Source organism: Molothrus ater, chromosome 8 (assembly GCF_012460135.2).
Source record: "Molothrus ater isolate BHLD 08-10-18 breed brown headed cowbird chromosome 8, BPBGC_Mater_1.1, whole genome shotgun sequence".
Taxonomy (NCBI): domain Eukaryota; kingdom Metazoa; phylum Chordata; class Aves; order Passeriformes; family Icteridae; genus Molothrus; species Molothrus ater.
In genome coordinates this window covers 33,303,484-33,825,429 of record NC_050485.2, presented here as the reverse complement: position 1 = coordinate 33,825,429, position 521,946 = coordinate 33,303,484, and the positions used below count along the sequence as shown (strand labels likewise).

General features: G+C 43.9%; 5 protein-coding genes across 6 annotated transcripts; 3 read left to right on the top strand and 2 right to left on the bottom strand.

Annotated features, from left to right (window-relative positions):
- The first annotated feature begins 5,071 nt into the window (after window positions 1-5,071).
- Window positions 5,072-15,659, top strand: CLRN3 (clarin 3). The gene is made up of 3 exons (XM_036386159.1): window positions 5,072-5,300; window positions 12,655-12,840; window positions 15,385-15,659. Exons 1-3 carry the CDS (start codon window positions 5,072-5,074, stop codon window positions 15,657-15,659), a joined length of 690 nt encoding a protein of 229 aa, XP_036242052.1.
- A 47,566-nt stretch (window positions 15,660-63,225) lies between these two features.
- On the bottom strand, window positions 63,226-67,774 carry NPS (neuropeptide S). The gene is made up of 3 exons (XM_036386264.2): window positions 67,731-67,774; window positions 65,118-65,199; window positions 63,226-63,435 (listed from the first exon to the last, which is right to left on the bottom strand). Exons 1-3 carry the CDS (start codon window positions 67,772-67,774, stop codon window positions 63,226-63,228), a joined length of 336 nt encoding a protein of 111 aa, XP_036242157.2.
- A 26,473-nt stretch (window positions 67,775-94,247) lies between these two features.
- On the bottom strand, window positions 94,248-372,795 carry DOCK1 (dedicator of cytokinesis 1). 2 transcript variants are annotated; one of them, XM_036385303.2, is made up of 52 exons: window positions 372,681-372,795; window positions 349,466-349,549; window positions 344,042-344,082; window positions 342,016-342,071; window positions 339,945-340,041; window positions 336,825-336,973; window positions 333,623-333,758; window positions 332,688-332,845; window positions 331,931-332,012; window positions 331,141-331,276; window positions 330,756-330,828; window positions 328,873-329,015; window positions 326,568-326,693; window positions 325,308-325,432; window positions 324,921-325,019; window positions 323,847-323,919; window positions 322,006-322,109; window positions 321,407-321,590; window positions 314,229-314,326; window positions 310,331-310,420; window positions 309,890-309,990; window positions 307,829-307,963; window positions 303,568-303,676; window positions 290,775-290,845; window positions 289,066-289,172; window positions 282,436-282,563; window positions 280,850-280,945; window positions 216,364-216,465; window positions 211,180-211,274; window positions 172,922-173,000; window positions 172,359-172,459; window positions 169,469-169,527; window positions 163,144-163,292; window positions 156,473-156,558; window positions 156,129-156,285; window positions 152,609-152,649; window positions 151,193-151,283; window positions 147,397-147,516; window positions 137,284-137,373; window positions 134,703-134,807; window positions 132,291-132,432; window positions 131,999-132,077; window positions 131,595-131,679; window positions 130,727-130,813; window positions 127,209-127,385; window positions 126,345-126,428; window positions 122,062-122,199; window positions 119,503-119,648; window positions 115,541-115,739; window positions 110,934-111,087; window positions 106,498-106,643; window positions 94,248-97,197 (listed from the first exon to the last, which is right to left on the bottom strand). In XM_036385303.2, exons 1-52 carry the CDS (start codon window positions 372,724-372,726, stop codon window positions 97,102-97,104), a joined length of 5,655 nt encoding a protein of 1,884 aa, XP_036241196.1. In that variant the 5' UTR covers window positions 372,727-372,795; the 3' UTR covers window positions 94,248-97,101. The 2 variants fall into 2 exon arrangements, with proteins under 2 accessions (XP_036241196.1, XP_036241198.1); XM_036385305.2 differs by having other exon boundaries at window positions 328,873-328,952.
- INSYN2A (inhibitory synaptic factor 2A) lies at window positions 235,509-276,384 on the top strand. Its single transcript, XM_036385306.1, is given in 5 exon segments — window positions 235,509-235,908; window positions 247,939-248,333; window positions 248,335-249,098; window positions 264,431-264,502; window positions 273,589-276,384. Coding segments are annotated over 4 exon segments (1,410 nt in total). The 5' UTR covers window positions 235,509-235,908; window positions 247,939-247,943; the 3' UTR covers window positions 273,773-276,384.
- Window positions 372,796-452,206: 79,411 nt separating the features above from the next.
- On the top strand, window positions 452,207-515,224 carry C8H10orf90 (chromosome 8 C10orf90 homolog). The gene is given in 10 exon segments (XM_036385195.1): window positions 452,207-452,290; window positions 482,817-482,911; window positions 485,651-486,701; window positions 500,214-500,348; window positions 500,351-500,485; window positions 502,372-502,601; window positions 503,583-503,778; window positions 512,418-512,481; window positions 514,004-514,103; window positions 514,257-515,224. Coding segments are annotated over 10 exon segments (2,112 nt in total). The 5' UTR covers window positions 452,207-452,223; the 3' UTR covers window positions 514,296-515,224.
- The last annotated feature ends 6,722 nt before the right edge of the window (window positions 515,225-521,946 follow it).

Here is a 521,946-nt window from a genome sequence, read left to right as displayed (position 1 = left end):
GCACTCTTGACCACCCACGGGGCGGTCATGTCTTTTTATACTAAAATCTACGTACATAATATTTACCTTTATTTCCCAATGCTTTTCACCCATGTTGGCAAGTGCACCTTCACCATAAACCAATCCCCAAGTGCCAACATCACCACAGGAGATGGAGGACAACAAGAAGAAAGAAGAAGGAAGAGACACGCCCTGATCCCTCCATCCTGTCTCCATAACCCCCCTGTACCAAAAACCTTAAAGTTTATATTTCACCCTCTAAATGTGTCTATTTTACACCTTTTACTCTAAAGTGATTCTCATGTCCTCAAACTCTTGTTATTTCTGTGGATGGATCAAAATCAAGCCACCAAACACTCTTGGCAACATTCCAGGATTTTCGAGACCCCCAAGGGTTCTCCTGGCATCTCTGGACATCGGGAACGATGTGCTGAGATCCCACACAGGCCTTTCTCCAAAAATCCAGAGTGGGCACAACTCACATCCAAGGGATGCCCTGGCAGCAATAATCACTTTAAATACCCAGGATTTTGCACATTTGTGCTGATTCCAGTGCGGTGGCTTTGGGATCTTCCATTTCTTTTAGTTCCCAGTTGGAAATAATCCTATTTTTTTCACCTATTTTTTCCCAGTTCCTGCTGGAGTGAGAGGATGGAGCTCTGAGGGGTTGGTGACAACATTCCACCTGTCTGAGGGACAATATTCCAGCTGTGATCCCACTCCAACATCACAGCTCAGACATCCACAAACATCCCAGGATGGAGCTCTCAGCTGAGAAATTCTGGGCATTTTCTGGCAAGAAATCCAAGCCACATTTCAAACCTGTTTGCTTTGTCTTTCAAAAGTACTGTGGGGGAAAAAAAAATAGTCAGAAAATACTATTAATAAAGTAATAAAAAAATAGTTACTCAGAAAAGCCTATTAATAAAAGAATAAATTAATAAAGAACAGGAGAGAAGAAATCAGGAGATGGAATTATCCAGCAAATCCAGGCCATGGGCAGGGATCCATAAAAATGCTGCTCACACCCCTCTCTTCCAAGAAGTTCCAAAGTTTTCCAAGGAGTGGTTGCAATCATTTTGCAGATCAGTGCAGCTTCACATTTCTCAACCCCAGCTCCAACGAACTCATGATGCTTGATCCCATTTCCCTGTGCCAGACCAGAGGCACAAACAAATCCCTGTTTCCATCTGAATGGTGCAAAGTGCCAGAGAAAAACCCCCGGATTTTATTCTTAATATTCTATAATTTGCTTTAATTCCAATTTATCCATCCCAGAAGAGGGAAAGACAACATTAGCAACACATGGCTGGATCCTGAGTGGAGTCCATGGACTGGTCCTGCACATCCTGGAAGCTTCTGGAATCTTTTTGGAGCCAAAAGCAGCTGAGCTCCTCTGCAACCAGGGATGGGAAATGGAAACGCAGGAGGATCTCAGGGCTTGTGGGACACACGAGGAGGCACCAGGAAGGTCAGGCCCATGGAAAATCCCAAATTTCAGCAGCACCTCCTGCCAACCCTGCTGCCAAGTCGCCCTGCCAGCAGCCAGTTTTAAATGAAATATTTCAACAGAACGTTTTAAAAAGGTTTTAAATGAAATATGGTTTTGAATGAGATATTTCAACGGAACATTTTCAAACCACCAGCAGTGAAGCACTGCAGCTGCAGCAGCACTGGGAATCATTTGCAGTGGCTTCACCTTGAATTTCCCTGCTGCTGCCGAGCACAGCTCAGAGCTTTGACCTGGGAGCCAAACCTTGGATCTTGCCCTGCTGGCACTTGAAAGTTTCTTCATCCTACCCTACATCCTGATTCCAATAACATATTTTAAAAATTTATCAGTAATTACACCCAATTTGTTAAAAAAAACCCAATAAATAAGGCTTTTCAACCTTTCCTTTCCTTCTTCTCCTTTAAATCTATTAAATCACTTTTAAAAAATATTTCATTTTCCCTAAATATTAAAATAATATTTTTAATGAATCGTAACATGCAATCTAATAAATAAATAAAAATAAATAGAAATAAATAATAATAAAAACAATAAGTAATATAATTAATATAATTATAAAGTATATATTTTAATATATATAAAGTATATAGAATTAATATAATAATATATAAATAATATGTAATTAATGTGGGTAATAATTAATATAATTATAAACAATATAATTATAAATAAAGTGTGAAACAGTAAATAATACCTAAATTAAAAATAAATAAATCTAAATAATTCCTAATATTTAATTAATCCTAATATTTAACCTAATAAACTTTCTTTGTATAATCTGCAATTTATTTAAAATAAAAATTAAACTATCCGAAGGATGTTCTTGGGAGAGCATCCCAGAATCCCGGGATGGTTTGGGTTGGGAAGGACCTTAAATCCCATCCAGTGCCACCCCTGCCAGGGACAGGGACAGGGACACTTCCCCTGTCCCAGGCTGCTCCAGCCTGGCCTTGGGCACTGCCAGGGGCAGCCCCAGCTGCTCTGGGCACCCTCCCAGGGAACAATTCCTCCCTAATCTCTGCTCCTTCTGCAGCTGTGGGCAAAGCACCATAAGATTATTTTTTTTTTCCCACGTAAGAACGTGTTTGCAACATTAAAGAATGGATGTGCGTGAGAAGTTTGCATTTAAAAACTTTCCTTTTGTATTTTTGATTGAAAGTAAACGGATTTAGACAGAAGGGAAACACTGACATCAGCAAGGTTTCAAAACAAGGGGTGATTTTATGTAGAAGGGATTGCAGATCTCTGCTGCCCCCCTGGTTCATAACAAATAATGGGATTTTGCTCTTTGGCTGCTGTCAGGGCTGAGTCAGGGTCCGTGGGGACAGAGTTGGGGAGGTGCTGATCAGGAAATGTTTTCTGTGACTCAGAGGAAACCAATCTCCTTTCTCCTGTCTCTCTCAAGATGAGGTGTGTCCTGTCAAACTGCAGCTTTAATTCCAGGGTTTGTGATGTTTTTACAGGTAGCCGTGAGAAAAAAAAGACAAGGAATCACAGCCTAGGCAGAGAATGAACCTCAAGGTGACAAGCAAGAAAAAAGCAAATTATGGTCTCATTTACAGAGCAATTCCCTGAGCCACAGGAGAGCTTCAATGATTTGAGCCATAACAATTTGAGCTGAGTCACCAAAAACTCAATATAATTGAGTCAGGTTGCAAGGAAGGAACTCCAGGCCATTCACATGCTCTGAGGCTCTGCTATTCTGTATTTTTAAAGGGCTGCATGCTCAATTCATCAACACTGAAGGAGCTGAGAAATCATTCCCTGGAAGTTTTTACCAAGACAAATACTAGCTCTTAAACACTGAATTTTTAAAGCCATAGTTTATAGGGACAGGTGGCACTGCTGATGGCAGGAGGGCAGGTTCCAGCTCAGTTTATTAGGAAACATCCTTAGATTATAAAGTCTTGGACTATGTCCTGTGGAGAATAGAACTGTTGGATTAATGAACCTGGAGAGGTGGATCAGCCATTGAGCCTCCCCATATTTCTGTGGTTAAAATTTAACTGGGTACTGGGCAGAAAGTGAGGCAGGTTTCTTATTATTTTATACAGGGTAAGAAATTTCCCTTTATTCCTCAGAGCTTCAATCAAATCCTGACTGATTTCCACTATGTAAATGAAACATTTTGATTATTTAGGAATAAAACCTAATTAAAAAAAAAACTATATTTATAGATTCCTATAAATAATGACCTCAGAGATATCATCAAAGTCTCAAGTAGTTTGAAAAATAAAATAAAAATCACAAGACTACAGAAATAAAATCCATGGATTTCAAATCTAATTACTGCTTAAAAAGTTTGGGATCAAAAAAATCATAAAACCAGAAAAATCTCAGTTCAATAACACTGCATTGCAGAATTAATATTTTCCCAGGTATTTACTCCTCCTGAGAAATTCTTGGTTATTTCAAATCCATAAAAAATTCAGGAATCTCTCCCTGTCATCACAGGACACAGCAGAGAAGCTTCAGGACAAGAACTCCACAGATTGTGCCCTAAAGGTTAATTCAAAAGCTCTGGATGATCCAGGAGCAGGGCTTCAGTATAAAGTGGGATAATGACATTATAATTAATAGAAATAAAAGCTAATGGAATCTCTGTTACTCTACACTGACAATAAATTATTAATTCATGTTCCAGGTTTCAGGCCAAAATGATGGGGACTGAGTTTATCTGAAATTCTTGAAATTTGGCTCCAGTCTTTTCATTCAGCAATGAAGGTTCTGTTTGAAATTGTGTTCTCTGGTTACTGTTTAGGTCAGCTGGGGATCAAAAAAAAAAAAAAAAGAAGAATATATTCCCTTGGTTTCTAGCACAGAATAGATTTTTTCCAGGATTTCTCCCTGTACCTATTCACTGCTTCCCTGAAATGAAGCCTTGCTCCAGGTATTTGTTTCCTCCCTGACAAAAAGCAAAAGGGAAGGAGCTATTCTCTAAAAATATGTGGAATTTAATTAGGAATTAGAGGAATTTCTTAGAAAATAACCTATTGACAGTAGACAGAACCTCCTCACCCCACCAAAAGCCAAGACCAACACCATGTTTTCTGAAATGTAAAGAATTTAAGAGGTTTCCCAAAGGCACAGTTGAGTAGCTGCTTGGGCAATTTGAATGGAGAAGGAACATTTTACAACTTTATCATAATATATTAGAGAGAGATTGGCTAGAGATGGGCAGATTGCAGGCTGGCTGTCAGGATTTGAGGAGGAAGAAGCAGGGAGGTCAGAGCTGTCCAGGAGGAGCTGGGAACGTGCCAGAGCCAGGCTCTGCATGAGCCCAGACCTGGGATCTGGGAAGCGACGCCTTGGCCAGGACCATAAATCACCCATGGACAATTCCAGCGGCCTTTGCCAGGCTGCTTTGGTTGTCACCATGGCAACACCTTTTCCCCAGGGCAAAGTTCGATTATTTTACATTTTTATTGCCACTTCTGTTTGCTTAAAGTTTACCAGAACGACTTTGTGCTCGGACAGCGCCGAGGAGGAATCACCCTCATGGTACGCGGGACTAAAGGGAACCAAATCCTCTGAACTGGGGGGAAAATCCGGGGAAAGATGCCATCCAGGAAGAAAACCTCCATGTTTGCCTCTGCCTTTTGCACCTGTGTGGGCTCCTTCGTGGTGATCTGTGTGGTGCTGGCCACCCCGCAGTGGGTGAGCAGCGAGGTTCGCTTCTCGCGCACCGGCACCACCGTCACCGTCAGCCTCACCTACGGCCTCTTCAGTGGCACCTGTGAGCAGTTCGTGGATGCAGGGCTCCAGGTGTCCAAAACCACCTTCCAAGGTAAGTGCTGGCACAGCTGGAAGGGGACCAGAGCATCCCAGACTGGTTTGGGTTTGGAGGGACCTTAAATTCCATCTGTTCCCACCCCGTCCCACACCTTCCACTGTCCCAGGCTGCTCCAAGCTCCATCCAGCCTGACCTTGGGTACTTCCAAGGATCCAGGGGCAGCCACAGCTTCTCTGTGCCAGTCTTTACATTGAATTTAAATCCGTATCTCACATTTCAAAATTATTTAAACTGTTTTAAGATGCGTATGTCCATCAGCGGCACGAGTAAGATCTCAGCTTGGGTTGGATACAGGGAAAGAATTGGACTAGCCTTGGACACTTCCAATGATCCAGGGGCAGCCACAGCTGCTCTGGGCAGCCTGTTCCAGTCCTTACATTTAATTTAAATCCATATCTCATATTTCAAAATTACTTAAACTACTGAAAGGTGGATGTGTCCATCAGCGGCACAAGTAAGAAGATCTCAGGTTTGGGTTGGATACTGGGAAGGAACTGGACTGGCCTTGGACACTTCCAGGGATCCAGAAGCAGCCACAGCCTCCCTTGGAAACCCATTCCAGGGCATCACCATCCTCACAGGCAGGAATTCCTTCCCCATATCCAAACCCAAGCCCAAGGTCTTCTTACTCATACCACTGACAGATGTATCCATCTCACAATATCTGAAGTGAGAACAAGAATTGAAGTGGAGGATTTAACTGGTATAAAATAAGACCCCCCAAAAAGCACAGAAATTCAACAATAACAGCTTACCACATGTGATCTTGGCCTGCACCTTGGAACAAGGGAAAAAACCACAAAATGAGGCTTTCTGTCAAATTGACTTTGATTTTCGGAAGTTCAGTGAGGAACAGGAAAAGCAACACTCATCACTTAATTAAGGGATTTACAGACCTTATTCACCTTCCAATTTCATGATGTTAATTTATTGTTTTGACTTTAAACATTTTGCTGCCTGCTACTGAATTAGCACCGTTTTGATAAAGAAAGGTTTGAAGGCTGCTGCAGGAAAAAGAACAAAACACACAAAACAACACCCAAGGGGAGATAAACCTGAAAGCTGCTGCAAGGATCAAGGGTTTGCACTTATTTTATCTGCCTTGCTGCCTCATCAAGTTCAGAGCAATAATGCTGGTGACACACTGGAAAGGGAGAAAAGCCACTCAAAAGAAAGCTACCAAAAATATGAGCAGGTCAAGTAATTTAAAATATGAGCAGGTCAAATAATTTAAAATATGAGATATGGATTTAAATTAGATATAAGAACTGGCACAGGTGCCCAGAGCAGCTGTGGCTGCCCCTGGATCCCTGGCAGTGCCCAAGGCCAGGCTGGACATTGGGGCTGGGAGCACCTGGGACAGTGGGAGGTGTCCCTGCCATGGCAGGGGTGGCACTGGATGGGATTTAAGGTCCCTTCCAACCCAGACCAAACTGGGATTTGAAGATTCTTTAAGAAATAATTTCGTTTTTTGGTAGGCTGTTGTGAGATGTCCCAGCACAGCAGATCTAAACCTCCAGCCTAATAAATTAGGCTCTTCCCCAGCCTAATTTATTCCTGAAATTGCAGCAGCAGAAACACCTGAATTCCCACGGTGGCAGAGCTGTGTTGCACAAACCAGTCCCCATGTTTGACTGGATTCCATTTCATTCCTGTTCTCATGAAACCCTGAGCACAGCAGCACTCCCAGCAAGAGGTGGAGCATGGATTGGTATTGTTACATAACAAGTACAAAATCCCAACTCATTCCATCCTATTTTATTACAGCCACAGCCGAATAACAAAAGTGATTTTTAGAAGAGTAAACAATAATAAAGATATAAAATCATTTATATGTGGTTGTAGTTGGCTGAAGCCCCAAACCTTGAGCCATGTGGGCAGCTGATTTTAATGTGGCTCTGTGGGAAAGGTGGAATCCTGCCCTGGGGAGCTGATGGCAGAGGAGGTTCCAGGCTGGCTGCAGTCCAGGGACTGTGCCCTGCCTTTGTCTGAGGCAGCTCCCACAGCCCAGTGCCAGGGCCTGGGTGTTGCCACCAGATCGATTTTAATCAGAATTAATGAAATGAACTCACAACACTCTGGTATCAGTGGAGGGTTTCAGTTCTCTGCCTGGCCTGCATTGGTGGTATTGGGTTTTCCCTCACCAGATTTGGGGTTTTGTGCTTATCATTTATCAAATGCTGAGAGAACATTTACAAAAAGTGATCTCAACTCTCCCCATCAATTATTTAGGGATGAACAAAATGAGTGAGCTGCTGGATTTGTGAATTTCCTTCCACAGCTGCTGAAAGAAAGTGATGCTTTAGCAATAATCTAAATTTGGGTTTTCCCACATCCCCCACTGGTTCTGTCAGGCAGGTATCCAGAATGAGAAGAACTGACTTGAAATTAATTCTTAGGGTCTAGAATAAGCATGATTGTCATATTTTATATTATTTGCAGAAGAAATCCTTCCCTGGGAGGGGCTGGGCTGGCACAGGTGCCCAGAGCAGCTGGGGCTGCCCCTGGATCCCTGGAAGTGCCCAAGGCCAGGCTGGACACTGGGGCTGGGAGCACCTGGGACAGTGGGAGGTGTCCCTGCCATGGCTGGGGTGGCACTGGGGGGGATTTAAAGTCCCTTCCCACCCAAACCAGTCTGTTCATTCATTGTCTTCCATTTATAGTTGAAATAGGAAAAATGCTTCCTAGAATTCCATATATTCTCTCTTCATATTCAAATTCATTTATATTCCTGTCCTCCTAAGGCAGGAGATGTATTTCCTTTGCTGAGATCCTTAAATAAATGGATTTCCAGTGCTATGGAGGAACAAAGTGCTGAGCTCTCTCCATTCCAACATTTCAGACATCAACAAGAGGAGTTCTAAACATCCCTTAAAATCACAGCATGATTTAAAAGCAGCTGTGCCCTGCCTGGGGGCTCTGCTGTGCACCCCACATGCATTTCTCAAATGGCATTGTCATATTTGGGTGTGGGAAAAGAAGGACAATCCCTGAAGGGTAAATCAAAGTCAAGAACTTGGGGGTGATTTTCAGGAATAGTCCAGGTTGACTTTTATCAGTGGTCATTCAAAAACAGATCATCAACAGCCTTTACAAAAAAAAACCAAACCCAAAACCAAACAAACCCAAACAAAAAACCCCGACAACAACAAAACAACAAAACCCAAAAACCCACAACAAAAACAAACAAACAAACAATCAACAAAAACCTTATTTCTCTAGAAACCACAACATTCCAAGAAATTTGCAAGCATAAAGATGAAAGACAAAGGGATCATAAAGATGAAAGACAAAGGAATGCCATTTCTGGCAGTGCCCTGTGCGTGGAGTGCCCAGCCAGGGTGGCTCTTTCCCAGCCTTAATAGAGCAATAAATCACTGCAGCCACTCCTCAGGCTCTGGGGATGGCAGAATGCAGAAGTTATTTAATAACCAGACTCCTCAGAGCCCTCCTGAGCTTTTTGAATGATTTGTCTTACAGAGGAACCAGCTGGGAGTAAAATGTCTCTCAGAGGAGGTTTGGGCACGAGTTTGGGCACAGCTTTGGCTGGTCCAAGCCAAACAGGGAGAGGTTGAGCCCGGCTCAGGAAGAACCACGCCCAGGGAGGCTGGAATGTCAGGATTTATCCAGCTGCTGGCAGCCAGCAAGGCCAGCAACACCCAAGGAAGGCTTTCCAAACTGACCTCAGCGCAGAGGAATCATTTCACTTTCTAACTTAAATATCCTCTAAAATACATGACAGAACTTAAATATATTCTAAAATACACGACCAAAGCTTGGAAATGGCTGGAATTCATTGGTGTTCTCATCAGTTTCCAGGGATCTCCTGCAAAGGGGGAAGCTCTGTTGAACTCTCTCCTCAGGAGTTTTTGTTTGTTTGGGCTTTTTTCCGTGATTAATCCCTGATATGTCATGGGTGATTGCAGAGCTGTAAAAGCTGCTGGGAAGGCTGACTAAGCTCAGTGAAAGTCTGGAAAAATCCTACCCAAACATGTAAGAATAAAGGATGAAAACTAGAAGAAGATGCAGGAAATTAAGGAGAAATCTGACCAAACCCTGTTTTCATTCCAGAATTGTTGTTTCTCACAGTTCCAGAGGTTATCCAGCTGCAGGTTACCACTCAAAAAATATTTGAGTTTGATCCCACCCAAGTTGATCAGCTACAGGAGATTCCTTCTGTTTGCACAGACTGCTGTATTTAGGCATTTATAAAAGAATCAGCTGCCATGAAAAGAGCATTTTCTTTCAAGCCCTCAGCCTTGTGCTGTTTCAGACATGGCTACAACAGCTGGAGGCTGCCAAAATGCCACCCCCTAAACTGCAGCTCAGTGTCAGACATAAACAAGATCAATTAGAGGTGCAGGAGGTGTAGCCAGGCAGTTCTGGAGAAGTTCTGAGAGATAAAATTAAGTGAGGCTGCCAGAGGGAAATTGCACAAGCTTGGCCGGTTTGGCTCCAGACTTATTTGTTCTTCAAGAAACAGATCTCAGGTGATGGCCAGGCTGCTTCAGCCTGAGTGCAGGGTACAACCTGCTCACTTCCATTCCACTGAGTGATATCCCCTGGATGCCCTGCTTTCCTTTTCTCCCAGGAAAATTGTTTAAATTTACAGCTGATTTCCATAACACAGCCTTACCTGCCACTGCCTCCAGCAGAAATTAACTTGTACTGCAGTATTAGATAAAATGTGAGAGGAATCTCCTTTTCATTCTTTGCCAACAGCTCTTTTTATTATGTTTATTCCTCTTTATGGGATTTTTACTATTTTTTTCCTGCTGTGATTCCTCCCAGTCATGCAGTACCTGAATATTTTGCAATCATGACTCTGTTCAAGAGCAGCACAGAAAGGGAATTTTCCTACTGAAGTCTGTGTCTCACATCATCTATTTGAACAAAGCTCCAAAACGTTGTCACTGCATTTGTTGCACCATAAAGCACACTATAGCTGCCTTTTCAATCTTTAAATTTGGAGGAGGGAAATAATTCACCTCAAAAAATAATACTTTGAGGGTATAACATTTGGGTTGAGTGTCTTGTTACCAGCAACTTATTGAGGAACTGGAGGGATTTAGGCAAAATTTGGTGACAGTTCTGAAGGGTTTGACCACAAGAGCCATGGAGCTACAGCAGGGAATGATCTGGGAACAGGCTGGGGAAAAGGAGAGGGAGCAGGATCTGGGATCAGCCCTGGGAACCAAACCCTCCCCAAACCCTGTCCTGTCCTGGTGGAAAACAGCAGGAGCTGCTCCTTTATTTGAAAAGAGAGGAGCCAGTCCTGCCTGCAGGGCACAGAGACAGATCCAGGGAGGAGATGAGCTCAACCATCCTCATCTGCCCATGGATGGCCACACTCAGATTTATTTGTCCTGCAAATGCACCTGATCTGTCCAGGCAGCAGCTTCAGTGGGCTTTGGGAAGGTTTTCCTGTCACATTTATTGCAATTATAGCAGCATGACTGCTGCTAATTTAAAAGGAAATACAACTGGAGCAGTGTTTTAAACTGGAGCAGGGTTTTAAATAGGCATTTGTGGAGGTGACCGGACACTGGCAGAGGAACACCCAGATTTCTGATCCAGTTTAGGCAGAAAATTCCTGTCTGGCCTCATGCAGAGGAAATTTTTACAGAAGTATTAAGGAACAGAAGTTTACTGCCCAGCTAACTGCAGGATTAGCAGGCAAGAATTTATTTCAGCCCAGGTACCTTCACCCCATGTGGAATTTGGGTTCATTGCTGTGTCCAAACCTCCTGCACTTTCTCCATCCCAATCCCTTTCCATCAGCCAAATCTCTGCTCATTAGCTTTTAATTACAGCCCTGGCAGAAGTCACAAGGTTTTCCAGACCCACCAGACTGGGCAGGGCAGGTTATCAGAGAACCATGGAATATTAATGTTGGAAAAGCTCTCCAGGATAACTGAATCCAAGCCTCAACCATGTCCCCAAGTGCCACAGCCAGGCACCTTCAGCACATTTCCAGGGATGGTGACTCCCTGTTCCAGTGCTTCCCCACCCTTTTTCTGGGGGCAAACTTTCCCAAATCTCCAATCAAACCCACTCTGGCACAAGCTGGGGCTGTCTCCTTGATGCCTTTTTTTGGCTCACTTAAAAACAGAGGCCAGACAGGATTAAGGGAATAAAAGTGGGTATATTTAATATTTGATGAAGGGCTTTCAGGTACATTTCAGCACAAAGCCTCCCCAAGGGGCTACACCCAAAATGGACCAATGTCATGAATTTTTGATACTTTTATAAGTTTCATCCATTTACATATCAGGGGTTAATCCTCCATTTACAGCTTCAGGTAATGTAGTCATTTACTCCAGTTTACTCCTCTCCAAATCACTTTTATTTGTACTTTTCGGGCCCTGAGGCTGTAGGTGATGCCTGGAGAGGCTCCCTGGAGCAGAGGCTGGACAGAGTTAAGGAATAAAGCAGGGATTTACTCAAAGGCCTCACAGGACACACCTTGGGCAGTGGCAGAGCCTGGCCATGGCTCCACCCAAGATGGACATTGAGTCACAAGATTTCACATTTGATCAGTTCTGCTCCATTTCCAGGCTGGGTTCAGGGTCCAATCCCAGCTCCAGGGATGCAGTCCCACCCTCCCAGGCTGCTCTCCTCCATCCCCTGCTCTGGGCACTTTTTGGGGCTGAAGCTGCAGAGGTGTCCTTGGTTCTGGGGCTGGAAAAGGATTGTTGTGTGTGCCTGAGCTGTGAGGAGAGCTGCTGGCACTTTCTATGGAATGTAAAAACTTCATATATACAAAACTATATAGTGTATATATATACTATATATAGTATACATATAATAAATATATAGTGTATAGTATCTATATATACATTATACATAGATATACACACACTATACCATATATTTTTATATACTATATATATTTGTATATATTTATGCATAAAATATAATATATATACACTATAGTATATATATACTATACACATTATATATAGCATATACAGTCTTATGACTGTAGTATATAGTAAATAGTACATATAGTCTTACTACTATATATAGACTATATATAGGATATAACTAAAACAATATTATATATAGACTATATAGAGTATATAACTATAACAAGTTCAGAGTTATATACTAATGCAGTACAGAATCTGGAAAATATCAAAGCTAAAACTCAAGGCATCATTTGGTACCCTTGAGTTTCAGGCTTAGAGGAATTGTTTTTCCTGACCAAGACATGAAGACAGTTAAGGACATTTTACATGGAGTTTAGTTATACCCTAAAGCACTAGAGGATTTGAAGAACAGAAAAGCTGAAGCCCAAGGCATCACCCTCTCCTCTCTCCTCTGTCCCTGCCCCTCTGTGTTGCAGTCTCAGAGGCCCTGAGCAGCAGCAGCAGCAGCAGCAGGAGCCTGGTCGTGGCCACCATCGTGGTGCTGGTGCTGGCCCTGCTCAGCTCCCTGCTCAGCGCTGGCTTCACCTGCACCAACGCTGTCAGCAACCCCTACCAGACATTCCTGGGACCCATTGGAGTCTACACCTGGAATTCCCTGTGTGGTGAGTGCCATTCTAGTCCTCACATCCATTATTTATATCTATATCTATGTGTATATATATATATATATGTATATATATATATATATACACAAAATTAATTATTATATTATGATCTATTATATTAGATTATCATTATTATACTATATTATATATATCACATTTAAATGGAAAAAAATTTAAAATAAAATAGATAAAAATAAAAATAAAAATAGATAAAAATAAAATAGATAAAAATAAAAATAAAATAGATAAAAATCTATAAAATATATTATATATATTTTTATAATATAATATATATTACATATTATATATATTATATATTATATTTTATATTTTAATATAATTTTAATATAATACATTATATATTATATATTATATATTTATATAATATATATTATATAATATATTTTATAGATATAATAATATATTTTATTATATAAAATATATGATATAATATATTTTATAGATTTTTATATATTTTATAATACATTATATATATAATACATTATAATATATATAATACATTATATGTAACATAAATATTATATATTTATATATATGTGTGTGTGTTTGTGTGTTTTTTCTACATATATATATATATATATATATAAAATATATATTCCGACATTAAAGAATATAGATCTGCAAGAAGAAACGTCTGGAAATGCATTCTGCTCTCTGGGTTTGGTTTTTAACTGTGCCTGCTGGCACACCTGAAAACCACCTTTTAAACATGATTAAAATAAATGATATGGCAATAAAATAATATTTATACGATAGTATTTATAGGGAGACACCAGTTTGGAGGAATGAGCCATGGCAAAAATTATTCCCCTCTTTAAAACATAAAATTCCCAGGTGGAAATAAGTTTAAACTTGTTTAATCATTAAAAAAAAAGGGTGGAGATGCTGAGTCATTAGAGCTGAGGAGCTGTTCAAGAGGCTGGAGCTGGGAGCCCCATTCCTGCTGGGATTGAGCCCGGCTGCTCCCAGCCCCCCTGTGCTGCTCTGGCCACCCCTCAGCTCTCACACTCCAGCAGTCTCAGGAGGATTAGGTGTTCCTCTAATAATGGGTTTGCACTTGAATAATTTCCATTTAATACATCTGATTACAGAGTACTTCAGTACAGGAATTTTGGCCTTCAAAAGCTCTTCAGGTTCAGGGAAAATGTTCCCAGCAGCATGCCCCTGTCCTGGGGACAAAACCAGACCTGGATGGGAAGGGAACAGTGCAGATAATCTTAATTTTTACAAGTACAAGTGGAGGTGTGAAAATCACTCATTTTTTAACACAGATGCTGAAACAGCTGTGAAACACAGTCAGAAAAGTGAACAAAGCTTAATTAGACAATTATTCACTCCTGAGACTTCTGAGTCAAGCTTCTGAGACAAGCTTTTCCTGACCAGCCCCTGAACCTGCAAGCTCTGTCTGAAATGAAAGGACCATGGGCTGGCCAAAATGAAATTGTGGGGAGAAAATAAATTCTGGTGTTGGCTCATGGCTGTGGTTACTTTTAACAGCCCTGCAAGTGCAGTGACCTGGACGGTTATTTTGCTGTGGGTGCATTTTTATAGGAAATCACACATCATTTAACGTGGGAGGTCATCTTGGAGGTGCCTAATTCTCCTACCAGGGCTCTCCTGAATAGAAAATGAAGCTGTTTCAGCATGAGCTGGGCTGGGATGAGGTGCCTGGAGAGGAGGAATGGAACTGTTCCACCAAAGTTCAGAGATTAGGGCTCTGTTGGCACGAGGAAGGCAGAGATGTAACAGCAATATTCAGATAAATGTCAAAGCAGCTGAACTTTTACATTTGGGAGGCTGCAAGAAATAGACCCAGATCTAATAAGACATCACATTTTGGCTTCTCCCAGACTCATCCAATAATTCAAGTTGGAAAAAACAGGAGGGCTCCAAGTCTAACCCCTGGGCACAGCCCAGGCTGCTCAGGGCTTTATCCAGCTGTGACATTTATCCAGCTGTGACATTTATCCAGCTGTGACATTTTACCCAGCTGTGATATCTTATCCAACTGTGATATTTATCCAGCTGTGATATCTATCCAGCTGTTTTGACTTTATCCAGCTGTGAGACTGCCCATCCATGAATTTGGGCTCATATCAGACATTTACAGATCACCAAAGAGGTGAATACACAATACTCATCAGCACTAAATTAAACGCAAAAAAGTTAAATTAAATGCTTTATCTAAGAATAATCAGTGAGAATCTAATAATTTTAGATATATCACTGCCTATATCAAAACACCTGTCAGATACTATTGGGTGGGGCAAAAATTCTTTAAATGCCCCTGTAGAATTGGTAATATTAGATAAACTGATTTAAATCCCTGGACCAGGGCAAGAATTAAAGCAGATTATATATGATATGCTATGATATGATATATTATTATGTATATTATTAATATAATATAATATAATATAATATAATATAATATAATATAATATAATATAATATAAATTATTATATCTACACAAATAGCACTACAGTTCCTCCTCTAAAATTTGCATTTCTGTTTTGCAGGAGTCCTCACCCTCATAGCCATGATCCTTTTCCCTGTGAATGTGGAAGGGAACAGCCTGTCCCAAGAGCTGGCCCACAGCTGTTCTAGCTCCCTGCAGACACACCTTGGATCCAAACACAACTATGGATACTCCTACTGGATCATGCTGCTCATCCTTTTCCTGAACATTGCTTCTCTCATCATCATCTATTTCTACGACCACGCCAGATATTCCAAGAAGAAAGAGCAGGAAAGACCCATAGAGAATGCACCAAAGGATGTTATTCTGTTTTGAGGACACCTTGGAAAAGGGGGTGTGAAGGAAGGTGACTTTAATGTGGACAGCAAATTTCCATTTGCTCTGAGTTGTGTGCACACTTCAATTCCCAGATTGTTTTGAGGACACCAAAGCCTGGTTTGGTTTTGTGCCTGCTGGCCCGAGCAGGAAGATCAAAGCCATTGTTTTGTAGAGCCTGCAAACACCAGGATCCCTTGGGATGAGGAGAAATGGTCACTGAGGTGCTGCTGCTCCATTTTCTCCTTGCTATTCTCAGGGATCTCCTGCAGGTCTGGAGGCTCCTGGGCCTGGGAGCACCTGTGGCCAAAATCCACAGGGCACAGAGTGGATTTAAATCCCTGGGGGCATTTAAAGCCCTGTGGAGGTGGCACTTGGGGACACTGGGGTGCCCTTGGCAGAGCTGGGGAATGGCTGGACTCCATGGATTTTCCAGCCTAAATGATTCAACAGTTCCATGAGAGCAGAGAAGCCCAGTATCTGCAGGTTTTTAACAGAGGAACACCAGGAAAATCCTGCTTGAGCCCTGCCCAGAGCCAAGGGCAAAGCCACACCTCGGGCAGGTGAGCCCAGCCCTCTCCACACGCCCCTGCTGGCACAAAGTCCCTTCCCCAGGTGATGGTTCCAGTGGTGATTTCTGGCCAGGGCCATCCCCTTGCCCAGTTTGAGGAGTGTTTCATGTGCTCACAAAGACTCAGGGCTGCAGGACTGCCCAGGAGGGGGGGAATCACAGTTCCATTCCCTTCTCACTCCTCCCAGGGAACGAGCACTGGGACCTTGGGACAGATCCAAAGTGCAAAATCCTGCTCAGAGCACGTGTTCAGCACTTCTTCTCCTTTGTCCTTCACCTCTGCAGCCAGGAGAGACTCTTTTTATTCCTTTAAAAAGAAAAAAAGGCCTCCTTTTCCTTTCCAGTGTGATTTTCAGTCACGCTCCACATCTGTCCTGTGATACAAGAGGTGCTCGTGGAGATAAAACAGCACTTTGGAGAGGGGATGAGGAGATACAAGAGGTGAATCCTCACTATTTATGTCACAAAAAGAAACTTTGGAGATGAAAGCAGCCAGCACTTTGTGCAGCTGAGCTCTTTCAAAGGAACCAAAGCAGAGGGATTTCCCATCCTCCCTCTGAGGGCAGAGTGGGGAATAAAATAAAAATAAAAGAGGATTTCTAAGACTTGAGGGGTGGCACAGGTCAATAAAACCAGGGCTGATCTTTGCCTGGAAGTGCTGGGGAGGGCTGGAAATGTTATGGTGCAGCCAAACATTTGCCAGTTTTGCTTTGGCTGCAAAAATTTTCACAATTTCAGTGTTCATCTGTCAGTGTTGGGCCCAGGCAGCATCTGTCATACACCACAGCTCTGCTCAGAGGGGTCTGGTGGAGGGATGGAGTCAGAATAATGCAGCAGGAGCCAGAATTCCAGCTCTGGGGAGCAGGAGCTTCCCCTTGCCTGGGAGCTTCTGCTGCATCTAAACACTGGTTTGGTGTGGTATTTTCTGGGGTCCTCATGGCAGGAAGGAAATGATGAATCAGACTCCATGTTCTTAGCAGGCTAATTTGTTATTTTATGTACTTATATTATATTAAAGAATGCCATACTAAACTATAATAAAGAATAGAGAAAGGATACAGAGAGAAGGCTTAACAAGATACTAATTAAAAACCTGTGATTCTCTCCTCAGGGTCCTGACACAGCTGGCTGTGATTGGTCATTAAGTAAAAACAATTCACATAAAACCAATCAAACTTGGCTGTGATTGGTCATTAAGTAAAAACAATTCACATAAAACCAATCAAACATTCACCTGTTGGATAAACATTCTCCAAACCACATTCCAAAGCAGCAAAACACCGGAGAAGCAAATCAGATAATTATTGTTTTCATTTTTCTCTGAGGCTTCTCAGCTTCCCAGGAGAAGAAATCCTGGCGAAGGGATTTTTTTCAGAAAATATGACAGTGACAGTTTGGGAAATCACAGAAATCCTGCTTTTGGGTGCCTGTTGGGAGCACGTGGCTCTGTTGAAATCAGACTGGAGGTCTCTTGTTTGCCTGCAGACACCAGAAAGTGGCAGTGTAACAAATCTCACCCGCTTTGATGTGAGTGCCAGATCAAAGCCACCACAACACAACACAAACCCGATTTAAACAGGAGTTCAGGTTGCAGCTGACTAACAAAGCTACCTCGGGATTCTTCCTCTGCATGATTTAGTTCAGTTTGAGGGCAGAAATTCCCTTCCCAGCACAAAGAGCTGCTCATGGATGGCGGAGGGGAATGGGGTTGAGGAGCACCCACACATCCCTGCCCCAACCCCATTGATTTGGGGCAATAAACTGCAGGGTACAATATTTACAGGCAGAATTTTAAATATAGAAAGCTTGCATTTTCACTTTGCTCCAAAAGCAGGCACCCAAGACAAGCTCAAATTCAGAAGTTCTCTGTGAGCTGCTGGTAATTCCTCCTGAATTGGGGACCAACCAACCAACCACAGCAGGAGGGAACACACAGAGCTGGCACCAACTTTTCATCCTAAAATTCCCTCAAATGCTTCCCTAAAACTCCTTGCCAGTGCTGGGAAGTGGCAGCAGAGCCACTGTGTGCAGGGGGGAGTTCGAAATTATAGAGTTTATTTTATACATATATATATCTATATATATATCTATATATATATCTATATCTATATATATATATATAAAATAAATATAATAAATTATAAAATATAAAATTATAAAATATAATTTATTATATACAATATATATAATAAATATATATAATTATATATATAAAATATTATATAATTTTTATATATATACATATATATGTGTCTATATAAAAATATATATAATGTATGTTATATGTTATTATATATATTGTTATTATATATATTATAATATATAATAATATATTATATATATTATAATATACAATATATAATATATATTATATTTTATTATAATATATACATTATAATTATTATAAATATATTATATCTTATATTATATATATATATATATATATATATATATATATATATATATATATATATATAAATATATAAAAAAATAAATTATAGCTGCCCAGAGCAACTGTGGCTGCCCCTGGATCCCTGATGTTTCCATACAACTATATATCATATAAACCTTCTAATAAACTTTAAAAAAATCTCTACAAATCCACTTCACACACCTACCTGGCAGTGTCCAGGCCAGCTTGGAGCACCCTGGGACAATGGGAGGTGTCCCTGCCCCTGGAATTGGGTGAGTTCAGGGCTCCATCAACCCCAGCCCATTCTGTGATTTATCTGATCCTGGTTCCAGGCTCTCCTGCCTTTCACCCCCAGGGCAGCCAGAGGAATTTTTCCCTGAGCTCTCGGATAGCTCTGTCACAGAGATCATGAGCTGGGGCTGTGCTTGATTGAGAGCATCGATTGTCAATCCCCCAGCAGGGAGTTGTGCTGCCTCTGCAGTGGAGCAGCTCCTGGGGACAGAGATTGCTTGTATTGACTCAGCCTCTTTGCCTCTGGCTAACAGCAAAGCTGCACTGCCTCTTTTTCCCCCATAATTGTGAATTAACCAGCTCTGCATGCTGTCCAGGAGCTGTGCCCACATCAGAAATGTTTGGATTTGCCTGCCTGCAGCTTTGCAATGTTTCTTATTGAATGTTTTCAGCTGCTGCTAAACTTTAGGTGACTGCTAATTTACCAGGTGTTGAGGATCCTCTGGGGTTTCAAAAGCTGCCTTCATTCAGCATTTCTGCTGTGTGGTGTAACTTTTTTATCCAGTGTGAAACTTTGAGAGTGAACTACAAAGCTCAAGTATTTCTGGTATAAATAAAATCACAGAATTAGAGGATGGTTGGTTGGAAGCAAACTTAAAATTCATCTCATTCCTTGGGCTGAGACATTTTCCACTATCCCAGGGTACTGCAAGCCCTTGGGCACTGCCAGGGATCCAGAGACAGCCACAGCTTCTCTGGGCACCTGTGCCAGGGCCTCAGCTCCCTCAGAGAAAAAAAAAAAATTTCCTAATATAAAAAGAAAAATTTCTTCCTAATATATAACTGAAATCTCCGCTCTTCAATCTAAAGCCATCCCTCCTTGCAGAAAGCAGAGTGAGAATGTATGGCCCAGTTAATGTTATATATGATTGGTTTAAACCCTGCAATCCAATCAGGATCACTTCAGCAGAAGCATCCAAGAGATTTATTTAGCCAGAGAAGAAGAAGAAGAAGAAGTCACTTATTGACTCAGAGCAAGCATTGTGGACAGGTCAGCAGGGACTGGCAGTGAGTGATCCAAACCCAGCTGACATGGAGCCAGCCCGGCCTGCCCTGGTTCTGCTCCTGTGCCTGGAAAGGGAATTTTGCTGGACAAGGAGGATCCTCCCAGCTTTTTATTGCCATTTTCCTCCCGGCTGTTTGCTCCGGGAGCCATGAGAGGGCAGCAGGCTCCTTCCTAGGATTCCTTGGCTTTGCATTCCTGGTTTATTTTTGATGGAAAGTGGACGGAGAGAAAGGCAGGGAGGGACAGGGAGAGCTTCCCTAGCTCCACATGCCAAGAAATATTTGATTTCACCTCCTTAGGACTACAAAAAGAAAAGGTATTTCCCAAATTAAATTAATTTTTAAGGCTCTAATTGACATCCCAACTCTGTGGGAATGGGCACAGGGGGATGGAATAGAGTGGTGGGTTCCTGGGAAAAGTTTTTGGCTCATGCCCAATATTATGTTATATATATATTAATAAGAGGAAATTTGCCCCCAAAAAAATCCCAGAGGAAAGTGAAAATACAATATTTTTTTAAAAAATTAATCAGAACTGACAAAGTTATTGATTAATAATGGTCAGAAATGCAGATTCAAAAAGAAAATGGGATTTTATACAGCACAGATCTGACAAACAAGGATAAAAATACTGAGTTTTGCAAAGGTAACCAAGGCAACATTCACTTATATTTCTTGATCAATACAAGTGTGAGCAAAACCATCATCTCAAATAAGAATAGAGCTGCATCACTCAAAAAAAAACATTTTATAAACATGATTATTTCTTCCATGGATGTAAGGAAGAGAGAATCTCTCAGTGGTAGACGCCATCAGTTCTGTGCTGCCTTTGTTAAATCTCCAAGAAAAGAAACCAGAACCCACCCAAGTGCCCACAAGAAGGAACCTGCTGCTGCCTGGGGCTGCCTCAAAGTCCAAAATTTCATTTATAAAGGAGGTTTGTCAGCACATAAATTGCTCTTTTCCAGGCCTGGCACTTGGGCTGCAGTAGAGGGAAGAAAGCTGAGGATCCATCAGCATCCATCTCCATCTGTCATTCCTGGCTGGGAGCACAGCAGGGCCCCAGATTTTGCTCTGATTCCACCTCAGGAGTCACTCATCCCCTCCTCTCCTGCCCTCACAAGCTGGGACTTGCTCAAGAGCCCACATTTCTTGCATTTTGAAATAAACTGGATTGATTTTCCCAGCACTTTGCTGGAAATGAAACTTTGCACTGGTGAGAAAACACAAAAATATAATTTAAAGCCCCATTAAAATGGCCACACCAATGAAGTTTTAAATGTTATTTTCAGCTTCTTCTCTTACAACTATCACAGAGCACCCTGCAGATCTGAAATTATATTGGATTTTAATAACACCTCTGGGTTTAATATGAGATAATGAATGAAATCTGCCCACAGATGGGAAAGGATCCTGCCAGCAAGGGGGAATTCAAATTATTTCTCTGCAGCCAGAGGGTGACTCCTTCTCATCTGGAAACAACTTCCATTACTGGAAACAAAGGAGAAGGAGCTGCAGCTTCTGGTTAATTCTGGGGGACTATTCAGCTATTTTTTAATGAAATGCAGGTTGGGAACAGATTTTTGGCAATTTATTGCACAAGTAAGGGGAATATACAAGATGCAGGAGAGAATCCAAGTCCTTCATCAGAGAGGGTGAAGCAGGTAAATAGAGCCAGGTGTAAGAAAGGACTCGAAAAGGGCAGCACATTTTGGTTTTCCTCAAAAAGATTTGTAAAGGAGAGCCAGGGAACAGAGCATTGACCTTTTCTGCAGATAATTCACTTCATCCCTCTTTTCTCTAAGGAAGATGTCATCACTTATTCCATGAAATGCTCCCTGGCATGGGCCTGCAAGAACAAAGCCCAGAGGTTGATTCCATCATTTATATTGATTTATCCCACCTGTCCAAAACAATTTCAAGAGGGATTTTTTTTTTTTTTTCCCTCTGGGAAGCTCTGAAGTCCCAACCCTGGTGAGGCTGCAGGAACCCTCTGGATCACAGAGAAAATATTGAACAGAAAATATTCCCTGGCAATTCTGAAACCCCAAAAAAAAAAGGAGAGACCAACACACTTTTTGTACACAAACCTGTGCCTGAGATGAATTTTGATGCAAATATGAAAACATATGAAATATGACTTTCATCTGAAAGCCACAAAGCAGCTTGAAGAAGGGTTTAGTTTGGATTTCCCTCTCCTGGAAGCCACAAGCAGCTGGAGCTGCTTGTTAATGTTCATTCAGGCTGAGGACACTCTCAGTCTCATCTGGGGGCTGGGAGGAAAGATCCCTCAGCTGTGATAACAGAGGGGAGAATGTTTGTCTGAAATGAGAAGCTGCAGCCCCGATAGAAAATAATGATCCTGAAATGCAGGAGGCTCAAAAGATCTCTGGAAATGAGGTGAAAACAGGAATTGGAATTGTCCTTTGGCATCCCCAGCCAGGTGCCAGGGAAATCTGGGATTTCACAGAGCCCATCATGAAGGAACAGGAAACCACAAACCCAAGAGGTGCCCCCAGCATCTCCTTTCAGCCTCAGCAACAAATATAATTCAGCTGGGGAGATGAACCCTGTCCAAAGTGTGGGCAGAGAAGGATTTCTCCTTAATATCCATGTCAAATATGGAAAAATGTGCGGTGTACTTAACAAAAACAAACAAAAAACCTAAACAAAAAACAAACAAAAACCCCAAAACAAACAAACAAAAAACCCCCCCAAAAAACCAAAAAAGCCCCCCAAAAAACCACAAAACAAACAAACGAACAAACAAACAAAACCCCCCTAAACAAACAAACAAAGACAAAAAAAAAACCAAAAAACCAAAAAACAAACGAACAAAAAACCAAAACAAAAAAGTGTTTCCAGCAGAAAAGGAATTGTGAAATGATGATTTCCCATTGCTCAGCCTTGGGCACTCCCCTCACCAAGTATTCCCAAAATTTGTTCCTCAAACAAGCCTTTAGCACCACTTACAGAAATCCCAATACAGCCAAGGACAATAAAAATATAAAATTCAGAGGGGTGTACATCTTCTGTGTTAGCAGGTTTTTGTTTTGAGTGACTCCAGAGCAGCACAAATTCCTTTTTATTCCCAGAAATTCCCTTATAACCAACTCGGGCTGCAGAGAAATCCCAGGATCCTCCCTCACCTCCCACTCGTGACTTTAAACCCAGGACAGAGAATTAAACCCCATTTTCTGGGGAGGTCTAAAAGCAACTGGACGCTGAGATCCTCTGGGGAAGGGAAAGTTAATTAACAGTGAATTATCTTGAGAGAGTGCTCTGAGGGCCCCCAGGCAGCAGCAGAGCCATTACTGCCTCATTTCAGCTGCACCTCCTCATTTCCAGGGCAGCACTCAGCTCCTCAGCATTCATTTTTATTTCTTCACTGTTTTTTTTCACATTGTTGTTCTCCCCTTCCATTAGGACTTAATGAAATTCTTCTTTCATTGAGAATTCCATCTTTGTGCTGGATGATTTTTCTTCCATAGGTCCAAACATCACCACCCCCCCTAATGGGATCCCCTCACCTACAAATCAGGCTTTGGCTCTTGATTTTTATTTTTTTTTTTAATTTCTTAATTATTATTTCTTGATTGTTATTTCCCAGCCAGATGTTTCAGGGGGATTTTCCCTTCCTTATCTCTGTGCTCTGCTCTGGGTGACGAGGTGGGGATGGATTTGGTGATCCTGGAGGTGTTTTCCAACCTCACAGACTCTGGGATTGTGAGAAGAACCCCTTTGCCTTAAGGGATGGGGCACAAAAGCCCTAAATCCCCTTGGCTTGGCTGTGCTGTGAGGGAAACTCAGCTGAGCAGCTGAAACTGGGGCAGTAAAATAAAAACTCACCAAATCCATCTTGGGTTTCAAGAGTCATTCCAGTGTCCTCTGTTGAAGCAGGAGGCAGAAGGGGTGGATTTGATTTTGATGATTTTATTTTATGATTTTTCCTGTATTTCTTGACGAGGTGAATGAACCTTAATGAGAAATGTGGAGAGTGAGGGTTATTGTCAGGATCTCAGCAATGGGAGAAAATTTCAGGAGGATGAAATATAAATATCTCCCCCCTTTTGTTGGGCTGTTTTCCAGGCAGCAGGAGAAAACTGTTGGAAGTTGCTGTGAGAATTGATGAGCACTGGTGGAAGATATCCCCAAAAAGGGATTTGGGTCACAAAAGGCATCGTGGTGCCCTTGGCTCTCAGCAGCTGTCAGAGCTGGGTGCTGAGGGATGCCCTGAGCACCCTGTGACCCCAAAAACATCTCCCTGTAAGGCTGCACCCCTGCTGACAGGGGCAGGGCCCAGAGGGGTGTCCGGGGCACATCTGGGACAGAAGGAGGTGGCACTGCTGCCACCCTAAAAGGGACAAGATCCAGGCTGTGCAATCCCTCATTTCCATCATTTCAACCTTTCCAAAATCTGCAGGTAGGAAACTCTGGAAAGGCAGATTTTTCATATTCCGAATGAATATTAATTTTTCATCTTCTTGAGATGAAAGAAAAAAAGAAAATGGATCAGCAAATAACAGAATTTGTATCGAGCTCAAAGGAGTGAAAAAGTCCATCCTCATGGAAATCTCTCCTCCTGCACACCCAGAGAGGCTGGGAGTGCCCAAGGCCAGCCTGGATGGGGCTTGGAGCCCCCTGGGATGGTGGAAGGGGTCCCTGGAATGAGATATTTTTTAAGATCCCTTCCCCCCAAACCAGTCTGGGATTCCATGATTCATTCCAGTATAGACCAGTATGGTTCTGGTGTCTCTGGCTATATTTAATTTTATAGACACATTCCATGGGTGCTGCAGGCTTTATATGCTTTAATCCCCACATTTTCTGGATAGTTCCAGCATTATTTGAAAGGCAGAAGAGTTATTACATGAAAAATTATAAATCAGAGTAAACAAATGAGGATAAATGGAAAACTGGGAGGTGACACCAGGCTAATTTGTCTTTATTTGAGAATTTATTCCTTCAAGAAAAACACAAGGGATCCACCTGACCTTCATCTGAGAGCATCAGGGTGAAAAATGATTGCAGGAAAAAATGCAAAAAAATGCAAAAGAACGAGTGCAAGGGTGGGAAGGAGTTTCCAAAGAGGCTGAAAGGAGCACAAATGGTCCCTGGCTCCGAGGGGAGGAGGGGGCAGCCAGGACCCCAGCCCTGCCCTGGGGAGGGGCATCACTGGCTCCTCACACACCCTCCAGAGGGGTAAAGGGACTGCAGATCAACCCAAAGAGGGATGGAATTACGTTAAAATTATTTCATTTTCAGTACAGCCCCATTGTTTCAGTACCCAAAGCCCGAGGGAGGCAGGTGGGAACTCACACAGAAAATGTAACTTGGGAAACAGCAAGTGTGGGGCAGGAGGAAAAAATGGAATTTTGGTGAGAACTGAAATGCAGCAGGAGGAGAAAGGAGGAAGTGACAGGGAAACCATCAGATGCTCCAGGCTGATATCAGGGCCCAGAGTATGAAATCCTTCACCAAGCACCCCAGAATAAAAAAATTCTTCCCTTTTTCTCTGTGGTTATCCAGGTGATGAAGAAATGTTTTCCTTAAAAGAAAGGCAAACCCAGCTAAGCCATGTGCTGTCATATTGACTGAAAATTCAGGGAAAAGAACAGATTAATCCTGGTTTATAGACATGAGCTGGGCTTTCAAATGCCACTGCTCAGGCAGGAGCAGAGTTTGAGTCCCTGTTCCAGGCAGATGATCCCAGAGTCAACACCAGAAATGTTCTTCTGACAACTCAATTTTCCCCTATCTGAAGATGTCATTTCCCCTTCTGCAATTCCTTATTCAGCTGAATGGAATTGTTCCCCTCCAGGAGGGTCTCAGGACATTCCCAGAAAAACCCAGCATTTCCAACGGCTCCCAAAGGGTGGGAGCTGGGCTTGGCAAATCCGGGTGTCCAGATTCCAGGATGGGTTAAAATCCATCCCATCCCACCCCAGCCATGGCAGGGACACCTTCCATGTCCCAGGTGCTCCAAACCCCAATGTCCATCCTGGCCTTGGGATCCAGGGGCAGCCACAGCTGCTCTGGGCATCAAGGAATCCCAGAGCTGAGCATTGGGAGTGGGACAAAAATCCCAAATTCTCACAGAGTTTTGGTGGCTGGCCCCATTTCAGCAGGAAAAACCAGTTCCATCCCAAAAGCAACAAATCCAGCTCCTCACCAGGAGCTGCCCAGGGCCTGGATGCAGAGGGAGAGGAGCTAGAGTCCTGCAGGAGCAGGATTTGGGTCTCCCAGGGAATGCCACAATCCCAAAAAGCCCAGACACCACACTGAGCTGGGTTCTGCACGTTCCAAGGTGAATTATTCACATCCAACCTGCTCCCACCATGTATTTTACCAAGGATTTTCATCCAGTTTCCATTTCCTGCAGCACAGAATTCTAGATAATCCATAGAAAAGGATATTTTATTTCCTGATATTTTCCCTCCTGATATCTTTATGTAATAACAACTACTTACAACTTCCTTTTCCTTCAGCCCTGATGACTCCCAAGAGCCTGGAAACTCAGTTTTGTCTTGATTTTTCCTCCCACAACATAGAATTTAATATTCCCTGCTCTGTTTTTCAGAAAAAAAAATATCCTGGGAAGCTGTGCTATCTCACAGTAAAGCCCAGGGAAATCCTAGTTCTTAACAAGGATTTATCACAGGCAAGTGTTGGAGCAGAGGGAAAATTGAAAAGGAAAAAAGAAGAAGTAAATCTGATTTATCACATCCTGTTTGCATTTGTGATGGGCTCCTCCTGAGTGATAATCACGCTGAAAATAGAGATTTATTGCTTTTGCAACTGGATTAAAATAGAACTGAGACGACAATAACAGCAATTAAAGCCAGGAAAATAATTCATGCTCGTTGCTGAAGAAGTGGAACCTCCAGCTCTGCTCCCCAGCCCCTGCCTGCCTTCCCCTGCCCAGCCAGGGGCATTCCCTGGGGTTTTTTGGGAATTTTCCATTTCTCCAGGTGAATCCAGAGGACTCCCCACAGGCACTGCCTGCACACCACCAAAATCCCTGTGAGCAGAGATCACCCTGCACTGCCAGGCTCTGTCCTGCCCTTTTTGTGAGGAAAGGCTGCCAGGGATAAGGAGGGACAGGGATGTTTTTGGGAACCTCCAGCCCTGAGCTGGGCTCAAAGCACAGCCCCAAACCAAATGTTCCAAAGTGCAAACTCTCCTTTCATGCCCTGCACTGCTGCCTGTTCCCAAAATCCTGATTTATGGGGCTTTCACAGCCCCTTCTCTTCCTTATTTAGGCCATCCCATTGTTCCAGAGCTCAGAAATCCTGGATATTTATCCTGATGATAAGGAACTGCCCAGATCCCCATTTCCATGGGTTATCCTGGAATAATGAACCCAGGTTGTTGTTCCCTGGCCAGTGAAAAGCACAGCTCAGAGTGGAGCTCCCAGCTTCCTGCAGGGGCATTTTGTCCCAGGGGAGAACAATCCCAAGGGGAAAATCAAGAATTCAGCCCTTACAGTCTGACCTGGAGCTTTGTATCCCGGCCGCCTCCGCTCGCCGCTTCCTCCTCCTCCTCCTCCTCCTGAAATTCCCCTTGTCGAACATCTCCAACATCTTCTCGCAGTTGGGATCCAGCGTCCAGGAGCTGCCTTTGCCTGGGGACAGTCCCAGCGCAGAGGTGGCGGCTCCGCATCGCTCCACATCGCCCCGCGTGGTGGCGTTCACAGCGTCCCAGCAAGAGGGAAGAGATGAGGATCTGTCCTGTTCAGGGCACATTTTGGAGAGAACCCCCAAAGGGGCTCCTCTAGGAAAGCAGATTCAATCGGCCCCTCACCCAAATGGTTTGGGAGAAGATACCTCCTTGGGGACAAGTGGAAAAAAAACCTGTTTATTAAACAATAAAACCTAAACAATATTAAACAATAGAACCCCTTGCTGCTCCAAAAGAGATGACAAACTGAGAAAGTCCCTCCCCGGGTTGCAGCTCAGCTCACTCAGGCTCTGATCAGTCCCTCAGTGCTGGAAATGTCACAGGCCAGGCCCGGCCTGGTGGGCCCCAGGTGGAGCTGCCGGTGCTCTGCTGGTGTCCAGTCCAGAGCAGGTTTAAACAGCTCCAAAGAAAAGGGAAAGAAACCCCACAGTCCAGGGAACTTGTTTGCCTCAGCAAGCTAAAACTAACTAAAACAATGGAGAGCTCTGTCCCGCTGTCTGTCCATCCACAGACAGCACAGGCCAGGAGCAGGAATGTGGAGGAGTGAGTGCAGTGTCTGAAAACAAACTGAGCTTCTTCTCTGCCCCCTTCACTCTCTGGAACAAGTCCTAAAGTGCAAAACTTATTATTGAGCATAAACAGAACACAACAGCTGGGGATAAAAGCATCATATAGGCAACCTAGGGCAAGATCTGACTCCATGTTTCAGAAGGCTGATTTATTATTTTATGATAGATATATAATATATTAAAACTACACTAAAAGAATAGAAGAAAGGATTTCATCAGAAGGTTTGAACAGAATAGCAAAGAACGATAATAAAATTTTGTGACTGACCAGAGTTCTGAGCCAGCTGGACTGTGATTGGCCATCAATTAGAAACAACCACATGAGACCAATCCCAGATGAACCTGTTGCATCCCACAGCAGCAGATAATCATTGATTACATTTTGTTCCTGAGGCCTCTCAGCTTCTCAGGGGGAAAAATCCTAAGGAAAGGATTTTTCACAGAACATGTCTGCGACATCCCCAAGGATTTTTCATAGAACACGTCTGTGACAGCCCCGCATCAGTCCACGCATCGCCCTGAACCGCTCACATCTTTCCGCACCTTACCTGTCTCACCCCGGTCGGAATCATGTCCTTCCTAACCAGCTGATGACGTGGATGAGCAGAAGCCAATACTGCTGCCCTTCAAGCCGTACTTTACAACCAAACTGGGGACATTGGACTTATCCTCTGCATAGCATGACTGGATTCCACCACAAACACCTGAGAAATCCAACAACTTCCCACTCCTTCCCAAACTCCTACACTACCCTACTATGCCTCATTCTGGCCACAACCTGGAAATCCACCCAATTCGGCCTCCACCCGTGACTCCCAGCTGCTATGGAAGGACCAGCCCCCGTATCCTCCCTACTCCACTCCAGCACAATGGTAGTAGCCAGAATCTTCCTACTCATCCGAACCCATCCCCTGTTCAGCAACAACCAAACCGCCCTAACCCTATTGCTATGCCTGGGAGCCCTATCCACGCTACTTGCAGCCACATGTGCTCTTACCCAAAACGACATCAAAAAAATCATTGCCTTCTCTACTTCAAGCCAACTAGGACTAGGACAGGTTGAGGGACAGGCTGTGGCGGTGCAGTTCTGCCCGTCCACCCCGCCGGTAGAACGGGAAGGTCTCGGCCACGAACCGTCCGGGAGCGCTGGGCAGGGCCGGGCTGGCGACAGCCCCCGCAAATGTGGGACAAACGTGAGGCTCAGATTTCTCTCCAGGAAATTCCAGTGACTTTTGCAAATGTTGGTTCAGATAGTCCAAAGTTTTCTTGGCAAATGTAACAACAGAAGCAGCTCTGAGGGTGTGATCCTGGACCAGGAATGGTGTGGCCAGAGGAGCAGGGAGGTCACTCTTCCTTTGTCCTTGGAACTGCTGAGGTCACACCTGGAGTGCTGTGCCCAGCTCTGGCCCCTCAGCTTGGGAAGGACCCTGGGACACTGAGCACATCCAGAGGGGCTGGGAACACAAACCCTGTGAGGAGCCCCTGAGGGAGCTGGGGGTGCTCAGCCTGCAGGAAAGGAGACTCAGGGCTGCCCTCATCGCTCTCACAGCTCCTGAAAGGTGCCTGTGCTCAGCTGGGGCTGGGCTCTTTCTCCAGCAGCACTGACACAACCAGAGCACTCAGCCTCAAGGGAAATACAGGTTGGATAGCAGGAAAAAGTTTTTCACAGAAAGGGTGATAAAGTTCTGGAATGGCTGCCCAGGGAGGTGCTGGAGTCCCCATCCCTGGGTGTGTTTAACAAAGCCTGGATGTGGCACTGGGTGCCAGGGTTGAGTTGAGCTGTTGGGGATGGGTTGGACTCGATGATTTTGAAGGTCTCTTCCAACCCGGCGATTCTGTGATCCCGCAGTCCCGGGGGATGCTCCTGCTCAGAACGCGACTCACCTGAAAAGCGGGGTCTGAGCGATCCCGGCCTCATTCCCAGGGCAAAGCAAAGCAGGGATGGGTGAATCGTGGGCTGGCGATGCCATCTAGTGGCACCGATCCCTGCCACAAATCCCCCAAAAACGGGGCTGGGATCGAACCAGCAGGAAATTCCCTGGCGAATTTGCAACCAGGAATGGCCCGGGAGGGACCTGGAAGCTCATCCCACTTCCACTATCCCACCTTGTTTCAAGCCCTGTCCAGCCTTGAAACTTTCTCCAGCTTTACTATTGTGACCTCCAAAAAGAAAACAATCCCCAGTTATAATTATTGCCTTTCAGAAATACATAAACTCACCTAAAAAAACTTTTTCAGGCATAACAGAATTCCATTTTCCACCTCCCCATTTCCTGATCTGCCAGGCTTAGAGAACATGTGGTATAAAAACACATGTTCTATAAAAGAGGACATACAAACATTCTAAAGTTCTGTACATTGTATTTCTATTTCCTATTTTACTTCAGTGAATTTGGGTATGAGATATTTAAGTTTTCTAGTGTTCAAAACTCTTGGTATGAAGCGTCTTCAGTTTGCGGAATTTTGGGGGTGCAACATCTGCTTTTAACTGAGGAAAAAATGCAATTAATATTTGATTAATTCTATGAAACAGTTTTAATAAATTATATGCAAATGAATTGTTTGTTTAGGATAATGTGGCCCAAAAAATAGCAGGAATCTCCCACAAGTCAATTTATGTAAAGAACCTCAGTGGTGGGATTTGTGTGGCTGCAGAGCAGGAAACTCTTTGTGTTTGTGAGGACAGAAAGGAGAAAATGAAGGATTTCTTCTCCATAATTATTAAAAACACCACATTTATCCCAAAATTCCCAAGAATTTCTCATGGTGTCCCTGGGAGTCCTGCAGCGGTTTCCCTGCAGAGAGGGAAGTGCTCGAGGAGCATCCCCTGATCCTAAAAAAAACCCATCACTGATTTGGGAGTGCTGGAATTTCCCATCCATTATTAATAATCCACTAATCCATAACTCATCCATTATTATAATCCATTAATTCCCAAAAAATGCACTTTTAATGGGAAGGCAGTGCAGGGATTGTCTCCTCAAGGTCCTGCTGGGGTCTGAAGTCCTTGTGAGTGTTTTCCTCAGGCTCTGGGATTTATTCCCAGATTTTCTGTGCTGGCACAGGACAAACCCCATTTGTGTCCCCACGGATCACAGCAGATGCAGGCTGGGATCCTGGCAGCTGGGTATCTGCTCAGCCAGGGATGCCAGCTTGATTTCCACCCAAACTTCATCAAAATATTGAAAAACCTCCTGCTGGTGGTGTTGGAGACACAGCACCAACCTCCTCCCTGCAGCTGGTGCTCGAGGGCTGTGAGGATTCCCAAATCCCACTGCATTCTCCTGGGCTTTCCATCCTTTTCCTGAAGGACATCAGGGATCATCTGCACCTCTGCTGCCATCATTTGGGATCCCCCTCTGCTCACCTGGAGGAAAAGGTGACAGCAGGTGAGCACTGGAGGCTCTCTGATCTCTTTTTGGGAGCTGGGAAATGGGAGAGTTTCATTTCCTGCTGATTTGTGGCTCTTTGGGGTCCCCTTCTGTGGAATTGTATTTGAATTTGCAACCTCTGGCAGTTGTTTCAAGGCCAAACCAAGTGGTCTGACCCAGCCTGGGTCAGATTTTATGAGGATTTTACTGATCAGCTGAGATCTTCCCTAAAAACCTCCTTGCCAGTGTTTGTACTTGCAGCCACTCACCTTTAACACTTCATTTGACTCTGCCTTGGAAGGTCTGAACTCTTCATGAACTCCATCCTTTCTAAGCCAAACCATTCTTAGATTCCATGATTTTTTAAATGGTCTAAAAATAAATCAACAGCTAAAATCAAATCTGATTTCACTGAGACCAAGTATTGCAAATATTGGTCAGCCTCTGGCCTTTGACTCGTGGCTGCTTTGTATTTAACCCAGGAGAAATGGGATTTGTTTCATTGCAGAGCTGCAAAGGTAAATGACCCTGAACAATACCCAAATAAAATTTTGCCACAAGATTTTGCACCTTTTAAACAGCTATTTCTGCCTGTTCAGAGAATCTGAAAGCAAAACAACCATAACAAATAAGATGTAACAAATAATACAGAATCACGTGTGGCACAGAGATGTATCCACAGAAAAAGCTCTAGAAAAGAGAGGTTTGCAGCCAAATTTTCCATTTCCTATTCTGTTGATTTTTTCCTCATATATTGGCAGTAAAAATCACACTTAAGGTTCAGTTTTTTAACTGTACATGACAGAATATCCTAGCCCTGATTTCCTAATAACTCCAAAGAAGCATTTTCCTTCCAGTTTTTTTTTAACACACCTTTTCCTCTGCAATTAAAAAAAAACTAATAAAAATCCCAAAGTAAATAACAAATCATCCCAGATCAATGTTGATTGGATGCATTTGTTGTGATACCAATACAGTCATTCCTGTAAATATTCCAATGATAAAAAATGAAGTTGAAATCACATTCATGGTTCAGCAGATTTCACTTTGAGGAAGATCTCTGCTTTATGGAATATCAGATTTATTTATTTTCAGTCACATTTTGCTGTATCCTGAGTAACTGGTAGGAAGCTACAAGATTTTTTTTTTTTGTGCAAGATTTTTTACAGAAAAGGATTTTACCTCAGAGGAAAATGTTTGTGTGTCAGGAGCAGGACGTCCCTGGTATCACACAAAGCCCAAAATCTCCCTTCTGAGCTCCCAAATATAAATGCTTTTATTATTTTTTAAGTTTTCCATCCAGATCACCCCAGTGACAAATCCCTGCTGTTCCCTCCCACCTCTGTCCACACAATTCCTGGTGCTGCCCCAGAGCCTGGCACAGGGGTGGGATGGGGTTGGACACCCCAAGGCTGGGCGACCGCGTCCTCCTGGCAGCAGCCCTAAAGCCCAGCTCAAAGTCACACAGCCCACATCCCTTTGCTTTTAATGGACCTGCTTCAGCCAATTAAACCCCTTTTCCTTCAGAGCTCATCTGTGGAGAGCGTGGCATTAACTCACCTCGTGGGATTAATTGCCTGGAAAGTCACTGCCAGACCTTGGACACGGTGATATTAATTACTGTAATAGATATCAGAATGTTAAACATCATTTCTGACATTTATTTGGGAAAAAAAAAACCAAACAAAAACCCTCTCAGAATTAAAGGAATTAAACCACCCCCAGGCTATTTAATTATTTTATTGCCCTGCCATGGTTAGGTGAGGCCTCAGCTTGGTTTTTCTCCTCTCTAAGCCATGTCAGGAGTGGGTTTAAGTGATTCACACAAATCAAAGAGATAAAGGAATTTTACAGGACAATTTCTATTTCCAAATTATCTACAACCCACATTTTTTTCTTTATTGGGCTGTTTTAAATTTGTCCTTGTGAGATCTGATAATTATTTTGCAGCAAAGATTCAGAAAGCTGGAATTTAACAGAGGAAATTGCACTGTGCAAAGATGCTTGTTATAAATATGGGATATTTGGTGAGCAGTTCCTTTCCTCTAATGAGAAGAATTCCAACCAATGACAAAAAAAAAAAATCAGAGAGCAAAATTATCCTTTGCCTGGTTTTACTGATTCAAGTGACATTGCACCAGGAAGGCACCAAAATGCAGGGAAATGAGATAAATGAAGGTTGGTTCTGAGGGAGGGTTACAGGTCATGTTTATATTTGTTGTGAGTGAGGAAGAACATGCAGAAAACAGCAGAAATAGACTCGTGGCCCTGAAAATCAAATTATTTTGGGGTACCAATGACAGCACCTGGAGGAACTGAGGTCCAAATTTTTCCACCAAATGACCAAATTAAAACCAGGCCCCTGCAGCTGAGGAGGAGGGAGCCATCCCTGACTAACCAAACTCCTCTTCCCACCCTGAATTTCCAGCCCAGGCTGGGAAGCAGCTCCCAGTTCCACACTGGGAACACTTTGCTGCCAGTCAAAGCCAGCCAAGGAGGCTGCTGATGCCTCAGGTTCAGCTTTTCTCTTTTTCCCATTCTGGGCTGCTTTAGTGGGTGGGTCTGGGCTCACATCAGGGGATGCTGAGCTCTGTGCACAGAGCAGGGAGACAAAACAATTCCTGCTCCAGCTGGGCACCAAGGACAAATGATCCAAATCTCAGCCCCAGAGCACAAACCCCGTGGGCTGGAGAGAGAAAAACAAGCAGGGTGGGACTGCAGGGGCTAAAGCTGGAATGGGACAATGAACTGCAAGGTGCAAATGGAGCAGAACTGATCCCAGGGACAGAGCCCGTGCCCGGCCGTGCATTTTGGGGCCATTTTGGTTCATCTTGGGTGCAGCCCTGGCTGGGCTCTGGTGCTGCCCAAGGTGGATCCATGGAGGAGATGCTTTGAATAAATCCCTGCTTTATTCTGGAGCTCTGTCCAGCCTCTGCTCTAGGGCAGCATCACTGGAATGACCCCAAGCATCCTCCTGGATCCTCCTCCCCCACATGGAGCCAGCCCCTAAGCCAGGGATCCTGGGCCTGCCTGGCTCAGGTTATTGCTCCAATCCATGAATTCTGGGGTGCTGCCAGGCTGGGATGGAGTGTCCTGCAGAGGATCTGTGCCCCACAGACAGAGGGACAACCCTGGGATGATGCTGGGAAGGTTTAGGGGTTGTTTTGCACCCCCAAGGAGGGAGGGATGGGGATCCTTGGCCAGCAGTGTCTGACTGACCCAGGACTGACAGAGGAAATTTGGGCTGGAGCTGGGGGCCACAAAAAACTAAATTAAAGAAGAAAATTCTTGGCTTGGTTACCTCCTATGCCTAAAGGCTGGAGAGGGACTTTTCACCAGGTCATGGAGGTATAGGACAAGGGAAGTGGCTTTAAACTGATTTATATTTATGGCTTTAAACTGATTAATGTTTTGGATATTAACAAGGAATTGTTCCCTGGCAGGGTGGGCAGGCCCTGGCACAGGGTGCCCAGAGCAGCTGTGGCTGCCCCTGGATCCCTGGAAGTGCCCAAGGCCAGGCTGGACACTGGGGCTGGGAGCACCTGGGACAGTGGATGTTTGCAAAACAAAACTTAAATTCTAAAAAAACCCACCCTGGGTTCTCTAAAGCTTTCCTTCTCTCACACACAACACTAAACCATCAGCACACAGAACAAAATCATTATCCAGGCTTCTGGCAGAGCTTAAACCCAGAGTAGGTCAAGCCCAAAAAGGAAAATATTTGCACAATATGACTCAGTGCAAAGAATTTACCTTCAGTTTTAATTGCTCTGCTTGTCAGCAATCAAACAATGAAATCCTGCAAGGACACACAGAGGATGTGGTTGTCTTCTCTCACAATACAGCTCTGTTACTCCAAAAATGTGAAACATTTTAAATCATCAACAACCCCTTCAGAAGAAAAAAAAAATCATCAACAATCCCTTCTTTTTTGTTTTTAAACATTTCAAATCATCACCCATCCCTTCAAAAGTTTTTCTTTTTTTTTTCTTTAAACATTTTAAATCATCACCCATCCCTTCAAAAGTTTTTCTTTTTTTTTCTTTAAACATTTTAAATCATCACCCATCACTTCAAAAGTTATTCCTTTTTTTTTTTTTTTTGAACAAGGAAATAAAACCTGTAATAAAGCAATCAGTGCTCTCTGTAATTGTATTTTTCAGACCCTCACCTGACCTTTACCTGGTCTTTCTGCTGGCCCCTGGCAGGAGGATGCTGTGTTCCAGCCATGAAATGCATGGAAATGAAATGATGGAGTGGGTGGGAAGTGAATTAGCTTTAGTGAGCCACACAATGCATGGAAATTGAACTCCACACGTCCTGCAGAGCCTCTCCTGCCTGATCTGCTCCTCACTGCCTGCCAGGGCAGCAGAGCATCTGCCAGCCCTTTTCCTTTCATGAACTGACTAATTTGATATTTGGGAGTCACTGCTGACCCTCCTTCGTTATCCCTCAGTCCAGGCTGATTTTCCAGCCCACACAAATCACCCCCTCTGTACCCAGCACCTTCCAGAGCCTTGTCCCAAACTCTGCCAGCAAGGGATCACTTCTCCTGCCAAGGCTTTGCCCTGTGAAGATCAAACCTTGTTGTTTGCCCTTCCCTTTGTCCCCCGGGCTCTGGCTGAGAGTGGCACCTCCAGCCCTGCCTCCCTGCACTGCAGCCAATCCCTTTGGCATTGGGATCCTGCTGGGAGGGGCTCCAAGGACCCCAAACCCACCCCACAGCTGGTGCTGAGCACCTTGCCTCTCCTCACTGCTCATCCCTTTCACCTGCTCTGCCTGGGGCAAAAAAACCCAAATTCTTTGGGATAAGAGGGCAAAGAGGGAAGGAGCTGCTTCCCAGGGGCAGAAGATCTGTCCCAGTGTGACCCTGGCTCCAGAGACACCTGGAACATCCAAGCAGCACCTGGAGTGTGGGAGGAAATGTTTGGTGCATCCAACACCTGAGCTTTGGCTTGGAGAGAGAGATAAAGAAATAAACATGCTGATGTTTATTAATGTTATTTACTAATTAACATTATATAATGTTAATGTGTAATAGGAGAAAAAAGTGCCAGATAGTCCTGGATTGAGGGATAACCGCTGTTCCTCAAGGTGACAACCATGGTTTAATCAACTGTATGAAACATGAAGGAACAAAGGGAAAAAGAGCAGCTCCATGAGGGATCACCTGGCTCACAGCTTGGGACTGGGTGGGGACTGGAGCAGCCTGGTCCTTGGAAGGTGTCCCTGGTCCATGGAGGGGTGCAGCTGGGTCATCTGCTGCTCCCCTCCAGCCCAAACCAGTCTGGGACTCTGGGACATCTGAACTTTGCTGTTTGGAGCCTTCCACCTCCTTGCCAGCTCTTCCAAGACTGAGTGACCTCTACTGCACAAGTCCAACCTGAAGGTGAAACCAGGTTGTCTCAAGGCTGCTTTTGGTCTGATTTGGTCCCTTTTAGCTGCTCATGAGAATGTTCCCAGAGTGATGAGGTGTTTGCTGCTGCAGGATAATCACATTGCATAAAGCTTCTGCCCATTGTGGAGCTAATAAAACCAGCAGCAACATCTATCTTGGCCCAAAGAGGCTGGGAGTTTATTAAAGTTCTAAATTATGAATGCTGCTAATGCAGGGTAATAAGTGCAAGCAGCACAGTGTGAGCACTGATCATTCTCCTATTTTTGTCTACTATTGTGTAGTTATTAGACACCTTGTCCTTTATTAATCTCCTTTGACCTTCTTCCACAAATTCTCCTTCTCATAAAATTGAGTAACTGCTGAGGATCAGAATGTGCCCAGGAGGGCCTGGGGGGATGAGGCACAGTGTGGACAAAATGCAGCTGATGAAGAAAAATGCTCCTGGTGAGGCCACCCTGACTCCTCCGAGCTGGGACGGGACCTGTGGGGCTCAGAGCTGAGGAGGAGGCCTGGGGTGGGGGAGAATTGAATTTCATTGTTTTAATGGAGACTTTGGGGGCTGAGAAAGGGGCTCAGTCTGGAGCAAAGGAGGCTCAGGGGGCCCTTGTGGCTCTGCACAGCTCCTGCCAGGAGGGCACAGGGACAGGAGCAGAGGGAACGGCCTCAGGGTGGGCACAGCAGGAATTTCCCCATGGAAAGGGGGCTCAGGAACTGCCCAGGGAGGTTGGAGTGCCCATCCCTGGAGGTGTCCAGGGAACCCTTGGAAGTGGCACTCAGAGCTCTGGGCTGGGGACAAGGTGGGAATGGGGCACAGCTGGGATTTGATGGTCTCAGAGTTCTTTTCCACTCAAAATGATGATGTGATTTTGGGATCTGATGCATAAATCAATATCTACTGCCAGCAGCAGGAATTCCTCCAAGGAAAAAGTTGTTAAACATTGGAATGGGCTGCATTGGAGTGCCCATCCCTGGAGGTGTCCCAGGAATTCCTGGAGGTGGCACTCAGGGCTCTGGGCTGGGCATTGGGCACAGCTTGGACTTGATGATCCCAGAGGGCTTTTCCACCCTAAATGATTCTGTGAGCTGAGATTTACTTCAGCAGAATACCCAAATGTCATTTCTGAGCTTTGAATGACAATGATTTGAATATTAACAACTCCCCATTTCCTGAACACTGTGGGAGAGGAATAAAGAACCCTTCAGGCAGGGGACAAAAGAAACCCAGAATCTTCTTTCCAAAGTCCTTGTTGAGAATTCAGTGCAGGATCTCCCACACTGGAAGGCAGCCAGTGAGTGCTCCCACAGCTTTTCCCTTTGTTTTATGGCAGACTGAAGGATCAAGGATGTGCCCACCTGCAGCAAGGACGGAGATGGAAAAGAGCTCAGCACTTTGCTCACTCCCTGTCAGCACAGAGCACAGTCCCAGACCCTGTTTCTCCTGGAATCCACGTGGCAGCAGCTGACAGCTATAGAGTTCAATCATTGCTTTTGCCTGAAAAATGCCTGTACTGTGTACAAATTTAAATATTCATGGCATTTGCAACTTACTCATATCAATCACAACACTGCCACTGGAGTGAGACAGGTGTGAAGCCTCTGCTGAGAAGTTATTTCCTAAAAAAAGTTTAATTTTTTTCTCTTCATTATGTTTTTTTCCCTTCTGTACAGCATAGTGAAGAAAACCCCCTAAGTTTAGAGTTGATCGTTCTATTCTGGTTGTCTGAAGAAACATTAAATAAAATGTTTGACAGCTTTAAATAAATTACACATTTGAATGAATAAATAAATAGCTGAGGTATTAGAATTGAAGAACCAGCAGCTGATTAGTAAAGCCTCCAGAGAAGTGAGGGTTATGTTCTTGCAGAAAAGGCTGGATTTGAAACATGCTTGTTACAGCAGGTGGCTAAAGAGTGTTCTCCCAGCATGGAGAATAACTGCTTTTAGGGACTATTACCATTATTTCATGTGTAAGCAATAAGAAAATTAAAAAGACACCAAATTCTCAACCCAAGCCAGCAGAATCCCCTGTTCCCATCATTTCTGGGCTCTGTGGGAGGGAAGAGCTCCTGGAATGGGGGCACTGTGGGCAGCAGTGACCCATCCATGGTGTTCCTGCAGCTCCCCAGGAGCACAGGCACCATCCCAGCCTGGAATCCTGGGGACTTTCAGAAGCCCAGGAGTTGTCATGTTTCACATTCAGCACATCTCAGGTGGTCCCAGGGGGCTGGGAGCAGCAGGAATGTCCCTGTGCCTACCTGGGACATCACTGCTCATTCCCAGGGGCTCCAGTCCCAGCAGGAGCTCCCCTGCCCCATCCCTGGCTAAAGGCTGACAGTTTTTGGGTTTGCTTTTCATTGAACACCCCCTGAGAGGTTTTGTTTAGTTGTTCCCTTCACCATCTCAGGAGGAAGAGGCTGGAGCAGAGAAAGCATCAAATATTTTAGTGACAGGACAAGGGGAAATGGTTTTAAATCAAAAGAGGATAGATTTGGGTTGGATTTAAGGAAGAAATTGAGCCCTGTGAGGGTGGTAAGGCTCTAGCACAGGGTCCTCAGAGAAGCTGTGGATCCCTGGATCCCTGGAAGTGTCCAAGGCCAGGCTGGACAGGGCTTGGAGCACCCTGGGACACTGGGAACTGTTGGAACAAGATCATGTTTAAGGTTCCTTCCATGCCAACCCATTCCATGATTCCATGATGAGCTCTTTGGAACATCCCCACTTTCCAATTCACCACTCAAGAGACAAAGGTTGGCTTTTCTTGTGAGCAAACAGAGCCTCCCCAGTGCTGCAGAAGCTGTTTTTAATTAAGTAGAGGAATGGAAAACTTTCCAAAAGCACTTCTGGCACTCAGGGTCTGATAGAGGCAGCTTGGCACCACAGGGAAGAGAGAAGGAGCAAGGTGAGTGATGGAAGGAAGGAGCTGTCCTGGGCTTCAGCTCAGTGTCCTGCTCCTCAGGTGACCTCTGCATGAGGGTGGAGGGGACAAATTTATTGCCAGCACGGGTGCCGCCTCCCTGGCCCATCTGTCAGTCATGGGATGTGCTGCAATGCAGAGTTGGAGTTCAGAGATGCCAAAATCAAGCAATTTATTCTCATTTTTAATGCACCGGGACAAATTTACTGCCTTAACCCATCCACAGCCTCCTCCCCTCCCATCTCCTCAGCCAAACAAGGAGGTTCATGGCCAAGGAGTGAAATCTCATGGCCAAGGAGTGAATTCTCATGGCCAAGGAGTGAATTCTCATGGCCAAGGAGTGAATTCTCAGGACAAGGGGCACCAGGGTTCCATCAGTTGAATTTATGTGCCCCTGGCACAGCACAAACCAGAGGGGCATCGACACCTCTCCCTGCCTCGTGGATCTGGGAAAAGCCTGGCAGGAGTTCTGTCCATCCAAAACCCAAAATACCCCCCAGACCCATGGAGAAGAAGGTGAAGAAGAACAACCAGCCACCATCCTGAACCCTCCATCTTGCTTTATATATATTACTGTATTCTAAACCCTTAAACTCTGAGTTTTCCACCCTGTGATATCACACACTTCTATCCAAACTCCTCGCCCACAATCCCAGTTCCATCATTCCATTGTGGAAGCTTCTCCACAGCCTCAGCTCAAATGCAGTGTTCTCTTGGGGGATCTGTGCCTTTCAGCACAGAAAGTTTAAAATTCTCAGCATCCAGAGTTCCAACAGAGTTCCAGCCAGGACACAGAGGAATGGAGAGGAATGGCTGGAGCAAACATGGAATGCTCTGTGCTGGAGCTGCCATCCCCACTGCGAGGGGCGAGGACACTGGTGTGGACCAGGAGCTGTTTGGACCCAGCCATCTCTCTCCTGCTTTCATTAAACCCCACACAGAAACCATTAAAACCCTGCCTGGGATTATCCTGTAAGGTCTGTTCATCCCTGTATAGCCAAACACTTATTTATTTTGTTTATTAGCTGTGTTTACTCATCAGCTCTACCTTCTGAGCAGCCTCAAACCTCAGTTTGTTTTAGTCTTTACCCAAGCAACATCTGTCACAAGCTGCTTCCTCAGCCTGCCCCTTTTCTACCCCTCAACTTGCTTTTTCTGCTTTCCCAAGGTAATTTTTAGGCGTGTGAAAGGAGAATAAAATTAGTTTCCTTTGCAGAATCCCCCCTTCCCACAGCTGGACAAAGCAGGGAGCAAAGCAGAAAACAGATCTTGGAAAAATATTTCAGCCACAGCCTTCACTCCATGAGGGGTGAACGGGAATGGTCCATGGAAACAAGTGGAAATTTCTGTTGGAATCTTCATTTTATTTTATTATCTTTATATTATATTATCTTTGTATTATTTATTTTATTATCTTTATATTTTATTTATTTTATGTATTTTAATTATTTTGTATTATTTATTATCTTTATATTGTATTATGTTTAATTTTATTTTTATTTTATAAAATAAAATAAAAAATAAATTTAAAACAAAGGTGGTGGGAATTGGTGGTTCTGAACTGGCTGAAAGAGGGGAAATTTACATTTCAGGGACACCTTGAACATTGAACCCTGAAATTCACATTTCAGGGACTCCTTCCACTACCCCAGGTTGCTCCAAGCCCTTTCCAGCCTGGCCTTGGACACTCACATGGAAGAATTCCTTCCCAATATCCCACCTAAATCTCTGCTCTCTCACTTTGAAGCTTTTACCCATCCGTCCTTTCTCATGTCATCAGTACTCACTATAGATTTTAAAAACTCAAAGCAAAATTTAAACAACTTCTGATTTTCTCTCTCCAGAAAGAAAATAAAAAGGACAGATATAAATATTTTCCCCACCTCCTAAATATTTTTCTAAACAATTCTCAGTTTGTCACCAAAGCCACCTGCCAGATTCCTGATTGCAGAGGGGAAACCTCAGCTTCCAGTGTGTTTATAAAAGGTAATTCCCAGGGAACACTGACTTTTTAAGGATATTTAAGATATTGAAAGTTTCCCTGTTGCTCAAAGTCAACAGAAAGTTAATTTTGGGGTAAGACCAAGAATAGAAAGATTCAACAGTGGAAGAGATGGGTGTGGATAATTGTCTGAGTACATCAGAGGAGTTCTGTGATAGGAATTATCCTGATCATTACCAGTTGTGCCAATCATAAATTCCACACTGGGGATAGGAACTCAGGATAGAAATTGATGGAGATTTTGTTGAAGTGTCAGTGCACTTCATTTTTATTTATTGATTCCATGTTTGTGAGCTCACTTTCTAGTTTATTTTTCTTTTCTTTTCCCACATTACTCAGATGGTGGATGCTGATGTATGTGCAGAGTTACAGCACTGAATGGGCCCAAAAATCTTTAGGCAAAACTCCATTTATTTCAGATTCAAGAAATAGGATGAGCTGACTTTATTAAAAAAAGGAAGATTGAAAACTCCGTGAGGTGAGACACTTTTTAATGAAAACCCGTTAAATTATTTGCTGAGGTAAAATAAGTGTTTAATGGAGAAACATTTAAAATTTAATTGAGTGCTGAGATTATTGGGTGAATTATGTGAGGCACCCACATGAGGTGCAGCTTTCTCTTGCCAGTGAAAACACTCAGAAAAACATGTTTATAAAATTATTTTGAAACAACAACAATAAAATAATGGAATCTTTGTTGTAAAATGTTCTGCTGTTTTACTACTCACATCAGCAGAGAAAATTAAACAGAATAATTTGGGGGAAGGAGGAATGAGGGGAGCTGTGCTTAAATTTGAGGACTATAACTGAAAATTCTGTTTGGAATTATAGCTGGATAATTAAATAAGGGATTTCATCTGCTATGTAATATGAGTTTAAGTGACTAACTGATAACTCTAAATAAAATTTGCCATGGAATCCCAGACTGGTTTGGAAGGACCTTAAAGCCCAAATAGTTGCACCCATGGCAGGGACACCTCCCACTGTCCCAGGTGCTCCCAGCCCCAGTGTCCAGCCTGGCCTTGGGCACTGCCAGGGATCCAGGGGCAGCCACAGCTGCTCTGGGCACCTGTGCCAGGGCTGCCCACCCTGCCAGGGAACAATTCCCAATTCCCAATCTCCCATCCAGCCCTGCCCTCTGGCACTGGGAGCCATTCCCTGGCTCCTGTCCCTCCATGCCTTGTCCCCAGTCCCTCTCCAGCTCTCCTGGAGCCCCTTTAGGCCCTGAGCTCTCCCTGGAGCCTTCTCCTCTCCAGGTGAGCACCCCCAGCTCTCCCAACCTTTTGGTGAGACATTTTTCTCTGCTGTTCTCCAGTCCTGGATAATTTTCCAGAGCAATCTCCTCCAGTGGCTGCAGCCCCTGTTGTCCTTCTGCCCCATGTGAAATTACTCCCTCCAGGTCAACACAGAGGGACTTTAAAACTGGAAATCTTCCACTGCCCATGGATTAATTCCTTTGCAAAACAAGGAGAAATTACAGTAACTTAAAAAAATATAGTCATGGACTGATGAAAAATTTTCTGGGAAGCACCAGCTGAGTCAGACATACAGAATCCTTCCAGCTATTTCCAGTTTATTTATAGTGCTTGAGAAAATATTCCTAATATTAGACCTTGCCAGACTATGTGTCAGATTGCCACTCTAATTCCTCCACCAGCAACACACATGCTTTTCCAACTGATCACATTTGTGTTGGTTTAAAACCCATTATTTTTTTGGTGTTATTTTTAAATTGCAAATTTATTTTAGATTTGCTGTAGAGCTAGCATAGGACAGTCTTAATTTTTTCTTCACAGCACATTATTTTATTAACATTTCCATCTAGCTAGAGATTTTTCAAAATTGTGGTTAAAAAAAAACCTAAAAAACAAAACAGAATTATTAATAAAAACATTTTTTTTAAAAGAAAAAGTAGTTGGGTCTCATGGTTAATATTAAGAAGTCCAGAGAGATGATGCACCTTGTCCACAGAAAAACAGGAATATAATCTTGATGATTATGTCCTTGCTTATTGCAGGGGATGGAGTAGACAATTTTTAAGCTCCCTTCCAATCCAGCCCAACCCAACCCAACCCAACTCAACCCAACCCAACCCAACCCAACCCAACCCATTCCATGATTCCACCTCAGGCTATGTGATCTTTCCTTTTAAATTCTTACCCTCTATCAAAACCAGAATATTTTAGAAAATGTTGCTGTTTTAATGCTAAAAGAGCCACCCTCGAGCTAATCCAGCCAGGCTGAACTTTGCTGTTAAACTCAGTAATTAATCTCAGTCTCATCTGAGAACCAGATTTCAGCCCGGAGTGAAAACACACGGCTGAATTAGAAAAACCCCAAAAATAGAAATTCTGCACGTAATCACCGCCACAAACCTTCACTGGGGCCCCTGTAGGATCATAAAAGACATTTAGTAAACAACAAGGTGCCTAATGATGCAGGGAGCTTTTCATCCAGCACTTAGAGACAACTCACTACACATAATTAGAGCATTACCAGAGTCATCCGACGGCGATGACAGCCATCCACAAATGTCACCTGCCTCCAAATCCAGCAGCAATTCTGGTTGCTTTATGTGCAGAGCTTTAAAATTCAGACAGAGAAGATGACAAAACAAAGCTAATGACAGAGTTCATGTCTTGTTTTGGAGCAGCAGTGAAATTTGGAAGTGGATTTTTTTTTTCTCCTGCGTAATTTGCTGGATTTTGTAATAAAATCTTGTGGTAGAACCAGATTATTTGGGTGTTTGTTGGGAAAAAGTTGTGTTTTCTACCCCTCAGGAAGCAATTCATTGGTGCACTTGGGGATAACTCAATGTGCATTCACAGGAATCTCTTCTTGGCCTGGTTCTCTTAAGTATTTCCATTTATGTAAAAATTACAGTGTCACACAATAGAAAAGAACCCAAACAACCAGAACTGAAGATTGCCCCAGGAAAATGATTAATTGGGACACACTCAGAAAGGCAAAATTCAGGTAGGAGTGGCTTTCTATGCAGTGATTCTTCAGGAATTGCTGGAAGAGGGAGGATATTGAATACGAGCTGTTATTGTGCAAAAGAGAGGTTTAATTTAAGAGATAATTTCAGAACGGTCACAGCCGAACTGTAGAAGTTCAAAAAAAACCCCCACGACTCTTTAACAAGAAGTTTAAAGTTCTGATTTAGTTTAATATAAGGAAAGAATGACTAAGGGAGGCTGTTTGAGGGGCATAAACCAGCAGCCAGCTGTTCTTGTCCACTGGAAATGAGGAAAATGAGCCCAACTCAATGGCAGCAGGAGACATCTGAAGAATTCCTAATTGCTCTTGCAGAAGCTGTCTAGACTTCCTCATTCCCAGTGTCTGGAGCATTGCTGCTGGCTGTTGTCACAGCAGGATTGTTGTTCAGAAGAATGGTTTTGCTTGGAGGCAACACAAGATCTGGGCCTGAACCATCTCTGGAGTCTCTTTCAGCTTTTGTTCAGGAGTTGATTTTTCTGACTCACAGCATCAAACCCCCCACATCTGTTGGTTTAGTGCTGTTTGTGCCAGGCAGGAGCCACCTGGGAGAAGAAGGAGGAGAAGAGGAAACATCTTTTGAAGCCAAACATGGTGGTGACACATGGGAGGCCTCGGCCTTGCTGACTGAGGCCTGGATTGGAAATACAAAATGGAAATCCACACTCTCTGTTTAGTCACTGGGAGACAAATGGTTTCACAAGCCTGGACTTTCCATTCTCCTTGTTATTTTCCCCCCTCAGGGCAGTCCTTTCCAGCTTCTAAAGTCTCATGTTTCCATGGGAAACATGATGGAAAAGAGGGGGCATTGTTATCTTGGGAGATATGGAGCAATTCCTGAAGGGAAAACACTTTCATTCCTGAGGTGTAATTTGAAGGTGCTGCTCACAGCCCACTGTAAAAGGCTTTTTAGATGTGTAAGAATTAACTGATTACTGCTGTATTAATGAATTCCTGCAAGGAGAACACAAAGGATACACCAAGGAACACAGAAATCACAGAAATCTCTCTTCTGAAGGCTGCAAGAGCTGAGTTCATCAACAATGTAGAAAACCTTTGACTGAGTCAACACACAGCATTTTTTGAAGTGTTTGTCTCACGCAGTTCAGGAGTCGATTTGCTGTCAGAATATTTGTTCTGGACCTGTCAGGAATCTCCTGTAGGAGTAACAGCTCTGTTTGCAGAAATCTCTGCTGAAAATCACCACCATTTCTGCTAGCTGGTCATGTTTCCTAAATCCAGAGATATTTTCTCAATCTGCCTTCAAAATTGACCAGGTATCCCTAAGGAGGACTTGGGAAAAGAAGTCAATTAATATATTGCTGGTATTAGCTGGTAATCTGCTAAATTACTGCAGAAATCATCAGTGAACATTACTTTTATTTTCATTTTTGGATGAGTAACCCTCAGAAAGCTTCACAACTCCGTAATGTGTGCAAACATCTTGTAAGAGGGACTGTTTTGTCTTTTATTCTATTAATTCTTTTATCAAAGGGGAATAGGAACCCCTGGGTACATTTTATCAGCAAGCAAAACATTGCAATCTGAAATAATCCCATGCAGAAATCTGCCAAGAACATTGGGAAAACAGCTTTTCCTGCAGGTGTTCATGTGCTGAATCAGAAGTCAAGCCTCAGAAACATACAGGGAGAAAATAAAGATGTTTGTCATGCCTGACATGCCACCACTTTCATTTTTCCAAAAGGAGCTTTCGAAATCTTCCCCTGAAGTGTCTGTTTGAGTTTGACTGAAGGTCAACATGTCCTCCTTGTGAAATGAGAAGTGCCCAATTACCCTGTAGTTAATGAGGGGACAGTTAATGAGATCTGTAGAGAAACATGACTCTGTAAATAGTCAATATTGCAGAACTTGTGTTGCTATCCCAGGATCTGACCCAATCCCCCCTGGGATCCAGCACCATTCCCTGCCCATGGGAGCCTGCTCCAGCCAGCACATCCTCCTGGGACACATCAGCTTTGCTGTGACACAAAATCTGTCCCTTCTTGTCGCTTTTCTGTGTTCAGTGAACAATTGGGATCCACCCCTTAAATGCTCTATTTCTTCTGCCAGACTTGCTGGCAATTAGAAGAGCAATTAGGATTTCTGTGTAGCTCATAATAAACTCTGGTGGAACACAGAGTTCTCCACTGTGCTGGGAATCTGTGGTTTGGAAGATGGATATTCCCAGCCTGTCAGAGACCCAAACTGCAATTTTAAAGTGCAGTTGTCCTGAGACACTTCACGAGTTACCAGGGAATCCAAACCAGCACGATGCACTTACCTGTCCCAAATACATGTGCACCTTTTCAGTTTAAATTTGACTATTTCATATCCTGACTTCATTGGTTAACTGACTTCAAATATTCAATTAATTTTTGTTGATAAGAGACCCTCTAATTGAGTAGTACTGTCAAAATCTATAATGATCTTTATGGATGCTGAAAACAGGCAGGTGTCCCAAATATCTTCCTGGAATGAGTTTTTGTTTAGTTATGGAATAACTTAAATTTCAGAATCTGGTCTGGATCTTTATCTGCTGCTGGCAGTATGCAGTGATTTATGTATCATATCCCAAAATCACAGAATCATTTTGGGTGGAAAAAACCTCTGAGACCATCGAGTCCAAGCTGTGCCCCTTCCCCACCTTGTCCCCAGCCCAGAGCCCTGAGTGCCACCTCCAGGAATTCCTGGGACACCCCCAGGGATGGGCACTCCAACCCTCCCTGGGCAATTCCAAGGCCTGAGCCCCCTTTCCATGGGGAAATTCCTGCTGTGCCCACCCTGAGCCTCCCCTGGTGCAACATTTCCTCTGCTCCTGTCCCTGTTCCCTGGAGCAGAGCCTGAGCCCCCAGCTGTGCCCTCCTGGCAGGAGCTGTGCAGCAGCAAAGTCCCTCCTGAACCTGCTTAAAATAGACCCAACAATAGGAAAAAAAAAAAACAAAAAACAAAAAAACAAACCCAAACCCAAGAAACTGAGGCGAAATCCATAAAACAAAGAAATTTTCAGTGCTACTCCCATTTGGTACCTGCAGCTCCATCGTGGCTCTGGCTGCCCACAGAGCAGGGACCCAGCTGTCCCCTGCAGCCCCAGAGGTGTCATCTGTGCTGGGGCCATCCCAAGTGTCCTCAGAGATCAGGGAGTTCCAGCATCTCCCCCAAAGCCAAGTTTCTGGAGCTCCCAGCTCGTGCCCATGCCTCAGGCAGGGTAAAGCAGCAGCCACATGATGGCAAGGGGTCCAAATTCCCCTAAATCCCTGGAGAAGTCTGCCCTGGGGAAAAGAGTGCCCCTGGCTCACTGCAGCTTCATCCTCCCCTCATCCTCCTCTCCAAGCAGGATTATTATACAGCAAAGAGAGCAGTTTCTCCTCCTGGCTGAGTTTCCACGGGTGTTTTACCCATGTTTTTTTGTTTTGTTTAGGGTGCTTTACCTCTCTGGTGGTGTCAGCAGCATCCCTGGCCAGGTGTGGGGCTGGATTCCCTCTTTTCTCCACTGGCTCTCCCCTGTTTTGCAGGGAATCCATTGAAATGAATGGCACTGCTGGGAGAGAGCATGACATAATCTGCACCAGTGTTGTAAAATGTTTTATGTCCTGAATTCCCTCCCAGAGGAAAATTTTTGCAGCCAATTAAAGCAATGGATTTAAATGTGCTTGTTGTTGTTGCTGAGCAGTGAATATTCCACTCAGGAATTCCAATGGATATGGAGAATAGGACATTCTCAGGGTGTGGAAGGGGCACAGACAACACAGTTCCAATTCTGGCATGATTTAAGCTCCAATACCTGCTGTCAGCTCATGACAAACCAGATCCTCCCTGCACAAAACCAATATTTCAGTGCTGCCTAATGAGATCTTGGATCATTGGAGAAATGTTTGTTTCCAAGGAGAAAACAGAAGCAATTAATTTGGTCTCACATCCTAGAAGGTTGTTTTGGGAAAAAATACCCCACACCACAAAGAGCTTCAAGCAGGAGTTGTGGGCTGGTGTGTTGAAACCAGCTCACAGAAAACTTGGAGTCACTTAAAATTTTATCATTACTTTTTAAAAATAATGTATTTAATTGTTTTAAATCTATTAATGCGGGAAAAAATGGGTTAGGTTTGCCCTGAGCTGAGTCTGGTGGCAAAAGCCAGGGAGAATTCCTGGTTCAAGGTGCAGGACAGAGCCACAGAGCTCTGGAGTGTCCAGAGAAGGACAACAGGAAAGTTCCCACCCCTGCAGGTGCCCAGGGAACACTGGAGTGGCACTCAGGGCTCTGGGTTGGTGACAAGGTGGGGACTGGGCACTCAGTGACCCTGGAGCTCTTTTCCAGCCTCCAGGACCTGTGGATTCTGTGCTATCACAGGCAAATCTCCTCAGGCCAAAGCTTGGAGAAGGGGTCCTGAAATTCCTCATGGCTTCAGCTTGCTGAGAGATAAAAAAACCCCAATAAAAAAAAACAATAAATAAAAGAAGTGAATCACAAGCACAAAAAGTCAGTGCCTGAGTCTGGGGCCAAAGGAGATCAGCACCTGTAAGGGAAATTATTACCTCTGACATGAAACACATCTCCTGCTGCTCTCCAGTGCCAGGCTGCAATAAATCCTCTGTCTCTCCAGCACAGGATCAATTGGGAATCCCCCCTGAGCCCAGAGTTGTGCCTCTGAGCCTCACCCTCCTTTTACAACAGTTCTCTTCCCAGTGATGGCTCCATCAGCTTTAAAAAGCTGAGCTGCATTTTTCTGGCTGCTGCAGGAAACCTGAAATGAGCATTCTGAGCACAGGAATTGTCTCAAAACCCACCATGGCCATTGAAATGTCAATGCTGCCGCTGCTGAAGTTTTAACAAAATCAGGATTAAGGATTTGATGGAAACATCCCAAAATTTTGGCACCAGGACCCAGAACTGCAGCCTGTGCTGCCCTCAGAACCCAGAGCTGTCAGGGTTTGCTCCAGGGACTCAGCAAAATGTTGGACACCAGTAAAAACCCATGGATCTAAAAAGGCAAATTCATTTTAATTTGTATCTCAAACCTTCAATTAATTTCACTGTTAATTGAAAAATAATCAGCTCCAAACCTTGTGGTGTCTGAGCTGCAGAGGAACCTGAGATGGTCACACAGTCCATGAAGGTGGAAGGTGCTAAAAGTGCCTCATGATCTGGCCACCCTTGTTTAACAAGATATTTCAGACAAAAAGCATTCATTGTTTTATTATCATGTACCTCTGTTTGGAAAAGAAATATCACTACAGATTATCAATTACTTTCTGTTCTGAAAAGATGTTGACCTCAAATATCACCCACAGCTTAGCTGTGGGATAAAACCCCCCACTGTAATTTTTTCTGTGCAAAGCCTCAGTCCCAGTTATTAACCAGCTGGTGGCAGTGTCCTCATTAGGAAAAGGTAAAAGGCATCCCACTCATTTCCCAAGGAATCCACTCTTTCTGCTATTAAAGTGGGAGAATCTTCCTTGTTCCTTGGTTTCCTTTGTTAAAATTCAAAGGAAATCCATACAGGATAAAAGCTCCTCGGTCACTGCTGCAGAATGCTCTGTTTTTTACAGGTTATGGACTATTTTACTGCCCTTTGGAGCCTGCCTGTTGTTCCTGCTGCTGGAATTCTGGTCTAAGAGAGCTCCTTGCTTTCCTCTGCAAGTTAGTTCAGATTTCAAACAGAGGTGCTGGAATGAAATAAAACCATGACAGATTTAATCCTGGCTTCTGCCCACTGGATTTGTGGGATTTGTGTTTGGGGAGAGAGGCTGGAAATGGCTTCTGGAAAGGGAGGGCATGGCCAAATTCCCTTACTCTCCCCACACACCCAGCAATGGCTCCTTCCCATCCCTCCCCTGAATCTCAATTTAAGCCAGACCTGTGTGCAGGAGAGCCCCATCTCTGCCCGTGGAATTCATTAAACAGAGATAACAAACATTCGTCAGCATTTAGCAGGAGCAGCTTGCAGCATCCAGCCTGGAAATTCCTTCCCAAGCCCTCCCTCCTGAGCTGCCAGCAATGCACCTTGCCGTGTATTCCACGTAATATTTAAAGTTTTCCAGCCTGGAATCACAGGAACAAGGATCCTGAGGGATCACTAGAACTCATTCCACGTGATATTTAAAGTTTTCCAGTATGGAATCACAGGCACAAGGATCCTGAGGGATCACTGGAACTCATTCCACGTGATATTTAAAGTTTTCCAGCCGGGAATCACAGGATTCTGAGGGATCACTGGAAGCCATTCCAGGTGATATTTAAAGTTTTCCAGCCTGGAATCACAGGATTCTGAGGGATCACTGGAAGCCATTCCAGGTGATATTTAAAGTTTTCCAGCCTGGAATCACAAGTACAAGGACACTGAGTGAAGTGGAAGACATTCCATATGATATTTAAATTTTCCAGGCTGGCATTACAGCCACAAGGATCCTAAGGGATCAGTGGAAGATATTCCATGTGATATTTCAAGTTTTCCAGGCTGGAATCACAAGCACAAGGATCCTGAAGGATCAGTGGAACCCATCCCACATGATGTTTAAATTTTCCAGGCTGGAATCACAGGCTCCTGAGTGATCAGCAGAAGCCATTCCAGGTGAAATTTCCAGTTTTCCAGGCTGGATTCCCAGGCACCAGGACCCTGAGGGATCAGTGGGAGCCATCTGGCCCCTGTGCCTGGCAGCACCATCCCCCTGGCAGCACAGGGGGCCCGAGCCCTCCTCCCCGTGGGTGCCACCCGTGCCATCTGCACCAGCTGCCTCTGCCCACAGGTGTGCCCAAAACTGCTGCCAGGGCAGGTGGGAACACCTCCTGGAGGGCTGGGAAACACACCAGCTGGAAAAAAAGAACAAAACTCTCTTTTTTTTGTGTGGCAGGAAAAGCTCCAGCAGCTCCAGCAGGGAGTGGATCCCGACTGCTGCTGCTCCCCTCCACATCCCCCCATGCCACCCAAAGCAGTGCAGGTGCAGGAGCTGCGGGGATAATCCTCCATGAGGGATGTCCTGGGCTTTGGGAAAGGCTGCTGAGCCCCTGGGAGCACCTGCAGTGCAGTTTGGGCATGGCCAGTCGAGGTGGCAGCTCTCCAAGGCTGGCACTTCCCTCTCCTCTGAGCACCAGGAGGGCTCAGCCTGCTTTGGATTCTCTGGAAAACAAGGAATAAACACTTGCTAACGTCAGTAAACCTGCTGGGCTTTTGGAGCCAGTGCTCTGGGAGACTGGCAGAGCTTTTTTTCATAGTTTTCAGCTTGGATTTGCTTCTCCTTTCTTGTCCAGGAGACCAGAAATCAGTGCAGGTAATTCTGAGGTTAAAAATACACAAGAAATGGAAAAAAAAACCCAACACACCTGCATGTGTCTCTTCAGGAAATCTGTCATGCAGCTCAGCAGAAAGGTCACACTGAATTTCAGTGTCACTGGTGGCTTCCAGGCCTGGGAAGGACATGGGACATGGGATGTGTGTGCAGGTGGGTGAACATCCTGGCTCTGCTCTGCAAGGAGATGGAGCAGGAGCTGGACAGCTGGCAGGGAATGCTCCTCGCTGTGACTCTGTCAGGAGTGATTGATTTCCACAGGTCACTTCATTCATTATGATCTGGCATTTTCCAGTGGAAAACTGTTTGGAGAAAAGTCCTGGCCAGCCTGATTTCAACCCTTCTGGGGCTTATTTAATTCCTGGCCTTTTTCAATTCTTGGTGAGCGCACAATTTCTGCATTTATTGCAAATGTTTGGAATAAAATTTGCCCCTAAACCCCCCTAGGGGACACATTTCATTATCCCTTTGTCAAGTTTAAAAAACCCCACTGTAAATATTTCTCTGTGAATAAGTGATTGATGTTTCAATCAGGTTTGGATTTGCATCCACCTTGGTGTCCTTCCCCTGTGAATATTGCTGGGAGCTGCCTGAGTGATCAAAAAATTAAACATTGCAGTCTGGAGTGTTTTGGGAACACCTTTCATGTTTATTCCCCAAGCCCTTCTCCCTGGAAAAGCAGCATTGGTGCCAGGGTGTGGATTGGTGGTGACACCAAAAATGTGAAATCCTCAGAAATCTGCTGGGGGGCAGCAAGGGAAAACAAATGCCCCAAATCTGCTGAGGTGAACTCACAGAGCAGGACCTCACACTGGGACCACTCCCTGTGTTCACTACCCTTTGATATTCATGCAAATATTGAATTTTCCTCTTTTTTGGGCATCTTTGATATTTTTAAATCACGTTTGTTGCAATAGGAAGCGGTAACAGATCCAGGACGTGTTTATTTTACTTCATCTGAGTGTTTTAACAACTGTCATGAAATATTCTGTAGTTAGAGTTCACCTTTCCATGGAAAACAGAATCATGGAATGGCTGAGGTCAGAAGTGGTCACAAGGCATCATCTGATTCCATCCCAGTAAATGTTCATCCCACTAAAAAGCAAGAAGGAAACAGATGGAGCCTCACCTGGGGGAGGATTTGAGAAACAAATGGAATTTGAGGCTCGGATTTGGCTTTTCCAGGAAGTTCAGCTGCATTTGCTGCTTTTGAAAGCCCCAAATTTCAAATGCTCCTCTGCTTTTCTACTCCAAATTCTGTTCATCCAGTCCTTGTCCCTCCATCTCCCTGGGCTGCTTTCTAATCCCTTTGCTTGGATTTGCTGACGTTAGAGGGCACTCTCCCATTTTCCTGCTTTTTTCCCAAGGTTTTTTAACCAGCTCCGGTTGCAAAGTGCTTCGGCAGGCTGGGGCTGAGGGCACAACCATGCTCCAAACAAAAGCTGCTATTCTCATTTAAAAACTACTACAGGGCTGGGAAATCTTCTCTCAAAACCGACTTTTTAATGATATCTGCATGGCTGGGAGGGTGGGCAGTTGATAAAACCTCACACAAATGAAATATTTCCTGTTGCAACAGCTCTCTGTGAGGGATCCCTGATTTCCCAGCTGGAATTTGTGGGAATTAATGCAGTGGAGCCCTTCCTTGACATTGCAGGGTATTAAACTAGAGGTGGCTAAAAGGTGACCACGAATTTTGTGTGATGAATATCTCCTAAATCCTCCAACCTCTTCAATTCACTTCCAGAAGTGTTTTGAAATTACAGACGAGCCAGAAAAAAAATAGGGAAAAAAAAAAAAAAGCCAAAGACCAAAAGTTGCTTTAAAATGTGTAGGAAAAGTGTTTCTGAATCAGCCCAAGGAATGTCTCATAGCCATAAACCCACAAAGCATCCAGAATGCCATTCCAACATCCACTGTGGCAATATTCATAAATCAAAGCCGAGGTGCTGTGAGCTTCCAACTTTTTTTTAGGATGGCATTCATCTTCCTGACAAAAATAATCATGGAATGCTAACCTGCAGCGGCTTCAGGCTTGCTAGGAAAGTATTACCACTTCTCCCATCCCCAGTCACACCTAATTTTTAAGCTAAGCTTGTCATCATTAAAAAAAATAAATAGCAAAATGTACAGAAGTCACCACAGATTTTTATCTCCCCTGGAACCTTTTCTTGTGGAAGTTGCAGGACAAAACACCCCCCCCAAAATATGGGAATTAGAGATCCAGTTTTAACCCATCCTTGCTGCTCTGGGAATCTCCCCCGTGCCAATCCCTGGTTATCCATTGTTCCCATAATCAGTTATGATTTTCCCTGCAGTTGTGTTGACACAAATTAATTTGCAGTGTCTGGATGCCACACAAATTCCAAGTGGGAGCAGAGAATCCCATCAATAGAAGAGTGGAAGGAAAAAGGACAAGTTCAAAATTTTGGATGTAAGAGCCAAGTGCAGAGGCAGAATCAGGCAGAATCCTGCCCAAGGTGGCACAGGGAATGTGGAGGAGTTTCCTGTAGGAAAAGGAGAAATGGTCCCATTGTTTGACGGAATTTTTGCCAGGCTACATGTCAGGTGTGCAGCATTCCTGCCTGGAAAACTCGGTTCCTGATTCCTTCCTGGATTTGCCTCTGCAACCCATAGCACCAAATTATTACCAGAGCAGGAAGAATCCCTCCCCTCTCCCCCTCTGGCAGGTGAAATCCACTTTTTATTTCCAGAGAAAGGGAAGCATTTCCTCAAGGTCAGGCCTTCAGAAGTGACTCAGAAATCAGAGCTGTCAGTGACCCCGAGCAGAATCCCCTGGGTTTGCTCCATCAGCCAGGAACGAGCCCCAACCCCTCTGCTCCTGCTGACCAGGGCCTTTTCTATTTATTCAGCATGGAATTGAGGAAATCACACAACTGTGCTGCAATCACCACCAAAATATGACATGAAGCTATTGAGACATTGCTTGCAGTGACCGCTGGTGAGTGCCAGGGATGAGTCATGTGGGAGCCCTTCCATCCCATAATTCCAGGATAACGAGGGAGATTCATTTCTTTGCACGGTTTGCACACACGATAAAATTTCTGCATTTGCTGGAAATGCAGTAAATAAATATTGCTGTGGAGTGGAAGCTCCTGGCAGCTGGAAAGGAGCTGTAAGGAACAGCAAATGGTGTGAGGGGATCATGGAATCCCAGGCTGGGTTGGGCTGGAAGGACCTTAAATCCCATCCCATTCCAACCTTCCAATTCCCAATCCAATTCCAATTCCAGCCTGGCCTTGGGCACTGCCAGGGCTCCAGGGGCAGCCACAGCTGCTCTGGGCACCTGTGCCAGGGCCTCATCCTCATTTATTAATAAGCATTAATGAACAATCACATCTGTGAAACACTCTGCAATAATTTGTCAAATTAAACCGTCTTCAGCCATCAGACTCTTAAAAAATTATATATATTTTTAATGCAATATGACTAAATTAATTTAAAATACAAGGCATTTTACCTAAATAAAAATCTAAATTATAGAATATGCCTTTGAAAAACATTCAGCTTAGGCCAGTAACCACACAATCCAGTTTATAAGGCTACAGCATCTCTAATATCATTAATTAAGCAGTTACAGGCTCAGAGGTACAGCCTTTGACAGGTGAACAGCATGAGGCAGGCGAGGCGAGTGCTCTGTGCCAAAACACCTGAATCCATCTTGAGAACACAGGCAAGATAAATGTAACTCATTTCCTGAGCACAAGCACGTAAATGACACCTTATTTGTTGATCATAAGGAGTGATTTGTAAAGTTCAAGTATCAAAATATGCAAATTGGCACCACGCTCCATATGCAAAAGAGCAGAGGGATCCTGGAGACCTCATCCTCACATGGCTTCTGCCTCACTCTGGAAAAAGCCACTCTGAGGAGTTCAGAAAGTGCAGCACAAACACCTGGGCACTGACAGCAGAAAAATCAGGAAATTTAGCTGGTAGGAATTTAGGAAAATGCCAGCTCGATGCAGAAATAGAGAAAAAAATTTGGACTTTTCAAAGGGCCTTGAGCTGCATGGATTTGATGTGGAGTTTGTGTCTGGCTGGGCCTGCCCAGCTCCTGGCAGGCAGGGGCATCCATGAGGGTGATTCTTGTAGGAGCTGAGCTTTGATGATCCTCGTGGATCCCTCTCTGCTCAGGGTGTTCCATGAGAAATCCAGTGACACCATCATTAATATCTGCAGAAAGGCAAAGAAAATATAAAAACACCCCACCTTTGCAACAGGGAAAACATTGATTTTTTTTTTTTGTTCATAATTATCTTTTCATAGCCCAATTCCACCCACATGGGGCAATTATCCTATTTCCTTTTAGGTTCTGTAAATTAAATAACATTAACATTTTACATAATTCATTATATAATTTTTCCCCCATTTTTACTCACATATACCCTTCTTTCCCCAAGTTTTGAACTATTTGTTCTTTTTAATTAATTGATGATTTTTAGTTGAAAATTTAGTGAAAATATTCATCTGCAACATGATAACCATCATCTAATGACAGTGTGATTTTTAGTTATAAAATAAAGTAAAGCAGAGCTGGGGGGACCAAAATGACTCTGGAATTATGCTGATTTTAACAATAAATTATCTTCTTTCCTTTAAGGTTGTGTAAATTAATCAACATTAACATTTTACATAATTTGTTATATAATTTTCCCCCCCATTTTTACTCACACATAGTCTTCTTTCCTCAAGTTGAGAGCCATTTGTTCTTTTCAATTAATTGATGATCTTTACTTGAAAATGAAATAAAAAATATCCCTCTGTAACATGATAACCATCATCTATTGAGAGTGTGATTTTTAGTTATAAAATAAAGGAAAGCAGAGCTGGGGGGACAAAAATGACTCTGGAATGATGCTGACATCACTGAGTTTAACAATACATTTTTTCCTTTAAGGTTGTGTAAATTAATCAACATGAACATTTACATAATTCATTATATAATTTTTTCACCCATTTTTACTCACATATACATTTATTTCCTCAAGTTGAGAGCCATTTGTTCTTTTCAACTAATTGATGATTTTTACCTGAAAATGAAGCAAAAAATACCACTCTGCAACATGGTAACCATCATCTACTGAGAGTTTTATACTTACAAAATAGTATTTTTAGTAAAATGGCAATTTTTAGTCATAAAATAAAGCGAAGCAGAGCTTGGGGGACTGAAATGACTCTGGAACGATGCTGACATCACTGAGTTTAACAATAAATTTCCACAGCATCCTCCCAGAGCGTGCCTTCAGCCAAGTGTCATGCTGCTAATTCAGATGTTAATGAAGACACCGAGCCAAGCAGAGCAGGCTGGGCTCCGTGTGGAGCTCCAGGCTCTGGGATTTGGCTGCAGTTTGGAAAGCCCAGTTTAGGTCTAGGGGGTCAGGAGAGCCCCCAGGCTCAAAGCACAGGAATCTGTGAGGAAGCTCTGCGGGCAGGGGAATCTCTGAGCGCTCAGAGCTCTGTGAGGTGCTCCAGGGTTGCCATAGAGACTCACCAGGTTTGACCAGGAGTGAACACAGAATATTCCGACCCTGAACGTGTCAAATGTTCTGAAGTAAAACCTGTGGAAGATGCTCTGTCACTCCCTGTTCTTCCAGTGAGTGGGGATGAAATGTGGGCAGGATGTCTGGAGAGCTGCTCTCCATTTCTTGTCACTCTTGGGGGAATCAGAAAAATCAGAAAAACAGAAACTCCCACAGACACTGAAGGGTTTGATCTGCAGCCTTGGGAGAAGCTTGGATTGATGTAAAAATACAATACACAGATATTAAGCAGAAAAATCATAAACTCATATTTCTATAGTTGTAAGTAAGAATATGCCTGAAGTAAGGGAGAAACTGCACTGATAAGGTGGTGAAGGGTTTATAATGTAGGGGTGGGGTTGTGTGGAATAAACTGAGAGTTCAGAAGTCAGAACAGAAGCAGATGTGTGCCTGTGAGACAGGAGCCCATTGGACAAAAGTATCCTCAGTGCAGCAGAAGTGAGTAAAGGTGATGGGTCAGAAAAGCAAAATAAACCCTGTGGCACCTGTCCATTGGGTTAGAAAGTTCTAGAGTGCCTTGTAACAAAGAACTTGTGACTGCTCTTGAGCTATGGCTGAATGCTTGCTCCTCTGAAATCTCAGGGACTCTGAGACTGATGTTTGTCTGAGCAATAAATCCTTCTTAGCCTGAAAATAGTCCCATCCCTTTATTTCTAAGGTGACAAGATTATTAACAATGGGCCCTTACATGTCTTCTGGAAGGTTCACACCAAAGAAGTTGACAAGATGGGTCTCAGCTGACCAAGCTTTTAAGATTGCCTTCTTTTCCAGCATCATCAAGCCAGTGACTTCAAATCTGGGAAGGAATTAGAAGAAAAAGTCTGCCTCTCTCCACAAAGACAGAAAAATTGCCCTAACCCCAAAGATTGCTCTGTAGCCCAGCCCCAGACATTATGATGTTTGATACTCAGCTGTGTCACTTTCCCAGTCACCAAGGTTCATCCTGACCTCAGTTGTTCTCACCAGCCATGGCCCATTGGGGTAGGAGAGTGAATTCCAGTTTGTTTCCTTAAAGAAAAAAGTCCTGCCCTGCTGCTTCACCCCCAAAAATAAATTTAAATATGGTGAGACTGATACAAGGCATATCTTTGACATTTTTTCAATCTTTCCCCAAACTCTTTCAACATTTAAGCAGACAGCTCATCAGTCGTTCTGCATAAATGCTCCATGCTTCAAAGTAATTTTTCATGATGAATCTTTAAAGCGCCAGACTCTCTGATAAGTTAAATTTTGATTTTCTTTATATGACAAATGGTTAATAGTTGTCTTAGAGCCTTTCTGCATGATGATTTTTATCTCTCTTTTATTATGGTAATAATAACATCTAATATACTCTCTTATATCTGTCTTGTTCTTTCTTAAGGTCAAAATTATATCCAGAGTTAAAAGCAGCAAGAGACTTCTCCCTTTCTTCCACTTGGTATTTTCAGGGAATAAATTACCACATACAGGCAAATAATAGCAAATTAGGAAACCTAAATGTGATATCCATACTTTAATATGTGCTGGGCAATCAGAAACCTGAGTATTGGGATGTCATTACAACGAGGGAAGTTTCAGGCTTGCAAGTTAATTGGGTGCTATTACATCAGGCTATTTAATTGCCTTCCTTGCCAATAATCTGTGAAGAAGAAGAAAAAGAAAAGTGTTAATTCCTCTTCCTGTCTTTGGGCAGATTTTGTTGGTGGTGTTTTATGGGATTTGTTCTCTTCAGGTTCACCAGTGGGAACCTCAAACCTCCTTCAAAGGCAGAGATGGTTTTTGGGGAGCAGAGGAGAAGCAGGTGACACATCCTGCTCCTTGGGAGGTGCCATTCCAGATGTGGGGATGGGATGGGATGGGATGGGATGGGATGGGATGGGATGGGAATACAGCTCCCACAACCTCAGGGTAGCATCAGCCCAACCCCAGGGCCCAGCACAGGCTAGTTTATAAATTCATTAACATATTTATTATCAATTTATTTAGACACAGCTCGATCTGAGTAGCCACATTTCCTAATGGATGAGTTCTCTTTATGGCAATGATATCACAGTTAAAAGGAGTTGAATTCTTCAATAAATGTGAAAATAAAAGTAATTTATTCTGTAAATCTAGGGAAATCTGGTTTCTACTTTGAACTAGAATCAAAACTGGCTGAATTGAGTTTGGCTGCTCCAAACAGTGATTGCTGAGCTCAGGAATGGTTCTCACAGACCAAAAACAAGGAATCATCACTGGAAATTTATGTCTAAAGCTTCCAGAGGTAGATAAAAGTTAGAGAGCAAAGCAAGGAAAAAAATCCTTATGGATTCAGGAATTCTTCATGTCCTCTCCCTCAGCCTTTCTTGCTATTGAAACCACCCTTTTCTGTCCCAAAACTCTTCCCAAATCCATCAGCCATGACACTGCTCAGTTAAGAAGCCTCAATGAAGGCAGTTCCTTATTTTTCAGATGGGAAAATTGAGTAGAAATTATTTTTCCAAAGTCACTGAATTACTCAGCCAAGACTGGCCAGAGCATTCCCAACTTCCCAACTTGCTCCTCAATCCCCACACAAAGCATCCCTCTTCCCACTCTTTGAACTCTTTGATCTTTTCCCTTTCTGTTATGTTAGCCAAGAAAAAAAGTAAAGGAATTCACAAATTATCTTCTCACAGCATCACAAATCCCTGCTCTCCACAAAGAAATAAAATTAATGACAACACATTAATTATGGTGCAGGTTGGCACCCTTATAGTTGTTCCCATTGTTCACTTATTACTGAAAAAAAGACATTTTCTGCCACATTTCCAGTTCCTGTCAGCATAAAAATTAATGTGCCTGGCAATGGCCCCCTCAGATCCTTATTTCCTGACAGAGATCACTGAGGTCACTCTCTGTTCTCTCCAAAACAAAGCCACCTTTAAAGTTCAGAGATGCGTTCAGCATTGCGGAGTCTTCTGTGGGTGGTGATGGCCAGATCAGCCCTCCAGTGACAGAACTCCTGAAAGGCAGCTGGACAATCCACATTTTCCAGGCTTGCCCTGGTTTAGGTGATTTAGGTGACTTATGGCTCTTGGTGGCCTCCTGGTCCCATTGTTTTGTACATGCAGATCCCTCCAGCTGGAGTGTGGCCTGTCAGGGACCGGCTAAAACCATAAAGAATGGGATTTTCCCAGCAGCCAATTTTTCTTGCATCCCTTATTTTTTGATAAAAGGGGATGAAGGTCTGTGGGAGCAGGACAGCAGCTCTGCAGCCCTCTGGAACATGCCCTGCCCAAAGACAAATGCCAAAACACTAAATGAGTTACTCTCATTCCTGCTCAATAAATGAAAGGGAAGAGCCTGATTTCCCAAGCTCCATGCAGAGTTCTCTTGGCTTAAAGACAACCTTGCTCATCCCAGGTTACCAAGGCAGGAACATATTCATTATGTAGGAAAATGTTAGCAAAAACAGATCTCAAAATCCAAACAAAGGTGAATCTGAATTAATTTGGTTTTTTTTTTTTTTTTTGCTTTCCTGAAAGATGGTTTGGGTGGAGATATGAGCAGGACAGAGCTCTGCCCTGGGACAAAACACCTCCATCCCCACAGCTGTGTGCAGATGCAGAATGGATTCATGGAATTATGGAATCATGGGATCACAGACTGGTTTGGATTGAAGGGACCTTAAAGCTCATCCCATTCCACCCCTGCCATGGCAGGGATACCTTCCACCATCCCAGGATGCTCCCAGCTCCAATGTCCAGCCTGGCCTTGGACACCTCCAGGGATCCAGGGGCAGCCACAGCTTCCACTGACAACCTGTGCACTCAGGAACTGTTTTTGCTTCTGTCACCAGCCGGGAATCATTCCCAGCCCTTCATTTTTTCCATGGCCAAAGGCAGTAAAGTTCTGTTCCTTGGGGAGTCCTGGAGAGACCCGGAGAGTGTTTGGGATGGAAAATTTGCAGGACATCTGGCATGGCTGAAATGCCAGCAGCCAGGAGTGACCCAGGGCCATGACCAGCTGCAGTGTCACCACGGTGCCACCCTGGGCTTGCTCCCATCTGATAGTACCCAAGGATAATAAATATCCAGCACACTCCTTGGGCATTTTCCATGGTTCCTAGGATTTCATGGTTCCATGCTTCCATGCTTCCTAGCATTTCATGGTTCCATGCTTCCATGCTTCCTAGCATTTCATGGTTCCTAAGATTTTATTGTTCCTGGGTTCCATAGTTCCCAGGATTTCATGGTTCCTTGGTTCCATGGTTCCTGGGTTCCATGGTCCCTAGGATTTCATGGTTCCTGGGTTCCATGATTTCCATTCAACTCAGCAAACTCAAGATGACCCCAAAAGAACCCAAGTATTTAAGCGACTTTAAAACCCAGGATGTGTTAAACTTTTCAGCCTGGACAAAGACAGGCAGGAATGTGTTTGATCTCCTTGGATCAGCCAGAAATCATCCAGAAAAACCTGCTGTCCCACCAGCACAGCTCCATGCTGGGCTCACTTTACCCCATGAGCTCAGGGAGGGCATCACAGAGGTGATGACAACAAACCACCTCACTGTAGGGTTAAAAACGATCTCCTGAGCCATGATATTTAACAGGGAAATATTAGAAAACATCCACAGAGTGATTTATTATAATTAGTATCACAGCTTTGACTGCAAAGGGCATTGCAGAGACACTCTGCCACATTGTCAAGCCAAGGGCACAGCTTGTTACACTCAGGGGACACAGCCACAAGTAAAACTCACACGTGTGTGACCTTTCCTCCACACCACATTTACATATTTCACATCAAGTGACTTTTTCCATGTTTTATTTTTTTTACCAACAGGAAATTAAAAAAAAATCCTAGATTTGGCACATTTCATCAATTGAGTGTTGCCTACCTAAGTCAATTAATTGAGGCACAGGGAATGGTGCTGATACCCTGCCTTAAAGTGATTTCCCAAGATTCTTCTGGATATGAGATGAGACATCTCCAGAGACTGTTCCCTGCCAAAGTCATTTTAAATAACTATATTAAAACGCCAGTGGAAGTTACAAGTAGGGCCTGATTGTTTCACCAGTGGCCCTTCATATCATTGGAAACCTGAAATGAAGTGTACTTTAAATCTCTATTTAAATTACCAGTTGCCTTCAAGTAAATGTGATTTGGGATGGGAAAGCACAGGGATGCCTCATGCCTGGCAGAGAGGAGGGATTTTGGGAATACTCCGTCCTCCCCACAGGCTGCGCGCACACATCTCCTCAAAGCACGGGATTATCTTTGTATGAATCAAAGAGCAGCTTGATTAAAACCTGTAGCCTGACAAAGGAGGGAAATTAAGCAAATGAAAACATTCATTTCGAGACAAAACTTTATGCCAGTGTGACTTGGGGAGCAAAGCCCTTCCCGAGCGCTCCCGTCTGCTCCGCTCGGCTCGCAGCGCTTGGGGAGCGACATGTGGGGACTCTGTCAGAGGTGGCCTCGTCAGAGAAAAACACCAAAAGGAACTCAAAGCAAGGACTGGAACATCCGATGTCAAAACCCGGGCCGGGCTTTGGGACACTTGCTCAGGACTTTGCCCTTCGGAAGGAAGTTTTTTTAATTCCCGCTCCGACGCCGTTGCGGAAGGACCTTTTGTGGAGAGGGGACTCCGGGAGAGGCTTCCCAAGGGGCAGCTCCTCACCCCTGCCCACCTTGGACAGGCAGCTGCTCAGCAGCACCAGGCACGAATCCCATCTCCCATACAGCTGGCAGGTCAAATAAAAGGGGTTGGTGCTCTGGAGATTAAAGGCAAACAAACAAACAAGCAAACAAGGAGGGGGAAAACAAAAAAAGAGATAAGAGAAGGTAAAATTATGGATTTGTGTATTTGCCAGGACTTGTGCAGGATACGGAGCAAAGTAGAAACACAAAAGCAATTTATGCTTTGAATGGCAGGGATGAGCTGTTACTTTCTAAGGATTTATCGTGTTCAAAATCAGATTTTTTTCATTGTTTTTAATACATTTCTGGACTAAAATACTGATACAATTACGTTTAGGGTATGATATGAATTGTTTTCTGTGATGCTGACCAGCTGTGACATAGTTTCCTTGGAACAACACAGGTGTTTATTGCTGGAAAATGAGATTTTTTCAGGGAAAAATGAAACACCAGCTTTGTATAACCTGGGTGAACATCTGAGCCTGAAATTACAGGTAAGAGAAAACAAAAATACCTGTAAAGCTAAAATTTGGAGGATGCTTTCCAGTAGTTATGACCAATTCTGGAAGTAGTTCTGAATAAGTTTAGTAATGACAAAATAGTAATGGGAATTTTAAAAAGTCTGCATAAAAATCCAGGCTTGGACAAAAATCCAGGGTTTTGCACACATTCCTTTTACTTGCACTCTATAGGACAAAAAAATGCCAACTACATAAAAACTTTCACATATTTCAACAGCCCTTAAAATAAACTGCATTTAATTACTGTTGAATTATAAAATAAAACCATTTCCTGGCACGTCTGTGGTTGCTCTGTGTGTATTTCACCATATCCTGATTTCTCAGCTGATTTTCCATCTTAAAGTCATATTCTGTAATCTCTAAAAATTCCATGCAAAGCCATAGGATTAACACCTGGAATTGCTGGTAAAACTTAATTAGGATTTGTTTTAATTCAGTGTTTTATTGCTCATTTTTAATACTGGTTATTGAGTTAATTTTTTGTTTGTTTAATGACTTTTTCTGCAACCAACACTTTCTGCCACTGACAAGGCGCTTCCCAGACTGAATTTTCTCCCTAACATGAAAAAACACTTTTTGCCAGGAAAAAAAAAAACCTATAAAAACCAAAAAAACAGGCACAGAGAAATTCTCCTTTTGAATTTTTAGCTGCTATTGCACTAGATTTCCTGAACAAATAACTTTTATTATGACATTTATTGAAGCAATTAAAGTCCTTTTAACCATGATATCATCACCATAAAGAGAACCCATCCATTAGGAAATGTGGCTACTCACATCCAGCTGTGTCTAAATAAATCAGTTGATTATAAATAAGTTAATTAATTGATAAACTCACTAGCAATAAGTGAAATTAATACATATACATCTAATTGCAGGTCTTTGAGATTTGCAAGGAATTCAGATTAAATGGAGAGGAGATTTGTGATTTTCTCTCTTCCATCCAGGATTTCAACTCCCCACACACCACATTAAATATGCACTGAGTTGCTCACATGATTATTTCAGAGGCTTGCATATTTTATTAATAACACCAGGAAAAATTAGGCTATGCTCCAGGAAAATTAGGTAATAATATTTAACCAATAGCTTTAATACAAGAAAGCCCTTTTGTTTTATAAAAAATAAAAAACACAGCAGCAAAGAAGCAACCAAGCAAACAAAATTAATTTAAATAAAGAAGTAATTTAAGAGGAATGAAACAGATCTGGGAGTAATTGGAGAATGGGACTTACCATGGAAGGGCCAACTGGGAAACCCGAGCACACCAATGTCATGGAGATCCACAGGATGAAAACCAAGTTTAACCTGCATGGTCTTCAAAGAAAAGCTGAGATTAATGAAAATTTGGACCAAAACCAAGCAAAATATGAACAGAGAGCATCCCATGCACCAAGAACCCCGCAGTGGCTTTACCTGCTCATTTTTTACCCAGCACTGTGTGTGTGAACATGCAGCTCCACATCCAAATTCCTCACATATCCTTTCAGTTCTTCCTCAGGTGACCATTTTATACCAGAGTTCAGGAGGGAAAATGTCATCAAAGCTGATTTTATTCTGACTAATTGCTCCTTGTTTGGCCTTTTCTTCTTGTTAAATGGGAAAATGGCAAGAACACGCTCAGCTGCCATCACCAACCCCGGGGATTTCATTTAAAGTGTCCCATTAAATGTCACTCAAGTGGTTTTATTGTTACCTCTGTGTCATCACTGCAAGCCTGGTCAGAGGTCTAAAGATTTCAAAAATCCATCTCAAGAGTTTGTTGCCACTTCCAATATATCAGGTGGAGACCTTGCAAAGCCTGGCAGCGAGGGAGAAACATTAAAAGTGCATTTTAAGTAAAACAAAATCCTCAAAGAGTCTTATTATACTCAAAGCAGCCCAATACAAAGAATATTTTTGTTTTTCTATCTTTCTACCCCAGCATTATTTTTTTATGTGCTTAGTTCTAAATACACCAAATGAATTTTTTTCCTGACAATTAAAATTCTTTGGACATTAATTTCTACTATGCAGCCATATCTCAGTCCACACTGAGTTTAGCCAATCCAAACTTCTACAGGACCAATAAACTCTGTTAATCTCATTAATAAACTCTGGTAATCTCCAGCAACACAGCAAATGTTTCATGTCTAAAAGCATCATTTGTTGCTGCAACAAATTTAATGGTGCAGTATTTTAGGGGATTCTTTGGTTTATTTATCCAGATTGGTGTGAAAGTGCTGAATCCCACAAGGTCTGGGAATGTTGGGCTGCACAGGGAATGCTGAAAAACATTAAATTCCATTTATTTTTTCTCAGAATGAGCACCACTTCTACAAAAACATGCTGGGTTAATGCTTGGACTCGCTGATCTGAGAGCTTTTCCAACTTCAACCATTCCAGGGTTTGAAAGAAAACACTGAGGATTATTTTTTGACAACCACAGAGTGTCAGACATGCACACAGTGAGGCACAAACCCCAAGTGTTGCATTTCCTTTAGTGTTTACACTGAAAAATCAGCAGAGAAGGGCTCCAGAAGGGACCTTGGTGTGGGTCTTTGGGGAGACTGAGCTGCTATAAATGATGCCAAATTTCACTGCAATATTTCAGCTCATTTTGACGATCTGGAAAGGTCTTTTCCAACCATAATGATCCCGTGATGCTGTGATTCAGTCTCCTGATAAAGTGCATTTCCTTCCAGGAGCCAAAGAACTGTGAGGAGAAACCCAGTGGCATGGGAGAACCTTTAGGAGTTTTAAACAAAAATTCCTGATGTGATCTCTGCCTGTGGTTGGCCATTTCTCCCTCATCATGGTGGTGCTGATCCTGTCGAGGTTGAGAAAATCCAAGACTCTGAAATGACTTTCTAAAAAGAAAAAGTGGTTTTAAAAGAATTGTGGTTGCTGGTGAAGCTCTCTGGGATTCTCCAGGCCCATGAGGGCTGAAATGAGCATAAAATTTGCCTCATTTAAAGCCTGCAGCTTTAAACTCTTTATAAAGCCATCAGCAGAACAGGTGACTATTGCATTTCCAGCCTTCTTGAGAGAGCAAATCCTGTCTTTGAATGGAACCTCCCATTCCCCTCATCCAGGACCTCCAAGTCCAAGGATAAGAGGATTGGGTCATGTTCCTGCTGCACAGAAAAGCACTTTGGGCTGGATTCTGCCTGGGCACTGCTCAGCTCAGCTCTCATTGTGGCTGCATTTAGTCCAACTCTGTTTTAATCTGAAATTAACCTTCACACAACACTTTTTGTGGAAGGTGAGGGCCAGAACAGGTTGGTGATTAAAGCTCAGGGTTTCCAGGTTCAGCCTGAGACTCTCTGCATGAACTTTGGTGCATTATTGACTTAATTTTTAAAGTTGTGAGTTGTTTGCTCTCCCATTGGGCCTGGTCAGTCCCTCCTATCCTCACCTTTCTCACATCCCTCTAAAAGAAAGGGGTTTTGACCAGGTGAGAAACCACAAATTGCTTTGGAACTGAAGAACCATAGGATCACGGAATAGTTTGGGTTGGAAAAGCCCCCTGAGACTGAGTCCAACCATGCCCCAGCACTGCCCCACGTCCCCAAGTGCCACATCCACAGGGCTTTAAATCCCTCAGGATTGGAACTCCACCCCTGCCAGGGCTGGAGAGCCCTTTTTGGGAAGAGATGTCCCCAATATCCAACCAGAACCTCCCCTGGAGATGCAGGTGGCACCAAGGCAGGAGTCACTGAGACATCACCACAGGGCCCAAGGGCTTTGCCCCCCCCCCTCAGACAAGCACAAAAATATTTCCTGAACATTCCAACCTCTCATTTGCTCCTCCCTCCTTGGAGGTTCTTTTTTCCCAGATTTTCAGGATGCAGTTTAACACAACACACCTGTGATTTGCATGCTTGAAGCACAGATGGAGATTTAGCTCCATTCCAGATATTCCCACTTCAGGTTTGGAGGAATCAGGTTGAACAGAACAAGTGGCAATTGACATTTCTGTCTCCTGCTCTGTCTGCAGAGGCTCTGCTCCCAGGCTGGGTTCACTGGCAGCCATCAGAGGTCAAATGAATCATTAAGAACCACAATAAAACCTCCAGGCATCCATAAAATTTGTATTTTCTCAGAATAAACCAGCAGCAGTATCAGCAACAATATCCCTCCTGCTTGCCTTGTTGGAGGGATGCTGTATTGAACCTCAATGCTGCTTTCCTTTGGTTTTCCCCCAAAAATCATATGGAAGAACACAAAACTCACAGCTGAACCTATCAAACCTTGCAGGTTTTTGAGGTTAATAAGCCCATAAGCTTTCAAACATGATAATTCCTTCTTCCAGCCCAATAGTCAATCCAAAGTGTTTTAAATTGGCATTGTGAGACTTTGCTAAGGGATCAAACAGAAAATGAATGAACACACCTCAACCTGTCCATTGGCATGACCCCAAAAGTTGTAAAACCACAGCTCCTGATAAAGGGAAGGCTCAAAATCTCGTTTCCTCCTGGGATGCTCCCAGTGAAACCTCAGCATGGCTTTGCTGGAGAAAGCTGGTGGGATATTTTGTTCCAAACTCAATATTTTTGGGTTTTTTTTCTTGCTTTCAAGAATATCAAGAAAGCCAAGAGCCAGCGTGGTTTGCTTTCAGACCACTGCAAGGTGCGAGCTGGAAATCAATCACAATCCCAGCACACAAACCTGCTGCTGACTCGGTGATAATAGAAAATCCCAGCAGGACCCCAAGAGAGAAGAAACACAGAAAGCAGGAAGTTCATTCCTTGGGTCATTCCCTGTGTGCTCTCACTGCTGCAAGGGGACACAACCAAACCCTCACCTGCACCACGAGATCTCACCTGCAGAGGCACAGGGGAGCTGCTGTGGATGCACCTGACTGATTCTGGGCATTTCCCTGCCATGGAGATCTCTAATCCCCCTAAAATGGGGTGTCAGGTGATTGCCCCATCCCTGGAAGTGTCCAAGGCCAGGCTGGGCAGGGCTTGGAGCCACCTGGGATAGCATCAGCTGTCCCTGCCCATGGCAGGGGGTCGCCCTGAGGCATCTGAGGGGAAATGATGCCTCAGGTTTGGCTTTTCTGTGTTTCAGATTCTGTACTGCTTTAGTGTGTGGGTCTGGGCTTCACATCAGAGGATGGTGAGCTCTGTGCACAGAGCAGGGAGACAAAACAATTCCTTCTCACGATTCCAACTCCTTCTGGGGACCAAGGACAAATTGTGGAGGGATAGAATGGAAGAGAATAGTGCAGAAGGCAGTCTCACACCTGAGGCGTTGCAGCTGTACCAATCACCAAAGATTAGGAACAGGCCTGCCCTTAACAGGCCACAGCTGTGTCCAATAAGAAGACGAGGGCAACAAAAGAGTGGCTTAGCTGGGTGAGGGGAGAGTTGGAGGTTGTTGGCTGTGCTGAAGAAGGAGGCAGTGCTGTGAGGAGGTGCCCATGAGAAATCACCAAAAAATGTATGGAACTTGTGAAATAAGATGACAACAATAAATGATCCAAATCTCAGCCCCAGAGCACAAACCCCGTGGGCTGGAGAGAGAAAAACAAGCAGGGTGGGACTGCAGGGGCTAAAGCTGGAATGGGACAATGAACTGCAAGGTGCAAATGGAGCAGAACTGATCCCAGGGACAGAGCCCGTGCCCGGCCGTGCATTTTGGGGCCATTTTGGTTCATCTTGGGTGCAGCCCTGGCTGGGCTCTGGTGCTGCCCAAGGTGGATCCATGGAGGAGATGCTTTGAATGAATCCCTGCTTTATTCTGGAGCTCTGTCCAGCCTCTGTTCTAACTCAGCCTTCTCAAGGCATCAACACTGGATGGGATTTAAGGTTTATCCCAGCCCATTCCAGGATTCTCTGCTCCCAGAGGAGAAGGGCTCTGACTGACAGGGATTGGGGCTCTAGGGCCAAATGATGCAGCCTGGGGGAGGCTCAGCTCTTGCCCCCCTGCTGCCCTCAGACATTTGGGCAGTGCCCCCCAGGCAGGTGGCACTCGTGCCCAGGGCTGTGTGCCCCTGTGCCATTTCCCTGGCCCCTGAGCCACCACTGAGCTCTCTGGGGAGGATGCAGTGACCTCACCAGAGGTCAGGCACATGTTTTATACAGCCTGTGCTGGCTGCTGTGGGCGCCCAGCTCTGTGCTCCTGCTCCAGCCTCAGAGCTCTCCAGAAGGACAGAGCTGTTTATTGAATTCCTTCCTGGCTGCCAGTGCTGCTGCCCACTGTGCCAAGCCCCGTGAGTGAGACACTGCTCCAGCTCCTTGCAGGCAGGGACAGCTCCTCTGCTGAGCCCTGGCACCGTGCCCTGGCTGGGAGGATGCATGGCTCCTTTTTAAAAGCCAGATTTTAATGCAATTCCACTCAGACACTGCTGCCCTGGCAGCCTGAGCCAGCAGCAGCTCAGGCTCCAGCCAGGCCCCCTCTGAGGCTCAGGTTTGATCTGTGAGAGGAGGAAAATCAAAAGGCATTCAAGGCAGAGCAGCAGTGCCAGTCCTGCCCCCCTGCACAGCTTTGTTCTCCTGGATGGATGCTGAGCAGGCAGGAGGGGAGCAGCAAGGGCTGCCAGGAGATGGAAAGATCAGGGCTCAGGGTTTGTGGATGCTGTGAACCTCAGGATCTTCACTGGCGCCTGATTTTGGAGCACTCCTGCATCCCTGGGGCTGTGCACGTCACCAACACGGCAAAGGGGACGAAGCTGCAGTTGAATCCTCCCGTGCCAGGGGAAAAATTAGCTCCAAAATCCCATTTTTGATCCTACATCACACAGGAATCGTGGGCTGTGTCACAGTCACCATCCCCAGGATTTTAAAGTGTACGTCATCATCATCATCTCTAAATATATCAATTCCTTTTCCTGCTTCCAGCCAGGGCTGGTGTGGGCAGAGGCAGCACGAGTTCCTCACCCCAGTCCCCAGCACGTGTCCCAACAGGAATCCAAAGTGGCGATGGAAAATGTCACCACTCCCCACGTCCCACAGCACGTGGCACCTCCTGGGCCTTGTGCCAGGCCACACATGGGCACCCAGCCCTGCTGGTGTCACCCAGCCCTGCTGGTGTCACCCAGCCCCTGCTGGTGTCACCCAGCCCTGCTGGTGTCACCAAACCCCTGCTGGTGTCACCCAGCCCTGCTGGTGTCACCCAACCCTGCTTGGGCTGGAGCCCACTGGAAGTGGCAGGAATGAAGCTTTTGGCCAAAAAATTTTGGAACAAGTCAGGAAATGTTTCTAATTTATGGATCTCTCTCTTTTTTTGTCAGCACACCTTCAGGAAAACAACCTGCACAAAGCTCGGCATGGTTTGAAACAAGCCCTCCCTGCACCAAGTGTTAAAGCCCTCTGAGAATTTATCTGGAAAGAAGGAGCAGAGCAGACAAAAGTTGCTCAAACCGTCAAGGGGAGGCTCAGCAGAGGAAAAGTGGAGGTAATTAACGTTTTTGCTACGCTGATTTGCGCGTGCCAACGTAATTTATGCGCTCAGAAATCTCTCAAATAGATCCTGCAGGAAGTGGCTGCTGAAGAAAAGGTGTCAGTGCTGAGCTAAAAAGACACCTGTCAAAGCCAAACCCAAATTCCTGCTCAGATGCAACAAAGATCTCAGTGATCTGAAAAAGGCTGAATAGTTGTTGAAGGAGAAGCCAGGAAGAGAAAAGATAGACAAGAAAAGGAGAAAGGTTTTGAGGAGAGAGAGGAGGAAAGGATGTAGCAAAGTCTGATGTGACTTTAGAGGAAGAGATCAAACTTTAAAGGGATCAAACTTTAAAGGAGTCAAGGAAAGCTAACATAAATATTATAAATAGCAAGGAATAGGGAGAAGGAGCTGGGTGGCTTTGAAGGGCACGATTTTTTATGGATTTTATGGCACTGCACCTCAAGGTTCTCCCATGGATAAGGCTAAGGAAAGACAAGGAAAACATATCCAATATTTTCTATTGGGATAATCTGGCTCAAGCAAGTTTGCATGTTTTCCCCTACAGAATCCCAGCACAAACCCAGTTGTTTGTGCTCCCCAAGTCCTTGGGACGTCACCCCAAGATCCCTGTGTCAGCTGGGAATGGGAAAAAGGGAGAAGTGTAGGGAAAACTCAGTTCTGGCAGCACAAGGAATTGTGCTGGGAGGTTTTGGGGCACAAACCTGTGGATCCATAACTGTCCATAGGGTCACTGAGGGGCACAGGGGATGCTGAAGGCTGCTCAGGACACCCAGAGCTCACAGGCTGGAGGCAAAGGGGGACTTGCTCCCCCCTGAGCAGCTTTTTGTGCAATCCAGAGCGGCCTTGCCCTGGAGAGCAGCTCAGGGGGATGCAGAGCAGCTGCCAGGAGGTTCTGTGTCCCTACAAACACTCCTGGGCTGAGGCACCCCTGGTTTGGCAGCAAATCTCCAGCTCAGGGCGAGTCCCTTTCCTCCGGGGCAGGCGGCGCTGGGAGGGAGCTCTCAGCTGCTCCTCAGAGGAGCTCCTGGCGTTCCTGGAGAAGGGTGAGATGCCAGCTTGCATTTGTGACACCAGACCTAAAGAACCTTTAGGAAACGAGTGGCTGCACCTGGAACAACGCTCATCGTGTGGAGGAGGTGAGAGGACACGCCTTTTTTCCTCCGGAATGCTGAGTGTTTTCCATCTGTTCTCCCTGCTCCTTCAGCTCGCTGCTGCTTTCTCTCTACCTGGCCGTGGCGCTTAAATAAACAAGGATATTGCAGCCTCTTGAAAGGAAACTCCTCTCCTGCAAAAAAAGCCTTTTTGAAAAGAAGGATCCTCTCCACAATGACCCGCTAAAGACCAAACAAAGAGGAGCTGAGCCCCAGCTGCAGGTTCTGTTTTAAAATTGGCTGGAAGGAAGAGAAAATCAAACTGTGAGTCTGCCTCGCTCTGCAGGCTCTGGAAATGCCAGGTCTGGATCAATTCTTGGCGACTTTGGTTGCTCGTAAAGGTCCTCGAGCAGGAGAAAGGGAATGTGGCTATCAAACAATTCAGTGCCTTTTGTCTGAACATGATCCTGATTTCCCCTTGTGTTCTCTCCCTCTTATAAAAGGCTTCATCCAAAAATATCCCACACCACAAGACAGGAGAAGTTTCTGTTTCCTCACTGAAAGCCTGTTGCAGCTGGCTGGATTTTTCTTGCTCTCTGCAAGGATTTCTTTGTGCCCAATTATGTTTCAATGCTTGATGTAACTCCTCTGGAAGTCAGAGCTGCAAAGGGACTTTTAATGAGGTCAGGGAGTGACAGGAAAAGGGGGAAAGTAGGTTTAGCTTGGGTTTTGGGAAGGAGTTGTTCCCTGGCAGGGTGCGGATGCCCCTGGATCCCTGGCAGTGCCCAAGGCCAGGCTGGATGGGGCTTGGAGCAGCCTGGGACAGTGAAAGGGGTTTGAGGTCCCTTCCAACCCAAACCATTCCATGATTCAATAGTTTTATGGTTCTGTGATACCTGGCTCCCTTATTCTTCTATTATTTGCATCAGTGCCTGATTTGCAAAGCTCCTCCCTCCCCTCTCCACCCTCTGAGCTCCCCTTTTAGCATCAGGGTCTTCAGGGTTTTTACCCCTCCCCACAGCTGCCACATTTGGAGGTAATCAACAGCCACTTCTTAATCAGGAGAACAGAAATTAACCATAATAAACACAAAATCCAATATTAGAAAAGCTCATCCAGCCCCGTTCCCTGGGGAGCAGAGAAGGCCGGGGTGCTGAGGCTCAGGGGCAGGACAGGGACATTCTCCAGCTTTCCCTGCTCCAGTCCCCTAGGGCAGGACAGGGACATTCTCCAGCTTTCCCTGCTCCAGTCCCTTGTGGCAGGACAGGGACATTCTCCAGCTCTCCCTGCTCCAGTCCCCTGGGACAGGACAGGGACATTCTCCAGCTCTCCCTGCTCCAGTCCCCTAGGGCAGGACAGGGACACTCTCCAGCTTTCCCTGCTCCAGTCCCCTGGGACAGGACAGGGACACTCTCCAGCTTTCCCTGCTCCAGTCCCCTGGGACAGGACAGGGACATTCTCCAGCTTTCCCTGCTCCAGTCCCTTGTGGCAGGACAGGGACATTCTCCAGCTTTCCCTGCTCCAGTCCCCTAGGGCAGGACAGGGACATTCTCCAGCTTTCCCTGCTCCAGTCCCTTGTGGCAGGACAGGGACATTCTCCAGCTTTCCCTGCTCCAGTCCCCTAGGGCAGGACAGGGACATTCTCCAGCTTTCCCTGCTCCAGTCCCCTAGGGCAGGACAGGGACATTCTCCAGCTTTCCCTGCTCCAGTCCCCTAGGGCAGGACAGGGACATTCTCCAGCTTTCCCTGCTCCAGTCCCTTGTGGCAGGACAGGGACATTCTCCAGCTCTCCCTGCTCCAGTCCCCTAGGGCAGGACAGGGACATTCTCCAGCTTTCTCTGCTCCAGTCCCTTGTGGCAGGACAGGGACATTCTCCAGCTCTCCCTGCTCCAGTCCCCTGGAACAGGACAGGGACATTCTCCAGCTTTCCCTGCTCCAATCCCTTGTGACAGGACAGGGACACTCTCCAGCTCTCCCTGCTCCAGTCCCCTAGGGCAGGACAGGGACATTCTCCAGCTTTCCCTGCTCCAGTCCCCTAGGGCAGGACAGGGACACTCTCCAGCTTTCCCTGCTCCAGTCCCTTGTGGCAGGACAGGGACATTCTCCAGCTCTCCCTGCTCCAGTCCCCTGGAACAGGACAGGGACATTCTCCAGCTTTCCCTGCTCCAGTCCCCTAGGGCAGGACAGGGACATTCTCCAGCTCTCCCTGCTCCAGTCCCCTGGGGCAGGACAGGGACATTCTCCAGCTTTCCCTGCTCCAGTCCCCTAGGGCAGGACAGGGACATTCTCCAGCTTTCCCTGCTCCAGTCCCCTAGGGCAGGACAGGGACATTCTCCAGCTTTCCCTGCTCCAGTCCCCTAGGGCAGGACAGGGACATTCTCCAGCTCTCCCTGCTCCAGTCCCCTGGGGCAGGACAGGGACATTCTCCAGCTTTCCCTGCTCCAGTCCCCTAGGGCAGGACAGGGACACTCTCCAGCTTTCCCTGCTCCAGTCCCTCAGGAAGAGCTCTGGAGGCACAGGACATGAGGAGGAGCAGCTCTCGGTGCACCTGACGCTGCTCTGGCTGCCAGGAGCCAACGTGCAGTGCTCAAAGACCCAGGGACTCTTTCTTCCTTTCCTTTCCTTTCTTTCCTCCTGCCCTCCTCAGGCCCTGCTGCTGCCAGCCCAGCCTTTCATGGGAGCAGGGAAGGTTCAGCCTTTAAACCCAGTCCCAGCTCGGGGGAAATGACAGCATGGACTCAATCCTGCCCTGCTTGAAAAGGGCTGGGCTGGGAGGGCTGAGGGCAGGCAGGGCAGCACCTCCTGAGGGGCTTACTGGAAAAAAATAAAATAAAAAATACTAATAAAATAAAGACATGTCACTGTAATATTTTCTGAAAAATTTCTTCGCCAGGATTTTTTTTTTCCCTAGGAAGCTGAGAAGCTTCAGCTTCTCCCTGTTTTGCTACTTTGGAATGTGATTTGGAGATGGTTTACCTAATATGTGAATTGTTTTAATTTAATGACCAATCGTGGTACAGCTGTGTCAAAGCTCTGAGGAGTCACAAGTGTTTATTGTTCATTCTTGTTAAGCCTTCTGTCTGTATCCTTCTTTTTCTTTAGTTTAGTTCTAGTATAACATTCTTTAATACAATATTATATCATAATATAATAAATCATCCTTCTAAAAACATAGAATCAAATTCCTCATCTCTCACCTCGTCCTGAAGACCCTCACAAACACCACAAAGACAAGGGAAACAAACCCCAATAAAAGACAAGCATATAAAAGAACATCATAAAAACATCAAAATCAATTTAAAAAATCAAATCCCAGATAAAAAAACAAAAAAATAATCTTAAAACTAAAAACCTCTTGTAAATGATTACAAAAACCTCTTTTTCCCTATAAGATGTAAAACTATAAAGAAATAAAAAGTTCAATTAATATCAAGCAAAACCTCCATGTTAAAATAAGCAAATATTAAATTAACTATAAAATATTAAATTAAAAAAAATTAAGAAAAAGAGAAGAGTAATCCAGCTGGGTTTGTTTTCAGGGATGCTTCTCAGGTGCTTCCTGAGCATCCTCTGGCTCAGGGATCCCTTGATGCCTCAAGGAGCTGCAGCAGAGGCCAGAGGGAGTTCAGAGGAATAAAGTGGAGATTTATTGAGGTGCCTCCAAAGGCCACACCCTGGCAGTGCCCAGATGGCTCCAAGATGGAAGCAAAAGAGCTTGGGCATGAGATCTCACATTTTTATAAGTTTTAGTCCATTTGCATACAGGAGTTAACTGTCCAATTAACAGCTTCAAATAATGAAGTTTCATCCTCCTTGCTTGCTTGCCCACCCTCCTCTTTCCATGTTGTTTGTGCTTTGGGCCTGAAGTTTGAGGAGATTGTCCTGGAGTCTCCAGCTAGAACAGGATTGTTTTGTCTCCATCACCTGTGCAAAGATCCCAGTAACACTGCATATAAAGCTAAAGCTGCACACCAAAACAGAACAGAAAAACTCCAACCCAAGGTGTCACCCTGACAGGGCTCCTGCCCTTCGGCGTCGCCTCAGGAGCTGGGAGAAGCTCCAAGGATGACCACAAATTAGGAATGAGCAGCCAGGGAAGAGCAGCTCCCAGAGCTTCCACAGCTCTCAGAGCTTCCAGAGCTTCCAGATCTCCCACAGCTTCCACATCTTCCATAGCTCCCACATTGCCACAGCTCCCACATTGCCACAGCTCCCACAGCTCTCAGAGCTCTCACATTTCCCACATCTCCTACACCTCCCACACCTTCCAGAGCTCTCACAACTCCCACATCTCCACATCTTCCATAGCTCCCACATCTCCTACACCTCCCGCATCTCCCACATCTCCACATCTCCCGCATCTCCCACATCTCCACATCTTCCATAGCTCCCACATCTCCACATCTTCCATAGCTCCCACATCTCCTACACCTCCCGCATCTCCCACATCTCCCACATCTCCACATCTCCCGCATCTCCCACATCTCCTACACCTCCCGCATCTCCCACATCTCCCACAGCTCCCACATCTCCCACAGCTCCACAGCTCCCACAGTTCCCACATCTCCCCCATCTTCCAGAGCTCCCACAGCTCCCACATCTCCACAGCTCCTACATCTCCACATCTCCCACATCTCCCACAGCTCCCACATCTCCCAAAGCTCCCAGCCTCTCCACACGGCAGGAACAGCACAGCCATGTTACAGACGAGAGCTCCCTTGAAACTCAAATAACCCCACAGTTCTCTGCCTTGCCACACTCCATAACATCAGCAGTGCCTAAGCCAGCAGGACAGCAGCTAAAAATACTGAGCTGCAGCTCATGGCAGCTCCTGATGGAAGGGCAGAGCCCCTGCCATGTGCTCCCTGCAAGTGCTGCAGCCAGCGGCCTCGGGGCACGGCCCCACAGCCACAGCAGGGCCTCAGCACAAAGTTCTCCATCGCCCTGGAATCATTCCCAGCTCAGCCCTGCTGTGCTCTCCTGCTCAAGCTCAGTGTCTGTGCTTTCAGTGCCAAACTGTTCTGCAGCCACATCAGTCCCTTTGCAGTCCCTGCAGTTCACAGGCTGGAAATTGGCAATTTCTGATCCAAATGTCAGCCATGGGAAATGCAGACCTGGGTAACTTTGTGTTTTCCAGGGCTGTTTCCCAAGCTAGAACCTCTCCCCAAAGCTCACTGGCACATTTGGGGTAGAGCAGCATAAAGAGGGGCTTGTGAAGAGGAGCAACTGTGTTCATGTAGAGTTCATGTTTCCTGCTGTCCTTCTGTGCTCAGTCCCATTTTCTGCAAGAATGAACAGAGAACCCAAACAAAATGTATTTACTGTGCTTTTTTCCTGCTGCATAAGGTGATGTTTTTATAGAATCCCAGACTGGTTTGGGTTGGAGCAGACCTTGAACCTCATCCCTTCCACCCCCTGCCATGGGCAGGGACACCTTCCACCATCCCACGTTGCTCCAGCCTGGCCTTGGACACTTCCAGGGATGGGGCAGCCACAGCTTCTCTCTGCCGGGACCTCACCACCCTCACAGGGAAGGATTTCTTCCCAATATCCCATCTAATCCTGCTGGTTTTCAGTTCAAAGCCATTCCCCATTTTCCTGTCCTATTAAAAAATCCTATTAAAAACCTGTCCTATTAAAAAATCCCTCTCCAGCTCTCTTGTAGCCCTTCTAGGTACTGAAAAGCCCCAAGAAGATCATCCCACAGACTCCTCTTCCTCCCTTATTTTCAGCCATGTGGGATTTTCTCTCTTTCCTCTCTGCTGTTTCTCTGTAGGGAGGGGTGGCCCTGGTCCAGCTGCCCCTGAGCTGGGACTCTCTGCATTCACAGCACCCACTCAGGATGTGCCCAGAAAATGTGTCCTGAGCAGTGAAATCCTCTTTATTCAGGACAATCCCAGCCCAGGAATGACCTTAGCTCGGTGAGGAGCCATCCCAAACTGATCCAAGGCTGAACTCGGCAGGGCTGGCCAGGCAGGCCCTGCTCCCTGCTCTGGGTGGAGCTGGGGATGTTCCAGTTCCCTGGGAAACCAAATCCTTGGGATCACTGGAGTGCATCCCACACCTCTGCCTCTGGATCCACCATCAGCACCTTGGCTGGGAGAGAATCCTGCTGGGAGGAGCCTGCAGCAATCAAACCCTGCTCCTTCCACGGGGATAAATCCCATGTGAAGTCACTCGTGGGTTGTCACTGTCATATTTTCTGGAAAATCCCTTTGCCAGGATTGCTTCTCCTGGGAAGATGAGAAACCTCAGAGAAAAATGAAAACAATAATAATCTGATCTGCTTCTCCTGTGTTTTGCTGCTTTGGAATGTGGTTTGGAGATTGTTTATCCAACCGGTGATTGTCTGATTGGTTTCATGTGAATTGTTTTAACTTAATGACCAATCACAGCCAGCTGTGCCAAGGCTCTGGAGAGTGTCACCAGTTTTTCATTAGTGTCTTGTTAAACCTTCTGTAAGTATCCTTTCTTTATTCTTTAGTATAGTTTTAGTATAATATAATATAATATAATATAATATAATATAATATAATATAATATAATATAATATAATATAATATAAATTAGCCTTCTAAAAACATGGAGTCAGATTCCTTCCTCCTTCATCCAAAGGACCCTGAAAATACCACAGTGGGCCAAGCACAACCAGATCTGCCCCAAAGAGTAAATATGGGTCACAGCCAGGTGTTTGAGCATCTCCTTCCTCAGCTGAGCACGAAGCTTAAACCCATTAGGATATTACCAGCAGGTGGAAGAATTGGCTGAGTAGAAATAAAGGAGCTACAATCAAAGGAGATGGGGTCACTCAAGGACTCAGAGCATTTATGTAGATTAAATATTTGCAAATTGGGGTTGGTTTTGGCCTATTTTAAGAAAGAATGGATTCAATACTTACAGCACCAGGTAGGACCTTAAAAAACCATCTTGTTCCACCCCCCTCCCATGGAAATGTGGTTGGAGTATCAGCCTGATTTTAGAGGACAAAAAGCCATAAAGAAAAGCAGGATATTGCTCCAAGTGTCCTATTGCTGGCAGCATTTAGACAAGGAAAGCAGCATCATCTCCCTGCTTGCTTACCTTCAATCAAAAAACAACACTGGGCTTTAATTTCTCCTGTGGGTGTAGTCAGTTCTTAAGTTAAAATCCAGGCTTTAATATCGTCTCCTCATAATTTAGGTCATGGGCAGGGAAGCAACACGGGGAAAAACAGAGAGAAAATTCAGGCTTTGCAAGAGATGCTAAAAAACTGCATCAAGGCTCCCAGGGCACTGACTGCAGCCAGTCCAGCTCAGAAAGCCTTGGAGCCAAAAAAGAGAGGCTGGAATCCCTGCAGGATTTAAATCCTGAGTCCCAAGGGCTTTGTAGGGTCTGTCTGCAATCCCTGAGGTCAGCAGGGAATGTTCTGCTCTTCCCTCAGGCAGAGCTGGGAGGAAGGGCTGGGGCTGCTCCACTCCTGGGGAAGGGTCACAAAGGGACACACAGGGATGGGGAAGGAATCCTTGGGATCATCCAGCTCAGGAGCATGGAAAAGTGGAAGCAAAAGGGGTTAAATGGCAGAGAAAAGTGTCTCAACAAAAGGCTGGGACACCTGGGGGTGCTCACCTGGACAGGAGCAGCTCCAGGGAGAGCTCAGAGCCCCTGGCAGGGCCTGAAGGGGCTCCAGGAGAGCTGCAGAGGGACTGGGGACAAGCATGGAGGGACAGGAGCCAGGGAATGGCTTTAAACTGACAAGGGGTAGATTTAGAAGGATATTGGGAATTGGGAATTGTTCCCTGTGAGGGTGGGCAGGGGCTGGGATGGAATTGCCAGAGCAGCTGGGGCTGCCCCTGGATCCCTGGCAGTGCCCAAGGCCAGGCTGGACACTTGGATTTGGAGTGGAAGGTGGATCTGGATGAGCTTTAAGGTCCCAACAACCCCACCCAGTCTGGGATTCTGAGATTAAACAGCAAATTGCAGCTGAACTGCTCCAGGAGAATCCTGTGTTGGTTTTTTTGGTTTTGTTTCTTTTTTTCCCCAGTCCTTCATTTCAAAAATCCAAACAAAGCAAAGGCCTTCCCCTGTTGTCTGTGACACCATTCTGCAGTTCAGTGTCTCAGTGGGGTCCTGTTCACCCCCAGAATTCCGAATTCCATCCCCCCTGCTCAGTTTATGGTGCTCATTCTCATCAGAACATAATTACACTGCACAGGGCCATAAACTGCCCATTCTGGGGGCTGGAAGCAGCTTTCTTCTCACATTTATTAAATTGTGTTTATACACATCCTTACTAATTTATATGGCATCTTCCTTCTTAAATAGAACAGCAAATATAATTGAGTCTTCCATCCTAATGGGGTTTTTTTTTGTTGTGTTTTCTTTATTGCCAACATATATGTGCATAAATTTTTGAGCATCCAGAAGTCATCTGGAGTCTTAGATGATGAGGGCAAGGCAGCCTTGGGGTTTCTGCTGGGTCACCATCAAGGGTTGTTGCATCCAGCTGACACCAAGAGCTGCTAAAAACACACCCAGCTCCTTCAAGACTGCTCAAACAAAATTAAAATTCCAGGAAACTGCAGCCAATTGATTCCTAACATGCATTTCAAGTGTAACTGCTTGGAATTTTTTCTTTATTATTATTAATTTTTTAAATATTTCAGCTCTGGTGGGATGTGATTTGAGATTTTCAGAAAGGCAGTTTCTGAAGAAAATGTTAATAATGAATGGAGTGAAATGAATCCCATCCCAGGTGAATGTGCCATGGATTTCAGTTTAGGAGAACACAGGAGCTTATTTGTCCTGTTACCAAGCAGCCCTTTGGACTGGGAAGGAAAAAAGAAGGGAAAGGGAAAGGGAAAGGGAAAGGAAAGGAAAGGAAAGGAAAGGAAAGGAAAGGAAAGGAAAGGAAAGGAAAGGAAAGGAAAGGAAAGGAAAGGAAAGGAAAGGAAAGGAAAGGAAAGGAAAGGAAAGGAAAGGAAAGGAAAGGAAAGGAAAGGAAAGGAAAGGGAGAAATTCTCATCTTAAACCCAAACACAGCTCCAAGATATTATCATGGTGCAGCAATTTCAGGATGCCACCAAACTGAATTATATCCATTTTTCCATCTGTTTAGGCACTCCAAGCAAACCATCCAGAACTGCCAAAGCAGCTGCACTAAATCTGTCCCACAGCAGAAATCACTGCACCTGAACAGTCCTAGCAGAGTCCCCAAATTCACTTTTCCCTTCTCTTTTCCCCTCCTGAAAGCAAAAGCTCAAACGCTCTGCGAGAGCTCCACGCCACCAGCAGAGAGGATCTCAGCACAGAGCTCCAGGAGAGGAGGTTTTCAGTGCAGAGGAGAAAATTACTGCTTCCCCAGGAGGCACAGATCCCATGTCAAGGGAAAAAAAAAATTAAAACAAAATAGAACTGGACAGCAATTCTGTAGTTTCACCAGGAAATGTTTTGTGATGAAGCTGAGCAAGTAAACAGAATGTCAAGTACCCAGATAAAAGACTTGCATTATTGTTGGGCAATCCAAAGGTGTTTTGTTATTGTTGTTGTTTTATAGCTGCATTTTTTTCTGCAAATAAATGTCCCTACACATTTTTTAAGGAGAGCAATGCACTGGAACATCATGGAATAATGGAGAGGCAGCCTGTGTCCATTTCCAGGGTTAGCAGGTCAAAGACACCAGGACTTTCCAAGAAGAATTCTGCATTAAAACCCCCCAAAAAACCCCACAGGTTTCCTTTACATCACATCAACTGCTCCCCTCTCCTGTTCTGCTGCACAGAAAGCCAAAAAATGCCTGGACTGAAACATCCTTGGAAATAAAAGGGCGATTCTGCTGCCTTGGGGGATGCTGCTGGAAAACTCTGCCTGTTCTTTTGTCTGTCTCTGCCCCTGGAGAAATCCAGCAGCACTTCAGGCTTTAGGGGCTTTCTGGGATTATTTTATTCTGTGTTAAGTGGAAAACACAAATCAATATTTTTTGTGCATGTGCACCTCCCAGTCCTGTGTCTTACCCCCAAAAAAAGGATTTAAATTTGCCAACCAGAGAGACCAAACGTGTACAAACATCTGGGCTATGCATGTTACAGATCATGGAGCAGTTTTCCCTTCATGGAACCACTGAGAGCTTCAGGAATCTTTGGAAAAGCCTGGGACAATATCCAGGTGTGAATGAAGTGCCTCGATTACCTGAGATTAGAATTTCAAACAGGGTCTCTGTGTTATGGAGCCCTTTGTTATTTGCCTGTGTGATTTCTCCTGCACTCCAGGATTTATTTTGCAGTGGTTCCCATCTCTTAGCAGGGCCCACATTTCTTTTCCTAATTAGGATCATTGCAATGTTTTGATTTGGTTTGTGACATTTGCATCTCATTACATGGGACTTCTCTGAGCAGCACAACTGTGTTTGATCCAGCCCTGTCCTGGAGGAGCACAGAGCTGGAAAAAACCACTCCCACAAAGGCTTCAGCTCCTCAGTTTTAATAATTCTGTGCTCAGACAAGCAATTCCCACTCATTCCTGCACCAGGGCTCCATTTGTCTGTCCTGAGCATTCCCACCCATCCCTAATGCCCACAGAAATGGGGTGGACGTGTCTGGAGTCTGAGATTGCAGCTGGAGAAGTGTGAATTAAAGGAATTACCTCGGAAATGAGAGGTTTTCAGCCTCCTGTTCTTGTGGAACAGAGAACACTTTTCTGTCCTTTTTTTGCTGTGACAGGAGCTGGGAGCTCAGGACCCTTCAGGTGAGGTTTGGGTGGATGCAGGGTCAGTTATGATGGAAAATTCCAGGATTTCAGCAATGGACTCCCACTGCCTGTCAGATAATTGAAGGGAAATCATTACAAGGAGAAAGTTAGTCAGAAAAAAGCACTGACATAGAAAAATGAGACCTTTGCCCCCAGCTGGGGTAAAGCACGTGGCATCCTTTAAAATATGGTTCTGGGATTTGCAGCAACTTGATTTCCATTTCTTCAGGCACTTTATCATTATCAACAGCCTGAGCATGAGACTAAATGCACTAATTCCAACAAACCAGAGTGCAAAAAATGGTGCAAATCAATACCCATAAAGATACATTTCAGAATAAAGTAACATTATCCCAGGAAGTACTGGAAAATGAAGGCTTTTTTTTTTTTTAATTTACAACCCTCCACTAATATTTTTCCCAATGGAAAATGCTTTCCCAAAGCTCCCTATTTTTTTTCTAAATTAAAAAGTCACTAGGAATGGGTCTGGGATGGAAAATCACAGAATCAAAGGCTCACAAGGGATTTTAAATTCACCCCCTTCTCCCCCTGCCATGGCAGGGACACCTTCCACTGTCCCAGGTTGCTCCAAGCCCCATCCATCCTGGCCTTGGACACTTAAAATTCCATTTTTTTTTTAAATTTTCATTCTGCTTTCCCTCTGCAATGAGCTGCAGGCCTCTGGAGCAGCTCTATTCAAAAGCCCTGTGGAGGTGGCACTTGGGGACATGGGGCAGTGCTGGCCTTGGCAGTGCTGGCAATGGTTGAATTTCATAATTTCAGAAGCCTTTTCCAACCTTAATTATTCTGTGATATTTTTGATGCATTTGCTGCAACCCTGGGCTACTCTGGGCCCACTGAAACTCCCTTAATCCCTCCCATTATTTTCAGGGTGTGAAGAGTGAGGATTTTAGGTGACATCAGTGAGGTAATGAAATGTAATCATTAAAATGCCCTTCCCCTGCCTCTGCCAGAGCTCTTCCAGCCACTGCTTTTCAGGAAAAAAAATATAAAATTGGAGGTTTTTGCAGTTCCAGAGCAGGTCCTGTCAGGAGCAGCATCTCCCAGGGCTGGGGCAGTGAAAACAACAGCAAAAGTAAAATTAAAATATTTCATAAGTACTTCAGGGTATGATTTAAGGTGTTAAGTGTTGGGCTCAAATTTTGAGGGCTTTTCCAGCCTTAAAATTCAGAGATTCTGCATGGGAGAGCAAAGCTGGTATGAAAAACTTGAGATTTCCTTGGGTTTAATACACTGGCATCAACATCATGGATCCAAATGTTTAATTTGATTTACGGTAAGAAATCTTGTCCCTCCTGAATAAGGAATTCACTTTGGGGGTGCAGCTTCAAATGGAACAAAGGCAGAGCTGCCAGAAAAAATATTTGAAGTTCTGAGGGCAATTTTGTTCTCAATTTTTTGTTCAAATTTGAAGTTCTTTAGGCAATTTTGAATCAGTCAGGGGCCCAACAGGTCCCTGATTCCTGGAGCAAGGAGCCCATGGGACACAGACAAATGTGAAGCTCAGATTTCTCTCCAGGAAATTCCAGTGACTTTTGCAAATGTTGGTTCAGATAGTCCAAAGTTTTCTTGGCAAATGTAACAACAGAAGCAGCTCTGAGGGTGTGATCCTGGACCAGGAATGGTGTGGCCAGAGGAGCAGGGAGGTCACTCTTCCTTTGTCCTTGGAACTGCTGGGGTCACACCTCGAGTGCTGTGCCCAGCTCTGGCCCCTCAGCTTGGGAAGGACCCTGGGACACTGAGCACATCCAGAGGGGCTGGGAACACAAACCCTGTGAGGAGCCCCTGAGGGAGCTGGGGGTGCTCAGCCTGCAGGAAAGGAGACTCAGGGCTGCCCTCATCGCTCTCACAGCTCCTGAAAGGTGCCTGTGCTCAGCTGGGGCTGGGCTCTTTCTCCAGCAGCACTGACACAACCAGAGCACTCAGCCTCAAGGGAAATACAGGTTGGATAGCAGGAAAAAGTTTTTCACAGAAAGGGTGATAAAGTTCTGGAATGGCTGCCCAGGGAGGTGCTGGAGTCCCCATCCCTGGGTGTGTTTAACAAAGCCTGGATGTGGCACTGGGTGCCAGGGTTGAGTTGAGCTGTTGGGGCTGGGCTGCACTCGATGATCGTGAAGGTCTCTCCCAACCTGGTCATTCTGTGAATTCTGTGAATCCAGGGCTAAGGCTTATAAAGACAAAACCCATCATCATCATCAATGAAGAATTTGGGTGGTGAGGGCGTGCAAAGAATCATTTTCACAGAATTCACAGAATGACCAGGTTGGGAGAGACCTTCAAGATCATCGAGTCCAACCCAGCCCCAACAGCTCAACTCAACCCTGGCACCCAGTGCCACATCCAGGCTTTGTTAAACACACCCAGGGATGGGGACTCCAGCACCTCCCTGGGCAGCCATTCCAGAACTTTATCACCCTTTCTGTGAAAAACTTCTCCCTAATATCCCACCTGTTAGGAGAACCCGTTTTTCAAAGCATATTTACATTTGGAATTAAAAATTCCAGCCATTCCATGCTTGAGCTGGGTTTTTTGATTCCTCTGCTCATCTGAAGGATTCAGAAGTGCCCTTCCAAGCAGTGGGGATGGGAGCACATTTAGTGCAGCTGCTGAGAGGCAGAGTCTCAGTGAACTGAGCAGTGATTATGTTGTACCCCTGGGCAATGAGGCTGTCATGGAATTTCCAAACAAGATGTGAGAATCTAGGACAGTTCTGTTGTTGGGTCACAACGTTTGCTTGGCACTTCCCCTCCCTGTTTTTCGCTTAGGAATGAAATCTCAATATTTCCAGGATCAAATCCTCCCCTGGCAGGGAAAGGATGCACAAAGAGCAGATTTGGGGAGGGCAGGCTGTGACAGCAGCATGGGTCAGACACAGGACAAACTCAGCCAGAAATGAGAAATGAAATGGGGAAAATGAGGATTTGTGGCTTTTGCTGCAAACCTGACCTCAGCTAATTACTTGTTACACACCAGCTGCAGTTCTGAATTGTTATAAAACAGCTGAAATTATTACTTGCTATAAAACATCTGAAGTTTTGGCTCTGTTGCCCACTCAGACCCCATGGAAACCTCCCGGTACTGACCCATAAAGTCATTTTGGATGCACAGGGAGGGTTCTCCAGAAGGAAATTTTAAGCACCTGTTGCTGAACCATCCCCTGGAGAAGCCCATCCTGCCCTTCCCTCTTTTTAATTTATAATTATTTGTTCCAAGTAAATTAATAAATAATTGTTTTAAAAACCCAAACAAGAAAGGAAACAAAGAAAATTAAAATATCTGCAAAGGTTTGATCATATTTTAGTGGCAAAGATGAAATTCTGAGGTCACCTCTGCAACTGGGACTCGTTTTTCTGGCCAGCACAGAGCAAAGCTGCCTGTAGTTATCCAGCAGGGACAGAATTCCATATTTCCAGGCTTCACAGGTTCCAAGAGGAGTGAAATGGCCCCAGTAAACCCACAAAACCCAGCTCTATTAATAATTAAATTGGCTCCCTAGCGTGGTCAAGAAGGATGGCTGCCACCAAGTGCCACAGCCAGTGCCAAGTGCAATAAAATGGGTTTATGCAACATTTTGAGGCAGCCTCCCCCTCCTGAACCTGTCCTGTGCACAAAGTCAGCAGGAATGGAGCTGAGCCTGCAGGAGAGGGTCATTTCCAAAGGTAATTGGTGCTTTTTTAACCCAGAACTGACTAAGTGTGGTAAGAATAATGGAGCCTGACAAGGCTGAGGTTGAAGGAGAAATGGGAAGATTGATCTGCTGCATTGGGGTTGCACTTTTGGCAGCCTTGTAGCAAACAAATATTTCCCTAAATAAAGGAAAATGGTCAAATGCTTAGAACAAACCCCAAAATATTCACAGCCCAGAGTTTTCCCCTGAATGGTTCAATCCCATTTCTCTCACCAGCACCTATGAAGAGGGGAGTGTTGGTGATGCCTCAGGTTTGGCTTTTCTATTTTCCCATTCTGTGCTGCTTTAGTGTGTGGGGCTGGGCTCACATCAGGGGATGCTGAGCTCTGTGCACAGAGCAGGGAGACAAAACAATTCCTGCTCCAGCTGGGCACCAAGGACAAATGATCCAAATCTCAGCCCCAGAGCACAAACCCCGTGGGCTGGAGAGAGAAAAACAAGCAGGGTGGGACTGCAGGGGCTAAAGCTGGAATGGGACAATGAACTGCAAGGTGCAAATGGAGCAGAACTGATCCCAGGGACAGAGCCCGTGCCCGGCCGTGCATTTTGGGGCCATTTTGGTTCATCTTGGGTGCAGCCCTGGCTGGGCTCTTGTGCTGCCCAAGGTGGATCCATGGAGGAGATGCTTGGAATGAATCCCTGCTTTATTCTGGAGCTCTGTCCAGCCTCTGCTCTAGGGCAGCCTGAACAAGGCTTCATTGGGAAGTTTTGGATGATAAAATCAAACCCATTTAGGTGAAAATCCATTCCAGTGTTCCTTCCCTGGGTGTTCTGCTCTGCCAACCCCTCAGGGACATTCAGGGGCTGGTGGGACTCCAAGCCTTGATCCGGGTGAAAAGAGACAGGAAAAGTCCTGGAAAGCCATGGAAGAAGGAGATCCCATGGGAAGCTGTAGAGAATGGAGGTGTCACCTTTGATCACCCACCCAGTGATTCAGTCCTCAGGTCAGGGATGGGATTTTCTCCTTCTCAGTCCTGCCCAAATCCAGGGATTTTGGGGGAGCATGCAGGGATGAATTAGGGAAGGACTAAAAGGCTTTTCAAAGGACTGAAATTCCCACAGCTTTACCTGTGGCCCTTCCTCTAAATCCTTCTCAATTGGGAATGAGACAACAAAAATGTTTGAAACCCCCTTATAAGGCTTTAAACAACTCCCTTAGAGAATTTCAAACAATGCCCTTATAGGGTTCTAACCCCTCTTATAGGACTTCAAACAACCCCCCTATAGGATTTTAAACAATCCCCTTATAGGGTTTTAAGCCCCCTTTTAGGATTGGAACCAACCCCTTTACAGGGTTTTAAACAACCCCCTTTATAGGGTTTTTAAACAAACCCAAAGCAAACCTGCATTAAAACACAGCTGCAGGAATTATAAAATAATTAATTCTTGAATTATAAAATAAAAATTCGATTCAGGAGGCCAGGCTCTTGCCAGGCCATCATCCAGGGGTATTTTGCTGCCTGCAGCTCATTTCAGTGGGGTTTGGGGGGCAGGCACAGACAGGACGAGGTAAAAGGGACAAGGATGAAGCTGGAAGGTCACTGAGGTGTTTTCCAGGGGACTGAAATGGCACCGTTCATATACATTTAGATTTTTTGGCAATACAGATGTGCACAGCTATGCCATGATCTAAATCCAGATTCCTCAGACTGTTTCTTTTTTGGGCTGGTTTAGATAAAGCAAAACCCACCAAGGCCAGCAAGTACCACGTAACCTTGAGTACATAATGCAAGGCCCAGCTGCCAATACCAATTTCAGGGCACCTTTAAAGGTTCAGCTCCCATTTCCCTTTTAGATGCAAGACTGAGCAGAAAGAAGAAATCAAACCACTGGTTTTTAGGGGAATATTATGTAGAAAATGTTGCCCTCAAACACATGAACACTTTGCTTCCCCATCCAGAATCCAGAGGCTGGGGAACAGGGGTGCATTTTTCAGCTCTTTTTGCTACTTTTATTTCCTTTCCTTCCCAGTTCCCCTTTTTTCACCCTTCCCAGGTGCAGGACTCAGGGAATGCCAGCACCCAGCCCATCCCTCAGCAAACACAGCAAGAGCACGTGCTCCATGCTGGTTTCCACCAGCTCTGCTCTTGCCTGAAGGTGCCTTCCCCTGCTCCATCCCTTTGTTTTAAGGGAGCAGAGAAATGCAAGCACCACTCATTTCACAGCTCAGCTACAGGTAAATTACCTGAGAGAACAGGGGAGCACTTGGCTCTTCTCCCTTTCATTTTTCTTGGAGTGAAAATCAAATGTAATGGGCTCACTGATTTATGACTGCCAGCAGGATGGAGCACAGGGATCATTTGATACCTGCCCAAATTGCTGGCTGGATCACAAAACCCCTTCCATGTGGTTTGAGGTTCCCTCCAAACCTCTGCTCCCCAACTGTGCCAGTTTTTAAGAGGATAAAAATTCCCCACATTTCCATTGGGACAATCCCTGTGGCTCCTGGGCCGTGTCCAAGCTGGGAAGGGCCATTCCCAAGCTGGATGAAGGCTCCAGGCTGTGAGCTCAGGGGCCCGTGGGGATGATGGGTGGCACAGGCAGCTCATCCCTTGGAATCCCAAACAGAGCATCATGGAATGGTTTGGGTGGGAAGGGACTTAAATCCCACCCAGTGCCACCCCAGCCATGGCAGGGACACCTCCCACTGTCCCAGGGTGCCCCAGTGTCCAGCCTGGCCTTGGGCACTGCCAGGGATCCAGGGGCAGCCCCAGCTGCTCTGGGCACCTGTGCCAGGGCTGCCCACCCTGCCAGGGAACAATTCCCAATTCCCAATATCCCATTTAAATCTGCTCCTTGTCAGCTTAAAGCCATTCCCTGTGTCCTGTCCCTCCATCCTTGTCCCCAGTCCCTCTGCAGCTCTCCTGGAGCCCCTTCAGGCCCTGCCAGGGCCTCTGAGCTCTGCCTGGAGCCTTTTCCAGGTGAGCACCCCCAGCTCTCCCACCGAACAGGAGCTCCAGCCCCGTTCTTGCCATCAAACCAACCACAATTTCCCATTTTCCAGGTCTTTTAGAGACCAGGCCTAACCTTAGACACGATTTCTGCTCCTGATCTTACACAAACACCACGGCCCAGAAAACCTCGCACCAGAGAAAGGGAATTTCTTTTTCCAAAGTCACTTTTCTGCCGCCATGTCCAGAGCCCACAGGGCAGCTGAGATCAGACCAACACTGATTTCTCTCCAGGAGCTTCTGATGGGACGTTCAGAGGAGCTCTGTCTCTTCCCAAAGGTCTTTGTGTTTGAACTTGCACTTCTATTCCCGGCTCAAATACTCCCACAGATCTCTGCCCACCTCCACAGAGACCAGAAAGTGAAGAAAGACACACACTTCTTTAAAAATCTCATTATTTCTAATTTTTTTTTCCTATTATTTCCCTCTGTGGAGCAACTCAACAATAATGGGCTGCTTGGAAAAAAAGGAACAACAAATCTATTTGCCAACTGTACAGAGTAATAAACTCATGGAAGGAAGTTTATAGCCAGTAAATGGAATATTATTGACAACCAGATCACAATAAAATGTAAAAAATATCTCATGACAGGCCTCCTGCAACACATCTAGGTAATAAGTGGCTCATCTTTTGAAAGAAGGTGTTTTACTTTTAAAATTTTTTCTAATTTATGGTTGATTTCTTTTGGATTTTTTCTTGGTGAGCTTTGGAGCTCATGCAATTAAACACAGGCAAACACATCTAATTTCCAGAGAAACAATAATTACAGCTTAACCCAACTTCCTGCCCTCTGCAGCGCCTTCCCCTCTTGCTGCAAGAACACACTCCCCAAACCAGTGTTCATCCTGTTAAATTGGATGTTAATAAGTGGTTTTAGCTGCATAATTGATGCTGAGCTAAGGAATGTTTTGCTCAGGCTGGAGCTGCTGGGATTGTTTTACCTCTCCAAGAGTTGATCCCACGTGGAATTTGTGTCACACTGCTCTGGAACGCTGCCTGGCTCCCTCTTCACTCCCACTGCTTCCTCCAGATCCTGCTAAGGAATTCTCTTTGGAGTCCAGGAAGGTTTTTAGTTCCTTTTCTGTGTTTTCTCCTGTCAGAGCAGTGATCTGGCACCGCTCGTGGGGTGGATGGAGAGAGGAAACTCCCTTGAAATTGGGATTGCAGCACTGGGGAAATGCAAGCACAGCCATGGGAGAATGGGAGAAATTTGGGAAGAGCAGCCAACAACAGGAGAATGCACCAAAAATGCTTTAATAGGAACCAGGGTCACATTTGGGTTTGGTTTTGCTTTCTCCTTGTAAAGACTCCCTAAAATGTTGATGACAAATATCTTCTGCTTCATCTTTCTCATCTCTTTTCTATTTCTTTCTTCTACCTCCCATTTACTGTTAAATAAAATCAGAACTATTGACTCCACATGGTCTCCTGAGCAGATTAATTTGGGCAGAGGAATCTCTCAATATTTGGATCTTAACATCGTCCCAAGGGGGTCAGGACATGTTCCCAGCACTGCAGTCCACAGGCACCTTCCTTTGCAGGGAAATGAGTTATTTAATTCAGCCACTTCCCTTTGAAGTGCTTGAATCCAATGCCACACACGTTGGAAATGAAAAATAAAAGCGTCACTCAACAGAGAAACACAATTTACAGTAATTATTCATGTCTGCAGAATATGTATGAAAAAAAACCCAGGGGAAATTAAAAATCCCATAAATAGCCTCACAGGAGAACAGCTGGAGAGACCCCATACAATAACCAAGTATTTATTCTGATCCCCACCTTTCTGCATCCCCAAGAAGATGGCAACTGCAAGCTGAAAATCAGTTTAGAGCCATGGAAAGTCCAAAAGGAGAATGAAAGGAAATGGAAATGTCAGCACAGCCAAACCTCACGTTTCCCATTACTGCTAAAAACTGAGCACAGGGGAAAACCCCGAATTTCAGTGCTCACATCACTCGAGTGCTTGCTCTGGTTTCCATGGGGGAATCTCTACACATGCTCCCATTTATTGATTTACCACAGAGCAAGGTGAGGATGGAAACTGGAAAATCCTTACCTGGTTTGTGCAGGGGATGCAGCCCCAGCCCGGCTCACACCGTGGCACACTTCTGGCACGGGATGGTCCCCAAAGAGGCCACAAGAATTGACAGAGAAGATGTTTAACATCAAGCAAGAAGGTGGAGACCTCAACCAGTCAGTGAAATGAGATGTATCACATTAAAAATGTGTTTGGTGGGTGTGCATGAATACACAGCTGCACCTGCACTCACATGAATCTCTATTCATATATCACAAACAAATACAATTTCACTGCAAATTTTTCATCCTTTGCCTTTGTTAAGTCACACAGAACTACAGGCAAGGTAAAGAAAAATGCCAATGTTAAGACAAAACTGAATTTTGAAGCATTTTTACCCTCAGAATTTGTGATATCCTGGGAGACACTCAGTAATCATAAATGTCAATTACAGGAACGAGCTTGAGGAGTGACCTTTGTGTTGAGCTTCCCAGTGAAAATAAATGTGATTAAAAAGCAAACAGCCACTGTCCAAATCTTGAGTGGTTTTGTGTGGGACTGATCTATGCACCTGTAAAATCCACCCTCACTCCCAGGCTGAGACTCAGGGAAATGGAACTGAGGAATCTCCTTTTATCCCGGCACTGTGAGTTAACTTTCACAAAGTGAAATTCAGTGGCCACTGAAATTCTGGTTTTTTTCCACTATTCAGAGGTGAACTTGGCACCTCTGAATTCCTCTTTCAGGGAAATTTGTGTCACAAAGCCCCAAGGAGCTGCTCTGAGTGTGAGCAGAGGGAAGTGAATCCCTGACTTGTCCCAAGTGGTGAAAACCTGGCCCCTGTGGATCCTGCCAATTCCCTGGCCAAGGTCTGCTATGGAAAAGATGGATGGGTCACTTTGTAACAGAAATATTGATTTGAATCAAGTCTGAGTGGGACCTTTGGCTGTGGAGGCCCTGGGAGGATAAAGAGGTGATAAATAAACCAGGTTATCCCAACCTCACCTTCTCCACATGCAGCTCAGGGCACGGGCTGGGGAGAGCAAAAGGCTCCTTGAAGCCATTTAGGGATGAATTCCCACAGGAATGGGGCAGATGGAAGGGACAGGAGATCCTACCACTGGTACAAGTCAAATAAGTTTCTTTTCTGAATTGTTTCACAAGGAGCTCTTCTGCATTAGCCCAGCTGTGTCCCAACAATGTGACAAGGAATTCCCAAGGCACTGGGATGCTCTGACTCCCAACTGGACTGACAAGGAGAGAGCAAACCATGAGAAATAACATCATAACATCATTCCTGGGACTGTCCACTGCCTGTGAGGAATCAGCTGCTGGCTTTGCTCAAGTGTGTTTTTACCCCGCTTTGAGGAGGGCCCCGATTCATTCTGGCTTCTGCACAAGGCACAGCCCAGGAGCTGTCAGATTGTAAAAGGGTGACAATTCGGGTCTGGGAGCAGCTCTGACAGCCTGATTTTCAATTCCCAGGCTCAGCTTGCATATTGGTAAAACACACACACACAGATCTGGAGTTTGTGCTGTGAGACTGATTTGGAGTCTCATGTTTGAGGAGTCCCACAGGGCTGAATTGTAACACTTGCACGAGCACAGGGATTTGCCAGGGACGTGGGAAAACAAACACATTATCAGAAATACAATTTACAGGCATCCACCAAAAGGTCAGTGGGAAAGCTCCTCCCATCCTTTACGAAGCAAATGCAACAGAAAAGAGGAAAACTCACCCAGCATCCCAGCACGAGCAGCAGCAAGAGCAGCCTCCAAAGCAATTCTCAATTAAATACAAGATTTATGGAATTGGAGTTGTAATACATTATTGATTGACCACAGATATCTGATTGACTGCAGCCAAGAATCCCTCCCTGCCTGCTCCTCTTGAGCAGAGATTATAGGAACAAAACAAAGAGGGAATTGCAGGATGAGATCCAACAGTAAATCCTGAGACACTCCAGGAGCTGATTTTACAGCAAGGAAAAGTGTGTTTGTTTGATCCAAAGTGACACCTTGGTTTGAGGCAAAAAAATGAGAATATGTAATTGACCACAGGAGCCACTTTTTATGAGAAGGGCAATTTTTCTGCCTCTGTTAACAACAGTGTTGTTTTACTGCTGTGTAAAGTCACTTCTGCTTGGAACTTGCACCGTGTAGCAGGTACCTGAGGTGGAAAATATTACATAAAAGTCATCTGTTTTCTGAAGCATTCACTTAGAGATACCCAAGCCATCATTTTGGGCATGGACAGCACACAGGGATGGATGTTCTCAGTGCTGATGTGTGTTTTAGCTCCAACCTGCAGGGACAACCACAACAGCACAGTAAAAGATTTCAGTTTTCTCATGAGTTCCCCTCCTAAACTGTCCTGAAAAAAAGAAAGTGTATACACAGCCTTCTACATAATGCACTAGTTCCCAAAATTCTGCAGTGAGGACCAAAAATACCCAGGGAATGTATTCATTTTCTTAGACAAGCTTTTAAAATAACAGTTTATTTTTTGAGTCAGTGGTATATTTAAAAACAATCTACTGTAAGAGTAAAAAGATTGTAGATAATAAAAAAAACCAAAGTGTGATGACAATAAAAAACCACTAGAATATAAAGTTAGTTTCCTTCCTCCCTCCCAAAACCCCATCCCATCAGTCTGATATTTCTCAGAGCTTAATATCTGGAAAAAAACCGCTTTTTGTCTTTTCTTTACACTTTCAGCAATTAGGAAATTAAGAATACGTAAAGCATTCTTTGCAGGCACATTAATCATTATGACGTGAAAAGCAGGCACCATAAAAACTAAAACATTCTAAAAACCATCATATATACAAACACTGTACAGAATGATGGCACAAGGACAAAGTGATTCCGTTCAGTTCATCCTAATCCAACATGAAATATTACACAACAGAGAAAGGAAAAAGCTCTTCCCGTTTCTGTACTCAACATTTAGGTTCAGAATGACCAGGAGTCTCCTCTCTGCTCACTGTTTTCTCTGCCATACCCTCGTGCTTGTGACAGCTCCAAGGCTTCCTTGTTTTCCCCCTCATGGACACCGCAGCTCAATGGCAGTGGGTGATCACCAGGGACTGATTTTACAAAGCCCATCAGTCACAGGTTATCCTCAGCTGGGAGGGACCCTCAAGGATCATCCAGCCCAGCTCTTATCCCTGCACTGACATCCCAAAAATCCCACCCTGGAGCAGTGTCCAAAGGCTCCTGGAGCTCTGGCAGCCTTGGGGCTGTGCCCATTCCCCGGGGAGCCTGGGCAGTGCCAGCACCTCTGGGGATGAACCTTTCCCTAAATCCAGCCTAAACCCCCCAGGCCCAGCTCCAGCCATTCCCTGGCTCCTGTCCCTGATTGTGACAATGAATTGTGGCATTCCCCTCAGGAGGATGCTGCTGACCCACCAAGGTCTCCCCTCAGTCTCCTCTCCTCCAGCTGAACGTCCCAAGCGCCCTCAGCTGCTCCTCACACGGCTTCTCCTCAAGGCCCTTCCCCTTGGACACCCTCTAACAGTTTAATGTCTTATTTACATTGTGACTGGTGCCATTCTGGTGTCACCCTTTGTGCCCCACCCCTGAGCCAGCTGCTCACCCATCCCATGATGTGTTCCTCCAGCTGTAGGATGGACATTTTGTCCAAAAGGATCCCGTGGGAGACAGTAACAAGAGCTTTGCAGAAGTCCAAAAAGGTTCCATCTCCTGGCTTTCCTGGATCAGCCAGCTGGGTTACCCTGCTGTAAAAGGAAATTGGGTTCCACAAGCAGGACTTTCCCTCATGGAGCTGTGCTGGCTGTGACCCATGACTGCATTGTCCTCCAGGTGCTTTCCAGGACCTCCCAGAATAATCTTCTCCATGATTTTACTGGGCCTGTAGCTTCCAGAGTCCTCCTTCTTGCCCTTCTTGAAAATCAGGACAACATTCCCCAGCTTCCAGTCAGCTGGGACCTCTCTGGATTCCCCAGACTGCTCAAAAATCATCAAGAGGGGTTTTATGATGGCATCAGCAGCTCTTTGAGGATTCTGGATAAATCCCATCAGGGCCCATAGATTTGCAGGGGTTCAGCTGGGGCTGCAGATCCTGCAGTTTCAGGCTGACTGGGAGTTGATCATTGTCACAGTCATGATCCTCCAGCTCAGGGCACTGGGACCCTCTTGGTCTGTGACCCACGTTGAAGACAGACAAAGGATGTGTTAAGCACCTCTGCCTTGTCCCTGTCCCTGTTTGTGAGGTGCCCATCCCCACCCTAGAGTGGGCTGATGATATTTTTACACTGCCTTTTGCTATTGATATATTTGAAAAAACTTCTTTTTTTTTTGTCCCCAATGGTTCTGGCAGCTCCAACTCCAGCTGAGCTTTGACCACAGGAATTTTCTCCCTGTAGTGGGGAGCTGCAGCTCTGTGTTGTTCCCATGCCCCCTGACCTTGCTTCCACTGGCACACACCTTCCTTTTCCACCTGATTTCCAAGAGGAGATCCCTGTTCAGCCAAGCCAGCTCTGCTTGACTTCCAACATTTGGGAATTGCTGCTCCTGTGCCCTTGGGAGGTGATGTTTAAAAAGGGACCAGCACTGATGGACCCCAGCACCTGCAAGAACATTTTCCCAGGGGACCTTACAAATTCCCTGAGCAGCCTCCTGGTCAGAGGGGAGGTTCTGCTGGAACTTTTCCTCCTCTCACCAGAGGTTTTAAACTCGATGGCATCGTGGTCACTGTGGCCAAGGCAGCCCCAAATCCCCACTTTGCTCATTGCAATCAGGTTATTTGTAACACAGACCAATTTCACAAATCAGCGGTGTCTGATTTTTAACCCTGGGCTAAAATCCCTGTTATTCAGGGAAATCCTACAGCAGCTTCACCTCACTGGGAAACCTCCTCTTGCCCTGAATTCCAAGTGAATATTGTCATTGATTCCTATATACACTGAGATTAGGTACAAAAACTCTGCTCATTTGAAACTCCAGAGGTACCCAAAATCTTTAGGTACAACATTTCCAGCTCTCGTTTTAATCTCCACGTTTAGCTCTGTGCCTGGCGTTATCCAGAAGCAGGGAGAAGGTTTAGGAAGAGGGTTCTGTCAGTTGATGGGAGTTCCCAGTCTCAAGTAGAAATCCAGATTTCTTTCAAGTTATGGGAGGGAATGATCCCAAAAACAAGGGGATGTAGTGTTGGGTCCGACGCACGGCGAGAAACGGATTTCTTACGGAGTTACCATTGCACTAAATGTTAGATACTGCACACCTGAATGAGGTAAACATTATAGACCATAAAATACTTAGGGAAATGAATTGTTACAGCTTGATCTTTGGAAAATAACCCGCTTCCTTCTTCACTGGACAATCCCAGAGTCAACAGACGTTTGCTTCCGCGTCGTCTTGGGAGGCGGCGGCGGCGGAGTCTTGCTGGGCAGAGGAGGAGGCAGGTGCTGGAAAAAACCAATTTGGGCAGGTCATGTTAGGAAAGAATGGAATTCTGCAACGTTTTTGAGTCATCTCTAAGTGCAAGAGGCAGCAGGTAAGTCTGGAGCCCTTTGGCTCACAAAAACCTCTCCCTGCAGAATCTGCTGTGAACACAGAACGCTCTCAGCCATTACTTTTAAATATAACTTTGACTTTTGACAGTGAAAAAAAATCTCTCAAGAGTTCAGGATTAATTAGCTCAATATTTAAGGGAAAAATCTTTTGAAAGCACTGGAGAAGTTTATAATTCCCCACTTTATATCATGATAGGATATTGATTTCTTGGTCTGTATCGATTGCCCTCAGCCTCTAGGCACTCAGAGCTTAAAAACCAAGCTGAAGCAATGGCTTCATTGCTTTTCCATTATGTTTTGTTTTTTGCACAGTTAGAACAGAAATATTTAAAAAAAAACCAAAAAAATTTAAAATCATTTAGAGAGATAAGTAACTCACAATTTACTATTACACACGGAGTTATAATTAAAATATTCCAAACAGAAATGCACAACATTCAAATATATGTATTTTAAATCACTTTACATATCTCACAACAGAAAAACATCCCCAGTCAGAATCACCAGCTAATTGGACAAATTAAAAAAGCCATTATGGAAATTAGGACCTTTTTTCCCTTATGTTGTAACCTACAAGTGATAAAATCTGTGGCAGAAAGAGCTGGAGAACACTGCAGTTTGCAGGCAGGTTTTCCCAGATTTTGGCTGTGCAGGCAGCACAGGTTTCCCAGAGCCTGTGCTGCAGTGTCACAGCTCATCAACTCTGCTCTGGCTTTGTTTTTCCCTACGATTCTCCCCCACTCCCCAGTCAGGGCCTTTTTTTTTCTCCAAGCCCAGTGATGCTTTCCCAGCTGTTTGTTCTGCCCTGCCTCCCCCAGCCCAGCACCAGCTGCTGGCTCCACAGAGGCACAGCCTGAGGAGCTCCAGCTCTGCCCAAATTCCTTGACCACCTCTGCAAGAAGAGCCCAAGAAGCTGCAATACCTCAGTGCTGGACAGGATTCCTGATGGTTTGTCAGGATCAGGAAGATCCTTGTACCTAAACAACTGAGAAACCCCATGGAAGTGCACAGAACCAAAGCTGGTCCTTTTCAAAGCTGTCCAAGGATGCTGCCCCAGAAAGGAGAGAGGCTCAGGGTGATGCCAGGACATCCCAGTCCCTCCTCTGCTCAGAGCAGCTCCTGATGCTCCTGCAATCTCATGACTGGGAGTTGGCAGAGATGAGTAAGAGCAGATGAAAAACAACCTTTAAGGTGACCAAACACGCTCTCCCAAGCAGGTTTGAAGCCAGCATTGAAATCTGAGATTTCACCAGACAGTTTTACTGATCACAGACTAAGGAGAAAGCTAGGAATGCAAACTGGCAGAGCCAGGCTGGCTGGATCTTTGCTGGAATCTCTTTCCTCTATCCTGCCTGGACAGCAGCACTTTCCACTCCATTTTACACCTTTCCTCATTCCTCCCAGGCAAAGGAAGAGGGATCCCAAACCACCCCCAAGGTGAGCCATGCCCTGAGCTTGTCTCTCCATTCTGCTCCATCCACTCTCCATTTCCCAGCCCCTCCAGCACCACCACTGCTCTTTCTGCCTGCTCCCAGCCTCTTCCTTGGCTTCAAAATGCTCTCTGGCACTCTGGAAATCCATTGGGATTGATCTGCTGCTGAGGGAACACTGGACTGGATGATTTTAGTGGCCTTCCCCACCCTAAATGATGCCATGATGTCCCACAGCAGGCTCCAGCTTGTTCCCAGCTTCCAGTGGGACACGACGATCTCTGAGTCAGAAAAGCCAGCAGATTAATATGAAAGGCAGATAAAATAAGAAATTAATTTTTTTACTACATGCAAAACTGAAGATTTTGTTTGGTTTTTAATTAAAATGCCACTGCTGATCTGCCTCTGAAGTACTGCAGCCAGAACTATTAAATATTTCTTCTACCTGAGCAAATCCACTCTTAACTTGGCATGTTAACTCCTGAATTCCTGCTAAGGCACCTGAATAAATGTCAGTTGGGATCAGAAGATTCCAAAACCTTTGAAAACTTGCTTAATTACACTCCTGTATCCAGGCAAGGGCTCTGGGAAAGCTCTGGGAAATGCTGGTGGTCTGCAGAACATGAACATCTCATGGAGCTGACACTGCCTTCAAACTCCATAAACCACGTGCCCCTCAAAAACACAGCACAAAATATAAAATAAAATAAAACTTTCCTCCCTGCTTTGCTCTCTTTAACTTCATATTCATCACCAGGAAAAAAACCCACCAACTCTGCTGATAGCATCATTTGTGCAAATCCATTTTGAATTTAAATAACACTCTATTGGCAATAATTCTCAATTCAATTAGATCAAAGGCATTTCTCAACCAAATGAGCCCCTTCATATTGATCAGAGAACAATCAAATCAGCCCTGAAAACCTGGTTCTGAAAAGCAGAGACAATGCAAATACAATGAGAAGAAGCTAAATATATATGCTATAAATAACAAGCTCAAAACCTACCCAAGCTCAGATTCTGCAAGCAAATTAGGCAGAAAAAAATAGCAGAGATAGGTAGATAATTATTATAATTGAATTTACAATTTCCATTAGAAAGTCGGATAAATTTAGCACATGTTCATTTATATAATAAGCTCCCAATGAATATATTAAGTAGGATGTGTAATGCTGGTTGGGGTGACACTGTTGGGGATTTTGCAAGACAAAACATTCCATTGTGGAGCTGGGGCAACTCCAAAGCATCACTCCCAGGGCTTCCTTTTATCCCAGGACAGAAGAAGTTCAACCACATTTCCTCCCTCCCTTTGACACCACACTCACAAAAACCATTTTCAGGCTTATAAAGTTCATCTGTGCTGTGCTTCCCCTCAGAAACTTTGCAATAAAAATAGAGTCTGCCTTGATTTTGTGTTTAATTAAGAGTCTCTGTGCCGAGTTGGTGTTTATATCTCAGTGGTTAATTGTGAACCTGACTCTTCCCTTTCCTTCCTGACAAACTGACAGAGGCTGCTGCTTCACATCCCAACCTATTTTGGGCAGAATCCTTGACTCAGGGGTACCTCAGGGGAAGCAGAAACCTTATGTAAAAGGCACATCTGCAACACAGAAACAATCTGTTCCTGCTGCTTCAGACATGAAATTGCTCCCATTTGTTTGCTGGTTTTTTTTTCTTTCCCTGATACAGAAAAGAATCAAGTTTAAAAACATTTGTCTGTCTTCTCTTCCAGAGAGATATAAACTGCACTACACCAGGCGTGTTCAAGATGTAGTAAAAATCAATTACAGAAGATGAGAAAATGCTTTTTTAAATTTTTTTTTTTCTGTTACTCTCAAGCAGCAAAATGAGAGATGAGTTGTTCTTCGTCTATGGAATACTGTTAAAAGAAACAACTACAAAAAAAATCAAACAGGATTTGACTCTCCAAAAGGGTCTTTGAGGCACTGCATGAGATTTCTTCCTGGGCAAGGAACTCTTTGAAATTCAGTGGTCATCGATAGGACACGCTCTGGAGATCCAGGGACAAGCACTTTGGTTGGAAGAATTAAGGGATCTAATTAGGTCAGAAGCAGCAGAAATGGGATGTAAATAGACCATCAGCCACCCAGGACTGTGAAAATGTTTCAGACACTGAGTTGTTCCTTCAGCACGGAGCTGAGGTGCCTGACAACAACGTGATTATTTCATATCTGCAATGAAAAATAACATTTGAGTGTGAGGCTCTGGCAAGAATAACTCTCCAGCAGGGAGAACAGCCCAACTCCACTAATGGCAGCCAAATTACAGACAGTTTAAGCTAATTGGCTGTTTGACCCAGGGAGCAAAGTTCTGTGCAGAATCCAGCAGGTAACTGATGGGAAATGACTGTTTAGCCCCTGGTTCATCCATCATCTATTAGAGTCTCATTTGACTCTGTGGCACAGCCATTACCTGCCCTTGCTGGAGTGCCCTGGGATCAGGGAGAGGAGCTGGAAGGGCTCTCCTGCAGAGATGTGTGTCCCACCCCCAGCCCCTCACAGGGAACAGCAGAAATGCCTCAAAATGGCAAACAGGGAATTGCTCCAGGTCAGAACCCCAGAGCAGATCAAAGGGGCTCCTCTGCTCTGGAGCCAGGCTGGAGAGCTGGAGAGGAGAAGGTTCCAGGGAGAGCTCAGAGCCCCTTGCAGGCCTGAAGGGGCTCCAGGAGAGCTGGAGAGGGACTGGGGACAAGGCCTGGAGGGACAGGACCCAGGGAATGGATTTAAGCTGACAAGGGGCAGATTTAGATGGGATATTGGAAAGGAATTCTGGGCTGGAAGGATGCTCAGGCCCTGGCACAGGTGCCCAGAGCAGCTGGGGCTGCCCCTGGATCCCTGGCAGTGCCCAAGGCCAGGCTGGACCCTGGGGCTGGGAGCACCTGGGACAGTGGGAGGTGTCCCTGCCATGGCTGAGGTGGCACTGGGTGGGATTTAAGGTCCCTTCCAACCCAAACTGATGACCCTGTGACTTTCCCCATGATTTCTGGCAGGCTCTGCCTGGAGGGATGCTCCTGTGGGGGACAATGGCAGTGGATGAGGGCAGAGCTGGACCTGTCAGGGCTCTGCACCCCTCATGCAGGGAGGACCTGGCTCCTGGAGTGTGCCAGCTCTGCTGGAGCACAGCTAAGGCCACCTTCCCTCTGTGCAACCCCATTTCTCCACGTGGACACCATCAGGATTTCTCACTGGATGATGCTCGAATTCCCCAGCACTGCCTCCCTGTTCCAGTCCATATACAAACAGACTCAGGAGTGATGAGCAAACCCTCAGAATCAGCTTTAGACTCCAGACTGACCCTGCATGCCTCACTGAAGGCCCAGCTCCTGCAAGACAGAAAAAGCAGCACACCAGCATGGCCCAAACCATGCCCTGATCCCATATGGAGAGTGGGACACGGCCACTCCCTGGACTGGACCAAGGCACACATCACAGGGCTGGGCAGACAGCAGAAGGAGAACACAGGTTTCACTCCAAATCCTGTAAAAAGCAGTGGCAGTCCACTGACCTGGATACTTACTATTTTTCAGAAACTCCTTGCTTAGCAACATCTTAACCCACTGAGGAGTGAGGGACTGGCACAGGAGGAAAGGCTTGCAAGGTTTCCCATCCCCAGCAGGCAAAAATAATGATCAGATGGCAAATAAACCCTGTATTTTGTTTTTTTCTTCTGGGCACATTTTCCAAAGGCTCCTGGAGCTCTGGCAGCCTCGGGGCTGTGCCCATTCCCTGGGGAGCCTGGGCAGTGCCAGCACCTCTGGGGGAAGAACCTTTCCTGAAATCCAGCCTGAACCTGCCCTGACACAGCTCCAGCCACCCCCTGGCTCCTGTGCCTGCTCCCAGCCAGCAGAGATCAGAGAGGAGCTGCAGGCTGTTACTGCAACCCCTCAAGTTGTGTTTCCTAATTCCCTGCTCCTCCACGGTTCCAGCTGCATTTCCAGCCTCTCTCTCCCTGTCCACATGAGGACAACACATTTGCTGAAGCCTTTCAGGTCAGTTTTTGCTCACTGCAGCTGCTACAAGAGAGAATTTCCAGCACTGCAGCACCTGCATTGCAACACATGAAAAATCCCCCTGGGTTGTGCCTTCTGTGTGTTAGATGTGAATATATCATCCAGTTTTATCCCAATGAGCAAGCAGAATAATCCCCACACAGCAGAGTCAAGCCAAGGCTGTTGTGTTCCTTGCAGGCTTCAGCCATCCCCACGTTCCACCTGTGCTGGATTGATGGAGATGTTCCCATCCCAACCATTACCCCATGCTTAGCAAGTGTTATAGCCAATATTAGCAACCCAAGTGCTCCTTTATCTATTTTCTTTGAGCTCCCTCCCTGCTCTGAATACTAAGCAGGAGGTTGATTTGTATGCAAGGGTGAGGATGAGCCCATAAAGAATGATAAGTGCCTAAAGGAATCCCTTGATGTAATAATAATCCTTGCAGGAGTCGTAGATTTCTCTTTTTTTTTTTATGTTCCCATATATTATTAAGGACATTTTTAGCAGAACAAATCACAGGGAGCAAGAAAATATCTACAAAGGTCTCAGAGTTAACAAGGAGTAAGGGACAACCAGGAAATGATAATGAGGTGATCACCTGGATTAAAGACTTCAGGTAGACCAAGGTAACACTGGACTCTGAATATCTGAGATTGCTGTCTCAAAAATGACATTATTGCCTGCAGTTTGACTTGGAGCATCTGATTCCTTTCTGGCTGCCTGCTTTTAGTTCACTACAGCACTTTTCCTGCCTTTCATAACCCACTGCAAGACAACCAGAGTGAAAAACACAATCATTCCTCACACAAGGAGATATTTCCAGTTTAAAAGCTACTCAGATAATCTTATCTCTAATAGGTTTTACTGATTTTTCTTCACCGATACAACGGCAGTGTAATTTAAAAGATGATCAGTTTACCAGGCAGAGAATTATCCAGTTATGAATTATGGAGCTATTTGACCCATGAAACATAAGTCATTAAAACTGTGGAGTGGGATTTAATCACAGCAGCAATGAGAATTTGCCCATCTGATCTCTCATGTCCAGCACTACTCATTTTCTTGATGTTCTTTAAAAGCTTCCTTCCTAGCAGCCTGATGAAATAAAGGCACAGAGTGATTGTTATAAGATTAGAAACCTTCTCCAAAATCAATTCTAAAGCGAATACAGAATCACAGAATCTGCTGCGGTGGAGGGGACGCACGAGGATCAGCGAGTGCCGCTCCTGGCCCTGCACAGGACAGGTGGCTCTGGACAGAGCTCCTTTAGACCCTTCTGCCAGGCCTTGAAACCCCACTCCATGGTCCTGGAAAGCTTAGAAAAACACAGATGCTGGAGAAAATTGTGGGCAGTTAGATAAGAAGATGTAGCTTGTATCTGATTGCATTGCTGAGCTATTAAATCCTGATGCCCTTCCCCACCAGATGTTAAAAAATGGGCTCTGTTCCTACAGAGACAAAATGTAATAAAAAAAATGAGGGGAGCCTGAGCAATCAAGACTGGAAAGAGCAAAAATATTAACAGCTGATTAAAACTTTGCAAAAAACCACGGGAGCATATTGGTACCATATTTCTGAACTCCCATTTAATGATGTGGAAATGCTGCTTGTGGCAGGTACAGGAGCTGCACAGGGTCACAGAGCAAATCAGGCTCAGTTATCTCAGGTGTGGGCTCCCAAAACCACACCTCCATGGCATTTGGGAGTCATACAGTAACTAAAAACATCTATCCCCAGAGTGGAATCCCCTTCCAAAAGCCTCACCAGTCAGGAAAAAAAACAAACCCTGGCTGCCAGGATTTTATTTCTTACCACTGTTTAATGTTTTTAGCTAAAAACTGAACTCATCTTAGCAATCCTGAGCTACTACCACAGCCTAAACCTTACAGTACATCACACAAAATGAATGTAGTACTCTGGAGTTTATGCAGGAAGGAGTTGAGGAAAAGTGAATCCTAATGTGAATTTCTCAGCTTTCTTCTTGGGGATGGATTCCTTAGACAAAGCTCCTGGCAGCCCTGCTGTACATTCTGTAATTTTCCACTTAGAGGGCTGTGTTCAGGACAAATGAGAGCTGGCCCCTGAGACAGATGCTGGGGAAATGGGTTATAAGGTTAGAAGTGCAGTAAAGTTTGATGGAAATGCAAGGGAAAATGAAAATATTGACTAAAATGATCCAGCCATGGGGAAAAACTATGGAAGAGAGGATTGGAAAACAGGATTTTCCAGTATATGCAAATAAAGAGTAAAACATGTTTTGAATATCTCTATTCTCACTCCTGAAGTTCCTTCTATACCTGTATTTTCATTTTACCATTCAGCCTGAATTGAATTGGTAAATTGGTAAAACATTTCAAAAAAGTCAATTTCTGCAACAACAAAGGCACAATTTCAGCCATGGAAAAGCTGGACTCTTGCACTGGGACAATCTGTGTTGAACACAACTCTTCCAAAGGGTCAAACCAAACTCCTGCCTGACGCCTCCTCTGCTGAGATTTCTGCATTTCTGCCACCATGAAATTGGCTGGAAAGCAAATGATTCCACAGAATTTCACTGGAATGGTGAACTTCAGAGGGATCCCGGATGACACCTCTGCCAACGAAAAGGGAGCAAAACTTCTTTTGCCAGGAATTTTCCCACAAAACAGCTCAGTCAAAATTTGACATTTCAGAGTCAAAGAAAACTTGTGACTTCATGGGCTCTCACTGCCCTGCTCTGATTTGATTGGTAATAAATTCAATTAATTTCCCAAAGTTGTGCCTGTTTTGAGGGCAAGGGGTGAGTGATCTCTCCCTCTCCTTATCTCAACCCTTTCATTGAGACTTTCATTGTATTTTCTCTGCCTGCCCAGCAGAGGAGGGGAGTGATGGAGCATCTTTGGTGGGCACCAGCCAGGATCAACACTCCATACCCCATGAAATGTATTTTTTTTGCCCATAGAGAAAATAAAAGGCATTTCTCAAAAGCGCTGCTTTAAAGAAAAGGACCACATTATTTTTAAAAGCTTCCAGCTACAGGAAACAAAGCTGAAAAAGAGAATTTTCCTCAGAAAGCTGCAAACCCTGTTGGTGATGAAGAGTTTCTGAGCTCCTTGCCTCAAAGGGGACACGAGTTTGCCTCAAGGAAATAAATGAGTGGTGACTGAACGTTGGCAGAGCAGAGCTCCAGGAAGGCAAGGTGGCAGGTTCATGTTTTATTTCCTTTCCTGACACAGGACTGAAAGGCTTTAAATCCAATTTGCTGCTCCTGCTGGTTAAAGCTCCCTGCCCAACAAACCTGACAACATCTGCCTTGGAATTGCCCAGAGTGAAGCCAACTTTCCTTCAGGTTCTGCTGCTCCCCCACCCTCCTGGCACTGCAGAGCCCTCTGGATCAGCTGATGGATGCAGGAGCAGGATCCCAACTCCCCTGGGAGGGCTCAGGGACCAAGAACTGCAGGAGGGATCATTCTCAGGGACAAGAACTGCAGAAGGGCTCATTCTGTGGGAGAAGGAACTGCAGAAGGGATCATTCTCAGGGAATAAGGAACTGCAGAAGGGATCATTCTGTGGGACAAGAACTGCAGAAGGGCTCATTCTCTGGGAATAAGGAACTGCAGAAGGGATCATTCTGAGGGACAAGAACTGCAGGAGGGATCATTCTCAGGGAATAAGAACTGCAGGAGGGATCATTCTCTGGGAATAAGGAACTGCAGAAGGGCTCATTCTCAGGGACAAGAACTGCAGAAGGGCTCATTCTGTGGGACTCACCCGTTGGTGGGCAGGGGGGGAGGTGGTGGGGCTGATCAAGTCCTGGCTCTCCATGAGGTTCCCGTAGTCGGCCGTGCTTCCTTTGAGGGGCAGAGGAGGGGGAACGTCGGGGATGTCGGAGCTGGACATCCCATTCAGCTCCAGATCTGCAAGAAACAACACTGGGTTAACCCTGCCAGCAGCTGAATCCTGCAATTCCAGAATGGTTTGGGTTGGGAGGGACCTCATGGATCACCCAGTGATCCATGAGGTGATGGACTTCCACCATCACCTTCCACTATCACCCTCCACTTGCTCCAAGCCCTGCCCAACTTGTCCTTGGACTCACTTTAAAATGCCCTCAAAATACTTGAACAACCCCCTGTTTTTAATTAAACATATTTTTTGTTTCATGTTTCCCACCAAAATATTAATGGCTTAGAAAATATAATCTCCCCACCTTCAAGCTCGCCTTGCACATTAAAACACATTGTACATCAAAAAGTTTTGCAAAGTGCACAAGGAAAATACAATCTGGCTAAGTTTTATTGACTTTCTCCCAGTAAAATCAAAGTTCCCTGTTAATAAAATGCACAAATGAAAGCCTGGAATTAAGTACATCTCTCTCCAAAACTTTCAGGCTCCAGGTAACTATAACAAATGAGCAGCCATTAGTTGTTGAGTAAATAAAATCATGCACGAGAAAGTACCAAACATTTATTATTCCTGTGTGCTAGGTAGAAAATTCCCTTTTCTTAGCAGATAAATCCTCCCAGGTATGTGCTGGAGAGGCAAATAGCCTGAGGGACAATAAAGTGTATTGAGGCCTGAGTGATACATAGGTTTTTGGGGAGAAATCCCCCCACGGTGTATTTCAGGGTAATTCAGTCATTTTAATACAGTCATTTTAATTCAGTCATTTTAATAAAACCCACCGCGATCTCTACGAGACAAGAAACTGAAATGATTTGTTTATAAATTAGGGAACTTTATTTAGGAAAAAAAAAAGGTGATTTCTATTTTATTTTACTGGGGTGATTTGTGAAACAAGAGAGGACTTATTTATGCAGACGTTTTTATTGCAAAGCTCATATCAATATTTTATTAAAAGTGTGATTTTATTGTTCTCTAAAATGGCCTCTCACAACACAATTTAACTCTAAGGTGGCTCTATTGATTTGTCACTGAAAACTGTAATTTTACTCCTCATCCTTCCACCTGAACTCTTGACTACATGAAGAAAAAGGTTATTTTCCATCCTGGGACTCTACATTTTCACTGGCTTCCTCTCCAATAGGCTGAAAATGTTGTTTGTCCACCAGGACCTGAATTTCTCATTGCTTTTTCCATTGCTCCTGTTTTTCATCCTTCCCTTTCTACAGAGAGGATTTCTCCATTGCCCAGACATTCCCAAGAGTTTCCTTTCTGCATCTCCATGAGAATCTCCTCCTTCATGGAACTGAACTGCAGCTGGAAAACCACACTGTGCATTTGAAACTAAAGATTGATTCTGGGAATGAACTTCCCTCTCCATTCTGGATGAACTCCCCATCCATTCTGAAGAACTCAGGAATCTGAGATATTTAACGTCACAAAGCAACTCCCTGGCACAGGTCCTGCACAGCTCCCCCACTACTGAACATCTGTATCTTAGCTACATATGTTGATATCTGAATTTTTGGTTGGTTTCTCCATGCAGTTTAGGATAATATAGGGAAAAATTTGGGAAATGGCATTTTCTTTTGTGTGTTTAGTTAGAGCTTTAGCAAAACCTTGAATGCTGCTTTAGAAAGAGAAACCTTTCCATATTTTGTTTTTAGGCCTCTTTGTAAACATTCTGTGGGAAACTGAGGGGAATAACACACAATTTCCCAAAAATAAAGTAAATTTAACCCCCCTGAACACTTCAGCTTTGCATTCTAGATGATATTTTTTCAACTAACAAGGTTTCACTTCTTCCATGATAAAACTTCTGACTTCACCTAAGCCAAGGTGCTCCCAAGAGGATGGTGAGACCCATTTTGTTAGGAATAACCCAAATCCTTTGTTTCTTTGAACAGATCCTTGGAAGACCCATGGAAAGGCAGGTTTTCAGGAAACATCTGAGGAATGTTTTCAGCAGAGCTGGAGAGGAAACAAGGTGTGGAGGCAACTCTGCTTGAAGAACCTGGATGGAACCCGACTGTCCCTGCAGTCGTGTCCTGCTCTGCTTCTCCCCCTTTCCCTACATCCCCCAGCTCCTGCTGCAGCTGGAATTTCCTGCAGCCTGTCCGTGGCACCTTCCCAACCTCACCCTGATGAAGGATCCACATAAATAAACCCCTGCAAGTGTGGGCAGAGCATTTCCACCCACAGGAAGAGCTCATGAAATACACGAGCAAAGTGTTTGCATTCATCTGGCAGCTGTTTAGTGGAACAAGAAGATTCTATCCTGAGAAACAATGATTTGATCTTCCCCAGAATTCAGTGAAATCCAGGGAACATCTTCCCTGCAGCAGGTATTGAACAAATCCAGCAATTCCAAGTGTTGTCCCAAGAAAATCTATTTGCTGCAGATCTGTTGATTTCCTCAGCTGAACTGAACCACCCTAAGAAGGTCACTAAAATAATTACCCCAAATTTCTGGTGTGCTCCCATTATTCAGTGAAATTCATTATTCAAGGTGGTTCATCAGATGAGTGTGCTCTGAATATTTGTTCCTTGCTGGACATGTGCCACTGGGAAGATCTTGGAGCTGGCAAAGGATCAGTTAAGGGACCCTTTTTTTTTCATCTTACCCTAATGATCACATTTTCCACTCCCTTCTCCTCAAGTGCCAGCTAACAGGCAGCCAGAATTGCTTAGCAACCCAATAACTGCTTTTAGCCAATTTGGGCTCTGAAGGAACTTCTTTATCCTTGGAATTCCTAAAAAAATTATCACTGTAATTCCTGAAATGATTCTAGACTGGTGCAATAAGCTGATCCTATTTTATGTAACATCCACCAATCTCTAGCACAAAAATATTCTCAGAGATACCTGGTAACTTCAGATACTTTTAAAAGAGAGAAATCAAATTAAGTGTTAATAAAACTTACATATGATCAAAAAATCCAATTAAAATATCTTTTGCAGAAGTATATATCCCCTAGTTCTCTGTATTCCCTGTTTTTAGCATTTTTAGTTTTTAGTTTCTGGATATAAAATTGTAAAGGAAGGTGAGAGTTATAAGTTCATTGTAATCAAAATATTTGCTTTGTGTGTCTGACTGTTTAAGAGAAAAAATTTTGAAGTACCACAGCAAGTAAATAAAGCAGTGACCTTGATGGAAAAGATTTTTTTTCTGAAGACTGATCATCTCTTCTCCTCCTTACTAACACTGAACTCTTGCCACTGGAGTTGGATTTGGGGACATGTATAAAAAAGGTAATTTTTTTGCTTTTTTGTCACACGCTGGCAGCTGCAAACTCTGAATAACAGGTTTTGGGAAAGAGCACTGGGAAAGAAACAGGTGTTGGATTACACCCAGCTCTGCAATAGGGTTTGCTACAGACTGAAGCAAACAGATGATACTTTACAGAAAAGCTGAGTGATAGATGTCAATGTCAAGCAAAAACTACTTCAAAAAGCCTGACCTTTATTTTCCCTTCTGGTTTGTACTCACAACATATCAAAGAGAAGTTTTTTTTAATATATGTTTACAAAAAATATTACTTTTTAAGCCTTTGTGCTCCAAAACACTCAATATGGGATCAAGTACAACATGAATTTTTGACTGCTACTCTACACCTAATTAATTGTTAATGATGACTTGAAAAGAACTGTTTCACTGCAATGATTCTGCTTGCTTTTGTAAAATACTGAATTAATTTTTGCTGGCAAAGGTAAGAGGTTAAGTAATACTGATGCTTTGTGCAGGCTGCCCTAGAACAGAGGCTGGACAGAGCTCTAAAGAATAAAGCAGGGATTTATTCAAAGCATCTCCTCCATGGATCCACCTTGGGCAGCACCAGAGCCCAGCCAGGGCTGCACCCAAGATGAACCAAAATGGCCCCAAAATGCACGGCCGGGCACGGGCTCTGTCCCTGGGATCAGTTCTGCTCCATTTGCACCTTGCAGTTCATTGTCCCATCCAGCTTTAGCCCCTGCAGTCCCACCCTGCTTGTTTTTCTCTCTCCAGCCCACGGGGTTTGTGCTCTGGGGCTGAGATTTGGATCATTTGTCCTTGGTGCCCAGCTGGAGCAGGAATTGTTTTGTCTCCCTGCTCTGTGCACAGAGCTCAGCATGCCCTGATGTGAGCCCAGACCCACACACTAAAGCAGCACAGAATGGGAAAAAGAGAAAAGCTGAAACCTGAGGCATCAACACCTGGTGCAAGAAATACCCTGGTGATGGTGCAACTCAAGCCAGGGTGTGAAGAACTGCTCAGGACATGCATTTCCACACTAAAAGGAGTTTATTTCAGAGAGAAGACTTACTGGGCTGGATGCTGAAGGCGAGTTTGGTCCGAGGGGTGATGGGGGGTGGGCTCAGCTGGGAGCTGGGTGACGCTGGGGACACGGAGAATCGCCGCTCGCTGGACATCACGTTCAGCACCTGGCTCTTGGGTCTCTGCGGCCTCAGGGGGCTGATCTGGGGGACACAACCAGGGAGGGGGGCAAGGAAAGCAGAGAAATGAGTGTCAGAGATGGAACTGCCATGGTTTGATGCCATAAAGGGTGACAGCAGCACTAACAGCCAATATTGCTGAGTCCCAGCTCCAGGGTCCTCCCTTCTCCCAGCCTGGCCTGGTTTGCTGAGCTAATTCCCCAAACACTTGTTTAGTAACACCTGAGGAACTTTAGAGTCTCACAGCACATTACACAGCACTCAAAAGCTTTATTTTTTCTCACACATATCTACTTTCCTGCTAAAATTTACCTCTTTAACCATTTAACCAGGTTCCTGCTTCCCACATCCTTTCAAGAGTATTTTTAGCAGAATGGATAAGCAAAGCAAATGCTTTTTCAGGGGCAGATGATTATAAAAAAGCAACCCAGGAAATCAGGTTAATTGGTGAAGGAAACAAACCAGAATCAAGAGAAAAACCAACTGGAGGCAGGTCCCCAAGTTAACCCACTCTTCATCAAACTCTCTTTTGATGAAGACATCATCTGTCTAGAAACACTTTCTTGGTGGCTCCTGATTGTGCTAATATTGAATTAATTGAAATATCTATTTTCTTTTTTTCCCCTCTGGCTGCTTCATAATCCATTCAAATTTTCTATCAGGAACCCTCAAAAGATATTTGTAATCTGATGGGCAACTCATGCTTTAGTTAAGGCAATTCTTTTTACTGAGTTTAATTCTGAGCTCTACTGATTTCCCCATTCACCACCTCCATATTAACAGGGATCATAGTGGAAAAAATGAAGCTTTTATTTCAAACAGATCCCAGAAAATGGAGCAGCAGCCTGAAGTTAAAAGGGGAATTACTCCAAGGTGCTGCAGTGGGACAAAACAGAAAGTGCCAGGAGCAATCCAGGCTTTTTCAAAGGATTTCGTCATTTCCCAATGTTTCGATTTCTATGAAGTATGTTGGGAAGGAGAAATCTGAAATTTTCTTTTTAGAAAACAAACCCTAAAAGGCTTTGCATCAAAGATTGTGCCTGTGAGACCCTTCTACAACAAATGAATGACCAAAAAGTATGAACCTTTTTGTGGAAAGCTCATCAAGACCTCAGGGTGACCTCTAAGAAATTGTTTTGATGCTAAAATAAAATTCTAGAGATTCCAAAGGTTTCTGCTCTCCACATCCTTTCAAGTGTATTTTTAGGAGAATGGATAAGCTAAGCAACCACTTTTTCAGGGGCAGATAAAAAAGCAACTAAGGAAAACACGTTAATTGGTGAAGGAAACATGCCAGAATCAAGAGAAAAACCAACTGGAGGCAGGTCCCCAAGTTAACCCACTCTGTAATTACTGAAATAAATAAATGTGAAATCAATGTCAACTTCTCCTGTGACTGACAGCTTGGGGCTCCTCTGAAAGCTCCACACAAATCACAGATCTGCAGAGGAATATGAGCTCTTGGGAGGCCACCAATCCATAATGAAGCCATTGCTAATTTTTCCTGGTCTAGCCAAGGGCAGATCAATGGTGAGTGATGTTAGACACCACCAAATCAATAAAACACAGCCTGTTCTTCTGATTTCTAACTGCAGCCTCCCAGTGCTCTCCTAACTACCTGGCCTCAGAGCTGGCTTTGCTCTCAGCTCCTGGGATCAAAGTAAACAACGACAATTTATGTTGAAGAAGTTGATGTGATACTTAAAAGAAGATAATAAATCTGTTGGAAATGATGAAGATATTACTGGTATCTTCACATACTCAAGTGCTTGATTTATCTTTGTTGTTTTATGTAATTAAGGCCTGGGGTTTGATCAGTCAATAAATTCATGGTGAGTGCAGTGAAATTTGAGGAAGAGTACTTAAACCATTCAATTAAACAGACTCTGAATGCTGCTTTTCCATGCAAACCTAAACACTCCATGAAATAATTCTGCAGTTTTAGAATTTCCCCATGTTCTTCCATGGTGATTCATTTGATTGGAAAAAAGAAGAGCCCACAGTAGACTGGAAACACTCATTTCTTTACACAGCATCATTATTGGGAAGAGCAGCAGGAGCTCTGCAGAGATAGGGATGGCCACTGGCGTTTCTCTCACATGATTTTCTCTGGAAATTTGTCTTCTGCTGTAAAATCCCCAAATATTTCAGAAGTCAGAACTAAGAATCTGTTAAAAAAATTCACCAAATAACTGAAATGTTTTAACCGAATGAGTGACAGCACAACGAGCTGTAAAATTCTCAGCACAATGAATCCAGTATCTGTAATAAAACACTTAGTAACTTAAAGTACTAATTACTAAAATGTCACTTTAAAAACTTTTTAAAGTTTAATTTCCATTTCTAGACAAACCTGTACTCCCAAGTTTTCTTTTTTAAAAAAATCCAATCCTTATTTTTTTTTCTTAACCACTTTTAATCCAGCAAATTTTCTTCTTCCATGTTCTTAATGCAGGAAAAAGCAAAATGCCTTTTTCTTCAGACAGCACGGTGGTAGGAGTGCTTTGGGAGTAATTTCAGCTTAAAAAGGGAACTTGCACATGAATGTTGAACACAGGGAAAGCTGAATTCCTACCAAATTTCCCTTCACATCATTAACAGGGGATGCCTCCAGCACGCAAAAATTTTTAGACAAATTTTATCTTTAAACTCATCCTTGATTTTATCTGTTCAAAATTCCAGACGACAGCAGTGGGAATCGGGCAAGTGCTTGTGTAAACTGATCTCAAAAGAGTTTCTTCTGCTTCACCTAAAAATGAACCCCACTCCCACCAAACGTTCCAAATTGACTCAGTCGTCTTGGAGCTCATCAAAGCTTCTGCAGAGGCTGAAAAGGGAGAGTTTTTCTCTCAACAGCAAACTCCTTTTCATATTATTGATCTGTGGACTTGAAGAAGCTCAAAATAACTGTAAGTAACCAGTTCTGACATTTCATCTCCCTCCCTCTCCATAACCAAGGGAATATTGCTCACACCACTCAGCCACTGAAAGCTCCTGACTGGGAAGATTGGAAGAACTTGAGTCAAACCATGTTGGGCTTTGCTCCTCAGATGCCAAATGGGAATATACCCCGAGGGGTTATTTTGCCTCCTTTCCAGGCAGAATTTGCATTTTTTCTGTCATAAACTTTTCCAATGTCCAAGAGCTCTGAGAGGTCCCAGTTTCCTCCCAGCATCCTTGGATGCCTCCCAACTGCTCCAGCTGACTCAGCTACCCTGAAATGCAATTTCCTTCTTCTGTGACACCCCACCAGCTCTGCTGGTCTGTTTGGGATCTGGGAGATGCCATTGGAAGTCCTGCCATGGTGATCCCAGTCCTCAATCGGTCAAAACACAACTGCTGCAAGGTGCAGAGAGAAATGCATGGCAGCAAAATCATGAGACGTGGAAATCTGTGCAGGAGGAATCTCCATTTAACCAAACCAAGGCTCATGCAATACTGAAGTCAATGGAAAAACTCATTGGTTTCAAAGTTGAAGAGCCTGAAACCCTCAGATGGGATTTTATTGGAGTTTCTGACTGGGCACATTAAACACAAGAACTGATTTTTCAGGCTGTCCCAAGACATCTGTGAGAGATTAACTCATCTCTGAGTGGAAAAGGAGGGCAAAATCCAGAAAACAGAGGAAGTGTGGCTGAACATGTAAATATCTTCCTATAAATACCAAACAGAAAGAATTAAAGGATCCAGTTATCACAGGTGAGAAAGTTTGAAAATCCAATAACAATGACACAGCACCAACAAGACTCTGCTGAGTGCAAAGCTGGCTCTACAAGTACTTGTGCAGCTCTTGAAAAGAATATTCCATTTACTTCTGGGAGGCAATTTTAAACTCTTGGCCTCCAAACAGGTGTCCAGGCAGAGATTTGGAGGTCACAGTCAGTTCACACTCCCCCTGCTCCAGCTTTAGACATCCCTGCTTTCAATTTCCCAGCTCCAACTTCTCAGGTTACCTAAGCCTTGAGGACAGTTCCAGTGAATTAAATCTAAGCCAAGAAGAGAGGGTTTAAGGGAGATATGCCCTGGTTTTAATATCCTTACACACAGGAACTGCTCAGGATTTTCTGCTCCAAACAGCCCTTCAAGGACACACAACTGCTGACAGAATGGCCTTGGAATGTCCCACCACACACTCTCCTGCAGTGAAATGTGGGCAAATCCATCCCAACCTACTGGGAAGCAGCAGTTCCAAAGGCTGCTGGGATGGCAGCAGTAATTTCAGCTATGCTGTGCCATCTGCTCCTTTGTCAAACAGTCACCCAGAGCTTTGGGTGAAGATTTTCAGAGGATCTTTTCCCCACTGTAAATCAAATCTGTATTTTTGATTCATTAGCATGTATATTAACACTCTGGTGTATCCCCTCAGAGTTATTTCTGGCCTACAAAGGAACTAAACGGTAAAAATCAACATTTTGATTTCAAAAGACAGAGAACATGGCTCAGAATTAGATAAAGCTTTCCTTGCTAATAAAGTTACCGTTTCTGAAAGGATCACTGCTTCAGACTGCTGCAGAGAAATATCAGTAGATTTAAATTCTTTATCAAATATCTCTTGATGCTTGCTGTTCCTCTTCTCCTTCTTCTTTTCCTTTTTATCTTTATCTAGGTCATCCTTGTCCAATTTATCTTGCGACCTAGAATGCATCTTTTTTGGCAGGAGGGGCTCCAGCACGAACCTAAGGAAAAATGTTGTTGCTCAGATCAATAAAATGCTGTTTTCAAAACAAGTAACTTTTATTTACATATTTCCCAAAGTCTCGCTCGAGTTAATGAGGCTTTGCTAATCCAGGAAAACTCATTAGAGGGAGAAGGAGGGGGCAGAAGGTCACACAATCATAATTGTCTTATAATAAAAATTACTGCAGGACTGCTGGAGAAGTGGAGCTGCAGATTTCCCTGCTCTGCAGTAAATTTATTGGTTTCTGGCTGCACAAACTCCTGAATTTCACATAAAAAAATGGGTTTTTCATTCAGCACTGCTATTCTCCATGCTGTGGCACCTGGAAACTCCAGTCCCACCCCACAGCTTCCACTATCCCAGGGTGCTGCAAACTTGGACACTCCCAGGGATGCAGCACTATTGGCTAGACAAAGTATTTTAGGATTTATTTTTTATTATAAAGAAAAACACCACTAAGATCACACCTAGACAAAATCAAACTGGCAGATTTTAAGACTCTCTCAAACCACCACATTAGAAAACCAAAACCAAACCAAAATTTCCCAAAGAAGGACATTTTTAGCCCTGGAAAAGCATTTCCCATGCCATGGCGTGCATGCAGGTACAGGCCACAGTCTTTGATGTGAAATTCCAGAACTCATATTTCAGACAATTTGCACTGACATTATCCTAATCCCCACCATTAGCAGCAATATCACAAATTATTGTTATTTTTTGTTGTTGTTTCCACTCTTTATCAGCTCCTTTGATGGGAAGATGCTCAAAGCAGCACCTGCATCAGCAGCCCCTGAGCCATTTCCCAAATCCTGAATGCCATGGGTTGGGAACAAACCCACAAGTTTATCCATCCCATTTTACAGACAGGGAAAAGGAAAGGCAACAATTTGTCCAGGGCCACAAAGAGCTTCAGTGACAGGGCCCAGAGCAGAGCCCAGCTCTCCCAACACCAGGACTTTTTAGAAACCTGAGCTGTGTGTTTTGGACTGGGTGGTGCCAGCACCTCTGAGGCCAACTGAAAATTCACAAGAGGAATTTCCATCCTTCAGACAATGATTAATTGCTTTCCTTCCAAGCACTGTATTAGGACTATTAATTATTTGGATTATTAATGTATCTGTGCTAAAATGGGTCAGCACACTGCGCTCCAACTGGAAGCACTTTGGGACTGCCGAGAGCTGAGAAATCCCACTGGACCCCAGGATTCTCCTGCTTCCAACCACTGAGTGCAAGTGCTCACGTTTGTATTTCTAAGTCCCATCCTAAGCAGGGAATAAATCCAAGTCTCTTTTTTGAAGTCAGTTTTATTTATACATAAAGCTGGGAGTTGTAAAACACGTCCCGTGTCAAAATCTGCTTTGAGTTTTTGCTTCTTTAAAAGAAACGACATGAAATGGAACATGGGTGATTTGATAAGACCACTCCTTTAGCTTCGTGTTTAATTGTTTTTTTGTTTCATCTGTATTCTCAAATTTAATTTATGAAGAGATATGGAAAGACAAGAGGAGAACTGACCATAAACCTCATCAACTACAGTAGGAAACTTCTGCCAGGCCAGCAGTGCCAAACCACCCACATGATTTTACAGCCACCTGAATTTTTGAGGTCTTTCATGATATTTTTTATATCTGATGGTTTTTCTTCTCCTCCTCCTGATTAAACAAATGAGGGGTATTTTCAGGGCTCCTCAGTGACAGGAGTTGTTCACTCCATTGTCCTGCACTGCCCTGGGCTCAGAGCAAGAGCTGAGCTGCACTGTGGGATCTTTGTGGGATCTTTGTGAAAATACACCCTGAGGAGACTCAGATCCTCAAGAACTGCCATGTGACACCTACCACAACTCAGCTGAGAGGTGAGCCTGAAGGAAATAAGACCCAATGACAAAGTAAAATGCATTTAAAGATTTTGAAGGGAAAACAAGAAAGAGGCAAGGGAAGAATCAATATTTTTCTTCTGAGATAAAACAAAGTTGGTCACTTACTTGGGATGGTTTTTCTGCCCAAGTTCCAGCAAGACAACTTTGTTCAGAATTAGTCAAAACTCAGGGTCTCTGCTGTCCCACATTTACAGCAATGTGTGAGAGCATCCCAGAGGGCAGTGGAATGAGAGCTGAGCTGTCCACAGCTCCTCCCAATGACTAAATAAACTCTCTGTAATCAAGGCAAGCATCCTGCTGGCCCTTAGGTGCTGGGTTTAATTTTGCTTGATCCCTTTAGTCTCTAGCCAGGTAATAACTCCCCTCTGAAGGTGCACAGGAGTTTCCAGCACATCCCTGTAAATCAGCAGCCCTTCAGAAGGCTTTAAAAAAAACTGCTGCCTTGGTCAAATATTGCATTTCTGGATTACAGGGGTGCCTGAGGGGAGGAAGAGAGAGAAGAGACTTCTGAGGCTGCATGGAAAGCCCAGACAGCAAACAGATTATTTTGTTCTTTGAGGGATGTGACTGTGAGACAGGGCTTATCAACAGAATTCCCAGTTCTCATGTGAAATATCTTGATAAGTCTTGAAGTACAATCTTGCCATAAGCAGCTTTTCCTCTGGCAGCTGGAGTGAGCAGCAGTGATTGAGCAGTCAGGTAATCCTGCCCTGAGCTCCTGGGACAGGGCTGGCTGCACACATGGCCTGCAGAGCATCCCTCCTGCACTCACACACCTGAGATACTCCAAAAAGGGGGAACTGATCTCCTCTTTGGGGATTTTTGGTGCTGTTTGAATGCTTAGAGGGCAAAAAAGAACATTGTATTTATCTAGGTTAGAGAACAAGAGACCTTGAGAGAAATGTCTCTGTAGGTTGGGGTTTTTTACCCAATTTTAGGCTGTCACTTAAAAAAATAATGGAATAGTTTGGGATAGAAGGGACCTTAAAACTCTACCAGTTCCAGGGGCAGGGACAGCTTCCATCATCCCAGGCTGCTCCAAGTGTCCAGTGTCCAACCTGGCCTTGGGCACTGCCAGGGATCCAGGGGCAGCCCCAGCCAATCTGGCAATTCCATCCCAGCCCCTCCTCACCCTCACAGCCAGGAATTCCTTCCCAATCTCCCATCATCCCTGCCCTCTGGCACTGGGAGCCATTTCCTATGTCCTGTCCCTCCATGCCTTGTCCCCAGTCCCTCTCCTGTGGAAGAGGTTTTACAGCAACTTCTGAGAGCCAGGAGAAGTTTGATCCATGTTTACCCTCTGAAAGAATTTTTTACCAAGGTTGTTGACATGGAAACCAAGAAAAAGGATAAATAAGAGAAACCTGCAACTCCATTCCAATGAGCACTTTCTTTGTCTTTCCTGACCAATGAGTAAAGTGTAAATGTATGAGTTTTGTAAGAATGTATAAAAAGCATGCATGGTACAATAAAAACAGTTTGAAGCCTTCTGAAAATGGAATGTGTTGCCTTGTATTGTCTCCATCTCAACTATGACATTCTCCAGCTCTCCTGGAGCCCCTTAAGGTGCTGGAAGAACTCTGGGTCTTCCCTTCTCCAATTAAACACCCCCAGCCCTCCCAGCTGTTTCCAGCTCCGAAATCTGGGAATGCCAACCACCCTCAAACCCCAGGGAGCTTTGGGGACAATCCCTGGCTGAGGATCCCCCACGCCAGGGAGCTTTGGGGACAATCCCTGGCTGAGGATCCCCCACGCCAGGGAGCTTTGGGGACAATCCCTGGCTGAGGATCCCCCCACCCCAGGGAGCTTTGGGGACAATCCCTGGCTGAGGATTCCCCACCCCAGGGATTTTTAGGGACAATCCCTGGCAGGGAGCCCCACTCACCCGTCGGAGCCGGGCCGCGAGGGAGTGCTGTCCGAGGAGAGGGAGGACACGGAGGCCACGGAGAGGGGCCGGGATGAGGAGGGCATGGTGAAGGAGCGCACCATGGAGCGCGGCCGGCTGCCCCGCCGCTCCTCCAGCCCCGACAGCTGCGGCCAGAAACGACACAGGTTACTGCTTCATCCAAAAAAAACCGTAGCTATTGTAAAAGGCAAGCAGGCAAGCCGGACAAAGGGGAAAAATGCTACACCTGGCTCCATTGATATCAGAAGGCTAAATAATTACTTTATTGTACTATATTATTCTATATTATATTACACTATATTACATTTCATCTAAACTGAACCTGTCAGTTCATCTCAAAAACTCAACTCTACTCAACTGCCCGGAATCTTGTGACTGTCAGCCCACAGTCCTGACACACACACCTGGATTCAACTGGTCAGTGAATCAAAACACTCACACCAGAATCCAATTACCAATTCCCTGGAGGTAAACAATCTTCCACAATGCATTCCACTTGTGGACAACAAGAGGAGCAGTAAATGAGATAAGAATTGTTTTTTCTTTCTCTGAGGTTCAGAAATAGCCTTGGGAAGTTGTACCTTTCTTTTCTCTTGGCTACAAATATCCACACGCCAAAGGGAACGGGGGAAGGTTCCATGGATTTTCTTCCAGGTAGAGTTTGGTAGCATTAATGAATTAATAACAACCAACACCTCATGTTACCAACAAAGAAATAGGTTCTAAAGGAAATCCACCCAAAGGACAAAAAAAAAAATACTTAGGTCCTCACAGGCAGATGTATAATTTTAAGTATATTCCAAGAATTCCTTTGTTCCAATGGTATTTCCATGCTTTTTTTACATTATGCCTTTAAAAAAAACTGTCTTTTTACATATAATTTTTAATCCATCTCTGCCATCGTTGTGACTGCCCTGTCAATATATTTCAAAGAAATGGACTTCATTAAAAAAAACCCAAAAACCCAAAGCAAAAATCCACAAAGAGAAACTTTACGTCAAAAATATCAAGAGAGCCAATTTACAGAGTGACACCAGGTTAAGAAGAAAATACATTAAAGTTTTGGTTTTGTTTCAGACAATTTCAGAGTTCTGAATATTTCTCCAAGCTTTGTTAGTCATTAATAACTGATATATGCATAAAATAATTGAACTCTTGCAGTCAACAAATAAGAATCTCATGCTGTTTAATTACAGGTATATTTTCCACCCTGTCAACTACTGGTAAATTGGCCTTGTACAAGGAAGACAGAAGAGATAAAACTCCATCAATCCTGAAAATTCTTACTGGTGGGTAGAGTGAAATTAGAGAGATAACACCACTTTCCAGTCATCTCCTTGATGATGTAAATGGATATTACTGAAGTGACTGACATGCAGGTATCATTAATGTTAATTACTTCTGTTCTCCCTGGGAATAAATTACTGTTTGAACTTTTCCCTGAATATATAAATTCATAAGATGGGATTTGAAGGACCACAAACAGAACATCAGTTAAAGGATACCACAAAGGCCGGAATGTTCCCTGTAAGATCTGCGTCCCCATTAAAAAAAGATGTCATTGCTACAGAATTAATTAGGGTGGAAAAGTCTTCTGAGATGGAGTCCAAGCTGTGCCCAGTGCCCACCTTGTCCTCAGCCCAGAGCACAAGTCCAAATCCACTGATTCCTTGGACACCTGCAGGGATGGGCACTGCAACCCTCCCTGGGCAGTTCCTGAGCCCCCTTTCCATGGGGAAATTCCTGCTGTGCCCATCCTGAGCTGCCCTGGCCCAGCCTGAGGCCGTTCCCTCTGCTCCTGTCCCTGTGCCCTCCTGGCAGGAGCTGTGCAGAGCCACAAGGGCCCCCTAGTCCCTCTTTTCTCCAAGCAAAATAGGATCTCATAATAGCACCCAATCCATGTATTTTTGACTGAATTATCAATTTTATCCTGAATTAAAAAGCTATTTGCTTTGTTTGTTCTGACCTTCACACTCAACACTAAAAAGCAGAACAAACCTCCACTGGAAACATCATGAAATTCTTGGCTTTCCCTTAAGGATGAAGCAGCAACTGGAAATAAGTTGCTGGAATGAGAAAAGCATGAATTTCAGTCCTTCTAAATCCATGAAGTAGGAGCTGTCATTTTCTTGCCTGCCTACCTTTGGTATAGGTACAAGCACACACTACCATAGAGCCCTTCCCTAAAGGAATTCCACCTAGGGAAAGGTGACATTCAGCTCTGGAAGAATCCTGCTAAGTGCCCATTTTTAAACTCATTTTTGTAACCCAAATCCTTCAGAATTGGATTATCTTTCAAGGAACAGACTCGGGCAGTTTAGGAATTGCTCCCGTGCTGGGAAATGAAAGCGCTGAGGCTTCCTCAGCATCTCTCATCTGCTCAGTATTCCATAATTTGATGATGATTGGGAACAAGCAGGAACTCTTCATCTACACTGCTCTGCTAAATCAATGGAATCATCACACAGGAATAGAGAGTTGCTGTAATTCAAGGGAATTCCTGATATTGGGGAAAGGAGAAGCTGAGAGGGAACTCACGATGGCGCGGACGCCGTACTGCTTTTCCACCTTGTCCTTCAGCTGCCTGAAACACGCCTCCATCCTCTCATGGAACGGCCTCAGGGCCTCTGTCACCTTCTCCCCGTGGATCCGGATGCCTTCGGCCAGGAATGGGATCTGGAAAGCAGAATTTGGCTGCTCCACCCTGCCCAGCCCCTCCTGAGCCAAGGGACAGGGCAACGCTCCCACAGCAGGGAAAGAGCTCGTGCAGTAATAACAATAACAATAATAATAATAACAATAATAATAATAATAATAGCAATAAGAGCAAAAGTAACAGTAATTATAACACTAATAATAATCATTACAATAATAACAATAATAATAAATAGCAACAACAATAATATTAATAACAAGAATTATTATTATGATCACAGTGACCATCATCATCATCATCATTCCTTGCATATGATGCACGACAGGATCTAAACCCCTGTTCTCCAGGATTCCTCTTTTTTTTTCTGTTAAACAAAGTCCCTTACATTTAATTCAGCCCTAATTCTGCCCAGAAATCCCGTGCTGGATTTATCCCACAGCACAAACCCTCCTGTGATATTCCATTCTCAAGCCCCCACAGATTCTGTACTTTAAAACACCAAACTGATGAATGATGAGTCTCACACCAGGTTATTAATACCAAATCCTTTCCCAGTTCCATGAGGATAAAACCCTGAAGACAAAAATAGTTTATGTTTTCTTTAATAAATGCTCTTTCTAAAGCTGCAAATGAGCTCCATCCTTGGACAGATATATATTGCAGAGCAATATTTATTAATAAAACATACAGTTTTAGATGCTATATAGTTCTCCTTAGAAAAAAATTATTTTATTTTCTCTGGGAAGAAAACAGAAGAGGGAAAAAATTAAATTAATTCTCTTTTGTAACTGAAAATAATCATTTATCTTCAAGGCTTCTGTCACAAAATATCCACGGCAGCACAGGATTATATAATTAGTTCCTAGTGTGGAGGTGTAGCTGACCTTTGGAAATGTTTTAAGAGAGACATTTTCATTCCCACAGCTACCCAGACACACCATTAGAGTTTTCTACCTCCAGCTCAGGAAAAATATTTCCTCTTCCAGGTCCGTTTCAGCCCACACAGTGCTCTGATTCTAACTCAGATATTCTCTGCAGCAATCAAGCTAAGAGGCTTCTTCTTAATAATTCATAATTAAATCATAATACTGATTAAAAACAGATTTTTCTAATAAGACTGAGCAGCAATCAGAAGGAGCAGCTTTATCAGTAAGAGAATAATAAATACACAGATGAATTACAGGTGAACAAACTCGAGAATCTTATCAAGATGATTTGGCACTATGTAAATGGACAGAGGTGCTTCTCCTAAAAGACTACAAAGAGAAGAATAATGACTTTTTTTCTTTTTTTTTTTTAATGTAGTGGCTTTATGTATAAGCATATGGATTCGCACTTGACAAAAATTAAACTTGAAACCAGAAAGTTTTCCCTGCTCTCAATAAGTCAATGAATTTCTAAATTTACATAATTACCAGGCCACACTGTGACCCTCCTGTTTTGGAGGGATAAATGCTCACTTGGCTCATTTATTTTAAAGAACTGTTGACGTTGGAAATGGATTTTTTTAAAAAAAAACTAGAATTACCAAGGTGAAGCATATGAGCCCATTTTATGGGTAGAAAATGCACTGAAGAACCTGTCCTGGGGATCAGCCACCTCCAGGCTGGAAAGTCAAGAACAGGAAGTTAAATGACATTATTTGTAGGGAAAAAATGTGGGGGGAGGGAGAAGGAGAAGAACAAGAAGAACAAGAAGAAGAACAAGAAGAAGAAGAACAAGAAGAAAAAGAACAAGAAGAAGAAGAACAAGAAGAAGAACAAGAAGAAGAAGAACAAGAAGAAGAACAAGAAGAACAAGAAGGCCATGGAGGAGGAGAAGAAAGAGGAAGAGAAGAAGGGAGGAGAAGAAAAAGAAGGAGAAGAAGGAGAAGTTTGTTAATCTTTTACAGAAGTTGAAATCCAGGAATGTCCCATGGCTTTGCCACAGAAGAACACAAGGCTGCTGAGTCAGGATATTTGGCCTCCCTGTCCAAGACCACTTAATCCCTAAATGTTTATCAAGTGCAGGAAGAACCTTCCAGCTGTGTTACCACTTCTGCTTCACCTTCTCCTACCAACTGCCAAACTCCTCCTGTGTCTCCTTTCCAGACACAGGGAAATGTTCTGATGCCTGACATGGAATTTGACACCCGTCAGAGGCAGAATTTTGCCACATTCAGGATATTCCCAATTAATGTGGCCTTGAAGAAAGGGCATTTTCTTATTTCATAACTCTGTTCTTGGCTGATTTTAAAATTTTGTAAAGTTCCAGTGCAACTTGAAATTATTCCCTGATTTGTTTCCCCTTTTTGGTTTTTTTTTTTTTTTAAATCTTGATCTGCTTGGCTGAAAAGACTGAAAAAAATGACATTGATTTGAATTATTAAACTAATCTTTGAAAACAATCTTTCAGAGCAAGGGGATCATAAAATATGAGAATAAAACCTGAGTTTGGTATGCAGCAGTTCTTTCATCTCTGTAGAAGGAGCACAAGGTTTTGATTTGCTGTGGTATTTTTCTGTTTTGCTGCGCTGTAAATACTTTAACTAAATTCAGAGTGACTAATGTCATCAATCATTCATTTCTCTGCCTTAATTTCAATCAATCATTTCATTATCTTCATGTTAAAATGAAAGATCAGCTTGAAATGGTGCAGTTGCATGGGAACATTTTTTGCCTAAGTTGGAAAAGCACCAAGAAGGACAAAAATGGACATTGCTTTGCTAATGGAATTTATCTGAATTAATAAGAGACAGAAACAAAATGTACACTTGAAGTTCACAGGAATGATATGAATTATGAATTATTAATTCCACAGCACAGTGGAGAAAGAGGTAAGGAGATGAAAAAAATTGAATTTAACTGGTCAGCTGGTAATACAATTGTCAGGTTCCTATTTCATATACCCAATTGATTTATGCAGCAGGGAGAAAATTCCATGTGATTACAGAACTCCAAGCCCCACATTATTGAAAAATGGAATCTCCTTTTTGCTTGCCATCCCTGTCAGCCCAGGATGAATTCAGCCCCCTCAAAGGCTTCCATACACATCCCTCTCCCAATATTTGGGAGCTGACTCCCACCTGGCTGGAAACTGAAGTAATTTGAGAGGAATTTTAAATTTTAGGATCCCTTAAATGTGTATGAAACATCCAAGGCAATTTAAAAGCACTGAAAGGGCTTTTAGTGACTCTTAATTTTCAGATATAAAAATAAATGTTGATCCCTTTTCTCTATTCTCTAGGTTCCTGTTGTTCTTGAAGTACAAAACTGATGGGAAATCATGTATTTAAAAGCCCCGAATAATTACAATACAATGAGATCAGCTGCCATAGCTATTTTCAAATTGTAATACCATTTTAATACACAAGTGTCACCAAAGTGAGCCTTTGCTGATGGAAAGTGTGTTTGGAATTCATTTGAAGTATCACTCTCAGAGGCAAAGACACAGAGCTGACACCAAGTCAGTCTGCTGGGACCAAATTATTTTCCTCTATAAAACTTAAAGCTTATAAAATCTAATCTTTTCTAAAAGCTCACGAGAAAATAAATTTAAAAATGCCTTTTTTATTTTTGTCAGACCAAAAGAGTTTTTTACTCACTGATAGTTTTAGGGCCTTCAGAGAATATTCTATTTTTGAATTCTGTAGCTTTGGCTCTACTACCTCTAAGACTGAAATCTACGGAAATGTAAATTATTCCCTTTATTATAAAGACAGAACTGAATATGAAAAGACAATGATTCACTTTCTTTTTCTGTGGGAAAAAAAAAAGATTTCCAATCAACCTGGTATTTTTTAAGTTACCATAAAATTATACTGAGACCACAGAAAAATGTCCAGTATGCAACTATGGAACAAAACTGGAATTGTCTCTTGTTTGCCCTGAAAAATATTTTCTCATCTGATACAGATGGGAGATTGTCACTTACTGTGTTTACAAAAAAAAAAAAAAGAAACAAGAAAAAAGAGAATACCTTGATCATATTTGTTCACAGCAAGTTTATCAAAACGAGCAACTATGTCAGATTTGAAAAGATGAACTTTAACTCAAGCTCCAAGACAGATTTAAATGGCAAAGAAATGTATCCAAGGTGAGGATAATGTCTGAATTTTCTCCAAAGTGACACCAAGCTGTCTTTCCACAGCAGCTGCCTCTGCCAAACCTGACTTCAAGTTTTTTACCTGCCAAGCAATCAGATCCTTCAGCTTCTCAATCTTGTCATGATCCTCTGGATGCTCGTGCATGTATTTTTCAGTAAAAAAAGCCTAATTGAGAGAGAGAGAGAAATGAGCCATTATTCAGAAAATGAAACATCCACTACCAGAGGAATGAGCTACAACAAAGATAAATTGATCAACTTAAAACTTCTGCTAAGTAACAGCTACAAGCACAAAGTGAAAATCGTGGAATCCCAGTGATTTGGGTTGGAAAGGACCTTAAATCCCATCCAGTGCCATTCCTTGGGACACCTCCCACTGTCCCAGGCTGCTCCCAGCCCCAATGTCCAGCCTGGCCTGGGGCACTGTCAGGGATCCAGGGGCAGCCCCAGCTGATCTGGGAATTCCATCCCAGCCAGGAATTCCCAATTCCCAATCTCCCATCCATCCCTGCCCTCTGGCAGTGGCAGCCATTCCCTGTGTCCTGTCCTTCCATGCCTTGTACCCAGTCCCTCTCCAGCTCTCCTGGAGCCCCTTCAGGCCCAGCAAGGCCACACTGAGGTCACCCCAGAGCTTCTCCTCTCCAGGTGAACAATCCCAGCTCTCCCAGCCTTTCCTCCTAGCAGAGCTGCTCCATCCCAGCAGGGCAGGGGATCCTGGCGGAATTCAGGGAATCCTGGTGGAATCCAGGGGATTCCTGGCGGAATTCAGGGATTCCTGGTGGAATTCAGGGGATCCTGGTGGAATCCAGGGGATTCCTGGTGGAATCCAGGGCATCCTGGCAGGATTCAGGGGATCCTGGTGGAATCCAGGGAATCCTGGTCGATTTCAGGGAATTTTGGTGGAATTCAGGGATTCCTGGTGGCATCCAGGGAACACTGGCATTACCTTCTCATAGTTGGCGAAGCCCCCCATGACAGCAGGGTCCACGATGCCGTTGAGCAGCATGGACAGGGGGTTGATGGGCAGGTTGGGGTCGTTCAGGTGCTGCTGCACCATGTTATTGATCTTGTCATTGGTCAGCTGCATGGTTTCTATGGCGTTTTCCAGCGGGCTGATCTCCACCTGAAACCCAAACAAAAGGAGATTTCAAACCAGGGGCGGAGTTTTTAACCTGCTCAGCAAAACCCCATGGGCAGAAATGCTCCAGGCCTTTCAGAACTGAGGTTTTTGGGAGATTTTAGACCAATAATGACCAGAAAGGGTGACTGAGGCATGTGGTATCTCTGTGCTGCAGTAACTGATATGATGATGGCTATCAGTGCAGGAAGTTAACTGCATTTTGCTGCTGCAAGAGGGATTACATCCCAGCACAGCATCCAGAAAGGCTCTGGCAGCAATCACGTGAGGTTTTTTGGAGGATTAGGGAGAACATCAGAGATTAAGGGTTGGTGAGTTTTAGCAGCACAAAGAAGATCCAGCTTAACGTAACAGTAAGAAAGAAATGATAACTTTAACGTGGATTTTCTGATGGAAAATGTAATCCTAAGCCGCTCAAAAATCACAAAGATATTTTTGCAGTGATTATTTTGGTGTGTTTCCAAGGACAGTGAGTTGAATATGTTGATGAGATGATATCTAAACTATTTGCTGTGCTTTTTCCCAAGAGATCACATTTTCTTCATCTGACCATCGAGAACTGAAGGGAGAAATTTTCCTTCTACCTGGACTTCAATGAAGAGTCACCTCAGATGCCTTCACGAGGTGAATTAGCTCCTATGCTGTACAAAACTTGCTTTATTTTAACTGACTGACCTCCAGCTACTTTTTCTGCCCAGCTACCATGTCTTTCAAAAAGTTCATGTCGAAAAAAACAGTATTAAAACATTTTAAATATTAGTGAATGGGCTGAAAATCAGTAACTTGCAGTGACCCAGAGTTTAGAGAGGCCTCACTGGAAGCCACAGCCTGCTTGTATTAAAAAAATGATGTGGAAGGGAGAGGAAAGGAAGGTTAATTGAGGCCTGTGAGGAAAATGCAAGTGTATATTTGATTACAGTCTCATTTACATAAATGCTACATAAACAAAGCAGCACTTCTACCTGGCTATCAGTTACTTACCCTGTTTCTGAGATCCACTTATAATCAAATCTCTTTAGTTGTTACTCTTACACCTGCCAGCTGATTACATCAAGGATGTTTTAATTAGCATTTTGAGCAGCCTGCCTGCTGAATGATTCTGGAAGGCAGGGAAGGAGCCTGGTGGTTCTGCTGGGAATGGGGAGCAGGCCAGGCTCGGACAGAGCCCAGCCTGCCAGGGGGAATCTGGACTGGGGAATGAAGCCACATCCAGCATCTGATTGGGCAAAACTGCTGGGAACATCACAGGCTAAATTTAGCATTCTGTCACTTGTATTAATGGCCTTATAACTATGCAATAATGTGTTGATGAACCATTGCTTTTAAAGCTCTTGAGCATCTCCAGAAATTAGCACTCATTGAGCTGACAGCTTTTTGACTTTTCTGTAGCAGTAATCATGGCTTTCTTTCTCATTCTCCTTTCTTTTACTACTCTTGTAACACTCCCTCTAATTTTTTAAAAGCAGATGGAGAATTGCAGTTGCCATCTCACTACTACAAACTGGGCTTTGGAACCTGGTGAAAGCTATTTATGGTAAGTGTAAATTCAGAGCCTTGCTCCCAGGGCCACTCTGGGCACTCCTCACTCTATCCAGGGAAAACAGGAATTACATTCTCCTGAGACATTTGCACCAGTACAGAATTCCAAGATAAAAACAAAACAGAGATTAGCATTTGTGATTTTTAAACTCAAGTGTGATTCACAATCTGATTTCTAATTCCCTGGCTGGTCTCTCTTCCCTACAACTTCCTGTGCCCAGCTAAAGCAAATCAGTTACAGAATAAGAAATGCTGGCCCCAAATTCCTTGCAGATGATGAACAGATTGCAAAGGTTTAGGTAAAAGTACTCAGAAAGAATTGGAAAAGCCAGCAGATTTAAAGCAACTCTGCATGTTCCTATGGGTTATGTAACATAATACACTGCATTTATGAAATTACTCCATTCTCTCAGCACTGATTTGATGTAATCTCACCTCTCCCTTTAACGATATTCCAGTTCCATCAATAAAATATGAAACATGCAGAGCTGCTGGAGTATCTTGGTGCTTAGCAAGGGATCAATAATATCTGTATCCATAATCACAATTTAGCATTACAGGGATGTAAACCCTGTGATCCTCCTTGCAGCATTTTAGCTGACAGAGATCTTGAGGAAAGTCAATACCCATTTTGTGGGAACTGTGCCAGAGGAGGTCAGAAGTTATCTGTAGCAGTCTTCCCACACGTTATTAAGTTCCATTCTGCTATCATTTCTCAGCTCTGCAACTCATACAATCCTTGCTCCCAAAAGGCTGAGGGGATTTGTGCCCATTTGGATGCCAGGCAGAGCAGGAGGGGTGCACAGCAAGTGCCTGTCAGGCTGTGCTCTCTGCTCATCAGGACTGGCATCAGATCTGCCAGCCTTTACAAACAGCACTTCTTGCCATCATGAAGATAAATACAATCTTCTCCATCAGGGTTATATTGAAACTACGAAATTCATTAAAAATTCAATGTGTTTTATTCAGCTGCCTGTTACTGTCACACATCACATTCATATTCTGTTACTATAGATACCATAGTAATTTTCTGCATTACTTCTGTTCATCCAAATACAACTGTCCAACATAACCTCAATGGAGCAATGAAAAAGGTTTTAATTAATCATATGCAAATTGTTCTTTTCCTTTAAAAATAAGCCTCACAAGAGAGATTTCAAAAACGCAGTAACAATGTTTTTATTGCTACTTAAAAATTACAGCTGCATAAGAATAATTTAATCTTAAAGGCGTTTAATGGATATGTCTTATCTAAACAGTCTAAATGGTTGAACAGAGAAATGAGTAATTTGGAGTTACTCTGTGAGGTTGCTGAGGGTATATTTAGCTAAATATGGAGAAGAAACAAAAACAACCTTTAACCACGAGTGGTAAGAAAGGCAGACATACAATGCCTTTGATTATTGGGGTATTTTGAATTAATGACAATCAAAACATCCAGATCCTCTTTGATAAAGTTCAGGCTAGATTCTCAGGGATGGAACAGGGTCCCTGCACCATCTCAGATCTCTCTTCATTCTAGGCACCTGCTGAGAGACACAAATGGTTTCTAAAAGGGCTGAAGGGCTGGCTGCATTCCCTTCCCTCAGGAATGGAAAAGCATTGCCTGAGTCACCCTCAGTGGGCAACCAGCACCCTCAGCAGGTTCCCTCAGGATGTGCCAGGTCCAATCCCATGGATTCCTTGTTCACAGATCTAAGCACAGCCACTGAGACACACAAATGCTCCCTGGCTGTATAAAAACCCCACTGTTTTACACAATCTCAACACAGCCAAGCTGATCTTACCATGAAAACTGATTTGACCTCAAACCACCTGAGGATCCCTGGTAATTTATAGGCTGTCACATAGATGGTTCTCTCAATCCACATGTTCTGCAAAGGGAACACAAGTGTCACGTTATCCATGGACAGCTGGGACCCCGAGCAAAGCCCTAAAACATCAGCAGCAGGACAAGGACAAAGGTATGGCAGATGTCACAGAGCCAGGGGAGAATTCCAAATGGAAGATGGAGCAGCATTAATTTAAATCTGGTATGTCACTTAACAGGGAACAACTGCTCCCTTTTTGAAGCAGAATACCATGGAAAGATCCCCTGGTTTTACTGGATGTTCACAGAATGGTTTGGGCTGGAAAGGACCTCAAAATCCATCAGGTTCCAGGAGCAGGGACACCTTCCACTATCCCAGGCTGCTCCAAGTCCCATCCAACCTGGCCTTGGGCACTGCCAGGGATCTGCACAGCTCCTCTGGGCACCCTGTGCCAGGGCCTCCTTACAGCACTCATTTATTGACCATTAGATTAAACAAATGGTTTAAAAAAAAAGCAAGAAAAAGCAAAAGGTATTAGTGACAAAATATTTTCAGATGCCTGACTGGAATCTTCACGGCAAGACAAGTTTCAGGTGTAACAATTTAAAATCCTTTCTCAGAAGAGCTGTTTTTACAAAATAAATACAGCTTTGCCCATTTTTTTCCTATTGGTATAAACGAGAACATGATAAATTGGCTTAATTAACTTTCTATGAAAAATAATCCCTTTAAACCTAGAATTTATTTCTCAACAAGCAAAAGATAATGAATGGCTCAGATGCTCAAAATAGAGGGGGATAAACAAGCAAACCAAAAGTGGTTTATTTTCTTCATAATTTCTTACTGCAAATTCGTTGTCTGGGTTTTTCTCTCCTTTTCGAACGGGGCGTGAATACTCAAAGCGTTGGACTTCATTCACCCTGTAGAAACTGAGAAGAGGGAAAAGAATCATGGAATCACTGAATGGATTGGGTTGGAAATGACCTCAGAGATCATGCAGTTCCAAGCCCCAAATGCACAATGAAAATCAAATGCTGCTTGTTTAGGAATGGATACTAAATTCTAATATTAGAGGAAGTCCATCAACAAATATGGGATCACTATTTTCCAGTGGGTTGGACTGTGTGCCAATAATAAAAATCACAGTTAAATGCCCTCACAATGCCCATGCCCCTTGACTGTGCACAGATTCCTAATACAACAATGTGCTATAAAGGGGACAGAGAAAACAACAAAACCCAAACTCACCTCACAATTTGCTCTGACACCGGCCTATGAAATTTCGAGGGTAAATCCAGTTTGGGCTTTACAGTGAAGCACTGAATATCTGAATTTCAGGGGTTAAGAAGTGAAAAGGGAATTTCAGTCACACAGAGCAAACAGCTCAACAGAAACACACACACAAAAAAGGACAAAACAACAAAATCGGTGCGTTACACCCGTCAGGGCAGAAGTGCAACAGGTTGGCTGTAAATCCTTGACCTGAGTTGCTGGATGCACTGGTTGTACTGGGTGTAGTGGGTGTACAGCCCAAGGATACACTGGCCAGAGGAGGTTTTGATGTCATCACCAGGGGGTGACGTTGTCTTCATCTTCTCGGCGTTGGGAAACTGCGTCAGCAGCCGCGCCTCGAAGTCCTCGCGGCGCTCGTACTCCTTGCCCCGGTAAATGAACACTTTGTTCTGCAAACACATGACGCCTCGGGTTTAACTTTTCTATTTTGCACATTCTGTGCAGCTTTAGTGTGCACTTCTGAGCTTTATATTAAGGGTTGGTGAGCTCTGTGCACAGAGCAGGGAGACAAAACAATTCCTGCTCCAGCTGGGCACCAAGGACAAATGATCCAAATCTCAGCCCCAGAGCACAAACCCCGTGGGCTGGAGAGAGAAAAACAAGCAGGGTGGGACTGCAGGGGCTAAAGCTGGAATGGGACAATGAACTGCAAGGTGCAAATGGAGCAGAACTGATCCCAGGGACAGAGCCCGTGCCCGGCCGTGCATTTTGGGGCCATTTTGGTTCATCTTGGGTGCAGCCCTGGCTGGGCTCTGGTGCTGCCCAAGGTGGATCCATGGAGGAGATGCTTTGAATAAATCCCTGCTTTATTCTGGAGCTCTGTCCAGCCTCTGTTCTAGGGCAGCCTGCACAGGGCATCACAGGGGCACCCACAGCTGGCACCAGCACCCCAGAGCTAAAACCAGTGCTCCCAATACAGAACTGGGGCCTCAGATGGGCTGACACCAACGCTGTTAGCACTTCTCAGTACAAGAGGAATGTCACACTCCTAACCCTGTGTCATAATCAATACTTTATCAGTATTTTTTTCTCACCTCCAATTCCACCCTGAGATCATTAAGGCCATGGTTAACTTCAGGTATTAATTAAAGCCACACTAAAATCACCTCAAAATGTGATTTCAAGGATCTGTAACATGGGTGGCCATTGAAAATATATTAAGAGAAATTATTACCAAATCCAAGATGTCTCCTCCACCTTCCACAGTTAATGATGGAGTGGATGTCAATAAATAAACTGGATTGGGCTTTTTATACATAAACATTTATTCAAAGGCACTCAGGGGAGCAAAAGAGTAGCAGAGAAAAACAGAAACATAATGCAGATTTAAGGAGGAATATCCAAAAATAGTGACTCGTATAAAAAGACTCACATTAGTGGATTAGATTTTTGCCATTATAAACTTTAAACTTTTTATAACTTTAAAATTAAGTTTATTGTATTTGTAAGCATTGGTTTTTTCTTTGCCAATAAAGAAAATGAAGAGATATTTTACAGAGTCCATTTACATGCTGAGTTCATTAAATTCTAAAGGAAAATGTAAAAGACGAACTTGCATATTTTTAACTGATCAAACATATTAAAGCAAGTTTGAAAAAATTTGCATCTGAATATGCTTAACCTCATTACTCATCTCAAAATGAATACTTGGTGAAAAAATTATAGAGGACTTAATAAAAAAGGGTGTTTTGACTGGGGGTAGGAGCCTGGAGTTGTTCACATTTGCCCAGTTGGGTTTAGTTCTGCAGTGATGCCTTTTGAAAAGCTCAGTAGGGGAAAGAAAGGTAGTAATAGATGGCTCTGTATAACTGTAATTCATGTATATACATTTGTAATTGACAGGGAATGCTGGAATAGAGGGAAAAGTGAGGATTTTCTCCAGCAGCAGGGTACTCAACAGCCTGGTTTTCAGAGGGCGAACTGGGAAGGAATTAATTCCTGTGAGGGTGGTGAGCCCTGGCACAGGATGCCCAGGGAAGTTAACAAAATAATAATGGGTTATTTGTGTGTCACCAACTGCCAAGTGCCAGAGAATCATAATAGAGATGCAATTCAGACATGTTATAGCCCCACTTTTCTTTAACCACTAATTCAACCCATAAAAATCCTAATATTAGTGAAAAAAACCCTTAAAATGTCTAATGTCTACTAAAGCTATGATCCTGGCATCAACCAAGTGATATATGTCTTAAATTGGCACCTGACACACACAAATCAATGATAAAAATTGCTATTAAAGGTGTCACACACACCTTTGATAGTCAACTTCATTTTTGTGACAATGCTGGAAAGAACACTCGCCTGAAAACATGGTCATACAAAAGGTTTCTCTACCGTGCTCATATATATATTATATATATAAATATATATTAACCTGCCAGGCAAAAATGTCACCATTTCAGATGGTTATGACCCTGAGTGATGGATTGGGTCATTTATCTTCATTTCTAGTGATACCCTGAAGAAATAGAAAGTACTGAATACGTTTGAAGAGAAAGTTTTTCTACTAAAATTCAACTATTCCATCATAGAAACCAGAAAGGAAAAACCAGTGATTGTTTTGTACACCTAAAAAGCACCTGTCCCTGTTAGGCAGGTTTCTCCAAGCCAAGGGAAATTTCCAGAGCAAGAAAAGTCTCTGGAAACAGGTGACACTTACCCTTATGAAAGTTGGGAATCCCTGGCCATAGTATCCAACAGCAAAATAATCTGGTTTTGGTCGTATCACCTTCACAATGTTTTCATAGAACTGGGCTTGTTTTCTCTGCAAAATAAACAGGAGGGATTTGAATGACCTGAGTTTTTAGGAGATTCCTTATACTTAAGATCTTGTATGCATCTCTAAATTGAAGATGTTTCATTCCCCTGTTTTTCCTCACCTTTATATCAGATTCATGGCAATATTTGGAAATACCAGACTCTGTAGCAATGATTTTTCTACTTACCAGAGTGAATCTGACTGTTCCCTAAGGAATATCTCAATTTTGATTAATTTCACCTCATCATGGTGAACCTCACTGCTCCATATCCAATATCTCAATTTTGACGGACCTCATCTTGGTGAACTTTATTGTTCCATATCCAATATGTCAATTTTGATGAACTTCATCATTGTGAACTTCATTGTCCCATATCCAATATCTCAATTTTGAGTGCCCTCATCTTGATGAAGGTCCCTGCTCTATATCCAATATCTCAATTTTGATTAACTCCAATATCTCAACTGATGAACTTCATCACTGTGAACCTTACTGTTCCATATCCAATATCTCAATTTTGATGGACCTCATCTTGGTGAACCTCACTGATTCACATCCAGTATTCCACTGGCAGTGAAGGTCAGGAATCTGAAATTCCAGTTGTGACACTTCTGATGCCGAAACACCGGAAGGATGAAGCTGCACACAGCTCATCCCAATGGTGCTGACTTGTCGGTTTTGGGCTCTTACATCTCATTACATTTTTCTACTACTTCTCTTCCATATTTACAACCATGAATTTGCATATGGAAAGCAGGCAGTTGAGAATTGCAGGAAAATGTAAATGTTGGAATGAACACACGCATGTCAGACGCCATCTGCTTTCGACGCTGACTTCTTTATCTCTAATGATGAAATAATAGCAAATGAGCAGCTTCAGAAGATCTGTTCATTAACTTATTTTTAGTCAATTATTTCTGCAAAGAGAATGACTTTTGATCTGGGGGGAGGTTTAGTGCTGCTCCCACACGACAGATAACTGTAAATGGCACCAAGACTACAAAGACCCAGATCTGCCGAGTATTTCTCAGCTCGTCTGGAGCAAAACTATTCTGTCATTTGTGAATTGTCTTAGAGACTAATATTTAATATTGCTTGAAGAAAAGAGACAAGAGGGAGAATAGAAAGAACTAAAAACTTCTAAATTTTAGTGTGGGAGAAAAAAAGGAGCTGTTCAGCAGCAGCAATAGGAAAAGCTGATGGGGTACATGAGACCTGACTCATATGGGAGAGTGAATCTTGATCTCTGTCTTGTGAGGGAAATACAGGCCAGGACTAATTCTGTGACATCTCACCCCTTGGCTCATGAGCAGATGAACTCAATTGTGTGATGTGAGGATCAGAATTTCTTGGTCTCCCTTCTTAGAAGAGGGAGAAACTCCATGGAAATATCCAAGGCCAGGTTGGACAGCGCTCGGAGCAACCTGGGACAGGGGAAGGTGTCCCTGCCCATGGCAAAGTGGGTGGAGCTGGATGAGCTTTAAGGTCCTCCCAACCCAAATCATTCAATCCCTCTGTGATTATTGGCTACAATGAATAAAGTGCAAATTCCAACTTCCCCTACAGGATGGATCCAGTAGGATAATTAAAGAGTGGCTGCCTCTGTGACAAACCCATTCACATGCCCATGTGCAAGCAAAAAGGAGATGGAAAATTAAAACTGAGGGACTTGGAGAGTAGCCATCCCCTGGTGAATAATCACCTCTGACAACCATTTCTAGCTGAGGAACAATCCTACCCAATTCCTTTTATACTGAAATGAAGAATATTCTATGCCCACCCCACCAGGAACAGCGAGCTGGGGCTGTGTGGAGCTGAGTTCAACACCACAGGAATGCCCAGCTCAGAACTACTGGGATAAAGAAAACAGATAAATAATTCAAAGAAATTGAGGAAAATGTACTCTGAGTGCAAAAGCAAAAGGCATCAAAAACTTTAGAGTTGAAAATTTTCAGAAACAAACTGGAATTACATCCCAACTCCTGTGGAAATGGTTGGGACCTGAGGAGGGACAGTGACAGCTGCCATTTATCTCTTTGGAAGAGAACAGGAGGAAAAAAATGGTGCAGGAATAATGAATGGGTAACGTCAGGGCAAAAATAACTGACTGGAGACATGAATGCTTGGGGATTATTCATACCTAAAAAAAGAAATGTGAATATAGAAAGACACTTGAGAGAGAATGGGGATTTTTTTTTCATGTCCCCATTTATATTTAAATTCAAAATTTCCTTTTATACCCCAAATAAATCAGCTTAACATTACTGAAATGCTTTTCTTTCTGCTAAAAAAAATAAATTCAATGTTTTTCAGACAATCCACTGGTAGCCAGTTAATTGACATCGGTCCAACAAAACCATGATGGGTATTTGTTTCTGAATTTTACTGTCATTGATATAGTATTTTTTATATAATTTTAAAAGCTTCAAAATTCAACTCTGAAATAAATTATTGCAGTGTCTATGTCATTAAAAAACCTACCAGCAGTTCACTGAGTTGTTCATAATCAAACATTTCATTTTCATACTGTTCTGCAAGTTCTTTACCCAAGGCAATGGCCTCTTCCCACATCTGTCGGAAAAAAAAATCACAAAACAACAAAGAGAAGCTGAATTACATACCTTGGTTAAACATCAACATTAGAATCAAATAAATCTGGATAAAGCAACCAAATGAATTGTGTCACATGCCTGAAACACTGAGCATCTGACGTGCCAAAGAGCTGTGCTAGGGTTATAAATGTCTCTATTCATGGAATCATGGAATTGTTGAGGCTGGAAAAGCCCTCCAAGTTCACTGAGTCCAACCATTCCCAGCACTGCCAAGGCCAGCACTGCCCCGTGTCCCCAGGTGCCACCTCCACATGGATTTTAAATCCCTCCAGAGATGGGGACTCCAGCACTGCCCTGGGCAGCTGTGCCAGGCTTGGACAAACCTTTCCATGAGGAAATTGTTCCCAAATATCCACCCTGAGCCTGCCCTGGCCCAGCCTGAGGCCGTTCCCTCTGCTCCTGTCCCTGTGCCCTGGAGCAGAGCCCGACCCCCCCGGCTGTGCCCTCCTGGCAGGAGCTGTGCAGAGCCACAAGGGCCCCTGAGCCTCCTTTGCTCCAGGCTGAGCCCCTGCCCAGCTCCCTCAGGGATTCTGCAGCCCCTGCCCGGCTCCCTCAGGGATTCTGCAGCCCCTGCCCGGCTCCCTCAGGGATTCTGCAGCCCCTGCCCAGCTCCTCAGGGATTCTGCAGCCCCTGCCCGGCTCCCTCAGGGATTCTCCAGGCCCTGCCCAGCTCCCTCAGGGATTCTGCAGCCCCTGCCCGGCTCCCTCAGGGATTCTGCAGCCCCTGCCCAGCTCCTCAGGGATTCTGCAGCCCCTTCCCGGCTCCCTCAGCCCCTCCTGGGGCTCTGATCCCTTCCCTGGACACACTCCAGCCCCCCAATGACTTTTTTACCATTCAGGGACCCAAAAGTTGACACAGGATTGGAGATGCCTGAGCAGTGCCAGTACAGAGGGACAATCCCTGCCCTGGTCCTGCTCCACACCATTTCTGACACAACCCAGGTGCCATCATTGGCCTTCTTGGCTTGGTGGCACTCCAGGTGATCTGCTCCATGACCTTCCCTGGCACAGGATGCAAATTTACTGCATCCCAATCAAATGAAATGATCAAAGAGCTTCAGAAATGAAATGATTCCTGCCAGCCCATCCAGTAATGTGTAAACACAGCCTGTCCACCAAGAAACCCAGGACCTAAGGCTTTGGAGCAAGGCTGGTGATTGATTATATTTCATAATCACCTCTCTCTCCCTCTAATATCTGTAATCTGTATTAGACAGGACAGGCAATTTGCAGATATTGCTTTGAACAAATACTCATTATATTTCCATTGGTTCTTCTCCTTCTTGTTCCTCAACCATGAAATTCAGCAGCCGTCTCAAGTGACCCAAAGAAATTTAACAATATCCTTCAGCTCCTCAGAAGGCAACAATCTTAATGAGGAGCAGCAAGAATGGTTTTAAATGTGCATTTTTCATTTGTTTTTTCCACTCCAAAGATAAAGAACCACTCCAACCCAAAAATATGCTTAAATTAGCACACCAGGCTATCTAAGATCAAACTTGATGATCTACCTCTGCTGCTGAAATTTGGCTGGCATTGCTGACCTCACTTTATTATAAAAATGAGTTTCAGAATAAGTTAGAAATGCAGATTTTATCAGCCTTCATCTTTAAATTTAAATCCTCTGGCCACACCACCTCATTCTCCTCTCAGCATGAGGCCACACATTGCGCTGGTGGAATCCTGAGGGGATGCAGCAGCCAAGAGCAGATGGATGGAGGAGGGCTGAGGGGAAGGGCTGAACACACAATTCCCCATTTTTCCAAAAGATATCCACCTTTGGGGACAGGGAGTTTGGGATGAAGCACCACAACTTCCAAAGATGGTGGGAGGTGGATGCTGGGGAGAGAAGAGGAAATGTGACCTGGGGAAACCTTCACAATAACTCATCCCTGCATCCATCCCATAAAATCCCTCAATCCCATCCTCTTCAAAGCACTGTGCAAACAAGAGGTATTTTACACTCCAAACCCCAAAAGCTCCCCAAACCGCACAAATGAAATTCCACACTCAAAGCCCTAAAATCAATGCCAGGTGAATTCTCTTTGTCTACTGATCTGCAAGGTGAAATTGCAATTCTTAGTATATCTGGAAAACTTGGAAAAATAAGACTTTTAGAAAAATTCCTGGTTCTAGATGCTGATTTGAAAAATAAGAATAAAACATTAAGGATTAAACCTCAGCAAGTCTTCATATGGAACACGCCAATGTCACAAAAAGCAAGATGGGTCCCGTTGGTTCACTGGCCATCCCTGCCCTTCTCTGGAAAAAAGGAGCCAATTTTCAAGGGGAGGGATGGACTGAAAGGTTATCCTGGCAAACTGAGTGGGAATGGCTGGAAAGCAGCAGGAGCAGGGAGGGAGCTGCTGATGGTGCAGGAGATGAGGAAATGCAGAGGGAAAAACAGGGGAGATCACATGGAGAAATGAGAGAGATTTCTGTCCTCCAAGGAGAGACAAAATAAGGGCTGAAAACTGCACTGTGGGGCTGAGCAAGGGGAAAGGAGCTTCTGAGTCCTGCAAAAACCAGCTGGGATGATGTCTGGACAAAGTGGTGACCTAATTTAAGATTAAAAAAGCCATGAATGCTCACAAGGAGCAGAATCTGGTTCTTCATTAACCTTGCCTTGCAGCTCCTCGTGATATTCGACCCCTCCTCTTGATTTTACTTATTTCTCCAACAAGGTTCAGAATGTTATTTATCTAGGGAAGAGGACTGGAATGAGCATGAGTTGCCTGATGTTTGTAAAGTGCCTTGAAGGTGAAAAACGCATCAGAAGGACTAATTACAATCACGGTAATGAGGGATCACGTCTGCAGGAAATTACAAGGCAGCCTGAACGCTCCGCAACGCAATTTTTGCAAATGGAAGGATCTGAATGTTTTTATCCATATTATGGATCTAATCTAGCATGATGATACAGAGCATGTTTTTATTTTTAAACAAAAATTAACATGAATTTAAGAGTAAAGGCACAGTTGCACAAGAAGGGGGACGTTTTCACATACCAAGATGAGTTAATTTTGATTCAGAAGGGCAATACAGCACCAATTTATAGGAGCTGAACTAATATTCAGGTGTTTGTTAAGTCAGCAAGTGAAGGCTTTCAAAATCACTTAACCTTCCCTCATTTTGAGTGCCATTTTCTTCTGAACTTCAGTCATCCATAACTTGTGCATATTTTCATTTCAAAGACAATGGCGTGACCATCACTTCCCTTGTCCTCTTTGTGTGCTCCAGATTTAACCAGCCCCTCTCCAAAATGAGACTGGAAATAAACTGAAGCCTAAATCATTTTTGATTTGCATCAACACTGTAAACAAACTCCTTTGGTTCTTCCCACTGACTCCTGGATGAGCACAGATGTGTTCCCAAACCAGTCTGGGAATGCAAAAGGTTTAGATGAGATACTGGGAAGAAATCCTTCCCTGTGAGGGTGGGCAGGCCCTGGCACAGCTGTGGCTGCCCCTGGATCCCTGGAAGTGTCCCAGGCCAGGCTGCAGGAACCTGGGAGAGCTGACAGATGTCCCTGTGATGGGGTGGGACCAGGTGACCTTTAAAGGTCCTTCCCAACCCAAACCATTCAGTGATTCTGAAAGCAGACACACTCTGCCTACACATCACTGCCTATAGGTACCACAGCACTGCCACTGATTAAATAACAACTTCAGCAGAATTAAATCTCCTTTGATTTTTTTTTTCACCTTCCCACCTTGTCTGTCAGCACCATAAACACGCTGGAGCAGAGGTTGCACCTCCTCTAGCCTGAACAAAGCCTTTAGATGTTACTGAATATTAATATTAATAATGGATTCTGTAAATGTTCCAGAGCCTGAAAAATGAATCCTCAAATTAAATGTGATCCAGATTTAGTTCATGTACAACAGACAATAATCACATAATCCTTGTGCTCTTCCTAGCAAGGAAGTGGAGATGAACAGGAGAAAACCAGACTATGGAATCACACCAGAATGATTTGGCTTAAAGATCATCCCCTTCCACCCCTGCCATGGCAGGGACACCTCCCACTGTCCCAGGTGCTCCCAGCCCCAGTGTCCAGCCTGGCCTTGGGCACTGCCAGGGATCCAGGGGCAGCCCCAGCTGCTCTGGGAATTCCATCCAGCCCCTCCCCACCCTCCCAGGGAACAATTCCCAATTCCCAGTATCCCGTCCAAATCTACCCCTTGTCAGCTTAAAGCCATTCCCTGTGTCCTGTCCCTCCATCCTTGTCCCCAGTCCCTCTGCAGCTCTCCCTGGAGCCTTCTCCTCCCAGCCCTCTCAGCAGAGCAGCTTCAATTAGAACACTTGTTTCTGGCTTAAATTACTGGAATTCCTTTAAAGTTTCTGTAAAAGTCAGTTTACAAGTTCTCCTGCTGACATGGTGTCACATTATCTTTAATGGAACACTTTCAGGAGTGTACTGAAAATCTATTGTACTGTAAATACACAGTAAAAAGGGAGAAAGGGGAAAAGATTCTTTCCATTTTTGCCAGTCTAACTTTGTCCCTCTCCAGCCAAGACCTCTGTCTAAGAGAAAAAGCACCCATGTTTTGTTTCTACTGCCTCTTAAAAACCCCACTGTGCTCCAACATCTCTGTTAGGAATTCCTGGATGTCCAGTTGTTCCTTCAGAGGAACAATGAGAACTTGGAATATGGAACTCAATTTCTGGAGTGGAGAGAGCCCTGAACTCCAGAGGCCCAGGAGTCCACAGAACCACTAAGCTTGGAAAAGACTTCTGAGATCATCAACCATCACCTTGTTAAACAATAAACCCTGTTCTCAGGTGTCAAACACATGCAGTTTTTTAACAATTCCAGGGATGGGGACTGCACCACTGCCCTGGGCTGTCACCATCATATTTTCTGAAAAATCATTTCTGCTCCTGGGAAGCTGAGAAGCCTCAGAGAAAAGGGAGGGGAATATTATCTCATTTGCTTCTCCCTGTTTTGCTGCTTTGGAATGTGGTTTGGAGATTGTTTATCCAACATGTGAATTGTTTTTACTATATTTTACTTTTAAGGACCAATCATGGTCAGGCTGTGTCGAGACTCTGGAGAGCCACGAGTTTTTAATTAGTATCTTGTTAAGCCTTCTGTCTGTATCCTTACTCTATTTTTAGTATAGTTTTGGCATAGCATTCTTTAAAATAATGCAATATTATAAAATAATAATAATAATAATAAATAATAAATAATAAATATAATATAGATAATATATATTATATATAACAATACATATTATACATATAATATATAATATATAATATATAATATATAATATATAATATATAATATATAATATATAATAATAACTTATAAAAAAATAAATTAGCCTTCTAAGAACATGGAGTCAGATCCATCATTTCCTTCCTGCCATGGGGGACCCCAGAAATTACCACACTGAGCAGACTGCTCCTCTGCTTGCCAACCCTTTCCATGAAGAAACTTTTCCTAATATCCAACCTGAACTTCCCCTGACGCAACTTGAGGCTGTTTCCTGAACTACCTGGCTTTTCCTTTGTGCAGCTGCAGCACAACACCTCCAACATCACAGAAAGCCAACCTAAAACTGGAGATTTTCCCACCATTTTCAAAGAAACAGGGACTGTGTGTCTCACAACCCCCTGAAAAATTCAGCTGTTTGCTCCAGAGCCAATTTATTCAGGTGAGGACAGCGCGGCTGGGGCCCAGGATCCTGATAAATGAAATCTATATTCTTGAAGGTCAATAACTCCCAATCTGCTGCCTCACAGATTTCCTGCCTTGGAAGCTTTCCCAGCTTTGCCCAGGACATGGCAAGTCTTCTGGAGAAATGAGTTGTACAGGGAGCTCCTACACGGGATTTGTACGAGGAACAACTCATTAATGGGAGAAACAATTTATCTGGAGAGGGGACCAGGGAGAGAGGCTGCTGGTACTGGAAGGAAAATGCTTCTTTTGTACTCAGGGGGTAAGAAAAATGTGCAGAGCCTAAATTTAGTTGTGTAGACATAAGCTGCAAATTGTTATGGGCAAGACTTTGCAGATGAGATCTGTTTTAGGGAAAACCCAGAGATTTAATTTCTTTTTCAAGCTGGAAAGAACTACAGCATCCAATTTAGTTTTTGAGGTTAATAGCAGCAAAGGAGGATCTCAGGGTATTTCTGAGCTCCTGCAGAGTTAATGGTCAGGAGCAGTGAGATTGTCTGGGATAAGAATATTATGGTGCCATGTTCAGACGTGTCAGGCACTTTCTAAGCTGGTTAAATTACAGGTAGTCTTAATTAACCAGCATGAAGGTTTAATATTTGAAATAAAATGCTAAAACTCAGCATTTCTCTATTGTTAGCACTGCATTCAAGATACAGCCAGGTTGGAAACTCTTTAAATAAATAAATATATTCATTTGGAACATGGTCAGACTCTGTATCCTCCCTCTCCCAAGACTCTCTGTCCTTCCCAGCTCTCAGGACAGCTCTGGGGCTGAGCTGGCCACGAGCCTCACACAGATTTTTGGCAGACAGGTGAATTTCACCACTCACTTGTTAAGATGGAAGAAAAAGCCATTTGATGTCATCCCACGAGCCAGAAAAAAAGGCCTTTTAAGCCAAAGCATGGCATTTGCTGTATAATTTCAGATATTTTCTGTTCTGTGGCTGCTGTAGAGCAGTAAAAGCTTTTTCTTGGAGGAGGAAGGGAGAAAGGAGGAGCAGAAATAAATGAGCAGTGTGCATTTATTTAGCTTTTTCTCCTCAGGACCAACAGTTTCAATTGATGGAGGAGCAGAGGAGAAGCTGTCCTGATTTATGGGCAGCAGCATCACCAGCAAACCTGAGCCTGTGGCTGGTCCCACATTTCAGCAGGCAGGAACAGGAATGCTGCTGCTTCCCTTGTGGTTCCACAAACAAACCTGGTTTAAAACAACACCTTATTTTTGCCAAGAAGCATTCCCTGGATTCAGGAGCTCATCAGCATTGATTTCCATCAGCTCCTTCCCACAGGTAAAGCGTCACACCTTCCCCATCCCTTTAGTCCCAACACTATTTCCCTTCTCACCTTGGGACATTCCAACCCAAGAATTTCCAGCAAAGTCCCTGCATTAAGGGCTTTGTTGGAAATCACAAAGCTTCAGGAAAACACAGAGAGAGCAAACACTTGAGAGCAGCTCAAAGGAGGGGTCAGACTGCTGGGATAAACCTGAGGATCAGGATTTGAAGGGCAAAGGCCAAAAGAGATGGAGAGGAGACTGGGAAGTGCAGTGCAGTGAAGAATGATCCAGGAGAGAAAAGGATCCCTGTATCAGGGAAACAACTTTCCTTTTGGAAAGAAGGAGCTTAGAAAAGGAACGAAGAGCATAACTAATTCGGAATCTAATCCATAAAGTAGAACAGCTGCAAAATGCAAAAGTGGTTTCTCAAAAATGCTCCTTCCCTAAAGGTGAAAGTTGCACTCCAGCTTTATAAAAGGTTGGTTCAAGGACCAAAAGTCAAATACAGGTGAAAAACCAAACATCCTAAGGATAACAGATTAAAAATAGAAATCAATATGAAGAACCCTAAATGGATCTTGAACTCCCAGTACCAGGATACTCTGGTGAGGGCCAGCATTTTGTTCTCAGCCCACATGAGGTGCCACATTCCTGCCTTCAGGCAAGTCCACACTCCTTTCCCTCACTTACAAATTTCTCAGGCACTTCTGGGCCAGCAGTGAAGTGTTCACTCCATTTCAGCCTGTGTGTGGAGGATTAAACCTAAATTCACCTGCCCATGAATGCCAATATTTAAGGGATAAGCCTCATGGTTGGCTTTTAATAGACAAGGAAACTGAATTCCCCTGGGAAATTACTCTGCCAAGAGAAAGGGATCCTGATTTTTGAGAGGCTGAACTACACCAGCTTTTAAAAAACAAAAAGCCAATGTTTTAAACCCAATTTTAGGAAATCCCTCTGCTCCATTTCCTCTACCCAGTGTTTCTAACTCCCACATCTCCCTCCCTTCCCAAATCCACAGCTTCCCATCCGGCAAACAAGGGGAGCTGAAGGATTCTCTCAGCTCTTGTAACTGCCAGAAAAAGTCCTCCAAATTACATGCATCACTTTTTTATTTACTCCATGGCATCATGTGCCCATATATTTACCCTTAAGAGATGAGTTAAAAATGTACCATTGATTCTTTTCACTTTTTTTAGTAATATCATTATCTGTAAGTGATTCCTGAAGGCTGGGAGAGGCAGGCTGGGAGAGGCACAGGCTCACAACTGGAAAACAAAACTCCTGAGCTTCTGGAAAAGCCTGGAAGTGTCTGCACAGCTGCCCAGTGCTGGTGACCTTCTGCTGACATCTCTTGTTAACTTAATGGGAAGGGAAATCAAACAAGTGGGATCTGGAGTGAGCTGCCAGGCAAGGACCCAGCTGGGTGATAATGGCACAAAAAAAGCAAAAATTGGTTTGGGCATGGGTTCAGTGTCCCAGAAATGCACAGCAAAGGCTGTTTCAGGTGTTTTACTGATCATGGAGAGCTAAAGCAGCTGCTGGGCTACATTGGCAAAGTGCTCAAGGAATGCAAGAAGTTGATTTAACTTAATGTCAGAACGTCCCAAATGAGAGGATTACCTTCCATCCACACTGGAAACCTCCACTTGGAGCTTCCTGACATTTGCAAAATCACACAAGATGAATATTCTCAGTGTATATTGATTTTTTTATTTCCCTTTTCATGGAGTAATGTGAAAAATTATCACCAGCTTGAGTGACCAGAAAATGAGAGGAGGAATATCTGTAAGTAGGAAAGAGCAGTTTGGAAATAAATCATCTCCTCACAGACACAGAAATCACACAGGAGTCCTGGCACTTGGGTTCTGCACAGAACTGGTGCTCAGCAGAACAATTCCCAGTGCCTGGACACCAGAAAGGACCAACAGAAAGCCATAAAGACAAACAAAATAAAACCAACAAAATAAAATAAAACAAAATAAAGCCAACAAAAAACCCCTAGGCAACTCCTGGTTTTCCTTCCAGACAGGAATGTAAGATTAAAACTTACGGTGACCCTCATTCAAATGAGATTCTTCTCACTCACCCAGGAAAAGCTCTTTGGGCAGCAGGAACTGTCCCCAGGTCACCTCCAGCAGCCCCAGCCCCAAACAGCCATTTCTGCACCACTCCAGAATTATATTTTTCCAACTTTTGTCCCAGTCCAGAATTACAATTTTTACCCCAATCCAGAATTACAACTTTCAGCATCACTCATTAACAATTCTTAAATATTGCATTAAGATAAGCTATAAAATTTGACTTTCTAAGCAACATTTCTAACAAAATGAGAGAAATGAGAGTTCCTATCAGATTTATTCTAGGATTTTGATTCTGCTAAAAACGGGAAAGGATGGGCTGGCTGGATAATATTCCAATTCTACCAGAAAACACCACTTCTGTTTACTTTTAAACCCCAAGTTTACACTTCTGAAATGTTCTGACAAAGACAGAGTCCTACTTCTATACTGGAATATTTTGTGCCTGAAATACCCAAACTCTGATCCATCCCTGCCTCCCACATTAACCCCCTTCCTCTCCAACACCAAGCAATGCCAAATGCAATTTCCTTCTGCATTAAAAGATGCAATTGCAATGAAATATCCTCATCCCAGGATATTTATGATATCAACCACAGACATCCAGGCCCTGAGGGAATTATTTTTGTGTACATGAGGAAAAACAAGGGGAGCTGAAGGATTCTCTCAGCTCTTGTAACTGCCAGAAAAAGTCCTCCAAATTACATGCATCACTTTTTTATTTACTCCATGGCACCATATGCCCATATATTTACCCTTAAGAGATGAGTTATAAATGTACCATTGATTTCTTTTGACTTTATTTTTTTGTGATATCATTATCTGTAAGTGCTTCCTGAAGGTCACTGGATGCAAACTATGTTTACTATTAAATTTATAAGTTTGAGAGAAAAGCAATGAAATACATTTGCACTTTTTTTCTTCCCTTTTTACCTTGCCCTTGTCAAAGTAATGGATAATTTCTTGATAGAGCTGATCTTTCAGCTGTCCTTGAGTAGCAGCTTGGTATCCATCCCGCTGGGTAAGATGTGCTGCACATGCTTCTTCTGACCACTAAATCACACACAAAAAAAAGGGAAAAGTGAAAGCAAATCCAAAGCTATGAGTTCTGAAGTGAAATAAAGAGAGAGGTTTTATTTAAAGGAGTGGTACTGCAGTTAATGCACCAACAAAGGGTTTTTTCACAGCTGTGCCCTTTGCTTCCTTGGGCACAAGGAGCATTTATTTGGATGCTGTAATTGGAGGCTAATTACATCCATCAGCTGGAGGGAGCTCCTGGAGGTGGCCTCCTCTCCTCGGTGAGTTTGATGAGAGCGACCTTGGCCTGCTGATGGGTACAACCTGCTGGGGACACAGTGAACACTTCACTTTGTGTGGGAGAAACCCTGGAGCCCAGATCCATCAACACAAAGGTGATGCCTCGGGTTTGGCTCTTCTATTTTTCCCATTCTGTGCTGCTTTAGTGTGTGGGTCTGGGCTCACATCAGGGGATGCTGAGCTCTGTGCACAGAGCAGGGAGACAAAACAATTCCTGCTCCAGCTGGGCACCAAGGACAAATGATCCAAATCTCAGCCCCAGAGCACAAACCCCGTGGGCTGGAGAGAGAAAAACAAGCAGGGTGGGACTGCAGGGGCTAAAGCTGGAATGGGACAATGAACTGCAAGGTGCAAATGGAGCAGAACTGATCCCAGGGACAGAGCCCGTGCCCGGCCGTGCATTTTGGGGCCATTTTGGTTCATCTTGGGTGCAGCCCTGGCTGGGCTCTGGTGCTGCCCAAGGTGGATCCATGGAGGAGATGCTTTGAATAAATCCCTGCTTTATTCTGGAACTCTGTCCAGCCTCTGTTCTAGGGCAGCCTGCACAAGGCTTCATTGGGAAGGGCCGCAGGCAGGGAAAAGGGATGGTGCCAACTCACTGAGGATTGTGGAGGCAGGGAAAGCATAATTAACCTTATCCAGCCTGTCTGCAATTAGCAGCTCTGGCTCTTCCAGCAAGTGCCTGATGGATCAAGGGTAAGATGTCAATCACAGGAATCATGGAATGATTTGGGTTGGAGAGGAGCTAAAAGCTCATCCCATCCCATCCCTTCCTATCCCAGCCCTGCCATGGCAGGGACACCTCCCACTGTCCCAGGTGCTCCCAGCCCCAGTGTCCAGCCTGGCCTTGGGCACTGCCAGGGATCCAGGGGCAGCCACAGCTGCTCTGAGCAACTCCCAGATTCATTTCCAGAATTACTGCTACTTTACCTCCTATATATTATTAATTTTCACCCAATCACTTCTTGATTTGGCAAAGATATTTGTGTTTGGGTCATGTAGACACCTCTGACAGCTCTGTTCTGAACTCTGTTTCTGAGCAACACAAACCTGCTGGAGCTTGCAATGTGATGGAATTTTTTTTCAGCATGCTAAGAGCTGCTATCTTCTGTTAGTTTTGAACACCTCAATTTTGAGAAAAAGGGTTGAAAACACAACAAAAGTCTCTTTTCTTGAGTGTGCTTCGTCAGCTTGCAGTAATTTGGCCTCTCTCCCTCCACAGACAGAGCCTTCTTGCAGATTTAAAGGTGAAATTCTCACCCACTCTCAGTCTTGCCCTCAATGTGATCCCATTAAAATCACTGGGATGAAATATCTGCCCGTGATGAGTGTCATTGAAAATCCTGTCCTGAGGCTTGACAGAAAAACTCAATTGCTTACTTACCCCCAGTGCTGCTGCTCCTCAGGCAACACTGAACTCCTCCCTCCACTCAGGGCTGAGCTAGAGATTGATACACTTTGATAATAAAGGAATTCCAGCCTCTAATGAAATGATACTTACAAACAAACATCCACTCAGGGATGAAAACCTGTGACAAATTCATCCCTGGCATTTGCTATTGATTTGCATTAGAAGGAAAGAAAAATGGCTATTTCTTCCCATGGAGTTCTTTACTGAATTCAAAGGAGCACATTTAGTGAGACACTCACCTGCTCCCTGAACACATCCCCTAAGAAAAGCCACAACTGGCTAAACTCTAATTTGAGGTCACACAAAGTAAATTGTCTAACAAGTCCAGGCCATGCCAGGTGAAGTCTGAGTGAGGTTTTATGGCCTGGTTTATTCCATCATTTATTCAGGAAAACAGCCCCCATGGAAGGGAGTGAATCCTTCATCCTGTCTAAAAGGTTCATCCACGTGAAGTGGGCACAGTGCTTTTGCACTCCAGATGAATCTTTGAGAGGTTTCCTTGTGCAATAACCCTCTGATGATTTTAAAACACAGTAAATACATTTCAGAGTGCCTTAATTTAAATTGCACATGTACACTCTGCATCATATTTAGTCTTTTTATGGCTTGGATGCAGTTTACTCAGCTCTGAAGTACGAATAATTCTCAGTGCATCCATCAGAAGATCTCATTTAACACCTTCCCCTTTTCAACTTTTCAAAATAGATATTTGACACTCACACTTTGCTGGGGATTGCTGAAATTAAAGCCAGGATTGCCAAGAACAGTTGGCTGCTGAGGATGAGCTCCTTTTCCATGGATGGAGAGGGGCACCATGAGCACAGCAGGGTGCAATCACACAATCCCAGCCTGGGAAGGGACCTTAAAGCCCATCTGGTTCCATCCCTTGCCAAGGGAAGGGAAACTTTCCCTGGACCAGGAGGCTGCAATACACCGGAATGAGCAGGACATCAAGGGGAAAATGAAATTCTCATTTATTCTGTCCCTGATTCTCTGCCCCTGGGGGGTCATGTCCTTGGAGGGGGTGGAAAGAGATCCAGCACTCCCTGAGGAGGAAAGATTTCACTGCAGGTTGTGAAATGTGAGGAAGACAAACAGGACTAAATCAAACTCTTCCAAAATCTCTAATTCTTATCACATTGAGATTTTTACTTCTCCCATTAACTGCTTTGCAAAATTAAACACAAACCTAAGAATTCAGTGATGATTTAGCTGTATTAAATGTGATTTCATGACACAAGTGTCTGCTGGCAAGAGCAGCACCTTCCTAAGTGACAACCAGGAGAGCAAAGTGGGTACCTGCTCCCGCATTTGTGACATTAGCACAAAAAAAAAGCTGCATGTCAGAGACAAAATATTCTTTCCAGAATGTTTTCAGGAGATTAATGCTTCTGAAGTACTCCTCACTCCATTTCTGGCTGGCAGTGGGTAGTGTTAAACACTCAAATGCTCTGTCTCAGGCACTTTCTGCAGGTAACATTATTTGTGCATATTGCAGGCTACACCAAACATTCCTCGAAGAGGAGCAGTATTGTTGTGCCTCGTCAAATGTGCTATAAAGTGGGTAACACAGCATTAAAGTCATATGCACCTTTGAAAGGCATGACCTTGGAGAGAAGGCCATTTGAATCTCTCTGCAATTTTCTGAAATCAGTTACAGGCACCCAAGAGCACGAGCAGGGCTCCAGCACTCCTTGCACAAAAGATCTGTGGAGAGCTCATTTACTAAAATATCTGCTTAGAGGCTTTCACACATTGTACAGTCTGGATATTTGCAATTTGGATCTTGTGGTGCTGACTTGACCACATTCCCTTCACTCCAGCCCCAGGTCCACCTCTGCCATGCAGTGAAGTGCTGCTTTCCCCTGGGGATGAATTCCATGTGCAAAAGAGAACCCAGAGCACTGCACTGGCTTCAAGTGCAGCTGTTCTGAGTGCCAAACACCCCCCTGGCTGCTGCTGCTGGCATTTCCCAGACTTAGGATGAGTTTTGGGGTTTACCTTGAGGAGCTTTGCGTGCAGGAGTAAGGTGTAGGCAGCCTCTGTGTAGTTGTCACACTCCTTGTGCAGGTCACACAGCTTGTACAGGTACCTGCCAGCAACAGAAACAATGCCTCTTAAAAACAGTGGGTTCAAGATGTCACTCAATCATTTATTTTGAAGATTATAAGGGTTCAAGTCTATCTCCAACTGGTTAAAGTTCCCATTTCTGTGTGCAAACAACATTTAGGATCATCTGCATTTCCACTGTGCTGTTTTTAAGGGATATTCAGGGAATCAAGAGATCATTAAGGTTGGAAAAGTCCTCAAAGATCATTGAGTCCAATCTTTGGCTGAACACCACGAGAATGACTTGTGGTGAGTAATAAATCCAATCCAGATGTTGTGTAAGACTGAGCACTTTACAGTTCAGCTATGGGGACAGGAATAAGTTTCATTCTTTACCTTCAATATCATCACACCTCTGGCAGGGGATTCCCTTCATTTGTTTAATGATTTTTAAACTGACAATTGAAAAAAAAACCCACAAAGCTATTAAAATTGTATTTTGAAAAAGCCAGTGAAAATCCTTTCAAGTTTGATATTTATTATAGGTTTGTTAAAAGAAATTGGAGAGAATTTGGCTGAGGGTTTGACAGTGAAAGGCAATTTGTCTTTATAGAGATGCTGAACAGGACAGACCTAAATAATAACAAATCATTTCATGTGTTTGTCCACAATTATCAATTCTGCCATTTCCTATTCTTTTTGCAAACTTCTAAAAGACCAATTGAAACCATTTAAACAACAGGAAGAGAGCTGACAAGTGAAAACTCTTCCAAAAAGATAACAAGCACCTGAGAATGAATAATGAGTCACATTTAGATACCTAAAATAGCATTACAAACACAAACTTCATCATCTGAGCACAACAGTGTAAGCAACAGTCAGCCAAAGCACAAATGGGAGGCTGTGAACCCTGAGGTTTACACAAAGCACAATATTTCCATGTTTACTTGGTCTGAAAAGAGATTTTGAAAGCTTTAAGGTTAAAATAAGTATCAGTCAGGGATTATTTAACAGTTGTTTTTTATTCCAAGTCACATATTTTGTACCTCACCAGGAGGCAACATCATTTCTTTGCTCAGCTTATTTGTTTTCTTCACCAGCAGAAGAATTCTGGCTCCTGAGTATTTCAGTGCTCATCATAATGGAACTGAAGGACTTGGAGGAAGGGGACAGAGATAATCTCCTGACTTTCACTTCCAGCACTCTGTTCTCAGTGCACATAAGCTTTTGAATCACTTCAGGTTCAGCCAAGGTGTGATTCTTCATTACTCCTCTCTTCCAGCCCCCAAGTGACTGCTTAATATGAACCTAATTTCCCCAATTACAGAGCCTGTGTCAGGCAGTTTGTCACCAGTCATGTTTACAAACCTTATGTACATCTCTTCCCTCTCGATCTCCTTGTAGAAATTCTGAAAAACAACATAATTTGGTTACAAAGTCTTTGATTTCACACTTTGGAATGTACACAGAATGCGCTCCCAATTAAAAATTCATAATTGCGTAATGTCAGCCTCCAAACTGCAAAATGAAATTTGCCTCCAGTGATGGAACACAAGTTATTTAACTCAGAAAATCAAATGCTAGGATGTTTCATGTTGCAATGTTTTAGGGCTTCTGTCTCATTGCAAAGGTTAAGAATTTGCAAGAACGATACTGCTAGAAATTTGCTGCTGGCATTTGCAAGTCACACATCATTAACCATTTTCAGCTGAACATTTTCTAACGTACAACAAACCCAAAATTTTTAAGCAACAGTTGTTCTAGGGATTGAAAACTCTGAACCTTAATCCAGCAATACATCATCTGCTCTTGGATTCTACCAGTTTCCTTGGAAATACAAAGTCAGATTAGTGTTATTTGTCTGGTTTCATATGTCACACATTAGCTTCACTCTCCTCTGAGTGCCTCCAGCCTTGAGATAAACTGGTTAACAGTGCAAATATTGTAAATGCAAAATATGATAACTGGGGAGACATTCAATGCGTTTCTGAATCTAATTTCAAGTTTGCCTCCAAAATTTAAAATGTACCTAAGAAAACAAAATACCAAGAAAGTCCTTCTTCACTGAAATAAATATATTTCAATGCTAAATTAAAGAAGTTTGAGGAGGCAATAAAAGAGCACAGACCCAGTACTAAAAGAGGGATAAATCCAAAACAAAAGTGATCCCTTAAAAGAGAACTGGAATGGATGACAGAATCCGCATTTCAGAGAAGAATGATGGGTTATTCCAGGGGTGTCTCAGTTGATGTAACTGCTTATTAGTTTTGGGTTCCATTCAGAAAACAAACTGCCAAGGCCACCACTGCCCCATGTCCCCAAGTGCCACCTCCACATGGATTTTAAATCCCTCCAGGGATGGGGACTCCAAACTGCCCTGGGCAGCTGTTCCAGGTCTGGACAAACCTTTCCATGAGGAAATTGTTCCCAAATATCCACCCTGAGCTGCCCTGGCCCAGCCTGAGGCCGTTCCCTCTGCTCCTGTCCCTGTGCCCTGGAGCAGAGCCCGACCCCCCAGCTGTGCCCTCCTGGCAGGAGCTGTGCAGAGCCACAAGGGCCCCTGAGCCTCCTTTGCTCCAGGCCCAGCCCCTGCCCAGCTCCCTCAGCCTCTCCTGGGGCTCCAGCCCCTTCACCAGCAGCACTGGCTTAAGTGCAGATCAAACCCTCCCAGTTAAACCTGGGTCAGTGCAGACAAATTTAATGCCAGGAAAAGCTCGGGATCAATCAAGTTCCAATTAGGAACTCTGAAACCTCACGTGGGAATTGTGCAGAGTTTCAGCTCTGGGTTGGATTTTTGCAAAGGCATGAATTTCATTTCAGGTGCCTGGAGAATGATGAAAAGGCTGAGTGGGCCCTGGAGGGAAAACAGGAGTGTAAAATCAAGCTCAGGTTTGAAATCACGGCAACCGAAAGCGACGGAAAATTCCGCCCTGCGCCGCTTCCCGGGATTCCAGCAGCTCCACAGGGCTGGGCTTGGAGTCTCACAGTGACTGCACCTGACAGCAGCAAATCACCCACAAAATCTATCATCTGCAAATGCCTCCAAATTCAGCTGCCCAAAACCAGCAGCAGGAGATGCTGTTGGGAGACACCTGGAGAGAACAAACCCCCAAGGGCTCCTCAGCTTCCCCACGGGGATGGAGAGAATTCCTGGGAGGAGACTCTGAGTGCTCCAGAAGGGAAGGAGAAACAACTTCACCTTCCCAAGGGCATCTTCCCAGCTTGACACAGTGTGTGGTGACTGTGATGTGCTGTTTCCCATCCTGCTTGGAGTCCTGGCAGGATTTTCCAGCAGGGCTCTGCTCAGGAGGACGCCGTGACCTTTCTGCAGGCAGCCCAACAGCACTTGCTGCATCACCAGCCTGAGACAACTCTCCAAGTCCCTCCTCTTCACCCATTTCCCAAACATTTTGATGCTTTCTGATGTGCAGAGAGGAAAAATAAACTAAAAATAAATGCCCAATTTCGGATTTGATGCCTCCATCTCCTCTCCTGCTCCAGTGGGCACTGTTTTGTTTGTGGCTGATGAGATGGGGCGGGGTAAATGCTGCACTGCATGAGGCCAGGACTGCATTAGATGCAAAATAAAAAAGCTAAAAACTACATTATATGCAAAAAAAAAAAAAAAAAAAAAAAAAAAGCTGCAAACTACTTACTCTGCTCTTTCCTGAACAAAATCCATCAGCCAGATCACATAAATGATAAACACTGGCTGTGCCTCATGTATTTAAGCCAAATCAAAGCTTTGATGATGATATGGGGAGGAAAGCTTGGAATTCTCGGTGGCAAACAGTGGAAAAATCAAATTTAGTTCATGTTATTTTAAGGTCTCTGAAAGTTATTTTTCATGGGTACTGACTTTCGGGTTGTAAAATCTCATTTTCTAAATCTGCACCAAAGACCATGATGTGTGTGAGTACAACTGGAACAATTATTGCTTCCAATTCCAGTCCCCAAAGGACCAAGATTTGTGTATGGAGTGGACACTCCAAAATTTCAGGACCTAAGAGGTGGAAATTTCCCATCGGTGAGGAAAACAAGCCAAGCTTTTCCTGCTGTGAATCAAATAGTACCTCCAATTCCTATTTACTCAAAATAATTTAAATTAAGGGGCTGAGAAGAGAGCAGAATATAAATGGGATTGCAAATCCATGGGAATTTTGGGAGTAAATGGCAGAGAACTCCGACATTCTGTATGTCAAGTGGTTTTCAGCACAGAGTTGTTTATACACCAATTGTAAATGTCAATGAACAGGCCCTGTAACATTTCTCCTTAAATCTTTCTGTGGAAACAATTAAAGAAGGGATAATCCATGTTTCCACAGATTTGCTTTCACCAAAATAGGAAAAAAAATAGGAAACAACCTAAAGCATTCCAAACTTCCCCAAGAATCCCAACAGACACTCTGCTTCACATAAGCCCTTTGTTAAAGATGCAGGATTCTGAGGGTAATGGGGGTTTGGGTGATTTTGCGGTGATTTTGTAGTGGTTTTATGGTGGTTTTGTGGTGATTTTTGGGTGATTTTATGATCATTTTGTGGGGATTTTTGGTGGCTTTGTGGTAGTTTTAAGGTTATTTTGTGGTGGTTATGTGGTGATTTTTGGTGATTTTTTGTGATTTTGTGGTGATTTGGGGTGATTTTGTAGTGATCTTGTGGTGATTTTGCAGTGGTTTTGTGGTGAATTTGTGGTGGTTTCATAGCAAATTTGTGGCGATTTTGTGGTGATTTTGCAGTGATTCGTGGTGATTTTGTGGTGATTTTTGGTGGTTTTATGGTGATTTGTGGTGGTTTTGTGGTGATTTGTGGTAATTTTGTGGTGATTTTTGGTGGTTTTGTGGTGATTTGTGGTGGTTTTGTGGTGATTTGTGGTGGTTTTGCTGCTCACCAGCACGTTGACGGTGCAGCTCATGCGGTTCTCCTTGTTCTCGTCGTGCATGATGGTCCTGTAGTCCAGCAGCCTCTCCATCAGCCTCACCACCAGCTTCACAAAGGTCTCCCCACTCTTGGCCAGGTATTTGTGCTTCCTGCAGTGTTCCAAGAGACTGAAAAACCAATTAAGTTCGCCTTGTTAATCACACGCTGAGAAAAACCTTGACTCAGGTGCAGTTTTAAATATTGCGCATCGTTAACAGATTTTAATTATTTCTGGGCTACAAAGTTCATTGTAGTCTAATTGCTCTCTCTCCTGACTTCCCCGTGACATAAATTTTGCTGCTGATCAACACTTACATTTTGTCAAATAACACTTTGTACTGCTCATCTCCACGGCCTCCTTCCACTTCGTGGTCCAGTTTGGTGATGATCTCGTTTTCGAACTGTAATTAAACAAAGCAAGCGTAAATAATCAGCTGGCAAATATTTCACTTTATTACTGTAGCCTCAATGCCTCACAGATTGGTTGGGTGCCTCGGTGAGACGTTTAGCCGCTGGTTTAAAGCCTGATTGACTTTTAGAGTTTGCAGTCTCTGGTTTTTTAGACTCTCCACGACGATCTCCTGCCCTACAAGGACTTCTCTGGTTAAAGGAATCATTGGTCGTGCTGTTAAATGAAGTGTAAACATTTGCATTATGGAAAACTAAAGAAGGAGATTAATGACAGGAATTGAGGGCAGGGAGAAAGGAGACACAGAATGTCCCCAGCAGCAGAACTAAACACAAAAAATGCTGGAAGCTTTCAGAGAAGAAAGGCAACACCTGAGGCTGGGTGACCCTGCTGGGTGCACCCCCAGCATCCCTGACACCCCTTTTTAGCACACAGACACTGACTGCAGGACACAACCTGATCAAGCTGTTAATAAACCCTGCAGAAGGAAAGGGAGTAGTTTCAAACAACTCGAGAATCATTTTATTTGGGCAACATTAAAAGGATGCAAACTTAAGTGGCCCACAGAATATGTTTTAAATGCAAACTGAGTAATTCCCTGGATTTTTTATGATTACAGAGGGTTTTAGCTCTTGCTGCTGGGAATGGATGTGAACTGTTAGTGGAGGAAGGCTCACTGCAGGCCTGCTGCTCTGCCATGAATCAGTGAAGTCACCTAATTCCTAATTCTTCATTAAGCAAACACAGACAGGCACAGGATTAAAGACAGAGATCTCAGCAGGAGAGGCTGGGCAAGCTGGGAGACCCTGGCAGGGGAATGGGAGCCCAGTGCTCCCAGTGGGAGTTGGGTGACAGAACACTTGTCACCAGGCTCTTTCACTGTCACTTCCTTAAGCCACCCCCAAGGATGCTGAGGAGAAGCAAAGGGCCCCAAGAACAAGACAAAGAGTACCAACATTTTGTAAATGTCAAGAGATGTATTTTGCATCTGCAGGTGATATTAACAGCACATAATGTGCCCGTGGAGAAGGAATGGATTGTCTGGATGATTAAAATATTCTGGGTTGGAAGGGACCCACAGGGATCATCAGTGCCAGCTCCTGGCCCTGCACTGGCACCCCAAAAACCCCACTGAGAGCATTGTCCAAAGGCTCCTGGAGCTCTGGCAGCCTTGGGGCCGTGCTCATTCCCTGGGGAGCCTGGGCAGTGCCAGCACCCTCTGGGGATGAGCCTTTCCCTGAGATCCAACCAAAACCTCCTCCTGACACAGCTCCAGCTGCTCCCTCAGGTCCTGCCCCTGGTCACAGAGAATATAATGAATCCATTATTAAAATAAGGACAGGAAGATGAGAAAAGGCAGGATAATGCAATCCACCCCCTCCCAGAACCTAACACGCTCCCACAGTACCAGAGAGTTGAGTAAAACACTGAAACAACACAATGATGAAACAGAGAAGTCACAAAAATCCTGTTCCCTAATGAGCCCAGAATAAAATTGACTTTCTAACCCAATGTGAAAAATGACACTTGCTGCCAGCCCCAGCCCTGCAGGTGATGTATTTTTTAGGAAGAGATTACTCAGATAGAGAAGGGCAATTACATTTGTCATGCAGGATCTCCAGGATCTTCCCACTATCAGTTTTACTTAAACCTCTGTAAATCCATGCTTTGTTGGGCTATTTCCCCTAACAGCCTCTTGGGCTGAACAGAGCCAGCCTTGTGGCATTTTGGGGGTCTTTAGGATTATTGACAATATCTTTGCTCTTCAGTCACTCCTAATATTTCTCATGGAGTCGCTGTGATGCCGATCATCTGAGCCAAATGAATAAATGTTATTTAACATCAGTTACAATTCCTTCTGTGGTCTTTCCATGGAGGAATGTTTTAGCAATGCCAGCTGAGGTTTATGGAGCTTTGGAGGTTTATCACTCCCCACGATGGGAGCAGGAATGTGACCCTGGAGCTGCACAAGCCAATGGCTCTGGGACACTGCACCTGGCATCTGGTGATAAACTCCATTTTTCCTTTTCTCTCTCTTTTTTTTTGCCCCTAATGCATTGAGTTTTTATAAATGCATTACATTTAATTTAATGCATAAATAAGCCTGCAATTATTGTGATGGGATTTAGTCTCAAATGAAGAAGTGCCAAATCTCCAATGTTTCCATTAGAGCCAGTGCCACTTGCTGAGGCTCCTTCTGGAGCTTAGGGGGGATATCTGCACCATCAGTGAGCCACACTCACATCCTCCTGTTGACACTGAAAGCTTCAGGGGTGATACCAGGAAGATTACAGGACATTTCTATCCACTTTTCCTCGCAGCTGATCAAGATCTCAGCCTCTCTTTAGGATGTTTGAACTTGAGCAAAGAGCACTTCCAGTGCTTCCTCTGCCTGTGACAATCTCCCACTTGGAGCAAATAAATCAGGGTGAGCCATCTCATGTCAACTCAACTGATCACTTCTTGGCTTGGGTTTACCTCAAGGAAGGCTGAATTTGTAGCACTGGCTGACAAGTTAATTTTGCTGTAGATGAGGAGGACTTCCAGCCCTCCAAGCTGCTATAAATTCATTTTGATGTGGGCTAATAATAATTTGCCATATAAAATTCAAATGACAGATCACACCACCAGAAATTAGTCCTATCACAGAAATGACACCCAAGTACAGCAAAACTTTGCTCAGAGGTTTCTATGGAAGTTGGTGGTTATTCCCAAAGGTTTCATCTGTTCTCTTTCCTATTTTTCCACAGCATTACAGCTGGGAAACAGATCTGGAGCCATTCAAAACGATGGGATCACCTTGGAGGCCACTGCATTACCCTTCTCCCTTGCTCCCCAGGTGGAGTCACAGAGGATTATTGATATTTTCCAAAAGGCCAGAAACCAAGAAAAACTTACACATTCACACTTCAACTGTAGATAATTAAAAAATAATCCTTATTGAAACCAATCCTTTGTGAGGGATTAGTTATTTGGATTTGAATGTTCAGTGGGATCACAGGAACTGGGAGAGTCATTTACTTGTGTCCTGTCTGCAAATCCACAGCACAGGGAAAGGGAGGTTAACCCAGTAAGGAATTATGGGTTCTGAAAGCCAAGAGATATTTAGGTAAAGTAGGGGTAACCTCTGACTAGGGGGAATGAAATGAAATCCATCTGAAATTCACCAATAATCAGCATGTGAACACTAAAATGCTGGTGTGACTGTTTGGTGATACTGAGATTTATTGTTAAATGTAAGAAATGGGCCCAACTCCAAACAAGCAGAAGGTGGTATCAGCAGTGACACAGGTCCAGAAAAGGTGAGTTAAATTTTATGCCAAGAGTGCTGGTAGGAAGTGAGGGATGAAGCCACAGCTGGGAGCACCAGGCACTGACACCAGGAGCTTTCCATGCTCCAAATTTCACATTCCAGCCGAGGGGCTGTTTCTCCTGAAGCTTTCCCTGCTGTTGGCACCACAGGATCCATCCCACTCACCTGAGCAGGCCCTGAACAATCAAACCAATTCTCTTTCATCACTCCTGTGGCTCTGACAAATTCCCTTTGATCCAGAGGCTCTGCTCCTGAAACCAGCCAAGGGAGAAGCCAAGGGGAGGAGGAGGAGGTGTTTCCTTCCACAGGGAAGCTTCAGTCCCACACTGTTTTTAGGATGGGGTTCCTGCTTTGAGGTACAGGCTACTTTGAAGTCTTATAAAGGCTTCAAAGCACCTTCAGAGGGAAAGGACAAAATGGGCAACTCCAGCTTTTAATTCAGTCGGCCTTAATAGAGTTCTGTAAAAACAAGGGGTGTATTTATCTTGTTCTGTCTCTAAATACACTGGGAGAAGAAAAAAAAACAACTCTTGGTCTGTTCCTGGTTTTACCAGGCAAACCCAAATCCTCCTGAAATGAAAACCACCACAGGGAAAGCTGCCTGTTTATCACACAAACCATCACAGCATCAGAGGCCTGCAAAAAACTGCAGTTCCTCCCCCACAAATCATGAGGTTGATACATCTGCTGGAGAAGTGGAGCCAACCTAAACCCTTGTTGATGTGACTAATAAGGTTAGATAATTGGATTTCTGGCAGATTAGTTTAACAGCAGCCAACCATGCCATTTGGAAGTTCTCTCTGGAAGCAGTGCTGGACAAGGATAATTGGTACTTGCATATAAAGGATATAAAGCAGCACATTACATCGACCCATTAAGCATCAAAGCTTGCCTAGGTACTGGTAATATTAAAAAAAAATAGATTTTATCTATTTCTATCACTTTAACACAAAAGAGACAAAAAATGACTGAGGAATCTACAGACCAGACATCCCCACTTCAGTTCCTGAGGAAACCACAGAGCAAGATCTCATGGAAGGCTTTTTCCAGGTACACAAAGGGCAAGAAGGTGATTGGCAAAACCAATTTACCAAGCTGAACATCAAAAAAGTGTCCCCCTTGAATGGAGCCTAAATGTGTCCTGGATTGCAGCAGCAGGAGCATGGCCAGAGCGGCAACAGGAACTGTTGCACTTGTTGGACCATGGCTGGAATTCCATGTCTGGCTCTGATCCACCAGCTGAGAGAGACCCTGGCAAGCTGGAGATGGTCTAAAGGAGGGCCACCAACGTGGGCAGAGTGCTGCAGAACCTGCAATCATTGAAGGGATTGTGTTTGTTCAACTCAGAGAAAATCTAACTCAAACATTCCAACACCTAGAGGGTGCTCAGAGAGGAGATGGAAACAGAAACAGGCACAAGCTGACCTAAGGAAATTCCATCGGGAAATAAAAAGCAGAAAGTCTGAATCATAGAATTCTGGGATGGTTGGGGTGGGAAGGGACCTTGTATCATTCCAAACCCCCTGCCACAGGCAAGGACACCTTCCAAAGGCCAGGATTAAACATTGGAATAGCTCACCCAGAGAAATGCTCAGACAACCCTTACTGGAGATATCTAAACTGAGCTTCAGTCCCAGATAACCCAACCTAATGCCCAGACTAATTCCAGAGGTCCCATCCAGCCCAGACCTTCCTTCAACCCTCTGCTTTTCCCAAGCCTGTGATCTTCATTTCCCAAAGGTCAACCTGAGATACTCAGCACACTCAGAAGTGCATGATCAATGGACAGATTGATTATTCCTTGTAGGATGTGGCTGGTTCCTCCAAACCCATGGAAAAGGGTTTTTTTTTCCTCTGCACCTGTCCTGTCAATGCTACATCCATAAAGAAGCTACACTGCTAGGAAATATTATGTCAAGTACAACCCCAGACATCTCTGACTTAAAGGATGAGGCATTTTTCTTAAAAGGCAAAAAACCTCCCTAAGTGAAATATTTAAGACATTCATTTATTAAAATCAGCCAACTATTCCACACAAAGCTGGTTTCCTTCTGTCAGGAAAATTGAGGGCCATAAATTTAGCTATAAAGTCACCCTCGGATTTTTCATGATCTATATAATTGTACAAATAAAAAATGACAAGCAACAAAAGAGAGCATCTGACAAGAAACTGTTTAAATGGCATCCCAGTGAGCATTTCAATCTTTACAGTAGCACTGGAGTCAAACATGAGAAAAAATGATTATGCAGTAATTGGATGAAGCCAAAACACAGTTCACAACCTCTCCACACACCATCCAGCACAAAAGAAATCAAAGCAATAAAGCTGATGCCATTTCCCTTGCTTAAGTCTCTCCACGCAGATTTTCATTTACTCTGCCTACAGATTTATTAAGAGCTGCTTCTCAATAGCAGTTCACAAGGAAAGTATGGAAAAGGATAAGGTTTTTCATCCAAGAAAGAAAACTGCCAATAGAAAGGGGAAAATAGAAAGCAAACAACACATGTCAAGCTTTATTGCAAAATTCACAAGGTCACATCCTGAACTGACGGGAATCTCACAGTGGGAAGGAGCTCCACTGGCTTAGTCCAAACCCTACCTGGCCTAACTAGTCTTAAACTCAATCCATAAGCAAAGTTTCAAGGGAAGCAATGTCAGATGAATGATATCAGGAAACTTTCTCTCACTCCACTTGTCTTTCAAAAGTTGAAGCTATCAGGAAAAGATGGTGTGTGTGTGTGTGTATCAAGGGCTCCCCTCAGCAGGTTCAAATCAAATAGAATAAAAATGCTCCATTACTATTTGAGATTTTGCAGTGCCTGTAGAGCAAGAAGAAGCACTGACAGTGCTGGATTGCTTTCTTCCTCTTCAAAATCCATAAAATGGTAAGGAAAATCAGAATTATAAGAGAGAAGAGATGATAAATCCTTACAGGTTATACTTTTGCCATATTATCAGGCTTTCTTTATGTCCAATTTATCTCGGGAACAAATTCCTTGTGTGAGTCACAGTGACAATTTAAGATATCTGTCTTTGCTCCTGTGCCATAACCAAAGGTTTCATTTACTACATGCAAATTCCTCCTTCAATAACCACTTCAAACCAACAGATGAAAACTGCACAGCCCCTGAGGAGTTGTACGAAATAAGCAAATCCGTAATTATATTATTCCTTAGAAAAATGAGAAATAACAGAACTCCTTATGTTTTGTCAAGGAACAGCCAAATCTTCCTCACTTAAAATGTCTGCAGCTCTGTGCTTACCCTCTGGAAGCTCCTGGTGGAGTGGAATTCACACTGCATCATGTCAAAGAAGATGGGGATGGTGGCTTTCCGCAGCTCCGTTTCTGGGATCAGGGTCATTTCCAGGATAGGCCCCACCATTTCTGGGATGAACTTGATTTTATGCTGACCTTTAGGAGAAAAGATGCATTTCAGAGTGAACAACCCCTGGATTTGTAAAAGCTGTATTAATATGCTTATTGAGCATAACAAACCATGTTTTAATACCTGGCTCTACTGAAACACTTTTTTATTATTCTTATTTATTTGATGATGATGACCACCACCATTATAATAATAATTATTAATAATACTATTAAATTATTATTATTTATTTAATTATTAATAATTATTACCACAGGAGAGGAGATATTGTCTAAATCCTAATCAAGAGTAGTTGAATCAGTCGTCAAGCTGGGACTCGCCACATTTCCCACTACATATTTTCACACCCAAATTTCCAGGTTTTATTTTAAAACACAATGTGTGGCTGGCAGGGAGGGAGGCTAAAAGGCACATCACTTGTATTAACTTATTTAGACTCCTGTGTGAACAAAATGTTCTCGGTGTCAGTCTATCAAAGTGTCACCACGAGTGCAGCCTAACAGAGCCTCGAGACATGAAAGCACAGCTCAGCCAGCCCACAATATGTCTCCTTTCCTCGGAGCTGAGCTGCCTGCAAAACCTGATTGCAGATTCAGCTTCCCAAGAGGAAGCTGCTCCTCCCCCCATCCCTGCTCTGCTCCACACAGGGAGGGGAAATTAAAGCCTAGCAGGAGCATGGCACCTAATAAACACTGGAAAAAAGAGCAGGTTACTGGTGATATTATTGGCTAAATGGATGCAAAGTGTGTGTGCTGCAAATTATCTGGTGAATAAGTCCATGGAAAAATCATCAGGATGGCTGGAGTTGGGAGTGACATTCAAGTTCATCCAGTTCTACCCTGCCATGCAGGGACACCTTCCACTATCCCAGGTGGCTCCAGCCTGGCCTTGGGCACTGCCAGAGATCCAGGGGCAGCCAGAGCTGCTCTGGGCACCCTGTGCTGGTGTCCCATCACCTCACTGTACCATGGTGCTGGAGCAGCACAGCCCTGAGAGCTCCAGGCAGAAGTTTAGGAAACACAAACAATTTGTCCATCAGCAACAGGCTGGGATCCACTGGGAGCTCAGGACACAACTGGAGATGCTCCTCACAAATGCCTTCTTAGGGATGTTTACAACCAGGTTCAAACACTGTTTCAATGCCACTATCATGCTTCAGACCAGGTTCTTTGGAGTCCAGTCCTCAGTTCCCTCCAGCTCTCAAACTCTTGCTTCCCACTGCAGTTACCAGTGGTACAGGACACAAACAGATTTCAACTCATTTTTATTCCACTGCACTACACCACAGTGACAGCAACCAGTGAAGTCTTTAATTGGTAGTTTCACTTTGACCAGAACTAACATAAATCTCAACAAATGTAATCAAGAAAAATCCTTTACCACCAAAACACGCTCCTTTTTTTAGCAGATATAATTGAAGTCCCTTGATTTGGCAAACTCCTGAATCCTATTAGCATTAGCAATCGGATCAGGGCAAATTAATACTCAAGGAAAATGGTGACTTTGGGTGCTGCTGAAGTGCTGGGGGCTGCTCAGGAATATCAAGTGAGAGGCCTAAAGCTTCCCTGAGTCTCCTACAAGGATGATTACATTGGATCTCTCAGGTGACAGATTTCTTGTGTTATGCCTGAGGAGTGTCAGAACCAAGACTGCAGAAAACAAATAACGGTGACAAAAGTTGTTCATCACTGCGAGCTCTCCCTGTGCCACAGAGGGCTTTTCCATTGCCTCAAGCACAGGAATTCCCTTTGAACTTGAGATGTGAACAATCCACACAAGATTAGAATCTTGGATGAGATGATGATCTGTTTGCAGCTCTGGGAGAAGCCCCTGGAGCGGGATGTCTGTCCCACGTGCATCAGTGGTGACACACATGGGTTTGCTGTGACAGTGTGATCCTGGGAGATGCTGGGCCACTAAAGGAGCAAAGCAGGAAGGGAAACAATCCTCCCCTGGCCCCCCAGGGCATCCATGCCCTTGTCTGGTAAACAACCCAGCAAGGAATTCACCTTTTTCCTCCCCAAGGGAATGTGGGAACTCCCACACAGAGACTCCAAATGTGACAAGTCTGGAAGAAAACTGAGGAGTCTTTTCTGAAAACCAACTTGTGCAGCTGCTCTAGGAACCACATGCAAAAAAAAAGCCCCCTTTGAACCTGCAAAACCCTCCCCTTGCAGCACCTTGTGCCTGGCCATGGGATGTGCTCACACAGCAGAAGTGACCTCACCACAAACCAAATCCAAAGTGCTCTCCTTGCTGGATAACGTGTGATTCTCATTTCCCAGATTCCTCCCCTTTCAGTTGGGGCCACAAAAGCCTGTGAGTAATTTGCCAGCAGCCTCCCCTGTGCCCTGGGCAGGCTGGGAACACGCCTGACTAATCCAGAGAGGGTTATGTGCAATGACTTCTATTTATGTAACACCCAAAGTTCAGGGCTATTTTTAACCCTGGCCTTCCCTCCAACGACAGCGAGGGCCCTGTCAAGACACCTTTGGTGACGTCAAGCCCTGGCAGGGATGGTGGCATTCACAGGAGGACACCAGCAACCATTCCCCTTCACCTTGAGGAGCTCCTCTCCTCCATCTCCCCCCAGCTGGCTCAGACGTCACCAACACCTCCAAGCTGCCTCTCCCTGGCCACCTTTGCCACCAGGATGTCACCTGAAATGTCACTGCAATTCCTCTGCCACGCAACTGTGGGTGCCACCAGCCACTGCACCCCGTGCACGGGCTCTGTTTGCTAAACTGCATCACAAAAAAACCCTTCCAGTGTGTGGTTTTTGAGTTCCTGCATCTCCAGGACAGGTCACGGCCTGTCTGATGCTTTTTTGATGCTTTAATGTCTCATCAAGGTTTAAGAAGCCCCAGTTTCAACAAAACACTGACTCAAAGTAACACATTTTAAAGTTCAGGTTGTGCTATGGAAGGAAAAAGCCTCTAAAGTGCTGTTCTGCACTGTAAATGTTCTTTTATTTTTTTTTCTGCTCATAAAAATAGGAAGGTGTGATTATTGAGGCCTCCCCTGCATCAGAAACAGGCAGCCAAGTGAAAACCTTAAGAATTCTTATTTTACTATTGAATTTCAGAAAAAAAATTATACTTTTAAATGTGCATTATAGCTGGAGGACTGCCTTGCTCCCAGCTGGAGAATTTTAACTCAGCAGGCATCATGTGTTAATCATGGTATTTAGAAACAAAACCTGATGAGACAAAACATTCATTTTTGAGGCTTTTCTATACCCTTTAATCCATAAATCAAAAGTCAGGGAGTGGTTGGGTCCATCACATCTCATGCACAATGGCACAGGCATAAAAACCCTGTGCTCAAGAATTCCAGAATTCCAGCTCTTCACTTCTGATTTGGTTTCTGAACATACACATGAATAATTTGATTAATGCAGTGCAGCTTCCAAGATAAAAGTGTCAGGCACCCCCCAATCGATTCCCATGCAGTGAGAAGTTGGAATTCCTTCTTAATTGATGCTGTGACACAGATGAGATTGGTGAGGGGCCAGAAGTGAAACATAATCCATGAGTTTAACATGGACTCTCTGTGTGACAAAGAAGATGAGGAAAATCAAGGTGCTGCTCAGGAGAAGCACAAAGGCTGTCTTAGACTGGGCTCCTGCCTCACATTTACCTTTCTCTCACAGCTTTTTTTGGGAAGAGCACCCATTTCCTGACTCCCTCCCCATGTGGGATTTTGGCATTAATGATCCCACTAATGGATCTTGGAGAATCACAAATATTAGAGCTTGAGGAGGTCACAGAGGGATCTTACCTGGATAATCTCCATTTATAAAAAAATCCATTAAAAATAAAAGGCTTTCATGACAGCACAGAAAGAAATATTGAATAAAACACTACCCCTTGAGCCAATCGATTCCCAAAACTGCAGGGGAAATTATTATCCTTGTTAATGGTGAGAAACTGAACCCTGGAGCAACTAAATAACATGCAAAGAGCAGCCAGTGACAGCAGCAGTAGTGAAAGACACAAGGTACTCCACAAAGCCCAGCCTGGATGAAACAACCTCAGTTAACACCAGCTGGATGGAAAAGTCTGCGTCAAACTTTCTAAATTCAGTCCAGTAAATTCTGGGAAAAGTTTAAGAATCCAAAGAGACCAGAAATATTAGTGAGGAGAAAAGGTGATTAAGGGAGCTGGGCAGGGGCTCAGCCTGGAGCAAAGGAGGCTCAGGGGCCCTTGTGGCTCTGCACAGCTCCTGCCAGGAGGGCACAGCCGGGGGGGTCGGGCTCTGCTCCAGGGCACAGGGACAGGAGCAGAGGGAACGGCCTCAGGCTGGGCCAGGGCAGCTCAGGGTGGGATATTGGGGAAAATTCCTTCATGGAGAGATGGAGAGGATTGTCCAGGCCTGGCACAGCTGCCCAGGGCAGTTTGGAGTCCCCATCCTGGAGGGATTTAAAATCCATGTGGAGGTGGCACTTGGGGACATGGGGCAGTGCTGGCCTTGGCAGTGCTGGCTGGACTCAACCTTTTCACAGAATTCCCAGAATGACCAGGTTGAAAGAGACCTTCAAAATCATCGAGTCCAGCCCCAACAGCTCAACTCAACCCTGGCACCCAGTGCCACATCCAGGCTTTGTTAAACACACCCAGGGATGGGGACTCCAGCACCTCCCTGGGCAGCCATTCCAGAACTTTATCACCCTTTCTGTGAAAAACTTTTTCCTGCTATCCAACCTGTATTTCCCTTGAGGCTGAGTGCTCTGGTTGTGTCAGTGCTGCTGGAGAAAGAGCCCAGCCCCAGCTGAGCACAGGCACCTTTCAGGAGCTGTGAGAGCGATGAGGGCAGCCCTGAGTCTCCTTTCCTCCAGGCTGAGCACCCCCAGCTCCCTCAGGGGCTCCTCACAGGGTTTGTGTTCCCAGCCCCTCTGGATGTGCTCAGTGTCCCAGGGTCCTTCCCAAGCTGAGGGGCCAGAGCTGGGCACAGCACTCGAGGTGTGACCTCAGACCTTACCAATTACCAACCTTTCCAGCCTCACCAATTCCATGGCTCCAGGACTGTGGGGCTGGAGGAGGGATGGATTTGGCTAATTGCTCACCAGAGGCTGCCAGCAGCCCACACTGGCTGATGCAGCAGCAGGCACGACACTGATTTTATTACCTGCCTGTCAAGTCACATCTCAGCCGTGCACTAAGCTCTAATCTGTTCTCCAGACACTTAATTCACCGAAGATGCTTCTAATAAAAGTGAACTCAGCTGCTCTCTGAAGCCTTTTCTCATCATTCCAGCAGATAGGATGCAAATTCTGCGATATCAAATACTTATGAACCCTTGGCACTCTCTTCTCTTAGAAATGCTGGGGTTTTTCAACTCCCAGCAACAACAGCTCAGCCAGAGATAGAAGTGAAGTGGCAAACGCTTTATTTCTGATCATTTAAGGAAGTTTTGATAAAACTCAGAAGAGCTGAAGTGTCTGTGCTGTTAAGCTCAGGAAAATGAAATCTGGCAGATGAGCACACTCAGGTCACAGTAAATACTGAGTTTCTCATGAAATTCAATCCCTGTACAGGCAAATTATACCCAGGGAGCAGCCCAGGCTGGAGAGAGGCAGAGCTGCCTCACTCACCCATGGGCTCCAGGGAGCTCCAACTTTCCAGACCTTCCTGAGTCACTGAGGCTGCCAGACAAGGCTGAAAAGCAGAATTTATGCAGAATTCCAGGCTGAGGTACTGAGAACCCTTGGACACATCCATTTTGCTACAGTTGCAGGTACTGCATCCTCAAGTGAGTAAATATAAATACATGTGTATATAGTTATTTTTAAGGGGGAAAAAAACCCCATTGAATAGGTATCACCACAACAATGGCTTTGTGTTCAGAAGAGGCTGAAACTCACAAAAAACACAGACAAATAAATATTAACAAGAGTGATGTGCCTACCCAGATGGTGAATTAAACATGTAGAGGTGGCTTGATTTCTTAAATCACCTGATTTCTAAAAGCTTTCTGCAGGCATACTTTTGTTTCAAGAGAAAGCAAATTCATTTTAGAGAGTCATGGGATGGTTTGGGTTGGAAGGGACACCAAAGACATCTCATTCCATGGGCAGGAATGACACCTTCCATAGAGCAGGTTGCTCCAAGTCCCATCCAACCTGGCACTGAATTTTTCCAGGAATATCCCTCTAAATGTTTTTTTGGGAACACTGAAGGGAACACATGCTTAGGATACTTACCCAGGTTGTACCACATGTCCCTGATCTCAAACCCAATCTGCCTCCTCATGTCCCCATACCTTGAAAAAGAAAACCAAAACCAGCATTAAAACAAAAGAAATCTAAGACGTACAAGCAGATAAATCTCATTTCCAAATCAGATTCACAGTCTTCAAAAAGGGAAGAAACTCCAGAACAGGTTCTCAAGTGGGACCCACACTACTGAGATTACCTGGCTACCTCCCACCAGCTCAGCAATGCTTCTGCCAACATCAAAATCTGGGGAAAAAGGGTTTCCAGCCTCAGCAATTCCAGCATCCCATGGTCCCTGGCAGAGGTGGGAGCCCACCCACCCTAAAGCTGGTGGCACCAACACCTCCCATGTCCCCTCAGGGCCATTCTCTACTCCCCTCCCTCTGCTCAGGAAAGCTTTGATGAGTGGAAATGATCCCAATGCCTTCATTAATGATGGGATCAGAACCCTAACGAGCTCCAAGGATGCATTTGCTACACGGAATATTTGCAAGTTAAAGATCCTTACTTAAATCACAAGATGAGCCAAACTGTAATATCTGGCAACTTGTAGGATTTCTGGGGGATAATAGTGAGACACCCAGTCATTAATAAGGATTAAAGGGAATCTTCTGCATCATTAAGAATCTGCTATTATCTAATGCTTAAATGCAATGTTTAGCAAAACCTACAAATTACAATAATTAAATTTTAATTATTAAATATTTGACGTTTTAATTGAAATATGTACTTAAAAAGATGGGTGAGTGTGATATTGAATTAACTGATTAATTACATCCCCTTTGACACAGAAGTGCCTTCACACAGCAATGAAAGTGCCTCCAGACCATGCATTTATTGAATCTCAAATTTATTGTCTTGATTCCTGTCTCCAAAACCTGATTAAACTGAAAATAGCAATTTGCAAATTCATTATGAACAAAGATTTACAATTTTGCAAACTTTATTAAGCAACCACTTCAAATTACTTAATTTATTTACTTATATTAGCAGTGAGAAATGTCTGTTGATTCCTTGAATTCCTTCAGTGAGATAAACTGCTCTGCTTATTATAAAAATCACTCCAAGGAAATTTGTGCCTCTGGTTCTCATCCTGATAAAGAGGAATTATCAGTCCACAGATGTATTTGACAGCAATTTCCAGCTCAGCTTTTGGCTCTTTGTTCAGGTCAAGAGTCTGAGCTGGACTAAAATGCTCTCATAGGTGCTGGGCAGAGAGAGCAAAGGGATTCTAAATTTAATTAAATAAAATTTACCTGCAAAACCATCTCAATTTCCTAAGTAAAATATACCTGCCTTTACAATACCAGTTCAATTTCCTTAAATAAAATACACCTGGCTCTGCAACACCAGCTCAATTTCTGTAGAAAACCCTTTATCTATAATGTTTTTTATGGTATTTATAGCACAAGCCCCAAACCCTGAGCTCTGCTTGACACCACTTTTCCACTGAACTTGTAAATATTCCTGTTTCATCATCAAGGAAGCCCCATGAGTCCCAGGTAGAGCAGATCCTAAAGTGCTTTAAAATTCTCTTTCAAGGCTCAGGTAGAGCAGAGCTTCCAAAGGAAACACCTCAAAACTCAGGAGGAGTGGTGGAGTTTGCAAGGAAAACTTGGCTCCCATAAAAAGGGATGGGATGGGATGTGGAGCCCGTCCTGAATTTTCTGGTCAAAACCCAAAAGCCACACGAGCAAAAAGCCTTTAAAACCAAGTCACTGCAGCAGTGATGAACTGTCCCCAGTCCCCCTGGGATTTCTCTTATCATAATGACAGACAGAAAGGCCTGGATTGGGAAGGTGAAGGGATACAAAATGCATTTTCTTTCTCTATATAGACACATTTTATTTAATGTACACACCAGAAGCCTGAGCTGTGCTTGTTCAGGGAATCACAGCTTGGAAATTCCCCATTTTGGTGACCTCACTGGCTGTGGGAACACCTGGCTTTTCCAGCTGCTCTTCCCAAATAGAAAAAGAATCCACACACTCTGCCTGAAATCACAACACTGGCTCTTTGCAGAGCTTGGTGTTTAGTTAAGCAATAATAAGGTCACTACTGTGGAACACCAATAAAAGGCAGGAGAAATATCAACAGGACAAGGGGAAAACAGCCTCAAGTTGTGCCAGGGGAGGTTAAATGGAGAGTTGGGAAAAATTCCTCCCTCAGAGGCTGGTCAGGCATTGGAATTGGCAGTTCAGGTGGAGTTTCCCACCCCTGCAGGGATCTAAAAACTGCAAGGATGTGGCACTGAGGGACTTGGGGCAGTGGTGGCCTTGGACTCCATGATCTTAGAGGTTTCTCCACCCTTATTCACTCTGTTTTAACAGAATCTTCATGTTCCACTCTCATTCCCAGGCTTTTTTCCCCCTTTTGACAGCTTTCCTTTGCTGTGGGACTCTGGCTGGCAGTGGGGTGGTTGGAGGCAGGGAATGATCCCCCAGAAGGAGGAAATGGCTGCACCCACCCCACCTCACCCCATCCTTCAGGGACAGCCCAGTGGAACAGGCTGGAGCACCAAAATGCCCTCAACAAGTCAGGGATGAACAATAAAGAGCAGACATAAAATGAGATTGGAAGAAGCACAAAGCTGAAGTGCTTTCAAAATGCAGTTCTGTAACATGTGAACATGAGAATCTTGACTTTCTGAGCATCCTGCAGCAGCAAACACTGAATTCATCCCTAATGAATGGTGAAATTCAGATCTCCACGCCAGGGCAGAAACACACACAACACTTGATTCATGTTTTTCAACCCAACCTTTCATTATCCCCTGATTGCATCTCAATTTGAATAGATTTAGCAAAGAAATTAAACTGAAATTATGGCAATAGACCTCGAGATCTTGGCCATGATTTAGATGATGAGCAGGACTTACTTGTTAAGGATTTTTGCTCTTTTAGCACTTGAAAAATTCTCCAGTTGTAAAGATTCTTGTGTGAGAAAAGCAACAGCCAGGTGGAAATAGTTGTTCCAGAGCTGAAAGCCCCCAAAATGACAAAAAGAAATTCCATTAATTCTCTGAAATGTTTCTCTACAGACCTACAAAACAACTGAAAAGTCTTTAAATTATGCACATAAATATTTAAAGGAGAAAAGAACAGACACCACAGAGATGGTGTTTCTTGATAAATTCTTAATACAGCTCCTCGTTGCCTTTATGTTTCCAACAAATATTTCCCAGCTACAAATCCCAATTCTTTGTGTTTTGATGATTCAGGCAGAATCCCAAGCCAAACCCTGCTGTGATTCTGTGATTCTGTGACAAGACCCACAAGTCAGGAATGGATCACAACACCTGCTGAGCCTGGAATGATTTAACTGGGATAACTGGGGTTCACAGCCATAAATAAATGATTAATAAACCCCCAAAACTACCCAGGGCAGAAATTTATTACATTAATATAATTTATTCCAGTCAAACTGGGAGTTTTTTCTTACCTGTAACTCAAAGTTGGTTTGATCAAGGAATTTTTTGTTTAGCATATCTGCATACTGATTAATTGCTCGCAGGAAGACTCTGAAAGATCAAGAGAAAATTACATAATTACACACTTCTGGGGTACCTTTGTATATTTGGCATCCCAATTAGACACAAAATCCGAGTCTGTCTGGAAAGTGAAATTTGAGGCTGATACTTGAAAAGCAGTGTGATCTCACCACTGGTAAGTGTACAGAATTCTATGCAGATGTTCTCCAAATTAATCAAGTAAATTAGCATATGCAGAAACAGAGGGAGTGTTTGGGATAAAATCACTTGTCTTTAAAATATCTTTTCATAATCAAGAGATCATTAAAAATTCAGTTTATTAGCACTATATAGACATAAATTTTTAAAGTTACAGTGTTGTGTCTAAGCCAGGCGCGCAACTAGTTGTACTTTAACTTAAAGGTCAAGAAAAACACGTTTTTAAACACATGAGGCAAAAAAAAACCCCCTCCACTTATGGCACAACAGAAATGCTGGGGAAGGACAGACTTTAGAACGTTGTTCACTGCTCTATTTCCAAAATGGTAATTCAGTACCCACTGTAGCTTATAGAGTTTCTAAAACACCTCTTAAATTGCAAAAGGAGTTGGCCTGACAGGCTTGAAAGAGAAAACCAAATGGCACAGGAGAAGTAGGGCACTACATATTCATGGTGCTGAAAAATAAACTGATTATTCCTTGGTAGCCTGATCTCCATTTTCAAAACAAACATGAGATTCCCCCTGCAAACTCCAAATTTATGCTGTGCAGCTGCCAGCTAATGCCCAGACAAATGAGCTGCTCCTTGGAGCAGGCTGGGAGAGAGATCTGTGTCTCCTCAGAGTCCCCAAAAATGATGAAAACCCCTCCTGACATGTTCTGGGTTTGCTTTTTCCCCACCCCCAAAGCCAATATTGAAAAAGAAAGTTCACTACTGCAAATAAAAATATTATTTTCCTTCAGACTGGCCAATTAAAAACAAAAAAAAAAAAAAGGCAGAATTATTTAAAACAAAGCAGCTAGAAAGGGTTTGTACTGAATTTCAGATAATTAGCAATTTCTCCTGAAAAAAAAAAAAATTAGCTGAAAGATCGGTATCCAAGAGAAAAGAAGCCTCCAGATAATCCAACATGATGGAAACAGACATTATTTATAAATATTTATATATTTATATATGGGCAATATGTTGCCAAGAGATTATTTATGAACATATTGATGTATTTATATAAATATATCAATATGTACATACATTCATAAATATTTCAATATGTACATAAATTTATCAGGAAGCTAAGAGAGTTTATTTATTTATATATTGAAATAAATTAATAAAGGGGAAAATTTGATGCCACTGGGATGTATCTGTAGTGTAAGGTCAGATCATCCCCATGGCAGAATTATGGAGGAGAAAGAAAGGATCTAAATGGGAAAACTAAAATTAAATTTAGAAAGGAAAACAGAAAAATAATTAAAATATGAAAGTATTTTTAAGATATACGCAAATATACATAAAAAAATATATATACAGGTGTGTTTCATAATATTATTATTTATAACTAAGATGACAGAGACATCTCTGCACTTGCACCCAGCACAGCCAAGGAGGAATTTCAGCCCTTCAGTGTCTTTGTCAGTGTTTTGGGCAAGCACTTCATTAAGAGATTTTATAAACGAGCTGAATCCAGCACACAAATGAACACCCTGCACTGCTCCAAAATAAATGGATTGGAGATCTGTGATTCAATTACTGAGCTGTAGCACAAACTAAGATTGAAATCGAGCTTATCTGTGTGATCACACAATCACCAGTTTTATTCCCTCCTTAGCCCTGCTTTGCCTTGTGCTTTTGTTAGCTGATAATACCAGGAGATCTGTAAATATTCCCCCAAAATTAACAATTTAACGTGGTGCAGGGGCCATCCCAGGCTGCTTCCTCATGGACATAAAACTGGTTCCAACTCAGGCAGGATTGTGCCTCCAGCTTAATGATGCTGCCTTAAGACATCACTGGAATGTATTCAATCTGCTCCATCTAATTAAGCTTTGGCACAATCTCATTACTTCATATACCATTATTTTTCTTTAAATTGTAACTCTCATTTTTCCTTTATATTAATTCTAGGGAATACCAACAAAGAATAAATAATACAAATTCTGCTGTGTTTGCCACTGGAAAAGGAGCAGAGCACAGAGCATGTGTTCAAGTGGAGCTGGAGTTAAACAACCCCTGGGCATCAGGGGGATTCAGGAAGCCAGGAATTCCTCCAATTTTTCGTAAAGGAACATCCCAAAGAAGAGATTGAGAGACCTAATGTTGCCTTCTGAATTACAGGAATCCCAATTTATTTTTGATTTGATCAATCATTCTGTGACTGGATAAAAACTTCCTACTTAGGTCAGTGGAGAAACCCCAGTGACAGTCAACAGAACATCATCATCATTACCAATATCATCATCATCATCATTATTATTTCTTCTACTACTACTACTCCTACTCCTACTACTACAATTATTATTACAGTCTATCTTCATTTGCAAATCAAATGTCATGCAAACCTCACAGCACTTTGCAGGATATTTCAGCACCTCCAGTGCCAAGAGCAAAGAGCAAAATTAAGATTTTTTTTATCTAATGAAGTTAACTTAAAAAATATATTTATTAAAATATTGACAAGTAGAAGTAGCAAGATCACTACTCTGCAGAGAGAATTTCCACAGTAAAAAATCATGCTGGATGAATTCTTGGCTGGAACCTGGGCAATGCTTTGTTATCATCTGGGAAGTTGCTGCAACTCATGAATATAAAAACAGTTCAGGTTTATGCCCAAATAAAAAATGAAAGAGGAAGCTGAAATACTTTATCATTCCAGGTGTTAAATCCTCCTCCTCCTCCTCCTCCAAAGCAGGTCCTGACAATTGTCAGTAACTTCACTGTCAGAAGTTGGAGAAAACGGAAAATGAAGCAAGAAGTGGCTCTTCTGAATAAGTGGAATTAACCCAAAAGCAACAGTTCTGTACTGAAGAAGAAAGGAACTGGCTGCTGGAACACTCTCAAGGATAAAAGGTGGACTTGGACATCACTGGGCCAAGGGATAAATAATCCAAACTCTCAGCTGGAGAGCATCCCTTGCAGTGCCAGCCCTTATCTCGCTGTAATTAATAACCAAGATTGGCTCCCAGTTGTGTGTGCATAAAAAGAAGTGCTCTTCTTGAAATTCAGTTTCAATGAACAAAAGAATTTATTATCCATGTCAGGAAGAGCCACAGAAGTTAAACTTTGAGAAAGGGAGAAGTTCAGAGCCTGGAACCCAACACAATGGACTGTGCTGGCATGTAAGACAACAAAACCTAATCCGAATGTACTGGGAAAGATTTGTGAGACAAAAGACTTTATCAACCCAATTAAAAGCAGGAAATTAACATTTTCTATGATGTGATTGGAATAGAAGGAATATGATTACAGAAGGAAGTCACTTCAGGATATGTGGAAGAAAGAAGGGCATAAAAATCCACCAAAGAACAAAATCAACAGCCTGGACAGAGGAGGCTATTGTGTGAGCTCTGGGGAAGGGGGGATGGGGATGGCTCCAAGGGCATCCAGAGATTCCTGTTGTAGTTTGATCTCTGAGGCAGGGACTGTCCTCTTATTTTGTGTTTAGAGACCTTCCACAGAGCAGAATCAGAATCAGTTTGGTTGGAAGGGACCTTAAATGCCATCCATTCCACCCTATCCATGGCAGGGACACCTCCCACTGTCCCAGGTGCTCCCAGCCCCAGTGTCCAGCCTGGCCTTGGGCACTGCCAGGGATGCAGGGGCAGCCCCAGCTGCTCTGGGCACCCTGTGCCAGGGCTGCCCACCCTCACAGGGTACATTTCCTTCCCAGTATCCCATCTAAATCCACCCACTTTCAGCTTAAAGCCAGTTCCCCTTTTTCCTCCCTTGTCCCCAGTCCTTCTGCAGCTCTCCTGGAGCCCCTGAGAGAGGCTTTAAGGTGTCCCCACAACCTTTTTTCTGTCACCAGGATTTTTTGGCAGTTGATCCCTGTTTATGCATTTCCTGACCAGATCTGTATCAGCTCTCCATGATCCAGCAGGAACAGTGAATTGCCCACCACCTTCTGAATGTGACATAAAAGTATGGCTGGGAGCTCAGGTGAGGGAAGGCAGGGAAAAGGAGATGGAGAAACCATGGTAAAGGTCAGTTAGGAAATACAGGTCATAAAAAGCAGAAATTCTCAAAAAAAACCAAACCAAAAATCCAGGTGACCAAATCTCAGTGACCAGCTTGGGCCCATTCACCTTGCCCTGCCTCAGGCAGTTCTGATTTCTCCAATTCTCCAGTAATTTCTCCCCTTTATGGCTCTCACTCCAGAGTTCATCCATCCAGGAGTGTGCTGCTGGTTCATGAACTGACTCCAATTTCAACCCCTGACTCCTGGGAATGTTTCTGTTATTGATTATTATTCACTCCCACTGGGCCCAGAGGTGCTTAATTGGTTTGTGGATGCAGAGATTGCTTCACCAAACAGAGCAAAAATTAATGGTTGGATTCTGTAGTTTTCCAAAAGGTCCTTTCTTCCCTCCAAACAACCTCACTGCCTCCAGGAGGTGGGAACATACATCAAACCCTGACTTCCAGTGGCAATTGTAAATGAAGGAGGGACAGAGGGATGTGATTTATAAATGGAACAGGAGTCCCTGTGCCAAACAATTCTTTTTTTAGCCCTTTCTCAGGTTCAGTCACTTTTTATTCTGCCCTTCTCCCTCCTAATTAGTCAAGTGCCCTGATTTGTTCATGTTTAAAAACATTTTGTGCCCTGTTTTCTCTCACTCAGTTCTGACACTGTTGGAAAGTATTTGCAGGAGCTGCAGGAACTGAGGAAAGTTGGGTGCAGGATGTAACACCCATCCAACTGCCTCTGCAGAAACACTGCTCTGGAGGAATAATCCAAAGAGAAATATTTAAAAAGTAGAAATATTTTTACAGCCTATGCCATTTGGCAAGTTATTTAGTTAGCTCCAGTACCCAAGGATTTGGATTTACACTGTGAGTGTTTATGCAAAGTATTTCTGACAGGGAAATTTCTGACAGAAAAAGGAACAATACAAACTAGGAATGTCCTCCCCACTGTTTTCCCTTAAGCAAACATCAAAAAGAAAGAAAGAAAAAGAATGAGAAAATGACTTCCTTAATGATTATCTAAACAAGAATACACAGATACAGCTTAAAATAATTTTGGTTTAGGTGATAATTTAATAAAAGAGAGGGAATTTGCAGTGAGGTTCTAAAAGGCACTATTATGATGTCATTTCAGTTAATTTAGATGGAAGGATAATGAATGCTTTATTGCAGCTGATCAGCCTTCCTGCACATCATCATGCTCCCCATGCCTGGGCTCTGCTTCTCTGGGAGACAAATTCCATGTGCTTATGGCAGCCAGAGTCCTCTTCTCTTGTCAGGCTGGGTGGGAAACAACAGCCCCAGTCCTGGAAACCCCAGAGAGAACCCAAACCTCAGCAAAGGTTTAGGAAGGCACCAACAGCCCAGCAAAGCCTTCTCTGAACACCCCTCACCTCAAACCCCTCCATCCCTCTTGCAAAGCAGAGTTTTTAAACAGCTTTTTTCTTACTTATGAATTTAAAAAATAAATTTTCCCCAGCATTCAACCTAAATCTCTGCTGGCCCAGCCTGAGGCCGTTCCCTCTGCTCCTGTCCCTGTGCCCTGGAGCAGAGCCCGACCCCCCCCGGCTGTGCCCTCCTGGCAGGAGCTGTGCAGAGCCACAAGGGCCCCTGAGCCTCCTTTGCTCCAGGCTGAGCCCCTGCCCAGCTCCCTCAGGGATTCTGCAGCCCCTGCCCGGCTCCCTCAGGGATTCTGCAGCCCCTGCCCAGCGCCCTCAGGGATTCTGCAGCCCCTGCCCGGCTCCCTCAGGGATTCTGCAGCCCCTGCCCAGCTCCCTCAGGGATTCTGCAGCCCCTGCCCGGCTCCTCAGGGATTCTGCAGCCCCTGCCCAGCTCCTCAGGGATTCTCCAGGCCCTGCCCAGCTCCCTCAGGGATTCTGCAGCCCCTGCCCAGCTCCTCAGGGATTCTCCAGCCCCTGCCCAGCTCCTCAGGGATTCTGCAGCCCCTGCCCAGCTCCTCAGGGATTCTCCAGCCCCTGCCCAGCTCCTCAGGGATTCTCCAGCCCCTGCCCAGCTCCTCAGGGATTCTGCAGCCCCTTCCCAGCACCATTCCCTTCCCTGGACACCCTCCAGCCCCTCCATGTTTGTCTTGTTGAGAAGGGTCCAAAATTGCCCCCAGAATTTGAGGTGTCTCACCATAGGAGACTCAAAGTCATTTCAATGGCTCAGCCTGGAGGATACCCTTGCATCTCCCTCAGTTTTCTCCCTTCCCAAATTTTGTCTCTTTTCTTTCCCTCTTCACCTGCCTTTGGGCCTCCAGGCCTACCAGCTGCTCACCACTAACAAATTAATTTAATTCAACACTTCTTTATATTTACACATCCCTGCCCAGTCCACTTCTTTCTCTTAAAGAACATTTAAAAAGTGTTTAAAAGATTTCTTGCAACATCCTCTAATTCAGCAGGCTAAAGAGCAGTCAAAACTTAAAAAAAACCAAAAAAAAACTAAATCCTTGATCATTTGCTGCCTTTTGAATTACAATTCCTGAGCTGAGGATGATAATAGCAGAGAGTAATCCCAAAGAAGACTTGCTACTAAATACCTACATTAGCATAATCTCCTCATAATGCCCGCTCCACAGCAGCACAGGTGCTCCATGTCACTTTATTAACCTATTTTCTAACAAATATTTCAGCCCCAGCTTTAGCACATTATCTCTAATCACTGATAGCTCTCCCCTCATTTGTATTCTGGGCTGGTGCCCTCTGAAACAAAGATGAATGAAAAATAAGTGAGTTACAAAATGCTGAAGGACAAACTTGTGGGCTGACTACCAAAAACCAGGAGGCACAAGGGGTTCTGTGTCCAAGGTGCCTCTGTGGCAAGCTCAGGGCTGTGTCCAGGCGGGGTCTGAGTCTCTCCAAGGGTTGGGATCTGCTTGGATGACCACGGATCTGACTGCCCTCACTCTGCTCCTGCCTTGTCTATGTGTCTGAGGTCTCAGCTGTGGGTTTTGGATGACTTTGAGTGCAGGAAAGAAGAGGTTTTAGCCTTCTGTCCTCTTTCCCAAAGCAACTTTGCCTCCTGGAATTTTATCTCCATGGATAGAACAGTCCATACTCAATTTTAGCACCTGGAGAATTTTATGGCAGAGCAATAAAAACTTGGAAATTACGTTTTCTAATGGAAATGCTAGCAGACAATTTAATTTAGGAGGTTTTTAAGGCTACAATGCTGGCAAAGTAGCATCTCTTGCAAGTGGACGGTGATACTATTCCTCTACTCCAAAGTTATTATTCTAAAGGAGGCAGACTTGCTGAATTCCAAGAGACTTTCTATTGTGGCAGCTGGCAAAAACTCCCAGCAGAGCTTGTAATATCAAACAAATGTAATTTGTTGGAGTGCTGCTGGAAGGGATCTGTGCCATCAGGTGAGTTATTAAACAAGCATTTCATTGTAGTGCAATGCTCAGTAAAATGCAGAAAGCCTTTGCTAGGAACAGAAACCATCACCTTCCCCTGGTAAAGATCAGAGAACTCCAGAAGGGTTTGGGTGGGAAGGCACTTTAAAGATCACCCAGTGCCACCCTGCCATGGCAGGGACACCTCCCACTGTCCCAGGCTGCTCCAGCCTGGCCTTGGAGCTTCTCTGGGCCAGGGCCTCACCACCCAGCTTTTCACCTCAGTTCTTGTTTTGACTTGATTTCACAAAGGAATCCAACCACATTTTGCAGAGGTAAAAATCAATATAGAAGAAGTTGATTTTTTTCCCCCTATTGAGCGGCTTTTCACACAAACATTCAGTCCAGAAAGAGAAATAATTAAAGTAATTCACAGAAAGGCTGGGAAAGGACATGACAGGCAAATCTTCCTGCAAAACATGGAAGTTCTGGCTGAATTTGGCAAAATGGTTGCAAATACTTGACAGTACCTCAGGGTTTGCAGCAGAGGAACCTCCCTTGCTCTGTGGTGACAGCACTGGCCTCTGCTCCTTCCCCATTTCCATGGATACTGCAGGTGATTAAGGCCACTTTAGCTACTTATGGATAAATCAATAGAATTGATCTGCTACATTTCAAATTATTTGGCCTTCTCATCCATCTTGCCATCAATTGGGAAGACAATTGCACCTGGCTAAACAAATGTCCTGATGTTGCTTGGAAAAGAATCTCCCTTTTTTCCTGCAGGTACTTAATTTATCAAATTCCACCAGAGACTAGCAATGAGGAAAAAGAAAGCAATCTGCAAAGGTTGGGTTATCACCTCTTCAGTGCTGGGGTCACCAATCAGGGTTGTTCAGAAATTGCATTTGCTGAAGTTTCCCCCAAAATGTGAGGTTCATTCTGATGGCAGAAAGTTTCCATGGGAGCTGAATTATCCCAATGCCTTACCATGACTTTTATTTTCTAACCCAAGCAATCACAAGCACAGAGGCAGTGCCCAGAAGAGCTGAACCTTCACAAAACTGGAGTCCATCTCCCCAGCAAGCAGAGACTCCCTGGGAAGAGGTTAAAATGTGATTTCTTGTAAGAGATGAGCAGAATAAACCTCAGCAGCCGCTCTGCCAGGCTGTGCCATGGCTGCTGACAACTTTGTGAAGGGAACACTAATGCTGGCAAAGTAAAACACCATCCTGCTGGAGCTTTAGGTAAGCCTGTGCTTGATCCAAAGGGTGGCTCTCAGATATTAAAGTGACCCAGAAGGTTTCAGGGAGGCACTGGGGTGTGTGAAGGAGGGAGCCAAGCGAGATGGGAGCTGTGCTCGCCTCCTGTGCCCATCCTGCCCACCTCACCCAGCTGCCAACCTCTGCACAGGATCCTGCTCTGCTGCTCTCCCATGGCTCCCTCAGCCTGATCAACCCTGCACAAGATCCTGCTCTGCTGCTCTCCCATGGCTCCCTCAGCCTGATCAACCCTGCACAAGATCCCTGCTCTGCTGCTCTCCCAGAGCTCCCTCAGCCTCATCAACCCTGCACAAGATCCCTGCTCTTCTGCTCTTCCATGGCTCCCTCAGCCTCATCAACCCTGCACAGGATCCTGCTCTGCTGCTCTTCCATGGCTCCCTCAGCCTGATCAACCCTGCACAGGATCCCTGCTCTGCTGCTCTCCCAGAGCTCCCTCAGCGTGATCAACCCCTGCACAGGATCCCTGCTCTGCTGCTCTCCCATGGCTCCCTCAGCCTGATCAACCCTGCACAAGATCCCTGCTCTGCTGCTCTCCCATGGCTCCCTCAGCCTGATCAACCCTGCACAAGATCCCTGCTCTGCTGCTCTCCCATGGCTCCCTCAGCCTGATCAACCCTGCACAAGATCCCTGCTCTGCTGCTCTCCCATGGCTCCCTCAGCCTGATCAACCCTGCACAAGATCCCTGCTCTGCTGCTCTCCCATGGCTCCCTCAGCCTCATCAACCCTGCACAGGATCCCTGCTCTGCTGCTCTCCCATGGCTCCCTCAGCCTGATCAACCCTGCACAAGATCCCTGCTCTGCTGCTCTTCCATGGCTCCCTCAGCCTGATCAACCCTGCACAGGATCCCCACTTTGCACAGTTCTGGAGATTCTCTTATTGCCGTGTCCATATTGAAGCAAACTTTCCCATAGCTCTCCCTTGGGAAGGGGAGGATCCACCCAAGGGCAGCTGTGCCTGGAGGTTATTGCACTGTCTCAAACTCACCTGTCAGAAATCAGATGTTAGTGGTGCTCCAAAGCACTGTTTGTGTTTCAATAGCCACAGAATTTCCTCTAGTTCAACAATCGTTTGGCCACACAGCATAATTTAAAGAAGTAGCTTAAAGAACTTTCTTGGGATTAACAGAGGGAGTGTATTAAAATTAAAAATTAAAGTATTGTATAAAAGGAATCTTCCCAGAGCTCCCTCAGCACCCTGCCTGACACCTCTGGAGTGGAATAAATGTTTCACTGGGATGCTTCAACACCTGCCAGACACAGGAGCCCCCAGCACAGGAGCCCAGCCCCTCGGTGGCTCTGAGCAGGATTTCTGGCTCTGTGGGATGGGCTAAATCACCCTGCACAGCCCACAAATAGTCCCAGCACAAAAATCAGCCTGGCAGGGCACACAATGCCATTTATAATGTGGGTTTTTCTGTTCTGCAGGGCAGCAGAAGGACATGCCAACCCCACAAACAGATCCCCTGCAGCCTTTCTGCAGGGATCAATCACACCAAGGTCTGGGAGCTCTGTTAGGCTGCAGGCAGGATTCAGTGCTGCCTTGGACATGCCAATCCTGCCCAGAATTTTCCAGCTGGGGATTAGTTTCTGCCTGGTGAAATCAAAGCCCAAGAGGCAAACACAGTCAGGGTCACAAAAACACAGCCAAGTGTGTCAATGGGACAAAGGCTGGGATAAAAAGTGGTTTGTATCAAACAAGCAATGAAATAGAATTGTGGATGTAAATCCTTCCCTGCTCCAGGATTCCTGGAAGTGTCCAAGGCTGGGTTGGACAGGGGTTGGAGCACCCTGGGACAGTGGAAGATGTCCCTGCCATGGCAGGGCTGGATCTGGATGGGCTTTAAAGTCCCTCCCAGCCAAACCATTCAGGGATTCTCTGAAATCAGGTTCTCTGTGATTCCTTTTATGCAATACTTTAATTTCACTCCCTCTGTTAATCCCAAGAAAGCTCTTTAAGCTACTAAATTATGCTGAGTGGCCAAACAATTGTTGAACTAGAGGAAATTCTGTGGCTATTGAAAAACAAACAGTGCTTTAGAGCACCACAGGGCTAACATTTAATTTCTGACAGGTGAGTTTGAGACAGTGCAATAACCTGCCCTTGGATGAATCCTCCCCTTCCCAAGGCAGAGCCATGGAAAAGTTTGATTCAGTGTGAACACAGCAATAAGAGAATTTCCAAAACTGTGCAAGGCTTATTTCCTTGGAATTTGGGAGCTGGACACCAGCACATTGGAGCACCATCAATCCCACAGGGGGGATGCAGTGCCAGGGAAGTTAATTCCCATGTGGAAAATATTCCTGAGCCTCAAAAGGACCAGACAACCAGGCAGTCCCTTCACAACCATCAATGCCCCTGGCCTGGCTCTCCTGCACTGGGGCAAGGCAGAGTTGGGTACAAAGCCCAAATAGCATTTCTGCACCATTTCTGCTCCTTTTATCTTCTTCCCTGGCCTGAATCACACAGTTTGGCTCTCTCTAGATAGATGATTTATAATGCCAATGCACTGAAAGCCAGCAGCTTCTCTGGGAGTAGACTGCAATTATCTGATGGGCTCATAGAAGCAAAAAAAACCTAACTGGGAAAAATTTAGATTAGTCCTGATAGGAGATTTTCTCACCCACAAAACACAACCAAAGCAAATGCTCAGGTCGATTTTTTTCAGCCAATGCTTGTGTATGGAGTAACACCTAAAGCCATCCTCATTTTATAGGATTGTATCAGAGAATCCCAGAATGGTCCGGGTTGGGACCATAAAGATCATCCCATTCCATGGGCAGGGACATGTTCCACAGCCCAGGTTGCTCCAAAGTCACCATTCCAGGACTAAAGAATTCACAATTCCTTCATCCCTGCCTTGAGTGATGTTTGAGCATCCATGTGGGATGGGCAGCACTGTCTGGTCACTAAAAACTCAGGATATCAGCAAAGCTGGGCCTAACAAAGCTGGGAATGAGCTGAGAGGGATGCAGGGACTAACACCAGGATGCAGAGGGATTCTGGCATCCAGTGACCCATGAAGGGCAAGGAAAAAAATCTGCTTTTCCAATGGACATTGATGCTTGTGCAGAGCAGATCTGCCAGAGTTTTCAGCTCCATCTGCAGCAGAAATTATGAAAAGCCTGGCAGCAGCCAGGAGTGATCTAGGCCAGCAATGATCAATAGGATCAAAGGTTTATACAAGGTAAAAAGCTCCATTTCCTGGATTATTTCCAGAGAAATTAAAAGCAGAATGGCACACACAGGTTGTCCAGATTTTAAGTAATTTCATCTTTAACATCAGCAATATCCAGACATTGATCCCTGAAAACGGATCCCAAAGGATACTGAAAGTGGCAGCACAAAACCTGGGATATGATTTACAGTGTTACAATCCAAAGCTTTAGTGTTACAGGAGCCACACAAAAAGCTTTTGCTTTGGATCACACCCAGAGGCCCAAGAGGTTTGAGAGTCACTGCTGAAGAACTAGGGATTGAGAAATTCAGGAATTATTTTCAGTTAAAAACAGTACTTTCAAAGAAAACAAGCAATAAGAGTTTCATAAATTATTGCAAAAGATTTCAAATTTTTACTTTTTTTCCTAGAAGTGTCATCTGAGATAAAGATTTTTTTTCCTGAATATTTTAAGACCTTCTTCCTTTTTCTCTCACTTTTTAAGAAATAATTGCCTCTCCCCCTTGATTTAGGTTTAGGTTGAGTAATTTAACTTTTACTGGGGAAAACAGTAAAGGGTTTGTGGGTTTTTTTTAATATATATCTACCTTATTATTAATCTTGCTGTATTAAAATTGGGAAATTCTAACTTTATTAATATTTAAGTTAGATGCTTCTTCTACCCCACACACAGCATTTAATGGTGCAAATGGGCCTCAAAAATTGTAATTTAGTCCAAGACATAAGAGAGAATTAAATGATGACACCACTTCAATGCTGTTCCTGTAATAGGAGTATGTTCATTTAGGTCACATTCACTAGTAATTTGTAATTCATCACAAAATATATAATATTTTTATATATCAGATTTTTATTCTCAGTGCATCACCAAATGTTTAAGAGTCAAATGTCACTAAAAAGGGAGAAACAGAAATTGTGCAGAGCCCTCCTGTGATTGAACTCTTCATGTGTTGACATTTTTACCAGAAATTCCCAAATTTCCTTCAGGAAAGTTCCCAACTGGGGCCACAAACCCTGCTCAGAGCCTCTCACCTCTCATGGAATGAGCAAACAGAACTAATCTGCTTTTCATCAACAATTCAGCCTACAAGCCCTCATTAAAAATACTCCCATTAAAACCACAACATTACAGCCCAGCTACAAATAACTGTGATTTTCTCTGTGCCACCCTAGGATAATTCACTTGTAGAGAAACACAAAGGCAGAATTAAAACCAGCTCGTGGTCCAAATTAACCCTCCATGTATTATTTCTGCAAGACACCACCTTAATTGCAATTATGCATTCAGGGACCAACGTGACACTTTGTTCTTAATTTGTACACAGTAAAACAAATGGGGTTTTAAATGAATGAAAAAAGTAAATATTAGTCTGCGACAAATCATAATTACAGGGTGGTCACAGCTGTTTAAATTGACTCCTGCTAGGGAATTTCAGGTTGTGACAAACAGAGATTTTTTTTGAAGCTGCTTTGGACACCACAGGAAGTTGGGGAGGGTCGCTTGGTTTCTTTCAGAATTCCTTTAAAAAACATTCACAGAGGTTTGGAAATCACACCAGTATTTTTAGCTTAAATTAATGACAACAGCACTCAGCCAATGGGATGTGGTAGCTGAGGACATGGGGCAGTGGTGGCCATGGCAGTGCAGGGAATGGTTGGACTCAGTGGTCTTGGAGGGCTTTTCTGACCTGAAAATTCCTGATTCTATTGATAATCTCTGACTTACTCCACCTGCTCCAGCCCTGCATGGAGCCAGGGAAATGCAGCAAAGATAACAGAAAACCATGGAATGATTTGGGTTGGGAAAACCCCCAAGATCATCGAGTCCAACCATCCCCCAGCACTGCCAAGGCCAGCAGTGCCCCATGTCCCCGAGTGCCACATCCACACATTTATTGAGCACTTCCAGGGATGGGGACTCCAGCACTGCCCTGGGCAGCTGTGCCAGGCTTGGACAAACCTTTCCATGAGGAAATTGTTCCCAAATATCCACCCTGAGGCTGCCCTGGCCCAGCCTGAGGCCGTTCCCTCTGCTCCTGTCCCTGTGCCCTGGAGCAGAGCCCGACCCCCCCGGCTGTGCCCTCCTGGCAGGAGCTGTGCAGAGCCACAAGGGCCCCTGAGCCTCCTTTGCTGCAGGCTGAGCCCCTGCCCAGCTCCTCAGGGATTCTGCAGCCCCTGCCCAGCTCCCTCAGGGATTCTGCAGCCCCTGCCCAGCTCCTCAGGGATTCTGCAGCCCCTGCCCAGCTCCTCAGGGATTCTGCAGCCCCTGCCCAGCTCCATTCCCTTCCCTGGACACCCTCCAGCCCCTGTTGCAGTGGGTGGGGGATGCCCCAGCAGGGAGGGCAGAGGTCTGGCAGAGCTGGAACTCACAGGGTGTTGAACGTCTTTGAGACAGAAACGTTTTGTGCTGACCCCACTTTGTACATCAGAAGGTGCCACTGAGCAGCCAGTGACCTCCCATGTTAAAAGCTCTGCCTTTATGTCATGCAAGGGCAATTTTTGATTTTCCTACTCAATAAAGGCAAGGTGCCCCAAGGTGAAATCTGTAAATAACAAATCCGAGCACAATTGGTGTTAATCCTCGAGCAGGAAAATGCTGCTATGATGATGTAGAAACAAAATACAGGGTGTGAGTGTTTTATCTTCTGCTTGGTTTTAGAGAATAAATAAAACTTGGTTCATTCAGCTGGAACTGCAAAGGTAATTTCACTGCTGCCTCTGACAACAACTGAAACTTCATTTTCTCCTTTAAGAAGTCTCAGCACCCACAAGAGTGGGATCGATCAGGGTGAGAAGCAAAGCTGTGCTTCCCTTCCTCCTCTCCAGCTGAATCCAATATTTTCTGCTTTTATGTACAGGGCAGTCAATGGACACATCCCTGCCCAGAGGGAATTATCTGACTCAGGAGTAGGAGGGCAGGACAAACACGTGGGAAGCTCCTCATCCCAGGGGAACATCATCCAAAACCTGCTGGGCCTGGCCTGACAAGTCCCACATGCAAGGACTCTGCTGACCATAAACCATGGAATTCCAGACTGGTTTGGGTTGGAAGGCACTTTAAAGATCTTCTCATTCCACCCCTGCCATGGCAGGGACACCTTCCACTGTCCCAATGTCCAGCCTGGCCTTGGGCACTGCCAGGGATCCAGGGGCAGCCCCAGCTGCTCTGGGCACCTGTGCCAGGGCCTGCCCACCCTGCCAGGGAACAATTCCCAATTCCCAATCTCCCATCCATCCCTGCCCTCTGGCACTGGGAGCCATTCCCTGTGTCCTGTCCCTCCATGCCTTGTCCCCAGTCCCTCTCCAGCTCTCCTGGAGCCCCTTTAGGGTCCAGAATTGTCTCTAAGGTCTCCCCAGAGCCTTCTCCTCTCTGGGCTGAACACTGATCCTTCCTGATCCCCATCTTTCTGCTGGAGGTTCTCACTTCCCAAACATTGCTGCAAAAAAGCACTTTGTGCAAACATCCCCCCTGGATGAAAAGGAGCTCATTTGGGCTTGTGTGACAAACCAGCTGAGGTAACCCATTTATTTTAACCAGTTGATGTGGTGAACCCCTTTGCTATGAGCTGCAGCAGCTCTGAACCTTCCTAAAGCCTTGCTCAGATTTAAACTTGGGAAAAAAAGAGCCCTTGGAACAATAAATCCTTTGGAGTGTGGGTTAGAGACCCAAGGATAATAAACCCCAGGCTCATCTAAACCTTCTGTAGAGCTGGTGCTGCTCCTAATTGGGATGGATGTGCTTTGCCATGGAAGAGCTGGGTAAGGATTGGGTTGTTAAAACACAGGTTTATAGGACCCATCCTATGAAATGATGGATCAGGAACGTGTCTTGCATTATCAAATTACCCCAAGAATTGGAGTGTTTTGCATGTAAAGCTTCAGTGCTAATAACGCTGTGCCAAAGTAGTGGGAATGAATAGATGCTGAGTAAATAATCCCATTTTGTTGTTAGTTCCTAATGGAACTGTTGATAGGAAACAACCTCTCTATCTGTTTCCATCAGGATAATTTGATAACCCATCTGTATTAGTTAAACTGCAGATTTTGTAAACACTGAGGCCAAGTGATTTGTAACAGGAACAGGATGTAGGAACCACTCTCCTAAAGTGTTTTTTAAATGGCTTTGCTCGCAGAGTTTGCCATAAAGAATGATCCCTCATTGTGAAATTTCCCAGCCTCAGGAGTGGTCCTGGAGCTGAGGAAGGGACAGGCTGATGATTTAAGACTATTTAATACCCTGCTTGTTGTGGAACAGAGAGCTGGAGACCTTCCTGCTCTAGCAGAACACAGCACTGCAGTTCCTTAATGCCTGAAACTGGGAAACTGATTTATCACCTATTAGGTCTTATTAGATCCCATTCAGTAGGAAAAATGAACTGCTGGAGCTGGATGGCAGAAAATTAATTTGAAATAAATGTTATAGAGTCAAGCTTCTTCTGCTCTTCTCTTCAAGCCTCTGTGGCTGGGGTTTTCCAGTTGGATGTGGGCTCTTGCAGGGAGGCACACTGTGATCATTTTACACATTTATAGTTTAGATTTAAAAAAAAAACCAAACTTTTTCAGTGCACATCTCCTTCATGGAGGGGCAGGGGAAGGGCAGCTCTCCAGCTGTGCCAGGGTATGGAATTCACTGGGGTTTATTTATTCCAGAAGCACTTCTTCCCTGGGAAAAGGAGCCTCTGCAGAGCTTTTCCCATAGATTTTTATGACTTTTAATCTATTGTTTAAAACTGGAAGAATGGTTTCCCACTGCCAGAGGGCAGGGATGGATGGGATATTGGGAAGGAATTGAGAGCCCAGAGCAGCTGTGGCTGCCCCTGGATCCCTGGCAGTGCCCAAGGCCAGGCTGGACAGGGGCTGGGAGCACCTGGGACAGGGGAAGGTGTCCCTGCCATGGCAGGGGTGGAATGGGATCATCCATTCCAGCCCAAATAATTCCATAATTCTCTGACAATTCCATGACCACCAAGGTTAAACTCCCCAAAAATTCACAAGCCTATGGGTTCTCTGGGGTGAGTATTTGCCCACACCTTTGCTGACCTTAAAAAAAAAAGTATTACATTAACCTTCCTTAATTTTGCATAGAATTTTAAATAATTTTTTCAGCTTTTACACCTCAGATGTGAACTGGGCTATTTCAGCAGAGATATGGGTTAATATTCCTAGGAAAAATGGACAAATTATCAAAATGGAGCTGAACATTCCATGTGAGAATAATCTATGAGCTGACTCCTATTCTTCACTGCTGGTTGTTCACTGCATGGGTACAGGCAAATTACTTCATTACTCCATGAATCAACTTGAACATCTGTAAGGTCAACATAATGCAGATGATCTTCCCCAGCTGCTCCGAGATTCTTCCAAAAATAATTCAAATTAATATTATTGTTGTTATATAAAACTGTCACTACAAATCTTTCTTTATGGCAAACAAAGCATCTTTGACAATGGCCCTTTAGCAAAGAAGAGCTGAAAAAGTTGGCAAAGTTTAATTTTCCCACAATGCCCAGTTGCTTGAGTAAAAAGATCCAAAGGATGATTTTTTCAGTATAAAACGCAGGAATAAAATTCTATAAATATATTCTTGCCCACAAGATCATATTTGGCCCATTTGCCATTGATATTTGTGTGATAATTACCTCAAAAAATATTTTAAGTTACCTGAATTCAAGCCAAAAGTACCTTTAAATCATTTTCAAGCCAGAAGTACCTTTAAATCAAACACCCAGTTAAGTAAGTGGACTGTGAATGGAAGATCAAATTTATGTATGACTTTTAACATCACATAAAAAATAAAAATATCTTTTAGCAAGATAAATGAGGCACCATAATAAAATGTTCTTGAAAAAAGGTCATTAGAACATTATAGATTAAAATTCATAGAAAATGGAAAACCACATACTGAATTCCTGATAAAGAAATCACTGATTTCTTGAACCTTAGGTTGGGGTTTACACCAAGCTCACTCCCAGCTCTCTGCCACAGCCTCGGAATCAGTGCAAAGACTGAAGTAAAATTGAAATGCAAATTAAAAGAATCAAAACTGCAGCCTGACTAATCCCTGAATCATGGAATCATCATTGATATGGATGCAAAAAGCCTCTGAGATCATCAAGCCCAACCATCACCACCATGGTCACCACTGTCCCCAGGTGCCACATCCACAGGGCTCTGAAATCCCTCCAGGGATGGGGACTCCAGCACTGCCCTCCACACCTTGTTCCAACATTTGACAACCCCTTCTGTGCAGAAATCTTCCCAAATATCCAACCTGACCCTCCTCTGGAACAGTCTGAGGCCATTTCCTCTTGTCCTGTCCCTGTTCCCTGTGAGCAGAGCCCAACCCCATCCTGGCTGCTCCCTGTCAGGGAGATTTAAGGACCAACAAACTCCTCCCTAAGCCTCAATACTATCAATCTCATTTTCACACCACTTGCATGCAGAAGGATCTCCCACCCTCCTCTGCTGCGCTCCAGGATGGGCACTGACCCCACTCCTGCTAAGAAAACCCCCCTGATCTCCTGGAGAGCCCTCAAATTCAGCTACAAGCCCTTTTTCCAACATTTATCACGGCACATTCCCTTGCAGCAGCCTCTGGGCCCAAAGGCAACATCTGTGTGGACAATTTATGCCCATTTTCTGGAAGCCTGTGTCTGTCAGAGCCTGCAGCACACCCCAAAATGAGCTGCATCACATTTCAAACCTTGGCTGCTTGCTTGACATCACCGTGGCTTTACTGCTGGCATCCCTCCTGACACCTGCACTATCAATTCTCCACGTTTGTGCCTTGAAACACCTGAATTCTGACATTAAATCTGTCCCTTTCTCAGCCTTCCTATAATTCAGCCTCCAAAAGGGACCGAGGAACTAAAAAAAAAGAAAAAAAGAAAAAAAAAAGAAAAGGGTTAAAATTTAAAACCTTCACAAATCACATCCTTCTTAACCTGGTGAATTTGCATGGCAGAATCTGATTCCTTGAGAAGTTTTCCTGCATTTCTATTGGATTTCCTGCCAAGCTTCAAGCAAAGCTCCTGAATACTGGCTCAGGTACGTGCAGACATAAATTCTTGCAGGGATGAGCAAGTTTTACAAGTTGTGCTTCTTTTTTCTTTTTAAACTTTTTCAGCAGAATTTTGTGCTGCTTTTTAGATTTCTTTCACATCAGTATAACTCACCAAAATCTCATTACAAAAAAAAAAAAGTAAGTATTTACACTGAATTACTGATAAAAGAGAAAAAAGCATGAAATTATTCACTTGTGCCATGTTACCTCTGTATCTGGGAAATAAATTTAAAATAGGATAAAAACAACTTGTGCAAAAACGTTTACAGCTTTTCACAGAGCAAGAAAAAACCACTTTTTTTCCCCCTCCAATGATCTGTAGAGTAGGACATTGAGCATGAATTCCATTCACTCTTTTCAAAACCTGGGCTTTCATTTTCTCTTTCCTTTTACCCTCTGAGCTGCCCTGACTCGGGTGTGAATAACCCAAGTGCAGACTCGAGGTGCTGCTGCCTGGACTGAGGAGATGAGCTGCACTTTGTGTCCCTCCCCTGTCCCCGTGCTCTGCTCCAGGGCAGCTCAGCAGCCTCAGCACTTCCCCCATCCCAACAGCACTCACAGAGCCAGGGGATTTATGATTCGGGGAATAAAGGGAATGTTTCATGTTTTGTGGGCTGGCAATGGACAAAGCAAATGCTTAGTGCAGTCAAGGAGAGCTCAAGGACACAACGTTCACCTGGAAACCCAGAGCCAGTGCTGGTAAGTGAACTGCAGAATATCCCAGCCAGGAAAAAATGTCATTTTCATAAACATGACATTTTAATTATCCTATTAACTGCAGATTAAAAGATTTACATGATAGGGTAACAACATCTCATAAATTTAAGTTTGAAATTTAAGTTTGTGTAACCAACACATAGAAATTAATCTAAGAAAAACTGGGCATGGATGGGAAAAATGGGTGACCAAGATTCAATTCTAAATTTTTTTCTTCTTTTGTGTGTTACAAAAGTTAATAAAAAATTAGTATCATTGTTGGATCACAGCTTGGATGGGCTGTTGAACAACCTGGGATAGTGGAAGTGTCCCTGCTCATGGCAGGGGGTGGGATGAGATGGGATTTAAGGTCCTTCCAACCCAAACCATCCTGGGATTCTGTGGCTGTACCATGAGCAGTTTGCTCATGCACTCAACAGCTGAAATACAAGACTCAGAGAGTAAATAAATACATAAATTAATCAAACCACAAGCAATAATCAATATCCAGAAGTGGGAAAAACAACAAAGAAAAAATAAACCAGAAAAAAAAGACCTAAAAATTGCCAAACAAGAAAAAAACAAAAGTCAAATTATCCGAGTGACATGAAGAATTTCTATAGGGAAATTTCGATCCATACAATGGTCAGATCAGTAACACATTGAAATGGCTATCACTGTGTTCCAGTGGACAAACAGAGAGCAGCACTAGAAAACCTCTTTTTCTGCTGTTGGTACATCCTAAGTGAATCCTTCACCCTGAATTTCCTAATTGATGCACCAAACTTAGTGATACAAAACCAGAAGTAACACAAGATTAAACATTTACACGGTAATTTTGTCTCAAAGCATAAAGAAACCAAACCACGTAAATCTCCTTTTTTTTTTTTTATTTTAAAAAAGGCTTTTTCAGGATTGTTCCTCTGCAGCCTAAAGCTCCTGACAGAACCTGCAGCATTCCCAAATCCAGCCCTGGCTCTGTAAGATGTATTGCAGTACTTACATCCCAAACAGGCTTATTCACTGCATGGAGAGAATTCATTTATTATTAAAGAGCACTGGAGAGGAGGCAAAAAACCCCTCAAACCCTAAAGCAAACTGGTTCCTTATCACTGCAATTTCATTTATTAACACAGCTGGAAATAAGTTGGTGGTAACTCTTTGAGCACATGGACAGGACAAGATAGGACAATAGGAAATGGCCTCAGGGTGCGCCAGAGGAGCGGCAGGTTGGATATCTGGGAAAATTTCCTCCCTGAAAGGGTTGTCCAGGCCTGGCACAGCTGCTCAGGGAAGAGGTGGAGTCCCCATCCCTGGAGGGATTTAAGAGCTGTGTGGATGTGGCACCTGGTGACCTTGATGGTCCTGAAGGGCTTTTCCAACCTAAACTGAAGTTCTAGGACTATGTGGATTCATCCTTCCTGACCATGCACAACTGCCACGTTTACAGCCCCGTGAACATCTCCCACGAATCAGATGGAGGAAACAGAACCTTCAGCTTTTCCAAAGAATCACAGAACCACAGAATCCCACAATGGTTTGGGTGGGAAGGGACTTCAGAGATCATCCCATTCCACCCCTGCCAGGGCAGGGACACCTCCCACTGTCCCAGGTGCTCCCAGCCCCAGTGTCCAACCTGGCCTTGGGCACTGCCAGGGATCCAGGGGCAGCTTCTCTGGGAATTCCATCCCAGCCCCTCCCCACCCTCCCAGGGAACAATTCCTGCCCAATATCCCACCTTATCCTGCCTTTCTACAGCTTAAGTCCATTTCCCCCTCCTGTCCTATTCCTTAATGAGAAAATCTCTTCCACTGCACAAGAACCTGCCCTTGGCACCCACCAAGCCTTAACAGCATTTATTTGCTATTTATCATATCTATCCCCAAAATACAATCCAGCCCTTCTGGATTTTCAACGGAATGAGCTGAAAAACTTGGAAAAACCTCAGGTGCCAGTCAGCTTTGTCTCATCTGAAGCTGCCCATCTCAGGTTAATTGTGGTGCACCGTTATCGCACTCCACGTGCTTGCCACGAGACATCTCTGACAGACTGAGCTGAGCTGCCCCAGATCTGGAGATTAATTTCCATGATCAGCGAGTCTTGGAGCTGTTCTGCTCATCCCACACCCACATCTCTGCCCAAAACCCACTCCTGGGTGTCTTAAATGAACCCCTTTCTATTTATCAGCTCTAACAAATCTCTCCCCATGTTAAATCAAGGCGAGCGCTGCGTTCCATCCATCACACTTGCACAGGGAGGATTTCCATGTCAGAACAAGGGAACAGCTTTAACAGAAACATGTAAGTAGAAGGGATTAGATATTTTACAGCAGAGAGAACAGCGAGCTCTGATACAAAACTCCATGTACGGGCAAAGTTTACAAATTTCAATCAAATCCAGGTTAAGCACAAAATGGAGGAGTTGGTCACGTCAGGAGAAGCACGGCAAAAAATGCTGAATGCAACAGTGGTTTTGCACTCTGGCTTCACTGCAGTCCTTACTTCCTACCAACTTTCAGACCAAACAAATTAGCAATTCATGCTACAGATGTCAGAAGTTATAAAGGAAATTAATGCAACAGTCGAGCTGAAATGAGACTGAGGAAAATGCTGTTATTTTCCCTGTGGACTCATACGTCCACACACCGAGTTCTGCTTTGTGAAGATAATATCCAGAAAGTGCTCAGCAAAGCTTAAAAAGTAAATATCTAAACCAATTTTTATTTTTTCAGAAATGCACGTGAGTGTTGGGTTGAGGTTTTGGGGTTTTTTTAAAGATCTAATATTGAAGGATTTGATGTAAATTTGTCATTGGCAATATTCCAGTTTTCTTATAAGGAGTTTTATTCCATGAGTTTTGACTAATGCAAATAATAAGTTTGACATCCTGACTAATAGAGAAACAAACTCAGTTCTAAGCTAGAAATCCAAGAACTACTGCATTGAAGGGACAAGGAAAAACGGCATTAAGCAGAAGGAAAGTAGATTTCTATGGGATTTTGGGGAGAAATTATTCCCTGTGAGGGTGCTGGGGCCCTGGCACAGGGTGCCCAGAGAAGCTGTGGCTCTCCCTGGATGCCTGGAAGTGTCCAAGGCCAGGATGGACAGGGTTTGGAGCAGCCTGGGACAGTGGAAGGTGTCCCTGCCCATGACAGGGGGTGGAACAAGATTATCTTTATGGTCCCTCCAGTAGCCAGCACAGGATGGAAATCCAGTGTGGAATCTGCATATTCACACAAAACAATCAACAGTTTTAGTCTATTTCCAAACTTCCTATTAGCAGCTCTGATGTCAGGATTTAAAGCACACTTTCTATGCGGGATGAATAAATCTCATATGCCAGCATAAATTTTTCATGATTCCTTCATAAATTCCTCATTCCTTGTTGTCAGTTGTCTTGGCAGAAACTAAAATATAGGAAGCTGTAAAAACGTCGATCTGCTTTAATTAAGCCAACTGCCTCCTTCCAGTGGTGTCTGACAAGCCCTGGGTGAGGCCACAGATCACCCAGAACACACAGCAAAGAGTGCAAGGGCCTTTTAAAGATAAATACAGAGAATTTCAAACCCTGCCTCACCCCTGAGTGGTTGGTGACCATCTCACAGCTCCCTCAGGTTTTCTAATCCTTGTTTTGGTTCCTGTTTGTTAAACCTGAGTTACGAGCAGCAAAGCAGAGAGGGAGATTTTCATCCTCTGCAATCAAGAGGCAAGAGTTTACTACAATGATGGATTTTTTTCATTAGGCTAGGTCAGAAAATAGTAAATTAAAACAGGAAAAATGAAGCAATGGATTCCCACCTGAAGTACTGCAGACAGGTCTCTTGTCCTCAACATAAGGAGGGCATGGAACTGTTGGAGCAAGTCCCCAGGAGGGCACAAAGGTGATACAGGGTATGGAGCACCTCCACCATGGAGACAGGCTGGGAGAGTTGGGATTGGTCAGCCTGGAGAAGAAAAGGTGGTGTGGAGACCTCCCAGCACCTTCCAGGAACTAAAGGGGCTCCAGGGAAACTGGAGAGGGACAATTCACCAGGAACTGCAGGAACTGGAGTGACAGGACAAGGAGGAATGGGTACAAACTGCCAGAGGGCAGGGCTAGATGGGAGATTGGGAATTAGGAATTGTTCCCTGGCAGGGTGGGCAGCCCTGGCACAGGTGCCCAGAGCAGCTGGGGCTGCCCCTGCATCCCTGGCAGTGCCCAAGGCCAGGCTGGACACTGGGGCTGGGAGCACCTGGGACAGTGGGAGGTGTCCCTGCCATGGCAAGGGGTGGAATGGGATGAGCTTTAATGTCCCTTCCAGCCCAAACCATCCTGTGGTTCCACGATTCCATGCAGAATGAGAATCCTCTCATCAAGAGACAATCACAGCAGAGCTGAGCAGAGGCTCTCCAAGGAGAACCAACCTCCCTTCCTGAGCTTTTCTCTATGCTCTTCCCAAGGAACACAGCACTAGATGATCCTTCCAGCATGGGATCCTATAATTCCATGCTATATTCCATATCCATTGTTCAAGAGATATTCCAGAAGAACCAAGAGTGGGTCCCTCAAGGAGCACCAAGGCCCCACTGCTCCCTCAGTTGTGTCAGAATACGGTGAGGGAAAAAGAGGCTTTGGAGCTTTGAACAAACTGGAAAAGATGAAGAATAATCCTTAAAGAACCTAAAATCCTTAAATTCTGTTAAAAACACTGAAAATTACAGTTTTATGAAGAACAGAAAACTCTGGAACTCTGGCTAAGAAACATTATTTTCAGGGATACAAGCACTGGCAAGTGCTGAATGCACATTTCTAAGTCTAAAAAGTGCTGCACCAAAACAGGAAAGTACAGCTCAACATGACACCAAATATTAGGTAATAACTGTGATTCATATCTCAGAGATGGAAATATTTTTCCTCAAGAAAACTTTGTCCTCGTTTTCCTTGAGGAAACACAACTGAAGTGGTTGTGGAAGGAGCACATTGTCAAAAATAGTCTGACAAATAAAAAGTTAGTCTGTGTTCAAGAGGAACTTACAGAAAACATGTTTGGTTTTGACAGTTGGCAATTTCACTTTGATTTTTAAAAATGAAATGTGGTTTCTGCATGAGAAGATGCAAAACAGTCCAGAAGGAAGAACATGAGACAACAAGTGTGGGAAGGAGAGTGAATCCTCACAAAGCCATCCTAGTATCACACCTCCCTTAAAAACCTCATTGACGCAAACACACAACTGAAATTCATCCCAGAAATGTTTCTGTTTGTACATCTTTATGAGGGAACTGTCAGAAAATCATCATTATATTCTCCTGCATCCTTTTTTGAGTACTTCTGTTACACCTCACAAAGTGCAGACGTGACCAGGCCAGCTAGAGGCAAATCATACAAAGTAATTACATTTTTTTTAACAGTCGGACACAGAGAAGAACAAACCCATGGAGTGCCTGAGCCCTCAGAAGAATTAAGAAACATTAAGAAGCATTAAGAAACACAGAATGTCATAAAGGTGATTTTTTTGTTAACACAGAATCATTGTTCCTCCGACTGTGACAGGAACCAAAATACATTTTCACATGGAAGATGGGAATAGAAGAAATTAAATTAAAAACTGAAGGGTGGTCAGGGATACAGCTGTTGAAGCCTTCCCAGCTTCCTGTGCATTTTGTCTGTCTGTCCATCTATCCATCCATCCATCTATCATCCATCCATCCATCATCCATCCATCATCCATCCATCCATCCATCCATCCATCCATCCATCCATCCATCCATCCATCCATCATCCATCCATCCATCCATCCATCATCCATCCATCCATCCATCATCCATCCATCCATCCATCCATCCATCCATCCATCCATCCATCATCCATCCATCCATCCATCATCCATCCATCATCCATCCATCCATCCATCCATCATCCATCCATCCATCCATCCATCCATCCATCCATCCATCCATCCATCCATCATCCATCCATCCATCCATCCATCTATCCATCCATCCATCCATCCATCCATCCATCCATCATCCATCCATCCATCCATCCATCCATCCATCCATCCATCCATCCATCCATCCATCCATCCATCCATCCATCCATCCATCCCTGTGAAGGAGGACTCTGCAGGAGCCCATCTGGACTCAATTCCCAGAGTTTTTTAGCTGACTCACCCCATGCTGTGGTGCATTTCAGTGTTCATGTTCCAGAAGACTCCTCCTGCCCAGGGCACACCTGAGCCAGCAGAGAGCTGCCCAAGCCAATCAAACCACCCCAAACTTCTCCAACTGAGCTAGGGCATGATGCTGCACCACCGGAGTGCTGTGGGTTATGGAGAGGTGGCTCTGTCACCATGGAGCTCCAACGGGAATTGGAGCAGAGATGGGATCAGGGATCAGGTGCTCCACTTCAGCTCCTTCTCTCTGAAGCCACTTGCAGAGAGAGAGAAACTTCTCATGCCACTGATAACCACAGCAACCTGAGAACTGACAGTTTTCACACCTTCTGCAGCAGCCATACATTATTATTTTTTCCTTTTCCTGGAGTTGCTGGCAAGCAGCAAACAACTCCCACAAAGGGCAGGTGGGTGCTCTCCCAGTCTCCAGGTGAGGGCTTAGGGAAGATGAAGCTGGGCAGGGGTGGGGAAGGTCAGAGCAGGAACAGCAGAGGCATTTCCAGAGTGCCTGGATGCTCTGGATGCAGGCTGGGAACATGGGCAGGCTCAGGGGAAGATGGAAGGTGCAGGGGGAAGCCCTTCCCACACATCCAGGACAAAAAAAACTCTGAAAAAGCTGGGAGAGTAAAGCTCCTGTCCCAGGAAGAGCAAACCCAAACAGATCCCTGAACACACTGACAGTAAATTGCCTTTGCAGCTCAACAAGCCTTTGGTGAATGTTTATGCACAAGAAATTTAAAGAAGGAAAAGGTTTGCTTTTAATATCTTTCATGTTATTGCTTTGAACATCCCAAATGAAAAATATGCTGGAAGTTTAAAGTTCAGCCACTCAAGGCACAGTGTGTGCCTCAGGATGGATATTTCCTAACACCATTGATAATCAATATCCATCACCCATATCCTAAAGATGCTCTCATTTTGGTTAATGTTAAAAAATCTTGAATTTACCTCCTCAGTTCAGCCTGTTCATCCCAAGATCTAGAAATATCTCTGTTTTACTACCTGCAAGTGCCAGCTTTCCTGTAACACTTCTGATGGAAAAGGAGAAACATCTATCAAGAAAGGCTGAGCTCAAGCTCTGCCTGCAATGCACTGAGACAGAGAGAAGATGACTTTTCAGTGCTTATATTCAGTGATATAAACCTTCAAACTAGTGATAGCCAATGATCTGACACCTCTTTTCTCCCTAAATATGCTTTAAACTCTTCCTGCCCTACAATCACCCATCTGTTATGTCAGAGCATGAATAATTTCCTTCTTTAAAAAAAACAACTCCAGTTCTTCCTATAGTGGCTGTACTTTCTCATACTCCCACTGTAAAAGCTTGTTTTCTAGAATGTGCTCATGAAATATTTCTGATCCTAAAATTTAATAACCCCAGAAAAGGCCTCACTGGCTTTTTAAGCATCGAGGCTGCTGCTCTCAGAAGCCAAAATGCTGCACCATTGTCAGTCATTGAAAAAGATGAAAATTCAGAAAAGGAACGTGTTGGCAAGGTAAGAGCAAGCAGGGTTTTAGGCATATTTCACCCAAATTGTATTAAATTAATAACTGGGTTGGACACTACCCTTGTGAATCATTAAAAAAATAATACATTAAGAGCAAAGTACTGTTTTATAGTATGTACAATATCTCTGTTTAGTCAAGCTGCTCTAAGTGCTGAAAATCCTGAAGTCACTCATTGATGGTCAAGCCCACAGAATGTCAGTGCAAAGCTCACTTCAGAATTCTGAATTGCAGACTAACAGCCAAAAATGCATTTAAGCCTTAAAATAATATCCAAACAACCGTTTTTTGTTACTTTTCAAGACTAAAATATTGGGGTTTTTTACAATACTGGAAAAGATGAATAAAATCCAAGTGTGAAAAAGCAGCCCATCCCTGGGTATTTTTAAATGGGCAATGGTAGTAACTGGAATGATGCTGATGTGGAAAAAGAATGATTCAAAGTGAAAGTTGCTACACCTTCCCTGTTAAAAATAAACATCACGTGGTGTTAGCTTTGACTTGATAAAAATGGAGCCCTGCTTTGGGATTTAACACCTTCAGCTTTATTTAATTAGCTCCTTCACTCTGCTGCTTTTATAAGCACCAAGTGTTCCCACATCGTGCTCATGCCTTACATCCTGTGCTAAAAACATCCCAGAACGTTCATATTTGGGGCTATGACGTGTTCACCCTTCCTGGGGGGTTCAATGTGCACAAAATGAGCACTCAGGGCACCAGAATTCCAATTAATAACTGCAATAGCACATCCAGGTGGGTTTGGGTGCTAAGATAGAAATCATTTAGGTTGGAAAAGCCCTCTAAGATCATCAAGTCCAACCTGGCATTCCAAAGCCACCACTGACCCGTGTCCCCAGGTGCCACCAGGATGCTCCATAGTCTTTGGATTCCCATCACCAAAGGGCACCATCATCATTCCTCACTCTTGGTTTTGGTCACATGTCCCAGGGATCGTTTTTCCTGTGGGAACCTACAGAGCAAATCTCCTCTGGGTGCTCCCAAGGAATGTGGTGCTGCAGGCACCAAAACTGGCTGTGAGGAGCCAGCAAAAGCAGAATAAAGCTGGAAAAGTCCCCAAAGCTCCATGAAATGAGAAAGCAAATACTTGGATGCAGCTTCATCCCAAACACCCACACTGGTACAATAATGTGAATTCAAATGTTCATGAGCTCATCTTAGAGAGAGCTAAACTTTGAGTATCTACTCACCAGGGCCTCTGGAGTGGGTTCAGGCAGCAGTGGGGAAAAGAACATTAGAATCACAAGATAAAATGTCAAATTTAAAATGACAGTTAAGGGTTTTTTCAGTTGTAATTAGGAAATTGTAAGAAAACTTTAAATTAAAGGAAGGTTTACACTAAGGATCTGTCTGAGGAAACGTAATCTGCCAAGGGTTTCTGCTACTCCTGAAGTAATTAAAGCACAAAACAAAAACCAAAAACATGTAACAACATTATTATCCATCATTTACGGAACAATATATTGAATTCTTCTTGCTTAATTTGATAAAAAAAACATCATGAAACCCAAATTGATAAAGATATTGGCTGCTAAAAGGCTTCTGAGTACAATCATCCCAAAGTACCTTAATGTCAACTCATGTTTAGATTCCAGAAGGGAAAATAATATTGGAATCATTGTGTTCCATTTGAAATTACTTTGGCAAGGCTTCTTCAGGTCTCAATCAGCTCTCAGCAGAGAATTACCACGACACACAGGCTAATAACCTCTTACAGCTCTCTTTCAAAACAATGTGTTAAACCCAGCAGTTCTCAACACTGTCAAGATGCAAGTTGGGGAAAAAACCAGAGGGCAACTAGCCAAACAAATGAGTTGGCTTTCCAAGGATCTTGTTAAAAACAAAGGAAACCAGACATCCACAGCACCCTGTGGGTGATGGCTCCAAAAAGAGAGGAATAAAAAGCCATTTTCAACATTCCCTTGCTTTTTCTTAGCGTAGCAGTTGAGCCATGCTGCCTCTTTCACCGTGTGAAGATCCCGTGCCCTATTTCTCCTTAAAATATCCCATTTCTGAGCCAGTTTGGAAATGACAGACTGGGAGGTGCCTCTCAACTGCTCGTGACTCTAGAGCAGGTAAAATACACCAGGGGACAACCAGCAGGTGTTTGGGAGGAGTAGCCACTCCTGCCTGTGATTCCCTGTGGAATATCCTCCATGGCAAACCCCCAGCAGTAACATGGGATGTCCCCTGGATTAAAGATTATTCTAAATAATAGTGACAGGATGAGAGGAAACGGCCTCAAGTTGTGCCAGGGGGGTTTAGGTTGGATATTAGAGAAAATTTCTTCATGGAAAGGGCTGTCCAGCAGGGCAGTGGTGGACACACCGTTCCTGGAAATGTTCAAAAACTGTGTGGATGTATCATTTGAGGATGAGGTGGTGCTGCTGGGTTGACGCTGGACTCTGATCTCAGAGCTCTTCCCCAGCCTCAACAATTCTGTGATAAACCCACAAATTCATTGATGCTCCTCAGCTTTATGAGACATGCAGAGCATTCAAAAGGTTTTGAAGAGATTGAATTTGTCCCCACTCCAAGGAGGACAACCACCTCATGCTCAGGAATTATCCAGGTCTAAACCTCAGCATTGCCTCGCTACCTAAAACTTCGCAAGGTGCCAAAAACAGCAAAAATTTCATATTTTTACAGCAGAAAAGATGAAAAAAAATCTCTAAAAAACTCTTCATTCACCTTTTTCCCCTTGAACTCAAGAACAGCAGCAGCTGGGATCATTTTATCCCTCTGTGTTTCTTCCTAGTGCAGGGAGAGCTGTTCCCTAACACCCAGTTCTTTGCTTCCAAGTCACTGGAATTTTCTTGCAGCAAAACAAAGCTGAAGTGTCACGGGGTTGCTGCTGAGCACTGAAGGTGGAGCTAATGCTGCAGTGATGTTTTGGAAGCAAAGTTAAAAGCAAGATGTGCTTTAGGATGAAGAGGACCTGCAATAGCCTTCTCCTGGTTTTATAAAGGTGCCATGGCTCTGAGATCTCCATTCCTGGCAGGACACCAAATCCCATCCACCTTTAGGGACAGGAAAATGTCTTTGTCAAGGGAAGAACAATAATAAAATCCAGAAAACAGCAGCATCACAGTGGATGCCGGACATGGTCACCAGCCCAAGCCCATCTTGCTGCAGGAAATCTTCCCAAAAACCCAAGATGGCTCCAAAGACACAAAAACCATAATTAAGATGATACAATTATGATCAACAAGGTAATTACTTTACTGCTGGAAATCACTGTTCCACCTCTAGACCACAGGAGGGATTACTCATGACCCAAATAGATGGAAGGAGTGCTCAAAAAAGGAGCACATGGATTTGGGAGGGCTGGGACACCTCACCCCCACATCCCAACATCGGCAGCTTCATCAGGTGCTTCTCAGAATCCCAGACTGGCTTGGGTTGGAATGGACCTTAAATCCCATCCCATTCCCACCCCTGCCAGGGACACTTTACCCTGTCCCAGGCTGCTCCAAGCCCTGTCCTTGGACACTTCCAGGGATCCAGAGGCAGCCACAGCTGCTCTGGGAATTCCATGCCAGCCCCTCCTCACCCTCACAGGGAACAATTCCTTCCCCAAACCCCATCCAACCCTGCTCTCCTTCCATGACCTTTCCATCACAAATGATCACAGATTGCAGAAATTAAGGAGAAAACCAGATCAAGGAATCCAGTGGGCTGCCCCAACTGCTCATCAGCTCTCATAACCACACCACTGTCAATATTCCACCAATGCCATAACTCCAAAGGCTGGCAGAAAACCACCTGCCATGGGGTGGAAACCAGCAAGGGAAAAGAGCAGCTGCTGAAGAATATTCCTTCAAGGAATCTCAGCTCTTTGAATAAGAAAATACCCTGTTATTTCAAACACAGTCAAGTACATTCATTTTCCTCCCAGGTGCAGTTAATTTGACAGGTACAATGCTAAAGCAAAAATCCTGCAAGGTCTTTCCTGAAAAGGTCAGTACATTATGCAACGGGGTTTTATGACAGCAAAAAAAAAAATCCCTCCATCTACAGAAATATTAGATGATTTACAGAAATTGTAGACGATTTATCAATGTGCATTTGTGTCTTTTATTCCCAGATGAAGAGCAAACTTTGGGGCACACAAGTTAATTTTGAGAGCTGGTTCCTAAGGAAGTTCCAAGCTTTGGAAATTGTTATCCTCAGTCTATACATGGGAAATAGCAGAAGGTTCTTCTATACAGAGAAATATTCAGCACTAAAGAAAAACAAAATTGCTCCCATTTGAAGTCTTATTGCATTCCAGCCCTGAATTAAATGATTTGATTGTTCAAGCTGCATGTCTGGACTCTTAAACTTTCTAAGTAAGCACAGAGTCTTGTAGGAAATGCATTAATAGTCAGGAAAAGTAGCAGCAATTCCTTCTAATCCAAGCTTTTTGTACTGTTCAAACTTCTTGAAACAATGCATCCCTTGGCCTCCTAAAACATAATTGCATTTCAAACACTTCCTTCATCCCAACTGAAATTTGGAAATGTAAACCAGTTACCATGTTCCACTAAAACATACATTGAGGAAATATTTAAGTGATCAGGGCCCCAGTGATAAACCTGGAATTTCAACTAACATCCAATAAAATTGAGTGGGTTAAGGTTGGTAAAAAACCTTTAAGGTCATTGAGTCCAACTCTCAACCCAGCTTGTTCCAGATGTTTTTGGAACACTTCCAGGAATGGGGACTCCACCACTGCCCTGGGGAGTGCTTGACAACCCTTTCCATGAGAGTTTTCCCTAATCTCCAAACTAAACCATCCCTGGAGCAATTTAAGGCCATGAATAATGTCTTTGAACATGGAATTAACACAAGCTTGAACCCACAAAGGGATTTGGGAAATGAAACTATGATTTTAAAGCTTTTTTTCCTGCTCCATCCACCCCAATCCCAAAGATTCAATAACACCTGATAGGCTGTGAAACTGGGGTACCCTGCTTTTCCTGTAGTTTGCAATCCAGAATCTTTGCCATCCTTCTGGCCTCTTTTCCCCTGTTATGAAAACTACCCCTCATCCAGCAGGAGCTCAGGATGGATTTTAAATCAGAGCTTTTGCACTTGCACTCATCTGATGGATGCGACTTGACTGCTCAATTATGTAAGTGCAAAGAGCCTATTTTCATACATTTATTAAAACCATCCTGCTTTTGTTTCCATAAGCCTGCCTCCAACCCAGCACAATATCACCATGAAGCCAAATTTCCATAAGCTAAACCCAGATTTTAGTGTGGCTTTGGGGGCCTTGTCAGGAAGGATAAAGTCACAGTTGTGAAGGTCCCGAGCTGCGCAGAAGTTGCTGCGGTTCCTGACGCACGTCTGCGTTTGCCCACTGCTGATGGATGGTCACAAACATCACTGGAGGTAATTCTGAGAGCACAGCACGGATCTGACAGGTACTGCTATGACAACCAGGCAGCAGAACTGCCTACATTTCCCTGGAAGCTCCAAAAATAAACATTCCAGGACATGTTTATCCGGAGCGGCTCCCCAGTCCTTTGTCCTCCTCTTTGCAAGGCTTTTTTTTGGCTTTTCACACAGAACATTCACTGAGACTCTGGGCTGGTGGGCTGGGTTTGGGTGTGGTTGAGGGCATTTTCTTCATGGAAGGTGTGGGGTGGTGGTTTGGATTTGTGCTGGTAACAGGGGGCACAATACAGGAATATTTCTGTGGCTGCTGAGCAGAGTCTGGGGCTGTGACAATTCCCTGAGGAGCTTTTCCAGTGCTCAACCATCCTTTGGGAAGAATCTTCTCCTGATATCCAACCTAACCCTCCCTGACACAACAGGTAACACCCTCCAGATTCCCTCCCCAGGCCAGCTCTATTTCCTCTGGAATAAAAAACCAACAGAGACAAGAAACCTCATTTTCACTGAGAGCATCTCATCCCTTTCTCTCTGACTTCAAAAGGCAAAACAAACAGGTATTTTATGTAAATGTGGACATTAGAAACAAAAAATAGAACAGCAAACATCAAATTCCTTTTTCGTAGGCAACTCAGCTTCCACTGGCACAGCTGCAGATGAAAGTAGCAGCTACAAATTAATATATCATAAGGTCTTACCAAAGGAACTGAATTGTCTCAAATGCCAAAAGTAAGACCAAAGACTAAATTATTTTCATTTACGGAACCGTAGGGAGGAATTGCTTTCATGTTCTGAGTTATGTGTTTAGGAGGAACCTAAGTTTAGCTTGTCAGCTTCTGACAAAAGTTAACAACAATTTCTAAAACATTTCGGAATCATTTCCAAACGTGCTTTCAATGGGGAAAATGGAAACAAGACAAAATCACAAAATCCCTGCCTTTTCTTGTAACTGCTTTCACAGTTCCAACTCCTCGTGTGTGCTTTCCTGGAGATGCCTGGAATGAAGAAACTGCCTCCAAAGCACTTCCTAACCATAGCCAGAAACACAGGAAAACTCCCTGATTGCTTAAACCTGTTAAATACAGATAATGTGGCTTGAATTTCCTGAAAATGTGGGCACAGACAAAACCTACAACAGCTGGATTTAAAGGTGGAAAAGTATCCTAAGAGGAATTCTAAGACATTTCCAGCTCCCCCTTACAAGGAGCTGTTTCAAAAGTGCATTTAATGGTCCCTTATCCATCTTTCTCATCCCTCAGTGTTTTTTTCCATCTCCTTTCCTTAAATATTGTTGTTTACAGCAAACCAGGGGAAGATCTGGACCAAAATTTGGAAGTGAAAGGAAAAAGCCACTGCATCAGTTCGAATATTCTCTTGTTTTACCTCCAAAATGCTGATCAGCCACCTGCAAACCAATGTCACCTTGAACACACTGGTGGCAATTCCATCAAATTGGTAACACCAACACCTTGGGCTCTGAATCAAAAAATTGCTTTGCTAAAATGAGAATTTTAATACATTAGAAAAGTCAGCAAATAAAGTATTTTACCAAAAAGGAAGAATTCTCTTGTTAGATATGAAGATTTCTTGTGTTCATTTTGGCATGAAAGGTGGGAACACAGTTTGGCTCCTTGAGGTGTTGGAACTGAGGCATGGGATGTGAGCCTGAGCTTGGGATGTCATCCTGAATTTGGGATGTGATCCTGAATTGGGATGTCATCCTGAACTTGGGATGTGATCCTGAACTTGGGATGGGATCCTGAGCTTGGGATGGCATCCTGAACTTGGGATGTGATCCTGAGCCTGGCACAGTGAAACTGGGAGGCAGAAAAGAGAGAGGACCCTGATGTTTTCATGCACTGGACCAAAACCAGGCAGGCAAAGTTTTCAGAATAATTTCTGTCACTATTAATGAGTGTGCAGAATTTATATATATTATATATATATAAATATATATATATTCTATATATTTATCCCAGTGGTGAAGGTCAAAAAATAGAATACTAAATTTGAACTAAACTTACATTTCCAAATATTCCCTGCAATCCAGTCATTCACATGCATTTCTCCATTCCCCTCTTCCCCCATGGCTGTAACTTCATCTCATCCAGAATATTTGAAGCCACTCCTTAATCCAGAGTATTTAAATCTGGAAGCAAAGCACTGCATGGAGAGGAGCTTTAGGAGAAACCTCCTAAAGGACAGATCTAAAAGAGGAATTAGAGCTTGATTTTCCAGCTATTTTTATTCTTTTTCCCATTGTTTCACACTACCAGATACACTCCATGCAGGAAACAAATGAAATGATGGATACATTTAAAATTTAGTTCCCTTGATTTGGTTATGGCACAGAAACTGCCCAAGGAGGTGCTTTCAGAAGCGACACAAAATTGCACATTTGGAGTTATTTCTATAGACGGGATGCCACAGCCTTAAAAGACAGAATTTGTTCCTAAATTTCATCTGGTTTTCTTCAATAAAACTTTATAAGGGTGGAAATAAACGGAGCAGATGGACAAAACAAGGTATTTTACAATGCAGTTTTCTGGGCCAGGAGACCACGTTAATTCCAGCAGGAAAAATGAAAAGCAGGGAAATCAACTGAGAAGAATTTCCAAAGGAGCTGGCGCAATGGGAATGAAAGAATGAGGGAATTAGGGATGAACAACCCCCCTCAGGACATCTGAAGATCCTCTTCAACACCAAAAAGACTGGGAAATGTTTTTGTTTTAACTTTAAATACTACTCAGATATTCTGCAGACACTGAGGGGAGTCAGGAAGAATCAAAGATCATCAACACATCCCATTTCTGCTTCCTCAGGACTGCAGGTTCAGCATGGGAAAAAAGACTATTTTTAAGGATAAAAATTCCAAGTCTCTGTCCTCACTGTGAACCACCATGCTTTGATTTGCTCCAAATTTTCCATGAGGAACTGCCTGGGGGAAGGATCCCTTTGTGCTTTAAGGAAAAAACCAGGAGCAGGGAAAGGTTCTTTTTCTACCTTTGCTCTTTCATTTGTTTGGCCAGAATTTCACAGTGCCAAATAAAACCCAAGGTGAAATCCCTACCCAAGTGAAGACTGAGAGGTCACCTGGCAATAATTGAAGAGAATACAATTCCAGACTGGTTTGGGTGGGAATGGACCTTAAAGCCCACCCAGTGACATGGCAGGGACACCTCCACTGTCCCAGGTGCTCCCAGCCCCAGTGTCCAGCCTGGCCTTGGGCGCTGCCAGGGATCCAGGGGCAGCCCCAGCTGCTCTGGGAATTCCATCCCAGCCCCATCCCGCTCTCATAACCAGGAATTCCTTCCCAATCTCCCATCCATCCCTGCCCTCTGGCACTGGGAGCCATTCCCTGTGTCCTGTCCCTCCATCCTTGTCCTCAGTCCCTCTGCAGCTCTCCTGGAGCCCCTTCAGGCCCTGCCAGGGGCTCTGAGCTCTGCCTGGAGCTGCTCCTGTCCAGGTGAGCACCCCCAGGTGTCCCAGCTGTCCCTGAGGGGCACCAGCCCTGGAGCAGCCCCGTGGCATTCTCTGGATCCTGTCCATGGGCTCAGTGTCCCTCCTGTGCTGGGCTGATACAAGGAACACTCCCTGCAATGCTGACCACACTGTAACTGCCCTGTCTTAGCAAAGCCAGTTAAGGCATTGCAATGTCCAAACACAAACCTTCCCAATCCTGTTTCAATCTCTCCCAAACTTCAGGAACCCCAGAGTTCTCCTGTTCACAGGTAACACAGGCTGGGAGGGTTTCCCTACACCTCCAACACAGCTCCCAAGGTACTCGGAGCTGCTGAAGCAAAAACACTTTCAAAATTAATAAAGAAAGAAATCCAAAGGGTTTCAGATGTTCCTCATCAGCTCTCAATGTGCTCCTTATATCAAACACCAGGTGCTTCCCAAGCATTCCAAAGCAGCAGGAAGAACCCAAAGATGGCTCAATCTCCTGACTCCTATTTATCCAGAACAGATTTTATTAGGGAGTTAAGGGAACTACAGAAGCCAAGATTAAAGTTATGGTGCATTTTTATAAGGAGAGCAGGAGCTGTGGTTCAGGATTTTATATAGGGAAACACTGACAACTTTACAGCCATGGTAGCTTCCAGTAAATGCAGAAGAGATTTCTCCAGGCAACTGGTAAATATAATGTTTTTCCCTTATACTTTCATCTCAGTACACATAAAAGCATTTGACTCACTTAATAAAATGTCACCAGCATAAAACACTGCACAAAGGAATGCTAAATAATGACAGAACTGCAATTATTGGGGAAAAAATGAGCATTAGGAACATTTTCAGCCTCTTTCCACATTACTGGGGTGATGGAATTTGGATTTAAAAGCTTCCTTAATTCTTCTTGTAACACCAATGAAGACATTCCTGGACATACAACTCCATACAGTACCATCTAATGTGAGGTCATATGCAAAACATGCAACTCATCCTCCAAAGAATAAAATGAATTGCTTTAAGATATGGATAGAAAAACATGTAATTCACCTTCCAAAGAATAAACTGAATTACTTTAAGACTTGGATAGAATTTTACTGCACCTGGAGTCAGCTCCAAAATCCAGGTTCTAAAACTGACACCACCCTAAATTCTAGGTGGCCTCCAAGAGCCCTAAACCAGGTCACTAGAACACTCCTCCAGAGCCAATGGTTCAATAATTCTTTGCATCAGAGGAGGAGGAGAAGGCAGGGCAGGCTGGCTGCAGATGCTGTTTCCAGGCAACCCAGGAGTTGTGGAGAGCTCTGGAGCTTCTCCCTCTGCACTCAGGAGAGCTCTGGAGCTTCTCCCTCTGCACTCAGGAGAGCTCTGGAGCTTCTCCCTCTGCACTCAGGAGAGCTCTGGAGCTTCTCCCTCTGCACTCAGCTCTGGAGCCTCTCCCTCTGCACTCAGCTCTGGAGCTTCTCCCTCTGCACTCAGGAGAGCTCTGGAGCCTCTCCCTCTGCACTCAGCTCTGGAGCTTCTCCCTCTGCACTCAGGAGAGCTCTGGAGCTTCTCCCTCTGCACTCAGCTCTGGAGCCTCTCCCTCTGTACTCAAGAGAGCTCAGGAGCTTCTCCCTCTGCACTCAGGAGAGCTCTGGAGCTTCTCCCTCTGCACTCAGCTCTGGAGCCTCTCCCTCTGCACTCAGGAGAGCTCTGGAGCTTCTCCCTCTGCCCTCAGCTCTGGAGCCTCTCCCTCTGCACTCAGGAGAGCTCTGGAGCTTCTCCCTCTGCAATCAGGAGAGCTCAGGAGCCTCTCCCTCTGCACTCAGCTCTGGAGCTTCTCCCTCTGCACTCAGCTCTGGAGCCTCTCCCTCTGTACTCAAGAGAGCTCAGGAGCTTCTCCCTCTGCACTCAGGAGAGCTCTGGAGCCTCTCCCTCTGCACTCAGCTCTGGAGCTTCTTTCTCTGCACTCAGCTCTGGAGCCTCTCCCTCTGTACTCACTTGTTCTGCATCATGTTCATGATCACCCAGTCGAAGGGGTAGACGTTCTTCCCAATCAGGTTCTTGAACATGATGAATGTCTCCATCAGGAAATCCTAAAAGAAGAGAGAATATTTGGAGAAAATGGGACCAAGGAACTCCAAGGGGTGGTGGCAGTTATTGATGACTGCACCCCAAAGGGGTCTTTGTGCTCTGCTTCCTCAAAAAGCTGTTTTTCATAAAAAGCACACCTGAATCCTACTCCAGTACATTTATACATGATGCCCATAAATCCTACAATAATTCTATTTCGGAAATTATAAAAACAGTAATCCCACATTTAAGCAATGGGATTCATCAAGGGGATCAATCATGGGATTCATCAAGGTCAGGCACTGGCTCACCAATTATCCAAAAGGAGTTTTTACTGGAAAAAACATTTTTTCCCCATGCTATGGACAAAACCTCCTAGTTCCTTTGTGTATGGCAACCCACCTGTCATGACACGCTCTTGGGAAGTTGATAAAAGCACATTGGTTCATGGAAAGAGGAAAAAAAATCAAAACTAAATATTTATTTAACTCTTAGGATTGCACTAAAATACTCCCTGAAGTCAGACTAGGAATAATCCCTCCCTTCATGGATATTCTCCAGAAATTGAGATTATTTAGGTGTTAAAATAAAAACATCTTCCAGCTCAAATCATCACCTCCACCTGGGGCAGAAGACAAAAATGGTTTGGACATCCCAAAACTGGGAGGGATCCTCCCTAAAGGGAGCAGCAGGAATTGCTTCTGTAAGTGAAAAGCTGCCCAAGAACAAGTTAATTTAACAGCATAAACCAATTTATTTCCACACACCTATAAACACACAGTTCTTTGGACCAGAAACTTTGTGTACTTTACAATGTAAATCATCTCCTACTATTTGGGAATCTGTAATTGCTATCTAACAATTTCAGTAATATCAAATGCTGTGAGAAAGATAAAGGGGAAAAGAGAACTTCATGCAGAAAGTCCTTGATCCACTTCACACAGAGATAAAAATGAACTTTCATTCCAAGGTTAGAATATCTTCCCTTTGATACAGTTTCTCAGCAATGGTATTTATCTGGTCTATCTTTAAAATGTCAAATGCCTACAAAAAAAATCCCCAATATGTTCCATCAACTGGACTTTTAACTAAGACTGGTTTCTGTGTAACCTTTTCAGTGAGAAACCAATCTGAAGTCCTTGCTCTCATCAGTCTTTCTTCAGCTCTGAGAGCCAGGATCTTCAGCAGATTTATCTTTTAATCCACTGCTCTGTTCAAATGTTTTCCTGGCTCAGAAATTCCCCATCAGTGGATGCAGGGAGCTGCAGGGACCCTGAGGACGCAGCTTGGAGATCAAGAACCCCAGAATCCCAGACTGGTTTGGGTGGGGATGGACCTTAAAGCCCATCTCATTCCACACCTCCCACTGTCCCAGGTGCTCCCAGCCCCAGTGTCCAGCCTGGCCTTGGGCACTGCCAGGGATCCAGGGGCAGCCCCAGCTGCTCTGGCAATTCCATCCCAGCCCCTGCCCACCCTGCCAGGGAACAATTCCCAATTCCCAGTGTCCCATCCAGCCCTGCCCTCTGGCACTGGGAGCCATTCCCTGGCTCCTGTCCCTCCATCCTTGTCCCCAGTCCCTCTCCAGCTCTCCTGGAGCCCCTTCAGGCCCTGGAAGGGGCTCTGAGCTCTCCCTGGAGCTGCTCCTCTCCAGGCTGGTCCTTCTTGATCCCCATTTTTCTGCTGGAGGTTCTCACTTCCCAAATATTGCTGCAAAAGCACTTTGTGCAAACATCCCTCCTGGATTCAGGGAAAATGAGCTCACATGGGTTTGTATGATTTAAATCAACTCAGCTGATTTTGACCAGCTGACAGCTGCTCTGGGCACCCTGTGCCAGGGCCTGCCCACCCTCACAGCCAGCAATTCCTTCCCAATCTCCCATCCATCCCTGCCCCCTGGCAGTGGGAAGCCATCCCCTGTGTCCTGTCCCTCCAGGCCCTGGTGAATATTGTCTCTCCATGTTTGTTCTTTCACAAAGCAATGTGAAATTTCCCCTCTCTGGAGTCATCCCAGACCCACTTGGGCCCTGCCCTGGCAGGGGTTGGACTGGGTGGTTTCCAGAGGTCCCTTCCAACCCCAGCTATTCTGGGATTCTGGGAACTTCCAGGGTACTGGGTTCCACCATGTGCAGAATGCTCCTGGTGAACGAGCTCCTCTGTCATTTTATCACACAACATCAGCAAGGATCACAGAATCCCAGAATTCTGAAGTGGGAAAAGAAAAGAGCCCCAGGACCACCAAATCCAACCTCTGACCATGCCCAGTGAACCAGATCCTGCTGCTCTGACATGGATGGACAACAAGTCTGGAGCTGTTCCTGGTTCAGATGTGACCACTGCCACCACTCACCCACCCCACAGCCTCTCCTCCAGCTCAGGAGAATCTGCCTTCATTTAAGAGCTCAACCTGCAGATTGCCTGCTTGTTTTTTCTGTGTTTTGGTGACAGAATTCCATTGATGATGATTTGGTTCCTTCCTGAGCCTGGGGGTTCTGACCTACTTTGCTGATTCAGCTCTGCATTTCCATCCCCTGATATTTACATTTTAATAACCCCACGCTCACCCAGGTACTTTAAATAATGCTCTGTAACAACTGAGCTAATTATTGATCAAATAAAAGGCTCCTGATGCTCACCTGGGGTTTATGTATTCATAATATTGCTCTTTTTCCCATTTTATGATTCTCATAGAAAAGAAAATGGTTTGGATGAATTAACCTCATTTTATGAGGAAAACTCAGGGTTTTTGAGGGGCTGGGAAGAGAGGGGAGCCACCAGGACAAGAAAAATCTACTTATTTTCAGAGTAACTGGAAGCAGGACAAATATTTCTGAACATAAAAACCCGTACTAAAGGAGGAAGGGTTACAACTCCTGCTCTCTCTCCAACTACAAATACAAATCCTGTTTAATAGGAAATAGAATTCACAGCAGGTAAGACCCCTAAAAAATCCCCATCCACTGATGGAAAGGAAGCAGCCTGGGCTCAGCCTGAGATTCTCCACATGGCAGAACATTAACAGGCATCTTTTGTCAACTAAACCACATGTGTCTCAAATAAAAATATTTTTTACCAAGTAAAAAGAGGAAAAAAAAATCAGTTAGTCCCAGAAATAACCTCCCTGATCTCAGATAATATTTCATCTCAGGATGACAGCAGAATCACAGATTTTGATTTTACAGAATCACAGCAGAGTCTGGACTGGAAGGGATCTTAAAGCAAGAAATTCCTCTTTGAACAGACATTCCTTAATAAATCTAAACTCTCTATTCTGCAGAGAGGTAAAGGACTGGTTTTATTGCACTCCACCTCATCTTTTTGAAGACTTTTGAGGCCAAATATGACCATTATAATAATCTAAACCTGCCACCTACATAACACAGACCATAAAGTTTCCTCCAGCACTTCCAGCCCTGAGCTTCCAACTCCTGCTTGAGCAAGAGCAGAGGCTGAAGGAAGATTTAAGGGTCTCCAGTGGTGAAAAAGAAACCACAGCTTAAGTTTTCCCTTTTTCTTGCCTTTTTTTTTTAAGAAAAAGCTTTTCATTGCTGCCTGGCTGAATTTAGTCCCAGTTCTAAATCACTGCTTTGTGATTAAACTGAATCCTCTGCAACAGGAGGTGCAGTTGTCACCTCCAGCTCTGGGTTTAAAAGCCAAGACTCCTGGATTTCAGTTCTACTGGCTGAGTCAAATGAGAGTGGCACAAAAAATTCCTGGGTTAAAGAAGTGGAAAAATCACAGAAAAACAAAGAGAAAGAAAATTTAGTTTACTCCTTGTAGTTTCCTTTACTCACAGGGTTAACAATGCTCTGCCAATAAACCTCCACACCTTAATGAATATTATTTAAAATCAGCTCTGAGCTTTAGAGATGCAGGTGCAAAAAGAGGCTGAGAAATGGAACAGGGCAAAGAGCTCAAACCTTGCCCAACGCAGGCAGAAAGAAGAATTACACAAATTCAAGACAAACTGGGAAGTCCAAACATTAAAATTATACAAAAGAAAGATCCTGACTTGCTTTTTCTCTCTTCCCTCTGTTATATCCACTCTTTTCAGCCCTTTATCTGCATTTAGTTTGGGAATGCTCTGCTGTCAGTGCCCGTCCATGTAAACGCTCCAAGATCCCAAAGGAGCCCTTCCCATGCAGTGATCCTATTTCCAGCAATTGCAGTTGGACTTTGCCTTCCCCCTCTAAAAACAGCAGCTCTGAGCTTTAGAGATGCTAGAGCAGGTGCAAAAAGAGGCTGAAAACTGGAACAGGGCAAAGAGCTCAAACCTTGCCCAACGCAGGCAGAAAGAAGAAGAGAAACTCAGGACAAACTGGGAAGTCCAAAGACTAAAATTACACAAAGGAAAGGTCCTGGCATTGTTCTGGTGGGGCTGGAGGAAGAAGAGAAGCTGAGGAAGGATCCAAGCCCAGCTGGGAGCTGCCTGGGCACCCCAGGGTGGCAGAGGGGATGGGTGGTCACTGCCTGCTGGAGCTCAGCCAGGGAGGTGGGTGTCCCCTGCCAGCCCTGCCTGGCCATATGGCAGTGGCACTTTCAGGTTATTACAGAGTTATCTCCTCAGCTATAAACTCCCTTCTATTGTGCTTTAATTAACTTGGGTTGTTGCCTTAGCCAGGCTACCCAATGACTCTGAGAAGACAAATTGCAATTATTATTGCTTATTTAACAACTAAGGGCATCTTTAAGGTTAAAGTGTTTTGCATAAAAGGGAAAAGGGAAAGTGAGCAGATCTCTAAGTAAAAGCTCCTTCAAGAAACAAAATCAGGACATCTGGAAGATTTAACACTGAAAGTTCCTTTCCTAAGAAAGCCTTTTCTATATTCTTTTTCTTCTTTCCTTACCAGATTTTAGTAATGTCTCATCACTACTATTTTTACTGCTTTCTTTTAATTGCCTCCAATCCACTGTCTCATGTTTTAAAATACTGAACAGCTCCAGCTGTACTCCTGTGCATGTCACAATGCCTAAATAATTATTTTCTATTAAATCTGTAATGCCAAACACATTTTGTTCACATCTCACAAGTGCATTTAATGACCAGTAACAGGAAAAAAAAACCCCAAAACAAGCTGAGCCATCTTATGAAGAGATAAAACAAATGAAACTCACCACAACATCCGACCTCATCTTGCCAAAAGTCTTGATTAAATGAGCATAGTGGTAATCCTCCATTTGCCTCAGGATGGCTGTCATGCAGGCCACAAAACTCCCCTGGCAAAAAGCAAAGGAAAGGAATCCATTATTTAGGATAATGCAACATAATACTGGCTAGCAAAACATAAAATTGCTAGAGAGAACCACAGAATGCAGTGGAGATAATTCTATCATTAAAATTCATTAATGCATATGCAAAATTCTGTCAAGGAAACAAAAAAAAAACCCATCTCAAAAAGTTTCCAGTTTCCAATTTCATGGGTTTATCACCGAAGCTTTTGCGACATATTCTTCATCTAAAAATTGCTCAGACATTAAAGTGTCTGCAAGGTAATAAACAGCACTCCTAAAAATATCACACAATATCAGCATTTGCATTTGGAAAGTCAATATTCTGCTCAAGGAAGAAATCTTTTCAAAATTATCATATTGAGCGTTGAGCTAAAGCAACCCCAAGTTTTCATTTCACTGTGTGGTATTTCCAGATACAGCGATGCTTAAAAAAAACACCACCAAAATCCAGTGAATTCCATCAAACCAGAAGAGCAGCACCATCCAGATCTCTCTAAAAACACAGAAAGAGTAAAAAATGACTAAAAGAAAGTTTAGTTTTTCCTTGTGGTGGGTGAAAGTGCTGTAGTAACAATCCAATCCTTTCCCAAGGCTCCTAGATGTAGTAAAATCCATAAATGGGAGCTTCTTGTGCAATCCCCCTCTCTGCCTATCTGCTGAAAGCCTGCTAATGATGTCCACATCTTTTCTGGTCTTAATGCCGGAGGAAAAACATTAAAAATTGGTAAAAACCCCATCAGAATGACTTAGAAAATAAGTGATTCTTTCTGTGGTTTGATAGAATTGCAAATCCCCCTTTCTGTGCTGTTTTCCAGGTTATTCCATGCCACAGCCCAGAAGAACACTCAGGAATTTTCTCTTCATAAAGGCACAGAGCCCTTATTGTTACCTTTAAGTTCAGCATTAATTTCAATTTAAATTCTTTATTTCCACATCAATCCAAGTAATTGAGACTAAACCTGAAATGACACCAGGTCACCTGCATGTGCTCTGAGCCCTCTTATTTACAGAATTTACAGGTTAACCTTGAATTCCACCTATCAGCACTCCTGGAATTTGCTTTTCTCCTGCAATGGAACTGAGATCTAAACCCCTACAGGACTGATTTTTTCCATGTGGGAATATTGGATTTTCCAGAGGATGCCAAGCTACTTGATGGGAGCTCTGTGGCACCTGCAAACTCCATGAATATGGAAGGGAAGTCCACCTGAGCTGCTGTTCTGGGACATCAAAAGAACTTTCTAACAAGAACAGAATCTGGGGCTCTACAAAGACAATGCTTCCTACTATGAAATGGAAATAAGACAGGACCATCTCAGAAACCCAAACATTAATTGTCAAATCAGTGCCTAACGAGCTCCTGGCACAGCAAACACTTGGTTTGATAGGAGCCAATAGGAGAGTTGGTTAAAAACCTGGAATGGCTGCTGGAGTTAAAAATAAATACAAGAAGCAAATAGAAATGGAACACAAACAGGAGGGGATTCTGTAGTGCTGTAAGTTTTAGTTAGAATGACAGAAACTTGTTCAAGTTTGTAGTTTCAGCTCAGGCTGAGCCCCCAAAGTGTTACTGAGCAGGTTGGGTGATGGTCTTTCAGCAGTTATCAACACTTCTTCCCGTTTCCCTGCATAAAAATAATGATTCATGCTCATCTTGGTGTTTATCTTGGTGAGAAAAACCCTTCCTTTGATACAGAATTGTTCCTTGAAGCCAGCATTGCATCACACACACACATCCCTGCTCCAACACTGATCCGCTGATCCCCACCTGCAAACCACTGTTCAAGGCCCTGCTGAAAGGAAAATCTATTTAATATTAGGAGGAAAGTACAACTACCAGTCATCATTTCCTTTGTGAGGTATCACTTGCAGCCAGCACACTCTTAATTACAATGCTAATAAAGGTTTGTAATTATTTAGAGGTAATATTTGTACTCTAGGTGTTTTTAATATGCTCTAACTAGTTAGCAATAGCTAACAACATGATTAATTTTAATCTTAAGTTGATTTTTAATCTTTAGTTGTATTTGGAGATCATGGTCATCATCTACAGACCAGCACTGGAAGCAATATATAGAAAAAAGGTACCTAATTCTCTAAAAAATCAATTTCAATTTGAGCCATAGGAATAATTGCAAAGCTGTGTTTACCCAGGCAGTCCTGCAAGGGGTTTCCATTGTGCTAGGCATTTCTCAGCTATTTATTCACTGAAATAGTGGCAGGCTTTACCCTGGAACTCTCTCCCTGTTGCAAAGCTCAGAAATGAGCTGGTCACACAGAGAGGAAGATCATTAAAGAATATCCACTAGAGAAGCATTTTGCAAGCAGATTGCTGCAATTCCTGCCTCTCCTGGATTGTTTCTTCCCAAACCAGGGCCACTGAGGGTCCCCCTGGGCCAGCAGGGTTGGGAAGTGCCTGGTGGGAAAGGACCTGGGGGTGCTGAGGGGTTGGAATGAGTCCAGATGTGCCCAGGTGTGCCCGAGGCCACTGGCACCTGAATTGGAGCAGGATTTGTGTGAGCACAGGCAGCAGGAACTGCCCCCTGTCCCTGATTCCTGAAGCTTTTCCCAGGAGCATCACACCAGGAAGGGCAGGAGAAAGACTCAAAACAAAGCAGACTCCTCCCCTAAGGCACAGAAATTTCTCTCTGTGTATAACAGTGTCCCCTGTGCTAGCACTGCTGAGGGACCTCCAACCCTGGGGACAGTTTGGATTCTGCAGGACAAGAGGGACATGGAGGGGCTGGAGGGTGTCCAGGGAAGGGAACAGAGCTGAGAAGGGACAGGAGAATCCCTGAGGAGCTGGGAAGGGGCTGCAGAATCCCTGAGGGAGCCGGGCAGGGGCTGCAGAATCCCTGAGGGAGCCGGGCAGGGGCTGGAGAATCCCTGAGGGAGCTGGGAAAGGCCTGGAGAATCCCTGAGGGAGCTGGGCAGGGCCTGCAGAATCCCTGAGGGAGCTGGGCAGGGGCTGCAGAATCCCTGAGGGAGCCGGGAAGGGGCTGCAGAATCCCTGAGGAGCTGGGCAGGGGCTGCAGAATCCCTGAGGGAGCTGGGCAGGGGCTGCAGAATCCCTGAGGAGCCGGGCAGGGGCTGCAGAATCCCTGAGGGAACTGGGCAGGGGCTGCAGAATCCCTGAGGAGCCGGGCAGGGGCTCAGCCTGGAGCAAAGGAGGCTCAGGGGCCCTTGTGGCTCTGCACAGCTCCTGCCAGGAGGGCACAGCCGGGGGGGTCGGGCTCTGCTCCAGGGCACAGGGACAGGAGCAGAGGGAACGGCCTCAGGCTGGGCCAGGGCAGCTCAGGGTGGGTATTTGGGAACAATTTCCTCATGGAAAGGTTTGTCCAGGCCTGGCACAGCTGCCCAGGGCAGTGCTGGAGTCCCCATCCCTGGAGAGATTTAAAATCCATGTGCAGGTGGCACCTGGGGCCATGGGGCAGTGCTGGCCTTGGCAGTGCTGGGTGAGGTTAGGTTAGGGTTCGGTGCAAGGTTGGACTCAATGATCTCAGAGAGGTTTTCCAGCCTTGATGATTCCATGATTTTCTTCTATGCTTGAAGTATTCTCAAAGCAAAGTCACAGGATCCAGGATATCTGCCCAAAGGGAAGCCACATCCAGCTCCCAAGCAGGATGAGTGAAAATTCTGCTCCATTAAAAGAAAACAAACCTAAACCCAACACCAAAGCATCTCTTTCTTTTTTTTTTTTTTAATTCATGATTATTTAGAAACACATTTTATATCTAAAAAAAATGAATATGCTATTCCAAACTGTGAAATTACTTCTGATTTCTCAAAAATTCAGTTCTGAGGGAAAACTTGAAGAGGCACAGGAATGCTCAAAAATTACTTCTTTTCCTAAATCGCCTTTAAAATAAAACATTCAGTGTTCAAATGGCTCTTGAACAGGAACAAGAAGGGAAATTTTAGTTTTAAATAATCCCCACAAGTAATATATTAACACTGAGAAATTCCAGGATGAGAAGAGAATTCCCTGCAGGAGAAACCACATATGCCAACACCTGTCTCCCTCAGGGATAAAAGATCCTGTTTTAAACAGGCTTGTCCATTTTCTCCCAGTGAAATATTTAAATTGAATATTAAGCTCTTTATGTATAGTGAGAAAATATAGAGAAATCAAACCTACACTCAGCTAAGTGATATCTTACTGAAATGTCCCTGTTACCATGGTCAGAAATAGATGAAAAAGTCTAAGTTTCATTTATTTTTTCCATTAAATTTTCCTTATGTGGCCTTAAAAGACTACACAGCTAAATAAATAAATGGATGAATGTATAATAAAAAAAAAAACTCAAACAAAATCCCTTGAATTAATTCACTACATTTTGGCTTTCAGAACATTTCCACAGAATTTGTTGGAAAGGATTTAAGTCCCTCACAAAGAGAAAACGAATGAAGTTTTCTCTCTGCTTATAACTTGTATTCTCTCTACATTAGCAACAAATAAAGAACTAAAAATCAATTTTTATCAATTCTAGAAGCCACTCATTAAATTGTCACCACTTACGGACTCACAAGATAAAAACCCAACTTGAAAATGTCCCAAATTTCATTTTTTTGCCCCAATGTGAAAATGTAAAATCCAATTTGTCTGCAGACAAGTTTGCTCACTTCAATAATAGTTTGTTATGTAATTTATAGTATAATGGTATTACAAAACCCAGCATGAATAAGGCAGAGGACCTTCCATCATTTCTTCTCTTCAAGAATATTTTATATGATAAAATAGATAAAGATATGGATGAAAGTTTCAGCTTCCAGGGCATCCTGAAAGGAGTTTGATTCCTGAAGCTTTTCCCAGGAGCATCACACCAGGAAGGGCAGGAGGAAGACCCAAAACAAAGCAGAATCCCCCCTAAGGCAAAGGAATTTCTCTCTATGTATAACAATTCATACATGTATTTCTCACACTATTAAAACCAACATTTCTTTTCTCATAATAGAAAACCCGCAGTAAATTCAGCAGCACCTTCAGAGACAAAATTATTTCCTGGCTACAGCAGCAGGATAAAAACAAGTGCAAAACATTCCCATTTATCACATTTTTTACTGAACACACAGAATATTCCATTTCCTCAGGCCAAACCCTGCCTCTTGAACAAGAGAATAGAACATGTGAGCCTTTTTCCTTGCAGGAACAGAAGTTCACACCTGCAACAGTGGCAGTGATAAATATCTGGGCAGTCTCCTGCTGCCACAAACATTCATTTGAAGCATCTTTTTGCCAATCAAGATGCAGTAAGGTATTTTCAGTGACAAACTTTGCTTCCAGAGCTCCTGGAAAAGATGTGAAACCTCCTTTACCTGATGTGACTTAAGGAGTTCAGAGCCTCCCCAAGCAGCAAAACCGATTTTAGGTCAAGCCAGGGAAGTCCATGCAGAATGCAGAGCTCTGACATGGGAGTTTAGAGGTGAAAATGAGTTTGTTTAGTCTTCAAACCTTGTTTTACCTCAAGAAGTGCTTTACAGATCCTGATTTGATCTTTGACAATTCCATCTCAATCAACAGAAAACTTGTTTTAAAAGGAAAACTTTTCCAGCACTGAGTCCCTGCAGGAGTGGATGCAGGGAAAGCCCTTTGGGAAGGAAAGCAAAGCAAAGGGGTTTTCACAGAGATCACAACCAGAACCCAGCCCTGACTGTGGCCCTGGCATCTGAAGGAGCTGACAAGAAAGATGGAGAGGGAATATTGACACAGGGAATGGCTCCCGCTGCCAGAGGGCAGGGATGGATGGGAGATTGGGAATTGGGAATTGTTCCCTGGCAGGGTGGGCAGAGGCTGGGATGGAATTCCCAGAGAAGCCTCTGGATCCCTGGAACTGTCCAAGGCCAGGCTGGACACTGGGGCTGGGAGCAGCTGGGACAGTGGGAAGTGGGATGGGATGGGATGGGATGCCATGGGATGCCATGGGATGCCATGGGATGCCATGGGATGGGATGCCATGGGATGCCATGGGATGGGATGCCATGGGATGCCATGCAATGGGCTTTGAGGTTTTTCCAAACCATTCCATGATTCTGTGATTCTAAGATCGCAGCAGCTCCACTGAAATTCACTTTGCACAAGGTTTATTTGTTAGGAAGTTGATGGCAACACAGTGGGAATAGACAAAAAAAAGTTCCCTGATTCAAAAGTGCTTTGCACCAACTTCTGTAAAAAGCAGGCAAAAAAAATTAATGAGATGTTTTAGCAACACCATTTATCATGTTTCTAAGGCTCTTTTGCAAAAAAAAAAAAGTCCATTTTAACAAAAAAATGTTTCTCTTTTAAAAGCTCCATGCAGTGTCAGTATTGAACAGTGCCCTTCAATGGAACCCACAGTGCTCAGGAGTTCTCAAGGTCAGTACATTTATTTCTGGTTTTCTAAATGCATTTGCCTTTCCTCATGTTTTTTTTTCCTCCCTCTGCTACACTAAACATTATTTCACTGAAAATCTACAGAACTGCCCTCAATAAATCTGTTTCAGGTATCTTGGTTTACACATCTATTAATGCCCATAATAAAATTATAAATGCAGTCATAAAATACAGAAAACAACTGAATTTATGGGAATGGCCAGTACTCAAACACTAAAAAATAAAAAGGAAAACCCATAAAAAATGTTTTAAAGTAATTTTGCAAAAATGCAGGACTGAATATGGGAATATAACCCTGGTGCCAGTGCCTCACCACCCTCACAGGGAAGAATTTCTCCCTAATATCCAATCTAAATCTCCCCTCCTTCATCTTAAAGCCATTCCCTGCTTTCCTGTCACTCCATGCCCCTGTAGATATTTCCTTCAAAAAATCATTGAGTAGGAACAATAAAACCAAACCTATTACAAAGAGAAACCCTATTTTATTTATCAAACACAATTAATGTTGGAAGCCATGTAAAAAACTTTGATACAGACCAGGAAAAAGAATTAAAGAAAAAGATAAACCTAAAAAGGATATTATAATTGGAGACAAGTGGCAGTAATTGGGTTAGCCCACAGATATTTGGGATGGTGTCTCTGCAGCACTGAGGTACCACTATGACAAACGATGGGAACAAGAGGAAGAGAAATGATCTTTTAAATGATAATCTTCACACCAGACAGGTGATGCTGCCAGATGAATACACTCCTAAAAGCAACAGCCATTTTGAAGACAAATGATCCCACTTTTGGTGCTTCTCATCCTCCTGTTTTAATGTAAATTATTTAGCAACTGCTTTATTGAGGGGCTCAGCGAGCATGAGAGATAAGAAATGTGTGCAATCCAAATTTAATTGATGAAACCACGCAGTTCACAGATCCCTGGATTAAAAAGCTCCTTGCAGGAGGAGGTCTCTTTGGGGAAGCTTTTGCATTTTGTAATTAATTCCTACCTTTGGTTCACTCAGCACATCAACCATCACACCATACCCCGGGGGCTGTTCCCTTCCCAGGTTTTGGGACAGAACACAGAGGATATGGGAAGGTTTATGGGATGCAGGCTCTGATGTGGTGCTGTTCTCAGCTCTCTGAAGGTGACCCAGTCCTTGCAGACAGGAATTACTGCCAGGCTCTCATCAGTGGGGAAAATAAAGGCAGGGCTCTCTCCACATTTACATGATATCAAAATGAAATCCCCAGCACAGGCAATGTTCTCATTTCCTCCTCCCCAAAGAGCAGGAAAAGTGATGAAATCCACAAAGACTGAGAAGAGGCTGGTCCTTTGTTCTGACTTCTCTCACTTCAGCTCAATTTTCTGTGATATTTTATATTACAGCAGCAAATTAATGCTATTTACACAAATGCATGTATCAATAATGGTAAATAAGAGAAATACAATTGCCAGACAGGTCACATTTCAAGTGAGAATTTCTGTTCCAATATTGACAGATAAGAGGAGCTGAACAGATTAATACCCAATAGCAGCCAACAGGGGATTTCACAGGAGTGAAATTGCTCTTCTCTGCCTACAGGAATGTCCTCACCTTACCTGGCTCTTCCCTTGGAATTTGCCTCCCAAATCACTCCTTCCACCCCAGCCATGGGCAGGGACACCTTCACTATCCCAGGGGGCTCCCAGCCCTGTCCAGCCTGGCCTTGGGCACTGCCAGGGATCCAGGGGCAGCCACAGCTGCTCTGGCAATTCCATCCCAGCCCCTCCCCACCCTCACAGCCAGGAATTCCCAATTCCCAATCTCCCATCCAGCCCTGCCCTCTGGCACTGGGAGCCATTCCCTGGGTCCTGTCCCTCCATCCTTGTCCCCAGTCCCTCTGCAGCTCTCCTGGAGCCCCTTCAGGCCCTGCCAGGGGCTCTGAGCTCTGCCTGGAGCCTCTCCAGGTTGAACAGTCCCAATTCTCCCAGCCTGGCTCCAGAGCAGAGCACAGGAGTTTTATCCTTGTCCCACATGCAGAAGTTGTCTCTGCACAATTTTACTTTACCTGTAACTTCTGCAGGTTGTTCAATTTTATAAAATGTGTACAAGGTTTGCAAGGAGCAGAGGAAAATTTCCACAGCATTCCCCTTTTCCAACAGAGATTCATAAGCTCAGGTTTCTATCTTTTCCAGGAGCTGTTTGCAGGTGTTTGGAGAAGCAGCCATATCTGCATTTTACACCCTCTCAAGGAACACAGACCTGTTTAATACTTTGTGTTTAATTAAAGGGGGCAGTAAAGGCCGCATCTGCAGAACCTGAACACAAGAATATGTGGGCTGAGTCTCCAAGAATGACCCAATTCTTCCCTAACATTATTAAATTTGAATTTTGTTTCTTATTAAACTCCCAGCAACTCAGAAGACTTTGGGGGATTCTCTCAGACAACTCAGTGCTAAACAATGTGCAGTCTCCAGAAGAGCTTCAAAGGTGCCTCATGAAAAGAACATGAAATCAATCTCTAAGCTGCAATCTAAGCAAAAGGAGATGAACTTTTCTATTGTGGAAAAGTGAATTAATTAAACCCCTCTTTTATTATGATTTGGGACGATGACCAAAACGTTCAGCAGAATAAGCTCCAACAGGATGCTGCTGATAAAAGGCTCTTTATCCTGATCCTGCCTGAACTCAGCAGAAATCCAACCCCTACAGGACAAAAGGAGACCATCAACAAGGTAAAGGACAAACTGCCTGAAGTAAATGAACAGAGTGGACCCAGGAATTTCCTGTCACACACTAGATTTTTGCTTTTATATTGATTTTAAATCAATATCATGTTTGGAAGATAAGAAAAAAGCTGAATATGTTAAACACATCTCATTCCCTTCTCCATTCCATGGAAAAGCCAAGATCACAGAATCCCAGACTGGTTTGGGTTGGCAGTGATGCCTTAGGTTCAGCTTTTCTATTTTCCCATTCTGTGCTGCTTTAGTGTGTGGGTCTGGGCTCACATCAGGGCATGCTGAGCTCTGTGCACAGAGCAGGGAGACAAAACAATTCCTGCTCCAGCTGGGCACCAAGGACAAATGATCCAAATCTCAGCCCAGGAGCACAAACCCCGTGGGCTGGAGAGAGAAAAACAAGCAGGGTGGGACTGCAGGGGCTAAAGCTGGAATGGGACAATGAACTGCAAGGTGCAAATGGAGCAGAACTGATCCCAGGGACAGAGCCCGTGCCCGGCCGTGCATTTTGGGGCCATTTTGGTTCATCTTGGGTGCAGCCCTGGCTGGGCTCTGGTGCTGCCCAAGGTGGATCCATGGAGGAGATGCTTTGAATAAATCCCTGCTTTATTCTGGAGCTCTGTCCAGCCTCTGCTCTGGGTCAGACTGAACAAGGCATCAAAGGGGACCTAAATGCTCACCCCATCCCAGCTCTTCCATGGGCAGGGACACTTTCCACTGTCCCAGCTCCCTCCAAACCCTGTCCCACCTGGCCTTGGACACTTCCAGGGATCTCCTCCTGAAGGAAAGAATGGAATATTTGCTCAGGAAGCTCTGCTGCTTCCAGATGAAGCTAATTCAGGTTTCGCTGTTCTTGCAAGTCAACCAAAACCCACCTAGAATATTTTAGGAGAATAACTTATTTATTTTCTCACTAAACCAAAGGTGCAAAACATGTTTTGACAATTTTCCTCATGACAGCCAGCACACTCCATGTATTCCAGCAACAACAAAACATTTTGAAGTGCTGGTTTTCCACCACCAAAATAAATTCTGACCTATAATTGAATTTTATTTTCCTCCCCAACTTTGTTCTGGCAGAAATCAGAAGGGAAAGAAGTAAATTCCTCCCAAATAAGGAGTCGTTTATCACATTCTAACAACAACACTCCCACATTAACAACAGGATTAGAGATGGATCTTCAGCTCTGGAATTGCTTTCTCCTACCTACAGCCCCAGCATGTGGGCAACAAAAGCAACTTAAGTTGAGAGATGTTTTTTAATTACACATCCACACTTAAATGAGAACTAATCTCTCCTTGGAAAAAGCAATTAAATCCAAACCAAGATTAAAATCTTTGGTTTAAAACATGCCAAAGTGAAAATCAGCTCCTGGGCTGCAGGGGCAGGACAGGGAATGTTCCTGGGAAGGGGCTGGTTTGCTCCAAGAGCTCAGCTCACCCTTCCTACACCATTCCAAGAAAATGCAGGGATATCCCATGATCACATCACATCCTTTTTTTCCATATTTTTCCTCCCATCTGGGCAGAACCAACAGGACCAAGCAGAATCTCTTTTCCAGGCTCTGATATTCAGCTTCATGCCCAGACTCACCCAGGATTTCCCATCCCAGTCCTGGAGATCCAGGAATCTGTCCCAAGGGGAAGTAAAATCAAACCAGCAAAGGCAAATCTGCTTTAAGATGGATTCAAAATGTAACATAAATATTAAGAAAAAATTTAAAAATCTAAAATCAGTGCACAGGCTACTGCAAAACCTCAATGGAATTATAGGGATTGGAACTAAATTTTCTTTAAGGCCCCGCCCAGTTAATATCATAGAATTCAAATATTTCTGTATTTCTGAATGTTACAGTACTACTTTGATATACTAAAAATACAAACAAATGGAAAAAGAAAAATACCAAAACCCCCAATTATTCTCAGGGCCCATCTTTCAATCTCAAAACATGAGATTTTTTTTCTTTCTTTTGTAATTTCCATGCACTTAAAACCATCCTAACTAAATTTTTTGGGAGCATAACATTTGAAACCCCAGCAGAAAATCAACCAACCCTGAGTTATGGTAGAGCCTACAACACTCATCCCACTCTTGACATTTGGCAAAAATGGGATTTTTAACTTCTCTTGATATGGCTGAAAAATACTCATCATCTGTTGAGGAGGTAAATTTAAGCATTATTTTTAAAATGCTTTTAAAAATACCTCAGAAAAGCTACTTAATGCAAGACAAAATGTTTTTCAGAGCCAAGGAAACAGCTCTGATTAGGTTGTCCCTATAAGTGACTGTGAGGTATATGGACAATTACTGCATAAAGAGAGCACAAACATTACCCAAAGTCATTAACTGCTAGCAGGAATTAATATGTTTACAATTCAAGCCAAGTGATAAATATGAATATATAAAAGGCTAATATTCATTGCATCCCTGTGAATTATTAAAACTCTTTTTTTCCTTAGTAAATGCAAAAATTAACATGTACAAGCATTCTGCTTTTTCCAGTTACTGGGTTTTTTTCTAGGCAGGAATCTTATCCTTGTAACTTTTGCTAACACCTGAAATTTAAGAAAAATACATTAAAAAATAAAAGGCCAAACAACAAAAAAGATACTTTAAAGTTCAAATCTGTTTAACTAAAATTTTATGAAAAAATTTTATGAAAACCCCACAACATGAACTGCCTGTTAAATGAGCTCCTATGGAATATCAAGGCCAGGTTAGATGAGCTTTGGAGCTACCTGGGATCATGGAAGGTGGCCCTGCCCATGGAAGGGATGGGACTTGATGCTCCTTAAGGTTCCTCCAACCCAAACCATGATGGGATTTCACAGTGAGAAGAGCAAGGGGTTTGTCCTTTCTTCCCCCCAAGATTTGGTGTCCCTTGTCCCAGCCACCACAGACACCTGTGACATGATGTGTCAGCTTCCATGATGCCCCCACCCGTCCTTCTGTCAGCACCTTCAGTCCCCAGGAGCTCTCCCACAAGACATCAAGTCCCTCATTGGCTAATGAATTGCTGCAGATCTTATCTGTCACCTGGTAATCGATGTGAAATAACAAAATTATGCTTCCAAACAAAGCCTGATAGCTCATCCTTCCAGCCCATCATACTGAGGACAAGCTGAGCTCAGGTAAAGCCCTGGTGATGTTTCCTACCAGGCTTCAATGAAAGCTTTGATTTCCATCAGCTCCCAGAGAACTAAAACAATTCCATAAATAAATGGAGTCTCCACAGCTTGAGAGGGACATTATCAATGACAGGAGAAACGAGGAGAGCCACCAAAGTGACAGCCTGGAGAAGAGAAGGCTCCAAGGAGAACTCTTTGTGGCCTTTAATATTTAAACAGGGCTTGGAAGAAAGATGGAGAAAGACTTTTATCTTCCCACTGGCAGAGGGCAGAGTTAAATGGGATTTTGGGATGGAATTGTTCCCTGTGAGGGTGGCAGGCCCTGGCACAGGGTGCCCAGAGCAGCTGTGGCTGCCCCTGGATCCCTGGCAGTGCCCAAGGCCAGGCTGGAGCACCCTGGGATAATGGAAGGGTCCCTGCCCATGGCAGAGGGTGGAAGGGGATGAGCCTTGATGTCCCTTCAACCTAAACCACTCTGTCCCCAAAAGGCACAGCCTGGATGGATTCACATTTTCCTGAGGTTTCCAAACCCACAGCAGGGGGGATGAAAGGAGTGCACAGCTGCTGCTCACAAGTTTCACTCAGGTAGAGCCAGGAGGCAGCAGCTGAAGCCAACAGGAGATGAATTTCAAACAAATAAGAGATGGGACTTTTAATCCTGGCATTTCTTTTTCCCTCCCAGGGAGCGATGGGAGTTGAGCCATGGGGACAGGCAGCAAAGGCAGTTCCACAAGGGAATGCACAAAGCCAGGAGAAGGAAAGCTTGGAGACAAGGAGCAGCCTCCACCTCCCATCCAACCAACATTCCCATCCAGGCTGGGGCACAAGGCTGCTGGCAAGGGAAGGATGTGGGTACACTCCATTTATTAGGGCACTACTTTGAATTCCTAAAAGTAAATTGAGGGAGTGCCACATTATTATCAAATTATAACTTTGTTTCTGGGTTTTCAGAGATTTCATCCTTTTCCTCCCCAGCAGCCCTTCCAGTTGTTGGGCCTTTCTGTAATACTGATGGACACCCCTTGGATATAAAGCAGCTGCTAATTATGCTACTCAACCACTGCTAAGTATTAATATTTAAAGTCCTGAACTTGTTTAAAAATTGAAGAAAATCAAAATGTGGTGCTGCTTTGAATGGTTTTTAATTCAGTGTCCCCAAGCCATAAAGGACAGAGCCATTTTTCCTGCACTGTGTTTTGAAGAGCCACAGACCAAGGATTAGAAGGACTTCATGTGGCCTCTGCTGTCAACTGTAAACTCATTTAATGTCATTATCAGGTTTCCCATATTTTTCAGAACACAACTTATTGAAATATCTTGGGCTTTTAGGATTTCCAGACTTTTCAAAATAACTTCTGTTCCTTTCTAAAGGTAAAACTCAATCACAGACATTTTAATATATAAAAGAATTAGGTCTTTGCACAGTCAATGAGGAATTTAGCATATTCTTGTTTGCACAAGGCAAGTTTCTAGGTCATTTTATTTAGGAAAAAAAAATAAGTAAGGGAGGAGAAGCTCTTAATTGTGAGCATATGGCTAAATTTTAGGTGCCCATGATGCTGCAAACTGCCTCTTTATATCCCTTTTTTATTCACTGCCATCATATTTCCCTGCCATGTATCAAAGTTATTAAGAGCAATTTTATTTTGGCACCTGCTTGGGGATTTTAGAAACTACACTAAAGAGTTCATTTCTGAACATTATGGCCAAAATACTTAATTTTGGTTTAGAGCACCAATAGAAATGGTGAGTTTAATTCTATTTGCACTGTTCATTATTCCCTCTTCCATAATTTTGTAGGATTTTCATTTTTCATTTGTTTAACACATTTAATTTCATTTAATTTGGTTTTTTTCGGTTAAGCATTTTTCTGTCATGCATTAGGAGCAGGCTGCTCCCTGGGCTTCTAACTTGAAGGCAACATGCAAAAGCACATAAAAGTCTGTATTTTTATGCTATGTTCAAACTTTAAATGGTTCAATATTTCAAATGAGAAAACCTTCCTGAGGCTTTGGGAGTTTACATTACTTTATAACATCGAATGTTCTCCACTTTGACAGAAAAGTTGCATTAAATCCTCCATCTAATGAAATCAATGTTGTATAAATAATATATTATCCACCAAAGAGCAAATAGGAATCAGATGCAAGTATCCCATTATTTGTTGGATTTGCCTTTTTTCTGCCCATAACTTGAGTTTGAAGATGGAATTTATGCTCATCCCACATTTCATTAGGTGCTTAAATCTGAAACCATTTGTCCAAAGGCAATCAAAAGTACGACCAGATTTGTTGCTTTTTATTTTTAAGCAGGGCAGGATTTTTTTCCCTTTGCCATAAAGCAGTCAGAGAGAAAACTCTGGAATTTTGGAAGGTCATAAAATAAATGAGATAAAGCAAAATATTAACGAAGTTGGCAGAACGTTCCTTTAAAAACATTCCCCTACATTTCCAGTTCCTCAAGACGTCTTAACAAGGATGTAATTTCCCATTTGCTCTCAGTGAGCAAATCAAACAGGGTGATTTATTATTCAGATGGGCACAAAGGAATTCTGAAATGCAAAAAGAAGGGCTCTAAAAGCACAAGTCATCAGTAATGACGACAGCCTGAACTGCCTTTCAAATATGAACAAAATGCAGCCATTTAGGGGCTCATACATCACGCTCTCCCAGACCCTCATTTATTTCCCAACTGTACAGGCTGCATGAAAATGGAACCAGAATTTGGCATCTACTGAGAACATCTTTATCAGGGAAGTGATTCCACACCATGGGAGAGCATCTCAGAATCCCCACCCTTGGAAGAACAACCAAGGCTTCCCAATCACCACTTCAGTTCTCCTCCCAAAAACATCCACGTGCTGAAAAGAAACTTTTCTGAACTATAAACACAGTGAAAATACGAGAAAACTCCCACTCCTATCCCCAGAAAATTCAGATTTTCTTAATAAACATCTCCAGCAATTTGGGCTCCTGATGAGACAGCATTCCACTGGAACCCAGAATCTCAGCTTTAGCTGGTGAGACCTGCTGTTATATTTTTCTTCCAATGATCTGTACAATGGGAAATTGAGAGAGAGAGAATTAAATCCTGCTCATGCTTATCCCAACGAAGCGCAGAAATAACCATCAGAGCTAATGAGGTTACTCAGCATTTTTCTTCTTCGAGCAGAAAACCCACAAAGAGCAGTTCCCTCAATCAGCTGTTTAATATTTCAGCTGTGCACAGGTATTATGGGTATTAGACACATATTCTTAAATCCACTTTATCTTCAAAACGTTCCTTTAAGTAAAGAGATGTGGAATTAGCACTTTATGTATAAAGAACTGACATCAGCATAGGCTCAAATGAATTTTCCAAGCTCATGGAAAAGACTTGTTATGGAGCAAGACACCTCAGCAAATCTCCCAAATTTCTGCCAACTATGACTCCAAGAGACCTTTTCCCTCTGCATCACAGCCAGGCAGAAAATATCCTCCCCCAAAGCAAGGAGCACCTCCCAGGATTGGACTGCAGGGAGACCTGTTTGAAATTCCAGCCAAGTTTGCCTTCACCTCAGCTGGAGCAGAGGAGCATATTTAACATCCCTCCATTTCTGTTCCAATGGCAGGCTGGAGGAAATAAATAAATTAATTACCAATTTAGCCCAGAAAGCCAGGCAGTTATCATCTAAAGGCATGGAAATAATCCCCTAATTAATGGGAATGAAGGTTCAGCAATGTGAAAATACTTGGTTCTAGCAAAGACTGAGTGACAGCATTGGTCCCAAGTGACCACAGAAAGAAAAGGCACAACTTTGTCCACAGCTCTGCTTCAAATCACGTGAACTTCACCCTTTTTTCATCTCCAACACAGGTGGGAAGTTCTGCCATAAATTAGCCTGGTCCTATGGAATTCATATCCCTGGGAACCCAGCTCAGGCATGTAGTGTTGAGATTTAAATTATGCTTCCTACTATAATTTACTTAACATAGATCTGAAAATCCCACTGGTGCTGGTTTATCATCCTCCTTCCCCACACTGGTGGCCACCAAACACCTGGCAGGTAACTTGAGCTTTGGCTGCCACATGCTTTCCCCTGAGCTGCATCCAAGCCTTCCTCCACAAGAACTTCACAGACTGTTCCAGAAAATTACATTTTAGTGTTCCACTGTCGGACCTGTGTGTTCTGGAGGAGCATAATCCTCCAAAGCAGCTGCTCAGCAAAAAAATCTCCCCAGGCACAGCAATTCCTGGGGCAGTCCTTGAGCCAAAACCTGAGTGTGGGGAGGACAGGCCAGGCTGACCCTCCCACAGTCACCCAGATGTGTCCTCAGAAACTGAATACAAGAAAAAAAGTCATGCAAAACCTGAAGTCTGTAACACCAGGCTGTGTGTGCTGAATAATTCTGAATACACACACAGGTGCCTCCCTGAATTTATGATGCAATTAGCAGTGAGGGAGAAGGGCCCCTCACTGCACTCCTCCATAGAGAATGCCACTAAAAATCCATCCCACTGCTCTCCAACCCCTGCTTTTCCCACTGCCCAAGGCAGGACTTCCACCTGCACGTGTCACTGCAGCCCCAAGCAGGGCTCACTCCTCCCTGAGTGGAGAAAAAGCCAATCTGGGAAGGTAGGACACTCCATGAGAGGAAAATACATTTATAACTGAAAACAACTACAATTAGTTGTCTTTTTTCTCTTTGCACCCTCTCAGGTTGAAGCCCAACCCGTCTCCCCTCTCAAGCATCTCTTCAACACTACATTTCATTATGCAACAGTCATGCTCAGCATTTTTAAAGGCTAAAATATTGACAAATGGGCTGATGAAGCATTTCCAATTTCCCAGTGTATTTACTTCTATGTGCTGTTACAGTAACATGAAGCATGATAATCACAAAACACTTCGTTTTTCACAAACCCTGATTTAAAAAATCTCTGTATACACCAACGGTGTCAGCAGTTACACATGAATCTGGTCCACATCAGAAAGTACTTTTTAATTCCCTAAAAACCTCCACAAGATGCTGTACAGTTCATAAGTGGGGCATATGCATAATGCTGTGCAAGACTAATCAGCCTTGAGACAACAGCTTCTAAATATCATTATGGAGAAGACAAGAATGATGTTTAACTGCTGCTTCTGTCAGACAGATTCTCCTTTCAAGTCACTCAGGATATCAAGTTATAGTATTTCCTTCCAGTAATCATGGGCTGGATAAACTCACATTTTCAGCTTGTGAAAAAGCAGCAGCATCTCTACCACTGATCTGTTGGCTCTGAGGAAGTAGCCTGTGTTATTTCAGACGTGCTCACCCTACCATGTAATTTTACCCACGTCTGTATCCAGGCTGCAGCCAAAAACTACATTTATTTTTATAGAGAGAAATCCACAGAGGACCTGGAATACAGCAAGTCAGCACTGCTGGAAAGAAAAACAGAAAGAAAAAAAAAATAACAGCGGGGTGGCTGCTGTTGCATCAATAAGCAGCTCGATATTGAAGTTCTTTGGAAAAAAAAATTAAAATCTGATAAAATACCATGAGAGATGCTGAGTGTGACCCAAGCCGTGTCACAGTTCCTAGCCCGGGGCAGAGCAGCGGGTGATGTGGAGGGCACACCCTGGCACCCTCGTTCAGGGATCAGGAGCAGGGATAAGGAGCAGAGGGAAGAGGGCAGCGGCAGCACCTGCACAGGTACAGACAGGCAGAGCAGCGGAGCTGCCCTCTGCTGACTGCCTGCTCTGCTCTGCTCTGCTCTGCTGAACGCGGCTCCGATCCGCTCCTGCACAGCCTCACCGCGACTGCACCGCCCGGGCTCTCGGTGACTGCCTGCCCACGGATGGAGTCACACCGGGTGCCAGCCGGACCCAGGCGGGTCCCCTGTCCCGGCCCAGCCCCAGCCCGGGCTCTTGGCACCGCGGAGCCCCGGCCGCTGCGGCAGCACCGAGCGGCAGCGCCGCGCTGCAAGGGCTGCCCCAGCTGAACAACTCCAAACACACCCGGGACTGGAGCCAGGGCTGCTGCTGCACCGTGCCCGTGCACGGCCGGACTCACCCAGCGCCCAGCTCGGCTCGCCCTGCCTGCTGTGCTGTGGGGTCGTGCTGCAACACTTTGGGCTGCTCCAGCCCCTCTCATCTGCCGGTTCAAATCAGGGGTCGCTTCAGTAACCCCCAAAATCAATAATCCTCAAGGTGAAGGCAGTGCTGTGACAGAGAACTCCGTGGCCCACACCTGCTGGCACCTGGGCTAGGGGACTTTCCTGCTGGAAAGTATTTATTGAACAGCAAAACTCCTGGGAACCTCCGAATGAAGCACAGACCCAACGCTTCCCAACTCGGACCAATTCTCGTGCCTCTCATGCATTTTCTGTCTAGCACTCAGGTAAAATACACACGACCTATTTAACTTCTAAGGTTTTGCTTTTTTAAAGTGAAAAACATCATTGCTAAACCCTCTGTAAAGTGAGAGAAAAGGAGGAAAGATGTGATTCAAGTTTTACGCAGATGATCACGTTTATAAATCTCCTCTGCCAAACTGCTTCACTCCGAACTCGCGTCCATTTTATACAAGGCTTAAAAGCAAATGGGAGCAGCTACTCCTTTAGCACCTTAAACACTTTCCCTCCCAATAAAAGGCAGCCGTGTAGCTTTAACCCAGCGCTTCGCTGAAATTCCCAATGGATCAGCATCACCCACTCTGCGGCTGCTCCATCGCTCCCGTAGCGCGACTGGAAACCTGGGCTGCTCGGGGACGGTGTGCACGGCTCTGTTATTACTGAACCCCCGCGCAGGGGAACCAGAGCAATAAAGAAAGAATAAAGCAAGCTTCTCAGCCAGCCTGCGAGCGGCAGCTCCGCGCCTCTCCCCTCCTTGTGCGCGGCGGCCGAGCATCGCCGCTCCATCGCTCCATCCCACCTCCCCCGCCCGCCCCCGCCGCCAGCCCGGCCCCCGGCTCCTCCTCCCCGCTCCCGCCCGGCTGGGGGACGCCCGCCGGTCCCGCTCAACAAGTTCCCCTCGGCGGGGACCCGGCCGAGGGGACCCCCCGACAGCGAGCCCCCGCCGCAGCCCATGAGGGCAGCGGGGGAGCGCGGCGGCGGCGGCTGCGGCTCCTCCGGCGGCTCGGCGGCTCCGCGGCAGATGCGCCCCGGCGCCCAGGCTCTGACGCCCAGCTCGCCCCGGCGGCTGGAGGGAGATGCTCGCCCAGACCGCCGCTTCTGCGTGAGGAAGCACAAGGTAAGGCGCTCGCCCCGAGCCCCCGAAATCGCCCGTCCGCCGGTTCTGCCGGCGGAAAACTTCGTAGGGATGAGGAGAAAAGCTGGCGCTGAGCGCCAGCGTTATGCAATAGCGTATCTGCCTGCCTGCGAACAGCTCCTGCATCCAATAACTTTCGTGACAGATAAGGAGAGAATATCCCGATACGCGACTTTCTTCTAGAAAAATACCAGCGTTTCTTTGCCTGCTCCCCTTGCAGCGGTGCCTGGGAGGGGAGAGGGGTAGCTGGAGGATTTTTGGAGGATGCACGAAGTGCTTTGGCTCTTCACATGGCTGATGGCGAGGAACTACCGCTGCTTATTAACTTCAGCCGTCCTAATGAAGTGTCCGTACAGCGGCGATGGAGGAACACGGGCTGTGTTCATCGCTGAACTTGCGCTACGGCACTTCATTAAAAGCCAAACCAACCCAAAAATCCTCCTCGGGGACTGAAGCTGCTGCTATTCAGTGAAGTGTGCAGGGCTCTCCCGATTTAACACACCCGAGTCCCCATCACCATCACCGACCACACAGAAATCGGGGATGCCGTGGTAACGCTGCAGGAAAACGGGACAAAAGGTAGCAGGGAAGCATCCCCAAAGTCACAGTCCTTGCATCGTGCAAGGCATCCCGAGCTCTGCAATCGCATCGTGCCTCCCTCGCCGGTAAAAGCCCTGTGGCCGTGACCTGGGCGCCTGCTAATGCCATGTTTACGGGGAGTTACGGCAGCGAGGGATGCAGGACTGCAGTTCCATGGGATCTGCCCGGGGAGGCGGGGGGGCCGCCGGCCCCGGCAAAACAGGGACAGCTTGCACTGCTGGGAGCGGGGAATTTATTCCCTGCTTATGTCACCGTCTCCCGAGGGCTCCGTCCCAAGGGAGCTGTGCCCCCCTCGCAGCCGCGAGTCGGAATAGGGAATGGAGCGCTTGGCTTTGACCTTGTGTGTCTAAGCCGCTTAAAATCCTGCACGGAGGAGAATTTAACTCATTAGGCTCTAAGACCGGGAAGTCTGGGAAGACCTGTTTTTCCCAGCCTTGGAGAATCATTTCTTTTTTTTCCCCCAGCTGAATGCTGGCAAGTGCTAAGGAAAGGCAAACCAGTAACAGGTCATGTCTGATATAAACTGGGCATTTATTCCCTCCTCTTAAGTGCTGGATCGTGCTCGGATTTACCGGGCTGCCAGGAATGCTGCAAGTATCAAGGTGAAAATCTGGCTTCTGGATGGAAAAACTCCTAGCTAAAAATAATTAAATAAATAAATAAAAATAATCACATGATATGCAACTATGTCCTAGCCATGGACTGCGATTAAATTAATGTCAAATTCCAAGGCAACAGACCAATAGTAAAAATGGGAAATCAGGGAGAGGAATGGATCTCCTCACTCTTGGTGTGATGCCTCTTGGTGTTCCACCAGCCTGCTCATGCCTGCCTGTCTGGACTACAACGATCTGTTCCCTCTGAGTACAAATAACAGTTCTAAGTTAAAAGCTGGGTCCTTTTCCTGGCATTAAAAATTCATATTTAGATGAGAGTATCTCAGGGCTCAGGTATTACTAATTTATCACCTGGAGGGTGATATTCTGCTATACGGTGGTGGCATAGGTCCCTGATTCCAGGAGAAATCCATACTGTAGATTGCTAATCCAGAGACTAAATCCAGAGACTGTTCTAATTCCAACAGTTCAAAAATTAAATTCCTGCCCCAGAGTTTAAGGTGCTGTTGCATTGAAAGCATCCTCCCTTCACATGATGGGGAAAGCTGATACTAAATCAGCTTTTTTTAGGGCTTTTTTGTAAGGATGTCACAATGCCCTTGATGAAAAATGTTTGTTCTTTAAGACTCCGTCATTATTAACGATGTGTGTTTTAACAAGATGCTCGAGATAATTCTAATCCTGGATGGAATCAGAGCTTTTCCCTGGGACTGACACATAAAAAACCAGCTGGGCAGGAGCACCACCAGAGAAAGTGTTCAGTTCCTTATCAAGAGGGCCAGCACTTAGCATTTAATGCACCCTTGTATTAACTGAGCTCACAAACGAGGAGCTCGTAAGATACTCACGGCCTGTTCCCCCAGTTAACCACTGCACTGACAGAGCATTTCTGCATGAGGGGCACACACTGCATGTTCCATATTCTAACCTAGCTATAATTAACTCAGCAAGAAGAGTGGTAAGTTCAGTGCAGAGGAGCGCAGGGAAGGAGAACGTGGTGAAGCAGCCCAGGGCTGCCCAAGTGCCGAGTCACGGAGCGTGCGTCACCTCCCAGAGCAGCACCAGACACCACTGGACACTGCCTGGGAGCCCAAAATCCCAAACCCAGCCAGGGATTGTGCAGAAGGCAAGGAAATACCAACACTAATGTTTGCTTCTGCAGGATTTAAAAGCCAACTTAGCCATGCCATTCCTTTGCTGTGACTAATGGGGAAACCAGTCAGGGAAACCTATGAGCTTGCCAAAATCCCTGCTAAAATCTAAGGATACCTCCACAGAGCTCTTGAGCTGTGATGTCTCAAGGCCATTCCTTATCCAAGCACAGGACAGGGAGAACTGGGGATGTATAGTCCCATAATTCATGCCCACTTGAAGAAATGACAGCAAATCTAGGAATATCTGAGCCCATAAAAAATTCACGTGATTATCTGAACTAGCTATTAATAAAAAGCTCTTATATTCTACTTTATGACAAGCACAGTTTAAAGAACTGCTGAAAATTTGTCTGAGATATTAAAAAACATGTAAGCAACAAATCTATTTTATAGCCAAGTACTCCCTTGTATTTTTACTTATCAATTTGCAAATTAAATAGGCTTTCTGAAAATGAAATCATGAGCATATTTTAAGAAAAAAAAAGAATGTCAGAGTGGTAAATGCAGTGGGAGCTCCACATTCAGTCTTCTGAAAACTGGTGCTTGCTTAGAAAATCCTGAATAACCTCTGAACACACACAGGTATGACTCCCTGGGTATTGACACTTGATTTTAAATTGTTATTGACCACACAGAAATGTGCTCAGAGCCTTCTCTTATTGCAGTGGCACATGCCCATCTGAAGGCTGTTTACTCTAATTTTACTAGGTTCAGGCAGAAAAGTGATCCCTTAATACTCCTGAAACAGTTCACCCTGTTCATGCTTTTGCTCCGTGTCAGGGTGATCAGTGCCTGAAAACTGCTTCCCATTAAGACATCCCAGCACAAGTCTCCCAGACAAAGAGAACTGCATGTAAAAATTACAATTCAGGGATCAAACAGCAACATTTGGTGTCCTCTTTGCATTTTTCTCCCCCTTTAGTGGCACAAGACACCAAGCCTGATGTTACTCCAGTTTTTTCCAGCTGAATCCACTGGATTTGATACATAGCAGCATAGAGGAGTCAGGGCAATTTTCAAAGTCTGAATTAAACAGAGATGGATTAAAAAGAGTGAAGACCCTCAAGTCTATGTTTACGTGCAGATCCAAACTTCTAAATCATAACAACAGATTTCTGTCCTGACAGGGAAATGCTGAGCTCTACCGTGTCCCTCTCCCCAGAGCTGCTGATTTCTGGTCTCAGACTCAGCCCATATCAAAAACAGTTGTTAAACATCTCAGAAACCCCAGCTTTAACTCATGTTTGTGACATCCATGGGAAGGAGAAGCAGGTTGCTGCTGTTATTTTTGCCTGCCCATGATTGCTGGAGCAAGCCTATAAATAAAGCCCACGTAGTTACTGAATTAAACCAGTTTAAAAACAAAAGCAGAGGAAGCTCCTTCCATCTGGTCTGAGCGAGCAGGAATTGTCACAAGCTCACCAAAAAAAAAAAAAAAGTTACTTGTTTTGTGCTCTTGCCTACCTTTCCTGCTTGTTTTACAGCTGCCCTTCTCTCCTCTTCCATTTTTTTTCGCCCAATTCTCGTGTCAAGGCTGTGATTGCATTGCTTGGAACAATTTTGGTGAGGCCAAAGCTTATAAAGCCCAACCATGGTGTAAATGACTTTTTAAAAGCTGGAACAGGAGCTCTCTGATGCCCAAGAGAAACCCATTTAAGCAGGTGTGTGACTTCAGGACTGTATTTTAAAAGTTCATAACACAAGTAGTTTTGGTTTGGTTGGTTACTTCCTGGGAGAAGGAAGAAGAGGGAATTCAGTAAAATCCTTAATCTATAAATAAGCACAAAATCTACAACAAGCCCAAAGTCTCCTTCCAACCATTAGTAATTGGTTGTTCATATCCATTTTGTTATTATAGTCATTATTCTCTCCTGCAAATAGAGAGGAGAAATGAATGAGGAGATATCCAGTACACAAATTTAACTTGTGGATCAGTTGCATACATTGCTGTGTATCAAGGCCATCGGCAAATAAAACACAGCCATATCTCTACAGAGCTGACAAAGAGACAGATAAAACATCCCACTGCTGGAGAGAGAGTAATTCAGCAGAAATTATGCTTGAACTGCCTGCTCACAGTGATAACACTGATCCCTTCTGGAGACTGAGCCTAAACTGCTGAATTCCAGAGGAATCTGCGTGGTTTTGTGGAGCAGGTTGGTGAGAAGAACGAGGTACATTCCTGCATTCACAATTTGTAACTCCAAGCCACAAGAAAAGTGATTCGAATTATCTGTCTGGTGGCCAGTTGTGGTGCCTTCCCCAGCCAAAAAATATCCTTGAGAGGGTCTTAAATTATTACTTTAATAAACTTCCTAATCATCCCTATCACGAACAGCCCATCCTAAAATCCAGAATCACAGAGTGGTTTGGGTTGGAAGGGCATTAAGGATCATCTCATTCCAACCCCCTGCCATGGGCAAGGACACCAGGTTTATTTAAAAATCCTCTTCCACATTATCCCAGTTCCACAACACCTGGGAGCAGCGTACTCAGCAACTCCACACTGTATTTGCTTCCCTCTTCATTTCCCACGTAGTTCTTCCCACCAAAACTGTGTGGCACCAAAACTGTGCTCCCTGGAATGAGCAATTTCCATCAGCCCTCTCCCAGAGTCCTCCTGTTCGATGAGAACCTGGGACTGGGGGAGTTTAAGACAACTTCCCCTCACACAAGACGTTGGCTCTTCCTTCCCAGGATTTCAAAAGCATCTTAGATCCAGCTCTGAGGAAGCTTTGCAGCTTTAGGGACTGTAATTCTCCTCAGCAACTGAAGCTTTTTGTTCTACTAGAACTCTTTTTGGGTAACTAATGGGAATTTTTGTGCAGTGCTCTAGCAGGAGTCAGACTGATCTGTGCAATTTCCCCAACACCAGCACACTCAGATCCACCTGTACATGGATATTTCAGAATTCCAGCAGAACCAGAACCTGCCTGAAACCAGAAACTTCAGGAATGTGCTCCTCAAGGTGACAAATGACACAGCTCTTACTTGGTGGTGACTGCTGCCAGCAGTGGAGTGCAGAAACCTATCTAGACAGATTCTATTCCCCAATTAACATCCTGCTAATGATGTCAGGTTTTAGACCTAAATTACCCAGCTGAGCTGTTCAACAACACTTCACACCCTCCCAAGCTTGTCTGCCTGGAACCCTGATCCAAGCAGAAGAGCTGACAAGGCTCTGATGCCTTAAAAACTGACCCCAGGACTGTCACTGTCACCTCCATCTGTAGGAGCACCTGCATTCCCAAGGGAATGCTCTGACCTCAGAGCAAAATGAAGGATGCAGGATGGAAGCCTGGAGCTGGGACCTGCTTAGCTGCTTTATCCTCTTCGCCCAACGCTTGAAAATCTCTGATGAACAAAACCAGCTGCAGTTCCTGGAGGTGCTCACAGTCTGATCATCCCTGGCAGTGCCCAAGGCCAGGCTGGACAGGGCTTGGAGCAGCCTGGGACAGTGGAAGGTGTCCCTGCCATGGCAGGGGTGGAATGGGATGGTCTTTAAGGTCTTTTCCAACCCAAACCATTCCATGATTCTGTGTTCTCAGCATGCAGCTCCCTCTGTGCAGAGGTCTGACAGTTTTACAACCCTGTTGGTCAAAGCTAAAGAGCAGCACTGCTTTTTCCCTGTCATTTGCCTGCTTTTTTTTTTCCCCTTAAACACCCACAAAACCTATTGATGTCAACTAAGAACAATTAAACTTAGTATTCAACAGTAATGCCAATAAGGAACTGCCTTAAACCCTTGTTTTTAACAACCTGTCCTTTCAATTATTTACCAGAAAGTCCCATAAAAATGAAAAACCTTCCAGTGCAAGTCCTGTGGCTTCTGCACTCCTGCAAGCCAGAAGATTGTGAGCAGAACTATTAGGGATTCTCCTAGCAACCCCTCCTCAGCAGCATCCTGCTCTTCTTCCTCCCCCTGGAGCAGGGACAAAGCCTTGCCCAGATTTTCATGAAAAAACAAAATAATGCTAAAGAAACCTTCCCTGCTCTCGTCCTGAGAGCCAGAGCTGCAGAGCACAGGGAGAGAAATCAGCATCACTCTCTTCACAGTGGCATTATTTTTTTCCAATCCACTAAATCCCAGCAAATGTTTGAGATCAGAACACTCTGAATTCACATGGACTATCTTGTTACACCGTGTTTGTTCCACTGGGAAGTTAATAGTTATTAACTCACCCCATAAGTCCACACTGCTTTTAGTGCAAGTGCAAATCTCCTGTTAATGGTGCTATTCCTTGCAAAATTCTGTTATGGGGAAAAGAACCCTTATTTTCCAGAATTTTATCACACTGAATGGATTCCTTTTAATTTTATGCACGGAACAATATAGGAAGCAACAAAATCTAAGTATTATTAAAATTTGTGTTCCAAAAGCATAGTAGAGATGTCAGAATTAAAGAAAATTGCCTCTACCAGCTTCATTCAGGCAAACTGGCTTGGTTTGTAAGGAAAATTTTAAGTAGTTTATCCTCCAATAGATTCCTGTTTTATCTAAAAGTCTCCAGGCTTATTAAATCGTACATTTTATTTGTTGCCACTTAGTTCTGAAGCAGAAGCTCACAAGAGCATTTAAAGCATTTATTGGGTATCTCAGCCATAAGAGATGACTTTATACATCATTCTCACAGAGCCTGCCAATGGATGGGAGGGGGAAAAGACAAATCCAATGCCACAGGATCCGGATACTTCCAAAGGAAGACTTCCAAGGCACTTGGAAATGCAGCAGTAAGGATGACTTGGGTATTGAGCAATAAATAAGGAAGTTCAAGAGAGACAAAAATCAAATTCAGCGCCGCAGGGTTTCAAAACAGAGTTAAAAAAAAATCCTGGTTTGACATTTAGCAGCACTGCTAAGTCTGTTATTCTACATGAACGATTCTGTGATGGAATAAAGACAGGCTGGGCTACCCCAGCAGTTTTGCTAACAATCCTCTCATCAGTATTTTTTATCCCCTAAAAACTGGGAATGCCTACAATCCTCAGATTTATCTGCAAGTCAGAATTTCTCCTCAGTCCTTTTGTATTAAAACCCTCCAAAATTTCCCAACACAGGCAAAGTTTCTGCAAATAACTTCTGTAATTAAAAACTGCCTAAGATAATTCATATTTCCTAATGTTTTTATCATGACAGTCTTCATTACTGGACATTACTTTTAGAATGATACTAAATAATTTTCAAGTTTCTAACATAACACTGTCAGATAATTAACAATTAGATTCCTTTGAAAAGAATAAAAATACTCATTTAATGAAGTCAAAAATCTATGAGATATTTAGAATTAACATTAGGTTTCTATATTGGGTTTGTTTCTACAGAGTAAATCTGAGTTTCTTTTTGCTCTTTATTTTTAACAGTATAATTGGATAAACATTCCATGGATACACTTATGACTTATAGACATCAAACAGTTTTTGAAAAGTAAGTGGTTTAAGGTGGTATTTAGGCATATATAATTTTATCTGAGGCAGTGGGGATTTCTCAGGAGAATGTCCAGCCTGGAAGTATCCAGAAGCCTAAAGATGCTGCAGATCCCTTCCCACTTTCCGTGCAAAAAGCCAATTATTTGCAATTCCCTGCATTATTTTAAGCCAATCCATCCATCCACAAAATCCTGTGTGCTCTTAATAAGTGCCCAGATGTTTCCAGCTGCATCTCCAAAGCCTTCCCTTGCTCTGGAAACCCAAGGACTGAAATCTGTGCCTTTCATCTGCATTTGGAACCTGCAAAGTTTAAGCCCACTCTGCGTATTAACACATCCTGAATCTGCTTCTGTGTCATAAAACTGACAGAGATAAAATGGAAATTGCAAGGTGAGTTCCAAATCTCCTCTCCCCTCATTAACCAATCAGTCTGGTAAATTCCACACTGTAATTCTCCTCCCAGAGCAGTGACTCTGCAGAGTTTGGGATGCAGAGTGAAGGTCCTGCAAAGATTTGTGCCACCTAACTGGTGGTTTCCATAATTACCCGAAGATTTTATACCCACTCAAAGCTTCTCTGTGCATCACTTTTTAGTTGTTATTATTATTATTATTATTATTATTATTATTATTATTATTATTATTATTATTATTATTATTATTATTATTATTATTATTATTATGTTATTATTATTTAGTTATTATAATTATTATTATTTAATAGTTTATTTCCATATTCAGACACAGAGGGATGCTGCATAAGGGAAATCAGCCACAAGTTTATAAAAAAATCAAGGCTAAAAACTGAAAAACTAAGCATGTGATTACTTAAATATTTAGATTAGCAAACCAGCTCTTTGTTTAAAGTAAGTACAGATAAAAAGTTGAACTCTATTATCTGCATGTAATTGGCATCTGCAACTAAAATTCAAATTCAAAGGCTTTATTACCCCCCTGACAGCACGAGCCATAAACTGAGGAACTCCAGCTCAGTAGTTTCTTCAAGTACCCAAAAACCCTGCAGAGACAACACTGTGGCAGTGCCTGAATAAGGCAACACAGGAGGCAACACTTTGTCCAAACCAAAAACGAAACCAAACAGGAAATATTTAATCACCTCTTCCCTGTGAAGTGTTTAACTCACAACTGACTCTTTCCTCAACTGTTCTTTTATCAGCTGAGCACAGAGAGTTCCCCTCAGAGACACCAGGATCCGAGCAAGGCTTAAAAAAAATCTGCTTCTTTTGGTTGTTGTCATTCCTAATCACAGATATCTCTAAAATTATTACTCCCAGCTACTAGTGGGAATAAAAAAACTCTGGATCAGCTAAATCAATCAGGCCTGTGCAGTTGGGAAAGGGAGAGAAGCAATTTGGTGAAGAATCAATTTATTGGCTATTAAAGACATTTTCAAAATTAACTGCAGAATGAAGCTCCCCATTTATCTGCTCTGGAGGATATCTCCAGACTCTTGGTTTCAGCTGGGCTGTGGACTCCATGAATTCCATGGGAAATCATCCCAAACAAACCCAGCCCCCACAAATGATGGGATTCAAGTGGGAGGTAAAATAATCTGAAAATTGAGACAGATCACAGACACTAAAGAAATATCAAGCCAATACTTGAAAATAAATTGCATGTTAATGGATCCTGCTGTCAAATAACCAAGTGCCCAAAAACTCACTTTGACATCTCCAAGGAATGCTAAGAGATGGTGACTTTCAGAGCTAACAGCCAATTTTTGTAGCCTTTTTGGGTAAAAACATGGCTTTTTCAGACACAATTACTGAATATTTCAGATCTTTGTGAATGCAGGATTTCATTTTTGCCACTATTTCTTGGGAGCTCAGAAACTCCCACTGGCAGATTTGGAACTAATGGCTGTAATGGCTGTTATGCTCTTGTATTTAGATTTTTTTTTTTGTCAACTCATTCATTTACCAGACTGTTGTGGAAAATTTGCTCCCAGTAGTTCTGAAGTGCAGAGGTTTGGCGTTTGACAGCAGTTTTACAATAGATTTTTATGTGGTCCAGCTGCAAGCTAAAGGACTGGGTTTGTATCTTAGCCAGCACTTTTTCCATTAAAACTTCCCAAATTCCAGCCCTAGGTAGACAAAAAGATGGATGGCCCTACCTGCTCTGTTTGCAAATGGCCCTCAGATAAAGGCACTCACAAACACAATTACAATTAAAACACAGCCCAGAAGCAGCCAGGACAGGACACTGATGCTCCCCTACGACCAACTCAACTGGAACAGAAAATTCCTGACATTCAAATGTAGCTGATTTATTCCCCTCAAAATCTGCCCCTCATGTGTTAAGGGCACGGGGATAACTGATCTCACCCCCTACTCTGCTTTTATCTTTAGACTCCCCCTTAGAATTTCCATTTTATTCTCTCTTTTCCTCCAAAACGGGGACTTGGTCACCTTGGTATCAGATCACTGGCTTCTATGTATAAAATGACCAGTTGAAAACTGGGATCTGGCAATCTCAGATTCCATTATTTGAGTGGTTTTGTCCTGAATTTTCTCTTCTTTTTGCTTCTTCTACAGACTTTGCACTACATCAGAGTCACAGAAAAACTTCTTCCCCTTCTCCAACGACTGCTGCTCCCTCACCACTCCCTGAGCATCACAAGTCAGACAGAAAAAGGCAAACTAGGGGGATTCTGGAATATTTCAGTTCCCTCTTCACAAATTACCAGGGCCAGGGAATTTAAACATGAAAAAAACGTTAAGTAATGACGTGTTTTCATGGGATTTTTGACCCAGAAGTCCAACCTTGGACTCTGTGCCATGCACATCTGTGTGTGTCTTTAGGGAAGTGTTACTTTTACTTTTAAGCCTCATAAACATTCAGTTTTCCACTGAAAATTATTTCCCCATTAAGCTTTCTTACTTTAAATATAGACTAGTCAAGGATTCATTCCCTTGTGCCCCTGAGTTGGCTTTCTAAAACAGATGCTATTATGGCACTTAACTCTTCAAGAGTTTCACGTATTTTATTAAATAGACAAAGGAATTTTAATTAAAAACATATTTCAAGTACACCTGAAAGTCCCTTTACTTGTTTTACATTATACTCCCAAGTCCCTCTGAGGGTTTCAGCAGGAGATATATGCAGAATGTTTGGATTAAGTGGGAATTTGGTAATTCAGCAAGTCTCAGGGAGAAATTTGCACAACAGGAAAGTAAAAATTACAACTTCAAATGAGGTGTAAAAATGAAATCTTAATTATGCAGCTACTCCAGATCTCCTATGATCTGTACAACCACTGGGGTTTGGGGTTTTTTTGGGTAAATGCTGTATTAAGCAGTTGGCATCTTCTACTCCTTGAGGAGGAGCTTATATTTCAATGGCAGATTAAGTAATTTCTGTGATTCATCACAGGTTTGGAGGTTTTTAGTGCTTTAGGATTTTTTGGGACAAGCAGCTGTATCATAAAGGCACATTACTGCTTCTAGGAACGGATGAGTTGTTTTGCATTTGAAGCAAAACCTTAATTGATGCACTGCTGACTTCCTCCAAAACTTCACTAATTCATAAATTTTACACACCCAGCACTACCAACAAGTTGCTAATAATAATTAATCTGTATTTAGTTTTATAAAAATCCAGATAATGACACCTCTAACGACCAACTAACTCCTTGCAAAGAACGCTGAATACATTACACAGCAGAAATGTGTTTGGTAAGCAAGCACACGAAAAATATTGCCAGTTGGACATTTATTGCTTCTAAATATTTGCATTAAAATAGAATTAAGGGTGGGCAGAGGTCTCAACTTTTCTTCACTTGGACAAAGACACTTGGTTTTCAATTTCCCTGTAGTTTTTACTAACTATCAGAGAAATTCAGAGGACTGGCTCCCTGGGAGCACATATTCCTGAAGGAAATTGCTTCCTGGGAAGCCCTGTCATGACAGCCACTGTCCTATCCTGGGAAAATAGTTGTGAAAAAACTTCTGGCACCAGGAAACCTCCTTTCTGAGGAGCAGGTATTCACAGCAGATCGAGAGAAAACATTATTAAGATACAAATCTCTAGAAAATCACCAAGGGCTGTGACTCGACGGAATCGAGCGCATCGGTCGCGAGTCACATCCATTTCAGTGGGATCACAGGAACGTGGCTTAAATATTGCAGAAACCTCAGGGGAAAAAGTAACATTTTTGTTGTAACATGAAGCTTTTTGCACTGTTTTTGGCTGCAGGCATCATGGTGAGTAAGGAGCCCAGCAAATGCTTACTCACTGCCTCGGACAGCGACGTCGAGCCCGCGGCTTCCCTGGCGCTGGAGATGAAATACGCGCTGGATCCCAACCGGCAGATCAAGAAACGGAACAAAGCCCTCCAGGTGAGGTTTAAGGATATCTGCGAGGCCCAGAACGAGCAGAGGGACAAGCAGCTCTCCACCTCCTCCACGCAGGACCCCGACAAGAGGGAGGCCAAGGCCATCTCCTACAAGACGGCCTATCGCAAGTACATGACGGTGCCCGCCCGCAGGTCCATCCCCAACGTCACCAAGAGCACAGGAGTCCAGACTTCCCCTGATCTCAAAAAGTGCTACCAGACCTTCCCTCTGGACCGGAAAAAAGGGAATATTCTGAAAAGCGCCGCGACCTGTGGACACGTTACCGAGTGAGAACAACGGGTTCCTGATCGAGGTGAAGGACAGGGAGGGCCGGGGCCCGGGCGAGGCCGCGGCCTGGGGCAGGAAGGCCGGCAGCCTGCAGACGGCCGAATTCATCTCCCACATCTCCGAGCGCGCCGCGCACGACAACGGCGCCGAAGCCTGGAAAAGCAGCAGTTTGCACAGCTCTCCCAAAGAGCCTCGTCCTCCTCCACCCAACTTGGCCGAGCCCAGCGAGGAGGAGCCGGCGCGGCCGCCCGGCCGGGGCAGAGCGGCGGCGGCGCAGCTGGGGAGCGACGAGGCCGCCCAGCCCCTCCACGGGAGGGTCTTCAAGACTGAAGTGGCCACAGTTTACCTGCCGGCCTCGCAGCCCGACCTGCCCGGCCTGGGCGACTGGGGGCCGTGCCCTGAGGAGGAGGACAGGAGGATGGTGCAGCTGAACGGGGTGCAGCCCCCGGCCGGAGATGCCCGAGCGTGCGCGGCGCGGGCGCAGTGCCCGGCCCCTGAATGTAGTGACCAGAGCCTGCAGGTCAACGTGGCGCCCATGGAGGAGAGCCAGCCCTGCCGGACGGCCGTGGCCGTGAGCCAGGAATGCCAACAAATCGTGCCTCACACCGAAGTTGTGGACTTGAAAGCGCAGCTTCAGATGATGGAGAACCTGATCAGCTCTAGTCAGGAGACCATCAAAGTGCTGTTGGGTGTTATACAGGAGCTAGAGAAGGGAGAAGCTCACAGGGAAGGGTGAGTAGAAGCCTTTTTAATGAGTATGAGCTGATTGAAATGTCTTTTCGACCTTGAGTTTGCTGATGCCAACGCGTCCCTGCTGCTATGCACGTGGCGCTCCTCACACGGACTTTTGCTGCTTTAGGAGAAACCTGCCAGCAGCATTCAGATTGCTATCTGCCAGTCCCAGGGTGTAATTAAGTAATTATTTAACGAAGGGCCCATAATACATCTTCCTGTGCCTTTTCTAAGGAGCACAGAACGAGCCGCTCTCCAAACAGGATTAGTGAGGATGTTTTCACATCAGCAACTTGCATTAGCCGTAATTCCTCACACGGCATGAAAAGCAGCAGCAAAACCTTAATTCTGTAAGAGACTTACCTTTTTAAGATTAAGGGATATTATTACAACTCCCAGTGTAATTCCCTTAATGGCATATGAATCTCGTCTGGTTTCCTTTCACCTGAATTTTTCATGGTATTTTTATCAGAAGGAAATGAAATGAAAACTTTGAATATCAAAGTCTTCTTTATAACTTTCACACAGCCCTAAACATGACAAACCCAAGCAGAAAGAAACAAAATTGTGTTTAACCCTAGCTTTCATTATTTAAATTAACCCATAAGGCATTTTAAGTACTGAACTGTAACTCGGTACAACCTTTAGTCTTTACCTGGACAGTTCAACCCATCTTTTATCACCTTAACCAATATTTTGCAGACTGACTCCCCTTAGTTCCCTCATCATTATTCAGTGAACATACCTCAAAATATATGTGTGCTGTTTGCGTGTTTTGAAATACTTCTGTAGTTAAATAATAATTTGCCAGAAGTGATCAGGACTTTAAAATTAAAAAAACAGCAGCTCATTCTACAAAAGCAGCACCTGCTTTTGTTTGAGTCAGAAAGGTACATCTTTAATTTAAATTTCCTTAGGAATGTAGGAATCGTGTGAATCCTTAAACTCAATACGTCTGGCATTAAAAAGTCATCTTAGTTGGACCATGCTATCAACACAGCTGTTGGGTTGTTAGTTTATTTTACAGCTGGTTATATTATTATTTATATCCTTATCAATTATCAATATCAAGTCCTGGATAATCAGACTGGGACATTTCTTTGCCCACCTGAAAGCCACACAGGTTTCAATGATCTTAAAGATCTTCTCCAACCAAAACAATTCTATAATTAAATTTTTTTTAAATTATTATTTTTAAAAAAACTCCCCTGATTTTCTTAACTTCAAGAAACTGCAGGAGCTTTGGCAAGAAGTGCCAAGCTGCTTTTCCAATCACAAAATACAGAAAACTATTTCATCATCATAACTCATCACCCGCTCGTCGAGAACCCTGAGTGCACAAACACCCACATCAGAGCCACCTGCTATAAATACTCTGCTTCCCCCACACAATTACATATCCAGATTTTATCCCTTCCCAAAGACAGCACAGCCACAGGTGCAACAAACACAGACTTTTTATTGCCCTGACAGAGCAGAGCTGTTACTGCAGCCAATGTTAGGAGTACTTGGCACAAAACAGATCTTGGCCAAACTATCCAGGATTGTCTTCAGATAATTCCTCTGCAGCTGTCACCCCAACTAAGCTGTATTAGCTCTAAAATGGTGAAATTATCCATAAATCCCAGTTTAGAATATCTTTACAGCCTCTTAGACTCATGTGCTGGAGTTTCCAAGACTCCATCTGACCAGGAAGAGCCTATTCAATAGGTTCACACTCGGAGCCACCTCCAGCTGCTCCTGCACGTGCCCCAGACACATCCCAGACCTGCTCCCTCCCTGCTGGGCATGCAGGGTGTCAGGATGGGCAGGGAAGGAGAAGGAGGGAGATGCACACTTGCACAGTTTCAGGTCCCTGCATTCCAGACCCTTCTGATTTTGTGGCTGTGGATGATTTGGAAGGAGACTGCACAGCTTTGTGCTCGGGACCTTCCGCAGCGATGCCTCTCTCCAGAGCTGGGAGAACACTCTGTTCCCCTGCAAACACCAACACATCATTAACACAAAGCCTGTCTTTATCCCCAGCTCCCTCAAATTACACAACTCCTGCAATAATAGGCTGCCCCATCCTTTTATTAGAGTAATTCTTGCCAATTGCTGCATTCATCCGACACCATCTTTGCTACAGACCCTGTGTAAACTGTTACATATCTCCTCAGTGCCAGCATGTTGAGCTTTTTTCCTGTTGTAACCAGGTTTTAGGTCAGTTTAGATAAAGAAATTAAAGCAGTTCTGCTGTTTACTGTAGCATCTTCCATCTGCTAGAGCAGCAAGAGATGTTTTGTACTTATGGAACTCACCTGCTTTTCTGATGTACATTAAATTCCTTAGAATAACACACTACAAGAAACAAATACAAATAACACACTGCTGGGAAAGGAAAAAAATATGAAGGAAAAAAAGCCACCAAAAGCAAAAAACAAAGCCCCAAGTAAATTTCTTAATCAGATTTTTCTGCCTTTAAGGAAATCAGTGTTCTTTAAGTGCTGTTGCAGTGCCATGGGACTGGTGCTCAGTGGATTCATTTTCACTAATATGCTGTAGGTCCTGAACTGCTATTACTGCAATTCATCACTAAGTGAGTCGATGCCAGCAGAACTGTAGCAGCATCTCTGAAGGCAGCAGTCTCATCCTTTGGGTGCCTATCATCTATGTGTGCTTTTGAAAATGTCAGTGCTCCATCATCTGCAATTAGCAACAACAGCCAGCACTCAACTCTGCTCCAAGGGAAGGGGAAAGCTATTGGAGCAGGAGGAGAAACACAGAAACTGTGATCTCCCTCCCAGTTTCAAAGGACATTATTAAAATTCTGTGTTATGTGCATCGTTATTTACTAAATCCTTGGCAAAATGGCTGTTCTACCTCTCTGTGTGGAAGCTTCTACAAAAAAAAGCAAATTACATCCCAGCAAACATTGCTGGATGCCTTAAGTCATGCATGAAGGAAGTGCAGAGCTGCAGCTTCAATTAAGAGTCCCAGCTCAGAGTTAAAAAAAACCATTGAATATTACATGATGCAGGGTGCAGCTTTAAAACACAAACCCAGCTTTATGCTCCAGTTTTATTCTGATAAATCATCAGTGATCTCACTTTACAGACATATTTGCCTGCATTCAGAGGGAGAATTTAGGAAGCCAAATGTGTGGAGCATCACTAAGGCTGACGGGACTGCAAGCACAATGCAAGTTAATCATTCTAAAACCTGGCTAACAAAGATCTGTGAAATACAGAACAGAAGATGAGCACATAATCAGAATTACTTTGCTGCTGGAGAACAGCAGTGACCTGCCCTTTAAATCCTTCCCATGGAAGGAACAGTAATCTGGGCCCTCCTCATTATACAATAAATCAGCAATTTTAATAAACAAACTGCTCAATTTGCCACACAAAAACAAGTCACAGTATTTTGACTCTGCCAGGCCAAATGCTACACACCAGACAAGAGTTAAATGAACCTGTTTCAGAGCTAATTTGCATTCCTCTATTAGTCAGCAGTGGTTCAGGAATTTAAAGAGCTCTCAACAAACTCCTTCGAAGACGTTGTCATGGATGGAATTTAAATGTCATCACACATGTTTGTCAATGACTAAGGGAATTTTGTGCCTCACATTCTCATTTCTGAGCAGAAAATAAGCCCATATTGTGTGTCTGGATGGAGGTTTGCACCCAAGAGAAGAGGAGAGCAGGGAGCATCCTCACCCAGTGCTGCCTGAGCAGCACTGCCAGCAATGGCCCTCAAGGTCACCCAAACTGATCCTCCTGCTCAGCAGAGGTGGCAAATCCAAGTCAGGGAGCCAAAGCAATTATTGCCTGGGTTGTTTGCTCTGCTCCCAGCCCTGCTCTTCAGAGCAGACCAAGGAGACAGAGCAAATCAAGGCAGGAACAACCTCCAACCCCTCACCTTCCAGACTGGAGGTCCTTATTTCACACTGGAGAAAAGGAAGCTTAAAAGAGTTCACAAGAGCAGAGCCTCTGAAAGCACAGCCCTTGGGAGTGATGTGTGAGCTGCAGGAATGACAGCACAGGGCTTGGGTTGGGATTTCCCCCCTCAATGGCTTTGTTTTGCTTTTTTTTTCAATTACAGCCCTGGCAAAGGGAAGGTTTAACGGGATCATTTCTAAGAGAAAACCTGGAAATGGAGGGACACAACAGATAAGCTTAACTACAAAAGACAGCTCACTAGAAATAAATACATGAAAAGCAGAAAGAATAGAGCAAATTGCATCTGGGATGCACAAATTGTGTCATATTCTGAGTGACTGCAGGTTTTGGGACACTGTAAGAACAGCTTGGGATGAGGACTGTGATGAGTGCCTTTATTTCCTGCTGTGACCTTTTTACATCCATCCATTCTGCCTGGAATCATCTCTGAAATGGTCACACTCATTTCATTATCCCCAAAACCACTTCCTCAACTCTTTCCTCCTTTCTTTCTCTGAAGCTGCTGTATTTTTTTTTTTTGTATTTTTTACTTTTTATTTTTTTTATTTTTGCATCATTTACAGGTCATTCCCAAACACCTCGGAAAATGTAATATTTCACCTTCCTGAGGCAGAGCCAGGGGATCTCTTTGGATGCACCTTCCTTAGCCAAGGAAAAGGAGTAATTTTGCACAAATCAGAGTTTTGCGGACCTTGTGATCCTTGGGCCAGTGATGGTTGAGTGCTGCTCACTCAACCCAAAGCAGGAGCAGTACAAAGACACCAAAGGTTCATTTACCTGCCCTCAACATAAGAAATTTGGTTTTCCAAGCTCTGAACCAGCCCTTTCATGCTCCCCCAAGCACAGCTGGAGCAGAGCAGGCCCACACTGACACCTCAGCACTGGAACTATTCCGTTATATCCCAAAATCCCATGGAGGTTATTCCAGTATCTGCTGCCAGTCCATGGGATCCCCTTGACCCCTCTTATCTAAAATTCTCTTACATAAAAAAATCCCAAACCAACCAACCAATGAAAGCTGATGATATAAGAGTGCCACTGAAATATCCACTATCACTGAAGGTAAAAAATCCATCATCACCTAAGGTTTAACCTCAAATTCCTTTTTTCTTTAACCTCAAACTCTATTTTTTTAACCTCAAATTCTGTTTTTTTTAACATCAACTTCCATTTATTTTTAACCTCAAACTCCATTTCTTTTTAACATCAAATTCCATTTTTAAACTTCAATTTTAATTTAACCTCAAATTCCAATTGTTTTTAACTTCAAATTCCTTTTTTTTTTTCTGAATTAGCTCCCTAACACCTGTCTGGAGTTGGATGTCCAAAGGCAGGTACCAGGAGTATCTCAGAGCACACCATTTCACAGGGATGAGATTTATATTTTTGATAGGATTTTTCATTCGAGCTGGACACATTTATTCTGGGGCTGATAATCCAAGTTTCAGATCAGATTGGCAGAGTGGATAAAAAGGGGCAAAGTCTCCCAGTTCCCAGACATCCTGGAACATTAATGTGTAATAATTCAGAGTTTCTGGGTACTACTACATTGCAGATAGAGAGCTCTTCAATAACCCTGCTGTCAGAGCCACTTTCTATCAATCCTTTGTGAGGAATACGGTGGTGGGAGGCTTTCAGCAAGGAAATAAGGGGGGAAAAAAAGGGAAAAGTGAACACTTAACAGCAACCAGAAGGTGGAATAAACATTAGAAAAAAGAAATAATCTTTTTAGCAAAGTTACTTGGTATTAATGCTCTGTTTTCTCCCCCCAAAATGCCACTAGGAATGTTCTGAATCTCAGAAAATAGAACTTATTTTGCTAATATAGTCCAGCTTTTTATCTGCATATACTGTATGGGCAGAATTTAATGGAAATGTATTTGAACTACTGAGAAAAATAATTTGATTTCTATCTGGTTGCTATTCACTGGACTTTAAAACCAAGAAGAAATGTCATTCCCCACCACACCTCCCTGTTCCAGCCCAGGATCAGCAGCTTCAAAGTGAAATTAAGGTTCAGGACTTCTCCAGCAGATTGGCTGCAGGGACACAAAGGCCAATAAAAGCAAATCCCCACAATTCAAATCTGGAAAAAACTGATGGAGTCTATTAATGAAAGACTAAAAAAAAACCTGTAAGCAAACAATATTATTGCTAAACATATCCATAGGAATTAGCATGGATCAGAAGCTTCCCAATGGGAAGTCACCAAGCTGCCCAAATCACACACCTGCAAGGAGAGTTTCCCTGCTAAATCAGTCTGTTTTTTTTTTAAAAAGAGAATGATTGAAGGTAAGGAATTATGAAGTTTGCACAATTAGAATAATCCTTTAATAACTGCAGTTTGGCTGTTGGCAGTATCAGAATGCAGAGCCACGAGCCTGTAAAAATGGGACCAAAATGAGCTTTAGAGTGTTAAATTTTTCACTGCTGTTCCTTCACCAGGAGATGAAACAACTGATTTCTAATTGACACCTCCTTCTGAGCCCGTGCTTGCACAAAGGTACAATTATCTCTTATCCTGACTGAGGAAAAATGGCAAAAAGAAGAGCAAAAAGACTTGTCTGAAGATGGGGGTGGCTTTGTTTTTAAACTGCAGAGGCTCCAGGTACCCCAGGTTCCAGATTTGGGACAGGCTTAAAAAAGCTCCTGAGTAGCACATTTAGGAAAGTGAAGGTGAAGAACTGGGAGATGATGGAGACCTTGATTCAGATACCTGGGGCTTGGAATGGGATAATCTTTAAGGTCCCTCCCAGCTCACACATCCTGGGATCTGTGGCCTGAGGAAACCTGAAGTGAGGAGTGTCCATCCTCCCTGACCCCACCTCTGGGTCACTGCTGGGTCTCTGGTGGAACTGCTCTCACTCACACCTGAAAACACCTAAAACTGAGCTGTCCACACTGTCCCACAGCTCTTACAGCTTTTGCTTTGAGCTTTGCCAAACAGAGGGACTTTGAAGATGGATGAGCAATTCCCTGCCATGGAACCATTTTTTCCACGATAAACAGTAGTTAGTAAAACACTCCAGTGAAACTGGGCCAATTCTGAGCTTTTTGTGATGGCCTTTGCATGTCATGAGGGATCCGTGCTCCAGGTCAACCAGGAAGGAAACCTGTCATTCCAAGGAAAGCTGAAATTCTGTTTCTGTGTTTGGACTTCTTTTCCTAATAGGATGATGATGGGGATGATCTCTATCCCATTACTCGCTGCATGAGCCAACCAGAAGAGGACAGACACAACTCTATGGGGGAACACTGGGATTTTTTTCCCCTCAATTCCAGTGTCAGAGAATCCCAGAATGCTTTGGGTAGGAAAGGACCTTCAAGACCATCCCATTCCACCCCTGCCATGGGCAGGGACACCTTCCATTATCCCCTCCAAGCCCTGTCCAGCCTGGCCTTGGGCACTTCTAGGGATCCAGAGGCAGCCAAAGCTTCTCTGGGCAGGGCCTCACAGGGAACAATTCCTTCCCATCCCAGGGAACAACTTCCTATCCCATGTCCATCAACCTTTTTTCATTTTAAAACCACAGCTCTGTGTGGTCCAGTAACTCCTCAGGAGGCCAGCAGAGGTATTTTGGTATTAGAAAGGAAGTTTACCCTCTGGAATGTTTGAACCTGAAGTCAGTTAGTTCATTTCTTTGATAAATCAGAGATTTGTTAACTTTATTGTCATCCACACAAGCTCCAAAGAAATCCCAGAGATGGCACCTGGAACTGTGGACAAAACTCAAGCAACTGCCACACTCCTGGTCTGTGAATTCTCCTCGAATTCCCATTATCCAAGGAAATGAGAAAACACAAAGTACTGGGACCTGCTCAGGCTGCAACAGGCAGAGTTCAGCACTTCCATGATCCTTCCTGCTGGTTTTCGGTTTTATCTCCATACATTTTCCCATGCTTCTTGCAAGTACAGAATCCCAGAACCATTTAGGTGGGAAAAGACCTCCAAAACCATCAAGTCCAACCTGTGCCTGATCCCCACCTTGTCACCAGCCCAGAGCCCTGAGTGCCACGTCCAGGCCTTCCTGGAACACCAAGCACTGGCTCCTCACAAACACCAGGAGCAGTGGCCAGCAATTCTCCTCCCTCTTTTAATTCTATGCTGCTGCACAACGTTTGGAATTTTAAACAAGCCTGGCTGATGCAGTTATTATTTGAAGCCAATGTAGGCTTAGAGATATAATGCACAAAGGGTATTTGAGCTTGCACTGAAATCTCAATCACAGCAAAATGATGAAATAATAGCACAGATTTTGACTTCTCCCATCTTCCCTCCTTTATAGAAACGATTCCTGGGAGCAGCCTCAGTTCCGAAGTCCAAGCCAAGCAGAATCCCAGGGGTTGTGTTTCAGCAGTAGGAGCTCCTCAGCTCAGGGTGGGAGCAGCAGGAGCTGTGAGGGCACAAGGATTTCCACCATCTAACACATCACCTCAGCTGCTCCCAAAAGTCACACACACAAAATTAAATATAAAATCCCATGGATTTTGGTGTGTAAGAGTAGTGGGAAGTGGGAAGAGGAACACTTGAGGCTGCAGGAAAGGATGGGTGGGTGCAGCAGATCTGATGATGAGCTGCTGGCTCAGGAGGCTCCAGGCAACGACCCCAAATCCAGGTAAAAAGCCCAGATTCAGTCCTGAATCCTCCCTCGGGGGGAAACCACAACAGGGAGAGATTTGGGATGAAGGGACAGAGCTCATCTCAGCCTCACTACTGGAATGTGCTCCAGATAACCTGGGAAGTGCCCGGCCCAAAAATTACCCACCAGCAGTGCAGCTGCTGCTCCACCAGAGCAAATTCCCTGAATGGCTATTAACACCAGGAGCTGACATTTTAATTATCCTCCTGGTTTTTCCGATGAGACAACAAAGGCACAAATATTCAGGAGAGATGTTTGACCTTGCACACACCTAATTCCTGTAAGATTTTGTGATTTCACTTGAAATACATTTTAATTCTCTTTGTCCTCACTGTATTTTTTATTAAAAAAAAAAACCAACAGTCCTATTAAAATATATAGTTATTAAAAAAAAAAACAAACAAACCCAACACTCCCTGACTAACCAGAGTATAATAGAAAATGTATTTACAGGGTGAAAGCTCTTGAATTGCTGTCGTGGGAGTCGTGCCGTACGCCCACAGTGCAAATACCTCAAAAGGCAAATTAGTCATCTGCTTCCAACTGTCAGGATGCAGCAAAAGACAAACCACTGTCTTGGAGAGAGCCTGAAAAATCTCACCACTGACTTTCTCTACGTGGCAAAGGATTTTTTTTCAGAAGCCAGATCAGAAATATCAACCTCGAAATAAGAAGAGAGAGAAGAGTGTTCAGTGTGGGAATGTCAGGGTGGATGGGGTTTGGAGCAGCCTGGGATTGTGGAAATTGTCCCTGTCCAGGGCTGGGGGTGGAATGGGATGAGCTTTGGAGAGAGGAAAACTGTTTTCAGTAAGGTTTAGTTAATCCTTAGTTAGGAAACCAGCCAGCAGCACAAAGCTGGGATCACTTAGACCTGTGTGATCTCTGAGTGGGAAAACAAAACAGAGGGAAAGAGGAAAAACAGACTCAACAAAACCATGGAAAATAAAAAAAATAGTTAGGAGGGAAACCAAAAATAACCCAAGCACACCAGACCCTGAAACACATGGAGCAAATCCATGTTTGCATCCAGAAGAGCCTCAAGGTAATTCCTCAAAGCACAACATCCATGCTGATTTTTACCCTCTCTAAATGCAAACTGCTAATTGGTAATTATCAACTTCAGGAAAACACAGCAGCAAAAAGGTTAAAACAATTTTTCTGCTTTGAAAGTGATTTTTCAAAACACCCTTACAGGAGGCCAAAGGCTGGCCCAAGGTGGTTTAGACCTGCCCAGACCTGGTTTGGGAGCAGAATCTGAAGTTCTTAAAGGAACTAGAGATTTTCATCCACTAAAAACCTGATTTTGCTGATATACAAATACATTTGTATGAGTTTCCCATTGAACTAAAGTGGTAAAGCTTTCCTAGGGCAGAATAAACCTCTAGGGCTAAGCAGGATTTATTTTAACCTAAAATAAGATGCAGAAGATATACAAGAGATTTTTCTGCATTTTACATGGCTGAAAAATGACTTGCTCAAGTCATAAGGACAACTAAAGCTCTCGTGACAAAGTGGAGTCATTTTATTTTGCCAAAAGGCAGATCATGTTTGTAGCAATAATTCCAATTTTCTCTTGAAGCACAGTGACTGAAATTATCAGTTCTGTAATACTTTAAAGTAGGAAACAAAGATTTTGAGAAGTTCTCCGTCCAACTGTTGATTTTTAAAGCATTTTCCTGTAAAGGTGGGCAATGTTAGGCCAGGTGGGATGGGGCTTAAATCAACCTGGTCTATGGAAGGTGTTCCCATGGCAGGGGGTGGAAGGGTTCCCATGGGTGGGTTTTAAGCTCCTTTCTAAGCCAAACCGCTCTGGGATTCTGGGATCAGAAGGTTTAACCAGCTGTGTAATGAGTTCTCTCAGCAGCTCTAGGAAATAATAAAACAACTCCAATTAACACAAGGACTTGAGGAGAAGCAGGGCCTGCACTTCCTCTGAGCAAGGCCAGAACTGTCACATCAAACACACTTCAAAGGCCCACTGCCTGCCTAAGATCATTTGTTTCACTATATTTAAATAACAAACATCAACCAAAAAAAAAATTCTCGAAGTCTGTTCATCTTCCTTGCTGGTAATAATCCATCAAAAGTGTGAGGAACATCAAGATCATGCTGCTCTGTACCCATCACAGCCACTTCTGGAAAATCCTGCCATTAGGGGACTCCAGATCTAATAGATCAATCCTTCTAAATCATCTCTAGGACTTTTTTGTTTTTAATAGATGCCCATTTAAAAAAAAAATCAGCATACATAGATCTAAGCTTCCCTCTCCCAGCTCAAGAGGGTCTCTCTAATTTATACAAGCAAAAAAAATATACAAATGCAAAGATTTTGATGTTGAAGTTGGTATTTTTTAAAAAAAGCCTCCAGCAGGTGCACAAATTGTGTGTTTCACAGGGATTTAGAGAGTGTAATCCCCTTAGGCTGCTCTGAAAATTGCAGCCTATTCTTAGTTCCTGCCAGCCCATGTCAGCAAAATGGTTGCTCTTCATTATGATATTTTAATACTTGGGAGTGTTAATTGAGGTTAAGCTCAGGTTGTACCCAGAATGCTAAAAAAAAATATTAACCTGACAGGAAATGAAAGTCTCCTGAAAATAATATGGAAAAATGCGTGAAAAACTGGAGAGGAGATCTCCTTTCCAAGGAGAGATGCAGACAGAGAAACTGAGCTCACCTACATCCCATCCTTGCTCCAGGACCTTTGAGGCCAGGTTGGACAGGGCTTGGAGGACCCTGGGGTAGTGGGAGGTGTCCCTGCCCATGGAATTTTGTGGGACTGAAGGTCCCTTCCAACCCAAACCAGTCTGGGGTTCTGGCATTCCATGGCCTGCCCAAGCTCTGCACATCCAGATGCAAACAGAAAATAGAGGATTTAAGGTTAAAAGGGTGAAGCTCTGGAGCAGTGTCTCCTCCTCAGTGGACATCAGAACAATCACATCCAAAATAGGCTGAAAATCCAGGAATAACCCCTGGGAGCCCCCACCAGGCCAAAGCCAACTTCCATTTCTACAAAAAGGCGACAGATTTTCTGTAGGAAACTTTGCCTTGTGAAAGACTTGACATTTAAAGAATTGATTTTTACCAAAAATAACAACTGGTTTACTAACGAAGGACAAAGTTTTGGTCTCTCTCCTACATGGGAATACTTTCCACATTGTTTTTAGGAGGAAGGAAAAAAAGCAGCTTACTCAAACACTGCATGGCACAAGGAAAGCATCATCACCCAGAACTCTGCTCTCCTTCTCCTGGTACCCAGACTCTGCTCTCACATCATTCCCAGGAGCCAAAACTGATGGAAACTCTGTTTTTCAGGAAGCCTGCACTGAAAATCAACCTCACTGCCTAAAACCTGCATGGCAATGCTGTGCCAGTAGTGAAATCCTTGCTGGAGTGAAGGAGACGAATTCCATGCAAGTGTTTGTGTAGATAATTATGTGAAAACAAGAAAGTGCAAGTCCAAAGCCCTGAGGTATCAGCAACAAAATTCTTTCACGAGGAGTTTAATTTTTATAGAAATAATTGAATTTACACTGTTCTAACACTCATATAATTCAGTCCTGGCTAAAGAGCTCTGAAAATGACAGATGGAAAGCAAACACTGGGACACCATGGAGTGTTCTTGGGGCTTTCAGGGAATTCTAACAGGATCACTCAAAGAAGGAAATAATAGAAAATATGCAAAAATCATCCCTGAAAACTAAAAATACTCATTAAGGAAAAACTGCTTTAAGAAAATTTAATCAAGAATTAAATCCAACTAGAAAACGAATATATCACTAAAACCAGTGAAGACTGAGAATGGCAAAGATGCTAAAACCAAGCACAGCTGAATGTGGCAGTTGAGAGATCAGGATTTCAAACTCATCATCCAAAAATCATCTCATTTTTAAATAATTACATCCAAGGATGTAAGTATTCATTTTCATCAGCTTAACAAGTCAGCCTTACACCAGCAAATATGCTTTTAAACATGTGGAAATCTAGAATTATTACGCATTTAAAGACCATCAAATCATAGAATGGTTTGGGTTGGGAAAACCTTAAAGATCATCCAGTTCCAGCTGATTGCAGGGCTACAAAGATGAATGAAAATGTTCCAACTGGAAAGCAACTTAAAAAAACCAAACCAAGCTGGCACCAGCACAGGGTGTTTATGGCTTTACCTATAAAGAGCAAAGCCACATCCCTCTGAAGGCAGCTATTGACTCTTCTTTATGTCCTCAGTAAATAAAGGCCTTCCCCAACTCATCTCTAGATTTTAAACGTTGTATCTTTAGTTAAAGCTTTTAGGAACTGATCAATAGCTTGGAAAAAAAACGTTTTACAAGTCTCAGGTTCATATTAGGGACAATTTGAATGTCAGCTTCTGAAAGATCTGAAGAGGGGAAATGAAAATCAGGAATTGCTTCTCATAGAGAGGACAAGAATAAATAAAAACCAGGAATGGAGTTTTTCCCATAAGGAGGAGCACAGCAAATGGACATTTTGCTTTGTGTGAATTCCTCTGCACACCTGAAGGAGAGTGAATTTGATGTCCTTCTGGTTTTTGCCTTTTTTCCTTTTATATGTCCTCTGTATTCTCTGCATATATACTTGGAGTTCTGTAACATATTAATAGCTAATTTTCCCAATAACTTTCCGTGACTTTTCCCTAGACAAAAACCAGCACAAATTCCAGAACTCCAAACCCTGAGAAATACAAGACTCCTACCCTAGGTTGGTTCTCCCTGATTACCAAGGCTGAGAACAACTCTTCAAGATAAATTTCATGGACAAAGTACAGCTTAGTGCCTAACTCCAGAAAAGGGACCTAACCCAGAGAAAATTGCACCACCTCCTGTCCTCCTAATTAGCACATTCATCAATTATGTTAATTTCTTAAAACTTATAAAAAATGTACTCACCACTGGGAGGGTACACTTTTGTAGGCATCTTTCCATATCTGTCCCTGAAAGCCTTCAATAAAAATCCACTTTTATATTACCTCCTACCCTAAATTTATCTCAAATTTCATTTTCCAGGTTGGGAAAATGATAACAGGGTTGGATGGGATATTGGGAAGGAATTCCTCCCTGGGAGGGTGGGGATGAGCTGGGATGGAATTGCCAGAGCAGCTGGGGCTGCCCCTGGATCCCTGGCAGTGCCCAAGGCCAGGCTGGACACTGGGGCTGGGAACACCTGGGACAGTGGGAGGTGTCCCTGCCATGGATTGAATTTAAAATCCCACCCAAACCATTCCATGGTTCCATGATGTGGCTTTTGTGTGATGTTAAAAATCAGCAATGTTGGTAACCTGAGCATATTCCTCTGATTAAAAAGCAATTTTGAGGCCAAGTAACAACCACCATCGAGAACAGCAAGAACTACACATTGCATTTGGCTTTTAGAAGGAAAAAAAAAAGTCTTAAAAAAAGCAAATTCACCCTCTCATGAACTTCTGTTGGTGCCACCACAGTGCCAGGAGCTGCACCCACAGACCCAGAGCCTGTGGCTGGTGCCACCAGCCCAGCCACTGCTAATCCTTAAAATCATAAAGAAAAGTGACACAGGCCCAGCTGATCGTTTTCTGAGCTACACAAACAGCCTGCAGCACCTCTGAAATGCTGATTTTCCATCCTGGGCACAGGCACATCAAACAGTTGGTGCAGAATTTCCCATTAACACTTGATATTACATAGGCTGGATATGTGCTCAGTAAAAATTAAGCCTTTTTTTTTTTTTTCCTTCAAATGCTGGATTTTTCATTTTTGCTCACTGTCAGGGCAGCAGAGGAGCTCTGTCCCTGCAAGGGCAGGGAAGGGGCAGAGATGCCCCTGGTTAAAGCAAAGCAGCCCTGAATAATTGGAGGTCAATCAGCTGAACTGCCTGGGCTTGAGGCAGAGCCTCATTCCCTGAAGGAATCCTGACTTGGCTCTATTTTCCACATCTCCAAAGTTCCCTGGACAAATTATTTCCCCACTTCTTCTAAAAACAACTTTGAAGAAATGCTGCCAGCACTTGTTTGTATGTAACAAACTGAAATTAACTTCAAAAGAGTCTAAATTTGTGATTTTACAAAGAAAAATCCAAGTACCAATGCACAAATATTGAACTAACAATTTTCATTTTAAACTCATCTGCATGCCAGAACATTCATGTTCATAGGCAACTGTTCTATTTTAACGAAATATATTTATTTTCATGAAATTTCTATGTATTAAATAGTACCTGCATACCTTAAAAACCCCTTTTTAATTAGAAGTGACCAAGGCAGAGACAAGCACAGGTAAATGAGAAGTCACTGCTTCAAGAGACTTCAAACCAGAGTATGACAAAGCACAGCTGCAGGCTAAGGGAGCACAGGAAATGTCATTTCAAAGGCATTTTCTTCCTTTTAACACATAAACATCCCTACAACAAATCTTGAGACCTCCCTGAGAGGCACAAAATTCCTAAACAAATCTTATTTTGCATTATTTTAGTCTGTACACTCCCCTCCCGACAGAATGGATTTTGTGTTTTGGTTTATTGCTTAATGCTCAGAGTTTGGGCAGAGTGAAAGTGAAGAAAATATTAATCCACCCCAAAGAAGTAATTTCTTAATTTAAACTGAATTTTTGGTGCTGTTTTCCTAATGTCTGGATTTTTATATTCAATATTCAAGGTAAAAAAGAATCCTGAAAATCTGATTATTGTGAAAATGGTCATGGAAGGCCAAAACTTGTTAAAATAAGTAACTTTTTTACTGATGCCATGTTCTTGTCTTTGCAGGCTTTCCTATCGGACCGGCCAGGACACGGCCAATTGTGACACGTGCAGGAACAGTGCATGTATTATCTACAGGTGGGTTAAAATACCAATATTCCCGTTTTTCCCTGGGAAAAAGCAAAGATTCAGTCACTAATGCAGGCTCAGCAACGGGCCTTGATGTTCCAATCAACAAAACTACTTTAAACTCCACTAAAGTCATAAAATTCAGCACCTGTGGAAGGGTAAATCACAAAGAGATGATTGTGGGCACAGAGCTGTGGGATGGGAGGTGCTACAAGGTGTGAGCTTGGTTTCTAAATTGCTGGAGGAATTTCTCATTTTCTGACCTACAAGTCAACTTCAATTTTACTTTTATAGACTTTGTACCTACATCTGATTTATTTTTATGGCAATAACAACTGGACCTGGGAAGTCACTTGGAGAGAGGGTTTGTAAAGCAAAGAGAACCAGATACAGATCCCATCTACAGCTTTAGAGTAAAATCAGGGAGAGATGGGATTTTGGGAAGGAATTGTTCCCTGGGAGGGTGGGAAGAGCTGGGATGGAATTGCCAGAGCAGCTGGGGCTGCCCCTGGATCCCTGGCAGTGCCCAAGTGCTGGAGCAGCCTGGGATAGTGAAAGTGTCCCTGCCCAGGGGTTGGAATGAGGTGAGCTTTAAAATCCATCCCAACACAAACCATTTAAATTTCTGATTTTATAAAGTGACATTCCCACCCAGTTTGGGGTTTTTTGGCACATCCAGGGAAGGAATAACAGGCACTGGGCATGAGGCGAAGCCATCATGAGGCTGACAATGTTTCACCCTGACAGCTTCATCGTCCTCCTTCTCTGGAGTCCCAAAAATCCACCTGGCTGTTAGCAGGGGAGGTGAAAGCAAACATGGCTCAGGGTTTCAGCAGATCAGGCAGTGCAGCACAAATGAAAATGCACAAGATGCCAATTCCAGTGGAGACAGAAACTCAAATGAAGGCACCAGTGTAGGATTTCCCCCCCTCACTCCTTAATTCTCTGCTCAGCCAGCTTTAGGCAGAACAGCTGGAGCTATTTATTTATGAATTTTCTCTTCACTGCACAGAAAAAAAGGAGAAAAGGATGGAAACCCTCAGCTCCACTTTACAACCGACCACAACAGGGCTCTCTCTGTGCAGGGGCAGGAACCAATTAATGTCTTGTTCCTCCTCTACAGCCAAGTTCAGAAGCACAGGAACACCCAAAGCCTCCTGTGCCTCCCTTTTCCTGTGCAATTCCTGCCCCAGAGCAGCCTGGAGGCACAGCACAGCACAACTCCAGCAGGGAATTCTCCTTGTTTCACTAGCTAGGAAAAAACCCAATTAAGACATTTTTGTAAATCTTCATTTCTACTCAGTGGATTTCAAGTTAAGGAAACTTCCAGCTTCCATTCTTACATTCAATGGGAATAAAATCTGGAAAAGCAAGTTAGGAGAGTTTTCCTACTGAGAGAAGGCAGGTCCTGCTGCCAACTCTCACCTGGAATCCCTTTGGGCAGGTCCTGCTGCCCATTCCCACCTGGAATCCCTCTGGGCAGGTCCTGCTGCCCATTCCCAGCTAGAATCCCTTTGGGCAGGTCCTGCTGCCAACTCTCACCTGGAATCCCTTTGGGCAGGTCCTGCTGCCCATTCCCACCTGGAATCCCTTTGAATATTTCCCTCAAGCCCTGCTTGCAGGGGATTTTTGAGCAAAAACCAGCTCAGCTTTGTGCCAGTTCAGGAGAATTCCTGCTGCAGGCAAGAAATCAGAGAGCAGAGGCACAGCAAAGCAGGGGAGGCAGGAGCAAAGGGGATTATGGAGACAGGATAAGCCAGAAGGGATAAACCAGGAATTCACTGATAAATGCAGCCCTGGGATGTCCTACAGGAACTTCTGAACACCTCTGGGAAAAGGGCAGCAGCTCCTGAGTCAGGCTGGGATTAATTAAATCCAGATGCTCCTTTGCCAAAGGTTTGCATGGAAAATGCTGCAGGGAGTGACCTGAGTTCTCTTTAGGGCAAAACAGCTTTTAGGAACAGAAATTAACACTGCTCAAGGTGCCAGAAATCCCTGGGCTCTTGGAAGGCACTGGACCTGTCACAGCAGGAGGCTCTTAGTCTTGAGCTCTTTTTCCCAATTAACACAGGAGAGACTTAAATATATAAATGAATAAATAAATAAATATATGATTAATTTATCCCATATAAATATATAATATATATACTTCCATATATATATGTATAATATATATTCTATATATAATTAATATATAAAATTAATTATATTCTATACAATTATAATAATAATAAATATTATGTTGCTATAATAAATATGATATTATAATAATTATATTTTATTTATTTATTTATTTATTTTATTCCATAAGGGTATTAATATATAAATAATGCCATTATGGGATAAATCAATATTTAAAGAGAAATCCTTCACTTTGCTTGACTGTGTGGGTTTTTGGGTTTTGATTCAATTTTGAACATTGTAGCACTAAAAAAAAACATTTACAGCTGTTTCAAATCTTTATTTTCAAAGAGCACCTTAAAGGAATTATTAAGTTACCCAAGTGCATCCTGTGGTGTCAGGCAGAGCACAGGTGAGGAGGCAGAAATTCATGGAATTAAATTCTTCCCCTCAAGATGAATTTCAGAGTATTGCTATAATGAAGCACAAAAACCAGAGACAGTGGAGAAGGCAACAAAAAAACCCTGCTGTGCTTTAAAGAGTTTTTACATCCAAAATATCAATACTGGCAGGAATAAATTCTAAGAAGAGCCTTTCGGGAATTCAGTTATTTTGCATATTAAATTTAATTTTTTTTTGTTAGTATTAAAAATCTATTTTATATTATTTTGTCCTTATATTGAGAAGAATAAATATTTCTTAGTCCTAAAAAAAGGAAAATCAGATTATTTTCTCATTTTTTAAATAAATAGGGAACTGACCAAATATTAAACAGTATCAAAAAGACAAATTAGCTTGGAAAATCAGGAGGAAAAGAAACACATTCCCATTTGGATATTCCATTTTCCTCAAAATTCTACTTATTTCTGCAATATGTTCAGGAACTTGGAACTCCAGAGCCAGGAATCACTCAACTTCTCTCACTGCACTAGAGCAGCCACAGCCTTAAAACTGTCAGTAAAAAATATTCTTTGTAGCCATGTTCAGGCAGAATTTAAAACAGAAGCCAAAAATGTGATCAAATTGTAAAAAACCCCAATCACTTTATCATTTTATCCAGCAGTTTCAATAATCATGAGGTCAAAGAACACTTCCAAAATCATCTGCTACCAACACAACACAAATTTCTGTCTGATGTTGATGCCCCACGGACACTTTTGAAGACAGAAAAGAAATTTAACTGGGGGTATTGCCAGGACAAAGCCAATTTAAACAATGAAGTATTGAAATAAAAATTCTGTATGTGGCAGTAAATATGCAATTTTTACAGTGCAGTAAAATCTTGCTGTTAAGAAGGAATCGCATCGAAATGCACAAACTGTAGCAATTCTGAAAAACCCCAAAGCCAGGTGGAGTGAAAACTTCCCAGCCTCTCTTATTGTGTAATTATCTTTTCCTGGACCTGCCCTTCCTGCTCCTGTTTCATTTCCCATCCCACATGAATGTTAATCCTTGAGCAGGAATCTGCAGGAGAAAATGGGGTTCCTCTGGAATATCTGGTGCATTATTCTCAGGGTTTTAGCAGCAATTGTTTCTGGGAAGGAGGATCTTGTGGGATTCCTGCTGGACTTCCCTTTGGGCAGGAAGGTCAGGAACTTCCAACAGCTTTGACAAGGAAATTTCAGCTGCTGGAAGGAAACTTCTGGGAGCTGAAATCCCAATTTCTGACTTGGAAGGAAAACAAATCCACACTCCACTTCTGTAGTGCTGTAGGGAAAAAAATCACTCAAAGCTGTCTCAGCCATTAATTTGGCTACTTTTTACTCCTTTATTGATTTATGCTGCTGTGTTTTTACTTTGTATTAATTTAAGGTGGACTCTCACTATCCAGCAGAAAATATATTATTTAGAATCTATAAAATGGAATTCAGTACAAGAGGTCAAACAGGTTAAAATACGGAGATAAAAGTTAATCAGGCAGCACAGAGCCCACACGGAAGAAATTCACTTTTAAAGGTTAGATACTTAAATATTAATTATTCAAATTAACAAATGTGACAATAAAAAAGTGAGCATAAGGCATCAATCCCTAGGATAGCAGCAGTGTAAGAAAATCAGGTGGCTCAATGCTGAGAATAGCAATTTTCATCACCTTTTTATTTCCTACCCACATTAATTAATTTACATTTTCTCATCTTATCTCTGGACTGTAAGATGAAAAATGGATCTCAAAGGCTCCTGAATGCTGGCAGTGCTTTGGATCCCAGGGGCTGATTTGGGCTGAAATAGGAGATTTAGCAGAGATTGCTGGGAAGTGCATTAAGCTCATTTTGACGTGATTAGTGCTTCTCTAGGTCCTGTTTTTGCAGGATGTGAAGCAATAATGCTGTGTCATGCAATTGATTGGACCCACAGGGTGGAATTCTGTAATTCCTGCTTCACCTCCCCATGGTCCAGCTGCTCTGAGAGCCTGGAGGATGAGAAGGGAACTCCAGGTGTCACCTGAGGGGCTCAGCTGGAGGGGAAGGGAAAAGGATTTCCCTGGAGGCAGAAAGAGGAAAAAGCCACCCAGAGCCTGTGCAGGCTCCAGCTCATGCACTGGATGAGCCCAGAGCAGCTCCAGGATGACCAGAGGGATGGAGCAGCTCTGCTGTGAGGAAAGGTTGGGAGAATTGGGATTGCTCAGCCTGGATCAGAAGCTTTGGGGTGAGCTCAGTGTCCCTTCCAGTGTCTCAAGGAGCTACAATACAGATGGAGACAGCCTACAAGAGTCTGAAGGACAGGACCCAGGGAATGGCTCCCACTGCCAGAGGGCAGGGATGGATGGGAGATTGGGATTGGAATTGTTCCCTGGCAGGGTGGGCAGCCCTGGCACAGGTGCCCAGAGCAGCTGGGGCTGCCCCTGGATCCCTGGCAGTGCCCAAGGCCAGGCTGGACACTGGGAGCACCTGGACAGTGGGAGGTGTCCCTGCCCAAGGGCTTGGAATGGGACGAGCTTTAAGGTCCCTTCAACCCATTCTGTGATCCCATGATTCTCTGAAATCCCTCAGCAGCTCCATCCTGAACCCAGATTCCTCTGATTCAGCAATTCTCCAGCAATCAACAGATCATGAGCAGCTAAAACCTGAAAATGATCCATGACAACAACGTGTGACTGTGCTAGAAAATGAGAAAACCCATCCATATCTCAGAGCTTGTTGCTCCAAACCCTCCCACAGTCCATATGTTTAATCCCAATGGTTCTCACTCCTCAAATTCTGCTCTCAATCCCTCATACAGCTCAACTAAATTAGAAAAGGTTCTCTGCTGCTGGCATGCAAAAGTAAACTCATTAATATATACTGTCAAATACAGAAAGCCAAAACCAGAAAATTCACCTCCCTAAAGGGGCTCCAGGAGAAAGACTTGGGGCAAGGGATGGAGGGACAGGACACAGGGAATGGCTCCCACTGCCAGAGGGCAGGATGGATGGGAGATTGGGAAAAAATCCTTCCCTGTGAGGGTGGTGCCAAAATAAAATCATCCAAGGGCTGCTAGCTGATTTTATTTGGCCCAGTTTTCCTCAGAAAGACAGCACTGATGCACAGGCAACTGCCCCAAAATGGGAAGTTTTGGTTGCAGACCTTGTAAGTCTATAGTGATTCTGGGGAGAAAACACAGAAATATTTATCACAAACAGAATTTTACTGCTTGTAGTTGTTGATAAAAACAGCCCCTCTGTTTGGAGGAAGAATTTGGGATAGGCATTAAAGATGGAAAAACTGTGAGTCAGTGCTCCAAATTTAACAATATTTAACAACATGGAGGGAAGTGAAGCTTTAGGATGTCCTGACCAGGTGTGCCAGGCCAAGGTTTGTGCTATTAAATAATATTTAAAATTCATCTCTTGTTTCTGTAGGGCTTGTTCAGAATTCTCACTCCATTGAAAACTATGATTCTATTATTAAAGAAAAAATGCTTCTGAAGCAAATAATTCCCATCTCCGTGTGTCATGCCAGGAGAACAGGAGAGTCCTGGATAATTAAATTAATGGAGTTATTATGGGCTGGCTTAAGGGACAAAATGCAAGTCTGAAAGTGAAAAGAGGCACATGGCAGGAGGATATTTCAGGAAAAGGTCATTTGGAGAGAGGACACCTGGAGATGCTGAGGGGACAGAAATAGCACTGAGCAAAACAGGATTGGCAGAGCTGTGACAGGTGACACAATCAAGCTAAGGAACACAGCTCAATAACAAAAATATCAAGAAGTCCTACAAATACAGAATATTTGCTGAATTTAATCCCTGGAAGTGGCCAAGGCAAGGTTGGACAGGGTTTGGAGCAACCTGGGATAGTGGAAGGTTGGAACTGGATGATCCTGAAGGTCCTTTCCAACCCAAACCTTTCTGGCAATGTGTCATTGATCATGATTAGTAGTATTTCATATGATTGATACAGAATTAAAGAGTAAAAATAAAGTCAGCTGTAGATAACATAGATATGTGAATTTGTTTTTAATAAAAACAGGTCTTTGTCTTATTTCTGCAGCACAAAAATTAAAGCCTAAGTTTGCAATCAAATAATTTGCCTGATGGAGCAATTCCATTAAAACACCTCCAATGCTGGATAAATTGATGCTGAAAGACCCCAATCAATTATTCGGCAAAATGTACAGTTCTAAATGCTGAAATAACACAAATGTTTTTCCTTCAGCCTCTTTATACCCTTCAGAAGCAAAATATTTCCCTTGGATGTGAGGAGCTGAAAGCTGATCTGTTCTGCAGCAGCAATAACATGGGGGCTTGTCAGATGGGCCAGAACCAAGATGCTTTTTTTTTTCCTCTTGAGGTCTATCTTTAAAAGAAATTGATTATATAAAAAATTACTCTCTTCAGCAAGGGGGTTTTATAACAATTTCTTTTTTTTACGGCAATTTTCAGCAGCTCTTAAGAGCCTCCCTGCAAGAGTAATGTCTGAAAGGAGTAAAAATGTACTCTGGCAATGCCAGAGCTGAAAGGCCCTTTTTATTTTTTCCCTAAAAATACTTGATACTGAGAAAAAAACCCAAAAAACAACAAAAACAGATACAACACATGCTAAATAGTGCACTTTGAATGAGATTTTGGGGAGCTCTTAGAGAAGCATCTCCCTCATTCCAAGATTTTCTCTGTCTCACTGACAGGATTCCTGTGCTGGGACATTCCCAATGAGCTGATATCCACATCTCACTACTAAATTTATGCTGAACTTCTCTAACCAAGTATTTTCTGCCAGCCACACAGCACACAGAACATGTTAGCAGTGAAGATAACATTGTTTTTACAATTATCTTTGATTTTGAATAGCTTTTTATTCATTAAAAACACAGCAATAGGTAAAATACTCTATTTGAATTCTTACCTAATTATTTCTCTTCTCTTCTATTGAAAAGTTTATCCAAATCACCAAAATGCCAAAACTTTTCCTAAAAATGGATTTACACTCAAACCAAACACCAAATTAGAAACAGCCAAATGTAAAAATGACCTCACACCTTTCCAGCACCCCTTTCTGGGGCTCCACCAGAGTCCTTGTAGTCCAAATTATCAGCTCTTAAAAAAAAAATAAAGCACAAAATTCTCCTTATCCATCTCTCACCATCTTTGATTCCTAAGAGGAAAATAAACCCCACCTAAATCAGCAGATGGTATTTGATGACATTCTGTGCTCAGTTTACAAAGCCTGTGGAAGGTGAAGTCCACCCAAATTTCTCCCTGGAAATCTTGGAGGTCTTTTCCAACCCTAATGATTCTGTTGGAGAATTCCCTGGAAATGGCTGCAGGTGTTCTGTGCCATGTGCCTGCTCTCCTTAAATCAGACAGGGCTTAAACTGAAGTTTAAAGTAATCTCTTTATGGATGAGATCTGGGGAAGCAGTTCTCACTTCTCCAAACAAGCAATGGCAGAAATACCTCAGAAAACATATTTAATCCTAATTAAAAGTGAACTCAAGCTCAGGAGTGATAACTTCATATTTAGGTAACAATAAAAGCAGCCAGTGCAAAGCCCAAGACAGCTCAGCAGTGGAGGGGGACAGGGAAGAAATAAATTAATCCAAGTGTCTAAATTCCCAAAATTTCACTCTTTTAAATTCATCCTCTGATATCTAGAGGCCCCAGTGCAACAGGCATCCTTCAAAGGTCCCTTCCAGCCCCAAATATTCCACACAAGACAGGAACAGCCTCAGTGCAGAACGTGGCCAGAGGCTGCTGCACAAACCCAACCAAAACCACCAAGTTCTGGGTAGTTCTGAGGGGCCAAAATTCAGTTTGCACCATCAGACAGGATTTCTGCTCCATTTTATGCTGTTGTTCCTTTGGTTTATAAGGTAGTCTCAAAATGCTCTGCAGAACAAAGCTCAAGCAAGGGCTGGAATTTCATCGCAATTGTGGTTCTTAATTGCTGGAAGGATTTTGTAGCCGACACTGTCTGGAATTCAGGACAGGGATTTTACAGCTTCAGTCTGTTTTCTGAAGGCAAGGATGCACTATAAAGGAGAACTGCTTTTTAATTGATCTATTTATTCCACACATGTATATGAGTCTATAAATACAACAGGAACTTGACGGAATTAATCTTTCTCATGGTAAAAGTGGCAAGGAACAGCTGAGGTAAAGAATTTCTGGGACAGCCTCCTTGCTCTTGGCCATCCTCTCAGCTTTCCCCAAAGAACAAGGATGCAGGTGCCAGGCTGCCACCCTGAGCTCCCAGAAGGGAGAATTGAGCCTGGAAGCCCTCAAAAATCATTTCTCCACCAAAAAAAAAGTTCTATTTCTAGTGTTCAGTCACTTCTCAGCACCTCCACCATAATCCTCAAGACTCTCCTTAACAGCAGGGAAAAGTTGAACAATCCCATTCCTGTTTTGCTTCTGTAACATGTCCCTTTTTGAACTTCCCCTTTCCATTTTCATGCAAGAAGTATTTATTGACTTCCATAAATTAAGCACTTAGACACTGGGTTAATTAATTTTTTTTATCATCATAATTAATGAGTGCTTTTCTCTTCCAATTTCTAGCGTGGAATTGGATTTTAAACAGCAAGAAGATAAACTACAGCCAGTTTTGAGAAAACTTCATCCTATTGAGGAAACTCAGGTTGCACCTTTGCCTTATTCTCAGGAGAGCTACTCCTCTACTCCCAAGCAAAAATCCAAAACTGAATCAAAAAAGCATGGAAGATGGAAACTCTGGTTCCTTTAACCCAAGTCCATGACGTGTGGAGTTCAAGGCCTTCTTTGACAAATACTTGGAGTTGTATCCACCATCTCTGACGGGATCTTGGTGGAAGGAGCAGCGTCCTGGCCAGGGCAGCATCCAGTTCTCACCGCGCGTACCAAAAAGGCCTTTGTAGCGACGGACTCTGCCCAGCAGCACGGGCTTGGGAACCCCCTGCCCACTTCTACTTGCAGTTTGCCAATGTGGGATGTAAAACCCGAGTGGAAACTTGGACAAAGATGGAAGTAAAACTGTTTCCCTCCCCTCCTCAGATCCGAGAGCGTGGCGCTCCGCCCCGCTAAAGCGTAGGCCGGCATCCTGCTCCCCCAGGAATGGTGGAGGCCTTTTGGGGGTCTGGGTTGTTGTCTTTGGACAGCAACGAGGGGGAAAATCAAGAGCAAGCCTTATGTTTGCAGTGGTGTTGAGTTTTACAGCTCCATGTTGATCGGGGAGTGCAGTTTTCAGCACAGAATTCCTGGACAAAGCACAATTTTTCCCGCGGCCCACGGCCGCGCTGATCTCCGAGATGTGACTGTGGTGTATTCTCTGCCTTCATGCGATGTAGACTCCAACCAAGCTCTCACATTTCAACCTCATCTCTGGTTTAGCTGTGTCCTCACCACCAGAAGAACCACTCTGCTGCTCAGCCCCAGCAGGGGAGCAGCCAGAAACCTCCCAAAAATCAGGCCCAGCCTTTAAGCACCTCCAGCTCACAGGGTCCAGGCCATGGACAAGCCCTCAGTGTCACCTTGGAAAGGTCTCAACCACACAGGAACAAAACACAACCCCAAAACAGACCCATCCCAATCCGGATTGTTGGCCTTTGCCATGGGTTAGTAATTTTTTCTAATAGTCTTTGGAAAAACCTCTCCACTGCTGCAGAAGGCACCAGGAGATGTCCAGGCTGCAGCACTGCTTGGAAGGAGCTGAAATTGGAAATGCTATTTATTTATTTATTATTAAGCTGCTCAGATGGGTTTCCCAGCTTATTATAATTTATATCTCAATCTATTAATTGTACTCAGTGATTGAAACACTTAGGAGAGAGATGTGAATCAGATTTTTCCTAATTTGGTTTGGTTTTTTTGAAATGGCACTTAAAATTTTGCTCTGACTTATAAACTGCAACTTTTCCTTTAAGTATTTGCTGCTGCCATTAAACTTGCATCTAAAATGACCATTGGTGGAAAAATTCCTCATGCTAGAAGTGGCCAGGGAGTGGGAATCTTGTATTTTGTTTTGGTTTGGGAATTTTCCCTAAGGATTTCCAATAATTTGAGTGTCATGTGACAAACTGGGTTTGAAATCGCATCCCCTGTAGCAGCAGGAAGGTACAAATTCTTCAGCCTTTAGGTGCAAGGACTGTGATCATTAATTTGCACAGACTAAAAATCTGAGGAAGTGTTTTTCTTTTACACTGTTTCTCCTCTTAGCTCAGCATCCAATTTACTCCTAAGAGGAAACTGGAGGAAAATAACCTAATTTTTTTCCCTTCAAAGAGCAAGAAAAGCGAATTAAAATGGGAAAGGTAATGCAGAAGTTGCCTATGGCCAGTTCAATATTTGCAGTAAACCTTCAAGAGGGCTACAAGTTCTTGTACAGAAGCAAATCCTAAAATCCTCTGGTGGGAGTTGAAGGATTAGGAAGGTGATCCTGTACACGAGGAAGTGCCATTGTTTCATGTGGAAAAAAACCCATATTTCATGTATTTTATATTGTTTTTAACGAAAATATAGAACTGTTTACAAGACAGCCCACACAACATGGCTTAGAAACCCATATATTTCCAAACAAAAAAAGACTTTTTTTTAAAGCAGAAAGGAATCTCAAAAATGGGCAGAAAAAGGAAAATACAGCAGTATTCATTATAAAAAAAAAAACCATTAATACCTAATGCACTCCTCCATGCTAACACAGCCTAGTGTTTGGGGCTTTTTAAGGAAATTAAACCAAGCATCTCTCCATGGCAATGAATTCCCAAATCCTCAGTGCTACCCCCTCAGTAGCTTTGTGTGTGCAAGGACCCTGAGTGATCCAGAGCTCCTGGAATCAGGGGAGAAGAGGGAGGAAACTCCAACTGGAGAAACAAAGAGCTCAAAGGGAAAGTTCTCACGGCGTGTTCTGTACATGTCCAGGCTATTTTCTTAAGAAGTTGCAAATTTTTAATTTTTTACATTTTTTTAAACCTGGGGAAAGCTGACATTATCATAGAGTCTTGCTTCCAACTGACATCTCGTGTTCTCTGGTACCCTCCGATGTACTTTGTAATAAAATGTTTTTGCAAGTGTGTAAAATGTATCATAATTGTATTGCCTTTAGAATCACTCAGGCTCAGGTTAGATAGACACCAAGAGAAAAAAAAACAAACCTAATTCTTTAGAGCTTTTAAGTTCAATGTGACAGAGCTATTTTCACCCTCATGTAGAAGATCTTGGAGGTTCTAATGAGGAAAATGCGATTTTATTTTCAGTGTGGCTTTGCTGGATTCACTGGCAGACCCCTGCACTTCATACACTGATTTTCTAGCTGCACTTCTCCCATGTCCTGCTTCAAAATACTTTTTAGCCAATAAATACTGCAGTGATTTTATATCCCTTGCTCTTTGCTGAGTCCTTATAATTTCCACACAGCAACAGTTGCATTCTTTGGTTTAGAACTAGGAGGAAAACACTATTCCTGTGAGTAGCACTTGGTTTCTTAAAGATGAAAAACAAAAATAAAATGTAAAAATACTTTTAAAAAACCAGGATAAAGTGAAAAAAAAATGATTAAAACTGGAAAATCCTACCACGGGTACAAAGTGTTTGCTTTTTCTTGCCTAAAATGCAAAACCACTGTCCATACCTTTGATTCCACTCGATGTTTTAAAGGTTGAATCACTTTTTCCAATCAAATGGAGTAAATTTTCATGAACTTCCCAACCAAGTCAGCTGTTAGATTACACCAAGACCTGTGTATTACCACATATATATTGCTGCTGGAATTGAGCTGGAATTGAACCAGATTGCCACTAAAAATCCAACTGCACCAACACCAATCTAGTCTGGGAGAATGAAAGGGACCTGCACGAAGATTTTTAATATTCCGTAAAAGCCATCTGTGGTTCATTAAAATAACTGGAGTGCTACAAATGTGTCCATTTGTTTAGGTGAGTGCAGCTCCTTGCCATAAATGTTGGTAGGGAATGCAACAGGGATGGTTTGACAACACAAAAAAAGCTCAGTATTAGTGATGGAATAAAATCATGGCCACCATCCAAACACCACTTCAGTTTCAGTGAAATTGGCTTGCAATATGCAATTTCAAATGATTTTGAAAGAGAAGAAAACATGTGACTCAATAAAGCAAAGTATTTTTACATGGAAGAAGTCTGGTGAAGAAAATGAGGTTTTCTCCCCGATTCTGGAATCCATGAAGCCTGACCTGGGCAGATTTTAAGGCACAGGAAGATAATTCACACCCAGAGATTCAACTCCTGAATAACAACCTGCAGCCCCAGAAGCCTCCTGTGACCATCAATAACTCTGATTTCAGGCTTGCACCTGTACTTTACATCGTTCTGGAGAGGCCTGCAGCCTGGAAGTGCTGAGAGATGGACAATCCCCCATGGTGATTGACTGACTGACTGACTGATTGATTGACTGATTGATTGACTGATTGATTATCCAGAGCTCCCCCACCAGTGCCACTCTGCTCTACACAACCCTCGCCACTCTCCTTGTGTCAGGTGTCACCGTCACCCCACAGAGATTCCCCTTCTCAACCTCCTTCCAGAAACCTCAGACAGATCCCACAAATTCCCTTTTTCTCCTTCTGATGGCTCCTGCATCATTTCTGTTCTGGTTTCACCTCATCCTCATCCCAGAGCACAGAGGGGAAAGCAGCCAAGTGGAGAGAAGATTCCACTCATCAGCAACACCACAAAGTCCTGTCCAGTGCTTCCCACTCACACACCCCAATACCCAAAATAACCCATTTTCCCTGCTCACAGGAGTCAGGAGTCACTGACTTTGTTCCCCATACACCTTTAGGTGTTTTCCAGAGCCACTCTCCTTATGGATACACTCTTGGAAGTTACCACCACAGGAACATGGAATGGTTTGGGATGGAAAGGACCTTAGAGACCATCTCATTCCAACCCAATCTTACTCTAAGCCAGGAGATTTCCCTTCAGAAACTACAGAGCTTGGTTTCCTTTGGGAATGAGGCACATCCCAAGCTGCTGACAGGAGGAGAAGGAGCAGCCATGGATCATTCTGGAGCTGCCACCGAGGCTGCTCTGCCCTGATTTACTGGAGGAGGCTGAGATGCTGCCTCATGTGGAACCCAACGCTGTCCAAAAGCCACCAGGAAAGGAAAGAGAAGCTTTAATACCACCCTTCCAAAGGCTCAAGGAAGTTTGCTCAATTTACTTTTTCTTCAAGCAACATGTTCTTCAGTAAGAAAGCTTTTGTGGTTTTTTCCAGGTGATTTCTCCCTGGGCCAGGAGCAGCAGCAGCTCAAGACAGGAGCAAAATTAACCTAAACCAGGCAGTCTGGAGCAGCAGCACAGCTCAGCAACCTCAAGCTGCATCCTGTACTAATAATAGAATCATTATATAAAATAAATATTAATAATATTAGAATCTTCTGCTCAGAAAATGGATCAAGTAAAAACCACTAGTGAGACTTACAGAGGGAAAAATAGTCCAGACCAACGAGGATTAAAAATTCTTTGCTAACACAATTATTGTCAAATCAGATTTTAAACTTATCATTTATACTTCATTTTACTTAATATCTGGCTCTTCTGCTTGCAACTGGTCTCTTATTTCAAGGTAATTCTCTTTTGAAGGTATAGGACAAAACTTGCTTTTGATTTTATCAAGGAACTCACATTTAAGGAGGAAAAAAGCCAAAGGGGACTATTGGAGAACCCTCCCGTTCAATGCTGCAGAAAAGGCTCATCCTGTAATTAAAACTTCTCACTTGAGCACTTAAATCCTTGACATTGCTCCACTGCTCATAAACTGCATTATGCAACATCAGGTTTTGGATGGAGATGGTGTCACTAAGTATTTTTCCAGGGAGAAAACATGCCAGCTTTAGGACACCAACAAAGTTATATTTATAGAATAAAAAAATTGGTTATGTCCTGTATTTTACTTCTTTTAAAGAAATTATCATTACTTTAACTCTGTCAGATATTTCAAATTCCTTCCTTCCAGTCATCCTGTATGGTTAATTCTCTACTACAGGTAAAATTAAAAAAAGAAAAGTCACTGCATCATTTCAACCCAAATCCGATGTAAGAGAGGTCAGGCTGTGATTCCTAATTATTATTATTATTATTACTAATTTTACTGCTCCTACTTTGCTGACACCACAACAATGAGTTGTGGCTGGTTATTTAACAGGGGAATCTCCTCAGCAAAGGCTGCATTGTAAGGTAGGAGTAAGTACTCATTAAAAATACCCTGAAATCTCAGTGTTCATTAACTGATTATGGAGGCTGTGCTCAGGAGCACAATGCAGATCTTTAATATCACTGCTCTGAGTTCAAACACACACACAGGTTTTCAAATCTACTCTGCTAACTGCAAAAGGCATAATTAACGTTTTTAAATATCACCTGCACCACCTTCATCAAAACAATAATTAACTCTCAATTCAGCCTGAAACTGAGGAAGTTAAAATAACACACAAGTCTTTCAACTTCCTTGCACTGCTGTGTCCCAGCACTGGAATGTTCTGCAGGAATGCTCAGCTTGGAACCAGTTCCCTACAGAGGTTGTGGATTCCCATCCCTGAAGTGTCCAAAGCCAGGCTGGACAGGACTTGGAGCAGCCTGGGATAGGGGAACTGTCCCTGCTCATGGCAGGGGTGGAATAAAATGAGCTTTAAGGGCCTTCCAACCCAAACCATCCTGGGATTCTGTGACTTCTTGCTCCAGCAATGGATCTGGAGATCCACTATCCCTTCCTTACAGCAAAACCCCCGTGATACAAGAAGGAGACCAAAACTAAGCTAGTGGATGATGCACCAAAGACAAAATGAAATTGCAGAAGATTTACCAACACGAGCACCCCCAAATGCCAAGGAAATGGGCAGCAGCAGGTCAGGAAGAAGTGCTGAGGACACAGAGCCCTGTGTCAAAAATCACTGAGTGTAGAAGTCAAACATCACTGTGTGCCCTTACAGGGAGAATTTAAACTGGGAAGGAAAGAGGAGACCAAAAAACCAAGTTGCTGATAAACTCATCTATCTGACTAACAATTAACCCCATGGTAAGAAATCAGTGCATTGAGCCAGACTGACCCAAATTGATGCAGAACTGAGGGACAAGTGCTCAGACACAGCACAAACCTGGCTCACTTCAACCACTGCCCTGGAGAGATCAGCTGCCAGCTGCAGGCAGCTAAAAGAATACAAGAGAAAGGCAAACACACAGAGAGGCTCCCAAAAACACACAGAGAGACCCCCAAAAACACACAGAGAGACCCCAAAAACACACAGAGAGACCCCCAAAAACACACTCCGATCTATCCCCATCTCAGATATCAACAAGCCCCATATATTTTTCATTATTTAGTCCAATATTCATTAATTAACAGTGGAAAAATTCAGGTGTAAGGCTTTTAAATCACAGTGTTAAGTCAACAGGGTCACTTGCATCAGTCCTTCCTCTAAACATAATGTTGGGCTCTGTTCTTCAGTCATTTGAACACTCACCTTGGTTATCTCAATTTAAGTCAAAAAGACAAGTAAATGCTTGTAAAGCAGTAACAACAGCCAAGTCTCATTTCCACACTTCTCAGCTGGCTAATTACCAATACTACATCATTTTGGTGCACACAGATATCAATCCTGGCTAATCACCTGCTCACAGAGATTTTTCAAGCTTTTTTTTTTCTTTTTTTTGCTCTTCCCCTGTGTCAACCATAGCAAAATTACCAGGCAGTGCTTTCCAGCTTCCTGAGCACACAGAGAGAGGAGGTTTTGATTGCTTTGGGTCACCTGGGATTGCAATCCTATTACAGGCAGGTTCAGGGAGATGTGACAGAGGTGTTTGAGTTTACTTACAATGAGCTCTGAGTCCCGTCCCATGGAAATCACAGTTCTGTTCACTGTCCTCAGCAGGTTCTCCATGATGATCTGCACATGGCGTTGTGTGGGGCCCTGAGGACAAGGAATAAATCACTGATAGCTGCAAACAACAGACAGCAGCACAACTGAACCATTTGTGCTGCCTTTCAACCCACCTGTCTGCTGGAAATTAAGTAAAACATCACTGGCTGGTGATCACAAGGAGGGAAGGGGTTCAACAAAGTGTTATTTTGGTAATACATGTTTCTGATAAATTAAAATGTGCTGTTACAATGTCAATGGAAATGAAGCTTATGACACTCAGTTTCCCATTAATTTTCTTCCCCCAAGTCATTTTTCCAACATCAAACCCCCACAGGCATTACCAGACCTGGGGAGGGAGGGCTGTTCTGCAACGGCTCAATTAAAATGAAGAAAAAAGCAAAGCAAAACTTTCATTAAGGAATTGCCAATTTCAGTCAATATTAGAAGCAATCTACCACTACTTTTGAAAGAGTTAAAATGAAATATTTATTCCAAGCAGCTTTTAAGGACAAATCCAGAAATCTCACAAGGAATGATGGGCACAAAACAAAGCCAAAAACACCACAAGGAGAAAGAAACAGATGAGCTTTGCTCCCATCTTTTACTTTATGGATGAAAAATAGATTTGCATATTTGAAGGACAATCCACCACCAGCACAAACTCACCCAGGAGCTGGTCCTGCTGCCAGGATCAGCCTGGGAGAGGGTGGAGCTGCAGGTGAGCCCCTACCACAGAGAGAAAAGCAGCTGACAAAGAGAGACAGGAGCAGCCAGGCTGCCAGAACCAAATCCCTCCTGTAAAACAACCCCCTCTCTGAAGCAGCCACACAGAGCTACTTCCAAACACAAACAAAATCAGAGCAAAACCTAAAAAAAACCCCAATTAAATAAGATGCCAGAGAGGATGTGAGTAGCTGACCCCTGAGGTCCTTTCCAGCTGAATTAGTGTATGATTCTACACAGCACTGAAGGTTCAGGCAGCAGCAGCAGCAGCACAAATTTCAGGAGAGCATCAAATCACTGCAGCTCTCTGGCAAAGCACCAATATTTGTATGTTTGCTGAGGTCAAGAGAAAGCAAAAAAGAGACTATTATGCAAAAAAAAAAGGGATATTACACAGGCTGCATGTCTGGGAACCGTGTCAGCAACAATACAACTAAAATGCACATTTCCCAAAATGCCCATGGGGAGAAAAGAAAAAGCACCAAAACACAACATTTTCCACCTGGAAAAGGCCAGGCACAGTAAATGAGAAAGGTTTAACTCCTAAGGACATTTATTTCTTCACTATCTAGCCAGAAAAGCTGCACTGGATGTGCCTCAGAAACAACAAGTGCTGTGCTGGATGTGACGTGTGAGATGCCACACAACAAACACATCCTCATCACTGGAGAACTGAGAGTTAGAAAAGGCTGGTTAGGAGGAGGTTATAAAAAAGAAAAATAAAAATCCAAAGCTTCAGGAGTTACCTGCTTAATTCACTTGACTAAAACAATTTCTGTGAAGTGTTACTCATCACAGAGGCAGCCCACACTCACCACGTCTTTCTTGTAGAGCACTTCCAGGATGTTACTCAGCAACTGGCAGCAAGCCTCCAAATCTTCTTGTCTCTCCAAGTGATACTTGAGCTGGTCTGTCATTGTTGGCAGCAAGATTTCCCTGCAGTCTGCACACAAAACATGAGGTTACAAACACAGCTTTCAGGGCCTCCAGGCTGATGTGCTTCAGTGCTTACATAAGACACAAAAAAATTGGGAAAAATAAATTAACTTCCAGCTACTCAACCAAAACCTCACCTCACCTTATAAACTTCTACCTCTGAACTGCTCCAACCTTTGACCACCTGCTGCTATTAAAAAAATTAAAAATCCCCTTCCTTGCTCAAGTACTCACTGTTCCTACATGGAGGGAATCACCAAGTCAAAATTAATTACTAATTATCCATATAAATGTCAGCCCAGTGAACAGCTTGGTTCTGCAGATCTGCCCCAGAGATGCTCTGGGATCACAGCCTTGTGCCTCTGCATTTGGGAAACTTCAGGATATGCTGCTCCCTGAATTTTGGACTAGGAAAGGAAACAGCAGATGAAGGCAAACCCCATGGGGCAGAGGGGTAATGTGAACTGTCCCCTAATGCAGGGGAGGAACCCCAAAGCCATGCTGAGCACTCCAGGAAAGCACAGAACATGTCTTTGCAGAGCCTGCGAGGTGAATCAGTCTTTAATAACTTTAAAGGCCCCTAATTAGAGGGCTGAGAATGTTCCAGAGCCCTGCTGAGCCCCACTGGCAGGGAGAGGGCAAAGATCAATTTAATATCTGAGTCACTCTGAGTTCCACTGCAGGGCTGGAGCTGCTCTGATCAATGGGGGAGGCAGTCAAGCTGCATTTCTGAGAAAGGAAAAGCTGATTATTTGTCCCAGTGCTTGGTCTGCAATGATACAACCAGCACAGAACACTCAGTTCCCCTGGGTGGGGCTGTCAGGCCTCCTCAGCTCCCACCTGGGGCTGCTGAGAACATGGGGGGAAGCAAAAAGGGCTGGGAACTCCACAAAATCATCCCAAGGGTGAGGAGGAGCAGCTGAGGGAGCTCAATCAGGAGAAAAGGAGGCTCAGGAGGGACCTTGTGGCTCTGCACAGCTCCTGCCAGGAGGGATATTGAGTGCAGGACCCAGGGAATGGCTCCCAGTGCCAGAGGGCAGGGCTGGATGGGAGATTGGGAATTGGGAATTGTTCCCTGGCAGGGTGGGCAGCCCTGGCACAGGTGCCCAGAGCAGCTGGGGCTGCCCCTGCATCCCTGGCAGTGCCCAAGGCCAGGCTGGAGACACTGGGACAGTGGAAAGTGTCCCTGCCAGTGGGATGGGATGACTTTAAGATCCCTTCCAAAGCACTCCATGACTCTGGGATGTTCCAACCAAGCCAGTGCTGTGCTGACATCCCCCACATGAATATGAGATTTTCAGTGCATCCTTGGTAGGAACTGTTTTGCAGAGCACTGAGCTGCTGCACTGTGCACTGGTTCCCTGGAAGCTCAGAGGAGGAAAGGTGAACCCTCATCACCCTGCCTGCCACAAACACCCCCAGCCCTGATTCATGGCAACGTTCAGGGTCCAGAACATCAGATCCTGCTCCCAGGGCAGCTCAGGATCTGCTGCACAGTGAGCACAGACAATGGGAATTCCACATCTGTTCTAGAGCACAGTCCAGCCCGTGGTGATTTAATAAGAGAATCAAATACTCATCTGCAGCAAAGGATGCCCAGCAGGAATTACCAATTAGCAGCACCCAAGGAAAGCCTTTAATGAACACAGGTGAACACACACCATAAATACGTGTCAATAGAAACATTTCATCTCCTGGGACACTGATAAATCCATTTATTTTGTGGTTCATTTAGTTCCTGTGGCCAAAACAAACTAAACCTGCGCTCAGTAACTTTGTTTCCACTCCACAGCCTGTGAGTTGAGTCATAACTGAACAATAAGAACTCTTATAAATGCTGGGTGTTGTCTACTAAAATTCAACAGGCTCCAATTCCTCATGGAAAAATTCCTTTTTGGAACTCCAGCAGCTCCACAGCTCACTTGGCAATCAGCTGGAAGTCACTTGGAAAACAAAGCAACAGCAAATCCAAACAGCTCCACAGGACAAAACAAAGCAGACAAATCAGTTTACATAAATTAAACTTTGATGCTTGCAAGGACAGGACACTTTATTTAACTCCCAACCATGAGCACTGAAAATATCCATTAAATTATTATTAAACTGCTCCACACTCAGGGAAAAGTTATATTTGTGTCTTTTTGTTTAACTTTTAAGAAGTGGAGTAAAAATTATATATATAATTATATATATAATATTATTATATGGTGGTAGGGATAAATGTTATATATTCATTTACTTCTGGAAAAGTATATATATTCATTTACAATTCAATACATTCAAAGTATTTATATATTCATTTAACCTCTACTTTACTATATAGAAACATTACTTATTTATATAATTACCACTTGTTCCTATTCCTGTTCATAAAATGAATATGAATGATATGAAAAAAAATTTAAAATTATATTTTAAACTACTATATTACTATTAAACTATTACTGTTTTAACTATTACATTACATCTTTTTTTTTTTTAAAGAGACACAAACCCCACCACCAGTCTCCATTCTGATCCAAGGTCCCAAACTCTCCAGATCTCCCAGTGAATCATCCAACACTCGACAACATCACTAAATCAAAATGCTTCAGCAAACTGCTTCACACACACTCCCCTCTCACCCCCAAATCCTTCAAGCTTCACAAATTCATGTATTTTGAATTTTAAATTCCTCTGGAGACACAAATAAATCTTCCTTGACCTGTCCAAGCACAGAATTTGAGCCTTTTTTCTCCACCAGCACCAGGCTGATGAAATTTTCTGTGCATTTGCAGCCTTCCCTAAGTCCACAATCATGAGAAAAGAAAATCACAAAATGAGAAAAGAAAATCTCATTTTTGCAACAGGATCCAGGATTAGTTGAGAGCTTATACAGAATTATTCCCTATCAGTTTAAAATTCCTCAATCAGTGAGAAGCAGGAGGGGCAGCCAAAAACATTTTAGTAATGAACTCCAACCCACAGAGTGAGGGACAGGAAAATCTAAATTTTAAAAAGGCTGTGGAGAGAGGTTTGATTTATTTTCAAGTGAATTTGAATGTTTATGAAACTTCAGAGAATGATCAGGATGAAGAATTACAGTGAGAAGATCAGAGGGATGGAGCCCCTCTCCTCTTTGATAAAAGCCTGGATGTGGCACTGGGTGCCTGGGTTGAGTGGAGATGTTGGGGCTGGGCTGGACTCGATGATCTTGAAGGTCTCTTCCAACCCAGTGATTCTGGGAATTCTGTGAATTCCTGTAAGGAAAGGCCGGGACACCTGGGGGGGCTCACCTGGACAGGAGCAGCTCCAGGGAGAGCTCAGAGCCCCTGGCAGGGCCTGAAGGGGCTCCAGGAGAGCTGCAGAGGGACTGGGGACAAGGATGGAGGGACAGGACCCAGGGAATGGCTTTAAACTGACAGTGGGCAGGGCTGGATGGGAGATTGGGAATTGGGAATTGTTCCCTGGCAGGGTGGGCAGCCCTGGCACAGGTGCCCAGAGCAGCTGTGGCTGCCCCTGGATCCCTGGCAGTGCCCAAGGCCAGCTTGGAGCACCTGGGACATTGGAAGGTGTCCCTGCCATGGCACTGGATGGGATTTAAGGTCCCTCCCAACCCAACTCAACCCAACCCAGTCTGGGATCCTGTGATACCAATGCCAAGAGAAGCCTTTACAGCCACACTTTGTTTATTGAATAAAAACCCCCAGACACCCTTGGGAACCCCAGAGTGCTCTGGGTCAGTGCAGGTGCCTGGAATCCCATCCCAGCCCCACCAAATGCTGCTGGATTTAGGACATTCCTAACAGGCAGTGACAGGAAAACCCAGCTGAGGAGCCTCCTGATAAGATCTCAGAGCCATTAAGCAGCAGAGATCTGTCAGCAAACCTGCCCTGGGCCCTGATTAATCATCCTCCCATTAACACAGATCCATTGAAATGTCTCAGCAGCTCAATAATGTTGGACTGCACCATTCCCTGCATCCTGAAGGGCTGAGTCTGGGAGTCAGGTTTAAAAAACAAACCAGCCCCACACAATTCCTACCTCTCCCTCTGAAAATGGAACTGCTTCAATAAGGGAGGGCAAAGATTAATATGGGAAATGCACCACAGCCTTTCTCAGGAGTGTGTTTTACACTCAGGTTCTTGTTTTAGCTGAGTTATCTCCATTTCTTCCTCCCAAGGAGAGCAAAGGATGATCCCTGATACTACTGACTTCTGCCCCAAAGTCCTGGCAACCTGAGAGCAGCCAGGAGAAGGGAAAATTATTATAAAGTGAGCTGAGAATGAATGAAGCAAATGAGTAACACAAACATTAAATTTCATTGAAACATTAAATTACCCAGGAAACATTAAATTATTCTTGAGGACACCATTTTACCCAGGCCCCAACACCAGCAACTCCACTTGCATTCCTCCTTTCACTTCTTGAAAATCCAGCACTGCAGGGCTGAATACTTTCAAATCATTTCAGAAGTGAAGATAAAGTCTGGACTTGCTGCTTCTACCAAATCTCTACACATGGTGACACACATGGCTAACTGTTTTTCAGAGATTGTAAGAGTGGTATAAAACCACTACAATGCCAATCCACCAAGATTATTTAAACTGGAACCAGCAAAATTTGTTTTATCAGCACTCAGCAGTCTCAGCTTTTGTGATCTGAGAGCAGAATCCTCCCAAATCTCCTTTCCCACTGAAGCAGTGCCTATTTGCTCCCTCATTACCTTCCCTGACAGCACACAAACACTTTGTTTGGGTCAGTTTAACCTGCAGCCAGCCTGAAAAAGAATCAAGTGCTTCACCTCAAAGGAGGAAATCTGTAGGACAAGTGCCTGAGCTTATCTTTCACTGGCCCATTAATGGGAAAGCAGAAAATAACAAGGCATGGATGAACAGCACCCTCTGAAAGGTTTCTGCTTTCCTTCAGCCAGGGAACGGCTCCAAGGCACAGAGGACATCCCAAAGCTCCATTTTCCCCACACAACTTCACTGAGCACAAAAGCTGAATTGATGATTTTTGATAAACCCCAGCACAAAGTTACAACAGAGCCCAATAACCTGGCTGCTTTGTGCCCTTTTAAAATTACCAATCCCAAGCTTTTTGTAATTTTGCACTTTTACTTCTTCACCATTTGTAACCTGCAGCATCAATTAGGATCTTCCTCATGCCCAAGGGCAGGCTGGATGGGATTGCAGCAGCCTGGGATAATGGAAGGTGCCTGTGGGAGTTGGAAAAACAGAAACTCCCACAGACACTGAAGGGTTTGATCTGCAGCCTTGGATTGATGTAAAAATACAATACACAGATATTAAGCAGAAAAATCATAAACTCATATTTCTATAGTTGTAAGTAAGAATATGCCTGAAGTAAGGGAGAAACTGCACTGATAAGGTGGTGAAGGGTTTATAATGTAGGGGTGGGGTTGTGTGGAATAAACTGAGAGTTCAGAAGTCAGAACAGAAGCAGATGTGTGCCTGTGAGACAGGAGCCCATTGGACAAAAGTATCCTCAGTGCAGCAGAAGTGAGTAAAGGTGATGGGTCAGAAAAGCAAAATAAACCCTGTGGCACCTGTCCATTGGGTTAGAAAGTTCTAGAGTGCCTTGTAACAAAGAACTTGTGACTGCTCTTGAGCTATGGCTGAATGCTTGCTCCTCTGAAATCTCGGGGACTCTGAGACTGATGTTTGTCTGAGCAATAAATCCTTCTTAGCCTGAAAATAGTCCCATCCCTTGTTGGAGTTCTGGATGCTGAGAATTTTAAGTTTTCTGTGCTGACAAACTCTGACCCCCAGGAGAACACTGCATTTGACCTGAGGCCATAGAGAAGGCCTCCAAAATTGATTGATAGCACTGGGATTGTGGGTGTGGAGCTTGAATAGGAGTGTGTAATGTCACAGGGTGGAAAACTTAACAGTTTAAGGGTTTAGAATATAGCAATATATATGGGGCAAGATGGAGGTTTTGGGGCAGAGGCTGGTCCTTCTTCTTCACCTTCTTCTCCATGGGTTTGGGAGGTTTTGTGTAATTGGACAGAAACGTCCACAGTGTGGACTTCAGGGGATTAGTTATTGGGTTAAAAGTGAAAATAATTTAGGTGTCATTTCTTAATTGGACAGTTTAGCCTTAAAGGGCCTTGTAACAGGAGATAGTTGGCCATTCTGTGCCTTATTAACCAAGCACTGCAGAACTCAGTGCAGTGAGACTGTAACATTGATAAGAAACAATAAACACCTGAGGCTGAACAGCCTCTCAAGTGCCTTCAATCCCAACCTCTACAGAGGAGGAAAAAGGAAGCCCAAACCCAGCAATCCCTCCATTATCAATGGTGACAGTGACAGGTGCCCACCAAGCCAAGGGCAGCACTGGATTTGAGGTCCCTTCCCACCCTAACCAGTCTTGGGTTTGGATTTTCCGTCTTGTCTTTCCAAGGGAACACCCTTAAGACGTGCCAGGCTCCACAGGGACGGCAGGAGGGAGCGGGCAGGGCACAGGGACAGGGAGCAGAGCCTGGGATGGTGCCTGCTCACCGTGCTGGGTGAAGAGGTCGCTGTGCACGATCTCGATGAGGCAGTAGAGCTTCTGGATGGTCAGGCGGCTCACGGGCACGTTGAGGATGAACTCGGTGAAGAGCTTGCTGCACACACAGGGAAAGCAAAACTCCACTCAATAATCCATCAAAAAACCCATTAAAAATCCGTGGGAAAAAAAACAACTGGACGCAATCATCATAAAGAACCTGACACACAACTTCCTGCTCCGGGATGAGCAAGCTCAATTTTTTTGAGATATTAAAAAAAATATAATCAGAGAATCATGGATAGTTTTCAACAAATTTCTTTCGTTTTTAATGTAATTTCTTTTTCCCCTCCCTTTTATCTCAGTTTTAGACTCTTTGTCCATGTTTCATTTAAGGTTTTGGGTTTCAAGTTTTCCTTGTCTGCGCTTCACATTAATCAGCACATTCGTGATTATGGAGGCCAAAAATAAGGTGATAATTAACATTGTAAGCTACCAACAAAAAAAAAAAAATAATAATTAAAAACCCCCAGAAATTGACCTTTTAAGAAAAGGTACCATCACACTCATCAGCTGAGCTCCCACCTAATATTGACAAGACTTTTCAGTACTTTTCCATCCCCTCCTAGAATCTTGGGTTCTTTGCTTTTCCTATTGAGATTTAAGTCAACCTCAATTTAAATACTCCCAGTACTTAATTGTAATTTTGATTGGTGATACCATAGAAAAAATGTAATATTTGGGCAAAAACAGGCCAAGTCCTGCATTTTCCTTTCTCTTTTCCCAGGAATTTTGCTGTCACATATCAAAATTATTATTTAGTCCAGAAACTCTACAAATCTGGATTTGCTAAGCCCAGGGAAGTGTAGATGTAAAACACTTCATAGTCCCCAGGCAAGGAGAAGGTAAATGCCAGGTTCCTCAGGCCACTGGAATGTTAGACTAAGACTGTATTTATTTATTTTACCCCTGCTTTATCTCTTTTCCTCCTTCTGACATACCAAGACCATAAAATTTAGCTAGACAAAATTTAGAAGGGTTTGTGCAGTAAAGTCAGATTTAAAATGTTTTTTTCAGTTTGTAAACTGCACCATAAAAAATAAAATAATATTTTTCTCTTTAAGCTAAAAGTTCTGCTGAAATACCAGATTTTATTTGGTTCTTCTACTTTTTTTTCTTAAATATCCTGTCATTGTCCTTTTTATTTACTAACAACACTGCCATGTTTATGAGCTACTGAGACATCAATCCAGCAACTGAATCACTGAATTATTTATTTTATTATTTACATGAAATTTATACATCAAATAGTGAAGCATCATGGTCCAGCTTAAGACTTTTGATGGCAGCTGCCTGATTAATAACTCTTGCTAATGGTTTGTACTGTAAAGTTTGTCAGGTATTTGTTAGACATTATTTTTTAAAAACAGGCTCTTTGTGTAACCCTTGAAAATACCTGCAAGGGACAAAAAAAAAATGCAATAAACCAAAGTGATAAAACTTCTCAGGTGATCCATATTTCACTGTCTCAGTATCTATTTCTATATTTTTATATATTTTCGTATCTTTATATATAGTAGTAACATGTAAAAATGAAATCTATAGTGTATGTTTTTATGCATATATATATACTATATGTATGTTATATATTTGTGTGTATATTTTATATATATCTTTAGAAAATAAAATTAGCACTCCACACTTAATTAACTCTACTCACCTGAGTTCCTTTGGATCAAACACTAATTTCACATCATTGACAATTGCTGGCAAGTATTTAAGTGCTGCACCCTAAAAAAAAAAACACCAAAAAACCCAAATTTACAAAATTAAAGAGTTTAAAGGTGATGCAAAGACTGCAAGAAGAGAATCCCTCACGAGGAGGTTGCTTTGGTTTCACCATTTTCTGTGACACCTGAGCTGAAACTCAGCAAAAATTAAACTTTCAAACTGATTTAAAATAAGACAGAGGCATGAAATGTTCATAACCTGGGGAAACCTAGAACAAAATTAGAGATTTATAAGCTCCTTCCAACATTTTATAGAAACCTTTTGGTTCTTCTAATCCCTTTATCCCCATCTTGTGTTGAGCACTTTCTCATCCTCCTCCTCAGCCATGCTAGAGTTGTTTGGGTTTAATTTTCACTCCACTGCTTAAAAATTAAACAAAAAAGATTAGCATTTTTTCCCTGCAGTAAATTCTTGGTAGCCACTCATGAAACCCTGGCTCTTCCCAATTCCCCTTGAACTCGGAGCTGCCACTGCACAGCACATGAAAGAGCTGGGAAGATACAAACAGATGGTTAATATTTTAACTGTTTGTAGGGATTTTTACTCATTTTATCTTTTTCTTAGGAACAATTCATAGGTATTGCAGTGAGCACCAGACTAGGGAAAAAACTCAGAGTAATTGAAATGTAAACCAGAGCAGCCAGATTTGTCAGCCTTACCTGCATTTAATCAAGTAAATCAAATTGTTTGATAACAGGTGCATTTTTGCCTGAGAAGAGGCAGGGCTGGATTGGATTTTGGGCAGGAATTGTTCCCTGGGAGGGTGGGGAGGGGCTGGGATGGAATTCCCAGAGCAGCTGGGGCTGCCCCTGGATCCCTGGCAGTGCCCAAGGCCAGGCTGGACACTGGGGCTGGAGCACCTGGGACAGTGGGAGGTGTCCCTGGCAGGGCAGGGGTGGCACTGGGTGAATTTTCGGATCTTTCCAACCCCCTCTGTCACTCTGTGATGTGAGCAATGATTGCAATTTCCACCCCCCAGCCTGGACACACATTTCCCATCCCAGGTGTTTCTGCAGGTAGAGGAGCCACAGGGGAACAGTCCTGAGGAACCAACACAAGCCCAACCCCTTTCTTTCCCAAGAGCTCCCCTTTCCTGCCACAATCCCTGTCATTCCACACCCAGCCCCACAGCTCTCAAAAGCAGCAAGCCAATGCTTTGGTGACACCCAAGGAGAACCTCAAGAGGCCACCAAGGCCAAGACCCCTCCCCAGAGGGAACCCCCAGCCTGTCCCTGGGCTGGACGCAGATTTCAGAGCAGCCAATTCTCAGTCACAACCCACTGAGGCTGGACCACCAACCATCCCTCACCTGCTGGAAGGACTCCTGAGCTGGGAACCCCGGAATTCTGCAAAGGGAGCACTGAGGGATGAGGGCTCTAATGACCAGTCAGGAAGCACAGGCAGCAATGGGGGTTTATTTGCTGATCATTCACATGCACAGAGCCATAAATGTTTAGTAACACATCTTAAAAGAGAGCTTGCATTTTATATCTTGAATTAAAATTTCACACCGAGGGTAAAAATTAACACTTGAACGGCTCTCGTGAACTACTGTGAGGTAAAGCTATTTACAACAGCCATTTACAGCTTGGAGCTGCAACAATTAGCAGCAACTGAGGGTCTACTTTATGGACAAACCAATTAAAGTTTAATTCTGGAGATTTAAAGAAGATTGTGGAAGTATATTTCCCAACTTCCCACCTCAGCTGGCTCAATTATGTGACAGGATGATCAGACTATGAGGCTGTGCAGCCCCGTGATTAAATCTGTATTTGTCCAAGCCAAAGGGCTACTAAAACAATTTTTTATTGGTATTAAATCACGTAGAAGGGCAGCTCTTGCTGTAGATCTTACTCTGCTCAAGCTGCAGCTGAAGTAGATTTTCTGTGAGCAGTAGCTCCATTGCAATGCTGGTTATTCCCAGCATTGCAAGGAATTTATTCCCAGCATAAATGAGGAATATGAAATGCAGCAGATAAAAAAACCCCGCTCTTGTCTTTCCACGTAACATCAGGAAAAAAATAAGCATTTTCTTTGGGGGGGGTTTTCTCCAATTGAAAGAAATTAAATTAATTACTTTTCATTCTTGATCAGCACTGGACAAAGGTTCCAATTCCTCATTTCCACAAGAAGCACACAGCAAATGAAACCCAAAATCTTAATTCCATGGTTACACAGGGATGCCTTAACCAGCTGTAAACTCCAGCCAGCACTAACAAACCAGAGTAGTGAGGAACCTCAGTGTTCACTCCAGCAGTTTTCTGCAGCAATTTCCCTGCGATCACATGAGAAGCACACCCAAAGCTGGCAAGATCAGTCTCACACACGCACTCAATAATTACACACGGTTTCAAGCTGGGCTGCAATAAAAATCTGACTGCCCCAAGGGGCTCCTCTCTTTGTGCAAAACCAGTGACAGATTATTCCCACCCTTATCAAGTCACAAAATCAGTCATTTCCAGTACTACAAAGCACACAAATAAAGCAGCAAAGGGGAAGGATGAAAAGGAGTGAAAGCAGCAATGAGCCAGTGTGTGGCATAAATAATGGATATATTCCCCCTGAGTTGAATTTCCTCGTTCACTCACTGCTCTGTTGGCTGTGGGGTGTTATTGGGATTTTATTTTTTTACCCAGGCTGTGATTCACATGGCTCAGCATGACATCAGCGAGGCCATGGCAGCCTGCAGCCAAGGCAGAGATGCTGTGGCTCATCCTCTACATCCCAACCACACAAACACACGCTAATTTCCCCTCCATGAACACCACAGCTGTGTGTAAAAGGAATTATTCCACAGAAAGTTTGGGAAGAACCATGAGCTGACACTCCCTCTGAGCAGGAGCTGCCAAGAGAAGCCATGGAGCTGCTCAGTGCCTCAAGGATTCCTTTAAAAACTGGGAAAAAGGCAATTAACTGGGCCAAGAAACACAACTCACTAAGTGGAAATACTCAGGGCCAGAAAAGTCAAAGCTTTGCCTTAAATGGAATAAATTAAGCAATAATTGATGGGCACAGTTCTCTGCACAGCCAACGCAGGGGATGGCAATTCCCAGGATTTATCCTTCCATGGACTAATTGCAACTCATTTCCTAAATCATCCCAACCTGCTCTCTGTCCAGAGCAGGAGCCTTTGAGAAATGTCAGATAAATTCATTGGTGGGCTCCAAATGACCTCACAGCTGACTGTGCTCTCCTAAACCCTCCACAACTGGCAGCCAATTCGTGTGGGTGTGGAAGGAACAAATGCAGTGTTGGTATCAAAAGATCATTTGAGCGCAAAAACCCTTCAGAGATGTGGTAAAAAAAGCCAGAATAAGTAAGATCAGGAGCAATGGAATTGTTCTTTCCAACAGTGATCTCTCTGAACATCAATTAATTGAACAGCTAATTGTGCTCTCCTGAACTTGTCCAGAGCTGGCAGGGAAGTCAGGTTTGTGTGGAAGGAACCAACTCAGTGTTGGTATCAAAAGATCATTTGAGGGGGAAAATAAAAAAGCCCTTCAAAAAGGCCAGAATAAATAAGATGAGGAGCAATGGAATTGTCACTGCCAACGGGTCTGCACATCAATGAAGAGTCCCCTGCACTGCCCACACTGCTCTTTTCTCACTGATAGTTCATTTCCAGACAGGAAACGAACCAAAAACGGGAAAAGAATGGGATCTACCATGAGGAAAATTAGCACATTGCCCAGATCTAGAAGTTCAAAGAGTTTCTATGACTAAAAGTTTATCTGAATTATTTATCCTGATTCTCCAAAAGGAATTTTTCCTGCAGTTTTTTGCTGGGTGGGTAAAACCTCAAAAAACTTCACTTTGACACTTGCATATATAAATAAGAGTAAGCCTCATTTATTTATTGGGACAGAAAGTGGCCCAACTGCTAAAACAACCAGGAGGAGCTGCTTTCCAAGGAAATTTCTGGAGTTTTTAATTTCTTCACAAAAGGAAGAGAGGACAAGTAAAAGCCTTTTTTGTGTGTCATCAGGCAAATAAAAAAACATTAAAATAAGACAGGAAATCTTGCTAAGTACCTTAAAGTACTTCTGATATAACTGCTAATAGAAAAATGAGTTTTATTCATTTCCTTTTGTTTGTTACACAGTTGAGAATATGGTGAGATTTGTTAATAAAAAAGTGAAATCACCTGTGTGATAAATACAGTAGGTCACTGGTGAGTGAAAAGCAAGCAGGACAGAAAAAGAATCTTGTAACAATGGAAAATTATCCCATTCTTGGGTTTATAAATGGAATGACAAAAATAAGTGTCACAAAAGCTTCTCTGCAGTAGCTGTTTAAATAAAAACTAACTTAAGGTTGTCATTAGATTGACCAAATGACATTTGCAAAGTATTCAACAAAATGTATTCTGAGCAGAACACCACAGTTTGTTTTTTGTTTTTTTTTTTTTTCTGGGGTTTAAGTTCAGCTCTTTGTAATCCATAAAAAAAAAAAAAAAAAAAAAAAAAACCAAAAAGAACCTTAATTTAAAACTGTCATTTTCCCAAGCCATTCGTTTCCATCAGCACACCTGACCTCCAAATTAAGCACAAAAACCCTGTGCCAAATACATGATATTCTTCTGAACTCTTTTCTTTGACAAAGCAATAAATTTGTTTCACCTGACTCCATTTGAGAACATTATTTTAATGTTAATTTTCATCTTTTGTGCCATTCAACAAAGCACCCCCCTTCCAACCCAGCATTATCTTGGGTGCCATTCCATTAAACTCAGCCAAACCAAACGAGGCCCAGCCAGCAGCTGCATCAAACAATATCCAGGAACATCTAAACTCAGTATTTGAGATTAAGCCCAGCTTAGAGCAGTTATTCAGCACACAAACTGAAGCAGTTTTTATTCCAGTTGCAAAGCAGAACCTCTGGCTCTAAATTCAGTGTAAAAGAGTCCAAATTCAGGCTAAAAACCAGCCCCAATTCAGGCTAAAAACCAGCCCAAATTCAGGCTAAAAACCAGCCCAAATTCAGGCTAAAACCAGCCCCAATTCAGGCTAAAAACCAGCCCAAATTCAGCCTAAAACCAGCCCAAATTCAGCCTAAAACCAGACCCAATTCAGGCTAAAACCAGACCCAATTCAGGCTAAAACCAGCCCAAATTCAGCCTAAAACCAGCCCAAATTCAGGCTAAAAACCAGCCCAAATTCAGCCTAAAACCAGCCCAAATTCAGCCTAAAAACCAGCCCAAATTCAGGCTAAAAACCAGCCCAAATTCAGGCTAAAAACCAGCCCAAATTCAGGCTAAAAACCAGCCCAAATTCAGGCTAAAACCAGACCCAATTCAGGCTAAAACCAGACCCAATTCAGGCTAAAACCAGCTCTAATTCAGGCCAAAAACCAGCCCAATTTCAAGCTAAAACCAGCCCTAATTTCAAGCTAAAACCAGCCCAAATTCAGGCCAAAAACCAGCTCTAATTCAGGCCAAAAACCAGCCCAAATTCAGGCTAAAAACCAGCCCAAATTCAGGCTAAAACCAGACCCAATTCAGGCTAAAACCAGCTCTAATTCAGGCTAAAACCAGCCCCAATTCAGGCTAAAACCAGCCCCAATTCAGGCTAAAACCAGCCCCAATTCAGGCTAAAACCAGACCAAATTCAGGCTAAAACCCAGACCAAATTCAGGCTAAAAACCAGCCCAAATTCAGGCTAAAACTCAGACCAAATTCAGGCTAAAACCCAGACCAAATTCAGGCTAAAACCCAGACCAAATTCAGGCTAAAACCCAGACCAAATTCAGGCTAAAACCCAGACCAAATTCAGGCTAAAGCCAGCCCAAATTCAGGCTAAAAACCAGCCCAAATTCAGGCTAAAAACCAGCCCAAATTCAGGGTAAAAACCAGCCCAAATTCAGGCTAAAAACCAGCCCAAATTCAGCCTAAAACCAGCCCAAATTCAGCCTAAAACCAGCCCAAATTCAGCCTAAAACCAGCCCAAATTCAGCCTAAAAACCAGCTCTAATTCAGGCCAAAAACCAGCCCAAATTCAGCCTAAAACCAGCCCAAATTCAGCCTAAAAACCAGCCCAAATTCAGGCTAAAAACCAGCCCAAATTCAGCCTAAAACCAGCCCAAATTCAGCCTAAAACCCAGACCAAATTCAGCCTAACAACCAGCTCTAATTCAGGCTAAAAACCAGCCCTAATTCAGGCTAAAAACCAGCCCTAATTCAGGCTAAAAACCAGCCCAAATTCAGGCTAAAACCAGACCCAATTCAGGCTAAAATCAGCCCAAATTCAGGGTAAAAACCAGCCCTAATTCAGGATATTACTAGCCGAAGTTCAAGGTAAAACCAGCCCAATATCTGACTAAAAAAAGCCCAATATCAGGGTAAAAGCAGCCTAAATTCAGTGCAAAACCAGCCCAAAGCACAATCACAAATAAATATCTTTTGGAGATACTTCCCACACGGGTTCTAAGAGACACAGAACCCTCAGCCCACAGCTGCATTTTGTTACTCAGCTCATCTGAAGTGATGTTTATTAAGAATTCCACCTGTTGGAAAAGCCCTGCAGATGAACACAGTTTTCTTCTCAGGCACTTTATATTTATTTCCCTGCCTTCATTTAAAATACTTGTCTGTGGCTTTAGCAATAAATGTTGAATATTAAATACAGAATGGACACTGAGAAATGTGTTAGAAGTGAGCAGAATTCTTAAGAACCCACAGGCACGGGAGAATTCACATTAAAAAAGGATCTCACCTTCCACCCCAGCTCTGTGGCCTCACACAGGATAAATTTACACACACAAAGTGCTCACCCCTCCTTAATTCAGATTATTCAGAACTCCCAGCCTTTTCCCAGCCATCCTGAACAAAATCAAAACAGCAAATATCAGAGGGGCCCTAATGGTTTTTTCTTTTGTTTTTGTTAAGGTTGGGATTGAAAGTGTTTGAGAGGATATTTTGTGTTTAGACTTAGGTGTTTATTGTTTTTATTTATATTATAGTTTTACAAGTCCCAAGTTCTACAGCATTCTATTAAAAAATGCTTTACTATCTTTCTCTATAAGGTCTTTTAAGGTTAAACTACCTAATTAAGAAATTACACCTGAATTATTTTCACTTTTAACCCAATAACTAATCCCTTGTGCCCTGCAATGCAGACTTTTCTGCTTAATTACAAAATACCACCCAAACCCATGGAGAAGAAGGTGGAGAAGAAGGACCAACCTCCACCCTAAAACCCCCATCTTGCTTTATATATACTATTATATTCTAAAACCTTAAACTCTAAATTTTCCACCATGTGATATTACACATTTCTATTCAAACTCCACACCCATAATCCCAATTATCAATCAGTTTTGGAAGCTTCTCCACAGCCTCAGGCCAATGCAATGTTCTCTTCAGGTCAGTGCCTGGCAGCACAGAAAATCTGAAATTCTCAGCACCCAGAGCTCCAGCATCTCCTCCTCTTATTTGAATTATGAATATTGGTTTGACAGTTTTGTTAAATTTTTGTTGGATATACTGAAGTAGATAAGGTATTATGTTTTGTTATTTAAATATTAGTTTTGGTTGCTTTATGGGTAGGATTGTGTTATTTGAGGTAAATAATGAAGTAATACTATAATAATAATAACTAATAATAATAATAACTAATAATAATAGTATGAATATGATATTTCATTTGGGGTTTTTTTGTTTCTTTAATTAAGGTGGGTTTTTTTTCTTTTTTCTTAATTTTGTTTTGGGAATAAGTTAAATGTAATTTATAAGTTAAATGTTAAAATTTTCATGAAATTTGAAAAGTATATTTTCAAATTTGAAATATTGATATCCATAAATTCAAATATGAATTTTTGAATTGTAATATGATTTATGCTTTTCTTAGTAATGTTTTGTTATATTAATTTTGATAAATATTATTTGATTTTATTTTTATTATTATGACGATTTTTATTTTTTTGCATTGGTAGAAAGGCTTAAAGTTTATAATTTTGATAAATATTATTTTGATAAATTTTGATAAATATTATCAAATTTTGATAAATATTATTTATTTTGATAAATTTTGATAAATATTATTTGATTTTATTTTTATTACGATGACGATTTTTATTTTTTTGCATTGGTATAAAACCTTAAAGTTTATAATTTTTTTTTTTTTGTGGGTGAAATATTTTAAGTGTAGGTCAGAATTTTTGTGTAATTTATGTTTGCTGAGAAGGTTCCAGCTCCCTCCACTGCAGGAGGAGCTTCTGGGCCTCCCAAGAGATGCAGGAATCCCTGACTAAGGAATATTTGCAATTTTGAACCATCACTCCCAGGCTCCAGCTGAGCTCACGCTTCAGCAGGAGAAGGTGAAGGAAATAATTATCATGCACCAATTAGCAGAAAGGAGGAATAAACCCAGGAAGGCTCAGCACACTTGTAACCATTAAAAATGCATGCACCCACCAAAGGCTGCTCACCTTACTGCAGCAGGTTTAACCCCCAAAGTGCTGCTTGGAAATCAAAGTGGAACCTCCCCTTCTCAAGCCCCTCTCAGCAGGAGAGGGGAATTGTGTGTCTCCACTAAAAAAAAAAAAAATCAAAAAAAAAATCCCTAAAATTTTATTTAATTAACTAAAAAAACTCCAACTTCTGCGTTGTTTTGAACGTTGTACTTTTTAGCAGTTCACCTTCCCAAATCCAAACCCACAGGACTGATTATAACCTGGGGTTAAAGTGGGTTTTAGTTGTTCTTGCACCTCAACATTTTAATTCCAACATGTTTGAGTATATAAAAAGCAAAAGAAATGAGGTGTAAGCAGCAGTAGAGTGCTAGCAAAGCTCTGCTCAAACCACATCCCAAGATCAAATGCAATTTTACCTATTTATTGCAAAAATCCATAGCTGAAGTAGTATCAGACAATTTTAAAATAACCTTTTAATCTTTTATATATATTTATAAACCCTATATTCTCTCCCCTACCTAAGACTTTTTGAATATCCATAATCCTAAAAGAGGTACAAATTCCAAGCTTCTTTTTGTGTTCTACAGCCTTAAATCCTTGTACAATGCTGAGAGTTTTCTTTTGAGGAAACTTTTTTTCCCCCTCATGCATGTACCCAAAGCCTTGAAAAATTCAAATTTAAAAAAAAAAAATTAAAAGCAAAATATTAAACAACTACAGTCAACAGCTTCCACAAGGACATAAATATTTGAATAGATAAAGAGGAATTCTTGCTAAGAACACAAGACTGCAGTCTTTCATTCTGTGTCAGTTTGAAGGCTACTCCCCCAGCAGATAGGAAAAAAAATCCAGAATATCCAGCCCAAAAAGTTGGAAACATCTCTGAGAAAGTTTCCAGTGGCAGTTTTGCTCCATGGTGATAAACTGTAAAGGAAAATCCCAGTTTGTGCAAGGACAAATGGGAGCAGTGGGATGGGTGAAAGAAGCATCTGCCTTATATCATGTAAAGCATCTTAATTTTTTTGTGTAGGTCTTTGCAACTTCTTATCTCTCTCCAAACACACCACTTATTTTATCTACACTTATTAAAGCCTAAAACTGTTATACAGCAAGATCTGCTGATCTTTGTGCACAACACAGGGACTTGGGGACTTACCTGCTTAAAATCATTGATTTTCCACAAAAACTTCAGCAAAGTATCCAAGAGCACCAGAATTCCAGAATGGTTTGGGTTGGGAGGGACTCAAAGATCATTTTCCACCCCAGCCATGGCAGGGACACCTCCCACTGTCCCAGGGGCTCCCAGCCCCAGTGTCCAGCCTGGCCTTGGGCACTGCCAGGGATGGAGATGCCAGAGCTTCCCTGGGAATTCCATCCCAGCTCATTCCCACCCTGCCAGGGAACAATTCCCAATTCCCAATCTCCCATCCATCCCTGCCCTCTGGCCCTGGGAGCCATTCCCTGTGTCCTGTCCCTCCATCCTTGTCCCCAGTCCCTCTGCAGCTCTCCTGGAGCCCCTTTAGGCCCTGCCAGGGGCTCTGAGCTCTCCCTGGAGCTGCTCCTGTCCAGGTGAGCACCCCAGCTCTCCCAGCCTGGCTCCATGGGAGGGATGCCCCAGCCTCTGGAGCATCTCCTTGCCCCCAGAACCCCTCCCTGTGCCCAGCCCTGGTCCCCAGGAGATGCCAGCTGTGGTTTCTGCCCTCCCCAGAGGCTGCACCCAGCACATCCCTGCACCTGAGCTCTGGGCCTGGCTGCCCCCACAACCCCCTGGAACAACAAACTTCAGAAAGGATAAAAAATCCCTTTATTTCCTTTGGAGTGCCCTCCTAAGGCTGTCAGCAATACCTGCCCTTGTGCAAACCCCAGAGCACAGGAGATCAGGGTTTCACCTGCTGGGGAGGTGCAGCATTCCCAATCCTCTGCACCCCTTTAATCCCATCCTGGGCCTTGGAACCAGCACAGCACCCAGTGCCTGCTCCAGGGCTCTGTGACAGCAGGGTGACAGCAGGGTGACAGCCCTGCCACCCCACACCCTGCCCCTGATGGCTCCAAGGTGTCCTGCCCAAAGTGCCAGCCCCATGCAGGGGCTCCTTCACTCCTCCTGAGAGCAGTGTCCCCACCCCTCAGCTCAGGGTCAGCCTCCAGCTCTGGGAGCTCCAGCTGATGCTCCTCTCCACCAGCAGAGATGGAGATGCTCAATGAGGCCTCTAATGTCACCCCACAGTGTCCCTGGCACCTCCTGCAGCTCTGCCAGGCAGGGTGCACAGAACCCACACTCACTCTCCAATAACCCCGACATTTACCCATCCATTCCATAGTTTTGTTCTCAGACAGGAGCACACATTTCTGCCAGGCAGGATGCACAGAACCCACACTCACTCTCCAATAACCCCCACATTTATCCATCCATTCCATAGTTTTGTTCTCAGACAGGAGCACACATTTCTGCCTGGCAGGGTGCACAGAACCCACACTCACTCTCCAATAACCCCCACATTTATCCATCCATTCCATAGTTTTGTTCTCAAACAGAGGTACACATTTCTGCCTGGCAGGGTGCACAGAACCCACACTCACTCTCCAATAACCCCCACATTTACCCATCCACCCATCCAGTTTTGTTCTCAGACAGGAGCACACATTTCTGCCTGGTGCTCACACTGCACAGCTCCAGTGGATACCTGAGTATCACAAGCTGCAAAAAGCCAATAGTAGCAATGATGTGTTCTCAGAGCTCAGGAATTAGAGTCCACAGGAGATGAAAGCAATAAATAATGAATGAAAGCTTGTCAAGGCTTCTGCAAGGCATCCTCAAACACACTGAACCCACCCTGCTCATCCTTCAGAGCCTCATCTGCCACCCTACACACACAGGAGCTGAGCCCTCCCCAAGCCTGCAGAGCTCTGAATCTGCTGGTGGGATCTCTCCAGTCCTTGCCAGGCAGTTTGCCTTCCTGCATCTCAGGTGAACACAACCAAATCAATTTTTAGCTTGTTTCCTTTTTTTTTCCCCCCACCAAGGTCTAAATTGTTAAAGAAAAAAATCTCGTGTTCATCTGCCTTCCTGCAAGGGAGTCTCAGAAAAAGAAATCTCACATTCCACTCCTGTAATCTGCAAACTCCCTGTTTGTGAAACCCTAGAGAGCACACTGAGCTACCTACCCATTTCCATTCAGGACAGATGCTTTGGCAAAGAAATGAAAATACAGCTCTCCTGAAACGTGTAATATTCCTACTTTGTTATCAGATGATCCAGTCTTGGCCTCTCTGCCTAAAATATTCCTCCTCAGCTGCTTTATCCCCACTATCTGCTTTTGCTGTGTGCTCAGCATGGCATCAGGAGCCCCAGAGCTCAGCTACAAAGGACTGGGGGTCTTGAATCAGGACTTTTCCTGCTCTAGAACTTCTTCCACTGGCACAGGGATTTCCCACTGTCTGTCTTTGCAACCACCTGAGCAGGAAGAGCCCAACTGTCCCCAAATCCTACCCCAAATCTCAGCCCCTTGATCATCTCTCAACGGATTCAGCAGGGCTGGGTCAGGGCTTTCACCTTTTTTATAAGCTCTGGTTGGAAGCACAAGGAGAAGTTCCAGGTGCAGCTTATCAAACACACATTTAGGGCAGTCTCTGTAGTTTCCCATGATGGAAAAGATCCACTAACTTCTGTATCCAGTCTCCTCTGGATACTAAAATCTACCAGTCCTACAATTCAGAACTTTGGCTCTTTGATATCAGCACCATTTGAGGGCACAGACCCCTTTCCCAATTGCATGAGCCAATGTTCCCAAAAGCAGATTTAAAGAAAATCTCTAAGGGATGAAAGGTGGAACTTCCAGTCTCTCACATTACTAATTTTCTTTTTTAAAATATGTACTAGGGCTTAAGATCCTGTATTGAAGTTCCTGAACAGCCTAAGATACAAATAAATACATTAAAATTTGAGAATCTACAGTGTCAGCAGCATCTTAAGTATCATGTCTTAAAAACACCTTCACTTTAAGGTTATACAAGTTAAAAAAACCAAATACCACTGAACCAAAATTATGCTCTCTTTTTAAATCAAAGTGAGGGTTTTGAAGCAATTAAAGGTTGGACTCAATGATCTTAGATGTCTCTTCCAATTTAAATAATTCTAGAATTCTATAGATTTACTTGTTCAAAGAAAGCTCTTTACACAGTCACAAACCCTTCAGCAGAAGCACCAAGAATTAACCTTGATTGAAGCAAAACCAGCTTTTAAGCACAAATAAGCAAATACTTCACTGCCTTATTGTGGCTGAGGATGCAAAACTGGAGATCTGGAAAGCACAAACCTTCACTATGACAGTCTGGTCAGAGTTGCTGCTCATCATCTCATTGATGGACTTAAAGAGCTGCAGCAGAGACTCCCTGAAGTCTGCTTCTCCTTTGTTTTCATACAGCCTGAAAAACAATTAGGTTTCATCAGCACAAACCACAATGGAAATACTGCTTTAAAAAATCTGGTGGCTTTTTTAACAATTAAATGACAAATGGCCACTTTCTGGCTTACATATTCCCAAGAATTTTTACAACTTTTTTCACTGAATCAAGAGCTTTCTTCCAGGGGGAAAAAAAAACTCAAGACAAGACAGACTGGGCAGGCTGGGCCAGCAGGAAGAAGAGATTTTTATTGTGAAATGCCACATGCAGCAGTGCTGCTCCAGTCTCTGGTGAATCCCTGAGCTGTGCCCCAGTTCCCTGTGCCAGGGACAGCCTCTCCACCCTGAAGATCCCTGCCAGGACCCTTGTGCTGATGAAGCCACAAAGCAGCCAGCAAACTTGCCAGCAATCATTAAAATCATGAAAAAGGAAAGGGGGGGAAAGGAAAGAAGGGGGGGAAAAGGAAAGAAGGGGGGGAAAAGGAAAGAAGGGGGGGAAAAGGAAAGAGGGGAGGGAAAAGGAAAGAGGGGAGGGAAAAGGAAAGAGGGGAGGGAAAAGGAAAGAGGGGAGGGAAAAGGAAAGAGGGGAGGGAAAAGAGGAAAGAAGGGGGGGAAAGAGGAAAGAAGGGGGGAAAGAGGAAAGAAGGGAGGGAAAGAGGAAAGAAGGGGGGGAAAGAGGAAAGAGGGGAGGGAAAAGGAAAGAGGGGAGGGAAAAGGAAAGGGGGGAAAAGAAGAAACTCATGGACCCTCTTTTTGCTAAGAAGATACATTTTTTCCTGTGGGGAGGAAGCACTGAGGTTAAATGGTGTTTCAGCACTGATTTCAGGCTCAGTTTGCCATGGAGTCAGCACAGCTGACACAGAGCAATGACTCAGCCCCAGCTCAGCTGCAGAGCAGGGTCCCTGTGCCCCCAGGCAGATCCCTCACAGCTGAGCTGCCCACTGGGATCCCCCTCTCCCTCTCCCAGATGCTTCAGGGGGGTGAAAACTGCACAGAGGCACCTGAGCAACACCAGAGGCCAAACAAACACAGCCAAGGTGAAGAACTTGGGCCACTGGTACAATGAGAGCTCCTGGAATTCTCTGCAGTGGTTTAAATGCAGAACATGTCCTACTCCAGGTGTAGGATGGCACAATCCTCCCTGGAAAACCAGGGGGACACCACCACTGGCTCCACATCACCCCTGAAAACCTCCCCTCCTTGGGCAGCACGTGGGACTCACCCACACCAGGCTCAGTCAGACTTAAAACATGGCCAAAAAAAGAGATCTGGAACCCAGATTAAATCTGAACAGGGGGAGTTGTAAACATCACATGCACTTCCAGGGCTTGGGGCAGCCTGGGACAGTGGGAGGTGTCCCTGCCCATGGCAGGGGTGGAATGGGATGAGTACAAGGTCCCTTCCTGTCACCTGGATATTTTCTGAAAAATCCTCTTGGCCCAGGATTTTCTCCTGGGAAGCTGAGCAGCCTCAGAGGGGAATGAAAACAATAATTATCTGATTGCTGCTCCTGTGTTTGCTGCTTTGGAATGGGCCTTGGACATTGTTTACCAACAGGTGAAGGTTTGATTGGTTCCATGTGAATTGTGTTGAATTAATGACCAATCCCAGTCCAGCTGTGTTGGACTCTCAGAGTCAGTCACCAGTTCTTATTATTCATTCTTGTTAAGCCTTCTGATGTACCTTTTCTCTTTCTTTAGTATAGTTTTAGTATAATATAATGATATAATATAATGATATAATATAATGATATAATATAATGATATAATATAATGATATAATATAATGATATAATATAATGATATAATATAATGATATAATATAATGATATAATATAATGATATAATATAATGATATAATATAATGATATAATATAATGATATAATATATCATATATAAGATATAATATAATAGATCATAAAATAATAAATCAGCCTTCTGAGAACTTGGGTTCAAATCCTCATCTCTCACCTTGTCCTGGGGACCTCACAAACACCACGCCTTCCCACCCAAACCATCCCATGACTCCTTCCCCCAGTTGAACCCCACCTTTACCCAGTCAGCTCTGGTGGATCAAGAGCCCCACCCAGCAACAACAACTGGGCTCCCAAAGCCCTCCCTGGTCCCCCTGGCTCTGCTGCCCGCCAACACCTGGCACCAAGACCCACTGCAGCAGCTCCCAGCACAGGTCCCTTTTACTTCCCACAGTTTTCTCCTGGAATTAAACCCAGTAGGAAGGTCTCAAATGCAGTCTGCAGCTCAGAAAGGGAATTTCACCCTGGAATTTGCCAGGTACAATCCTTGTACAATTTCTTCATGTTCCAAGATCAAAATTATGGAATGGTTCAGGTGGGAAGGGATTTTAAATCCCATCGAGTCCCATTCCAAGGACACCTTGCACTGTCCCAGGCTGCTCCAACCTGGCCTTGGCACTGCCAGGGATCCACAGCTGCTCTGGGCACCCTGTGCCAGGGCCTGCCCACCCTCCCAGCCAGGAATTCCTTCCCAATATCCCACCTAAAGCTACATCATGATGGATCACACATTGCAGCTGGAAATGGGCTTTTCTTGGGATAAACATGGAGCTCAGGATGTTCCTGCTGCTTTACACTGAAGTTAATGTGTATCATTTTTAATGCTGTGCTCATAAACCTTGGGAAGTCCCAAATATGAAAAAATTGATTTTAACCTGGACACAGAGGAAATAAATACTGCAGAAAAAAAAAAGCCCCAAACCACTAAATTGTGTTATTTTGATGTGCACACTTCTATTCCCCTTTTAGGCTTAAACTGGGGATTATGCAGGATAAAAAACTTGTTAAGTCCCCATTTCCATAATGGATTTTAGTGTCCCCCTGAAGAGATTAAGAGAGGTGAAACTTATACCAACAGAAAGAGTAACTGAACCTGACAGCCCAATAAATCAAAGTGCTCCAGACAAAAAACACTGCCTTTCAAAAGGGAAGTTATAATAAAAATAAACAAGTCAGTCACAAATGTGTTCCTACTGTCAGTTAATAACATCTATTTATTTAATATACCTGATAAAGCACAAAATCCCTGCAGCTGTGAGAAATCAAGGTTTACAGCAGGTTGGTGCTTCCAGCACTGCCTGGAGGATTTTAAGGCTGTAGTAAATGCACCACAAGCACTGGGATCACTACTGAGGAAATCAGAGATCTTTCTAAAGGTCACTTGCAATATTTTGCCTTTATCAACCTTTGCTGTAGCGAACAAACAGATGTGTCACCATGCTTTAAGTGGATGAACTTCCATGGATTTATCCAGAACTCAACTGCTAAAATGCCCCATCCATCCATGGAGCCCACCAGGCTCTCCCTGAAGTTAAAAGCATGCCATATTTTGGAATAAAAGCTTCAGCTTGCTGCTTGTGATTCCTCAGTGGAGCAGCAGCAATTCTGCATTTTAATCACTCCAAATCACACCCCCCAGGCAGGGCTTCAGTCCTGCAGCAGAACAAATCACAGGCTCTTTCTGCATTCAGTAATTTTGCTGATTAATCCCTTGGCATGGAGGGTTGTGTCTCTCACTCAAGGGCTGTGAATTTGTGCGTCCCACAAGGAAATCCCACAGCCCGTCCTGGAGGGTCAGATTGTCTGTAAATCCAATCTGCAGCCAGAGGGAATTTTATTTTTTTTCTGTTTTCAAGTGATTTGTAGGCCCTGCTACAGCCTCAGTGGCATCCAGTATTTTATGAATCTCACAGCAAGGCTCCTACAGAAATAAATTCCAAGCCCTAAATTAGAGGAAAGGGTGGTGGAGATGGTAACTGAAGAGCTCTACATAAATCCCTTGCAATAAGGTTGCAACAAGCAGTAAAAGGACTCAATCTAAGTGAAGATCCCATCAGCTTGGTTTATAACTTCTGTAAAATCTTGTGTATAAAACACAATACAGTAACAGGAGTTTCCCCAAACAGTGCCAAGCTCTAATTGTCCAGAGACCTAAACTATGATGATTTTAGCAATTCCCTGCTACTGAAAATACAGATCTCTGCTAAAGAGGGAAAACCCTTCTCCTGAAATAACTTCTCACAGCTTCAAGCATTTCTAAAATAGTGCAATGCTAAGCAGTTTTAACTGCTGGACTGTAAAATGTTGGCAGTTTGGGGGCATTGTTGGCAGTGGGAGGCTGAAGCAGTGCCTGTACTCACTGGTTGAACAATATCCTGGAGCGGACGATGAACTTGAAGATGTATTCCAGGGCTTTCATGGCTTTGAAGAGTTGATCAGTGATCCCACACTTCTCAGCATTGTCCACATAGGTTTTTAAAACCTTGGTCAGTTTTCTGTTTAAATACAAAAAAAACCCCAGATAAAAGTTACAAGTATTGTCACAGAATTTCCATTTTGAAAGGTTTAATGAAAAATGATGTGCCCACGGAGCTGCAAAGTTAATTCTTCAACTAATAAACTCATTGTGGTTTTGTTTTGCTGATAAGTAGCTGGAATTTATTCTTGAGCAAAAAAAGAAAAACCACAGACCATAACCTCATTTAACACACAAGCAATACAGCAAATCTCAGTAAGGCTGATTTTCTGCTGGATGTTCAGATTTAGGCTCGAGAAAGATGCACCCACTAATAATAATAATCAATAATTATAAATAAGAATAAAAAATTATAAATAAGTAAAAATAATGAAAAATAATTAAATATAAGCATGCTGTTAGAATTAGCACAAAGTATGAGTTCCTTCATTCAGCAAGGCTTCCCCTTTAGAAAGCTTTCCCATGGATTTTGGGCTGAAATTTGTAAAATTTATTTCTCAAAGTACACACCACCAGCTGGAAATTCTCTTCTTCCCCATTTTAAAGCCCATCAAACTCGAAAGTGAAACAATTTTCAAAATAATCCCATTTCAGCTCCCTCCCTTGCAATGAATATAAATCAGGGCTTTAATGCAACCACGAGCAATTCCATTTTAAATCATCCCAGCTCCAGTGCATGATCCAACATCCCCTCTCCAAGTAAACAAGCTCCACACATTATTCCCCACTCACAGAAAACAACACAGAGATCCTGCTGCCTGGGGATTTGTTGGAGCAGGAGCAAACTGCCTGAGAATTTCAAGTAAGCACTTAAATACTGCCAAGGCCACCTCTCTTTACTCCAGGGCTGAGGGTTGGGCTGGGTGATCTTGGAGCTCTTTTCCACGCTGGATGTTCCATGAATAAAAGGCAGGGAGAGGGCGGGGATCTGTCACATCCATGGGGACACCTCGAGCCAGAATTCCTCCCTGCACATCAGGAAGGGAAGGGTGCTCCCATGCCCTAAGAGGACCACCCCCAGCTCTTCCTGAGGAGTGCAGGTGATGCAGGATGCTCCACACGAGTGACCAAAATATCAGCCTTGAGACTGAAGGTTCAAATCTTCTTTGGGATTAAAGAAGGCTCAGGGCAAGGTTCTTCCCCCAGAGGTGCTGGCACTGCCCAGGCTCCCCAGGGAATGGGCACAGCCCTGAGGCTGCCAGAGCTCCAGGAGGGTCTGGACAACATTCCCAGGGATGCTCAGGGTGGGATATTGGGGTCTCTGTGCCAGGAGCTGGACTGATGATCCCTGTGGGACCTTCCAGCTCAGGATATTCGAGGATTTTATGATTCTTCACAATTTTAAATCAACATTTTCAGGTCCCTTAACAGAGACTCTGCACCAGCAAAGGGGCAGCCCAGGTGTCCTGGTTTGGGTTTGTCTTCCCCCTAGCACTTGTCTTCCCCCCTGATGCAAAAATATCCATCAGATATTTTTTCCTCCAGCCTAATGCAGCAGCAAAGATTCCAACTGTCAAAATCTACTTAAGACAACAAAAATAATGGGCCTTTTTTTGTGCCATTCACTGCCTCTTCCCCACACTGACAGTAATGTGGATAACTGGGGTACAGTGTCATTTAATGCACAAAAAAGTATTTGAAGCATCTTAAATGGACATGATTTCCTTCCAATATGAGTGAGAATTGCTCCTGTTTTCCTTACAAAACAACTCCTGAAATTGTCAAATCATCCCCTTCTTCATTTCAGCACTATCAGTCCTTGCACAGGACTGAAAGTTGTACCAATTTATTTCAAGAAAGAAACAAAGACTACCGCCAGTCTTCTTCCAGACCCTCCCAAGCTCATGGGCACATTCCTAATTAAGCTACATAAACAAGCAATTAAATAACATGACCTGGAAAAATTCTCCAAGTCACATTAGGAAAAATACATTTTCCAACTCACGTGTAGGCCAAGGTAGCACTGAAATGCTTCTTGATGTAGGTCTCCAAGACAGGGTTGAAATGTTGAAATTTTCTGTCAGCAATCAATCCAATGATAAATACCTGAAAAAAACAGCATAATTAGTGTGTTAGTCTCCAAAAGGCTTTAATTTTTGTCCATTCCCCTTTCTTCTCAGAGAAAAGACATTATTGACATTAAAAGTTCTGTTCTTGTCCTAAATTGTGCTGGTAATTCATTAAAATGACCTGATGTGAGTGCTTCCTTATTTCCTGGGAGGATGACATGATAGAATCCAACTCCCTCTGGATCTGAACCTTGAAATATAATTTTTAAATTAAATCATAACTCTCAGCTCAGATCTTTTTCATTAATAAACTAAAATAAATTTCATTAATTCCCCATTATTGGGTACATTTCAGACCCTCCCCAGTGCAGACTCACCAAAGCATCAAACACCAAAGTGTCAAAGGTCTCACTCTCTGAGTTCTCCATCATGATGTTAAAAAGGGCATCCAGTGTGTCTTGAAGAAACTGCCAAGAAACAACACAGCTCTCATCATGATTTCAAAGGAAAATCAAGTTCAGATTCCACACAGGTTTCTACAGATATTTTTGCTAAAGTAAAGGCATTTTAAAAGTTAGCAAAAAAAAAAAAAAAACAAAAAGGAAAAACCAACACTTTTCTTTTCAGGAGATGATTTTTAGTGAAGTTGATTATCTGTACACAGGTTATCAGTCCAACAGAAAAAATGAAGTCAGAAGTCACACTTGGCACACCTGGACAAGGACTTGACTCTGTGACAATGCTCCAACAACATCAATTTCCAAACTGCAGATCCACCACACGGTCACCAGGCCCATGCATTGCTGAGAATTTGGGAGTTTCAGAGCACAAACCACACAAGCAACTGAGTCTCATGCCAGGGAATGGGAGCTGAGCCATGGGAGGACTCAGAGCATCCCTGCCCGGGGCTGCACCACAGCCCCAAATCCCAGTGGGATCCCACATGCAGGCATGGGAACAGAGCCCCCCACTGCTGCCCCAGCCCCACACCTGCCTAGCAAGGTCCTCACTCCCCCTGCCTGGGCAGCCCAGCTCTGCAGCACCAGAGGAAAAGCAGATTAGTGCCAGGGGCTTCCAGTAAAAGCTCAAGGACAAAAGGTCCCTAATTCCACGAGTCCTTCCCAGATCCATGCAGTGCCAGAGATACTCATCAGTTCTGCTGGGATGGGCTTGTGCCTGAGCAGCTCCTTCCTCCAGCTGGCACAGACACACAGGGGCTCCTCCAGGCCAGGCTGCAGCACAGCTCAGGTGGGGTTGAGAAAGAAGGGGTTAAATGTGGGTGGTTCCAGCACATCTGTCTCAAACCCTCCCAGGACGGTTTGGGTTGGAAGGGATCTTAAATCCCATCCAGAGCCACCCCCTGGGACACCTTCCACTGTCCCAGGTGCTCCCAGCCCTGTCCAGCCTGGCCAGAGATCCAGGGGCAGCCACAGCTGCTCTGGGCACCCTGTGCCAGGGCCTGCCCACCCTCACAGGGAAATAAAATTTAAAAAAAAAGGTTTTGCCTTGTAGATGTGTGGTATTTGCAGGGGTTCCCAGGATGAGGTCAGAGTGAATCTGACTCCATGTTCTTAGAAGGTTAATTTATTATTATATGTACTTAAAATATATTAAAGAATGCTATACTAAAACTATACTAAAGAATAGAGAAAGGATACAGACAGAAGGTTGAACAAGAATGAATAATAAAAACCTGTGACTGCTCAGTCTGACACAGTCTGGCTGTGATTGGTCATTAAGTAAAAACAATTGACATGGAACCAATCAAACATGCACCTGTTGGTAAACAATGTCCAGCCACATTCCAAAGCAGAAAAACAGGGAGAAGCAATGAGATAATATTGTTTTTTCTGTGAGGCTTCTCATCTTCCCAGGAGAAGAATCCTGGCAAAGGGATTTTTCAGAGAATCTGACAGTGACATAGATGAGGCAGAGGGAAGAACATCTCAAAAAGCAGAAGGGAATCAATCCTGGGGTTCCAGCTACAAGAGGCATTCCACATCCTGTGACAGGGATGGAAAATGAGCCTGACTCCCACCTCCTCCTTTAAAAATGTTTCCTTTAAAAATGTTCAATGAGTCTCCTGGATCAAGCCTGATTCACCTGATCTCCTAAACCTCCAGCCAAATGTCAGGAGTTAACCCCATGCACAGCTGAATGTCAAACTCCTTAAACCAACTGAGCACAGAGTCACAGTTCGTGCTGCTGAGGATGAAAAAACAGAAAAGCCCAAATTCTTGCAGCTGATCTTAGCCCAGTCCTGGGAAAAAGCCAGCTCATAATTTCACCACAGGGGCAAAAGGAAAACATCACCTTCTCACAGCCTTACTCATCCCATTAAAGAAGATGTGCAAATAAAGCACATTAAAGGCTGGACTTGATGTTCTAAAGGTTGAACTCTGTGATCTCAGAGGTCTTTTCCAACCTAAATGGTTCTGTAATTCTAAATGATTCTGTGGCTGCTGCCAGCTGGCAGGGAGGGAAGTGCAAAGCACAGTTTGGAGCCTTGACAGGAGAAGTTTCTCTCCTGTTCTGAAGAGAAGTTGCACTCCTGGGTCCCACACACTGAGTCCCCTGGAAGCCAAAGGATGGTTGGGAGGCTGATCAAGCCTTGATTTCACATTCAGGCACCTCAGCCTGACTTTCATGAGCAGAGTTGAAGCCTGAAATCTGTTCACCAGCACTTGGTGTAGCAGCAGGAGGAGCACAGCAGAGACGCTGCTGCTGAGTGAAGGGGCAGGACATTTCTCAGGTGGCATGAATAATTCCTACACTATTAGTTTACATTCTCATACTGCACAGACTCTGCACAAATGGAGCCAGAGCCTCTGGGGAAGGGAGATAACATTTACAGCTTCCACACACTCTGGAACAGGCACAGAATGGGGAGCTGGGCTCATCTCCACTCAAATAAATGAACACCAGTAGGCCCAGGCCTTTTACTGGGAGTTTTAAAAACAGGCAATTCTTAACAGAAAATAGGAATGTTTTTTATCACATCAATACTTTTTCTAAATATTGGGTATTCTACCCAGGCTGCACTGGGTATTGTAGTTAAAAACGTGAAGGGCAAAGAGAGCTGGAGGAACAGAAAGGAACAGTGACAAACCAGGTCCAGCAATGGAGCAGCCCCACAAAGATGGAACACTGTGCAACAGTTGGAGAATGTTGGCACTGGCCCTCTAAAAAAAGGATAAAAATGGTGGTGGAAGCAATATTAAACACTCCCTCTTCTGCCCCCTGCATGACTCCAGTCGTGCTCAGACCCTTGGGAGCAGGAGAAGGGAATCTCACAGGGTGCTGAGAGTGTGCCAGCTGCAGGATTCACTTCAGAACTGCTTTTACTCCAGCCCCACTTGTGGTGCACCCCGAGGAGACCCCTGATCCCCACCCAGCAGGGACGTGCCACTGGGATGTCACACTGGGAGAGGAGGGGGAACCCAAGTGGCAGAGCCGTGGCAGCGCTCAGCAGGAGCCACGGGCATCATTCTGCCCTCAAATCACCCAGGACAAAACCACAGCAAGCAGAACCTTCCTAAAACACAAACCTGTGGGACCCCACCTTCCCCACCCTCCAAGGAGGACAAAATCAGCATTCCCAGGTGTTTGAAGTTACTTCAAGCTGAGGCTTCATTATGCTTCTGTTAAACAACTAAAAATCCCCTGAAGTAAGGAAACAACTCTCCAGGGTCACCTGTCCCCAAGAACATCTTTTGACACTCTTTTAGATTTGATTTATTACAACACCTTCAATAAAGTCCCAGCCTCCTCTTTTGCACAGCTAAACCTGTCTTTATGTAGCTCTCTGCAATCACTCAGTGGCCTTGGCAAATGTAAATAACTTGGCTCAGTTAAATGTTTCCTGAAGTATTTTTTAAAAGAAAACAACAGCAGCACACACTGGGATTGCATTCCACATTCATAGATCAAAAATACATTTAACATCACCATGTAAGACTTCCAAGATGGTCTAATTCTTGCAAAGAAAAACACCTTTTCTTCATGGATTGTATATAAAAATTCACCAAAGTGCTAGGAAAAAAAACAACCTCATTTTCAGAAACGTGCATTTGATGTGTGTTTTATCAGTTCTCAAACATCTGAAATGTTCCTGGAGGGCAGGGAGAGGAGCATCAGCACCCTGAAGTTTGAGGTTCCTGGTTGCAATTTAATGTGCAAATGAGTGCAGTGAGGTTGAGGGGGAAAGTGTGGGGAGCCAAAAAAAAAAAAAAGACAAATCAAAATCTGGGATTTTTACAGATATTAACTCATTACCTTGACCACTTCACCACCATCAACTTTCATCAGCTGCTTCAAGTTCTGGTGCAACAGGCTCGTGTTGGATCTCCACTTCAGCAGTCCTAAGAGATCAACTAGGAATAAAAAAACCCAACAATTATCTCCTGCAGGCTCTTTCCTCACTCTCCATCACCATATGCAGGACAAGGTTTCATTTCCTCACTTCAGCCTTTTTTCCCTGGACAACAAGGTATTTCTAGCCTCTGACGCTGCAGAAAGCTGGGACAATCCCTCTGCCCTGACAGAACTCTGAAAGGCTTTCAGAAAAGCTGCCAGCTTTTGAAATACCAGCAGGAAAATCTAGGCCAAGGAAGCCTGGTCCCTGGGTTTTTCGTTTGCTGCACACAACAGTTGTGTCTTTAGAAAAAAATGCCAAAATGAAATTAGTCAGCCACCAACACAGTGTATCCACAGGGCAGTGACTCTCCCAGCTTCTCTGCTCTCCCTGCATCAACTGCAAAGAAAATAAAGCACAATGAAGCACAAAGAGCTGCAAACTAACTGAGAGTGGGGGAAAGCTGGGCAATGAATATCTGCCAGTGCCCACGCTGCTGGGCTGCCCTCTGAGGGCACAGCCCAGATGATGCCAGTGGTCCATCCCCAGATCCTGCAGCCTGAAGCTGGTGGCACTTCAGCAATCCCTGATCAAGAAGGAAATACGGGAGGCCAACTCTGTCCGTGTGTCATTGCAAAGCTTCCTTTAGGGAAAACTCCTGGGGAGGAGCTCCCAGTGCGGTTCCCCTGCAGAGCAGCAGCTCCCGGGCAAACACCAAACCCCAGCCCTGGAACCCACAGAGCCCAAACCCAACACTGGAACCCACAGAGCCCAAACCCAACACTGGAACCCACAGAGCCCAAACCCCAGCCCTGGAACCCACAGAGCCCAAACCCAGCCCTGGAACCCACAGAGCCCAAACCCCAGCTCTGGAACCCACAGAGCCCAAACCCCAGCCCTGGAACCCACAGAGCCCAAACCCAACACAGGAACCCACAGAGCCCAAACCCAACACTGGAACCCACAGAGCCCAAACCCAACACTGGAACCCACAGAGCCCAAACCCAACACTGGAACCCACAGAGCCCAAACCCCAGCCCTGGAACCCACAGAGCCCAAACCCCAGCCCTGGAACCCACAGAGCCCAAACCACAGCCCTGGAACCCACAGAGCCCAAACCACAGCCCTGGAACCCACAGAGCCCAAACCCAACACTGGAACCCACGGAGCCCAAACCCAGCCCTGGAACCCACAGAGCCCAAACCCAGCCCTGGAACCCACAGAGCCCAAACCCAACACTGCCCACAGAGCCCAAACCCCAACACTGGAACCCACAGAGCCCAAACCACAGCCCTGGAACCCACAGAGCCCAAACCCAACACTGGAACCCACAGAGCCCAAACCACAGCCCTGGAACCCACAGAGCCCAAACCCAACACTGGAACCCACAGAGCACAAACCACAGCCCTGGAACCCACAGAGCCCAAACCCAACACTGGAACCCACAGAGCCCAAACCACAGCCCTGGAACCCACAGAGCCCAAACCACAGCCCTGGAACCCACAGAGCCCAAACCCCAGCCCTGGAACCCACAGAGCCCAAACCCAACACTGGAACCCACAGAGCCCAAACCCCAGCCCTGGAACCCACAGAGCCCAAACCCCAGCCCTGGAACCCACAGAGCCCAAACCCAGCCCTGGAACCCACAGAGCCCAAACCACAGCCCTGGAACCCACAGAGCCCAAACCACAGCCCTGGAACCCACAGAGCCCAAACCCAACACTGGAACCCACGGAGCCCAAACCCAACACTGGAACCCACAGAGCCCAAACCCAGCCCTGGAACCCACAGAGCCCAAACCCAACACTGCCCACAGAGCCCAAACCCCAACACTGGAACCCACAGAGCCCAAACCACAGCCCTGGAACCCACAGAGCCCAAACCCAACACTGGAACCCACAGAGCCCAAACCACAGCCCTGGAACCCACAGAGCCCAAACCCAACACTGGAACCCACAGAGCACAAACCCCAGCCCTGGAACCCACAGAGCCCAAACCCAACACTGGAACCCACAGAGCCCAAACCACAGCCCTGGAACCCACAGAGCCCAAACCCCAGCCCTGGAACCCACAGAGCCCAAACCCAACACTGGAACCCACAGAGCCCAAACCCCAGCCCTGGAACCCACAGAGCCCAAACCCAACACTGGAACCCACAGAGCCCAAACCCCAGCCCTGGAACCCACAGAGCCCAAACCCAACACTTGAACCCACAGAGCCCAAATCCCAGCCCTGGAACCCACAGAGCCCAAACCCAACACTTGAACCCACAGAGCCCAAACCCCAGCCCTGGAACCCACAGAGCCCAAATCCCAGCCCTGGAACCCACAGAGCCCAAACCACAGCCCTGGAACCCACAGAGCCCAAACCACAGCCCTGGAACCCACAGAGCCCAAACCCAACACTGGAACCCACAGAGCCCAAACCCAACACTGGAACCCACAGAGCCCAAACCCAACACTGCCCACAGAGCCCAAACCCCAGCCCTGGAACCCACAGAGCCCAAACCCCAGCTCTGGAACCCACAGAGCCCAAACCCCAGCTCTGGAACCCACAGAGCCCAAACCCAACACTGGAACCCACAGAGCCCAAACCCCAGCTCTGGAACCCACAGAGCCCAAACCCCAGCTCTGGAACCCACAGAGCCCAAACCCCAGCTCTGGAACCCACAGAGCCCAAACCCAACACTGGAACCCACAGAGCCCAAACCACAGCCCTGGAACCCACAGAGCCCAAACCCAACACTGGAACCCACAGAGCCCAAACCCAACACTGGAACCCACAGAGCCCAAACCACAGCCCTGGAACCCACAGAGCCCAAACCCAACACTGGAACCCACAGAGCCCAAACCACAGCCCTGGAACCCACAGAGCCCAAACCCCACACTCCTTCCTCCTTTACCAAAGCAGCCTCAGGGGAAGGTTCTTCCCCATGAGAAGTCAGTTTTCAGCACAAAACAGAACTCCCAGCAACTCCTGCTCAGGAGAAGCCTTCAACAACAAACTGAATGAAATTATCTCAAAGGTCTTCTCCAACTTTAATGATTTTATGGATAATTTAAAGACTCACTACCTTCCGTTTAGCCCCTGGCCCCCCTCCCCATATAATTCATACTGTGTGAATTCTGCCCAAAATCACTCAAAACAGGCACTTCCTCCCTACAAATATCCCCTCACCTCTTTGCTATTCAGGCTTTCAAAGCAACCAACACAACATTTAGCAAGGCATGAATCTGCAGAGTTTATTGTGGAAATTATCTGCAGAGACTGAAAGCAGCTGCTATGCTTTTCTCAAAAACCTTTCATTTTAAGTAATAAATGAAATTACTTCTAGTGGAAAGCACTACAGTACTCCTTGGAAAGAGTCCCCTCTGAGCAGCACTCAAACCAAGCCTTCTCATCATCTCTTTGTGAGGAGAAATCAAGAGAGTTTTACTACATTAAAGCTTTAAAAGACTCGAATCCAAGTCCTCCATTCCTTTTAATGCATCCTACAAGAAGTGTATAGCCTGAACCCAAAGTCTTAGAAACTCAGTATTAACCAAAAAAAAAAAAAAAAAAAAAAAAATTGCTTCTGGAAGCAAGGCGGAGATGCCTCCATGAGTTACCCAAAGTGTTTCATGGATATATTTATATCAGCTTTCCATCCCTGAATTTGGCTGCAGTCTGACTTCTAACAAGGCATCAGCCTGACAGAAGAAATGATGTGAACAAAAGCCAGCCCACAGACAGGCTCTGAACAGCATCATGGATTGCCCCAAGAAAACAAACCCACGTGGACTGCAGCGTGATGGCAGAGCAAATGCTAAATGAATATACATTTGTGAGCACAAAATGTCAGTGCAGGCCAGCTGAAAGGGAAAAATAACTCACAGGCTATGGAAAAATGGGCACTGGCTGGTAATGCAAGCATTAATTAACCCCAGCAGTCAGGCACTAATCCCACTCTTTGCACAGGGCTGTGTGGAAAATAATGCAGTAAAAAGATGTAAAACAGTATTTTAGCCTACAGGAAACAGGAATGATGGAGTAAGCCTAGGTCAAGTGAAATCTGAGGTTAGAAAACATCAGAAGGGAGAGAGAATGAGGGTGCCCAGAGAAATTGTGGCTGCCCCTGGATCCCTGGGGTGCCCAAGGCCAGGCTGGAGCCAAGCGCATCAGTGGGAGCTGTCCCTGCCATGGCAGGGGTGGCACTGGGTGATCATTAAGGTCACTTCCAACCCAAACCAGTCTGGCATTTCCCACTGCAAAAGGTTTAAACAAACACCCAGACTGCAAAGTCCCCAGCAGCAACTTGGCTTTATTAATGTGATTTATTATTCTGTGGACTGCAGATGAAGATTGTTCTTTTCCAGGGTATGTGACAAGTGGAAGGAACCACCCCAAGCTCCTGCTTTCCTTAACCTGGATCTGTGCAAAAGCTTCCCCTACAGAAACACCCAAACTTTTCTCAAAGCCCAGCCACTGAATTCAGTTAAAGAATATTTCCCCTCTAACTAAATTCCCATCTGTTCTTTGAAATTCTCTGCCTTCTTGACTTTAACATTTCATTTTCCAGTCTATGTGATTTTTTATTTTAATTCTGTGCTTACATCTTCACTTTTTATGCCACTATAGCACTTCAATTTGTCCTATATGTGTGTTGGGGTTTTTTTTAATTATCAACTGTGCTAAGTCAAATTCCTCCCAAGTGCTCTGCAGAATCCTGGTCTCCCTGGTTCCTCCAAGCTCTGACTCCAGTGAAGGAACAGCCACTCTTATCCAAAGATTTGAGTCCTTCAGGCAGAAGAGAGAACAGAAATTCTTGGAATAAGCTTTTGAGGTGCCCTGGATGCTTCCAAGAGCAAATCCACAGGGACAGCACAGCCAGCTCTGCCTATTGATAACTGATACTATTTTCCCAGCAAGCCATTAATACAATTCCAGTTCTGTTCCCATCACCCTGATGGGAATAATAAAAAGGACACCCTGGAAGTCTGGGAAGAGTCTCCAGGAGCATTTACTTCCACAGGCACTGAGGGTTTCTGCCTCTCCTCTTTGTCTTATGTCATCACTCTTCCTCAAAATTAAGTGCAAAATCCAGGAAAAGGCCAGGGAATGTCCTGCTTTAATAAATTCTGCTCAAACCACTAAAAACTGGTCAAGTGTTAAACTAAATAGACACCTCACACCATCACTCTCTCTCAAAGTCTCAGCAGTGACCAAGTTTGTTGTTTTGAAGACTTTTCCATGCTAAGGACATCGATTACTGATGGAAAAGCAACATTAAAAACTCACAGTTCATAGAGAACTGAAGGCAAGGGAGTGTTCAAAGAGCTCAGGCACAAAAAAGCCTCTGCACCATCAAACACAACAGAAAAAGCCAGATGACTTATATCCATACTTTTAGAATTACTAAAAATAAGTTTTAAAGCCAATTCTAAGATAGTTATGGAGGGTAAAGAAAGAACTATTACAGGTAACCTACAGGTAAACTATTAAAAGGAGAAAAATCTCCTTTGGCCCAACATTTTTGTAAGTGAGGAGAATACGGAATTTTTATTTACTTGTTTTTAAGAAAGTTAAAGGAAGAATATTAACCAACCATTTTACAAAGCTTAAAATCAGCTTCAGAAATCACCATCTGAAAATCACTGCCAACTTTTAGATGAAAACTGATACTTGAGGGAGGAATTTAATGATGATTTTCTTTTTTGTTTTGTTTCTTTCCTGCTCAATGAGACATGGCGATCTTGCTTAATAATGTCACAGTACTTTGAAGAGAGAGAAAAGACTTTGGCAACTCCGAGGCAAACTTTCCCAGACAACATAATTAACAGCAGCATTAAATAAAGATCAGGCCTTCAAAGCAAACAATATGTAAATCAAGCACCGAACAATGCTCAGGCTTAATTTTAATAGCAGTTCTGTGAAAGCCACATCAATGTATTGATCACTGGGAAATACTTTTAACTACTAAACTTTTAACTTTTCTAAAGGCTGAAGGGAAAAACAGCAGCGATTTTCCAACAAAAATCAGTTTAATTCCAGATGTTGGATCCTGCTCTGCAAGCCCCAGCCCCACCGTGCTGCTGCTGAGCTGGGAGCCCATCTTTGCTGGGAAATCCTCCCAGCACATCCCAGTTTTTCAGCTGAACACCCTGCCAGGCTCCAAGGCTGCCAGACTGCAGTGGATCCGATGTGCTCTGCATGTGAAACACCCGGGATGAGCTGGGAGAGCCGCTGGGAAGCAGCACAGCCAAGGCAGGGCTGGAGTCACGGAGCAGGGACATCCCCCCGGGCAGAGGGAACTCTGCATGGGGCAGTGTCCCCACGCAGCTCCCACAGCCCTTCCTGAGTCACAGCAGCTCCCTGCCGTGACTCAGTCCCCATGGAATGACCCTCCCACACTCCCCACTCGCTGCTGGAGCAGCCAGGAGAACAAGGGATGGCTCCATGGCAACCAGCACGGAGTCACACGCAGGGCACAGGCTGCAAATGGCAAAGGTTTCCTTTGGTGGCTGCCACCAGCAGCCTCCCCACAGCCTTGGGGTGCACTCAGCCAGCTGACAAACAGGACAAACGAGGGAATGCAAGGTTGGAAAGGAGCACACGGAGCCAAGGCCACTCCTGGGAAGGTGTGGGGACATGAGGGTGACCTCCATCCTACCCTAACATCCCCTCTGCACACAGGAGAGAACATCAGAGCTGTCCCCAGCCCTGAGATATGGATATTGCCCCTTGGAATAACAAACCAGCATGTCTGGGAGCAGAGCCCTGATATTACCTACTCTTGAGAGCAAACTCATCCCCTCCCTCAAGTGCTATTTTTCAGAGAAAAGTGAAATGCCACAGAGCCTGTTTCAGTGCATTTCAGGGCAAGAGCCTCAACTATATGGGAAACAATATCCCTGGTTCCACTTCACTTGGATTCTTCTGTTTTTTTCAGAGACATCAACGGCTCTGGAGCAAAACAGAGAAAAGCTTGGATGGCTCACACACTCACCCACACAATGCAACCCAGCAAACAGCCACGTGGAATGGGGATGGAGAAGGCAGCAGAGTCAGCACACGGACCCCAAGCCTGCTGTGAGGAGCAGCAGCAGCTCTGGGCACTCACCATTCTGGGTAAGCTTTGTTGAACAGACCAGGGTGGAAATCTGGAAGGAGTCTTTGCTGATGGTGCAGCTCCCAAGGTTCTGCATGCTCTTGCCTGTGGCTGAGTGTCCCTTCTCCTCCAGCTCAATTTTTGTGGATGGCAGACTGAGATAGGTCGAGGCATCCTCCAGCTTCTTGGCCTCTGCCTACAGGGATGTTTGAAACACAGCAGGAGAAAATATCCTGTCAAAATCTCGGTAGCAAGAAAATTTTAATATTTATACTGGATTTTCTTAGGTTTGGAGCTATCAAATGCATCTTTAACAATACTAATTTAGCACTAATCTGGCTACATTAAAGCCAAAATGGCTTAATGGCTTAATTAAAAGGCTACAGAATTCACTTTTCCCAACCCACAAAAAACTCAACAACAAATCCTGCTGAAATTACAACATACTAAAGGTTTAACACTCAATCTCCCATATAAACCAACTGCTCAGGACTTGCTGCTTAGTTTGATTTAACAGCAGAGCTCAAAACACATTTTCCAGTGTAATTCTGGAACAGAATTCCCCAGAAGTCAGTCAATGGAGCTTCCCTGCTGGGAAGTCAAAATTCTACCTTGTAAACTATAAGGTCGTGCTCTCCATCCCTCAGAGTTGTCCCATCATATCTCATGAGCTTCACAAATGCCAGAGCAAATATTTTCTCAGATTTGTCTTTGGCTGTTACCAAAAAAAAAAAAAAAAAGAAAAAAGAAAAAAAATCACTACATAATTATTTCAGCAGTCAGGACACCTAAATCTCACAAACATGGACAACCTGTCAGTGAGGGACCACAGCAAAGATTCTCATGTAAATTAAGTGTATAAAAAATTGGGGAAGTCTTCTAAAAGCAAGACAGAACCAAAAAAAAAAAAAAAAAGCCAAATGAATACATCAACAATAACCAGATGCTTCTTATTTCCATATTCTGTCTGTTCTTTTTGGAAAGCTTTATAAAGGCAAATTTTAAAAACAAAACAGAAATGTGATGCATTGAGAAAGCCCAGGGTTTTAGAAGAATGGCAGTGTTTGGGAGCTGGAATAAAGATTAAACACCAGCACTGAGGATCTCATCAGAGCACAGAGCCCTGAGGACAGACATTTGCAGGGGGAACATTAGAAGCAAAACAAAAACTGGATCCATAAATGCAGATGAAGTGCCTCAGTTTTTTGAAAGCTGACCCATTCTGCAGCCAACAGGAACTAAAAAAATGCATTCAGCTTCTTCTTGGTCAAATCTGTTGGGAAAAGTTTAAAACAACAAAGCAACAGATGAAGGAGAGATCACAAAGGAAGTTGAGAAGTAAAGCCAGAAGCAAAGTTTCATCACCTTGAGACAGCCCAAGGAGCCTGGGAGAAAGCCCTGAAAGGGGCTCTTGTTAATATTTAGGAGTGACCTCTTTTAAATATTTAAGCTGTGGCCAACCTAAATACTTAAGTCATCCTAATAACATTTCTGACTCTAATAATTTGTAGCACACAATCATAATTCTGATAATAATGACTGAAAGTTGAATTTTGGAACTGTGTTTTCCTTAAAAAGTATCATTGTCTAGATTATATTATTAATTTTCCTAATCCCAAAGTCTTCAATTACTGATGCTAAGCCAACTGTAGACTTTCACATTCCCACTTGTTGAACATCTTTACTACTCCCTACCTCTAAGATAGAAAATATCACAACCCTCTGAGTTATTAATGAAAAGCTTTACTCCATTAGTAGCCTAGTAAAAAATTCCATTTATTCCCTCTGGAGAAAAAACTGGGCAGGGAAGGAAAAAAATCAAGATAGGTGAGAGTGAGGAACATGTGAAGAGAAAAAAGAGCTGAGATATGACAAAGTGTCACAAATTTAATCCTGCACTAAAAGCAAAGGCAATAATCAGTTCTGGATTGGGAACACAAGAATGGCATCCCTGCTCCAGGAATTCCCAAGGATGGTGCCTTGGGAAGGCTGCCCTAGAACAGAGGCTGGACAGAGCTCCAGAATAAAGCAGGGATTCATTCACAGCATCCCCTCCATGGATCCACCTTGGGCAGCACCAGACCCCAGCCAGGGCTGCACCCAAGATGAACCAAAATGGCCCAAAATGCACGGCCGGGCACGGGCTCTGTCCCTGGGATCAGTTCTGCTCCATTTGCACCTTGCAGTTCATTGTCCCATTCCAGCTTTAGCCCCTGCAGTCCCACCCTGCTTGTTTTTCTCTCTCCAGCCCACGGGGTTTGTGCTCCTGGGCTGAGATTTGGATCATTTGTCCTTGGTGCCCAGCTGGAGCAGGAATTGTTTTGTCTCCCTGCTCTGTGCACAGAGCTCAGCATGCCCTGATGTGAGCCCAGACCCACACACTAAAGCAGCACAGAATGGGAAAAACAGAAAAGCTGAACCTGAGGCATCAAGCAGAGGCTGAGTTACTCACAGTCCTGGGAGGATCTGTGGCGGAAGGTGAACCTCAGGTGGCTGCGGTTCACGTCCTCGATGGGGATGGCAACCTGGCACCAGGGAGAGAACAAGGAAATGGTCAGGGCAGCACCTTCAGCCTCCCCCAACCCCATCCAGACATCTTCCAGCACTTCCAAATGATCAGTGAGTGACAATCCCAGCAGTACATCCATCCTCTGCAGTCCTTTCTATCTATAGGCACTAATATCTAATTTTCACTCCAAGGCACCTTTGGAGTGAAAATTCCAGAGCAGCTGCAAGGCCCTTGAGAGCACACAGCCCCTGCTCCCACTGCTGCAGAGACTGAATGGATTCCAGAAAGCCACCATCAACCTCCAAACGTGGCAGTGGAAAGGTTATTACCCAGCAAAATGAGCAGGCTTAAAGCACAACCCAAACAGTGATGAGTCCAACACAAGGGGAGAGGAGGAAAGGGAAATGGTCAGGGCAGCACCTTCAGCCTCCCCCAGCCCCATCCAGACATCTTCCAAATGATCAATGAGTGACAATCCCAGCAGCACATCCATCCTCTGCCATTCCAACAGCCCTCTTCTGTCTACAGACACAATAAGGCACCTTTGGAGTGAAAATTCTGGTGTGGGGAGCAGCTGCAAGGCCCTTGTGAGCACACAGCCCCTGCTCACTGTCAGACTGAATGGATTCCAGGTTTGCAATATCCAAAAGTGGCAGTGGAAAGGTTATTACTCCAGCAAAATGAGCAGGCTTAGAGCACAACCAGCTCCCCAAACAGTGATGAGTCCAACACTATGGCAAACGTTTTTTAGCCTTAATATCCTGCTCTCCTCTAGGTCAGCTTCATGGAAAGACAGCAAACCATTCCTGAGGAGGTGCTGGAGTTCCCCCACACCAGTCATCCTGAGCAATGGCTGAAATAAAATTCAATATGCAATAAAAGTCAAAGCCTTTCTTGGCTGAGCTATTCCTTGCCCTGCTGAACACAGGCACTGCATTTTCCCACTTTTGCTTCCCACTGGAAGCTGTATTAATGGCACATTAACACCCAGAGAAGTTATTTTAACAGTCTAAATACCTTTACAGTCTCAAACCAGCGAGGCTGCTTTACTTGGTAATAGATCACTGACTTGTACTCTGAGATGGCTTCATCACCAGCACCAGGAAAAATAACACTCTGCAAAAACAAACAGAAGGGGAAGCTTTTATGTCACTTAAACTCCACTTTTTCAGTCAAATAAACAAAAAATAAATCAGTGAAGTAGGTCAGAAAATAAGAGAGAATGCTCCTCATGAAACTGGTACCAAAATGCATGCATGGGTAAGGCAAGATGTATTTAATGATGAGAAAAGTTTGGTTGAAAATAAAACCTGGGACCTTAAGCTGACAAATACAGCTGTTGAAAAGGCTTAACATGATATGTATCAAAATCAAAAAGCCCCCAGACATTAAATACTTTAATACCTCTAATCTCTTGCCATCTTCATCATAAACAGACACTGTGACTTCCACATTCTTTGCTGTGGTTTTACTGCCTTTGTCAAAATCTCCCTGCACCAAGGTGACATAGATGTCATTTCTAACATCTCCTACAAGGGAAAGCAAAGCACAAAATAACCCACAATTCTCACAAGAAACCCAAGGATTTGGGAAACCAAGGACACACAGAAACAATGGCAGAACATTTCAAACACCACATTTGCATTTATTTTATTTTTACACAACTTCTTTCAGTATTCACTTGAAAGGAGAAGTTTCAACACATTTATCCCATACAAAGGTATTTTGCAATTTACAGTGTTTTAACAGCCTACAAGAGGTCTCTAATTTGTTACAGCAGGAAGAGGTTTGATGGTTTTGCTGGCCTGGGGGTTGTATTTAGATTTATAGCTAAAAATGCTCCTCAGCTCCACCCCAGTTCAACTGAAACTTTGACAATGTGCTGGGCAAACAAGGGATTTCCAATAATTTTATGAGCCAGCACAGGATGCAAACAAGGTGTTGAGACACTCCCACTTGTAGAAGAGACTGTAAAACATCTGACAGACATCTGCCAGCAGCCACAGAGAGACCTGGAACTGGGATGGCTCTGGAAACATCTCATGGATCCCCCAGAGCCCACCAATCTGCAAAGGACACTGCAGGTTCTGCTCTTGCTCATGGCAGTTTTTATTTTGAGAAGCACCACGGTTTTGGGTTGGTTTTCATGGCTTTTGATTTGTTTGGTTTTTTGTAAACACCTGAACTGAACATGCACAGAATACATGTATTTTTAAAAAATGATGTGGCTCTCTTTCAAATGCATTATCCAGAGCTGGTACAAACCCTAAGAGAGCTGCTATCTCTAAATCAAGCCTGTGCCTCAAAAATCTGCTTTGGATTCAGCACAGGAGAGAAGTTTTACATATGCCCTTGCTATGGGGATAATACAAAGTGTGTACTTTGTGTACATTCTTTTTAACTGGGAAAAAAAGGGAGAATTTCCACTCTCGCTGGGATTTCCTGTCTTCTTGATGGGGGTGGGAGCTTTATTTATTGATGCTGGTATTACCAAAGTATTTTACAGTTATTTTTAATTATTTTTAACTTTTGATGATTTTTTTTTAATGCATACCATACCTTAAATTCATCTTTAATTATTTTTTCCTCCAAAACCTCCCATACATACAGAGATTTAAAGCAGGTTAAAATATAACAAAGCAGCATTAATTAAAAGTGCCTTACCAGGCATGATAATCTCAGGAAAGCCCATTTTCCGAGCCACTGCTGTTGACCTGTCCACTAAGTGTGGAAACTCTTTCCTAATCTGATGGATATCTCCTGGAAGAAGTTTCAAAGTCACCCACAGACCTGTTGTGTTAAAAAACACAGTTATGAAACTGCTGGGATTGATTCTTGCTTCCTAAAGATTTCTTTCTGGAACTTGAAAAATGTAAAAATGTTAAGACAGATAGGTAGATTAAGATAACTGATCTTCCTTTAATAAAAAAAATAGAAAATATTTTCAAACTCTCAACAGATCTCATCACTTCACACAAAAACATGAGTACAGCAGGCAGAATTATTTCTGATTATGTTCCATGTTCTTTGCAATGAGATGTTTATCTTCCATGGGAAAAAAAGAGAAAGAGCAAGGATGATTTGCATGGAGAGACCCAAGGACTCCAAGCAAGCAACAGCAGTAGATCCACACCCCAAACTGATTGATCACCATCCCATAAAGCTGTTTTTACTGCTCTGAGCACACAAATCTACAGCATCAGCTCCACACAGCTGATATTTTTCTGCTCGGCAGCAGAAGAAGCCACTAAAAAGCTGCTGCTTGCCAACTAACATCAGGCACATTTGTTACAGGAAAAAGAAAGATGCCAAAGTGGAAAAAAACCCATAAAAATAAAAAAGAAACCCAACCCAAAGAAGCCTCCACTTGGTGAAGTGGCTGGCAATCAAGTTTAAGGACAAAATAATCACAGCAGCAATTTGCAGAAGAAAATCCTAAAATTAAAAGCTATGAAAAACACCCCAAAAATATTCATCCACGAAATAAATTGTGGGTTACCCTGTTAGAGAATTAACTGTACATTCATTTTGTGTACACTTGGCAGCTTGTCTTTTCCATGGTATCTCTGTAAGAGTTTCTGGGCTGATTTGCTGCCAGGGATGGTTCTGACAGCTGCTGCTTCACTGAGCTGCAACTGTACCTGCACTGACTGGCTAAGGAACAACTCCTAATCCTTCTTCTGTTTGCTTGGGCAACCTTTTTTAGGGAAATAATCTGGAATGAATCAAAGGCACTGAAATGTTTCCTCCTGTGGGATATACACTGGCCACAGGTGAAAACAAGGAGGGGAAGCAGATAAAACTTTTCCTCATTAGCTAAAGGAGAATTTAAAAATAAGGTTTATGTAAAATTTTGTTTGCTATTAATTAGTGCAAAAATCAGGGGAAAGTGTGTAGTTTTCCTGGGGTTTGGCCAGATATGGAGTGATACAGATATTCACAGAGTGTTTGGTGGAAACTCTGTATGAATCAGCATAACTCCACATAATCCAGAATTCCAGAAAATACTGAAGCCAGCATTGGAATAACTGGGCACAGACACATCATGATCATGGGATCACACACACAAATAAATCAACCCAGAGCAGTGGCCTGGAGAAGGTACTAGGGAAGGTTCCAGAGGGGTTGCCTGGCTCTGGCTCCCTCCTCACCTCCTGCCAGCTCAGGTCTCCTGGGGAAGGAGCAAAAATGTCCCAAGTGCAGCTGCAGAGAGCAAAAATATAGGAGAGGAAGAGAAGAGAGGGAATATCCCTTCTTTCAGCATGCAGAGGTAAAAATCCACAGCTCAAGGGCACAAGAGGTGAGTCCCTGAGTCATCACCTCCAGCAGAGGATCTGGCATGGGATAGGTGGGGTTGGAAGGGACCTCTGGAGATCATCCAGTCCTGAAAAGGGGAGCAGGTGACACAGAAACATGTTCAGGTGGGATGGGAATGTCTGCACAAAGGGAAACTCCACATCCTCCCTGGGCAGCTGTTCCAGAGCTCTGCCACCCTCCACGGGAAGAAGTTCTTCCTCATGGTGAGGTGGAACTTGTTGTGTTTTAGTTTATGGCCACTGCTCCTCATCCTGTCATGGGGAATCACTGAAAACAGCCTGGCCCCATCCCCTGACACCCTCTGGATGTATTGATATGGAATAATGAGACTCCCTCAGTCTCCTGTCCCCAGAGTAACCAGGCCCAGCTCCCTCAGTCTCTGCTCATCAGAGATGTTCAGACTCTTGATCATCTTGGTGGCCTCCCCTGGACCCTCTCCAGCAGAAACATAAACACATCCAAGAGCTGAACAATGCTACAACATGCAGAGTCCACACTGGGCAGGGGAAAAATTATGGAAAGGGGGAAGAGCAGGCTGAGCCCTGAGGAACGGGAAAAGGAAGAACAAAACCATACAAACAATTTCTGATCCCAAAATCAAAACCACCGCGAGACGAAGCAAATCAAGGTGCACAGAAAGAGCAGTACCTACCCTGACCCTTGTGGTTGACTTCTTTAGCAGCAATCACTTTGTTTATAACAGTCTGCAGGAAATCATTCTCCCCTGCCACCCTGGGTGAAAAACGGGATGATATGTTCAGCTGCTTGTGTCGAATGGCGTCATCCAACGCTAGCCTGGAGGATGCACATGACGACCAACACCAGGAGACAAAGGGGCACAGAAAACCAGAAGTCACAGTGACAAGGGAACACAAAAGATCGTATCATAGTTGTGACAAAGAGTATTTATTAGTCAACGCAGGACAGAGGACAGGAAAGGTAACAAGAAAGACAGAGGGAGATCATTAATCAGAAGAACGCTGATCTACCACAGAGAGTCCAGCACACCTGTGAGGGCTCTGCTCCCTCAGGGAGCAGGGGGAGCTCTCCCACATGGGAGTCCCCAGTTACTCAGTGAAAACCCACACAGGCAGTTCTCTTTTCTACAAATACTGAAATATAGATATATTTATAGCAGACTGGCCCTGCAACACCTCCAGGGTCACCTCTGTCATTGCACAGGTGGAGTGCCTGAAGGAAAAGCTCCCATCAATCTCACAGGGAAAAGGAGGAGAAGAGCAGACAACCCAACTCAGTGAACAAATGAGAAGATGGGGACGATAAATAAACAGCAGCATTAGGTGGCACTGAAGTAAATCTTGCCAAGTGTTTTTGACAGCCATTGTGCTAGTGGCCAGTGAATGAATACAAACAAAGATATGAAAACAGAATTCATGTGGTACAACAGAAACAAAGCATGGGATGAGGAGAAAAATGTGCCTCATATACACAGCCCATATCTATGTTGGAAATACCATCACCAGCATTCACCCTGAATTGGTTTCCACCTTATTCATGTCCTTTGGGATAGACTTTTTCAGGAGAATGTTCTCATTTATTACAGGGAAAAATAAATATCACATTGTGCATCTTTTTGAAGCTCTGTGTATATGGAACAGGAAAAATGAATCAGTGCTAATGGAGCAGAAAACTGGATGTTCCATTAGCACCCCCTCTGAAAGGTTCATTTTCATTGCATACTTCCACACTGGCTAAAAAATAACTTTGCTGTTGTTTACCACACAATAAACATATCTTTCTCTTCCCCAAACCCCATTTTCCTTGAAAAATGGAATTGTACTTTGATTTTTGTCATTAACCTGTCAGGACCTGCACACTTTGCAGTCCTCTCACCAGCCCTACACCTTCAAACCACAAGGGCTTCCTGAATTGTGCCTATTTCTCAAAACAAAGTTAATTTATGATTTTATTATGTCAAGCTTTTTTAGAAAATATTATTAAAAGCCCATCTGAATATCCATTAGCGTATTAATCAAGGAATTTAGCTCCCATAACTATGTTTTGCCTTTTGGAACAGATGGCAGTCCAACACATTCCACAATGGGAGAACTAAGCATCCATGTAAATTTATTATTTATTAATTTTTTTATTTATTTACTTCATGTAAATTTATTTGCCTTATTCCTTCTACCTTTCCTCACTTCATGGAAGTAAAAACTCGGAATTTATGGATGTAACATGATCTCTCTTGATCTCAGGCAGACCTAAACCAGCAGTGAACTTACTTTAAGCTCTTCACCTCCTATACATTGCCCCCCTGACATCTTGAAACAAAAAGAAAACAAGGCTGGAAAACTGGGAATGGATGTTTGAAACTCCAAAAACCCTAAAGTTTCTGAGGATATCACTGTTGCAGCTAATGGCAAATTATCAGGGAAGATATATTAACAATATTACTGAAGAGAAAATATCCCATGGAAATAAATCAGCTTAAAATATTAACTTTTTTAAAAATCAAAGTTAAAATCTTGGGTTTTTGACTCCTGCTTGTTCTTGCACCTGCTCCCTACTTACGGCTGGAAGGGGATGAAGTGCTGCTTGTCCTCATCATCAACCTTCCCGTTAATGATGTCAGTAACATCCATCACTGCAAAGACAAACCAAGGGCACTGAATGAACTCAGCAGCGTGGGAAGAGGGAAAACCCTGGGGAATTGAAGCCACAGTGACTCAGAAGAGGGGGGGAATTGTCAACTGTGGAATTTCAGAGTTGTCTATGGAATAACACGGAGCAAATGAGCTTTGGAATCTCAGCTACGCAAACCCTGGTGTGTACAGGATACAGCAACGAGTCTGATGGGATTTGAACAACTCTGAGTTTTTACAGCCCCACAGCAGCTTCACCACCCAATTTCCATGGAAGGACTGAAGAGGAGATGGAGAGAGGAGCCCAGAGGTACCTGCCACCCCGAAGGGTCTGCGCAGCCCCGATGTGAGCTTCCTGGTGTTGTTGTCCCGCAGCTCCATCCTGCCCACACGCACGATCTGACACACAAAACTGATCTTCTCCCTCTTCAGGTCCTTGCTGCCCAGGTCCTACCAAGAGGAGTGACATCAGGCTGCTTTCTCATAGCTGAATTTCAAGTTCCATCTCAGCAGGCAGAGGCTTTGCTGCTCAGAACTTGCCTTTGCTGTGCAAGCCTCTAACAAAAAGTGCTCTCAGAGCTGAGCAGATTTTGTAACAGTACTTCAACATCTCACTGGAGTTCTGTGCAAATTAATTCCTTAGGAGGTCAAACCATTTCTACTAGGTCAAAAGTTCAAAAATTCACTTTGGTTTTTCCCAGGTGTTGAGAACATTTAGCAGCCACTTAGGAGAAATGTCTCCTGCAAGCCTCCAGCAGCACAGGATCACGGAATGGTTTGGGTTGGAAGGGATCTTCAAAACCATCTTGCTCCCATCCCAGCAATGGACAGCGACACCTCCCACTGTCCCAGGCTGCTCCAACCTGGCCTTGGACACCTGCAGGGATCCAGGGGCAGCCACAGCTGCTCTGGGCACTTGATGCCAGGGGCTGCCCACCCTCCGAGGGAAGAATTCCTTCCCAACATCCCACCTAACCCTGCCTTCTGGCAGGAGCAGCCACTCCCCCTTGTCCTAGAGCCCTCCCCAGCTCTGTTTGCCCCTGCAGAGGTGCCCCAGGCTGGTCCCACCCCGCTCACCCCCAGCCCTGGGCAGGGCACACTCACGGTGAACACGGCCCGCAGGTTGTGCAGCCTGTCGATGTCCTTGGGGAGGCCACAGCTCGACCACCTCACCAGGTAGTTCTCACTGAAAATAACAATGTTTTGAAGACTTTTTGTTTAAATCATAGAGCAACAGAACCACAGAATGATTTGGGCTGGAAGGGATCATGCAGAACATCTCGTTCCACCCCCTGCCATGGCAGGGACACCTTCCACTGTCCCAGAGTGCTCCAAGCCCTGTCCAACCTGGCCTTGGGCACTGCCAGGGACTGGGAATTCACAACCTCTCTGGGAAACTCATGCCAGTGCCTCACTACCCTCCCAGGAAAGGATTTCATCCTAATATCCCATCTAAATCCACCCTCTTTCAGCTTAAAGCCATTCCTCCATACCCTATCACTGAATGCCCTTTAACTTAAGCAGATAAAATCAACTTCAGAATTCACAGGAGACTTTTCAACCCAATTTCCTTATCCTAAGGAAACAAATATTGAGCAGGGAGCTGGCATTTCCCTTAGTGCACAGAATTTTTATAAAGAAAGCAGCTCCTCAGCAACCAAGTGTGGGAATTCTGCAGCTCAGCAAGGGCACAGCCCTTGCAGGTGTGTTCAACTCTGAATTTCCACAAGCACAGCAAGACCCTGAAATGTGTCCCAAGCGAAGGGACCTGCCTCTGCTTTCCACAGAAATCTGACTTTGCTAAGCCCCAGAAGTCCCTCAGTACCATCCCTGAGTGAGCACAGATAAAAATGGCCCTGACCTGATGAATTTGGATTCCAGGGGGTCATACAGAGACATCAGGACTTCAGCATCTTCTCCTATTTTACACACGACATTTTTTAAATTTACAAATAAAGCAAATGACGGAGTGGCAGCAAACTTGGCTTGTCTGTTGATATCAATATTCTGCTTCTGAGACTGCAATTGAAGAACAAAATAAAGTTTAACTTTGCCCAACAGACATCTAACTGCTATAAAACTTTCCTAAATCCTTCCAGAAAGAAGAGGAGGTTTCCATTGAGTGCCTGCCCCTGTGATCTTTTTTCTGTTAAGTTTTATGACAGACAGATTTTCCGGATCTGTCTTGAAGTGCTGCACCATAAGGAAAAAGTTAAAATAAAAAAAGAAGAGAAAAAGGAAGAAAAGATGTCTTTACTTATTAAGGAGAGAGAAACAAATGGAGAAGAAACAGAGCCTCAAACATACCTGAAAAAAATCCAGCAACACACAATAAAAAGAAACAGAAAAGTTTTTCCTTTTAAAAATAAGGATTTTGAACTGCAAAGGTGCTGACAATTCAAGACTGAGAAGGGCTTTAAATTTGCCCCTTTTATTTCAACAACAAGATTTTAGGACTGGCATAAAGAAACCACACAAGAATGAGGATTTTAGTCTTTGTGATTCTCATATGGAAACTCTGATGACAACCTAACTTACAAACCTCTCACATGCACATCTGATATTAACCTACAAATGCAGCTGATTTATTCATACAGGTCTGAACCCTAAATTCTACTAAAGCCTTTAAAGGATGAAAAAAAAAACCCAGCCTAAGACAAAACTTCTTACAAAATTTTTAAGCCTGATAATTCTTCATAAACACATCAAATCCCTCATTACCAATGCTAAAAATAACAGTCATCCAATTAGTTTACAGCTTTGTGTTTCCAAGGGAAAAGTCACAGAGTCTCTCACTTTTTCCTCCTGCAGCCTCTCCTCCACTTGCTTGGAAGCTATTTCATGTGCTCTGAAAAGGCTGATGGTGCTGGTCTGCTCTGGGTCCAAAATGTTGCCATCTTCATCTCTAACCACCAGATCTAAATCCAGAATTCTAAACAAGACAGAAACATGTTTGTGAATTAACAGTGCTGAAAGGAATGCCTAAAAAGCACCTGCCAAATGTTCAACTTGCACACCTGACACGTGATGGGAAAGAAATTACCTGAGACGTGATAATGCAATTTAACATGTCAGCAGCCTGGGGATCCAAGTCACTTATTCCTTCAGCACAGGGAGAAGGGATGGAAATGAAACAGCACAACAGCTGGGGAAGCAACTTCTTAAACAAATAAATTTGCCACAGACTTGGTCTCCTCCTCTGATTTATCCAACAGCCTGAACAACCAAGTCCCAGCACACACAGCTCATGTCTCCCACTCCCAATTCATGTTTTACCCACACCCCACAAGACGAGGCAGAAGTTGTTTCCTGTTTTAAAGCAGAAGCCAGATCTCTGTCAGCAGGGTGTTAACATCCATAATTACCTTCTGCAGAGAGGAAGCTTTCTGCCACAATCAAATCCAGGCTCAGGAAAAACCTTTCACTTTTCTCCACATTTTCCAGCAGTACCAAGGGTTACAAAACCAGGTCCCTTCCCTAAGACTGCCCTTGTCAATGACCTTACCCCAATAAATGTGTCCCTATTTCCTTTTAACTCCATGGTCAGCTCTCCCAGTGGAGCTGCTCTAACTTTAGAGCTGAAATATGTTTAATCAATGAGCTTAAATCAAATTTCTGTGTCTGATAAGTCACACAGGGGTTCATGATTTATCTGAAAGCAAATTCCATTTGGGCACACCCTGCAAGGACTTGCAAACAGGAGCTGTGGCACACAGAGATATCTCCATGGACTTGGAGGATTCCTCCTCACCCCTGGAAGTGTTAACCCTTGAGTGGGGTCAACACCCAAACTCCTCCAATTAACAGCACTGCATTAATTGCAGGGGAGACAAAGATCACTCAAGCTGCAGGGTGGAGGCAGCAGATTTTTAAGCTCTGCTCTGGAGCTGGACCCAGACATCACAAAACTCTCCAGCACCTCCAGAACATCTCACTCCCAGATGAATTTTCTGGTGAGAAAATGGTTTCATCATTGAAAGCAAACAGAAAAGCAGCCAATGTTGTTTTCTTCCTCCCTACTACTGTTCCCTGGACAGCAGCCACAGCAGGAGAAACACCCACAGAGCACTGGAACTGTCAGAGCCCTTCCATGGGAGAAGCTGCCTGGGCCAGGGGAAAAGCTCAGAAATTCAGGCAAAGTCTCATAACCCAGACTACAACACACCAATGTTTGCACAGGCTGTCAAAGGAGTCGAAGCAAACCCTCCTTTGATTCAATTCCTTTGTTTTAGCCTTTAACTTGCAAATGATGCTTGGGAAAAAAAAATCTGATTTTTTTTCCCTAAGTGTCCCAGTTACAGATATTTGCAGTTAAAAAAAAAAAAAAGGCATTTTCACAACAAAACTACCTGACCTAATTTCAGAAAGGTATTAAAAATACAGATTCCTAAGGCCATTTTTGCTTCCTCAGTTATTCTGACAATATGCTGCAAAACTCCTGTCTGTATTTACAGAAGGGAAAAAAAAACTTATTTACAAATAAGTGTTTCACAAGTCAGGAAAGGTTAGGACATGATTAGGACAGAAAACATTCAGAATTATTTGAGCTGGGACCTCAAAGGTGACCCAGTATTTATAAAGCAGATAATGAATTCATTCTGTCTGGTTCCTAAAATCCCCATTCATGCTGCTTTTAGGCACAAGTGAAGGGTTTAGGGTTTTATTAGGAACATATGCTATCTTTCAGTGGTGAGCATTTACTCAGAAGTTCACATTCACCTCCCTCCTGCACTCCCCAGAGAACCTTCTGATCACTTAATTAGTCCATCAGAACATTACAAATACAAAGCACAGCACAAGATGTTCCACTGGATTTGAAGGCTGAGCATCTGGAGGTTATTCAGAGCAACTTTTACCAACTCCTTGGGCAGATGGTGGAACCAGTAGCCAAACAAATAACCCCAGTAACATCTGGGTAATTGTCTGCAGAGGTACCACTGTCCATACCTCAGATTACAAATGATAATTACTGACTGAATGCAGTTACTGATTACTTTTTAATTTCTTTTTTTAATCACAGCTTTTGCTGATAAAGTGCACGAGCAGAAATACTGCAAGTTCGGCAGTTCTTAATGAATTAAACAAAAATAAATGAAATATGGTGAGAGATTTGCATCACAAAGCACTGAAAGACTGAAAGGGTTGGTGCAAACTTTGTCACTCCCCAGGTGTGCAGGACAACACAATCCCACACAATGGGCAGGACTGAAGGGACCACTACAACATGTTTTGTCTCTCAGTATTCAAAACACTGCTTCCAATGATGAGGAGTATGATTTGATTTCTTTTTTTTGATCAAAATGCAAAATCATAATTGTACAGACAAGTTATAATCTAAAACTTGTATTTACAGAAATCATCTTTAAACCCAGCCAACCATCTGGGGAGAGAATACATCTGAATCACTGAAATATCCAACACATGCAACCTGCACTGCTTTTTGGGGCAATATTTCCTTCCCAACTTCCACTCTCTTGTGCTAAATAGCCCCTTTCTTTTACGAAACCTCCCTGCTCATCTCGTGCCACCAGCTGGATGCTGTGGAAGGAGAGGAACCAAGAGCTAAATGGTGCTTCTGAGCCAAATCCTTCAACATCACATTACAGCTGAGTGACTCGAGGGCACAGGCAGCTGGTGGTGCTCAGAGGGCGACAACTGTTTGTGCCACAGAAGCAAGTGGAGTTTAAAATTCTATTTTCAAGGCAAGCAATACTTGCACTTTTGAATTGGCCTTAAAAAATTACAGCTTCATACCACTGTCAAATTGATGATACCATCAAGAGAGAGAGATGGATTCCACTTTACATATTACACTTTAAAGATGCTGCCTCAACTTCAATCTTTATCTTGCTGTAACAGAAGTGTGAATACACAAATATTTCATCTACAGCTCCAGGGGAAAAAAAAGAATCCTCCAAGAACTCACTGACAGCTGATGTGTCTTACACAGGGTGATCTGGATTCAGGCAGAAAAACTTGGGAAATGCTGTTCACAAACCTGTTGCCATAATCAATTTTGGCAGTCACTTTCTTTTTCAGCTCCTTGAGCTCGTCTTGGGGCAGGGTCCCAGAGAGGATTTGGGATCTCCACTCGATCAGGTCGTAAATCATGTGCCGGACGCTGCGGAACATTTCCCTGTTGTCCTGCTGTTGTGGGGGGAAAAATGGGGGAGAAATCAGGTTTGAAGGCTTGGGAGCACACAGGATAAACTGCAATTATCAGTAGGAATTCAAAGGGTAAGTCTACAGCAGCTCTGGAACAGGAGCCTAACTCCCTACAGCACAGAACACTGAATATTCCGAGTGCTGCACTCAGCTTTAAGGAGCTAAATAGGTGTAAATGCTTGGGTTTATGTTATCCTAAAACTTGGGTCATGCTGTTTTCAGGCATCCAAGGGGAAAATATCCTTTTATTGATTCCCAGGGTAGCTTTGTTCAGTGACCCTCTGCACTAAGCAGAACAGGAATTAAAATGGTGCATTTTAACAGCAAGAGACTCAAGTTCTGCAACAGATGGGAGAATCCTTTCTCTCCCTGCTTAAACCTCCACAACAACACTTGAAAATCCCTCACTGGCCACATCAGTGCCATACAAGTCTACAGGTAACTTTTAAAGGACAGTGAAACACCAGGAAAAACCTAAAATTGATAGGAAGTTAAATAACTCAAGTGTTTATAAAGCCTGGAACTGTGGATATTAAATACTGCCAGCAGCATATACAAACTTTCCTTGGCAACACTCAGCTAAGCTAGGAATAATTAAATAATTACAATAAAATTCTTCACTTAAAAAAAAACAACAAGGAAAAAAACTGCAGAAGGTGCAGGAAAAGAACATAATGACTCCAAGACTCTGGAAAAAGGATATCTAACTGTGAAACTTAAAGACTTCAGTCTGTTCAGATTACCCAAAGCTGGCTTGATTATAGTGGGAGAACCTTCACAGAGAGAAAATACCCATTATTAAAAGCTCTTTAATGCAGCAGAGAAAGACACAACAGGCACATATGGCTGGGAGCTAAATACAGACAAACCCAAATGGGGAAGAGGTTCCTGATTTTTGAGGCTGCAGGGAATCATAAACCAGAGAGATGGGAAACATTCCACATCCCCTGCTCTCTGCAAACAAAAACTGAACATCCATTCAAGATTCAAACACAAATTACAAACTGAATCAGGCATAAATGTGGCCATTTAATGGGTTTTGATATGCAAGACAGGGACAGCATGGAGTATCTCTCAAGCCTGAAGACTGAAAACCAATCTTCAGGTATCCGAGTTATCTCCAGTAAACCAAACCTCCCCGACTGCCTGCTCTTGGATTCAAAATTGGCAGCAAAGAATTGAAGTATTATTTAACATGGAATCATAAAAAGGAATGGTTTTGGAGGGACTTTAAAGCCCAGCCAGTCCCACCCACAAATTCCACTGTCCCAGGCTGCTCCAAGCCCCAGCCCCACTTCCTACCGTGGAAGGGCCCAAGGCCAGGTTGGACATTGGGGCTTGGAGCACCCTGGGATGGTGGAAGGTGTCCCTGCCCATGGCACAGGGTGGCACTGGGTGGGATTTAAGGTCCCTCAAAACCCAAACCGTGCTGGGATTCCACAGCAGTGGAACCAAGGGCAAAGCTGCTCCCAGTGCCCTCCTGAGCTTCTGTTCCTCCTCCTTTATTTCTGCTTTTATTTCTACTCCTTCCCTGCTCCTCACCTCACAAACCCCCTGCTATTCCAACTCCTTAAAGCTCTCTGTTTAACACATAATCTGCTTCTTTTCATAGAAGATATTATCCTTCATCTTCTATATTGCCACACTACATCACTTCCATTACACTCTTACTCCTAATCTTTATTTTCATGGGTGTGATTAAAAGCCACATTAGTCAGCACAAACGTCTTCATTACACTCCGTGTCTTCATTACACAGCTTGCACTTTTATGATACAAGATTTCAAACATATTTATGGGAAACAGAGACTGCATTAAAGCCTGCTTTAAATAAAGGAATTTCATGTTCCCATTATCTTGTTACAGTGACCTTGCACAATGAGAGCATCACAAGAGTGGGCCAGGTCCCTTAAATCCCACAGCAGGCCTTGCTTCACATCTGAACTGCACTTTTAAATAGAAATTTGAACTCTTGATCTTATTTATGTGCACTTTCACCTCTGGTTTTGTATCTTTCCATCTGAGACACTATCAATAATTATCACTACGAATTTCTAAGAATATATTCTTATGTGGTTGAAATCTTAGCATATCAAAATAAACAAGTATGCAAATTAAGGTGTCAAAATTTGGGAAGAATCAACTTTTTGTAAAGGAATACTGAGAGGTTAAAGGCCTACACTGATAATTTCACAAAGCTTTCAGTTTACACCCACAAATTCAACACTAAATACTCAATTATTTCAAAACAGAGACTGGCAGCCTTGAGAAACAGCCTGAACACTATTTCTTTAATGAAATTACAAGTTAAATTACTCCAAATCTGTATATACCTTAAAAAAATATATATTATATGTTATGTATCTATTATATGTTATATATATATAACATATGTTATAATATATATTACAATATGTATTTATTATACTATGTGCATATAACATTTTGTATAAAACAAAATATGTATGCTATCTATCTATATGTTGTGTATATATTATATGTTATGCGTATATATGTTTGTATATATATTTTATATATACCATATGTCATATTTCTATGTTTATATATATGTTCTATGTTTTATATATATAAAACATAATAGAACCTAGACAAAAAGGGATTGTAACTGCTCAACAAACTATTGCTGGATCAAGGTAACACTCAAAAAAACCCCTGATTCTGCACAAGAAAATAAAGAGACTTGAGCAAACAGGCAGGAGGTTTGTACTTTAACAAGCACAAAAAACTCGTGAGATTTGTGCTTTAGCAGAGATGATGCTACATGGATTTTCAGCACTGAAAGTAGCCTTTAGAAACAACCACAACAGAAGGGAAAAATTCATTAATAATTCCTTCACAAATAGCAGTTCCTTCTCATTTCTCCTGTACCTTTCCCAGCACCGCTTTTCCCACCAAACCCTCCCGGTGTGAACGTTTTCCTGAGCTTGGCTCACCACGTAGAGCTGTCTCCAGATGATGGACCATTCCCTCAGTGTGGTGGTGACCTCCTGGATCAGGGGCAGCTCGTTGGGGATCACAGTCTCGTGTTGGCTGAAGAGTTAAAAAAAACAAGGCTGAATTAAGCAGCAGCTTCAGTGGGAATGAAGAATCACAGAATTGTTAAGGTTTGAAAGGAGCTTTAAGGGCATTGAGCACCACCATGGTCACCACTAAGCCATGTCCCCAGTGCCACACTCACACAATTTCTCAGCAATTGCAGGAATGGCAACACCACCACTGCACAGAGCAGGCTCTTCTATGGAAATTTTTATGCTGGTATTTAATCTAAATCTAAATTCTGAACTAGAATAATTCCTGAGGAAGAACCGTTCATTTCCAAAGGGAATGGAGTAGAAGTGGGTTGGAATTGGCATCACTTGTTTTAAATTTATAAGCAAAAATAAGATACTGAAGATACTGAAGCACACCAGTAAAACCACCCCACATAAAAGGTATTTGGATGTGCTCAGATTATGGAATCATGGAATGGTTTAGGTTGGAAGGATCAAAAATGATCCTGAACTGATGCCCTGTGCAGGCTGCCCTAGAACAGAGACTGGACAGAGCTCCAGAATAAAGCAGGGATTTATTCAAAGCATCTCCTCCATGGATCCACCTTGGGCAGCACCAGAGCCCAGCCAGGGCTGCACCCAAGATGAACCAAAATGGCCCCAAAATGCACGGCCGGGCACGGGCTCTGTCCCTGGGATCAGTTCTGCTCCATTTGCACCTTGCAGTTCATTGTCCCATTCCAGCTTTAGCCCCTGCAGTCCCACCCTGCTTGTTTTTCTCTCTCCAGCCCACGGGGTTTGTGCTCTGGGGCTGAGGTTTGGATCATTTGTCCTTGGTGCCCAGCTGGAGCAGGAATTGTTTTGTCTCCCTGCTCTGTGCACAGAGCTCAGCATCCCCTGATGTGAGCCCAGACCCACACACTAAAGCAGCACAGAATGGGAAAATAGAAAAGCAGAACCTGAGGCATCATTCCTCCCCTGCCATGGCAGGGACACCTCCCACTGTCCCAGGTGCTCCCAGCCCCAGTGCCCAGCCTGGCCTTGGGCACTGCCAGGGATCCAGGGGCAGCCCCAGCTGCTCTGGGCACCTGTGCCAGGGCTGCCCACCCTGCCAGGGAACAATTCCCAATATCCCAATATCCCATCCAGCCCTGCCCTCCTTCAGTTTAAGGCCATCCCCTCTCATCCTATCCCTCCACACCTTTGAGAATTTTTCCCACCCTCTCCTCATTTGTCCACTCCCAAGGATATCAATGCACACCTCACTATAACATTCATTACTGACTGATTTATTTTACAATAACCAAGATAAAACAACCAAGATAAAAACCAGCTGAGCCCAACCTGCAATGCCACCATACTGCTCTTTAATTGTTCTTTTTTTTTTCAAAATATTGGTCTCACAACAAAAAATAAGGATTCAATTCCTTACCACGAAGTTTCTGTGTAATTTGTTTTAAAATGAGGTGCCATGAAGGTAAGAAACACCAGCTAGATCTTTGAATATTGCACAAGTAGGGTACTTAAAGGCAGTTTTGCAATCAGCAAGGAAGATGTCATTATGCAGCAATCTCATGATTAGTAGTTTGATCATTTACATATTTAACAGAGTATAAAAATAAATCAGGCAGAAAGAAATAAAACATTTTAATCCTGTTTCAGTCCATTTCATACCTGGGTAATGATTTATTAATTTCACTCCACCTCCTTTTTCCTCTGGATTTGGTTGAGTTTTTTTTCCTGGTTTTTAACTAAACTTTTACACTCATGTTAGAGACTTCTACCTGCATGCCCAGCAAAGCTGATTTGATACATAAGGATCTGAAGAGCTGCTGAACAACAAATACAGCTCAAACCACTGCACACACCAGGGAATGGAACAGTAAAAATACAAAATAACTTCTCAGTGAAGCAGAAAACTACATGGAAACAAGTGTAAGTTACTTGGAAACGCATGGAAATGATGTGGATAAAACAGGAAAAAGGAGTTTTGTTCTTTTCAAAGCCAACTTACCCTTTGCCTTCAACGATTGCTTCCTTAAGATGGATATAGGATGCAGGGAATATGCCCTTGGAGAGGGAGGGAGAGGAAAAAAAATGTGTTATTTAACCAGCTGCACACAACAGATTGTGTTTATTACCTAAAATATGCCAAAACACTGCTGGGTGTGCAGAGCCATTCACATCCTCGAGCATGATGTTTGTTGTGTTTGGGACTTTTTTAATATATATTCAATTTTTGCACTGCCTGCCCTTTCAAGACCTTACTGCAATCTTACAGTTTCTCTGAAAAAATATTCTAAATTCATCAAGATGCCAGAAATAAAACAATATTTTTAAAATAATCCAAGTCAAGCTGATAAAGCAAATTCCACCATCCACTCTTCAAGGCAGGAGTTCAGTTTTCTGATTATCTGGGAATGCAATAATAGAAATTCTTGGGAAGCCACCAGGGGAAATGGAGCATGGGCATGTGAATTTTTACCCCAGTTTAAAAACACTTAAAAATCACTAAATGTAGTGGCAGCCAGACAAATGCAGCAACATGTGGAATTAATTTAAGGCAAGAAAAATATCTAATTGCTTCTCAGACTGTAAAAAGCACGTTCATGAAACATGGTTTGTGAGAAATTCAGTGTGTTCACACACAAAAAAAAAGGCAAAGTACAAAAATAGAATAAAAGCCCAGGCCTGGTAAGAAAATGGGTGGGATGAACCACCAAACTGTAGTTTTAGACATGGAACAACTAAAAACACACCTTTGGAGGCACACATAGCGTTTGCAGTGTTTCAGTGAAAAAAGCAGCAAACCCTGAAGTTTAATTTTGCTTAATTACTACTATGAACTAAAAGGCTCAAAAAATAAAACATGATGCTACAACCAGTATTTGTGTGGTTTCCTCTCAGAAAAGCTGCTGTAAATGCAGCCCTTGGTGCACACTGAAATTCCAGTGCAGGAGGAGCCTCCTCCCCTCTCCAAAGGGAACAACTGAAAACTCCCAAGGTCAGGGAGCTGCATTTCTCCTGGAATTCAGGATTTAACAGAAGCAGTGTCAGCCTCTGAACAGACCAAGGAGAACATCAAGGTCTGAACTTTTTACTGAGGAAAGGTTTGGTGCAGCAGTTACTACACACAAAAAAAAAAAAAGATTATGCAGATCAAGAGTTAGTGACTGATTTACCTTTAAAGTGCAAAAACTGGGATCACAGAAATATAAAATAGCCTGGCTTGGAAGGGACCTTAACGCTCCTCCAGTGCCACTCCTGCCATGGGCAGGGACACGTCCCACTGTCCCAGGGTGCTCCAGCCTGGCCTTGGGCACTGCCAGGGATGCAGGGGCAGCCACAGCTGCTCTGGGGCTGCTGCTCCACTGAAGCTGGGGCTGCCCCTGGATCCCTGGCAGTGCCCAAGGGTGGACACTGGGGCTGGGAGCACCTGGGACAGTGGGAGGTGTCCCTGCCATGGCAGGGCTGGCACTGGATGGGATTTAAGGTCCTTTCCAGATCAAAATATTGAGCAATTCTAGGAATTCCATCCAGCCTCTGCCCACCCTCCCAGGGAACAATTCCTGCCCAATATCCCATCTAAACCTCCCTTCCTCCAGCTTAAAGCCACTCCCCCTTGTCCTGTCCCTCCATCCCTTGTCCCAAATCTCTCTCCATCTTTCCTGTAGCTCTTTCAGGCACTGCAAGACCACAATGAGGTCACCCCAAAGTTTCCCTTCTCCAGGCTGAGCAATCCCAGCTCTCCCAGCAGAGCTACTCCATCCCTGGGACCATCCTGTGCCTGCTCTGGACTCTTTCCAGCAGCTCCACACCCTCCCTTTGGACCCCAGAGCTGGATATGCCACTCATCTCTTAGGCCTTGCTAAAATCAGTTTTTATTAACTTGAAACATTCCTACTGACCGGAGGCTGAGGACACAGAGCAGCAGGGAGCAGTGCACTCCTGGGATCCAGCTCCCTCCCACCCACACACCCAGTGCCAAAACCCACCCTACTGCAAGAGCAAAATGAGAACCACGTTCTGGCAACACTCACCTTCTTGGATTTCTTCCGTAGCGTATAACCCCTGTACCAACCTGGGAGAGAAACAAGGGGAAAAGGATTAAAAAGTTCATTTATGGCACCTCCCAGCTGCTCCTCCCCAGCTCAGCAGCACCCTGAGGGGGGTTCTGATCATGCTTCAGCCCTGCACATCCCACCTGTATTTCAATTTTCCACAGGTTTAATAAATACCCTGGATAAAATAAGTCATCCTGGAAGGAGCAAAATCAGGAGTGATAATGGAGAGAAGTACATGACAGAGATGGTTGTTCCCATGATATGTTTAACTACTGCATTTAATTTCAATTACTAATTCACCAATACAAACAAAACCAACTTAAGAGCATTAACTTGACAAAAAATTACTGATAAGCTACTTCCATTTCAAAACCCACTTAAATTCCACAAATCCAAGCCTTCAGCTGTTAGCCACCTCACCAGGAAACAGGAATACTTGGGAACTCAGGGGTCACATATCAAAATACTGAAGCAAGGAGCCCTTTTGGAGAAGTGAGCCTGGATGCAGCATCCAATCCCCTCCAGCCTGGCAAAGAAGGGTTTGTACAGCACAGCATCCCTGTCGAGGGGAGGATGGGGAGATCACAAAGCAGATGCGGAATAAAAACTGCAGTCCCAGTCCTGAGAACAGGGAGAAACTTCCATGGAACCAACACACGCTGATAAATTCATTATGCACAACGTGGAGCCAGAAATCCAAATTAAAGGCTGAAGCACAGGGGATTTTTCAGTCTGCTCTCCTGCAGCACAAGCCCGAGGGATTCATCACCTCCTCCCTGCAGCACTCGGGGCTGGGTTAGCGCCACCTCAAAAATCTCAAATTCGTAACCACCACACTTCACCTCCCAACAGAGGCTGCCACAGCCTCACATCCCACACTCCCACTGCTGCTTCCCAAGGAACACCAAACTACTGCTACTGCTGAAATCAGCACTCCCAGCCATGGCCAGGTGCAAAGGAGCCAAAGCATTTCTGCCTGTGTTCCCCCTCCACTGCCTGAAACCCATGCACGGACTCCAATCCTAATAAAAAACTGAATTCCCACAGTTTCAGATGAATAAAGCAACATTTTGAAGTCCTGGAGTTTTTAACTGCTGAACAACAGAACTGTGATCAGATGCACTGCACAAACTGGAGAACAAACAATCATTATTTCTTCTCTCCTGGGCTGCCCCAGGACATCCTGTGCAATAAAAGCCCTGTGGCACAGACAGCTCCCCATGGATGAACCTCTCCTTCCTGGAGTTTTGCAGCCAGAGCTGCCATCATCATGGAGAAGAGAGCAGCCCAAACCTGCCTTGGAGAACTGGCTGCCCTGCTGCTCCTGCAGAGCTGCTGCTGTGGCCAGGCAGGTCCCACCAGGCTCCTGCAGGTGCTGGTGCCCACCTGGAGCTGTGCAGGGAGCCCAGGGTGCCCATGCAGCTCCCACTGGTGCAGCTGGGGACACTGGGGCTGCCCAAGAAGGAGCTCCTATGGGGGCTGGGTCACTTGAAGGGTGAGGCCATCTCTAAGCAACTTCCCAAAAGCATGGGAGAGCTGGGGGGGGCCTCACCTGGAGAGGAGAAGCCTCCAGGGAGAGCTCAGAGCTCACCATGGGTGTGAGAATGAGCCCTTCCAACTCCTTACCTCTCTTTGCAGAGACCCCAACTGAGCAAGGGTTTCCCATGAGTTTTTCTGGGCAATGCAGATTCAGAGAGGAAAAAACCCCAAAAAACAAACTTCTACCACTTCAAAGCTTCCAGGCCTAAAGGGGCTCCAGGAGAGCTGCAGAGGGACTGGGGACAAGGGATGGAGGGACAGGACCCAGGGAATGGCTCCCAGTGCCAGAGAGCAGGGATAGATGGGAGATTGGGAATTGGGAATTGTTCCCTGGGAGAGTGGTGAAGAGCTGGGATGGAATTGCCAGAGCAGCTGGGGCTGCCCCTGATCCCTGGCAGTGCCCAGGCCAGGCTGGACACTGGGGCTGGGAGCACCTGGGACAGTGGGAGGTGTCCCTGCCATGGCTGGGATGGCACTGGGTGGGATTTAAGGTCCTTTCCAGCAAAAACCATTGGGGGATTCCAGGAATTCCTTCCCTGGGAAGGAGGTGATGCCCTGGCACAGGCTGTGCACTCCTCATCCCTGGACCAGACCAGACCTTGCCCTTGAGAAATCTGGGACCAAACAGCTGGAGACGTGCATCCAAGGAAATGCTCAACTAAGAAGACACCAATGAAATATTTCTGTCTGTCAAAGCTGCAAAAGACACTCAAGAATCTGCTGTGGTTACCCTCAAACAATGCGTCCATTTTAACAGTTCCACTGCATTCACAAACAAACTAACAAAAAATCCTGCAACAAAAACGAAATTTTCCCATAATATCAAGAATAACTTTTGTGAAAATCCCTATCTGGGAAGCCAAACTCCCTTCTCACTAGAGCAGCACTAGAAATTGATGCTCCAACAGTTAATCTTGGTCTTGAGGTTGATTTTCTGTTACATTTCCCAGCAATTCCCCTTAATCAGCCACATTTATTGATCATATGGTTCCATTTGCACATTCCATCAAATAATGTCAAGAAACAGAATTAAAACAATAAAGATGTGGAAAGTATTAATCCAGAATGTGGCAAATACTTGGGTTTTAGGGTACCTGCTACAAAAGGCAGTCACCTCTCCTGCAGAGCAGGATATTTGGGAATTCCTGTGGCTTTCCTGTTTGGCTTTTCCTCTAAGGATCAGATTAGGACAGAGAAAGTTTTCTAACTGAAAAATAAATTAAAACACTTCCTAAAAGAAAAAAAAAATAATTTTATTTTCAGTATTAATTAGTCTAGAAAGTAGCTTCATCTTTACTTTGGTTCTTGGAAGAACACAGATTTAGTATTTAATAGTGAAATGTGTGCATTCACTTCCAATTTCCTTAGTCCCATAAAAACAGGGGATGTTTTCCCTAAGACTGAAACTTTACAGAACTTTGCAGGATCCAGACACTGAATTCTTTCTACACATTTTTTTTGCATTTTAGAGGGAAATAATTCTACAATTAGAATTTAAAAAGTCAAAAGTTTAATAATAAACACAAATTCCAAAATAAGTTCTACTTATGGGCAACAAAAGTAAATATTATTTTAAACACAGGGGAAAAGTTCAACTCAAATTAATTCCAGTACATGGTAGCAACAGATATCCTACATTTGTCCTAAAATCAGATCTTGCAGACCTGAGACTGAGTCCTTCCAGGTCCTCATCTCTCTTCTGCAGAGATCCCAACTGAGCAAGGATTTCCCATCAGTTTTTCTTGGCAATGCAGATTCAGAGGGGAAAGAACCCAAAAAATGCACTTCTACCACTTCAAAGCCCACACAGACCAGTCTTCAAAACTACTCTCAGCTTAGGAAGTAGTGCAGAAAACTAATTTTAAATAGTATCAAATCCATTTTGGATTGGGAGGAGATGGATACTCAGGATGTGAGGAGCAGAATGTGGACTCCAGCAGGTATCCACAAAAAAAGCCAACTGCTTTCCCCACAGGGAAAAGGGGTAGGAATGGCAAAATCCTCAGCAAAAAGGCTTTCCTGACTCTCCCAACAACTCTTCTGTGCCAGGATTATTTAATTAGAGGGTTTTCCTTTGGATGGGCCCATTCCCACCTCAGCCTGGCACACCCCTGGGAATTTGTAGCAAAACCTCCCAGGGGCACAATCCACAGCAATTCCACCCAGGGAAAGCAGGAGATCCAACAACTCAAATAATCCCCTGATCTTGGCAGCTCTGAGCACAAGGGAAGAGTTACAGCATCACTCAGATGTCTGTCTTAGCTTTGGTTGCTGTGGTTTGGTGATGGTTTTGCAGGAATAGAAGTGTTGAGAGTTCTTTTGTTTTGAGAGGCTCAGAGAGAGGTTTGGTCTCAGTTTGTTGTAGTTTAGGAGAGTTTTTTGAGATTTGGGTGTCAGAAGTTTGGAGAACTAACATTACAGTTTTTCTTACATTAAAAAGTAAAGAAAGTTCATTATTTATAAGTATTCAAACAGGTTTAGATAATTGTGGTCTGTTGTGTTCGATACATTCTGTTGAAGTATTGAATTGAGGATATTAAGAGATTTTGTAAACTTGTTATCCTTTGTTATTGTTTGATTTGTAAAAGTTTTTTTAAGTTTCCCCATCTCAGGTCAGGAATGAGCAATCAGTGCTTGGGAGAACAGGAATTTGCATTTCTTTTACCATTAACCCATCCCATGTGCTCCAAACCCTGAGAGGGTGAAGGTTTTCCTCTATTTCCAGCCCAGGGGAAAGTGGCTCATCCCCACTGTCCCACTTATTTGGGAACAGTCAGCATTTATTAGGGTTTCAGCATCTGATAGGATTTCACATTCTCTGCTCAGTTTCTCCCACATTCATTAAATAAATCTATTTTTATATAGAAGTACAAAGCTGTGCAATATTTGAATCACTCCATTTGCATTTAAAATCCCTGCATTATTAGGGGTTTATTAAAGCATGCAACATCAGATAGTGGAAAGATTGCTTTGCTCAGAGTCAAACTTGGCATTGCAGCAGCAAACTGAGCTCCAAGAAAAGGCCAGCCTAGGAATAATGAGAAAACTCAAAAATTCCACTTCAAGTGATGATCAGCTCTTGTTGAAATAGCATTGTTTGTGTCAGTAAATATAATATTTTTAAAAATACAATTAATCATTAACTAAAATAAATTTATCACCCAGACCTACCAAAAGATCAATGTCTGGAGAAGCAAATTAAATCAACATATTAAAGTAAATCATGTTTCCACAGAACAATGTTGCACTATTTTAAACACACAGTTTAGTTCTGTGTTCCCCACACCTCTCCAAACTGCAGCATGCCATAAAATTCCAACTCAAGGATATAATGAAAGTTTTATTTTGCTGGGATTAAGAGCTGAAAACGTTGTGACAACTTCCACATCATGTTGATTATCAAACTCAGCACTGGAATTTCCCTGTTCAAGGATCAGGGAGGAAAGGTTTTAGTAAAGGTGATATTTGTAGAGTTTCACATCAAAGAGGCACCTGGAAAAGGCTGAAATCACTAACACAGGCACCCATCTCAGAAGGGACACATAAATAATTCAAGATCCAGGTGACTTCCAAATTCAGATTAAACTTCCTGGAGCAGCAGGTCCTTTTGCATCACCCAAGGGTTCCTAAAAAGCATCTCTCATTTCTCTAAGGTGGGGAGAGGCTACAATTGATCCACACAAACCCAAACCCAGTTGTGGGAAAATTCTTCTTCCCCAGAAAATCCAGCGCTTATTCACCAGCTCATCAACCACGTATCTCCATTCACTTCACCTTCCAATTCAAGAGGGTCACAAACAGAAAAGGAATGCAATTCCCCCAAAAAAATCCTAGTTTTCAATTCAATTTTTGCCATCTTACCCTCATAAGTTTCCAGGATGTGCACGGTGTCCCCAATCTGCAAGGAGAGCTCATCAGGTCCTCTGGCATCGTAGTTGTAGAGAGCTGGAGAGAGGGAACACTGCTGTTAGTACAGGAAAGACAACAATTCCAGCTGTTTCATCACATCACTGCTTTTATTACTCATTACCTGCCATTCTGAACCTTTTTCTAAAAAAAAAAAAAAATAATTAAATTGTATAAAATTTCAGCCAAGTTCTTAAATCCATTAATAATTCCCTTTGTAACCAAAAAAACCCCATAAGTTCACTTTCTAAAGCTCTCCCTCGCTGTGTTTAAAATGCTGTACTTCTTCATGGCAATACACTCAATTTTTGTTGCATCTGCCAGCCTTCCACAGCACTTTGTGTCAATTTTAGGCAGTTCTACAAAGAACTGCTCTGTCTTCCCCTGTCAGCTCAGCACACAGAAAACTTACAAAGTGTCTTCAGAAAACTCAAATTGCCACCCTGACATTAAAGGATGATTTCTCAGTCATTTCATTCATTTACTGCATGCATAGGATGTTGAAAAATATTATTTCAGAATTTCTGAGTGGCTGAGGCAACTGCAGCAACCCACCGTACAATAAACTACAACAAATGCAACAGGAACTCAAAGACGACTCCTGCCTGCCACTCCCAAAAGAAAATCTGGGCAATGTCCATAAATTCATCTGACAAAGAATGCTACAAACCAGGTTTGGTTGGGAAAAAAATACTCATGATCCAAAAACCAAAACAGTTACAACTCCAAAAGCCAAATTTTTATAAGTTTTATATGGAGTAAATGCTCTGCAGGAGAAAAATCTTCCAATACCAAGGCGGGTCCTCATTATTGAAGGCAGAGACTGAAATATTTCAGAAGACTGAAATTAAAGAACTTTATTCAAGATGGACCCACAGAAGTTTCTTCCTCAATTTGCAGCTGCTCCTTCCAAAGACTATCAATAATACCTGAAAATCAAAATTTCTTACTATTTGTTGTATCTCCTCAGGAAACAAAAGCATTTTTGGAATGTAATAATCACCTCTGAATTCCCTCCCACCCCTGAGGTTCTCACTGCTTTTCTTTCTGCCTCAGTTTCCAGGGCAGGGCTCAGGGACGTTTTACTGGAACAGAAAGAACTGGGTAAGGCACATGTGGCTGTCAGAGAAAACTGATTTCAGACCAAGAGCTCACAGAGCATCCACAACCCATTCCACACTCATTACAGGTAACACAGCACTTCCAAAAACCCCTCCAATTCCAAACCTGTGGCAGAGCTCTACGTGAAGCCATGAGCGGTGGGATCCAGACCTGCCTTCCCTGGCAGCTCCCTGCCACCCCAGCACATCTCCTGCACTACAGGAGACCAACACCACAAACCACATCTGCAGGAGCTGGAACTGCACACAACCACTGCTCTGAGCCCAAATCTGATCGTGGTCACACCCCAGGAACATCCCTGTGGGCACGAGGGGAGCTCTCATCCCAGCACGAGGACGGGGCACAGAGCTCACTGCCTCCTCCAGTTCCAGACTCCAGAAATTTATTCTCCCCAGAGCCCCTGGAAGTCCAGCTCACAACCAGATCATCAATAAATAATCCATTGGCTCACCAATAAATAAATCCATAATCCATTGGCTCACCAATAAATAATCCATTGGCTCACCAATAAATAATCCATTGGCTCACCAATAAATAAATCCATAATCCATTGGCTCTCCAACAAATCAAACCATAATCCATTGGCTCACCAACAAATAATGCATAACCCGTTGGATCACCCATAAATCAATCTATAATCCACTGGCTCACCAATAAATAAACCCATTGGCTCACCAATAAATAATCCATAACCCATTGGCTCACCAATGAATCAATCCATAAGCCACTGGATCACCAACAAATCAATCCATAACCCATTGGATCACCAATAAATCCATCCATAATCTATTGGCTCACCAATAAATCAATCCATAATCCACTGGCTCACCAATAAATAAATCCATTGGATCATCAATAAATAATCCATAAGCCACTGGCTCCAATAAATCAACCCATAAGCCACTGGATCACCCATAAATCAATCCATAACCCATTGCCTCATCCATAAATGAATCCATAATCCATTGGCTCACCCATAAATAAATCCATAATCCATTGGCTCACCCATAAATAAATCCATAATCCATTGGCTCACCCATAAATAATCCATTGGCTCACCAATAAATCAATTTATAACCCACTGGCTCAGCATAAATCAACCCACCCAGGGTGGCTGGGTCCTTTTCTCTGCAGAACTCCTCTGCCTTGACAGACTTTAGAGTGAAGAGCTAAATAAATAAATCTGAGTGCACAAGTGGAAAAAAAACCATGAAAAAAACCATTTTGGAAAACACTCTATAAGAAGGAAGATTATTAATGGAATTAAAACACACTACAGGGTAGAAAGAATAAAGGTCAGGTGCACTGCAGAGACCAATATCACCAGGATTTAAATGAAGCTTTTAAAAAGGAACAGTTTATCTAGACATCAAAACAAGCCAAGCTATTTGTGTTTTAATGTTTTCCTTAATTTTGTCATTATTAGAGACAGATAAACTCTCCCTCCCAGGTATCTGGCACAGGATATCTGAGAGCCATAAATGCTACCCTGCAGGAGAAGGGGATTCTGAGAAAAGCCTTAACAAAAATGAGCATTTTAAACTGTTCACAGTGGTGAACACAGATCACGTGGCAGAGTCTGCTTGGAAACACCCCTCAGAAATATTCTCATTTCAGCTTTTGTGCATAGCAGGGAAAACCAAGTTACACAGCCCTAACTCCTCCAAACTTGTGTGGCTGGAGTGCAACACAAAAAAAAAAAAAAAGCCAATCCTTGTGGTGTTTACTGAGATCCCTTCAGTGCTCACAGCTCAGTCAAGGCCCCTGGGATGTTCACACATCCAGAAATGAATCCAAGGACAGTCTCCCACCTCCAGGACCCTGACAAGCAACTTCACTGACTCACACCAGACATCCCAGCCAGGAAAAATTTGCATTATAACAGATTAAAAACCAGTCCTGTACTCAATTCACACTTCAGCTGAGCATTACTCCAGCATTTAAGTGGAATAACGCTGAGGATCAAAGGCAGCTATGAATAAAAGGCACTAAAATTTATGCCCAAGAGTGCTAAAACTGGTGTCTGTCACAACAAGGAAGGTCAGGCAGCAGGAGCTGCAGAGGAATGACCAATTCTTCTGACAGAAGATGACAAACAGCCATCAAATGGTAATTACTGCCCACGCCAGCTCCCACTGACCTCAACTGACTGAGGAGCCAGGGAGGGGTGATTTATCTTCAAAAATATATATGATGTGTGAAAAATACGTCTGCAAGAGAAAATAAATCACATTGCTGGCTTCCAACAGCATTGACAGATCGTGAAGCAAACAACCCAAGTAACTATAAAGTGCATTCCACCCGTGTGATTACAAAGCAAGGCTTGAACTGCACCCAAACTCCCCTGCAAGGGAGCAGCTAACTCCTCCTCATGGGAAGGTTTTTTATGTGCAGTGGCATCAAAAGATGTTGTGATAGAAAATGTTTGATTGGAGCAAACGACAAGGCTTTAATTAAAGGAAAAGACAAAGTCTGGAGGAGTAAAGCATGAAACTGGTATGTTGGCATTTTGTCTCATCAACTGTATCCTGAGCTATCATTTAAAATATTTAAAAACCTGAGGTATAAGTTTTGATTTTTTAAGTTGTTTTTTGTTTAACTGAAGTATGTTTTGCTTAATTTAAAAAATCCAACATCCACCCAAGGGTCCCAAAGTGCCAAAAGCAAAGGATTAAGTGTGGGCACAGAAAGAGGAATTTTTTCAGCTCTAAGAGTTGGTAAAGAAAGGAACACTGAGCAGGGCATTACAGTAATTGCACCAAAGCCCCATTTACCATTCAGGAACACAAAACAAACACCTCTGTGAGCTGCACTCAGTCTGCACACATCAGAAAAATGAGGGGGCCAACACTAGAAGAATTAGTGGTGGAAACAAAGGAGAAAGCAAACAAAGGTAACAGCAATTTATCCTGAAAAAGTTTTTTTTCTAACTGTACAAAAGGTGAGATATCTTAAAATAGCATAAAAATGTTACAGAGTAATATTCCCTGGTATTACTTTGCTTTAAAGGCTGTATTAATCATTCTGAACCCCTGAATGAAACCAAACTACATTTAACACATTACCAGCTTTATTTTACACTGGCTTTAAAAAAAAAAAAAAAACTAAATCCTAACTGTGCTTTTTCAATAAAAGCAGACAAATTGCAGAGGTGAAAGCAAAGTCTTTTGTAAATTCTCTGGTATTAAAAGATGCCTGAAGGTTTTCCTATTTTCCCTAAAATGAAAGTGGATGATTTGAGTATTCAGGTAGATTCCTTAGTCCTCTGCTACTCACCCAGAGGAGTTTCTAATTTCTACACCTGATGCTAATGGAGAAGCAAAAGAAAAAAGCAGTGTTTGAGTCAGGAGTTGCACCTGAGAACTGTTAAAGACAATTATTTCATGTGTGCACTAACCAAGGGTAGATCCTCTCACCTTCACCTTGGGTTTTGTCATTCCTGGTCTCACCAAGCTTGAGTCAGAGTTCTTTCTCAATATTCTAATTATTCTGTTATCCAAACATTCCCAAAAAAATTAATTTCCTAAAGAAAGGAGAAGCCTGGAGAAATTCTCAGATCTGAACAGTTACCACCAAGCTAAAGGAGAAAATCCAGCTCAAGGTTCCTCCTGTCCAGTGATGCTCTAATCTTATTGATTAAATCCACAAATGTGACTTTTATCACAGGATTAGCCCAAATCCCCCAAGTTCAAGTAGATAGAAAGGATTTATCACCACTTTCCCTTACAAAGGTGAGACAGCTCCTTTCACTCCCCCTCTGTGGGAGCAGCAAACTCCAGAAACACACAATGGCTCCCCTGCAAACTCCTCCATCACTACACAGGGCATCTGCTGAGGGTGAGAGAACCCTGAACCAGCCTCTGGAAGCCCTCAGGCTGAAATCCCTGCAATGCCAGCCTGGTTCCCTCTTCCAAAGTCAGGACACAGAGAGTGAAGGGCCACCAAGCCTTTCCAAGCACCAGCAGGCACCCCAGGTTTCACACCAGATGGCAAAGGCAGCAACGTGTCCTGCACCACATTTGGTGTCTCATCACTCACCACCCAGTGGGAATTAATTAATAAGCTGAAGAAACTTCAGAAATCCAGAACAATCCCAAAGCTGGGGCCTGGTGCCTTCCCAAAGTGCAACCACCCAGCTGAGCCCTGCTGGCAGAGCTCAAGGAGGACAAAACAAGAGGCTCACTTGTCCTTTCTGCACTCATTAAAAAACACAGAAAGAAATAAAACCTGGAGAAAGCTCAGAGGGGACCTTGTAGCTCTGCACAGCTCCTGACAGGAGGGGACAGCTGGGGGGATCAGGATTTGCTCCCAGGAAAAGCAAAAAGAAGACAAGAAATGTTGCACCAGGGGAGGGGCTCAGGGTGGACATCAGCAGGAATTTCCCCATGGAAAGGCTGATTTGGCATTGTCAGGGGCAGCCCAGGGAGGTTTGGAGTCCCCATCCCTGCAGGTGTCCAAGGAAGGGCTGGATGTGGCACTCAGGGCTCTGGGCTGGGGACAAGATGGGGACTGGGCACAGCCTGGCCTGAAGGATCTTGGTGCTCTTTTCCAACCTGAATACATCTGGGATTCTGTGAAATGAAGAGTTCTGGATGAAGCCAAGATTTCCAAGAAGCAAGTTCAGTTTCTTGCTTTCCTTCCTCCCCCCTTTCAAGGCAGACACTTTATTTTTAGGGAGCTAATGAAGTGAGCTGCTCAGTCACCATTTTACCAGCTCTCCCTCCTCCTCCTGGCTAATCTGCATTCAGAGTACTTCACCACCAAGTACTGAGAGTATAAAGCTGAAACTAGTGCTAAAAAATATATATATACACATCATTATTGACTCTAACAGCATTATTAATGTGCCATAATGCACAGCTAACAAGAGGCACAATCAAGAACATCCAAATTGATTTTTAATATTAAGAAGTCCATTAAGTGAAACACCCTGGATGCAAAGAGTAATCACATCACCCCGAGCTCTCAACACTGGCTCTTGCAGGAAAAGCAAGATGCTGATTTAGACTAACACAAAACATTGTCCCGAGGCAGATGTTTTGGCATCTGTCTTGTGCTAACTCAGAATCACAGAGTGAGTGAGTTTTGATGTTCCCTCAGACCTCCTCCATTTCACTGGGGGCCACTAAGGAGCTGTAACTTGGCTCCTGCTCCAGCACCATCCTCCAGGAAGGCAAGGACAGCATCTGAGCACTGGCTGTGCTCACCCAAAACACAATTTGTGCCTCAAGAAAGGGATTTTGGTGCTTGGAATTCAGCAAAACTCAAAACCACCTCTACACGTGGTTATTAGAAAATTCACAAACGTTTCAACATTGCTATGTAGAAAATGCCCCCAGGGGTCTGCAGGGCAGGAAAAGGCCAAGAATTAAAGGCTGGAGGGAAGAGGAACTCATCCAGCTTCTGGTCAGTGCTGGCAGAGCATCAAACGTGCCTGGGCTGGTGCTGAGTCAGGCCACATCCTCCAGCCAAGGTCCCCAGGAGAGGAGAAGTGACCAGAAGTGGCAGAGCTGCAGCTCCACACCCACTCCTGCCCCATGTGCCCCCATCCCTGCCCTCCCCTGGCAGCAGCACCGCACCCACCCCATCCTCAGCCAGCACTGCCAGGGGCCAGCCTGCCCAGGGACAGCAGAAACCTCATCAACAGCAGGGACAGTCCCAGGAGACATCCCAAATCCAGCCACAGAACCCCAAAACATCAACAGCAGGGACAGTCCCAGGAGACATCCCAAATCCAGCCACAGAACCCCAAAACATCAACAGCAAGGACAGTGCCAGGAGACATCTCAAATCCAGCCACAGAACCCCAAAACATCAACAGCAAGGACAGTCCCAGGAGACATCCCAAATCCAGCCACAGAACCCCAAAACATCAACAGCAAGGACAGTCCCAGGAGACATCCCAAATCCAGCCACAGAACCCCAAAACATCAACAGCAAGGACAGTCCCAGGAGACATCCCAAATCCAGCCAGAGAACCCAAAAAAAAAAAATCAACAGCAAGGACAGTCCCAGGAGACATCCCAAATCCAGCCACAGAACCCCAAAAAATCAACAGCAGGGACAGTCCCAGGAGACATCCCAAATCCAGCCACAGAACCCAAAAAAAAATCAACAGCAAGGACAGTCCCAGGAGACATCCCAAATCCAGCCACAGAACCCCAAAAAATCAACAGCAAGGACAGTCCCAGGAGACATCCCAAATCCAGCCACAGAACCCCAAAAACTCCAACAGCAAGGACAGTCCCAGGAGACATCTCAAATCCAGCCACAGAACCCCAAAAAATCAACAGCAGGGACAGTCCCAGGAGACATCCCAAATCCAGCCACAGAACCCCAAAACATCAACAGCAGGGACAGTCCCAAGAGGAGTCCCAAATCCAGCCACAGAACCCCAAAAACTCCATCAACAGCAGGGACAGCTCCAGGAGGACTCCCAAATCCAGCCACAGAACCCCAAAAGCACTAGGGTTGGAGGGGACCTCTGGAGATGATCCAGTCCATCCCCAAACCACATCCAGGTGGGTTTGGAGAGTCTCCCTTGGAGAAGGAGGCCCCGTGTCCTCCCTGGCAGCTGTTCCAGTGCTCTGCCACCCTCGTGGAGAGGAGTTCCTCATGTTGAGTGAAACATCTCCTGATTTAGTTTATGTCCAACACACAGAGGGGGAAACTTCCCAAATGTCACAAGCTCACCCTTAAATCCAGCATGTTAAAGAGACTCAGAAACCCTCAAGTGCTTCCCAACACAGTGCTCCAGGCTAAACCCACACAAATAATGTCAAAGCTCCCCCAGGCCCAACTTGGTGCTCCAGGAGGCCACAGAGCTCCCTGTGAACATCCCTGAAGCATCAGCCCCATAAATCTTCAAGCCTCTCCCTTGCCATGACAGGAAACTCTTATTGCACTAAGAGGGTGTCTTTAGTAAGCATTACTACAGCAGTGGGCTTAATGGCACAGCTGTATTTTAATAGACATTTCAATGACTATAAAATCAAGTTCAACACACTGAAACCCCTCTTGCACTACTGTGGAAACAGGAAAAAAATGACACAATTCACTGCAACACCGAGCTGATGATGCAGAGCAAAGTGCCTAAAGCAAGGAGGAAATGAGGTGGTGGGAAGATGCTTTCATTTCCTACTGTTCTTCCTCCTCAGTATTGCTGCAAGGGAAAACAAAATCAAAATTCCTCTGTTCCTTTCTCAGGAAAGCCTCTGGAATGGGAGAAAAAGGATGAAGAGAGTTTGAGGCTTTTTACACATCAAACCTTACTTCCTCAATTTCCTTTTCTTTGCCATCACATTATCAGGCTGCCTCCAACAGCAAGACTACAGACCCCAAGTCAAAGAAACCCCAAGGAACTTGTTCTGCATTCCCTAAAAGAACACCCAGAGAGAGGAATGACCTGCTGAGAGCCCCAGCTGGACCCAGCAACACTTTCCCCCTCCCTCCCAAAACAGCCAGGCTAGGGCAGAAATGGGAAATCAGCGACACTTTTCCCAAATTTGCACCTCACACCGGAATTAGGGGGAAAAATCACCATGGGAGGGAGTCAAACAGCACTGAATGCACTCAAAGATAAGAGCAGCATTTTGCAAAAACAGGCAAAAATTGTTTTTCTCCAAAGCAGGGGCAATCACATGCTCCAGGCGGCTTCCAGCGGACTTGGCTCGGCCACTGGCCCTAACAAAGGGTCACTGTCCAGCTCCCTCAGCTCCAGCCTGGGGCAGCTCTCACACAGAGCTCACATCCCTGTAATTCCAATTCCCCCACCTCAGAGAATCCTGGGAACCCACACCAATCTTTGTGCTCGTTCTGGAGGAAATGAGGAAAAGTAACTGGTGTGATCCCACTGTTCATTAAAGAGCCAGCACCAGGTTTTACTCCATAAATTCAGACTTCTGGGAAGGGGGAAAACCAGAGTAGAGGAGCACCCTAAATCTGCTTCCAGACCCTGAGCTCCACAATTTCGGAACAATAAGAACCCACCTGTTCATTTGCAACCATTCACTTTATCATGAGTTCATTTCATCATTCTAAACCCTCTTCTAGCCTAATCACAGAATATTCTGAGTTGGAAGGGACCTACAAGGATCATCAAGTCCAACTCTTTATTATTATTAAATTTATCAATGATTTTTAATACATATATAGTGTAATAAATTGGTATTTTAAAGTTGGTGTAGCCCAGTAATCGATCCCAGATGTACACAGCAATTCCCAGGTGAGAATTTGGTTCCCCACTGCCAAGGCACCCTTCAAACACATCTAACCTACTGAAACACATCAAAAATAACCCTTAGACTTCCTCCCCTCACTGCCCTGAGCCTCCAAATTACCCTTGTTAATTCAGAATAATTCAAAGCCCTAACTCCTTCCTTCCCAAGCACAATCATCCAAGGAAAATGTGTTTAAAACCCCCCTGATGGTCACATATTAATGGTAAATTAAATCACATTAAAGTGATTACCTTCAAAAGTTTCTCAGAACAGAACTGCTTATCTCCAGTCTCATTGAAATCCAAGTCATAGTTATTGAAAATTATTGCAAACCTATCATGCCTCAACAGAGGTGCACAACACTTTGGGGTAAAATTTCTGTTTCCTGAGTGATGTTAGGAGATAGTTACTAGCTCTAAGCTTAATTTTTTTTTCCTTCTTTTATTGTGAAGCAGTTTCAGTCTTCTTTTCTTCTCATTTATTTTTCTCCCAGAAGACCATTGACAGAGCCACAGTACTGGGGGAATAGCTCCTTCCCAAGCACAATCATCCAAGGAAAATGTGTTTAAAACCCCCCTGATGGTCACATATTAATGCCAGGAGGGTGATGAAGGTGCCTCTAACCCAGCAGTAACTCGCTCAGCTCTACTGTAAGAAAGGGACTATTGGATTATTCTTTGCCCCCTTTTTGCAGGTTATTTTCCCAGCATCACTCTGAGGATTCCCTGCAAAGGGGGGAGGCATTAGCAGCCAGCACAAGCCCAGGGCAGAGCAGGGCCAGAGGCAGCTCCTGGCCAAGGAGCAGATCTGTTCCTAGCACTGCACACAGCAGCTTAAGGGGTCTGATTTCCCTGCCATGATTCCCCAAATCTGCTTCACTGTCTGTTTGGAAAGCTCCAACAGGCAGCAAAGCTTGTGCTAGGCTAGACAGTGTAATTTTCACCTTAAAATGTTTGCTTCCCTGGCTGAAAAAATACTGCATTCATCTGAAATCAGTGGTTGTTTCTCAACTCCTCAACTCATCTCCACTTGCAGCACCTCTACCTCAAAACAGAACTATTGAAAAACCAAATTAATGACAGCCAGCACACTCCACACAATTCATGCCCAGCAAACCAGCTTGCTTTTGACATATAAATCACACATTTGGCCTGGCAATGTTTGGTGAAAGCATCCTCTGAGACACCAGCAGTGGGACTTGTGCTGGAAAAGGTGGGGAGATTATTTATGCAATTCTCCTGCAGGAACCTAACTCAGTCCTCTTGCTAAGCAGCCTTCAGTGTTCTGGAGAAAAACAATTTAAAAACACTTCTTGCTCCATGAATGGCCCAAGAACAAGAGAAAGCTGCCACATGCAAAGGTAAAAACACAAATTCTGTCATGTACAGATGCAGCAAATAGGGAAACAATCGTAGAACTCAAGATTTCATTAATGATCACCAACATTTTACTTTTCACTCAGTTTAGCCAGGCATTTCTCAAAGCTGTCACTACCCATCTCCTGACAACCAAAGCTGGCAATTATTCTAGTTCCCCTCCACAAAAATATTTTATATTTTCCGCACTTTTTATGTAAATGTTATGGAAGCATCCAGACAGCCCTTTACAAATATAATACATGAACTCCTGGTCTTAAAAGTTCATATCCTGCTTTAAGATCAGCACACTGTGTTATAGATGGTATCAACACTCTGATTGTAAAAGCTTGCAGTTATGCCAATATTTTAAATATTCAAGCCCTAAAAGTATTAAAACTCCTGGTTTTCAGCCAAGAACACGTTCACCTTCGTGTGCTCTAACTGTGGAAAGTGCAGCTGTTGCAGGAAGCCCAAACTGTACTTTCTGTGTTTAAGGCAAAAATCTGAACCAGTTCCATCACTCATCACAGCCCAGTAAGTAAACAGAGGCTCCTCTGCAGCACCAGTGATTGATAAAAATCTATTAATAAATCACTTCAAGAATACATTCAAGTAGAAAATCAAACTGGAGCTGAACCCACACAAAACTTCCAACAATGTCAGCAGCACCACAACTGAGTCATTCTCTCAAGTCTTGACTAAAACGTGCTTATCTGGCAATATCCAGTCTTTATTTTTGGGGAGTAAGAATTCCCTCCCCACAGAGCTCAAAGCAAGATACTTTAGCATTTGAAGATTCAAATGATTCTTAAAGAAGGTTTGGGACGTTTTTCTCAAAAATACTTTGCTGATCTTAAAGGTCCTTTCCAACCTTAATGATTCCAAGATCATCCAGCCCAACAGTCAAGTCAGCACCACGGCCACCACCAGCCCACGTCCCCAAATGCCACATCCACAAGTTTTGGACACTTCCAGGATGGGGACTGCACCAGCTGCTGGGCCCCCATTCCCAGTTTGGCTGCAGCACTGGTTTAACCAAGCCTTTGCCATAATCTCACACAAGCACCACCTCCATCAACATCCCAGACTGGGATTGAGCAGGAGAGGCACCAGACAGAATCCAAAGTGCAATTCCCATAATCAGCACTTTAGAGACAGATCAAGGCCTTATAAAACATTCCCTCACCCATGAGCACCTCCTGGAGCTCTGCAGGGCAGCAATGCTCAGCATTAAAGCAATCCCATCTAACTGCAGATGTCCCTATTACCAGATAAACATCTAATGTGCTTTTTAAATCCTTTTAGAGTCTTAGTTCCAGTCAAACGCTCAAGAACACAAATACAAATAAAATGTAGCGTAAGAAATGCCAAAAGAATATCTGGCTCTGCATCAGAAAGTTTGGGGTTGGTCTTTTGTCCCGTTTGACTCACACACTGTGGAAATTACTGGCCAAGAAATATCTCTGCACCACAAAAAATATCTGTTCTCATCTCCAGCCACTTCAGTGTCAGCAAGCACAGCTGTTTCCTCACCAAAACAGCTCAATGACTGAAACCTCTGGGAAAAGGATCTTTATCCACTGCTTTGTCACATGTCACTAAATTATTTTTACAAAGGAGTCAACGGCAGCTGTTTGTGAGGCAGGTCCCAGTGCTCCAGGAATTCTGAGCTGCCCCTGTGCACACTCCAGCCATGGCCTGGACAAGAAGTTTGGTTCCTTTGTGCCCAAATGTCAGTGAGCAACATCAAAAAAGGGCAGAGCAGCCCAGTGGAGGTGACAGAGGTGGCACACAGGCTGCCAGCAGCTGCAGAGGTGTTGCTGACAGGGAAGGGCAGAGCTGGGTCCTGCCATACCAAACACAAACCTTCTGCAGATCAACTTTATTGTCAAACAGAAGCCAAAATACCCCCAACATTAAGAAAAAAAATAAAAAAATAAAAATGCCACAAACTACTTTTTTTTACAACCAGCTTGTGCCACCCTTCACACTGAAAACTTCAGAGATCAATCCACAAGAAGGAAAAAAAAAATCCAAAAAGCAAACCCACAAGGCATACCAGGCTCAGAGAGAGGCAATAAAATAGGCTCTCAAGTCTTCTCCACCTAAGAATCCTGGTCAAAGAAAGTGATGGACTGATGGAAACACCAACAACTACCAGCCATGGCAAAAAAAATATAACAAGCAAGACTGAGGCAGTATAATAATGGGGGAAAGGGTGAGCAGGAAGGAAGGAATTCCTGCAGGGATGACAAGGAACAGGTGATGCCTGCAGAAAATTGGTGGGAATTTGAAAGGACAAAATAAGAGAAATAAAGGAAAAAAGAAAGAGGGCAGGCACCAGGTAACAGCACAACTACCTTAGGTTAGAGCATACTAAAGGCTTGAGTGCAAGCTTTATCTTCTATATTAAAGCTACAAATGAGCCACAGATTGATGCAAAAGAACAATTCTCCCACAGCACCCCAAAGCAGCAGGAAAAAGTCAATCAAACAACAGCTGCTGGACACATCCTCAAAACAGTAATTAAAGATTTCTTGTCTTGTTGATGTTAGTTTCCACTCATACACTCCCACTTTGAGAGATTAACCTCCTATTTATCAACAGAAACATTCCCACAGGCCCTTATCTCCACTTTGCTGGCCCAAGTGAGTGACACATTTCACCATATCTCTGCACAGTGCAGGCCCTGCTTCAGAGGACAGCACTGGCAGGGCATTCCAAGGCACCCCCTGGATAATCCCAGCCCTGGCAGGGCAGGATTTGCTCACTGCACTCACATGCACAGCAGATTTTCCTGAGAGCAAGCGTCCTTTTCAATCCTTCACCATCTGCCTCAAGACTCACAAACTCAATTCTCATCAACAGCTTCCATCTGGCTCAGCACTGAGAGATTTCCTGTGGCAGGCTCTGCTGGAGGAGCACTTTTTTTTTTTGCTATTACCACTTGCTTCCACTCCATTTCTGATCCACACACTCTGCATGAAGCAACTCCTCAATAAAAGCACCCAGCTCCCTGCCCTGAACCATCCCCTGCTGCCAACATTTCCTCCTGCAGACCAGCTGGCACATGAGGGGGATGCTCAAGGCTAAAGCAGCAGCTGGGAGGCAGGGAAGGCAAGAGTGGAGCTCCCCATCATCCTGTACCTCTGCCCACTCCCAGGGGCACCAGCAGCACCAGGCTTGGCCATGGTCTCCCTTGATTCCACTTTTTCCTTTTTATTCCACGTAGGAAAATGGGGAAAACCTCCCTAACACAGCCCAGCTGAAGATTTCTGGGTATAGGATGGACTCATCTGTGCCTCGTCCTTCTGGGACACTCAGGTCCTGTTCTGAGTTCTGATTTTTCCTTTTATTTTTTTTTTTCCCCATGCATGAAAAATAGGGAGAACCCCCCTAACACAGCCCAGCTGAAGGTTTTTGGGTACAGTGTGGCCTTATCTGTTCCTTGTCCGCCCAGGACATGGAAATATGGCTCAGGCCCTGTTCTGAGTCCTGGTTTTCCTTTTTATACCAAGTATGAAAATGGGGAAAACCCCCCTAGCACAGCCCAGCTGAAGGTTTTTGGGCACAGCATGGACTCATCTGTTCCTTGTCCTCCCAGCACGCTTGGACCATGTCCCAAGTTCTGATTTTTCCTTTTTATTCCATGAATGAAAATGGGGGAAACCCTCCTAAAACAGCCCAGCTGAAGGTTTTTGGGTACAGCATGGCCTCATCTGTTTTGTTTTTTTTCCTTCCAGGACACTCAGGCCCCTGTTCCAAATTCTGATTTTTCCTTTTTATTCCATGCACGAAACTTGGGAAAACCTCCCTAAGAGAGCCCAGCTGGAGGTTTTTGGGTACAGTGTGGCCCCATCTGCTCCTGTCCTCCCAGGACACTGGGCCCTGGCCCTCCACAGATGTTATTTTATGTTTTATTCCATCCAGCCCCCAGCCGGTGACGCCGGCACTTCCGTGCTTTGTCTGGATAAGCAGGAGGAGGAAGGCAGAGCAAACACAAACACCTCAGGCTGCACTTGCAGAAGGCATCTGTGTGCCTCAAGAGGCTCTCAGGTATTTCAGATACCTGTGTTGAAACCCTGGATGCTGAGAATTTCAGACTTTCTGTGCTGAAAGGCACAGACCCCCCCCCAAAAAAAGGGTACATTTGAATTTAAACTGTAAAAAAAAAGCTTCCAAAATTAATTAATAACAATAAAACTATAAGTCAATAATTTAAATGGAAGTGTGTATATCACATAGTAAAAAGCTCAGAATTTAAAGTTTTAAAACATAGTTATATATATATATATATAAAACTAAAATAAAAGTTTTAAAGCAGTAACTTTAAAGCTCATCCCATTGCACCCTCTGCCATGGGCAGGGACACCTTCCACTGTCCCAGAGTGCTCCAACCCCATCCAACCTGGCCCTGGATACTTCCAGGGATGGAAATACCAAATCAAACACCTTCCATCAGCCCCCTGACTACTGTCACTGCCATGAAGTGTAAAGCAGTAACTTCTTCACGAGTTTAAATAGTATTTTAAATAGTATTTTGCAATTAAACAAAAAAGTCCACATTACAGAACACAAGTAATTAGTTATTAAGGTAAAAATAAATTATTTAAGTGTTATTTCTTAATTAGATAGTTATTCCTTAAAAAACTTTATAAAATAGATACAAAACAATTTTGTAATTTATTAGTAAAATACTGTAATAGCCACAGCCTATAAAACTGTAATATAAATAAGAAATAATAAACATCCAAACACAAAATACCATCTCAAACACTTTCAATCCCAACCCTAACCCAAACAAAAAGAAAAAAAAAAATCAACATTATCTCTGTGCTCTCTCCAGTCCCAAGTGCCCACCCTGCAGTGCCAAATGTTCCAAATGCTCCAGGAAGCTCTGCCAAACCAGCCAGGACCCCCCAGGTCAGGCCAGGAGGTTCCTCCCCAAGGGAGACAATTCCTGCTGCCCTCCCCACGTGGGACTCCTCAGGGATAACGAGATTTTCCCAAAACCCCCAGACCTGCTCAGCCCGGCTCCAGCAGGTTTTCCACCTCAATATTCAATAATTTCTGCAGCACATCCATAAAAGTGGCACAGCCACTGCCAGAGCAGGGATGTACAAACAGAGGGCCTCAAAAACCCAAGTGCCTATGAGCACAAACATTGATTATGTACAATTTTGCTGCCATTCCCATTCAGAAATTACACAGCAAATCCTGTCGCACTCACTTGTTGGTATTTTCTACTGGGGAACACAAAGACATTCTGCTACTCCAACACCCTCAGGGCAAAATCAGCCACCAAAACCCTCAGCAAATATGTTCTAAAAAGGGTTGTGCTGAAATAATATAAGCAGCACTCGAAATAAAGCAGCAGTGCAAAAAAAAAAATACAAAAAACCCCAAATTCATGTATGGCAGCCAGTGGTTGCTTCAGTTCTTCACCCATCTGTTTGTTTTGTTACATAGAGGGTACATGATTACACATAATAGTTCTCAATGCAACTATTTCAGTTTAGCTACAAAGCTATATGGAGCAGAAAAATATTTCCAGAGATATTTCATCTTTCTGCTGATGAAACTGAAATGCAGCAACTGCAGCTTCTTGTATTACCAATCTTTACAGCAGAAATCAGATTTAATGCACAAATTACATAAACATGGGCAGATAATTCTATAAATATATAAATGTTTGCACAACTACAGTCTGAAAAGGGAGACAAAGTTTCAGAATTACAAGAATTCTCTCTCATTGAACATTTTTTTGGTTTAGACAGGGCGTGATTTCAATTCCTCCCCCCCACAAGCTAAATGAGGAAAGTATTCCAATAACTCATCAAGGAATTCATTAAAGCCTTACTCAGAAAATTACTATTGTCAGAACAGCCCTGGGGGCCACCACAGACTAGAAAACAGAAGTAAAAATGCTTTTAAGTTTAATAAAAAAGAAAAAATCTGACTTGTCAGTGGTCCACCACCCCTGCCAAAAAATACCCATAAGTAGGAGCAGCTCCACTGAGTATTTTGAGGAAGTTTTGAACTTGCAGGAAGTCAAAGGGGAGAGGCAAAACTGACACCTTGGGTGGAATAAATACTTGAAAGTGGATTAGAGGCAGTTGATGGAGCTTCCATTCATGGCCAGGAGTCAGCCCCAGTTATTTATCTGCAGCTGGACACATCCCCAGGTGTTCAACAAGAGGGATTGGATTGCAGTCCTGCAGGACCACACTGAAGGATTAGACAAAGCAAAGGATCCTCCATGCACAGGACAGGACACCAGGAACACGAATACTTAAAGGAAAAATGATCCCAACCCTTCCTCCTGTAGCTGCAAGCTGACAGAGGGGCTTTCTGGAGAAGGTTTAAGTTGCCTCTGGTTTTGGTTTTTTTCCCCCTTCCCTGAAAGTTTTGCCTTTGCAGAAAGGAAAATGCCTTTGTAACACAGAGAAACCTGTGCCAAGTGTGGCAAAGAGCCCAAAATCAGCATTGTTTGAGTGCACCTAAGTCAGGCATTTCCAACAGAACACAGAAAGGGATAATTACAAAACCCACCAAGGTGCTACTTGAAGTCAGAGAATCCCACAATGGTTTGGGTTGAAGGGAAAGCTTAAAGCTCATCCCATTGCACCCTCTGCCATGGCAGGGACACCTTCCTCTGTCCCAGAGTGCTCCAACCCCATCCAACCTGGCCTTGGGCACTGCCAGTGATGGAAATACCAAATCAAACACCTTCAATCAGCCCCCTGACTACTGCCACTGCCATACCTGCATGCCATGTTAAGTATCAAAGTCCACTTTTCTACCTTCTTTTTTATTTTCTAGGATAAAGAGTAAAAGCAGCAGCTGAAAAATCCCTAAACTGAATGAAAACTTCCTTTGCAAAGTTAAATAAAAGCTCCGTATTGTGGTCATAGGCAGCCCCTAGTGAAGTCAGTTTGTGCCCTATGAGAAAAAATAACTCCTGGAAAATCCCATCAGGAATCATTCCTCAGAACAATCCCAGCTTGTAACGTTGTTGCTGACTGGGATGAAAACAAACAGGAGTCCACACTCCCTTCCACTGATCTGGTAAGGTTATCCCTCTCCAATCTGCTGTTTGCAACAAGTGTTTATTGACAGAGAACAATAGCGGCTGCTGAGCAAACCGGGAGGAGCTGAGCACCAGCCTGCAGCCCAGCTCGGCTCATTCCTGCAGGAAGAGGCGTGGTGCATCTTCCAGCCCTGCCCTCGGCCTCAGCAGCTGCCAGGATGGGGCAGCACAGAACTGCAACCCTCAGCAAGCAGGGAATCGAAGGGCACTGGAAAATACAACCATGGAATGGTTGGGGTTGGAAGGGAGCATAAATAGCATCCAGTGCCACCCTGCCATGGCAGGGACACCTCCCACTGTCCCAGGCTGCTCCCAGCCCCAATGGACACCTGCAGGGATCCAGGGGCAGCCACAGCTTCTCTGGGAATCCCATCCCAGCCCCTCCCCATCCTCACAGGGAACAATTCCTTTCCTATATTCCCATCCTAACCCATTCTCTATCATTTTAAAGCCACCTCCCCTTGTCCTGTCCCTCCATCCCTTGCAGAGAGTCTCTCTCCATCTTTCAGTTCCTCCAGGCACTGTAAGTTCTCTCTGAGGTCACCCCAAACTTCTCTTCTCCAGGCTGAACCATCCCAATTCTCTCAGCACTTCCTCCCAGCAGAGGGATGTAAAAAATAACAGCCTGATCTGGGTGTGCAGGGGATGTCACAAATAACACCCTGATCTGGGTGTCCATGGGATATAACAAATAACACCTTGATCTGGGTGTCCATGGGATATAACAAATAACACTCTGATCTGGATGTCCATGGGATATAACAAATAACACTCTGATCTGGATGTCCATGGGATATAACAAATAACACCCTGATCTGGGTGTCCATGGGATGTCACAAATAACACCCTGATCTGGGTGTCCATGGGATGTCACAAATAACACCCTGATCTGGGTGTGCAGGGGATGTCACAAATAACACCCTGATCTGGGTGTCCATGGCGTGTGTTGGCTGTAGGAAGCTGAACCTGCATGTGTTCACTCCAATCCCCTGATCAATGCAGCAGCCAATCTTCCAGGGACATTTTACACTTCCCCTTCTGCTCCACGGGGTTGGGATGTGTCACAGCACAGCCCTGCTGTCACTAACAGCAGCCACCTGTCCTCTCCTGCCAGGCAGCTCCAAACCTCACAGCACAGCAGCACTAAAATCACCAAGACCCATTCCTAAGATCCATCTTATTTAATTTCCTTCAAATGTTTCCTTCTCTGCTTTAAGGCACAAATGTGCACATGATATCACCCTGAACAAGAGTCCCCGTGTGCCACCACAGCCCCCACAGCCTGGGCTGGGACTCCAGGGTTCCACAAAAGCCTGAAATCTGTCCTAAAGCACCACAGTCCTCACTGAAGCAGCAGAGGAGAAGCAGCAGTGCTTGACTGTAGGGTTTCCTGTGCCTTCACTAGCCTTCATCTTGACAAATTCTTATCCCCCTGTTCAAAGGGACATTACAAGAGCAAACCTCAGCTGCAAAAAATTTAATTCATGATCACTTTATCACCTCGTAGTCCACCAACTCCTTAAAGCCCTTCCCTAATAATAAAATGTATCTATTTCTGTGTACCTGGTGTGAAGGTATTTCCATAAACTCCTTTGGAAAAGCCATCCCAATCTATCCCAATCTCAGAGAGACTGGGATAACACTAAAACACCCTGACCATGAAGTGTGGCCAATGTCCCCATCAAAAATTAGGCTTGTTATTATTTGCCAAGTCATGACACACAACAAAAACTCACCAGGAACAAACAAAAACACTGGAACTCACTGAATTTGGAAAAGACCTCCAAGACCAACAAGTCCAAATCCAATCCCCACTTTGTCACCAGCCCAGAGCACTGAGTGCCACATCCAGTCCTTCCTTGGACACTCCAGGGATGGGGACTCAAGCTCAGTAACTGGGAAGTTCTCCTTTTACCTCTGTGCACATTTGCACATTAGTGCACATGGCACTAATATTCTGTTTCACCATCTATTCAACTAAAAATAAAGGATTAAACTACCATAGTAGTGGTCTGATTACTTCATATGAACACAAACCTTTGAACACAAAGGCATTTTAAATACCATATTTTTTAACCACAGTAGCACCAGTTCTACCTCTCACTGCAGTTTTCAGCCCAAAGGAAAAGGGGCAAAGAAGAGCAGAACTCGGGATTTAGAAGCTACCACAGCCACTGTGCACTGTCTCAGAAGTGCTGCTCAGGCTCCCAGAGCAGCTCCTTACATCCCATTTCCCCAGCAGAAGGAAAACCTCCAAAACTACAAATCTCCCATCACACAAAAAGCAGGGAATGGGAGGCTGAGCAGCCACACTCCACGGCCACTGTGTGACACTGAGGGGACACAAACAGCTCTCAGGACTCCCTGGAAGCCTCTGATGTCCCCTGTGATGTGGAGGAAGCCACACACGCCCGTGGTCCCCTCCACACAGCCACACTCCTCCCCAGCAGCTCAGGGTGAGGGATGAAAGGCAGGATTGAGATGATGGACAAGGATCTGCAGCCCTGGGAGCAGGGAAAAGCTCCTCCAAGGAAGCTGATCCTGTCCCTGTTCCGCCTGGCTCCCCACATGTTCCCCTAATATCCGTATGATCCCATTAGATCCACACCCATTCCTCCTGCAGCCGAGCCCTGAACGCTCTCAGGAAGCGGAGCTGAGTCACTCTCTCAACTGCCTGCTGAGATAATTCCTCTGCACAGAGGCTCAGGGCAGCAAATTCACTGTGCAGGCATGCAGGGCACCCAGGAGCATATCCCCAAAATCCCCAAATCCCATTGTGCCACAGGGAGTGCTCCTCAACACACCTGGGTCCTACCAGCTGGCACTACAGGCTTCTTGGCATCATTGTTCCAGCTGCATCACAGCCAGCAGAGCTTCACATCTTGAGATGCTAAGAAAACTCTGAACAGGGCTATGCTACAGGAAGGGGAGAAGGGATATAAATGGGTTACATAGGCACAAGTGTGTATTTTATATGTACACAACTCTATATACAGACACACGTACATTTCTGAGTTGCCACTGCTGTGACACAAACATAACCACAACAACACACCTCCCTGATATGTCTGCCTGGGGAAGCCTGCACACAGAGTCCCAGAATATTTGGGGTTGGAAAGCACCTCTGGAGATGACCCAGTCCATCCCACCTGTCACCTGGAGCAGGTGACACAGGAACACAGCCAGGTGGGTTGGATGTCTCCACACCCTCCCTGGGCAGCTGCTCCAGAGCTCTGCCACCCTTCATGGAAAGAAGTTCTTCCTCATGGTGAGGTGGAACTCCTCCTGGCTTAGTCCATGGCCACTGCTCCTCACCGTGCCACAGAGCACCACTGGAATGACGGCACCCTGCTTTCAGAGATATTTGCATGGGTTGATGAGACACCCAAAGCCTTGTACATCATGTTTCTCTAAATCCCATTAGCATTCCTATTAGGGATTTTCTCCCTGGCAGACAATACTGAGTCAACATCAGCCCGAGGACTGGCCATGGCAAATAGGAAGGAAAATATTCCCAAGTCCAAGTTTTCAGGTTAACAGTGCTGTCTCCAATTCTGTTTGGTACTACACAACTGTTGCATCAAGTCTCCACAACTTCCAGCTCTCACAAGCAGCAAAAAATAAAACATCAGAAGACTCACAAAGCCCTTTCTTAACAACATAAAGGTCCACAAAACACATAGAACCAAACAATATTCATTTTCTTTAGGAGGACACCAAAAAGAAGCTATTCCTCCCAAAGCAGCCTCTAACAGAATGGCACAGGTCAGTGAACCCAATGTTCAATTAGCTCTAAATCTGATTTATCTCCTTGTGACACTTCATCCACTTTCAGACCTCACATCCCTGTCATGCAGCAGAGAAATCCCCCAGTTGGGTGAGGATCTCAGTCTCGTAGCAGGAAAAAGAAAACAAACTATCAGAGAAACATAAATTATTATAAAAGCATTACAAACTTCTCTGCAGAGCAGTGGACACAGAAAACACCAACTAAGCACATCCCCTTCGGCTTTTTCAAACTGGGAGGGATTTTTTACTCTTAAATTACATTTAAATCCAGTTTTCTTACTACCCATGCAATCCCCCACACTGGAGATGCAAGTACACTTAAACTGTGTTATGAAACAATCAAGCCAATTTCACATTTTTTCTCTCATGTCACTTCCAAATTAATTTCAATTCAATTTCAAGACATTCCTGGAAAGCGGGCTGGGCAGTCACCCCCACCACAACACAGACACGGAGTTCCTGCAAAAGAGGAACTTGCTTTCGAGTGTCACTGGGCTGTAACATCAGCTTATACTACGTAACAATTCAGCCATTCCAAAATACCCATCCCACACCACCAGGCAGATAATTTGGAAACTTAACCAGGGACTGCCATCAATGGCACTTTTGCTTCCCTGTGCTTGTCCTGCATCCTCAGCGCTGGAATTACCCACAGGTCCCACACGCTGGAACTGAGACTTTCTAATAATTTTTAAAAGCCAAGCTGTGGTTTCCTAGGGACACACACACACAGAATTTAAAATTAATTTCTTCAATTCACCCACATTTTACTCAGCCCCAGAAACTCTCTTCTTCCTGCTGCCTCTGTTTATGAAGCTTAGCTGTGCGTTTCTATGAAAAGTTGTTCCTCACAATCAATCCAGCCCAAGAACTGTGGTAGGCATTGAACTTCACGGTTCCAATTTGAATAGTCAGATTTATTATTTCCTTCCTCCAGACAAACGCTCATTCACGCCAATAAAGTTTTGTGCGCTTCACCCCCGAAATAAAACCTTTTGCTCCAAAAAGCAACATCTTTAAACTCATTCCGGGCCCTCCCGGCCCAAACCTCACGGGGGTTTGGTCGGTTTAGTCCCAGCGGGGATGTGCGAGCCACCAGCTGGGAACAATCCCCCTCTGTTCGAGAGAGACGGAAGGAGCGCGGTAGGAAATGGATCCCAGAAAGCCCTGATCTGTATGAGCATCACACTCCGGCAGAACCCACAGGGACAGCACTCGGGGCACGGGCTGGGCTCCCAAAGCCGCCAGCCTGGGAGCGCATCTCGCCGCCAGCACGGGGAGAAAGAGCCCGACCTGAACACAACTCGGAGCTTCTCCGCTCCGCGCAGCGCTCGGGGAGCGACGAGACCGCAGCGGAGCGGAGGGAGAAAGGCAACTTCTCCCAGCGGGACACGGCGCTCCCAGAGAGCTCCTCAACTTCCCGGGAGCCGGGAGGAGCCGGGCGGGGGAGGCAGGAACCGGAGGGGACTCGGGGGAAACACCGCGCTCCATCCCGGCCGGAGCGGAGCGGGGAGCCGGGCAGGGACGGGGAGGCCGCGGCCGGGGGGTGCCCCTGAGCGCAACAGGCGGGAGCGGGGCGGGCGCGTCCTCACCTACGCCGTACTTCTCCTCCCTTTTGGTGGGCACCCAGCGGGTCATGGCGCCGGGAGCCGCCGGGATGCCAGAGCCCCGCTCCCTACGCCGCCATTTTCCGACCGCGGGACGGGAAAAGTTTCTCCCGACGGCGGAGTCATGTGGTGCGGGCGGAGCCAGCCCGGCCCGGCCCGCCGCCCCTCAGCGTCCCCTCCGCGCCCGGGCCGGCAGCGACCGACAGGCTCAACACAAAGGGAGCGCCCTCCTACCCCCGGTTTTATTCGTGGTGTGTCCCAGGTGCGCCAGGTTATGTCCCAGGTGTACCCGCTTAAGTCCCGGGTGCACTCGGTTGTGTTCTAGGTGACTCCCCGCCTCTCCCCGGTTGTGTTCTAGGTGTGCCCGGTTAACTCCCAAGTGCGCCCGGTTAAATCCCAGGTGCACCCTGTTGTGTCCCAGGTGCACCCTGTTGTGTCCCGGGTACCTCCCCACCTATTCCCGGTGATGTTCCAGGTGTCTCCCCGCCTATTCCGGGTTGTGAAAAATGCGTATTTTATGACTGGCTTTTCGCAAATATTAAAATGAATATTATATGTGTTGTGTCAGAAAGCTGACGATGACCAGACAGAATCCTGTGTTTGAATGGAATTTATGCATCGTGTATGAGGTGTATGAATATGCAACGGGTTATTGTTTTTAAGGGTTAATCCTTTGTTAACGGGTGTCCTTTTTCGGGCTCGTACTGTCCAGAAAAAGGTACCCGGACGTCTGTAACTCTTTGTTTCTATTGTCTCATACTGTCCTAATTCAAATGGTCCAAATTATTATTACTCTAATTGTATTACTATTTTTAGAACCATTTTATTACTATTAAACTTCTAAAATTTTAAAAACAAGTGATTGGCGTTTTTCACACCGCTTATGTCCCAGGTAAGCTCGGTTAAGTGCCGGGTACCTCCCCGCCTATGCCCGGTTATATCCCAGGTGTTCCCGGTTATGTCCCGGGTACCTCCCCGCCTATTCCCGTTTGTGTCCCCAGGTGTACCCGGTTATGTCCCAGGTACCTCCCCACCTATTCCCGTTTGTGTCCCAGGTGTACCCGGTTATGTCCCAGGTACGTCCCCGCCTATTCCCCGTTGTGTCCCAAGTGTACCTGGTTATGTCCCAGGTACCTCCCCGCCTATTCCCCGTTGTGTCCCAGGTGTACCTGGTTATGTTCCAGGTACCTCCCCGCCTATTCCCCGTTGTGTCCCAGGTGTACCTGGTTATGTCCCAGGTACCTCCCCACCTATTCCCGTTTGTGTCCCCAGGTGTACCCGGTTATGTCCCAGGTACCTCCCCGCCTATTCCCCGTTGTGTCCCAGGTACCTCCCCGCTTATTCCCCGTTGTGTCCCAGTTGTACCTGGTTGTGTCCCGGGTGCCTCCCTGCCTATTCCCCGTTGTGTCCCAGGTGTACCCGGTTATGTCCCAGGTACCTCCCCGCCTATTCCCGTTTGTGTCCCAGGTACCTCCCCGCCTATTCCCGGTTATGTCCCAGGTGCACCCGGTTCTGCACTGCCCCAAAGTTTCTGGCTGCGTGCTCCCCCGGAGGCACGCCTTTAAAACACTGGTTTTTTTTGCCGATGTTTGATATCTGGAGCAGGATGTGCGTTTGGAGGTTGCTGTGGGGGAGCTGGACGAGCACGGAAAGCGGGACATGAGAACACTGCGGGGTTAAACAAGCCCGAGGGGGTGTTGCAGCAAGGTCGGGAAAAGCCCCGGTGTGGATGCTGGTTGGGGGTGAGGCGATGGAGCAGCCCTGGGAGAAGGGCTCGGGGGCTGGTGGGCAGAGCTGCACATGCCCCAGCCATGTGGGGAAAAACCTCGAGTCCTGGACTGATCCTACACAATGAGCAGTACGGAAAAGGGGAATTCTGTCCTTCTGCCCCGCTCAGGTGAGGCCCCACCTGCTGAGCTGCTTCCAGCTCTGGGATCCAACATCAAAAGGTTGTGGAGCCGCTGGAGAGAGTCCAGAGCAGGCCATGGATACACCCCAAGGGCTGGAGCCCCTCTGGAGCCAGGCTGGAGAGCTGGGGGTGCTCACCTGGAGAGGAGCAGCTCCAGGGAGAGCTCAGAGCCCCTGGCAGGGCCTGAAGGGGCTCCAGGAGAGCTGGAGAGGGACTGGGGACAAGGCCTGCAGGGACAGGACACAGGGAATGGCTCCCAGTGCCAGAGGGCAGGGATGGATGGGAGATTGGGAATTTTTGGCTGTGAGGCCCTGGCACAGGGAACCCAGAGAGGCTGCTTCTGGTTCCCTGGAAGTGTCCAAGGCCAGGTTGAACAGGGCTTAAAGATTATAAACCTTCTGGTTTCTAGACCCAAGTCCAGAATCTTGTCCAAATCTAGCATCTCCTGGCTAATTAAGTGTGGAATAAATGATTACAAAAGAAAGAGCAAGGGAAGTGAACTTCCTGTTCCCAATCCCCTGTAGTCTTGGAGAGATCCAGGACTGTGCTTTAAAAAAATAATAATAATTTAAAGCCTTTAGGAAACAGAAAATAAAGTGCTAAAGTCAAGAAACAGTAGAGGGCTAACGCTTAAAAGGAATAAAGAGAGGTGAAATGACTGAGTGGCTGTCATTTGGTAGGATTAGTCCTCTGCCAAAGGGGAAGCCCTTTAGCACAAATTTAAGGATTAAGATAGATCCAGGGTTGAATCTTTTTTCTCCTTATTTTCTTGTGTTGTGTGGATGGCAAAGGACCAGTTTCTGCAACAGCACTTTTGCTGTCAGGTTTTGAGATCAAGTACTCAGACCCCTGAATGAGTCTGCTCCTCTTTCCATGTCCTTTTCCCACCCTTGGGATTGGTTTCCCAGGACATCACCAGCATGTTCAAACTCATCCAGGTTTTATTGCAGCTGTCCTGCAGAATCCCAGGGGGCTGTGATGAGCCAGCTGCTGCACCTTTGTTCCTTCTGCCCAGGAGTGAGGGCATCAAAAGGTTTTCAAAGCTTGTCCTCGTTATCCTGCACTAATGGATCAATGATTTAGAGCCTTCCCAAAGACAACTTACAAGGGAGCTCTTTGATTTCACACCTTTATTTCCATAAGGGAAATCAAAGTGAATTGAGTGAAATACTGGATGTGTTCCTCTGTGCCTGTAGTCACCTTTGCTTTTCCACAGCAGGGAAAGTGAAAAGCAATAATATTTATTTCCAGCTATGAATATTACACCCTTTTATACAACTGGTGAGTTATTTTTGTGGTGCTCCTAAATATATGCAGCAAAACTGCCAGAGATGCTCAGGCCTCAGGTGCTTTAGGGGTTTTTGAGGCTATTGCTGGAACAATCTGTAAATCTGGAAGCTGATTGACTTTTCATTTACATCACTGATAACCAGGAATCACTTCTGTGGAACTGTGGTTTGCTTTGCAGGTCTGGGGCGTGAGAAGGGACACAAAGCAGGATGACGTTAATTGAAACCTGTAGTTAGTTAATAAATGAGTTATTGCTGCAGTCTGTCCTTTCTGGGCCTCAGGGTTCAAAGCTGAAATGTGTTTGTTTCTGTTCTAAGGGAGGCCAAGGGAGCACTCGTGTTTCCCTTCATGAGAAATGTGCTGCTGCCAGGCTTTCTTCAGGTGTTAACCAAGAGTTAAATTAAATTCCCCCAAAATTTGGCACACCTTAGTCCCAGCTTACCTCTATATCTGCACTAAATGGGAATTGTATGGACACCAAAGATCAAGTACAAGCCTAAGGCAGGAAGCAGCAGGTTCAATAAAATGGAAGTTAAAGAATTACTTATAGCTTTTACATATTAAATCCATTCAATAGCACAGTTTATGTTGATGTCAGTGAAAAAGAAGAGGTTTGTCCTGTTGTCATGCTCTGTAACAAATATAACCCAGCTGATCCTGTGACCACCATAAAGCCTCACTGCTACTGATGAGGGTCTATAGTCACTTACTACTTTCCACATTCTCATTTTAATGAAAACGTGTTACAAGTAGAGCTAATGCTATTAAAATTTTGATAGCCAGTAAAAAGTGCTTCTAATTCACAATGCATAAATATCCCAATGCTGGGGTTTTACAGCTAGGAAAAAAAAATGGTAATTTTTGGACTGTGATATGGAGAAAATAAAAGATTTTTATTTTTCTCCAGCAAATGTAATATAAACTGTCCTGAAAAAAGCATTTTTCATTAAACTGTAAAATGTTCAAGCTGACATATTTTACATGCTCAGACATAATATATTTCTTTGCACTGTGCATGTGGGTTTTTCATTTATTAAGAGGAAACAGAAAAATGCTTCTTTCCATAAAACCTGAAAGTTTTATCACATCCTTATGTCAGCTCTTGGGGTTCTCATCTGATTTTTTAATGCATCACACAGAATTGGAGACGCTTCTCTTGGAGCAAAGGAACATTCCTTTTCATTCCTTAGTTCCAAGAAATCCAAATGCAGCATTTGGCCATGAATGGTGTTTGAAATTCTTGTCACAGCATCTTTTCTAAAGGATGAATGGAAACAGAGCTGCTGCCCTGCTTGAGACAGATCTGCAATAAAACCAGAGATATTCCATCAATGTACAGATATGATCAAGATTTGTTTCATGGTTATTGCAGATGACTACACCAGGGGAATGTTTGTTCCATCTCAGTTAAATATCACAAGTTTTTGTAGTCATTTCTTTTCATCGACAGGCCTTGTAGGTAAATTCAGCATTTTCAGACAAAACACATAAGTAGTTGTTGTACACCCACAGTGCAAATTCTTCTTGGAAATATTCCTCCCAGGAGGAGATGGGTGGACTTATAAAAAAATAATGTAATCATTTTTTGGCTTTTCTGTTTGCACTGAAGATATTCTGTTGGAAATGTTATGGCTTCCACTCCAGCTGCTGATCATCTATTTTTGCTGTCATTTCCATGAGTGTCTGTGTCTGTGACTGGCTGCATGTTCCATGTTTGGGTGTACTCAAAATAAGAGATTTTTACACCTGGTGGGAAGAGGCTTTTAATAAATGCTCTGGTTTACAATGTATTGCAATGAATCAGAACGGAAATAAAATTAAATTTATGAGTTTGTGTTACAAAAATGACTTCAGCCTTGGCTTTGCAGAGAGCTGTTAAATGTCTGATTAGCTTGGGGGTCTCTTGCAGGTGAAAGTGAACCATTTTCAGGGAGAATTAAGAAGCCAAATCTGCATTTCCTTTGACATCCCTGCTGGCTTCTGTCAGCCAAGGTCTGGCATTCACAAACCTGGACAAAGTTTGACAAATCTGGAGGGAAGTTCTGTGTTTTTTGCTCAGTAATCTTTCCTCTTCCTCTCACTTTCATAGAAGCATTTTGATTACCTCTGGGTCTTTCCTACCAGCAGGATGACATTTGGGATGCCCAACGTGCTGCATGCAGGGCTGCATTTGCCAGCAGAAGGGTTCAAGGGCAACATTTGAATTTATTTAGCTCCTGGGGTGTACACTGCAGTCATTGCACTGCTTTAGGGTCTTTGGGAAGGGTTAAAGGGAGCATCTCTCCTTCCATCCTGCTGCCTCCATCAGCAGTTTCTGCCTCCCAGCATTTGAATTTTTATAGTCAGAGATTATGGGGCTATTAGGGATTTAGAGGGTGATTAATTATTTCTTTCAGAGAGAAGTCCAGAAAGGAGCTGAAGATACTAATTTATTAAGTAATATCATTTTATTAAACTGTTTATGTTTTAGCCTAAAAAATGGAGCTTGGCTGTACATAATGAAAGGGATTATTTCCTAAATTATGTTCCTTCACACTGTGCTGCTCTAAGTGATAGAAAACAAGGAATCTTCAGAGGGGTTGGATGTTCAGATGCAAATGTGGGAGGAACTCTTTACAAATGCACAGGGGTTCCCAAAGTGATGTGGTTTTGGAATGGGATTATTCTGGATACAGCTTTGTTTACACCCTGGTATTTCATCCTGTGCTCTCTAATAAAAAGTGCTTTACAATGCCACTGTAAATGGAAGCAGCTTCAGGTCTACAAAAGGGGGAAATCTGATTTCTGACCATGCCAGAGTGTGAGGTTTTGCATTCTTCAGGGAGATTTATGGTGGGCCAGTGCTATCAGTGTGTGCTCTGAATAAACTCCATTTACATAAAGAGCAGATCTTTTGTCAAAACCGTCTCAGGCATCACCATCAGGACATTTTACGTGATGTCTTGGGCATTGGCTCATGAGCTCTTTCCCTACAGGGTTTTTTTTTACCCCTCACCCTTCCAGGGATGTTCATTCCTGCAGGACTGAGGCAGCTGAAATCCTCTTGGCAACCACAGGTTTCTCCAACTCTCTGCAGCCAGAAATTTCACCAAATCTAAATAAACTTCTTTATTCCAGCTAAAGTACTTAGTAACAAGAAGAAGATACACCCATTCACGTGAATGTTATGTTGTTAACTCCAAAAGCACACAAAAGTTAATTTTTTAGCAGTTCCTTGCACAAACTGGGCTTTAATTCTTGTAAATAGCAACAGAGGCAGGAATATATTTGCAAATTTTCCAGTCAAGCCCAAAGCAGTTCAGGGAAAGAGTTGTACAAATTAATCTAAAATAAAAGTCAACTCAGAGTTCACTGTTGTGGCAACCTGCTCCTCTTTGCAACACCTGTGAATAACCAGCAATACAAGGGTTTCTGTGGTTGTGGGGTTTTTCTGTTGGTGTTTACTGGTACATTTTTCATATATTTGATATCTACACTCAAAATGAGATTATGAACTCAATTTACAAAACTCTCAGACAAATTCAAATATAACTGACAAAGCAAAAAAGCTGGATGTAACAAGTCAGGGATGAATCATTCCCAGAGAGGCTGTAAAGTTTAACTATAGCAACTCCAACAGATCTGTGATCTTAAACCTGTGTTCAAGCTCACAGTGAAAATAAAGAGCATTTTCCAAAGATGTTTCCTGTGACTGTATTCTAGTAAAGCTGTTACTTATTAGAAGCCAAATAATGATGACACAGAAGAGTGCAGGCTGGAGTTGCAGGCATCCATTATTCCTGGTAATAAGGCCCAGCACTCATGTTGCACTTAACATTTTGAAAGCACTGAACAAATATTAACTCTCTCTTGTGATCCAGAGAGGTTTCAGCATCTCCATTTGCAAGGGGGAGGCAGCTGAGCTAAGGCCAGCTTTTCAAAGTGTGACAGGCATTCAGAAATTGAGGAACTCAGAATGCCAGGCCACTTCTGTCACCTGCTGATGATGGGGATTTTCCTGAGGCCAAAAGTGACACGTTAGCTGGGGCAGGGTCAGATTGGATGATTTCCTGGGCCTGCAGACAATGTTCCCTCTCATGCTTTGATGACCGATACGAGATGACAATGAGAAATGACAGAGAGAGGGAACATGGTGTACTAGCACCCTGTTAGAAGGTTTGAAAAACTGGTTTACTGGAATATGGAGTGTTTGAAGCAATGAGGAAAATGAGAATGTGGCAACAAGGAACTGGAATTCACAGAAATGGCCTCCACATATAAAATGTTAATTTCTGAATGGAATAAAAAACCATCCTATCAACTCTCTACCCAAATTTTATCCATCTGAGCCCTTGGAAGACCAAGTTAGGAAGGGATGGGAGGGTGCCCAGGGGGCTGTGTGTAGTGCTGGAAGCTGACAGGGCTTTTGACAAGGGATTGATCCAAGCAGTCAGCAAACCCTGCTCAGGAGCTGTGCAGCACTGGCAGGGTCTGGGGGCAAGTGGTACCATTATCTCTCCCTGGCTGCTCTCCAAAACTGGGTTTCTAAATGGATTTCTCACTGCAAACTCTGGTAGGCTTTCCTACCGAGCAGGATTGGTTTCCTAAAGAGTCTTTTAAAAGACTTTATCACTGTGCCTTAGGACAAAACCTTTGCTCTGCTCTGCCTTTCCATGGAGACTTCAGTTCAGGCACTCTCAGGGGAGATGATGGGGTGGCAACTCCACACCTTCCACCTGGGCTGCCATGGTAGCTCCAGCTCCTTTTGGAAAATCCCAAATAGTTCTGTTTAACCTTGTAGCTCACAGATGACTGAAGCAGCTCAAACTGGTTTCTGCAAAATGAGGTTTGTTCTTCCCCTGGGGACAAAGAGCAAGTCAGAAACTCAGCCACTTGTTTGATCTTCTGTAAATCCTTCTCTGTGAGAGTGGGCAGGCCCTGGCACAGGTGCCCAGAGCAGCTCTGGCTGCCCCTGGATCCCTGGAAGTGTCCAAGGCCAGGCTGGACACTGGGGCTTGGAGCAGCCTGGGACAGTGGATTCTTTGCTTCTTTTTTCCTGCCAAGGTCAGGATTAAATGTGTGAGATGGTATTTCTTGTTGGGACTCAGGTGTTTATTAGTTCTTGTCTATGTTACAGTCACACAAACCCTGAGTTCTACAGCTCTTCACTCTAACAAACTAAAAATGGAGCCCCATCTCTCTCTCTACAAGGCCTTTTAAGGATAAACTGTCCAATTTAAGAAATGACACCTAAATTATTTTTACTTTTAATCCAATAACCAACCACCCGTGCCCCTTAATGCAAACTTTTTTATCCAATTACAAAATACCACCCAAACCCATGGAGAAGAAGGTGAAGAAGAAGGAGGAGGAGGAGGAGAAGAAGTAGAGGGAGAAGGAGAAGAAGGAGGAGAAGGAGAAGGAGAAGGAGAAGGAGAAGGAGAAGGAGAAGGAGAAGGAGAAGAAGGAGGAGAAGGAGAAGGAGAAGGAGAAGGAGAAGGAGAAGGAGAAGGAGAAGGAGAAGGAGAAGGAGAAGGAGAAGGAGAAGGAGGAGGACCAGCCACTGCCCTAAAACCTCCATCTTGCTTTATGTATATTACTGTATTCTAAACCCTTAAACTGTAAGTTTTCCACCCTGTGATATCACACACTTCTATCCAAACTCCACACCCACAATCCCAGTTCCATCATTCCATTTTGGGGTCCTTCTCCACGGCGCAGGTCAGTGCAGTGTTCTCTTGGGGGTCAGTGCCTGGCAGCACAGAAAGTCTGAAGTTCTCAGCAGCCAGGGCTCCAGCAGAAGGTGTCCCTGCCCATGGTAGCAGATGGAACTGGATGAGCTTTGAGATCCAGGATTCCTGGAAAGTGCAGACAGTATTTGCTGTGCTCTGCACGAGGCTCAGCTCTCCACGTGGAGCCCGGAGCTGTCTGGAGCTGGCTGCTAGTGAAACAGCGCCTCGTTCCTCCTTGGCAAAAAGACAGGAGCTGATCTAATGCTCAGTGCCTTCCTTTTGTCTGGCTTAGGAAAACATCTCAAAATTCTCTCCTGTCATGTTGGAAAAATGTCACATTTTTATTTGCAGCAGGCTCCTGCACTGAGATGAGTCAAGCACAATAAAGCTGATATCTGTATTCCTGAGCTTGCTCTGGCTCTGCCCAAACTTCAGCTTCCAAACTATTTATGTGGAGTTGTTTGGAAATGGAAAGTTGTGAGTGCTGTTCCTGATTCTGTAATCAAAAGTTGTTTGTGTCAGCCACAGGAACTACTCACCAATGTGTGTTGACAGTGGTTGAAATGGAAATACAGAATCCCTTGTCTGAAAATGAGAAAATCTTCCTCCTCATCAGAAGCCTCCACCTGAAAAACATTGATTCACTTGTTTGACAGAGAGAGAAACACTGATAAAACAAACTGTGTTCCAGGCCATTTTCAATGTTCATCATCTATCTGTCTATGAAAATGTACTTTTATCTCTAAAATACACATATTTCTGCAATAAAAGTATTAATATTCTGGATGGGAATCCAATTTTATCTTTAAGCAGCATTTGCCAGGGATTGTTAAATCATATAATGGAAGCTTTGTCTAGACACATTTCTCAGTGGCCAACTAATTTTTTTTTTTACTTTGATTGTTTTTAATGTATTTCTCGGAAGAAAAGGTCCTAATAAATTTGTTTACAACCTTTTCTGGAAACTATGTCAGTTTTATAATGTTCAACTCTGGTAATAATTTTTCTAACCCAAGACCCCTATTCTTGGAGTCTGAGTCTTCTCCCAGAGAGCCCTCAGCTGAAAGTTCCCTCAGATTGTTATTAAAAAAGTTATTAGGTTTTGGGGTTTTTTTTTGCAAGTGAAACATTATCAAGTGTATTACTTGGAAAGGAGCAAAGCTTTCTTTCAGTGACTGCAGGATGTTTCCATGTGATGATTTTTACTATGAGTTATTAACATAAATTGCCTGGGTGTATTTCACAGTGGAAAATCCAAATTATGACCATTATCAAACCCTGGACAGCCTCAGCACCCAGGCAGGGACCAGGACATGGCTTTAAAGTCTCAGCAGTGGTTGTTGGAACAAAGGGCAAGATATTTTTGTGCAGCATTTTTAAAGCTGCTGCCTTTGTCCTGTCGCCCCTGGCCTTGGTCCAAGCTCCCTGAAATCAATGGAAAGGCTCACGTGGATTTTGGGGGGATTTAGCTCTGGCCCAGCTCTTCAGTGAACAGGTTTCAGGTTTCGGACCTCTCAATCACAAGCATTCAAGCAAGCCTGACAAAATGTTACTGCTTTCCACAGGGCTGCAAGTGCTCTTCCTGAGGCTCATGTTGTCACGTTTGCCTTTGTGTCTCAATGCCCTTTATTAATGAAGTATTATTTTCTTCCACTTGCCAGGTGCGCACCTCAATCACCACAAAGCCATTACAAAAGAGCGCCAGGATGGATCTAAAAAGCTGAAGTAGCTGCATGAAGCTGGATTTTCACCAAAGGCCTTGAGTTAATTTAGGACACCTTTCCTTGGTTTGGGTTGTTGGGGGGTTTTAAGTTCATTTTTGAATCTCCCCCTTCAACATTATCCTGTTTGAAATTCAATTCTGTGTAAATCCAGTCTGTTGTCCGAGAACTTCTGCATCAGTCGGAGAAGGAGAAGTGAAACTCGTTAATTGGGTGAATAAAGCAGAAGGATTCCTTCCAGGATTTGGAGCTTCCTGCCTCCCACAGCTTTGGGGGATGTTGGGAGCTGTCCCTGCCCTGCACACAGCGGGGACAGGGGACACGAGGTGCTCCTTGGAGGCTCCCAAACCCGCCCCAGCACCCAGAGGGAAAATGTCCCTTTGCAAGGCTCCAGTCATCCCAGTTTTCCCTGCTGGTGCTTGTGGGGAGGGCAGCAGCTCCAGGAGGGCCCTTGGATTGCTCTGGGTCCATCTGCTGGGACATTTCCAAGGACATTCCAAGGATGACATCACCTCTGCTTACAGGAGGGAGTGTGGTTTCCATGGCCACACTTCCATCCCCTCCATCTCCCTGCCTGTGCTGCCACCTTAAACACAAAGGATTCACTTTCCAATTTAGAGAGGTCTGAGCTTGTGCATCTCAAAGCTGTCACACTTTGATTGTTCTTTCAGTGCTTTAAAAACTCAACTTTTAGCTCGACTGCAGAGCGAGAAATATTTCTTCCTTGAACTCTCTGCATTAATACAGCCCCTCTGTCTTTAGATTAGACAAGCAGATACAAGAATTGTCTTGTAAAATTGTAGTTTCCCTTTAATAAGCCACTCTGACAGGCAATTATTCATGCAGTCTGCTCGGTGCTAAATGTTTTTTCATGCTGTGCACCCCTGTCTCTTGATTGCAGGAATGCACTCCTGTGAATTATAATTATGAGTAAATATGAACTGGTGTGCAGGAAATTATTTACTAGGCCTTCCATTGCTACATGCTATTCATTCTCCTCTTCTAACAAATAACATGTATTTGTTTCATTCTGTAGGTTTTTAAGTTATTTTGACAGAAGCTGGTGAAACTCTGCACAAAGAATCTCTTTTGGTGACAAATTGTTTGCTAATGTTTAAATGGCAAGAAGTTGTTAAAGATTGGTGCTGGAATATTAAATATTATACAGACGTAACCATGAGGATCCAATTCACCTTGATAATTATCCCATTTTCAGATACTTTCAGATAAACCCCAGGCTTGTCATACTTAATAAACCAGATATTCCCTCATGATTAAAAAAAAGAAGTCTGATCTCACTCTTTGTAGATCTTTTTGTATTTGGGGATTAGAGAGTAAAATCTAAACTATATAAAAACTCTGTAATAATAACCATTTTGCTCTTTGGCTTCAAATGTGAGCTGTGTGATAGAAAATCAACAGGAAAGCCCAAAAATAGACAGAACATCGTGAGCCTTTCAGGATCTGAAGTTTTCTTCCTCTCCAGGCAAATCCTGTTGACTGGGATATAGTGAATCCTCAGAGAAAACAGTGGAGGTTCTGTAAGGTTCAGAGTTGTATTTAATTTTAGAAATAGTATCACTTACGTGGGTATGTAGAGAACAAATCGTGTCAAGCAAAGATGAGTCCTTTTTTAATTAAATCCTAAATTAGTGGGAGAAGGCGAGGCAGTGTGTGAAAGCATCTAGAATTTACCAAAGCATTCGACACGGCGTGTCTCAAAATTGTGTTTGACAAATGAATCCAAGTGGATTATGCAGAAATGCAATTATGAGCCCTGGTAATTGGCTAAAGAATGTACTGAGGAGTGATGATCAACAGGGGAGTGCAGTGCTGGGCCCAGGCAGGACATTACTGGGATTTTACCACACCCCAGGGAAGGAGGTTTGTGGTGATAATAATTTAACTTGTTTGTGGGGTTGTGTACCTGGCAGAGCTGAGGATTCAGGGAGTTGGAGAGATGTTCTTTCCTTTGTTCCTGTTGAGCTGAAGGTGTGGTGGGGAGCAGAAATGCACAGTGTGCCTCTGATCTCAAATGCAGCTGCAGCTTTCCTGAGTCAGAACTCTGCCTCTGCCTCTCAGAGAAACATCTGCAGACAGATCTCAGCAGCCAGCATCACCTCCTGTGCAAGGCTGTCACCTTTTGGGGCTGTTTCCCCACAGCTCACCTGTGAAAACACAAATTAAACCGTTCCATTTGCCCATCTGTGGCAGGGCAGCAGTAACCCACAGATCACAGGGTTTTCTGGCCAGGGATATCCCTGGTGAGTAGATGCTGGGAATTGCAGAATCATTTAGGTTGGAAAAGACCTCTGAGGTCATGGAGTCCAACCATTAACCCAGCCCTGCCAAGGCCACCACTGACCCATGGCCCTAATCATGAGGAAAAGGAAATTTCCTTGATGAAAGAACAAATAAATGGAAGTCCCTGTGTGAGCTGAGCAGTTGCCTTCCCTGTGAGGCACAAATCCAAGTAAAACACGAGCTTGGATCACACATCAAGGAAGCAGCAGGCTGGGGTGAGAGGAATAATTGGCCCGTTTCCCAAATTCACCTTCTGTGTTTAGTCATGGCCCTGAAAAGGGAGGGCAAATTGCTGCAATTTGGGGTTGTGTCCCTGCTTTCCCTTTATCCTGCTTTGCTTTCCACAGGTGCAGAGGTGCTGGGTTTGGCTCTGCAAATGCAGCGTGTTTAGATGAGCAAGGTGGGATGTGAAAAACCCCAAGTCAGCTCTCTGGAATATATAAATAGATGGAATTGAAGCAGGAGCTCCTTCTTATTGCTCAGGCATCACAGCACAGAAAGCTGGGAATGTTTATCCAAGAGCTCCAGCACTTATAATGGGGAAAAATAAATGCTGCAACCAGTATGGGATGGGGTGTGGATTCTAAACCCTGCATTCTGCCTCAAGGGCTAAATTTGGTCCTTCAGGGGAGTTGTATTAGGGAATTCCTTCAGGGGAATTTGTCAGGGAATTCCTTCAGGGGAATTGTATTAGGGAATTCCTTCAGGAAAATTTGTCAGGGAATTCCTTCAGGGGAGTTGTATTAGGGAATTCCTTCAGGGGAATTTGTCAGGGAATTCCTTCAGGGGAATTGTATTAGGGAATTCCTTCAGGAGGGTTTGTCAGGGAATTCCTTCAGGGGAATTGTATTAGGGAATTCCTTCAGGAAAATTTGTCAGGGAATTCCTTCAGGGGAGTTGTATTAGGGAATTCCTTCAGGAAAATTTGTCAGGGAATTCCTTCAGGGGAGTTGTATTAGGGAATTCCTTCAGGGGAATTTGTCAGGGAATTCCTTCAGGGGGGTTTGTCAGGGAATTCCTTCAGGGGGGTTTGTCAGGGAATTCCTTCAGGGAATTTGTCAGGGAATTCCTTCAGGGAATTTGTCAGCCTTTGTGGGAGCACCTCTGACGGGAGAGGAAGGGCCTGGAGTGTTCTCCCTGTTTCTGTCAGGACAGTTTGGCCATGATGTCCTCACCCACCTAAAATAGCTCCCATGGTGAATATTTAGTCTGTATTTTCAGCCAGTCTCCCTCAGCAATCAGTGAAGGGAGGATAATACAGCTCATTTTTAAACAGGTACAAATAGGTCACATAGGGTAGAATGAGAAAACCTCTCTTTTTCCGCCAAATAAAACCTGGGCAGCTGTGCCAATCTGTGGGCAGTTCTTCAAACCTGACAGGTTTGTTACCCACCTCAGCCCTGGTTTATTTACAAGTGGTTTATAACCGCTTGCACATCCTAGGTTGGTTTTCCCCTATTTTTTTTGTCCTCCCTGCACATCCATTCTGCCATTCTCCCCTTCTGTAGGGCGGGGAGGGACACTGGAGGCCTTCAAGCAGACTTGACTCCACTGATCAAACTGCAGAAATCAGCAGAAACTTTTGATTATTAAATAAAAAACCCACATTTTTTTCCTCATGGGCAAATCTTTCCCAGCCTTTTGCTGAGGAAGTTTGGACCAGATGATCCTTGAAGTCCCCTCCAACCTGGTGTTTTCTTCCACCAGTATTAAACTGGTAGAACGAAGCCTTCCAGCTGAGAATGCTGTCTGTCTATGAAAGAGAGCATTTAACCAGAAGATTTCAATCATTCCTATGAATATATTTCACTCCAGGATGATGGAAAAGTTTTAGGATCGTGGAGCTGATCCCCAGGAGTGTAAAGCAGCTCCAGCTGCCCACAGCTGAGGCTCCCTGGGCTGGGAAACTGGAGAGAGAAGCCTGAACTGACTCACACAGGTGGATGTTTCCTGGGATTTAAATGATTTCCCTGCCTCACTATTCCATACTCAGGAGCTTCAATGTTCCTGTGTTCTTCAGTTTTATTTCTAGATCAAGCAGCCACCAGCACTGAGCACTGCATTGTCACAGTTGTGAGTAATGAGCCTGAAAAGTGGACACTTGGCTAATTTGCCAAAAATAAGATTTTACATCTCTATAAAAGCTCCCTCTCATCCCTGTGGGCGATGAAATCAGCCCTGAGATGTTCTCTTGCATCAGTGCTCAGGCTGGAGAAGGCTCTGTTTCAACAGACCTCCCAAAATTCACTCTTTAATCCTATTTCATGTGTGGTGGTCTCACAGGGAGAATAGCAAATGTGAATGGTGGAGTCGTAGTCATAAAATAAAGTAAAAGGCCTTAACACTGGAACTATGAAAGCACTTTCCAAGCAGTCCTTATTGAAATTAGGGTTTAATCTGGTAAAAATAAAACATTTACAAGCATCTCTTTCAATGGAGTGAAAATACTGCAAAATAAAAAGCTCTGCAGTTTATCCTGTGGGTTACTGTTTGCTTTGATGAGGATTTTGTCAATGACACAACAAATATTGTAAGCACTTCCTGATTTGTTTTTTTCCCCCTCTCTGCTTGGGAAAATAACAAAATAAAGAAATAGTTCTTTTTTTTTTTCCTGCCTGTTCCTTCTGATATCACTTTTCAAGCTATTTCTCTTCAGTCTTGGTGATAAATGGGGCTTTGCAGGGAGCAGCCATAAAGCTCTCACAGTTTGTTTGTTGCACGTTGCTTATGTGGATTTTAAAAGAACATTTTATTGTAATAAACAGCCATGAAAAATTACATATCCTGATCAGTTGTACTAACAAGTATTTGTGAAATAAATCAGAGAATTCAGCTTTGTGGAGTACTTTCAGAGGAGTCTGTTCGCCCTGCTGTCGTGCAGAGATTTTATTTCATTTTATTTTTTTTTAGTTTTCTTTAATTCAGCTTTGATTTTTTAGACTTATTTTCTCATACAATTTGAAACCATCATCCATCCCTCTCTCCTTCCAATGGCACTAAAAATGGGATTTCTAGATCTGTATTGCTCCAGAATTCCAGGGGATTTCCTTTCCTGCCCTGTGAGGAAAACATTCCTCCCAAAGAACTTGGCCCTCAAGTCCAGTTCTTTGGAGAAGCCAAACAAGATATGTCCTATCAACACATTCTTTGTAATGAAGTTAATCTCCATTTTCCAATTAGGCTTCTCTTTTTTTATCAGTTCCCACACTTAATAATATCTACAATTACGAATAGAAATTGTAGTTAATAGTGTCTATTAACAACTGGCTTTATAAGAATTTATCTTCCATTTAAATATCTGTGGTCATAGTAACAGAAGTAATTGAGGACTAAATGAGTTTGCAGCCTTGAGCATTAGATAAATTGCATTATTTCCTTTTTTTTTTTGTTATTTATGCAGCACCACAAGTTCAGGTGGACAACAACCCCTGGGTGAAGGAGTTTTCCCAAATATCCAACCTGAACCTCTCCTGGTGCCACTGGGGGCCATTTCCTCCTCTTTTCCTGTCCCTTTGTTCCCTGGAAGTGAAGGGAAAAAATGGTGGCAAATGGAACAAATTCCTGCAGGTAAATGATAATTGATAAATTATAAATGAAATTATCAATTATAAATTATGAAATACAAATTATGAATGATAAATTATATTGATTGGGTTCTTCCACACCCCAAATTTCCATTCCCATCCTTTCTAATCACCAAAGTGGAGCCTAGAGCAGAGCCATAGGAGTTTCCTGCCTGAGCAGGGGAAGGCCAGGCTCCAGTTCCTCTCTTGCACTTTCTCAGTGTTCTGGGATTTTTTACTCCCCATTTTCTCTTTATCTCTGCCTTCCCTTTGCTTTTTTCCTAACTCATTCCATTACTTTTTCTCTATAAGTGGTGAATGTAACCTACATCTTTTTCCATTTTCCAGGGGCGTTCTCTCTTTTCTACTTTTCCCCATTTATATTTTTCTCTTTGCCTTTTCTTTTTTTTTTTTTTGGCAATTTCCATTTTTTCCTCTTTGTAGGAAGATTATATTAAGTGACAAGAATAATGTCAAATAAATGAGATTATGTTAATTAACAGATCTTGTCGCATTTCCATGATTCACAGGAAAAAATATTCACACTGGCTGATTTTTCAATTAAATCATTTGCTCTGTTATCTGCTCAGCATATCTTTATGAATATGCAGAACTGTAATGCAGTTAAATTGTTTCAGGGTCCTTGTTAACCTCAAAAAGCCACAAGATGTCTACTAGCAAAATAGGGGATTTTTTTTTTTTTGCCTTTTTGGGTCAAAATCACAATTCTTTGTTTTAGCCTTGATATCTTTTTCAAGGAGGTACAGGGGATTAAATGTTTGAAAAAGCATCTTGATTCTATCCAAGGATAACAGGCTCATTCTTTTCCTTGTTCGACTTATTTCATCTTAAAAGTATTATTTTCTCTTTTTTTTTTTTTGTGCCTTTAATATTTCTCATAATGTCTCTTTGTCCCATGGGGGCTCTCACCACGAGCAAGAACATCCCAAAAAACGCCTCGGAAAGAATCTGTGGAGAATTAGCTGGAACTTCAAAGATATCAGAAGTATTAATTCTGAACTGGAAGATTGTTCCTGCCCACGTACAAAGGGAACCTTTTGGGAATAAACTGGAGTTTCCTGAACATTCCTTTCCTATGGCAGGGAAGGAATTTCAAGGTCTGGTTAATGGCAAGCACCAACACCTCTGATCTCAGAGCCTGTGACAAAGCCTTGTGGAGCTGCTGCAATTTGAAAATAAAAACCTTTGTATCATCAGCTGAGAAGCTGGAGTGTCATGGGCACCTTCCCAGGGGGATTCTGTGCTGAAATTGCTCCAATTGGTTCTCTGGTGAGATTTCACTGAAAATGAAATAACAGAGCCTTGTGCCAGGGAGGAGAGAGGAGATCTCTGTCCCCTGGAGGCTCCAATTCAGGATAATTTGGAGGAATTACCAGGGACAAATGAAGTGAGCTAGTGGTTGTTTATTGATGGAAATCAGCCAGGACAGACATTCCTCCTCTCCAGGTTCACCCTTCCAGGACTTTCCCTTTCAAAAGCTTCTCTGTGTTTTGATTACTCTTCTTGGGTCCACAGAAAAAATTAAAAATGGAGAATTAAAATATATATTTTTTTAAATACTAAAATATTGCAGCACTGCATGTAATTCAACATTTATTATTATTATTATTATTATTATTATTATTATTATTATTATTATTATTATTATTATTATATCATCATCATCATTATTATTACTATTATACATGTAAAAATTCTTCTAAGGCTGCACAGTGCACTGTAATAATGATTTTTCTTTTCTACAAGGTTAATGTCCTTTCAAACTTACAGCCTTTATATCTTTGTATGTGTAAAATAAGACAATTTGCTAGTGCGGAATTTTTTTTTTTTGTAATAAAAAGTGGTATTAATGTGTTTGATAAGTCTGATTAGAACAGGAAAAATATGAGTAACAATCTCCTGAATATTTTATTTGGGATTTTCACAGAATTATGGAATTATGAAATAGTTTGGGTTGGAAGGGACCTTCAAACTCATCCAGTGCCACCCCTGCCATGGCAGGGACACCTCCCACTGTCCCAGGGTGCTCCAGCCTGGCCTTGGGCACTGCCAGGGATCCAGGGGCAGCCACAGCTGCTCTGGGCACCTGTGCCAGGGCCTGCCCACCCCACAGCAGATCTGGTTATAAAAACACTAAAAGAAAACATTGCAGGGATTGTTCCACCCTATGCTCAGGAATAGTAATTTTAGGATTAGATCGTAGATGGTTGAATATAATCTGGGACAAGGGACAGAGCCCAAGGTGACACAAGGCTCCCAGGGAGCACAGCCACAGCATTCCCTCTCTTTTTCCCTGCTCCAGGTTGAAGATCCCTTCATTCCCAGCACCCCTGGGCAGGGCAGGTCACTGTGTCCTCACCCTCCCTCTGATCAGGATCGGGAATTTCCACTTCCCTCAGTCAGTTCTCCTTCTCTGCCAGGGCCAGAGGGGTCTCCCATTGCAGGGACTCCTTTCACTCTCTGGGATTCAGCTCATTCTTCCAAAATCTCCACAGCAAAGCTGCCCTGCACATCCCAGCCTTAATTCCTAGGTTGTTTTTGTAAGGAAAAACCCAAGTGCTCAAGGAGAGGAGCACAGTGTCCCCACTTTGTGGGTTCAGTCTGGTGGGGAAGGAGGGAAGGCAGGATGAGCCTGTGAGCCTGACCCAGCCACCTTTGCCAGGACAAAATCCAGGTTCAGCAGAGCTCCCCTCTGCCCTGGAGCTCCTCTGAGTGTCCATGGATGACGTGGGGGCTGCTCCTTTTTGTCCCAGGCTCACTTAGCCCAAGTGACTGCTCTGACTTTGTTTCAGCTCCTGCTATAATTTGGTTGAATATCTCTGCCTTTTGCTGACTCTCCTCATTTGGTCAGAAAGAAATGTCCCTAATCAATATCCATTATTCTGGGAGATTCATTATTCCTTAATTGCTGACAGGGTTCCTACCCTGCCCCTGCTCTTTATGGAGCTGAAATCCCAATAATGCTCCTGGAGGTGATGTTTTCACCCCACTCCATTTCCCTTCTGCATGGATGTTCTGATGGGAGCCAAAACCCAGTGACTACACTTTTAAGAGTTGTATATTTAAAAATACAAGTGGAATTGACTTTTTGCCAGAAGTTTTTGATTTTTTCTGGGAGTGCTCTTCCCTAAAATGCTCTTGAATTGGCACCCTCAAGGGTTTAAACAAAGGAGATAATTAAACAGATCCTTCAAAGCAGAGACTTACTGGTGTGCAGGAAAATGGTGCTTAAGCACATTCTTTTATTTGAAAACTGTAACTTTGTGCAGAGCTCCTTTTATCTTTTCTCACCCATCTTTGATGCTGGTGCAATTATCGTGGGCTAGTAACAGCTGACTTCAAATGAGAGACCCATTCCTTGGATTCCACCTCAGCACTCACATCATGCCAGCACAATTCCAGAATTTTCTTCTGATCCTGAAAAGAAAAAGCCCTCAGGTGGCAGGTCTGGAATGGGAGCATCAGGGCTGATTCTGATGCCACCAGGCTGTAGGGCCACTGGGAATGTGGTGGCTGTCCCTAAAGGTCACCAGGGGTGTCACACACCACACAGCCCCCTCGTGCACCCCTTGGAGGGTTTTACATAGTGAAGGGTTTAAAAATGGCATCAGTTTTCCTGAAGACTCCATTAGGATCCCACTACATTCCCTGGTTTCAGCAGGAATGAGGGAAAGAGAAAATGGGAAGGAGGGGAGAGTGATTGTGTGCAAAGTAAAAGTAAAGTCAATTTGAGTTATCAGCTGTGGGAAATTAACTCAATCCTGGCTGCCTCCATTCAAGGTTTAATTATCTATATTTTGGAATAGGATCTTAAAATTCCTTGTAAATATTTATTGAGAATAACTGCATAATATTACATTGCTCTTTTATGACGCTCTGAGTTATGGAAGGAACAAATCCCCTCATCATCAGGGGAGTCTGTGGGCTTTGGATTCTCAGATTTCCCTTGTCTCCCTCCCACACACTGCAGGTATGACACAGGATGATGTCACACTTTGCCAGCTTTGTTACTGTTTAGTCAGAATGTTGTACAAACAAACCCAGATAAAGGTAAAAGAGATCTGTAACTCTCAATGTTTGAGCACTGCTGGTAACAGCTGCGCAAATAAATAAAGATTTACACTCTTTAATTGTTGTCACTCCAATTATGGAGTTAATTTAAACCTGAACTCAGAGTTTCTTTTAGAGGTTACCAGGAGAGATGCAATTTATTGGCTCTGTTTAAACAGACTTTAGTGGAGCTGAGGAACAGCAGTGGGGTCTGGTTTCACTGGTGCCAGTGGGGATCTCCCCCTGAGATTTCCCACAGATATATGGAGCAAAAAGCTCTCAGTATTACCACAACCATAATTACACAGAGTCCCAGAATGGTTTGGGTTGGGAGGGACCTTAAAGCTCATCCATTCCAACCCCACATGGCAGGGACACCTCCCATTGTCCCAGGCTCCAACCCCAATGTCCAACCTGGCCTTGGGCACTGCCAGGGATCCAGGGGCAGCCCCAGCTGCTCTGGGAATTCCATCCCAGCCCCTCCCCACCCTCCCAGGGAGGAATTCCTTCCCAATATCCCATCCAGCTCTGCCCTCTGGCAGCTTGAATCCAACAGGAATCTTCCTGATCATTACTGTGTCACCAAAGGGGACCTGCTCAGTGATGGAAACCAGGCCAGAAGGTATCGTTCCTCACCTTTTATCAACCTCCAGGGCGCAATAGGAAATAAAAACAGGAATAAAAGCTGCAGGAAGCTGAGTTTGGTTAAATTTCATCATTCCCATGTGTTCTGATCAGTTCTAGGGCTGTTAAAGACCCCAGCAATATTTGGAAAGTGCCCACCTAGAGCTGCCAGGCAACATAAGGGGCTGTAGGTGGTTATTAACCTATTTTTTCACTTGGATTTTGCACATATGATCACACAGGAACCTACTACAGAGTCAGAAAACTCTTGGTTTCCTCTACAAGTAGGGGAAAAAAAAAGAAATGAGCTGGAAATTAAAACATTAACCAAGAGTTACACTGAAAGAGTGAGAGAAAAGGGGTGAGGAAGGGAGAGATGGAAGTCTGTAAGAGTTTGAAGTAGCTGTCTTTGAAGTCTTTTATGTTCCACTCATCTTTCCTGCTGCAGCCCATGGGGAATTTGAGGATGGAAGTTCAGAACTCCATGTTCAGAGGAGATGAAAGGCAGAGTCACTCAGTGGTGAGAGCAGATCTCTGGAAGTGCATCCAGCCCCACGTAGCTGCAATTAAATCACAGGACATGATGTTACTGGTTAAGGGGCAACGTGGCCCTCCCTGCTGTGAGAGAGGTAAAATGAATATTAACTTCTGGAAACAGCCATAGATCACTGAACTTTGCAACATTGGTGGTGGGGGCTGAAAAATGAGTTACTGGGGATTAATTGGGAGAGTGTGCTGCTATAAATTACAGAGACATGCTCAAGCTCATCAATAAAGGTTTAAAAAAGGCTCATTAAATTAGCTTTCTCATTGATCAGGAGCAGTTCTGAGAAAAGATAGCAAAGGCCTGGAGCAGCTGAAGTCTGTAAGCACAGTCTGGGCCTTGAAAAATCTCTGTCTTTGTAAATGAAGAGGTATTCAGAACATCTCTGGAAAACTGACTCACCTTGATGGATGTCAGCTTCCAGAGAGGCAGAAGTCTGTGACTCAGGAGGAAGAAATGGTAACTCATGCAATTAAGATGTTTTCCTTTCATTTTTGTAAAGACCACGAGATGCAAAATAATGCAAAAGGGTTTAGGATTGCTTTTGTTTGCTGACACACCTTACCTTTAGATTAGCAGGGAATAATGGGTGTTTATTCTGCAGCAGTGTCTGTGTGAGTGCTTAACACCTGGAAATACACTCTTTTTTTTTTTTTTTTTTTTATCTGAGCTGTTCCCAGTATTGCAGAACACAAACCCAGGGAGGTTTGTTCTGTTTGGCTTTGAGAGTGCGTTCATTCCTGTTTTATTCCAAATAGGAGCAATTCCCCTTTATTTTCAGCTGTGCAGGATATTCCAGGTTAATTCCAGGGCGCAGTTTCCATCATTCCATGAACTCTGGAAGCAGCCTGGTGTCCTGTGAGCTGTGAAGGCTGTTTTGGGATGTTGGTAATCCCTGGAGTGGGCATGGCCTCATCTCCAGCCCAAGATCCTGCTGGCAGTGAGGGCTGGCTGAGCTCCCCCCAAAATCCCCCACAATTTCTGCTGAGGCTGCTGGTGTGCAATTTCAACTCCAGAAAGGCTCAAATGAACCCCATCAGCTGTTGTTAAACAGATGAAGATAAATAGACCCAGCAAGCACCAGTGGCCACACAGTTGGGTTTTTCCATCTTCTGAGTCCTGCATCACATTGCAGTTCCCAGGTAATTCCAAAGGAATCATATTTAGGATTTATGGAGAACAAGCCTGTAAAGGTTCACAGCTCCCTGCCTGTAAGCAGCAGGGATGAGTCTTCACTCCCTGCTTTGGATTCCTCCTCTCCCCTGCCACTCAGAGCCTTCTCAAACATCATTAATCATGTCACGATAAAAGCTGGCTCTGCACATGTCTCACTGTGCTCACAGCTCCTTCTGGAGCTTGTTCCAGTTAACTTCTCCCGGGTCAAATGATAAAACAAGATGAAAGAGCAGGTGCTCAGGATGCCTCCTCTGAAAGGGCTCTCCTATCTCCCCATGTCCCGCCATCGCTCATTTCTGCCGGGGAGAGCAGGAGATAATTATAATCTCAGAGTGGGGAAAGAGCTGTCTGCCTCCTCACTGCCACCCTGGGGAGCGTTTAAGCACTGCTTAACCACGGGTTAAGCATTGCTGGCTTTGCAGTAAAGTTTAAGTACAACTTGCTTTGAATAAGTGCAGGGTCTGCTCTCCTGGCAGCGCTTTGAGGGCAATCATCTCCTCAGAGACATCAGCTGTTAGGGTGGGCTGGCACCTGGGCTGCCTGCAAAAACTTGTGCAGCACTTGAGTTGCTGAAGGGTTCAGTAATTTAAAAGTGGAAAAGACGTACCAAATTATCGAGGTAATTTTCCTGAATATGGGTTTAACTTAATTTTCTGTGTCTGCAGCAAAGCAGTGCCCAACATTTCCCTTGGGAGCCATCCTAATGAATCTCATTGCCAGCGAATTTTCCCTTATATTCAACCTAATTTTTCCCTGTCTTAATTTAATCCCATTACTTCTGCTTATGCTCCCTCTTGCTACACTAAATAATTCAGTGTAAGTAATTAGGTGCAATTAGAGATGCGTCAATTAACGTTCATTGGCATGGCTGCAGTGCCATGGGAAGGTCCAGCAGACCTGGCTGGCTTTGTGGAGTTCCAGGAACTGCTGGACACGGGTCTGGTCCCTTGCAGGCTTCCACCCCCTTCCCACTCCTCTATATTTAGCTGAAGTTGCTGGGCAGAGCAGCTCAGATATTCTTATCAGCTTTTCATTATTCTGGTGACACTGAACACATCCATCCCCCGAGCCAATCAGTCCCATTTAGGCCAATAATTAGCAAAATTTATCAGGGATGTGAGTGTGGATATAAAAACACAGACACATCAAATCATCACGAGTCGTAAGAAATGTTGGAGTTCCAGTTAACCCATTAAAGTGTTGACAGAAATTCAGTTCATGTCCTTGCTCCGTTGGTGAGTTTGTGCTACTGGAGAGGGAGTTTTTCCCTGCAAGGTTTGGAGTTTCCTTCCCTTAGACTACAGAATATTTCCCTTGTTTCCTGGAACAGTTACTGTGGTTTTGTAGAGATTTGAACTGCTCAGCACTCAGCTGGAAAAGATTGACTGTAGCAGTTTGGATAAATATATTTGATGCACAGATGTTCTAAGAACCTATTTTGCATGCTTGCCTGACTCGCTTCCCTTTCCATTTTAAAGAGGGATTCCACCTATTCCATCCATCTGCAGCTCCTCTCCCCTGCCTCCAAGGAAAATAACAATTCCTCACCTGCAGATTTATAGAAGCACAGAGTGGTTTGGGGTGGGAGGGACCTTGAAGCCCATCCATGGGCAGGGACACCTTCTGCTATCCCAGGCTGCTCCAAGCCCCATCCATCACCTTGGACAGCTACGATTAAATTTTCCATGGAAATCCAGCTTGGTGGGTGAGCAGTGCACAGAGAGAACTCATCCCCATCAGTCAGGAATTCAAAACCCTTTTCAGACAAGGAGTGTGGGATCCTTGGGATTGCCTCCTGGGGCCAAGTTCCCTGGTGCCTCCCAGTTTTTGATGGCATGAAGCTGCTGGAGCTTCCCCAGGAGCGGCGCTGGGAAGGATTGTCCCAGGATTGTAAAGTGGGTGCTTATTTCCTGATGTGATTTGGCACCAGCCTGCCCTGACTCCAGCTGCTGACCCTGGATGTTCCCAGAGAATGTGAGAGCTTTATCTGCTCCTGGGGGCAATATTGTGCCTCCAGTTCAGCGACAGAACCGATTCTGTAATGCAATTATTCCATGTAAATTGGCTTATTGTCCTTTAGAAAAACCTAAAGATCTGTGCTTACCCTTGCTGATATTTCAGAAGAGATCCACAGGAACTTGTTTCAATAAATTAAAATAAAAAATAAATCTAAAATATCCCCAAATATCATGTGTCAACGAATGGGAAACAACTATTAATTTTGTTTTTTCAATTTAGGAAAAGAAAGCAGCTCCAGCTGGAAGGAAAGGAACCCCAGGGTGATTTTGCCAGGGAGGTTTTTATGTATCTTGTTCTGTATCCTATCACCAACATAACAGACAGCCTTCCTGACCTGCAGGGGGAATGAAAAGGTGCTTAAACTTAATGCTTTTAAAAATAATTAATCATCCGTTATTGTTATATATGGCCAAGTTCAAGAAACAGTAAATTGCTTTTTATCTTTTATCAGTGAAAGCCAAATTTCAGGCATGGGAATGGATAAATCTAGGTCAGTGGCTGGATTTTCTGTGGTTTCTCTGACATTTGAATAAATTAAAACTACATTTTGAACACTGAATGCATCAATCACTAAGTACTCAAAAATGGAAAGAAATTTGGGGGTTGGTCCTTCAGGAGTTTGCTTCCCCAGTTTCAGTCAATGTCATAATAAACATATTTTTAATTCTATAATGCTCTCTGCTCTTATTTTAGTTGTGGCTTTTGGGCATGTTAAGGAGATCATTTCTCTGGTAGAATTTATTTTATCTTTTCTTTCCTTCAAGCCAAACTGAGGCTCTTGTTTGTATTTTTCCTGTGTCATGGCCCTGCCTCCCTTTGACCTTTGGGATGAGCATCCTTGTCCTGGTCAGTTGGAATTAAGTCATAAATCTATCAAATTTCAGCAGGGTCAAATTCCCTGAAAATCCTCTTTCTCTGCCTGGCACTTGTAATTCTCCATCTTTTCTTCCTCCTGGTTCCCTCCCAGCCCAGGTGGTGGTGTCTGGGGCTGTTCAGCAGCACAACTGGTGCTTTTCTTCTTATTTTATGACATTCTTGGGCAAAGATCTGTCAGGTGAAAGGATTCCTGTGTACCAGGGATCATCCCTAGGCCTGCATCTTAAAAATATAAATTATTCTTTGTGGTATCAATAAAAGGGTGGAGTGGAAGGCAGAAAAATTTTAGGAATTTTTTCCCTTTTTGTTTGATCAGCCCTGGTTTTATATGTTATCCATTCTATTTCAGATTATATCCTTTGTGAAGTGTTATGAATATAATCTTTGGTCATTTAAGGCAAGGCGTTTGCCTTAAATGTAAATATAATCTTTGGTCATTCAAGATAGGGGTCAGTTTTCCAGTGAAATATGAGGGAATACTTATCCAAAACTAAACTTGGAAGGAGCCCTCCCACAGCCCTGGTGAGATCTGCCCACTCCTCCCAGGGGACACTGGGGTGGTGAGGCAGGAATAGAATACAAGATACAGACAAGGAACGGCACTGGTGCTCCTGCCTGGACAGAAACCTGATAAATCTGACATAAATCCATAAATCTGATATGAGGAAGAATTTCCTCACAGAAAGGGTTGTCAGGCTGGAAGGGGCTTCCCAGGGAAATGATGGATTCCTGGAGGGATTTAAAAGCCCTGTGGATGTGGCACTTGGGGACATGGTTTAGTGGTGGCCTTGGCAGTGCTGAGCTCATGGTTGGACTCCATGATCTTAGAGATCTTTTCCAAACTTAGTAATTCCATGATTTTATGAGTGGAAGTGGATTTGGCCCAAATGGGAAAGAAAACTAATCTGAATATTTTCAAAGCACCTTTTTTTATCCTTGGCTAAAATGAAGCGAAACAAGAAGGAAACTGAAGTTTCTTTCTCATTTGGAGCTCACAAACTGCATCGTTTCAGATGGAAGAGGATTGGTAATTTTAAAACAGATTTCCTGGGAGTCCCTAAGGGCAAACTTTATCCAAGCAAAAGCAGAATGATAGATGTGCTATTTAGGACACCCAGCTCCACATCTGTGGCTAGTTCAGCAAAATAACATTAAATGAGGAGAAATTCTTTCCTTTTCCTTTGGGTCTGGTTGGACCTCCAGAGACAACGAACTTCCCTAAGGTTTCAGATGGAAATTTGAAATTGTTTTCCAGAAACAATGGGAAACAATTCAGGCTCCCAAATGGGAAAATGGGACATCTGCACCTAAAGGTTCCTTGGTGGGACACTGGAGCTTGGTGAGGGATGGAGCTGGCATAAGAATTGGAAACTGGAAAGGATGTTGCTTCTTTGGATCCTGTGCTGGAGGGTCTCCAATCCAATCCCAATCCCAATCCCAATCCAATCTATTCCATTCCAAATCCAATTCATTCTGATCCAAATCCAAATCCAAATCCAAATCCAATCCAATCCAATCCAAATCCAAATCCAATCCAATCCAATCCAATCCAATCCAATCCAATCCAATCCAAATCCAAATCCAAATCTAATCCAAATCCAAATCAAACCAAATCAAACCAGGCCAACTTGGTTTGTTGAATGTCTCCATCCAAAATCATAAAGCTACAGGATGGCTGGGGTTGGAAGGGACCCTAAAGCTCATCCTAAAGCCAGGAGCAGGGACACCTCCCACTGTCCCAGGTGCTCCCAATGTCCAGCCAGGCCTTGGGCACTGCCAGGGATCCAGGGGCAGCCACAGCTGCTCTGGCAATTCCATCCCAGCTCCTCCCCACCCTCACAGGGAACAATTCCCAATTCCCAGTCTCCCATCCAGCCCTGCCCTCTGGCACTGGGAGCCATTCCCTGTGTCCTGTCCCTCCATCCTTGTCCCCAGTCCCTCTGGAGCTCTCCTGGAGCCCCTTCAGGCCCTGCCAGGGGCTCTGAGCTCTCCCTGGATCTTTCTCCTCTCCAGGTGAGCACCCCCAGCTCTCCCAGCCCTTGGAGCATCTCCAAGGCCTCCTCTGGAATCTCTCCAGTGCTCCCCATGCTGACACCCCAGGATTTTTGCTCTGGATTCTGAGCTCCAGCTGGGTCTCACAAGAGCACAGTACAGTGTGGAAATGCACCCTTCCCTTCCAGGGAGGAATTCCTTCCTTGCCTGCTGCTGCAAATCCAGAATTTCTCCCAGCCCTCCGTGGCTGCTGAATTCCTGCTGGCAAGGGGGGAGAGCTGTGCTGCCCTTCAGCTCCTGCTGAGCTGCCCCTGAGGGCAGGGCTGAGGGGGCACTGCAGCCACTGCAAACAATCTGCAGCCGTTCACGTGGATTCCAGGGGAATTTTATATTTCATGAGCTTCTTTCCTCTTCTTCTGCTCTTCTCTTCCCTTCGAGCCCCCAGGAGATGGCAGATGTTTTCAGGTATCACGTGGAGAGCAATGTGTCTTTTTTTGAGTTTTTTTTTTTTTTATTGTGAAGATTGCTCCTCCTTGTAGGGATTAAGAGAGGAAAAAAAAAATCTTTATTCTGTTCTTGGGTTTGTTTTTTTTTTCTTTTTTAAATCAAATGCAATCAGCATTTCTGAAAAGTTTGCAGTCAGTTTTCCTCTTAAAGCCCTTTCCAAGGGATGAACTGGGTTTCCAGAAAGTTTGGATCCCTCCTCTCCTTCAGGGGTCCAGCTCATGTGCAATAAAATACCAGGATCAATGACACTGCAAAAGGGTTTTGCTACTTTAGATTCTACATTTATTACACATTGTCTCCATCTAAACCCAAATTCAGAGCAAAACACCTCGTGAAATCAAATCTATAAATAATATTTGCAAAATTAGGTTTAATCCTGAAGTCTGTTACTAAGGAGAGGCATTGCAAATAAATTACAAAAGCCACATTGAATTTCTTCTGGCAAAATCCAGCAGCAGCAATGAACCAGTGGAACAATGAGCAGCATCACCCATCAGACCTCTATTTTCCTCTCTATAGAATTAATCTCTTGTGGTATTGAATCTATTGAACTTCTCTATAATTGTCCCTCCAGCTCCTTTCTGTTGATTTCTTGCTTTCCTTTAACAATAACAACATTTTGTCTCTTTTGCATACTGGTGGGAAGATGAAGTTGTTGGGGTTTTTTTTTCTGGAAAAACTGTAGAAATTGCAGTGGATTCATTCATTGCACCTAATATTAAACAAGGGAACATCTGCCATGGGATTTCCATCACGGATTTCTGCCTGATTCCTTCCTTCAGTACCTGCCCAGTGGCTTTGTCCACAACATCTGCACCCTCCCAGCATGAAGATGAGACCTGTCCACAATGATTTGGAACCACTGGATGTATTCAATATTCAACCAAAAATAAAATAGCTGTGCATCACTGATGGATGAATGTGCTGGAAGTGGAACCTTCTCCCAGTCTGCTCCAGGAGTGGCTTAAAACTGCTCCAAGGCATGGGGATGGGGACCAATATTGGAAATCTTGGCTGTTCATGTTTGGTTGCTGCTTTGCTGCCAGCTGGCAAGGCTGGAAGCATCCATGAATTCCCTTTAAAACATGGGAATTCCATGGGGCTGGGCCAGGGCTCAAAGACTGCAGATGTAAATCCAGGAACTCCAGAGGAAATGCCAAAGTTCTGCCAACTCTCCTCCCTCAGCCAACTTTTATTTTAGCTTGAAATGTAAGAAATAATTTACTTCTTGGAAAATATGGAAGGCAATTCATAAAAAATTCATTTCCCCTTACCTTGGTGATTAAGGTGGCTCTGTTTTTCCTTCCTGCTTCCAGGGAGGGGAACAGGCAGCCCAAACTCTGCTGAATGAAAGATAAATGAGTGATAAAATTGCTGGAGAATCTCTAATGTACGTGCTCAAGCCATCAGGCTTCAGCTCTTATTAAGTGTGAGCAAGGACTGGGACTATTCCTGTGCTTGACTGACGTTGGAGGCTTTAAAAAATTCATTTTAAGGGACAAAAGCTAAAATAACTTTTAGATCTTTCACTCAATGTAACCAGAAATATTTTGCAGAGTGTCATGGTTTAATAATTATAAAGAAGAGAGAGAGAGGAGGGAATAAAGCCCCAGCAGAGCAGTGATGCCCAAACAGTTGCTCAGCAGCTGTCCCCCAGCAGTGATTGGTGGCTCCCAGTTTCCCCAGTTTATAAACTGGGCATTGTAAGGTGTGGAATGTCCTGGACTCCAAAACATCAGCGTGCTCCCAGCATTACTGCCTGTATCCCAGCCAAAGGCAGCACAAGGTGGGATGAGGATCACATTCCCTAAACCCTGTGGGAAGGGTCCCCCAAGCCCAGACCTCCCAATATTGGCTGCACTGAGGGAAAAACCAAATCATTCTTATGTCCATTTGCAATTTCACTCTGCCTTATCTCCTTCAATTGATGCTCAAGAAAATAAAATGGTTGTGGAGGTAGCAAAAAATATAATAATGCTTTGAGTGTTTCTCATAAAATGAGATGTATTGGGCTCTATGAGCTTCTCCTAATGGTTAAAATAGAGAGAAGCAGCCTGAAGCCCCAGACTAATTTTGCAACAGGGAACAAAGAAAGAGCTGGAAGGAAGGGAAGATGATGATGGAGCCCTTCCTCAGTCTGTGATGTGCCTTTGCCCATTCCCAAGAAACAAAGGAGAAAAGTCTTGTAAAAATTGTCAGCAATATGAAAGTACATTATCTGGGACACCAAAGAAAAAAGATCATAACTTTTGCTCTGTATCCTCTCTATTCCCCTGGTGTTGAGTGATAGAACCTTAAAATACTCTTTTTCAATTTTTTTTTCTTTATTACTTGGAAAAGTGGAACAAAGTTACAAATCAGAAGGTTTACAGAGCTGTGCTTTAAAAGGAACTTCATCTGAAGGTATTTTTGCCTGGTGTGCAATATTGTGCTCTCTTCCTGAGCATGTGGAGTGAAGGGATCTCCTGGAAGGGAAGTTCCCAGGGGATGAATAGAGTCTATATATATAAATTTATATACATATACACTGGCTGTAAATACTACTACACACCACTCACACAGTAGATTTAAAGTATATAAACTACAAACCAAAAAATATCCTAAAATAAAATAATAAAATCATATTTGCAGAATTGAGAGGTGACTGCTGGAAGTGGCAGAATACTGGGAAAATCCAGCACAGGACAGTTTTAGAGTGAAACATGAGCACATGAATGAGGTAGCAAATACACAGCTGTCTATAAGAACAAACTCAAATTTTGATAGACCTGAATATTCCTCAGTTGCCATATCATTAATATAAATAATTACAGGCTTTTTAAATTTTTTTCCACGTTGGAGTGAGTATTCCAGAGCTTCAGACAAAACCCAGTACAAGGAAGAAAACCCCCAAAAACTTAAATTATTCGTTGAGAACCTGCTTTTCATGGAATCCCAGACTGGTTTGGGTTGGAAAGGAGCTCAAAACTCACCCAGTGCCACCCCTGCCCTGGCAGGGACACCTCCCACTGTCCCAGGTGCTCCCAGCCCCAGTGTCCAGCCTGGCCTTGGGCACTGCCAGGGATCCAGGAGCAGCCCCAGCTGTTCTGGGAATTCCATCCCAGGGCCTCACCACCCTCACAGGGAACAATTCCTTCCCAAAATCCCATCCAAATCTGCTCTCTCTCAGTTTGGAGCCATTTCCCCTTGTCTTGCCCCTCCATACCTTGTCCAAAGTCCCTGTCCAACCTTCCCTCACCTCCCTTTTCCCTCCTATTTTACATATTAAGAATATCTGAAAGCACCAAACTGTGCTGGAGCACAAAATCTGACTGGCACAGCACGGATGGGTTTCCTGCTCAGCATGAGAATTTGGGGCAGCATTCCAGAGAAAAGATGGGAAACGAGAGCAAGGTAAAGGCTTTGGGGTTTTTGCCACTTTGCAGAGGCTCTCGGTGTGGGATGCTGTGGAATTCCCAGGCCAAGCCAATCCCTGGGCCTGTGGTTCAGTGAGGGTGCAATTAAGTGTGAGATTCAATTAGGGGCTTCTGGAGGCATCCCCTCTTCATTTCAACAGCTATTTGCACAACTTCTGCATTATATCACATTATATCATTGTATACATACATACATACATACATACATATATATATATATATATATATATATATATATATATGTAGTTCTTCCTGCTTTCCAAACCAGAAGAAAAATCCCCCATGGGGATAAAAAGTTCCACCGGAATTTCATTCCTGATGCATTTTTCTTATGCCAACAGCTTCTGGGGAGGGAATGATCTCTGGTAGGTTGTTTTTTTTTCCTTTCCACATTCATTTAAAAGGGAGAGGATGAGACTTCTTCAAAGCCCAGTTCATCAGCTCCTCACCCATGGCTGTGACAGGTTCTGCTGAGGAAACACACTCATTCCATCATTTCCCATCAAGCCTGACACCTCCAAAGCACATCTCACTGTCACTCATGTTGCCCCAGCACTCACTCCACTTCCATTTCCACATTTCCCTTTCCACAAAGGAAATATCCTTGTGACAGAAGGATATTTCCCAGCCCTGTTCCCAGAGCAGCCCATGGGAAGCACGGGTGCTGCTGGCACTGCCGTGTGTAGGGGCAGAGGAACAGCCCAGGGTCTTGTTGAAATCTGGCAGGGAGCCCCTCTCAGAGGAGAGTTTAGAGAAAGATATATAAGAGAAAAATTAAACCATTAAGTTTTCATGGAGTGTAGACTCAGGTGTTTAGAATTGTAAATTTTCTCCCCTTTTGCAAAATCCAAAGAACAAGCTTAAAATTGTAAATTATTTGACCTACAAAGCTTTATATCATATATATTTAATCAGGATTAGAGAGATGGTTCTCCACCTCTGCTCTGCTCTTGTGAGACCCCACCTGGAGCTCTGAATCCAGCCCTGGGGTGCCCAGCATGGGTAAGGATGTGGAGCTGCTGGAGAGTTTCCAGAGGAGGCCGTGGAGATGCTCCAGGGCTGGAGCCAGGCTGGGACACCTGGGGGTGCTCATCTGGACAGGAGCAGCTCCAGGGAGAGCTCAGAGCCCCTGGCAGGGCCTGAAGGGGCTCCAGGAGAGCTGGAGAGGGACTGGGGACAAGGATGGAGGGACAGGACACAGGGAATGGCTTTAAGCTGACAGTGGGCAGGGATGGATGGGAGATTGGGAATTGGGAATTGTGCCCTGGCAGGGTGGGCAGGGCCTGGCACAGGTGCCCAGAGCAGCTGTGGCTGCCCCTGCATCCCTGGCAGTGCCCAAGGCCAGGCTGGACACTGGGGCTGGGAGCACCTGGGACAGTGGGAGGTGTCCCTGCCATGGCTGGGGTGGCACTGGGTGAGTTTTGAGCTCCTTTCCAACCCAAACGACTCCATGCTCCTGGGGCAGGCACAGACAAGTGGAGAGGTGCAGAGAGTGTTGTCTGCTCTAATGAATTCCACTGAATTCCCAGGCCAAGCTGAGGACCTGATCTGCAATGGCATAACTCATTTAAAGCTGTCTCCCTGGGCTGTATCCCTGTGTTTCCAGTGGGGAAATTAAGTTTCCAGGATGTGGATTTGGATTTCTGGACTGTCCATGGGAAGAGCAATTTGCAGATTACCTTCCCCCTCTGAGAATTGAATGCTTCTGCAATAGGAAATTGGGGAACTGGGATGTGATTCCTTCAAGGCAAAGGAAGATGAGGAAAGAGTGATTTGGGAGTAAATATTTCAGTTTTGGAGCCAGTCCCATGCATGGTTTCATTTCATCATCAATCCAACAAACAATCTCACAACCAACCCCTAAATTACACACCACCTGACCAAGACACACAACCAACTCCCCAAGCACCCCCACAACAAATCACCTTCTTCCTCCATCTTTTCTGACCCAAAAACATGAACAAAAATACGATAAACTATAATTACAAACCACTGATGAACAAAACACCAACCCAACACCCTTGTAGCCCATAAAAAGCATGACACTGAAGATGTCAATTTGGCTGTTACACACACCCAAGGACAAAAGATTTAATCCCAACCTTACTGTTAGTTTTTGCTTTTCTCCTGAGTGAAGGGATGGGCCCCTCTCTCCCCAAGAACAGCCAGGGAAGGTCTTTTTAATAAGCAAAATCTTTTCCTCAGTGACTTCTCATTAGCACTTTTTATCTTCCACAATAATGCTAATTATGGTGAAAGGAAACCTTTCTCCAAGGGATATGGACACAGACCACAGATTAAGCACACAGAGATCATAAATAAAGCTCATGATCTAAAGGAAGGGTTTTTAGTGTAATTCATCAGCCAGCTTAACATATTGTCTGAATTCTTTCTCCTTGAGGACATTTAATGGTTTGTGGTTCATTTAACAAACAGGGACAACCATATTTAAAGAAAAAATGTGAAAAAAACATGCTGGATTTTCAATTATCTTTTTACTCCAGTTACTAATTTTTTAATATATATATGAAAACATATCTAAATCTGTTAATAAATCTTAGGAGGAAAAGGTTCTTCCCCCAGAGGGTGGTTGGGCACTGAACAGGCTCCCCAGGGCAGGGATCACTGGGTGTCTCTTCCAACCTCAATAATTCCATGATTCCTTGATTTTTCTTTGCACAGAGAAGAATAAAAATTCCAGGTTGTGTTCTCCTCTGCTGGCACAAACACACTGGACTGTGCTTATAATAAGCACAAGTTCTTGAGCTGAAAAACATCAACCAGCATTTCAGAATCCAGTTAATTATTAAACGACCCATGAAGATTTTGAATGCATGACTGGCTTTTGTGAGCTTATCTGATAGACTGATTTTCTGTCTTTAATTTCTACAGATAACTCCAATTTCTTCCTTTTTCTCAAAAATACATCCTTGCAGTTGGATGAGAACTGTGTTTGGGTAAGGGGTGCTTTGGTGAGGCACAACAGAGGAATGAGAGCTCCAGAAATGTCAAAAGGAGGAAAAGAGAATTGCAGATATGTCTGGTTTCAGCACTAAATGAAGGTCAAATTCAACCATCATTAGAAGTTGTTAAAAAAATGCTGTAGGCAAAATAAACAGTGGCTGACACACCAATGAAAATCAGGTGTGTGATCAGATGGGCCTTACAACCAAACCAGGTTTTTCCTAAGGTTTCAAAGCCCCACACTGCACATTATACAGACATTTTCCCACTGTCCAAGCCCAATTCCAAGGGATCAGTTCAGGTCCGTGATCTCAGCTTTGGACCTCTGGTAGCTTCCCATATTTTTGTCATGGCACTTAGAGCAAAGTGATGATCCAGGCAAGATCTTCCTCCCACAGCTCCATCCATGTGCCAGGATCCCAAAAAGCTGCTGCTGTCCCTGCGTGTGCCATGTGCTGCCCCTGATGGGGCAGAGCTCTGGGCCAAGAACCGTGGAATTAAAAGCGCGTTAATTTTTCATTCCCGTAACGAGCTTTTAGAATTCGGTGCAGAGCATAAAGGAAATGTTTCCAAAACAGAAGTGATTCCATGGCAGGCCTGGCTGGGGACTGACTGCCACTCTGGCAGAGGAGCAGCAGCCCTTGAGCACAGAATCACTCAGTGCTGCTGCCACAGCCCCCAGCGCTGCCCCAGCACAGCAGCTCTGGCACAGCGACCCTCACCAGGGGGGCTGGGGAATGAAATCTCTAATAAATGGCATAACTGGATTGTAAACAAACCCATTTGGGACTCTTAAGAATGGTTAAACCCTGGGATTGGTTGTCCAGGAAAGGAATTATTTCACAGAATTTACAGAGTGACCAGGTTGGGAGAGACCTTCAAGATCATCGAGTCCAGCCCCAACAGCTCAACTCAACCCTGGCACCCAGGGCCACATCCAGGCTTTGTTAAACACACCCAGGGATGGGGACTCCAGCACCTCCCTGGGCAGCCATTCCAGAACTTTATCACCCTTTCTGTGAAAAACTTTTTCCTGCTATCCAACCTGTATTTCCCTTGAGGCTGTGTGCTCTGGTTGTGTCAGTGCTGCTGGAGAAAGAGCCCAGCCCCAGCTGAGCACAGGCACCTTTCAGGAGCTGTGAGAGCGATGAGGGCAGCCCTGAGTCTCCTTTCCTGCAGGCTGAGCACCCCCAGCTCCCTCAGGGGCTCCTCACAGGGTTTGTGTTCCCAGCCCCTCTGGATGTGCTCAGTGTCCCAAGGCCCTTCCCATGCTGAGGGCCCAAACCTTTAGTTTAGAATTTCTGTAGTAACTGGAGGCTGCCGAGCAGGGAATAAAGTGAGCCCAGCCCCCAAGGTGAAATGAGAACTGGCACGTGGTCAGAGTTACAGCATTCTGTTCCTCTTATTGTGGGGGGCTCACAGTCAAACACCACTCCAAGGCCTGCTGAAATCAGTGAGTGCATTCCCAATGAAAATGAGCGTGCTCCAAAGTCACTGCTGGGAGCCTCAGCATTAGTCAGGCATTTTAAGTGCTTGTTTTGATGCAAGGAATATTTTCAAAGGAGGTTATGGGAATGAAATACTCCTGGAGAGGAAGATGGGTTATTTTTTATCATAGCTACTTTCAAAAAAATCAATTTCTGAGAAAGTGAATTATGCTTAAGGAAGATGGTAGAAACAGGATGGAGATGTATAAAAAATGCTCTCCTCTCTTTGGTACAATACTCTGACTTTACTCATCCCCAGCAGATCAATAGGTAAGTTTGGTCCTCATCCTTTTATCACATCAGTTGTTATTATCCTCTGATTCAGGTCTTCAAGACTGAACATTTAGGGAAATGTGTAGTTAAGTTTATATAGATATAAATGTATATAAGTGTGTACATACTATAAAGTATAAATATATATGAGTATTTGAGTATAGGAATCGAGTTCAAAGATGTGTGAAGAAGAATTTGAAGTTAATTACAGAGGTTCATAATAGCTGTGGCTGCCCCTGGATCCCTGGAAGTGCCCAAGGATGGGGCTTGGAGCACCCTGGGATGGTGAAAAGTGTCCCTGGGTGGGCTTTAAGGTCCCTTCCACCCAGAGCATTCCATGATTCTGTGATTTCATTACCATAACCCTGCACCCTTGGCTGTAAAAGTCTCTCAAAGCAACGTAAAAATTCTCCTTTGGACAGTAAAAGTAGGAATTTGTAACAGAGGAAAAAAAACATTCTGATTTTTTACTCTAGAATTTACCAGTCCAAAAAAGTGATTTTACATTTGTGCTTCAAGGCACCCTCATTCTCCTCAAGCAAATAGTTATAAAGGGAAGAGAGCTCTGCCATTTTCCTGAGTCTTAATCTGCTTTTCCCCTGTTTTTTAACTTAAAATGGTCATTTTAATGCTCTTTAAACACTGATCTTCCTTTTGATTGGCCATTGATCCTAATGCCTAAATCCATACCTACTTTTCTGAGCTATATCTTGCTGTATATTGATAAATCTATATTTTTATGATCCGTTATCCAAAAGAAAACAAAATTTAATGTGATGCAAGGGTTGATGTTAGATTTTATTTCTATATAAATAACAGGACAATGCTCTCACCTCACGTGTGTGCTCTAATTTCACAACTGTGCGCACACACACCATTCTCATGGGTTCCATGCTTGGCTTTTCTTTTCAGGGAGATTTTTTCCACCAAGGGAGAGACCAGAGAGGTCCCATTTCAAATGTCATGGGAATGTCTGGGGGCTGACAATCATCCTTGTGTGGCCCAGAGATGGATGGAGCCTCTTCTGAGGTGGAGCAGGGAGGGCCTGGGAATGGTGGGGTTCTGTCTTCTCCCCCTTTGTGCTGCAATGTCTCACTGGGTCAACTCCTACTCTTGCCAAGGAGCAGTTTGTACTCCACATTTTTGGTACATTTGTGCACATTGTAAATACACTCAGACCAGCAGTTTGCAAAATCAAATCCATGAGTGGTAATAAAGAGTTCCTTCTCCTTTCTGGACCAAAAATTTGATTAAAATAACAAAAAATATCGTGGGTTTATGGATTATTCATAACTCATTAACAGCAAATAAATAATTTCATTGCTCTCATGTGGAGGGCTGTGGCCTTTCTGGGATTCAATGAGATGCTTGGATGGGACAACAAGGAGGATATTTTGTGGCTGGGCAGCTCCAAAACCCAACTTGGCTCCTCCCAAATCCAAACCCCAGAGCCATTATGGCATAATTTCAATTCAGAGCAAACAAAAGCCCCCGAGGGCAGCTGGAAGGGGATTTCTGCAGCCCTTGTTTCCCCAGGGAGCACAAGGGGAGCTGTGATGCCAACCCCACTGTGACTGTGCCCCTCTGCCACCCCCTCTGCACAGCTGGCTCCTTCCTGGGGACAGAGCTGCCTTTGTCCCAGGGCAAAAACACTGAGCCATTTCAGCACTCTGGGATTTGGAGAATGCTCAGAATTGTTCTGGGAAGAGAAAACTTTTTCGGAGATTCTCAACAGGATTTTAGGGTTTTTTCAACCTCCCCCCCGCCAAGGATTTCAGTGATTTACGGAGCCTTTCAAGGAAAATCCTTGGGAGAGATGCAGAAGGAAAGTGTTTTCAGACAAAAGGCTGGAAGAAAAACTCCTAAATCCAATAACTGTTGAGTTCACTCAAAGCTTAACATGAGAGCAGTGAGAGCAAAACTCTTCTTCTCTTTGTTTCAGAGCACTGGGTGCTCTTAACGTTTAGGGCAGATCCTCTCCAGAGGATAAAATCTCCCCATTTTCTGTTCAAAATTCTAAAAGCATTAGAAGTTTTAAAAGATTTTGGTGCTATAATAGACAAAGAGAAGCAGGAAAAATAGGAAGTGACCGTGATTTCATGATAATTATATATGAAAAATAGGAAGTGACAGTGATTTTATGATAATTATCTACAAAAACCAGGAAGTGACTGTGATTTTCTGGTAATCATACACACTGGAGCTGTTCACAAGGTATTTAATGACAAGGAGCCATTACTGCTCCTCAGGGAATGCTTCAGGATTTCAGTCCTGGAGAATTCAACAACCCAAGGAGGAATTAGTTTGTGCTCTCCCATGGAAATTATGATCCCTCCCTTGTCTCTGCCTCTCAGCTTTCAACACCCACCTTGAACCCCACAGTGTCAAAAAGTGCTGATCCACATCAATATTCTTGGAAAAAACAAGGAATTGTTGTTTCCCAGCAGGTTTGGGGAGGCTTGATGATACTTTTGGCTGATGCAGCAATTAAATAACTGTAAATAACATTCAAACTGTGCAAACCACATCTCTGACTATGCCCATGATGTATCTAGAAGTAAAAAAAATACACATTATCAGCATTTCAAAAGAAACTAAATCATCAGTTCATTAATTCAGGGTAATCCTGAGGTTTAAGCACAGAAATGCTGCATCTCCTGCAGTGGAAGATCTTTCATGACAGTGAATGTTACTCTAATAAAACAGATTAAAAAATCATCCTTAAAATAGATTAAGAATTCAGTGGCATAAATATCTGGCATAGAGCACCTGTAGCTATTTTACTTTTTAAAAATAATTCATTATTGAAACAATTAAAAATATATTAAATACTGCAAGTTCCACTGCACTGCAAGAGAACAAGATCAGGTTAATCCCTGAGCACTGGGGCTAAAATACATGGATTTTACACTAAGAGGTAACTCAGTATGTTCCTCTTTCACAGGGAGAGTTAGGGGTTTGGAAGTCCAAATATTTTCTTGTGCAGGGCAGGTGTTGAGGAGTACAAAATAAAGCAGTGGTTGATGGACACCCCACATCACCTGGCTGCTGGTGCATCCAGAAAATACCTGGAAACACCACCCACGACCCAGAACAGGATTAGAAGAGAACAAAATCCTGCATTTCACAGCTGTCAGGGAAAGCCTCTCCATCAGCACCGAGGGGAAGGAGTCACATGGAGCTGCTGGAAAATCCAGTGTGTAAAAAGCAGCAGGGTCAGAGCTCCCAAGGGGCAGGAAAAGCCTTTGTGTTTTCCCTGGACACTCTTTTGAAATAAATGAGGATGCCAGCTTCAGCTCAGGAACAGCCCACACCGTTCCTGACAGACCCAAGGGCAGGGCCATTACCAAAATTACCTTTCTAAATTCAATTTTTTGACAGAAGGAACAGATATTTTTGGGTACACAAAAGCTCCAGCCCCAAACCCACGGCACTCCAGGTGACCCTCTCTCCTCCACTGTGCCCCAGGAGTGGTTCTGGCACTGAAATCCCAAATTTTAACACTACCAGCTTGCTGATATTATGGAACAGAATGAATGCATTTCTCCATTCATATTACTTGTTGCTGCTAAGTAATATTTTATAATTATATTTAATGTTATATTTTATTTAATGTTATATTTTATGTTCTATTATATTTTATAATAAATATATTTTATAATAAATATATTTTGGGGGTTTTTTGGTTGTTTGGTCAGTTTGTCTTTTGTTTGCTTTTTTTTTTTTTTTTGCTTGTTTGGTTTTCCCAGCCCAGTTTCAACTTTAGCATGGAAAAGAGCCTGAAATATCCCAAAATCTACCTGAACCAAGACCTGCAGCTGCCCCAAACCTTGCAGCAGGCTGTGAGTAAAGCCAGAGGTGCTGTGTGTAAGCACAGGGCCCTTTTTTTGAGCACATCCATTGTGACAGAACCCGTTCTGCTGGTTCATTGTATTATCACAAATGTTTTGCTGACTTAACTCCTCGGATGACTCACACAGAGGCAACTGGGCTCCGGGAATAAAACACTGTTGTAGCAGTTTTTCCACATAAAAGCCAAGTGTTTCAGGGCTCCTGCCTCAACAGGGGTTGCTTTTTTAATGTATATAATCCACATGTTCAGTCTCATCTCTGCTCCAAGTTGGTGAATAACCAGCGAGGATCATCTGAAGCAGCCTGGAGGAGGGAGGTACAAACCTGTACAGGCCATCTAAATTTATATGGGAAGGAAATTTGTCTCCTGGGACAGCATTATCTCTGCATGGTTTCTATGGCTGCTTGTTCAGGTTGCTCTATTCCCCCTCATGAAGTCTCCCTCTCTGCCATTTTTTTTTTTTTTTTTAATGAAGAGTCACTGACATATTCGTGTTGTAGCATAAATCTATTTGACAGGAGAGATTGGCATTTCCCAAGCCATGTGACTGCATTAACTGGGCACATTTAATGGGGAGCATTTGTGAACTGATGAAGAAATGCTATTTATACTGCAATTCCCGTGGCTGCTGGAAAAGAAAAGGTGTGAGAGGAGGATGAGAAGATCTGTGCAAAGCAGGTGCTGGCTGTCCTTGGGTTCCACCTGGTGAAGGCTGGGATGGGCAAACACTGACTCACTCCAGGCTGCAGTTCAAGGAGTGGATTTTTGGTTGTCTTTTTAAGTTGTTTTTTTTTAACAGACACTTCAAATGATGTCTGGTTTTTGTTTGTTTGTTTTTTGTCTCATCCTAAAGGAATCTGCCTGGATTTAGAACTGAATTCTTCCCTTCAGCAGCACAGTGTTAAAACCAAGGTTTCATCTGTCTCTTGTTGCTGTGACCCTTCTTTGCCTGTGCAATCATGGAATGGTTTGGGTTGGGACAGACCTTAAATCTGATCCCATGCCACCCCTGCCATGGCAGGGACACCTTTCCCTATCCTGGGGTGCTCCAAATCCCAGCGTCCAGCCTGGCCTTGGGCACTGCCAGGGATCCAGAGGCAGCCCCAGCTGCTCTGAGCTCCTGTGCCAGGGCCTGCCCACCCTCCCAGGGAAGGATTTTTCCTGACATCCCATCCAAATTGGCTCTCCTTCCATTTGAGACCACTGCACCTCTTCCTATCACAACAGCCCCTGCCAAAAAGTTGTCCCTGGTTTGTGCCCACATTTTTCCTACCACAACAATCCTGTTGGGTTTGTTGCTCTGCACCTGTTGAAACTGTCACTGTTTGCTTTGGCACAACAGAGCAGACAGACACAGCCTCTTGAAGATGACAAAATATCATGATAACGTGAATTCTGAAAAGAGCTTTGTTATTTTAAATATAAATGCACATTCACTCATCAATCGTGTCAAGGAAAAAAAGGGTTTAGCAGAGTTCTGCAAAACTCCAGTGCTCTGCTTTTTAGAAGATATTTAAGAATTATTTTAAACCAGAATTTGAGAGCTGAGAAACACTTGTTTAGCAATGAAATCCTTGAGTTCAGAGTAACTGGGTGTGAAATGAGGCCGTGCCTTTGACACCCGATCCCCGTGGGATGATGGAGCAGTGGGCAAGCAGGGGCCAAGCCATGCTCCCCAGCACTTGTAGGGCAGTGTCCTGCTGGGGATGAGGCTTTGCCAAATGCCAGAATCTCTCTCCGGAGCTTTAGATCCAGCAGCCTTGAGAACCTGATCCCATGGATTGAAAGGAATTGGGCGGGGAGGTTAAAGAAGGAGTTGAACAGCAGCTCCAAAGAGCCTTCAGCACCTGAAGGGAGAACAAAGGAGGGTCTGTTCCTCTGCTGAGCTCCCTGACAGCAGCAGGGCTCCCTCCAGCATGGAGGCTTTGGGAAACCCAGCTGCAGCCACTGCAGGGAAGAGTCTTCAGGGGATGCTGGAGGTGAGCTCAGCAAAGAGCAGCTCCCATCCTCTCCGACGGGATCCGCCAACGTTCACACGGTGAGGAGCAAGTCTCTGAAGTAACTGAAAGAGGAAAGCTGGAAAGCTTCATCTGCACCTGCCAGACCCTGGAGAACAAAGACATAACAGCCAGCAAATCTAAGGTAAAGACGAGGGTAAATTCAGAATTGCAGTAAAAATGTCCAGCTGTTGAAATCAGAATATTTAATTACGGGGGAAGTTGGTCACTAACTGATGGCTAAGCAATGTGAAATTGAATTATAAAAAGTTTAAATTGCATGTTTCTCTTAGCTAATACTCATGCTGAGAGGATAAATGTGAACTGGTTAGAATTAGGAGAGGGAAATGGATGTACAAGGGCACAACTTGACTTGTCAAGGACCTTGCTCAAGGAGCAAGATTGCAGCATGAGGCTCTGCACTTTGCCTCTGAGTTATGAAACTAGGATTTCTCTGTTTCTAAAACTTCAGGTTCAATTAATTTTCCTCTCCTTCAAAGTTCAAGAAAGAAAATAAACCATATCAGAAATATAAATGGTGCTAGCATGGGCCTTTTGTTTCACTTCTGCATATCTAATAAACTCCCAGATATATTGTGTGTCTCCAACAAAGCAAGTCCTCCAGTGCTGGGCAGAGATTATTCTCACAAAAGGGAACCTCTTTGTCAAAACAATGGGAATAAGAAAGTTTTCAAGATTAAAATGTCAGGTAGATAAACACATTACTTTGAACCATATTTGTATTCCATGGCTGGTTCAGACACTCCAGCAGTTATCTTCCCCAAAGTAAACATGCGTGAAATCTGATCAGCTCTTCATTGTACACGGAATAAATTATGCAGGGCATTGTAGGAGACTCCTATACGGCTCATTTACACATCTTTTGATAAATGTAATATGCAGATTCCTGCTCCTTTGTGAGGCATTAACCTCGGTGCATATTGATGCTGTTATTCCCAGAGATGACAGGAGCTCAAAGACCTTTCTGTGTCTCTTTGAGAGCTGGCAGGGCCCCGACTGGGGAGGGACTTGCTCAGGGATGTACCAACGACCTTCTTTAGAATTCAGCCTCGTCATAAATTTCCTTCTCACTGTCAGAGAATTGAAGGTTTCAAGTGGTTTTGATAATGGTATAAAGTGGTTGGGGTAGAGTTTATTGCACTATTCCGGAGGAAATTGCTCCTAATCCACCAACTGCAGGAATTACTGGAAATTTAAATGCCAAAAATTCACATTAACTGGCCAAACTCTTTGAAGATAAATCTTTGGGGTGCTTATCTCAGCTTAAGACACCCAGCAAGCCTATTTGAAGAAAAGAAAGAGCTCCTTAAACGCCTCAGTTTGGGGCTCCACTCAGGCACTGACAATCCCCACAAATATCAAATCCACAACGAGGACGTTGGAAGCTTTTCCCAAGTACCTGTGCAATGTCAGTTTTTGTTAAAACCCTGTCTGATAGGGCTGCAAAGCAATAAAGCCACGTCTTGATACAGAACATTTACTGATAAATGGGATTGAAATTATGTGCACGCCATTTTTTGCGCAAAAATGTTCTTTTTCCCTTATTTGGCAGCAAAATGAAAGAAAAGAGAAAGGGATGTTGTACTCTAAAGGTGAGGATTTGTAGATTTTTCTTTTGAAAGAAGCAAATCTAAAGGAAATCTGAAGGCTTATTTAAAGTCTTCTCCTAACTCAAAGTCAAGGCTATTTATTCTTGCAGCCTTCTTGCTCTTACTCAAAGTCAAAGTTAAGAAAAAAGGAAAAGCAGAATTTTTTGGGCTGTTCTCCCAGCATGTGAGGGCTGGTGGATGTGAGGACAGCAGGAGTTTGCTGGATTAAACAAGTCCCCTGCTAAATAAAGCAGCTGGAGGGCTGAGAGTGGATGTGTCATTTGCTTGACAGTGCAATGATCATTTCACCTGACAAGGTAAGGAAGGGCTTTGCTACAAAACATCTCCAAGCTGAGACCTCTCCTGATTCCTGCTTTCATCCCAGCCGGGAGGAACTGGGAAGGAGTTGAGGAGCTGGGGAGGTGCCTTGGTTTGAAAAGACAGATGTCTGCTAAGGAAGGCAGGAGCCTACCCTGAAATGGAAAATGCAAACCCCCTCCCTCTGAATTGTTACAGTTTTGAAATTAAGGGGCTCTCAGGCAAAGATATGGGAGAAGGAATAACAGTTCTTTACTAGGGAAGAAAATAAAAATAAAATAAAAATGCAGTAATACAGAACAACACTGCCAGAGTCAGAACAGGACCTGACCCTCTGTGTGTCAGGGTGGTGGCAGCATATAATGAATGAAATATTCTGATTTCATTCAATGGTGGCTGCAGTCCTCCTGCTGGAGCAGGGATACTGCACAAGGGGGGAGTTTTCCTCTGCAGCTCCAGGGCTGCTGGAAATGGGCCTGGGCTCCCTCTGGCAATGCAGGGCAGCAGAAGCTGCTCCTCTGGGAATGCAGGGCAGCAGAAGCTGCTCCTCTGGCAATGCAGGGGGCAGAGGCTGCTGTGCTGTCCCAAAGCTCAGATTGGATCCAGGTAGGAATGCTTGGCTCCTCCCCTGGGCGGAGCATCTCCCCACGGGATGATGGAATTGGATCAGCCATGCAGGGACACTCAGTGGCCATGGACAGAAGATAATTAATAATTAATGGCCCATGAACAGCAGAGATCTCCTGGAGGGAGGTTTGGCTGTGGGAGAGATAAAGAAAACTGCCCCATGAACAGAGATAACTGCCCCAGCTCTGACAGATGGGAATTGAACTCACACCCCCAGGCACATCTTGTAACCTAAGACAGGAGGAAGCACGAGAGTAAATGGCTTTTCCACAAGTCTTTGAATATTGAAAAGTCGAGCTTTTGCTGATGCTCAGAATGAGCTAGAACTGGGTGAAATCTCCAAAATATACAGATCATTCTGCTGTATAGTAAAGGAACCTCTTAAAAGCCACAGTGCCGGAGTGTCATTGGCTTAATCCTCATGTGGACATGACAACAGCAATTCCAGCAAGGAGCTTTTCAGCTTAATTGAGGCTCACTCAGACTTCCAGGACCTTGAAGTCCTTTGCATTGCTCCAGCACAAAAATAACTTACAAAATACTTCCCCCAAAATTCTCATTTTAAGTTTGCAGAGACATAAATATTTTAGTTGATAAATTTGGATCTGCAGAGATGTCCAAGAGAGGAGAAGTTCCTTGTTTTTCCTCTATTTACAGTGAAGTGCAGGTCAGGAGCAGCAATTCCATTAAAATCGCCATCAGGTCAACCAAAAAATTATTGACTCCAAAATCACAGGGTTAAGATAATTATATGTATGCATATATTTAATAAATGACACCTTATTAATTATTCTGTGAAGTCTGACTGTGTGAGATGCATTTACTCAAAAAACCTACAAGCTCAGGTGCAGCTGCTGGGGCTTGGAGCAGTATTTCATCATAAAGCAAAAAAAAAGAAAAAAAAAGTCAAATCAAATCAAGAAAAAATAAAATAAAATAAAATAAAATAAAATAAAATAAAATAAAATAAAATAAAATAAAATAAAATAAAATAAAATAAAATAAAATAAAATAAAATAAAATAAAATAAAATAAAATTTATTATAAAACTTCAAGAGCAGGAAAGCAAAGGCCAGCGTGCAGCCACTCACTTTTAGGAGCACAATGTCAGGAACAGACCTGCAGTGGTGCTTTGGCAACATCACACCAGTGCCAGCAATCCACATTATCAGGGGAATTAATTCCTGGTGCCTGCCTGGTTCCAAATGCTTTGGAGACTCTCATTAATGGAAGATGGACTGGGAAGGAAGCAGAGTAAAAAACAGTTAAACAATTTCCTGATCCCCTCTATGCCAAATTCTGGATTAATGAGCAAGATCAGCCCCAGGCTTGGTGGAACACTTGGTAACTCCACATTTCCAGTTAAATCCACAGCTCATGTGTTTGGTGCTTGTCTCTGAAGGAAAGAATTGCTCACACTCAAAATTACTTACTGGCTGCTGGCATGGAAAAATATTCTTTGTGTTTCTCTGCCCTGGCCAGGAAGGCTTCTGGATGTTTGTTTTTGGTACCCATATTTTCCTGTTAAATGATATAGGGACAGCTGGCAATCTTTTTATGGATTCATTTACACAATGCTCCTGTGAGATGGGGAAATGTGATTAATCTTCTTTACAGGCAGGGAACTGGAGCAGAGAGAAACCAAGGCTCAGATCTGTAGAGATCTTAAAAAGCCCAGTGACACTCCAAAGTTTGAAAGGAAAAACACCAACCCCACAAAAAAACCAGCCTCAGTCAAAATCTTATTAAAAGCATTCAGCATCCCACTCGGTGGCTTCATCAACAGACTGCTCTGGAAGGAGATGAATCTTCACTAAATGATCCAAAACAACCCAAAAAGTGGAAAATGAGAAACACAGAATAGTCTAAACTCAATCACCTTTGCCACCACGAGGGCTGCTGCAGCCCTGCCCATCTGCCAGCAGCACCTCCAGCCCCAGAGCAGGCAGAGGAAGGTAATTATTCTTCACTCCTAATTAACAGTCCTCTAAATGCAGTGCTGTAGCCAATGAGGTTTTCAGACAATCAGATCAGGGGATATCACTTATTTTTGGAAAGGTACTCACAGACTTCTTCTCTCATTCTGCCCTGACCTACTTTGGAAGTCATCTCTAAAATAGCTTATTTCTCCCACAATTATTGAGTAAGCAGACAAAAAAAATAATGCTGTGCTGCCCCTTTTCTACAGTGGTGCAGGCACTGTAAAAATGTGCCTATTAATAGGAAAATGTAAATTAATCTTTTGTTCCAGAGGGAGAAAATTGTCAGTAAAAGTTGAAGAATAGAACATTTTATAGTCGTTCGTGCAAAAAGCATCACAGAGTATTTTGTACTAGAAACCAGGAATCACAGGATCAGTCCCAGAATAGTCTGGGTTGGAAGGGGCCTTAAAGACCATCCAACCCCGTGCCACGGACAGGGAACCAAGTTTTCCTTTCCAAGGAGGAAAATTATAATTTCTCTTTTGGTACAAAAGGTTCTTTCATGCCAAACTTGTGCCAGAGGGAGCAGCTCAGGCTCTTCCTTCTTTCTGTCCCTCATTTTGGGAGTAGCTGAGGAGGAACAGAGGATGTTTGCACCACCTCCCTCAGCACATCCTGCCTTCCACACCATGCTGAAACATTTTATTGCTTCAAAGAGGGTCTTTTGCCTCAGGTATTACAGCCAGAGGAAGCTGGAGGGATTTTTTTTCCTTTATTTCAGCTGTCTTATCCCCAGTTTTCAAGCTGCATACTAAAAACCCCCATCAAATATAGAAATGGGAACCTGCACCACTACTGTGGCTAAGCTAATTTGGGAAAACAAACATCCAACTGGAATTCCAGGTAGGATATACAACTTGCAGCTCAATTAATAGAGATTGAAGTGATGTCTGGTGTAGCTGTTTTCTCACCCACTCTCACCCCACCAGCTGAGAGCTAAAGAAGGAGCTGCGCTGCTTTGCAGGCACTGGTAAATCCTGGAATTAGGATTTTCTGTTGAGTTCTGCCTCCAGCTCTGGGTTCCCAGCACCGGAAGGACATGGAGGTGTTGGAGCCAGGCAAGAGGAAACCATCAATGGAAGGGAGGGATGGAGCAGCTGTGCTGTGAGGAAAGGCTGGGAGAGCTGGGATTGTTCACCTGGAAAAAGAGAAGCTTTGGGGTGACCTCAGTGTGGTCTTCCAGTGCCTGAAAGGAGCAAAAAAGATGGAAAGAGACTCTTTACAAGGAGCTGGAGTGACAGGAGAAGGAGAAGAAGGAGAAGGAGAAGGAGAAGGAGAAAAGGAGAAGGAGAGAAGGAGAAGGAGAAGGAGAAGGAGGAGAAGGAGAAGGAGAAGGAGAAGGAGAAGGAGAAGGAGAAGGAGAAGGAGAAGGAGAAGGAGAAGGAGAAGGAGAAGGAGAAGGAGAAGGAGAAGGAGAAGGAGAAGGAGAAGGAGAAGGAGAAGGTTCCTACTGCCAGAGGGCAGGGATAGATGAGATATTGGGAAGGAATTTTTGGCTGTTAGAATGTAAGGCCCTGGCACAGCTGTGGCTGCCCCTGGATCCCTGGCAGTGCCCAAGGACAGGCTGGACACTGGGGCTTGGAACACTCTGGGACAGTGGAAGCTGTTCCTGCACAGGGACTGGATGTTGTTTAAGGTCTCTTCCAATCCAAACCAATTTTGTGCTTCCATGATTATTGATTTTCATAGATAAACAAAGGGAAGCACTTGAGACACACCCCCACATCCAGATTAAATTAACACAAATCGGAAAACCCAAAAATCTATGACCAACCCATGAATTTGCTGGTTGTGCCAATCTCTTGAGCTGTGGAGCTCTTTCAGCAGCAGCCCATGATGTTTGTCACAATCTGAACCTTCGCCGGTTCCCAAACAACTCTAATTTGAAGGGTGGAGTTGGGCATTTTCCTCTGACCTTCATGAATCAATGAAAGCTGGGAAAAGCCAAGAGGAGTGGGGTTTTATCCTATTCCTTCAGTCAGCATTTTGTACGATGGACACAATCAATACAGAGCAGGATCTACAGGAATTTGGACGAGGGAGCTGTGCAAGGGAAAAACCCCCACTGAAATGTTCAGGAAAGTACAAGTAGGGAAATAGAAAGGTGGGATCTACATGGCAAAACCTCACCAATTTTCTCAGGAAAACTCTCACCCTTTTTGCTGGTAAAGGCAGTCCTGGCTATGGGGAGTTACCCAGCAAGGCCTTGGCAGAGGCATCTCACATTATGAAAACTCCAGATTTTAAGATTTTGGGAAAATTCCTAAAGCCATTTTCTCTGCTTCTGACAAAGAGGGCCCCCTACTGGCATATCTCATCTGATTAATTAGTAGTATCCTGCTCTGTTAATTAGGCAAAAAATCACACCTCATTGACCTAACACAATGTACATAAAAATCCTCTCATGAAAAATACAGTGAGCTCATGTTTTACAAACTCTTTTTTATCCTCCCTTTTATCATCCTTGATAGAAAATTATACCACATCCAGGCTAAGGAAAATCCAAGTTGTCTCCAGCAAAAATTTTGAGGTGGGCAAATGTTTTCATCCCGATACTGAAGATTTGTTAGAGAAATTCTGCAAAGTATTGACTGACCTGAGTACTTGGGAAATGTGCAACAGTCAGTAAAAACAGAGTTACCCGCTGCAGAGTTTTCTGCATGCTGTGCTGAACGGTCATTGTGGCCAGCTCAGCTTTAAATGTGTTTAAATGCTCTGAAACAAAACTGAGAAAACCGTGACTCTGCAAAAAAAGGGTTGTGGGAAAATCGAGGGATGTTTTGGAGTTGTAACTCTTCAAGCACCTGGGCGTGAGTGAAGAAAATGGACGCTTTGTTTAAACTGAAAAATGGAACAAAAGGCCTCTGTAAAGCACAGATCCATGAGCAGGATCCACATCCTGCTATAAGGGCACAGATTGTTCAGCCTGGAGAGGAGAAAGATCCAGGGAGAGCTCAGAGCCCTTCCAGGACCTGAAGGGGCTCCATGAGAGCTGGCAGAGGGACTGGGGACAAGGATGGAGGGACAGGACACAGGGAATGGCTCCCACTGCCAGAGGGCAGGGCTGGATGGGAGATTGGGAATTGGGAATTCCTGGCTGGGCTGGAATTGCCAGAGCAGCTGTGGCTGCCCCTGGATCCCTGGCAGTGCCCAAGGCCAGGCTGGACAGGACTTGGAGCAGCCTGGGACAGTGGAAGGTGTCTCTGGGTAGCACTGGATGAACTTTAAATTCCCTTCCAACCCAAACCATTCTCTGATAAACCCACCTGAAAACAGCCATCCTTTGTATTTTAAGAAAAGATAAAACAAACCTGGTGCTGCTGCAGCTGATTTGATTTGGCTTCGGCTGGTTTTATCTCCACCCTCACCTGAGGGGCTGTGCAAGAGCAAAGTCAAGCCAGGTCCTCACAGTGAGGAGCTTTTCACATCAACCTCTCAATGTCTTTGAAGTCAATATTTTTAGGGCATAGAAATTAATCACAATTGTAGCACAACTTAAATAATGCTATATTATCTCTCATGTGGAAAAGAACCCAAATTTCCTTTTAATTTTTTTAAGACCAATAAAATTTAGGTTAGTTGTGAAAACTCTAAAATGTCGGTAGTGCCAACATTTTATTCATTATTTTTGACCCAACAATTTCCCCACTTCAAATCAGACAAGGAATGTTATCTTTGCAATAAAAGGCTATCGAGAATCTAAATGAGAAATCAAATGCTTTTTCATGCTGGTTTATTTTAGATTAGAGAAACTTGAACCAGATGTAAACCTGAATTGCTGAGGCATGAGAAGGGACTAACAGCAGAGTGATAAATATCTGAGTCGTGTTGTTCTAGGTGCAGATTTGCATTAACTCAAATAAATTGATCTGTAAGCTTTTCTAAAACTTAATTAATGCTGCAGAACAAAGCTGGAGATCAATTATCAGCTTGATATCTTGGCACAGATAAAGCTGAACTAAATTAACCATCCAAAAATGTATGGTATCAATATCACATTGACATGATTACTGGCACAGGGTAGAAATGGATCCCAGTGCAGCCTGAAACACAATCCTTTATTCCCAAATGTGGGAAGCACAGGAGTTCTATCCATAAACTCTAATTCTTCTGTAGCAAAAAGAGCATTTTATACTGAATAAAAAGAGAAACAAGAGACTAGAGATGCACAGACATGTTGAGTGTTTTTCTAAGCCTACGAAGGAGCAGCTGACTATTTTTTTCTCAGAACAGGAGAATTTCCTGGTGAGCTGGTGGACAGCTGTCATGAAATTGGTAGTTACTGTCAGGAATTAGGTGGCAGTATTGAATTAGTGAGACAGAGATGTAATTTCTGTGTGTCTGGTAACTCTTCAGGTACTTTGGTTTTGCTGCTTTCTTCTGCTCCTTCTCCAGGCTGATTTTGCTCATAGGTTTGCCATGTAATTAGGTCCTTTTTATTAAAGTCTGTGCAGTGCAGTGCTGTCTGCTCCTTGGAATGAATATAAGGGATGTGTGAAGGAGTGCAGATTCCCTGGTCAGGAAGTTCACACACACAGACAAAATATTCAGAATACATCAATTGGAGAAGTTCTTCTGGAGGAAATATTTAAAATTTCTTTAAATTCACTGATATATTGCAATCTAGATTTTTTGTAATGCAGACAAGCCTGTAAAGTGTTATATTAAAGCATCCCAAATGAGAGTCACGGCTCCAAGGCTGCATTCCATGCAAGAAATATAAATTAATGGTGTATCTTATCCATTGGACCTGAGTCTCCATAGATCTTCACGTGCTTGATCTGAACTTCCTGCTGTGACAACAAAAATAAATTAAAGGTGTTTCCAGTTCTGTCTTGGTGTTAAGGTAGGGATGGAGGGATGGATGATGGATGGACGGATGGATGGATGGATGGATGGATGGATGGATGGATGGATGGATGATGGATGGATGGATGGATGGATGGATGGATGGATGGATGGATGGATGGATGGATGATGGATGGATGGATGGACGGATGGATGGATGGATGATGGATGGATGGATGGATGGATGGATGGATGGATGGATGGATGATGGATGGATGGACGGATGGATGGATGGATGATGGATGGATGGATGGATGGATGGATGGATGGATGGATGATGGATGGATGGATGGATGGATGGATGGATGGATGGATGGATGGAGGGATGGATGATGGATGGACGGATGGATGGATGGATGGATGGATGGATGGATGGATGGATGGATGATGGATGGATGGATGGACGGATGGATGGATGGATGATGGATGATGGATGGATGGATGATGGATGATGGATGGATGGATGGATGGATGGATGGATGGATGGATGGATGGATGGATGGATGGATGATGGATGGATGATGGATGATGGATGGATGGATGATGGATTGATGGATGATGGATGGATGGATGGATGGATGATTGGATGGATGGATGGATGGATGGATGGATGGATGGATGGATGGATGGATGGATCATGGATTTGGATGGATGGATGGATGGATGGATGGATGGATGATGGATGGATGGATGGATGGATAGATGGATGGATGGATGGATGGATGGATGGATGGATGGATGGATGGATGGAAGGGTTCTGTGATTTCCTTTTTACCTGTGATTTCCTTTTTATCTGTTATTTTCTTTTTATCTGTGATTTTCTTTTAATGTCAAACCACATCCTGTGGAAGCTAAAAATACACAAGTGTTTGTCTTGTTGCCAGCATCATCTTCTCCATCATCCCTGATTCTCCTAAAAGCATTCCAGGCTGCCCACCAGCCTTCCACACAACGTTGTTTAAAGGGAATGGCTCCCCTGGAAGGTTTTCAGTGCTATTTGCCTCATTGAAAAGTGCCCAGTTAATTTTGTAGGAGGCCAGAGGCTGCCACACACTTCAACCTCTCCTTCAGCAAGGCATTAAAAACTTTCCAAGACAGGAACAGAGTATCCCAGAGATGAGTTTAGATCTCTTCAGTCGATTGTATTGATCAAACGCTGCTCCATTTTAAATTCTGAGTCAGATAGCCCTAATTTGTTTATAAAAGGGTCTCTTTGAAGGTAGTCTTAATTAAGTAGAAGGAAAACGAGCCTGTCATTGATGAGAGGAGAGCAATATGGGCAGCTAAATAAATATCCCACCACCAAAAACATCTGCTGGTGGTAAAGCTTCCCAAGAGAATGATTTGGGAATCACTGAATATAAGGATATTTGTCCTTTGATTAAGGACTCCTGCTCAATTCCCAACGGGACAAAGACAGCTCCTTGTTGGCTGTACCCATGGAATGGCAATAAGGGTGTGCATGCAGTGCACTGGGAAACTCAGCCTCAAAAATGTCATTTTTACAAATGTTTGGGGACTGCCCTGCACCAGGAGACCCATTCCCAGCAGGGCCTCAGGGAGCTGCTGGGATTCATGGAAACCACACAAGTCCTGTGGCTCATGGGGGCTGGATTATAAATGACAAACAGCATCTCCTGCTGAGCTAAGAACTGATAGCAAAAACGGGAATAAATTGGATTTCACCTCTCCCATGCAGCTGCTTTGGGCGTGGTGGGCACAGGACGCTGTAGGCTTCATTACACTTTGTAATAAAATACTACAGACTCCAAATCTTCCCCCTCTGAAGGTAATTCTGTCACAGAGTATTTAGGAATATTGGCTGATCGTGGCTTGTTGCTTCATTTTTGCAGTTCCTTTGAAGTCATCAATATCCCAGGTTCATTTGGTGGCAGAGCTAGCTCAGGGGAGAGGAGAAGGATGTGTCATGGATTCAATTCCACAGCTAACTGCTTATTGGGACTCTGATCCTCTAACCCTTCATCAAGGGAAACTGCTGGCCTTGGCAAGACAGGGGGAAAATGCTCCAGGAGGCTTCTTGGAGTTGTTTTCATCCTGTTGCTCATTATTTGAAGATTATATATCCAGTAAGTGCAATAATAGGGGGTTGTTTTTATGTCCCTGCAAGAGTCATCAAGGACATCTAACAGGAAGGAAAGCCTTTCCCATAAAGTGCAGAGAATTGCTTCCCAGCTACAGGACCAGCTTGTGCAGCTTTTATTTCCATTTCTTTTATTAACTATTAATAATGATATATGCTCTTTGAAGTACACTCTGTTTACACATAAAGAGCATAATGGAACAGCAATGATGAGGCAGAAGGTAAATCTGGGTTTCTAAACAAAACATTGTTAAATGATAAAGTAGTACAAAAGCAAAGAAAATGCAAGGAAAAAATTGGTCACTTGGGATGCAGTTGCTGGCTTTTAGGACTGTGTGAAGATTGCTGACTAGATTTGATTAAAACCACCATAGCACACAATTAAATTTTCATGGAAAATATTAATTTTAAATATTGATGCCAGTCTTTTCTTTCAAACCACTTAAAAAAATAACTGTATCAGCTCAGTGGTATCAGGAAACACAGTGGCACAAGTGAGAGTTGGGACAGGTAATTTCCATTCTGTGCCAGCAGAAATTGTTGGCAAACCCAGCTCTGTTGGGATTTGGGGTGGGATGGCACCAGTGTCACTTCTGTGGGACAGCTTCTCCAAGGCTTGGTCACACTTTGCCAAAGAGGTCAATTAAGAGCTAAATAAGAGGCACAGGGTGGATTTTTGCATGGGGCCTTCACCTCAAACTGCTGAAGATTTGAGAAATTGTCCAAATGGCAGAGGAGGCCATGGAGCTGCTCTGAGCCACTCTGGAGCCAGGCTGGAGAGCTGGGGGTGCTCACCTGGAGAGGAGAAAGATCCAGGGAGAGCTCAGAGCCCCTGGCAGGGCCTGAAGGGGCTCCAGGAGAGCTGCAGAGGGACTGGGGACAAGGGATGGAGGGACAGGACACAGGGAATGGCTCCCAGTGCCAGAGGGCAGGGCTGGATGGGAGATTGGGAATTGTTCCCTGGGAGGATGGGGAAGGGATGGGACAGAATTCCCAGAGCAGCTGTGGCTGCCCCTGGATCCCTGGCAGTGCCCAAGGCCAGGCTGGACATTGGGCTGGAGCACCTGGGACAGTGGGAGGTGTCCCTGCCATGGCAGGAGGTTGGAAGTGAATTATCTTTATGGGCCTTTCCAACCCAAACAATTCTGCATTTCCTCTGACAGCAGTGACTTCCCTGATGGGATGGAGAGGTTGTTTTTGCAGACAGCCCTTATTCCACTCTAAACTGATCTCTCCTGCTCTCTGCCTGACATCTCCCTCACGGTGCCCTCATGGAGCCTCCAAGGACCATGGAAAAATACACACAAGATGAGAGTTCTGCAACTCCTTGTTCCAGCCACAATCCCTCCCTGCTGCTGGCCAGGGAGTTTCTGCCTTTGTGGAGGCCCTGCTCCCACACCTCCAGCTCTGCTGGGCCTGGTTTTGCCAAGTTCTGGTCCCAAAGGTACAAATTAGGGGCAGAGAGGTGATGTGCAGGGAAGGAACTGCAGCTAGCAATAGGTTTCCTGGTTTTGTTCCTTTTTAAGGGTCTCAGGAACCATGAATTGCCTCAAACAGTGGGGCTTTTTTAAGTTTTACCAGAAGGCAGAAAAAGCAGTGCTGTGTTACCTAGAAGGTAACATATAAAGGGGAAAAAAAGCATTAATAGGGTTTGTATATGCAGTTATTGAGGATATATGTTAAAAAACACACAGGAAGCAGAAAGGAGGAGTGTTAGACAGAAACAAGGAGAAAACACAGAGCAGAAATGAGTCAGTCCTTTCAGTGGATGCAAAATGTTGGCACTGAAGCCAATGTTCTGCCACCTTCTTCATCTCATTTGTCCCAGAGAAATCCTCAGGACCGAGATCCATGAAAGTCACCAGTGCAGGAGAAAGTAAATCCTGTGGGAAAACAGGTGGTGGGGATCTGACAGAGCTCACACTGATGGTGTGGGAGGAGGTGACCACCTTCCTCCCATCCCTACAGCAGCTTGAAAACCTTAAACAGGTTTCATTTAACCTGGAACTGTGGAAACTGAAATTATCCATGAGAAAAAAAAGACCATTAATTTTTTTTTTTTTTTATTAGAGGTGTTTCATTGCTGGGACAGCTTTGCTCTTGTACAAAACTCACTGTCAAAGGCAACCTCTGCCAGGCACAAGAGTCAAAGGAATGTCACCACAGAATCATGGAATGGTTTGGGTTGGAAGGGACCTTAAAGCTCATCTTGTCCCACCTCCTGCCATGGACAGGGACACTTTTGTAGCCCAGGTTGATAAAAACTCCCTGCCAGCACCCGATCTGCTGCTGAACCTCCAGAAAAGCACTGAGATCAGAGAAATCCTGCTGGGAATTCAGCCCCAGCCCTGGGAGCTGCAGCAGTGCCTGCTCCAAGACAGAACCCCTGCCCTGCAAAGGGCTCTGGCCGTGCCCACTCTTGTCCTTTCTGCTGTTGGTTCCATGTAATGTCCCTGAATTCATGCAGGAGGAGATCTGGTGGAGTGCTGCTGCCTTTGGATTCATTCCTGGCCCTCACTCTGGGTGCCAGGGCCCACAAATGAGGTGAGGACACAAATGCACCTTCTGGGTCAGATTTTGGCCACAAAATTTGGGGGCAGAAAACTCTTTGATTTCCCTTTGCTGTTTCAGAGGAGCCAGGATTTCTATCTCACTTTTAAAAAAAACCTAAACCCAACAAGAATTTCCCTCTACCCCCGCACTCCCCTGAAACTGTGAGAATAACAGAGAGCAATTAACAGAATATGTTATTTTGTTTTGATTGATGGCTGGGCTGATGAAAAACACTGGATTTTTTTTTTCATTGAGGTTAATGTGCCTCATTCAAACAACTTAAAAATAAATAATCGCCCCCTGCTCTGTTCTTATTACATTTTTCGTCAGGATTCCTTGCAGTGGGAGCCAGACCTTGTCTCTGTTGCTATGGAAGTCCTGTCTTAAGCTTTACCAGAGAAAAGAGTTTAAAAATGTAAATGGGAGATTGACTCAAGAGATATTCAATGCTGCTACAAAGTGCATTGTAATTTCATTATTTTCTTGCTGTATATCTTCTTTTTAATATCAGAATAGACTTGTAACGTAAGTTTCAAACTTAGAACAGAATTTTTACATCAGAAAATAATTATCTCAGTAATTATTTGAGATATTTTTTTAAATTGTGGCCAGCAGAGACTGGTAAGGAGACTTGTGAAGGAGGAAAGAACAGTACACAACTCACTGGCTTTATCAGTCCAGGGAGTAAAAATATCCTGAGTTTTTATAAACTTTTTTTTAATTTATGTCCTTTGAAGAGAAAAAAAAAAGGGTTATTTCAAGGAGCTCAGAGTTTCTCTGTTAGAAATGATACTCAAAAAAATTAGATTTAAAGCATGGCCCATTTTGACTTAAACATTCTGGATTGTTGAGAAGGGAGTATTATTTCCTATTTGTAGAGTTAAATTGGAAGCTTTGGAGCAAGTACCCTAGAAGATTTATTTTTTTTCAAACTGCATACGTGACTTGATTTCCGTTGGGGTTTTTGGTTGTTTTTTTAAGCAATAATTGTCTCAAATCCATGAGGGGAAAAAAACCAGCACTGATAGTGGCTGTGAAATTGAATTATGAGAATATTGGAGATAAATTAGCAATGAATGCTTTCAGGCAGTGTGATGCTGGATAGACAGACAGGTGTGGATTGATAGATCTCCAGATTATTTATTTATTATTATTTATTCAGGGATTGGAAACCCAGTTGGAATATTCTCCTGAACTGCCCTGGAATCACAGCAAAACTGTTCAGCCAGAAAAGTACAGAAGGACTAAAACTAGAGTTATGATATTTGTGCTGGGAATCTAAAGAGTTCTGCAATACAGAGACTACTTGGAGCAATTAAATTTCTGTGTCACTCTTGATTGCATCAGAAAGGTGGGGCAAGCAGAGGAAAATGCAATAGTGAAGGTTCTCTGATAATCAGATTTATGTTCTTAAGCTCCACAGAAACTTTTGAAAATGGATTATAAGCAACTCGGTCACTTAGATAACATAATGATTTCTTGGGAAAATTCCCTGACACACCCAATAACCCAGAAATAGCTTTAGCCAGCAATGGACAATGGGAGAAGAAGGAAGAAAACCCCATTCTCTGGCTCTGCCATGGCTTTTGAAGCTCCCTAAATTCCAGCTTGGTGCTACTCTTGGAACCTCTTTTGTTTCCTTTGTTTATTGGACACGACTTCACGCCTGTGACCTTATTTTGTTCAGTCACCAACATAACAAACCAGGTTTTTTATGCATGATTTGCTCATTAGTGGCTGCTTCAAACACCCCATCTCCCGGTACATAATCCAATTTTAAGAATAATTGGGAAAATGATGTCGTGTAATTAGCATTCCGAAATCTGGTTTAATCCGTGTGGCTCTGGGTCAGCTGGGGAGAAGCAATTTCAATTAGTGAGGAATTGCCTGGGCTGGGGCAGCAGGGAGGGGCTGTTACACAACCCTCCTGTTGGTTTAGGGTTTGTTTTTTTCCTTTTATCGAGGTTGGGATGGAAGGTATTCAAGACAATAGTGTTTATTATTTTTTATTTATATTATAGTTTCATAGGTAGTGAGTTTTGTAATTTTTTACTAATAAGGTACAAAAAATGGTTAACAATTTTTTGTTACAAGGTTTTTTTTAAGGTTAAACTATCTAATTAAAAATGATACTTAAATTATTTTTACTTTTAATTTAATAACTAATTATTTGAAGTCCACAATGCGGACTTTTTTGTTTAATTATAAAATATTATATGAACTTATGATGAAGAAAGAAGAAGAAGGTGAAGAAGGATTAGTTTCCAACAACCTCCCTTGGCCAGGCTGCTCCAGGATCTTCCAGAAAACACAGCCTTGCCAGGGATTGGCTTGGCAGAGCCTCATCCTCTGATTTATCTCAGATCTGTGAGGATCTGATCCTGCACCTTTGGAAGCTGGAGGGAGTTTAGCAATTCCCTTGGAGCAGAGTGCAGTGCTGGGTTAATTTGGGCTGGCAGGGGTTGGGGCCAGGCTCATTAGGGCTGCTCTGTGCGTGTGGGGAAGTGCAGGGGATGCTCTGGCCACACACCGATGCCAGGAATGTCACAGGAGCAAAATTCCCCCCGGAGCCTCTTCACAGCCAGCCTGGGAATGCTCCTCCTCAAAACTTGGCACTGCACGAGGAGATGCTCTGCCCTGAGATCTTCCCCTATCAGGAGAAGCATCTGACAAAAAATAGGAGTGAAAAAAACTTCTGAGCAGACAAATGAGAGCTGACATTACTAAGGTTGGAAATATCCTTAGAAACCTGTCCTGTGTGGAGAAATGGTGATTTTTATTGCTATGCAAATGGCTGTTATGTACAAGTCTCACAGGCTGCAGTGGAGATGAATCATTTAAATTGACTTAATCACTACATATTCTCTTAAAGGGTTATCTGAGAATCTCAAGTGCCACTGCTAATGGCTGGCATGTTTAGGCCATTGTTTTAAAACTCAACAGTCACCGAGTTTCCTGTCTGACAGAGAAACAAAACCCCAGGAGCTCGACAGCCTGACTTTTTATTTTGGATGCTTCACTTAATAACTCCTCAGAGAAAAAGAGTGACAGCATAGGGATTTGTGGTCTCACTTCAAGGTATTCCACAATCCAGCCTGAGAAAGTCTTAGCATTTTCTTAAGCTATTTAAAACAGAATGACTTAGGGCTTGTAAGTGTCTCATTTCTGAACTTGTTGCTTGTGCACTCTCCAGTCACATCCGTGGGGATGCACCTGGAGCTCACACCATGGAGGAGTCCCTCTGGCTCCCATTTTTCCATCCATATTAGATTTAATTGTGCTGGCTAATACAAGGATTTAGGGGATCAGCTCGGGCAATATTTATAAATGATATAAAGTAGCATTGGAGCACAGAGCTTGAAGCAGAGGATTGAATTCTCAGGCTTAATGAGATACGGGGCTCTGGCTTATCTATTCAGGCAGGGATTTTTATTGACAGCAGGAGCATGAATGCAAGCTTTGGAAATCAAGTGAATGCAGCAGCTACCCAGAAGATCACCTTGACTGCAGCTCCCGCCGTCAGATGCCCAATCTGCCAGGAAGCTTCTGCATTATCCCCAGCCTCAGTCCAAATTTGAAATCCAAAGGTTTCAGCTCATCGCTCCCATTTTCTTCCTCTGCAGAGCAGCTGGCACACGGACCTGCCTCTGTCCTCTCAATCTTCTTTTGCTTCCCTCAGTGATTTTCCACTTTGCACCCCCACACACCTTCTCCCCTCACTTGTTGCAATTGGCTTTATGCAAAATGGGCTTAATCCTTCCTGAGCCACATCCCTGTGCCAGCAGAGACATCACAGAATTCCACAGGCTGCTTTGGGTTGGAGAGGACCTTAAAACTCATCTCATTACACACCATGGGACTCCTTCCATTATCCCAGGTGGCTCCAAGCCCCATCCAGCTTGGCCTTGGGCACTTCCAGGGATCCAGGGGCAGCCCCAGCTGCTCTTGGCACCCTGTGCCAGGGCCTGCCCACCCTCACAGGGAACAAGTCTTTCCAAACATCCCATCTAAACCCACCACAAACTCATTCTGTTCTTACTGATCATAAGCAGGGGAGTGTGTTTTGAAAACCCAGCAGTAATGCAGCGTCTGCACCCCAACAATTTTATTCCTGTGGTACCAGTGGGGCTGGTTTGGGCTTGGCTTGGCCTGAGGGCAGGATGTGGGCATGGGTCTGTGCTGGACATGGCACCCAAGTGAGGGCACAGTGAAACCATGGTAACCAGCCCTGGGGTGAAGGTGCAGGGCTTGAATCTCGGGGGTCCTGGGGGTGCTGAGCACCCTCTGCCAAGATCAGTGGGATCAGGATATGGCCCCAAAGGCACAGAGGGCAACCAGGCCGCTCAGAGTCTGGCTTTTATTTCTGGAGATCACACTGTGCTGACAAACCTATCAAGAAATATTCAAGTACTACCAGTGGCTCTAAAAGCAATGTAAATTCACATGCAAACGAGGTGCAGCCCTCCAGCTCCTGGCAGCTTGCCAGGGCAGCCTTTGCTGTTGCCCCCCCGGTAGCTCATCTTTTATGGGAAAGCCATCAGTCACCCCCAGCACCCAGGGAGCAGAATTTCCCTGCATGAGCTGCATGAAGATGGCACTGCCCACTGCTGTCCTACCCAGGGCTGAGCAATTCTGCTCCCAGTGTCACCTGGATATTTTCTGAAAAATCCTCTTGGCCCAGGATTTTCTCCTGGGAAGCTGAGAAGCCTCAGAGAGGAATCAAAACAATAATTATCTGATTGCTGCTCCTGTGTTTGCTGCTTTGGAATCGGGCTTGGACATTCTTTACCAACAGGTGAATGTTTGATTGGTTCCATGTGAATTGTTTTTTCTTAATGGCCAATCACAGCCAGCTGTGTCAGACTCTCTGAGCAGTCACGAGTTTTTATTATTCATTCTTGTTATGCCTTCTAATGTCTCCTTTTTCTTTCTTTAGTATAGTTTTAGTATAGCATTCTATAATATAATGTAATATCATATCATATCATATCATATCATATCATATCATATCATATCATATCATATATCATATCATATATTATATTATATTATATCATATCATATCAGCCTTCTGAGAACATGGAGTCAGATTCTCATCTCTCACCTCATCCTGGGGACCCTCACAACCACCACATCCCAGCACTTGGTTGGCTCATTGGTTCCTTTTCCAGCCTACTGAGCAACTGCAGAAATTGGATTTATAGGATTAAAACAATAGGGTGTTTTGGAACCGAAACTTAGAGTTCTTGTGTATGTGCAAGTGATAATCCCTGGATAAAAACTGGAGTTTAACTGTCCTGTGTACATTCCCTCTTTGCAAATATTGTATTTCTTCCCGTTTCACTGGCTACTGGGTACACTTGCTTCTCTGTAAAGAATATCACAGAGAAAAGTAATTCTTAGGGGCAAAATCCCAGGCTTGGTCATCCCTACAAAAACATTTGGGGGAAGAATAACTCTAGAAATTCCTCCTGTTTACAGCTTGATTGCTTCTTGGAGTGAAATGTTAATAATGCAGCAGTGGCCAGAGAGGGTCGATAATGAGGTAATGTGTATTTATGGGCTCTGTGTCCAAATGATCCTCAGTGCATGGTTATTTGAAAATAAATAGTGTATTGATTGAAACAGCTACGGGACAAAATGGGCTTTCAACAGTGGGGAGAGCTGATAATTACTTGGAATATTTTTCCTTGTTGTTAATGCATCAATGAGTCTAATTTTAGCTCTTTTGTATGGAAAGGCAAATACACTCACAACAAAATGATAATTTTTATGGGGTTTTTTAAAATATATATATCAGGGGTTTCTGCATCAGTTTGAAAATTCTGTGATGAAAATACAATATTCACACCTATTTGCCATCACTGGGATGTTTCCATAGTCTCATTTCAACACAGTCAATGCCACTTTGAAAGAGGTTTTGAATGGCATTTAATGTAGCCATGCTACTAATATTCCATTAAAACCACATAACCTCCTGCCACGGGAAAAATCAACAGAACGAGCTGCGAGTAGTGGAATTTACAGAGTTCAATACCCAGCTCTTAAAACTCTCCATTTCGGGGGGTGAAGTCTTCATGGCAATATTTTTGGGAAATAAATGAAAATTATGTGAAAGATGAAAAAAGGGAGGAAAAACCAATGGAAAGAACAAAGCAGGGTTTTCAGATTAAGAGATTCCCCTTGGTGATTGTATGGATCCTGACCTCATACTCAGTTTTCCTTGTATCCTAAAGCCAACAGATAAAATTCCTACACAGAGAGAAAGAGCTGATGTTGCTTATTGGGTAAATATCTGATTAAAAATTCAATTCAGTTCTGAAAAAGCTGGGGTGGGTTGAAAATTTGGAGTTTCAAGCAGGAAGTATAGCGACAACTTATTGCTTGTTTTCTTTCATCCCAAAATTGCACATGAAAAATTAAAGGTTCTTTTTAAAACATTTAATAACTCTTATTCCAAGCTGCAGGCAGTCAAATCGGGCTTTCCCCAAATATCTGGGATGTTGAGATGTTTGAACCAAATATTTGGTATTGATATTTACCTATGAAATACTCATCCCAAATATTTGGTGTTGACTCTCGCAGAGGGATGTAAATATTGACCTGCAGAGCTGAGCTGGGGATGAGGAAGATACTTTGTTTTGTCTTACAGTCAGCAAGAACCACAATTCCCCACATTGTTGCCCAGCCCTTGGATTCTGCAATGGGAAAAATCCAGATTAAAGAAGTTTGATGATGTGTTCACTGTCCACAGGGCGATACACCCAAAATGTAACACATCCTCCTTCACCTGCCTTTGCTCCTTTAGTCTTTAGATCCTTTTCAATGAGGTCACAGCTAAGAAAACCACATTATTGTCTCCTCTAGGCACTTTTTTCAAGTGCCATTAAAATCTATAGCATTCTGTCCCTTGGCCTCTTCTATAATTCATAAGTATTTTGTAGTTGTGATCTTTTATATTAAGAACTTCCAAACCCCCCTAAACTATCAACTTCAATCCCACTTAATTGCCTGCCTGCAGCATCAGAAAGCAAAAAGGATGAATCATTTATTCATTTATAAACCTTCTCTCCACAGCACATCCAAGCTTTGTAGATTTAAGAACAACTTCCCTAATACCCATACGTTTAAAAGGAGAATGTTTATAACACAGAGCTATAAGCACTTCCCAGGCAATTGAGGTGTTTTTCCCTTTTTTTATGTGCCATTTTGGTAATTCAAAGGCCAGCTAATGGTTGTTTTTGGATAGGAAGGATCAGGGTTAGAGGGCGTTTGTCGAGGCACTTGTAAAGGCAGCCCAGATTCTGTAATTGCCAGTGCAAGGCTGCCTGCAGCAGCTGCAGCACTCCAGCCCTGTTTATTGATCCCTGTGATTCAGTGTTTGTGCTCATGGGCACAAGTCAGCACTTTCACAGACCAGCACGGGGGCTGGAGGATCAATCGCTCCTTCCCCCTCCTGATCCATTTTAATTGGGGTATCAAAGGTGCTCTAATCCTCTCTCAGGTCAGGAGATGTATTTGAAGCTGGGACAAAGCTGTGCAATAAAAGCAGGGAGATTCCCCTCTGCAGATCTGAAGGAAAATCTCCTCGTTCCAGGAACCCACCCCAAAGCAGCAGCCAGCGATGCTGAGCTCGCTTTAAGTGGTTACAGCAAGCAACTCAATAAATAAAGTGGTTCACTTCCCTCACCTCTCCCTTGGCAGCACTGCAGGACTGAAAGGCAAACTGCAGGACAATGGTGCTCCAGGGAAATTATTAAGTTCAGACTCAGAGTCTTTATTTTGACATTCAGGAACAAGCCAGAGTGCAGACATGTTACCAGGCATGTGAGGGCTGAGCTCAGGTGAACTTGAGCTGTGTCTTTTTCTCTTTTGAAAAAAATTCTCTTCCCTCACCTGTTTAACCAATGAGAAATAATTCTAAGGGAAAAGAAAAGATGATTCCCAGAGAAGCTTGCACTTGATGGAGAGGTGTAATTAAAGAGTTGGGACAGCAGCTTGTCAAAACACAGGATTGCTCTGTGGTGGGACTGGGGGTTTTTCCATTTTGGTTTAGAGCTTTGTCACCTCTGCTTTTGGCCCTGCAGGGTATTAAGGCTTTCACATTCCCTCTGGAAAGTTGGCCTGTAGGTTCTTAGGATTTCCTGGCACACATGGGAGCCATGGAGAGAGTAGAGGGAGAAAGGAGATTCCTCCAAGGCTGCTGCCCTGGTGCACATCAAGAAAATGCACCTGAGACTGTTTGGAGTGACTTCTCCCACCGAACTTGGGTTTTCTCCATCCTCTGGTCCTGAGATCTCTTCCAAGGAAGTTGAAATTGATAAATCCACATGAAGAAAACACCTTGTCCTCACTGACGCCACCCCTCACACACATCCTCCTTCCAGGGAAAATCAGAAATGCCTCTGGAGAGCCAAGAGAGGATTTTATCTGGGGAAGAGGTTAGAAGATTTTAGGCTGTCCAGCTGGCACTTAAGGTGGAAGAAAGACAGAAGAGCCACAGCTGCTCTTACTCCTGTTGCTTTGCAAGCAAGAGGTGGGGAGAGCCAGGTGGAGACCTTGATCCAGAGAGGAACTGCATGAACACAAGAGCCCAAATTCAGGGGTTTCATGGGAGAGGTGCAGAGTTTGCCTGGGGGTCACAGCTGAGTGGGGAGGACAGCCCCCTGCTGGCAGGAGGGGTGGCATCCTGGCTGTCCCCATGCCAGGAGGGACAGGGCGTTGCTGCCACCCCAGGCACCTCTGCCCGCTGCCAGTGGGAAGGTGAAGGGAGAGCTCCTGCCCTAATTAATTTGGAGTGGCCTGCAGATAAATCAAGGCTGAAAATGCATTCCTTGGAGCTTGGAGTTTACATTCCAGGCACGTTTTTATCCAGAGCCTCAGACTGGCTCCACCAGCAGTGGCTCACAGCAAGGGCAGGTTCTGCTGGCTCCCACAGGTGGCACACCTGGAGCCAGAGGGTTTGGGACCTGCTGCAAGCTCCATTCCCTACTTTTTAAGGAGGAAATCACTCCTCAAGCCTCTGCAAGAGGCTGCTGGTGAAGGGGGAGCCCAGGCAGCTGCTGCTTCTCTGGGCATCGCTGCATTCCAGGGGAAATACTGCTCCAGATTCATGGATGGGCTCAGCTTTCCCTGGGCTGTAAAGGACACAAATGTGGAGCCACAATCCAGGAGGAAAAAGGAGGGTGGGTTTGTTTTTTAATGTGTGTTTCACCAGGTTTATTTTCTTTGAGAACTGGGGATGATTTTGCATTTTGACCGGTTCAGAACAGTTTCATGCTGTGCTGGGGGAGCAGAGAGATGTGAACCAGAAAAACTGTGCTCAAAGGTTCCCAGTATCAGACCTGGAGACCCTCACACAGCAAAGCATAAACACAGGTAATTCTGAATGATTTGATTCCTCAAATTTTCCTTCAAAACTGACAAATTATCCTCATTTAATTTTGCATTTAATTGCAACTGCAGCACTGGACTCATGTTAGTGATCTTAGATTGAAAAGGCTTCTATCTACACAAATTGGGTAGCACATCCTGCCACCCTATTTGCATCCAGAAGCAGGCAAAGATTTGAGATCTTATTAAACACATTTGAAGTGAAGTTTGAAGTGGTGAATCTGTGACAGGGATTTGTGAAGTTGGGAGCCCCGAGTGGAAAAAAGTATCTGGGTAGATAAAATAATTAGGGAAAAAGTGTCAGCACACGAAGCAGGGGAGGGACAGAATAAGAGAGGGAAAGCAAAAAAGCAGCTTGGCTGGGCTGGGAACACACAGCAGGTGTTTGGATAGCAAACAGGCATTAGTGGATGATTTTATGGCAAGCCTACAGTGAAATGAGGGAATGTTGCAGATGGAGGTGAGCTGATGGACAGAGGTAGGTGCCTTTAAAAATTAACATGCACAGGAAGAGGGAATTGGAGGCAGAGCTGCCATGAAACTGCAGAGATGGATGCAGAGGCATCGGCCAAGAGAAGGAGGGGACGTGGATCCCGGGCTCCCCGCGGAGACAGCGATTATCACTTCCAGATAGCTTTAATAGAGCGAGTCCTTGAGATGCTGTTATCAGGAGAAGGAGGTTGAAACTCAGTCCGAGATAAGGGGAACGGGAGTTGTCGGGAGTGGTGTGAGAGCATCCAAGGCTCAGGCTGGGTCTGCTGCTCCTGGGTGCCATCCCCAGCATCCCCCCAAGGCTCAGGCTGGGTCTGCTGCTCCTGGGTGCCATCCCCAGCATCGCCCCAAGGCTCAGGCTGGGTCTGCTGCTCCTGGGTGCCATCCCCAGCCTCAGCACCCAGCTCAGGCTGAGCTTGTGGCAGATTTTCTTTGTGTTCTCTGACTAAACTTGCCAGGTTTGCAGTTTCCCTCTGAAAAATGGGATTCGAGCAGGTGACCTGGAAGTGGTTCGAGGACAGAAATGTCCTGGGTTTGTTCTGTGCTTCTTATTTTACCTGTTTAGGAATTAAAATCCAAACTCTGCGAAGGTCTCTCCAAAACTCTTTGCCTTGCTTTACATAGGTGATTTATGTATCTATACACTTATATATACATATCTATACATATATATATATATACACACATATATATACATACATATAATTTTTATATATATAATTTATATATATTCATATTGACATTTCTATATACATTTCTATATACATATATTTTATAACGGATATATAAATTTATAAATAAAAATTATATACTATAACATAATTTATACTATAAATACAATATATTTGTATTATAGAATATAATTTATTATATTAATATATTATATAACAATATAATCTATCATATAAATACAATATATTTGTATAATGTCACAGATTTTAGTATATTAATATATTCTATAATATCATCCATTATAATATAACTATTATATATTATATTATTTATAATATAAATAATATACTACTATAAACTGTGTTCTGGAACCTCTGCCCTACCATTTAATCCTCTGATGGATTTATTGCCTGTTTATGGTTTATTATGTTGCCTGTGGTGCATGTACTGCTTACTTCCCCATTCTTTTCTCATGGATATGATGAGCCCAGCTATTTTCTCACCTGTTGCAACATTCATTTCTCCTCTCCAACCTGATGCATCAGAAATCAAAATCGTGGTTGGGAAGCAATCAGAGAGAAAGGCCCCTGTGAGCTGAAGGCAGGGCTCAGCCTGATCAGTGTGCTGTCCTCCCGTTCCTGGGGTTTGGTGTCCTGCAGGCTGTCCCCATTAGGAGCAGACAGTGCTGACAGAGCTGTGCCACCCTCTGATGAGCCCCTCTTTGTTCCCAGGGAATGCCCCCACTCCCATTTCCCCAGGCAGAGCAGGGCTGTGGGAGCCCCCTCACCCCCTGACTCAGTGCTCAGCACCAGGAATGTTTTCCTCCCTCTGTCTTTTCTGTGGCCCTGGGTGATGCCTCTTTGCTGCCTTTTCTTGCTGTTCCTTCCTTTTTGTCTTTCTTTCCCTCCCAAGAGGCCTCAGAACTCTCTGCCCCTGTGTGTGCAGGGAGGCTGCTGCTCATGGATTGCTGACACAGCTTCCTGTGTTATTGCTCTAGAAGAGAATGTGGTTTTTTCAACTAAGGACATACCCAGAGTTAATCCAAGTGACGGGAATAACCTCTCTGATTTGGTACCTGATCATTGCACCTTGTTACAGGTGAGCTCCTAATGAGAGCAGAAGGGTTTTAGTGCTTCTTTCTTGAATTTCATACAACCCCAGACTGGTTTGGGTTGGAAGAGACCTTCAAGCCCATCCAGCCCCACCCCTTGCCATGGGCAAGGCCACCTTCCACTGTCCCAGGTGTTCAGAGGGAACAACAGCTCTGTCTCTCCCTCCTCCCCAGGTTCTGCCTGAAATGGCTTGATTATTTTGTATTTCGTTCTGCTCTTTCTTTGTGTGAGAGTTTGACAGTTGTATTAAGGAAAAGACAGCTCAAGGGTTTAGGTGTTGCAGCCAGTTCTGAATGTGATGAAGTCAAGGATCAGATGATCCTCACCTGGTGGTGATGTGTGCCAGGCTCCTGCCATGGCTTTCTGCTGGGAAAAAAAATTAAAATAAAGAGGAAAAAAAAAAGGAAAAGAAATAGTTGAAAATAAGCAGCACTAAGCAGCTAGGAAGTTAAAATGCTCATTTTAAAGAGTGGCTCTCTGTTTATTGTATAACAAAGAGGAAGAACTCCTTTAATTAATATTAACAATTGAGAGCAGATTAGACAAAAAATGCCCTATTACCACTTCCTCTAATCCACCTCTAATTGTGTACCAAGCTATCAAGGAGCACTTAAACCCCAAAAAGCCTCAGTAAGAAGCAGAAGGCAATTGTCTGCTTCAGCATCTCCACAGTTGGACGTGGAAGTCATCCAGCTCCAATTGTCTTTCATTTCATCCTTCCAGTGCCTTCGCAGCCCTGCAACAGTTTGGGGAATTAAATGGGGTCTGTGGGTGCAGCCAAACACCCAAAACGCAGGAGCTGCCTCTGAGGAGGAAATGTATTCCAGGGGGAGAGGACTGAGTCGGTCCTTCCCTGGATTTGTGCAGAACCAGAACATCTTCCGAGGGTATTCAAACACTTGGCCTGAAAAAAAATGTGGATCTGATTACTGCTCGTTTGCATTCCTTTTTCCTTAAGTTTGGAGAAGGCAAAGCTCTCCAGTGAATTAATTAATTTCACTCCATTTTGACAGAGTGCTTAAATCAGCTCAGAAGTGCCACAGCTGAGTAAACCCAGCTCGCAGGCAGTGATTGCTTCTTTTGGAAGGCCCTGCTCAGCAGCAGCAGCAGCTGGAGCAGAGCAGCCAGGAGAAGCACTTCATTAGAGCTGTAACAACACTGCTGCAGCCTGGGCTGCTCCTACCAGAGACTGAGCCTTTCAAGAGTGATCAGGAATTTTTTTCTTTGTGTTTGTGCTTTCATGATCTGAGGGAAGATGTTCCACTGTGTCCCAGATCTGATCCCTCTTTAATTCCCCAGCCCTGTGTGCATCCACAGCAGGTTTGCGTCCCACAGACAGAAGTCTGCAGCTGTCTTTTCCCAAGGCTGGAAGTCATTTTGTTGGTGTGGAATTAAATTGAGATGTTTCATTAACCTGAAATGTTCAGAACTTGTGTGATTGAGGTCTCTCTCTCTCACACTTTGTATATTGATAGAACTATATCTTGTAATTATATATAATTATTATATATCTTACACTTAGCCCTCCCCGGTAGATTTCCCTCTTGAAGGTCCATCAGCCTTTCTTGTGACAGCCTGGCATGAACTTTGTCCCAAAGAAAATGTTGAAAACCTTCATCACAAATGTACATATCTGTGAGGTGACCTGACAGGGGTCTAGAACAAAAGTGTTTTCCCATATTGATCCAAGTGGACACTGCTCCTGTAAAATCTGGATTCCTTCCTTGCTTGCCATTTAATTTTTGTTTTTTAAGTGCAGCAGGATTTTAAGATGGAATCACAGATCCTTCTGCCTTTAATTCCTGCACCAGGTATTTTCACGCTTCATCGTGAGACAAAAATTCAAATGCAGTCCCCTACAGCTTAGAGATGGGAATTCTGTCATCCTTATCACTGCTGTGTTTTCCCAAATTCCAGCTCATAACCACAGCCATCAACCTGTTTAAGTTTTGATCTTCTAGAGACCTGCCCTCATTGTGACCTCTTCAGAAACAACACCCTCCCCTCTGCAGCCAGATAAACTCCTGTGGTCTCCCAGCTCCCTCTTCCCTCTTGAATTATTTACTGAGGTCATGAATTTCTTAGAAAATCAGGCAACAAGACACAGAGAAGTGAAGAGAGCCCTTTCAGGCTGGTGTTTGGGAATTAATTTACTGCCTTAGATTAGGAAATGGCCAGAGGGAAGACGTGAAACCCCATACACGACACGATGAAATTGCTTGTTGTTTCTCCTTGTTCCAGGTCAGGCAGGTTATTGTGCCTGGAAATTTCTTTTATACAAGACCTGGTTGCTGCAGAGCATAAAGTAATCAAAACCTTGGGAGCCTCAGCAATTTCCATGGAAAAGCAGAGATGATGTGGGGTCAGTGCCTCACACCTGCTCCACTCAGGCCAAGGCTGCACCCAGGATGGCTTTGAAGAGGTTCTGTCAAAAACAGACCCAAAGAAAGAGTTTAGCAGCAGGAAATTGTGATCAGAGGGGAGAGTGCACGGTGCAGTCCTGAGGCTTTGTGGCACCATCTGCATGTTCATAATCTTATTTGGAAAAAAAGAATAATCATTTCTGGGTTGAAGTTGTAATGGGGGAACTGAACAGCACAGGTAATTCTAAGGTTGTGATCCAATGCTATTCCATTACCTAGACAATTCCAAAGTTCTAGGGGGCAAACAGCACATTTTAGCTCTTCTTCTTTTAATAAAATCAGATAGATTTGTGTTAGAGTTCAGTGCAGCCTCTCCTGCTGGGAAACTGAGGATTTCTGAGCAAAGCAGCTGGATGTGCGGATTTGCCAGGATGCAGAGCAGAGGAGCCGTGGGATGGGCTGCCTGGGAGCTTCTGCCATCCCTATCTTTGGGATTTCAAGGGAATTTCTGGGGGAAATCCTGAGCCAATGTGCAGGGGTTGAATCTGAACCCTCTCAAGTCCTTCCCACTGGGGAGTCTTGGGATCCTGTGAACCATTTTATAGATATTATAAAGGCTTGCTGTTAATTCATGTGCAAAATTCATTCAACAATTCATGAGGTTTTTTCTGACCTCTGTGAGCCCTGAATGAACCCTGTGAAAACGTGAAAGGGGAAAAAAAAATCCAATTTCTCCTGTCTGAAATGATCTATTTCTTTTGCTGTGGCTGCCAAAGTGAGAGGCACAGTCCCATCTGTCCTGCAGCCCTGGCCAGCCTTCCCAGCTCATCGGGGCAGGCACTGGGCACAGACTGCAATGGAGCAGTGCCAGAGAATTTATGGCTGAGGTAAAAGCTGGGAAAACGTGGGTGACTCTCAAAAAAGCTGAGGGAAGCACAAGGTCACTGTGAGGATCACAGGAGCTGTCCCAGGACTTCAGCTCCTGCACCATTATTGAGGTGTTTGGTGTTTTAGTCTCTGCAGGAGTGGCAGCAGAGGTGACCTCAGAGGAAAATCAGGTCTCCTTTTCGACTCCTTTCAGAGAGGGGAACGGTTTCAGTCCATTAAGCCTGGCATGGAATGCAATCCCAAGCAGGGAGGGCTGACCTGGCAGCAGCCAGGGCTGGGCAGGATGGGAGCAGGGCTGGGATCAGCCTCTCTGGGATGGTTTGTGTTGGAAGGAACAGGGAAGAGCAGGGAAGGGATTCTGCTGGAGCAGGGAGCCAGCAAAATGACCTGTGAAGAAGGATGGCTGTCAGTGAGGAGGGCTGGGATCTGTCAGGGCCAGAGAGACATTTCTAACAGCCCAAGACAGAGGTTAATCAAGAGCAAGATGAGCACTTTGCAGTGTGCAGTGAAAAAGCAAAACCTGCCTAAGAACGGCCTTGGAAATGTGCAGGCAAATGCACAGAATTTGCTGCAACTCCAGCAGAACTTAAATAACATAAGAGATGGTGGGACCTGTCCCTCCTTTGGGGGCTGGAATGAGATGGTCTTTAATGTCCTTTCCAACCCAAACATTCTGTGATAAATCCAGATAACAGAGCTCCTGCGAAGCAAAGGCATTGTTAAATGATTACATCTATCTAAGAGATCAAAACTTCATCTCCCTCTCTTTATTCCCATTAAAATATTTGGAATAAACTGGTGGTGAGACAATACTGAGGATACAATCCCAGCACTACTAATCAGGATCCATGGACAGCACAGCCAGGCACAGAATCCATCTCTATTTTACTCCTTGAACCCAATTAATACCAAATGGTTTATTAGCAATTAAATAGCTGATGTTTAAATATTAAAAATGTTTGGGAGATAAATATTTGAGGAAAAAGAGGCCATTACAGGCACTTTCTCTTGGCACAAAATTTATTAATCTCTTTATTGGGAGAAACAAAAGTGAGGGAAGAAAGCAAAAGCTTTTTCTTAGTGCAAATTGCCACAGAGTGAATCTTTAAAAGGAGGATGGAGCTGAGGTACAGAAGAGCCAATTGCTGCTGTCCAGGCTGGGCAATACAGACAAATCTTCACAAAAATCCCTGCTGCAATAACAAAACCCACAGTGAAGAACTCAGGTGTTGCAGCAGACATTTGGGAAAGAAACCCTTACCTGCAGTAAAATACTCCCCCAAGGCTTGGAGTTTTAAAATTCATGCAAAAAGTGTCTGAAGTTACCAATGGCTATTTATGTTCTTAAAATAAGGGATTTCACAGAACCATTTCACAGGACTTCATTTAGAAGTTTGGAGAAGCAGCTCAGTGATGAATAATGATGAGAAGAAACCATTGTGGGAAAAAGAATTCTAGAACAATTCCTGTCACTGTGGGAATGTTTTTTAGGGAGACATTCACCACCCCATTTTCTTGGTGATTGTGCAAAAATTGCAATGCCTTCTTTGGCCACAAATCCAATTTTTGCATTGTTTATTGAAGGTTAAAGAAATTAAAGAAGTTTCATTGAGACTAAAGGAAGTTTATTGAAAGTTAAAGAGATTTTATCAGTCTGCTCAGGTGGGAGGTGTCCCTGCCTGTGGTCTTTCAGGTCATTTCCAACCCAAGCCATCCTGTGACTCTGTGGCTGGAAAAGGGTTTGGAATTTGTGATCCTCAGTTGGGTCCACTGGTGGGAATTCATCTCTGGAAAACCCCTGCCTGTGACAAAAGGAATTTTTTAGAAATCCAGTGCTGGATTGCAGCCCAAAGGGCTCTGATATGCGTTGAAAACAATGCTGGGGCCCTGCATTTCTCTCTGATTTTGGTGTACTTGAATGTGCTCAGTATTTTTAATGCTGTGTTCTACCACAGGGGGGGAAATCCTAGTTAAACTCTATGCAGATATTTAGTCACTCGTGTAAAACATCTGAAATGTGAGACAGCAAACTGTCCCCCCCCAGTCAGACTTTTCCCCCTGACTTTCTAACTTCAATTATTCCCTCCTCATTGCACTGTTCTTCCTTAATTCATGGATTACATGATGGGACAGAAAAGAAGTTCTGGTTTATTTGAGAGAAAAATCCCACAAGTGCTTTTATTGCATGTCTTTACAAGAAAAGCAGCTTCCATTCCAAGGTGTCTTCATACCCACTCTCAACATAGTTTTTTTTAATACAAAAACAGGGGTATTTATTAACATAACATTTTCTTTTCCTTGATCCAGTGCTGATGCAAAAAAAACCCCATTTGCTCTTAGATTTAAATCATGCTTTAATTAGGTTGTTCTAAAATCATCTGTGACTTTATTAATCTGCACAAATAATAGTTGCTTCCTGTACCTGGTGGCTGGAGAATAGGGGTTTATATTTGTTCTAAACTGCTTGTTTTGTTAAATGAAGTGCTTGAGCTAATTAAAGACTTTTTTGGGGATGTCTCAGCTTTAACCTAATAAAGGAGAGGCATGAGAAGGTGCACACAGACACTTCTTATTGCCCATAAATCTGTTCTTATTGCAACTGTAAACTCTGGAATGGAGTTTTATGGCTCCCATTCCATCGAAAACTGTAGAGGCTGTTACTGATGCTGGATATTGGAATAAAAGCAGTTTTGAATTTTGGGTTTGATTGCTTTTACTTGTGAATTATGCCAAAACTGCTGTAGTCATTATCTTAAAAACTATTTAATTAAATGTAAGTATGCAGCTGTGTGTATTTTCAAAGAGCCAAAGTGCTCTAAGATCTCCAGCAGAAGAGCAATATATGTATTTATGTATCACAGAGTTTGCAAAACCCTTCCCTCCTCAGTTTTCCTCGAATTTCCTTACTTTGGGATATTTCATTTGCAGCCTTAATGATTGGTTTAGTGTCTGTTTCTCGTGTGCAATTTGAATTTTTGAGATAATGAGCAGAAATGAAGGCCAGGGCTCAGCTAGCACGATCAATGTGCCTTGGGCAGAGGGAGGGGTGGGAGCTCAACCCTGCTCTGCCTTCAGAGGAGGGAGCCTAAAATGCCCTGACTCTTCTGCCCACCAAACCTGAGCCTTTTTTCCTCTTGATTTTTCTTCTTTGGCCTCTCCCAGCCCTAATTGCATGTCTCCCTCTCTGAGAGACCATTGTTCTCCTGCCCCTTTCACTGCAGTCCCAGCTTTGTGCCAGCTCCATCCCAGATCCCCGGCCAAGCCTCTCTCCTCTCACTCCCTTTTGCTTTTGCCTTTTTCACAATTACCCCCTATTTTTCCTGTTTAAGTATCTGCCTTTCCCTGCTCACCTTTGAATTCATGTCTTGGCTCCTTCATCTGTCAGTGTCCTTAATCTTATTCTCCTCTGGGATGAGTTTATCTCTTCTCTCACCTCCCTTCCCCCACCTGATTTTTCAGGAAATCTCTTGATTTCCCCTCCTTTTTTTTTTTTTATTTTTTTTTTCCCATTCCAGTGGCACCCAGCCCCTTCACCCAGCCAGTCCCAGTTCCCCTCCTGTATCCACACAGGAATCTGTGCTCCCTTGGATGTGCAAATGCTCAGCCTGTTCCAAACCCCAGCAGAGTTCAGCTCAGGCTGCTGCCCAGACTTCAGCCGTGCCTCCGAGTTAATGATGTGAATTAAGGAGTCAGCATTAACTTGGAATTTTCTGGCTTTTGACTTTTCTTCTCACAGCTTGACGTTTTTGTAATGCTCTGTTTTTCTGAGACTTCAAAAAAAAAAAAAATCAAAAGCCAACCCAGATGGGGAATAAAGTGCCAGCAGGACGTGTTTTGGCAGTTCTGCCACAGCTCCCTGGGACTGTCCTGGAGTGCTGCCCCTCTTGGTGCCATGGGCCAGAAGAGCCACATTTGGTGTCTCAGAATCCCAGGATTATTTTGGGTGGAAATGACCTCCAAAATGATTGAGTCCAAGCTGTGCCCAATCCCCATTTTGTCCCCAGCCCAGAGCAGAATGCCACAGCCAGGAATGCCTTGGACACCTCCATGGTTGGGGATCCCACCACCTCCTGAGCAGCCTGTTCCTACGCTTCCAGTCCTCTCCAGGAAGAAATTGCTCCAGGTGCCCACCCTGAGCTGCCCTGGCCCAGCCTGAGGCCGTTCCCTCTGCTCCTGTCCCTGTGCCCTGGAGCAGAGCCCGACCCCCCCGGCTGTGCCCTCCTGGCAGGAGCTGTGCAGAGCCACAAGGGCCCCTGAGCCTCCTTTGCTCCAGGCTCAGCCCCTGCCCAGCTCCTCAGCCCCTCACTGGAGCTCCAAACCCTTCCCAGCTCCGTTCCCTTCCCTGGACCAGTTCCAGCCCCTTAATTCCTTTCTTGAGTGAGGGACTCCTAAGGGGGGACAGGATTCAAGGTGCTCCTCAGCAGTGCTGAGTACAGAAGGAAAATGCTGAGGGTTTCACCCCAAAGTCAGCTCAGCCACCTGGGGCAGGTGCCACCATGGGGAGGTGGCAGTTCTAGGCAGGTGTCCCAGCAGGGAACACGTTCCCTGCCAATGGTGCCAAGGGAACAGTGGAAAAAAAAGGGAAATAAGTGAGCTGACAAGCTGGGAAACAGCCAGCAGGGAAGGGTGAGCCCCCAGGCAGAGCACGGAATTGATTCACTCTGCTCCCAGATGCATCTCACTGATTTCCTGCAGCACCTTGACAGAAAGCAGATACTACAGTGATAGCTAATTTAAAGGTATCAATAGAGAGTCACACTCCAATCTGCTGAATCCCAAACCTTTCCTGTGGCCACACCATCACACCACACCTCCCCAGCCACAGGATATGCTGAGGCTGGGTGATATGACACAAATCTGCTCTGAACTGTCACAGACTGGGGCCCTGCAAGCCATTTCCAAGGTGTGGCACAGCTCTGTACACCCCAGGAATGATTTCAGGCAGTCACATCCACGGATCCAGCTTTGCACAGCTGCATTTTCTCAGGAGCAGTATCACACACTGTATCCTGCAGATCAGAGCAGGATATCTGTCCATATCCATATCCATATCCATATCCACATCCACATCCACATCCCACCTCAGCTGCCTGGAGGAGACAAATGGCACCAAAAATGTTTGATTTGAACAGAATTCCATCACCTGGATTTTGAAAATGGAATGGAGCTTGGCCCTGGGATGTGCTTAGGGATGTGGTTTAGTGGTGGACGTGGCAGGGCTGGGTTAGTGGTTGGATTTGATGGTTTTGGAGTCTTTTCCAACATGAATGATTCTGTGATCTCAGGAAATAAATGATAACGTAATCAGGGGTTAAAGAGTTATTGGATCCCCCTGAGATGCAGACAGAGAGATACAATTCCTGTGGTGACCAGCACACCTTTAATCTAAAACTGTTTCAGAAGTTCCATTTGTGTGGATTTTCGCTCTGATCTGCAGGGAAGCTCCAGCCTGGGTTAATAATACAGTGGCAGCACTTCACAATGCTCTCCACCATCCAGAAGTAGCTATTAAACTGTCAACAGCACTAAAAGATGATATTTTGATGGCAATGGATAGGAACCCCATCTCCCTGCCCGTGCTACTCAACATTTCTGCAGCTTTCAAGTGCAGTCAAGCATAATTTGTCACTGCCTTGCATATGTGACACTGTCTGAACAGGGACTCTCAGCTACAACTCTGTCAATCAATTTTTTTTTTCCCAGGCAAAACTCATGTAGCACCAACAGACAGCAATTCCCCTTCCCCACACCCCTTGCACTTTTTGGTGTTCAGCATCCACCTGCAGACCCCTGGAGGGGTGGCAGGAGGTGCCAGCTCTGGGGCTGGAGCTGATCTGGACCTGTACAATCCTCTGGAGGGGTGGCAGGACGTTCCAGTTTTGGGCAGGACCTGATCTGGACGTGCACAATGCCCTGCCCAGCTGCAGCCAGAGATATCATTTAATGCTCACAATCAGGGCTGGGTTTGGGCTCAGAGTGTCCTGCTGGGAAACATTTCCAAGGGCTGGCTTGGCCAATATCTGTCTGGCTATCTTCCTCCTTGCAGCCTGACCTTTCCTTTCATGCTGCACACATCCTAAAGGACATTTCCAGCATTCAGTTCAGGTGAAAACACATTATTTTTTTTTTTTTTGCCGTTGTCACAAGTCTGCCATAGGAGGGGGTGACCTCAGCAGTGATCTCTGTAATCAGCACCTCCAAAGTGCACCTGCAATCTGGAAGGAGCAGCAGATCCTGGTTGGTGCCAAAATCCAGCAGATAATCACAAACCCTTCTGTCCCTGCTGCAGTTTTAAGCTGGTGATCAAAGTCTTAAAAGTCATTCAATCCTATCTACATCAAACACTGAATAAAGTTGTGTTTTTCTCACTCTAAACCTGTCTAGTGCTGGAATATTAGAGGCAGAAATAAGCTTCATTTATAATTCTCAAGCAAAATCAAATTATTTCATGTCCTTGTGCCCCAAGTTGTTTTTCTTTCTTATCCTAACTGGAATAATGAGAAAAAGGTGGGAGGAGAAGTGCATCCACCTGGGCTGCTCTAGAAAGGCTCAGCAGCAAACGTTTTGAAGTCTGCCATGAAACATTCATCAGCCTCATTTGCATTACAATGTCATGGTTCTCTGGGTGAAATCCTGAAATCATTGCAAGTTTTCTTTTTTATTTATTTAAAGATTGCTAAAATCACCACATGCAGCTGATAGGAAGGTACTGGAGATCCAAGGAACAACATGAGCACGATGCAGCTCTAAAAGGATTTAAAGGAATCTGCTCTTACGTTCTCTGCATTTTAAGTTCTGTAAATTTTGTTGTTTGTTTGGCAAAAGCATATTTTCTAGAAAGGTATCTAAGAAATGCAGAGGTCACTGGTGTACTCAGAACATTTTTGCAGTATGTAATCACTGTCTCCAAAGAAATGTCTACCTCAGAAGTACTTCGAGGTATTTTCTCCTTGAAAAACCCTTGGTGCACTGTAATCAAATTAACTCTCAGTATCCTTTTGGACAGCAAACCAGGCTGAGTCACATGTTTTTCATTCTCCTTAGTGAGTTCATATAATTTCTGAGCAGTTTTTTCTATAGTTCTATTTAGAATATGGATACTGAAATTAATGCAATATTCCAGTGCTGCTCTTAGCAGTATCAGAGAAAATGATGTCAATCTCTGTTTACCCCATTAAGGCATTACATAACTACACAGGTAAATGATTAAAAATCCTTCATTGTGTTCCATCATTAGTCTTGTGATCAATTATCAGAAGGATGATTATTAAATTGTTGTTATATTCAGTTACTAATGATTTCTAAATGGCAAACATCGAGGAGAAAAATGGTGCTACCACTGATTAATTTAAAAACTTGCAATAAAAATTAAAACACCCCGGTGGAAAATATCACCTTCAAAACATAATTTCAAAAACAACACTGCAATGGATTTTGGAGTGAATTAGGAATTTGCTGTGCTTTCCCCCTCCCCCCCCTTTCATGCTTAGAAAGGGAACATTTTGGCAAACGGGAACATTTTGGGAACGGGAACATTTTGGTGAACGGGAACATTTGGTGGACAGGAACATTTTTGTGAATAGGAACATTTTATGAACAGGAACATTTTGGTGAACAGGAACATTTTGGTGAATAGGAACATTTTATGAACAGGAACATTTTGGCGAACAGGAACATTTTATGAACAGGAACATTTTGGTGACAGGAACATTTTGGCGAATAGGAACATTTTGTGAACAGGAACATTTTGTGAACAGGAACATTTTGGTGAACAGGAACATTTTTGTGAATAGGAACATTTTGCGAACAGGAACATTTTGTCGAACGGAACATTTTGGTGGACAGGGACATTTTGGCGAACAGGAACATTTTGGTGAACAGGAACATTTTGGTGAACAGGTGTGTTCGCTATTTAAAAATCCGGGAGGTCATTACAGAAAAATGTGCAAGCAGCAGATTTGAACATTTCCTCTTAACTTTGCTCCAGAACACTCAGAAGGAGGGACACAGCTTCAATATTTAAATCAAGAACTGCTCCCAGCACCCAAGGGCGAGCGAGAGGGCACAGGTGCGACGCGGGCTGTCCCCAGCCAGCGCACCCAGCTTTTCTCTCCCCGGCGTTGTTAAATCCGATTTTCGCGGGACACAAAGCCGGCAGTGAGCGGCTGCCGGAGCAGAGCAGCTGCAGCGGCGCTGGAGGGTGAATAATTGATGTGCTGGCAGCTCCGGGCTGGTCCTGTCGCTGTCACCCGGCCGGGAGCGCATCCCGGGGATGCCCCGGCCAGCGCAGCCCTCGGGCATCTTCTGCACCCCGGGCTGGAGGGAAACGCGGCTTTGGGGTGAGTTTGGGGTGAGTTTGGGCAACTTCGGGGGGGTTCTGAGCGTCCTGCCAGCTCCTTTCGCTCCTGTGCCGGTCTTTCTGAAACCAGACTCTGTTCTTTTGGAGTCTGAAGTGAGTTTTAAAAAGCCTAAAAAGGCAGGAAGTACTTTTCTTTTTAACTCTAGGGAATATGTAAACAGCACCTACAGAACTGGCACTGAAGTTGTGATGAAGCTGACTGAAATTAGCTGGTGGTATTTAAGTTTTCAACCCCCCCCTCCCCTCCCTGTAGCTAGCCCTGGACAAGCTACTAAAACAAAAGATATTTATGTTCCCTTTATGATTTTCCCAAACTAAGATTAATGTAATTTGGTGTGAAATGTCTGAGCTTGAAAGAAGTTTTGTTTTCCATAGAAAAAAAGTTGGTTCCCTGTCGGAAGTTTAACTTGTGCTGTTGTTTTTATTCAGTTAGAGACATTTCTCAATGTCATTTCTCAGTGACCTGAGACCTGCATCAAGTTCTTAATTAATAACTCTGCATTCAATGCTCTATTTTACCTTAAAGTAGTGGAAAAGTAACCTAATTTTCCTAAGGATAGTGAGGAGATATATTTTATATATAAAGCACATGGTAGTGACGAACTAAAGCAACTCTCACCCCTTCTTTATAAGGCGAAAAACATCAAAGTATTTTTGTTCTGTTAATCATTAACAGCACCTACCTATAACACTTGTTCAACTGTCTGAGTTATTTTCCAGCAGCTCTCCTGCCAGCAGTGCCTGGGAGCTCTCAGGTAACTCAGTCCTTGGCACAGTTAAAAATTGATACAAAAGCAATCAGCTCCCGAGAGCAGAGGCCAGGGGTAGGAGCAGGGATGTGAGATGAATCATGAATAAGCCTTGATTGTGAATAACAAGTTCCCTCTCCTTTTATTTGTTTTTAATTGCATAGTGCACATTCTGCTGCTCCTGCTTTATTTCCTTTGTTTTGATCACAAAAGCATTTCTTCTTTGGCATCTCAAACCCAGCCAAATTTTGAAGGGATACAAGTCCAGCACAATGATATCTGGTGCTAACAGTAATTAAATGCCCATGTTAAAAAAAAAAAAAAAAAAGAAAACAACAAAAAACCAAGAGGTGAAAAGAGGGATGTGTAAACACCAGGAGATATGCAAAGAATGGATGTAATCCTGCACTCCTTAACCATGGGAGTCATCCTTATTCAGGAAAATAATCCTGCTGCTTTCAATAGACATCAGTGGGTGCTGGAGCACCAGGCCCAGCTTTTCCAAGGAGATAACAGTGTTTTACCTGGGTTTTTTCTGCACTGCAATTTTAGCAACACAGCTCTTGCTGATGTGTTTGAATGCATTAGTGATAATATTAAATTAGGCTTTACCTGATGTCTGTTTTGCCTCTGCAAGTGTGAAAGAGAAAATGGGATAATGGATGAGATGTGGCAGGGAGAAGGTACAAACCCCACGTGTTTTATTGGCTACCCCTGTTCCCTGTGTTTGCAAATCACTTTTTGGTCCATGGGATGTATCAAATTTGCTTTTTTTGGTTTTTTGGTTTTTTTTTAGGATAGGATGCAACTTTAGCACCAAAAAACTCCTGCTGTCCCTTAAAGTGTATTCGGATCTTCCTAAAATTGATGTTAATAAATATTGTCCATCAGATTTAAATACAAGGGGACTGTAATAATGTCCAGGGAGTGTTTTTTACTGTTGTGATGCTCTGTGATCTTGCAGGAATGACACATTTTTATATAAATGTGGTGGTTTTGTTGCCCTTTTCACCAGCCCAGCTCAGCATTTCTGAGCTTTGCCCTCCCAGGCAGCGTGGTGCTGCCCTGTAATCCAGGAGGGGGCTTGGGAGCACCTGAGTGCCCTTCCCCAGGCAGAGCAGCTGTTAATGAGGAAAACTAATTACCTAAAAGCTTTCAGCAGGATGGGGTTGTGAAGTATAAATAGTCATGAACTGCTCCTGGTGCTCTGTGTTTGTGCTGCTGCCAGCACTGGTGGGGTGGAGGGGAGTGACCCTTTGCAGTCACTGCTCTGTGGGGGAAAATTAGGAAAGAAATTATATGTGAAAAGTTGAAATAGAAAAAATTACAAGTGAAAATGCACTGGATGATGATCCCAGGTGATATTAAAAGCTTACTCTGAAGTGAGGTTGGCATTAAGTCTCCATTGGCTTTTTGTTGTTGCATTGAGCTATCAAGAACGAGCTGGTTTTCTTCCCTCAGCTTTCTTACATGGTGGTTTCTATTTAAACATGAGGTTTAGTAGATTAACAGCATTTATTTGCTGCAGAAGCAGTTTAGGGCTGAGGTTACATCACTCTCAGAGAGCTGGAAGCCATAAAATGACCCCGGTGCCAAGGGCTGGGGGTACAAAGTGGCGGCTGCAGGAGGCTGCGGTGGCCCTGGGCAGAATTTCCCTTCTCTTACTCCATGCAGAGTCCCAGCAGCAGCATCAGCTCCCTCCAGGGAAGTCCCTTTCTGTCCCTGAACCCTGCCCATGGAGAGTTCCCAGTCCTTGGAGAACCCCACAAGCACTGGTTGTGTGTTAATTTGAACTTTATGAGTTTTGAAGGTGCATTTCTTGCATCTGCTCTTTTTTATTGAATTCTACCTATAAAAATCCAAACCACACATGCAGCAATTGTTATTTGAGGATCTCCTTCTGGCATTGGGCACAGGTTAAGTGCCCATTTTAGTTTTTATTACTTTTTGAGAATTCCAGAGGTGGCTGTTCAAGCAAATTTCTTGGAAAGTTTTTCAATCTTGGCCAAAATATGCTCTGGAATGGTTCAGCCTGTTTTGTATCAAAAATTGTGTGTGCAGTGATGTAAAATGGCTGGGTTTGGGGTTTTTTTTTGGTATAAATAGTGTATGGAAAAGGTGTTTTCTGTGATTATTGATGTGTCATTCTTATGTCTCTCGTTGTCATGGCTGGTACTTGGTCAGAGGTTGGACTTGATGATCTTGGAGGTAATTTCCAGCCTTAATGATGCTGTGATCCTGTGACTTTGAGGTCCTTTCCAACCTCAGTTATTCTGTGATCTTGTGATTTTAAGTGGAAAAGCTGAGCTGGTGTGAGTGTACATGTTGTATTTCATGGATGACTACAGGCAGATGATAAATCTGCAATGCATATTTTTAAAATGAAGGTTTTCCCTTGTCCTCCACGAGTTCCTCTGCTGCAAATCCCAGCCTGGGAGCAGAGTTCCCAACACTCCTCGCTTGTTTGTGCTCCAGCCCAACCCCAATGTCCCCCCAGGGCATTTTCAAGGGCGTTCTTGTCTCCTGCGCTGCTGCTCCTGATCCATGAGACATTTCTGCATCCCTGGGAGAGCAGGGGACAGCCCCACTCCCACCTCTGTGTGTGGTCCCACCCCAAACCTGTCCCAGATTGCCATCAGTGCTGTGCATTAATCACTGAGTTAATTGGGTGATGCTGTAACTCCTCAGTCACACACCTGGCAATCCACTGAGCAAACTCCTCTGGGGAATAAGCCCTGACCAATGCCTGTGACAAGGGATTCTCTTCCTCCCCTCCCTGCAAAGTACAAACAGCTCTAAGTGTTGGGTCCCCACTTCTGGATGGTGTGCTGCCATTAATAATTATTAGGGTCCTGCACAGGCTTGTATCACAAGCAGCTAAAAATGTCTTTAGTGCCCATGGCAGGAGGTGGAACGAGGTATAGAAACCTTTGCTGGTGATTAAAGCCCGTCAGTGCAGGGTTTATGAGGGGCAGAGGACAAAACAGTGCAGGAAACACACAATAGCCAGTGACAAAATCAGCTAATCACAATTACCTTGGCTGTCTTTTGGAAGAAGAATGGAATCAAGAGAATATGGACATATTTTCCCTTGTGCCTGTAGGATAAATAAAATGGAAAAAAGAAGTGTTTTGGCAGCAGAAGGTAACTCTGGCCACATGGCCATGGGTGCTCTGGGACACCTCTGGGACTGGGTTTCAGATCTCTTTGGGTTTAACTGATTGCATTTAGTTTTCTGCTTCTATTGCTCTGGATTCCTAGTGCCATGTGAAGCTGCCAGTATGGAAAATGGATTTGGGAGGTTGGGCAGCTTGGGGAGATACCTGGCAAGGCTTGGCCCTGCAATTCCCATGAGAAACAGGGCAAGGCAGAGCCCAGGGCCACACATGGAGAGCTTCTGCCTCTTCTGAAACCAGCTGCTGCTCTTTGGAGCATTTAAAATTATTTTTAAATTCCCTTTCTGGATAAAATCAAACTTTAACAGGCAAAGTTCCTGTGCAGAACAAGAGAACATTGTTTTTAATGTAATTTTGGTTAACAGGACACCTGTAAGAACAGATTATACTGAAAGCAAGGTTTCATCAACATTAGGTGGCTGGGGCTCACTTTGCTTAATTTTCTGGGGCTGAGCTGCCCATGAGATCCCTCACCTGCATGAATTGTCAGCTTTGCAAAGGCAGAGGAGCAGCCTGCAGGTGACTGCACCAAATCCCTCTGTTTTTCAAAGAGCAATTGAAGCAATGTGGTTTTATTCCCATTTTCCATGCCTGGAGCTGGTTGAGATCCCACAAAGGGCATTGTCCCAGCGTGTGACACGCAGGGAGGGCACTGTGGGAGGATGCCCTGGCCGTGCACAATGAAATGCTCTCTCCATGGAAAATGAGAGAGTTGATGTCAGCCTTTGCCTGCTGGGCCCAGAGCTGAGCCACCCAAACTCTCCTTTCCCTGTTTTATCCTCTCAGTGTTACCTCAGCCTGACTTTCTCACTGCTGAATTTCCTAGCAGGCAAACACTGCTCACTCTGGGTTTTTCCCTTTCTTTCCTTGCCTGCACATTGCCTTGAACAACAGCTCCTGACCTACTTCTGTCTTTTAATTGCTGCTGCAATATGAATTTTAATTCCAGCCAGAGTCCAGATGTACTGAGGATGCACAGCACATGCCAGGGCCAGGCCATTTATCTCCCAGGCCAGTCTTTCCCAGCCCTTTGAATCCAGGGGCCCCTTAACCTTTCTGAAAAAATATCTGAAGCCATCATCACGTATTTCCCTGTTGTCTGCTGATGGGAAATGCAGATAATAACTGCTAATCTAAATGCTAATATGTATTTTCTCTGACAGCTTAGTTGGTTTTACTGTTCTTTAACCTTTGGCTGAAAATATTAATGGAGATGGATGTGAGCCTGGTGCTTCCATCCCCCAGTGCCCAAATGAACCTGGGCAGTGACAATTTATAGGTCAATTTATATTTTTATTGTTATACTGAGTACTTTTTGCTTCTTTTCATGGCTCTTTTTGGGGAATTATGGACATTAGAGGATGAGTGGGTCACTGAAAACTCAGAATTCTGGATCTGGGGAGATCACAGTTGATGAACAAGGAATTAAGTTTAGCATTTTCCAGAAGGGTTCTGTGAACTTTGTTCCCCCCAAAAAATATCCTTATTTACTTCTCTACACTTGAGAAGAAACACTGGCTACAGGTGCTGCATTTTGAGCATCTCAAGAATTTCCTCTCCTGGGGACATTGTTTTGCTTAGCTAAGATCTCCCTCTTTTTATTCCACAGAAATGGGAAATGAGGACAAGTTATCAATGTGCCTTCTCCTCAATTAAATTAACTCACAGAATTAAAACTGAACTCAAGAAAAGCTTTAATCTTAATCATTCTGTGGTTGTAGCTTGTGAAGGACTCAGGAATCCTTTGGGAGGGGGAAAAATGTATTTAAAAACATAAGCTGGTTTAGGCTCAGGTTTTTCTGGGATACACTAGATTTTAATTAAACAGGAGTTCAATTAATTATAATTAATAAGTAGAATACAGAAAAGGAGAGCTGCTCATACTCTGGAGAGTCAGAAAATGAGGAGAAAATTGGGGATACAGCCTCACACAAGCCCTGGGAATGCGGCTGGGAGGAGAAGTCCAGGGAAGGACGGCACACAGAGGAGGATGCTTCCCTCCACCATTCCAGAATCCTCTTTCCCATAAATATTTTCCAGCCCTTTGCTTGCTGGTCACTCTGCCAAGGGAGGATTTAACAGCACAGATGCATCAAATCATTATCCCAGTGATGTATTACAGGTACAATGTGTATTGCAACCTGTTCTCACAGCAGCCAGAACGTTAGTGCCTGATATTATTACTGATATTTGATGTACAATCCAACTCTATTTAATTAGTTCACTAAAATGCATTTTCTGCCAGAGATACAGTGAACAGGAAGGAAAATCACCTTCCTGGAGAAATGCCTTGTAGCAGGATGACTGAAAAAAGCTGATAGTAGAGTCTGAGAGGCAGAAATTGAGCACATCAATCCTGCAGATCCCCCAAAATGTGTGGAACCTCGTAGCTGAGATTTTGGAATACAAGCTGGCAATTTAGCTGTAAAATAAAACTCTTTAAAAGGAAACTCCCATGATGTTACCTATAAACACTTTAGAACAGCAGATTAATCTGGAGTTTATGGGTAAGATAGCAGAGAGATGCTTCTGTGCTCAAGGAAGTATTTTTATGTTTGCCTAAATGACCTCTTCTTCATCCAAAGAGCTGCAGCTTTGCCTTAGACACGAAATTGAGCTGTGGCCTGGGGAGTCATCCCTACCACAGCCACACTTGTGTTGTCTCCTTGGTACCCACGGTCACAGTGGCACCAGGGGATCATTAAGAAAGGTTTCATCTTCTTTTTGCATCCTCTGAGGAGGCAGGAGAGCAGGATTTTGGCACGAGCTCTGAGTTGGGCTCTGGGCTCCTCTGCGTGCTGGATGGCAATTTGTGCACTGCTGTGCTGCCCAAAGCCACAGCCTCCCTGAGCAGCACAGAGCCCTTCCCTGAGCACCTGAGGGGGCAGAAACAGCCTCCTCCTCCTCCTCCTTCTGTCCTGTGGGAAACTATTGTGAAACAGGGCCCCCGACAAACGAGGGAATGATGCATCTGACTCCATGTTCTCAGAAGGCTAATTTATTACTTTATGATACTATATTATATTAAAGAATATTATACTATACTAAAAATACAGCAAGGATACTTACAGAAGGCTAAAAAGATAATAATGAAAACTTGTGACTCTTTCCAGAGTCTTCACACAGCTTGGCTCTGATTGGCCAAAGAGTGAAAACAACTCACAGCAGAGTCCAATGAAACAATCTCCAAACACATTCCACATGAGCACAACACAGGAGAAGCAAATGAGATAAGAATCGTTTTTCTTTTCTCTGAGGCCTCTCAGCTTCCCAGGAGAAAATCCCTCGGCCAAGGAATTTTTTCAGAGAATGTGAATGCCACAGGAAACCTGGGCTGGCTTGGTTGCTGTACGTGGGTGGAGGATGCAGGAGCCAAACACCACTGCAGGTCCTGTTCTCCTGTAGGTGGGAAGATAAAAGGGCTTGGAAATGGATCTCTGAGCCCTCTTCCATGAAACCAGGAGGAAACCAGGGGATCTCCTCCTGCTCAGGGCTCACTGGGGGCTGTGAAAAGGGCTCCACTTGTGTTGCTGCTGCTGCTCTCCCCCTGTGGGGTTGGCACTGGGGTGGAATCGCAGCTCCTGGACCACTGGATTAGGGAAGGTGTCCCTGCAATGGCAGGAGCTGGAATCAGGTGACCTTCAAGGTCCTTTCCAACCCAAACCTGATTCCCACAGTGCCTGGTTGGGAATGGTCCCACTTCTAAACTGTCATTCCCTGCAAACCTCTCCATAATCAGTGAGCTCTGGGAAGGGCCATGGAAGCCTCCAAGGGAAGAGGGCTGGATGTGGGGTTCGTGGCTTGTGCAGAGTGAAAGAGCTGCTTTGGTGGCTCCTTCCACCAGACAGGCCAGAGAGATCCAGAGGGGAGAAACCTGAACAGTGAGCTGCAAGGAAACCTCTGCTGCTGCCTGTGTTCCTGTCTTGGTTTGAAAAGCCAGGTGTCTGCTAAGGAAAGGAGGAGCCTCTCTTGGAAAGGAAAATGTAAACCCCCTCCCTCTGAATTATTGCAATTTTGTTTCTGCTCTCAGGCAAAGATATGGGAGCAGGAATAACAGTTCATTATTAGGAAAACTAAAAATACAAATGTAATAGTACCAAAAAAAATCAACAAACCACCGAGAGAGTCAGACCATGCCCTGCCCCCTGTGTGTCAGGGGGTGGCACAGCCCCATCCCATGGGGGCTCAGCCCTCCTGCAGTGCCAGCTGTGGCTCTGCTGGAGCAGGGATCCTGCACAAGGGGGGAGTTTTCCTCTGCAGCTCCAGGGCTGCTGGAGATGGGCCTGGGCTCCCTCTGGCAATGCAGGGCAGCAGAAGCTGCTCCTTTGGGAATGCACTGGGCAAAGGCTGCTGTGCTGTCCCAAAGCTCAGATTGGATCCAGGTAGGAATGCTTGGCTCCTCCCCTGGGCGGAGCATCTCCCCCTGGGATGATGGATTGGATCAGCCATGCAGGGACACTCACTGGCCATGGACAGAAAATAATTAATAATTAATGGCCCATGAATAGAAGATATCTCCTGGAGGGAGGATTGGTTGTGGGAGAGATAAAGAAAACTGCTCAATGAACAGCAGACAACTGCCCCAGCTCTGACAGATGGAAATAGAATACAGCCTTCCATTTCCAACCTAAGGCAGTTCCCAGGCTGGTAAATGGAGCCTTGCCCTGGGTCTGGCAGCTGAGGGAGGAGGGAGGGAGGCAGGAAGGGGTGTTTTCCCCTCATCCCAGGCCTGCCTTTCCGACCCTTCCAGCCTGGATAGGAATGGCAGGACACCATGGAATGATTCAGTCTTAATCACCTGTGCTCATTTCCTGTGTGGATCTGCAGCGAGCTGCTCTGCCACATCCAAATTCCACTTTATTGCTTCTCTTGTTCTTTCTCTTTCCCTTTGTACTCCTTAGGTAGCAACTGCATTTTAGCTTGTTTTCAGGAACCAGCAGTAATATTTCCTGAGCCAATTCCTTTCTTTAATTTGTTGTTGTTTTGGTGTCTGACACATCCAGAGCTCTCCCTGGACTCCAGAGTCTCTGTACAGTACAAGTGTCTTAAGCACAGTTTATTTTAATCAGGCCTCCCAGAATTCAGTAAATACTTCAGGCCAATTCCTCCAGTAAATCTGAACACATTCAGCAAAAACATGTGCAGCCAGTGCTCAGACATAATTGCCAACAATTTCACACCCACAGAATCCTCGCTTGCCTCTGACATTCCCAGAGCCCATCTTCCCCATCGCTGTTTCCAGCAGGAACCCCCCAGTTGCTAAGGGGATGGAGGTTCTGATGCAGCCCTAAATGAAATATTTTCAGCACAGAGTGCAGAATTACGCATGTAGTTTTCTGGTTAATGTTCTCTGTGTCAGAGAGGAAGGAGCACGCTGCAGAGAGAAGCAGCTCTCCAGAGGTCTGGAGGCCAGGTTTGATCCAGGCACTACCCAGGCATTCAAAATATGAATTGAATGCATGTCTGCTGCATTTAACTGGAACTCTGACAATTACAGGCTGTCACAGGAGACTTCCACTCCTCTTCCTGACTCAATTACCCAGGCTCACGCTTCTCCTAAGATTGAGCTTGACTTTATGTACCATTGCTGTAAATAAAGTCAAGCTCGTTTTCTTTTTTCTTTGCTATTCTAAGGAAAAGGGAGAGGCTGATTTTAGCACCCAGCATCCAACTGAGCCCAAGCCTCAGGGGGAGCTTTTGGCTGAATTGCAATTAAGTATTTATTTTTTTAGCCAAGTTGTGGTTATTGATGCACTGAATTTTAACAAACCAAAAAAACCCCACTTCCCATGTTTATTGCCCACTCCCAAATCTTTGCTATAGGAGTATCTATCATAAAGTCTTAAAATAACAAATATACATAATCAACTCAGGTCCCCTTAAAATTTTACAGACACCAATCATTACTAGGCAAAATACTGCAGCATTCCACTGAGTTATGTTATTTCCATTGTATTTTCCATAATATCCTGCTCCTTATGCAGCCTTGTTTTCCTTATTCCCCATTTTTTTTGTGCTGAAAAGTTGTTTGCATTAAGCTGCTCACAAGTCCTGGTTCCTTTTGTGAGTGATCTGTTGATTGCAGCTCAATAATGTTTGAGAATATCAAATTATTTCTTGCATTTTGGTGGTGATCTGAGTGTGTCCCTGTACAATTCCTGACTTGTGTCCTGCTCTGGAGTTCATTAACTCTGCATGAGTCAGGCAGGCTGCACTTCCCACTTCCCCATGGAAGTGCTCCCCTTCTTCTGCTTCTCCCCTTTTCCCACTGGGATGGCACAGCAGCATTATGGGAATAAATCACCCAGGATTATTTTGTTCATGGTGGTGGAAAAAAGGCCATTCTTTATTCACAGAACTCCTTTTTATACAGTTTCACAGACCTCGTGTGGGACTCCAATTGGTCAGGAGCTTTCTTGCCAATTACTTTATTGGTCAGTAACAAATTGGTATTGATTGTATTGATTGTATCAAACTCTCAGTGTATAAGTGCTGAAAAGTTGTTTGTGAGAGATAGTTTTCATTTTTCTATCTAAGGTGTAAAAGCAATTTATACAGGTGTTAGTTGTTTTTCACCCAGGAATATTTTGTTATGTTAATGGGCTGCTCACACCAGGATTGCTTTCACATGGGAACCTGTAAAATGCCAGCTTGACTAAGAAGAAATGACAGGCCAGCCAGAGCAGGCCTGGTTTTATAAGGCTTTTTCAAATAGTTTTTCTACCTTACTGCAACAAAGGATGAGCAGATGATCATCCATGGAAGTGCTGTCCCACAGAAATGAAATCCCTCTAAAGCTGGGAAGTGCCCACCACAGTGCTGTGCAACTTTGGATGGATTGCTCCCAGATGTTGTGTGGAAGTGTTTAACTGAGCTGAATGGGATAAATGCCTGAAAAAAATTCCATATCTTGTGGAAATTCCTGCTGTGCTCCCATGGTTTGAGTTGGAAGGGGCCTTAAATCCCACCCAGTGCCACCCCTGCCATGGCAGGGACACCTCCCACTGTCCCAGGCTGCTCCAAGCTCCAATGTCCAGCCTGGCCTTGGGCACTTGCAGGGATCCAGGGCAGCCAGAAATGACAAATTGTGCCATTGCTGATGCTCTCATTAACTCCCCAGAGCTCCTTCAGGAGATGAAAAGTCTCCTTTTCACAGTGCAGGAGTTTTAACTGTGCCCTGGCTAAAGATTACCTCAACCTGCTATAAATTGAGATGTTTCACTAATTGCTTTCTTGGTTCATTAGCCAAATTGTGAGTCTGAGGGAAATGGAAAAGGCTCAGAATGAATTTCCCTTGCTATCCTTAATTTAAATGGTGAATAATAATTTAATGTTGAACAAAACATTTTGGGTGATTTGCTGTGCTGGAGCTCATTTTTTACCTTGGGATCATTTGCCACCTTTGAAGCTTTGTGGGGAAATGATGCTCAGCTCTGCTTCTTTCTGACGTGACACCAGGCAGCAAGGAATAATCATTATAGAATAATTGTAATAATCTCAAAATTTATTCAGAAGCACTTTTGTCATGGGAGGTCCCTCCTCAGATATTGTTTTAGGCAGTGAGATAAGAGAGATAAAAGGCAAAAATCTGTAAAGGTTTTGCTTCTGTGGATGCTGTGGCTCTATTTCCATTTCAGCCATGAAGGTGTCAAAACTACAACATGTCCCTGGTTTACTCCTTCCAACACTCAGCTGAAAATCAAAGATTAACTCTGAGCAGCTGCAGGTAACAAATTCTACTAATTCATCAAAGCCAACGCTGTAGAATTTAATCTGTTTTATGAAATTCCTCCCATGGATTGTTATGGCAGGGCTGTGGCACAGGAGGTCATTTGTGAGCTCTCAATTGCTGGTTGTGTGACAGTGAAAAAAGGAGGCCAAAAGAAAGGTTAAATTAAAGAAGCTCCTAGAAGCTATTTATGTGAGATGAATGTATATTATCTAAATTAATGACAGCAAACCTCCAATTAGCTGAACACTGATGCACAATTTGAGCTTTATAAGGTAAATGCATGTTTTGTGCAGCCAAAGGGTTGGGTGAGGAAGGTTTCACTGGGGTGGGGTTACAGGTAAATGAACATTTTCCTTTCTTGGGGCACAGTGACCTCACTGCTGCTGCTGACAAATCTTTACAATAAATCTGTCACTGTTTCCCAACATCAATAAGGAGTGTGAAACTTAGGACCTTTCCTTCTAAAATATCCTCCTATAACATGGGATGAGCAAAAACCTTGAATGTGCTGCTTTGTGTTTCAATAAACAACTTAATTTTTATTTTAGAGCAGAGATTTCCTCCTCAGACCAGTGCATGTTGGTTTGGCTGAAATAAACTTGTTTCTGTTTTGTTCATTTAGAGAATTCCTCTGTAAAAATACAACAAAGAGGGCTGCAGCTATCAACTCCTTCAAGGGATTCAAAGGAAATTTCTAATGGTTTTTGCAGTTTATACATGCTAAAATAATGGTGTAATGGAGTGATTTGATCAATTTACTCTTTGGGGAGGGTAGGATTTAGTTGTAGATCATCAGTTACTTCATTATCCTGATTATGGTCATTGAGAGTCAAGATTTAATTACATTTTGTGCAGAAAAACTCTATTTTAATGTACCCAGGAGCTTCACATCTCCTCATACCTCTTCCTATGCATCTTCTGAATTTTGTGATTTTAGGGAATCTCTACCCCATTACTTCTTTTTTTGACTTGCTAATGATTCCCAACTCATTTAGTGTCAGTATTTTGCAGTAATGTGCCCCTTTCAGGGTCATTCTGGGAAAATATCAATTCCTAGAGTACTTCTGCTCATTTAGGATGAGTTGAGGGAGATGTGGAAGCCCTACTCTATACTATTTGTTTATATTTTCTTTGATTTCTGGCTCTGTTGTTTTGTCACCCTGGTCTTCAGTCTTGTCAAGGTAATTTACGCTGGCTTTATATATTTTCTTCATATTATCCTCTGATGTATCCTAATCCTATCCTAATTTTGAGATGCCTGAGATATCAAGATCCCTTTTTAAAATTTAAGCAGCACTCTGGGTTACTCAGCACTTTTGTGCTGTGTGCTTATATTCAAACTCACACACTTTGTATTGCTTCAGTTGCTATTTTTAAGCTCCACGTACAAATTCAGCTTTCCTTGTTTTCACTGTTCTTTGTAAATTTTTTTGTTATTTTTTTTTGGTTTTTTGTTTTTTTGTTTTTTTAAGCTGAGATTTTCTCTGTCCATTCTGTCCAAAAATACAGAGGCTTTTATAAACAACTTTCCTTCAGCTTTTAGCTGGGGAGAAAAAAAACCAATTCAAAAAAAAATCCATAAAAACTCTCTCAACTTTAAAAGCATTAACTGCTGTTCTCTTCTGGAGAGGATGGAGCCAGGCTTTCTTTGCAGCCTCCTCCTCAGTCCCCAGGGTTTTCCCAGTAAAATTCCCTATTTTCCTTCTCTCCAGTGCCTTTTTCTGTGCCATTAGAGTGGGACTATTTTTCATGTGAGGGATTTTCTTTTGTTCCCTGTGTCCCACTCATGTTTCCCACTTTGTCTAAGTGGGATTGCTCTCTTTCTGAAAGCTGAGGGACATTTCTAACACACAGAATTGCAGAAAATTATTACATGTGTGCTTGACCCAGGTCACCAGCTGGTCACCACCCACCTTTTCCTTCATTTTTATTCCCCTACCTTTGATCCCAACTGCTGTTTATTCTGCATTTCTGGCAGGAGACATTTAGCAAAGGCTTTGGCTATAAGATGAATCCCCAAATCCACAGAGTTTCCCCATATTGTATTTTCACACTGAAATCCCCTTGAAAGGTCACTTGAAAGTTTGAAATACCAGAGCACTTTGATTGCTGTTGATTTTTCTCATGGTGATTGAGGAGCCATCGAGCTCATCAAGCTTTACTAAAAACACAGTCACTGGTTAAATTTCTCTTCTTGTGAAGAAAGAGCCCACTGAGCTTTCCCACACAGCTGCTGCTGGAACTGCATTCTTCAGGGATGGATATCCCCAGGAATGACACCAGGATCTGCCCAAATGGGGCAGAGAAGAAACTATTCCATGTACCTGCTGGAATTAAGGGAGAGCACAGCTCCACTTAGCCGTGATTATGATGAGAAATTAATTTCCACAGCTCAGCAGTGGTTGAGGTACTCAGTGCATGGCCCAGAGCATTTGTGGCTGCCCCTGCATCCCTGCAAGTGTCCAAGGCCAGGCTGGACATTGGGGCTGGGAGCATCTGGGATATTGGAAGGTGTCCTTGCCCATGTGTCTTGGTTTGAAGAGCAAGGTGTCTGCTGAGGAAGGCAGGAGCCTCCCCTGAAATGGAAACTGCAAATCCCCTCCCTCTGAATTGTTATAATTTTGAAATTAAGGGGCTCTCAGGCAAAGATGTGGGAGCAGGAATAACAGTTCTTTATTAGAGAAAAAAAAAGAAAATATAAAAATAAAAAAGCAGTAATACAAAACAACACCGAGAGAGTCAGACCATGCCCTGTCCCCTGTGTGTCAGGGTGTGGCACAGCCCCATCCCATGGGGGCTCAGCCCTCCTGCAGTGCCAGCTGTGGCTCTGCTGGAGCAGGGATCCTGCACAAGGGGGGAGTTTTCCTCTGCAGCTCCAGGGCTGCTGGAGATGGGCCTGGGCTCCCTCTGGCAATGCAGGGCAGCAGAAGCTGCTCCTCTGGCAATGCACTGGGCAAAGGCTGCTGTGCTGTCCCAAACCTCAGATTGGATCCAGGTAGGAATGCTTGGCTCCTCCCCTGGGCGGAGCATCTCCCCATGGGATGATGGAATTGGATCAGCCATGCAGGGACACTCACTGGCCATGGACAGAAGATAATTAATAATTAATGGCTCATGAACAGCAGAGATCTCCTGGGGGGAGGATTGGTTGTGGGAGGGATAAAGAAAACTGCCCCATGAACAGAGATAAGTGTCCCAGCTCTGACAGATGGGAATTTTGAATTGAATACGCACCCAGCTAAACCTGAGACACCATGGCAGGGGGTGGGATGGGGTGGGATTTAGGTCCCTTCCAACCCAAACCATTCCATGATCAAAATTCCTCTAAAATTAACTCAGAACTACACCCCCAGGGAGGTGACCTCTTTATTTTTGGGGCTGGTTTGTAAGGGGTTTGTTGAGTGAATCATTTTTGGGATCATGCTAATAACAGGCTTTCAGTCACCCCATAGGCTGTAGATGTGTTCTATGAGATAATGTATTTATGGGTTTGTTCACCAAGTTTGGCTCAAATAAAGATTACTGACTTCACAGGTTTATAGGCAGTCCAAACAATGGGTAATGTCAGTATAAGTAGCAATGGATAATTTCAGTATAATAACAATGCATAATTTCAGTATAAATAACCCTGAATTCCCTCAGGAATGGCTGAATATGGTTCTTTTGTAAAAGCAGTAACTATAACCCTACCACCATCAAAAATGCAAAGATCTAATTGCTTCTGAGACTTTAGAAAAATAATATTGAAGATTTTTGCCTAAATGGTGATTTCTCTCAGCATTGACCTGCCTGCCCATGAGTTTGATGCTGTTGTAGTTAATCTTTTTTAGGCAGAATGATGAAGTGTCTAAACTTCCCTGTGTCATCCCAGTGCCCTTTTCTCTTTGCCATCAGGATGTTTCTGTTGTCCCACTCTGAGTTCATGCCCTTAAAACACTTTTCCACTCACCTTCCAGGCTTTGAGGATCCAGCTCTGCACTGACAAAGGCAGAGGGCTGAATTATGCTAGAAAAATATTAATATTATACAGTGAAATTTTTTTTATCCTTGGGAGAAGATAAGATCATATAAATGAGGCAATCACTGCTGAGAAGAGAACTTAACAATCTTTCCTTTTTCCAGTACAAAATGCCAAGCCTTATTAAGGAAAAGGAAGATGGGAAGTGCTGTGTAGAGCTCAGTAGCAGAAATGTAATAGCCCTGTGTACCCCTCTTTGAAAAGCTGCAAGTTGGTTTTTTTAATGAGTGAAAAAGTAAATTGTATATTATTTTTTACAAGGAAATTAGCTTTTATTTATGTAAGGCAATCAGTGTTTATTATAAGTTAAGCATTTGGAGAAACAGATTTAAAAAATCCCTACATTCTCTTGGATTTACAATGAGGGTTATGTGCTTGGTTTTCACCACAGCTGAATAAAACCTCATCCTTCCAAAAATCCTGTTAAATATTCTTCAATTCTTGTAAGTATCCCTGAATTCTTATTAAATGCTCTTCAATTCTGTATAATCCTGTATCATCTTCTCTTTGGCAGCCGCACAGCAGCTGTTGGCTCGCTGTCCCTTGATTAATTCTCTCCCTGTTCCAGGGTGGAATACACCTAGTTTGTTTAGTGAAAAGGAATATGGCTCATATTTAAAAATCCCTTTTAATGCAGTTACAGCATCTTTGCAGATTTAATTAGGTCTCAGCCCCTTCCAAATCGCTCAAGTCAAAGGTCCCATCTTACTTGTCCCTGAGGCACCGTTACACCGAGTCCCCAGACGGCGCCGAGTTCCTGAGCGATGACTTTGCCATATAGGGGCTAATTACTTCTAATCTTACACATTGATGAGCCTGGATTTTATGTCTCTGAGCCACTGGGACTGGAACTGCCAAATTATCCTCTCCATAGCACGGGGGTTGTTTCTGCATTAAAGGGACTGGCTCCACAAATGACAGTCCCTTCCCACCAGGCGCTCGCGTTTGAAACCCTAATTATTGCTGGCACTGGCTGCATCCATGAGCTCCTGGTAATCCCTGTCAGGATCTGAGGCAAGCTGCTGAGCCTGGCTCAGCTAAGCCAGGGAAGGGTGAGCAGAGCAGCAGAGGGGAGCAGGAGCTGAGTCATGAGGGGACATGGAAGCTGCAGCTGGATATGAAACATCCTTGAGCTGGGCCTGGAGCAGCATCCCCGAGCCAGGCCTGGGAGAGCATCCCTGAGCTCAGCCTGGAGCAGCATCCCCGAGCCAGGCCTGGGAGAGCATCCCTGAGCCTGGCCTGGGAGAGCATCCCTGAGCCTGGCCTGGGAGAGCATCCCTGAGCTCAGCCTGGAGCAGCATCCCTGAGCCCAGCCTGGGAGAGCATCCCTAAGCCTAGCCTGGCAGAGCAGCTCTGAGCCCTGCCTTGAGCACTAGCTCTTTCATTTAATGAACAATAACTTCCACCAGGTCTTTAAAAGAAATGACTCAACACTTTCACCTTCTCAGAGCGGGAGGAAAAAATGTCTTTGGAGTCTATAATGCATGAAGGTGTTGGAAGCCTAATCTAGTATAAGCTGCCTTCAGCCAGGCCTTTTCAGCACCAGGGAAGAGAAATGAATGTCTAAAAAGCAGCAAATAGCTCCAATTGCACTCTGATTTCGTGGCAGTGTGTGCTGGAGGTCAGGAACATAAAGCTGTTTATTTCTCCCCACAAAGCAGAGGCTGTTATCATAACCTGCTGTAGGTGCAGGTATTGCAAACTTCTTCAGGGAAATATTGGATTTTATTACAGCATTACTTCACACCATGTAAGCTCCTTTCCCTGCTTCTTTCTGTTGTAGTCTTGACCTAGCCTTGGAGTTGTGTCCAAAAAGGAGGAGTTTTTTCCAGGAATCTGAGTGGAGTTACAGTAATTTGGGTTGAGCATTTACCAGATCTTTCCAGCTCTATTTACCAGATTTATCCAGCTCATTTACCATATTTATCCAGCTCTGCCAATGGACAACCATGACATGGAAGCTTTGTTAGGAAAGGAGAGGGTTGGGAAGACTAAGGTTTGGAGCTGGTGAAACTTTTAGTTGTCTATATGCAAGGAAATAAATAACACCTTGATTTAGCTGTTGCTTTTTAAAAGGCAACAGGGAACTAAGTGGAAAAAAACCCAAACACCAAAAATCCCCCAAACCCCACGTTCTCAACCTTGGAAATCCTGGGAAAATCCTAATATTATCACAATACACAGCCAGAAACACCAATGTACACCCAAGGCACAGAAACATCTTGTGCTCATTTCAGTATTTTATTGAAATATAAAAAGACCATTATAAATTAGAGAAATCCACATAATTTTGACTTAATAAACTTCCCTTAACTATTGAATGAAGTATATAAATCTAAATTTATACATCGATCAGCATTAAATTTCTGGCCAAGGTGTTAATCCCAACATTCTTTTAACTAAGGCTAACTACATTTAGAGTAATAAGATGGTTTTAAATCAATATGACATAGACAAGACACATCCTCCAAAATCATGCTTTCAGTTTAGGTTGTAAGAAATATTTTTGCCTTTTTATTTAAATAATGAGTGACTTGCTGGAATTATTGGGATTTTTTTTAACATCATAGATGACCTTTATCCCACTAAGCACCAAAAAGTGCATAAAGTGCATGTACTTCTGAGCGTATTTGAAATTTTTTTTTTTGAAAAAAATTTTAAAGGAAAAAATTTAAAAGCTTGGGTTTTAATCTGTTTAAAGAGGACTAACCTTTAACCCAATGCCCTTGCAGGTATCCCTGCAGTGTTTGTCTGTCCTGTGGGCTGCTGTTGGTTGGGTTTAATTTACAGTAAATTCTCCTGTTGTAAATATTGGCCTTTTTGCCTCCCTTGACTAATGCAGTGCTCTCTAGAGTGAATCCCTGTGTGTGCACATCTGTTTAGCATTCCCACCATCCAGATTGCATGGGTGAGTTCGAGGAGAGAAAATTCAGGATCACTGAGCTCCGTGGTGCAGAGTTGGAAATAAAACTGGCCTGTTTACTTCCTCAGGGTGGGACAGCTGCTGGAGTGCTCCCAGCACACATTTTTACCTGTCCTAGCAAAGACCAGGCTTTTCTCCATTTTCCCTTTGGATATAAGAGCCACCAAGGGACCTTTTTGGAGGATGGATGTAATGGATGTAAAAACACATCCATTACAAACCAAAAAAAAAAAAAGCAAACAAAACAGACAAAGCCACGTCTCATCCTTAAAACCAAAAACCAAAAAACCAAAACTACACAAACCAAAAAACCCATCAAATTAAAATTGCAAATTAACTCTGTGGAACTAATCCAATAGAGATATCTACCTGAGCCTATTGGTCCAAGAAAACCAGGATAAAAAGAAGATATGGGTGCAGAAAGGGTGCACTCAGTTTGCTGAGGGCTGCAGCCATGTGGGTTGGCTGTACAGTTTCATATCCACATTTCCAGCAGCAGCTTTCCCAGAATAAACTGAACCTTTCACCTGAGCTTTGCTGCCCTTGGCTTTGGGCAGATCCTGACCTGGTCACGTCCCAGCACAGGGCTGGGAGCTCAGGGTGCTCCTTGTTGAGCCTGAAAGGGCTCAGCCATGTCCTGCAGGTCATTCCCAGGGTTTGATGGAACAGGGAGTATTAATAGTGAGCAAAGAGGTTTCTGAAAGCACATCCAGCAAAGTCTTATTACAGCATTACTTCACACCATGCAAGCTCCTTTCCCTGCTTCTTTCTCTAGTAGTCTTGACCTAACCTTGGAGTTGTGTCCCAAAAGCAGGAGAGATGTTTGGGATCAATTCCATCCCAAAGCACCCAATAGAAAGGCTGGATGTGGAGGGTTTGGCTGGGGGAAGAGTGCAGCTGAGTTATTTAATGGTTTGTGTGTTGGCTCTGGATCAGAGATTGTTGTGGAAAGGAACAACTGCAGGACAAACAAAGTGGTGCTGGTGGCAACTGTCCCCAGCCACCTCATTTGCCTTGGAGAGAGAATTGTTTCAGCATTTGGTTGTTCTGAGCTGCTCAGCTATCACTTCACATGGCATTATTCCAAGCATTCTCTGCAGTAAAATCTGGGAATCTGATGCTGAGTCTGTCACATTTAGGAGGGTGACTGCTCCAGCAGTGCTTTGCTCTGTGACTTCTAACAGTACAGATGGTTATGTCTGAGGTACCCCACTACCAGAGTCAAGCAGCTGTGGCATTATTTGATTTTCTCCAAGCCCCTCAATTTCCATAATCTTACCAGGAGATTTCCATATATTTTTAGAGAATGAAAACAAGAATGTGAAATGGAAAATGCAGGCTGACAAAAAGAGGCCATTCCATGAGAGCTGACAGAACCCATGAGCCCAGACCCAAATATTGTTCCTCACTCCTCCTCATGTCTCCTTTCCCTTCCCCTCTTCCATCTGCCCCTGTGCCTGCTCCCATGACAAGGGAAGTGTCCTGCCTGAGTGGGAAACGTGTCCATGGATCCAACAGGGATGACCTGGTCAGCTTCTGTCTGTGGCATCCTCTCGTTCCCACAAATCCACTGATTTTCGTGGTCAGCTTGTTGGGACATCAGCTATCAACCCTTCTGTCAACTTGCTTGGAAGAGACCACAACTTCAAAAATCTCAGGTTGGGCATAAAGAAGGATAGGGCATTAATCAAATTCCTTTTGGAAATCAGGCTAAAAATGTGATCTAAGTAGAGGGCACAGTGCAAAAGTTGTTGGGTTTTTTTGTTGTTTTGGTTGGTTTTTCTTTTCCTTACTTGTTTCACATGCAGTAAATAATAATTAGGAGAAAAATCAGGACTTCTAAACCACAGGGTCAAATTTTTTGCAGGGAAATTTGTGTAATGCCCAAGAGAATGCAACAAGTTTTAAGTTTGTTCCTATGTCACCCTTAGTGACATCATCATTAAAATGTAAAGCTATATGAATGACTTTATCCATGCAAGTAGCTCTTGAAGGATAACTATTACAAAAAATAACTATTCACATATTGAAATATTTTTCTGATTGGCCTGGCATTGGATTTGCTGGGGGGAGGTGTGTGTATTTTACAAACACAGCCTTGGAGAATGAGGAATTACAGGACAATGCTCTTTCTTACCCATCTGATGCAGCTCTGGTGTTGAATGCAATTATTGTTGAATGCAATAATTTGATATCTGAGCTTATTTTTGCACAAGAACTGGAATACACAAACAGGTTTGGGTGGTTGCTAGGCAGCAGCTCTTTCCCTCTCGGAAAAGCAGTCAGGGCTGCCTGGGCTGGGTGCTGACAGCCCAGCCCTGCTCCTTCCCATCCAGGTGACATCCACAGCCAAAAGAAAGCTGGAGAGAACTCCACGTTTCACCCCAAAAAGCTGCCAGGAGTTACAGGTTTGAGAGCTTTAACGTTTAATCATCGATTCCGGACTTTTCTGCACCATTTCAGAGCTCAAAGCCTGAGTGATTAGAAAAGAAAAAAAAGGCAATGGCAAAGGCCAATTGTTTTCTGCTGAATCTGGTGATAAAACCAACAGCCCCCATGCCCTGTTTTCATGGTCATATGACAACATTTTTGGTTTAATCTCGATTATTTAATCTCTATCTGGGTTTCTCCACCGTTGCAATGGAATCCAAAAAGGGTAATTTCAAGATGAAACAAATGTGGGTGTGTAGTAAAAGCACGTTATGAATAGAGATTTGGTTTTCTGCTTTCCCTTCCAAAGGCAAATTCAGGTAATAATTCACCAACTGGAAAGTTTTACGTGGTGGAATAACTGCAAAGTTCAGCTGTTAGATTTCAAATAGGGGCAAGTCCATGGCAACTGAAATAAATTTAGAGGGAGCTGCAAAATATTCTTAAATTTTGCAAAACAAAACTATTTGTCATCACACCAGCGACTTAGAAACTGAACTTTTGAGGCCTCATAGTTATTTAAATCTTGCCTATTGTGTTTTTATCCTGTGAAAGCTGATTTTTTTTTATCTTGGTTTTAGCCTCCTGCATCCCCTCTTATCAAGCAGTTTGTGATGTCTGTAATCACAGCAGTTAATGTGAGAGGTTTCCCAGAAAGAAAGAATAATCCCAAGTATAACACAAAAAATGAATGCTTCTATTGTACAAAAGCAACATGAAAAGTCTGTATTCAATCTGGCATGGCTGGAAATCCAGCAAGTTTTGTTTTGTTGTACAAATCGTTCAGTGTCAAATTTGGCTCCTGAACATCCCATTTCTTTGTTTTGGAAACAAAATGGGAGTGATAGAGATATGGGCTGGAGTCACTCCTTTGATACTTCCACAAAAACATCTGTACCCACGGCACACATCATTTTCTGGAGTCACTGCTGTTTTAAGAGTATTAAAAGAAAAAAAAAATCAATAAATACCATTGTTACGCCAAAGCATCTCAAAAAAACCCTGCAGCAGGACATAAATTGAGTCATGAAATGCATAACAGGCAGCACACTTGTCCTCTCTGAATTTCTCTTTCAAAAGCAGGTAAATATAAGAAATATTGAATTGGGAGGCTACACAAAAACCTCGAGCTCTTATTATGCACAAGCAGCTCTGGGCAAATGTGTACATTTTGTAATTGCTACCAGTTCTGAGCAACACAGGCAGAATTTTTATTTACAGAATCCATTTGTGCCATCAAACTCTATGCATGTTGTGACCTTTACATAAATACTCATAATAACACTAAAATCACTCTTCATAAATATAATTTTTGGCTGCAGAACTGCTTTGCCTTTGTTTGATTATGCACTGTATTTGTCATGTTTACAGTCACTTAAGAATTTTCTTGCTGTCTCAGGCATTCCTGGACTTCCAGAAATGGATGTGGTCTCTAAAATGGGGTTGTTTTAATGCCAGGTTGGGAAGGGGATTCTGAGAGGGGTGAAGGAAACCTTCCATCAGCTCTTTATGGAATGTTTCTGCTAATTACCTCTTTGTTCTGAGAGGATATTGGGTGCTCAGGGTCAATAAACCAAATAATATGACAGTAGGTACTAATGAATCTCAGTGCAAGGCTCTGAACCAGGAATTGTCTTCAGAATTCCCTAAAATTAGAAAAAAATTGGTGTTGATGTTGCCTGGACACACATCCTTTCTTTGTTTCTGTCTCCTGGTTACTTTATTTTCTGTACAAATTTCTGGCACATCCAGTGTTCATATTGAAATATTGAATATTTTTATTCAGGTTGGTCTAATCCAAAAGTCAGCACTACAAATTTCTGACATAAAACAGCCTCCAGTGAGTGCCTTGCTTGAGGTTTTTCCCCTCTCTTGCTTCCCATGCCAGGCCAGTGACACCTCCAGGGCAAAACCCCTCCCTGGGATCCCTGACCCCACTGAAGGGTTTGGTTAAAGAGATATCAGCAGTTTCCCAAAAGAATAAAATGGTCACCAGACAGGAATTTGGCAAGGAACCTCCTTTGGTGTGAGCACCTCATACAGGAATCAGAATTTCCCAGGATCTCCTAAGGAGGATTCCTTTTCTCTGAGCAGAATTTGGGGGTTTTTTGTTGTTCCTGCTCCTCTCACTGCTTTGCTAAATCCTTTAGAAAAATGTGTCCAAACTATAGAAACGTATCTATGTCCCAGGATCGTGGTGAGATGTATGGATAATATTGGATTGCCCAACAGCACATCACTGAAAATTAAAAAAAAAAAAAAAGGAATAAAGAAAGAAAACTTGAAGGAGAAAGGGAAAAGGGAGAAAGTGAAGAATTTTCTTAATTTTGTCTGTGTAATGGATATGCTGGGGGTGATCCCTGTCTTTTTATATTATTAATTGGAGATAAAGAGCAACAGCAATGCATAATGAAAACACCATTTTTTTTCACTTATGCATGGGTTTGAAGATCTAATTCCTGTGCTCTTTCCAGCCCCCCTGATGAGCACCTTGCTTCTAATAGCACAGATAATGAGACATTCATGACTTGTGGCTTTTTGATAGCAGACCAGAACCCATTTGTCCCTTCCATGGTGGATCCTGTAATCATCTCTGCAGGCAGCCAGCACAGCTCCAAGGTGTGCAAGCAGGGAGAGATAATTCACTTATCAAATCTCACTTGTAACAGAAGAAAATCCATCCTGACATGTTAAAAAAAAACAACAACAAAGAAAACTTTTCTATTTTGTTTACACAATGACTCCTTTTCAGGCTGCAATGATTTCAGGCTGTTAGGCTGGCTCTGATTTGAAAGCCTTCCCCACCAAGCTGCCTTAAAACACCATCATTTGGTGCCACTGTGTTCAAGTGCTTTCTTTTGTGGCAGAGTGCTTGTTTGTGTTGGTTTGGCTTTTTTCATGACAAGAGAGGTTTCAAGGAAAGGGCTGGAGCTGCTTTCCCTGCTTTGAGCCCGTGTTGCTGTTTGACCCCTGCTGTCAGGATGTGCAGGTGACACAGGAATTAGATCTTCAAACCCATGCATAAGTGAAAAAAAAATGGTGTTTTCATGATGCATTGCTGTTATTCTTTATCTCCAATTAATAATATAAAGACAGAGATCACCCCTAGCACATCCATCACATAGACAAAATTAAGAAAATTCTTCATTTTCTCCCTTTTCCCTTTCTCCTCCAAGTTTTCTTTCTTTATTCCCTTTGTAAGTTCAGCAAAGATGCTCTGAGAGGACTGAGGGACTGTCCCTCTGTCGGACTCTCTTGAGGAGCACATCCTGTGTGGTTTTTAGTGTGTTTGAGCTCTCAGGATGACTCCCTGTTCCCCTTAAGCATCCTGGTGAAAATTCCTTACACCAAGGCTGCTAAATGTGAAATCCTGCAGAGATTATCAGTGTAGCCCCTCCCCTCTTCCTTGAATTTAACATCATTCGGGAGGCTCAGGAGAATGTCTGGGAAGGACAACAAGAGAAGCTTCCTGGATCCCTGCAAGTGTCCAAGGCCAGGTTGGAAGGGGCTTGGAGCAGCCTGGGATAGTTGAAGGTGTCCCTGCCCTTGATATTAAGGTCCCTTCCAACCCAAACCATTCCATGTGCCTGTGTCAAGGCTTGCTGGAGACACAGCACTCTCTCCTCTAGCAACTAAACACATTTTTTGGTAAATTCCCTATAAATCATTTTGACACTAGCAAGGACTCTGACAAAAGGTGGAATTTTCAGCATTCGTGTCTCTACTTTTCATACCAGGAATGTGAACTTTAGCTTTGCTGCTCAGTTTTATTTCAGGTGACACCAGGCTCTGCAGTTTTATGATATCCTCTCTTTATGACACATGAAGAAGAGCAGAAGACACAGGTTTGGTTCTGGTGCTCATTCCAGCTTGGCTTTCATCTCTGATGCATCCACCACGTCTGGGAGGATTTTTTGGATGACTCACCTCAGATCTGAAGGTGTAAACCATGATCCCTCCCAGCCCTTACTGAGCAGGGAGCCTGATGAATCTTTAACCACGACACTTCTTTTTCCTCCAGGCTTCCACAGGTATTTGAATTTAAAAAAGCCACGAGGAAATTTAAACAGTTCTAATGTTTTAAACAGAGTCGAGTATAAATTACTTCCTCCAGTAAGAGTAATACAAAGGAAGAAAAGGCCTTAAAAAAATGTTTAAGTGAGACACTGTGTTAGCAGAGTGATTGCTCTGATACCCCACCCTGCAGCTAAGCCATCCCTGTCCTTTAGCTCCCAGGTGCTAAGTGGGGAATTTGAGGAATTTTTGGGAATTTTTGAGTGCTGTAGGGATCCTGCTGCCATGGACATGTCTGCCATGTCCCTCACCAGTCTCATGGATGTTGAGCTAAGATCAACAAAAAAGTAATTTTTTTGTAAAGTGGAGAAGGTTCCTCTTTTCATAGCAGTGTGTGTGTTCTGCAGTGCTGTTTGATGGTGTTTTCAGGGAAGCACTGGAGGTTCCTGGAGGCTCCAGAGTTCACTGTGAGGTGATGCTGATGGCTCAGAGGGGACAGGGGACGTGGTCAGTGCAGAGCAAGCAGGGCTTGGAGCAGAACAAGGGAGACCAGAAGTGCTGACACACATTTGAGATTTGTCAGCATGTGAACAGTAAGTGACTAAAATATGCCACTTTCCTGACAAAAACTGGGGATGAGGCCAGGGCCAGTGGTCTAAAGTCATTCCAGCTCTGCCTGGTGTCACTCTGGGTGTCAATCACAGAATGCTTGAAGTTGGAAAAGCTCTGAAATCATCGAGTCCAACCATTCCCCCTGCACTGCCAATGTCACCACTAAGCAATGTCCCCAACTGCCACCTCCACAAGATTTCTGAACATCTCCAGGGGTGGTGATACTGCTGCTTGCCCAGGCAGACTGTTCCAATTCTTGAAAACCCTTTTGGTGAAGGAATTTTCCCCAATATCCCACCCTGAGCTGCCCTGGCCCAGCCTGAGGCCGTTCCCTCTGCTCCTGTCCCTGTGCCCTGGAGCAGAGCCCGACCCCCCCGGCTGTGCCCTCCTGGCAGGAGCTGTGCAGAGCCACAAGGGCCCCTGAGCCTCCTTTGCTCCAGGCTGAGCCCCTGCCCAGCTCCCTCAGGGATTCTGCAGCCCCTGCCCAGCGCCCTCAGGGATTCTGCAGCCCCTGCCCAGCTCCCTCAGGGATTCTGCAGCCCCTTCCCAGCTCCTCAGGGATTCTGCAGCCCCTGCCCGGCTCCCTCAGGGATTCTGCAGCCCCTGCCCAGCTCCTCAGGGATTCTGCAGCCCCTGCCCAGCTCCCTCAGGGATTCTGCAGCCCCTTCCCAGCTCCCTCAGGGATTCTCCAGGCCCTGCCCAGCTCCCTCAGGGATTCTGCAGCCCCTTCCCAGTTCCATTCCCTTTCCTGGACACCCTCCAGCCCCTCAATGTCCTTCTCACTCCTGGTTTGTCATCAAACAGTGTCCTCCAGCCTGGCAAAGACCTGAACCACTGGGAAATCAGCATTTTCCATGGTTTTTATGTGAGTCCCAGGTTTTGCACAAAACCTGAGCTGGCTCCGTGTGGGGCTGTCCTGGGCCTGCCAAACATTCCCAGGCCGTGATTCCTCAGCAGCTCCCTCACCTTTGCCATCGATCTGGGCTTCAGCAGCTGATTTACAAGCACATCTTTGCTGAGCCATTATCTGAGGCAGCTGCCAGTTGGCCCGAGGCAGGATCCAGGCACTCCAGACGAGGGGGGAGAATCGGTTCCAGCTGCACTCTGTAATTAGGAAAACCCTGGGCTGCAGCCGGATGTCCAGATGCCTCACAGAATTCACAGAATTCACAGAATGACTGGGTTGGAAGAGACCTTCAAGATCATCGAGTCCAGTCCATCCCCAACAGCTCAACTCAACCCTGGCACCCAGGGCCACATCCAGGCTTTGTTAAACACACCCAGGGATGGGGACTCCAGCACCTCCCTGGGCAGCCATTCCAGAACTTTATCACCCTTTCTGTGAAAAACTTTTTCCTGCTATCCAACCTGTATTTCCCTTGAGGCTGTGTGCTCTGGTTGTGTCAGTGCTGCTGGAGAAAGAGCCCAGCCCCAGCTGAGCACAGGCACCTTTCAGGAGCTGTGAGAGCGATGAGGGCAGCCCTGAGTCTCCTTTCCTGCAGGCTGAGCACCCCCAGCTCCCTCGCCAAGGAATGCAGCATTTGCTTCAACAAACAGGATTTGTGAGGGGAGAAAATTAAGAAGAGTGAAGATGTCACAGGACAGAGGTCATGTGCAAGCAGTTGCTCCTCTGTTCCTCATGGCATCTCCCATTTTTAATTGACTGTGGTCGGAAGGGAAGGTCTGGGGAGGTTAAACCAATCCTCAGGATTTCAGCTTGGAGTGAAATAAGTTTCTCCTGCTCCCCACAGAGACAGAAAGTACTTGAAATGCCATTTCTTTCATGTTTTCACACCAGGGAAAAAGTGAACTTTGCATTTTGTTGTGTAACAAGGGTTCCAGGGCAATGTGTTTTGTCAGCAGTGAGCATTTGAACGCTCAGTGTGGGACATGTCTCAGCTAAAGCCTTGTACTCCCTGTAGTGCCTTCATTGCAAACACAGATTCAAGCTATTTTTAAAGGTTTGGGGTTTTTGGTTTTTTTTGCTTGTTCTCTTAACATGAATTAACAAACGTGAAACTTCCAACGATAGATTTAATAATACTGTGATAAATGCCTGTGCTTTTGCCACCAATGCCATTTAATCTGCCTCAGCAAATACATTCAATGAGTTGCCAAAAGTTTGAGTGTTTTCCAGCTGTAGGATTCATATAGCAATATGAGAATGTCCTTGCACAGGATAGGGTACAAAACGCAATGCAAAACTCCACTGTGGATGATTTAGCTAAAGAAATAAATATTTCCTCTTCTTCTTCTCATCTCAATTCTTCCTGCCTCTTCTCCTCCAGAAACAGCTACTTTTTAAAGTTAGGCATAAATTTACCAATCTGTTCCAAGGGATCTGTGGGATATTGGAAGGTTGTACCCACAGATTATTGCTAATCATCGGAGGTTACTTGGATAAGAATAATTTGCCTGTTCTGTGGACTTTGACAACTTGTTCTTCTTCAACCCTGTAGTCCTCAGTCTTTCTCTGGTGCTGGAAATGCATTTGAATGAAATTCATGGAAGAATGAGCCAATGGGATCTGATTTATCCCTGGACTGCCTCTGGATTTCCTTGTGCACCAGTTGAGATTCAGAAGTTGATGATCTCCTGTTGTAGTTTCCTCCTTAATCTGAGAACTGTGGGGTTTTTACTGCAAAGCATTTCAGGAAAATATTGATAACTTAGTGGAAGTTGTTGCTTTAATTACATAGGGGTTTTTATCAAATTTCTATTAATGTCCTACTCAATCCAAGATTTTCTTCTTTACCCCTCTCTGCAGGTTATTCCCTATTTAATTGCTTTAAAAAATAAATAAGAGCACGCATGGCTGTTCTTTACCATGAAGGTGCCCACGTGTGATTCACCACAGGTGATACACTGAAAATAACCTTTCCATGAGGCTTCCCCAGCAGCAGAGGAGGATTTTGTCCTTGGATCCTGTGCTCCTCACTGTGCACCATGGCAGGGTGAGGAGCTGGCTCCAAGGCATCTCACCTGTGTTTGGTGCCAGCAGTTTCCAGTGCTAGACCAGGTTCCCTGCCTTTGCACTGATGACAACCCAGCATTATTCCTTTGCCAAAAACCATGGAGTGAGCCCTCTGCTCTGGCTGTTTGCTGGATTCTGGTTTTGCCCACACTGTGGCTAATGAGTCCAGCTGCTTGCTCTGTGGCTCTGGACTCTGTTGCTCAATGACAAAAACAAACCTCTTCCTTCATGCCAGCTATGGACATACATGGTGGCATCTTGGAGATATGCTAGGGAAGCGTTAAAGTATATTTTAGTGTACCTTATTAAAACAAAAACTCATCAAACACCTTCTAAATGTTGTGGTGGGACTAAAGATTTCTTGAGGGATAGATATGATATTTTCTTCCTCTTGCCCTTCACCCAAGGAGATGAATTCTGTTGTGGTGGGTATGGTTTAATAAACAGTTCCTAAAGTGGAGATGATTTATATTCCTTTGTTAATATAATGTAACACATAAACTGAAATTCTGCTTAGCAAAAAATTTTCTCCTGTGGCAGCCTGCCTGGGTGGAAGAAAAATAATACAAAAGGTCTTACCAGTGGTGTGACATGTTGCTGTAAAACAACAGCCAGGAACGTCAAGAGATTTCAGTCCAAATGGAGAATTTCTGAAAATTAATTTTGGATGCTTAATACAAACTAGAAAGTAACGTAATTTCTGGCAAAACAGTTGACAACAGACGTAATGCATCAGTGCAATAGCCCAGACTGTGTTAAATGGAAATTAGCTCCATGCAAAAAGCTGCAGAGAGGGAATAGTGCTTGCAGAAAACAGCCCGTGACAAAAGCAGAGGTTGAGGTGCTGATGGAACAGTTGTCACTGAACTGGGAATGTTGTGATGTAATAGAATTTGTGGAAATGGTTTGGAATCACTGCAGATCTTTAAATGTGAAGGTTACTCAGTGCCAGTGAAATCCAGCTCATTGCTGGGCTGTCTGTGCTCCCCATTCTGCAGAGGGCACAGAAAGGGTGTTTGTTGAAATCTGTGGGAAATGGAAAGATAGAAACTTCCACAGACACTGAAGGGTTTGATCTGCAGCCTTGGAAGAAGCTTGGATTGATGTAAAAATACAATACACAGATATTAAGCAGAAAAATCATAAACTCATATTTCTATAGTTGTAAGTAAGAATATGCCTGAAGTAAGGGAGAAACTGCACTGATAAGGTGGTGAAGGGTTTATAATGTAGGGGTGGGGTTGTGTGGAATAAACTGAGAGTTCAGAAGTCAGAACAGAAGCAGATGTGTGCCTGTGAGACAGGAGCCCATTGGACAAAAGTATCCTCAGTGCAGCAGAAGTGAGTAAAGGTGATGGGTCAGAAAAGCAAAATAAACCCTGTGGCACCTGTCCATTGGGTTAGAAAGTTCTGGAGTGCCTTGTAACAAAGAACTTGTGACTGCTCTTGAGCTATGGCTGAATGCTTGCTCCTCTGAAATCTCAGGGACTCTGAGACTGATGTTTGTCTGAGCAATAAATCCTTCTTAGCCCAACTGTGGTCCCATCCCTTAATTAATGCAGGATTATAATAGAAATCCACAATTCCCAGCTTCCCCAGTCCCTCCACAGTCATGCCCAAAGCCATGAAAATCAAAAGCAGAGATAATGCAGCTTTGGATCAGCCCTGGACACAGTGTGGGACTGTCCAAGTCCCAGCAATAGAATCCCAGGGTTTTTCCAGAGCCTCTTCTATGCAGGGGGAGAAACAGATCCCAGGGCAATCAGATCATTTCCAGGACTCCTTCCCTCCTGCTGCACTCCATTTAAAAGCACATTTTCTAACTCATCTCCTCCAAAACACTGACAATAATGTTCTTTTCTCTGTGTTTTTCCCCAGGGGTGACACAAAAGCGCTGGGGCCCTGATGGTCAGAGGACATGCACAGGCCTTCAACGGGAGAGTGGTGTGTGGAGAAAATCCAGCCCTTCCAAGGTAAAATAAATAAATTCTGTTTGGGGAGCAGTCAGCAGAATGCAGGAGGGTTTAAAAAACAATCACTGATTGCTGAGCAGTATGTTTGGACTTGGTTTTGTTTAGCTAAGCTTAGCTTAGGCAGCAGAAAAGCCAAATATAACGATGGCTAAGTGTTGTGATTCTGTGTGCTCTTGGTGACGGGGAAAAATGGCATGTTTTGTTGAGGAAAAGAAGTTGTAAAAAACCCCCCACGAGGCTAAATCAAGCAATATCCCAAATATCAGTACAGTCTGCCTGATATGTCCTCAGGACAAAGCCTGAGGTTTTCAGCTCACCACAATTACTTTGTGTACGTGTGGATATTTTTTTCACAAGATGCAGTGAAGCTTGAAAGCTCCCAACGAGCACAGGATCAGCTGGGCAAGCTTTAAAGACCCAATTCTTTGCTAAAGATTGAGAGGAGGAAATAATACATATTTTCAACAGAAAAAAAGGAAAAGTAAATTATTTAAAATATTGGCACAGGAGTTTGTAGCTAATCAGGAGCGTTTCTGACATTCCTTTGGACTCTTGCAGGATGTCTCCATCTGTGCAGCCCTCAACAAAAGAAATAAATGTCAAATTAACTACTGGAGCATGAGAGATGCATCCAAAATAAAGTCTCTCAAGGAACATTCTTCTTTGGTGCCCTGTAGAAATCTGGGGGAAGCTTGAGAGTTTTGGAAGGCATGCAAAGGTCTTAAACCTGTAGGTAGAAGTAAATGAAGTGAAGAAAATATGAGGCAAATGTTGTTAGAAACCATGAAAGAAACAGAGGAGGAAGAAAATGCTTTCCCTGAGGCTGTGAAATTATTGAATTGTCCAAACCACAGGCAGCTGGTTTAAAGAGTTGATAAAATTTATCTGGATTTCACCTCGTTAATAAACTCTTGATCTACCTCTGCCCATTTGGGTTCCCAAGAGGCTCCTTCCCAAGGGATACAAAGGAGCTGTTTCTGGTGGTGTTTTCCTGCATGGAGGAAGAATAGAGGGGTGGTTTAATAGGAGCTCAGATCATGGAATGGTTTGAATTGGAAGAGCCCTTAAAGATCATCTCCCCATAGGCTCCAGTGTGGTGTCACTCTGATGCCTTGTGCAGGCTGCCCTAGGACAGAGGCTGGACAGAGCTAAAGAATAAAGCAGGGATTCATTAAAAGGATCTCCTCCATGGATCCACCTTGGGCAGCACCAGAGCCCAGCCAGGGCTGCACCCAAGATGAACCAAAATGGCCCCAAAATGCACGGCCGGGCACGGGCTCTGTCCCTGGGATCAGTTCTGCTCCATTTGCACCTTGCAGTTCATTGTCCCATTCCAGCTTTAGCCCCTGCAGTCCCACCCTGCTTGTTTTTCTCTCTCCAGCCCACGGGGTTTGTGCTCTTGGGCTGAGATTTGGATCATTTGTCCTTGGTGCCCAGCTGGAGCAGGAATTGTTTTGTCTCCCTGCTCTGTGCACAGAGCTCACCAACCCTTAATATGAAGCTCAAAAGTGCACATTAAAGCAGCACAGAATCTGAAACATAGAAAAGCTAAAACCTGAGGCATCATTTTCCCCTTCCTGAGCAGGGTGACCAAGGCACCAGGAAGGTCATAGCGCTGTCACCCTCACAATCCTCCTGGAGGAAGAACAGTATCGTATTTTGTGAAGCCCTAGTTGAGTCCTGGAATTGATTATCAGGTGATAGACACACTCAGCTAGGATTGGGGTGAATTCCCAATAAGCAGGAGTTGATGGAACCTAAACACAGAATGGGCTTTCTTTAGGAAGCTAATCCTCAGATCCTGCATGCCAATTCAATGTTGTATTTGGATTTTTTTTTTGTTTTCTATTAGGATCAAGGGATCTGGGAACACAGGGCAGGAGCAATCTAATCAGCCAATTTACAGCAGCAATGAGATTAGGCCAGATGCTTTATTGCATGGGACTTATGTGCCCAATGGGGTAGATAATAACAACAGGAGGCTTTAAACTCAGGTTTACTCTGTCAGAGAGCTGGAACATAAAAGCACCTCCTTTGTCACCTCAGGGGAAGTAAGGTGTGGTCTATCAAGATGGATGTTTCCTCTCATGGATGGAAAAATTAATCTGGGCCACCGCCAATCAATCTTGTACATATGTGTTTGTACATTGTTGGCAGGTGTCACCAGGGAATCATAAGCAAGAGAGAACTAATTAATTAAAATAGTGCTCAGAGCCCTTGTGAGTAACTGTATCAGTTTTTTGGGAGTTTTTCATGCCTATAACTGGTGAGGTTGTAAAGCTGTCATGCCCATGGTGCCCACATGTCTTTTGCAGCATGTGATGTCACAGGGCAGTGATCCATAATATACTTAAATGCTTTCTAAATTCCAGGAGATCATCATGAAAGATGAATTTATAGTCTGCAACTGGCAACTGTCTTTGTCATGTCCATTTTTAAACAGCCTCCAATCCCATCCATGGTCATGAGTTAAGTACTCAAAATAATACTATGGAATACAGGTTTTAAATTTTAATATTTTTCCCTTCACCAGAGTGATAAAGTTTTCATTGAAGCCTCCCAGACAATTCAGAGCTGATTTCAAGAGCGTGCATTTTTAAATGACAAAAAAGTTATTATGAATAGAAAGGTAACAAGAGATCTTGAACAAAACTGTCTGCTGTGATAGATGGTGGACAAGAAACAGTTGCACACAGGATATTGGAGTATGGTGATAACTGGGAATCTTTTCATTTGCAGGAATCTCTGCCTTCCCAAAACACGACATTGGTTTCACCAGTAATCATTGCACAGATTGATGAGGAGAAGCCCTCTGTGCCTATGCAGGCCCTGCTCCCCCAGCCCAGAGCTCATCACACAGAACCATCCTTGCCTAACCAGGGGCCAGCCATTGTTAGCAGAACATTTCTGGTGCTTCCCAGCCGCTTAGAGATCCAGGCATCCTTAGAAGACACCATGTCACCGTCGGACTCTCCCAGCCCAAAGCAGTGTCCAGGCCAGCAGAGAGGCTTTGCCTCCATCACTGTCACAGCCAGGCGTGTTCCTGTGGGCTCTGGGGAGCTGGCAGGTGGCCCTGGGGCTGGCCAGGAGCCCAGCACCGTGTCCCCCGCGCCCAGCACAGTCCCCGCTCTCCTCGAGCGCTGGCCTCCCCCAGCCCACGCAAACCAACCTCCTTTAAAGGCTCCCAAGTCTTGCTCAAGATTAGGTGAAGAACCCCATAAGCAGCTTTTTGACCCTGGAATCAAGGAGGATGGCGTGGGTCTCCAAAGCAGTGATGGGAGGGAGAAAATTCCACCTTCATTCATCTCCTGTGTCCAGCTGCAGGTGTGTGAGCCCTGTCCAAACACCATCTATTATCTGGACAGGTCACTCAGCGTGTGCATTGACCAACCTCGAGTTAAATGCCAAAAATTGTACAGATCCACGTTGTCCTTGAGCCTGAAGTGCAGTTTGTCCGGATTAACAGTAGATGGAGTAGATGGCATAGCTAATGGAGAGCCCATGGAGGAGAGCGCTCCAGGGAAGCTCCCAGGAGCGCACGGGGCTCTGCTCAGATCCCACCTGAGCACAGACTTCACGGGAAATAAGGTAATTAAGGAGGAGAAAACAAAGGAAGGACATTTGGGTCGTAAATACCCTTTGCAAAGTGTCTTTGCCTCGGGACTTCCAGCATTTGTGGATATTCCCAGAGGACCTCACAAGGCAGCAGCAGCAGAGGAAGAGGATGAGCAGCCTGGCAGCCACCACACTGTGTTTTCCCTCCAAATTCCTCATTCAAGCAATGAGGCAGGTAAGCCATTTCCAAAAACCTCAGGCTGGTGGAGCAGAGGTTCAGGCTGGAGCAGCCCCACCACAGTGATCCTGTGAGAGCAGATAAGAGCAATTCTCACTTCTGCAGAGGCTCAGGGAGCTAGAGCACAACCCAGAGGTTTCCAGCTCCAGCACTGCCATGAATATTCACCATGGTAGTGATGTGTGCTGCTCATCAGCTGAAAGAGAGAAATCCCCCTGTGTTTTCTGCATTAAACCTCTTTTTTTAACCATTTATAACAGTATTTTTTTTATTTTTCTCCCAGCAACCTGCAAGTGCTTATCCCCTGAAAATAATTAGGTTTATCTTTGAATAAGGGCTGAATTTCAAGGTGTGAATTTTAAGAAGGAGATAACTGCACTGAGCTTGGTTTTGTGCTCCTTGCAATTAAAAATGATCTTGTTTTCAGCTTTTATTTAGAAGGCTACAGTAATAAGCCCAGGCTTTTGTACTTAATGGAACCAGGTAAAAGGTTTGCAAATCTTGAACACGTTTGTTTCCAACCTTTCCAAGCATTTTACAAACATAAAATGTTCTTTGCAGCATTGCTCCTTGGGGAAGGGAGAGACGCCCTGGGGATTGCTTCCTGCCCAGAGTGGTGCAGTTCCTGCTGCACTGGGATTTCCCAGCACATTTGGATAACCACAGCTGAGTTTATTGCCTTTCCAGGAAGGGAAGGTGGATGGGAAGATTGTCAATGAGTGGAGTCTGTTTTTTACCAAAAGCACAAAGATTAAACTCACCCCCTCTGTATCCTGCAGCCTTGGGCTACATTTAATTGCAATTACCCTGTTCTTACATGGCCTTTTTGAGCTAAGGGTCAGTGCATGAACACGAGCCACTTCCTAAAGCTCCTTTGTAGCTTCATCCTCCCAGTGTGCCAGTGGAAGGAAACAGAGAGATGAGAAGGCTCACGCTGCCTCGAGGGCTGGGCAAGGTGCAAACTCCCCCGAGTCTCTGCTGCTCTCCCTTTTCCATGCCTGAAATCAGTGGGATTGTTCCTGCAGGGGCAGAGCCTGAGATAAAATATTCCTCTGTTTTCCTAAGCATAATCCAGGCTGTGTGGTGTTGGAGAGGAGAAGAACAATGGGGAACAGGAGAGGGAAGATGCCAACCAGTGGCACCAGCAAATGCAACACTTCATTGTATACACCCTAATTTTAAATATTAAGGAATATCACTCCATGGGGAGTGTTTTGTATTCAAGGCTTTGTTCAACACCATCTAAGGTTTCTCTGTGATAAAGCAGATTTAAAACTGAGCATTCCCTGGACTTAGTGATGCCATGGTGGCATGGAAGAACCACTTTTACTAGAAATAATTAGAAAGTGAATTGAGAGGCTGCTCATGGTTCCATAGTTTTACTGAAAGGAGGAAATCAGTGAAGTAAGGAGCTGAGAAATACTGGTTTGTGATAAAGGACTTCCACCATTTGTGTACACAAGACTATAGGTGTAAATAAACATGGGAAGTGTTACCTTTTAACTGCTTCCACCTTTTGTGTGTGCCATAATGTAGAATGCAAAGATATACATTTCTCCTGCTCAGACCCTTTGTAATGTGTAAGGAGGTGTTTATCAGCTTACTACAACTTTCCTGTGTGAAATTTGAATAAACAACCAGAATAATGCTCCAAAACAACAGCAGGATAATCCAAGTAGCGAGCTTGTCAACCATTAAACGGGACAAACCAGGAGAAACCTGGTGAAATGCATGGGACATCCACACTGGTCCTCAAAATGAGAGGGAATGGTGTAGTTTTAACCTGGGACACATTAAGAGCTGAGTCCTTTTTACTTCTGGACTGGGTGAAGTGAGGAGGAGAAGTATTGCTATGAGATTATCAATCATGGAATCATTTATGTTTGAAAAGACCTTTAAGATCATCCAGTCAAACCAGCCCCCAGCACTGCCAAGGCCACCACTGACCCATGTCCCCAAGTGCCACATCCAAAGGGCTTTTAAATCCCTCTAGAACTGAACAACCTTTTTGGAGAAGAACTTCTATCCCATTCTAGATTCTCAGTTATTTTGGATAGTTTTTTTTCCTCTGCTGTTTACTAATTCAAACCTGTTCCTGTTAGGCTTTGCTCTGCTCCATGTTTATGCAATGAAATGTTTGTGAAATGAAGTGTTTAAAAAGAAAGGAAACCCAGCAAAGAAGGGACAGTGAACAAGTTTTGCCACAGTGTTCGTGCTTTAACTCAGTTATCTTATGGATGAGGTAACTGCAGAGAGCACTTTGTCCATTACATTTCTGATGACCCAGAAAGTTGGAGTTTATATTGGTTTGCAGCTGTAGGCAAGAGCTTCCTGCCAGCAGAAATACAAGTGGTAATAACATCACTATGCTGAGAAAAAAAAAAAAAGGAAAAATTACTTTCAAGGCTACACTTCTCTGTATGAAATCTGTAAATGCAGTTTGCAGGATGTATAGGTTGCTTTATTAGGATCTGAGTTGGAAGGAGCACCCAAATACTTCTCTGCTTTACAGGTGCTGGGGCTGAGTTTGCTGTTTCTTCTAGGCCCAGTTGTCTTTTTCCTAATCTTTTGTGTGACTTCACTGCAGTAATGATGACTCTACTTACTGTATTACTCATATTATTTCATGTCCAAATCCAACTGTTCAGGACTTGGCTTTACATAGACCTGGATAACTTAATCTAAGGCCCTTCTTTCAGCAGGAGGCTGGGCCAGGTAATCTCCAGAGTTATATATTTCCACCATGTGCCACATATGAAAAGGATGCTTTAGGATTATTAATGAAATGTAAATCTTGGGCTCTGTTTTTGGATGGGAATTACACTTGGAAATCCAAATCTCTGGGACTCAGAGTTCAAAGCCATGGTTCATGCTAGAGCACCCCAAGGATGGAATATGATATTTTCCCACTGTGGACTCTATCTTCTATTGGCTGCACTGCTTTGGGCCTTTACTTCCATTATCTGGCAAGAAATGGGATTGTAAGGGCTGGAAAATCCATGTTATACATGAAGTCAGACTTGAACCGTGGGAGGACAGAGCCGTGGGACAGAATTGGGTTTATTTTTAGTGAGTGGCCGACATTCCCATCCCTTGGGCAGCTGCAGGAACGTGTGAAGGGTCCCACTGGGGGCCACACGAGCCACCCACCTCAGAGATGTGGCCAAGGGCCAGCCCAGGCCAAGCTCCACGAGGTGCCTGCCACGGGTGATGGATGTGCATCACCCTGCCTTTGGTCATGGCTTTTAACAAGCTGTCAGGACTTGCTAACGCTGCTCTTAGGCAATGCTGCAATTTCCTTTCCTGTCTGCAGCTGATGTCTCATAAATACAAGGTAAGTTAGAAATGAAAAGATTAGTCTTGTTTCTGCTGAAGACAGGAACATTTTTAATATTAATTTCTCACCTAGCTTTCATGAAGAATGTATTCCCCATGAATATCTAGTTCTCCATCCATCTTTCACTATCTATTACCCTACCGGGCACTGGGCTGAATTATTAAAAAGGAGAAAAAAGAAGAAAATGGGACAATTTTAAAATCTTTTTGACCTCTTGATTAAACAATATCATCACTTTTCTAGGGAAGATTATGAATGCCAACATCTAAATTTATCCATTTGAGCTTAGATAGCAGGAAACTTCACGCCTGAGCGCCTTCACACATCTCAGCTATTTTCTAAACCAAAATATTTCCTGCTTACCTCTACACTTATGTTCATGTTTTGTTGTCATACCCAAAACTGATGTGGAGAGATATTAAGGAATAACAACTGAGCTGGAGAGTGAATCCAGTCTGGATGGTGGGTGCTGTACTGGATCCCTCAGCCCTGAGCTGAGGTGCAGGTGTGCAAAGAGGGTGGGGGGAGATGACAAAAGGGAAAATCATTAATTACATTCCCATGTAAGCCACCCAAAATTAGGGACATCAGGGTTATAAGATAATCATCAGCCCTAGTGTGGCCATAGGACCAGGGCAGTGACAATATCTGTGCTGGGCACTGCTGAGGGACCTCAGATCCTGGGGTCAGCCTTGGACAAGAGAGACATGGAGGGGCTGGAGGGTGTCCAGGGAAGGGAACAGAGCTGGGGAAGGGTCTGGAGGCTCTGAGGGAGCTGGGCAGGGGCTCAGCCTGGAGCAAAGGAGGCTCAGGGGCCCTTGTGGCTCTGCACAGCTCCTGCCAGGAGGGCACAGCCGGGGGGTCGGGCTCTGCTCCAGGGCACAGGGACAGGAGCAGAGGGAATGGCCTCAGGCTGGGCCAGGGCAGGTTTGCGTTGGGTATTGGGGAAAATTCCTTCATGCAAAGGTTTTTCCAGTGGTGGAGTCCCCATCCTGGTGGGATTCAAAAGCCATGTGGAGGTGGCACTTGGGGACATGGTGGCTGTGGCAGTGCTGGGAATGGCTGGAGCTAAGGCACAGAAGGTTCCAGAGTTCCATCTGGAAGGGTTCCATGGTTCCACACTGCAGTCAGCAGCAGGAGGGGATGGCACACAATGGGTGGCTGTGATGAACGTGCTCAGCAGAGCCCTGGGAGCTCCCCTGCCTCCGGGGTGTCCAGGGCAGCACTCCCAACGTTCCTCTTGGAGAATTCAGGGATGAAATGCTTGGGAGGGGAGGGACGTGGTCACAGCAGTGAACGAGACTCCCCGGAAACTCGGTAATGCCAATGCTTGCACCTTTGCCCAAAGAGCATGGCAGGTGACTCAAAAGCATAATTTGCTTAATTAAAACAACCCAAGGCAGTGAGTGAGGAAAACTGAGATGGGATCTGGGCTTTGGGTTTGTCGAATGGCCCCAGAGGATTACAGACTTCTGTTTCCTTCTTGAACTTACTCATAACAAGTGCTGAAGTCAGCAGCGTGTTTTTAAGGGGTAAATAACTAGACTTAAATTTGTTTCAAGATCTATTTTAATTTTTTGATGCGTGTATGTATATTCCTCCTCATACTGGGGTAAAATCAGAACAGCTGGTGCTGTGGGACTTTGATAAGCTGCTACCTGCAAAGCAAAAATATATTTTTGTTTTAAATACACACTGAAGAGCTCCAGGTATTTGAGACATTTATGTATCAAGAAAATCTTGCGGGTCACCTTTAAACTAATTTATCAACCTGGTAACAGAATGGGATAATTAGGAAATCTGAAGGCTATGAGTAATATTTACTTTCATTAGTGAAATAGTATTTGAAATGCTATGATGAACGAATGTGGCCCGTTGTTCTCACCTCATCTTCTGTTTATGGGAAAGTCACCATGCAATAAGCCAGAGTACAAGATTTGTACGTGTGTAAAAAATAAATATATATATATATATACATGAACAAGATATAATTAGAGGAAAGCAGTTCCTGACAATATGGAATTTATTGTATAGAAACTTGAGCAGCTCCAGCTGATGCTAATTAACTCTCCACCCTGCAAATGTGTGCAGCAGAACTGGTGGTGAAGACAGGAGAAATATGAAATATGGCACAGGAGATTTTACTTATCTTGCACCTGCTAAGCACAAGGAGCCAAATCTTCAGCTGATGTCAACCAAGTGAAATCTCTGCCTGCAGAGGAGTGACACTGATTTACACCAGCCAGGAATCTGGCTGGGGATGTTACTGACTTGGCATTATGGACACAGCAGCTGGTGCTGACTTGTTAAGAACAAAGGACCACATGCCAAAAAGCCCATTAAAAGGAGCTCCTTTGATGTTTCACTTCATCTGGGATAAATTTAAAATGGAGGAGGCTGTCAATTTTCCTTAGTCTAGACATTCTGTGTCACTGGGTCCGTGTTACGCTGAGGTGTGACCTTCACGTGCTGCATCCCCAGAAAATGAGGATTCAATCATTGCAGGTGTTGAAAACTCGAGTGAGGAACTGCAAATCCTGTTACTCTGGAAGATGCTGCCAGCCTTTGAGACAGACCCCAGCCTGTGTGATGGGCCAGAGCAGTTGCCTCTCTTTGTCTTGGAGCTTTTAATTTCATTTGTAGAAAGAAGGGGATGCCTTGTATTTTCTGGAGGGTCCTTTTGCATTTTTTAGAGTAGCAGCTCTTCAGCTTTGCTCTGTCTCAAAGGCCTGCTGCCTTCCCCATCATCTGGTGGGACAAAGGGTGTAGGAGAAGGAAGGGATCAGCAGGAGGGGTGTTCTTTGATATTCCACTCCTTTAAACTACCTATTTATGAAATCAAAAGACAGATGTGGTGACCTCCTGTCCTGCCATATGGAGGCAAGGCTACCCCTGGAGATTGTGGGCAGTGATGTCAGCAGGGGAGAAGGGTGATGCTCAGGGCTGTGAGAGCCAAATCTGGCTTTCAGTGACAACGTTGTGATGTCACAGTGACCCTGGCTGAGATCATTTTCCTGTGGAACCAATTGTTCTTTATCAGTTTCTCTGTGGTTTAAGGCAACAAGCAGCCAGAGATGGTTGGCTCTTCTTGGGGTTTGTTTCTTTGCAATTTTCTTGTGGAATTTTTTTGTTTGGTTTTGTGTGATCATAAAATGATTTGACTGGAGTTGAAGTTTCCTTCAGGAAATGCCCTTTGAGGATTAAAGGCTCAATTTTCTGTAATGGGACATAGCAATGAAGCTGTTGGGTAGGAAGGCCATTGTTTCTCTGGAAGACAGAAGGATGTCTGCCCTGTTAATGATGATACAGAATGTGTTTTTATGAGTGAAACTTGTAAATTAGATTTTCCCAAAGATTTTCGTGTTGTCTGAAGATCCAAGTTAAAGTTCAACATATGAAAACTGAGGGTTTGTTTCTTCCTCTCTTTTCCATTTTGGATTCCATGATTTAAAGGTCTTTTCCAACCTACACCATTCTATGATTCTGTGATTCTGTGACATTTCTGAGCTGTCAGCGTTGGTAAGAATGTGAGACAGTTTGAAGTGAAAGACTGGAGGGTACAAGTCACTCGTTAGCACTCCGGGCCAGCAGCAGGGCTGGAATACCAGAATCATTAAAATAATGATTAAAAGAGATGGGCTCTGTGGATTCAGCGACTGCATTATGCCACTGGAGTAAAGAGCCTCATTTTCCCCTAATTCACACTTGGTTTAAACTAGGAACGACTCTTGTACAGTCTGTGAAATGAATACTTGGCTCAGCCTGGCTGCGGTAAATTATCAGAAGGAGCTGAACTAGGTGCCTCGGACATGATGAGAATTCCAAGTGGCCCAAGCCTTTCTTACCCTGAAAATCACCATTTAAATGTTCTGAATCATCCTGAACACTTTTTTTTTCAAGTCACACTGCATCAGATTACTCCTTGAGTCACTACAATAGCGTCTGATAGCTTCTAGTATGACGTCCTGGAAATGCAAACATGGATTTTTAACTCGGAGGTTTTGGTTCTGTGGCTGTTACAGGGAATGTCTCGAAAGTACAGCAGTAAATATTTTTTCCTTTCATCCTCTCCCAGCTCATAGGAGGAGAAAGGGAAAAATGCTAGTAAAATATACAAACACTGTAGTTGAGCAGCTGGATACTGGGAGCTCCCTGGTGTGAGCAGTCACCTCAGATTGTGTGGGTGGGTTATTAGCTGTCCACTCAAATATCCTGCTGCAATTATACCTTCTCACAATCCAGGTGTAAGGTGATGTCCTGCAGGTGCCAGGCAGGAATGTTGCCTTATCATTAAGGTTGGAAAAAGTCCTCAAAGATCACCAAGTCCAACACCACCATGTCATCTAAACCAAATCATCAAGTGCCACATCTGCTACTTTTTGGAACACTTCCAGGGATGCTGACTCCACCTGGGAAGTCTGTTTTGGGGTTAACCACTCTGTCAGTGAAGAGATCTTTCCTGCTGCCCAACCTGGACCTGCTCTGGTGCAACTGGAGGCTGTCAAATTGCAGGATTTTCCTGCTGCAGCCACTGCAAATCCTCCTTCCACCAAAATTCTCCATGGCAGCCAGACTGGGTGCAGCACATTGGTCCCCATTCCCTCCCTGGAATAAGTGATGTTCCCTTGTTTAACACCAAGGGAGAAGGTCAGTTAATTATTTGCAAAGTGCTTGGAGAAAATAAATTGGCCTTCAGCAGGGAGAGGCTGATTGTTAGGGGCTGGTGATTAGCTGGGTTTGGGATTGTTTGCTCTGAAGCCACTACAATAATTTTGCCCAAAGCCTTCTGTAAACAAGCTGTTTCTTGACATTAAGAAGCTTTTCCTACTTAGGACTGATTATAGGTTTGAAGCCTAACAGCTCTTAGGTACACTTTCTGTTTTAAATGATTACAACTTTCTACAGTCAAATATTAGCTTTTGCCAAAAGAAAGCCTCTTCCTTCTGAGAAATATGGGCACAGCTGTCAACATGGTTTAAAAAAACAACCAGAAAGAGGTAGCTAGGAAAAAGAAAAGGTTTTTTGCTAGAGATAACTTTTTAATCTAGACTCTTAGCTTGAGGTGTTATTATATAGCTGAGATAATTAAGCTTTATCCCCATCAGGCAAGGCTGTTTGAAGAAGCATTAATACAGGTGCAATGACACATTCATTGGGAACAATGGGCTGGCTGAGCCTCTCTCCTCAAGCCAGCAAAGTTACCTTGACTTTGGATCTTGACATTTCTGGGAATGGAGCTGAGGATCCTGAGGATCCAGCCCCAGGTTTTTACTGAAAGGTGAATCAAGACCTTGTTAAACATCACATTTTGAACAGGGAGTGTGGGCAGAGCCACATTACCAGGAATTCAGGTAGTTTCCATGGATGTTAATGCTGAGCAGCAGCTGATGCTGCCTCTTTCAAATGAATCATTTGAGAAGCATCAGGAGGCAGTTTGGGACAAAAGTCTCATTGCTGGTCAGCAGGAATTTTAGTCAAAACATGAATTTTGTGGCACCCCTGGCCAACTGCAGCTCAGTGACTGATCACAAGTGATGCCTTTTCTGAAAAATAAATCCTCCATCCTACCTTGCATCCCTTGACAAACCCTGGCATAACTAATAACGCTGTCATGGCTCTCAGTGTTTCCATTTCTCTGGGTTACCAGGCTGTTGAGATGATGTGCTCTGTTTGCTCACATCTAAGACTGCGTGGCTCAGCTGTGCCAACCCGTGATTCATGATAAGGCCTGGGCCATCAGTCTCTGTCAGACACAGGCTGGAGTCTTGCCTGGGATTATGGATGGCTGCTTGAGGCACGTGTGGGTCTCTACAACTACTGGGTCTAAATCTTGAAGGAGGCAGAAGTTTGTTATATTTGAGGAATGTTCATTCCTGCTCCTCTCTGCTTGGGATATTGGCAGCATCAGCTCCCAGCACGGAGGTCCGAGAGAGCTCAGCAGCTCAGGATGTGGGGATTTTATTAAATTAAAACAAACCCCCCAGCAGGTGGTCTGCAATGTACAGCTACCTCCAATGCTGATGTCTGATCTCATTAGGGACACACAGGGAATCAGCTCAGTGTCCCCTCCCCAGCCACCTCTCGGGCTGACTTGGTGGCCGGGGAGGATTTGCAGCCCTGCTTCTGCTAAAATGAACTTTGGCCAGTTTCAAAGGAGCACTTTGTCACAAATCATCAAAAATCCACACTGGAACTCTGGGAAGAGTGCTATATTCAAGGATGAAAAGCTGAATTATCCTGCTGTAAAGTGAAATGGGGGAAAAAAGCAGTAACAATGGAACAGGGGATGTTTGCCTGGATTGTGTGTGTCTCAAATTTAACCTGCTGTAAAGCAGGGTCACTTCCCGTTAGCAAAACCCCCTGAAGGGAGAGAGGGGGAAATGTAAAAAGATACTTTACAGTAAAACAATATACTTATTTTACTCCAAGATCAAGGATTCTTTTTTTTTTTTTTTTTTAAAGGAGCTTTTGAAAACCTACCCTTGGTTTGACAGAATATTTTAAACTCCTCCTATATGGTATGGTTTTCACTAAGTCATTATTTAAAAATTGAGCTCTTGTCATCTTTCTTGCACAGGGCAAAAATGACTCTTCTCCAGATGTAATTATGACTTTATTCCTTAAATTTGCTTCTATAAGCAGCTGAACTTTTCCAACTACAACCTATACTGGCTGAATTTTATTAATGGAGTCATTCTGCTTTCTGTTTCTTTGAGTTTTGCTTTCCCATATCTCCCAAAGCATTACACTTGCATGTCTTTGTTCATTGGTTTAAAGGCTTTCCTCAGCTGGCATAATAGAAAAAACATCTATTTCTGGTCATCCAGTTGCAATTCTGGCTATTCTCAGTGGGGCATATATATTTCAAGCTGGGTTGGTGGAGGGATTTAGATACACAATTCCAGATAGTCTTAATGAGAGTAACAGTCCTAATTCCCCACACAGAATATTAAAAACGGGTCCAGGGTGTACAGAGTGAAACGCTGTGATCTTACCTTTAAGTACCTTTGCCTTGTTCTTTTTTTTTTTTTTTTTTTTTTTTATTCCTAAATATCATTTGCATCTGTGTTCATTAAAGTAACTGAGAGCTGCTTTGAGGATGAGGGAGTTGATTTTTGGAGCCCCTGTCTGGTTTGCTTTGCTCTGTTTTCCTGGGGATTTGGCTCCACCTGGGTGCACCTTTGGAAGAGAAAGATTAATTCAAGAGGGAGCTGGAAGAAAGAATTTAGCAAATTGACTCTGTTATTATTCTGATTGCCTTCAGTGTTAGACAAGAAGAAGATGCACATTTTTTATTGCCTTAATTAACTACCACCAAAAAAAAGATCCCCACCATACTGTGAATCTAATAAGGATTAAGATTCAGTCAGAATATTAGAACCAGATCCACAAGGAAGAAGCTTTTCATGCAGGAAGGACGTGTTGATTTTATTCCTGAATTTCATCAGGAATCATGGGGGGTTTTGAAATTCTTCCTCAAGGCAACCTTTTATCATAAAATGCTAAGAAGCATCCATCCCCTTTTTCTAATTTTTGGCCCCATTCTTAGTTTTGTTCATGCATTTCTTTTCCTTCTCTCCTAATCCTCATCTTCATAGGGATCCCCCAGGCCTTGTTGGGAGGATGCCACTGGTGGAGTTTCTTTCAGCAGGGAAGTGGTGCAGAGAGGAGAGAAGGTTTTCTCCATTTGCACAACGTGTAAGAAATTTCCTGGAGCTTAATTGTCCATTCTTGAAGGTTGCTGTACTTACACTTGGAAGCCAATATCCATGGAGAGCTAGTCTGGTAGTTAGGAGTAAATGGGGTGTGAATACTCCAGGCAGCTCTTCTTTCTTGTGTTCAGATCAATATTCTGAGTTAGAGAGATGTGTCTTGGAGCCTCCTCCTTCCCTCACTCTGGTCTCCACTGTTTTACCCTTCTCCCTTACAGCCCATTCTGACCCCCCTGATGACTCCTGCTGATTTTGGGGAGCCCAGCAGCAGCAAACAGCCCCTCCTGTGGACACAGCATTGCCTGGAGCAATTTGACAGTGAAGCTGTTTGGCTTCACAACACACATTTGCTGCACAGACCATTTCTTGATATGAAGGCAAATTATCTCCCACTGTGATGCTGCCATGGATGAGCAGAAACTCTTTCCTCCTTTCCTCTTTCTTCTCTTCTCTGTTTACTGCTGGCCAGTAAACTATTTTAATTTAAAAGGTGATTTAATGAGATAATCTGTTTTCCATTCAGGTCCTTCCTGTGGCTTAGCTCCCTCCTTTTTTCCCCTCTATCCATCTGATTTCTTGGCTGCCTGAGTGAAAGGGTTTCCTCCCCTGCTGCTCTGCAGTTACTCAGTGCTACCTGCTGCTTTCTTCATCTTCTCCTACCCCACTGCTTGTTCCTACCTCCTCCCACAGCCACCCTTTGAGCCCATGACCCCATTAATCTGTCCCAGTGGTTTTTTCCCCCCTCTTTGTGCTATAAGACATTTTTGTGTGACTGCAGGAATGGGATTGATCGGTGAACAGGTCCATGGATATGCAAGAGCTCTGAGGGGATGCACAGAAATGAGTCTGTCCAGTTTCTTGAGAGCATTTGCATCAAAACTATTTCCATCTGAGAAAAGAGCTTAGTTGTGACAAAAGATAAGGGAGATATTTGCAATGTATGAAAAGCACAGAGAAAAATAAGTTCTGTCAGAGAGCAGGAGAGCTTGGATGCTACCCCAGAGTTTGGGAGCTCTGTGTGCACCTCCTTGCTTTGACCAGATTTTCTGTAAGGCTCTGAAACTTTGGATGGGGTTCATCTCAATGAATTTAATTAAAAACAAGGTTTGTTTTTTTTTCTGTTTGTGCTGATCTTCAGGGATCCCTCACTGGAGGATCCCCTGAGGAGCTGACTCCTTCTCACTGTATGGGCAGTGACAGGAAAGAGCTCAAGATGTTGTGGTTGGAGTCAATGATCTCAGAGGGCTTTGCCAACCTAAACAATTCTGTGGTTCTGAGCTCCAAGCTCTGATCTGCAGGGAAAGGGAAAACCAGTAAATGCTGTATCTTAATGCCTGTGATTTTCTCAGAAATACTGCAGAGTCAAAAAGATACATGAGTCAGTCAGGTCACTAAATTGCATAGGAGATCATCATTTTGTGGAAAAGAATATTTCTTATCTACTGTGAGTGGATTAAGGATTGGGAAAGTGAACTGCAAACTCCCCACAAGGCAGGATCTGATTTTAGTGAGTGACTCTGAGATAGGGAAGTGTCAAACACAGAAACACAGAATTATTTAGGTTGGAAAAACCCTTCAAGATCATCGAGTCCAACCATCACCCCAGCACTGCCCATCACTAACCCATGTCCCCAAGTGCCACATCCACAAATTCTTTACAAATTCTTTAAATCCCTGCAGTGCCATCTCACCCTTTGCCATGAATTGGCTCAAAGGAGAAAAACACTTCTAATCCTCACTCTGTCCTCAACCTGGACATGGCAAAGAGTCAGCAGAGAAAGAATTGTGTTAAATCTGCTTTTAAAAAGACAACAAGAAAGGTGAAGGAATCGTTACAATGGCCTGGAAGGACAGGACAAGAGGAATGGCTTTTCACTGCCAGAGGACAGGGAGAGATGGGATTTTGGGAAGGAATTGTTCCCTAGGAGGGTGGGGAGAAGCTGTGGCTGCCCCTGGATCCCTGGCAGTGCCCAAGGCCAGGCTGGACAGGCCTTGGAGCAGCCTGGGACAGTGGAAGGTGTCCCTGCCCATGGCAGGGGGTGGCACTGGATGTTCTTTAAGATACATTTCAACTGGAAGTGTTCCAGGATCCTAGGATTTGAAATTGTTTAAACCTCATCAAAATCATTGTTATGGGTTCAGTGGTGGCTCTGATGAAAACCAAGGCCTAGCAAGTTTTGGGATCAGGGTTTTGACCCCTCTCCAGTGGAGTGGTTGCCTCAGAAGCATCTCCCACCCCCAACATTTCCAGTGCCCCATTCTGGCTCAAAGCCACAGCAGGAACCAGCACCCAAAAGGTCCAACTTGTACAACGCTTTGCCATTGCAGTTTTTGATGAGAAGAGCATTGCTCAGCCCCTAAAACTCCAGGATCCTGCCATGCCAATAAAAATCACACGGATTAGAGGGCTGAGGAAAAAAAAAATTCCACGTTATAGGATTGTTTTTCTGTTTTTCTCAGGAACACCAATGCTGTTGGGAAGCAGGAAGAGGAGCGGCACAACAACCCCTGGCTCCCTTCCAGTTGCAGCCTCCAGAGAAACCATTGCTGCTGCTCCTGATGGCTCATCCAACAGGGCAGATCCCTCCAAAGACACCCCAAACCCAAAGAGATCCAAGCACAGGCTGTCCTGAAACCAAAAATGTCTGTCTCCAGCAGCACATGCAACATAAAGGCATCATCAGGAATCCTCTGGGAAGAAAATGTTCACAGGCAAAAGCAGCTCCTAAAAAGTAAGGTACAAATCCTACTGTGGTTGTCAGGAATATGGTTTCAATAATAAGATGAGATCAGTCTCAGAGAAAAAAAGTGAAATAATGGAAAGTCAGGCCATTTTTGTCCAGCTTTAAGTGCTGAGCGTGAGTCATCTGGTGAGAGATCAATCAGCTGATCTGACTGTATACATTGCTATGGTTCATAGAAAACAAGATTAAAATTACCAAGATAGGCTTAGACTCCCAAGAAAATCTTGAAAATGCATTAAAATAGCAAAGTCAAGCAGCCCCAGCCTAACCAAGTAATACCAGTAGTGAGGTTATTTTTACAACCTTGTTCTGATACCTTTCTTTCACTCCTTCAACCTTCTTTTTTTTTTGACACAACAACCTGAACTATGAGTATTAATAAGATTTCAGAGTGTAAAACATAATTTCTTTGGGTTCAGCTGTGTGTCGGATGTCTTACTTCCAACAATAATTCTCACAGCTAAAATGCAGATGACACCAGCAGCTGTATTCATGCACCAGGTATTTTTGCAAAAGACAACTGAGATTAATTTGGGTTTAGTATCCATATGTTTGTGAGAAACTTATTCCTGAAAAATGTTGTAATGGTGATAGAACCTTTTTTTCTTACAGCTGTGTTTTCTGAAGAGAATTTTTTGCAGGCAGGTAGGCAAAATTTGTCATCACTGGGCACAAAGCTACTGAATGTCACACATTTGGAAGCCCAAATGCTGTTTTCAGTGCCTGAAGTTAAATCATGGCATTCCCCTAACTGAAAGCAACTTTGTTTTACAAAAGTGAAGCATCCACTGAGATCTGGCAAAGCCCAACTTAATCCACACCTCTAAACCTGGCTTAGGGAGGAATTTAATTTCATGTTCACAGGTTTCAAGGTTTATTCCAAAATGTTGGTGAGAACAGTGTTAGGGAGGAAATACAGTTCAGGCTTTTATAAGGCAAATGTACCCAACACAGATCTTTTTAATATGTTTTTTTAAGTACAATATAATATGTACAATATGTCATAAAGAGGAAAATATTTTAAGTTTATTGTAACCAAAAATTGAAATGAAACAGTAACGGGCTTTATTCCCAGATATTTAGTTCTAGAAATCAAATTATTTGGCAAGGAAGGAGCACTCCATCCAGTGTGACTTTTCAAACAGTTCATATGGAGCCCTTCCGAAGTTCCTTTGTTATTTTGGATTCGTTCTGTCCTCTGAATGAGAATCTGATTTTTGAGCACACAACCTCTTTTGGTCCTAATTTGTGCAGGGAGTATCAGTCAGTGAGCATTAAAACTTAATTATAAGCATAGAAAATAATCTCTTTTTCTCAATGTGAATTGACAGCTTTCATAATAATGCCCTATAATGCACAATAACCTTTTATTGATTTTTTTTTTAATGGAGCTTTTCCACTGGCTAATGGATCTGTAGGAATGACAGAAAGCAAACTGGATTAAAAACAAAGGAAAAAAACCAAAACCAGTGGTGCTGATGAAAGGCTCAGTGTGGTGAAAGGGAAATGATTTGTGGTTAAAGCCCATAACAATCTGGTATTTTCTGCAATAAATTGGAATGAACTCTAACTGCAGGTCACAGCAAGATATCCCTGGCTTTCCATGGTGCAGATTTTGGGAAGCACCAGCAAAGAGAGCTGAGTGTCCCAGAGTTTTAATTGTGATTTCCTTCCCTGTGAGGTCTGGATAATGTGAGAGACACTCTGGGTGTCACAGGGCAGCCACCATTAGAGCTGACCTCTTCTGCCTAATGAGGCCTATTAATAACAGCCTGGCTTTCTTATTTCAGGAATTGCCCTCTCTGTCTAATGAGGTGGAGAACCCAATAAAAAATTAGCCACGCGCTCCTAACGAACTTTTAAATCTCTCCAAGGCAATTATGAATTCCCTGCTCCGAGGGACAGAGCAGAGGAGCCCGAGGCACAGGACAAGCAAGGCTGGAGGGTGCCCCTGTCCAGGGTGCCCCTGTCCAGGGTGCCCCTGTCCAGGGTGACACTACCCAGGGCTCACTCTCCAGGTGTGGCTTGGGAGAAAAACCTGCTCACCTGGCCAGAACCCCACTCCGAGCAGGAGAAAACTCCAGCAGCTCCATGGACACTGCGGGTAAAGCATCATTTTTTCCCCTTTTTCTCTTTTGTCCTGCTTATTTTTCTTTTTTTTTTCCCTTTTTCCCTTTTCTCCCCTTTCCCGCCATGGATGGTGTTTGCTTCCTGGGAACTTGTTAAGGGCAGAAGTTCACATTCCTTGATTTTTCCCTTTCCAGTGAAGTTTTGGCAGTTTGTATCCACTGCCAGAACTTGCTTGGTTGTCCAGGCTCCTTGTTTTGAGCTGCAGCTGCTGTTCCTGTGGGGGAACTTGTTAAGAGTTTGGGAATTTACAAATTCGCAGTTTCCCAAGTACCTGGCACTTCCAGCACCAGCTGTAGGTGTGGACATGGCCCAGGTGGTACCTGCCTGATGGACTTCCCTGCCATTTCCTCCTGCACATGTTGCAGACCCATCTCTGCTCCTTTCCTCTGTCCTAAGACATTCCTAAACGTTGAAGCAGCCTTTGACTGGGAAGTGTTTTCTTTCTGGATCAGCCATGGAGAGATCTGACAATCTAAATAAACAGGAAAGTTTGTGAACTGCCAGTGACGAGTTGCTTCGGTGATGGGGTGAGAAAAGGAAACAGGCAAAACATCAAGAACTTGAATTTGGATGTAGAAATATGTAATTTGAAACATAGAAATGAGTAAGCTTGACAGGACAAGGGGGAATGGCTTCCCAGTGCCCGAGGGCAGGGACGGAGGGGATATTGGGAAGGAATTCCTGGCTTGGAGGGTAGAAGCTGTGAAGAGCAGCTGTGGCTGCCCCTGGATCCCTGGCAGTGCCCAGGCCCAGGCTGGACAGGGCTTGGAGCAGCCTGGGACAGTGGAAGGTGTCCCATGGCTGGGGTGGGATGAGCTTTAAAGTCCCTCCCAACCAAACCCAGACTCATTTTCACCACTTTAGCAACCTCTAACCAAACTCAGCCCTACGCCCACGACACATTTTCCTCCCTTTGAATCACGAGGGCATAACACAGCTTCTCTGTCTCCTGCAGGAAGCCCTGGAGCTCCACAACCCCCAGTTCATCTCCCGCTCCCAGCAGAGGCTGAAGAGGCTGGAGCTCATGGTGCAGCTGAGGAGGGCCCAGCACAGGGAGGCTCCCCCAGGCACACCCCGAGCTCGGGCTCGCAAGTTCTCCACCTCCACCTCCAGCAAGAAGAGGCAATTCACCATCCCTGACCCTCTCAGTGGTGAGTTGGGAGCAGCAGCAGGTCCTTGGCTGCCTTTGGAAGTCCTAGATGGAATTTCCAAATTGAATTTGGGGAGGAACGGGAGAGCTGCTGTTCCTGGTTCACTCTCCAGTGTGGTATTTTCAGGGTCCCCCATGGCAGGAAGGAAATGATGAATCTGACTCCATGTTCTTAGAAGGCTAATTTATTATTTTATGTACTTATACTATATTAAAGAATGCTATACTAAAACTATACTAAAGAATAGGAAAGGGATACTTAGAGAAGGCTTAACAAGATACTAATTAAAAACTCATGACTTCTTCCAGAGTCCTGATACAGCTGGACTTTGATTAGTCATTGAATAAAAACAATTCACATGAACACAATCAAATAATCACCTGTTGGATAAACAATCTCCAAACCACATTCCAAAGCAGTAAAACACAGGAGAAGCAAGCAGACAATTATTGTTTTCATTTTTCTCTGAGCCTTCTCAGCTTCCCAGGAGAAGAAATCCTGGTGAAGGGATTTTCCAGAAAATATGTCAGTGACACTCCAGCATCTGTGCAGATGCTCCTGGCAGGAATTCCCAGCAGCTCAGAGAAGGGTTAGTGGGGATGAGGAGTTTCCTGTGCTCTGTGGCAGCTCCTTGGGGACTTTTTGTCCCTGTCACATGCAGCTGTGTTCTTCAGCACGGTGCAGCTGCTGCTGGTTGTGAGGTGATGGCAAAAATGACATTTCATCCTCTCCCAGCTCACAGAATGATCAGTCTGGGGACAGAGGTGACAGCAGGGAGGCAGGAGGGATTTGGGACAGGAGTCCCAGTTGCAGGTGTGGATTTGCCACTTCTGTCAGAAATCCCAGAGCTGGGGAAGAGCTCTGGTCTGCCCTGCCCTGCTAAATCAAGGCATGCAAACTCTGTGATTTCCTAATTTAACATGATTAGGTTGTGGCAAACAGCCTCAGCACCCAGTGAGGGAAACCCTTCTCTCCCTCACAGCCCGCACAGCACCTCTGTAAATGTTATCTAAGCTCAAGATGTTAAACAAATTGCTTCTCTTTTTCTTTTATTTTCTTTTTAATTGCCATCTGGATGTTAATTAACTCAGTTGACTAAAGAACAAAGATTTATTTGATTGATTGGCATTCATCTTTACATCTTGGTTTTAAATCTGTGGCTGCTTGAAGATACATTATTCTAGTGAAAAGTAAATTAATTGAAAGGATTAAACAAGCTAACAAAGACACCTGGAGGATGCAGGAAAGGGAATATTTGATGTCCTCAACCTGGGGAAACACAAACAGGTTTATGGCTCCCTGGAGAATGAGGGCGAGTGCAGGAGAGGTGGGTGCAGCCCCATTTCAGGGCTCTTGGAGTTTCCTGGAGAATTCCAGTTTCCAGTGGTCTGTCCTAATCAGAGCCCTACTGGCTTTTTATAGTGAGAGCTAAATACACATAAAGGAAACATGGCACAAAGCATGAATTCTATCTTAAAGGCTCAACAGAATTAATCCACCATTTCCACGATCCAAGTTAATTTACCTGGAATCAGATCTCTCAGGGCTGTGCAGTGGGAGGATTCTGTGAGCTCTGCCAGCAGACCATGAGTTTGTCATCTTTCTTAGCGGAAGTGGCAAAAATCTCCCACTTTTGTCTGAACATGGTTGAAAATCCCCCAAACCACTCTGAAAATAATTTATGAAACAAAATATGAAAGGCTAAACCTATTTCTCCTCAAATTATAATGAAATTTTAATCTTTATGCTTGTTTAATGAGTAATAAAATCATAATATTGAAATATATTCATTAATTATTGAAGTTAATGACTATTTCCATCTTTTAGTGGTTGGTCATTAATGGTAAATTTGTCTAGAGAGAATCTGGTTTCTGTAACTCATCTGCCTTCGTGTAGTGTGGTTTTCTGTTTGTGAGACCTTAATATTTTTATAATGACAGAATGTCACATGTGTGTAATTGAAGCAGAACTGGAGTTATGCTGGAAATCCAAATCTCTGGGTGAAGCACAGCCCTGTAGGCTGCACTACAGAGGGCTCTTGTTGGAGCCCTGGCTGCTGAGAATTCCAGACTTTCTGTGCTGGCAGGCACTGACCCCCAGGAGAGCTCTGCATTGACCTGAGGCCGTGGAGAAGCTTCCAAAAGGGAATGATGGAACTGGGATTGTGGGTGTGGAGTTTGGAGAGAAGTGTGTGATATCACAGGTGTGTGATCTCAAACTACACACTCAGAATCTCGTTCCATCATTCCATTTTGGAAGCCTTCTCCACGGCCTCAGGTCAAATGCAGTGTTCTCCTGGGGGTCAGTACAGAAAGTCTGAAATTCTCAGTACCCAGGCTGGGGAGGGGTGGGTGCCTGCTTTTATTCAGGTGGAAATGGGGCTTTAACTGCAGCCCAAGGTGTTTTGAGCAGTTTGCTGCACTCACCTCTCTCTGAAATAAGTTTGGTGCATGTGCTTCTCTCTGCTCTTGCAACTTGGATTCCAATAAAATAATTTACACCCAAAGCAAAGAGCTGCAGAGATTTTTATCTCTCCCAGAGAAATTATTCTATCAGCCTAAAACATCTTTATTGATAACATGAAATTATTGACTAGCAGGGTTTCCCTGTGTTTTGACAGTGTTGTTGCAACTTCAGTTTCTTATAGGAGAAAGAAATAATTGGCATTCAGCATAATTTCCATATAAATACCAACATCTGTGCAGTTCCCATTTACCTTCCCATCCTGCAAACCCCAAGTTGTTTACCAGTTTTTAATTGTCCTTCACGAGCGGGGGTTTTACAAAACGCTGAAAGTAATCTGAGGAAAATGAAAATGTTTATCCTGCACGAGATTTTATCATCACCAGAGCTCTTTGAAGGCACAGAACCTGCTCAGAACTCCCAGGCAGCCTTTGTGCTGGGTAATGGGCACTGCTAAATTTTGAGAGTGCTAATTAGTCCAAGATAGACAACTCTGCTGTTGACTGTGTCGAACAAATTAGGGATCCCACTGTGACGAGCTGAATAGAAACAATGTTCAAATAACTGCGTTTAAATCTCCAAAACTGTAATGTAATTACTGCAGTGACAGGACTACCAGCTGTTTATGGGCCTTTAAATCTGCAGAATGAACAGCCCTGTGATCTTGGTGTGCACAGGGACCTGGGGAGGTTTCACACAATTTCTCAGGCACCTTTGGGGTTTTTTCCCAACTTTCCTTTTCCTGTCCTTTAAGGGGTTGGTTGTTCTTTGGGATTGGCCATAGGAGTTGAAGGTTACCCTTCAACCCCGCTGTGGAGCCTGCTGAGCTCCTCTGGGTTTGCACCCAAACCCTCAATATTTAATAATATCTTAGAAACAATTCATATCCCCTCAGTCCTACTTCTAAACCTTCCCCAAAAGTTTTTTTGGATTGCTGTTTGTTTGGGTTTTCCGGGGGTGGGTTTCTCCAGCAGTCCTGTGCCAGGGAGGTTTTTATTTGGAGTGAGGGAGGGGAAGGTGGCAATCAGAGAATTTGCAATAATCCTGCAGCCACTCAGGTGTACTCCTGTGCCTTCACATTGGTGCTTAGCTGGGACTTTGTTTGAGTCATTTGTCACAGACACATTTTATGAAAAATCCTTTTGTTAGGATTTTTTCTCCTGAGAAGCTGAGAGGCCTCAGGAACAAAATGTAAACATTGATTATCTGCTGCTGTGGGATGCAACAGGTGCATCTTTGATTAGTCCTTGTTAGTTTTTTTCTAATTAATGGCCAATCACAGCCCAGCTGTCTCAGACTCTCTGCTCAGTCACAAGATTTTATTATCATTCCATTAATTTCCTTCCTAGCCTTCTGATGAAATCATTTCTTCTATTCTTTTACTATAGTTTTAATATATAATTTTCTTTTAATATAATATATATCATAAAATAATAAATCAGCCTTCTGAAACACAGAGTCAAAATCCTCGTCTCTTCTCTTGTCCTGAGACTCCTGAAAACACCACCACAGTAATTTATTTTAGGTCATTTCCCAGTTCTCTTTTCCCCATTCAAACTTCTAAGAGTGCCACCCATTCTTTTGGCTTTTTTGGCTTGCAGCTCTGAATAAAGTCCAAGCTGCAGTCAGGTAATGGAATTAGGAAGAGGAATGATCTCTTTTGAAAATATCATTCAACTAATATTAACTCTGCCACACCTTATTCAAAAGCTGCTATTTTTGGGAACAAAAATGCTTTTTAGGATTATATGCGCTAATGATATTGGAAAGATTTAGGAAAGCCAGGTGAGATGTTAATATTTTTGTTTTTTCTGGATAAAATCCATGAATATTTAAGTATCATTTGGATAAAGAGGACTGAAATCTCCAGCAACATCCCCAAAATTATTCTAATATGAAAATGTTTACATATACCTCTCAACTTTACAGCTTTTTAGAGATATTAGTACTGTTTTCCAGAAAAACTAAAATATTGAGGAGGGTCAGAAGTCTCATTAGTAGCAGGAGAGACCTGAACAGCTGGAAAATCTGGGAACCACCTTGTCACAGACATATTGTCTAAAAAAATCCTTTCACTAGGATCTTCTCTCCTGAGAAGCTGGGAAGCTTCAGCTTCTCCATGTTTTGCTACTTGAGAATGTGATTTGGAGAACTGTTTACCCAGTGTGTGAATTGTTTTTAATTAATGACCAATCACAGGTCCAGCTGTGTCGAGGCTATGAGCAATCACAAGATTTTATTATTCATTCCTTTCCTTTCTAGACTTCTGATGTCTCCTTTTTCTTTCTTTAGTACAGTTTTAATATATCAATATATAATATAATATAATATAATATAATATAATATAATATAATATAATATAATATAATATAATATAAATAAAAATAATAATATAATATAATACTATATTATACTATGTTAATAATATTAACAATATTATATAATAGTATTATTTATATATAATATATAATTATATATTATATTATATTATATTATATTATATTATATTATATTATATTATATTATATTATGTAATATAGTATAATATAGTATAATATAGTATAATATAGTATAATATAATATAATATAATATATGTTATTATATAAAATAATAATATAATATTATACTATATATAATATTATATAATATTATACTATAATATATAATAGAATATTATATTATATTATAGTATTATTTATATATAATATATAATTATATATTATATTATATTATATTATATTATATTATGTAATATAGTATAATGTACTATAATGTACTATAATGTACTATAATATAATATAATATAATATAATATAATATATGTTATTATATAAAATAATAATATAATATTATACTATATATAATATTATATAATATTATACTATACTATAATATATAATAGAATATTATATTATATTATAGTATTATTTATATATAATATATAATATAAAATTTTATATATTATATTATATTATATTATATTATATTATATTATATTATATTATATTATATTATATTATATTATATTATATTATATTATATTATATTAATAAATCAGCCAAACTTCTGAAACATGGAGTCAGGATTCTCATCTCTTCCCTTGTTGAGCTTGCCTGCAAATTCCACGCCACCTTCCTATGGGTGCCCTTGGGGCAAGGAGCATTTCTGAGCTTTAGGATTTCTGTGGGCTGAGCAGGAGCCCAGGCAGCCTCACCCTGAACCCTTAAACTCAGGGATTATTGCATTTTGTGTAAATAACACCAGAACCTCCTGTGCTGGCTGCAGCTGGAGCAGCTCAGTGCAGGAAGGCACTTCCAGGGGATGTGCAAAGTTTGGGCAGCACCCCTGGGTGTTTGCTTTACACACCCTGGATGAATTCCCAGGAAAATGTGATCCAGAGCTCAACATCACATCCACATCTACCTTAGATTCAAGGCTAATTTATTTTCTAGGGGACTGCTGATTTTAAAAACCCAGTGTTTAAAAAATGCTCTGTATCCTAGGATTTCTCTGGGCAAATGGGTTTTTGGTGCATTATTTTTTCAGTTCAGTAAAAGAGCAGTTTTTCAGTTAAATTAGAGATCCCCCAGCAGCAGTGCTTTGCTTTTCACACATCCTCAAAGTCACATTTTACCTCCTACCAAACTTTAAGAAATCACATTCATGTTAGAAGGAAATGTATTTATATTGTGTATACTTTGATAAATTTTGCCACTGTTTTTCTCTTTTAAGTGCTCCAGTGATTTAGTGGTAAATAGAAAGTCAGGGGCTGGTTCCAACACAATCATTTCATCTGTTCTCTGTCTAAATATTTACTGACTTCCCAAGCAGGAGAGTTACTCATCCTCTTGGAGGTGCAGTTTAGCATTAATTAAAATCTATTACAGAGACAACCCATTTACCTTCATTTACAGCTTGCTTTAGTGCAGATGTGAGACCAGTTGTAAATGCCAGAAAGTCAGGAGTTTCACAAGGTGTGAATAAAACAAGGAGGGGACTCAGCCCTCTCTGTCTGAACCTTTATTTAACTGTGGTGCATCCCTGGCAATGCTGAAGGTCTGCTCTGAAATCCCTGCTCCAAAAGCCATCCAAGGCTATGAAATCTGATAAGGGGCTTTGATAAGGAACAGATAAAACACAATGTAGAGGCCTGTCAGCTTGGGGAATGGTCTACATTTGATCTTTGCTTGGTAGGAAAGAGCTTTAGGTCTCCAGGATGAGCTCGAGGTTATTTCAGCTCTGAATGTTTGCTGCTTTTCCCCTTTTAAATGCTCATTCTTCTCAATGTCAAGGATTAACAACTATTTAAATCCACTCACGACTTTATTTTCTCATTTCTAGCAAATTTTTTTATTTATTTCTCCTTTAACTTTTGAATCCTAATCCTACAGTCCATCAAGGATTAGCCTCTATGATTGCATGTGATTTTTCTTCTGGTAAATAGCAAGCTGGGAAGTGCTGCAGCAATGTTTGGCCATGAGAATTAACCTCATGGCTCCATGGGGAAGTGGATTTATTTTCTTGGAGGATTTCCCCCAGAGTCTCTTTTGAGTCCATCCCTTCAAAGCCCTGCACAGCCACATATCTTGTTCCAGGGCAGGGATGGGTCTGATGCCCTTCTGTGCCAGCAGGACAGGATTGTTCTGGAGCAACAGCACCAGCACAGCTCCCAGCCTCCGTGGTGCTTCCCAGAAATTGAAAATAGAGGCCACTCTGACTTAAAGACTTACAGGAAAAATACATTTTATCAGTTTATCATGCTGCACATGGAATAGGAGGTGAGTCTGTAAATCCCTGGATGGGTTTTTCCTGTTCTGGTGGCTACACAAAGGTCTGGAATGTTCATGTGTCAGCATGCCCCATTCCTGGAGGATTCAAAGCCAGGCTGAAGGGGCTTGGAGCAACCTGGGAGAGTGGAAGGTGTCCCTGGGTCACAGACAAGCTGCTCCCTGCACTTTCAGAGTTATTTGGACAGCAGTAGCATCCAAGTGTTTATTCCTTTTAAGTGAATCAACATGCAAATGAGCGTTAGAACACTAATAAATAAAAGAGAAATGATGTTTTCCTAGCAAATCGAGCATGTGGCTGGTGTGTACTGAAGATTTAACAAGGATGATTAAGTGTAGACAACTGCTGAGGGGGGAAAGTCTGTCCTGAGGCAGAGGAGGCTTCAGAGCCTCTCTCCTTTCTGAGTTTGTGCTTTGGAAACTGCACCAGTTCAGAACTGAAACCACTGCAAAGCTCCCTTTGACTTTTGATTGGAAGGATGGAACATCTCTGCTATGGGGAATGGCTGAGAGACTTGGGGTTGTTCAGCCTGGAGAAGGCTCCAGGGAGAGCTCAGAGCCCCTGGCAGGGCCTGCAGGGGCTCCAGGAGAGCTGCAGAGGGACTGGGGACAAGGATGGAGGGACAGGACACAGGGAATGGCTTTAAGCTGACAAAAGGCAGGGATGGATGGGACATTGGGATGGAATTCCTGGCTGGGATGGAATTGCCAGAGCAGCTGGGGCTGTCCCTGGATCCCTGGCAGTGCCCAAGACCAGCCTGGACAGGGCTTGGAGCAGCCTGGGACAGTGGGAGGTGTCTCTGCCATGGCAGGGATGGGAACAGGATGAGCTTTATGGTCCCTCCCAACCAAACAATTTTGTGATTCCATGAATTTTATACAGAGATACAGCAGTAATCTCATTTATTTCTTGGCTTCCCACCTTGTACAAATATCCCCCCTTCCCATTCAGGACTCATTTTTGCAAGGAAGGTGTTAAAAATCACCTTTTCCTGAGAACCACTAACTGCTCAGATCAGAAATTATTTTCCTCTATCCAGGGAAATGCTGATTGGAATTATCACAGATCTCTTTATACTTGATCAGGAAAGAGTAATATGATTTTCCTCCTTCTAAAGCTCAGATAATTGTCCACAGCCCTGGAAAACTGGTGTAAATTGAATCAGAAATGGCTGTACCAGGGCAGGCTCCTGACACACTGAGGAGCAGCCAGGAGCAGCCTGCAGGAAACTGTGAGGAACTTTTGGAGAGATTTGGGCATTTGGATCTGGCCTTAAGCCTTCAAAACTTTAACCAGAAATGGCAAATTGTGTCTCAGTAAAATATGACATTTGAGATTTCAGTAAAAGCAGACCCCTCCAGTATTAACTTTATTTTCTCTCTGCCAGATAACCTCTTCAAACCAAAGGAGAGAGTCATTCCCGAGAAGGAGATGCACATGAGATCTAAAAGGTACAAATCCCTCTGCTTTCAGTTTGTCTATGGGGGTTTTTTTCTGCTCTATCAGTTTAGATTTGGGCAGCCCTGCCCTTTCAACACCATGGGGCACCCATGGCATGAAAACCAAACCCTCAGCAGGTCCCTCATGTTGAACACCCCAAAATGGAAGCATTGAGGTCACTTTGGGTTTTTTCCCCCCTGATTATGGCACAGAGGATGGGAATTGCAGCAAATTATGAGGATTGTGGTATCTGATCTTTAACTGCATTGTACTTCATGCAAGGGAAGCTGCAGAAGCCACTGTGGGGAATTAATCTTTGTTTTCAGATGTGTCCCATTCCTCTTCTCCAAAATCCAATCATCCAAAACAGGCTGCTTCAAGAACTGGGAACTGCAAAATATTATGAAGAGAACCCAGAACTAAACAGGCTTTGTGCTCATGCTGATGCCTCAGGTTTCAGCTTTTCCCTTTTTCCCATTCTGTGCTGCTTTAGTGGGTGGGTCTGGGCTCACACCAGGGGATGCTGAGCTCTGTGCACAGAGCAGGGAGACAAAACAATTCCTGCTCCAGCTGGGCACCAAGGACAAATGATCCAAATCTCAGCCCCAGAGCACAAACCCCGTGGGCTGGAGAGAGAAAAACAAGCAGGGTGGGACTGCAGGGGCTAAAGCTGGAATGGGACAATGAACTGCAAGGTGCAAATGGAGCAGAACTGATCCCAGGGACAGAGCCCGTGCCCGGCCGTGCATTTTGGGGCCATTTTGGTTCATCTTGGGTGCAGCCCTGGCTGGGCTCTTGTGCTGCCCAAGGTGGATCCATGGAGGAGATGCTTTGAATAAATCCCTGCTTTATTCTGGCGCTCTGTCCAGCCTCTGCTCCAGGGCATCAATGCAAACCAGGACAAGGCATCAATGCAAAACCAGGACTGTGCAGCCTTCTCTTCCAAATCCTTGGAGTTTATCACTGATTTTAATGGGAAAAGATCAGAAATCACCTTTTTAATGGCAACTCCTGTTACTTTTAGAATGGAAAGATTGTGTTGTCCTTGGTGGAACATGTTCCTAATGACAGTGAAAAAATCTAAACAGTTTGCAGGCTTATTATGATGGTTTTCTTATATTTTAGAAAAATTACTTGAAAATGATTGCTTGATAATAATTGTGTGACATAAATACAAAAATAAAACCCAACAAAGTGTACAGCCCAGATTCTGATTTGAATTTTGTTGCTAGAAATTGGAACCAATTTCACTGAGCTCCTTAGAATCTACTGTATTGAAATCACCTGATCCCATCACTTTCTTAATTTTTTTTACTCCAGAATTAGAATTTTCAGCAAGATTTGAAACCAGCCAGATTTCGTATCAAACCATGACTGTTAATAATTTATCACTCCCATGCCATAAATCAAATTTAAATACTCAGAGATGCCCATTAAAAGCATTGCATGGAAGGCAGCTATTCCCTACAGGAAAAATTAATTATTTGTGAGCCCCAGGGATGACATGAACTCTGCTTTCTGAATTCCTGACAGGATTTATGACAATTTACCTGAGGTGAAAAAGAAACAAGAAGAGAAGCAGAAGCGGATCATCATCCAGAGTAACAGGCTGCGTGTGGAGATGTTTAAAAAGGTGAGGATTTCCTGTTATTTCTGGAGCAAATGCAGCCAGTAAATTTGAAGTCTGGGATGCCAACTCCACCCCACCTCCTGTATCACTAAACATTTCTATCACCTCATGGATTTTAACAGCATTTTAAAGCATTTTTGCATTTTGTTTTTCTAGCAATTACTGGACCAGCTGCTCCACAGAAACACAGAGTGACAAAGGAGTCTCTTGCTCATCATCCTAATTGGATCTTGAATGCCTTTGACTTCTAGATAAGCCATAAAATTAACTGTTATCTCAATTACCTGGAGGTATTTTTCTTATCATTGGCTCTTTGTATAAAGAAAGATCATTTATGTTTCAATTGAAATTTTAAGGCAACTTTCATGTAATCAAAAACAGCCTAAAAGGGAGCACAGCTGTTCCAGAGCATCACCTTTTGGTCAGTTTACCCAGAGGAAATAATTTTAAGAATTTTTAATGCAAATACTGAATTACAGGGGTATTATTTATCTTAATCTTTTTTTAAAAAGCACACTTCTCTGTAGCAATAGCCCAGTGTTTATAATACATGGAAAACTTATTTCTCTGAAGTATTTTATTAATTGATTTCCTGTGAGTTAAATCCTTGAAGAAAACTGTTATTTGTTATGTTTAGGAACCAGTTGAAATAGCATTACCACATCATCAGAGCAACAGCAGTTTCACATTAATACTTAACATTCCAAAAGGGACCAATATTTCAGCTTTCTGAAGAGCTCCATTCCTGTTCATAGAGTGAAACTACCTAGCAAGCTCTCCCATTAAAAAAACAATATTTAAATATTTGTTTATAACACTTTTCCACGTTTTTCATTGTGACATACGTTTCACTCCACTTCTGTGAGCACAAAGTGTTTCTAGAAATGGCAGATGAAGGAGTGGTGCCAAGAAGGATGTTTGCATCAAAAACTTGCAGAACTCAAACCAGCTGTCATGTTTCCTCCAAAAAAATATTTAAATCTTTATTTGTACATGTTGGAAGTAAAAACAAGCAGCTCACAAACCAATGGAGTTTATTTATGGAATAAAGCATGAGGATAATATTGATCCAAGCGCTGTGTTTCTATTTGGTGCTGTTAAATAAAACAAAATTATTGAAACTGCCTGAGAAGTCGTGCCTTTGTACCCATAAATCCCATGGGGGAAAAAACCACTGCCCCTAAAAATCACTGCAAGTGTTAAATTCTGCTGCACAAAGTTTGAGCAGGGGTTTGAATGCGGCTGGAATTTGGCCTTTGATGGTTCTGCTTTGTTTTCCTAATCCAGCCTGGGATGCAAGGTCAGGATTTTTTGGAAGAGGGATGTTTGTGAGCCACTGGGATAACCTCCAGCTGGGTGACCTGTGCTGGACACAGGGACCTGGGGTGTTTTGTGCTCTGTTTCTGTTGGATTATTTTGCCTTTTTGTGTTTCAGCTTCCCAGTTAATGTGGAATAATGATGGGAATTTTTGCTCACAGAGGAGACAGAGATCTGTTGAACAAATATATTCCAGATAGATTTCCTCAAAAACTCATCAACAGTTCAATCCACTGGGAGAAGATGCGGAAGGTAAGGTAGTGAGGAAGGACCTGCCAGCGTTTTTCCCTGAAAAACACCTTTATAACCAAGGAAGTCATTCTGTACTGGAAACCCAGGCCAAGGCTGGACCACAGATGACTCCAAGAAGAACTGAGAAAAGGGACACCAAGAAGGATTCTCTTTCAAGCTTTCATCCTGTCCTAGCTCACTATGGCCAGAGACATTTCCCATGGATCAGTGCCCAGATTCTCTTTTATTTCAGTAGAAATGGAACATTTCTCCCCCTTGAGTCCTCACTCTGATTTTTTGCCTTCAGGAAAATGCAGCTTTGGTTCATCAGGGTCTGCACCCTCAGGTGCATTATTTCCTGACCATCTGGGAAGTAGAAGAATGTTATTTACATTTCACCCTGCTTTAGTGTATGCCCTTAGGCCTGCCTGGAGTCTCACCCTAAAGCCACAGCAAGATATTCTGGCATGGAGAGAAAACATTTGGGGTTTGGTGTCCATGGAGGACACAGCAAAATAATCACTCCCTGGGCTGGCACTGACACCAGAAGGGAGCCCCAGAACCTTTCCCACTTTTCTGACAGAGAGGAAGAGACAGGATCTTCCTCATTGGGAATGAGAGTGTTTTCCATGGAAGTCAGGCATTTCTCCTGCAGGATACCCAGGAATTCAAGGGAGATTGATTCATCTACATAGTCACTTGATGAACTGTTGAAGACATATTTTATGAAAAATCCTTTTGCCAGGATTTTTTCTCCTGAGAAGCTGAGAAGCCTCAGATGAAAAGAAAAACAATAATTATCTGCTGCTGTGGAATGCCACAGGTGCATCTTTGATTGGTCCATGTTAATTGTTTCTAATTAATGGCCAATCATAGCCCAGCTGGCTTGGACCGTCTGAGTCATGAGCTTTTGTTCATTCTTTTCTATTCCTTTCAAGCCTTCTGATGAAATATTTTTTTCTATTCTTTTAATATAGTTTTAATATATCATTTTCTTTTAATATAATATATATCTTTTAATATAATATAAGATAATATATATCTTTTAATATATAAAATAATAAATCAGCCTTCTGAAACATGGGGTCAAGATTCTCATCTTTTCCCTCGTCCTGGGACCCCTGTGAAGACCCCCACAATGAACCAAAGCTGCATTTTCCTGAAGTCAAAAAATCAGAGAATGAGGACTCAAGGGGGAGAAACGTTCATCCACCAGCCATGGCATGTCCCTACTCCATGCATACATAGATTTACATTTATATGTAAATCAATGTAAATAAATACGTGTATTTGACATGCTTCCCACTCTCTGGATGGGAATATCAAGCAGAGGAGCTGATCCTCCCTGGGAACCATGGCAGCCAGGTGAGGAAATTCCTTGTGAGGAAATGCATGATGTGAGCATTTCCTGGGAAGAGCAGCACAGGCTTCAGGTGGGATTTCGCCCCTTGGCACCATCATGGATCACATGGAGCAGGGAATGACGCCTCCACTGACCTGGTTTCCTCTCCCTCCTTGAGGACAGGGTACAACATTCACCTGCTGCATCCTCCCCTCCTCTGGCTCACAGCAAGAAGCCAAGTGCATCAATCAAAAGGAAAAAATCCTCGGGGTTTGTAAAAGGTTTATTTCCAAATGTTTTTATTCTCTCTAAACATGATTTTTAAAACCTGCAGGGCAAATCTGTGGCAGTCCGAGGTGGAATTTCTTGTGTACAAATAAGCTAGTGAGGAAAATGCATGATGCAAATCACTGTCTGGGAATGTTTTACATGGTACAAAACCTGTGCTTCAGAAAACCAAAAATTATCTCTGTTGTAAACCTAATTTCTCTTTCTGGGCTTGAGGAAAAAAAGCTATCTGGTAATATATCCAGCAAACAATTCTGGCATTCATTTCAGCTCCACAATCCCATCATTGTGACAGAAAATGAACTGTGCAGGAAAATGTCATTTCAGGAAAACAGGAGCCACCCAGGAATAGCCCTGGACAAAGAGGCATCAGCTTTAGGAAGTTCAGGGTTAGGGAAAAAATGGTGGGATCTCCCTTTGGCCTTGCAGGCTCTTCAAAGAGCCCATTTTCCAGCAGATACCAGGAAAGTTGGAGGTCACCCACCCTTGTCAAGCTGGAATTTTCCTTCTTGTTGGAGAAATTTTACAGACTTGAGTTCAAGTTCTGTGGGTGTTGGTGCTGTGCCTTTGGGAGGGACACGTGAGGATTTCTAACAATGCTGGTTTGGGGGAGATTTGGGAGGGTTTGGGGGCATTATAGCACACAGCCTGTGTGGACTTGTCAGCACATGGCCTTGGCATTGTCCTTCCCAAGCACAAAGGGCTGGAATCCTGCAGGAGTGGAAATGGAGCACACATGGGGTGTTGGAGGTGTGCAGGACGTGGTGTTTGCTTGTTTGCCGCCATCATTAATCTCATCTGACAGAAAAACCTCCTTAAGGGCTGGAAGTCATTGTAATGTAAAGGACTGAGGGTTCCAATGTTCTGGGGATTTATTTAAACCCAAATATTTTCCTGTGTATGTGTATGCAAGCCATTAGTTACATCTTGGAGTTTACTCAGCTGCTCTGAGGGATGAGGAGAATGTCTGGGTAGGACTTTGGAGGGGTTTTATTGTTGGATATCTGGGACTGGTCCCGTTAGTGTAATGTTTTCTGGGACAGAAATCCTGATTTACAAGGAAAACAACACACAAAAGCAGGGATAAAGTTCCTGGCAGCCCTCTGCAGAGGAAACCATTGCCTGACACAGTGAGAGCTCCAGGGCTGCAAACCCAGCTTGCCTCATGTGCAGGGGTGTTTGCCCCTTTGGCTGCGGGCACAGAAGTGCCTGTGTGCTCTGAGGGGTGGCTGATTTCCCCCCCAGGAGCTCTGAGTGGCCACTTGTCCCTGCTGGAGCCCAGTAGGGTGCAGGGGTGTCCCCAGGGTCACATTTCTCCAGGCACTGTGACTGCAGCCTGTGTAGTTCGCTGCTGCTTTGGGATGTGGCCGGATCCTGTGGGATCCCCCTGTCCTGGCCAGAGGTCAGCACCAGGAAATGGGGCTTGGAGAAATCCCAGCCCCAGCTGGGACCATTCCCCATCTGCAGCCCCTTGAATAAAAGGGCATTCATTTCAACTGAAATGCAAATTTACCTGAGCATAAAACCAGATCAGAATGAAAGAAGCTACAGAAAATGCATCCAATTTGCTGTTGGTGGAGGAGAACAGTGCATGCATGGAAATATTTATTAAGATTTGGTTTAAATATGTGTTTGCTTATGCCAAAATCACAAAAATCCTGGCCCAAAATCCTCATCAGAGAGAGAGGAGCCTGTGCTGCTCATTGTGTGGTGCCCCTCTGCCCATGGAGAATGAGGCTGGGTCCTGGAAGGGAACTTGTCTCCCACCTGGAGGTGTTTTGGGAGGTTATGGTTTTATCTCTTGCAATTTCGGTTTAGCTGTGAGAAAACCGTTGGAATAATCTTGTCATGTGAATTAGGAAGGAATTGTTCCCTGGTACAGCTGGGGCTGCCCCTGGATCCCTGGCAGTGCCCAAGGCCAGCCTGGAGCACCAGGGACAGTGGAAGGTGTCTCTGCCCATGGCTGGGGTAGCACTGTCTGGGATTTAAGGTCCCTTCCAACCCAAACCATTCCATAGTTCTGCATTAAACCTCATTTTTATGTTGAGAATATAAAGCATCCTCCCTTTTTTTAGGTCAGGAATTTTACTTTTCTGAGTTCTCCTTGGCTCTGTACCAAAGCTGTGGGAGGTAGAATGACTTAATACTCATTTTAGATGACCCAAAGAATAAGATAATGAGGTGTATCATCTCCCTACCAGCTGCAGAGTGATGAAAAAGTAAAAAGAAAAAGAAAAAAGGAGAAGAAACTGCACCCATTTTCTCATGGTACACAGAGTTACACAAAATGGCATAAAATAGGAGCAGTGCAATGAACTGCTTGAGGATGGTATTACCTAGATAGGAATTTGTAAAAGAGCTCTTAATTGCAGAAATTTGGTGGATATTTAAAAAAATATTATCACAGGATGTATTTTTAGACTTCATGTTTAAAATACTTTTATTTTCTGCAGTATCTTACCATGACTAGATTCAGTTACTATATAATAGATTAGTTAATATATAATTATAAGGTACAAACACCTATCACAGAGAGGCTGCTCCATGGTTCTGGAGTTATTTCAAGTCTGCAACTGGCTTGAAAAATTGGTATAAAATAGCAAAAAACTTTTTGGAAACAACTTTATCTTCAACTTTTTGCTTGAGCCATCTGCTGTTTCACCATCTGATGGGCTCTTGCAGCTGTGCTTGAATGGAGAGACATCCATTCCTATTTCATGTTTCTGTGGTTTTCCAGAACTTTTTGTGCCCTAAAGTGAGCACTTTGTATCCATGATGTGGGGAAGATTAATAAAAATCCTGACCAAAGGGTGGTCAGGGGAATTGTGTCCAGTCTGAATGTGGGCTAATTTTCTGATTGCCTGATAATGGTGTCTGGAAGGAAGGTCCCTCAGCAGTCATTTAATTTATTGTGATATATAACTGTGGCCAGGGAGTCAAACAAAAACCATATTGAGGACAAGAGTCTGGTTTTGTAACTGGGTTGTCCTCTGAAATTGTGTCACTGCAGAGGGAGGCAGGGAAATGGGCTGGAGACAGATTTTGCCTTGATTTGGGGGAGAAATGATGAGAAAAGAGCAATGTTCTGGTTAAACCCCAGGGTGGGGTGGAAGGGACCTTAAAGCGCACCCAGTGCCACCCCAGCCATGGCAGGGACACCTCCCACTGTCCCAGGTGCTCCCAGCCCCAGTGTCCAGCCTGGCCTTGGGCACTGCCAGGGATCCAGGGGCAGCCACAGCTGCTCTGGCAATTCCATTGGGAACAATTCCCAGTTCCCAATCTCCCATCCATCCCTGCCCTCTGGCACTGGGAGCCATTCCCTGTGTCCTGTCCCTCCATCCTTGTCCCCAGTCCCTCTGCAGCTCTCCTGGAGCCCCTTCAGGCCCTGGCAGGGTTTTAAGTTTTCCCTGGATCCTTCTCCAGGTGAGCACCCCCAGCTCTCCCAGCCAGAGCAGAGGGGCTCCTCCAAGCCCCTGTTCCTGGAATTATTGGGGTTGGAAAGGCCCTCAAAGGCCATCCAGCCCCTGAGCCCAGCAGTGCCACTGAAGCCACCACCGAGCCACGTCCCCAAGTGCCGCTTCCTGCTCCCCACAGGCCCTGGTGACAGGGGCAGATTTTTTTCTGTAGATTTCCAATTTTTGGGGAGTAACCCAGAGCTTGGATGTCCCATCCACGCGAGTTCCCCGTGGGTAATGCTGTTCCAGTGAATTCCAGAGGAATTAATAACAAATCCCCACTGAGTGGTGCCAAACCTGGACTTGTGATGTTGCTGGGAGCTCATCTCTAATTTTGGGGTTTGTCATGAGGTGAAAAAATACAACTCTGAGGGCTCTAAATGGAATTATCTAATGGCCCAAGTAAAACTGTGTGAAAGATGGATAATTATGGGCTGCCTGCTCTACCTAACACCATCAGCTGCTGTTACAAAACCAACACTTGACTCCCATTTGTTTTACTTTTGAGAGGTTTTTGCTGTGTTTGGGGCTCAAAGTTGTGCAACAGAACCCAACAGAAAATGCCTGTAATAAAGAAACTCTGTTTCATTCTTCCCTTCATAAATAACAGGAGATTAAGACCTAATTGATTTCATTCTCCTGTGATAGATACCACAGTAATTTTTAATGATTTCTCTCAAGTTTCCCATTAGGAATATTTATTTTTCTTTAAAAAATGCCCCCAAATATGCTGTCTTCCTAATTTACTGCCCCAGCTTTTATGATGATGGATGTTGCATTGTTCTGTGGTTTGCAGAGGGCTAGACAGGAATATTAAAAATATACGACTTCATAATTTTTAGTCTGAGTTGAATGCTGTCCTCTTGTGAGACATGTAAAAATTTGTGGCTTTTTTTCTTTCTTTTGTTTTCAGAGAGACAGTGAAATTTGAGGCAACAGATCAAAGCACTTATTGTCTAGTCTGGAGTAAAAAAACCCAGACCCCCTCACATATTTAATGGGTTATTTGTTGGATTTAAAGGGATTTTAGCACAGGACACCTTCCTGACATCTTGTCAGGAATGTCCTGTTTGATATAAGGATCTTGCTGGAAAATCTTCACTTCTCAGTACTGAAATTTGTGGGAAAGCCTAAAATGATGTTTCTTCCCCCATGGAGGTTTAGGGCTGTGCAGACATCCCAAAGATTGTGTGTTTGCTAACTTGTTTGGGT

What these genes read in the sequence shown, in the direction of transcription:
- CLRN3 (XM_036386159.1), top strand. Translation starts at nt 5,072, where the DNA reads ATGCCATCCAGGAAGAAAACCTCCATGTTTGCCTCTGCCTTTTGCACC. An exon ending in GTCCAAAACCACCTTCCAAG is followed by an intron (nt 5,301 to 12,654) that starts GTAAGTGCTGGC and finishes TCTGTGTTGCAG; the next exon opens with TCTCAGAGGCCCTGAGCAGC. An exon ending in CACCTGGAATTCCCTGTGTG is followed by an intron (nt 12,841 to 15,384) that starts GTGAGTGCCATT and finishes TCTGTTTTGCAG; the next exon opens with GAGTCCTCACCCTCATAGCC.
- NPS (XM_036386264.2), bottom strand. Translation starts at nt 67,774, where the DNA reads ATGGAGCTAAATCTCCATCTGTGCTTCAAGCATGCAAATCACAG. An exon ending in TTCAAGCATGCAAATCACAG is followed by an intron (nt 65,200 to 67,730) that starts GTGTGTTGTGTT and finishes TTTTCTTTGAAG; the next exon opens with ACCATGCAGGTTAAACTTGG. An exon ending in TCCCAGTTGGCCCTTCCATG is followed by an intron (nt 63,436 to 65,117) that starts GTAAGTCCCATT and finishes TTTAATCTCCAG; the next exon opens with AGCACCAACCCCTTTTATTT.
- DOCK1 (XM_036385303.2), bottom strand. Translation starts at nt 372,726, where the DNA reads ATGACCCGCTGGGTGCCCACCAAAAGGGAGGAGAAGTACGGCGTAG. An exon ending in CATCCTGGAAACTTATGAGG is followed by an intron (nt 344,083 to 349,465) that starts GTAAGATGGCAA and finishes TTTCTCTCCCAG; the next exon opens with GTTGGTACAGGGGTTATACG. An exon ending in TACGGAAGAAATCCAAGAAG is followed by an intron (nt 342,072 to 344,041) that starts GTGAGTGTTGCC and finishes TCCCTCTCCAAG; the next exon opens with GGCATATTCCCTGCATCCTA.